At 39.6% G+C, this 477,389-nt stretch overlaps 5 protein-coding genes and 1 long non-coding RNA gene across 8 annotated transcripts; 3 read left to right on the forward strand and 3 right to left on the reverse strand.

The window, feature by feature from the left end:
* The first annotated feature begins 12,529 nt into the window (after positions 1–12,529).
* Positions 12,530–17,129, forward strand: EEF1A1 (eukaryotic translation elongation factor 1 alpha 1). The gene is made up of 8 exons (XM_067294109.1): positions 12,530–12,624; positions 13,486–13,677; positions 14,499–14,678; positions 14,826–15,122; positions 15,380–15,530; positions 15,709–15,965; positions 16,163–16,397; positions 16,727–17,129. Exons 2-8 carry the CDS (start codon positions 13,534–13,536, stop codon positions 16,849–16,851), a joined length of 1,389 nt encoding a protein of 462 aa, XP_067150210.1. The 5' UTR covers positions 12,530–12,624; positions 13,486–13,533; the 3' UTR covers positions 16,852–17,129.
* Positions 17,130–30,240: 13,111 nt separating this feature from the next.
* MTO1 (mitochondrial tRNA translation optimization 1) lies at positions 30,241–38,604 on the reverse strand. The gene is given in 13 exon segments (XM_067294110.1): positions 30,241–30,971; positions 30,974–31,060; positions 31,239–31,396; positions 31,890–32,008; positions 32,692–32,863; positions 32,945–33,149; positions 33,593–33,723; positions 33,983–34,173; positions 34,315–34,427; positions 35,638–35,927; positions 36,548–36,665; positions 37,844–38,043; positions 38,265–38,604. Coding segments are annotated over 13 exon segments (2,148 nt in total). The 5' UTR covers positions 38,488–38,604; the 3' UTR covers positions 30,241–30,830.
* A 487-nt stretch (positions 38,605–39,091) lies between these two features.
* Positions 39,092–46,425, forward strand: CGAS (cyclic GMP-AMP synthase). The gene is made up of 5 exons (XM_013952339.2): positions 39,092–39,694; positions 40,710–40,932; positions 42,285–42,530; positions 43,892–43,994; positions 45,129–46,425. Exons 1-5 carry the CDS (start codon positions 39,092–39,094, stop codon positions 45,469–45,471), a joined length of 1,518 nt encoding a protein of 505 aa, XP_013807793.2. The 3' UTR covers positions 45,472–46,425.
* Positions 41,130–69,435, reverse strand: DDX43 (DEAD-box helicase 43). The gene is made up of 17 exons (XM_067294597.1): positions 69,084–69,435; positions 68,345–68,400; positions 67,833–67,965; positions 66,321–66,428; positions 65,716–65,797; positions 63,902–64,058; positions 63,707–63,825; positions 63,314–63,424; positions 61,055–61,196; positions 58,447–58,547; positions 57,603–57,690; positions 56,117–56,244; positions 54,519–54,628; positions 53,707–53,845; positions 52,811–52,898; positions 49,046–49,183; positions 41,130–41,718 (listed from the first exon to the last, which is right to left on the reverse strand). The coding sequence occupies exons 1-16, from the start codon at positions 69,433–69,435 to the stop codon at positions 49,070–49,072; spliced, it is 2,028 nt and encodes a 675-aa protein (XP_067150698.1). The 3' UTR covers positions 41,130–41,718; positions 49,046–49,069.
* Positions 69,436–76,310: 6,875 nt separating this feature from the next.
* On the reverse strand, positions 76,311–376,954 carry KCNQ5 (potassium voltage-gated channel subfamily Q member 5). The gene is made up of 15 exons (XM_067294111.1): positions 376,578–376,954; positions 162,302–162,392; positions 145,748–145,874; positions 124,573–124,748; positions 124,025–124,150; positions 116,104–116,214; positions 114,211–114,306; positions 110,270–110,364; positions 108,025–108,051; positions 105,061–105,117; positions 98,802–99,022; positions 86,598–86,706; positions 79,414–79,545; positions 77,666–77,792; positions 76,311–77,252 (listed from the first exon to the last, which is right to left on the reverse strand). The coding sequence occupies exons 1-15, from the start codon at positions 376,952–376,954 to the stop codon at positions 76,311–76,313; spliced, it is 2,814 nt and encodes a 937-aa protein (XP_067150212.1).
* Positions 376,554–393,876, forward strand: LOC136991598 (uncharacterized). 3 transcript variants are annotated; one of them, XR_010883808.1, is made up of 3 exons: positions 376,554–376,633; positions 377,820–378,044; positions 389,234–393,876. It is a non-coding gene; the product is annotated as an uncharacterized lncRNA (long non-coding RNA). The 3 variants fall into 3 exon arrangements; XR_010883807.1 differs by lacking the exon at positions 376,554–376,633 and adding an exon at positions 377,353–377,630; XR_010883806.1 differs by lacking the exon at positions 376,554–376,633 and having other exon boundaries at positions 377,353–378,044.
* The last annotated feature ends 83,513 nt before the right edge of the window (positions 393,877–477,389 follow it).

Genomic DNA, 477,389 nt, shown 5'->3' on the forward strand with positions numbered 1-477,389 from the left:
ATGGGTTTTGTAATTAACTTCTGGTTTTGTGTGAAGTAGTGCTTTTTGCATCTTATTTCTCATATTAAAATGAGATGCTGTGAACATCTGTGAGGTGGTCAGCTCCGCAAATGTCTACGAAATGCCTTTAAAAATGAACATATTTAAAAGGGCATAATATTTTACCACATAAAATGCTTATAAAAATGAAAATCACTCCATTTCACTGCTGTTTCTTTCTGTAATGTTTGGCAGCTGTTATTTTAATGAAAGGAATTTAGAAAGCAAGAACTATTTGATACTTGACTAAATGTCTTATCATCCTTTACCCCATTCATTGCATCTTCATCCAGCAGAATTCATGGTAATTCCATTATGAATAAGAAGGAAAAGACAAGAACTTCTAGCTTTAAAACATAATTTGTCCAAAAGATATCATATTGAAGTATTGATTTTAAATGGTATGTACTACTTTAATTTATGTGCACTTATTAAAGAGCCACTGTTAAACAGCGGCTACAAGTTCAAGCAAACGTAAGTGTTACGAAAGACATCCGGATTGTGCAGTGATTTAAAAAAAAATTGATTCAGAGCAGAAGGAAGAAGAAGTCTTGACGCCAGTTCTGTGGCTTCAGAAAATTCAGTGAAGTACGATTCACAGAATGGGCTCAAACATCCCAACACAATCAGTATTAATGTAGGTGAGAAGGCTCCCTGTGTGATGCCAAGGAGAGATGTTTGAGAGAATTACCAGTGTAAGGTTCTGAGGAAGCAGCTGTATTTTAAAGACCATAACTCTCTGAGGTACAAACACTTCAACCAATAAAACTGGCCTCTACCTATGATTCCTGGTCACTTTATCCTAAAAGTAAGCAGTACTAAGGATCAGACAACAAGAACTTAGGAGAGTTCATATTTGCATTTAGGCACATTAAGCCTTACTTTGGGTACTTCAGTCCTTTGGTGGATCTGTCCATTAGCTTTTTTTTTTCTTGTTAGCCTACGTTTAAAATGACAATAATATTTATGTTTCATAGAGACCTGTAATTTTGAGGTTGAAATGATATCCATTTCTACCATCCTATACATATTGTAAGGTAAGATGAGGGATGATATGCCAGTTTGTTATGCTGGGTAACTCTGGTAATTTGTGGAGTAAAAACAGGTTTGGGGTTTCTTTAGCACAGTTTTCTCACCCCCCCCCCCCCGAATCAATCTGTACTCTCTGTGCTTAAAAAAAAAGGAATATTCTGGTCTCATTCGCAAATGAGTAACTTCAGAGAGATGTGTCTGCATCCTATAGCTGGTAAGGGCAACCTTCTGGTAGTGAGTCAGAGGTGCTGCCAGGGTTCCAGGCATTGCCTGCCCTCCTGCCTGCCCGCCATTTCTCAGAGCCTAGGCAGAGAGAAAGTGCCAGAGACGCTTCGCTGCTGCTATTTTGGGAGACACTGAAAGATGCATCAGCAACAGTTGGAAGCATTGTTGGTCTTGCTGAAATCATCATTTCAAAGCTACAGCACAGATTATTGTCATTGTTTTGCTTTCATACTGCGTTTTAAAGAAGCCCTGAGGTAGCTGGTCCTGTGATCCAAAAATGTCACTGTTCTATCTCTTGTGCAGTGATTTTTTTGTTTATTATTATTTTTATTTTTTTTTTCCAAGCTCTGTTTTAGGCATTCACTGGGTGTCAAGATGCATACAACTGGAAGAGAGAGAAAAGTACTGATTTAAAATTGAAGCATAAAATGTCTGGTTGATGCATTTTTTAAAAAGTTACTTAAGAACATAAGGTATTGTAAAGTATTGCTAAAAGGGCATATGTATTAGCTCAACCACTGTGAAATGCCAAAAGCCTGGGTTTGTGACTCTAAGATGCTGTAAACAAACATGGTGGTAGATGACACTTTCAAAGCCTCTAAGCAAAATTCAGTGAAACTAAAACTCAGGCACTTCTGTATTTATTACTTACTTTCAACGTATTTAAAAGAATGAACTGAGTCAAAAGTAAACCATATGTATCACATGATTGTTGCATATTGCCATTATTAGATCAATGGGTGTACCTAGGTATTTTCTGTTGTTGGTTTTCTGCTGTGAGCTGGTACCTGCTAAATCCCAAACCCTTTAGCAAGCATTGTGCATGTATATACCAAGAAAGAAAAAGAGGTTAATTGGATCAGCTACGTAATTCAATGGAAAACTATATCCCTCAAAAACAACAACAAAAAAACTTTCCATTGGATAACTTTACTGCTCCCACTTCTCTCTCCCCGTACAATCACTAGATCCAATGCAGGGAATAGATTAGGGGAGATAAACTTCTGGCAGGGATTCACATCTACATAGGTTTAGCTTTGGCATGGAGTGACCCCTTACAACTTTCTTTCAATTTAGGAATTTAAAATTTATTTTGGAGTACATTTTCTTTTTTCTTTTGTATTCTGAGGTTTCTTACTGTAGTCCAAACTGAACCTTGAGAAGAATGAATAACAGTGTGCATCTTCATTGATTCCACTTTGACTTTTGCAGAAGGAGGCAGTTACCTTTGTACTGAATTACTATCCCTGATAGGAGTCTGTACCCTTCTCTACATTACAGCTAGTTTCTTCCCCCTGATTGCCATCTGCATAAGAATGTCATTATTCTGAACTGTTGCTAGTGGATGATGCTTCTGAGGAGTATCCCAGAAGGAAAGGGAAAGCAAATGAGCAAGAGTTTCTGCTTCCACAGTTTATATGGGTGTGTAAATATTGCTGGGTAACATGACTCACTGCACAGCTTTATGAAGTAAATGGAATTGTGTTAGCTTACACAGCAAGCGTAAACTATTTTCCATAAATAGTGATACTGCAGTTTATCTCTAATGACTCTGCAGAGCTAAATTTAGAGAAGGATCTAAAATTTACTTTCTGAAAAGTAGCATTTCTTTACAATTTTCACCTCGCCCCCCCATAGAACCATTTGGATGGTGGGGGAGAGAGGGGGCATTGCTTGTGTATGCTCCTATGTGTTTCCTACTGCAACATGTAAATGTAGTGTACACACACAGTCAGGCTTTTCATGGTGAATGGTAAAGTATGTATGAAAAACAGCTGGCGGGGGTGATTTAATAATATCTGTGCTAAATTGAAAGCAGTGTACAGAACTAAAAACTCAGAGTATACTTTACATTTTAAATTGCCTTAAAAACAACATAGAATGTGGTCAACACCCCCCCAGTAACTAAGATAGACCTTTTGGGTCTTCCTGCTTTACACGAAGGGGTTCTTTTGATTCCTCTTCACGGTTTTAGCAGAACAGTCTGTCTGCTGCTGAAAGAAGAAAAGTTCCAGCTCCAGGCAGTAGAGGACAGTAATACGTGGCTCACTATTATGAATCAGTTGGCTTTGGGGTTTTTTTTGGTTTTTAACGGTACTGTCTTTTTATGTGTTTTACTTTATTTTCTGGCTTGTGGGATGATCACATCTCTGAGCTCAAGTGCCCGTCGTCTTTAGTTCATATTCCCCTCTTCCCCCCCGCCAATATATCCGCTCTAATTGTGCCCAGAGTTTTGGCAGGGCCTGACTGGATGGCATGTCAGCCTTGGCTCAAGTTCGCTCTGAGATTTGGCCTGAATGCTGTGAGAGCTGACTCAACATGCATTCACAGCTTAAAGGGGACGAAGTCTACTTTATACAGCGTCTGATACAAGCTTTTAACCTCTGAAATGCTGTTCCTGTCTATTGCCCTTCGAAACCACAGCTGCTGTTTTTCACAAGGATTGTTACTGAAAGGATGGTGAGGAGTAGCATATAGGGACTGGCCTCCCACATCGTTACTTAGTTGATAGTTGCAGCCATGGTATCGCTGTCCGTGGGAAAACAGCGTGCCCTGTTTTTAGCATTCTTCTGCTTGTTGTTTTGGAAGTGCTGGAGAAGCCAAACATGTTTTCCAGCATTTTGTTTTGATAAGAAGTCAGTATTGAATGCTTTATAGGATGATGCCAGGATTCTACCCAGATCCTGACTATTTTAACATGACCTGCCTTATATAGTGGCAGGAGAGGTGTTTGGTACAAAATGTGCTCTCCCTTCTATCAGTTTTTCATCTAACCTTTCCTTGGTTCAAGCTTAGAACTGACTATTGCATTCCCTTCTGTGCCTCTTTGTTAGTTATGTTAGGCCAACCTCTTGGTCGTCAGTAATGTTGGCCTGATCATTTAATGTGGAAGGTGGAATTTATACAGTGAGGTGCACTGCTAGTGGCTGAAATATCATTCGTGGATTTCAGTTCAGATGAGGCTAGTATGACTAAGATAGACCTTCGGCTGATGTAAACTCATTAAAGTCCTGGGGAGATTTCCTTATCAAGCTAAAAAAAAATGTGTGATGGAATTATGATATGAGAAACTCACAATTAAATCTTCTAAGTAATGTAAAACTGGAAATTAAGGCTTGATGAAACTTTCAGATATTATCTAATCAATAGATTAAAAAGTATTAATTATATTTGAACCATTTCTGATAAGTATATAGTTGCTTATAAGAAGTTAGGTAATGACGGGGATTCCACCATCTACCCACAGAATCTGTTCCACTATCTTCATTCTCCCTTCAACGTTTTCCCTGAATGTCTAGTTTCCTAGTTCAATTTAAGCCCAATTTCTGACTTGGTCCACCCTGCACATGGAGAACATTGCATCTCCTTGTCCCCCTATCTCTGCTATCATGTCTCTCTCCCCTCAGTAAGAAGACTGCTCTTTTAAGCTAAAAATTAGTATCATCAGCCATGCTTCCTAGACTGATTTTAATTCCTGGAGTTGTTTTCTTCTGGATTGTCTCCATTTCACATCTTGAAGCATTGTTCCTAACCTGGACAAAATATTCAAGCAGAAGCTTTAATCGGTGCTAAGTAGAGGGGAAGGTTTGCTTCCCATATCTTACATACAGGAGTTCTGTTCATACATCTCGGTATGTTTGCTTTTTTCACAAGAGCATGACAATGTTGACTTATGTTCAGTTTGTGATCTGCTGTAATCTCAGGGCCTTTTCTACAGGCCTGCTGGTTAGCCACTTGTTCTCCTTTGTTTGTGCAGCTGACTGTTCCTTAATAAGGAAAAATATTAATCTGGATTTATCTCCTAATTATTTTGGACCATTTCTTCAACTTGTCTACATTACTCTGAATTCCATTCCTGACCTCTGAAGTGTTTAGCCGCCCTCCAGCATGCAGTTTTAAATTATACTTGTAAGTATTTATAACTGTATATCTGTATGATGGAATAATGTCTGTGCTTGCAGAATCTGATTTGAACAGCCTTCCATAGTGGTATTATCAATTACTTTGAGCATGCATCTTTTTAAATCTCGTCTCTTGCATTTCTATTATTTTGTCCAGACAAAGTTTGCTGAGCTTGCTTATGCAACTTGCATGTAAGGAATGTCAAATTTTCGCTCAAGTTAAATGATATCTACATTTCCCCTATCCATGAGGCCTGTTACACTCGTACAGTAGTAACGATTAGTTTGACATGATCTGTGCCTAACAAATCTATGCGGCTGTTACTTATCAACCTATTATCTTCTAAAAATAGTTCATGTGTTCCAGTATATTTTTCCAGGAATTGAAATTAGACTGACTGTTCAGTGTCTGCCCTGTGCATGCTCTCTCCTCCCCCCCCCCCCCCGTTAATTTAGGGACCTTTTTTTCTGTTTTTCCAGTGTTGTGAAACCTTCTCTATTCTATGAGTTTTTTAAGATAATCAGTAGAGGTGCTGAGATAGCTTCATCTGGCTGAATACTTCAGAGAGACTATTAGGGTCAGCTAGCTAAAAGCAAAGGCATAATTTTAAGTAAATGGTTTTTCTTGTGCCCCGCCTCCCGCCCCCCTCCCCCTCCATTCTAGATCAAAGTTTTTATTTGTTTTTTTAACATAATTAAATATTAAGCACTTCTTGGTCTTTTGGCTTACTGCCTTTTAGCAAGCCGGTCCTATTGTTCATTGCCAATTATAAATAATTGGCTTATACTTCTATCTTAACTACCAACAATTGAATCTTTTTATGCCCTTGTATGTAGGGTCATGAGTCTTCCTTTATAGGATTTTCTGTCTCATGTAGATTTCTGGAGGCTAAGCCAAATTGTCTTTCAGTAAACTTAATAGATTGAACAGGTCAAATATAAGTACATTTTCAGATCTAGATTTTTTCCCATAGTTCTTTACTGAAAACTTTCCAAACTTTAAATATGCCTAGAATCTAAATTCACTGAATAAATGTCAAGCATATATTGTACATACTAAATCTGAGCAAAGCTTGTAAATGACTTGACCTGCACCACTTCCTGTGACTGTGGTTACCCCACAGCAAGTCAAGTATGTGCAACTGCAGCAGAAACCAATCCACATAGTGAGTGATGCCAATACTGGAAACCACAGCAGTGTCAAGGTGGACTGAGTGAACCAATGGATGGCACCAAGTTGAACAGCTGGATGTGTCCACCGTCCTTCCTAGCACAAGTCTCAGGTACTGCCTTCTTCCTTTGTCCTCTTTCTGTCCATTCTCCCCAACTTGTAGCATATTTTCATAGGATGCACCAACATGACCTTTATTATGTCTCTCTCGTTTGCAGCCTTAGGTTGCATCTCAGGTTTTCTTATTCCATATAAAACAACCCCCTCCTAGGAATCTGCCTATAGACTTTGTCTCCCTCCTTGAAAACTTGCCTTTACTTGAGGCAGTAGGAGAGGCAGAAAGGGGGAGGATGCAAACGGTCTGCAAGATGAGAACAGGGAATTTGGGGGGTTTTGTGGGTGAACTTTCAGTGTGAGTGAGCTTCCAGCTTGCTGAATGCACAGCCAGTTCCAAACTCCCTGTAGAAAGAGGCAACAAAATTAACCTTATGCATAGACATCCAACAGAACTATTAGAGTACAGTTCAATCACTGGTGAAGCCTCAACAGGGAAATTTAAATGTGTGGTTAGCGGGTGACAAGTTGAGGTCCAACTTAAAGGTTTCTTCATAGGCTTATCAGAATGAAAGGATTTTTCAGTTGGTTTGGGCAAAATGATTTTTTAGCAGAAGAAACCAGTGCCTTAAAATGGAATTTTGGAAGAGGAGTTTATGATAAATTGAGAAGAGCCAAACTGACCCCACCCTGTGAATTTCTATTCAGTGTCTGCTGTTATGTTTATGCACAATGCACTATTTTTTGTTTTATGCTTGCTTTTAGAGTGTTCTTTGTATTGAAGTCCTATAAGGGCTTATGGGCTATCTTTATTTAAGGTGCCTGAAACGTGGTGGGATTTAGTAAAAATGTGATTCCATTCTGAAAAGGAGCAAATGCTGTACTGTAACCTGTTTGCTGTTGCAAAATGCTAAAGCAAAACCACGAAACAGTTTAATAAATTATATTGTTTCTCCATAATAGCGGTGGTTACTTCATCAGCCCTTCACCTTTATTTGGCATTGGTGCCTAGTAACTCTTTGTTCTTTGCCTGGACCCAGGTCATCAGCTAGTATAAATTAGCATGGCACTAGTGAAGTATGTGAAGGTTTTCCAGGTGCCTAACAGCGAAGGGCCTATTCCCAGTTAAACTAAAGGAGCAATTACTTACTGGATCTGATGTCCTCTAGCTGTCTGCATGTACCTCACTATTCACTGTTCTGTTCCAGAAAAACAGTCCTACTGAAGTGGCCACCTGTGAGGTTCTTTGCTTCCCAACTAAAAGACTTCTGTAAACCAGATATTTTCTTTCTCTACTTCAGTAATGCAGGCTTCCACAGAACTTTAGGCAAAGGAAGGAGGATTTAAACACAGCTGTTCTGGTTGCGTCTCTAGAACACCTGCACCCACTGTGTGATTGAAACTGGTACTAAACCTTCTGTATAAATTACCTTTCCAATGCTATGAACAAGCATGGTTTGAAAAGCTTTGTCAAATGGGTGGTGGTGTGTTTTTGTTTTCCTTCTTGCTTTAGCAGAGTGTCCTCTAAGCATTAGTCCTTCACCTGTTGGAAATGCTGTAAGTGGAGCAGTAGTGCTTTCTGGAGGTAAGCTGCTTCTGTGGGAAATGGTACCTTCTTAAGAGGCTCATGGTAAGTAATTCAGAAGCCTCTGGACCTGTAGATGCTTATTCATCCCAGTAATACTCTCAATAGCTCTCGAAGGCCACTCTCTTATGCCTCCTACTAGAAGACCCTATTCTGTGTCTGTAACTTTTGTCAAATTCCTTTTGCTTTGGGATGCAATTTGCCAGATCATCTGTCTCAGACTGAGTCAAGAGTCTAATAGAAATGAAAACGTGTCCTATAATGTACACGTGTAACCTTATTTCTGGTACTTCTTAAGTACTTGCTACGTAGTGTTAAGAATTTACCCTTTGTGATTTATTACTTTAAAATTTTCAATCCTTTGTTGTCTGTCTTTCATTAGAGAGAGTTTTCTGTGGGTTGTTTTGTCTTCTTGTTGTTTTTAAGAGGGTGATTCTGTTCGCATTGCCAGTGTGAATTTTAACTTCCATGTCTGGATAGCTTTTATCAGCTGTGCTAATATACTGAGTAAAGAGAATGAAATGGCTCTTCAAAAGCATGAAGCAGTAAAGGCCTGCTTTTAAAGTTGTTGAGCACTCACCTTTTCTATGGATTTTAGTGGTATTTACAAGAGCTCATCATGTCTAGAAATCTGATTATACTTTTCCAAAAATTACTTCCAGTAAATTTGAACTGATATAATACTGGGACTGCATGCAAACAGTAATAGAAGTAGTATAAAAAATCTGTTTGCACAAAAGCAATTATATTCAAATATGTCAATAAATTGATATGTAGACCCAGTCACCTGAAATACTTTACAAAAACATAACAATGTCTTTCATAGAATAATTCAGGTTGGAAGGGACCTTGGGAGGTCTCTAGTCCAATCTCCTGCTCAAAGCAAGATTAGCTACAAGATCAGACCAGGTTGTTCAGATTTTATCGAGTTGGGCCTTGAAAACCTCCAAGAATGGCTGGTTTTATTTTGTGCTCTCTCCTAAGATTGTAACTTAACGTGCATGTATTGTTTCTTCCATCTACCAACTAACTTGTTTATATAAAAATACTTGCTACTCGTATACTAAATAACTTTCAAAGCTAGTTCCTTCAAGAAGTTTAGATTACCTAACCAGGTTCAGTTAAAGTTTTGAGTTATTTCAGTTTAGCATATGCTCAGCCATGATCAAGGGAGAATGAATAATTTTTTCCCCCCCACAAAGCCCTTCTAATAATGGTCAGGCTGGACTTTATAAGGACTGCTCCAAAGCCTGAAAGATACTGACTTCTTGAAATCTCTTAGTTTCTTCATAAGCTTTTCATATCAAAGAGAATACTTCTGTCTAATGAACAGAATCTGAAATATGTAACAGGCTATTTGCATACAGGATTTAATCCAGTAAATGCCTATCTGTGTTAGTTGTTTGAGAGGATTCTTCAGAATGTATTTCCACTGAATTATGTGAGGCTACTCATATATCTGAAAGCTCCCCAGCTGTATAAATATTTGCAAGATTGATAATACAAATGTTCTGCTAATAGAATGGACAATGAAAGACATGCTAGTTGTTGAGAGAGTAAAAGGATTAAGGATTCCTCCTGATTAAGGAGGAAATAATAAAATTCTTTTGGAAAGTTCAGTTAAATAAATGGAGGAAAAAACTGTTGTAAACTTGAATTAGGACCATGGTTAAAAGGTTGTCCAACAAATTCAACAGACTTTTCAGCTACATACCTACCACAGAAATTCCTGTCTTAAGAAATACATAGTTCCAAATGGTTTCATTTTTAAAAAGGCTTCTAAAATAAGTTCTTTAAAATTAAAAAAAAAAGTCCAGTTTATTATGGGCCATGTAAGAAATCAGTAATTTCCTTTCTCCTCCCTCTGTTGAAGCACAAGTCACTGACTACATATTGCAAGTTTTAAACTACCTTTTTATTAGAATGGATCCTTTGACAGATCAGTCCATTAAAAATATTTCCTACTGAAATACCCATTTTAGAAGCTAAAGCTAAATACCCATTTTAAAGCATCCTGAATAGTAAAGCTTTTAGGTTGTGTTTACAAACTCTCTTCACTTCATAGGAGACCCCAAAAATGCTGCTTAGCTTTCTTACCAAATATTACCCTTTTGTCATCAACTGGAGTCTTTAAATTACTTTATGATAATGGATATTATCGTTTTAATTTTAAAAAATAGAAAATTCTGTTTCAAAAGTGATCCATTTCCCTTCCTTCCTTCTATTACTGGGTCTTCATATAAAGCTTCTTTACTTCTTACAGTATTGTACCTAAATGTTATTTCTGAGGAAAGCTGAACTCTCTCTAGCCCCTACCCCCATTTCCTACTAAAAACATTGGAGAGTAATAGAAAGAACTTTAACTTTATTGAACTTTATTTCTTTCCTAAAAAATGACTTTATTTAACAATATCTGAACCTTTTTGCAGGTTTTTACTTAGTGAAACTGAGGCACTGTGTGTGTGTGTGTGTGTTTGTAAAAGGTGTTTTCTAAACTCAACAGCCTCTCTAATACATGACATCTTTTTAAAATTGTTTTTTACACCCTAATTTTTGTTAATTGTGGATGTGGAAAAATACCAGATATTGTGGAAACATTTCACTTCTGTATCAATCCATGAAGTGTTAAGCTTATTCTCTCCTGTAGTGAATTTGATGCTAGGTCTAGCTCAGCTAGAGAAACTTGGAGTTAGGGGAGAGTGTAGATGCATCAGGTGTTTTTTCTGGGTTTGGGGGTTTTTTTAAGAGCTATTTCCATGCTTTACTATTTCAATTGGAAGAGCATAGCAGCAAATGAATGGTTTTGTTGACTTTGCTCTACTGAAGACTGTAGTTGGGCTATATATATAAGCAACTGCCTCTAATGCAGGTGTTTAAAGTACCTGGAGAAGGAAATACAGCATGCACTTTTTTTTTTTCTTCATAGGTATCACTTTTTAAAGGAACACAGGGGAAAATATACATCTTTTTAATTTAATTTCTCTTTAATAGGTATCTGAGATTTGAATATGTAATGGGTTTTCTTGCATCATTTAGGAGTGAGTGAACTCCTAATTCAATCCATTGGAATCATGAGGACTTGTTAGGGGAGTCAGGCCATTCAGTGGTTCTCTTGTTTATAAATTTTGACATGCGGAAAAACAGTATGAGGGCACTTCACACAATTTGGATTTCTTGCACAGAAGTTGTATATCTTAAATGTGTGATTCTCTTTGGTCACATCTGAAGCCTTTCCATTTCAGAGGTATCTTGTCTTAAGGTCTGTCCACCTTGACTGGTATTTTGTGCAAAAACCTTTTAACCTTCTTTTCCCCCCTAATGGTGCCAGAAAAAAAAAGAAAAATCTTTTTAAAAAGCCAGACTGTGCAGTTTCCTGTTCTGGTGTAATGAGGTTCCCTGGACTCCTGCTCTCTCTCTCTCCCCACCTCTGTTCCTGCAGGACTTGTAGTATAATGAGCTGGAGGGGTTCTTGCCTTCCAGTATCTTAAGCAACTGCCAAATTTAGGCTAGTGAGTGCAACTCAGATTAGAAGTGTTGTTCAATCTCATTGAGTTCCTTTGTGCCTCTAATAAGAAACATAATTAAATTGCCTGGGGCCATTCTCCAGAGGCTTTGTTTAGCTGCTCAATCTCCCTGTGCTGGACCTGGCGCTGATCCAATCTGTGAAACTTTTTCCCTTCCATCTCCATGTGGTGGTGACATGTAGTTTGCAGGAGGATCCAGAGGAGAAATTTGACTTGACCAAACCCTTCTGTATCTCTCTGTGCCTGTTGCTGCTGCTGTTCTTAATCTTGGAGAAAGGAAGTTTAAGCTTGTCCCTTTCTACAGATGTTAGTGAGTGTGGTGGATATATGCTGAGGGTCAGGGATGAGGATCAGCCACCTTTTATGCTCCTTGTAGGAATTAAACAGCAGCTGCTTGGTGCAGGAGCGTAGTTAAGCAGTCATCCCCGTGCCTCCCGAATCTAACTGCAAGGAGCCCTTTCTGTCACACCCTGACCTGAGCCTACCTGTTTATATAAAAACCCACCTGTTACGTTCTTTAGTCATGTTAATTCAACTCGTGATTTATATCCACGTATGCGAATGGGTGATGGGTCTTTCAACCGCTGCCGGTTCTTCAAGTGCATCCCGGTACCCGCAACCCCCCCCCCCCCCCGACCCGGCGGTCCCTTCGCGGGTACGGCTGCCGGTGCCGCCCTCCCACCCCCCCGCGGCGGCGCGACCGGCCGCTCCGGCCGCCGGCCCGCGCCTCCGCGGCGCTTCCGGGGCGGGAAGCGAGGAGCTCCGCCGCGGGGGGGCGACGGAGGAGGGGTGCGAGGCGTCTGTCGCGCGGGGACCCCAGTCCTCCCGCGGAGCGGGAGCGGCCGGCGGCGCGGGAAGCCCCGGCCCGGCGTGGTCCCGGCCCCCGCAGCGGCTGCGCGCCGCTGCCCGCCCGCGCGCGGCTCAGCGGCCGCGCCCTTTGCCCGCGCTGCCTCGGGGCCGGGTGCGGGGAGGAGCCGTTGGAACGCTGGGAGTGGTGACGTGTCCCTTAGGCGCCGCCCACGCCCAGGGTATATAAGCGGAGCCGCTCACGCCGTCGGTCTTTTTCGTTACGGGTTTGCCGCCGCCTTGCAGGTGAGGCGCGTCCGGGCGGGGCAGGCCGGGGCGGGGGGGCCGGGGCTGGGGCCGGCGGGGCCCTCGCGGCGCGGGTGCGAGCGGGGCTCGCGTGGCGGCCGCCCTTCCCGCGGAGCCGGGGCGGGCGGGAATTCGCGGTGCGGGCGGTGCGGAGCGCTAGGGAAACGGCGGCGCGTCGCCTTGCTCGGCCCCGCTGGGCCTGAGGAGCGGCGTGGCAGCGCGTGCGCGAGGCGTCAACCGCTGCCCTGGCGGCCGCCGCCGCCCGGGCCGGGATGCGTGGTGGGCCGCGGGCAGGGGAGGCGGCGCGGGGGAGCCGGGCCGGCGGCGTGGGCCGGCGGGTAGTCCTGCGGGCTGCGGCGGCGCGGTGGGGGAGGGGGGGACGGGGTGAGCGAGAAAAATGGCCGCTCGCTTTTCCTGCCTGCCGCCCGCTTCACAAAATGGAGGACGCGGCGGCCCGGGCGGGGTGAGTCACACACAAAGGAGTGGGCCGGCCCCGCCCTCCGCCGCTGCCGCCGGCTGTCCGGGCCGCCGCCCTGCGCCCCGGCCGCCGCGGGGTAACTCAAGCCCCGCCGCGGCGCCGGCAGGGAGGGAGGGGGCGACGCGCCGGGCTCCTCCGCGGGGCCCCCGACCTGCTCCCGCCCGCCCCTCCCCTGGCGGGGCGGAGCCGGGGCCGCGCGCCCGGCGCGTCCCTACCGCGCCGCGAGGCCGCCGTGCACGCGGGGCCGCCATCGCGGTCTAGTGCCCCCTTTCGTCTGGTCCCTGGGGCTGCCACCCAGCGGGGCTGCCACCCAGCGGGGCTGCAGTAGGGGAACTTGCGGTCGTAACTTTTTTTTTTTTCCCCCTCTCTTTCTTGGCTTTCAGGTGTCGATTCTCTTTTGCCGAAAGAAAGAACTTAACTAACTATCCAAAATGGGAAAGGAGAAGACCCACATCAACATCGTTGTCATCGGCCACGTCGATTCTGGCAAGTCCACCACAACTGGCCACCTCATCTACAAGTGCGGTGGCATTGACAAGAGGACCATCGAGAAGTTCGAGAAGGAAGCTGCTGAGGTTTGTCGGCCTGTAACATCCAGCAGAATTTCAAGGGAGCATTAAGCTGATAAATCGCAAATTTACCGTTTTGCGGTCACAGGGAGGCAGTTGGGTTGAAATTGTGCCCATAGCTGAACAAATGGTAGTGTTTGTGCCTGTTGAATGCATGTTATGTTTGTTCATCGAGCTTAAATGATTAATGGTAAAATGAGGGAAAGGGAAGGGTAGTCTAAAGCAATATCTGTATAATGATGGTAATGATAATCTAGCATTGGTATTAATGTGGATTTCCCATTTTAAGTTTTTGTGTGTGTTTATTTGAGGATAAAATTAAAAGTATCCACGTGTGCCTGGATTTCAGCACTACAGCTTGTAGAATGCTAATCTTAGCAAAATATTTATCTTATTTCTATGTAATACTGGAGACTAGGTCTTAACAAACACATTCTACAAAGTGAAAAATACTAACATTAGCATGAGAAGCAGTTCAAATGTTGATTGTGGCAGGGATTGCATTACTAAGAAAACTAAAATTTCTAGAGGACACTCGATAGGAGAGCTTAGCTTAACAAGATTTAACTTGTAATGTGATAGTACAGTTAACAAGCTGTCAAGAGGACTAAAGTGTCAGCAGGTTAAATAACAGAAAACAAGTTGGCATCTGTCACTAGTAGTGCCATATGAATCTAGGCCAGAGTTTTGCAAGCAGCAACTTTTTTCAGTATAAGCTACTATTATTTTTAGATTTTTGCCCTTTACTCAGTGTCTAGTTCATGATTTTTCTGAACTAAATTGAAGTATATATTGTAAAAAAACTGAATTTTTTTCTTAATCCATAGATGGGCAAAGGTTCCTTTAAATACGCCTGGGTCTTGGACAAGCTGAAAGCTGAACGTGAGCGTGGTATTACTATTGATATTTCCCTGTGGAAATTTGAAACAAGCAAGTACTACGTCACCATCATTGATGCTCCTGGACACAGAGACTTCATTAAAAACATGATTACTGGAACTTCTCAGGTATGTAAATAGAACTAAGGATTTTAGGAGTTGGAAGGATTTTGTATTTTTGTTTTGTGGGGGGGGTGTTTGTTTTTAAGTACCTTAACATATATGTAAACTTGATGTTAATGAGATTTTTTTTTTCCCCCTTCTTTCTTTTCAAAGGCTGATTGTGCTGTCCTGATTGTTGCTGCTGGTGTTGGTGAGTTCGAGGCTGGTATTTCCAAGAACGGGCAGACCCGTGAGCATGCCCTTCTGGCGTACACATTGGGTGTAAAACAGCTGATTGTTGGTGTTAACAAGATGGATTCCACTGAGCCACCTTACAGCCAGAAGAGATATGAAGAAATTGTCAAAGAAGTCAGCACTTACATCAAGAAAATTGGCTACAACCCAGACACTGTAGCTTTTGTGCCAATTTCTGGTTGGAATGGAGACAACATGTTGGAGCCTAGCTCAAATGTAGGTTTAATGTTTGTATTAATAATTTAATGTATCCTAGTAATCTTATTGGTTCATGTAATAGTAAAACATGCATGTGTTTTGATAGTTTAAAATCAGTTTGCAGGTGCTGAGGTTGAAATCAAATTGTACCACTTGACAAATTCTTACTCTGTAGTAGTATACCAAAATAATACTAAGATAAGCTACTTGGTCTATCCTAGGCTTGTGCTATTAAAACCAGCAGATAATTTATGCCTGGGCTGTTTTATTTATAGATGCCCTGGTTCAAGGGATGGAAGGTTACCCGAAAGGATGGCAATGCCAGTGGAACCACCCTCCTTGAAGCTTTGGACTGCATTCTGCCCCCAACTCGTCCAACTGACAAGCCTCTGCGTCTGCCTCTTCAAGATGTCTACAAAATTGGCGGTATGTATTCTTGCATTATACGCTTTTTTTCTTGCTAGCAGCAAGCAATAGATGAGACAGAAATTGATTTGTTTGCCTGAAAACTGTGGAAAATTTAGAATATTTGTCTGAGGGGTTTTCTTTCCACGGGGGCATACATTCACTGAGCTGAATGACTAAAGCCACTTTTCTTTTACAGGCATTGGTACTGTACCAGTTGGCCGTGTGGAAACTGGTGTTCTGAAACCAGGCATGGTGGTTACGTTTGCCCCTGTCAATGTTACAACTGAAGTAAAATCTGTTGAGATGCACCATGAAGCCCTGAGCGAAGCTCTGCCTGGTGATAACGTTGGTTTCAATGTTAAGAACGTGTCTGTGAAAGATGTTCGCCGTGGTAATGTTGCTGGTGACAGCAAGAATGATCCTCCAATGGAAGCTGCTGGCTTCACTGCCCAGGTAACTTTTGCAGCTGTTTGAAAACATCTGAAGTGTAGCTCTGGATTGTGAAATAGTAGAATCTTTCTTTTTCTTACAGTAGGCTTAGCTAAAAAATAGCGTGGACTTGTGTTCTGAGACTTGATTTACTTTAAGTAAATACATGGAAGATCTTTCAAAAATAACTCATGTTAGCTTGTGCTTTCTTGGTTTTCTAGGTTATTATCCTGAACCACCCTGGCCAAATTAGTGCTGGTTATGCTCCTGTGCTGGATTGCCATACTGCTCACATTGCTTGCAAATTTGCCGAGCTCAAAGAGAAGATTGATCGTCGTTCTGGCAAGAAGCTGGAGGATGGCCCGAAATTCCTGAAATCTGGAGATGCTGCCATCGTTGATATGATCCCTGGCAAACCTATGTGTGTTGAGAGCTTCTCCGATTATCCTCCTCTGGGTAAGGGATCTGCTAAGATGTGTTAAATACTGACTTCTAGAAAATTCACTCTTTGATTTCTAGTATCAGAAAGCAGTCTGTTCCGTATTTTACAGAACACGGATTGAAAGTTGTAACTTCATAGAAACTTTAAAATGGCACCAAAACTTAAATAGGATGAGTAATTCCTAGACATTTAGGCAGCTGAATGTCAGTCTCAGTCCCATCCAGTTTAACTGAACTAGACTAGTATTTGCTCCCTTATCCCAAGGTGCGTGTTGGTGCTGTGCAGATAATGCTCAGGGTATGCAGCACTACACAAAAGTTTAAAACCATTTTTTTGTTTTCAGGTCGTTTTGCCGTGCGTGACATGAGACAGACGGTTGCTGTTGGTGTCATCAAGGCAGTTGACAAGAAGGCTGGTGGAGCCGGCAAGGTCACAAAGTCGGCCCAGAAGGCCCAGAAGGCTAAATGAAAATTCTGTACATCAGCTGCCACCTCAGTCTTGATCAGTGGTGGAAGAACGGTCTCAGAACTGTTTGTCTCAATTGGCCATTTAAGTTTAATAGTAAAAGACTGGTTAATGATTACAATGCATCGTAAAAGCTTCAGAAGGAAAGGAATGTTTGTGGACCATTTGTTTCGTGGCAGTTTAAGTTATTAGTCTTTAAAAATCGATAAATTTTTTAAAATGGAAACTTGACCAAAAATCTGTCACAGAATTTGAGACCATTAAAACAAAGTTCAATGCTATGTCTGTGTGTTCTTTGGATTAATGTTAACTTTATAGAAAAATCTGTAAACAGTCATCGTGGGATACGAAAGGATGACTGTTACTTAAGCGTGTTCAGAAATTGTGAAACAAACATGCAGATTGGTTGTTCACAAAGAGTAGAGTGAAATTCAGCTGCAGATGGATTTTTTTTTTTTAACTGTATCTAAGCCTTAAGTAATTTCACTTGTGTGGTGCTTTCTTCTTTAAAGATATTTGCTAAATGGAGTAGTATAAATATTAGGTAACAATTGCGGTATTCTGTGATACATTGAGTAAACCAAGAAAACTTGATATTGTGGAGAGGAAATAGTATTGACAGAAACACATTTAATCTTGAAAAAGCATATTCAAGTATTAGGTTTCACATTACTCTTATACCTACATTTTTCTAATTGTTAGATTTTTTTTTTCCCTGGGAAACTGGTAAACTGGCTTGTAGATCTTTAAATATTAAAAACCATTTAGATAAAGCATTTGAATGTATGACATTTAATAGCTAAATTTCAAAAGAAAAATTTTTTTTATATATGTAAGTACTCCGTTGCTTGTCAGGCAATCTCTGTCCCACCATTATAGCATCTTGCTGTGTTTTTGTTTTGAGAACAAAGGTGAGAGAGAAATCAGTAGCTACATGACTTCCAGCAACATGCTGCTGTTTATACCTATTCTGTTTGATTTTGAATTTTTGAACCTGCTTTTGGGTAAAGGATGTTTCTAGGTTGTCTCACTGAAGTACATATTGGTGCATTTCCCAGAGTGATGCAATAAATTCATACTGGCATGTCATCTTGAAGTGATGTGGCAGGACTGTATTTGTTGTCTTTTTAACAATGCAGCTAAAGCTTTGGATCAGACGAGTCAGTTGAAGTGGAATTGGGTAACTGGAAAGAGTCAACAGAATATTACTAATTCCTAGATGAATAATTCACTGCAAGTAAAACATTTTGGGTGTAAGGAATGCCAGGTATAATAATGAGGATTTGGGGATAAAATTAAGGACTGACTTTGAATTGATAAAAGCTGATAAAGCAGTTAATAGATAACTGGCAGATCTTGCTTGCACAATGATGCAGTTTTACTAACCTTTTAACATGGTTTTCCCACAGCCTCCCCCCATCAGTACCAAAAGAACTTAGTATTTTTGAAGGATTATTGTTCCATGACACCAGTACGTTTCTTATCTTTAACACACCTTTTCCAAAACAAAAAAACCCCAACCCTCAGAATGGCTATACTGCTCTCATATTTGTTTTTCTTCTTTCTCCTTCAGCAATCTGCCTCATTTATAGGAACTCACACCATTCTTGTGTAACTGCTTGGATAATCTTAAACTGCTATTTTTGTGCTTTTTTTTGGTTTGATTGTTTTTTTCCCCCCCCTTCTCTGCTTCACCTCCATGTCTTGTTACTGTAAAATTTTTAAGCATTACACACCTACATGTTTTTGAAAAGTATAGATATGATAGAAATAAGGGCTAGAGTGCTTGAACCTGTATGGAAGGTGATGGAATTTAATAAAGGAATCTCAGCTTGATAATTTGATCTGAAGCCTTAGTATCCCCAAAACAACAGGAAGATTATAATTTAAAATCTTAGACAGATATCTTTGCCATAATAGTCAAGGGTGTATCTTTTGCCAAACTTTTGCATGCTTTTTCAGTTAAACTAGTGACTTTGCCAAGAGACTGCTCTCCCTGCCCCAGTTAAATGGGTTCAGCAAAGTAAAAAATTCTATTTGGGATGAAAGGAAAAATGACTTTGGCACAACTGCATCTTCCATGTAGCTATGTATCTGTTTAAAGTCTTGCAGAAATTCCTGTTAAATTTAAGTCTTTAAGGGATAGTAAGATGCTGGGTGTGGATAACCATGGCATAAAAATGCAATATCTGGTTACTATTCTGTTGCAGTTCCTTTGGATTCTTTGGACAGTACTGCCTTAAACTGGGAGGACTTGTTCTGTTACGCTTTGGAAACTAGCTTATAAGAAGAAACTGATTCAAATTGCAACCCGAAGGCAAAATAAAGTTTGAATAAAAATTAGATATTTGGAGTGCTTCTGAGCATAGGCAGTGGAAGGTGAAGGAAGGAGGGAAAACAAAAGCAGGTATGTAGTTGTATGAAGAGGCCATTTTCTGATCAGTGGCAAATCAGAAAAACTGCAGAATGTGGAAGCCATGAGCTGCTAGGTGGATATTTCATAAATAAAGTTGCCTAGCTGATCAGGCATAAAAATCAGACAAAAAGGTCAAAAACTAGGAAAAAAAAAAAGTTGTTTCTGCCTCTCCTAGGGGAAAGGAGAAAACTTCAAGCCTAGAGCAAGAGGCAGTAAACCAGCTAACAACCTTGAACTCTTGAGAAGTCTCTGCCTGTAATACTAATAATTGCTTTCAATTATTTAAAACCTCAATTTTACACCAGTTCTGCTATTTTTTGACTATTGTAGAATAGTTTTGCTTTCTGTGCACTAATGCAATGCCATCTCAGTTCTTTTATTAATCTTTGACTACATGGGGGAAACTGTTAGACTTTTGTAAACAAAACTTGGGGATTAAAACTACTTTGGTCAAACTTTTAATAAATTTTAATAGTTCAGAACTGTATCTGACTTCTGGCTGATCATTTCTTTAAGTGACTTTCACAGCTGTCCTGAACTCTCTTAATACTGTCCTATAATGCTAGCAATGTTTATACCTAACTGTGGAAACATACTGAAATGTTAAGGTAGCTAAATGTTAAAATTTTCTAGAAAACTCTAGAATATTAACCTCATTTAGTCCATTCTAAATTTCATCATCTACAGTGGCAGTGGGGAGCTGGAATAGAGAAATTGTAATTACCTTTCTCATGAATGTATGCTTTAGGATTCTGGAGGGCTTTTAGTACACAGAAATATTCACAAAGTGGATGTCACTGGGTGCTTGGAGACCAGATACTTCCATACTACAAAGCTTTGTCTGCTTAGGGAAATGGAGGGAGCCACATAGTCAATAACAACCATAGCCAAGTAATTTCTTGTTCAGGAGTGTTTCCCTGTGTGAACGTTTTAGGCTGGAATGAAACAGGCTCCTATCCTAAGATACTTTAATTCCATCAGACCAGCTTATGCTAAGGCTATTAATTCTGGAATATTTTAATTTTACTGAAGTTAGAGACAAAAGATCAATTCAGTCATTCTGATTATACTTGGCTAAATATATGTTAAAAGGTATTGACAAAGTAGCTTTATATGTGTTGAATTACTGATTATTTCTAATTAATACTTATTTTTAATTTTAGACTTGATCAAGATAAAACTGCCTGTAGGAACAACACTAGCAACTTTGTACTGTAGAGCAATATCCTTTTTCCTCATTACTGCTAAATAATTCAATATCTATTTAAGAACAGCATTAATTTGGTCTGGATCAAAAACAACTCATCAGGTTTTCATTCCTGACATACATTTATGCAGTGCCCAGAGAAGGTTTGGGGGGAGGACTTACTGCTCAGTGCTGGGCAGAAATACAACTCTTAGCATGGTTTTACTAAGGGAATGTTTCATTCAAATTTCTTATCTGGTATGTTTTAATGGTGAAGAGTAGTTATTACAGTATCAACTGGGGATGAATGTGGTTAAGAAGAGTTTCTCAGTGGCAAATTTACAGTGCAAATCGAACAGTTACTTGGCATTTGGGAACTCAGAATTAGTGCTGAAATTTCTTTTTTTTTTTTTTAAATAAAAATTACTATAAAAAGCTATATGCTACAGCATTTTTAACCTGAGCCTTAACACCAGAGCATTCTTTTTTCCTCTGTTCACTGCATGTCAAAGTATTCAGTGCCACTTTTAACCTTTTCCCTCCACAAGCTCCAGAGAGTTTAATAATTGAGGTGTCTGGTTTTTGCACATAATTGAAAAATCAAACTCTTTCCCTGACTGGCCAAAGAGAAAATGCATAAAGTTATTGCCTTGCCTCATTTTAATTACAACAGCTCAGTCATTGCAATATCGGCTGAGGTCAAATGGTAAGTTCTTAGCAAGATAAGAAGTGACCAGCTGCCTGCTTTTTACTTAAGGGAAGGAAGAAAAAACACTCATTTACATCGATGTCACTTAAAAAGGTAGAAACATAGAAACATCTTGAATGCAACACAAGCAATATTCATCCAGCTGGCAACCCCCAAATGCAACATGGTCCTGGCAGGGCACCTGATGCTCCTTGCGCCTGGGGTGCTGCTGCTGGCAGCTGGGATCTGCAACGTGCAACTCCAGATGCTCTGAAGCCTTTTCTGCAGGTCCCTCAGCAACATCCCCTTCCTGCTCCCAAGAGCAGGAGTGCTTAGGACCTAATGATGCTTTTCTTCCTCTATAGGATGAGTATAATTTTTTTTTTTTTTTTTAAAGGTTTTCATTGCCAGCTGTGCTGGTGTATGGTTCTGCGCTTGCCCCACCACAGTGAGCCACCCCATGGCTGCCCCCAGGAGCATGGGCCTCCAAAATGAGGGTGACAGAAAGCAGCCTGGGGGGGTGTTTGGGAAGCTGGTGCATTGAGGACCTGCTGGTGGTGGGGTACATGGGCAAAGTTATTTACTTAGACCTACGTTCAGTCTATGCTGATTCAGTTTTGCTCAGAGAGAGAGGGACTCACAAGTGGGAGTCCCTGTGGCCATACAACCTTATTTAAATTCTTGACCTGAAGGTATATAGGCTGCTTCATACCCATTCTGGTCTCAGGCCACTATCATTGACTTAGTGTGGCAATTACCGCCCATAACACAGTCAGAGCATACTCGTGCACTACGTGTTAAACAAGCCGAACTTGCTAACACCCCAGGCAAAAAAAACCCAGGTCTCTGTTCAGCATAGCTCCCCATCGCCCCACCTCGCATGTGGGAGATGGTCACACACAAGAACAGGCACGCCACTGCTCCTGCGAGCGCTGCGCCCACAGCCAGTCTCAGCGCCGCAGGCATGCTGATGGCCACATGCAGGTTCTTCCAGGAGACAGCACCAACCCAGATTTAACGTAGACCTTCCAGTTGCAAACTGCTCAAGAATCTGGTTCTGAGCCTAAGCCAGGCCTTTTGAGTGCATTAAGCTCTTGGAGGTTGTTTTGCTGCTACCATGACTGTGGTCATTTCCACACACTAGTCCTATCCTCAGCCTTTGATTCTCACTGTTCAACATGACCATCCTTAACAACAACCAAGTAGCATTTGGGGCAACCCAAGGTGGCTTTACCCTGAGCTACATGCAGGATCCAGCACACCACCATCCCTTGTCCGTTGGTACCTTTGTGCAGGTGCCCACACAACTTACTAGGTGTTTTAACATCCTTTGCAAGGTCCAACTCAGCTTGACATCTCACAAGGCTTGTTTTACCTTTCTGCTTCTTGCTTTAAAATGCAGCTTGCTTCATTAGTTGGTCAGTTCTTTTACCCCAGCCCCTTTAAGGCTAGCATCTCGCTCTCTGAGGTCCTTCTCAAGGTAGCTGTTATCCTAATAAATCCAAAGCCCCTTTTTACAAGAATTTTCACTCCCTATTTTCTGTGCAAACTCCTAATAGTATTGCTACCTCCGAGTTTAAGAGATTGCAGACCTCCTTTATTTTCAAGTCATCAAAGTCTTCAAGTTGTTCGACTGCACCAAAGACATCCTTCTGTTTAGGAATTTGGCCTTCAGAAATTGTAGCCCTTAAACAATAACTAATTATAAGCTAAATGGAAGAATACACAGCATTAACTGTGACTACAGAGAACAACATTGGACTGGGTTAGCATTTCTTCTGTAGTGCTCTCACTACCTGCCCAGTGAGGCCTGAAATAGCTTCACTTCAGGAGGTAGAAGAGAGTGTCCAGGGCACAAAAGAGCCAAAGGAAAGCCTGGTAGGTGGAAAAACTGCATCAGTTTCCAAAAGACGTCATTTTTCCAGCCTTTTGTGAATCCTGTTTATTCCCCTCAGGTTATTCCTATATTAAAAATTAATTACATCAGTGTCCCCCCCCCCTTTTTTTTTTTAAATGAGATTACTTTCCCTGGCTGCATATCCACAGTTCTTTAACCCTTTATATGCTTTAAATATTTACACAGCATAATTCAATTTTGCCAGCTTCTATACCCTGGTTGGATGACAGTTAAACATGTATTTTCTTTGAAAGTTGCCAAATCTTGGAGGAGCAATACTGCTCTAAACAAAAGCTCTTGCTCTAAAGAGAAACCGCAGATCAAGTCCCCCACAAGAACTAATCCAAACAACACAGGCCGCACGTTTTCCGAGGCACCTGCAAAGTCCTCCTGCCACTGCCGGGCAGCGCTGCGGTGATCTGATGGGCAGCGGCATGGGCAGGAGCCCCTCCGCCATGCCGCCCCACACATTGCCGGCGAGGGGGCCCCGGCCAAGGCTGCTGGGCTGCGGGGAAGGTGGCCCCCCATGAAACCGAGACCTCTTGGAAGGGCAGGTGGGGGGTGTGGGTCCATGCTACGGACTGGACTCCACCACCCATAAATGCCATTTAGATCCCAGCCCAATCCTCGGCAAGCCATTCCCAAGTTTAGCAGTTCTAAATTTATGCAACCTTTCCCCCTCACACACTTTTTTTTTTTTTTTCTTAATTTGAAGGGATCTAAGCTTTCATTGACAAAATGCCCTTTGTGTCCCAAACTCATGCTTTCAAGCAAGCTGTAGAAATACATTGGTCCTCAGCGTGCTGACGTACCTGACTAGGGATCTCGCCTAGTTCTTCTGAGCCAAGCAGTCTGGTATACTGGTAGTCTTTCTGCAAGAGCACCTCAATCCAGCCCTGCACAGACACAAATTGCTGGTTTAATATGCTATTTTCCTACTGCGCAGTCACTGGAAATAACTGAAGCCAGCTCACCCCTAGCTCAGGGTCCTGTCTGCCTTGTAGGCAGCAGCCACGTTCACCTTTTCCATTTCAGCCCAGTGAAATCTGAATTATTCAGCACAAAGGGGAACAGCCACAGCGGAGCCCATTTTACCACCCCACGTCCCTGCCAGGCAGCGCTCAGAGCCATCAGCTGAGCGGGGAGCACCGATTTCGACCCCGCGCCGGCAGGCATCCCCACACAGCATGCCTCTTCCCCTCCAGAAGAGGTTTGTTGCAGGTGTGGTGGAAAAATGCACAGCTGTCACCATGTTCATGAACACTAAAATCCCAAGTGAAACGGTACTTGAGGGGTGAAGGAAAGCAAGGCCAGAGAGGGCAGGGATGAGATGCTTGCTGAAAACTAGTTGCTATTTGAAGGAAAGTTTCAGACTCCGCTCATCTGCAGCCACCTAGGCCCATCTTAAGCAACACTCCCCTTTTTTTTTTTTTTTTTTAATATATATACACACACACACACAAACACACACACACATATATACACATATACATACACACACACACACACACATATATATATATATATAAAAATTAACAAAGTACCTACTTTCTCTTGTTTGCAATTATTACCAATTGAAGCTGTGCCATTCAGGACTTTTATTAAAAATCTGCAGTTACTGTCTTGAAACTGTAGTCTAAGCTAGTTCCTTAGTAAATAAGAAAAACAAAAATCAAGTGACTTAAGTGCTTAATTTTATAAGCTGAACTGTGGCTCTGCTAACAGCACATGGGTATTTTAAAGAAAGTAGTGCAGGCTTGTTTGGCATTAGAGCTGTCTCTGTGTAAAACAAACAGGCACTTAAATGGCCTTTCCCAGGGAAAAAAAGAATAGATGAATTTAAGTGTAATTACAGCCCTACTACTGTTTGACTTTTATTTCTAGTAATAGTAACTAGCATTATGTAGTCTGTTGCTAAGGTGCTTTTATTTATCGACAGCAATACTTTAATTCTTTGGAGAAGGGAGGGGGGTATGTGTGTTGGCAGGGTCTACAGGGAACAGGGATAACAACCCCAAATGAAAGTAGAGCTTTTCCACCCTGCTTTTGCCAGCATTTCCTTGCTATTGTAATTCCTACAAATCACTTTTGGGCAAAGATCCCAGGAATTTCCACATTAATTGCACAGCAAAAGCGAAATTGAGACCATGGTGCAGCTAGTGACAGCTCCGTATCTGGTATGGCCACTTGCAGCTCTCGCTGCACACCCGATCCGTGGCAGCTGGCCTGGGCTCCGGGCAGTGGCACCGACACAGCCAGCGGCTGCTCCACCAGCGTCCAGCTGGATGCTGTGGAAGCGGGACCAAACCTCGCTGCAGCAACCAGCTCAGCGGTAGCAGCCACAACAGCGTTTCTAATTGCAATCCTCAAAACCCATCTGCTTGTGACACGGGTCACCACCTGGTAATTCATGACTATTGTCAAGTGGAGCCACATAAAACCGCAACTGAGGAGCCTATTGTCTGGAGCCCACAGCCCAGCTCCCCTTTCCCCTTGCTGCTCCCAGTCCAAAAGCGAGCTCCCTTCCCAGCTGGCTGCGTGCCCGCTCTCCGGTCAGCCAAAGCAAGCTCAAACTACCTTGGAATGAGAACAGCGTGCGCTTACCCATCCCCTGTGTTGCCAGAAAACCTACCTCCTGGGGCTTGTGCTGGGAGCTGCAACGGATGCTGTGAACAAGAGTGTTCAACCTTCACTTCATCCACCTCTGGTCTTGGCTGCAGCTTTCAACCAGCTGTGCTGGGGCAGTTTGCTCCTGGGGGCAGTTTGCAGCTGGACCCTTGCCACTTTTCAGCTCTGCAGACCCACTCCTGGAGAGGAGATGACATGAGACAACTCTTAATTAAGAAATGGATGGGGAAGCAGATGACCAGGCATGTTCAAGCCTGTGGTGCACAGCTAAGCACCCCAAGGAGACATCACAGGCTGTCAAAGTATCTAGACTTAAGTCTAGATAAGGGACGAAGGGGTTGCAGCTGGGATGAAGAGGATGAAGAGGCTGCAGCCTCCAGCTTTTAGGCTAGAAGATTTGCCACCACTGGACTTCTTTGCACAGATGCCAAGGCCCAGGCTTCACGCATGGGACTACATGGAGCATGTAGGGTCCCTGTGGAGTCAGAAGTCCTCTGAGCTGAATCCACCCCATCTCCTTCCTCAGGGTTATGCACACAAGCCTGCTCAGTAGTTTAAAAACAGAATAGAGACAAACCCATGAGTTTTTTCCTTAAGCATCTCAGTGGTTAAAGCAAGAGGAGATCTTGAATCAATTCCATCTTCTCTGCCTGTTTCACAACAGGAATTGCCGTATAAGTCTCCCACCTTCCAGATGAATGTCCTGGCTGCCAAATAACCATTAGCACAAGAAAAGAATACCACATTTTCTTCTCAATAGTCCTATGGAGCTGTGCAAAGAGGTGTTAACAAACACCTGGAAGGACTCTGACCTGCACAGAAGAATCAGACCGTGGGTGAGGGAGATGCACAGACAGCGCCTTAGCAGCAGAAATGGCAGCTCCTGGGGGACTGCAGATTCCTCCTGCATCTGTTAAATGGCAACTTTGAGATACCTATCACCGAGTGGAGGACCACAACATTGGAGGTAGGTGTCAAAGCTGACAAACTCCCAACCATCTCAAATGAATGGAATTGAGGGTCATTACTGGCCAAAGTGCAAGGAGAACACTCAGCTAGGGGACATACACATACTGTGGAAGGGGCAGCAAAGTGGGGCACTAAGGAGAGCCATTTAGCATAGCCACCGTTGCAATCATTCCAGGAGGTGTCCGACCATCAGAGATTAGTTGGCAACAGCTTTTAGTACCCTCTAGCATAAAAGTCCTCTTCTTCTCTTGCTCTCCCCTTCCTGGCAGGAAAAAACCAAAGCCTATAAGGAAACCAGGCAGAAGATGTGTTCAAGTACTGTAAGAACGAGAAGCTACAATAGGAAATGAGGACAACAGGCATCTTGAAAACATGGTACAGGGTAGAAAGGTACAGATCTGAGGAAGTTTGGCTTAGGAAAAATTTGCGGTCACTAGGCCTGCATTCTGCAGGGTGGGGGGAGAGAAAGGTACCAATGCAGGGATCACCAAGACCCCAAGAATATGCGCGGTGATCAAGGCCAACCTCACCATGCATCCTGCACTCCCTGCTTTCCCGGACACAGTGAGGATTACAGGAGGATAAAGTGCAATTCATGACAGCACAGACAAGGAAAAGCAAGCAGATGCTCATGTTAAAGACGAGCTCCTCCTTCTGCCCTTTGCACCTGCCTGCCCAAGTGAGACCCTGAGATTTGAAGTGCACTTTGCCTTCACTTAAAAACCAAACCTTGTGCATTAAAACAAGTCTCCAGCAGTTAGCAGTGGAAAACAGATGGCATAACGTCCTTATCTGCCCACGCTATTTACAACAAATTGTTTAGCATTTCTGTGCTCAGTTCTCTTAAGAAAACAAATATAGCAGCTACTTATTTGTACCTATGATTTCATTTAATGTCCAAAGTCTTCACAAACAGGAAGAGCTCAAAAAACATAAAATATTATGGCAAACCCTACATATGTGAAACAGCTAATACCTGAGGAACAACTAGTTTTCAAACTTGTGCACATGCCAGGTTTTATATTTCAGCAAACATGGAGATCATTAACCCACATACGCAAACAGAGAACACCCAGTCTTAACAAGGGCACTTACCAGCAGCTGAAGAGCAACTTCATATTGAGAAATAAGGACAGCAGTTGTTAAGGAAAGATCTTCTGGAAAGCAGTACATCCATGTGCCTCTGACTTCCATTTTACCCCAGAGTTAACTTCCTCCCCACTTCCTAACTCTCAAACCACAGCTGTGCAGTATTAAACTGCTAAAGAAAATCAAAAGCCTCCTTTTGCTCTTCCTTTTACAGGAGTGCATCTCAGCTGAGGGGAGTGATCCCTTGATTTACACTGGTGTGTGTGAGACCAGAACCAAGGCCTTTGTAGCACAGAGAGGAATACATCTAGCACTACAGACTGAGGAACAATTGCTTACCTTTATAGCAGGGTGTGAAGGGTTTTGCCTTTAAAGACATACATTATGGGAAGCAGGATTTTCCTGTCAAATGGCTGCTGACAAGAAAAAGAACTAGGAGAAGCAATTTCAAGATTGCACAATCTGTTTAAAAGTGAGAGGATAAAGAATTCAATATGACTTCCTTCCCAGTCTGTAAAAACTATATCTAAGATTTGTATAGGATCAGGTACATTAAAAATGATCAGAATGCAAAGAGTTAATGAATGATAATGCAAGGAAGAAAGATACAAGCATGAAGCCTTCTTGATCAGAAGCTCAGCTGTTTTGAATAGGCAAGGAGGAGTCAGGAGGCCTATAGGCATAGGGAGCAGCACTTTGGATTCACATAGCTGGTGTTTCTAGAACACCAGTTTTGGTGCCCGAGTTGCACTGCAGAAAGCGTAGCTGCCTTCCTTCCACGAAACTCAAGCCTCACAAGGTTGAAACAATTCCTTGAGCAGACAAGCTGAAAGGAACACAGGTCACAGATGCAAAGGGGCAGACACATGAGCTTTTCCAAACCACTGTAACATGAGGGCAGATCTAGAGCTTGTTCATCTAAAGCACTGCTTCATACAAGCCAGTAGTTAGTTACAGGGAGAGGCTTTCAGGAGGGCAGATGATTCCCCAAACAAATCTGTAAGCTCTGCCCAGCCTCTTGCTGCATGGCAAGGCCTCCGTCAACAGAGGATTGCTCTCCTTCCTCTGGCCAGGATAGGAACCACTCATCCAGAGCAAATACACACCAAACAGTTTAGGAACATAATTTCAAAACAGTAGATAAATTTATTTCCAACAAAACTTGTTCCCAAGCCTGTTTGCCTAGTCAATTCAGAGGATGTTTAAAGAGAAATTAGGTGTGTTTGAATAGCAGTACAGTTAGATTATTTTAACCAAGATGACTATCATCAGAGACAGACTACTGCTTAAATCAGGCAAGGATCCAGTATCTGTGCAGCGACAGCTTGAATTTAGTCTTTCTTGATGGCACATGAAGACTCAACTACCCAAAGCGTATCACATTCAGATGCAGATTCTGTTACCGTAGGTTGCACCCGATGCGGCCTGGGCAGCCCAGCCAGGCAAGGGCTGAAGAGACACCGCTAGCAACGTTGTGTTGTCGGCCGCTGCCCTAGCTTCCCGCTCCGGATGGCACTGCCTGAGGCCAGGGCTCCCGAAGCAGGCTCGTACTCGTGTACTCCGCAGCTCAGCACCCCCACCTAGGCCTAAAGTCTCCCCCTAGCTGCCTTTGCCAGGTCTGACACAAGTCTTGCACTACCTCTGTTCATTAGTTGTGTATGTGAATTATGACCAGATGATGTGCCAAGGCTCTTCTGAAAGTAGAGATACACTTTCCAGCTTCCTGTGCTCATTCGAAAGCTAATTCCCTAAGTTAACTCTGTCCTGCTGTAACTCACCCTTTCCATTAAGTGACCCGTCTTCCCCACCAGTGAATACTTTCTTTGGCAGCTTCTACAGCTTCTCTTCTGCTTCCACTTGTAAAATACACCCATGGGGCGGGAAAAAGCAATTCACTCAGCTGATGCTATGAGCAGAGCAGAGAACTGAATGCAGAGCTGTCTGCACTTACTGCCCTAACTGCCAGTGACCACGACTCTACAAAATCAATAGCCTTTTTAAAACATAGAGATCACACCAGCTTATCTTCACATAATTAGCTTAAACCAGAGAGCTGTTATTAATTTCCATGACCATAACAGTTTGGGGCAAACAGTGAAGAGCTAGGACCCTTTAGATTGCAAGACATTATAGAACAGAATGCTCAAGCTGTATTTAGCTCCAGACACTATTAAATCCTGTATCAGCCTCTGTATTGGACATAATGTCATTAATCTTCAACAGTTCATTCATATATACCCATATTTAATTTTTAAAAAAGTTTTATTAGTCCAAAAGAGTCAAGTTTCCCATATGTAAAAAGTACACTGCAATGTAACAGCTACTAAAGCAAAAGCAGTGTGTAAGGTTAAAAAAAATAAAATCACTTTTGGAGGAAATGTGAAGTTTTAGAACATGCCAGTAACTTCTAAATATTGCACAGGTTCTAAGTCTCACATATAAAAAAATTTTCCCTTTATGTAGCAAAATAAACCTGTGACAACTTTTTTCTAATAGAGACAACCAAGCTCTGCAGCCAGTTTGAAGATAAGTTGTATTTATTTTAAAGGAGAATAAGGAAAAAAAACATATTACAGTGTTTACATTCAATCAGTCTGTTATATAAACTTTAGTATTCACGTGGCATACATACTCTCATAGCCAAGTTTTTCCTACTGGCTAACATCACACAAACATTAGATATTATAGGCACAACACAGCTATAAACGAGCACTGAAGTCAATGGAACAAGCTTTTCAGCTCAAATCATCTTGTGCAGCTCTGGGTTCTGAATGGATATGAAATGTTATCACACTGAAAAAGCAAGACACCCTCATTTCAAGATGCTTTTCAACAGATCTTGATTATCTGACATCTTCCAAACAAGTGGAATTTTAAAAGCAACTCCCGTGTGCCTTTTTTACTTGAATTGGCGATATCATGGGCTGTATTTAGATTCCTGAGCATTTACAGAAGGTTACACATTCATCACCTTCATTCTACTCAATGACACTGCCACAGGACACACTCAGAACTGCTTTTGCTCCAGCCAACATCCTTTTCATCCGGGAACCAGTTTATGAGCAAAGGTGATCTCGTCATGTATTGTGGGAGGATGGATACACTTTTTTTACAATGGTGTTTTAACAAGGGTACTCTCTGGCTCTTCTTCAGAAAGCTCTGCTGCAATCTGTGTCTGGGAAGTTGCCTTCTCCAAGTACGTTTTCCCTGACAAGTACCTGTCAGCCTGAGGCAAATCTTTTACTTTTTCTTTGTCTTCTGGTAATTGGTCTTCACAAATCTTAGCAGGTTAAGAATAGCAGCTGGTGTAATTCCAGGGATGCGGCTGACTGCACCAATCTGTGTGTGGAAACAGAACAACATAACCAACAACAAACTTCACTCTGAAGCTAGTGAGAAATAAAATCAAAATCAGCCTATATTCCTCTCCCCAATTCTCCTCACCCCTCCATATCCCCTAGAAAGACATGGAAGGGTTTCATTGGTGTTCAGCTGATGCTCTGGTCCAACATCTTACCGTCTGGGGACGGTTAGAATTCAGTTTCTCCCGCACTTCTGCTGACAGAGATGCATCAATGGCAAAGTAATCTAGGTCCTCTGGCAGTCGGAGGGCTTCATCACGACGCACTTCTTCTATTTCCTGCTGCTGATTGACTACACACCACTCGTAAGCAGCTGTAATGGAGGATTAGGGAAACAAAAGGACCAGATATAGACGTTCACAGGAAACTGGTCATTTGCAGGAATTTTTGGAAGCAAAATGAGCAATTCCAGTGGGACTGTCAAAAACATCTAAAGGAAGGTTCCAGCTAAAGAGCCTCATTGACATCACAATTTTGAAAGAAGCCATACCCCTTAATTTATTATAAGAATTAAGACACAGGTTGGCTTTTTCTCTCATTCCAGGAGAAGACAGTCTCTTTAACAGAGGAGTAAAGAGGAAAAACCCAGGAGTGAGCACAAATACTTAATTGCTCTCACACCACAAAAGAGAAACACTGGTGCCTGAGTAGGGCTGTGGCCTAGGGTAACAGATGCATGCTCTGATAACAATACCCCACTTCACTAAGAAACAACGCAACCTCAAAGGAATGAATGGGTTGGCTCTCCCCTTACTGTACAAACCCTACACAAATCCAATTAGAAGATCATAACACTTGTACTCTACCTTCTATTTTCAACCTCTCTGCCAGTTCTCTCCACTGAACAAGCTTTCCCAGAGGCTCTGGGATAGCCCTTGCTAGAATCTCCATGTTGGCCTCCGGATACCGAAGGATGTCAAAGGCACTGTGGAAAACAAAAATAAGTTTATATTGTAGGAAGGACTCTCACTTGCATAACAGATTTACAGTTGTTCCCAGCTCAAACTTCTTAACATCTCAGCATAGGCCTGAACAATTGCAGAGCCAAGCTCACCTGCCTACACAGAAGAGCAGTTCAGTTCTTGGAGGAAGGCTCTTTAGCATAAAGAAACAGCAAGTTAAGAGTGACTAGATTACAGCGTCAAGGGGAACCTTTCAAACATACTGAGTCAGTGAGGTCTCAGTCACTGACTTAAAATAACAGAAAAGAAAAGGTGAGGTAGAAGATGGGTAAAGGAAGCAAGGGCCATGGTGTCCAATAATAACCACCATCTGACACTGCCCCGCAGCTGGCCTGAAATGTCACAAAGTGTCACCGCTTTGTGACACTCTCAGTATGGACAGCAAGAACCGACTGGGCCAGTGGAGTATACCCTTGCCTCGGGACACTGTGTCAAGCCAGGAGATGCAGCATAAGAAAAACACCAATGTTGTGCTTCTTCTACAGGTAAAGATGAAGCATCAGTCCCCTGAAGGGGATCAAGCTGGAATGCCCCAGGTAAGTACTGACAACTTCAGGAAACAAGGTGGACAAGAGGTACCAGTTTCACAGCAGATCTCCAAAAGCAAGCTTAGGTCAGACAAGAAAGTTTCAGCTGTAACCTTCACCTGACAGGTGACTTTCGACTGCTGCTAACAGGAACTTCTGGTATTAACTGGGACCATTTGGATATACTGAACTGAAGGGACTTCAGTGTTGCAATTCCATCCTCCAAAGCAGCTCTCATCTTAACTGTTTGATCATATCGCTCCTGAGACACACATCCAGCTTCCTTAAAACCTGCAGAGACAGACAGCATATGAGACAAAAGTCTACAGCTAGGCAGGGCTGTTCACTACAAGAGCCATCACAGGAAAATACCTCTTTGGGTGAGCCTGGCATCGGCATTGTCAGGCCGGAGGGACATGCGGAACTCCACGCGGCTGGTGAACATCCGGTACGGCTCGCTGGTGCCCAGAGTGGTGAGGTCATCGATCAGGACACCAGTGTAGCCCTCAGTGCGACTGACAACGAAAGGGGGCTTGCCATGAACCCGTAGGCAAGCATTGATCCCAGCAATCACACCCTGGGCAGGCAGAAAACAAACAAAAAAGATTTATTAGTTCCTTCACAGCTAAAATATCAGCACACCTGTCTCCAAAGACTTGTGTGTCTTGGAAAAATACAACAGTCAGTGCTAGCAGTCTAAGCAGTTTCTTCCTTGTGGTAACTGCAGCTGTCTGAAGAGCTTTTTGGACCTTGCTGACATGACAAAAAAACGTTCCCATGTGTTTTCAGTTATACCCCTCACACAGTCTCCAGGCTGCAATATTTGGCAGTGCTTACAATTACTTCTGTTACTGCAATCTCAGTATCAGCAGCAACTGCAGATACTAAAGTGCAAATACATTTTGGGCAAGTCTGAAACCATTAAATAACATCTCATAAGCACAGCAAGGGCTTAGCAGGGCTGCACATCAAGGATGAATGCCAAGGCAGTATCTCTTACACACTCTCAGATTCACCCACCTGAGCTGCAGCTTCTTCATAGCCTGTAGTGCCATTTATCTGTCCGGCAAAGAAGAGCCGCTGAACAAGACGAGACTCGAGAGAAGCAGTCAGCTGACGGGGATCCAGAAAATCATATTGTACCCCATAGCCTACAACAAACAAAAAGACAGATATGGGAGGGGTTTTGAAGGTCCCTATTTATCAAGAAAAGCAATCAGTCAGGCAGAGTGACTTAAGTTACCAATTTTTATTTACAATTTAAAAACAAGCAAGCAAAAATCTCTGGATCCAAGAATTAATTTTGTTTCATATGCACTTTGTTGTTTTGTTATGCTCTAAACAAAGGCTGATTTTTACTGACTGGTAACCAATACAACAAATAGATTTAGAACTACTCCTCTCTCTCACCTGGCTGTAACACTGTAGCTTTCTCCAAGCCCGGGATAGATTTGATCACCTGCTCCTGGAGTTCAGGTGGCAGTGTCATTGACATGCCTTGGGGGTAAATGACACCGGACTCCAAGCCCTCAGGCTCCAACCACACCTGATGTCTACGGTTTGGGAAGCGCAGAACCTTAGATTCAAGAGAGGGACAGTATCTGCAACAAGAAATAACCATAAGCACCATCTGACATGGAGAAAAGATAACTTTCCAGAAGCAAAGCAGGGGAGATCCAGCCAGTTTCAGATATACTGTCAGCTCATGACATTAAGAGCCTTGCACGATGACACATACTCACCGGGGCCCCTTTGTCGTCTCCCTTACATGGTCATTCAGGTGAAGATTATCCTGGATAATCTGCTGAGCTTTGGTGCTAGTGTGAGTCAGGTAACAGGGCAGCTGATCTTCTGGCTGAAAGAGGTCAAAGCTCTCTAAGTTAATCCAGCCACAATGCTCTGCACTTACTGAACAACTCTGCTCTGAGGATCTCCAAGGGCTTTTCAGGACAGCTGGCTCTCAATTCCTCGAGAGCTGGGTAGTGCTGTCATACCCACTGCACATACAGAACACTAACAGTCAGAGAGCTTCAGCAACATGCCCCAAAGAAGATCAAAAACAGAGAAAAAACACAGCTTAGGAGTCCAGAATTCAAGTTCTATTCTATACAGTGTTCCTAATTACAGAATGGACATTCTTATTAAAGCAACATATTGTATCACAGCATTCAAATTAACCATAAGAACTCAAAGTTCTGAAGTAAGAGGGGTAAGTGCTGATCCCATAACAGCAATATAAGAGTTTGGTGGAGATAAAGCAAATCTCTCAAAAACCTGCAATTAACATGGAAAATCCCAAACAAATAAAAACAGTGTGAAGTATTTCACTGTTTGTTCTAAAAAAAGAATCAGCAGACTAACATTCAAAATAGTACTACCATTGCACTTCAACTCTTCCAAGCCTTTTCTACAAATACTGAGAACCAAATGATATTACTTTTATGCCCTTAAAACTGATTAAAATTCCTATATGCTGTGCGGCAAATTACCTTCTAGTACTTAATTCTGTGCTGTTTAACTACATTATATAAAAATGCTATTCATTTTCCAAGCTTTTCTCAGGAAAATTCAGTTTCCTCTGCACCTGTTTAAGTTGCTGTTAATATGCTATTTCTGAGCCCTGTGAATAACTCTATCTTTTCTCTTTACAAGTTGAAAGTATTAATAATTTCCATTTTCAACATTTTAGTCTCTTATTTTAGAGCTACGGTAACCAGCAAACATGTCTAATGATAGTATAACCATGAATATACCCAGCACATGAACAACAACATTAACAACATCGTACTTCAGGCAATTCTCATTCTAAAAGTACAGAAAGTCTGGTTGTCAAGTTGAGAAGTGAGAGGAAATGTACTTGCTTTTAAAGAAAACAAGTAGGTTTTTCCTTTGCATTGAGAAATATAAAACCTTAAATATGAATATCACCTAGCTCACTTTCCCAGCCACATAAATCTCTCATACCTTCTCCCTGGTTGATTCTGAGCCTGACAGTCCCAGAAGCACACCCCCCCTCCCCCGATTCACTACCTGGCTATAGGTGCATTTGATGTGTGCTATCCCACCTTGATCCACACAGCCCTGCTGAGGAAGCTGAAAGGCACAGGAGGGTTGTCAGCTGTACGTTTCTCCAGACCACTGAAGTCAATCGTATCTTTGGCAAGTCGGGGCGGTGTCCCAGTCTTCAGCCTACCCACAGCAAATCCCAGTTTCTCCAGAGTCTGGGCCAGCCCAATGGCTGGCTGATCTCCGAGCCGCCCAGCTGGATGCATCTCCAGTCCGATGACAACCATTCCCCTCAAAAACGTACCAGTGGTCAGGATGACACTCCTAGCATGTACTCTGCTCCCATCCCCTGAAATAGCAAGTTTTCAGACATGCACATATTTTAGTATCAACCAAACCCTGGCACTTCGGTACTTCTGTCTAGAACTAGCCTAATACACTCCACTGAATGTTTATTCATCTTTTGGCATTTGACAAAATCCACACTTCCATAGTAAAGGTATTAGTAGCAGTCACTGTAATAGGCAGCATGTATAATTACTTCTATACTTTCCACATTTCCCCACATATTGTACCCCTAATACAGAACACCCACTCCTGGGAACAATTCCTAAACACGTATTTCTCTGGGAAAGCTGGCTTGCTAGAATAACAAGTGGTAACAAAGCATGAGTCTGCTAATAAAAGGAATACAATGTTGTCTGCAGCATGTTCCTACCAAATATATAACACAGAATGGAATTCAGAATCACTAATCTACAGAAAATAAAACCTATGTAGCCTCCCAATATCTAATCAATCCAATTATCATATTTTTCACTGTATTACAGATATTAACCTGATTTAGTCTACAGTTAGCCTCCTCCGTTGACTAATCCAGCTTTCCAGCTAATGAATCAGAAAGGTTTACCCTGAAGGCTGCTCGCAGTGTAAAGTAATTGAAGGTACTCACTGATTACTAGAACATACCCAGAATGACTCCTGTGACTTGGCATTTCCCAGGATGGTCTGGTTCTGGCTCTGTCAAGAGAAGATCCTCCACAGATGCCTCATGAACTGTCAACAGTGGTGTATTAAGGATTTCTTTCTGTCATGAAAGGAGTTACTGCAAAAATCTAGGAAGTTCTGAGATGTCTGGTAGTCCCAGTCCTTGCTGATTTCCAAAACATTTATTGCCCTCTTCCCCTTTCCATCCTTACCAGGTCATTTGGCAGCATCTGAGACACTCAGACAATCAGCTACTATAGCAATCCCTGATCTATTAAGTAGAACGTAATACACAGATGAAGTTTAAGGTTAAAGGAAATTATTAGATCATGTAACCTAACCTGTATGTAAAAGGTTAAAAATTGTCTTTAACTATACTGAGCCACAACTTTCACCAAGTGAAAGCACCAAACAGAAATGTGTCTAGTGTTGATGGGAAGACGTGGAAAAAAAAAAAAAAAAAAAAAGTACCATCCTTCACATCCTTCACTGTTTACTCTCATACTTCAGATTTGAGTAATTTATTCTAATACTCTAGTTCATACAAATCCCCAGGAAGTAGAAACATGTTTTATACCAACCCCGACTCTTGATTTTCTCTTAGAATACTTCTACTCTGCACCCCGTCCCCCATTTAACAGTAACTGCTGCTTTTACCAGACTTTAGATATCCCTGTATATGGGTGATGTATCCTTGAACACAGGGACATTAAGGCCCCTCTACACTAGAGCTCCTGTTGCCCAGCCCAATGCTCTCTAACCCCTCTTCACCTCAGCTGCAGAAAGCAGGTCCCGGTTCCCATTATGGCAGTGTGGGGCAGAAACAGGAGCTGATGATACACACGGCAAGTTCAGCTGCTGAGTCTACCTGTTTCTCTGCATCCAACCACGCAGTGCTTGCAACACTGCGAGGCAGCAGCATCCTACCCCTGCACAAGAAACCTCACCAAGTTCTTGCAGACACTGTGCAGCTCTGCATAGAACCACACTGCCACCAGCTGCATTTTGCTTTTCAAATATAAAGTGCCAGGTGATATAAAGTAAAATACATTTTAGGTCAATGTTTCAAAAAAGAAAAAGCAACTCGTGTGTATGTATTTGAGCAAACATAACGTATAATAATAAAGTCACTTCTCGTTTAGCAGCTAAGACCGCAAGGCTCCTTTGCTGCAAGACAACTTTTTTTCGGCTCCCAGCTTAATGATGCTCTCTCCCATGTCCGCTTCAGTTTTTCCCAGTCCTCCTTCAAAACGCGGGCGCCTGCCGCTCCGCTCTCACCTGCACGTTGCGCTTGTAGAGCTGCCGGTCGATCTGGGCGCGGAGCCCCCACACTGCCGGCCCCTTGCACCGGTTCAGCACCTTGTAGTGCACCCCCGACCGGTCGCAGACGCGGCCGCACAAGCCGTCCAGGGCGTCCACCTCCCGCATGAGGTGCCCCTTCCCGATGCCGCCGAAGGAAGGGTTGCAGGACATCTCCCCTAGAGGCGGGAGCACACGGACACCTTCACCCCTGGCCCCGAGCCGCGAAGCCCCGCGGCGGGTCACGACGGCGGCGGCGCGGGCGGCGGGGGGGGGGGGGGGGGGGGAGCCGGGCCCGGTCCGCGGTTACCGAGGGGCGGGAGGGGCCGCGGGGGCCCCCGCGCTGCCCGCCCGCCCGCCGACGGGAGGCGCCCCCCCCCGCGGCCCGGCCCCGCTCTACCGATGGTGCCGATCCTGTGCGTGAGCAGCAGCGTGCGGGCCCCGCCGCGAGCGGCAGCCGCCGCCGCCTCCGTGCCCGCGTGGCCCCCGCCGATCACCACCACGTCGTAGCGCGGCACCATCGCCGCCGCATCCTTCTCCTCTCCCGCGGCCCCACCGCCCGCGCGGCGTTGCCCGGGGCGCGGCGGCAGCGCCAGGCGGCGCCAGTGGCGGCGCAGCAACATGGCGCCCGCCGCCTCCGGCCTTTGTCCGCACCGCCGGGAGGACGGCGGCCCGCGCGCGGAACCGGAAACGAGAGGCGCGCAAACCCCCGCGTCTCGTCTGCTCGGCGCCCGCCGGCGGGAGGAGCGGAGCGGGGCGGAGCCGCTGGCGCCGGCCGTTGCCGGCCTCGGGGGCGGCGGCCGCGGGCGGGCTCGCCGGGCGGGGCGGTCCCGCCGCCGGGTCCCCGGTGATGTCCCCGCCCGGCCACGCCGCCGCCGTCCCTGCTCCCGCGCGCTGCCCCGCCGAGCCCGCCGCCCCCGAGCCGCAGGGGGCATCGCGCGAGGCGCGGGGCACCCGCCCGGCCCGGCTGCCGCGTCGGAGAGCGGAGCGGGCGCTGGCGCCCGCGAGGTCCCCGCGCGGCTCCTCCTCACCCGGCGCGGCGCGGGGGCGGGCGCGGGGCGGCCCTGCCCCGCCGCCCTCGAGGCGGTTTCGTTTCCCTGGCGGGCGGCGCGCTGCCTGGTAGAGGAGCGTCCCCAGCGCGAGGCGGGAAAGCGCCTTCCGCGTAACACGGCGCTGCCGCCCGCCGCGGAGGGAGGCAGGGCAGGGCGGGAGAGCGGCGCCGCAGCCATGGAGGGCGCGGGCGGCCGAGCGGGCAGAGGCGAGCGGGCGGCGAGGGGCGCGGCGGCGCCGCGCGCCGGGAGAGGCCGGGGCAGGGGGGCTGCGGCGGCGCCAGCCCGCAGCGCCTCCCGGGGCCGCCGCCGCGGTAGCGCCGGGGGCGCCGCGTCCCCCCACGCGCCCCGCGAGGACGCAGCCGCCAGCCGAGACGGCTCCCCCGCGGGGAAACCCGCCGCCGCCGGCGAGAGGGGCCCCGTCCGCAGCAGCCGAGCGCGCCCCGCAGCGAAGGCAGCAGCGACCGACGGCGCGGAGCTGCCCGCTCCTCGGCCCAGGGCGGCCCGGCGCGGAGCGGCGGGCCCCGACTGCAGGGGCGCCGCTGCCGGGGCCGCCGGCGCCGCGGCGGGCGCTGCCCCGCGCCGGCCCCCGGCGGCGGCGGGCGCCCTGCGGCTGCGGGAGGTGCTCTCGCAGCTCAGCCTGGGCCGCCAGGACGTGTCGGAGGCGTCGGTGCTGGTGAACCAGGTCGTCGCGCAGCTCCTGCAGGGGGTCCGCAGCAGGGGGGGCAGCTTCGGCTCCCTCGAGAAGTTCAGCGCCGGCAGCTACTACGAGCACGTCAAGGTGGGTGAGGGCGCGCCCCGCGCTGGCAGCGCCGCCCGCCGCCCCCCTGCCCGCGGCCGGGCCGGGCCGGGCCGGGCCGGCTGGCGGCGCCCGAGGGGGGCAGGCCAGTGCCGGCACAAATGAGGTGGAAACCGGCGCTCTGGCCGGCTGCAGCTGCGGAAGGGAGAAGGGAGTGGTTTGCACAAGGCAGCTCTGTCCTGCTCTCTTGCGTGTAACTACCTACAGGTTACGTACGAAGGGGTTGGCCATTTCCGACGAGAAATGGCTTTAATGATTACCACATTAAAATCAGTTACATAGAAATATTTGACTTGCTAAAAGATGCATCTCTATATATTTAGTAAGCAACGCTATCTAAAGAGAACTCACTCAAAAATCGCAGTGAGCCCCTGGCTTTACGCAGCACACTGGTAACGCCACCAGCTTCTCTGCTGAGCAGCATCCACTGCCGCCTGAGTCAGCTGCTCTTTCTCAGTGTGGCACCAGATAAAAGGCACTATGTGCCTATGTAGTTTATAGTTGCTTTGACAGCTCAGAGTTCAACTTTGCCACCTTTGTTTGAAAAGCAGGAGCCCTAGCAGTAGTAATACTGTTTCTGGTTCCAGCTCAGTCCAAAAGATAAAACATTCGGGGCATCTTTTACCAGTTTCAGGCACAGCAGTGCATTTTTTCCCTCACAGCTGATTCCTACATGCAAAAGGAAGACTGGCAAAAATCAGAATTTATCCATTACACAGAACAGTAAGAATCTTACAACTCTTAAAAAATTAAGATGTTGAAAAGTTGAGAGAGGAACTGCTGTCACTAGATTGCTCTTCTCCCCTTAAATGCACACCAGTCTGTTTTAATAGAAATCCACAGAAATAAGCTCATATTCCACACCAGACATGGGAAATACACCAAGGCAGTTGTAGATAAAACCTAAACTGGGATGAAAATCTAAAAGGGGTAAAACCTGAACTGCAAAGATAAAATGTAAACTGCACATTCGATACTGTATTCTTGTACTTCGCAGATATCTGAACCAAATGAGTTTGACATCATGCTTACAATGCCTGTTACACGACTTCAGCTTGATGAGTGTGATGGCACTGGAGCCTTTTATTATCTAACATTCAAAAGAAATCCAAAAGAAAGGTATTTGAGTAAGTTTTTAGATGAAGATGGAAAATTATCAGCCTTAAAAATGCTTGAAGCACTAAGAAAAATTATTAAAGAAGAAGTAAAAAACATAAAAAGTAAGTACTGAGTGAACAAGTTTCACCTAGGAATGCTAAAAATCCAACTAAATTGCACATATGCATTGCTTTGTTGTTGATGAAATCTATTTTTCCCCCCAATCGACTGCCCCTGTTATGGAAACTATTAGGCTCGCCAGCCACCATAACAGGGTCTGACCCTAAGTTCCCGCTGAGGCAGAAGTTCAAAGTCAGACTGGAGAGAAATACAATTTAATAATACACACGTGGTAATTACAGCTCGAGCTGGGTGCCTCTGAAGAGGGACCCCGAACAAAGAAATCCCTGGGCAATTATACCCTTACAATCTAAATTCCCCACCCCTTAAGCGATAGTTTGGACCAATAGTAATAGTTAGGTCTGCGGTCTTCCCCTTCTTCACTGGGCCCCTTCATTGTCTCTAGGCAGGCTGCTTCTTATCTTCAAGGTCTGCTACTCCTGCTGTCCGTGTAACTTCTTTATCCCTCCAGCTTGAACCGGCTCTGGGACCCCCTTTTACTTATCTAGGTAAAAATTCACAGCTTGAGGCCTAAGGCTTCAGCAAATTTAGCTACTAATGCTAAGCAAGTTATGCTAAGCAATTAATTCTAGACAGCTTCAGTCTGATATTCTCTAACAGTCTCTTCATGCCTACATAGTTAAAAAGGTGAGGAACCCCCACTCTCCTTACCTCATGTTTGCTCTTGTTCTAAGAATCGCCACAAACACACCAGAGGTAATTATATTATGCAGCTAATACTGCATAATATAATAAATACTGCAAGTCCATTATGCAATCCTCTTTCTCTATGAAAGCAAAGAATATTCAGGATTAACATGGTATAACAGTCCCATGTTTGATACTTTCTAAGTGGCCTGAACCCATCTGCCTTATGCAGAGAGCTATTTGCTGAATTGATAGCAAAAAGAGCATTCTTTTATGAATTACCTATATTTATCCCCTTTCAGTATGTTGCTCTTTTTCTGGAAAGCCTTCAGAAACTTTGTGACCGAGTCTCTTCATTCTTCATGTTTTCCACAGTAAAGCAAGCAGCTCATTAGAAAACATTATTATGTCTACAGACAGCCTCTCAATTAGAATCAGAAATACAGGCAATCAAGCAAATGCATCAATTCAAGAAATCGTCCTTATTTCATAGTAGAACTCCTCAATAATCCTTAATACTTTATTTAAAATCATGTATTTTATTAAAACATTAACATAGAAGTATTCTATGGATAGGATAAGAGTCAGTGATTGCACCCAGGTATTTCTTTTGACTGATACAAATTCTCGTTATGTAAAAACCTTAACATTCTTCAAAAATGTTTCTTTCAATATGAAAAAAATCAATTTCTTTTTTTGTTACCAGATGTGGAAGTAACTGTGACAAGGAAAAAGGCTGGAAGCCCTGCAATAACACTTCTGATCAAAAAGCCTCCAGCAGAAATCTCAGTGGACATCATCTTGGCTTTGGAAGTTCAGCAGAGCTGGCCTCCCAGCACAAAGAATGGCCTTCATATTGAACAGTGGCTAGGAAGAAAAGTCAGGAAAAACTTCAGATACGAAAAGCTTTATTTAGTAGCCAAACAAAACAAAGAAGAAAAGGTGCTAAGAGGTATCTCAAATACAGACAATAAGCCTATGTTGTGACATACCTTTCCTTCAACTTGATCGCTTACAAGTGCTATAAAATGGGTATCCAGATTCTGTTCATTATTGTGTCTTCAAGGTACAGATCTTTATTTTATCCTGGATACTTCCAGATCAAAGACAACTGAAAACCCTCTTTAAAATATCAGATTTGTGACACTGCTCAACCTGTACTGAAATCTAAAAACAAAACTGCTGTGCTGACTATATACTATCCATTTCTAACAGCATTATATTAAATTGGCTGACACATGAATACGGATCTTCCCTATGATAGTAATGTACTTAACAGCAATATCCACTCCTCTGCTTTGTAAGAATTTAAGATTTCTAAAAAGCCAAAGAACATCCCTCTAAATGGGACTGTACACACAGTCCTAAGTTAATACTTCTACACAGAGTAAATTTTATACTTTTCTGGCAAGGTACAGTATTTCTAATTAAACTCCAATTGGTATGACTGCTACATAACTTTTTTTCAGATGACTGTCACCCATGCCTACATTAGTTTGTAGAAACCACCCCAACTTATCATTGGATTATGAGAACAGTCTATTTTAGCAAAAAGAGTTGAGGCAGCTTGGTATTTTTTAAATTAGCATAGCCATTTCATACAATGCCAAATAAAAGTCATTACTGCTCTGTTGGGCTATCTCTTCCAGTGAAAATTAAATGTAAGTAGTAACTAAACAAAATGGGCAGAGAAACAGTCCAACTTATGTGAAAGACAAACATGATTGTTGGTGTTATAAAAAAGTGAGCTGAGCTATATTAATTTTTTCTTTTTAGAAACATGAACAGAAGAACAAAAGGAATGCTTTAAAAGAGTTACCTAGGACAAGCTCACAAGCATATTAATTGCACAGTAATATAGAAATTTATACCAATCATCAAGATTTGTTTACTCAAAAACAAAATGGTTAAATGGTAAGGCTGATAATACAGAACAAATCTAGAGGTAGTCACTTCTGTGGATAGTGTAATTATTCCCCAAATCATGTTCAGCAAATGCAGGGAAGTTCAGAATTAAGCTTAATTTCAAAGTGAACCCAAACATCCTGAAGAGAGGGAATATAGTTAGAGCATTCAAATGATTAACTCTGCCCTATATTAATAACAGTCCAATTGTGATTGTGTGGAGTGGCAGGGGAATTAAGGAGGAACTAGTTAATTATAGTAATTGCTGAATTAATAGTGTTTTTTTTTTTTTAAGTGCAAAGAAATTGCTGATATTCTAATTAAGTCAAAATAAAAATATCTTTTTTGTTATAGACAGTGATACTACTGCTGTGTACCAATTTAACAATCTTCTACTCAACACTTTAGGAAACACTTGGCGACTGTCTTTTTCACATATTGAAAAGGAAATTATGAAAAACCACGGCAGCGCAAAGACATGTTGTGAATCTGATGGAGCAAAATGTTGTAGGTTGGTATTTCATATGAATATTTTATTTTAAGCTTGTTTGAGCCAAAATAATATCTAGCGCTGTTTCAGTTTAACATTTAAATTAAGAAGAATTTATTATAAGAGTAGTAACTTAAGGGAGTGAGAATGAGGCTTTTAAGCACTAATTCTTACACCACTATTTTACAGTAGACAGTAGCACAAACTTTCATGCCTCACTGAACATGTCCGACTTCCATTCAGTCAATGAGAGATGGAGGCAAATTACATTGCAGTTTTATGTTCCAAATTTGGCTTATGAAGTACACTGATGTGATTTGTCGAGTACTCTCCCAAACCCAGTCCTATTTAGAAAAGAGCTCAAACAAGATGACTCAGCTTTCTGCGCTTTGGGAGCAAATTACATTTCCCACCAAGGCAATTTTTTAAATGATGGTGAGAGAACAATGGCTGAATGGGATAAGGATCAATAAATGTTATTTTTCACTCTGATAAAAACTGGGTTCCACAGAAAGAACAAAAACACATCATGTACAGAGTATACTTAAAGGTAAAACAACTTCTACATAGTTTACTTAATCATATCTGGTATTGAATCAAGAAAGTCATAAGAGTCACAACTAATACATAATTCTTTTTTTGCTTTTGAATATCATCAGACATGCTATGCCCCTGCCTAGCAGTTTATTAAACTACACCTCTACATCTTGACTGATTCACACCCACAGGAATGTGGCCATATTCCCTTCAGTGTAAAGCCAAAAGGGCAGCTTTAATCTTCAGCAGTCCAAGTTCACATCACATTTAGTGACATCTGCAGCAGAGAGACTATACTGCTGAGCACCCTGCTGACCAGCACTTTCTACTTGTGTTGCTGTGGCTGCCAGAGGAAAATTAAGTTCATGCACAAAAAAAATACTTTTTAAAGTAGAAATCCTTCATTGTCAGGATTAAATAAATTCATATGCAGTACTTCTAGGACTATCTAGCCTATTACTACACTTTTATTTTCAGATTTTATACAAAATATTATTGAAAATATTATTCCATTACAGTAAGAGCATTTTTATTGTCTTCATGAATAAGGTGCATCTTAGATATTTGGAACTGACTATGTAGGAAATATCTAATCAATTCTTTTTTTTTATTTAACAGGAAAGATTGTCTTAAACTTCTGAAGTATCTGCTAGAACAGCTTAAAACAAAATATAAAAAAGAGTTGGAAAAATTCTGTTCTTATCATGTCAAAACTGCATTTTTCCACTCATGTGTCATTTGGCCACATGACAAAGATTGGCAGTGGGCAGACCTGGATCACTGCTTTCATCAATATCTGGGATATTTTCTGGATTGCCTGCAAAGTTCTCAACTTCCACACTTTTTTATTCCCCAGTACAACTTACTCAGCCTGAAGGACAAAGCAAGCAATGACTTCCTTTCAAGGGAAATAAACTATCAGATTAACAACAGATTCCCAATATTTCAGCGGGACAATTAAAAATGTTTACAATATCTACATGAAAGCCCTCAAATTTGCATATTTAAAAATAGAAGACTAGCAGCATAAGTTATTTCTTAGTAGTCTGGTACTATGGAAAACAGTAACAATCAAGAACACAGTTAACTGTGTATTTCAATCACACTACTACTCAGCCACAACCCTTAGAAGAAATACAATGTTTTAAGTAATATTTTATCTTCCCCTGTCCAAATTAAGATGTCACCTGCAAAATATCTTCAGGGTACCCTAAAACGTATAGAACTTGCAAGAATCAATTTGCTAGGTGCAATTTCTACAACTCCAAATATTAAGGCACCAGTGACATGGCAGTCAAAGTGAAAAACAGTTTTATTTAAAATGAAAATTCACTGCAGAATATCCAAAATACTCTTTTACAAAGAAAAAAAACCACCACTGGATTGTAAAAGTCAATTCTTTTGACATAAAACAGAACTTCAGCATCAAGTGGGTAGAGGGAAGCTGTAAGGATATGTGGAGTGTAAGAACATCTGCTTCATTAAAGGTATCAGATCAAGGACTTTTTCAGTTCAAGGGGAGTCATGAGCATCAGGGAAAGCGATAAACAAAACACACAGACACACAAACCCCAGAAGGGATAACTGGGACAATGACCAAGACCTAAAGCCTCCAGTCACTAACCGATGGGCCATTAGAAGACTACAGGCATAGTTTGGAGAGGACCAACCTGGACTTTGTAACTGATAGGGGAAAACAAGACAAACATAAGAATTCAGGATACTTGAGGGGGCTTGTGGCACTATGCAAAATTTACTAAGAAATGTTTGGGAGAAGGGGATTGGTGCGGAACAAAGGGGGCAACAGAAAAGAGGGGATATATAAAGGTTCGGATGTGTGTAAGCAGTTGCCAGTCAGTACCCTTGCTTGATCACTGCAGTCTGTCCTATCTTATTAAATCCCTTCTTAACCATCTTTCTGTGTAATCTGACTCTCTATCCTGTGTAAGTGCTGTAAAGTTTAGGTGACAGCAACTGGAAACACAAGAGGGAAGTTGGGGCCAGGAACTGGCATCAGACCACAGGTAACAGAGGCCCCTGCATCTGGTGCCAGCAACTGGAGCAGGAGAGGGTCCTAGCATCAGTCACTGGAGTTTGTATTTTCCCTTAACTGTGTCTGTGCATGCATGCTTGCATGCATGCCTGTGTGCTTTCCCTTAACCATGTGTGTGTCAAGTAGGAGGCCCAGAGTCTGGGCAGAGATGTTAGATGGGCAGAGGGCCCATGCTGGTATTTGAGGGTTCTGCAAGTGTGGGAGTGCTTGTGAGAAGAGCGCGTGCATCTGTTTGCTAGCAAGCATCAAGCTGGACTAGCCGGCAGGTAGGAGGCCTGCATAATGGGTAAGGGAGCATTCTGTTTACGTGAGTTAGTGTTACATATAGGTCCTGTCAAAGGTAGTGCCTCATCCATGACAGTCTGCACAGCCAGCCACATTAGCATCCTCTTTGTGTGCATGTCTCTGGGATATACAGTTGGCCTCATTACTGGTTGAACCTGCACATGGAAGAGCAGCTTCTGCATGCATCAGCCTGGGACAGAGAGACCTCAAGGTCCCCACATGCACTGGGCCGGGCTCCCCAGAGCAATCCCCAGGTCTCAGAGCCACCAGAGGCAGCAGCCCTTTTAACATCTCATAACGGAAACATTCGCAGAGAACAGTCACCAGCACCACTGAGCACAGACAGAATAGGGTAACAAGATATTATGTTCCTCAAGTAGCTTATTTTCTTTTCTGAGTCTTCACAATTGCATTGGAAATTAGTCTTTTCACTAGACTTTGCAAAGGAAGCAATCATTATCCAGTGTGCTACACCTGAGGTTAGGATATGAAAAAAAACGCAAGGAGAAGATAGCACAGATCAACATTAGTGCCACAATATCAAGGGATTTGATATAGAAACATTATGAAGGCCTGCTGCTTCCTAGTGCATCATTAGTATTAGCCATGTTTTTGCGCTGGAAATCCAGTAATGCCAGTTATTGTGGCAATCAGCATTTGTGTGGAGATCCCTGTAGAAAAACGCACATCATTTCCATCTGTATCAAAGAATTTCCACCTAAGAGCTCACCAAAAATCAAAATGTAGCACAATGCTGAAATTCTCTAGATTTTTGTTCACCTTCATTTGCAAAACTCAAAATTTACTATATTGCAAGAGAGGAACTTGGGCACAGTTACACTTTAGTTCATCCTGCTTTGTCTGAATAGCATTGATGGCTATAGTTTAGACAACTCTTCATTAATGTGCCCAGATAGAATTCAGCTCACTTTTTCTTACACTGAAGAGCATTAGGAAAAAAAGAATAATTATGACATTCCCTACTTTTAAAATTTTGCAGTTGATAAATATACAGCATTTGAGAACTGCTGTGCTGTACAAAACTACGTCTTTTGCTTTTCTTAAGGGGGAAGACATAGGAAGTCCATATTTTTAGCCTACTTTTTGAAGGCAAAATACCTATCACCTTAAATAATCCCCATATTTCACCTCAGTCATAAAAAAAAGCCAGAAAAAACTTCAGAGGATTATCTTACTAAAATATTCTCATTCACTAGATTTAGTTTATTAGTTTTCCATTTACTCATGAGACACACACAAGTAAACACAAGTTCAGACCAATGTCATTTGTATAGAAACAGCCCCTTTCTTTCTAAACTTCTGAAGAGTAAAAGGATACTCCATTACCATTAGTCATCTGCATGAAAGAACATGACATCCAAGCGTAAGATTTGAATCAACTTTATCTGAAAGAAATAAAGTTGACCTTCAAATGTGTTTTTCCAAGCTGCTCTTCATGACTTTGTTAATATCGCTCTGGTAAACTACTCCCCCCCCCCACACACCCAAAAGCTAAAACATTACATCCCTGCGTGCAGAAACAGAAGTTCCTTTTCTCAGCCATGAACACAGACCTCTTATGTGCTCCTCTCCATTGAGAGGAAATGCAGACTTCTTTCAAAAAAGTCTGAGACATAAGTGTTAAAACTAACATTGAAAGCCATTTTTGTTAAAGTATGAAATACTTGCTTCAGCAAACATCTGTTACTGCAAACAAAGCAGTTTTCAAATAACTTTAGGTTAACATCAGAACTACTCCTGCATGCCACTGACATGGCATATCAACAGAGAAGTACAGTATTTTGAAACTACGTTGACAAGCATTGCTTACATTCACTAATCAGCTCTCTGAAGATAAAAAGGAAAAGTTATCTTTTACATTCTCATATGTTAATACTGCGATTTATTTTAAAAAGCAAAAAAAGTATTTGCTTTTAACCAGTACATAATGGCTTTAGAAGTTAGATGCATTAAGAAAATAGTACTGAAATTAACTTTTCTTAAGTTACAAAACAAAACTGGCTTTCTGTCCAGGCATTATTTTGAGTTTATGTAAAAGTAATCCAGATTTTTTTTTTTTTAAACTAGTGTACATGCCTGCATTATTTAACTGTGACAGGTACAAAATACAATGAATCAAGAAAATTCACTTCTAAATTCAAGCCCATAGGTGCTAACACTACCTATAATCACTTACTTTGTTTCAGTAACTTCAAGGCGATTACAATTCTTTTGGGGGCCGTCTCTGAGGTCTTCTAACATCCCTTTCAATTTCTTTTTTGAGCTGAAATTGTTTGTATCTTTCTGCCATTGAGATAAGCTCATTAGGAACTGCCTGGCAAGAAAGCAGCACAAGAACATGGTCAGTTTTAAGTAATTCTATAAGCTTTTAGACATCTATTTTACAAAAACATAACTGACTTGAGTGTTCCTAAACTAGATCTTGTTATTCATCTGGCTCCTGTCACTTTGCAGATTTGCTTTTCTGTAGATCTACTGATGCACAGTCTAACCTTTTTAAATAAAACTATACCATAGCCTGAGTGAAAATATTCAGCACAGCATCCATGCATTTTCAATTACATGTACACTAATATCACTATATCTGATGACAACATATAAGCAGCTAATTAAAACAGTTGCATTTCAGATAAAAATAAATTTAGTGAAAATGAACAAATGGCACTTGTAATATTTTCGAGTAAAATGTGACACATGCTATATATATATATTTGAATGTTATACAATTATGATTGATACAAAATTCCTTTTGGAAGCATTAAGTACAAGAGTTCCCCTTCCAAAAGGCTCTTAAAGTAAAAATGTTGTCATTGGCTAAGAGGGAAGCATCCTCACATGGATAAAATAAACAGTTAAAAGATAGAAACAGAAGGGCAGGAGTAAGTGGTCAGTTCTCACACCAGTGGCAGGTCACCAGAACATCTAACAGAGATCCGTACTAGTGTATGCGCTTTTTAGCATGTTTGCAGTTTTGTGGAAAAGGAAGTAAATAGTATGTCCCCCTCAAAATTACTCAAGTTAGTAAAGACTGAGGCCAGCTGCAAAGAGTTACAGACAGACTTTATTAGGTTGAGTGACATTGATTAATACTACCGAATAGAAGAAATGGGACAATAAGCACATCCCATTCCCATAGATCATGAAACAAAGGCAGTGTCTGGTAAGTTCTTAAACTGGATCAGACATCATGCAGACATTAATGACTACTAATTGTTCATTGCATTCTCAGAACAGGTTTCAGATTACTAATCTATCAAAAACAGCCTGCTTAGACAACCTGCTACAGCACAGAGTCATATAGCAGGTAGGATGTGTCCAGTTTCCCCGAGTTTGGAGTGAAAACACAAGCCCCTCCAGTGCATGATGGTATTTCTTAGATTGCTCAGTCTGAATGGTTTTGTCCCTCAGTAAGAGGCAAAAAGGCAACACAAGCTTGGAGGACTGCTCTGAAATTTAGTGAATTTACATGCTGTTAAGTCTCCTTAGAAATTCCTAGACCAGACAATGCTTTACCAGGTGAAGGAAACAGCCAGAACAAAGGTCATGGCAGAGCAAGATGGCATCCCTCCAGCTTCAACTTCTTTTGTCAGGCTGCATAATTCAGTGATGCTCACCCTTTGCTATCAGCAACTTTTCTTAAACTGGGATGAGTCAGATTGCTAGTATGCATTTTATGTTCTGAATTGCTCTCATTGGTAAACATCTACCCAGCAGCCAGGAGCCCACAAAACAGGCTGCCTATAGAAACAGTGTATTCTATCTGAAGTTTTAGATGTTGTTTAAAAGAAAAAGAGTGAAAAAAATGATGCATCTCTCCAGCTGAAAGTCAGAGACTTATCACTAGATAGAGAAATAGTGAGACAGAGTTAGATTTCCAGTTGAAGCAGTGTATAATTTTCTTCCCCTGTATCACAGCAGACCCTCTCTGGCAGCATGGAATAGAATTTATTCCACCTCAAATTGCAACAGTTCCTTGTCAGATTGGTTTTTGAGAAGGTTAAGGAAAGAGTGGGAAGGAGCTAGAATATGGAACATAGAAAAGTCTCATTGAGGTAACATCCAGCACTTCATGGAATGGTTTGATTTTGTAAGATTTTACACAGACAGTTTATATATATGCTAAACATATACCCTAGATATGGTAGTCCAAATGAGAAAACAAGGAAGACTAAAGATACCAAGAACAGTGTTACATAAAAATTATGGCATTACAGAGATCACAGAATACATGGGGTTGGAATGGACCTCTGGATATCATCTGGTCCCCTGCTCAAGCAGGGTCACCTAGAGCAGGTTGCCTAGGACTGTGTCCGGTCAGGTTTTGAGTATCTCCAAGGACGGAGACTCCACAACCCCCCCAGGCAACCTGTTCCAGTGTTTGGCTGCCCTCACAGTGAAGAAGTGTTTTCCTGTGCTTTTCTACCAAATTCCCTCATAAACCTGTCCATGCTTCTTAATGAGCAATTTCATCAAGTAAGATTCCTGCAACATGATATAAAAAACAGGCAATCTTTCTCTTGTACCTGTTTTTCTTTAGAGAGTTGATCTGTGTATTCAGAATCATGGACAACATCTGGGTGGCTAACAAATGCACCTTACTTGTTTTGATACTGAAGCGCTGTGGACCTTGATGTCATCAATTGTTCTCCTTCCCTTTCACATGATGCCTAAAGTCATGATATTTTCATTGCTGTGACTGTGAAGAAAAAACTGCCTTGTATAGCTGTTTCTCTAACAGCTGTAACTAAAGCTTGAGAAAGATATGACTAGTAGTTACCCTTGAAGGTATGGGTGCAGAAGTGTTTTCTCCTTCGAACTCAGGAACCATTCCCAGCTAAACTACTGCATCTTAATAAGCTTTGGGAACTTCAGCCTGAAGCAGGAGACCATGCATGGATGGTAGTGGCTGATTCAGAATACACAACAGGGCATGTCTAAGTTCTAATCAAGTGGACATGAATTGCTAGGGGCTTCACCTCTTGTTTTTTTCCTGAAAAAGTGCTGCAGCTTTAAGTAGTTTTTAGGAGGCAAATCTCTTCTCTTCCTCCCTCAAAAGGATTTTATCAGGTTTGCAGTTGGTGGCATAACATCTTTCAAAGAAGAGTTGCAAAAATCAGAAGATTTAGGTCAAGTTCCAGCTCAGAGTTTAAAGTTTGAGTAAATGTCCACAATAACAACTATAAGCACCCTCCTGGCCCTCGGTAAATGCAAGTTAGTTTGCATTCATCAACAACAAAGAAACTCATCAAAAAAGAGACCCCACACAACTCAGTCAGGGCATGAACTGGGTATTTACTATAAATAAGGCAAAATACTGTTTCTTGCTAGAACAAGAAACAGCAACGTAATTGTTTCTGTGTTCTCAGACATGGTAGTAAGAAAAAACATTTCATTTAAATAAGAAGATAAGTTACATGTTCTAGTCCTACTTCTCCACTATTTACAAACATCTATAAGAAAAATAGCTGGGAAAAGTATGTGCAGATATCATGAGCATCAGACATTAGAAACTAAAGGATGGCTGAGCTTCTTCTGATCTTTATACTGTTAAAGATGATCAGTGGTACATGTGTTCAGAAGTGAAATGAGTGGAATTAAATAGCAAGGAATAAAACATATCATTATTCCTCTGCAGGATGCATGTGTGTGCATATGAGCATACATGCATGTGCTAGATAATTGCTTTTTCTTGGGATGTTGAAGGCTTTAATCAAAGTTGGAGATTCTTTTCTGGGACTCATCTGTAGTAAGGTAAAATACAACTGTGAAAAGGTCCAAGCTAAGGATATTCAGGACAAGAGGGATTTAAGTACTGATTTTTTGCTGAGACACTACATACTATCATCAAGAAAGATATAAGCAGGCTCTCACATTCACAACCTGGTTCAGATGGTAACCCATAATCAATATAAGCCTAACCCAGTAAGGTATACTTTCTTACTTGGTTTGCTCTTTCCAGAATGTCAATCAGCTCAGATGCAACTCTCCAATCATTCTTAGTGACAAGTGTTACTGCCTCCCCAGTACGTCTAAACAAGGAACAAAATAAACGTTGATCTTCAAAATACTATACTGTTAGACTTTTCCTACCAAAGTATACTTCAATTAGTAATAAATTGGACTACAGGCAGTATTTCTGAACTTTTAGATAAAGCAGGTTGGAGTACTTGCTATGCATGTGGCAGAAAACAACTTTTTGTTTTTGAGAAGGCCAGAATAAGGCAATTCAGCTAAAATGGAGCAAAAGCACAGATAATTTAGACTTTTAAACAACAAATCTAGCATAAAGACAACATATATAAATATGAAAAGTCATGCATTAATATCTCAAGAAAAGAAAGAGATTTGTGTCAGCCTGGGAAAGCAGTATTCAAAACTCCTAACACCAAGTTATACCACTATTATAGGCAGAAAACTCTGAACTTAACTGTTTTACCAATGGACTGTTTAGGAAACTAAGCATTTCAGCAGTTCATGAACAGACAGACTTAAACAAGAAATGACATTTTAGAACACCTATACAGAAGTTTATAATTATACAGAATTATAATTCCTCCTCACATTAAAACAGTTTTCAAACATCTCTTCCCCCAACTATTTCAATGAAATAACAGAAAAATATAAAACTTGTTTGCCTTCAATTTAACAGCTGACAAATTTCAAAACACAAAGCAACGTGTCATTATCTGAAGCATACTCGGGTATACTCTGGAAGCATCACTCCTCCATTCTGCATCACCTGTAGCTCTAGCATTTGATAGAGAAAACACCAACACAGTGCATAAAATACTGGTATTAATTAATTACAAATATTGCTATTTTCTTGAAAATACTTACCCTGCTCGTCCAGTACGACCTACTCTATGAATGTATTCTTCAATGTTTCGAGGGAAGTCAAAGTTAAAAACATGAGTAATATCATGCACATCAAGACCACGGGATGCCAAGTCAGTAGCTATCAGTATTCTGACCCTGCCTAAAATAAGTACAACAAAAAACCAACAGGAGTTTATGGCATACACAGAAGATCTATTCTAGCCTACTGGTTTGCTAGTATATAACACACCTATCCTCGGTACTTAAAGGAAACGTTTGCTGTGTCTCACACTGACTTAACTTCAGATACTAAGTGGCAGGTAAATATTCATATTATCATTTTACTATTTTATTTCATAGGTAGAACAACAAGGTGCAGCAGAACCAAGTAACAACTATCACCTGAGCTGGCATCCTTACCACAGGACTGTTTTTTGTTTTACTAACATTGGGTCACATAATCCCAAAGTACAATCCTCCTAGCATAATCAAAGAACTGTTTCACTGCAAGCACCATCATCTGACACTGAAGTTAATGGTTCTGTAGACCAGTACAATATTGACCGCTGCACAAAGACTTCAAATAGGCCTTACCTTAAGTTATTTAACTCTTAACCATTTCAATTTTTATTGAACAAAGAACAAACTCTTTGTTTGCTGTTTGTCAGATTAACAAAGTACACATGTATCGTTCAGAGCTTCAAACCTATACATTTAACATTTTCATTTCTAATGCACTAAAGAGTCACTGCACTTATAAATAGACACCAAGTTGCACAGAATATGCTTTAAAAACCTGGGCTAAACAAAGCAGTATTCGGGTACCAACCTACCTTTCTTGAAGTCATCTAAAGCCTGTTCTCGATCACACTGCTCTCTGTTACCATGAAGTGACTGAACTGGAATTCCTTGGAGACCAAAGTCACTTGCTAAGTCATCAGCTCTAAGATGAAATAAAACAATGGTTCTTTAAAAATAAAATACAGCATCTAGATTAAACATGCAGAGATAATAATGTGCTGCCAACAGCTAAGCATGTGTCTAATGAGGCAAAATCCTACCAAGGCCAGCTGATATTTATTCTAACAGTAGGGAAGAAAGCACAGAAAATTCCCAACATAAAAAAATGTATGTTTTTTTGAGCCCTTCTCTTCCTCTCACACCAGAATAGGTCTTCTATGAAAACAATGAATCCACAAAGCAAAAGAAAGACGGCCATGCAGCAAAAAATTATCAACCCCAAAAGCACTCTACCTTAATGGGAACAGTTGAGAAGATGGCACTGGGTATCATGTGCCTTATATATACACAAAGAAAGGGAAAATAAAGAAGTAAAAAAAAATTCACTCTGTGGACAGTGCAAAGGAAAGCTTTCTTGTTTTACATGGACACCAGCACACCATGATCATATGGCATGTATGTATTCACTTGAATAGTTTTGGAATTGTTAAAATGTAGTACTTTAGCAGTTAATAGGGTTTTATTTTTGTACACATCCCCCAAAAAATCCCCTCCCACAAAGGATTTGTCTTAATAAGTTGACATTTCCTTACCAAAAAAAAAAAAAAAAAAAAGTCTTTTGACATTGGTTGAGTATTTGTATCTCAGAACAGTGTTTCTGACGTTGCCAAAGAAGCCTCAGTTCTTACATTTCTGGAAAGAAGTCTGAAGCCCTTCCAGGCAGATGTCAAGATTAAGCTATGTGCTACAGGCAACAAAGTTTATCAGCTGAAAGGTATTTGATCAGGAGTCAGAAGCTCCCCACACTAACTGCTCAAGAAAAGTTTTCTGAAAACAGTTTAGATCCATTTAAAGGAAAAATCCCCACAATACCGCTTCAAGGGCAGCTCATGTCAGGCTCTGCCTCTGCCCTCCACCCACAAACTAGAAAAAAAAAATACTGCATGCATCATACAGCATAATTAGTTTCAAATATTCAAGAAGCTAAAGGTTGGCAAACTACAAAGTTTTGTCTCACTTCCTTGCATCAAAAGAAGAAACAAAAAGAGTCCATTATTTATGTTGTTCGCCATAGCACCTGAAAGGCTCAGGTATGGTACAATGATAGACAAAAAAAACCAGTTTTGTGCACACCAGTTGGATATGCAAGTAAAGAGTAAGTTAGATTAATATATCCCTAAGAACATTAACACCCATTTTAATTATGTGAAATTGAGATTTCCCACCACCATTATTAGTGGTTCTGAAATTAAGAAGTATATGAAGTACCAGGCAAGTAATCTTCTGGGGTGAGGGGTTAGGTGGGAGTGGGGAAGGACACCACAGCCATCAATATTACCAGCACACTGTTGAAAGTTGCTATCACACTTTATTATCTGAACATAAGAAACTATTAAGCATTTCTGGGAGGGGAAGGGAAAAACAAACAAACGAAAAAGAACAGATGTAATACTTGGAAGTGATTACATACGTAAGTTTCTTTCCCACAAAAATGATGACCTTATCTTTTGGCTTCATAGAGTCAATGAAGTACCGTGTGAAAGTTCTCTTTTCTTCTTCTGGGATAACAACAACTCTCTGTTTTACTGTGTCTACTGCCTGTTAAACAAACAACAACAACATGTTATATAGAAACAGATTTGAATAATATTTTTCTGTTAATTCCCAAATTATAAAATTAATAAATAGAATATATATTAGAATTCAAACAGCACAGATCTGTTGTTTTCTAGTTGCCTTAGGAGAGTAGTAAAATTTATCTTTAAGCAGTCTGTTAATCATATATTTTCAGTGATTTAAAAGGTAGAGATCTGCAGATTAGTGAGGTGAAATGAAATAAAGATTCTCAATATTAGTGAAAAGCAGTTTGAAGTAGTTTGTTCTGGGTAGTCTAGACATTCTCCTGACAATGCATCGTAAGCCACATCTTAAGGCAAGAGTTGAGAAACTGGTCAGGTACTCAGGAAGATTCCTTCTCCACATGGGAAAACACAGAGAGGTTAAGGTTTAACAAAGTTAGATGATTAAAAAAAAAAAAAAAATTTTTTTTTTTAAATCATCATATGGCACAGACATTTCAACACTAACTGACATCATTAAGTCCTTCTAGTATAAATATACAGCTAAGCAGCAAAAGCAAAGCACTTAAATTTTTTTAAGTCATCCATATGAAGAGATTAAGTTTTCCATGCTGGATAGGAAATGATCTTTCTCTTGTCTATCTTCCTCTGCAAGCAAGTTACCCAGTGCTTATACAAATCAATGGTTGAAATTCTTCTCATGAGCCACCTCAGAACACTGCAGTTTGCTATTTCAACCATATTCTCTTATCAAATACTACTGTCGGATATACAAAATACTTAAGTTTGAAGTAACTGATAAAACGATCAGTAGTTAAGCAGTAAATCTAGTAAGCTTCAGAATGAACACTCTTCCAAAATAGAGCTTCTGCTGTCTTATGTCATCTACAGTTACAAGTCATCTACATGCTCTGAACAATTCTTTCCTATTTTTATCTGGAATTCAAATCTGAATCAAAAGAATTACAAAACAAATTCAAAATAGTAATTACTGACAATATCATAAGTATCTGGCCATTATAAAACTTTCAGCCAAGTCAATATTACTGAAACTGCAGGAACGTGCTTATAGAGTACGACATTCAGTAAACTTTCAGATTTGGTTGATATAATTGCTTGTCATGTCTTCTTCTAAAAGTTTAGGACTTCAAGAGCTTGCTCATAAACATTAGAACAAAGTTCTTTTCCATTCTCTTTTTAAGCTCGTTAAAAGCTTCATTAAAAGTTTAGAAAGACTGACAGAGTTTGTTGGAAGTTCATATTGATTTTAGTTACAAGCATTTACTTTATACATAGTTAAAAGTAAAATAAAATTTCTGGTTTATCTGTAGGTTCTTCTAGAACAAAAAAAAAGAAAAAAGAGAAAGAGCAACTTACTGCTAAATCAAGAGTGCCAACGTATACAATCATAGGATTTTTCAAATAGGATTTTGCTAGGCGACGAACACCATCAGGCCAAGTAGCACTAATGGGAAGTGAAGAGGAAAACAAACATACAAGAAAAGAGTGCAAAGTCTTCTCTAATACATTAATCACATTCTTCTTTCTTTCCTCTTACACACCAGAGGCACCTGAATGTTCAACAACAGTAGTCAACTTCCACAACATTTAGAAATCGTCCTAACAAATTAAAAGTTAACAGCTCTCTTCCTTTCAAGATAACCATACTTTAAACCTAGAAAGTTATGCAACAATTATGGAGCCTAATGAAGCCAAAGAGTGAGTTTAGTAATTTAATGACTTCTAATAAGCAAGCTTCTCCTACTTCCTAACTTTTTTTTAAAACAGTAGCACCAATCCAAAATACTCGTGATTGTAAGAGTTATTGTTGGGACATTGTTACTTAACTCCTGAAAACTGCACAATTTCAAAATGAGTCCAGGTACAGACTAGCACAGGTACTAATCACAAGCTTGGATACATGTTTGGTCCCAGATGCAAAAACATAAGTTAGTCTTTCATATCAATATGGTAGTTCCCAGCACTCCCAACACACCTTCCTTTTTGGAAGGAACACAGATGTTTGCATAGCTGCATATAAAACTTCAGAAAAGGCAGAAGTGTAAACTATCTTGTCAAAACAAACAAAAAACCTCATTAGGACTGACTAGACAGGAAAAAAATGTCATTGTCATTTACGCTAGTAAAACCTTTACTAAAACTGACACACCCATTTTGAAGTTAACTCATTCAAATACTGAGCACTGCTATGTTTACATACCTTGTCATCACAGTTTGTCTATCAGGCCGCACATCTATTAGGATCTTCATTATCTGAGGTTCAAATCCCATATCCAACATTCTGTCAGCCTCATCTAAAACCTGCTTAGAATAGGATTAGTGTCTAATTTCCTTAGAAGAGTTTCAGCAAGACTTGACATAGCAGACCATTTTAAAAAATGATTTTAATTTCAGAACCCGCTCTGTAGTTTATTGCAAAACCTGTTCAACTTTTTCTTTCACCTCTTCAATTTCCCTTATGTAGTACATTTGCAGGCATCACAAGAAAGCCCACATCATCTTTAAGAACATCTAAAGTCACTGAAGAAGAAACAGCATGCTTTGGAGTGCTTTAATTTTTCTTTTTTCACTCTAATTTGGTTGGTGCCTACAGTTAAGCACACAACTAAGAAAAATAACAAAAAAGAAACACCCAAACCTTACAAAAAAAAAAATCCACACAGCACCCTTTTGATGACAGTTTTAGAAATTTAAATGGGAAATCTCACTGCTAACCTGTTAAAGATTTCATACTAGACCAAAATATCAATTATCAATTTAGTTCCTCATCAGTAAGGGAGGGGGAAAAAAAAAACCTCAAAAACCAACCACCTAGATTTTGTACATTCTGGTTTTCATTAGGAAACTTAAATTCTCTCTGACTTAAATTCAAACTTCTTTTATCAGGTAAAAAGGGATTGCTTCCCTATCACTTAAAAAAAAAAAAAAGGGGGGGGGGCAGAGGGGTAAAGGGCAAGCAAGATAATTTTGACTCCTTGCAGAGGACAGATGTGCACAAAACCAACATGCAAATTAAAGCAAAATGATACCTTAGGTATCTGTCAGGTTAGAAGTAAAAATCTGACTGATACCAGTATTGCCATGGAGGCATAGATTTTTGTCAAGTGCATATGAAAGCAATAATGCTGGCACTTGCTACTTTGTCATCTCTGGTAAAGACTGCAAAGTTAAAGAATACAAGCTTTCAACACGTAGCCATTAAGGTGATTTTTAGCACTTCTTTAAACTTTTAAAGCCCTTCGGGTCCATTCACAATAACAGCAATTATTTTGGCCAATCCAAGAGTGGCACCACCCATTCAATTCTTTTCTGTTAACTGAATTATAAAAAGAAAAAAATCCACCCCCCCCCTTTCTTTGGGGGGAATAAGATTGCAAAAGAGAACAGGTGAACTGAAACTCTGAATACAACCATTCAGGATCCATCCTTCTTCTAACACAAGCACACTTGTGAGTGTTTTCAGTCTCTTATACAATGAAAGAAGGCTGCCATCCAGAACCAGTTTTTCTCCCTTAAGTTTCAAATAGTTTATCTAAATCAACCAGTTATATGGATCATGTATTTTAAGTATCAACATTTTCCACTCACTTATGTGGAAACGTAAGACTTGGATGCTAATCCTTTTCTGTCGTCATTGTTTTGTAGTTTCTTTAGTGTAGAATAATGCACCCAAAAAGAAAGACTTTTAGTAGAGAATCTCTGGAATTTTCTGGACCAATAATAAATCCTCAGGAGACGCAGAAGACAGGAATTCTGTTTTCTGGTTTCACTCTCTATGTTCAAAGGATTCATAGAGGCTTCATTAAACTACCCATATTCTAGTAAAATGGCAAGGCTGAAGCTTCACAATTTTGAACAGAGATTGGTTACGATGCCCCTTCCAACAACAGAAATTTTCTAGGCTAGTAAGCACACTGGTACTTCACTGGAAATGGAGAGGAAGGCATATAAGTATGCATATTAGATGAATCAGACTAGTAGTTTAAGTTTACTTTCCTTATTTCTGCTAAATGCTTGATTAAAAAACAAAACAAACCCCAAAACCAAGTCTGTAACAGATTTAAGACAGATATCAGCATTTTTTCCCAAACTCCTCATATGCACGTGCTGGCTTTTTAAGTTAAATTCTCCCCCCAAATGATATGTCCATTCTAAACAATTAAAAGGTCATATGTGACAGAAATAACCAGTGTTTCTTCTGAAATCATGAAGAAGAGAAGCCCTTCTGGAGTGAATGATTTAGTAAAAGTCTGAGACAAGCCATGACTGCAGTTAACTCGATGGTTCTGTCAAGCAGGAAGACAGATTTTCTCATGCTGTCAGTTCACCTGGTGTATTGAAATATAATCGGCAATCTCCATAAAATGGGCAAAGTCTGTTTTCTCACCAGAGGATGAGTCTCTTACAAACAGCTACAACAGCTGTACCTCTATTCCTCTGGTCCTTACTGCACAAGTACTAATAAGAACTTATTAGTAACCTTTAAAAGAAAAGGGAAAGATGACTCAGGGAAGACACTTGATCCATTAATAACTGGTCTTTGCATAACTAAGTTTGAAATAGCAAAAATTACTATTATTAAACAAAAATTTATGATCTTTAAAACGCTTATTCTGCTAGAAGCCTTATTTTTTCCTGTGTGCAGTGTGGTTATGATAGGAATGAACCTCCTCCTCCAACTCCAATGTTAGCCTTAAGATATTGTAACTGAGACTTAAAATTTAAAAGAAAGCTAAAGTAAAGCTTGAGTTCAGACTAAGTCAACTATTTCCCAACTGGTGCATTATTTTTTCATATCAACTACTTGCCAAATATGTTATGCTCTTCAGATTTATGAAGCTGTTCATTTGAAGATCATTCAGTCTGCCAGGAGTAGCAATAACAATATCCACACCTTTGGTAACCTCGTTTATCTGTCCTTTTCGGTCCCCACCACCGTATATGCAAATACTAAAAAATAAAATGTTTTCCAGAAGCAGAGTATTAAAGTTCAACTAAAATCAATCTTTTCAAACGAACATCACCATGTTGCTTTACTTTAAAAAGGTATCATCTGGTATTACCCAAAGGAAGAAGTATAATGCAAGTGTGACTGCTAGAATCATAGTAAATAATAGCTTAACACTGAATGATTCCCCTCCCCCCCCGAACTGTACAGCAATAGTTCTCTGCTGAAGTTGCAACGAAAATAATCATGAGAGGAAGGAAAGATGGTTATTAAGCTACAAGTATATTTTGAATTGTTTTTAAAATATTCATACCAAATAGATGAACCCAAAACAGGATGCATGATTTTCTAAGGCGTACCTTCAAAAGTCATATTTTTTTGCTATTAAACCAACCAATGTACTCATAAGATTTTAGACCTACACAAAAACTTATCACTTTTTGTAAAACTCAAGTATTTTGGGGAGGGAAGCAGAAAATACACTGCATCATTTGATGACTATTAAACTAATTCTGAATGCTATACTTAGACGACTCTCTAGTAACCTTGTAAGTTTTAGAATACAATAATGTCTGTTTAATAGTTTTAACGAAGATGTGCACGATGGGACAGAGTGCATTCTCAGTAGGTTTGTGAATGATGCCGAATTGGGGGAGCAGTCAGTACACTGTAGGGCCAGGCTGTTATTCAGCCTTAACAAGCTGCAGAGATGGGCTGACAGGAATCTCATGAAGTTTAGCAAAAGCAAAGGCTTGTGTCTGGAATGAAACAGTCCGATGCAACAATGAAGGCTGGGGGACAACAAGCTAGAAGACAGCTTTGCAGAAAGACTTGGGTGGACAAGCAGCTAAGCATCAGTCAGCACTGTGCCCCACACAGCAGAGAAAGCAAGCTGCATACTGGGCTGTACTAGGAACAGTGTAGCCAGCAGATTAACAGAAGTGATTACTCCCCCCTATTTGGCACTCGTGAGACCATACCTCGAGTACCATATCCAGTTTTTGCATTCCCCTGTTCAACTGCAAGAAAAGCACTGTCAGTCTGGAACAAGTCCAGCAGATAGCTACCAAGATGGTCAAGGGGCTGGAGTATGTGACATGAGAAATGGGGGAACCGGGCTTGTTCAGCCTGAAGAGGAGAAGGCTCACAGGAGATCCCATTGCTGTCTACAGCTACCTAGCAGCAGGGTGTAGAGAAGACAGATCAGATATCCACACTGGAAGAAGAAAAGGCAACAAAGGTCCAACACTGAAAATTCCAAGCATATATAAGATACAGATTTTCACCATGAGGGTGATTTAGCACTAGAACAGGTTGCCCAGAGAGGCTGCTAAATCTCCATCCCTGGAGATGCTTAAAACTTGACTAGACAAGGCCCTGAGCAGCCTACTCTAAACGGACTTGCATTGGACAAGAGCATGGATTAGATGACATCTGAAGGTCCTTTCTAACGTATGTGAGCCTATAATTATATGAATAAAATATTCTGATACAAACAGTGATACAGCAAAGAAGAGCAGCTACTGACAATCAGTTTATTTATAAGAGATCATCCTTAAGAAGTTCACTGCACTTTTGAGGCAGCAGAACACAAATTAAAACTTCTGAAAGCAAGCTTGTTAACATGGCCTTATTCTAGAGAAAGTGATCTGACAGCAGGCTGAAGCTGCATATATGAAGAATATGAACATTCATGGGATAAGACCCCACAAAAAGACTACATCCTGAAGAAAACAAACAAAAAAGAAACCCCGAAACACCATACAAGCTCCTTAAACATGATACCCACAGACATACTGTCACAAGACTACATAAGAGCTTCTTCTAAAAATTTCACTCTTTTAGATGAAGTTCCCTCTCTCTGGGTAGAAACAAAAATAATACATCTGAGCCTCTTCCCCCCAATGGAGGCACAGTATGCATACGACCTCACAGTTCATGGAACACCTTCCACACAATACAAACAGAATACAAGACATCCTTAAATCAAGAAAATATGAACTGTTCATTTAGCACCTTTCCTCCTCCCTCCTTAACAAATGCAGTTATATTAGTAGGTTAATGAAGCCAAAAGTGGTAGAAAAAGATTATTTAAGAAACAAGTGAGAGGGAAGATTACCTTTTAATTCCTTTGTATGTGTACTTTGAACACTCTGCCTCAACTTGAAGTGCCAGTTCTCGAGTGGGAGCAAGGACTAACATCCCCGGTCCCCCACGCTGATCTCTGGGTCTGCAATAAAGCACCTTTACAATGTGGTTATATGAGCATACACAAAGTCCATCACATTTGATATTACAATTTTTTTTTACTGTTCTGGAGTTTCTCAGTTCCCATCGCTGAAACCCACTAGAACTTACAGTTTCTGTAACAAATACAGTGTTTTCCCCCAGGCTTATGAATTTTTTCAATTTATGATTTACCTTTTTTACTAGAAAATCACCACTTGAGGGGGTAAAAAATAAAATAGAAGTATGCACAGCTAAGCAACTCAGAGATACAAACAGTCCTTACATTGGTTGTGAATCCAAATGAATGAATCCAGGCATTAAGTAAGCTAACGTCTTCCCGGTACCCGTCTGTGCTATGCCAATAAGATCAATTCCTTGGAGTATGATTGGCCATGCCTGGGACTAACATAGAACAACGCATACTTAAATGTACGTCTCTCAAGTTTCAGTTAAACATCGACCAGAATTGAAGAAATACCTGAATTGGTGTAGGCTTTTCAAAACCCGCTTTTCTGATATTAGCCATAACATCAGGATAATGCTCAAACACATCTTCAAATTTACAAACAGGATTGGGAATGCAGCGCTTTTCACCTTCTTTCAAGTCATTACAAATTATATTATTATTTTCTTTCCTGTGTAGAATTGAAGTAGTGCAACAGCTTTAAAACCACAGAATCTGAAAACGTGAAACTAAAATACACAAGACTACATCTTTCTGACTTTAAAAAGGAAAAAAAAAAAAAAAAAAAAAAAAAAAGAGTTTCCAGCACAACAAACAAATTCAGGCTCCTGGATTAGAGTTATAACCATGCTTCTAACTTCCAGGAAAGCCTTACTATAGAAAAACTTCTCCTGTATTCCTCTATTATTATTTCCTCTTTAAAATTTTATCAATGACTAATCTAAAGTTATACATGCACCACACCACTGTCATACCAGACTTCAATTATACTCTATCATAAATTACAGAACTGTTGTAGTTTTTACACTCAAAGGCAACCTAAAACTTGTAAGAATGGATTTGGACTTATTTGTCAGAATTCTACATTCTGATAAAAGCTCTCCTAAAATATTTTCAGAGTAGATCTCTGGATGCCCTAGAAAATACAAACAAAATAGTTTAGAACAAAAGCAGGAGGTGAATAAGTAAGACAAGCTACAAAAAAGGCACACGAAAAACTATATAAACACCAAGGTTTTGGGTCATCCTCCACCCACCCTCTGCCCAATCAGGAGGTATAAATATGCAGTAGTTTATCTTTATTCCAATCCTCTTCTGTTCTGAAGATTCCATTCCACAAATTTTTACTTCAAGCAGGGAGTAGGCTAGGAAAAGAATTCAACCTCTTTCCATAAAAAAGGTATTTTCAATCTGTTTTTGTTTTGTTAAAAGGTGAACAGATAAGACGAAAAAGGAAAAACACTTCATTGTTTCGTAGGCTCAGAACACATACTGAGGAATAACACTTGTGTAAAAAACAATATTCAGTTACTCTTGGCTAGCTCCAACAGTAACATGTATTTTAAGGAAACAGGTGTCAATTCCAAGCTTCACTCACAGTGGCAAGGTTTTCTGGTGGGCATGCAACAACAACAAAAAAAGACACCATGCAAAAAGACAAGTAATAAAAGGTAAGGCTTCAAGAAATGCTTACCAATTCCATTAGAACTACTGAAAAGGACTGAAACTATTAACAGGGTCTGAACAGAATCATTTGAAACAGATGATCTGTTTTTCTTGCAAAGTAATGATGTAGACTGCTAAGTCAAGATGAATGGATACAATTAACTGAGGCATGTACTCACCAGGATGCACTTGTAAAGACAAGATAGATGGAAAAAATAACAGTAATCAAAGTTGAAACCTGCTTCAAAGAGGATGTTTGACTAAAACATATAATGAAAAACAATGGCTGCCAAGAGGTATTTAGCATGTGAATAATATTCAGGTTTATTTGGAAGGACCTAGAAACCTTGAACGTACTGTCTAATAAAAGGCAAAGAAAGAACCAAAAGCCAATGAACAGTCTTGATTTTTTCCCTTTTGAAAGTCAAACTGATCAAACACTTTTTAGGGAAGCAGTTAATTCCTGAAGTTAGTTTTCCAAGCAACTAATAATACCTCATCTACTAGTAATTGTTCAATTCCTAAGAAAGATCTGCTAAGTTACTACAAGACATAAACATTAATACTTCTGTTTCAGTATTTCATCTCCCATTTAAATGCTTTATACCTTAATAGTTATTTATTTTCTACGGGGAATCATCTGCTTGGCAAAATGATCTTACCGCCACAGTTCCACTTCTTCTTGTGACATAGATGCAGTCCTTGATGATTCTTTATAAAAGTTTTTCTCAACTGGAGGCAAGTCTTAAACAATCAGAAAAAAAGTGAGCTTGAGTCAGTAAAAGATGCTGCAGATTCAGGGCAAGGCTGCTAAAGCTTAAGATGGAAACCCCAAACCCAAGCAGACTGTGCCTTGTACTAGAAAACTAGTCAAAAGCAGTGGGAGACTACTGTTGCATTCACGAGACATACACTTAAGCACATGTAAAACAACTACTTCCCTACATTTCAAGTTCTAAAATATTTTTACTAATACACTGTATTACATTTAACAATTCTCAAATTTTTGCTGCAGCCACATATACAACCACAGCATTTTCAAATGCAGAAGCTGAAATACAGAGTACTGCATTTAAGTCTTCACACAGTGACTATACCGTTCTCCATGATCACCCCTGAGAAATCCTGAAGTGGGTCGCTTCACTGTATATACTTAATTGATTCAGATGCTGAAAGTCATCTCAGAGCAAAAACTAAAAATGTTTACACATTCAACAGATTTATCAGATGAAGACCAGCAAAATACAATCAGAATTTTAAAACTAACCTGCCCACTTCATAGCTTCATATCTAGCTTTATTTTCTCGAATGGAGGCCCAGTTAATCACAGATTTCTGCAGGGTGTTTTCGGGCTTGATAAGATCCAAGTGTTTTGCTGCAGAATTACTACCAAAGTGCTGCTGTTTGATGGAATCTGTTGGGGGGTGAGGAAGAACCCCTCCCCAAAACAAAACACCTTTATCTTCCATACTTTTTTAATATTAAAAGACCTCTTATTATTTTTGAACAGACATGAAGCATTTAAACAGAAAGTTTTTTCTTAAGCATTATCCTGAAACCATCAGTAAAGGCTGTACAAAACCATTTGTGACAAGAAAAGAAGAAAAACATTTCAATATCTTTAGCTGCTTAAAGGAAGCTAATGACAGGTTCTGAAATGCTGTTTCTTCAGCTACAAAGAAGGCTTGTTATGCAGCAGGGGTTGGGGTGGGGGGGGAAGTGAACCAGACCTTATGATAAGCAGACAGGAAGTTTTTTGTTGTTGTTGTTGTTTTTAAATCAGCTACAACAGCAAGGTTTATTTCTAAAGTACCATCATAATAAAATCTCAATGTAATTATGCTCTATGCCCTTTTTGATAAGGCTAATATTTCTTCAGGAAAAAAGATTTTACGCTGAAGATATAAATGGCAACACATTTAGTTATGAGTGGAAAAACAGGAATTGTGGGGCAAAAACAACACAGTCACACACATGTAATACAGATCAGGTATTCCTGGCTTCTTGAAAGATACATACTAGTCTACTTTCTGGGGCCCTTAAAACAAAACAAACAAAAAAAAAAAATCACAAGCAACTGGCAACTAATCTAATCCTCATTCTAAGGCTGGAACATAGCTCGGATCCTTTCTTCCTCAACAACATCTCAGTTCAAGCATGACTCTGTAGATGGTCCTTGCCCCTAAGGGCTTATTGTACAGGCAAACAAGACAAATAGCAATAACATAAGCAGTATCTCAAAATACAGTCATTACTTAGATAACCACGTAACAGAGTTAACACAATAAAGCATAATAAAGTGAGACATGATGTGTAAAATTAAACCGTAAATACTAACTTACCATGAAAAGAGTTAAGAAGTCAGCCCCATCCATGCTGTAATCAGTACCTGTTCACTTTATAATCTATGTTTATGCAACCTTAGTGAATTTTAATACTGCACAGATACTACATTAGAACATACAATGGAAACAAACTTGGTATTTCTAGGGGATCAGACTGATACTGCAAGAAATCAAGTAATATGACTTTTTTTTTTATTTGTTAAGTTGTTGGAAACACTCAGGAATAGAGGTTCACAGGAAGTCTGACAGTTTGAGGGGGAGAACTGTTCACAGGTGATAGAAGATGTCTAGATATTTCTGTTTTAGGAGGTGTTGCATTGTCCCCAAAAAGGTGAAAGTCTATTCATTTTGGTAAAATACAAACACTCCTGCAAAAGTACCAAATACACAGAAACGATCTACAATCATTGTTTTTTTTAAAACACACTTCTTACCTTTCTCAGTCCCACCTCTAATGTAGTTTTGCCCGAGTCTTGTAACAGTATCTTCAATCAACATCTTGGCTTTGTTTTGCACAGTGATGCTGCCAAAAATCTTTACTTCAGCTTCATATGTTCCCTTTAAAACCTATGTTTATAAAACCTTACTGAACTTTGCTGTGCTGCAAAGACAGACATTATACTAGAATATGCACTGCATTTTTTCCTGTGTTTGAACTTCCCTTCTAGGAAAGGCCCTCTAGTTCCCTTTCAAAAAGGAAAGGAATTAAACACATACTCCATGAAGAGAAGAAGAAAAAAAAACCCCAAACAGCGAACTTTCCCTACCTTCACATACAAGTCAAGTCATACCCTTGATTCCTCCTCCTTTTTAGCTATTCTTACAGAAGACCAGAATTATTACGGGGCAACAAGTTGCTTCAGTAACCCTGGTTTACACAGAAGTAGAACCAAAACCGTCTTCCCGACAGAGTCTTGGCCTGGAGGAGATGCAGCGCACACAGTACCTGTATCCTAGCACCTGAAGACTCCTCAAGTTCTCTTATTTTAGCTCCGCCCCGATCTGTTATAAAGATACATCATAAGTAGTATAAATATTTAGGCCAAACTGTCAAAAACTACCCATTGCAACTCTAGGTTTTTTGGTGACAACCAAAATAGTGATACTTTCACCAGAGAGACCAATCCCTAAATAAAAGAACTTGCGACATGGAAAAGCCAGAAAAAGGCAGGTAGCTCTTTTGGCAAGTAGCCAAATGTGTGTGGGCGGGGGGGGGGGAGAAGTGTGTTAGATGAAGAGATAGAGCAGCAAAATGAGCTCAAAAGAGAGTCACCCTTCTGCCACAGGAATAGGGAGGAGCATCAACACACTTGCAGTCCACTGGCCGCCAGAAACATAAGTCGTCAACCGATTTAGGAAGGGAAAACTCAATTATCCCAGTTAGCGGCGGAAGCTCCCCGCTTCAGCCGGTGCTCCGCAAAAGCATCCTGCGGCCCCCGTGCGGCAGAGGCCGGCGGCGAGCCGGGGCCTCGGGCCTCCCCGGCCAGGCGGTTGGGGGGAGGGGGGGGCGGCAGCGAAGCACCGCGCCGTGACAGTCCACTTCGGTACAAGGAGCTGAGGGGAACGGGAAGGGACCCGCACTGACAAACCTCTCCGCGCCCCAAGGCCGGGCCCTCGCCTCCCTCCCCACCCACTTACCTCAGCGGGACAGGTACGGGGGGGGGGGGGTTAGCGGGCGTTATTACCTATGAGAGCCCCGACCAAGGCACTGTCGAGGTGGAGGCAGAGGGGCGCCGCGGGGTCCCGAGCGTGGCGGACGGCGGCAGCGGCGGCGCGGGGCGGCCATTGCCCCGCCACCTCCACCGAGCCCCAGGAGCCTCCCGCGCCTCGAGGCTCCCACTCCTCCCCCTGGAGGCTGCCCGCCGCCGCCTCCCGCCACTTCTCAGAGCCCCTTCGCCCTCTGCCGTCCTCCGCTGAGGCGTGACTCCGCGAAGGGGCCACCGGCGGCTGCCACAGGAGCGGAGCGGCGGCCACAGAAAATGGCGGCCGGCCCGCGGCGCCGGAGTCCTCGTCGCTGCTCGCCTCCCAGTCAGACATGGCGGCTCCCCCATCCAGCGCCCCGGCCCACGTGGCGGGCCTCGACGTGCTTTAGGCTAACGGACGCGCTGATTGGCCAGCGTGATCACTCACTGGGCAGCGATTGGCTGCCTCGTCGAGGCCGCCCAGGGGCGGGCGAGCCTGCAGCCGCCCCCGCCGCTGGGCAGTTGTGCCGGGACCGCGCGGCTCACCCGGGCCCGGCCGCGCGCTGGCCGCGGGGCGGCCGTGGCGGAGGGGAGCCGTAGCCTCGGGCCGCCGGTGGTGCCGACCCTCCTGGCTGAAACAGTCCGGGTCAGGATCCCAGCGACGCCGTGCCGTGTCTTCCCCCCTGTCCCGCTGCCCTAACGGCTTCTAAAGAAACATTCATATTCCAGCACGTGTATTATTTCCCCTGTTTTACAGTCTCCACACGCACAGCCAGGCTCGCCCTCTTCACTCACCGGTTCCTTGCTTGGGCTGGCTGGTATGAGGGAAACTGGGAAGGGTTTTGAGGGAAGGCTGGAGTTAGCACTGTGCCTTACCCTGTTCAGCTATGCGCCAGGTTTCTGGCACCACCTTCTTGCAGAGTACGGGAGTTTCAGAAAAAACGGGGAGTTTAAGGAAAAACGAGCGTTGCAGTGAGGTGCGGGTTGGGCAAGGATGGCGCCCGGCCCGGGGCGGCTGCCCACCGCCCAGCAACCATGCCTGGGAGCAGCCGGAAGGCTGACGGAGAGGGAGGTGCTGGGGAGGTGCAGAGGCCGCAGCCGGAGGGGGCCCTCGAAAGGACTGACAACACGGAGGCAGCTAAGGGGGGAAAGGTGATTTCTGGCCTGTCAGGTTGCTCTTGCAGAGCTCCTGAAGGTCTTTCTGCCCTGTGTGCGCAGGAGATGGCTTCTTCTAAGCCGTGGCCTCCCTCCCGCATGTCCCACTCTGTCTCCCGCTGTGCAGGAGGCTTTTTTGGGTGAGAAGAGGCAGGAACTGGGTCCTGAGCATGTGGGGAGCGGCAGTACCTGTTCGGCGGGAAGGAGGGAGCTGGGCAGGGATGGTGAAGCCCAGAGTGGCTGGGGAACATCAGTAGCACTGATGGATTTTGTCAGGTGTCTGCACTAATCGCGCTGATACAGCGTAGTGCGAATTTTGTAGGGGAGTCTTAATATTTAATCTTGAATTAAGCTTTAATGATCCTTTAATGAAGATTTCAACATGGCCGGATGTACCAAAGCCGACTCAATAATAAAAACCTTCAGTTATGCTGAAAATCTGCTAAATGATTGAAGGTTTAAATTTGCTACAATTGTAGGCACAGTCCTGTACTCCAGTTGTACAGTGTCTAGAGGAGTAACTATAGGCCCTCTGAGAGGAACGCTGAATATCTATATATGTGTCTTACTGGGTTGCCATCTGTGTCTGACCATTGTGATCAGCAGAGTAACTCAACAGGAAGGAAGGAATTTACATTGCACTGACTGGATACATGCAATCTGTATGTATAGATGAAGCAAAACTGCCTGATTTTACAAAAGGAGAGTATGCCTACGTTTGCCTTTTTCTCCATCTTGCGCTTTTTCTTAGGCAGAGCTTGGCTGTACTCATGTAGCCTATGGGCACACATGGCTGACATAGAAAATCTGCCTTTCTAGAGACTGCATCTCCAAATTTCAGTGTCTAAGATTACATATGTAGGAGAGGTAGCGGTCATCTGTACTTGCACATGGAAGCATGTTCTGATTTTGAAGCCTCCAAAGAGCCAGTGAATTCATCAGAGAAGCGGGCTCTGTATATTTAATGCTTTGCAGTCAAATACTAAAGCTTATCCTCAGTAGGATTAGGACTCCACAAAGTGAGGGAAGAATGCTGTTGTTTTGGTGCAGTAGCGTTGTAGAACCACTTTCATGACTGTGCAGAGGAAAAGACTTCATCTATGGCTCAAGTAAGATTGAGATGGTTGATTATCTTAGGAATCCTGCTCCTGGGTAGTCTCACACAGGCCCCTGATTTCCTATCCTGTATAAATTCCTGTTTATCTAACAGGAAAGCTAATAATAACTTCCAAAATAATTTTCATAGAGGTGCTGAAACCTCTGAAATTAAAGCATCTGAAGTTAAAGTAAACTCTGCTGTAAACAGTCATTAGAAACAACCTATCAGACTGGTTTGTGCGCATTTTATTCTAATAAATTTCCTTTGTGATATTTTGGTCCAAATAATAAAAAAATTTACAAAACTTCAAGAGAAGAAAATGAGTAAGCCTTAAACACTTTTGCCTGGTATGTGTTCACACCACACAATTTTTAAACGTAGAGAAAAAAACAGTAAACATGGTAGGTACTTTTCAAATCATTTTTATTAACAACAATATGGATTCAACTTTGTCAAGAAGTTACAATTAACATTGTAATGTATAGGCTAATGCCATTGCAGTGTCAGTGGAAGCAGCCTTCATACTTTCTGAACCTGTTACGAAACTGGCTTTTTAACATTCAAAGAAGTGTAAAATGCTTCCAATAACAGACGATATTGGATATGTCTGGAATTGTCCTATGTGTAGCTGAAAGAATGGCCACATTTGAATCCAAATTAATGAACAGGAAAATATTACATGCTTCCACTGACGCTGCAGTGGACAATTCTGATTTCAAAAACCAATTAACCTTTTTAGACAGCGACAGCACTTTGTGTGATGTTGTAATCAATTTGAATTAAGTCGATTAACACACTTGAAAAAAAATGTGAAGCAGAAATATCTGGGACAAATTCTCTTCTGACCTGTATCTCATTCAAACCTAATGAAACCAAAAGGATTGCATGACATATGAGTCAGTATAAAGTTGGCCCAGAGAGGCAAGTTCATTCCTGGTATAGGTGGGTTCAGTTCCTATAAGATTAGTGGAACTGAGCCTGATTATCCCAATGAAGGCTGAACTTCACCCAATTGCGTAGTCAATTCATTGAAATCAGTGAAGCCATCCAAGGATGAATTTAGCCTCAGGTGTTTAAACACTTTTTTCAGTGTTTTTCACTTCGCTCTTACATTTTCTTTTCCTGCTTACTCCTCTTTTCTGACTGTTCTCTTTTTTTCTCTGTGCTTTTTTAAAAAATGTCCCTTCTTCCCTTTTTACCTTAGTATTTTGTGCGTTATTTTTTATATAGTCAATGTGACATGGGTAAATTCAGCTAAATATTAAGTTTCCTCAGGAAATAACTGGAATATTACCATTTTCACTTTAAACAGATGCCCAACAAAATCAGGATTTGAATCTGAGTTCCCGATTCAAGCAATATTCTTACTTCAGTCAGTAGAATTTTTGCTTGAGTAAGGAATGCAAGTCCCAATCCAGAGATACTACTGTACATCAGGTGTTCTACTATACATTAGCAATTCAGTATGATTTGACTTATCACAGAAGAGCAGGTGAATTACTCATCACCATACTATAATGAGAGCAGTCACTTTAAGTAGGATTATCTCAAAAACATATATAACAACTGTGGGCACTGTGAGTAAAAGTGTATGATCTTTGCAATCTTGAACCCTAGGCTAAAACGCTATATTCATATTTAAATAAAAAGTATAGATCATATAAGCCAGGAGCAAATACAAATTTTTCAACAAATAATCATCATCAAAACTATTCTTTTAAGTTCTCTCTTCAGTCAGGTACAAGAAACACACTGATCAGAAAACAGTTATTTGGATAAGGCTTAATTCCTGAAGCTCTTACTTAGGTTCAATTCTCTCTTCAACAATCCTCCAGTGGAGTGTAAATAAGAGCAAAATGTTGTCTTCTGTCCCTACTCATGAAAAATTCCTATTAGCTATCATGAGCTTGAGTTTATTAAGCAGCTCCAGACAAGACTTGAAAAGCCAGACAGGTCCTTCTTTTGTGAAACCAATGAATGACTGACAGTCATGACACTGTAGTTAGAGAGCACGGAAACAGGAAACTCTTGAGGAAATATGAGCAAAGCTCATAAAAAATCCAAACAAACAATTCTTCCTCTCCAGAATTTCATATATTCACTACTCTTTCTATTTTCTATCAATATAATGTTAACAAATTTCTATATGATAAGACTTGCAGCTACAAAAATAATAATGGTGAGCATAAAAGAAAAAAATAGGAATTTAAATCATAACTTGAAGAGATATGATCTTCTGGATTTTGTAAAGACACTAACATTTTCATACATAATTTATAGAATTAATTTTTTTTGTGCACAAAATTGTATTAAATAAATTAACTTAAAATTAGAAGGACTCAAGCATGTCATTTAAGGCAAAAATACCAAGTTCAGTGAGATAAATTATCAGCAAAACCTAAGGCCCTGCTTCTGGTAAAGTCAGAGCCAATACTAAGTTCTCCCATTGACTCCTTCCAGGCTCAATGGGGGTGCAACGATCCGCTCATGCAGATGAAGGTGGAAGATTGGAGTCCAATTTGTGATGCCTTTATTTTTCTACCTAATGAGAGAGGGGGGGTGAGTTCCATTACTGACATCTAGGTACCATGTGCCTCATCTCTTGCTCCTTAACTGAACCTAAGTGTGGGTTTATGCTTAGGCCAGCGTGAGGCTTCGTATAAGAGAAAAGAAAGGCACCAAAAACTGTTAGGAAAAAGAAAAAGAAGCCCTAAACCTTTTAAGTTTTAAAATTTTGTATAATACTTTAAATATACAGATTTGTCTGGATAAACGGCAGGCATTCAGGTAAGTTAAATGAACTGAGATGTGGAAGAAAACCCCCTTTTTATCCACACAAAATGACTGTTGCAATCAGACTTTAGCATGATCAGCCTGCACGTTAAAGAAAACAGCAAAGGCCGAGTGTGGTAAATGACATGGCAAATTAGTGGTGAGGAAACTGTGCTTTAAGGTGTCTTTCAGAATTTAACAGCTGAGCTTTGCTCCAGCGTAAGCCACAGTGTGCAGCGTACTGTCCATGGCCCCCTGTAACCGCACGCTATACACACTCCGCAGTTTGCATCTACTTTTACATAATAAGGTTATCATGTAACATCCAGGAATACTTCTGTAAAAGAGATATGGAAGCAGAAATTACAATGGTTTCATAGTAAACAGATCAAGTCCTTCATGATACAATCTATAGCATTTAGCCATTAATAAGACTGGAGTGACGTTTTTGATGTATACCATAAGCTCCCAGCAGGCCTGGGCCTTGAGGAAACACTGCCCTGAGTGAGCTGGCACTGGCACCCCCATATGTTCGGCGCTCTTGTCGCTAGAGGGAAGATGAGCCCGAGTCAGGTTGTCTACAACAAGCCTGCAGTGCAGGTAGGGTATGAATTTGGGGGAAGAAACAAACAGAAACCTTGTGTAGTTGGGAAGAGCTAAAGCCTGTTTCGGCTCCCCAGGGGCTCTTTGAGTGGCGAAGCCTTGCTGGGGACGGGCAGGGAGGCATGGACACGTCTCCTGCATCTCAGCACAGGGTAGGTAGCATAAGAAAGAAAGAGGATGCATGAAGCAGCAATGCTCAGTCTGGTGTAGGCTTTGAATTTTGAAACTTGGGTATTAGGAGGAAGGAGTCTGATGGTCCTTTCTTGGAAAGTTCATAAGAAATGACTACAGTTGGGTTATAGTGTTGGGCTATAAGAGTGTGAACACTTTTCCTCTCTCCTCTTCCTCTTTTATTATAAAAAAACAAAACGAAACACACAGCCGCCTTCAGTTTGTTCATTTAAGATGTTTTTCCCTATCACTGCTTCCATTTCCGAATGCCTACATGGCCTTTTTGGAAATAGCACTTGGTATCTGTGACTGACAGGCTGGAATTTAAAAGATCTTTTTCCATCTTTACTTCCCGTCTTTTATTCTCTGGGATCATTTCCCTTCCTGCCCATCTAAATCCATATTCTTTTCTTTTTTTTTCATCACTGATTGTGTTGCCTTTCTCTCCTCCCTGCCCTATCCTCTTTTCCACTGCATTTCAGAGGAACTGCATTGCAGTTCCTCATTTTCCCTCCTTTCCCAGACTTATGAAGTGCTGTCATGGTATCAGGTTGTGGCAGTGAGGAAAACTGCCAAAATTGCCACAGAAGGAAATATTGTTTCTACAATAAAGGCAGTGCCTGCTCCTCTCCCTGACATGCTCCTGCCAGAATATTTCAGATGCATATGATGGCTCTTCAATAAGACTGGAAGAAGGAGAGGTTCCCATGAATTTCTAGTGCAGTTACCCAAATTATCTACTTCTGAGGCCAGCCCCAATCTTTAGAATATGAGCTTTTCATAGCAAAAGAATGCTCTCATTTTAAAGAACAACCTGAAAGTAGTGTGTCAAGTACTTCTGCCACAACACTAAATCACCAAAAATTAGACAGATATTAACATTCTGTTTTTCAGAGTTAAAATAACTGATTACTGATGAGCTAATGTGTATATCTTGCAACTGGCAGCCATTTCTAATCCCATATTACTGGTTTCCTTGGTACCTTGCTAGCAGCTGTAGATATTTTTTTTTGTTGTAAACATAAACTATCATCTAAATCAGGACATATATATATTTTTTAATTAGTTCAGAAGCAAAGTGCTTTAAAACTTATGATTTTTACTTCTGCCCTGTAGAAACGGCACTAGGTCTAAATGCTCAAATTTTTGCTTTTTGATATATCCTGCAGCATTAGCTTTGTTGATAACTCATTATTTAAACCTACTGTACTACATGAAAGGCTGCTGTACTGTAGGTATAAATTTGAATTTTAGCCATCACTTAAACATGCATTTTCATGCAACTAGAAGATATGGGCTCATTCAACTGCCTTTCAGATTCATCCTGATTTTTGTGACTTTATCTTATTAAAAAGGCTTTCAAAATAGTTCATGCTATGATATGTATGACTAGAGGAATTACCCAGCCAATGAAGAAAGCCCACAAGCTGTTATTTGAGTTTGACGTGGAGCAGACTGAGTGCTTCTGTACCGTCCCCTGGCTTGCAAATGCTTTGAGATGATCTTGATATTCCAGTCCTTAGAGAGTCAGTAGAGAGAGTTGTTTCCACTAACGGGCGAGAGATGGCTTCAGTAGTCTCTGTTCCTGCCTCTGTTTCCAACTCTTCATCAGTTATAAATAATTTTGACTCCCTCCATTTGGAGTATATGTCTTGGCTACCTCTCGAACCGCTGGAGTCACTACCAGCAATCTGTACATTCAGTTCTTCTGAGGACTGTATAAGGTTTTGTACAGATAAAGATTTTCCTAAATCCATTTGCCCCACAGGTTTAACTGAGAGCAAAGGTTCTCCCTCTGTATCGAAACTTTTTCTCCATGGGAGATCCTTTGGTGCACTGGGCTGCGCAACTTGTCCGTTATCCTTTGATGCAACAAGGCAAGCGGTGACATCAGAAATATTTTCCTGTGTGGTTACAGGAATTATATGAACGGGCTCAGGCCTATTGATATGCTTCATTGATGAGAAAGGTGGTATCTGTAATGTTGTGGGAGTTGCTGGCTTAGATGCCTGGTTTATTTGGTTTGATGTGTTACTAACTGTTGTAGGTCCATCATTTGGCACTTGCGTCGCTTGACTATGCATAGCTGGACTAAAAGCATAGTAAGCCTGAGTGCTAAATTCATTTGGTGTCAGTATAAGCTGTAGGCCACGAGGCAGATTGGCACTAGCTGATCTGGATACACATCCACTAATTTGTGCAGAATTAGACAAATCTTTGCTGTCTGCTGGACTTTGATAATCAGAAGTCTGCTCACAGTCAAAAGCTGGCATTTGAAGTGAAGCCAAAGTGAGTGCTGATGCAGATCCTTTTCGTAAAACTTGTTGATAAATATCTAACAGACAGTCCAGTTTTGACTCAATGGATTGAACCTACGGGTGGAGAGGAAAAGGTTAGCATTAATGCAAAATACTAATTTAAAATATTTGGAATCCAAGCGAAGAGAAAATGTAACTGCTGAAGAGAAAAATAGTTAGGCACTTAATCAGATAATTATTTTTCTATAAATAGAAGCTAGTGACTCTCAAAAAATAATGCTTTGAAAACCTTGGAGCTATAGATTTTTCATAAGCAAGCTAAAACGGGGGGAAAAATTTAGTAACGTGATATTTCCTTTCTTGCATTTCTGTACATAGAACACAGGGTAAAACAATTTGTATATGTTTTATTTCAACATGTAAATGGTGCAGATATCAGAAGAAAATATTTTACCTGTTCAACATCTGAAACTGTCAATAAAATACACAGAAAGTATGAGCAACAGAACAAGACAAAAGGTAATTACCTGCTTCTCCACCTTGACTACACGCCCTAACATGCTAAGGTCATCAGTTGTCTCATTCTCTGCAGTATTCTTTTCTCTACTTCTTTTATCTGCTGTGATTTGTCCTTTTCCAAGAATTTGGTCGACGCTGTAAGAGAATTAAAGGCTGCTATGATTTCTGAAAACTGAGATACTATGGAAGTGTCACTATATATATACATTAAAAATTAGAATCATAGTATGTCAGAAGAGGACCTGAGAAAGAGTATAAACTTAATTTTATTAAAAAATTAAATTAAAAAAATTAAAAAGAAAATATGGAATGTTTTTTGAGCATTTGGAGATTATCAAGCAGGAAATTATGTGAAAATAAAGTTATATCCACTCATCCTAGTGTTAAAACAAATAAATGAGGTAATAAATCCAAAATTGTGGGGAGCTCTTTAATCAAAAACTAATAAGTTTTAGCCTGAAAACACTTCTCATTGTTCTGGTTACCATTCATTATAGTTCCAATAGGCAATTATGATCAAGTGTTTAAAGGATTTATCTAACTTAGATTCTCTGCCTCTAGATAAACATTTAAAAACATGCAGATAGTAAAAAAGGAGGAATAGCATAAAGGCAGTTTATTTAACAAGTCATGCTGAGACAGTGCAAAGTCCCCCTAGGTTTGGGAGCCTGGCTGTTCCTATTTGGGGTCCCTATTTCGTTCCCACTTGTGTCCCGTCTGGGCCACCTGTAGCCAGCAGCCCTCAGCAGCCACCGAGGTCTCCTGGGCTCCGGGTGGATAAATGGGCTGTGCAGCCAGGGCTGCACCATGGCTGGGCTGCATCCGCGAGCACAGGCTGGCCCCATGCTTCCCGTTGAAAGGAAGATTAGGAATTTAAGACCATCGCACACTGACTAAACCCTCAGTCTGGACAAGATATTGGGCATGGTGCAGGGAGTTCCTGCTTCTCAGTGCAGACACAGCCTCTGCTGACTGCACACAAAGACCTGGCACAACTAAAGTTATATCAATAGGGCCCATTTCAAATTAATGGCATGAAACAAGGAAAAGAATTTAAGAAAAAGCTTTAAAGAGGGTATTTGTTCCATCCCATGTTTCCCTTGGATCTTCTCATCTGTTTCCTTATAGAGAGGAAGAATTATTTTAATATTTTTCATCTCCCAAAGTAAGTGAGACATTCAGCATCCAGAGAGTATTGATAAAGGGCTGAGTGGGAGAAGCAGTGGAAATACAGGGTTTGTTCCAACACCTGCAGTTTCTCCATGGTCCCAACCACAGCTCACAGACAGCATTTTTTTACATTGGCACTAATTGGAGGCCAAAACTGAGCCATCATCTGGCAAAGCCAGGGCTAGATTTACTGAGGGCAGGAGAGGTAGTGGCTTCTCCATTAGCTGATGTTGGGGGGAACAGACAGGTCAGCTATCAATGTTGACCTCAGCCTTTTGGCAACCTCCTAGCTAAATTCCTTCTTTATGAATGAATTTCATACATAAAGGATTACCTTTTCTATAGTCTATGTTCAGACTTTCATTTTCTGGGGACAACTTAGATGCATGGTTTTTTGCTTGTTTTCACCGACAATTTAATTTCTGACTCAGTTGTGTTCACAGAAAGAGAGGCTTGGCTGAAGCATGGATGGGAATTTGTACCCAAATATGACACAGAAATGTTAAATGTTACCAATATTCATCGTGCAGTGAATGACATAACAGCATGCTTATGCAGAGCAGACCAAAGATGATTCTTTCCTTACCGTGACTGAAGGCTTTTAATCCTGCATAACATATCTAGATGACCTGCTGAGTACTGTTCAATGACATCTTTGACATCATATGGGCGAAGTGTTTCCTTAAACTTTCTCTTTGCAACATGAAATTTCATAATTCTGCAGGGAAAAAGCATTTCCCAGATTAATCTTCAGAACAGGTGTGAAACAATGCAATAGATTCAAATGTCAAAATATTGACAGCTGATTTCTTTTAACAGTGATTTTCTTCAGAACAGGAATAATTTATACAAGTGAAATATTCCTTTTACAAAATTTGTTTTTGTACGTACAAATACATTGTAGTTATCCCTTTGGATTGTTATGTGAGAGAGATCAGGTAACATGATTTTGAAGAATGCAGAGTATGTTTAATTTATCACTATGCACCTATCTTGCTTTTTTATGCTCAGTGCCTGATTTGAAAGGTATCGAGGTACATAATTAACCAAAGCCTGTGATTAGTCCCACTGACCTGAGTGAGACTCTCCATATCCTTTAAGTTACATTTGTGCTTAAGCCACTTTCTAAACCAAAACATTAGTATCATGTGCTTTCTCATGTCATTCACAAGCTTGGAATGAATGCACCTTTTCTTTGTTGCTGATCTGCTTCCTTTGAAAGCTGTGTTTTTGGTTAGTAAATGACCCTCGTATTTTGCGTATCTGGTTTTCTTGTTCTGAATAACTACAATGATAAAGCCTGACATGTTATTCACAGACCTTCCCGTAAAGATAAATGTGAATTGAATTTTACTGCAAAGTAGTAGGAATGGTATAATAGTAAATATCCAAAATTGATGAATGGCATATATTTTTTATGTGAGACTTGTACACATTTTCTGTAACACTTATGTGGAAATATAATGTCCACTGAGAAGCTTTTTTTAGAATTAAAAGCTTGATATTAAATCACAAATTTGAAATAATAGCAGTCACAAATTTTGAAAGCAAATGACAGTGACCAGATTTTCCAAGTCAGCCAGTAACATCTGCGACTCTTATTCATTTAAATGAGAACTGGAGAAGGTTCAGCACCTCACGAGAGCAAGTATGGTGGCCATTCTTGTTTGTGTTACAGAACTTATGAATACCCATCAGGCACAAACTGGTAATATTTGCTATCTATTGTTGTTAAAAAAAGCAGAGACAATAAATTGGTAGCCTGTTCCACATCCAAAAGTTTATTATACTATGTATTTAGCAGCTGTAAGACAATGAATGATAATAAAAACCCCAGAACATGGTTCTCACTCTATGATAAAGGTAGATTAGCAGTGTTTTAGTGGAATGTCAGGAAAAACATACTTTATATAGTTAGTACATTATGATAATAATTATGTAGAGTCAGATTAATAGTGTATACTGATCCTCTACTGAGTTCTGTATTATATACAAATGTTCTTCCAAATAATATCAGTCTTTTGCCACAGCCTTTAAGTTGTTAATTTGTCCCATTCTGATAACTTCCAGTGTAAAATGTGAATGCTTGTCACTGGTATAGAGCTTGAAATGTGATTTTGATTATAAAAATAAAAATGGAAAGGACCTGTTAGGAATATTCCATCACCTTGACAGTTCAGGACCTATCTCCATGAAGTTTTAAATATGCCAAATGATACACTTTCCTCTTTTCCTTTGTGAGACAGTTCCACAGACTAATAGCTTTTGTAATCCGAAGGCCTCTGAAGCTGTGATATGGATTTTTTTCCTTTTAGCTGTCAAATGATGCCAAGATGTTCTGTTCATAATAGTCTGGTAGCTCAGACAGTCTCCTGGGAATCTAGTTCTTTATTCAGGTTATGAAGAATAAATGAACGTAGTTGACATACAAGAAAGTATTGGTCTTTAATTATAATTTTCTCTATTTTGGTGGTCACAATTTCTTATTCCATACTCTTGATAAAGTAAAAACATGAAACTCAATTAGAAAAGTGGAGCCAGAGAATTAGTAGCATAAATGAATTTCCCACAACCAGGTGCTTTTACAAGAGATGAGACACAAAACTAATTTTTATCAACAGCCATAGAAACTTCTTAATCAGCGTACACAAAAATCTTTATTGTTGTTTTGCAGCTTTATAACAGGTTTTTGGTTGTCAGGGCAGTTTGTTCGTAATGTTCGGAAGACAAACACAGGGCTGAAAGTAGCCTGGCTATATCAGTGAGGTGTAACTATGCTCCTTCTGTTACAGGTATTAGCTCATGATACCATCTTAATTAACTTCAGTGGGGTTTGGAACAGACCCTTGTTGCTTACTTCTTTTTGCTTCAAATATATAACATTTTACATAAACTGTGCAAAAAATGAAGAGTTAAAAAAGACTGGCATTATAAAAGCCTGTAAGTTACTAAAAAATATAAAATCTCAATTCTTTCAGCGATGGGACTCAGCAACTGCTTTATAGATACTACATTTTGTTTATTCTTCATAGTTATTTACTCTCAAAAGCTCAATCTTCTTTCTGTATCTTGAAATAACTATGCGATTGAGCTTAATGGGCCTGAAGACCCATCATGAAAGATTATTACAACTATATAGAGAATGTTCAAAAAATGAGCACAAAGTTATTCATATCTCGAGTATCTGAAATACTAGCCCTTAACACAAAGAGCAAGTGTATAGCAAACAAAACACGCCTGGCATGTCTTTCCTAATTATACCACAAGGGGGCGAAAAAGACTCATCCTAAACTAAACTGAGTCGCCACTAGAAATACTTACCTGCTAGTACTGACCAAACAGCAAAAATGTAAAGTAAAAATTAACTCAAAAAAACAAAACGGTTTATTGCCCAAGATTTTTTGAAACAATATTTTTATATCGCTGTATTCCATGTATCAGGATCTTGTTTACTAACTCAAATATAATGTGATAGAAGATGTACCGTGTTCTAAACGTACCCAAGTCACAAGTGCAAAGCAATTTTCTAGTTTGAATTAGCCATAAATAGTAGCCTGTTTTAGGGATGCATCCAGAGGAGAGCAGAAGAAAATTCTTTTGTGCTGAATGAAAACAGTAGCATATCAAAGTGCTTCATGGGTTCTTTCCCCACAGCTGGAGGAGGTGCCCGTTGCTGGTTTGCTCACTTACTGCTCTGGGAGGGCAGGAGCAGGAGCACGCAGCTTGAGCTGTGCTGCCCCTGCCCTCCCTTCACCCCAAACAACCCTTCTTCCTGTTGAACTGCAACAGGCAAAAGAGATCAGTATCCAATATCCAGTATAAAGACAAGACAGACAAAGGCGGTTGAGAGTTATTTCCACTAAGTGTAGGGAGACTGGTCAATATTGTCTTCTCTCCAAAGCCTCTCCTAGGCTATGAGTCTAACTCATAGCCTAGGAGCCAAAGCCAAACTATTCTCCCAAGTGTGGTGCTATTGTAGCCAAAGACACATCTAATAGCCTCGCCTAAGCACTAAAGACCATCTGGATGGAAAATGCCCAATATACTATGATTTAAAACAAATAGAGGATTCTGAAACAGCACCGTAGAACAAATTCATGCTGGCCGATAAAAGAAAAATACATTTTATAACACAGCAGAAACAGATTTCAAAGAAAACAAAACTGGACATAAATAGCAAATTATATTTTTCTTCTTTGGCTATTAAATATGTATGACTATATTACTGCATAACTTATCAGCTCAGGAATTCTGAGGTGTCATTATATTTAGCTACGTTATTATTATTTCTTATTAACAGCAAATGAAAATATATCTAAGCAATCACTAGAGTTAAGGATGGAAAAGACTTCTTAGGTCAGCAAGTTCATCTTCCTGCCATTGCAGTTATTCCCTATTGCATATTTACTTATGCTTCTCAAATTTAATTTTATATTCTGTAAGTAATGAAATAATTCCATCATTTCCATTGTGGTGAATATTACAGAATTTAGTGCCTCTTGCTATCAAAAATGATCAGAGATAATATATGGAAACAAGGTACCCTTCTTTTTAGTCTCTTTTATATACCTTCATAATTGCAAACTAACACAGATAGCTGAAAAATGTGATTTTTTTGTTAGGCTTCAGGAACTCTGACTGCAGGATGTTAAGAGCTTTTTTTCACAACAAGACTAGGGCCAGCTGGCTAGTATTACAAAAGCTGCTGACACAAAGGCTCAATATACCATAAGCTTTTGGCATATTTGTCATATGTTTTCTGCTCTTGCTATACTGCTAGCAAGAGTTTTGTGAACAGCTCTTTGATACCAACCTGAGTTAGTATCAAACAATAACTATGTTCTGCTGCAGGGATGGTTGGGAGCTCGACTCCTGGAAAGTGCCAATGTATTAAGAAAATTGCAAAGGTGTGCAGCAAAGGGCTATTTTCTCCATTTCCCATTTTGATCATTTCAGAATGAAAGTTTGGGGGGGGGTTGTTTAAAATCAAAAGGCTGTTTTGAACAATAAGGTAGTCCTAAGAAAAAATTAAGTAAATAAATAAGGTCAAAATTAAAGTGCCTCACTAAAATTACTGAAATGAAACATTACAACTTACCCAATTTTTGTCTTGTGCTATTTTGAGGCTGCCCAACCTGGGAGAAATGGGCATATGCTGAGCTTCTTTCAGAGAAACAGCAGTTCTTTCTCATTCCAAAATTGTGAGAGGCCTTGCCTCTGTAAGCCACAGGCATGAACTAATTCTGCTAATTTCATTTTTCCCCCCAAACAAAAGGAAGATTTGTATCATTGTAAAACAGTTTGGACTCCATTCTGAGCAGGAAAAAAATGATTAGTTTCCCTTAGTGCAGCTTTCAAGGTGATGTAGCCAGAATGGATTCAACCGTGTGTGCTTTTCACATGTTTTGGGTCTTTTGAATCACCATTCAAAACCCATGAAGCTGTTCGTGTACCTTCTGTCTCCAGCTCCTCCTGTACACCAGCATGCAAAGAGAAGCAGCCTCAACCCTCCCCCAATTCCTTTGCAATTCAAAGCCCTTGCTAAAAACAAACTTCAAAATGAGGAACAGAGGACAAAGTTTCCATATAGACAGATGTTATCATCTTGAAATTCTACAGTTACTATATAGTGTCCCAGATCCTTCTTCAGATGCTTGCATAGATCTCAGTGTAGTCAGGTAACAGACACTCTGAATAACAAGAAAGAAGAGTATCAGCTATCTCAGGAACCGAATTATCAGTCTCTTAAATTTGAGAGATAAAGGCACAGCTTTTAACAAAAGTTTGGAGGTTACTGCGTATTACTGCTTTACAGACCTCAAACAAAGGTATGTTTCTGAAGCAGGATGTATGTGTGCTCACAATCTAGTGAAGCACACCGTAACATTTGGAGAGAGAGATGGGAGACATTCACTGCTAACTGATAGCAAGCGGCAATGCAAAACTCATATTCTCAACCTCAGTGATGAAATGGATTATTCTTTGGTAAATCAGGTGCACAGAGAAAAAGTTGGAGATTATCTAAAAAGTTTACTCTTATCAGTTCAATAGTGCATGTCTGACACAAAGGCTGTTGCAAAATTGGTCTTCTTATTAGAACATTTCTATGGAGGACTCTGTGGAGGAAGTTTACCAATGAGGACCTTCAAATTCAGTGACTTTCCATTTGAGCTGATAATTACCAAGAGAGCCAACAAGAGATTAAGGTGATTGAATGATCTAGCAGTGCCTTTGATAAGAGGCTCCATGAATTTAGTTAATATTAAAATGTCAAGTAGGAGGTCTCGAGGAACTTGGACAGTATTAAGAATGAGATGACTATTGGTGTCACTTGCTAATATAGTGGCAAGGTGACCTTTGAGCCAAGAGTCAACCAGTCTGTTTAAAATTGCAACATCACAGACAAGGATCTTTGGTATCAGAGCCAACAGATTAGGCTGATGTTCCTAATTTGAGTATTTTCCATTTGAAGGAAGAGGTCTGCCTCACAGATGGGTGTCCAATGCGCAGAAGGATTTCTTTCACCTGTTGAAGCACTGTTGACAAGAGATGGTTCTCAGCGGTGACATTTGAGTTGTCAGTTGCAATGACTGTGCATACGGACCTAACATCTGACACGTCCTTTGGGCTCGTTTCCAGGCAGATTGGAAAGGTGGTTGGAATGGACATGGGCAAATGATCTGTCAAGCTGTCCTGCCTAGCAGAAAACTTTAGAAACAGCCTTACTATCTGACTTCATTAGCAATCAGTGGAAAAAGGGGAAGGAAATACAAGTAGTCTGTAGTCATCACCATATGCAATTATTTGATAACGAGCTAGTTTGTTCTTCCTATTGCGCTGAGAGAACTAATGCAAGAGTCTCCCTTCAGGAAAACATCATCTTTCCCATGGATTTCTGCCGAAATCCCTTGTGATTGCTGCCTGCCTGCCTGCTTAAGAGGAGTGCCAGGTCACTGATGCAACTGCGATATAGAGCCAGTGAGGTGGCCCCCAGTAATAACATCAAGCTCACTGTCAGCAGAGAGGGAGTGACAGAGCTCTCTTTGCTTGTTGATTTATACTTTTACTGTGGAAATTTTGCCTGTCAAGACTTGCACTTCAAAATATTTAGGAAGATTAAGAGCCTTGGCAGTCTCTGGAGTGTGAATGCTAAGTTTAAGCTTTTGATACAGGTTAATTTCATAAGTTTCAATGCAGTTTGCTACTTTCTTGAAAGAGAAAGAAACTATTAGTTTTAAATTATTGCAGTAATATTTAGTTCAATGGATAGTGGTAGGTAAGGCTTTACACAACTGGAAGAATAGAACTATCCTGCAGAAAAAAGTTGCAACATAACAGAAGTCATATGACAGATAGTTTCAGAAATATGAGAATGAAATAAAAATGCAAACTTATCAAATAATAGGAAATAACTTTTCCAGGCAAGGTGGTATACATTCAGTAAAACTACATCAAAATGAATTACAGTATTTTGGATTACAGGAAATATACTGGATATCACGATTCATTATTCTTCTTCTCTTCTGAGTCAAATCATATGGCATTTTTTTAGACATTGAAAGATGATAACAGAACTGTTAAAATATTTCAACTCTTAATAAAAATACTGATGAAAAGGAAGGATAAATTAACTATACTAGCAAACCTACTAATGATGTAACAAATATAGCTATATAAGTTCAATTATTTAACATGTTATTAATTGATATGTAATTAATACATTAACTACAGAAATCTCAAATATTTATTCACTCAATATTTTTCACTCACCTGATTGCTCGGATGACAGTTTTAAGAGCAGGGGTCAGATCTTCTACTGATACATCGCACTGGCACCCTTTATCATCATAAATATCATCTGTTCCCAGAGTTGTGTCAGCTGCAAAATACAAGAGCAGACTAAACAACAAGCATTTAAAAAACTTTTCCTTATTTTTTTCTAACTGTCTGAATAGTAGCTCTGGAAAAATGGGCATTACAAATCAAAATAAGACAGAGCTTGATGAGTTTATGAATTATATGATGCACTTCTCTGTGTCTGCACTTATGTCATGAAAGGACTGGATAGCCCAGACAGGAGAATCATACACCAAGCAGGCTGGTAGACAGTAGAAATGAAGAAAGGCCCTGTTATTCTTCAGCCCAAATGAGTAGTGTAGTACCAGTGCGTACCTTCCTGGCCTCTAACTTTGCTTTCATCACAGTCACTGTTTTAAGGGAAAGTGCTGAGCTAATAGATGTAGTGGCAGAATCAAAAGACATTGAAGTTGTATTGTAATTTTTTTACTACCATGAATGAACATGACATTTAAGACAAAGCAGAAGATCCATTTTGTTTACTGAGGAGGCAGTGGAATGATCCAACATTTTAATATGGGTAGAATAAGTGAAATATCTTTTTGGCAGAAATCAATAGAAAATGACATCCACCATGGATCAACTGCCCCCCTTAAACTTCTGAGCCATGTAAATATTGCAGTTTGCCTTTGCAATAGGAGCTTAAGCCAAGTTACTGAATCTATTTGCCGGAAAGAAATTGATCCTCTATCCTTTCCTAACACCGCCTCTACAGCGCTACCATTTGCAAATTAACCAGAGTTCCCAGCAGTGCCCTGGGTACCTCAACAAATGCAGGAAACAGGGATGGATGCACAACCAAAAAGGCTTACAAACCTCAAATGCCCTGGAGTGGGAACACAGGAAGGAGGACAGGGACATTACATGCCAGTATGTCACATATGTCTTGAAGGTACGGGAAGTATAGCAAACCTGTCTTAAGGGGAGGTGTTTTTTCTCCTAACCAGCCTCCCTTCACCTGCATAAAGCCCAGGTGCCCAGATGGAGTGGCTCTGACTCACGGGAGGTGTATTTCAACTTGTAAATGTCTCTACTTGCTAAGGAAGAGCTTGTAAAATGAAAAAGTGACACACGAAATAATAGAGAAAAAAGATGGGATTCCGTAACCCTCAGTAACGGAGATTTCTTCCCAGTCCTATGTTTCTCCCTATATTCATGCTGTTATTTAAAACATAGGCTTAGTCATCCAGAAACACTGCAAGTAAACCGCCTTAGGGGAGCTTTATGATAAGTAAATGTGAAGCAAAATCACATACAAATGTTTTGGGGTGCATTTTTTGCAAGTTTCTTTTTCACAAAGATTGTAAATAAAGATGAAAAACATACTTTATCAGTTAAAAGGGCCTCAAATTTCATATATTTTTAATCTAAAAAGACTATTATCTTAGAATAAACAAAACTGTACTAAGCTACATGTTCAGGAATAGGTATTGCTGCATTGCTGTCTTCATAGATTTAATATTTGGCCATAATAGTTTATTTTGATGAGACATGACTTGTAAAGTCATGGCCTCAAATGTTAACAGAGTCTTTAAAATTTAAAGGTCATTAGTTTGAACACCATTTTTGGACAGGAACTGAAAAATAAAGTTGTGGCATTGATTTTTTTCCTTATAAGACCTTAATCTTATGTTGAAATGGGTTCACAGTTGGCACAGATCTGACAGGAAAAGGCAGCAAAGATCCTTTTATACTTTCCATGATTCATGAACTAAGACTACCCCTGACACAACTCAGAGCAGCCCAAGGGCAGTTTTTACTATTGTACAGAAAGAAAAAGAGATATTGACAGTAAGTGGTTTGGTTAAGCCCGTGTGACTGTGGCAAAACGGAGAAGTGAACCTCCTCTGGTTTCCAGATAACCCTCTAGGAAATCTTTGCTTTTTTGACTGTTGCTGAGCTGGTACGTCCATGAGGAACATCTACTGTAGCTGTGAAGAGCTGGAGGTTTTATCTTTGACACATCAGCTTAACACAGTGTAGGAAGAGAAATGATAATGTCTTCATTCAAGTTAATAATGTCTTCATGTAACACATGAAACAACCAAGTTTAAGCTTAAAAATAAGAATTTTTACATTTTAAAAGTGAAATTCTCTGTATTAAACCTTTGGAATCTCCCCTGCCACACTAGTATTGTAAGTCATGCCTACAATGATGATACAAGTGCTTTTCTTCTGGCATTCTAAAAGCTTTGCTACTGACTCTACTTATCTTATACAGTACATAAAATGTATATGTCTCTCCATCTGTCCTGCCTAACAAATGTTTGGACCCCTGCCCAAAAATGTGATTAGCTAAAATAAACTATGTAATTACTTTGTTAGGTCTAAAACTACCTAAAAGTCCATCTCCAAAGGTGCTAAGGATTTCACTCAACTAATTTCCCAGGCGTTATGTTTGATTAGCCTCTCCAGGAACCTCTTGCAGTGCTGAAATCTCCCAGCTCATTTTTAAATGCCATACTAAAGACAGAGGTTTTTTTACACTAGTGATAGTTTCAGTGGTGCTCTCAGGTTTGATTCTACTCAGTTATGCTGGTGTAAATTAGGAATAGTTCTGCCGAGGTCACAGGAGCTACAACTGTGTAACCCCAGTGAAACAGAAGACTCCAACCTGAAAGTTTAAAATAAACATGTTTCTAAACGCTTCTCTTGCTGATACAGTTCCTGGCTCCTTTGCCAAATACATTGTCATTAATGAAAGGGCTTCTTTAATGCAGTATATCATTGCAGAACCCTTTGGAGAACAGAATGGTGCAATCTGTGTTGTTTTCCATGTTGCTCACATGTGGATAGACAATTGGCAAAATTTTTAGACAGACATAGGAAAATTCTTTTAAATTTAAGCCAGCATCAAACTGAGATACTGCTCTTAATAAATCACCTTTTTTTTCTTTCTAAGATTTCCACTGATATCAATTTCCCACATGAATTTACATCAGTACTGAGCAGGTACTCAGTATCACATGTCAACAAAACTTGTGAGGAAAAGCCATAAATCTCGTTTGACTCACAGGGGAAACATTCACATTTCTTTGCAATACCGAGCCAACTTGGGAAAAAGTCTGGGAAACACATAGTGAGAATTTGGGAAAAACTCCAGCTTAAATACTCACTGAAATCAAAGTTCACGTGCTGATGAATTTCTCCAGGGGCAGTTTATTTGTGCGCAAGCTCCAGAGGCAGCCGTAGGCAGCAGGTGCTCTGCCCGAGCCCCGCCAACCTCACCGGCCCCCCTGGCTTTAGCATCAATTGACCCTTTCTTCTCTGGGAGCCTCTACCACTAGCCAAACAGAGCAACTCAAAGCACCCACTTCGGACAACACAGCTCTTAATTCCCACAGTGAGCACAACGTTTTGGAGAACAGCTCAGCACAGTGAGGGGTCGAAAGCTGCCCTGCCATGCCTTTCCAGCTGGTTGCTTGGACAGCTTGGGAATCCCATCTCGATGATGGTCCATGCTGATATTTCCCAGTTTGTCTCAGTGTGCATGCATTCTTTCTACAAACTCCAAGCTTTTATGACTCTCCCAAACGAATCGGCTAAAAATTACCCTGTTCTGAAACACTGTATGTCACTGACAAAAAATTTACAAGTTCATAGCAGCATTTCATATGGCTCTGTGCAAAACTTATGCACAAGGCTTGATTTATTATTTTTGCAAATATCACGTCATTTCTTAGAAGTGTTTTCTGTTTAACAACATACTTTGGCTTCAGTAAAACTGTGACACTGTTCTGATTGTAGTTCCATACTTTCAATGTTAGTAACAAAGTAATTATATGCCTGTTCAACAAAATAGAAAAGATTTTATATTCTTCTCTTTAGTTTGTTTTCTGGGAACTGCCATATGCTAGCAACCATGATCTAGCATTGAATAAGTACGAGTGCAGGTACCATGAACAGGCCTACAGAAATGCTCCTAACATAGTCAACAGTAAAATGATTCCTAATACAGACCCTTTGGCTGGTTTCTTGGAAGCCTACAGATGTGCTTAGATCTTCCACTGACTGTACAGAAGACAGTTTAAGCTGTGGGTGATCATATGGACAAAAAAAAATCATTCTGCTGAGGCAAAGTACCCACCTTTTAGACACAGCAGACTAACACAGGTGCCTAAAGTTGACAGTCTGCATATAACTCCTGATTATTCATGTTACAGCACAGTACTGTTTCAACTTGGTAAAAAAAAAGCATATCTGATTGTCATCATAATGCATGACTCAAGATGAAAAATGAATGGTGGCCTAGTTTTCACAGGTGCTGAGTTACACCAAGCCATAATTTATTACTACCATTCAAAATCCAGAGTTCAAAATGAGAAGTGAAGTTCAAGCAATTCATAATGCAACTCTCCAGTCTGCTCCACAGTCTAGTCTGAGCACAGAGCAGCTCTTGGCCATCAAAGATCACAGCGAAGAACACCCCATGTATGCCCCGAGGGGGCATACTCATTTCTGTATTCTTTTTCTGCATGAGTGGCCAGAAAGAAAAGGAGTGGAGAATTCAGCGTAGCTAACTTCTGGGCAAGTAAAATTAGCCATAAATTCAAAGCTGTTGGAGGACTGCTCATCCCACCTTAAGGCAGAAGGGAAGCAGAAGCCTTTGGGAGGTGCATTCAGACAGGTCAGATAGGAGAGGTGCCCAGATACTAGTGCAGTCTTAAACTCCAAACTGCCTCTCTGCAAACAGCCACACTGAGGTCAGAGGACGTCTCCTGTTCAAGAAGGGATGCTGGAAACTTAATACTCCCATTATTTTGTTCTTTTAGTCTCCTTTGAAAGCAATTTAGAGCACCTATTATGCTGCTCTAGGTAGTCAGCTGTGCAGCCTGGCTAGGCGTAGGATGCCCGCAAGATAGACACGTTTCACTCAGATTTACATTGCCTTTGAAATACCTTTCTTCACTCTGAGTGTTTGTTTTCAAGATTTAGGAATTTAGTCCATATCCTGTAAAAAAATGGAGATATCCTTGATGTATTTTATAGCATTCCCCAAATGTCATAATCTACAGAATGTTACACAAAATCTCAATTATGTTTCTCCTTCAAAAAATTATTTTAAGTATAAACATCTTCATGTTTTAAGTTCATATAATTCATACAATTTCCCTTTATCAAAATAAAATATCAAAATAAAATGTGTCTCAGCCTAGTAACTTAAATTTCTTTCATGAAACTTCTCACCTGCTCACAAACTTTTGCTATTTTCCTGTTTGTTGAGCCACGAATCCAAATTTCCTTAACTGCTCCTAGTGATGGTTTCCTTTCAAATTTTCCTCTGCTTTAAAGCAGCAACAAGCTGACTGTCTTTCAAGAAACAGTTCACATAAATTGTTTTAGTCATGATTGTTTGCTAAGCTCCATAGGAAAAATCAACTGAAAAAAGCAACACTAATTGGGTTGGAACTTCAGCACATATTTAATGATAAGAATATCCAAAGCTCCCGCAAACAGAGAAATGCAGCAGCACGTGTTTATGTGCTTTCCAGAACAGAGGCCAGTGGAAGGAGGCCCAAGGGAGTGAATTAGGTATTTTTTTCTCAGTCCTGAAAGCAAGCAAGCAAGAAAAGGCTTTCTTTTAACCATAAAGGAAGGCAGGAGACAGGACAAGTAAACTTTCGTCAGATACTCTTCACATTAGATGTTTAATGTTTGTCTAGAAACCGACACAAAAATCACTGGTAGTATAGGACAGTGTTTGTAAAATTCAGAGAGGAGAAAATAGGGTGACAGCATTTGAAGACACTTTCTCCAAGAAGCTTTTATAAAATATTTGCCATTTCCATGTTTGAAAGAAATCTTACAGGACAGGAAAGAAACTGATGCCTCTCTGATAGGAAGTGCAGGGCTTTACTGCATGGACTCTTAAAAACTCCATCTGCTTTGTGCACGGCTGTGAAGCACAACCTGAGCCTCCACCATACAGATGGTATCTATGGAGAGTGGGACAGTACTCTATGCATGTCCTATTCCCTTTACCCTTTCCTTTCTCCTGAAAAAGGCAGATTTCCATATGAGGGGCAGAAGAGGACATCAGAACTGGAATTTGTAGCTATAGTGCAGTATGGAGCTTTACAAACAGAATATTATAAAGAATATCACCAACAACATTTTATATGTGAAACATATTTCTAAAACAGCTCAGATTTGGCAAAGATAGAGGATAGGATGGGTGGAGAGTTTTTTCCATATTGTGGATATGTCTAGTCTCTTTTTTTACATGTGCAATTATTTTAAGGTCAGAAGCTTATTTTGTATTAGTTATCAAATAACACATGCAAGTTCCAAATATCTAAAATTTTAGCATTCCCTGCTAATAATTCTCAATTATCTTTAGTTATTATTTAACTTCTCAAAAATTTTCGGTACTGGCAATATTTCATGGAACAGCTCCCACTACTTAATTAAAAAGGAGTCCTTTTCATTTTGAGTGATGATATGGAGAACCAGGAGACTTTCTAAAAACAATTCATTATATGCACAATAATTCTGCAGTTAAAATTGCTGATCTTATTATAAATAGTGGCACATTAGCCAACAAGTGTAGCTGACCATATGAGAAGAATAAGAAAGAAAAATGATGGGTTGCTCTAAAGCGATTTTTCATGCATGTATGTATGCTTTTAGTGTATATGTACATGTACACCTCTGCTATTTTACACACACCACATACAGGAAGTTACATCTGTAAAACTGTGGATATATATGATAAAATTTAAACTAGGGACTAATGGGCTAAATGTCATGCCTAATTGACTGTCTCTTTACATGTCCTTACAGCACATGTCAGTTGATGTGATGTCTGATATAAGGACTCACGCAGGCCCTAAGCACTGGGAAATTTCCAGGTCCTGTTGTTTGAAGGGGATTTTAGTTGAAGGCAAAGGCATTTGTTCCCTGAAGGCCAGCTCTGCTCTTTGGCTCTCTCCCTTGCCCACCCTTGGAAAAGGCGAAGGTTTCTGGGTGAGAGGGGAGGATGTCAGCATTAGCTTCGGAGAGCTACAGAACAGTCTGGCACTTTACAAAGCCGGGCAGGATTTCACCAACAACATTTCATAAAAATGAGAGCATTGCTAAAATATCTCAGATTTGGTGCAAGTGGGTTACATGGTGGTTGGAAAGTTTTATGAGTATCCTTTCAGAATGACTTCGTAACTCGCGTTCTCTACTCAGTACTGATGAGGTTACCTGAAAACTCATGCAAACAATACCTCTCTGTGGCTCTCTGCTCTTCTCCCTCACTGAGAAGCTGAGAAGCTCAGCTCACTTGTGACCCCTGAGTAAGCGCTCAGTTAAGAGAACAAAGTCACACCAGGACAGACCATAAAGACAGAGACTAAATTACAGACTCATGTGGCCAGGTCCTCGGTTGGAATAAACTGAAATAACTCCTCAAAACCAATGGACTGTACTATTTACACAAAATGAAAAAATGACTTGGAGCTTTGATCAGAATGTTAGATTATTTTTATAAGATCTTACTAATTAATTACAGTGACAACTGTAATAAATGAGAGCTCTACAATCAAGTTAAACAATCACAAGAACATAAATCTCCTGTCTAGCACAAATTGATATATTGCTAATAAAAAGTCTTTTTATCCCATCACATATGATGTTGTACAAATTGAGCAGCTTGATTTTGACATCATGCAGCTTCATTTTGAATCGGCAAATTTAAGCTAACCAAGATATAAAAGCAACCAAACTAAGGACTTTTGCCACATCAAGTGAACCTTATACGAGGTCAAGATGTTTGTGCTACTGAAAGGAAAACCTGCCATTTTTGCAATACATAAATAACATGGTAGTAACTGAGGACATGGGGGCTGAAGTGCACAACTACATTCTTTCCATGGTTTTTATAATATACTCTACCCTGAGGATTTTATGCAAGTACTCTGTAGGGAATGAAAGGCTAGAGTTCATGTGAGCATACAACGTTCAGAGATGGTGCAGAAATCAAATATTTCCTTAGAGAGTTCTTTTTAATTAATCAAATGAAATATGTTTGTAATATCTCCTGTGCTGAACACTTCTGACGTTTTATTCAAAAAGCCACACAATGGCTCTAGGCTGCAATAAATGCATAATAACTAATGCAAAAAAAGCTTGGAGGTAGAGGATGGTAGAATACAAGTGTAATAGGGCACTTTTGTCCCTTAGTGAGAACTGCATGTACAATATACTATCTATTCTTTATTTTCACTGTGGCAGTACAAGACTGGAACAGGATTTAAGCAGAAAAAGCTGTATTCCCTAGAAAAAGAAGCAAGCAGAAAAAAAGAAGCCCTGGACTGTAGGTGTCCGCAAATGAAAGATTTTGAGAGATGAGTCTCTGCAGTCAGATTTACACTAGAAAATACAAGAAGGCACAGGCACAGTGCCTTAAGCAACAGCGTGAGATCACCTGTACTGTTTAACTGTCTGCACAGCCTCCAGCACAGGTTTGTCTTGGGCCAACTCTCCCTCTCCCGGACAGTCCCGGCCACAGTTGACGGGATGTGCCGGGGACCATTCCCCACAGGGAATGCACAATCCTATTAACAACACAGTTCCTTATCTCTTCATCATTCAGTAAAACATTTGTAAATGATTCTTGTATCCTTCTGAGTGTGCACATTGTAACACCTAACAATTTACCATTCCTAATGCCTTCACAGATCTAGTGGTGAAGAATTCCATTTTATCTGTTTAGTACTGATAATTCCCTTTAAAATTTATAACAGGGATTGGAAATTCAGCATCCTGGTAGCATTGCCACTAATTTTTTCAGGTCTCATCTTCAACAAGAGTTCTGGCCGTTGTAAGCCACATTTGAGCTGAGAGTGGACATATATTTAAAATCAGATTGTGTAAGTCTTAGTTTCTATTTAGCTCCCCTACACTGTTTCTAAAGCTCTAGAGAGTGTCTGCAGCCGTGCCATCAAAGCTCTCTGCAGCCATCAAAGCTTTCTCAGGTTTGGATTCAATTTGCAAATGCATATATGTAGCTGAAATAATTGCTGCAGTTGCCAGGACCATTTTGGCAATAACAATAAATGGTTTATAGGCAGTTTCAGAGCACTGTCGCTTCCCATAAATAAAGACATTTATGCAACAGTTTCAGTCATGCTGCTCTAAGATAGCTATGCCAATATCCTTTTGGGAGATACCTGTGTGTTTTAATCACTGCCAAGGTGCCTCCTTCAATGATCTTAATCTGCAGCAGGGGAGTGTTAGTAAGCTTTTCTTAATGTCTAGCCTAAAAGTAAGACTTTTCCATCATGTTAGCCTATTAGCTGCCTTCCATAAGCTCCTGTCTGGATTAGAAATCTTCCTTTACATGACAAACTCTAACTGCTAACATTGAGGTTTTCTAGCAGTCTCTTTCTGATTGTTTTGGACCAGATTCCAATCATGTCCTATATCAGAACTTAGTCAAGGCTGCAAAATTGCTTCATTGACTCATCTGCTGTAGATCATTCTCACAGACTTCAATAATTTCGCTTTCTTTCTGAACCCTCTGCTCATAATGTACATTTGTTCCTTTGTTTTATTTTATACAGAGTGCTGTGCACCTCACCTAAATAGCAAGGTAGTTCCTCCTCTACCTGAGCTAACTGAAAATCATTCAGAACCCCAAATTTCACACAGTTAACCAAAACCAAAGCAAATATCTGTCTTCTCTTTTGGAAAGTGAAGTTCATGGAGAAAGGCTATTATTTTTTCATGAGATAACTAACATAATCTTTTGGCACTTCAGATTCTTTCCTTCCAATGCATGAAGTGAAACACTCTGTGCTTCTTTGAATAATTCAGAGCATTTCCAGAGTTTTACTCTGATGGGACATCTGATGGCGTTGTTCTTAACGTCCATATTTCACTATCTTGCTTCTCCCCAGCCCCACGTGCTAGGCAGGGCATCTGGCACAGCTCTAAGTTCTGCCCAGTCAGCCTTACCCAACATAAGCCTCGGGTCAGAAGGGTCCATTGTAAGTATCATTTTTTCTCCCCTCAAACACACTACAAAGAGATAAGAATCACCAGAAGAAGGAGCGGTTCAAGAGTATTGTTTTGAGTCCAGACCTTCATCTAGAAAAGAGTGGCTTCTAGTTCGGCTGGAATGTCGGCATGCTAAAATAATTAATCCTTCAGCCTGAGAATACCTCAAGGATGGAAACTAGAGGACCTGACAACTGAGAGATATGAATAAAGTGCTGAAAATGCTGTATTTTCACCCAGTGAAAAATGTGAGATGTTCTAAACTAAATATGTAGTCTCCAGATCCTTTCCATTAAGCTGTCAATTGCAGAAAGCATAAAAACTGTGAAACTGGTAACAAACATGGAGAAAAAAGAATGTATCAAGGTTGATAGTGCCTGTCTTTCGCTGCAAATGTATTGCATGAAGTAGCAGGGAGTTGCCTCTCAGCAGTGAGCATACTGGACATCCATTTGATGATACCAGTCCTAGAAGTAGCTGGACTGGGTCCCAGAGTGGAAACTTGGCATTCACCTACATGCTGAGGACAATGGAAGCTGTTCCTCCTGCCACTGATGAGAAATTGGTCGTATCTGTTGGCCCTTTTTCATAAGGGTGGACTCATAGCTGGAAACTGCTGACATGGAAACAGCTTGCACTCGCTCTGAGGAGCTGGAAGATCTTTAAGGGTTTATGAACAGGAATGAACTTGTTACTGTTATTATTATCTTTTATCTACAGAAATACCCAAGATGCCATTTATGCCACCTTTTCCATCAAGCAGAGACAATAACAGGGAACATGATCTTCTCATGCAGATGGTTCCTATAAATGACAATATGTACAACACGAAATCCAGGCCAACACTTACAAAATGCTTCTATGACAAATGGGCTGATGAAAAAGTAAATGGGCTCCTGAGTGAGGTATAGGCTGAGAGACTGGAACACATGTGAACTGCTGAGGCACTGGCAGTGTGCTCAACAAACTGCTCTGCTGTTAGTTCACTTCCAGAGGCTGTGCAAGTTACAGGGGTTTAACCTATGAAGTCATTTCTGGCTTGTCTTTTGGGGAGATATGCATACTATCTAACTGATTACACAGGAAGCCTTCATTTAGACAGCGTTACTTCAACTACACTCTCGTACCTACCGCGTCTCTGACTTCCCATTTCTGGGCAAAAGGCCTTGTCCTGACCCTACATTGGTGTGAGGCAGGCACCACATACCCTGTACGCTGCAGTTTCCCTGGAAGACAAGCCAGGCCATTTGCCCCTGAAAGGAGCAAGGGATGGTGAGCCACCTGGATAACCAGGACCTCAAGAGATGGATGGCATGGTACATCCCAGTGGCTTGCTGTAACACAGACAAACTTGGGATTTGCAAGGCTATCCCAAGGGTGGGCTAGCCTGGAACGCTGACCTTAGCAAACGCGGGTGGTTTGTCTTGTTAGCCCTCCAGGAAATGTTTATTTACCCAGGCTTTTCCTGAAGAGAGGTGTTGTGTAAGATTTTCTTAGATGAGGGATGGGGTATTTCAGTTCTACAGGTATTTTGCCAACCTACACATCTGTGATAATATGTGCTGTAAAAAGGAAGCAGATACCTAAATTACACTCTTGTCTGAATATTTTTACCAACAATTGTTAGAAGTAACATGCATGACTGCTATCATAAAAAGGGTTTAAAGTTCCACTTCTTACTTTGATCAGCTGATTCACTTTGTACCTTTCACACACTGTCAGTGTCACTCCCTCCTTCCATAGACAGTTCCCCCTATTTTTTGTTGGTGGGTCCCATAGGAAAGAATAAAACATTCCTAAGTGGAGAAAAATGTGGCTATAGAAATCCAAATGCCTGGGGAAGTCTGGGGCAGAAGTAACACCCCAAACAACATGCTCTTTTCCACTCAGTCACTCCCTACTCACCACTGGCTGGCTACCATGCAACATTTCATATAAAAAAACCCACCTCAGCATCCTGTTTGAAGCTTTCTAATATCTTTTCCTTCTCTGACACTCTAGTCCCTCAATGTGAGTATTGTGCTGTTTTCCAGATGTGTACCAAATGGGTCGCATTCAAAGCCCTGGTGTTTGAGAGCATGAGCAGCCCGGGAAGTGTGCAGTGGAAAATAAAGCATTAAAAATTCCTACCATCAACCACTGGTTTTGGCTGGGAGCTCTTCAGCCGCAGTGATGGCCTGAAACGGGTCCGATCATTGAAGCTCCAGCTCTTCTGAACCTTGGTCGGGCTCCCTTCTGTAGCAATGTCGGTGCTCGGCGACCGGCGATCCCCAACTGAAGACTGCCTATTCTTAATACTTTGACCTCGTGGGCTGGCCATCCGGACCCGCTCTTTGAAACTTAACTTTTGACTGAGAAGAAGAGAAATATATTTTATTTCATAGTTCCTGCACTCTGTTTTCTTCTATCATATGCAAATAATTTCTAAAAATTCTAAGCAGTATGAATCAGTTTCTTACAAGCTTTTATTTTCATAGAATCTATTTCATCTGGGAATGAAACTGATTTGAAATAATTGTTCTTTGATAGAGGCATTATCAATGACTGTCTATCTTAGTGGACACCAAGTTAAGCATGAGGCAGCAATGTGCCCTTGTGGCCAAGAAGGCCAATGGTGTCCTGGGGTGCATCAGGAAGAGTGTTGCCAGCAGGTCAAGGGAGGTGATTCTCCCCCTCTACTCAGCCCTGGTGAGGCCACATCTGGAGTACTGCGTCCAGTTCTGGGCTCCCCAGTACAAGAGGGATGTGGCACTACTGGAGCAAGTCCAGCGAAGGGCTACGAAGATGATTAGGGGACTGGAGCATCTCTCTTATGAGGAAAGACTGAGAGAGCTTGGCCTGTTTAGCTTGGAGAAGAGAAGGCTGAGAGGAGATCTTATCAATGTGTACAAGTATCTGAAGGGAGGGTGCCAAGAGGATGGGGCCAGACTCTTTTCAGTGGTGCCGAGCGACAAGACTTGAGGCAATGGGCACAAACAGAAACACAGACGCTTCCATCTGAACATGAGGAAAAACTTTTTCACTGTGAGGGTGACAGAGCACTGGCACAGGTTGCCCAGAGAGGTTGTGGAGTCTCCTTCTCTGGAGATATTCAAAACGCGCCTGGATGCAATCCTGTGCAATGTGCTCTAGGTGACCCTGCTTGAGCAGGGTGGTTGGACTAGATGATCTCCAGAGGTCCCTTCCAACCTCAGCGATTCTGTGATTCTGTGATTCTGTGATCTTACAGGACAAAATAACCTTGTAATGGAAATTAAAATTAACAAATAGAAACAAAATTAAGCCATTTATTACAGATTAATCTCTAAAATGTTCTTTTTATTCGTTGAATTTTTATCAGGTTTATTTCCATGTTAGTTGGCCCAGCTCAGTGCATTTCTGACCATCTCTACAGATAAACAAAAAAAAATGTATTTATTATTACTGCATGCCATGTAGGTTTTTTTTTTTTTTTTTAAAGCAGGCAAGAATATTGCTGTTAGTTTACTCGTGCTTTTACATGATGTGGCACTTTCCAACACTTCATATGCATTGTTAGTGAACACTCATATTCCGAATCCCTTGTTACAGCACTTATTTGGACAAGACAAAAACAGGAGTAACAAAATATCCAAGAGACGATCGTGATCAGTGTGATGACTGATTAAAAAAGTAATGTTGCACTGTGTGCTCAATAAAGTCATTATCTGAGATTAAGCTAGGAGCTTATCACTTGCAGCAGGCACTACTTTAAGGCAGTTACAACAGCCCAGCCAAGCTAATGATTGTAATTGCTTGATCAAAGGTGGCCTCTATACTTAAAGTTGGCCAACAGTAAGCTGATTTTTTCCTTCCTGTGCTTATGACCTTCCCCTACCAGTCAGCTGAATGTGGCATGTGTAGTTTCTGCTTCTCAGTGCTTAAATTACCTTTGTTCACATCTGAAAATATACGATGGACCCGTTGTGGTCACCCCAACTATCTGCATATATTTTTCATTATCTAGCCCTTTTGCTTTTGTCTGGCTCTTCTTGAAGCAGAAGGCACAAAGGGAAAACAAAAATTAGCTCTGATACTTGGTTTGGAAGCAAACACGTTTTATTTACAAGGTTAAGTTCAATCACATGTACAAGGGAAGGGTCTTCTTGATCAAAGGTTAACCCTACTCTTGCAAGGGAAGAGACGGAGTAGGCAATGCACTAGTCTTACTGCACTGGAGTAGGATTTGGGGGATTCTTTTAGAACACCTATGGCAAAGACAGTCTACCTGTAAATTATAATTGTACCTTAAGTTAAGACACTTTCTAGTTCCCTCACAGTCTTTGCATTTAATTTTGGCAGGTCACTAAGAGATGTTTTCCACAGAAATGAATTCTGCAGCTAATTAACTAATGCTAAAATGTATTATTTAGTTCTTAGATGTTTAACCAACTGCACTACGAAAATACAGTGGTAATATGTAATTATATGAAATGGAATGTAATTATAAACTTCTGTGGTTGTGAAATGTTGAGATAATCAGATATCTTTTCCATGCATAGCAGAGCAGAGCATTTCAATCTGAATACGGACATCACTGAGACTAGAAAGGATGCAGTTTGTTGTAGGCAAAGCACATGCAGAGACGCTTATAATAAGATAAGTTTCAAGAATGCTATAAAATAAGCACAACAACAGAAGGATTATTAGATAAAAGTGTTTCTATATGGCATGTTGAATCACCTGAAAGAATACCTTTAGTATAATTTCTCAGTCTAACCCCCTTCCTCCCTTGTCCAAAGTAAGCAATTGCTGAAACAAACACATGATGGTGCTGGAAATGTCATCTCTTTCCATTGCAAATTGTTACCCACACCTGCAGGACTAAATCCTGTTGTGTATTCAATGCAAAAGACCCTCAGAACCTATTATTTGAAAGAAAAGCAAGTTCTAAAATTTAATTTTCAATGAAAATTACATTTTATGACTTAATTACACTTCAGTTCAGAAATCTTTTGAATTGTATGATTTCATGAAAATATAATCAGGGAAACATTTATTAGCTACATTGTTGCATACTATACAGCATGAGCAAGACAATCAAAATGCACTTCTTATAGGTATTATCTCTATGCATGTGTCCCACATGCTGTATTTACTTGTCTTAGGGCTCAAATTTCAGGAACAGCAAATCAAGCATGAAATCAAATTATTATTTTCTTGACAAATCTTAAAAGTAAAAAATTTTCTGGACAGCTCTCTTCCTCTTGCACTAATTAGAATGAAAGGAAAATTGATAAACTAGCCATAATTAAGATCAGTATGGGTCATAATTTTTCTTTTATTATCCCAGTAACTCCAAACTAAAAATGAAAACAGAAAAATGAAAAAAGCACACATGTTCTTATGTCAATTAATTTGTACTGATGTAAACAATGTCTGCCTTTAAATGATTTGGGCACATGGTTATAGGATCATTTCATTTATAAAAACTGAGTGATACACAATGGCTACTTAGCCTGAATATCTTTAGTTCTCCAAATCAAAGCAATGAGGCAATGGTGAAAGGAACAGTAGACACTTCATCTGTACTAGAGACATTTGCAAAAGTGCAACACTGAGAATGAAAATAATAATTGAAAATGCTGACCTCACACCTGAAACCTCCTGCTTTGTAGTAATGGCAATGTAATGGCATGCTAAGGACCCATGCTGAGAGTGCTGAACCACAAACAGCCATGGAGCAGCTGGAGAATGGGTGTTTTAGAAACTGTTTTGGCTCTTGAGTTTCTCCAAAGACACCAGCTGTAGCAGTTTCTTGCTCTTGGGCCCCTGTTCCTATTCTGAGACTGGCGGGAAATGCTCTGAAGACTGTTTCCGAAGTCACTGGGTCCCACTCAACTCCCCAGGCACAGGCATAACCTGCACTGCTTGCAGCAGTGGGGAATTCATGCCCAGGAGAAATAAATCACTGTCCTTGGAAGCACACTGTCACAAGACTCTCCTATACATGGCAGATAACAAATCATGGAGGAATCACTGAATCTAAGCATTTTTTGGGCATCCTGGCCCGGCTTTCTCTTGCAGTGAAAGATGCCGTGTTGCAATAGAGGTGGAGATTGTAGACCACTTCTATGCCATTTCAAACATCTTTGGGCCTTTTTTTCACTTGAACTAGTGGCCACTGAAGCTTTTGGGGCCCTTTACTCTGAATTTAGTGTTGGTTGGTTTAGCACCTTTCAGTGTCCCACTAAAAATCCTTTACCTCCTGCAGAACTTAGCCAATTACATTTTTTCTCTTCCCCTTTTCTCCTCTCTTTTTACAAAGTATTCAAAGGAAATGCCTTGAGTTAACAGCCTGTTAATCCCATGGGAAATTCACAAATTCCTGAAAATCCCAAAACTTAACTTGAATATTGGTCCAGAAGGCAGAAACACAGAATCTGGAAAATGGATGTCTAAATGCTTTCTGAAACACAGGGATTCCTGAATCAAACCTAAATGACAAGGATTTGAGAGAACCACAACTGTCACCAGTCCTCTATATATAATTTTAGATTTGTGTCTGTCTATCATTTGTTATATCTTATATGATTGGCAGTTTTTTCCAGCTAGTTTATATACACAGTAACTTTCTATTGCAATCTTCCTTGGCAATGGCAATCTCTTTGGACCAATTGTTAATCTTCTCTGGAAGGCTGCAGGTTTTGATATATATTCATATAGATAATGCTGGAGCTTTGAAGCATGTTTTAGTGGAGAACAGTTACAGCTGGAACCTCTGGGAAGAATGCAAATGATTTCTCTCTGAACCTTTTGTCTTCTGAAAGATTAGCTGTAGGATCCGACCACTCATTCTTCCTGATCAGTACATGCACGAACCATTCACTTCCCTCTGACAGCGAAGGACTTTATAGCTCTTTTTTTCTTTTCTAAATTTTGTTTTTCCATCATTGATTTATGAAAGAATAGGTGTTTACCGACACTAGAGGTCACTGTAGCTTCACTGCAGGGGCAAAGAACACTATTCTGCAACGGATCAAATGACTAGACTTGATAAGATTTTATTTTAATTGATAAGTGCTGACGAACTTTTGTTTTTCTTGTCTGTACTTATAGCTCTGTCTATCTTCCATGGACCATCTTACTATAATTTTTGGTTAGCTGAACATCTCTTTGGCTCCCTGTTCCACTCTCCTATTTCCCCTCCTACCTTCCATTACATTTGTGGTCAAGTTCATCCTCTGCCATGCTTCAGCCTCAGACCCTGCAGCACCTTCCCACCACTTGCAATTTATGATCTGTTTTTCAGCCTTTCAATATCAGCAATCAAACATAAATATCAATTTTCAGCAAATAATTTTCAATCAACGTGAATGTTGATTCTTACCAAGCCAACAGATGACTTTACTGAAATTAAGCTAAATTGAACAAATGCAAGTGCAATGGATAGGACAGTAAAGGCTAACATCTGAAGTTCGAATGTTTAAGTGTTCTCCACCAGTCTCATGCTAGAAGCAGGAACCCAAGAAATATGGTGTTATATCTCATACCTTCAATGAGTAATAACAAGAATTTCAAGACATAGTCTTAATTTTCAAATAGAAAAAAAATGAATTTCAGTTTTTTGTGTATTTTTTCTTTTTCAAAACAGTTTCTGATGAATAGAAACTATTTTTTTCATTTTTATCATCAGTTTGTGCTTTTATTGATTTTTAATTTTTTTTTTTAATGTGGAAAAATTGTAATAAGCTTTAGTTATAAATCAAGGGATTCCTCCCTTAAGATCCCTTAAGATCTCCTTAAGATCTAGGAATTACCATTTTTGGTAAGAGACAGTTTCAACAGAATTCAACTGAAGCAGATGGTTGTTTTCACACGCATTTCTCTACCTTATAGATATAGGATGCAGGCACAGCTTCTAAAAGCTGTGTCCAAGGGGATTCTTCTCAATAACAACTATATGTTTTAACAGTTGATATTGCCTAGCATGTTATATCTTAATATTCCCTGCTGATTATTAGTTATGTGACAGAGAACTCAACTGCTCTGGCTATAAAAATCCTCTTGGACTTGGGGAAATGTCGTTACCCAAACATTCAACAACTGTCGTAGGTCTCGGCAGGATAATACATTCCAAAAGTCTAAGTCCCGGGCAGAGGAGGGAAACTGGGCTGAGCAAACCATGGCGTGCTGCACACTGCAACTGTCTGACCAGATGAACTTCAAAGAACGGGTATTATTGCCACTGTATTAATGTCATTGCAGGCAACAAGCAAGGAGGGGAATTACAAGCACTTAAAAAAATCAAGAGATGTCCTTTGGAGAAGTAAGGAACTTTAAAGCACTGAGAAGGGGAAGTCAATGAATCATGCACCTGATGTTAGCTGGCATTCTCAAACATAGTGTGAATAGGCAGGATGCTGAGTACCTATGTTTCCGAGGGGTGTACATCCTGAAGAGCTTCTGTTTATTACTACAAAGCTTACTAGGAGTGAGGGGAAATAGAGGACCATGTTACTAAGCATTCTGCTATGAGGTAGGGGTTAGGTTTTCCAAATCAAGTTAGATTCTTGATCGCTGGCTGTTTCTTTTTCACATGGTGCATGCAAAGATAACAATTTACATTAAATCTACTCTTAGAAACAGATATGATATAGAAGCATATGGAGAGAATTCCAGAGTATAATGTATTTGTGTGTCTCAGAGCAGGGAAAGATGATACACTTTTTTCCCCAAGCTCCTATGCTAGCAAAACTCAATCATATTGCACCAGAGAAAGTTGCCTGAGTAGGGAATCCTTATTCAGGCACATTATTTAAAATGGTAAAAGAAGCCTACACTATATGGATGAAATTCATTCTTTGCAGAGAACCAATGTGTGGCCTACACACAACTTAAAACTGTTTATGCTCTCAGTATGTTGTAAGATTCATCAGTCTTGAGCTCATTCCCTGCACAGGAAGAACTTCAGCCACAATGTATAATTGAGCAGAAATAAATATTACTTGCACTCAGTGTTGCAGAACTCTAACACTGGTTTATAGAACCATCCCAGCTGCAGCATGGAAAACACCAAAAAGATGCCTACCATTACTTTGATAAATGATTAACTAGAACACATGTGATATTTTGAGAAACAGAAAATATAATGTGTTTATTAAAATGAGCATGAAGCTACAGCCTCATCAGCACAGCTCTTTCTCAAATACCCAGCAACATTTAGTTACCTAATGAAAGGCTGTAGGTCTCTATAGATGATGAAATACAAAAATTAGTGTTTGTAAACACAAAATTCATTTTAATAGGCAATAAAAACTATCTTTTACCTAAAGCAAGAAATGTTTTTCTCCACTGTTATTAAAATGGAGTAAAGAGCAAAGAGCATATTCAGAAAGCACTCCAATGCACTGCTAGTATAAACACATCTCAATTTAAAGAGTGAAACAAGAGGCAGCTTACTTAGTTCACATAGCATCCCATGCAAGTCACTCAGCATTGCAGTAAGAAACAAGTTAAATAGTCGAGGACAGTTACCTCTAAGTACATTGCAGCAGTTTGCATTTACACTTTTACCACAAAAGACCACATACATCACATGTATTTTAAATGATGCAAACATATAGCAATATATCAGCATAAGAACTATAAACAGCCATTGACAAAAACACACCTTTTTAAAAAGCACTGAGTGGTCTGTAGGTTGTTTACTGTAGACCAAGATCTCAGAAAAAGGTTAAAATTGTGGATTTTCTTGAAAAATGTACAGTTGTATTTCTCTTGCAAAAGCATAGGTTCATCTTGACTTTATAAATTCAGTTTTTAATATGCTATTTGGTAGAAATCGCTGGAAAAAATCTTTAATATTGTGTTAACAAGTTCATTTTTATACCTATCCTAATGCACAGCAGTAAAAGCACATAATAGGTAAGATTTTCTGAAGAGACAACTGTCTTCCATTCAGTGAAAATAAAGTGAAAAAAACTTGCTAAATCGTTGACTTCTTTTAAAAACACAATAGTTATCACTAACAGAGAGCCTGAAATGTAATTTTGATAGCTGGGTGTTTCTTGCATCTAGCTTCTACTTCTTATAAGTAAATTTGTCTCTGTAAGTGCTCACAGGCAAAGCTGGGAATAAACTGTCCTTTCACAAGCACTGTTTTGGAGACAGTAATGTATGGAGATGCACAACCGCTTACTGCCAACTTCAGTCTCTCCTTTAAAAAAGCTGAAGGTAACTTTGAACGTTATTGTTGGAGGCATAGGGAATACGGCTGGTGAATACAAAAAGGTTCGATCAAGCCGTAATAATTTTATGAGGTGGGTACTCACTAGCAAGCTTATGGAGGCGACGTATATGAGAAATCACAGGATGACAATGACTGCTCGTTGCGAAAGACAGAGCAGGTGAGCTGCTGCCCGGAGCAAAGCCAGCAACCTCGAGAGGCTGCTGCGCTAGCAACAGCCGCAGGCACGCCAAGAAAAAGGGTAATAGCAGACGAGAGAGCAGCGATTTGAAAAGTGAGGCGGGACACGGCGAATTTAATATAAATATGTTCACTGCCTGTTTTGTGGACTTTGGTGTCAGACTCCTCGCAGATGACGCCATAACTAAAAGCAGTGCATGAGCCGCAGTACAACTCAGGGGCAGCTGCATTTCAGGGGCTGACGCTTCACTGACAATTTTTCTTGGGTTTTTGATTTTTGTCCCTTACAGGTATTCACTGTTCTCTGATCACGATCATCCTGGAGCACAGACTCCTGCCTACTCCCCCTCCGGTTTTGGAGGCAGTGTAATTTCTCTTGCAGCCAGACCGTCCTTTCCTGTCCTTAAGGATCGGTCCTTCGAGCTACTAGTAAGGAAGGGAACAGCACCGCCACTTAGTGCCCGTAAGACCATGCATCTCCAGAACTATATTTACCCAGCAAGCCACACTCTGGGACATGGCAGCCCAGTGGCGCTCTCAAGACCCTGTTGATGGGCTGGTTTGCAAACCCAGATTAAACAACATGCCTGTAGCCTCCCCTGCAATGGCTGGGAACTGCAGGCATCCGCTTTACGGCAGCACCCAGCGCCCTCATCCTTCCCCAGAGCTGGAGTCTGCGCAGACTGCATCGCTCCTTATCTGCCACTGCTGCACCTGAGATCTCCCCCACAACGCTAAAACACATGGCTAAAAAAATAAAAAAACACCTAGTTTTCCCATACAAAAACTGAGACAAAGAAGCAAATCTCAGCAACGCTATCCTATCAATGTAAGCTAAATACAAATGGGATCTGTCATTATTATCAGTAAAGCGTTACAATTTATTGAGCCTATTGTACAGAACCATTTAAAACCCTTTAAGAAGGAAAGATTTAAAAGATATAAGAAATAAAAGAAACTACAAACCTGCTAGAAGCTTCCCCTTGTTCTTTTCTTCAGGTCAGGGAGTGGGAGGGAAAAACATATTTGTTATGCAGATAGTAATCACATTACTTAGTTACAGATGATGTTAGATATATACTAAACTGGAAGTGGATATGTTAAAGTCATGTACAATACACACATTACAGGGCAACCACAAAAACATTCAAGCAAGATTCATAACTACAATGCTTTTGAAAAATAAACTTTTCAGTTGTTTTAACACATGCATAACATGCTTAGTACATACCACTGCAGACTGAGTTGGCAAAGCACTTAGGCAAAATGCATTGCTGACACATATATAACAGAAAGCTGTAGACTCTTATTAGATAAAGTTATTTCTAGTAAATAAAAAGGTTTAATTTTAGGGTATCATAGCAATATGCTTATTTGAAATAACAGTTAGATGCACTTTTTGAGGGACAGTCATGTTTTAGATTTTTAGGTGGGATACAGCTTCATTATTTACGTAATTTCATATCCATTTATTTATACAAATGTTGCCTTCAACCTGTTTGTATATGGCAAAAGAATTGCACACTTATTAAAATCAATACTCCATGTAACTTTTAATCTAAAAGCTCCTTTTAGTTTGAAGCATTTTGGAATTATACTTATGGTAATGGATTACTTATGGCTCTGTTCTTGTCAACTCTTTGAAATTCAAAGATTTGCTTTGGGTACCCAGCCAAACCTTTTTTTGGCTGAGTTTTTGGCACACAATTACCTTTTTACTGTCATGTGGATGTTCATCACCCAGTTTTGAGAGAAACCACTAATTCTCTTGCACTGTCTGCAATAACAACAGTTAGGATGCTTATCACAGCTTTCCTATAAGGCTCTCCTTGCATTCCTTTTTGATCTTTATCTAATATTGTTTATTCCCTGATTTGTGCCCTGTATTGGATCAATCAATTTACTACCTTCTGGTAAATCTTTTTCTGAACTAATGAAGTGTCTTGGACTGCTAATGCTCTGTGAATCCTCACCCAAACTACAAATTAAAAAAAATACATCAATGTATTTTTTTGTTTGTCAATCTGTGGCATTAGGTCTTTTTGGTTATCTTCCACTGGCTGTGTGTATAATGGAGGTGTCCTTTCCCCTAAGGAAATACCGAATGCCATAGGGTTTTCTCCTCCTTGGAAAGGTAGAGCTGCTGCTCTGGCCTTACACATAGGTACAGGCTGGGCAAAGAATATAAAAATACCAATGAACTTAAGGAATGAGCTCTGTATTAATCTTGTCATTTCCCCCTTAGAGACAATTTGGAATGGGGCTAAAAAATATATTGATTTGAACTGATAAAAGGAAAAATCCCATTCAAATGTCTATTTGCTCAAAAGATTGTGGATCTTTAACACAAAAGTGACTGGACAAAGAGATGTGTGTGCCATGGGGCAAATGGGACTAAGCCTCCAAGTAAGTCCATTCTTAGTCACTCAGGACACTTCTAGAGTGGGAGGAAAGTGCACTTTTCATTGCCCTCCCCCCAGCCCAGGTCCCCCATCAAGCACATGCAGCAGAAGAGCAGCCGGCGTTTTTTGTCCCATGGAAACCAGGGCTTGGGGGAGAGGCGAAAGGGGGACACACAGGGGTGCTCCGGGGCGCTCTCGGGATGTGCAGTGGCAGTGAGACGGGCTCTCTGGTCCCTCAGATCAGGCACAGCCTTTCGGCTTCGAACTTCAACTGGGACAAACTGGTGTTTTACACGGAGTGATGTGGATTTATACCAGAATTTGATTCAGGATCTGAAGTTTCAAGATTGAAGGGAGCCTTTTTTACTCAGGCAGTAAGTAGCATTCTCCAGGAGGTGTGTTCTTCTACAAGTGTGTTACAAATAACAATACATCTTTACCAAGGGCATGTAGGAGGAATTAGCATAACTTCAAAATGGAAAGTGTGATTACTAGTGAGTACTGATTGCTGCTAAAGCACAGCTGGTATAGAACATGGATAGCAGTAAAATACTAACCTTGATATATGAATTTTGGGGGCAGAAATGTTTCTAATGTCTGTGTTCAATGATATATTTCACAGATAAATGGAAATGATTTGTATTTGTCCCACTGTACTAGGCTCCTAGATAATACTGGTCTGATTTGTTAGTTGAAATTTTTAATGAGAGGACTTGAGAAGACAAAACAAGACAAAACAGACAAATACTAATTCTCTAAAAGCTTGAACAGACATCAAGAACAGCACCAGCTGCCATATTTGTACCTACTTTGTAGGGCTGCAGGTATGCAAGGCCTTCAAATGAGGCTTCCAGGTAGCAATGGAAACCGATTTCTCATCAGCCGCATAACTACGCCATACACACTACGTGCAGGATATATGATAAAAAAAGAAAAACAAGGCAAGAGGGAGCAGGGGATGAAACAAAAAATTGAAAAGCAGATTAGTAACCAATACAAGTCATGGCTTTCTTTTATCATTCATAGCACTGATACATGCCTGAGGGGAGGAAGAATACTTTCATAATATCGCCAGGTGGCTGTCAGGTTTGTTCGGCTGGCATCTGTAGAATAAAACCGCCAAGTAGCCTGGTATGGGAAACAATAGAAAAGCACAAAGGAACCAAGAACATGAAGTGACAATGCCACCGCACTGATCATGGAGAGAGCCGATTTTGCTCAGAGTGGGATGTGATCTATCACATTGACTAAGTAAATATTGCTACCAGTAAAAACCTAGCAAGACTTCTGAGAATCATAACATGGTAAAGTAAGAGTTACTAGCTTTGTGGAAGTACTAAAAGATATTCAGCCCATAAAGGTGCTCAATAAGCAAAGCAGTGATTTATTTGTGAAAATCCCATAGGGGAAACCCTCACACACTTGCAGTCTGAAGTAAAGAAAGTGTCATAATACATTTTGTAAACAATACTAAAAACCAGACAAAAAGCATTTAGAAGAAAAGTGAAGTATTCTCTGAGGTTTGAAACATTCTGAATGTTTAAAACTACGAAATAAATCATCTCAAAGGTGAGAGACCAAAGCAGAGCATTGAATTTAGATTTCACCATTTAGATTTATAACTGCATGTAGATAGTAAGACATATCCTCAGTTCAACAAACGGGTACAGTTTCCCTGATGTCAGCATCACTATATTAATATGTACTAGCTGAATATCTGCACTGACACCTTTTAAAGTTTCCTAGATTTCTTTCCTTTCTTCCTTCCTTCCCATAACACACTGTCCTGCTGTAGTGATGCTATATAGGCATAGACATTGGCAAGTATCAACCACAAACTTCAGCGGGGCAAAACCCAACAGATGTCAGGCAGTGATCTTGGTCAAGTATTTCTTGAAAGGTCTCTCCGGGCCCTTTGCTCTGATATTTGTGGTATCATCCCAGATGAAAGGATGGAAATTTTAGGCCTGATTCTCCATTTTTTCACTCCATCTAGTGATTTATATTTGTATGAAGAGAAAAAAAAGTCCAGTTCTCATTTAGCAATGTTAACATCAAATAGATATATGCAAAAATTACAGCATGGAAAAGCCAGAGTAGTCTCAGTATTGTCCCCATTCTATACTAATCCTAATCCCAATGTATTTTAAAAATTTAGACTCCTTGAACTGACAATAGGTTTAAAAACTGTTCAGTTGCAAGCAGGCACATTCTGTTGCTGCTGTTGAACTTGCAATAAAATGAAGAAATATCACATGTATTACCATGTTATGCAGGATGTTTCAGGCTAGAATGACGAGTTAAGTCAGTTAGTCTGGCTTCCTGTATACTGCCAACTATTACATTTCACCCAAATATTCTTCTATTGAGCCTAACACCTCAGAAATACCTGTAGAAATACATCTAGTCTTCAGCAGCAGACAAAGAATGTGCCACTTACTTTGTAAGCTGTTCCACTGGTTAATTATTCTCACTGTGTATTATTTTTAATATGAAACAGTTTGGTTTTGGCTTACAGCCAGAGATATTTTTTATGTTTCCATCTGCTACATTAAGTAGTCCTGCAGTTTCCAGCACTTTCTCTCTGGACTTTTATGTTCAAATAATATTCACACTAAATATTTCTTATGACCTAAACAAACTGAGGAAAGTATGTCTGTATTATGCAGTTCAGTATTCTACAGTGATACCTTAGCTACCTTTAAGCTAGATTTAGGCTCTGGCAAACAGCTGATCTATGGCAACATGGAGTTAACATGGAGTAATTCTACAGAGTAAATGATCAGAAAATAGGTATTATCCTGATAAACTTCAATGTACTAATTTCTATGGTACCTTCTTACCAATATCCACAGTAGCCCCTTTAGAAAAACTTGGGCACTGATACAGATTGTTATGATACGCAGTTCAGACCCCTCCTGCATTTCTGAACATGAAGTATTTTCTCCAGTCCTGGGCTCATTTTTTCCAATTGTTTTCTTGCTTTCTCCAATTACCCAGCCTCATTTACAAAGTGTGGATGCTGAGTTAATATGTAGCATTTCTGTACCAACATCATCATTTATCAGCCACCTTCTACTTACTGCACTTCTGGTTCTTTACCTAAGGACTGTAATAAGACTTGTTAGAGTAACATGCTGGGGACTTTTATGAAGCTCTTGATCCTTCCCCCCTTACTCCTTCTCCTCTGTCCTTCTCACCTTTGGCCAAATCCTTTCCAGAGTCACTAATACTAGGATATAGCCTTGTACTGATAGCCTGAATTCACTCTTCTTTGATCTACAGTTTTGTATTCGGTATACTAAGTCATTTGTTTGGAATCCTTCCAGCCTGATCCATCCAGACCACACTTGGATTCCCAAATCCCCACCTCATGTTCAACACTCTGCCAGGCCTTCTGCCATCAGCAAATATTTCCAGCAACAATTTCACATTAATTTCAAGATCACTAATGAATATGTTGAACAACCTTCACCTTTCACACTCCTGGGATCCCACCACGAATGTCTTCCGTTCATGATGATTCTTCCCACTAAGAGGCACTTTCAGAGATTAGTTGGTCAAGCTGCTACTCTTAACCTATTTAGGAGGTTGTCTTACAAATATTTCGGTTGGACTGTCATATGATAATAAAATGAGCTACTTATCAAAGCTTAAATCTGTTATATCTGATTCCTCTGTCCACTAAACTTTAATCTCATGAAAGAATTAGAGTATATGTGTCAGAAAAGATCTGTTTCATTAATTCTACGGTATAATAGATACAAAAGGAATTGATCTGTATTTATTAATTATTCTAATAAATATTAAATGTTTAATAATCACGAAAAGAAATACTGGAAACATTTATTAACTCCAAGAGTGCTTCAAAGACAGATTGGCATCTATCCTGAACTTATAATGGAACTCTAGTATATTCATGCTCGGCTACTTTATTTGGATTTATTTTTTCAGAATAAAAAAACCAGCATATGTGGCACATATAAAGCACTCTCTACCCCAAGAAAATAAATCAAGATGTTAGAAGATTATTTTCCTTATAAATTAACCATTAACTAGCTATTACCTAGTAAACTAACTATTAACTACTAAATTCAATTATCTAAATTCCCTTCTAAATTAACTATAACTGTAAGTTAAGGAAAATAAACGCTACAAAGCAGCTGTTTAAACTAGCAAATACCATGTCACTTTTACTTAATTTTTTTTTTCTAAAACATTGATCTGCACCATTCTGTCAATATTGTAGCTGAAACCATTTCAGACAGTTTCAGACATTTCGGAATTGCTAGAGCCTACATTTCTACCTTCTGATTTGAATGTTATTGAAAGCAATTCTCTGTACAGGACACTTCATTTTCACTAGATGTATCACTCACTGGAGCACTCTCAACACTCTAGTAGTGAAAAGTTATGTAACATAGGCAAGAGCGTTCTGCTGTCAGTCTGGTTGTCTAGGGATCAATTCTATATTTCCAAGTAATTTGCTAACTGCGGTGAGCAAGAAGGCATGCAGTTGACATCCTTTACTTGGTCTCTTGGGCATGGATAGGACTCATGAATCACACACAGAAATGCTGTATACAGAATTATAGAAACACATGGCAATTACTGAACAAAGTTATTTCATGAAACTATTCAATCCATCAAACATTATTTCCACAAAACTTTCCAACTTGAAATGATAAAACTTGCTCTCATATGTACTTTAAATCACCTGCTATTATCTTCTCATTGATTTCATATTTACCTGAATTAAACTGGCAGCCGGATTTCTTCTTTTCTCAAAGTGTTTCTGACGATGCTGTTCCTGCACTTTTAACGCAAATCCTGAGCCAAGGATGCCCTGCAATACAATACACCATTTTATCGTTATGTAGGTAGCTTTTTCAACCCACGCCCATCATCAATTGCAAAGGCTTCGTGAAGATGATGTTTGATATGATTACTTCAGAAAACACATTTATTACAGTACAGGGCTTAATGGGAGGGCCAGTTCATAGCCAGACAGGAGACTCCCCATGGAAGCAAGCCCATCTGTGGTGCTACAGCTGGCAGCTCATCCTAACCATCGCTTGGATTTGTGCTACACCATGTTGGTGCTCAGTCTTTTGCTTTTGCTTTTAGAAAAGTTAGAATATGCCTTGCTTAACAGGTTAAGACCATTTCCTCTCACTTCCCTCTAAATAATCACCCTTGTTCATTCTACAGGGTATGAAAAAAAGCTGACAATGAAACCTCTCCCCTTTTGGCTTTTTTTTAACCATTGAATACCTCAGATAAATTGGACTCCTGCTGAACAGACCCAAAGGCTGAGAATGTTTCCCTCCATAGCTTGCAAGGAGTGTAATACTTCTACTGGACATGTCTGCATTATAAGCAAGTATACTTTCACTTGATTCTTAATCAGGATAAAGTAATATTAGAAATTCACAAAAGATTTACACATATCTCTTTTTAATAAACTGATTCAACACAGAAGTGTGTGTTAGGAAAATGAATACCTGTATATAGATATGACATGAGGAATAAAAGTTCTGACGTCTCTAATATGCAAAGTTATTTGTTTTTCACATGTTCAATAGATTTACTCCCTAGTAGAACTGCTAAAACTACCTTTCCTGTTAGTGGTGACTAGGTAACAAAGAGAATTAATTACAGTAGCTGCCATTAAATGTCAAGATTCACAAACAGGTAATGTATTATAATTATAATACATTGTGATATGTCAGAGATACTAAAATACTCTCTGTACTTAAAGTAAGAAATGAATGTAGCAATCTAGATGATTCAGTACTGTTGGCAAATGCTGACTTTTAATGTTGGTTTGTCTATATGGTTAAAAACAAATGTATTATTGTAACACACATATTTTATAATGATCTATAGATAATGAATCTCAGTATTAAAATACTGATTTTCCACATGTATTGTGCTGGATGTAATACAACAAAATAGAAATGTCACTTCTGATTTCATGCTTATTCAATACTCACTTAAAAAAGAAAGGAAATTCAGTCTTTCACAGTTGGATACTACACTCACAAAAATGAAATGTTATTTCTGGAGCTTAGTCATCAGATGATTCCCATTTGCATTAAAGTCTCTTTAATATTAATAAAAGTATTAAAAATAAACTGTCATGTCTATTTATTATCATTCACAGAAAGCAATAATTGCATTTTTGCATTCAATTGTGCTAAATTTTGCTTGATTTAATGCTTTCTGCTGCTGTAAATTGGTAGCCTGAACATGGTCATACTAGGCAACCTGTTAGAAATATTCCACTTTTTTCAGCAGAATCTAATTCAGAAAAACATATCAGCTGAATTATTTCAAAATTCTAAAAGGAAAGCAGTGATATATGAGCCACAATTCATAAGAAAAGATAGGAATTTCATCCTTATACAGTGGTATGCTATCTAATTTAGGATTATTTCCCAGTTTTGTTCTTGCCAGACTCACAAAATGTCAGGCAATGACAGCAACAGCTAGAGCTCTTTCATTTGGACTTCACCAATGTTGTCACAGAGAAAAGAGCATTAAACGGTTGCTCTTTGTGCGGACAGCTTTTTGTATCGCAACAGCAGTAGGAGCTACTAAAGTTTCTATTAGATTTTACAGATTTTGTAAGGATACTCACAGCAGGTAGCGCAAAGAAAGAAATGCCAAGGAGAGCAAATCCTGCAGAAAGCAACCTTCCAAGCCAAGTAAGAGGAGTTTTGTCTCCATAGCCAATGGTTGTCAAGGTGATCTAAAACCAAATGAACATCATGAATTACTGAAGTCCGTGATTGTTAGATTAGCTGGAGATAAAATACATTGCAAGAAACACCATTTCCACTAAGTAATCATTCACCACAACACATGAAATATACAAAATTGTTTCTAAAAGAAAAAAATACATCAATATATTGATATGAATACGTTTTTCTATGAAGACTCAATACTGTCTGTGACTAAATAAAACTGAGATAAATAATAAATATGAGATAAATACCCAAATAAGCAATCAATAAATTTTAGAAAATAATAAAACAGAAGGTCTGGGATCTCAAAGTCTAGGCAAATGAATGGAAACGAAGTGAATCAGGCAGAAAAAATGTCCTTTTCAGTACCTATAAAGGTGTTCCACCTATTTTCAGCAAAAACATGTAACAAACTGTAGGTATTTGCACAACTACACAAATACGAAATTTTACAAAGATCATACTGCAAAAATATAATAGGGCTAAAAGGAAGTTGAAGTTGACAGACAAGACAAAGTCAAAGGAACTGCAAGAAGAAGCTGCATTTTCTATAAACACATTGTAACAGTTTGATCCTCTTCTGAAACACAAAAAGACCCTAATCAAAAGCTGGAGGGAACCTTAAGAAGTTCCTGGTCCCTTCCCCTTCCTTCTGACAAGGTCAGATACACCTATACCACTACTGTCATGAAGATTCAAAGAATACTACACAGCACCAGACAGGACCTCAGGCTGTTGGACGATATTAGCTCAGATGTGTGTGAGGAAGGGTCAAAAAGAAACAGGGGGGCACCTGTAAGCCCTCCATCGCTCCTTCGTATGTGGAGAGTGTAACCAAAGGCATACAGCATATAGATTTTTCAAAAACTGTACAGCACCACTGTGGTACAGCAACATTATAGATTATGGCAGAATTCAGTATGTGTGGGAGGGCTCTCCAGAAAAGAGACCTGTTATTATCAACAATTCATTGAACACAGGCCACACGGAAGTGCTGCATGTAATCCGAATGCCACTGGGATTACATTGTTTGGTTGCTGTTATTGAGTTTATCAAAGGCAAAACAAGCCAAACAATTATGGCTTCATGTTTGCATGTGGCTGGGGGTCTTCACCAACCCAAGGAAATGTCCTTCAGACAAGTTCTGCACCTCCTGGCCTGAAAAGTGTGGTAGTCCCAAACTCTGGGACTGGTCCAGCAGAAGAAATTCACTTCTCTGTACCTCCCTCTTGGGGAGTTCAAATCCTCACGCCTCATGCAAGCAGCACGAGCACAGACACTGAGCTGTGGATTTCTGAAGTCCGGCTGGAACGCCAAATGGCACATGCCCAGACGCAAGCACACAATATTAAAGGACAAAGACAGACAACAATAGGCCAAATGCCAAGGATTCCAGGGCCTGTTATTCATGCAGAACTTGGGCAAAGAGAATTATTTTACATAATGCACCAAATGTGGGCAAGTTCAGGCTCAGCAAATATTCTGGCAGAAATGAATTCTTCAGAAAAATGCCTTCTAGAGACAATACTTTGTTTCCAGCTTCCTCAAAGTTCATTCCTAGGAAAGATGGCCAAAGCAATTCTATTTAATGCAGGGGTCACCACAGGACAAAAGAATCAAAGTCTTCTGGAGGTAATTAGATTTCAACCATTTAGGGCTTTGTAGATAGTAAACAGTGCCTTTAATTGCTCGCATTGTTGGGAACAAACTGCGGGTGGAATTTATCCTGAGAAAACCATAGTGACTAAAAGAGAATCAGCTGAATTAAGGCTGTAGCTTCAATTTCAAGTGGCTGACAAGTCTCAAGTTTAGCAATGTTAGCCTGGAGGCATCACAGCTCTCACCTGTAATAAAGGCCATTTTTGGTGGCTCCAAGGCACCCAAGCCAACTAGCCTCCAGTTGCCACATCAGCTGTCACTCTCTCTCCTTGCTCCTCTCTGCTTCCCTGCCCTACCTCCTTTTCCTGGATTTTGCAGGATCCTTCAGGGAGCCAGCGTAACCCAGTAAAGTGGTGAGAATTATCCATGTTTTTGTGTGGTTCGTTTCTGCCATCTTAGTGAGTTGAATGGGTTCACGGAGGTGTCTAACAAGCACCAGAGCCTACACAAGGTAGTCAGAGCAAACGCATTGCTGAGACTGGGTAGTAAGGAAGGGAGATGGGAATGCATCTCCCTTTTTTTTTTGGCAGAGGTGAGCTTGTGCAACCACATTCTCGGCCTGGCAAAAGGGTTTGGTTTGGTTTTCTTTTGTTTTCTGAACAGGGTATTCCCAGCTCTTCTCATTATAGGGCAAGTGCAGAACAGTTTTAAGCTATTAAGACCCAGAGAGTAATGAAGTATTTGAATAAATGAATCCCTGAATAAAAGTTCCTCAAAACTCATTTCCAGGCCAATCATTGTGAAGCAGTTTGAAGCTCTGGAATGAGCCCAGTTCCTTGGCTTCCATCCAGCTCCCTATCTCTGCCAGACGCTGCAAAGTACAGTACAACCTGCTTGGGTTGACAAGAAGGAAACAGAACTAAGTGTCGTCTGCATATTAATGATATTGCCACCTACCAATCTTCCAAAGAAATCACAGATAAACTTGAGCCTTTGGGATCTGACATCTGAGATCAATCCAGAAACAAGAGCCACACAGGCTATATCTTTGGAATCTCTCCACAAAAATAGTAAGACCATATTAAAGCCTTTTTTTCCCATTCTTTTCAGGTCCTGAAGACTTGATAGTATCAGTCTATGATTAAGAATATCAGTGGGTCCCTGCTCACTTTGAGCTATTTTATCCAAGCAGACCAAGATAGTCTTCATGTAGGCATACAGCCGTCAGCACTGTGCCATATCATCTTACTCAACACTAGACAAACAGATTTGATTTTCCTGTTATATTTCTCTGGTCCACAACTAAGAAAGCATTTTCCCACTCAACTTCAAGGTCTGGTTCAGGAATAAACCTCAGCATCTTTGTTAGGGCTGCAGGCAAATGACTAAGCCACTGACTAGGCCTTGACTGGCATAACCCTGGGGTTAAGCTAACTGGGTGTGGAAAACTACTGGACATGAGACCATGGCAACCTGAGAAATTGCCAGACATGACAGGTAATGTGAGAAGCTGACAAAAGTTACAGATAGCATTATGAGGGATGGCTGGATCTCACAGGTGGTTAAGGGAGAAATGGCCAAAGTTCAAAGATAATTGGAGGAGAATATTGGGGACCTTTTGGGGAGTACAATCTTGCAAGGCCAACAGCACCTAGGCAACTGCATCAGTAATACCATGTAAGGCCAAGTATCAGAAATATGAAATCTGGGTATGGATGTAGCAAAACTGGGACAAACAGGGAAAAAGTAACTTGGGGCAGGTTGATTATCTGGAAGGAGACTGCGGTGGGGAAAAGGAAGGTAGTGAAAAGGAGGATATAGAAATGGGAAAAGGGATAATAAACTGTGCAAATCATGTCTTTCTGGGGATACCTGCTGGGCAGCCATGTCTCTGATCATTGCAGCCTAAATCAGGACAATAAAACAAACCTGTTGTTCTGACCACACCACGCCAGTGAAGCCTGCTTCTGTGGCCGGGGTGACTGGGGGTGGCAGGGTGCTTTCCCTGGCTAACCAGAGAAACACCCCAACGCATGGATCAAGCATCTCGTAGCTCTGTGTCAGTGTCTGCTGCAGGCCTGACAGCACTGGTATCTACCCATCACATCTTCACAAGTTCCCTAGGCTAGGCTGGCAACAGAACACCTCGACAAGTTGAAAGCAACTGTTGGAATTTCTTTGCCTAGGATTCATCTGCCTAACTTGAAGCATTTAAATGCTTAGGTTTTAGCCTGACCCGGTCATCCAGACTTGCACAAGGGAGAAGGAGATTCCTCCAGCAGGTAACATCCTGTCCTAAAACCTAGCACTTCACCCTGGCTAGTCTCAAAACAGATTTCGAGTGCCATCTGAGATGCCCTCAGGCATCTCAGTAGGGACCAGTGGCAGGAGATACGCAGCTCTCCAGTTGGTTGGAAGTCCAACTGATCTTCCATGGTGCTGTATGCCTGTGCTTGAGCAACTGAATCACACTGCTAACTCCTACATAACTAAATGGGTTAGAGGACTCCTGTCTTCCATATCAGATGCAAAATGCTCCATTTGGGTTGTTTCTGTAAATGAGTTGTCTGGACAAATCAGCCAAGAAAGGCAGTGTCACCTAGCTAGACTCAAAAATCACAAAGGCAGAACTGTTATTCTATTATATCTCATTGCTAGAGCTAATAAATATGCTAATAAGTGAGATAATACAATGAGTGAGATTATATAACCTAATTGCCTCCAATCAGATGAGATAGGACCCAGGATACTCCAATACTTTTTTCTGATGTAGTTGAATGTTCTGTTAGCAGTACTTACCTTTTGAATCTTTACCTGACATTAATTAACTGAAAATATTAAGTTTGCTCCTAGTATCATCACATTACATGGGAAATATATCATCGGTATTAACTCATTTGAGCTAGTAATTGTAGCAATATTAATCATGGTAAGTTGTTTTGTTCACTTACAGGTCACTGTGGAATGCCACAGCCATTCTTTATCCAGTTGTAACTGCTGGAAACTGCTAGAAAATGGTGACATATTAAGAAAAATCCTATCAAATGTGTCAGACAGACAGGAATCTAAACTACATTTTCAGGTAGAACTAATTAACATACAAACTAAATGTTGCTATAGGCACGCTCAGTCCTAGCTAATCTAACAGGTCTCAAAAAATCATGCATAGCTTGGTTATGAAATGCTTAAGTCTTTGAATGGACTTTTTGTTCACATATAGTTTTCTTACTTTATTCTATTAAATGAATTTAGCTTCCCTATCTAAATAAATTCTGAACTTGAACTCTTCATATAACACTTTAAGCTGTGTTGAGCAGCACTGGGGAACTCCAGCCATCAGAATATACCCAATAGTAACATTAACATGATGTTGAAATTGCAAGTTGCACAGTACAATGTGCAATTGCAAATACAGTGCTGTATTCATATGCAGATTAGTATACCATATCCTGCCTTTAGTTTCAGTGTAAAACTATGGGCTTCAAAAACAGAGTCAGTGAAATGACCATAGCAAGATATGGCTCTCAAATAATCTGAATTAATGAATGGGTTAAATACTGCATGCTGGGTCTGGTCTTACAAGGGGGGCATAAGTGTTTGTAAAAGCATGAAATTTAAGATGGCTATTTATGACCGACTTCAATGCATTGTTTTTTCCACAGAAATTTCACATAATTCAGTCTGAGATTTGGTAGACACTCTGTGATTTAAGTTAGAGCAACTTTTGCAAATAAACAAATCAATGAGACGAAGTATTGATTTCCCCTAGAATGCCATACAATCTGACCTTTTCAAAATCTGTATGTGGGTTACTCTGGCAGTAAAAACAACCATGACTAAGAAGCACGTTAAGCATTTCCCACATACTGTTTTACATATTATACAAAAAAATACTATTATTAAAATGGCAAAGATAACAGGTAAGGAAGAACACTGATTTTCAGTGACTTTGTGCACTTAAGCACATTAAGAATTTAAATGTATTCATGTCACACACTGGGGAAAAGAAGAAAAAATATAAAAAATGTATGATACAGATTATTTTCAGGTTTTTGATTATAATTTGTTGTTTTTCCTGTTGATGTTAAGAAAAGATTCCTATTTTCTCAGTTTGCACAACTTATCTGACCTATGAGTCATACATTTTCACTTCAAAATATACAAAATATTTTAAGCACCATTTTATACAGTGATTATTTCTTAGCAGGGTTTTTCTTTAAAAAACAGCAGTCAGCAGGGAGTGGAGAAACAAATTATCAAACAAAGATCTCGTTCCTATGGCTAGATCTGCTCAGGGAGCAGGACTTGGCTCTGACACGAGCCTGAATCGAGGTCTGAATTTCCTGAGACTTTGCCACTCCTCGCGCGTACGTGTCCCCTCACTGCTGCCGGCTGCCAGGGGGGCCCGATCCCATGCTTAGCCCAAACTCCCCATCTTTACAGTGCTCTGCGGGGACAAAAGGGTGTTTCCTGGGGAACAGAGAGGCTGAAAACACGCGTCCTCAGGCTGCCTGAGCCAGTGCCCTGTCCACGGGGTCCCAAGCCACCAGCTGCGCAACGACGGCTGCTTTAGGCTGACGAAAGCTTTAGGCCAAACCTGGACCTCCGCTTTTTCAGGGAAGTGAAACTCCTCCTGGATGAGCCAAATTCTACTATCAGTTAGGGATAGAGAAACCACAGAATAAATTGCAGTGGTGTAACTGAGGGCAAAACCTGCTCTGATGGCTTAAGTCAATATGAATCTCACAAGCATTTGGATTGCAGGATAAGTACATGTATTTTATTAGAGGTCTGCCTTGATGCTCTAAAGAAACAAGCTTCAGCAAAAATATTTCTGTATTTTTCTAGATGTGCAAGTAAGAGCTACTTGGCCTAGCTTTTCTAAGCTCCCACTGATAACTCAAAAACACACTCTCAAGGGAAGATGAGTCACAAATTATTAACCCTTAAGTGAACAAATTTCAAATAAACAAACAAGTTCTAATAGTAGGAAATGACCTTCACCTTTGCCCAAAATATAAACAAAACACATTAAAAGTATTTCTTAAGGATTCAAAGCATTTTGAGAAATGCTTTTGCACAGTATCTCTTCACATGGTCTGAATCTGCAAATACTACTAAGTCCAGCTGAAGTCTTGTCAGCAGAGGTCTGAGGTGAGAAAGCTTCATTTCTCATGACGACGGGTGGCAAAAGCTGGTTTGGCTCTTGCACTTGTCCCAGGAAAACTAATGAGTGCTCTAGGTTATGTCAGCATTAATGATCTCATGGGCATCATTTCACTCCCCAGACATTGTCAGAGCTCATGGTGTTTGTTATACTGCATCAGAGGTGGAAAAAATGCAGTTTTATGCCACCTCGCAACAGGCTTTGTTGTGGCAGATTTCCCAAGCTGCCTAAGTGACTCCCACATAGTGCAGCATGGGACAAGGGTCTAGCTCACTATAGGGCATTTTTATTTCCATGAAAACAAAAAACCTATATATTATGACATAAAAAAAATCAAACACTCGCACCTAGTTCCTCATTGTTCATTTAAAGCCTAGTTTATTTCAACATGTAAGCATTCATATAATCCTCCTTCTTTCAAAAAAACCAGTCAGGCATGTGCTTAGATCCCACAGACTTCGACAAAGTAAATGCAATTGATTTGAAAGTTAATCATGAGCTTAAATAGTCAACTAAATTAGGGCTTAACACCTGTAAAAGTGGTCAGAGAACACTGCTGAACCAGAATGGGAGTATTTATTCTTGTTTTTTGTGCTCAAGGTACAGGGGAGGGAGAACCAACATCACCCTGAGGGTATAGTCTGATGATACATTTTCTTTCACTGCAAAGCTGATTTAAGAATTTTCTGTTCCTCTTTCTTTCCTGATGCTTGTTCCTCCTCCTGCACTGCAGCTTACAGCCCTCTCACTTGGATCAAGGCAACTCTTTGTGGGATCATATTATAAACTGTATTATTAAAAGGATCTGGGTCGAAACCAAAATGTTTTCTTTTCATGGAAGTTCAGTGATCTGGTCTGCAGCAGAAACTCATAAACAGCTACTCTGCATGATGGGTAAAAATGAAATATGGATGTGCAAAAGAATAGCTGGAGGAGATAACTTCTCAGACCAGTTTTCTGCCAGAGAAAACAATTCGCTGAACAGTGGATGAAATGCAAAGCATTGTAGCATATTGGTTAACCAGTGCGTATTGTTTTTCTATACTTACTGTGCCCCACCAGAGAGCATCTGCATACGTAGAGAACTGGTTGTTTGCATCTTTTTCCACCAGATAAACCAGGAAAGATGAAAAGATGAGTACTAAAAATCCTATGTACCAGGCTGTGATTAATTCCTAGAGAAAAGAAATCAGAGATCAATATCCATTTAAAAGACTAAACAGAATGCCATTTCAAGGAAGATGCACTTAAAAGGTCTATATATTCTGAGCAGTTAAAAGTCAAATGCTTCCCTGAAGCTGATGAAAATTTTCTCTAAAAATGGACCAAATCTACTCCTATAGCTTGACACTCTAGCAATTCCACCAATGTCTATATAATTACAGCAGCATATCAAGCCCAACATTTTCAACATATTCTAAAAACTGTTAGTGTTTAACATGGCCTGACATATCTGTGTTAATGCCTATTATAATGGATGTTACTGCAGGAAATTTTAGGTATTCTACTCAAAACTGCTAAATATTTGTTTCCTTGGACTCATGTTGAATCTCGTGAAGAAGTCAACCAGACAAACCCAGCAGCTAGGATTACATACCTTGCTATGTGCATAAACTACTGAACCTAATAATTTCCAAGTGCCTCCTCTTCGGTCCATGCGCACCATACGAAGGATCTGTAGGAAACGAAGACTTCTCAGTGCTGATGTTGCAAAAATGTTACCCTGAGTTTTTGCAGAAACAACTGCTATTGAAGCGATGAGAACAATGATGTCTGAAAAAAATATATTACAGAAAACATTAATGTCCTTGCACCAATCAGTAACACATATATGTACATGAGCTGAATGAAGGGATGAAGAAGAGACTCCTCCTGCAGCGGGCAGGAATCCTAGGCACTGGGAATCCTGGTTGAGTTAGGAGTCAGGACTGGTGTTTAAAACTGCCTTGGGAGCCTCCAGGGTGGGAACCAAGGGTAGTAATTTTAAAAAGATATGGATAAGAGGAGCAATATTGAAGGATCTGTCATGCCTCATCTAGAAACTTTGAAGTCTTATGTATCAAACTGTACAAATCAGTAGATGGACTAGAATGTTTCCCCTTCACATTTTTTCTCATAGCATCTTTCCTATGAAAAGGAAAAAAAAAAAGAAAGAAAAGAAAGGTAAGAAAAAACAAAGCTGCCTCAGTGACCAGAGTCCTGTAAAAGAATTTGGACTTACAAACACACATATTAATTTCCTACAAGAACAAACGCTATGTGGTTCAGGCATGTAGTAATGAGTTTCTGGACACAACTCCTTTTAGGTACCATTTCCTGGAAAGGAAAAATATAGTGCTGGATACTCAGATGCATTCTTCTCGCTGGCAGCCTGGAAAGTTTTCTCCAGTCCAGCAAGTGTTAGGATTTATTTCTTCAGGCCATAGCTTCAAACTGTGAGCCTGAGTGTTCTGCATGAACTAATCAGCCAACTGCCCTCTAAGTCAGACCAGCATTTAATGGGAGACGAAAAGAAGAAAGAGTGATGGCCCATGAACACTGTGAGAAGGCATAATAATCTTTCATGATGACTGGGGCAGACATACTGGTATACAGAAAGTGGAAAAGGACAGAAAAAGCTCCTCATCACCTCATCACTAATTTCCTGACCTTCTTTCAAACCCTAGAGAGCCTTTATAAGAAATACGTGGTTTAATTCTTAGGATTTTGGTTTTTTTTTAATGTTTATATGCAAGTATATTCTAAACCCACATTTGCCAGTGGAGAACTTCGTGAAAGCAAGTTCATGCTGATGTGAGTTTTGCTACTTTTGTGAAGGGTATAAATGCTCATTTTGCTCCAAGAGAAGTTCCTGAAAATGAGGACTGCCCCAGTAAGTGAATAGGCCCACACAAGTGAGCAGTGAGAGAGACCTGTTGTACCTACAAGCAGGACACTGTTTCCCTAGTATGTTCCAAAACAGTAGGAAATAGCCTTGTTTCATTCTGCTTAGCCACCCAAGTAAGCTGAGGTCCAAATATCCATGCTTGCAAACATCATGGCTTTCTCTGAACTCACCTATGGACAACTTCGCCCTCTAACTATATTATTAAGGGTGCAAATAACCTGTACTTCAAAGAGTGTCATGTTAACCTGTGGAAATCCTTGTCACAAAATGCTAAAAGTCTCCATGGGTTTAAAACCAACTGGACAAACTCATGAAAGAAAATTTAATTCAGGATTAATTAATACAAAGATGCCATTTCTGGCTCAGGGAGTCCCCAAGTAAGAGATCATTGGCAGCCGAGAGAATATTGTGGAGAAATACAGCTGTGTGCTTGTCCTGTTGTTACAGTCTTCCCTAACTCTTCATTATTGGCTAGTGTCACTGTCAGACACAGTATATTAGGCTAGATTGACCTTCCATCTGTTTTATACTCTGACATTTTAAAATGCCTTTGGCTACTACATAGATGGCTCAGAGTTGGCTACGATATAGTTGGCTACTATAAAGCTAGATTTGCTTCTAGACGTAAAGTGACCAGTGCCTTGCAGCTCCCACAGCCATGGGTCCACGGAGGTGGAACAGAAGAAATCCCCCTCCAACAGAGGAGGCAGAACGCTTATTGGGGTCTGTGTAGGAATTCAGAAATAACCTAATCAATCAGGAGAAGTTAAAGATGTCACAAATTCCAGTGGAGATCAGAAAAAGACATGGGGTGGGATTCAGCTCCATATTAAGACATTTAAACTTAGGCATCCACACGTGAACCAGGTGTCTAAACTCCCTGTGCAGCACAAGGAGGTCAAGTCAAGTCAACCAAATGTAGTGCAGCTACCCCTCAGGAAGACTCCTGCTGGCTGCTCAGCTGGCTTGCTCTCTAGGCCTGATATAGAAAATGGCTTGATTCAGTTGCCTGAATTTGTACAGTGCCATTTGAGATGGCCTAAGGCATCTGAGACATCCACTAGGGCTGGCAGATACGCTAACAGACGTGGGGGCCTGTGCCCTTCAGGAGAAGTAGCTGAAGAGCAGGGCATATCATGTAACCGCGGGCACCTCTGTTTACTCAGCTGCACTAAGCCCTAGGTCCTGACCGGCAATACAGGAAGTACAGACACATATCACATATGTAGACACCTACAGGCAAACTTCTAAATTTAGGTGTGTTTATCTGGATCTGAACCTCACACAGAGTGCGCTAGATAGCTGTGAGCAACATGGACTGTGCTGAACAAAGAATATCCCCGGTTGCTACCACAAAGACAGTTTGGCTTGGGTTTGACTCTGATCGGAGCAGCAATGCAACTGCTATTTTCAGCTGGTGGTGACTGGCTAGTCAGCAACATAGATACCTTTAGAAAAACAGTGTGCACTCCTGCTAATCAGTCTTGGAACTTAAAAAGAGTAAGATCACCCAAGCATTAGGAGTCTGGTCCAGAAATGATTAAAGTTCATACTGATGGTCTTGGCCCTTTTGATTTCTTTGGTTCCCCTCAAACACCCTGTGTGACTCTTTTTTTTAAAAAAAGCCAGTGATTTGCCCCTTCCCTTACTCCTTCCCGTTCCAGGTGCTCTGACAGCACAGTCCTGTCCCTTCCTCCCGCAGCCCTCCTTGGCTTTGCTTCCCTTGGAGCTAGGGAAGACAGGCAGGCAATTATTTCAGTGTGGTTTAACTTGCCAGGAACAGGTGTAAGATAAATCAAAATAAAGCTCTCTTGGCAAGGAATCAAAGAATCCAAAGGAAAGCTTGCACCAGTTAAAAGTTGCTTCTGAATAAGTTAAACTGGCTTAGTTTTCTTATGTAAGCATACCTGTACTGGAAAATATAAAAGTTAAGGACTTCATGATTCTCTCTCCATCACATTTTTATCTACCATACCTCAGATGCCTTTTTCCCTGTTTTAAGAAAGTAGAATACTCTCCTGAACTTCCTTCTATATTCCACCTGAATTTGGCTAAGATCTCCATGGTATTTCTGTATTTTAAAAAGGCTTTAACAAATATCTATCAATATTTCCCTTTTAATGGCAAAACTTAAACCATGAGGAAAAAAAAAGCAAACCCAGAGAGTTCTGGGTGAAATCCCAGGTTTATTGAAGTAAACAGTAATACTCCAATGAATTTAACTGGGACTAAGATTTTACTCCACACTTGCTACATAGCACTGGGAAACTTTGTAAGTAATGGCAGTCGAGGGCAATGTAATTCCAAACTTCTTTACAATAACGCATTAGAAGGCAGAATTTTCTGAAGCACATTTACTTCTTTGATGTTTTCCAGGTAAAATCTTGCGTATGATCTTCCAAAATGTCAAGCATCTCCTCAGTGATGAAACTGATGCTATTCAGTCTTTAGAAATGTTTTTTCATTTTACTTGCCTTGCAGATAGCATCCTCCCTCATTAACTCCAATCTGAGATTGCAGATCTTCTAGGCAGCTCTGTGCAATGTTCGTTTTGAACACTTCATTTCAAATTAAATTTCAAACAATGAATTCTTCCATTTCAGATCTTTCATCTAGTATGACTCAAGAAAACCCCTGAGATTACATGAAAGTTTTGTTAATTGCATCTTAGCAGAAGGTTTTTTAGTTGACAAACACTGTGTTAACACTGTTTGTGTGTCAATGCCAAGTGCTCATGGGCCCCGTTAAAGAACCTGACAAGAACAGATAAAAGGTTGAACACAGAAACTTTACTTGGACCTTCCATCTGTTTTATGTTCTGACATTTTAAAATGCCTTTGGCTACTATATAGATGGCTCATCATCGGTTATGATATAGTTAACACATCCCAGAGCACTATATTTGAGCACGCCACACTATAAAAACTTCATAATAACAACAGTGTATTCAATGGGCTCTATCCTAAGCTGATGAAAATCAGCAGTTTAAAGCAGTTTAAGGTAGAGCCTAAAGACTGACACCTGACTTAAGTCATGCAACAGTACCTCAAAATAAGATTCCTTTTTTTCAGACTCCTAAAAGAAAAGGTCTGGTTACACAAACTTATCTATAGGAGCAGCAGCCTTTTTACACAGCCTGCTAAGTTATTTGGCCTTGGTGTATTTCATGTTCCTGTAGGTTAGCCAAAAAAAGACTTTCACAGAGTTTAAAGCTTCTGAACACCCTAATAGAGGGTTATTCAGAGAGGGAAATAATTGTATCATTATCCACTGAGCACTGTTGAGAAAGGTCATAGAATGGAAAAGGTCATTTCATCATAACTGGCTGCAAAAATGCTTTTAGCTTCAAACAACGGATTAACCACCTCCCTCTACTGGTTCAAGAAGGCAAAGAACAAAATACATGATTAGAGCACATTGTAATAGTTAATTTTAAAAGAGGCAAATTGTAATGTTTTTACCAGGTGGCAGTTCCTTTGCTCTGTCAATAGTCCCACTGCTATGAATTCAGCGGGATATTTCACATAGTTATGGCAGCAAAATTTGGTCTAATATGGGCTGAACTTCCAGTGACTTTGCATTCATATTTACCTCAGAAATCAAGAATTTTCAATATTTTTATGTTAAAAATGTCCAGAATCTTAATTAAAAAAAAGTCTTTTATGATTAAACCTATAATGAAATCTCTGCTTAGAGAGCTAATGGATGTTACCATACTTAGAGAGATGACAGATGATATCATATTTTGTAATTTGTCCCATTGGAAAAACTGGAACTATTCGTTGATAAAGTACTATTCAGTATGTGCAAGATTGTCAAAGTCTGCAAACTCGATTTTTACAAACTACTCAAGGAACATACAGTGTTTTGAGATCACCTGAATTCACCCTCTGAAATGTGATATGCTCAAGCATTAGCCTATGTCTTTAAAAAAACATTTTAAAGTCATCCAGTGAATTATATCACCTGTCCATCTCTAGTGCAATTTGGGAGAGGCAGGAAACTGAGTTCTGCACCTCCCACAAAAAGCCGAGTTACTTTACAGGAAGAAGGACTCAATTTTGCAGGAAAAAAAAAGCCTAAACAACAACATCATCAACAACAAAAACACGAAGCAAAACAAGATACATTGTGTTTTGCATATACCAAAAATAATGATGCTCAGGATCCTGAGCAAAATTTGCTTTCTGCAATGTCTCAATATAGCTTTTCTTTCTGGTCTGGAACCTGATCTCTCTACTCAGATGCCAGACAGGTTATGATTAATCATCACCTACTAGTAAAAGTAATTGGCAGGGTATCTTCAGGAAATTCTTGGGATACATGACACTGTTTGATTTTTGCAGATGTTGTTGTCACTCTAGCCAAGAGGTCTTTGCATTTCCAAATATCTAACACCCTCTGGATGGAAACCATATTAACTGTCACTGCAGGCAAAACAAGAATCAGTGGTTTCCCTTGCTTTTGTAATCTTTTTTCAAGATGCAAAACAATGTGATATTTTTAGCAATAAGAAAATGGAGTAGTTTTGTGTATCAAGATAATTCTCAGAGATAAACACAGATGAGTGTGAAAATTGAATTTAATTGCTGTCAAAGACCACGAAGATGGGGCTGCAGGGTAGTGGCACATAGGGAAAAAAAAAGTTATACAAAAATGTGTACACTGTCTGAAATGAATAAAAAAACAAATGCACAGATTTTACTTCCACTCTATAGATTTTTTTTCTTCTAACAATGGAAAATGGCTATGTTAGTCACCGATTTCAGTTCTAAAGAGTCCACTAAAAGTGATCTTTGCATAGGAACTTGGATTTTCTTACTCATCAGTTGAGCAATACTCCGGTGAAAAGATCAAAAGAGATGAACTCTCTTGAACCCTTCTTTCCTTCCCTAGTCTTCATTTGCAATGTACTGGAATCATCTGAGTAAGAAAACGATTTTAATGTGAAGTGAAAGTGACTTCCTGCAAATACAGACATCTTCTCTCTGGTATACATCTTATTTTTACATAGCCAAAGTGGGTCTATTTAAAAAGGCAGTTCATCAACACGCAAAGCTATCTCTTCTGGCAAAGAGAAAATAGAAGAGATAAAAAATGTTTAAGATAAATTAAAGTAAAATATAAAATATACATATAAAATAATATATAATATTATCTATGATGTAGAAAATCTATATAAAATATTATAAAATGTAATAATACAATGTGAAATGTGTTATGTTTCAGTTAATTTCAATTCCATGACAAATAAGTGCTACATCAAATAGCAAGTATGTCACAAGAGATCCATTCGAGGGCTTTAAAATTGCAAATGCTGTGAGGATTAGTTACAGCACTGTGTCCCGATACTGAAATTCCAGATCTGGAATATTTGGAGTATTGCCTGGACTCCAGTGCAGGGGCAAGGATGGCTCTGCCAAGCAGCTGCGAACAAAGGTGGCCTCAGCCCACAGAGCCCAAGAGGTGAGCCTGTCCCTGCGAGGGGGCACGCGCTGGGGGCAAGTCGGCAGCAGCTCCTGAAATGCCGTCTGGGGGTAGCTGCCTCCATAGTACATCAAAAGGTGACCAAGGAGGGAAATCCCTGCTCCTCACTACTAACGTGCATACACACACACACACACACACACACACACACACTGCAAATTCTCCTGAGAGACTGCCAGTGGCTTCAGTCCACTTTGCACCATCCCAAGAGTCAAAAACGACAGTCCAGAGAATTTATCCTTCAAGATTTACTTACTATCTTTGTACCACCCAGCTATCTAAAACTTTTCCCCCTATCGCCACAACCCATCTGCGTGCCGCTCTCTTCACCTCCTGTATGTTGTATATCCTCTATATGCCCCTTCTCACCATGCAGCCATCTAGTAATGTTATTTCCCACCCTCAGCTGGGTCATTCTGTTGCCTGTCCTCTAAATCCTAAAATAAAGACGCACCATGCTGTCTGGATGGCTCAGCCCCTCCAATTTCTAAAGCCCTTCATCGCACACATCTCTCTTTGATTCCTTCTTTCCAAAATTCCTTGGAGGCTCCTATCTCCATTTCATTTCAGACTGTGGGGCACATGTAGGTAACCAAAAACACTGAGCGAAGTGTGCCTGTGGGAACATAAAATCTGTCACCTAAAAATGAATACATGCACTCCTCTGCTAAACATTTGTTTTTAAGCTGGTTCAGTGTTCAGAGAGTCATCATGTGGCATTGCTTCAGCCTCTTCTAATGAAAAAGAGTAAATTGGCTGAAGATTTCATGCCTCAACCACGGAAAAAGAGCTGTATAGTCTTTCCAAGCTGAGAAGAAATACCCCATGCTTCCTCTAAATATGAATACTCCTTTATCAGCTCCAAGTGAATCGAATTCTTTGTAGGTGCCTTAGTCTGCCTTTGGTACACCCTGAGTAAAGCTCTTTACCTTACAATGTAATCATATGTTCCCTGAAAACAAAACAAAACTAATTTTGAAACAACTCAAAGGCGCTTTTTAGTAACCAAATACAACAAATTTGGAATCTGTATATCAAAGAATTTTGGAGACAGAAAAATAAGGAATATTTTCGAAAAGCCAATATGGGAAATTGTTTAGGCATGACAACTAATATTCCCTTATAAAATTTTAGAATGAGGAAGATGGGTCAGGTTTTCGTTTTTGTCATTTTTGAATCCAGGTTCATATGACAGCAATAATTTCATCCCCGAGTATGGATCAGTAATGTTACTCATCGATATTTCCATGAACTAGAAGCATACGTACGCTGTTCCTGCATACAAGCAGCACATTGTCAAGCCATGATGATAAACATTATATCAAAATAATGTTATTTACCTTTTGCTTTACATAGCTAAAATATTTCTCAGTTGGCTGAGAATCGCAATAGTTCAACCAACACTGAAATTTAAATTGTAGTTATGGTCAGCATTTTTGATTTAGTTCAGATAAGAATAATGACATTAACAGGCACATTCCACCTTTGTTTGTACTGTTCGCAGTTAAGGTTCACAGGCCCATTGAGTACACACTCTTCCTGAGGACTGAACAAGACCTTGGAAAACATCTTTACATTGTTAACAGCTATCTCAATAAATCTTAAAAAACTAAAGACCGTCTGCAACCTAAGATTAAGTTCAATTACAAGTCTTTCATGAATTTATACTTTAATAGCTTTTTCCAATAATTGATCTTTAACATTACTAATATGCATCTACCAGAATAAAAAACCCCACTGTTTATTCTGTAAGGCTATTTTTGGCCCTAAGGCAGCTAAGAAACAAACCACAAGTAAAACAAGCAGATCCTTCTCAAAAATCTTCATTTACACTGTCCAATGAATGTTTTATGCAAGGGAAAACAAGCCTTACAAGCACTGGGAAACTAGTGCTTGCTAGTCGCTTTGCTATATCTGAGGTTTTTTGCTGGATGATACTAGACCTGTGCAAAAAAGTGGCTGGTGTTGTGGAGAAAAAAATACCTCAGGATAGCTGGAGGGAAAGACAGCAGGATGGATTCTCTCTCATACACATCTGATAAACACAGATGCTCATCAGATCATGCTGTAAAAAAATATAAAGTTACTAGCAAGAAAAAACAAAATAACTACAGGCATGGCAAGACTTGCGTATTGGGAACGATCTGAATAATTTAGGAGTGGTTAGTCAGAAGACAAATATGAGATGGCATGATAGAGGTATGCAAACTAGTGAAAGATAAGAAGGCCTGTTGGATGCCTCCTATTTACCCTTCCTTATAAAAAATGAGATCAAAAGACAATTTAAATCTGATAAAAAGAAATACAACATGCAATTACCTTGTAAAATTCATTGCCACAGGATGTAAAAGAATAACTAGAGAAAATTAAAGGCAAGACTGGATGTTTCTCCCTGAACTGCTGGAATTAGATTTTTCATGGGTTCCAGTCCCCCATATAAGTCAGTCACTGATTATCCAACATATGAACAAAAAAGTTGCATAATTGGTCATTTGAGCTACAGGTTTTAATAACCTTCTCAGAGGTGTCTGGCACTAGGCAGGGTACAGAGAGACACCAAAGTGGGCTCCTATGTTACCCGCACCAGCAGGCAACACAGCAGTGCAGGGGTGGAAAGGCCAGAAAGGCTGGGAACAGAGAAAACCTGGGATGGGGTGGAAGTGCACAGACAAAATGTAAATGTGAAGAGGTACATGACAGGAAGGCAGGGAAAACTACTAAGTGATGATGCTGAAAAGGGTAGGGGAGAGAAGAGCATACCTCTGAGGGAAAAGAAAAGCCTGCTTGTAGGAGAGGAGAGCAGAGCAGAGCAGAGCAGAGGAGAAAAGAGAGGGTCTGCTCTCAAATTCATTGAGGGGGAAAAAAAGCAATATCCAGTGTCTGCTTGAGGTACCTAACGTAGGTGCCTAAGGAAGGAAATGTTAATTGAAAGAGATGTACTCTTACCTTAAGTTTTCTGAACCATCTCCAGGAGCATGTGCCTCTCTCTGTTGACTAAACACAGCACTTGCATTCCTAACCTACGCAACTATTTTGGATGTCTACGCAATCAGTGTGAATACCTCCTGGGACTCTCCTGTTTTGGTAAATCTGGAATTTACACAGACAGTTCAGAACCAGAGCTTTCTGGCCACTTCACCCTCAGCTACCAGCCCACCTGCACTTCTTATCTTAGCCTACGAGGGGCTGCGGTGCCAGCAGGAAGCTCTCTATGTCTCAGGGAAGACCAGTGCTATTCTCTATATTGTTTATTCCAGGTGGTGATCCATGGCCCATGCACAGCCCACCCTGTGACCACCTCTGGGACTTCCTGATGTGAGCGACGTGAAGAAGGAGACACGAGCACTGCTCAGTGCCTGCCAGAGAGGGAAAACACATGATCTGGTAATGCTTTCCCAAGCCCAACAGGAGGCAATCCCAAAGTGAGATCTTAAACACAGTCAGTGTAAAGTCAGATCTTCACTTTTGAAGGTTATCAGCACCATCCTAAAGGTAAAAAATGTAATCTTTCTTTAAGAGGAGATTACAGCTTCTAGGAGCCTACTGCTTAGGTGCTGGGGGTGGGAAGGGAAGGGAAGGGAGGAAGTTAAAATACAGATAATATTTGCTATCTAGAAATATGCCAATATTTCTATATAGCTGTATTAAACTTGAGATATAAATACTGTAGCACTGTTACACAATGTAACAATGTCATTACATTGTAAAATCCTTCTTAACTACTGCATTTAATGCAGCATCTGTAAAAATGAGGAATTAAAAAGGTACTTTTTCTTCTAACATACAATTTTTTTTTCTAGTGAAACAGTTTGAGGGTAACCATTTGGGGCATGATCATAAAAACAGAGATTGCCTGTAATTCCCACTAAACTGGATGGGATTTGGATCAGATTCTGCCGACTGGGCTTTCAGTCGCTTAAGTAATGCTGGTGGCAACGTGTAGTTCTCTGCAGTGATGTAAAAGAACAGAAATGTCCGTGAAAACTGAATTTCTTCAAGCCTTATGATCAGTCATAAGCTGGCTGCAAGGCTGGATGAAGAGACATAGCAATCAGTTTGACTGTACTGAGCACAACAACGGGCAAAACTTGTATTTTAACCTGTCAGCACTGTCAGCTAACAAATTAAGGCTGAATAGAAAACAGCTTCTTGGCTGTTATCTAGATAAAGCTACATTTGAAGAAACCAATGTTATATCCCCCCCAAAAAAGAAAATGCCTATTTTGCTAAATGACAACACATCCAATCAAAATGAAGCAATTATTATTAACCTGACTGTACCTAGGACCCTTTTCCTGGAGAACTTGCTCACATACAAATGACCTGAATAGAAATAAACTAGTCTTCTGTAAAGATAGCAATAAAGTCACAACATAAAACAAGCATAACTAATAATTATAATAATGCTAGTTAAACTAAAAGCAGCAAAGAGACTGAAAGACATAAAGCAGCTATAAGATAGCAGCATGTTGAGGGCTTTCATATATTGCAGGATGAATGTAAAGGGAACAAGGTAATCTGTGAACAAGGATTAGTAAAAACGTAATTATTACAGAAAAACATGAATGAGGCAGTTGCCCACAATGCAATACCTACTGTGAACACTCTCACTAAATTTCCCCTTTTCCCCTAGGACTTTCAAACCATTCTAGAAAGATTCCTTCAATATACACCAAGCAGATAACTCACTTAGACATCTTCAGATTTCTGCATCAGTGTTCGTGGGGGTGTGGCTGGGACACCACAAGAGAAAACATGATTTGATCGCCTAAAACCTGCCAGTGTAGGTAATTATGGCTCAGATAGTCAGATCTGGAACTCAGTGTTGTATGATGTATGAAACCAAGGCATTAACATTGAAATTTATGTCAACATTCTGCAACAGCACCCCTAAGGAAAGTAAGTATAGGCATGCTAGTAAAATAGAAGACATACTAAAACTGATTTTTGAAATAAAGTGATACCACAAGCTAGTGATATCACAATCTCATGAGAGGTTGTATATATGCTGAGGACAGAGTAACAGGTGGTTGCAAAAGTCCAAAATAACAAACATCTAACATAGGACGCTATTATGGACCTATATGAAAACGTTTTTAAATGATTCATATTTCTGCCTGGAGAGTATAATTCACTACTACACTGAAGGAAAATTTGCACAGCCAATGCAGTAGCAATTCTTTTCAAAGACAGGCTAAGGAGAAGAGCCAACAATTATTTGAGATGGGAGTTATGAAGAACATCACACAACCAATGCATTTGTCAGCAGCCTGATACTGGAAAAGAATCCAAGAAAATAGAATATTTCTTTGCATATCAATTAGGTTCTGAAATGTTATTCTCTTACATCATCAAATATATATATATATATATATATATTTAGATGCCAAGAATGATAAAACTTGAAGAACAAATCAGTATCGTACTGCTTTTGGGACTCCATTATGCTGAGGTAGGTAGATATGTATATTTGGCACAATCCTGTCTACCTCCTCACCTTCCACACTAGTGCTACATGTTAACAACTACTTAATTTTGGAATGGAGAAACATTGACATATATCTCTGGATATTATGAGCACCTATGCTATCTACAGATATGATGAGAATTCAGATTAGTAAGGCAGGATCTGAGCATCTCAAATCAAATAAAGAAAGGTAGTGAAAAGAGGTACTATTTCTGTGAGCATCTTTGTGTACTGGGCACCTCCAGTAGCAATGAGTTTAGAGCCAGTCTCTAAAAATCGAATGTATCAAGTCTAAAACCAGAAAATGTTAAATGTTTCTTGGTCTGTCAGCTGCTTACCTGATTCTTACTGTACCTTTCCATGTCACTGAAACCTTGTGGCTCATAAGCAGCACTGGAAATTCTACAATCAATATATTTTCTGAGATTCAAATATTAGAGATGATCAATCATTTGAAAGACTCTGTAACTCATTTACAGAATATGGACATGAGTGCAGACAGAGCATGGACAGAGAACCTCATTATTTCTAAATTATTAGACTGTGACATTTGACTTCAGGAGATTTTCTCATCAAAGCTGAACTGAACTAAGAATTGCTAACCATTTTAATGCATGTACTAAGCTTTATCAGTCTGATCTGGGATGGACATAACTACATAATGTTTGGGAAGATAATCTTCAATAGTTTCCTAAATAGGCTTCAAAGAAAGTAATTCTAATATCACAAATAAATTCTTTATAGCAAAAGGTCGCTGGCTTTTAACAGATTCTCAGTCACAAACTGTCTTCATTTTCTGAATCAGTTCTGTCCTTCACACTGCAGTGCTCTAAGCCATTTCATCCATTCTGGTGTGGATCTCTTCTAATGTGTACTACAGGAATTCTCTATTTACAAATGACTGATAATTCATTGAATGAACAAAATTAGAGTTTCTCACATAGCAGATGAGTACTGTTAACACCAGGTAATAGGGTAAATCAGCATCTCTCTCTAGACCAGTTAAGAATTATTTATTGATGTTTGAATAGTTTCAACAGGGCTGAAAGATGGTAATTTCGTGCTCCAAATCTCACAGAGCCAGAATTTAACCATACTTTATCCAGAAACCAGAAACTGGATTACCAGCTAATCTATACATTTGGAAGAAAGAGTGCTTCTAATTTTGACAAAAAAGAAAAAAAATTCCAGCTTGAATCTAAAATACCTTTCTTCAGAAAAAGGGCATTGATATGTTTCTGTGAATGTTTTTGATTTCCATTAATCAATATTTTTCAATGAAAAATCATTTCATCAGAAATTCTTCACCAGCTTTATTGACTTCCCTGATCCAGAGATCTCAGCGGATACACATAACATGGATGTAAAAAAACTTCAACCCCCAAACCAAAACCTCAAACCCCGAGCCTCGTGAAAATGAAACATGACACTACCCACAACTCCTCCCCAGTAGGAAAAGAGAAAACATTAGACACATGTTAGTCAGGTTGCCCGATTCATGGTAGGTGCTCCTCTACTCAAAATAATGATTGTGACACTAGTGTAAGAATACACTAGTGGATAATTCTACTGGTGATAATTGGAGTATTTTATGGAATAAAGTGTGTGGCTAAAAAATGAGTTTAACTAAGGCTGACAGGAGAATGTTGCCAGAATAGCGCCCCAATAAGGAATTTCTTCCTGCTGGAACTTGATTTTGCTGGGATTTATTATGAGATGTGATAAGATGTGTCTCTTTGGTCAAGCATATACTTAATTCCAGACCAGCATTAGGTTGTTCAGAGTTCAAATTATACTGGAAAGGGGCTTTTTATATTGTTTATCATGGACAAGAGTTTTGCTATCTAGCTGTATTTGAACTTTATAATGTGTTCAAATACTAAGGTGATGGACACACAACATATCACTGCATAAATATATTGAATTAAAACAAATTAATGGTTCAGCTGACCTTGTAACACACTATATATGGATTTGTTGGTGAAGGTTTAACAGAAATACTCTATGACAGTTCATTACTACTCTAATTAATGAAAAATAGATCCAGTAATATGCAACAGCTGCTGCTATCACTTAATGCTCTGAAACAGTTTGCCAGCCATGAAGTTCAAGAGCCTGATTACAGATAGTGGACTTAAGCTTCCTGTTAGGAATTTGTTCATTTTGCAGCCTCAACAGAATTTGAACTTGTGACATTTCCATCACGCTGTAGCTTGATGAGAGGTAAAATAGCAGCAGCTGTGGGGAAACTACTAATGGACTAACTGAAATCCATGAAACGTTTCACTGGACTGGACCATCAGTAAGTCTAGTTGCCCTGGAAAAAAATGTTATATTACTAAATTTAAGGGCTCAAATTTAAGGTGAAATCACTCCCAAATGGGAGTTTCAAAACCCCAAATTGAATATAGAATTTACATACTGCTTAGGCACTAAAATTGTGTGCTCAAGTCCATCCCACTAGATGTATGGACTAGAGAATTCTGCCCACAATAAAGGAAACAGCAATAGTGGAAGGGCAACTAAATGACTACTGAAGATGGGCAAATACAATGTAAAGCAAGGAAGAACTTCTTTCCCTCTTAAATCACATGTAATAGTGGCCATAATACAGCCAGAAGTTAGTGAGAACACAGAGCTTGCTAAGCAAATACTATTGTAATCTAAAAGGGAGAATCAAGGCTATTTGTTGGATATGCACAGGAATGCAGGATTCTTACAACCCAGGAAAATAAAGAACACATTTGGTATAACTACCTTATTAAAGTGAATTTGGAGGATAAAGAATAATAGGAAAAAAATGTTTGACTGGAAAGACGACTCTGTTGACTTCCTATGATGTGGGAAGCCCTTTCTCAGTGGTTAGTGCATTCTGGTTACAAAATAATGAGATATGACACATTACTGAAGCACAATTAGAAATGAACTTCACTGGACTTGATAAATCAGCAAAAACATGAAGGAAAGTCAGAGCTGAGCCAGGTATCTGATTGCTGCTTGATACCAGATGTACCAGAGGGGCATTGCTATATTGCTGCTTACAAGAACCACTCTCAGAAAAGGCATTTAAAAGCTTTTTAGAAAGGGCTATACAAAATATTAACTGATCAGCTGATAACTTCAGTCACATGAGTGAGATATTTCAAGGGAATTAGGTCACTGAAGACCACGACAAAGAGGAAAGTTGGTAACAGGAACAGAGGGAGAAGTCTGGGAAACTGTCCCAAACAAATCTACTGATTAACTCCCTTTCCCCCCAAATGTCAAGACAGGCACATAGGTGTGGTAATCTGGATGGAAAATGTACCTTTCACAACTCAAACACCTAAACCACCCAGACTTATGACAAATTACAGTAATATTAAACTTCAGCTAAACTTAAAACCCCTCTCAGTATCAGGGACCACAGAGGAAAACCTTACCCATAAAACAAATAAATGAATATTTACTCCCATTACAAGAATACTTAAAAACAATAACCCCATACCTTCTATTGAAAATAGAAATATAAGTGTGGACAGGTCTATCCAATACTTTCACCTAGGAAAGGAAAATGGGTGGATCAACTTAGATATCTAAGTAGAACCAAGTGTGTTGTTAAGCTTAATGTAGCTATAACTAATGCTCAGTCCTTTAAAATATCCCTTTTCCTCCCCAAAGTAGAGATAGTTTCTTAGTGTATTTCTATTGTGTGTTGTCTGTAATGGAATATATGTGCACTATGATAAGGTGTGGTCTGGAATGTGCAAGCTGGTAGTGGGTGTTGAAAATAGAAAGGAACATGCTGAAATAATTATTTTGTTATCCATATACTTTGCTTTTTCTTCATGATCTCCCCTCTGACATTAATTTTCTTTCTTCCAAATCATTTGCAGTCTGTTTCTTCTCTGATTCCTTTGTCTTTTTCCATAAAAAAGGCTTTACTCTGCTCTGCAAATTCTCATTTAGCCCCTCTTGCCCCTCCAGCTACTCTCTAATCTTTGTAGATTCACTGGTTTCTTCACTGTTAAACCTCTGGACACTGTTCATTCTACCTCTCCACTGCTTCCCCATCCTGTACCTGCACTGAAGAAGGTCACAACACAACAATCTTTAGCCAAACCAGCAAGTACCTTCTTCCTCTTCACTTGGTTTTTAAATAGCATAGTATGTTGTTATTACTGAGTTACCTCACTGGGTTTTCATTACTTATTCCTTACATGGGTCTGACTCTTGATACTCTTTTAAATTTCTTTTTCCTGAATGATGCTCTCTTTGGAATGTTCTGCTTTGTACTACACGTTACAAGGGTTGAGCTCCCCTGCTGCCCTGGCTCCAGCAGTCACCTTTACAGCTATGAAGCACATGCTCACCACTCCAGCCCGCCTCCACAGCTGACCTGAAGACTAGTCTTCCTGCATATGCTGGCCTCTGGTTCAAGAAAACACCCTCACGCTCACCTCTGCCTGCCCCTGAGGGTAACTCGCCATCCTTCTCTTCACCATTTCCAAAGCTGCTGCCTTCATGAAAGAAGACACATCTTTGCTGCATTGGCTTGAAATACTAATGAACTGTGTCATGGTCTTATGCAATGGGATCCAGTCCATGCACTGCAGCACCTCTGTTCTGTTGTCACTGGAAGCAGTTAGCTGGTGCTAATAATCTCCAGTATTTGTAGGGAGGAGCACTTGTCTGCTGTTCACTCACCCTTGCTGGGCTTTCTCATGCAAACAGTAAGCCCCCAAGTCTCTTACATGGACAGTGGATAGAAAGAAGGACCTCTGAAAGCCTAATGAAGAGATCCTGCCTGGCAGAGGTCAGACATGCAAGTGAGGATCTTACACTTCTGACCCACAGTTTGTTATTTATTACTCCTAATTATTTTTATATCATGCCACTGCATGGGAGCCCATGTCACATACTAGTATTTCATTGATGCTAGGTGCTGTACAAAACCAGACATGTTCTTGTGGCTTTTAAAGCTGCAGGACCTTTCATGGCTCAGTTTTGTGATGGTGAAGCCTCCCAAACTGAATGCACATGACAGTGGCCAGAAGTTTAATTTTTTCAGGTCACATGTAATGGTAGGAGAACCATTGCCAATAGAGAAAGGATAAAGGACTCATCATTGATTTCTGTGTCCCTGGCTGGCTTTGCAGTAAGGGGGTGCCATGCTTTCTTCCTGATCAGCAGACATGTCCCCTTTTGTCCCAGGGATCTTCAGCAAGCATGGCTCCTCCTGAGGGATAGGGCTCCTCCACCAGCATCTGAGTTACTGAGACCCCAGAGGGAGCCCTGATGTCTGCATTATAACACAGCAACATTGCTCTCTAGTGCTAACATCCAAGCTTCAGACTGATATGCCTGGGATTTATGGAAAATTAGAATCTTACAGAAATAAATACATCTTTAAGTACATCAGTATCCGTGGGAGAGTATGTTGGTATGCTCTATGCCTTATATACACAGGCTCATACAGAAACAGAGAAAATGAGGGAAGGCAGGCAACCCTTGATCCTGAACTAAAACAAAATACCAATCAAGGTTTAATACTGCAGTATTATTCCCATTTTCACAGAGGTAAACAAGGATACAAAACTGACAAATAGTCTTGATAGATATCTTTCCTTACCTAGTAGCACACAGAGTTGCTTGATGAACTAATTTGTCAGGGTAGTGACACTGCAGGCACACTAACCTAAGCACAGAGCTTTGGCCCTGAATAATGCTTTTCTGGTAGGTTATTAATGGAAAAAAATAAAGGCTCTCTGAATGTGACCCTTGAGGTAATCCTCAAATTTATTATTTCTAGCTCTTAGGCCATTCCCCTGTGTGACTTGTGTTTGACCACAAAAATAATCAGTGAACAGATCTGCTGTGGATATATAGGCAAATTTAATTAATAGTAAACGACTAAGTCTTTTAAAATATTATTGTTTCACTGTAAAAATAAGCAGAATGAATAAGTAAATGGATGAATAAATAAACAATTCAACAAATACCCAAAAAAAAAGGCTGAAACTGGCCATGTGCTTTTAAGGAGACCTCACCACTGAGCTCACTGCGTCCCCTCAAAGCTGCCTTTTCGCCAGGCTGGACAAGCCCAGAGTCTCCCTCAGTCTCTCTTCACCAGGCAAGTGCTCCAGCCCTGACCATCTTGGTGGCTATCCCCTGAAATCACGCCAGTTTATTGATGTCCTTTCTATACTGTGGGGCCTAAAACAGGCTGCAGTATCCCAGGCATGGTTCAGTGATTGCTGGGTGGAAGGGAATAATGATTTCCCTCAATCAACTGGCTGGTTAATGCAGCCCAGGATGCTGCTGGCCTGCTTTGCTGCTAGGGCACACTCTACAACAACCGGAAAGTCTGGGTGTCAGGCAAATATTTAGCCTATGCAGCAAGAGTTGCAAGATAACTTGCTAAAGGCTCTTCCTTAAAAGATCAAATCTGGAGAGACACTGAACATCTGAAACTCCCTTCAGAGATGCTACAGTCCAGAAATGGACAAAAAACAACCAGTAAAAGAAGAGAGACACAGAGTAATGGCAAGAAATGCCATTAAGGGCGAGAAATTCAAGCTAGTGGGTTTGTTTCCAGAAGTTGCACTAGGGGCTTTATAGCGTATTGCAGAACAAAGTTCCCCAGGAAGATGTCCATGAGCAAAGGCCTGTTGGCTGCTAGTTCGTTCTGCGAGCAAATACCAGAGTCTCAAGGGGGGCAGTGGAGAGAAGACGCTTTTAAGGCTAGAGATGGCCTACATAAACACAGGAGCAACCAGGAGAGTAGACGGACTCCAGAGCAAGGAGGAAAAACTATAATTGAGTCAAGTAAACCCCAATGCTCACTGAGGCCTGTGCCAGGAAATCTGCCTGAACTCTTACACAAATAGTAGGAAGGTAGCTATGAGCTGTTTAAAGGAAAGGGGAAAAATCTACGTCAGTCGCCCTGTGATAACATACAGAGTTTTGAACAAGAAAGAACCTTCATTCATTTTTGCTGGGAATTAACACCTAAGACTGAAGTAAATCACTGTCAGAAAACTTGCCAGTTGAACAGAGACAGGAAATGGAGGAGAAATGAAAGCTGAACTGAACAAACTGTTAGTGTTTCCACACAAAAGCATTTCAGGAGAGCAGCAAAACAGTCTGGTGTTTCCAATGTTTCTAATAAGTTCAAATGCTTAAATGTTTCATATGCTTCCAGTAAGTTCTAAATGTTCAATGTAGGTTAATTTTATTAAATTAACAGTCTGGTCCTTTCTTATGATTATGTGCTGAAAAAAAACTGATTACTGGAAAGCTTCACGTGCACCACAAAAATCTTGAAGTAATTGCAAGTTTAGTTAAGAAGGGTAGCCATGTTTGTTGATGCCAGGAAAAGTGAATGTCTGAATTTCTAGCTTTCCCTTGACATGTTGCCGGGTAAAGGCTGGGAAGATTTTTGACTCTCCTTTCTGCTTTCTTTTCAGCCAGGTGTGGGAACGTTGGGGCAAGTATGCGACCGTAGGCCTGGCTGGGTCTGGGTAAGATACTTACAGATATCCCATTATTCCTGAAAAAAACATGTGCCAACCCTGATACATGCTACTCTTCTGAAGTGCCACAAAATAGCTTTGGTGGGATGATTCTTTCTGTGGGGGAGACAGTCTGCGCCTCCTTTCCACCTACCCATGCACCTCTTGCTAAAGACCCTTTCTCCAAAACAGGAATTCCTCCATGAGACAAGGTGTGGACTTACTGGGGAATGAGACAGAAGGCATAAAGTGTGCTTCAGATATTAGCACTACCCATCATGCCAGCCTGCTACGTCACCAGGCACTGCACAACTCTTTTCAGATCAGGGCTGCATTCATCTTGACGAGGTTATTGTTATTCCTTGTTTACATGGAGACCTTTGGGTATTACTGCTATGAGCGTGAGACTCCGTTGTGCTACCTGCTGTATAGATGCATGGGGAAATGAGTCTCCTGCCCCAACCATTTCATAATTTAATTTAAGATACAAGCAGATGAAATTAAAGGCTGGAGAGAGGAAGGAGGTTGAGACAGAAGGTGGAAAGTTGAGATCCTGAAGTTCCACAGATGTCCTCTACAAAGCATTTGCCCCAAATCATTAGAAAAATAATAAATTATCAGATGAATTTGGTTAGCCATCCTTGATTTCTGCTGTTACTGGGAAACTGATTTCTTACAGATTCTTTTTAAAAATAGGGATTTGAGTGGTTGTGGGCTTATTTATCCATTCACAGAGAGAATGTCTAGAGCAAGGAAGAGGAGGAAGAGACTCTTGAAACAGTTCTAGAAGCAATTTGTTATCTCCTATGCCGGACTCACTGGCAGAGCTGCTACCCGGACTCTCATGCAGAGATAAGAGGAAGAAGTAAAGTTGTCAGATGACAGCATGATACACGCTCCGAGGTAGGTTTTCAAATGTAATGAAGTGTACATACACCTTATCTGTGACCACAGAAGGTTAAATAAGGAGAACATGTAATATATGCACATATATATGTGGTATTTACATAGGTATATACAAGTTGTCTAATACTCATGGCCATTAAATGCATACAGCTCCTGTGATTCTCAAGGAGGCTGTGATTTTCAAGGACATCAGCTCTCAACCTCTCATTTTTCCAATATACATGTCAGCTGTATGACCTGCTTAGAAAAATGTCCTTTGGAGAATATGAGAATAATGAACTGACCAGTATTAAGGGTCTGTTTTTGTATCTAGAGAAGCCTTGGGCAGATGACAGTTGACACTGTCACACAACTATTCTGGATTTATACCAGGGTAACTGTGAACAGAATCTGCTCCCTTTTTTTTTCCCATTTAGAAGCAAAATGGACAGTGGGATGTGAACTTCTTTTTTTTTTTTAACCTTAAATCTTTTTTTACCTTTTACCTTTTTTACCTTTTTACCTTAAAATAAACTAGAGCTGGGACACTCACCTATCACACAGAATGGTTTCCTTGCAAAGCGCAGTCTTCCTTGCCATCCTCGGTATCGACAACAGCATCCAGCAGACCAAATACGAATAATAAATTCCAAACCAAAGACAACAATCATGACAAACTCCTAGAAAGGCAAAAAAGAAAAATATCTGTTACAGATAGCCAACATTCAAGCACCAAGAAACATTTGACAACTGTGTGTGTCTAGCAGCCTGTGCTGAGCTGCCGTTCTCTAGAATGGTTGCGTGTCCACCTGGTAAAAACAGGTCCCAGAGCTTCCTGGTGAAGGGCCCAAGTCAACAACACTAAATATTTGCTAAAATCAGCTACTTAATGTGAAAGACCAGAGGGCTGATTCCTGCACAACCAATATCAAAGCAAAATACTCAGTGACTTCGGATACTGAGGATCAGACCACAGGTGATTTAGAGAATTACCAAAGGTGTTATGTATCTACAGCTGTAAAATTAGTTCTTACTCCAAAGGCTGAGTGTTTTTATAGATTTATCCGCATTGTACTCCCCGGTAACAATACATAGCTAAAGTGATTGTGACAATGCAGAAGCAGCAGTTAGGAAATAATTTATTTCCCAAAGTAGGTTAAGGTGCATGCTCTTGTTGTTATATTCAATTGTATGTAATTGCTTCTAAGACAAGTGAATGTCCAAACTAGGTGCGACTTTCCCTGGACACCTGTGCAAATGAAAACATCTAAAAATCTCGTCTTGTTTGTCCGACTTTCCTTTCTTTCACATCGGAAACTTTTTAAAGACTGTTCATTTCAAAAATGTCTATTTGTATTTATGCCATTTTTATTGGAATAAATTCTGTTTTCAGTACAACAGTGAGGTCAGTGAGTTGCAGCAATAGAGTTTGGAGCAGAATTCAGCTTCTCCACATCTTAAGGAAATCTGAATCTCTATAATATGCTGTGAAATAGTACATACATACTGGTATGGAGCTATAAACTTAATTCAGAGATTCTGGAATGCCATCATAACGTTACAGATTTTGGAATGCTGAAACAAAAATTTGTGTGTTAACTAAAAGAAGTAGAAAAGTACTTGAAGGAGCTTATTAAGCAGCTCATCAAAAAGAAGAGGATGAAAGTTGTGTTTTATCTGGCAGCTGAATGCATTTCCATGTCTAGGAGAAAGCTGTTCCTTGTCAGCCAATTAATTTGTTATTCCTACAGGATGAGGACTAGTGCGGTGCTGGTAAGAAAGCATTGCAAATAAATTGAGAAATATTTGCAATTTATTCCCAATAAATAATTTGCATGTTTTTAGCCTGTATGAGACTAAAACTCTGGAAGCCAATAAACCTGTAAATATGACATATGTCAATTCAGGCATTAATTTACCTGAACTAAGGGTATTATTAATATTGTGTCATGTAATGACGCCTTACTAGCTTATGATTAATGGCTGTACACTGAAACATTGAGAACTTAATTTGCTTTTCCTTTCACAGAACAATTTGAAAACATAGTATTCTGTCCTAAAACATGTCAGCTTGTTATAACTACATCACACTGATAGTGTTTTTAGAATCTTCTTCAGTATATTCATTTCCAATTTTGTAAATCCTATATTGAATTCATAAATCACAAAAGCAAAATGAGATCGCTTTGCTAAAATGCACCTAAATAAAAGGTTGGTTGTATTTTTTGTTGGAAAAAGAACACATGGAAAAATGACTGTGATTGTTTAGAGGTTTTTTATTCATTCTACTTCAGCAAACTTCAACTTAATTCCATGGACAGAGTTATTGCACAATTTTAGAAAGGATTATGCGTAAAATTGAAAAAGTTCTGCATATAGCACCAATAATTCTTACTAGTAGGTTACCATGTGGTACATTTCCTTGTAGGAAATTCTCTGTAGGCCAAGAATAAAATGGAGAAGAAGCCAACTGGAAAAAAAGAAAGAACGTGCATTTCAGTCATTTACCTACCACTTTCACAGCGTGAATTGTTAAATCTGGATTACACATTATTAGATGATGTCTCTGAATTTACAGGGGTTCATGGCAGGCATCCAGGCCTTTTGACATCTGATTCTCTTAAAGAAATTACTTCTTTGGGGCAGGGGTTAAGAGAGACAGAATGGGAAGACGGTGAAGCACAAAACATTTTCTTGCTGCCAATAGAACCTTTTCCTTGTTAAAACCTCTTCACGTTTCATTTGGCTACAAGTTTCTAGTTTCCCTGAAAACATGCTGCATGTACAGGTGCCTAAGGGACACCTCCTGCATAGCAAGTGCCCTGAAATTGTCACAGGCGCCTTTCATCCACCCTGGGAAGTGCTCTGCACTGGAGCCGACTCACCCCGGCAAGAGCACATCCTCCGCTATATTGCGGGCCCGCTGGACCGCCTCTGATGGAGAACGGGCAAGACCGTAAAGTATTTAATGATTATGGAAGGGCTATTTTACAGCCTCACTTGAGTTAAATTAATACCACAAAATTGCTGATAGAAGTTGAAAAGTGTTAATTTTTTGGTAGTTTAATGTTCTGGTTCCTATTAGCGCTACTCAGTTTGATATTCATTATCTGCACTACCATTAGCCAGTGCTATTTTCTATGCTTGCTCAGTTATACAAAGATGAAAAAGTCACTGTATGCTCGAAGCTTGTATTTGAAAATCTCTTGTAGTATATGGTCAGGCAGAAATTCTATTTCTCTCCCCCGCCCCCAAGCATATACATGTACTCCAAGGAAAATTCATGGAGATACATATTCAGAGGAAGAAAAAGAGCAAAAGGATATTTTATCCTTTTTCGAGGGGTGGAGGGAAGAATATAAGATTTTTCTGGGAGAAACAATGTGAAATGTCTTTGCTCATTCCTTGAGAAAAACAGTTACCATTCCTAGCAACTTTTTTTTTTTAAAACAATTTATGCATAGTGATAGTCTCTCAAAACTAACTGAAGTTTCTACTAATTAAGTAAAATTTAAAAATAACCATTGTAGGTTTACTACAGTTATACTAGGCACTTACTATAGCAGGTGAGCTCAGATACATTAAATATGGCTCTGTGCACTGAAATGCTACAAAAAATTGCATGGTCTCTCTACCCTGATTTAAAAAAACCCTTATTTTTCTACACAGGATTTTTTTCTACATATATCAAATTTCTCGAAGGCTTTAAAATACGGTATAAGGTATAATAACAGGAAAGCCACTGAATAAAATGGAGATGGGATTTCACACTTATTTTTGCATTTTCTGAAATAGTGATGTTTCAAGATGATCTTTTATATCCTGGCCATCCTTACTTCCACAAAGAACAACTGATTTTAAAGGGAATGTCACCATGAATAAAGTCCACAGGATTAGGCTGGTTTTGATGCTTCACTGTAGGATTTCTGTGAATTATTGGTAATGATTCAATTCACTGATAATTCACCTGATTCTGACTCTGCTGATAGCACTATCAATTTGAACTCAACTTTCCTGATGTCAAAGGTGTTTTGTCTGTGTAAAACATGTAAAACATGTAAGATCTGGACTTTCAGGTTATTGTTAAAATGATAGAATTATGATTCTGAAATAAATTCTGACTTCTCATCGTCTGAGCTGGTCAAATGCTTTCTTGAAATATATTCTTCCCAGAAAATGTGAATGCATTGAAACAGAAACTCTTTGTAGATGTATATGTGCCAGTTTTGTTCTGGTATTTTGGGCTGGTTCAGGTTGAAGCCAGAGAGACACATAGAATTCTCCACCACTGTGAAATAAGTAATGTGTTGGTAATCAGTGCACTCAGTCACGATGTAACATCAAATCTCTGTCAAGGTTAGTTCAGGCCAGAGAATGACATTATTTTTTCCTATGGCAGCTGCACAATCACAAGTTCCTAGCCACATTTTCTTGGTTTTCCATGGAGAAAAATTGAAAGGGTTCATCCCAAACATCAGGATTAAAAAAAAAAAAAAAAATTTGGAATGGCTTATTACAAAAGTAAACATAAATCTAGGCCTTTAAATACCTTGTTTTTAGATCCTTAGAAATTGAAACAGAAAAGGCACACAACTGAAAATATATGCAACAGAATAAATTATTAGACTTCATATGATTTTTAGGCTTGCTGTAGAAGTGATACATTCCAAGTATCTTTGTCCTATGTTTAATGAGACGGAACCACATTAATCTTTGATTATTCATGAGATATAGAATAACAACATTTACTTCAGAATGGGGAAATCCTCCACGGTTGATAAATACACCTTCCTTTAAAAATTCAGCAAGGCATGTTGAGCTAATAAGTGAATTTAGATTTACTGAAAGCCTAACCCTTCCCTTCCTATGAACATCACCAGGCACTGTAGGGATGCCCTGGCCTTTGCCAGTTCTTCCTTCTTCCCCTCTACTGTCAGCCCTTTCCAGTCAGAGCTGCATCTGGCCCTGCACCCTGATTTGTACAGTCACCACAATCTGTAACTTTTTGGGGGATTTAAGCTCACAGGTAGCTCCCCTCAATAACTGATATGGCGCATCTGTTGTCGGTTCAGAAAGGGAAAGTCTTTCCTCCTTCCTGAAGCACTGTGCATCCAGCCTGATCTCACTCTGAAACATTTCTGCACACACAGCTCCTGTTAGCACTGGGAGCTATGCATACGCAGGAGAAGCAAGGCTGAAACACACGCGTTCAAAGATTCAGTTGCTTTTGACATAAGGAACACAGATGCCAGTGTGTTCCTCAGCTCTTTTTACATTGGCATGTGCCTTAGTTGCTCTGCCACTGGAGCAATCTAGGGTTATATACATGGCAGGAAAGGAAAATGAGAGGTCATCCAGATCAAGGTTTGTATTAACAAAAGGTCCTGGAGGACTCTAATGTACAGGGTTGATAGTTAATTAAATAAAGCATACTTTCTACAATCCAGTTGCTGTGAGTACTTTTTATTTCTTGCCTATCTAATTAGGATAAAAATCACGAGTTGTTGAAATTGTCTATATTAGTATGCTTCTCAGGTAGTTTTCAATGATAAGGATTTCCTCAGGCATAACACTAAAACAGCTAAAAACTTTTTATCATAGCTTCCTCATTAATTAATATAATTGCTTATTAAAACATAAAATAATCCATGGATAATTTGCTGCACTTCTACTGCTAAAATCAGTTTCTCTGGTTCTAGGCCATCACTTCACGGAATTAGTTCTATTTTAGTGACGAGAAAAAGACTAAAACTGAGCACTCTGTACTGTTCTGCTTAGAGATAGAAGGCTCCTGGTTAATATGCAATGCATATATGAGCCTAGGGTTGTATATTAGAAACTTGCCCGCAAGAAAATAGCTCTGCTGTTATTTTATTTGTACATCTTGTATGGAAGTTATATTGTTATGTACTCTGAAGGCTAGTAAAGCAGGACAAGCTTCACACTGATGTAAAGAGCTGCTGCCTTGAGCTCACAGCAGAACTGGGTCTATACATGACATTTTCAGGAGCCCAGTAAATGGCCTAGAACATATCAAATGAGTCCTCTGAAATAAGCTTTAATAAACCCACAAATGCTTCCATACTGAAGTCAGCACCTGTGTAGTGTAGCTGCACTGCAGACACTCATCTAGTGTAAATTAGCATAGATTCACTACAAGAGAACAATAGGAGGAATAGAACAATAGGAGGAATAGAAGGAACAATGTCATTTGATATCAGCTCAGGAACTGTCACCTCTCCCTAAAAACTCATAAACAGGAGTGTCTATTGCTTCCACATCAGTTGGAAAAAAGGGAGAATAAACATTTTTTCATCTTTTAATTTATGGATGACTCATTTAACAATGTCACCGTGTTAACATGATTAATAGTTGATACTATTCTGAACAGATATCATCAGGATGCCCATTAACTAAGGGGAAGTGTAACACTACTCCGTCTCAGAGAAACCTGAGGAAGGTTTGAGCTTTAAATAGTTGTGGGGCAGAAGTTGGTGAAGGACTAGGGACACTTCTGTTACACTGGCCAGGTTCCCGATTAAAATCAGCAGACAGTAATATGGGCATACTTTGCTGCTCAAAATAACAGTATAATTCGGACATATTTGCATTATCCTTGCTCTAACATTAGAAGCTAAGATTTTTGAAGAAAGCAGCTAACAAGTATACCTACGCATGTATATGTACACTTTAAGAACTACATAATGTTTTAATTCTTTCCAATTACAGTTTAACAGTGGGAGAGGCAGCCATAAATCTGAAAACATAACCTAGAACAGATCCTATTAGTGGTCTATAAATCACAACCAGAGATTTCAGTTCAGCTCCCAGTGCAATATCCAATAAGCATGAAATGAAACTTATGCACATTTTTGTCATTTATCAGTTTTATGATGAATGTGATAGTTTTACAACACTTGCTTTTTAAAATTATGATTAAGGTTTCCCATGTTGATTCTACGTTAATAGAGGATTGTTGAGAGATCAATTTTGTGCCTTTTAATCTAATACACAGGTACAAGTGTATTCATATAATATTAAAAATCCCAATGACATGCTTAGTTTGAATTAGCCACACATGTTATATAGGACTTTTGCTATCCAATTCTCCCTTAGCTTTTTGTTTTTATTACCTGAAATGGTACATATCAGTCATGTTTTTTCATTCACTTACTGAAAAAAAAACCCAGAATTTTTTTTAACAAGTAACAGCAGTTTTGAATCAGACAGTAAGAAGATGCACCAGAGTTAGGTAGCTGCTATTTAATTATGTATTTCAACGTCTCTTATAAACACAAGTATTTACCATATTAGAACAAGTATCTGATTCCTAGCATTGGGACTGAGCTAGCCTTCCTCAGCGGTCATGAAGGAGGACAGAAATCCTCCTGCCTCCCCAGATCAGGCCACAGCACATGGGCAGCACTTCCTCACATAGCTACTGTGGCCCAGCAGCTGGGGACCTGTGATGCTGACGGCCACGTAACCTCCTGGGTCAGTCGTCGAAAGCTCATCCCTTCCTGCGCGTGTGCCCCGTAGGCTAACCATGGTGCTTGCCAACAGGAGGAGGTATCTTAAGGAAGGAAGGTGCAAGGTTTGGCTCAGTCTGGGACTGACACCCGCAAGCTGCCACCAGCCCTTTCTGGGTTGTGGGGGCCGTGCGCCGGTGGGATTTTGCGTCCTACCTGTCCTCTTTCCCAGCAGCCATGCTGCCAAGGGCCCGTTTGGCAAATGGCTCCAATGCCAAATGCTCCCAGCACTTTGGAAAGGGGCTGGGATTCGTCGGCGAGTGCTGGCGCTGCTCGGTTCCCTGGGTCGGCGAGGACACCTGCCAGTGCAGAGCCGTGCCGGTGGGCACAGCCACTGAATTAGTACTGCATCATGAAGGGGATCCCTGGCTTGGCGAGCTGCAGAAATACTATCGAGAATTTGTGGTTTTCCAAAGGAACTGGATCATCATCTGAATCATTTCTGCACAGCTCATGTAGTTCTATGCAAAAAGCTTCAAAAGCACAAAGGTTACAAAAATGGAGCCAGTTTACCAGGTAACCAGGAGGTTACCAGTTTACCATGTGAATGTACACATAGGCAAATATATCCAAAAACTCCTTTTGGCTTTTGAATTTTGGCAGACATGAATCTTGTAGGAACACCCTAGTGATCACTGGACACTCTTTCAGACTGCGAAAATGGCAATGGGAAGTGTTGATTTCTCCACCCATTCCTTCTGTCCTGCTCTTCTCCAGCTACAGCATCATCCTTAAATATGGTGCTTTCCAGCTCATCTCATTTACATTCACTGCTCTGCTCCAGATCATTTGTTTATGTGTCAAGGACAACTATTCTTTTGAGAGAATTCCTGAAAGGAGATGACATCACTAAAACACACACTATAGAATAATTTTCTACTTTCCAAACACATCTTTGTATTCTGGTTTGTGCTTTTCCACATTTTTTCTGTAATGAGATCAGCTGTGAATGGTCTCATTTTGGTTTTAAAATATTATGCGTATTGAAAACAATGAAACTCTGCACAGCTATATTCAAGCCTTGCATTTCCTTTGTGATTTGTTCACGCATTTTTTTCTGCTGTAGTCAAATTTCTGATGTCACATGTTACGGGCAGATGATCAAGCACATGTCTCTGTAGCAACACAATTCCCAAATCTTCCTCCTGAAATGTTTGCGAAAAATTTGGTATCTTTTGCTGTGTCTAAAAGAAATGCAGAATGGGTGCCAGAACCAGTACAGGCTTTGAATCCTTTTATGCTCTGGCAATGGTACTAATTTTGTATCTATGCAAGGAGTTTAGGCAAATTGTTATTGCTGAACACATGTAGGTGAATTAACTGGTAACATTCAACATCCTAGAAAGTGGAGGGGGATAAGATATATATATATTTTTTAAGTCTTTGTTCTTAGCATTTTAGAGTTGTTTAATCTGAGAGATTTCAAACCTATTTTCTTCCAGGTCTGTTTCTGCCATCACTAGTTATTTTCATGTGTTTTGAAAATGTTATTTGCTTTCTTTATTTTTAAGTTATTTCAAGTTGCAATTTCCTAGTTCAGAAAGCCCATTAACAAGGTTTCCCTAGGAGTATACCAGTGTGCGCTGCGACTACTGGGAGACCTACTGGCATCTGGGATGAGATACACTGAAATGTTTCCAGCACCAAACACATTCAGAAAGTAATTTCAAGAAAGCACTATCTGCCAATTGGTAAATTTTGACAAACTGGACTTAGAGTGCACTTTATCCAGTCTGTCAAAATCCTGCTTGGGCATCTAGTTTCTTGAAGAAATTCACTCCTGTCATCTCAGCAAACATTTCTGTTACTTGTACAAGTGTTCACTTATGATATTTTTATTCAATTTCTTGGGTTTAGTGAAAAACTTGACATGGTCTCCTCTTTTCACTCCAGTAACTAAACTGTGAAATCCAGTCTACCAAGTCTTATGTTTTACAAATGATGCCATTTGCTGAGTTTTGCAGCTTTTCCTATCACCTTTTTTCAAGGCTTATGGAATTTTGGCCTCCTGGGGAAAAAAAAACAACAACACCTCCACATCCTCTCAAAAGCATATACATATATCTTCACGACACATTCATTTCCTGCGATCATATCTTCATATGGTGCAATCAGCCAATTCCTGTCTGGTTCAGGTTTGATACCCAAGTTATTATCCTGCCCATGACATACACCCTTTCCTTAGGCACTCCATGGAGGCCTAACAGTTTAAAATGAGCAGTGCTTATTTTGCTAATCCATCTCTGTATCTCACCCACGGTTCACAGTCCTCAGGACTGGGCTCAGCTCCAGAGTGTGCATGTGCGCATGCCTGTGTCTCTGTATTTACCATCACCTGCACTTTAAACGCTCTTTGGATTTTTCTGTTATAGGTATTTCTGTTCTTGATCCTTATAGATAGTTTTGATATTTGTCTATATTTTGTTACCTCTTTGCTTGACTTCACAGCTTTTAAACTGAGTCTTGTGAGCAGGTTTCTTCTCTCACTTGAAGAAACATCACATTTAGACTGCAGTGACTTCTGTCTTTACATGCTTGTCATATCTGTGTTTGCAAAGTGACTGAGTGGATTATAGTTTCTGTAAGTTACTTAGATGGTGGGCATTTTCTGGACTTCCAGACAGCTTTTGTATCACTGATGTTCTGCCTTTTTCAGCATTCTTTTCCTTTTGTAATTTAATCTTTTGTAGACTTTTCCCTTACATATTATTTATAACCATGTACTTTGGCTTCTCTCTAGAGACATATGCTGCATTTCCATTTGGCAAATCAATATTGCCTTTACAAGGGTCAGGTCTGAATTTCTAATAGAGTTTGATATCTATCCTTTTTTACTGTTGCAATCTAAACTATCTGTTTGTTGGCCACTCTAACAAGGTAGTTCTTGTTATCTCTATTACAAGTTTGGATCCTTATCAAACTTTGGCATAAAGCCAATAAAATTCATTGTAGCAGCATCTAGTATGATGGAAAACATTACACTTACAACTTGGAAGTGGTTTCCCATGCTACCTTGTTATCACTTAAACTGACAAAAAAAGAAGGAAGACATGTCATGGAAGAACAGTTGTGCGAGGAATGTTGCTCATTTGTCCTTAAAGGAGGTCAAGGACAGCTGGCTTGCTTCTTTAGCATGATGAGTTGATTAGTCTAAAAGGAGACATGCTCTCCCCTCCTCAAAGAATTATTTCCATACTAATCTGGATCCTGACACCCCATCACTACCATCAAATCCTCCCCATTTTTCACTCTTAAATCTCCAAATCCTCAAGTCATGAGTATTCTCCCAGACAAAATGGCCTCTTGAATGGCTAGAAGGCTCTTGTCTGAATAAGGTAGACTCCTCTCCCTCTTAGGAATGTGTTCTCTGTCTCTGAAGCAATGCTACTCCTTCCTGTGCTGAGAAAAAGGAATCAGAACGTGATCCTTAACAGAACTAATACCCCCTCTCCTGACTTTCTGCATATAGCCATAAAATGTCATGGACAAGATAAGCTAAGTGACATCTCTTATATAGAAAGAGATAACAGAAATACAGGAAAGTATATTGTGCCTGTTTAAAAAAATCAACACTGGCTTTCTTACTACAATTTAGTCATTTTAATGTTAAAAGTGTAGCAGGTCATGAGTTGTACTATGTTATTATGTACACCACTGCTTGTGGTTTTCTTGTTTCCATCCATCTTTTTTCATTGCACAGTATCACCCTTTTCTCTACACATACTCTGTTCATTTAGAGGGAATGAGAAAAAATTTCATGGACGGTATTTCACCCTACAGTCAATGAATTGTGACAACTCCAGTGATCTTAACAGTATGCAAAAAATGGAGATTTCTTACTGAAGGATAACTCGGTGGTAGTTCTGTCTGCCTGGAAAATGCTCTGACAGTTACTCAGAAATTCCATCTTGCCTCCTACTGCATTTCCTGGTGAAGGCTATGGCACCTGAGGTAGCTGTTCACAGTTATCCTACCTTCTTTAAGTGATTCAGTTAGGAGATTTTTCATTGCACTGATTGCAGAACATGTATATTAATGCTGTTTAGTCATCTTCAGCCATCAAACATTTAAACTTTCCCAGTAGAACTATAATAGATTGCATTTTTTTAATTATAAGAGAAAAATGATCCCATTCAAATGTGTGATTTTTCATTCTTCTCTTTACAAAGCTTGTTTGTGCTTCACACAGAAAAATAGAAGAAAAGAAAGGACAAAATGTTTGGATGATGTAATCAAGCCCAGAACCATATCACTAAGAGTTTTATGCCAGTATTGAGACTTCTTTTGTTCTCTGATATGTTTTAAGTATATTTTATCATTCTCAGCACTGTTGACAACAGATTTTTCATAGCTACCTCTACAGTTTTGTAAGCTGTGCCATGTTCCTTTGTTATGAAAACATTTTCATTGGTACTTCCATCTCTCTCCATAGCTATGGTGTGTGCCTATTTGTTTTAGAGGTTGGTTGGTTCGCTTGGAGTGCCAACACAAGCTCCTCCTAATAATTTTTAGTTTTGGGAAAGCGCATCCAGCACTTACATTTCAAGTGAGAAGTCTTCTGTTTGCAAACAAAGATTCTCATGTAGTTGTAATGAGATCTGGTCCAAAATTTTATAACAATGGCCAACTCTGATTTGAGGAAATCGAAATACATAATAGGAGGGTATCAGTTTCATCAGTGAACACATGAAATCGATTATTTTGATAAGGTTAAAATATATTCTTTCAAAGCTAACAAGTAGTTTATTATGGTATGGTTGAATTGTTTCATTCTCATGTTATCACCTTATTATTACTAGTGTATATGAATCCAAATAAGATTGGAAATATGAAGGCATTGACCTTAGTAAAATTAAATTCCCCTCTCTTAGTCTGACTTTGATAACATCAGTTTCACATATCTGACTGATGTAATTTTTCAGAGATTTCCATGTGGAAATTCTGAAATTTCAACTCCTTGTTTTGATTTGGGATGAAAGAAAATATATTCCTGAGAAACACTGATTTTGAGCTTTGACAAGCTCTAGTGAACTCAAAAATCACTGATTTTTAGCTCAGGGATCATTTCATCTGTTTCTCTCAGGAGAAGACTCAATGATGCTGCAATAACATGTGGTCTATATAGTACTTTCTTTGTTAGAAATATATCTATAATTGAAATCTCTCAAGATCATCCTGTTTTTCCTTACATGCACTGCTAGCTTGTCCTACAGAGCCAGTCATCCATTTCTCTGATCAGGTCTGGTGGTCTTTTATCCATGTGTCGTATGATGATTTAAGCTCCAGAGCTTTTTATGGGCCAATAAATTTAAACCAAAAAATGTTACTTTTTTGAATAGAGCACTATCCATCTCCCTTTTTTTATCCACTCTGCCCAGCCTTAAAATTTTGTAGCTAGGATTTATACGATTATATCTCTGCAGATGGATGAAGACAGTTGCACATTCACTGTCATAGAGCAGAGAAATTGAATATGTGTTTGCCTGCTACTGGGTACCTATACCCTATGTTTTTTTAATCGGTGTTTCTATGTTTCTTTTGCAGGATAATAATAGAAAAGATGAACTTAGGAAGAACTTAATTACTAGATGCACTTACTACACTATCCTTTGGGAATCATGTAAGTGACCACAATACATGTAGAAGCTACTTTCACCTACAGTACACTATCTGCTTGGGAGCTATTTCTGCCTGAAGAATGTGTTCCTAGAGTACATTTTCAGAGGCCTTTATCCTACAGAACTGGGCAAAGTTTTCTACCCCAGCCTTCTTGGAGAAAAACACAAAACAGATTTGACAAAATCAGTCCTGCAGAAATTCACAGGAGTTTTGCAAACTCTTCATCTTGATTAAAAATGAAAATTATGAAAAAAAATGAAATGCTCTGTCACTTCAAATAAAAATTACATTTCTTTTCCACAGTCTCAATTTTACTTTTAAGCCAAAGCTTCTAAAATGTTCAAATACACAAAGAATGTTTTATACCAGGTCAAATGATATATTTCATCTGATCCAAGATTTTTTTTGGACTTTTCAGTTTGCCAACTTTGTGGGTCAACCCAACATTATTTTATTTATTTTCTTGAATTGACAGCAGACAAACAGAAGTGAACTAGTTATTCAGACAGCTCTAGTTGCAAGTGTTCTTAAAATATAGAGAGTTTGGTCATGAGAGTGAATGACCTCCCATTCCAGATATACTCCTTCTTGGCTATCTTCCCCAAAAGATTTGATTTCTGCCTTCCCACCCTAAGTTTTACTTCCCTAGTGTTTATTATTTGATAAAGTGCCAGCAAATGAACTTGTAGGAGATCAGCAATACACCAAAGATTATTTTCTTGCTGTGTTAGTTGGATTCTTAAGCTGCTTGTGGCTTTTTTGATGTTGTAGTAGATTTTATTCTACTGTCTGTCTGGGATATATCACTGTTACAGCTTGAGTGCCAGAAGTTGTGCGCACAGATGAGGCTAAGGGATAATTGTAATTAGTAGGTATAAGGAGTCATCTGATGCTCTCCCTCTGGTTAGACTTCTTATTATTTCTGGGAACAAATCTAACAAAGTTCATTACTGATATAACAATAGTTAGCATATATTTAATGTATCTATCTGTGGAACTTTCATTTTCAGGGTGAAATGCCAATATTATGCATTTCCCTTGACAGGCCCCCTGACAAGCAGAAGGTGACTAGGAATACAGTAGTACTTGTTCAGACGACAAAACCAAAACCCTAGCTGCCTACAGGAAAATGCAGTGTGGCAGAGTTGGCTTGGTGCTGGGAGCAGCACTCAGGAGTTTCTGCAGTCCAGAGGAGTCCATTAACCTACGCTGACACTCAGAAGTCCTCAGCCAATACTGTTTTGCCTAACCAATTATTTTCATTGAGTTACTGCACAAAGTTGTATTTTTCTGAAAGAGTATTTACGATGTGGTGTTTAGGAGATATTTTTCCTGCTCTCTTGTAAGGTGAGGCTCAGGGAAATTCATGGAACTGGTTGACTGCAGAAGAATAATCTCAGCTCCTCTGGCCTTTCTGAGAAGGAGGGAAAGGTTTACTTACCTCATTTACACTTTTCTCTTTAACCTTCCCGTGTAATTGTGAATAGCTGCAATATGTCAAAAGCTACCGGTTCCAGTGCAGGCAGCAGCTCAGGTAGCAAGCTGAAGGGGCATTACATTAGCTTTTTAGTCAATTAGCATGGCTCTAGGGGGCATCATCTGGAATAAATCTCTGAAGCAAACAGTTCACAGAAACCCAGCAGGCAGCTCCAGAGATTGTTGCATTTCTACTGTACTTCGTTAGAAAATAAACATATAGCTTCCATCTCACGAAGCAAAACAGTGCTAAGATAGATCTCTGATAGTTAATACAACTGTCTCTACTAAATGACACATTTGCAAGAATTGCACAAATTACCGCAAGTAAAAGGTTGTGAAAACTTTAGTGACGGCAATTATGTGTTGGCACAGCCAAACAACTGTTCCTGAGTTAATGTAAAATTGTAGTATTTTATTAGTATGTGTTTGCAAAAGCCTGTTTTGATAACATTGCTAATATCAGCTAAGGGTTCAGTATGCAGAGAAGAGAGTAAATCATGCATTGGCAAACTGGAATAAACCAGTCAGTTTTAGCATGCTTCTGGAACTTCATACTTTGCTTTGTTTATGTTTTTCTCCATTAGAGACCCACAGCAGGAGCTGTAAAATTCGTCATTGCCAGATCTATTCCTGCCAAGGCTTGTTGAATGCACTAGGATATAGCATAGAAATGTTGGGCCAAGCTACTAAAACTGGTATTGATGCTTTGAGGATTAACTATCCACCTTCTTCCTCCTCAGGGTCATTTCCGTATTCAAAGGGTGGCACGTGCAGGCAGAATTGCTAAGAAGGACAAAGTCACTGAGTAGCTTCTCAAGTGCTGGCAGTAGGAAGAGTCGCCATTTCCCGGAGCCCCTCTCCCCATCGGCGCAGCCCCGCTGGGGGCACCAGTGGAAAGACTGACGCAGCAGCTCAGGGCTCCCAAAGGGGCTTGCTGCGCCTGGACCGGGCGCCCAGAGTGACGCCAGGACTCCCCAAAGCTCCTCCGCAGCCAGGCTCCTGCGCAAGCCATGGCAAACCACGGGGAATGCGCTTATCAGCCATCTGAGAAATCAGCAGTAAGCATGCAAACAGTCAACAAAAATGCGGCTCATGGGAAATTCGGATTTTATGTGAGAACAAATGGCTTATCTTCAAGAAATTTGCATAAGTGTACAGGGAAACAGATTACTTGTCACAAAGCACCTTCTGTTATAAGTAAGGTATTTTTGGACTAATCAAATTTTCATATTTCATATACCAGAAGATCTTAGCAATTAGTATAATAATTACGATAATAGAATTAGTTATGGAACATTCAGACAAACTTCTATTTGCAAAGTGTTGTTCAAATGCATTAATAATAGAACTAGATACGACTACAGGATTAAATCTGACTGCTTTTAGCTGGCTTAACGCCACTTGATCTTTTCTGGAAGGGCTAATGTGGATACAGGAAACAGAATACCACATTTTGCATGCTTCTCCCTGTATTAATGAGCCCTGCTAAGAAACAGATCATGAGATGGAGCAGAGCACCACGCTTCTGCACCAAACCCTCTTGGGACATTTGGTTCAGGTACCTCGATGCAGTACCACACTGTGCCATAGAGACGTACCATGCACTGCAATTATCCTGTCGGCCTGCTTGCTCCATAACTAATTAGGGAGTTGTTCTAATGAGTAGGACTTTTGGATATATACAGTGATGACAATTAAAATGTTGGCATTTGTCAACAGTTACTTCAGCAGAGGCACTACCTAACAAGCCACAGTCTGCTGTATACTTGGAACTGAAATAACCATGGTAACTCTGGGTATCTAGTGACATTTTAATGACCACTGCTTATCCTCAGGCCATCACTTGCTGAACTAAATGGCACATCAAGCAGCAGATGAATAAAGTGGCATTTATACAATGCATGAAAAATGTTAAGCACTTTTACGGATTAAAGCCATTTACAACTACCTCAGAGGGGAAAAAAGGAGAGATAAACATATTACAAAAGCATGTATTATGAAGAAATAATGAAACTACCACATCCTACTGCAGCAACTGCCAATAAGAAGTCAGTATCTACCAATAGCTAGCACAAATTGGTATCTAAGATACCAAAATTATTTCCTATTTTAAGTATAAGTGCCTCTTACTACATACTGACTTTATAAATGGCAGCAGCAGTATCAAAGGTCTCTCATGCTCAGTCACTGCCAAAATGCAGTAGAAAAACTATTAGTAACAAAACACAGCAATTCTCAAGCAAATTCTCAAGCAGAGAACAAGATGAAATTCAGTGTTTTATTAATGCTTTCATATCATCTCAGACTTATTTTTAAAGAACAATATGGTGGAATCCTCTATTTTACTACTTTCCACCACACTTATGAAAAGTTTGGTTTCTTAAAGCATTCAGTAATTACACTATTCTCTTCATGGTGAGGAAGAGAATTTGTGTGTATATTAACATATCTGTAAAACTGCCTTTAGAAGTTTCACTTACCAAAATGAAGAGACAACCAGAGGCAAGTTTTGTGTGTTCAGGAATAGTAGAAAACACAGACAAAATCAAGCAACCAAACACAAGGAGAAAACTGAAAAAGAAAGAACATTAAAAATTGTTAGTATCTTTTTTAGGACACTGACTCAATATGTATATTGATCCTGCTTCACCAACAGTCTTCATTAATAAAAAGAAATTCAATTACTACTTAGTTCATTAAGGACATTAGAATAGCCTATTCATAAAACTACATACTTCTGGGCTGCACCGGAACAATCTCTGGTAGACTTAATGGAAACTAAAACACAAGAACCAAGATTTTCTTCATGAAATGACCCAGTTTACACAGTTATTTTTGGTACATTTATCCAGTTCAACTACTCTTAGTGGCTCTAAGAAAAGATCATCAATAGGAGAGATCTCTCCTCAGTCTGAAAAATCATTTCCCCCACAAGCGACTACAGATATCTGCTGTATAAGCTTATCAAAGCTCATGTTGCATCTAACTGCCATACACAACAAGTGCTTTTCATTTTTACCATCTTAAACAATTTCCTTCTGAACAACAGACTTCATGTGCAAACTAGCAGAGATTCAAAGGTAGCTGAGTTATGGCATCATTGTCCTCAACGACCAAGTTCCATTTTGGGAGCAAACTTAAAATCATCCAATCAATTAAGGAAATTAAAACAAAGGAGTGAAGCTAGATGATCTTACACAAGTCACGGGATCCCAATTGGGAAACATGCCTGCAATTTTGGCCGTGTGGATGAGCTTGCTTGTTTCATGGGACTGACAGATACATGCAGGCAAAGCAATGCATGGACACATTGCTCAATCTCTTTACAAGGAAGATGCAAACAGCTGGTGTCACTGCAGAAATTTTTGCATATCCCATGTCTGACCCTTACAGCATACATCACATACATGGTATTTACAGATGTGAGCCTGAAGAGCTGGTATCGCCCTGAGGCCTATATCAAGGATGATAAGGAAGTTCCTTTGCTGTTGTACTGCTTTGCCACTGTGCTGGTGAAAACCTGTTGTCTACGAAATGCATCAGAAGAGAAGTTCGTATCACCAACGATACCATGAACTGACTATAATCAGTAGTCAAACAGCACACCGAATAAGATCATCTAATGTGCAAGGCAGTGTATATTCTACAGTTTATATTCTAGCACTTGTACTAGTTTTTGTAAGTGGTAATAATTGATTCTATCAATTTTTTTGCTATTTCCTTCTTCAAACACTTGTCAGTCATGCTGCCAATCAATCAGTCACAAAAGGACAGATCTTTGGATCCTGCCTGAATTGCTGGGAACCTGAATTGCTGAATTGATAGTAGATGCTCTAACTCAACACAAATATGCATTGCAACTAATGTAGAAATATACCTGCAATAAAGTACAAATGGCTCCTTCATGATAAGAAGGAGGTTGAAATCTCTTCCAGGGGTAAAGGGAAGAACTGTATAAATTACTGTTCTATATAGATGATGCATACATTCTTCAATCTGATGCATTTCCATTAACGAACACAATCGTTATTCTGAAGACAAAGCAAGCAGCTTTTCAGAAAAATGCCTTGGGGTCCTGGTGGACAAGCTGAGCATCAGTCAGCAGTGTGCCCTTGTGGCAAAGCAAGCTAACCACATAGTGAGTTGTATTAGCAAGAATGTTGTCATCAGATCAAGCAACGATGTCTGGAGTGCTGCGTCCAGTTTTGGGCTCCCCAATACAAGAGACAAACTGACGCGAGCCCATTGGAGGGCCACCAAGATGTTCAGGGGCTGGAGCTCATGACGGACAGGAGAGGCTGACGGAGCTGAGTTTGTTTTGAGAGGAGGCCACGACATGTGATTGTTGTCTTCAACTATCTAATTTTGGTTACAGCGAAGAGAGACAAGGCACAATTTGCAGGAAGGAAAATTATGACTAGCTATAAGGAAAAAATTTCACAGTGAAGGGGGTTCAGCACTGGAACAAGTTCCCAAAGAGAAGCTGTAAATCTCTGTCCTTGGAGATGTGCAGAACTCAGCTGGAAAAGGCCCTGATTTAACTTGGGAATTAGCTCTGCTTTGAGCGGAAGGTTGGACTAGATAATCTAGAGAGATCCTTCCCAACCTAAATTCTTCTCTGATTTTAACGACTAGAAACAGACTTCACAGAATCACAGAATCACAGAATCACAGAATCGCTGAGGTTGGAAGGGACCTCTGGAGATCATCTAGTCCAACCACCCTGCTCAAGCAGGGTCACCTAGAGCACATTGCACAGGATTGCATCCAGGCGCGTTTTGAATATCTCCAGAGAAGGAGACTCCACAACCTCTCTGGGCAACCTGTGCCAGTGCTCTGTCACCCTCACAGTGAAAAAGTTTTTCCTCATGTTCAGATGGAACTGTCTGTGTTTCAGTTTGTGCCCGTTGCCTCTTGTCCTGTCGCTGGGCACCACTGAAAAGAGTCTGGCCCCATCCTCTTGACACCCTCCCTTCAGATACTTGTACACATTAATAAGATCTCCTCTCAGCCTTCTCTTCTCCAAGCTAAACAGGCCCAGCTCTCTCAGCCTTTCCTCATAAGAGAGATGCTCCAGTCCCCTAATCATCTTTGTGTCCCCTAATCATCTTCAGTATCATATTATTGCATCAGCCCACACTTTCACTTCAGGAGCTAAAATTGAACTTCTCCTTATAACATATGGACTTTTCAACAAGACAATAGTGCCTTAGTGTAATATATCTGTTACATTCAATGAAAATGTAAGTCCATTTTTATTACAAAATTTGATGTGCACCATGATAAGATATTGGAAGCAAATTTTGTCGCATACCACTTAACCACTGGAAAGACGTTCCTGCCTGAAAAGCAAATCCAAAAGGAGCTTGCATATAAGCTCTATTAAAAACTAAAGATAGATAAAGATAAACCAGCAATGGTTTCATAGTACCTAGGAGGGTAAAGCAGTGTCTTTTACATGCCATTGACAAGTCTTTCTTCAAGACCACAGAAAGGTAAAGATCAGCAGATATATGCTTAAAGTTTTCATAAAAGCCTCATTCAAGTGACTATGATTCACCTTGTGACCAATCTTACCCCTCCCTCTCCCCCTTTTTTTTTTTATGGAAAATCTCCCAGAATACAGTTTCAGCTGCTCAAGGGCTTCAGACCTATAATTAAGTCCTACTGGTACAGACATAAATGCAGTTTCTCCCAGTTAAGGCTTACATGGAGGGCAAAATAAAATGGAGAAGTGACTGAGAATCTACAGTAAAAGGATGTCATTTCCTTTGACGAAGTTTTTTAGTTCTGAATCAGTTAAAATAATATTTTCTTGCCTCTTTTGCATTTAGGAACTAAAAATTGCTCTTGTTTAGTTGTATTCCAATAATACCAATCAAAATTGAGGCCCAGTTGTACTGGATCTTGTCCAAGCAAGTTTTCATTTGGAAGAGATCTCTTATAGCACAATTATAGAAAACAGACGCTGTAGAAAAAAAAGAAAGCTTGTTGTTCCCATATAGCTGGTCTCCATAGCTGGAGACCACTGCACAGAAAAGGTAAGCGACTAGCCTAAGGCTACCCAGAAAGTCTTTGGCAGAACTGTGGAATAAACCTGAACCTTTTTCTTTCCTAGCCCAGTCCTGCTGTCACAAAACCATCCTCCCCCTTAAGCGCTTAGGATGAATTGCCACACTTCCTCAGGGCTGTGATTTAGAAGATCAGTGTGGGCAAAGTCTTGTTAAATTGGAAAAGTGAGTCAAGAGAGAGAACCAGTACAGTTAGGCAGTGCATTAATCAAAATAAAGTACATGTTCAGGAAAGCCAGGTGCACAGTTTAGATTAGCACCTGGGTAGGCAAAGTTTTGCAGATTATCCAAGAAAAGCAGAAACAGTCCCCACAGTAATACCTAAGAATAGTCTTGGAAAGATATTTTTCCAAACCTCTATAACCTTTTGTTCTCATTTTTTCCAGAAGCTTTACAAGAAATGGGGCATTGTTATTAATTATTATCAAAGAACAGAAGAAAAATGTTTGCATTTATCCACCCACGCCTTCAAATCTTGCCCCTCTATCCCTCATTCCTCCCTCCACCACCACACACTTTTTTTTACTGCCATTCAGCACATTATGTCTAAAATTAGACTGTCAGCACTTTGGAGGAGGGGAGAAACTCAGTCCTTCTATTAGCCTTGCAAAGCTAAAAGCATACTTTTGGGTGCTGTAAAACACAACACTAGCAACAAAAGTAAAAGATTTAACTGTTCTGGAATATTTTCTGTAGTTTATTTACCACTGATGCGCTTTCCTTCAAATTAAACTAATAGCCAGGATTCACCTTCTACCTTTTTTAATTTTAATCTGCTACTTGGGCAATGAAGTGAAAGTGCCTTTCCATTTCCATGGCAAGATCTGAAGGCAGGGAGGATGCACGCAACGCTTATTCCCTGGCTGGCCGCTAGCCAGGATCCGAGCAGACTGCTGGGGCGCCGCAGAAGCAAAACAGTAAGGCTAAGGTTCAAATGCCGCAGTCGTCCAAGTGCACCAAAACTTGTTCCTTGCTATCTCAGACTATTTCTATGATGATGGATGAAGTGTAGAGGATTTTATTAAGCCCTGTATAGTCATCTGATGCTCCTTAAAAGAGGAGGAAGTATTTTCAAATGCCAGCATTTGAACTGTGTGCTATAATACATGCTATACAAGAGGATGCTGCTGTAGGTACACAACAGTACAAGGCAAAACACAATGCAATTATATTTGGCCTCTAGTGGTTCAATCTGGATCATATATTTGTTCAGGCTGAAAAAAACAGATGGTCTTTTCTCATGCGTTCAGTATCAGACAGTAAAACATATGCCTTAGGCAGCAAGTTTCCATAAAATTATTCGAGCACTGCCATAGTCTTATATTTTATCAAAAGCAGCAACTTCCATTTTGTTTCAACAGTAATCAATTTTGATGCAGCTCCTTTCATCTTATTCCCCTGCTTCTGAAAGCATACACTAATTGGAGAAAAGCCAATTTATGAAAGATAATATAACTCAGAAGCTTTGATATTTATTCAATCCACCTCTCATAAACTTTTCTTACTAGCTAATTAGGAAGTACCAATTCTTCATTTATTTAATTTTCAACAGAGTTTTACTATAGTTTATGATTTCAGGGATGGTCATATGGCAGAAAATGTTCAGTTTAAAAAAACTGTTAAAACATTACCCAGGGAATATCATCATAAGCATAAAATATGTACCAGTGAAGATCTTTAAAAGCTATTTTGCTACATTATTTAGTGCTAGAATTAAAATAATTGGAAGTTAAACATCTGCAAACAGTTTTGTGACCTCTTTTGTAAATAATAAAAGTGTATCACTGTTAAAATGGCATAATTAGGCAATTAGACCACCAGAGTTATGTTCCAGTATTATTTGAGCTCTAATTTAATCCCCATAAAAGCAAGGCTATTTAGGATTATGACCATAGCTGTTTGTAAACCACTCGCAGTGCCATTGTCCTGGTATTTGTATGTAAGGGGAACAAGTGTTTGAAAGCTTTTGCTATTCTTGACTATGCCCAGAAAGTAGCTTTTTCTCTTCCCACTGGTACAAAGTCAGAACTAATGAGATGGCTGCAAACCTACAGAAAGCTGATTACATTCGGGAGATCTGAGTCTACAACGAAGCAAGCAGAGCTCCTCCGTAATCCCTCTGACAGCCAGAAACAGTCCTGGAGATGTTTTGTTCCCAGTGCTCAGGATCTTGCTGGGTTGAATACCATGTACCACCTTTAAATTATTTTTAATTGTTAAATACATAAAATTTGTGGGAGGCACTAGGTAAGTAAATATGCTCCAGATTATACTGAATGTATGGCATCAATAAATTCATCTGCTGCAATACAAATTAAAGCTTCAGGTAAGTGGATGCACTCTCCAGTGAAAACTGGAAGGAAGAACTGGAAAGGAAGGAAGGAAGCAGGTGGTCATCCATAGCACTGTTTTACTTTTCATTGGAACTAATAATTTGGGTGAAGAGCTCTCACAAAAAGCACAGTGAAAGATTTTTGGTAAGTGGGTTGCCCTACACAAGATCCCTGCTACAGGCTATTGGTACTCTCACCCCTCTGAGTTTGTGGGAAGGGGAGACTTTATGGCTTCAGTGTGTCGTGAGGCTGATGGGGACAGAGAAAAAGAATGTCTGCTGGACTACCAGGTTATGAGATGCAGGAGTACATGCCTGCAGAAGAATAAAAGCTGTGAGGCCTTGCCCAAAATACTGTTTTTGACCACTAACTTGATAAGTAATGCGAGCCAGTATTAACGGAAAATATTTTGCTCAACAGGTTTTTCAATCACTTGAAGAAATTGTATTTTAAAAGGAATCCTGTCTCCCTTCCTGTCTGAAATTTGTCATTTTCAGAAGCCGCACCATTTTACAAGATACAGGAACATACACATGCCACTTGCAAGGCCCTAAACTCTCGCAGGGGAGAAGGGATACCTACTCTCAGCCTGAGAGCTGCTACACCACATTATGTCGTGGAGCAAACGTACGTGGCTAAGACAGGACTGCAGGCAGAAACCAAACAGCTCCAGTGCACCTCCACACGCTGCCTGTGATCTCAGAGCAGCAAATTCCTAGAGGCGGGTGGAAATAACCTCACCAATAGGACATGGAAAGACAAACACTAGAGCATTTTCCTAACTTCAGAAAGAACTGAAAGTGAAAACATCAGCTAGTGCAGGCTTGAGGGGGAGATGTACACAGGTCCTATGATATCTCCCTTAAAAAGCAATCTTTTCAGCATTTCTATAAAGCAGATAATGCACTGCTGACATGGTGGAAAAGAATCCAGTTTAACAGTTTTGATAGTGCAAGCCATGTGGATTAAATTTTCCATCATTTATAGTTTCAATGTGACTTGTTTATGCAAGAAAATGAGATATGACAAAGGTTATTACAATTTGTTAAAAATGTTTGACAAAAGCTGCATGGAGAATAAGCGCTCTTCCATAGAAGAAAGCTCATAAATTTCTCCTGTAAGCTTTCTTTAAAATGACTTGTACTTCAACCTCTTTTTCAAGTGGAAGAGCGTAACACATTAGGGCTTGATACTGTGTTGCCTCCTATCCTGAAACCAACACAAAAACTCTGTTTATGGAGAAATGGAATAAGGTGACCTCCTTGTCTGAAAATGTGAAAATAAATTGTAGGAAAATTTAAGAATAATTTTTGAGATAAAATAATCAAGTTGTAGCAAACCCATTTTTTTAGATGTTCTGTCTTCCAATCATTACCTTTTTCAGAAATAGAGAAATTTGAGCTGAATTTCAAGACTGTTTTTTTTTTTTTATGAACCGAGCTTGCTGCTGCTGCAACTGGTTTGAAAAGGTGAGTTTTGTCAGGCTCTGTTGCATAAATTTTTTTCAGACAATATTTTATTGTTCATTCCTGTACTGGGTATTTATTCATTCTAAAAATTAGAATGTAAGTGCTATACATCAAGTATGAAAGAGGTTGAATCTGCAGTGTCAAAAAAGTGTTGTAGACCTAAACTGATCTTTTCCATTATATTTTTAAGGAGTAAAGGAACAGTCAGTGTCTGCTAAATGATTGTCTTTGGCCTACATTGACAAAGCAGTGAAATGGCTAAAACAGAGGATGTATTTAAAAACAGATAAAATATCTTAAATACCTAGGGGACACCAAGCAACACATCATTCAATGCACATTTAATAATCTATTTCATCATAGAGAAAATATAAAACTTCAAGGTAAATTTATCCAAGGATCAATGAAGCATGTGAATACATCGGTAGTCAAAAGCTGGCAATTCTTTTGTAACCTTAAGCTTTTTTCTAGATCTAGATCTTGCTACTAGATCTTTTACTAAGGATAGGATACTTCTGGATGTCAAGTTACTGTGATGGAAAGTCATTATTACACTTAAGGCCTTACCCAAACACTATCAAAACAGTGCATTTAAAATATGAGCTGTAATGTTCTGATCAGCTAGAGTATTTCAGCAGTATTTTACATCTTCATTAAAGATAAGGACAAGGAGGCCAAGTCTATTGAAAATTTAATCATTCAAATTCTGGTGCCTGCTTGGCATATTTTAATAAAATGCTCAGGATTGAATGAATTGCAATGTTTGGGATTAAGAAAGGAATTTTTCTCTAAATGAACCCAACAGGGACTATGGTAGGTGAATACTGTGGGTATAACCCAAGGATCAGCTGTGCATTTTCATCTAAAATATGCCATCCTATTGAAGAGATCTAGAACATAAACTACTCTCCTTATTTCTCCTAATTCTTTCTTGTAGAATCACGGATTTTGCTTTTCTCTAGTGCTGGCTTTAAATTTATTTTTCAGTGTCCTATGGCCAGTAGTATAGAGAATTAAAGGAGTTCTGCAGTGGAGGGGACCACTCAAATACAGTCATGCAAATGTACCAATACAGTACATGAGCGAAAGGAAGTCCTTTTCATTGTATCACTCAACAAGGCCTCTTAGTAACCCTTGGTTACTTCTATGATTTTTTAAAATTCCAGACATGTAAACAAAGTAGTACACATGAATCTTCCAAAACTACCTTTCCAGACTGCAAAACCCACAGTTATTATGGCAGCAACTTTCACTTTCGTGATAGGGATGAAGAATCTATGGGATACGTGGCTTTGTATGGGGATTCCACTTTATTTGCTGTCAGTAAATGCCATGAAATTTCATATGTTACCAGAATAATGGACAGGACAATAAACCATGCATTTTTGTTAGAAAAAGGTATTTCCAACGGAAACATCAAAATTCCTGTATATAACTGATGTGTATTGTACCACACTTCACTATATCTCAGTCAGTGATGGCTGAGGGAGTAATGATACAAAATGATACATTGATCAGATTTAGAATGACAAATACCAGTTAATCTGCTCACTTCATGATGCTTTCATTCTGTAGCTTCATTAAGAAAGGAACAGTCAATCACCTATTTAATGTACTGAAATACATAATAATATTTTTAAACACACTGTTCAGGAGAATGAGGATAAAAGGGAAAATTTGTCCTGACCAAAAACATATATTGATGATGGAATTTCTAAAAATGGTAGGCATAACAACAGTATTTAAAAGGCCATACCACTTTATAGCCCCAACAACTGTCATGGCTACCACAGAAATCTAAGCAGTCACAGATGCAAGGGCTCATTAAACTTAGAAAAAAGTCATAATGGTATCCAGAATAAATGTTTTTTGAAATTTTCTTTAATGTACAAAGATCTATATCTTCATTCTCTAATTTAATTTATCCCTATTAACTAATAGCTGCATGTCAGTCTTTACTGAAACCCTACAATTGACTTGAGTGGACATATGACCCATGTTGGGAATTATGAGTTGACTCAGTGTTACCAGTGCAAAGAAAATCCTGTTAATTTCATAGAGTTCTCTCCCAGTAGTAAACAAGGATATAAATGGAACGGAGAGTAATTTTCCAACATAATGTATTGTTAATATTAAACTTACTTCTAAAAATCAATCATTGCTCTTTAGCTCAAGGTTGTTCAGTTTTATACCACATCATTAGTCTTGTCTTCCTTAATCTAAATAAGTTCCTTGCTTCCTGGAATCTGAAGTGCCCTTTCTTGTTGTTATGCAGTAGTACTAACAGAATCAGACTTGATGGCACAAGCATTTCAAATTGCAAAAGGAAGGACTAACAGAAGGAATTCCATCTTGAAGGGTTCAACTGATGATGAGACATTCCTGGTTTTAACAATTATCTTCTCTTGTCATGGAGTTTTATGCTTAAACATATGATATCAACATGAAAGCAGCAAAATGTCTCAAATTTGGGGGGGTTTGCACCTATTGCCTTGCATGCTTTAATTTTATTAATGTCTAAAAGCAATCAGCAATATGCACTTTGTTGAGCACTAGACCTCACTGAGGTGGGCGCAACAAGCAACTTGTGGTTTTTTATTATCTGCTCTTCTGACAATAGAACAGCACTCAGAGTGACCAAAGCAAGATGTAGCAAACATTTTCAAAATGAGTTTTTCTTCCTTTGTTAGAGTATCTCCAGACAAATCCCAATGATGTGGCTCATTTTCCTCTATTTTTCAGGGTCTTTTATCTCATAATCACTGCGATTGCAAAGAGGGGTATATAATCTCTTCTGTGCATCAAACAGAATATTCTGAAGTCCCTACGATACACAGCTATGAAGCACGCCGGCAGCAACCACAGACAGCAAGATGGATCTGTAGCATCCTTTCCACCCACAGCAGGGCCTGCCTGTCATGGGATGTTTGCAAAGAAGTCGGCTGCTGCTCACATGTCTGGCTTTGGTACGTGCCAATGGTATGCTTTTACTTTCCTTTGGCAACAATAATATTTCTGTTTCAAAACTGAGTTCTTTTATTAAAATCTGAGGTGTGTAGCAAATATAGGTTCTGAAACAACTGTTATGCTTATACAGAATGCTAAATATACAAAGTGATCACTTATTTTCCATACGGGGAAAAACTTGCCCTTTGAACTTCTTAAACCCATTAAAGGTGCTGCTTGTCTTATTTGAAACACCACATGAAGGTGCTTTTACTTTCCAACATTTTACCATACAGTGGCTTGCATTCCTTGCCAAAATCACCATGCTCAGATATTAGCATGAAACAAGTTCGCATTTTTAAGAAACATTACAGACACAGAAATAACTTTTATATTTTTATTTTTTAATAACTTTATAACTTTTTAAAACTTTTATACTTTAGCATATCAGTTTTCTGCCTTTTACAGAGGCTGATCCTGCCAGCACTCACAAGCATAGTCTAATAGATGATTGAATGTATGTACTTCCAAGCACTGATTGTATGGTTCGAGGTTGGAGAAAAAGCCCTGAAGATCCCTTCATTAACTATACAGGTAAAGTCATTTTACTGGAGCTTCAGCACACAAATGAAGAGTTTTCAGTAGTTGTATGGGATGCCCTAGTGAACTCTCACAATTTTCTGGTACGAATTTCTATACATAAGGTGTATATCAGGATCAGACTGTAGCACAAGGACACAAGGGACAGGACACAAGAGGCTTTGTGGTACCAACCCTAGTAGCAGAAGGCAGGTTGAGGTGATGCTGTGCCTTTGCAGAAAGGGTCAGGTGCAGAGTGCAGAACATGGGGCCACCTTTGGAAGGGGGCAGGAGTGGGCACATGCCTTCTCTGGAGAAGGCTCGGCTGTCCCTCTGCTGTACCTCCATGATTTCCATCACCAGCATTTTACAATTTTACAATTATGATAATAGACATAGCTTACTTTGTATATAACTTGACTGTTTGTTCATATTCCTATTAATTTGTTGGAGGGTTTTATTTTAAATTACATAAAATGCAAAAAATCACACCAAACCTGGGTCACTGAGCTAAGAAATAGGATGTATGTTAACAGTAACTTGATTATAAAAATATTATCTCTTGTCCAACTTTGAAATATTCTCCAAATATTAGCTGGTATTTTCCAACATAGAAGGCCTGGGTAACTATTTTGAGACACATACTCAGGTGTCCCAGTTTGCTTGTGGAGCGCTTCTGAGATTCAAACCAGTAATTAAATAACTAATTTCAGATTCAGATGCAGTTGTAGCACATTTTCATTCGGAAATGTAATTATCACCCTTTTACCAGGCTGTGTTTTGTTTTTCCAAAATGTGTTTCTTTTACCTGTGGCCATGGGCCAGCAGGCCACACACTGGACCTGACTACCTTATCAGGTTTTTTGGCTTTAGATGAAGAATGAGAATTTGTAATGAGATACCTGCAGAGCATTCTGAAACACAAAAATGGCCACTTAGCCAGGATGCTGTAATGCACACGTACCCAGCAGCAACTATAGTGCTTATGTAAGTACTTAGGGAAGCAGAAAGACTTAGTGTTAAAAATGAATATTCACGTATTTCTGAGAGCTTATGAAGGGAAACGACCATGAGCTCCCTTAGCCTGGCTTCTGAAGGGTGCAGGCCGCTGCTGTGCTTTCAGAGACTAAGCTGTCCTGTGCCTTGGTGACCTGGGAGAACAAGGGCTGCAGCTGTGGGCACTATGTCTGACCAGCTGATTGCGATGGGCAAACCATGCCCGCGGCTGCCAGCAGAGGCAGAAATACCTTCCAAGTCCTTGATAATTTGATCTGCAGAAAGATTTTTTTTCCTGACCCCCAGGTTGATCCATTTGATCCTCAGTATGTAACAAGAAATAAAAGTTAGGCATCTAAGAAAGCTTTTTTTAGTACTATTTTAGAGATCTGGCTTGCACGTATCTAGTGACCTGTTCCTAGCTGTTGTCACAATCCTTTGCTTCAGAGGAAGGAGTGGGGAGGAGACCAAAAATATCTAGCCAATTTTCCTTCATGGACAGAATGAGAAAACTCCAAACCCTCTCAGTTGCTGCCAGATGAAGCTCTGATGCTTGAGTTTCACTTCTAATTGTCTTGCTAAGGAAGTGACAGTATTATTAATGTTTCTTCTGAAAAATTCAGTTTCACAATAGCAGGAAAAAATAACATGAGAATTTCTTTAGAGAAAAAAGACTTGAGGGAAAATGACAATTTTGATTTGTTCTCATGTTTTCAGTTGTGCTGTCATATTACAGTCTGTCACCTGTTGCCTCAGGAAGTCTGTGACTGATTGAATATGCATCAGTACAGTTAACAGTTAAATAAAGCACCTCAAAGCTTCTTTAAACAATCTGTTTTTTCAGAATTTCAGAAAAGTGCAAACTTTGTAATGAAAGTCTATGAAAGTCTACTTTCTCATGGAACAAACTTTTACAAAAAACACTTTGCTATTCACTGAAAGAATGATCACAATGGACCAGACCAAAGTCTATCTAGTCTTTGCAGCAGTGGCAACAGAAGCCCATAAGGACATGGTGGGCACCTGTTCCCAGCGGGCTGGCACTCAGTGGCTTCTTGAACCAGAGGAAGGCGATTTGGTTAGACTTTGCTGCTATCAGGTTGCCTAATCACAGTTTTGGAGCCCACGCGAACTTTTAGCATACACATACCCTGATTTCCAAAGTTTAAATATGTACTGTATGAAGATGTATCTTTTTGTTGGTCTGAGCCTACTACTTAATACTTGCACCAATGCTGCCTGTTTTGTATTTTAAGAAGCAGTCCATCGCCACTTCTGTTCTTCTTCTCCATTCAAGTCTTGATTTTATAAATCCTTATTATACACAGATATAGAATTATTTCTTTTCCAGGAACTAAGGAAGATACAGACATAATGAGCTCAGATTTCCAAATTCTCCTCTGCTGACCACTGAACCCAGTGCACATCAGGCCAGGCAGGCTGGCAGCACTGATGAACACTGGTGTTTCTTTTTCATGACTCACAAGCAGGTGACGTGTCTGCAGTACTCCCTGGCTGTCTGCTTTAACTTCACGACTGGTCTTGTTGACTGGAGACAGTTTATACTATGAGGCTGAGCTAGTCCAATGCTTTAACTATAAAGTACTTAATATTTACACTTCACACCTCCGGGGACAGTATAGTTGATATGATAACATAAAGGGATACTACTGTTTAAAAACTCATTAGCAACCTGCACAGTAAGAGGATTTTAGTGGGACAATACAACCGTATTTTAAAATTCCTGTTTTTCTCATTATTTCAACTACTAGGTAAGCCTCAAACCAAATTTGTGGAGAAATAAAGGGATAAAAATGAAACCTTTGCAAGTGCACTGTCAAATATCCAAGAGAAAAAAAATTTGCCCAGTTGGGTAATATACTGCATACAGTATATTGTAATGTACCATACTGAAACTCAGCCACGGTGTACAAAATGGTGATGCAGTGTGTGTCCTGTGCAACACACAGCAATACATAAGAAATCTTCAGCTCCTCAGACCCTGGAAAAATCAGACCACTACTACCACCTGCAGTGATTCCTACTCCCACTAAGGTTAGCACAAACTTCTCTTGCATATGAGAAGACGGAAACTGGACCATAGGTAATTACTGAACAAATGCAAACAGCTTGCTTTTAAAAAATTCTTCTGTGCATGTTGAATGTATGTGATAGTTTTAAACAACATCATAAATGTAAACTGTACTTGAGAATACTGTAACTGTGCAGCTGGTTGAGTTCATAAAGATAAAAGAAATGTTTCCATAACATTTAATTTCAATTTGACATTTATATAACAAAACCATGGTAAAGCTATGTTTAGCTGAAGTTGTTTGTATATTTTGCATCAGTATCACCAAAGGCTCTGTCCCTCATTTATATAGTTACCACATTTTGGTAACCACATTTATATAGCAGAAGCAAAAGCTACCGCAAAACGAAAACTGAAAACCAGAGAATTTATAACATTTGGATAAACAAGCCATCAGTTCTAGTATTGTAACTAATCAGCAATTGGATGCATTCACTTTGAAGCAATTTCTATATTTTCAGTAACTGAGACACACAGCATAGTTCATAGCAAGTTCTTGAACATTTAACTGTGAAAATACCCTAATCAATATGGTTTAATCTGTCAGCCAGAAATGCTCTATTTTTCTTTCTTCTCTTTCATCTTTAAAGTGGTATAGGAAATGGCCAAACTTTTAGCTTCGCATAAATTCATATTTCAAAGTTCATTTCCTTATCAAGCATGAGGGCACAGAAAAGCTTTTTCAGTCCCATAGGTTTAGTGAGAAAAGTGGCTTAACATAAGCAAATCCACTTCTGAGTGCTGTTGTGGTACAGAGAGGATTCACGTGAAGTTTGCTCAGTTGCATTGCACTTGCCATGGCACACAGAAATGAGAGTCACGCATTTTTAGGGTGACATCCTATCCCTACTGGAATGGATAAGGGCTTTGCTATCAACATTAATAGGACAAAGACTTCCTGGAAGGGTTCCTTTTTCATCACTTTTTGCAACAAATTTGGTGTTTGAGAAATACGTTGTATTTGGTGAAGTAAGCCATAGCAAGGATGTGCCTTCACTTCATTTAAAGGTGTGAAGGCATGGTGAGACTGTAACGTATGTTGACATGCCAAGGTTAGCTTTAAACTAGCTAGCTTGAGTTCTGACAAAATACAGCCAAAGAAGCATAGAGGTTAGTTCAGGCTAACTGTCCAATAATTTACCCAGCTTTCCAGACAGTCTGAGCAGTTCATACTTGAGCTCCAGCCCAGCACAACTATATTTCTCTCATTACCCAAGCTAACTGCATATAAGCTAGCTCACATATGTCTGCAAAAGCTGCTCCTGACTTCATCAAAGATTTTTCAGGCAGAAGAAGAGAACTGACATGGAATTGGGAGGCATCAAAATTTGATATGGCACAATATCAAAAATAAAGTTCTCTAAGAACTTGTTACAGAACAATTATCAGGTTTATTTTCATCATGACACCTAGAATGAAATTCTTTGCGGACCTAAGGAAATCTGCATTTTAAAAAGATACCAGTATGTCTTCCATTTTAAAAATTGTTATGAAAAAGCATTGAAATTTCACTGAAATGTGAACTCAGGAGATGTTGCACATCACCATAAGCAAAGCTCAGGGTATACTGAAAATCAATGAGGTCACATGACACCGGTTGAATACCAAAACACGGAGGAGCCATTTCTCCCTCCTGTTGGTCCTTGCAAGCCTACAGAGAGAACTGAATCCAAAATAAATGGAGGATTATACGATGTACATCTTGATGCTCAAAGAATAAATGTCTTAAGCAGATGCTGAGGCCAGTATTTTAGCCAGCATTTCTAAATGTCTCCCTCTTTGCATTAGCGCTTCTGCTACACTACTTTGAACGACATTGCAGGCCTATCATTAAATATAGCACAGCACTGATCCGCTCTGTTTATGAAAGGAAGAAACTTCCTCAGTACCCCTTCCAGTCTCTTCTGAGAAACCTCTACTGTTTGAAATAGCAAATATTTCTGTATGTGAGAGCCAAGGATGAAAGATAAACCTCGAAGTCAAAGGAATACATGCATGGAAACCCTGCAGAATCAAGTCAGAAACTAACAGCCAACTCCCTGTTGTGATGGCTGCAAAAATGCTAGGATCCTTAGGGAACATTTTCCAAAGTGCCTATAGCATAGGGTGCTTAGCTATGAGAAATACAACTGCATACTTAGTAAGATTTTTCAGAAGTTCCTCAAGTTTTGAAACGTCCTCTATAATCTTCCTACTTGCCTTTAGCTGCAACTTTAGAACATCCATAAAGATCTAGCCCAAGTAACTTGAGAACAGTTTCTCTTTGACATGAAAGACATTTAGATGCTTTAAGAAATGTTATTATGAGAGACAATGTGGTCTGACTACCGTTAAATAGGAGTGTTCACTTCAATAACACTCCAGTAAATAATGTATGATATAAGTAGTGATATATTATTGGCATTGGTTATAACTAAGAGACTGTAACTTCTAAGAAGAATGATTGAAATGACATGTACTGTTTAAAATATCTTCCCATTACTAAAAAAATGCATTTTACAATATTAAGCCAAAGAAAAGAAACCGGGCTTTAAATGGTAATCTTTTGGAGGCAGGGTCTGGTTCTCTGAGTGTGTCTGAAAAGTGTTGCACATGTAGCTGTGCTCGATGGAGTATCATAGGCCTGGATATGACATTAACAGCCAATAACAATCCTAAAATATTTCATGACATCAAATAAATGTTTTCTCCATTTCATTTTCTATCTTGCAGGCTCCTGCCCAAGTTATTATTAGTGTGGGTGAGGGGCTATTGACTTAATTCGCCAGACCTGGGTGTCTTCCTGGAGAGGAGATCCCCACGAGGGGATACTCAGTGCTGCTGAGCTGGTGGAGGAGTGCAGGGAGGGCTCAGTACTTTGTTTACTGAGCCCTTGTGTGGGCTGTGAAAAGGAGAGTTTCATTTTTCACTTCAAAAACCTCAACAAATCAAAACCTAGAAAGCCTCTAGGCCATTTTCTTGTAAAGACAGTCTTGAAAACGAACTGAAGGAAACTGAAGGCAGCGCATTATGTGAGATAGTAGTGGTAATAAAGAATGAATGATAATGATTATTGACAGAAAATATAAAAAAGATGCATTTGGAAATATGTAAAAAGTACTTTAGTGAAACATTACTAATCTTCTTATATAATATTGCATAACAGCAATAATAAATGAAACAACAGCTAACTTTCACATATTGCAAAACCTAAGAATATATTTGATAGTAAGAGAAGACGATGTGACTTCAATCACAAAGATAATAACAAGAAGAGAATGGAGGGCTCAGAAAGGGAAATCATAAAGATACTCAACATGTAGCGAGAATCTGCAGGGAAGAGCTTTCTGGGAACATGGGTGGGTGCTGATCATAACTTTTATTTAGGGCATCTGGGTGAAGCTCCATTTATTCCTGTCAGGAATTCTAGGAAGGTCAAGGAAGAAACAAAAAGATTCGATGACAGGAGGAGCACTTGCCAATGGTCCATGGCGAGGAAGTCATCCAACAAGATATAAACAACCAAGTGTAACTGAATCAGAGCAAAACAACAACAAAAAGAAATAGAGGTTAAATCAATGTCTTCTACTATTTTGTTCTCTATCACATAAGCATATTTAATTATTTTATTTTGTTCTAAGAAAATAAATCTAAGAGAAGTTGTCTGTTATGGAGTGGTATTCTTCCATGTGCACAGAACTCAGCTGTTTGGATTGCGTTTCCATGTACTGTTTATGTAACTAGCTGATATATAACATTGAAATTACTCACAAAGTTCCATAGACCAAGAACCAGCTTTTGCTGAACTTCAGAATAAAACCAAAGTAGCTTTAAGTGACTTGAAAGTTATAAAAAGAAAAAGAAAAAGAAAAAGAAAGAAAGACAAGATAGATTGTGGAACAATAGTCTGTTAAAATAACCTAGTCTAATTTTTAGAGTTACTCAAGTGCTCAAAACATAGCCAAATTTCCATGATGCTACTGACTTAATGCCTTTGAAGATGCATGCCAAAAGACTTCTCATATCTGAACAAAGAAAACAAAAGCGGATCTTTTCCATGAGTTAAATACAAACCCTAAGTTAACAGGATCCAGATAAAAAGGTAATAACAACTGACAAGATTAATAAACTCCATGAGCACACACACTGCATTGGCAGCAGGTTTCCGTCAGCTTGAATCCTCAGGCTTGCCCTTCACTTTTAAGCTCCATGTAGTTGTATTAAACAGATGTCAGACGTAATTTTACTGCACTAGTGGAGCCAAGCATCCAAGCCATCCTTTATGCTAAGGTACTTTTAACAGAACCCTTTCTGTGGTACATACTTCTTGTTTTAGATGCAGGTCGGCAAAATACTCATTGGTCAAATATGTTTTCTTTCAACCGTGAAGGTGACTGCATGTGTCTTTTAAAAGAAACGTTCAGTGGTGGTGTGTGAGAAAAGGTCTGAAAAACTCTATCTAGAAAACCTAAAGAATGTGACGATATGGGAGTTCAAATCCTGCAGCACATTCCCTATGCCTGCCTAGAATTTGAAAAAAAAGGCTTCAAAAGACATGGAACAAACATAATATCTTGTGTTTGCTAATCCTGAGAAATTCTTCCCAATGAATTGCTGACTTTTCAAGGCATTACAGCAAACATATAACCAAAACTGCAGATAAAAGGTCTAAAAACTACTACTTCCTATGAAATCCCTCTTTCTATCATGCACAAGCTAGCATGTACTACTGATACAGCACTTCTTAGCTCTCTAGCCAATTTCCTGGGAGACTCTCAAATAGCCCTGCATGAAACTTGTAAAAATAAATACCAGGGCATTTGCAAATCACATTTTTCCCCATAAGATATCTTTTATACAGCAAAATAAAGATTTTAGAAATGTATTTAGAGTTCCCTTTTTTTTCTAGAGAAGTGAGAAGAAAAAAACATGTCAGTGGTTGTCTATAGGGCCAGGAATGCTTTCTCCATGACTTCAGGCATACTTGTGCCTTTCCTCTTCTACACAGATTAACATTCAATTATATTATCATATTTTAAAAAGCACTCTGAATGGTGTGGTGTAATCAGCACTCAATCACATTTAATTCCTTGCATTGTATGCACATATAATATTTGTAGAAATTTCAGTGATAAAGTATGTATTTTTTCTCTAGCATTCAAAACACAGATGACCACAGATTCCCCTCCCCCCTCTCTAAAAGACCCTACCTAAAATATGTCTCACATGGTGTTTTAGTGCCTTTGTATAAAATTTTGATCTAAGAATGCTTTAATCCATGGCTGCTTAATGTCATTAGGTACCTACTTCATCATTTGAAAGATGGCAGCAGTTTTGCTTCTGTGCGAGGCCAGAATTGTCCCAGTCCAAGTAGCTCTTGGCTATGCAATCATTGCTAACACCCTCTTTGACCTGGTTTGGTTCCACCTGATGTTACTTAGGTACCCATTTCTGTTCTAGCAAAAACTGATGTTGCCTCGTCCCATTCCAAAGAATCTTCTACACCTTGAGGAACCACTCTAATAGAAGCAATTTAGAATTTTCCCTCATTCTGAGATGCAAAATTTTGAAAAATGACAACACTGAATTATTTCCACATTATTCATAATGTCAAATCTACAAGTGAGAATTCCATACATAGGTAATCCTTATTAATCACAACAAAGTTTAAAGCTGTCTTTGGGAAAAAAGAAAGATCCTACAAAGAGGAGATACCCTTTTGAACTGCAGAGTTATTTGCATGGTGTGAAATTCATAACAGTTGTTAGACTAGGGAACCCTCCTAACTGGCTTGTTTATTCAGCAATTGACATCTCAGAAAATCACAACATCTCTTAAATGCTTCAGATCATAACAGAAGCTTATTATATTACTGATGCAAACCATAATTTGGTGAGTTCTATATATAGTTCTTATAATAACATATAATAACTTTGTCAATTTAAATAAAATTCTGCAAAGTTTAATCTGCCCAATAAAAAATGGAGGTTTGTCATCATATTAAATTGCTAGGAAACAGCAAAGAAAAAGAGCTTAGAGGAAGAAATACTATTACACAGACCAGTAATTAAGTATGATTTAAAAGTAGTTAAACAAGAATAGACATTAAGGCAAATCTGCCCATTTGCTTATTTGCAGTATGCCACTTCTTTTTAAGATTTTAGTCAATGTCTTTTAGAAGATAAGTTGGCATTGTACATTCCTTTAGTAAAGTCTGAGTTATTTTTTTGTTGCACCAGTACTGTCTTTATTCTGTCCTCTTACACCTACACCAGCGTCAGCTAGAGCTAGAAATAAGCCAATGGTAATTGCAAAGTACAGGCCTTGGACATATCCATCACGTCAGGAATAGATGTATCCACAATAGTAAGGGGACTACTGTCCACCCCACACTAACATCAGGAGATGTGACATGCTTTTGATTACATGACAAGAGAGGGGCTCTGCTGTTGCACCTCCCATGAAATAGCATCACCAGTGGGCTGCATCCAACTGTGCACACTACTGTATGAATGCAGCATAGACCACTGGTAAGCCTGTATTTCCTACAAAAAGTAGACAGGAAGGAAGAAAGAAAAAGGATAGGATGACAACATGACAAATTTAACTTAAATAATTCAAGGCTTCATTCATATGGCTCTTAAATACTTCATCTGTTTGCTTTTTTTGGACTTAGCATGGACATTAATGATTTATTCAATACTGTTTTTATCCTGAAGCACCCATAAAGAAATTTCTTGATCATTCATCACAGCTGTGATAGCTAATAAATATAACTGCAGGGAAGAGTTTACACCACAAAAATGTAAAAATACAGAACAAATTGAACTTTGGTTTAAAGTGTAAAATGATTCACATGCACTGAATTACTGAATATGGTCCTATATGCAAATCAATATAAAGCTAGTCACAAACTTAGCAAATGCTTCCACATGTCTGACACTAAATATTACTGCCTGAAAACCTTTGGTTATACACACACCACAGTAACTGTATAATGGGTGTCTGTACCAAATGCTTTCTTGAGCTTTTTAAATACATTTTTTTCTTATTTAATTGAGGCATGGTCCACCATTTATATAAATGGTTCCATTACCTCAATAGAGTACTTGAATGAATAAAGTTTCATAGAATAAAGACTCTAATCAATAGGCATACTACTCCACGCATGCAAAAAATAGGAATCACCTATTATTGCAGCAACTTTCACTCTTCACTAGCAGCTGTTTTGATTTTTATTGCCACAAATTAAAATATAAAATGTCCAATTCAATTATTTTGAAGTCATATTTTAACTACGTTTTTCTCTGTTCGTGTCTGTAGGGTTCAGCTCAAGTATCTTTATGCATCTATGACACAGACACCTAGGTTAGCTGCCTAGGGTCCTCTGAAGAACAGTTACTTTTAGGATGAGATTCATTTGACAAATTTTAGATATTAAAATTAGAAATCAGGACATGAACTGTGCTGTGCATAAGAGCAATAGTGTGCCACAGCCAAAGTCCATCTGCCCTTTGGGTCTGAAAGCTCTTAGTAATAGCTGTCTACACAAGAGTGTAAGGATAGGGGAAAGATGCAGAATACGTCCTTAGCCTCCCTTGCAGTTCAGGGACTTCCAGCACCAGGGATAGTATTTTCGTACTTAATATCCATTGATAGATCTTTCTATGAATTCTCCTAATTCCTCCCACCGTTTTTTAAATCCTGTGCCAGTGTAGAATTACTGTAGAGAAGCCTCTCTATTGACTATTGTCTTGACTATTCACTCATAAGTGGATATCTGTGGATATATAAATTGGAATTTATATGTCTGACAATTATTATTATTAATCATGATCCTTTGCATTTGATATAGTTTAAAAAGATTCCTTCTGGCCATTTTCTTAAGCATAAGATTTTTTGACAGATGGTTCAAAAATGATGACTCAGCAAAAAGATATATCTTGCGGCAGAATTTGTCATATCTAGTCAGATTTCAATTTAGGGCTTTTCTGTGTATGTCAGTGAGAGACAATTCAGACCCATAATTTAAAAATAAACCATCAAGACCTTGAATGGTATGATTAAGATCAGAAGGTACAGGCATGATCCAGGTATCATCGTTATATGGCAATGAAAGTACAAAATGATGTCACCTCAATTACTATAAATGTATGCTAATTTGTTAGGCATGTGCAAAAGATCCAAATTATGCAGAGCTGATCTTTACGCTCAAGGACCCCCATGCTAGTGCCATGCTAATGTATTGGATACCCTAGAGCATCTAAGATGGCACTAGATGCTTATGTTTAGACAACTTCCAACCTAGAAGTAGACTTTCAGGTGTGCCAAATTGGTCTTCAGGCTAACTGACTATGTTGACTAGGTCTAGTAACTGTACTGGGAGCTGAGACACCTGGACAAGATTCTGTGCTAGTGTCACGTGAGATAGCATGAACTATGCTCAGCCTCCAGCTGCTGCACCAGAAGGTTGTAAGTCTCCCGGAGGTCATGAGTCATACCATCCAATGTCACACAGATGTTTAAGATACTCTAGGATATTTCAAATGTCACAAGATACCTATTTTTAGGCAGCTGATGAAGTATTTAATGTGCCTACAGACATTCACATGTATACTACTACTAAGTTACGTATTTTAAATTTGAGCCAAGTCCTGTACTTCTTTCAGATCTCACTTAACTACCTCATTTTGTAATTACCTTTTTACTTTCGGGAAAAAATATATGCAAAATAAAACTGTAGATTTTTCTCTATGTCTGGATCCAGTGCGATTAGTTATTTCTAAATGGCAATGCAGACAGTACATACTTGCCTCAGCAAGTTAATAGAGGTTCCCTTCGCCTTGTATGTTAACTCCAGGAGAGTAATTTACCCACCAAATTATATTTCCTTTGACCTTATTATCTAAGTAGATGCCATAAAGCAAGCACACATCTTGGTCATGCACAGAATAAAATAAAATTCATTGTCCATTATCTTTTCACTTTGATGACTCTGAACAGCAGGAGCGAAAGATATTAAGTATTGTGTGTACCAATAGAGTGAGCATATATACACAAAAGGACTAATGTACAAGTAAAAATGCCCCTTAAGATCAGCCCAACACCATTATTACAGTGTTCAGGACATCTTTGCCCCCATTAACTCTGTTTCTATGATTCAGCATGTTGTCATTGTATTGCACTATTAAAGGTTTTTCTACATAGCACATACTGTACACATGAACCCACTTTTTAAAAACTGTAAAAAGCTTTCTTTCCATTAGCTACTCTCGACAAACTCCAGTCCAGAGAAATGAGCAGCTATCATCTTAATTAATTTTGATCAAACCTGCTAGCGTTTTAGATAAATGAATAAAATTGAATACAGACATAGTAATCAGTTAAAGAAAGATGAATGAATAAATTAGAACTCTTTTATGACACTGCTAAAGTTTAAAGTATGCATTTATCCAATGGATAGGTTGTCATGTACTAAATCATTCAATAAACCATGGAAAACTGTACCTCTAGAAAAAGATGGGAAATACTATGTGTGCATTGCTGATGAGTCAAGAGATTGCTAAGAGAACATATTTTTTCATATTTGAAGTTTTAAGCTTCCCATTGGGACAGAATGCTATATATAACCTTCTAAATGTATATAATTAACCTAAAGAAAAACAACAAAAAAATCAGTTCTGATAATGCCAGCATTTAAACTATCCCTCTGAAATTCATACCAATTGAAATATGTACAACACTGAAAGAGAAAATTGTGTGCCCTAAGTTGCTTCTGATGGGCTATAAACATTTGACTGCAAAAGCAAGTTGCACAGTGACAGAATTTTTCTCATTAGGGTGATAGAGCTAAGCACACTGTTAAAAGTCAAATCAGAATTTTCAGAAGATTGAGGACCATAAAAACTAAATTCCTGAGGAAAAGTCATCCTTAGGCCTGATATTAGCATTGCTTTTGTGACTGAAGTAATAGAATTAAATTCATTGAGGTTGATTTTACCCTAAGAGAAAAATCAGAATTAGGCCCTGAGAATTATGGGAAAAAACCAGAGGACTATATTTGCTTTCCACAATAACCTAATCAAAAGGATTGTGATCAAACTTTTCTAATCCAACAGAAAAATTCTTTTAAAACTATCACACAAATGTCTCCCCTCCTTACTTGCAGAAAAACACTGCCAATAACAAAGAAACAAAAAATCTTTATAGATTAGTCTTTGAACAGATCTCAAGAAGGGAAAACTTCAGTCCAAAAGCTAAGTACTCAGGGATAATGCAAACATGCAAAAAGAGTGTAGATCAAAATCATTTTACTATTGTAGCTGTAGCAGTAAGTAGTGGCAACTGTGTTAGCACAGAAGTGTGTGAGCACTGACTTCACTTGCCTGCTGCTTGCAAAGATATATACCTGCATACTGCAATCTTTTTTCAGCTTTTATTTGAGCTATTACACCATCACAAACTGCATACTTCAATTTATAATCTAAAAAAGGAGAAAGGGAAGAACAGTTTCATCTTTCAAGTAATTGGATTATACACCAGTTGGTCCAATCTCAGTATCTGCCTGAAAGAAGCTCTTTACGTCTTCTTGGGTAAATCCCTTTGTGCAACTCTGTAAAATGGGAATAACTGTCCCCTATCACGTAGGCTTAACATGAAGTTATACTTGTGACCGGCATTCATGCATTGATGATGATGGCCCTCTGTATAAATAGCAAGGTAAGTTCCTGTCTTGTGAAGAACTTTAAAAATGGGGAGACAGAGTCTCATGCAACTGTGGGGATATGCGTGGTACAGCCCCACGTACCTCAACACACATGTTTGGGAAAGCACTGTTCATCTCTCATCACTTCCATAATGGATTTTCCCTAAAAACACACATACTTTGATTCTGCCTTTGGAGAAATGATTGGTAGAAAACGCTTCTCATTGCTGGAAACATTTAGAATAACTGGTTGTAGACACAACAGCTGTTTCAGTTCCATCTTTGAATATGCACAAGGAAAGATAACTTCCCTATGCCTAAAATAAAGTCAGGATTACTCAAGATATGCAGACGAAAAGAAGAAAGAAACAAATGTGGGATCATTGACTCAATAGCCCAGTTGAAAATGATCATTCAACAGTCATTTAAAATATTTTTCTATGATCTAAATGCCTTCATCCTATCAATACAAATCCTGGATTTTATTGGAGTACCATATGACAGCTTGAAAACAAACTGTTTAGAAACAAATGAATACTTTGTTGTTCATCTGCAGCATTCAAATGCTCATGCAGCTGCTAAATTTAGAAATAAACCTAACAGTTTTTTCTGAGGTTTTGCACCCCAAACCTGAGTTTTTCACTCCTCCTTTAAAGCTTGTTATTCCCAAAGCAATTGCAAAACATTCACCCATGTATTATAATGCAAAAGCACACATCAGGTCAAGTCAGTTACACTTGAAACAAGATCTGTAAGGTCTAATTTTAACTGCAGTTTGGCACCACTGGCTTTTATGCCAGTGGGTATTTTCATTACAGAAATGAACTGCATTATGTCATTGATATCAAATCCTGTCTGAAGCATCACTCTTTTCTGTTTAGGCATCATGTATTTTAATTCTTTGTGTATTTTCATAGACATATAAATATAGAAAACAAAGCTTTGTTAAAATGCAAAGCTTAACTGCCCCTGATTTATTAGTCAGTTAAAGACACGTTTCCAGGTTGCTTGAATATTATTGCACAATTTTTTCTTCATCTGTCATAAAACTTTTCCTGCTATAACTGACTAAAAAGCTTCCATTTCTCTTTTAACACCAGTTAGTGTTATTATTACAATGTTACTTCATGTAAATATTATGAGATCAGACTTTTTATATCACTCCATTTCATGGACATTTTAACAGGTACTTCCTCAGAAATACAAAGAGAAAAATAAACAGGTTCAGGTCTACGAATGTGAGTGCAGTCCATTATTCTTTTGAAGACAGAAGGGCCCAAACTAGTCTAGGAGAGGAGGGCAGAGTGTCTGGAGAGAAAGAAGAGGGAGCTGTCCTTCCTTTGGGACTTCCTCTTCCTGCTCTGCAGCTTTCTGAGCAAAAGCTGACTAGATTTATCATGATATTGTTGCAGTGAAAAGATGGATGAAACCACCTATTTCTCAATGTGGGGAAGGGTGGGATACAACTTATACTGAAGGGAGTTTCATGCCAGTTAGGTCAGCTGGATGTGCCTTCAAAATTTCGCACTTTAAGCTTCCGAATGTAGCTTTCCATTCAAATACTGTAAGAAAATAATCGAATCATCTACATATAAAATACACCATGAAAAAATGTTTTGTTAAGGTTCCGGGGGGGCAGGAGAATGGACTCTCAGTGTCCCTTTTGACCATATTTTCTGTGATATAATATGATATATATGGCTATACATCATTGCCGAAGTACTCAGTGAGGTGAAATAATATGGTAAACTGCTATATTCTTCTTAAAACATTGCTAGAGTAGATACTGTCTAGTCAAACATACATCTAGGCATAAACTCTTACAAAACCTCTTTCGAAGTTTTTATGAACTTTAAGAAACCTGAACCAAACACTTTACTGCCAGATTATGTGCATGTAAATTCTGAGGTCTTCATAAACCGGTCTAGGATTTATAGATAACAGGTAGCTCTGACAGCTCAGACACCTCCACCTTTTTTGCAGTCAAATCTGTGATTTCTGGATGGAAATAGCCATCAGATTGCACTCAGGTGCTGTGCTGCATCACCCAGTTACAGCAGGCTTGATGCTTCTGGAAATACTGCGTGGATCTATTGTGCACCCAGTGCTGGATTCAAGAAATGTGACATGTGCCAAATATATCTGACTTGCTGTATGCAGGCAGAATAGATGTGTAGCTTCTGAGAAGGTGTGCCATTTCTATGAAAGCCTAGACAGAAATATGAGACCTCATGCATGTGCATCAGGACTTCAAACATGAGCCTGATGTCCATTCAATTCTCTGCCGTGTTCCTTCATTAGCTTCTTCATCAAAATTTTTCTCTTTCCCCTTGCTTTCCTTTACATACACTTTTCTAAACACAATGCAAATACAGAGTTCAACTTATCATTCAAAACATGCAAAATTAGAGTGAGTTCCTATAACCCCATATTGCATAAGAAATGTGTAGAAAACAAATGAATGAGGAAGAGAGAGGTTCACACATTTCTAAGGGTGAATATAATCAAAACGATTTTGCAAAAGCAAGAAGTGAGTAAGAACAAATTCCCTAGAAACTTTTGAAATTCATTTGTCACAGCAAGGTGCATGAGAATCTCAGTGGGATTCTGGCCAGAGATTTCTGACACATTACAACAGCAAGAATACTTGATTTTTCAGATATTTAGCATTTTCCCAGTACAGCTAGTAAAAGTCTGCAACACACTGAAGCAGCTATAAAATTTGCATTCACATGGCCCAAGTCTCAGGGCTCAGGAGCTTTTGAACTTCATTTTTGTTTTAAATTCCTTTGGACAGTGTGGCATGATTTTCATATCAACAATCTAAGTACCTTGAAAGAAAAATATTTACTCATTAGCTCAAATAATTTTAAAAAATGATAAAGAAGCTCCTGGCATCCAGTTTAAGCAAGCAAGAGAGTTTATCTGACATCAGCACTCCCATCCATCTCCATTATGCTATACATATGCATAAATAACACTAGTAACAGAGCTGAGATGCATTCAGAAAAATGACCCAACAAACTCATCATAGTATTGTGATTAATAGCCATGCTATATGTATCATTTGATCTTTAAGACTATTTTGATAAGATAATTTTAAATAAATCAGTCGATATAAGCATTAGTCAACGAGATTTATAAGCTTTCCACATTTGTATTTCAAAATATCTCCTCTAAAAAAAACCCTAAAAAAGGAAGGATGAAATTTTGCCTGTATACATACTGACTAATGTTTTTTATACACATTTAAAGCACATGTTACTCTTTACCATGGTTTGGACTTTCATAAGCTGATAATTTTCTTTGTGTAATAAAATAAGCTAATCTTTTTAAGCCAGCTTTATGTTTCAGCAAAGGGGAACTCTATTCCTATTGTACTCAAAAGAAGACAGGATCTAATCTTTTATGGAAGCTAGGAAAGAATTCTGAGGTAATCAAAAAACCCTTTTCGCAGGATAAAAAGCTGGTGTGGAATGCAGATGGATATAGAATAGTTGTTGTAGATGTTGGTTACAGTTGCCTATCTTGCTTCTTTTTCCTCCAAATTCTTCATAGCTGAAGGAATCGGGTCAGTGTTTCCATGACCTGTTTTAGCTATTTGTTACTTTCCCCTTTTAAAATAAGTAAATTTCTCTTAAATATCATCATTGGAAAAAGCTATGATTCTGAGAGCTGAACCTGGAAAAGGGTAAGTAAAACAATCAAACAAGCTTTAGGGATGAAGCTTTATTTCCATGAAAGCTTATCAACAGACTAAAAAAACAAAACCAAAAGAAATAAAGAAGAAAGGGGACAGGCATAGAAAACACATATTGTAGAGTTGAAATTGATTCTAGGTGAAAAGTTGTGAGGAACTTTTTCATGAGGTGTTGAGTTCCACTGTTTTTTAGCCTAATGTGGTGCTTCAGGAAGATTCAAGGCTGGATTACCTTTATTACTTTATTACTGGATTATTTTTAATGTTTCCCATAATGAAAACTGAAATTAAATTAGTGATCAGCACTTGCTCCCTGTCTTGAAACCCATCAAGATTTCTGCAGGATGTTTCATAATGTTGCCAGGATGCAGCTGGTGCAGACAAGCTCAGCTGCTTGTATTTACCACACAGGAGAATGGCCATAAAACCAAATATGGACTGGGGATGGACAAAACACATCTCCATCATCATCATCTCATGGAGAATCTAAGCTTTGTTACAACACAAATAATATTAGTTAGGATTTAGATTAGTTAGATTAGGGTTATGAGAGTAAAAAAATGCCATAAAATAATAGTTTGAAAGACAGACAAAAGGTATGGAATGATCTAAAAATATTTGAAAATGATGAGACCAGCTTTCAAATAATTTATGTCTGAAGCAAGTGGAACTAGAGTGCTCTCGTAACATTAAATATACTCAAGGGAAACCAACAAAGAGAAAGTTTCCATACCATGTTAAGAATAGTTTGTTTAAAGCCAGAATTTCTTTTCTTTATAGCACCTACTGGAGGCAAGGAGTTTTTCCAACTGTGCTGAGAAATACAAGATCTTTCTTTTTAAGGGATTTCTCTGTGGATGTGCAGTGCACTTTATATGCATGAAGAGAAGGACACAAGTCTACTTGGTCACAGGTGTTCTTTGTTACATATGCCTGAGGGCCAGCGCGAGCCCACATTTGTGTATGATCATTGCTGCAGAGGAGAGTTTCATTCCTGTGCATTTTGTTCCAGTACAGATTCATCAACATTTCTGTTGCCAATGTCACCATTCTGATCCTCCTCCAAGACCCATAATCACTCTTACTTTTTGCATTCCCTCTCAGTGACAGTATTATTATTGTTAGTTTTAGAAACACAGCAGTGGGATCACTCATATCAAGTTCTTCAACTGAACACTTCACTAATAGCTCACTAGTGAAATGACTCGGAAAGTTTACAACTGCACTAACATCCTGGGAACCTTCACCAATGTATATGTCTATGTTACCTCTCTTCTTTTCACTTTGCATTAGGGATAGGCATGGAGCCATTCTGTCTGGCAGACCACCAACGGCAAAGCAGCAAAGGAAGCAAATGTCAATCCCAACAAGTAGACCTCTGTAGCCACTGCCACCATGTGTCATTTGTTCTGTACCTGACATTCACCTCCACTCAAAGGCTCATGTAATAGAATGAAGCATTTCTTTTTTCCACAACAAGTAGTCTATGTATTTCAGAGGGGGATTTTCCATTCCCGTTCTCATCCTCTGATGTTGTCCCCACCAAACCTCTGCTCATAGGAGAACCTGATTAAAGGACTACTTCATAGATGTGTTTCAGAATTGGTTTTATCCTACCACACATGACGGATGCATCACTGTCACTAATGTAGAGATAGGCTGAAACTGATTCCAGGAGTGCTGGGGTGTCAGTGAAGGTTAAGTGACACAGGCAATCCATGAACTGAGTATAGTTAAAACAACTGAAGTGGAAACACCCTGCAGAAGTTTTGGTTCCATAAAATGTCCCTTTTATCTCAGAAACTAGTTCCACTATTCTGCAGCCTTGTTTATGCTGTGGAAGTTTATATAACATTTCACTGGTCCAAGCCTTTTATAACAGCTTAAGGATTCAATCCACTAATACACAGAGAACTCTGATTCATAGCCACAGTCAGACACAACATTATCAGAAGGTCTAAAAAAGCTTTAACCTCTGCAATAAGCTTCAGCAATACTGGCATTGCCGTTTCCAACAGGGCATCGTAACTTCTCTCTGACCCTTCAGGAAAGGCACATCTCCGTACCAGGTCTCAAACACTGCCAGCTCCGCACCAAGTGATGGGGGAGGGAGCCTAGGGAGGAGGAAGGAGAAGGGAAGGAAGGTGTTAGAAACCTTGGTCAAGAGGCCACGGCAGAGCAAAGATGCTATTCCCACTGCATTGGCAGTGGGACAAACGTGATGCCCCATGCTGGGAGCTGTGGTGGCCAGTCCTGAGCCACCCTGCCCTCAAGGGCTGCCCCTGGGCTCTGGGAGCACCCTGCCTGCACCCTGCCACAGCTGCAGTCTCTCCATGCCTGTGACTCTTCAGCAGCCTTCCAATCTGTTGGCCATTGAGTTGGCCAAGCTGTTGGAGTTCAATGCTATGGAGAGGACTAAACTCAGACAGCAGTACTGCAGAGAAAAACCTGGCTAAGTCTAAAACTGGAATACCCATTAGTCACTGAGGTGTGACAGAGGTGCAGTAAGCTCTTTTGAGCCCAGATTTGGGGCAGGAGGTTGGGTACACTGCCCAGAGACTTTTAAAGACCCAGTAATGACTGCTGCACCTATTTTACTCCTGTTTTAAATCTGAAAGCAATCCAGCTCCTAGTGTGAGTCCACCCTGGGAGAGGGGAAGGAAGACAGGAGTCTGGCCCTGAAGGGGCCCTGTAGTCTGTTAAATGGGTGTTATAATATGTAAGAGATTGTCTGTAAGCTTCCAGAGTGTGGATAAGGCTAAGGAGAAAGAAAATTGGCTTCTGCGATAGGAAGAGAAACCTTTAACTGAAAAAAGGTCATCTGGGATATAATTCTCTGAGTCGATATTAACCGGACTGAGTGGTTTGTATGAACTCTAACTTCAGCCCAAAGCTACCCATTTTTGGAGCTATTAAGTGTTTTTCTTGACCTCTTAGCAATCTGTAATTGCAATGCTTGCAACTGCATTAAGCTTCTATGAATGGAATTTTACTAAAATAATTCAAAAGGCTCCATAAACTTCAGCTTGCTGCAACCTATTTATTTTCTATAATTTGTTCTATCTTTGCTGGTATCAGTTAGACAACTGGAATGGTTGCATATTGTTCACTGCAGTCAAGAATGAGAGACAAGCTGTATGCTGCCAAAATCAAAGGGAAGATACTTAAGCAATACTTTTAAAGACAGAAGCCATCAGCAAAAATGCCAGAAAAGTAATATAATCTTCATGCTGAAATAGTGCAAATATCTTTAAAGAAAACAAACTGAACTTAAAATTTCTAGTAGTAAATGGGAGTCCATTTCCTTCCATTTTGTTTGATTTGACCAAAGAGTGAAACATATAACTGGCTCTGGTTTGCTCATGCATTGCAGCCACAAGGAAAACCTCATTTCAAAATTTCCATAAAAAGACCATAAAATCTCCATAAAAAGATAAATCTCCATATGGCAGAGAAGTGCTGTGTTTAAAATGGCGTCTTTTTGCCATTTTTTTAGTGTCTTCCATTAGTATTCAAGAAACACTGATCGTTTATGAGCATTTTCCATCTTCAAATGAATATATACACAGAATGTTTTATAAAGATTATTTACTTTACACCCTCTTGGTGGGTATTAGAAGCATGTTTAAAAATGAGAAAACAAAAATGCAGAAAAGTTGTAAGTGATGTGCCTAAAGATATATACAGAGCGAGCCTGTGTGACAACTGACTTCAACGAGCCGGCCTTCGAGCGCTCACTGCCAGACTAGCCCGTGCACTTCACTGCTTCCCTCACAGCAAGGGATGCAGTGCCAGACCACCAGCAGGAGAAGTGTAAAAGAGCCGATGCAGAGAAATAAACAAAACTGGACAATTGATTCAGTCTGGGAACAGTCACTTGGATAAGGCAAATGGAACCAAATTACCCGAGAGAAAAATAAGTAGGTGTGATGAGTTGGGCTTGGAAAGCAAGGGAGGCAATCAACGTATGACAATGATAAAATCAGCTACGGAAATACTTTCCCTTCACGCCACATAGGAAATACCTGCATTTAATTTACTCAAAGGGAATTATTTATACTCCTGCGAACAGAGAGCCAGTCATATGCACTTCAGATACAGATAATGTGAGCAGGCACTGTGCAACCATCAGAGGGACTCAGCTTGTCCTGCCAGATACAGCACATCCGCATGCCCTCGCATCGCACTCCTCTGAATGGGCACGCCACGCGGCGCGGCACTCCACACATCAGAGGGGGTGGGAAAAGTGCGTCTTTGCTGTCGTCACTATGCCTTAAAGGAATATCATGAAATATTCATTCTGTTTTGGAAGAAAAGGCAGGTATAGTGAAGGATCTTAGTGCCGTGAAATAAAGCAAGGAAGGAGCAATTAGCCACTTTCTCTCATAAAACTCCTGATTAGGTCTGTGCAATGTTTTCTTCTAAGAAGTTTGCTTCTCTTGGCGGTTTTTTTTTTTAAGATGATGTATTAGTGATAAAGTATCTGGATGGCAGTCCAGTAAACAGGTTTGCTTTTTTTGCCATTTTCTTGGCAAGTGAAAACACTGTGAATATATATGCACACATCCAAAAGTCATTACTGTTATTATTTTTACTACTACTACTACTACTACTACTACTACTACTACTACTACTACTTGCTCCTACTACTATTACTACTACTATTAACCTAACTGAGCTTTCTCTTCCCTGACATTGCTTTTCTCAAGGCTTAGTGTTCTGATTTTCTTTTGTCTGAGGAAAGGGGAAGTGGGAGCAATACTGACAGTGGTTAATGTATCTACCAGTTTTAAACTCATCATATTTCCTATGATACCAGTCCTGGGATTGTGCCATATTGCAGCTTGAAAAATGTGCTGCCTGCTAGATCTCTCCACATAAGCCACAACTGTCACCCTCTCCCAGCCCTCCATCACTGAAAGCAAACCAACCCTGGCAAAAGATCACAAACTGCACTTAAGCAAAATATATCTTGGTGCTTCCATTTTCCATGGTTCTGGCCAAGAAAAGAGTTTTGTGAACCCCTTTTCCCTGTTCTGATTTCATTTATGCACTCTGTTTTTCGGTGTTCCTTTGGTGATATTACTTTAACTCTATTTCCTTTCTGCTTTGCCCAACTTCCCTTTGAATCATATCTTTTTTTCACTCATGTTTGCTGTGCCCTAAATATCCCTATCAGTTTCCTATGATACTCCTTCTATCTACCAAGCTCCACCATCTGTAATTTTTTACATATCCCTTCCTCATTGCTTACAGAAATTTACTATTAGGTATTATCAAGAAGCTTTTAGTATCTTTTGCCTGTATTCTCTTATAGCTTTAGGTAAACTCTGCTGCCTGTGTAGTTTTTAACTTGCACCAAAGCTGAGGAAAATAATGGCTTGCCTGCATTTTCCTGTGTAACAGTTATCTCACTTCTAGTATGGTTCTAAGACCCAAGGTTAAAGATCCAAAAAGCAAAGGAAGAGCTGGAGATGTGTTTCAGAAGAACACAGCCCCACACTTTGATTCATATTGAAGGGATGGCTTATTTATTTTAATTTGGAAAACAAAACCTCAGTGATATGAAAGATTGAGTTCATCTATCTCTACAATATCTATGATTATATCTTTAAAAAGTCGTCCTCATCATATTGCATAGATTTAGTGGTGACAATATGGAAATCATTTTGCCACCCTTCTGACATCTGGATTATTCTACAGTAACCCAATCTGTATCATACTCACAAGCAATTCAAATTTCCAGAAAAAGGTTCTTAGTCTCAAAAGGTCCAACTGGTTGAGTTTCCAGTTTAGTGGCAGGAAGGACACTCCTGCCTATGTTAAGTAAAACCATCTGCATATCAGCAAATCTCATGATGGGGTTCAAGCAGTCTTGGAAGAATATGATATTTGAATTTTTTACTCTACACATATGAAAAATACTTCAGTAAGCAAGGCTCTTATCACAGCAATAACATTTTCTGATTCAAAGACTGGGACGAGCTAAGTTCTACCTTCAGTGTAACATCAAGATAAATTCAATGGCTTCATGGATACTCAGTATACAGAACAGGATTTGGCTTTCCAGGTTTTGATTAGTCAATTTATTTTTCTCACAGAACAAAGAGCTCATATCAGTGACCAAAATGATGATGAGATTGTGAGAATGGTAAAACTGGGGAGGAACAATGGTAGGAAAAAGAAGAACTAGCGCCAGCTTTTCATCACCGCTAGAACTGCTGTAAAAAGTGAGGTCAAAGGCTGAGAACTGTCACGATGTGCTCTTTTAATAGTTTAAGCAAAAAACTTTTAATGATATATATCCAAAAATAACACTGTAGTAAATTTCATATATAGTGGGGTTTTAACAGACACTTTCTTCACTTTTAACTACAGAAGAACATGTGTTATAATCATCCTCTAACACCTGAAAAGGAAAGGCAAAGTCTGAGCTACCAGCCACAGAGAGCACAAGTGATATTTTTAGAAATACATAGTAAAAATAAAGGAGAAGGAATGAAAGCAGCAATGGAAAGTATGCATAAACTAGTGACATTTTAACATTTTTTGTCATAACCAGTTTAGACAAGGTTGGTTTCTGGGTACACTGCATATAAGGAACGTATACAACATTAAGCACCATCTGTCACATGTGGTGGAAACCACAAGCAGAATGCCGGCGAGTATCTGGGGAAGGGATCAGACTCTTTTGCAGGAATCTGCAGCAAACTGTTTTAAACAGTACCATCATGCACTACTCTAAGACTTCCTCCCCATTCGAGGATCTTAACATGCATTACAGACACTAATCACATCCTTCAGTCACTTGAGGAAGCAGATAAACGTAATATTTCCTCTAATAAGACACTGCAAGAATGAAGCACAGAGTGTCTTTTATACTCACTAAGATTTTACAAAAAGGTAAGATGTGAATTGGCAGAAAACGGGCCAATTCCCAGTATTGTAGCTAATCAAACCTTCCTTCTGGATAATACTGTAATAATGACCTACCTAGTGGTAATCATTTTTGAAGCCAAATTGTCATACCTGAATGGAAAGCAATCATGTTTCATGTGCTGTCACGTGTCCTTTGCTTGCACCGTCTGCTTCAGAGCAGGCATTTCAGTAACTGAACAACTGCTCTGCTGTCATCACGCAATGACAATTACAGTACCTGGAGGTCTGCAAAACACCAGAATTAAAACTTCTCTTTGAAGCTACTGATATATGAAATACCCTATTAATCCTTAAAATTCTTGAAATACCCTTGAAATTCTTATATTTCTCTACTGAAAAAAAACCAGCCTTGCAAGTCTTCACTACCACGTAAGCTGGCTGATCAGCCTAGGGTGGGTATAAATCTACTATCAGTGAATTGCAGACTGTATAAAGAACTAATGTTTTTGCAGCAAGTGCCATTGCTAGTAGCGAGTTTTTGAAGCTGCTAAAGCAGGTACAATAGAGAAGTATGTGATTCTTTTCAACAAGCAGACCTACACTCTATGAGACCACATCCTCAGTGACACATTTATATATTACACCTCAAACTCAGCAGCTGGCCTCACTCTCTGCTTGTCACTTCCTGTAAAAAGGAAAACTAAAAAGTGTGTGCTCAGCTGCAACCTATCTGGCAGTCTGAGACATTTCTCCAGTTTGAAGACCAATCATTTCACTGAACAACCGAAAGCTGCTTGTATAATTAAAACATAATTATTTTTGAGTACTTCATATAAGCCTCCCTCTAAGCTGAGAGCTGAGGATAAGCACAGTGACAAAAATCACACAGTACCTAAGCAAATATGATCTTTCTTTATCTTAGCCAGGAACTGCACTGTTGCAGCAGAGAAGGAGGCATGCAGTTATTTGCAGAGCTAGTGGTTAAACTGATTACTAACTTTTAAGACTGATTTTGCGGTTTACTTTTTGGAAGATCAGCAATCTGTAAAATCAGAGGAGACTATGTAACCACTCTTGAATCAAGTGTTATCAAGAGAAAGACAGATTCTCTGAACTGCTCTCTGAATAAGCCTGTTTTTCTCCTTTCTGTCTATGCATGATAGACCAAACTTTAAAGTTTAGGTAGCCCAGTTGGATGCCTAAGATAGGTAAGTACAATAACAGCCATCAAATGGGCTCATACAAAATCTTAAACCACTAAACTGTCCAAATTTGATGCGCATCAGCTATGATCATCAGAGACAACTCTGATGTCCATTAACCATTTTGTCAGCATAGCAACATCAAAACGTCAAGGTCAAAAAGTGGTACTGTCCACAGAATTTCTCCAACAGGAAATAATGTTTAGAAAGAAATAAAACATTTGCCTGATTAGTGACTACACTCTGATATGAGCCCAGAGTTTTATAAAATGAAATAGAAAAAAATCCACTTTCATTCACATAAACAGATGTGTTTGTATTTCTGGACTTTTGGTGTCTGCTATTGATTTTATGGAGGCCAGTGGCAAAATACCTATTGATTTTGGTGTGAGACATTTGCATCGGACGTTTAGAGCTTAGGTACAAAGATACAGCCAAGAAAGTCAAGCTGCATAAATGAGAACATCTCATGTTAAGCAATCTTATTCAAAATTAAAGTGACCTTAGTGGGAACTTTTTAGGCTAAGTGATTTAATGCATTCTGAATTCATTCTTTCATTTAAATTGACTCAACTTTCTTGAACATGCTTGTGTACACAAAGCCATAGAGAAGTTGGCTCTTTGAATTCACCAAAAATAAAAACCTGCAACCAATTAACTCATCTTTCATCCTGTCATCACTTAAACAATATAGTTGAGTAGGCCTCTGCAATGCCTCATTTCTCTGTCCCTCGAGGTCTGCCTACACCAGTGTGGTTGGAAAGCTAAGCCTGAATTAACTAAACATATGAAATAAAAATGCATCAGTAAAAATGTATTAGTCCCTAAGGTGCAGTCCCTCGTTCACAAAGCTGTCTTAATTCCTTACTGCTTTATCTCTCAAAAGGAGCATCTAAACAAGGCTTTTGTGCACTTTAACTAATTCACTTTCACTTAACACCTTTACTTAACACCCTCCTGTGACAAAGCGATGCTAGGAAAATCCTAAGCATAAACACTTTTAGGAACAAAAACATCTTTACTCCTGGTAGAGTTTATTTCACCTTGGGAGCAGTATAGTTTCAGAGCAGTACTGTTTTGTTGCCAGCATTGCCAGTCTCATCTCCATTCGGACAGGCAGATGGTAAATGCTGCTCAAGACAAAGCCTTCCCAGGACCAGACGACCACATCTGAGGTTCTTCAAACCAGTTGTGGCTAATCGCAAGAACTTCTGAAATAACGTGTGCATGTTATTTTCTTTTCTTGTTTCACTCAAAACAACATTAACCATTTCTAAATTTAATCTTTTCAACACCAAGCTTTTCTGGTTTTGAAATTTTTTTTTTTTTATAAATACTTTTTGACAATTCATTAACCATTAAATCTTGTTGCATTATAGTGCTCATCACGGGGTTAGACTATGTCTCTAGTCAACACTCATATATCAACCCAAACATTTCTCTTTTTTATAAGCTGATAGTGACAGTTTCCTGCAATAGTTTAGTATATTATTTAGCTTTTTAGTATATCCAAACTGTGCCAGTTATAGAACTTGGCATTTCAAGTAAAATTACAGACCTTTGCTGGAGAACTTATATTTCTCTCCACGACGTTTTGCAGAACCTTCACTCTAGCTGCCACTGTAAAATACACAGGGAAAGCTCAGTCCTGTTGATTTTTATCACGGGAGATGCCACTGAATGGGCCACAGGAGTGAAAGCCGTGGCGGGGGCGCAGCGCCGGCACTCACCCAAGGCCAAAACCTTGGGCTTGTCGCTTGGAGATTGGAAAATGGCAGGGGAGGAAGAGAAAGAAAGGCTGGAAACATGTCTGTCCGAACATCAACAGCGGCTCTGTAGTGTGTGCTGCTGGAATTAACCTAATATAAAAGCTGCTCTGGAGAGCTCATAAAAATTAGCCTAATATCCAGCCAGCCGGGGAATATGTCTGCATTTTGCAAAAGGCAGGAGATTGCTCATGCGGGAGCACCTGGGAGGGCATAAACAACCAGAGAAATCGTGCGCTGCCTTTGAAGTCGTTCAAGCGCTCTTACCGTTATCACACATCTTTGGTGTCTGTGCGTGTTTCAACCCTCAGAGTAAGGACAGCAGCGGACAAACTATCGTTACGGCACATCAATGCAAAACTCAGGAGAAATCGAGAGAGGTGAGGTATAAAATGAAGTATATAATGTCAGTAAAAATAAATATAATAAAATAAATGAACACATTAATCTAAGAGCTAAGCCACAGGTTTACTGCAATTTTAGCATGCAGCTCAACAGTAGCATTTTCTGTTGCTTTCAAATGTACTGCGTTGATGGCCTGTCCATTTTCCTAGACACCCTTATATTTGGCTCTGCACTTCATTTTGAAAGAATTTGAAACCTCAACCTATTTTAAAATTAAGGTCATGTACGACTTTCTTGCAAAGTGTTGCGGTGAGTGTTTTCTGACGCCCCCGGCATGCCTCTGTGCTATGGCCAAGCACGAAAACGAGCCTCTGAGCCACCGACCTTCCTCTCAGGGCCCCTCTCAGGTCCTAAACAAAGCTCCTATATATTGCGTACATGATACTGAAATGGTAGTGGCTTCTGAAAACATTTAAACGGGGTTGCAGTAGGAGCAGAGGCTGTAAAATTATGTTTCATGAAAATTGTTTTAATAGGACAGGACGCTGTGGTGTATTTGTGTGCTAGAATATTGCATGAATGAATCAGAATGCACTGTAAAACCCAGTGAGAGGATCAGCTTCCTGAAAAAGGGAACTGTTAGTTCAAGAAGAGACTTCTGTTGTACAAAATTATGGAACAGTTAAAAGTTTATAGCTGCTCCTCTCTTGATATTAATCCTTTGAGAAGCTACTAGAGGTACCACTTGGAACAAACTAATTTACAAGTTCCTTAAAGAGATACTAGAATCCATACTAGTCTGGAGGGACTCATATTTTTCCAGTTGTAATTCCCTTTAAATCATCATTTTCCATCACTGACAAAATCCTTATGTTTTCACAGCTCTGAAATACAGTGAGGGGCATTTTATCAAAAGAGGTGGCTGAAAATGAGCAACACAGAATACTTGTTCACCTCGTCATTCCTTTTGTCCTTCCAAATCAGTTAAAAACTAATTTTCATGACACTTAATGCTATTATGAATCTGCTTTAAAGCAAAATTATTTTCACAGAGATTACACAGTTTTCTTTTTCTTACTTTTCCATATTTTCACAACAAAATTCCTTTTTCATTATTTTGGGGGACAAACCCCCAAACCAATGGAGAAAAACTGGAAAGTACCAAAACACTGATTCATCCCATACCTGAAACCTTGCACTGCCTATATCCTGAAGAGTATTGTACGGAAACTTTATATAAAATGTGGTTGAGAGGCCATCTGCACTGTTGAGCCTACCTGTGAGTGTCAGAAGATGAAAGGTTAAACCACCTAGCGACGTGCATTGTCTACTGCTCCATGTGCAAAGCTTGTCCCTATTGTAGCTACAGTTTGCTTTTGCGTAACATGCACCACAGCTTCAGTTCTTTTCCTATTTCCTTCTCCCTCTGCAGGCAGTCCTTTGACATGAATCCTCACATTAACAGTTGTGGATATGTAGCTCGTAGCTTGTTAGCAGGGTGGGCCAGGAAAAAGTGCCCTGGGAAGGGACTGTATGCATAAGGGTACTTAGAGGAAGGACAGGAAGGTCTGAACCCGAAAAGTGAAGGGGCAGCTGCAGGGAGCCCCAAAGGCTCCAAAGCAAGATCATGCTCAGCTTTCACAAAAACGGGGCCATTATAAACGTACCCAACGGAGTATGGCATGAAAGCATAAGAGACGTTTTATTAAAGAACAGCAAAAGTTGTGCAAGACTTTTTTTCCTGCATGTTTTGAAATGATGCCTGAGCTGCAATCTCAAGTATACTCACAGAATATACAGCACGGAAACGAAAAGGACAAGTTCGTTTGAAAGTAGTCTATATATGAGTGTTAGTATATTCCATTTGTGACCACTATGTAATTACAGCTTTCTGATCTTTTCTTCATTTCAGACTTTACTTCATAGAAAATCAATCCACTCCTTGTAATAAATATGTTACATTATATAGGTGTTCGTTCCTCCCGTTACCTTACTTTGTGGCCAGAAGCTAACTTTCACATGGTCTACGACCCCCACTGCACCAGTTCCTGACTACCAGGAGGTGCCTTTAGAGGGCTTTTTTATGACAACCATTTCTCATGGTCAGAAGGTATGAGATGTATGTTTCCTTCTCCGACATCCTGCACCAAACGCTCAGCTGAGGATTTCAAAAGAGCCAAGTTTATAACCTGAAGCTTTCCCATTGCTTCCAAGAGCTAAGGAGGACTGAATTTAATGTGGAGTATGTGAACCTGTCCAAGTACAAGTTTCCATTACTCCTGGCTACTGCATGCACATATCTGTTTGCTTGGTAGTCAGAAGAACGCTTCCGAATTTCTCTGAGACTTCCTGTGTTGTACTTGTAGATTAAACTAAAAAATAAAACACTTTTTAAAATTGGCTATTATGTAGTAAGGAGAATGACTAAAATGCTTTTTGGAGGTAAAGAGTCTTTAAGGGCTTGTACAATTTTATAAACTCTAGGGCCAAGTTCATTGCTGGCGTAACTCTGACTCCACTGGTTTCTGACTTCTATGAACTGACGTCAGGAATAAATTTGTCCCCTGGTAGCTTCAGCTAGATGAATATATATTACTGCATGAGAACAAAAACACATTGTGTTACACTCTCTTTGGGTTTAGGTTATTAACCTAAATATACATAATAAATAAACCTTTCCGGTTTATATATTTAGGAGCCACTGAAAAATCTCTTCAGAGTTAAGGGGTAGATTCATCGCATTTCATACATACGTGCTCAATACTAGTGAAGATAACATTAATTAGCAGAAATATAATTATTAAAACTGATGTCCTGTCAGAAATATGAGACTGCACAAGGAATGTAATGGCCTGTATTTTTCAGGTTCATTTAAATGTAATAAGCTAACATTGCTACTCCCATTAAAACCTTTGGAAATGTAATTAAATGCTCAAATGACTACTAACATGATTAAACAAAGAATAGGGAAGGTTATTAACTAAGCTTATTAAAGACATTTCACATTCTGTCCTGCTCAGTAATAAATCACATCTAATTTTTTTTAAAGCATATCAAGGGGTAAGCAATTTTACTATTAACCAGTTCAGCAGCAGATTAGTGCTGGAACGCTTTTTTCCTTTTTTAAAAAAATACATCAGTTATACAATACGTGTGTCATAGTTTTTCTGCAGTCTTTCCTATACTTCTTTGCTAATGCAGTAGAGGGAGCCCTCTTTAAAACACAGTCCAATTAAACAATGTATCTGCTTATATGAAGAGTTTGGTCTGGTATACACAGAAGTGAACTGATTTTGTAGAATATATTTATGTATATTTTAAAAGATACTAAGAATACTTTTAAAGGCCTCACTCCTTATTTAATTAAGGAGTTCTTCAGTAAGTTGGTATTTTTCCCCATAAAGGTACTAACATATTGTCATCAGGCTACATTCCAAACTACCTTCCCCATGAAGCTCATATGGATAAAATCACATCTAGTCACTGTTGCTCTGCTTATACATTCAGTACAATATAAATATTTATTTATATGATAACATATGCATACACATACATGCATATGGTACATGATAATATATAATGCATGCATATATACATATGCAAAGAATGTCATTTATATAAAATATACGTATACATGCGTGTATATATGAATGTTATATGAATTATCATATAGAACATTTATTATATGTATGTATGTGTATAAATATTTCATCCTTTTGCCTTACACTGTATCACTTTTCAACAATGAATTCTACAACCTGTTCAGAGTGCTGTCCTCCATGATACAAATTTCTGCAGCTTCAGCCCAAATTCTTTATCAAAGTTTGCATTTGATTTTATGAAGTTATACATATTTTTGAACACCAAGCACTGCATATTCCAATCATTATATACCATACCATACAGTAAGTGTATTAGCTACAAATTTGATCTGCAGGGCTTTTTTATTTTCTTCATCACTGAAAAGTATAAACACTACCTCTGGAGTCTATTGTACTGCCACTATTGTATTGCCACTAAAGACACCTCCATTCAACTATAAATATCCACTGACACCTCCTGTTGGAGTTGTATGAGGTAAATTGCTCTTGAACCCTGTTCTTCCATTCTCTGTCCAAAAAACTGCAGGTGCACATCCATTACTTTGCCAAGGACTGAAATCAAGCTAACTTTCTAGCTACATTCGGACCTTCCCACTTGCACTTTTCAAACAATGGCACATCAGCCCCCTTTCAGGTCGTCCTCTGTTCTAAGAAATTATGAGGAATTATCCTCAAAATGGTAGAAATCTAAGTCTCCCCTTTAAAGGACTTGGTGCAAGTCAGCAGGTCCTGTTGACTGAATATTGTTTATCCCTAATGGATGTTGTTTAAAATCTTTGTTCGACTGGAAAACACTTTGTCATATTTTATGTAACAGATACTTCATCATTTTCCCTTCCAAATACATAACAAATATTTATTAAAGACATCTGTTTTTTTGGCAACATTGTTAATAAATCACTCTTTCCATCTAGTAATAAGTCTAAATAACTTTTAAAGAGAGTAATAAGAAGCAGCGTTTTAAGTACAATAAACAGAATTCCTAAAACACTGTTTCACCTCATCAGAATAGCTTTCTGATATCTTTAACTTCTCTTATCAATGTTCCATCCTTTATAACTCTACTAAATGAAGAAACAGATGTAGAGTAACGTAGCAATCCATATAAATTGGATCATTTTCTAGCATTTTTGGAGAGAGAGACTTAGTCGTTCGGAGTGTAAAATACCAGGTAGATCCATATGGATCTTTTTACCAGTATATTTTTAAAAATAAAGATGGACCTAACCATTACCTGGATATGTTTGAGCTTTGGCAATGTTCAGCTCCACTTTCAGGGTAACATGTCGAAGCCATCACCTCTTCCATTTTCTAAACAAATTTCCCGATAATACAAAAGCCAATACTTTATATTGCTAACTCCTGTGCACTTCTGCAGAAAGGTCCTGCACGCCTCTACCAATGTCAGAGAATCATTCCAGCCACCGCTGCCTGTAACTAGTGTGGCACAGAGAGGCGAGCAGTTAGTTAAAGAGACGAAACAGCACTAAACAGATGTTAGTGTTCAGAACACAAAACTGAAATATTTACAGCCAGAGATAATGTGTGGTTCTTGACCTTGCATGACATGCACAGAGTTTCTTGTTTTAAAATACTTGCAGCATGCCAGCTTTACTTAACTGTTGTTGTACTGATTGCTCTAACTACTTCCTTTGAAATCTTTGAAGTGTAGTAAGTACCTCTATCTACACAGTAGGTGAGAGGAAAAGTGTGACAAGCTAGTGGAATAGCCTTTTATTTAAATAATTATTTTAAAGAATATATTCAGTGCTTCTGTTAGTAAAATCCAGGTCTTCACCATTCTCCTAAGTTTTGATCTTGGTGCTTTGTAGCCTGAATTACACTATGGGAAATGATAATTCCTGACTAGATTAGATCTTGCCAGAGAAACATGAAGTATATTTTACTTAAGCATTCAGTAAATTAAAAAATGTTTATTTTGACAATTAAAAATTGTAGTAAAATACAAAATAGCTTACTACACTTTAAAAATTTCAAAAAAAGGAGCAATAGTGTTCAATAAAAAAAACTGCTGAGCAAAGCTGGAAAGCTGCAAGCATTTAAAAATACAGGTAACAGATAAAGGGTTTAGGCTATTTCTTAAAGTCAGGCAAAGTTTGCTGTGGTGGATTTAGTTATGCAAAGGATACCATTTTTTGTGTCTATAGCTCTTTTGTGTTCAAAAGTATTACAACTATAAATTGATTCATATTATACTTTTGCTCCATAATATATATGCATTTTTCATGCAGAAAAATCCTTGTTCCATCTGTTCTTGCTATTAAGAATTCATTATATTGAGGTGATGATATTCTGAAGTTACTGACCTGCACTCAACTCACTATAATCTTGACAGAACATAGCAGACTGAGGAGAGGACATCTAGAAGAAATCATTAATACACCTGAAAATATAATCTTCCTCAGGCTATCATGGGAGATGCGTAGGTGTCTTGATTAATAGCACTAATAAAAGACTGTCTGCAGTGGCATCCTTCATGACTAAACTAAAATGGTTTTTGAGAAGTCACCTACTAGGAAGCTGAGGAAACTTGCCAAATGCATATGTGGTCTCAAAAGGTTAGAGCTTAAGAGAAAATTCTATTAGTGGTCAAATAGCTTTTAGCTGAGCTAGAGGGGAATGACAGTCCTACTTGTCTGTATTGCTCTTCTAGGTTTCCAGAGGGTAAGTCTTCTGTTATTGCACAAGCATAACACCCACTGAAACAGCTGGCATTCTTCAGCTGTGCCAGTTTTACCTAGAGAATTGCATGGTCTCACTTAGGAGCTCCAGTTTGGCCTAACCACACAAGAGAAGTGTATGATACTGATGCCCAGACTCTCCTATGTACCATACTAGCTAGGCATCTAGATGTCCATTCCTCCACTGAAAAATAATGAAGAAAAAAATTGGAATATACATGGCCTAAAAGCATCTTTAACACTAGAGAAAAAAAAAATCACAGAATGGCTTACCGTAAAGAAAATAATGGCATAAGAAATACAGAGTAGAAGAATACAGATATTCAGCTTCCTAGAATGCATGTTTTATTAGCACCTATTATTTGCACCATAGTGGAATTCAGAAGGAATATTACTCTATCCAAAATAGATTCTCTAGTTGGACAAGAAACAATGGATGAAAAAAGCACTGGAAAAATGGGGGGAGAGTGAAGAAATGACTGGGGTATAGACTTGAGTACTAAAATAAAGAGATTTTAATTTCAATGAAATGAGCAATAAGCAATATAGGGCTCAAGCTTGTGATCATATTCAATAGGAATATTGCTTCATACCAGCATTACGCATTGACAGTTTGGGGGAGTTTGTCTGACTATGGGGTTATGTGGACTTCCTTTCAGGATACGAAAGTACACAGCATTGTATACTGTCTTTCGTGACACTCAGACTATACAAACTTTCCATAATTCCAAGGTCACATGAAGACTATATACTAGAAAATTGTTATTCCATTTTTATATACGGAACTGATTAACACAGTGACTAAAAATTCACTCTCTGCATGCTCCTAAGTCAATGGCACTAATTTAGACCAGCTAACAAGCAGGCCCTAAGAGAATTGTTCACAACCAGAAGCAACATCTGAGGCTTGTCTCTCAGGGTTGCACTGGACACGGAGTTACACTTCCTCTTCACACCAACTTTCCTTTTCAATGATACATTTACTAAAATTAGGGCAGATCTATTTGCCCAAGCTTCCTTGGAAACGAAGGTACAGTCTGTCTCGTAAAGTAGAAGCTGCATTGCATGGTTTTTGATCAGATGCCCTTTAAATTGTAAATAGTAGAATGCCTTGATTTTAAAGGGAAGGCAAGAACTGAAAAACAGATGCATCCCAAATCTGGGACATTTTTTGCTCAATAAACATGACAAATCTCAATTCTTTTTAGTACTCATATACACGTATTTAAATAACTCAATAATGAAAGCCAGGGCTTTGGACAGCCGCTGACCATTCATCAGTGACACCTGATATCAATTAAATCCATAAACAGATTTTTTTTCTCATTAAATGCTTTTAAATATAGCTCTTTATAGAAAAGTACAAATGATTCAAGGACAAAACATCCTCCTCTGACTATTGTCTCCACAGATGGATTTGTGTCTCCCAAAAAACCAAACATATTTCATTTATAGCCTAAGAAATATTTACACCAAGATAAAATCCCACCAGACTTTTCTCGCTTTCCTTGTTGTACTTTAAAATCAGTTTTTAAATTTGTCTTCTGTTTCTGTTTGTAGCACACTACTCAGTTTCATCCCATTTCAAGACAAGTCAGTTGTGTTAGACTGGAATCTACTTTTGTCACAGAAAACTGTAAATCATTGAATAGCAGCTGCTGCTGCATGAAGCTGGTACAAGGGAATGACTTTCCTTTACATTACAGAAATCAGCCTCCACATAATTCCAGTGTTTCTCTTTGTTCTTTCTTTCCTGGGGTGACTCATCCCTGTGACACCCCAGTGGCACGTGGCTTGGCTGGCCTGGGCCATCTAAGCTCTTCTCAGGCTCACAATAGTCTCAGGCAGTTGACAACCACCTTTTATATTTTGCTTTTCCCATTCAGCTTATTTGAGTTAGCCAAAATCTTTTACCTCTATATACATCATCACATCCAATTCCAGTTGTCATAAAGAAACACTTAAAAGATACCGAAGATGAAAATGAAGAGAAAAATCATAAAAAGATAAACATTTAGAGGCCTGAAAAGAAACTATGGCCTGACTCTGAACTGATGCATCTGGTAAGAATCAGGTATAAACTACATAAATCAGATGGACCTAGTGAGTAGTATGGATAACAAATGTGTCTGAAACCCATATTTGAAGTTTGTAGTTGTGATTTAAAAGAAAGCATTGTAAGATTTTTCTCCAGTGTTTTGCCACAGACTTGCCTACTAGCCTCAGGCATATTGAATATTTCTGATTCCATGTCTTCATCTATCAAGATGGGATAACAGTACAAAGACAGAGAATAAGGTTATATATACTCGGAAGCCCTTGGGCAGAAGTTCAGCATTGCTAGTCATAATATATATACAAACTGAAACCTTCCCAAATTACTCAGTTCATAAATCTTAATTTTATTTCATCAGCTGCAGGCAGGCTGCTCTCTTCCTCTCCCACCCTCTCTCTCTAAGATATCAGACATGTTGAACTTCTGAATCCAGCCAGTTTCAGTTACCACCAGACTAAATGTGTGCTGACAAATTCCAGGGCAGACCAGAAAGTCCAGGTACCCAGCATCCTAGGAGGGCTTGTGTAGTCTATGCTGAAAACTCATCACCTTATTTTTATTGCCATCAGGACTTAAAATAAATGAATTAAAGCTACCGTGGGTATATTTATATGTGCTAACATCACACCTCCCAGTGTCCATTCTAGAAACATTCACAATCTGCTTTAGCTGCTGCTTCCTTTTCTCCAGTTTTCCAACATACCCCTGCCCCCCAATCTTGAAATGAATCTTATGCCCTAGATGTAGGAAATTTTATACTCAAGAGGTAGAAAAAGTTCTCTTAGGTAGCAGCAATAGTCCCTGGGGAGCCTCAACAATAATTTCTCATTTCAAATTAGGTTAGCTTTGAATACAGCATGGGTACTTCTCTCAAATTGTTCTCAGGGTTGCTTCTCAAATTGTTCTCAGGGTTCTTCCTTCTTTTCCAATCTGGAAAAAGGTGTTAAGCATAAAATTCATAAATATTTTTGACACTATGAGCAAGAAACCATTCAATTTTTAATGGTTAGTTATTTCTATGAAAAAAACTGTTTATCTCGATTAATATTATCTGCTATGTACGACATTGGTAAAGTATAATTCATATCTTGAAGTAAAATTCATATCTTTAGAGTTTACCTGGGCAAACTTTGGGCTCTGACAGATATTGGGTGAAAGACCAGGCACTTGTCCTATCAGCTTAGATGATGTGCTAGCTCTATCTGACTAGACAGGACATGCCACCAATTCATTTTAACTGTGGAATAACAAAGTATGTCTCCAGGTGTTTCTTTTCTAGAGTACAAAGTTTTCACTGTAAACACCTTTTTGGATACACTTAATTGTCCATTTTCATAACTTACCTCTATGCTGGGCATATATTGCTGACACTGTTCCTTAGACTAATGTGGAAGATGTAGTTAGAAAGTTAATTCTAACAAACTGCTGCATCATGCTCTCCCTAATTTTTTTTTTGGTTTGCTTTCTTTTTTTTTTTCATCCTTCCTTGGTGTCCATAATTACTGAGTTCTTTCAGATGCACTGCACAAACTTTATGTGTCACATCTAGCTTCTGTAAGTAATCCCTTAACACTGGTCTGTTTTCCAAAGTTCTGCTCCAATACTGTGCTTAATGTGAAAGAGTCACATGGGACAACCTCTCCCAAATCATTCTACAGTTTTGCTATTACATATGGATACAGGCCTCATGAAGAGAGGTAGCTTCAAGAAGAGGAAAAGGGCTTTCTCCAGAAGTCCAGCATCTGTGCACCTTGATACCAGCTGACATTTCCCTGTTTGCATTTCCTATCACTATTTTGTGTAAGAGCTGAGCCCTGTTTGCCATCTGTCCCCTGTTCTCGTATCTGTAATTTGTACACTCCTGAAAGCTCTGTGGTGCTACAGGTCCTCTAGGTCCTCCAAAGGCAGAAAGAAACTACAACATGACTCTGCACACACTGTTCCCACGTTTTCCTGGCAACCTGGAGAGATACAGCCCTATTATGCAACCTGATGTTGGGCCATTACCCCAACCCTCCATTTATGCCCAGCAACATTTGCCTGAAACAGGAGATAAGGAATTCCATTTCTAAACACCAATTAGGCCCACAGAAGTGACTGTGAAAGAAAAATTGTACGCTCATGACAACAGTCCTTGTGAAACAGAACATCTATTTCAAATTCTTTCTCAGCAGAATTATTCCTTCTGTGTATTCATGCACATCTGTTGGCCTCACCATTTTTTTTCAGTATCTACCCATGGGAAAGGGAGCTGGATTCTATCAGGATGCATACACATCATCAAAAGAATTTATTTATTTTATCTAAGTTTTAAATTACAAATTCTGCCCTCTCTTATATCATGAACTCCCACTGACTTTATTAGCAAGGGTTCAAAGATAATGAGAAGTGATGGCTTTCAGTGATAGAATCCAGCTTGACTTCAGGATTGTAGGTCATGTGCTTAGTGTTGGCAGTTAGCAATAAACATTTCTTACTTGTAAACTGAAAAAATGTGATATGGAAGTCACTGAGCGATAGTACACACAGAATTCCGAAAGGCTATTTACAGTCATTTTGCAGTCTAGAAATGCACATTAAGTCATTTCCTCCTCTAATCAGCAATTAGAAAGACTCAAAGTAATGGTAAGGTTCTCTTTCCTTTGGTTCACTACTAGATACTAATGGACTGCATATTTGGTACAGAAAGAAAAATCTGATCTCTTATGTCAGAAGTACCACTGAATAGAAAAAAAACTTATCAGAAAGAACTATAACAAGGAAATGCATGAGATCTGCAGTTGTGTTGAGATGAATATTAGAAGAATTGTAAAACGCTAGTTTAAAATGTACACATATATCCCCTTTCAGTTAAATGCCCTGGATCTACCCATGCTTTGAAGTTAGTGGTAATACAGTTCGAAAACCTACATCCACTATAACTATTCAATTTTCCTACTGTGTTATAATTCAAAACCAGAAGCACAGGAACCATAAAATGGCACTGCGCTTCTGTCCCTTGTTATTGATTAATCATCACAAAATAGATTTCTAACAGACAGCAGATTGAGCAGTCAGGCAGGGCACTTATTACATTGTTTCTTCCTGTCCCTTCTCATTTAAAAAATATGCTAACTACAGAAACATCTCTCAGGCTTCTGGGGAGAGCTTGTATCTCTGAAGTCAGAAAGTTGCCTGGGGATGTAATTCAGCATGAATATCTGTTAACGAAGACTATTCCTAGCATTATCACTATTATTTATTAGGGACACAGACAGATGGAAGGAATTGTTTGTTTGTCAATGTTTATTTTTTCCCATCTCAAAAATAGCAGGAAGTAAATGTGTACCTTATATTACATAATCTATATTATAGAAAACAACCTTCACAGGAAATCCTCATAAATACAGTAACACTGCTGGAACCAAAGGATATGTTATCACTTTTATTAGTTATTGTAATTTTTTAATCATTTGTTTACTTCCAGAGAAAACATAGTCAGTTTTATAAACAAAATATGTTTTTTATATGACTAACAAAATTTAAATTTTTTCACATTTCTGTTTTTTCTTCTTCTTTTTGAATATAGCTACATTTGCACTGTATGGGATGAATCTGTATTTCTGGAATATAAGCAGGGATTTTTTGTTCAAGACTCTTCAAACACTTTTTTGAACATTGCTAATAAAGCATGATGAGCCCTACTCTCATTTGGAGATGGCGAAGCAAAGGATGGCAATGGGAGATGGAGTGGTTGCAGAGCTGTGCAACCAGTCTTGAAACTGCTCCCCAACATCTTAGCCTTGCCTTCGTATCTTTGTGATTAAGCCAGCTCTCTAGTTCCTTTTTAGAAATCTATGTTTATTCCTGTTCCTGTGCAATCAGACGTTTTAGAGTTTAGTCTAGACCGTAAACTCTTTTTTTTGGGGGGGTGCACTGTTTGTTTTAATGTACTTCTATAGATGTTTTCTAAATCTGAGCTCAACTGGAGCTCCTCCACTGCCTTTTTTGTACTACAAATTGTAGGTAGACTTTCAATTTACAGTTTTGTGAAATGAGTTATCTTGCAAAAAAATAAAAGTACGGCCATGTGTTGCTCAAAGGGACTTCACTCACAAAAGGCTGATGCCATTAAAGTTAATGTCAGCAGCTGCTTTTCGGCCAGACAAAAAGCCCGGGATGAATAGTGATGGGCTTTAAAGAGCTTTGCGTGAAATGCTTGGTGAAATTCTGGTCCTACTCAGGTCAATGGCAAATCTCTAAGTGGAGTTACAATTTTGTTTTTTAAGGAACAGAGGTAAACCAAAAAAAAAAAAAAAAAAAAAAGACTGGACTGAACACCTGTACAGCTTATTAGAAACATTCATATAGTCAGCTTTTTGCAGGCTAGGCTGTTACCCTCTTTTCAGCTCTTCAGTTTTGCACATGTAATGCCTTGCAGGCACAAATTCACGCTTTCATCTATCTGTGCCTGTAAGTATATCTCTGTACCTTTGTGCTCTTATGAAAGTCTATGATATCCGAAAGAAATGTTTTTAAAACATCAGTCCCAGAAAACACTGCAATACCGTATTCTGGCTTAAGCTTGCAAAGTGAAAAAACAATTACAATGCCTATCTTTGCTCCAAACAGTTCTAGCTGCTGTAACTTTCTAACCTGATACCTTCACTGTATGTTGTGCAGGAAGCTGAGGAAAGGCACATTTCCTCAAGCTCCACAAAGATCAAAGCAAATCAGTTAAAACTAATTGTAGTCCAACATTCTTCAGTAAGAAGCAAAGAAAAAAACAACAACCACTTTCCTAAGGTGTTAAACATTATATTTAAGAATTTTTTTAATTATAATTTCTTCTATGAAAAGTCATACAAGATACTATTTGGAAACAGCAAATATACTGGATGTATTGTGGCAGAAGTAATAATTGTTACTTTGAATAGTAAAGAAGTAGTCCCAAAATGGTTAAAGCCAGAAGTGGGGTTAGCATTTATAAAGGCATGTGCATGACTTAGCAGTATAAGCAGTACTAAAGGATGTCTTAGACATTTAGCAGCACGCAGTCATTCAGTGAGTCTTAGACTCTTCAGTGTCTAAATAATCTTTAAAATGAGGTTTAAAATAGGTCCCAAGTCACCTACACAAGTAAAACTTTCCCTAGTTATTCCTACTGAACATCCTCCCAGAAGAAAACAGGCTGCACGCCTAGCACACAGCAGCAACATTGCATCATATTTTGTGAAGTTCTCCCTCAAATCAAATTATCATGACCCACAGTGAAGCTTTAGTCTGAGTGAAAATTGAAGTAAGAAACTCAGGATGTGGAACACTGTCTTTTTTTCCCCCCCCAGTATTAATAGTTTAAAGATCAAGGGCCAGTCTCAGTCCCATGTTCTATGTGCAGAACTCCCACTGTTTCCAGTGGGAGTTTCACAAACATATCCAGGGCAGAGTGTGACCTCGTTATGTACACAGCCTTCTTTGGGTAACATTAAAATTTCAAAATTGGCCATCAATTAGATTTACATCAAGGGTAGTTTTGATAAAATGGCTAATAAGGAACAGAACATTGTGCTGACTTTCAGATAGAACATCATCTTTTGCTGGCAAACTGTTAAATAAATTAAGATTATAAATCCCAACAGGCATGTATTTATTTTGCCATATAAACTGCTAATACTCTGGTGACTATGAAATCCACATGCCGAATCTACGAAGAAAGAATAAACAAATGGGGAAAGAGATTTTGTGTGGATTAAATAAAATTATCAAGAACATTACAAAAGCTTATCTGAGACAATACTGCAATTGCCTCAGTAAGTTCAGTACCTTATAACTATCCATTATTTGCCTACTTTTGCTTGAAGAAAGCAAAGCAATAATTCTGACTGCATAGAAAATGTAAAAAACAAATCTTTCTCTCTTTTTAGACAAAACAAAACAAATAGGCTCGATTCTAACAAAAAATGTAAGGTTGGATCCCCAAATTATAAGCAGGTTGTGAATTTCACTCCTACAGACTGCAGACTGCTCTCTATTAACATCTTTGTCTGTTCTGGACCACTTTTATCTTTGTAGTAATGGCATTGCAGCTAACGATTATGTAACGAAAACCTTAAATAACATTCCTGAAGGGGATAGATGATATTCATTCCAAGGAAAGCTGTTAAAATAGTACCAAAATATATCTAATCTTAAAGATTAAAGTCAAAGATGCATAAGCACACATCTGTAAAGCTAAAGTCCCTATGACAGACAGAAATATTACAGTCATTATTTATCTTGATTGAACTTGCTTTTTATACTAACAGTTCAACATAAGTAGTCATTATAACCTGCATGGATACCAATGGAGCAAAGTGCTCAAGTACATTAGAGTATGAGTCCTAACACAGCCAATGGCTTGTGTACACTTCCCTTGTCATTTACACATACTATGTCCTCTCTTGTGAGCACTGAAATTACAAGCCTGTATGAGCTGGAAGGTTGTATTAAGCAAGAAATTAATGTGCATTTTAAGCATATTTAAACAGGACTGGTTTTAGTCTCAGTCTGGCTGAGGGACTGAAGGTGGAAAGGATTTACACATTGATAACTTTATCACAGAAGATAAGAAAACATGTCGTTTCAGGTGGTGCTAGTAGGAAGTGAAGGGGGTAGAGTTCATTCTCTTTTTATGTCAATCATTGTGAATTAGCAGCAGAGAGAGGTCGCAAAGGGCTGGAGCTTCCCAGTTCCATAGGAGCTTCCAGCCAGAGGAGTACAGGGGCAGCCAGGTCCCCAGGGACCCTTCTTCGGGAAGAAGTGCTAAAGCATTTCATACCCCTTGGTAACTGGACAGTGTTATAAAATGGCAAAAAAAGAATCAAAAGGCTGTCTCTATAAGCAGGTTCCACTGTATATCGTTTGCTTGAAAATAATCTCTCAGGAAAAGCAGTTCTCTTCAATAATGTAAATACTTTTCACCGGCTCACAAACAGCATCCTGGAAATCTTCTGCCATGGTGTAACTTCTCTCTGAGCCAAACTCTGGAAAAAGAGTAGCTAGTAGCTGAAAACCTCTCTTAATGAAGGCAACAGAACTGCCATGGAGTGGCTATTTTATGAAAAGGAATGCTTAAATAAATTCCCGTTTAGTCTCAGTGACTACATTGCAATGATCCCCAGGTTTCCAGGCATTCAGATAATAAGAGGATGTTTTCAACAGTTGAGAAGCCTCAGGCATTCACAACGCACTAGAAGTCAAGGTGGAAGTAAAATGGTATTTTGGATCAATGGCACAATAAGCACATACTCACAACCGATCTGTGAAATTCATTCCTTGCATATACTCAATTTCAACCAGGCAATGGTGTCTGCAATAGCGGGGGACTGTCTCAGGGACACAAGAGATCCCATCTAGTCCTATGTTCTTAAAACAGAGTCAAAATTAGATATGAGATGTCTGACACCGGATGTATTCCCCAGGAATATTCATAACTGGAGAAGTTAAAGCTTTTTAAAGGAATAAGGACACTCCGTTGTTCAGAGTATAAACTGCTACTTGACTCAAGTTAAACAGAAATATTTTCAAGTGCAAGCCAGTCCTTTCACCTTCTTCAGAAGCAACAGCACAGGCCAGAGTAAGAAAGAAAATGATGGAGTAGATGTTAAAATGGCAAGTCATATACTCCCCAGTTGCATAGCACATCTTTTCAGCCTAACCCAGTTTACAGACTGTGCATCCCATAAGCACAGTGCCTGCCTTCAGTAAGACCGCTTGGTGAGATCGGTGCACCCAGGCATCCCCCTCACTGATGTGGCTGCTCAGTGCATGCGGCAGAAGGAACTTGGATTTGCCAGTCCCAGCCTGCAGACGCTGTGGCATTCAGCACGTGACATGGGGAAAGTGATGTTCATGCACACACCCTACAGCAAGTTAGGTAGGTTGATGCTGCTGCCCACTCCGAGTGATGTCCCAGCTTCAGAGACATCTTCACAAGCTACATGTGGAAAGTTGTTGACTATAAGACATAATGGAGGAAAATATTCTTGGCAAATACTGAAAGCTGTAATCAAATAGATGCATAGAACCAATTTATAAACGTTTTCCATGATCTCATCCAAGACCAGACCAGGGCCTCCCTGGGTCATAGGCTTCCAAATTCCTAGAACGCCTGTGCATGAGAAGGCCATGACTGTAACAACTAATGGCCAGTACATATCCCACCCTCCAAGAATATTTTGCAGATATGACAAGAACAGCTTGGACTTTTAAAATAAGGAATTTGCACTGAGATACTGTATGATACGTCCATGGAGGATAAAATTAACTTAATAATATCAAACTGCATAAATCACAGAGACAACTACGCAACTCCATCCGCCTTCAGAGGATAAAGCAGTTTACAAAACAAAGAAGTAATCCACTGCAGCCAGGATCTCAAACAAGACGAGAAAAGTGAGGGCTCCTACTGCTTAAAAATGTGCTTCATCACAAACAACTAAAACATGAGTTGGTATTTTGCCTTCTGCAAGTAGCTCCAGATTTATAGAAGCAGATACTCATCTGAAGTAAATCCGCATACTTCATTAAATCAAGTAGCAGTGTTTTCCTAATTTTCATTAGATAGAGATTTGGCTGCTGGAATGGCTGTTGTCAGGGGGCACTGGGGAAGTCTCCGGAGGACACATGGTCATTAGGAGACTTCCTGCCCCCAGCAGCCTCTCGCAGAAACAGCCAGGATCCACTGCTCCAGAAAGAGCAGATTTTGTTACAAAAGGTAACTGCATTTAATGCCTGAGGGAGGAAGACAGATTCTAAGAGTTAATGTATAGTTCTGCCTTGGGGAAGGGAGGAGATGAAAATAAGTATTAATTGGTCAAATTATTATTATTATTTTTTTTTATGCTGGCAAAACTCACAGGGTGGTCAATAGTAAAGATTAAATGAAGATTTCTAAATCTGGCCTATCAGCAACAACAATTACTACTAGTAAAACACGTGGGAGGTTTCTCTGATGCATAAAAGTTGAATAACACTTTTGCACTTATATAACGTTCAAATTATCTGTGTGGATAGCTTCTACAGATGCTGAAAAGTACTGGTTGCTTAACAGTGTTCTGCAAAACTTCAGAGCAGGAGTTACACTGAGAGTCAAAGAAATACTACCGTTACAAGGTTTTGACTTTTACCTCATTTTGGATTCAATAGGTACAAGTGTTAATACCTACATGCATTAAAGCAAACAAGCAAAACAAAACCAAAACTGGGCTTTAGAGACAAAAGCAATAAGGAACCCTTTAGCAGAGGTAGGGAATGTCAAGCACAAGCAGCTAAAACGGGTGTATATGCGTTTCTGCTTAACAGAAGAAGAGAATAGACTAGAGTTAGGAAAGTGCAAAATTTGATTGAAACTGGGGCTGTGATTTCTGAGTCTCTGCCTTGTTCAAAAATGGATACCACACAGTATCAAAATTTGTTAGATACCAGCATAGTATCAAAATTATTTGTAAAAGATTATAGAATTATTGCCAGTTTATAGAAGTATCTTTAACAGGCTTTCTATCCTTTCCTAGAACTTACATTTTCAGTTTTTGCTTTATGCCTCCAGTCAAGCTCTTTCAGCTTCCCAAGTATCTGATCATGTGGGTTTATTTGCAGTTTATAAGAACAGAAATAATAATAATAAGACAAGTGACTTAGAATCCGGCCCTCCATCAGTTAGTTACCTTTTAAATAGGTTAAATCCTGAAAGCAAATTCATTCTAGCAATAATGTAATCTCTTCTGATTTGCTAACCATGAAATTCCTATCCCGTCAGGATCAAGATTAATCTCTCTCTTTGTTTTGCAGCACATCTGTTGAATAAGCTTGCTATTACTATCTCAGTATTTTTTCTCCTGCCTTCTCAGACCCGTCCTTTTTCTGCTCTTTTATAAAGCATTTGGAAATGAAGCAAAATGTAAACACCTTCCTGTTTGTCTTACTTATCTTCAGAAAATGTCCTGAATTAACTCATTTGATAGTAACTTGACTATGGGCAGTGGAACAGGTTGCCCAGAGAGGTTGTGGAGTCTCCATCTTTGGAGATATTCAACACCCAACTGGACACGGTTCTGGGCAACCTGCTCTAGGTGACCCTGCTTGAGCGGGGGGGTTGGACTAGATGATCGCCAGAGGTCCCTTGCAAACCCAACCTGTAACTGTGTGACTGTGTGGGCACAGTAAGAAGCAGTGTTTGGGACTGGATGAGAAAGCCATAGGTTAGTTCCTTTGATCTCAACCCCTCAGTAACCGCTCTAACCAGGAGGCTACAATAGCCTTTTCCTTCCAAGCGAAAATCATCCTGACTTGCTTGTACAAAGCATAACAGCTGCAGCAGGAGACATAGCTTTCCCAGCTCAGCCAGCAGCCTGTTGTTTATGGCCCTCACCTCAGCTACAAGCGAGACAAGTCCAAGACTCTTTCCTGAACTGCACAGGGTAGACCTCTACTGGTACTTTCCCTTGCACAGGACTACAGGGTGTCCTGGAGTGTCTGGTCAGTAGAAAGTAGCTGTTCCAAAATCAAAGTTTCCAAAAATTAACGTATTTCTGAGAAAAGTTTCAACAACAAAAACAAAAAAACTATTGAAAGGCCGTCAGCTGGTTCAGTTTCCATCTCTTCAGAGTGACAGAATAAGGCTATAATGCACTCTTTAAACTCTCAGATCTTTCCTGGGTCCTTTCCTTTTTTAAAAAAGATCCAATCAATTCAGGTGACATGGGCCACACTTCCCTTCTGCTTTAATTTAAAATAATTCTCCAGGGAAAGAAGTCACTGGTTCTGGTAAAGACCTTTTACTCTTGCTGTGAAGTGGCCCCTTCTGTTTATAAGGCAACTTTCTCTTGTCTCCAGTTAAATTAATGTGACTTGTATGCAACACCTTGAGCAGTGACTACCTTTTTCCCACAATTTCCTGTGCAACTTTCAAAAATTATAACATGTTAGGATAAAAAGCAAACCCAGGGAGATCTTATTTTTCTAGAAATGTGGTATGTCACACAAAAGTACATAAGGAAAATCTAGCTGTAAGGCTTTTGGGTATAGCTCTATCCACACAGGTACACTCGCAAAGTCTCTGTGGTGTAACCAGACTCTCTATAATAAATCTCAAGAAATGAACACAAGGAGCTTTTAACATACGTGCAAGTCTTCAGTTCTGAGTTGATCAATGTAATTCTGACCGATGGATTTTCGCATTTTTTTGAGATTGTCTCAGCCCAGCCTGGGGCTGTCAGTTGCTGCCCTGCGACGCTGCAGCGGTGCTCCAGCCCCGCCATGGCCCGGACCCTGCCCAGGCACGGGACCCCCAGCCACGGCCCTGCAGTCGTACCCAATGGGGGGCTGTTCCCTCGGGGCGGGGAGACGGGCCCCTATTATAATTGTCATTTAACAAGTTCTGCTTATTACTTTTTTTTTTTAAAGGGCATATAAAGCAGAATGGAGCCATTCTCACTGTTAAACTATCTAAGCTAGCACGATATTAACGCTTTGGGTCTATTCCTTTAAGAAGTGCTGCGTACAATAACTCTGCCAAGGCTTTTAGAAAAGGTAGTTTGGCTGTTTTCTAATACTGTATTTTTCATAAATCTCGCTTTTCTCTTTCCATATGAAGCAATTAACATATTTCTGATCCAGACTTGCTTGGGGAAGCACTATATCTGCCGAACCAAGGGAAATCGGACGGCTCCTCCTGCCGCTAGCTGCTTGGTGGGATCTGGCTGGAGCGAACCCGCCACAGCCGCCCCACCGACCTCCTCCATCCTCAGCTCAGGACATCTTTGCTACTTTGATGAAAGGGCTCTGGGAGGAGCTTGTGGCACAGCCTTCCTACTCCATTTTTAAGCAGGTGAGGCCTTCCCTAGCCTGCAAGGATTATGGTTAAAACAACCTGCACTGCCAAGACTGAATGACCTGCGGTAGGAGAGCCTCTGAGTAATGCTTTAGGTGGACCAAGGTATACTTTGAAAGACAATTCAGATCTACAGCATTTATGTAAGCAAAATTAGAGTGTAAATAGAACAAAAAATGGGCAGAAAACATGTAATTTAAAAACTACTGGGGAATGATAAGGGAGTTTTATTACAGAGCAACATAAAGGACACTCATTTTGTCATCAGACCATAGCAGGGTGATGGGCGAGTGAAGAGTTAACAGGACTGAAGTTTGTCAATTGATATGCAAAAGAACTGCTATGCACAAGAACTGCTGTGCGCAAAGCTGTTGAACAGAGGACTTAACAGGACTAAAGTCGTCTACCAACCGATATGCGCAAGGATTGATATGTATAAGGCTGCGGAATGGCAGCACTAACAAGACTGAAGAGGTCTGCCACCTGGAATCTGCACGGACCCCCGGGGAGGGAAGAAGCAATACGGAGGTGTTGTGGTCTTGCCTCGCTAGCAGGGTCCTCCCAAGCAGACAAACAGACAGTCCTGTGATTGTGAAACTCGCAAAAAGTCAGCAAAAGCAGTGTTTGCCCAGAGCCCCAGCCGTATAAAAAGAGACTTGGGAGCTAGGAGAGCTTGAGCAGGGACGGGAACGTGACCTGACCATCCTCTCCGGCTGGACCGTGAGTATCCCCCCCCCTCCCCTTTTCCTGGGACGCTGGGTTAAGGTAACTCCTCGAGGTTGAGAGCCCTCTCGCTAGGAGAGTGAACAAGAAAGCTTTCAAGTAGGGATAAGCAGTCCTTCCAATTAATAGCGCAGTAATCGACGGTTTCAGGTTATCCTTTCTAAATTAGTAACTGATGGTTTTGTGTTATCCTTCCTAAATTAGTAATCGCATTATTTTAATGGGTGTTACTAATCCAAGAACTTGTGTGAGGAAATAAACATCTTTTTTATTATTATTATATTACTGTCTCAGTCATTGCTATCGAACCTTCATAGCGTGACAGTGCGACACTGGGCTTACAGGCCATGTCCTGGTATGCACCATTTAGGGACTGCAAATACTCATCTATGGCTTTCTAAAGACACAGCTGTTTGCTTTCATCACTAAATGCGCTGAAAGAAAATAACTGAAATTCTTCTGGTTCCAGCTCTATCTTTTTTCCCTATTCTGCTTTTAGCTGAAGAAATGGGGAGGGAAGAGCTAGCTACATTTGTGTTCTGTCATTGATCAATTCACTTTTAAAGAGAACATCCTTTTCTTTTATACGTACATTGGTATTAGGAAGCCCAAAATTTTATCGTGGGATCTTGAACTTACAGCAGCCATTTTCACCACTGCTCATCTCTCGGTATTCCAGCTCTGGAGGGTGTCCACCCAGGAGATATACAAGAAGCCAAGCTACAGCAAATTTGTTCAAGCAGCCATATTTCCCAAGCAGAAACAAAGACATTAAAAATATAATTCTACCTCAAGATTCACTTTTCAATTCCTAGGTTCCAAACAATTTAAACATCTAAAGAGGAAAAGCCCTCATTGCAACAGTATCATGTATCTTATGGTGGATATTATAGTGGTTATACAGTATATATTTATATGGCATGTATTTTCTGGTAATAAACATCCATTAGAATATTATTTTCTCTTGAATAATAAGGTATGGACAATGGATTAATGGAACTTCTGTAAATTTACCTAAATCTTGATCTATAATATCCACAATACCATATGAATAGCATTTCATTTAAATTCAGATATGTCAACCACATCACAGTGGAGATTTCTTTTTTTCTTTTAGCTGCAATTACTAGTTCCAGTGTAAAGAAGAACTGGTGTCCATTCTGCATCTTACAACTTCTGAATGAAGAATGTATCTGAAGAGTAGTTCCGTCTAGAAATTGAGTCTATTTAGGTGACAGGAGTGGGCATGTAAATGTTCTATATCCATTTAACAAGAAGGCTGCTCCCAAAAAAGACACTCCAGACTTCAGAAGCACTTTTTGAAGGATTGTTTCACAGTAAGCTTCCACTAATCACATAATGCCCTTCTTTTTTCTGAAGCAAAGATTTCTATGTAATCTCTCTTCTTTTGTAAAGGAAGAGGATTTATCCAAAGAATGAATGTGACAGATTATTGTTCTTGGTTGTTGCCATGATTATTTCTGCAGTCTAACATGCTTCGTATTCTTAAATGAATTCATTTTGGCTCTGCAGTTCAGTGGGGAATTATCTCATCCACATATCTACTTACTATCACACACAGCTGATACTATATTTCACCATCTTACCAAACCACCAAGATCAGTTCTGTTGACATCAATTCAAAAAGTATAGAAGTATTTATCTTTAAAAAGTACTTTTACTAAATGAACAGTCTGGAGTCTGATCCAACATTACTTGTACATTCAAAGACTCTTGGCTTTCAGGATGTACTTTTTCCTTCATGGAAAGTCTCTTCACATATGAATTTCTACTAAAAGGCTCAAATATTAAAAGTGGAAGCCTGTCTTCTGGCTTCTTAGTCACATGAAAACTGGGCAGAACTCCTTCCAATAGGCTTCCAAATACTATCTTATAACATATGCACACCCACATTAAAAAAAAAAAAGTGCATATATTTAATTTGCAAAAGGCATTTACTTTTAGGACATCTCCAATTTTTAAGAAAGAAAAATGTCCCTGGATATTTTTAAAACAGTTGCTTTAAACCAATTTTACAAAAAATAAAATAAAGGGGGGATTGTTTCACAAAACCTTTTTTCGCAAGAAAAGTGCTCTGCTTGAAAAGCGGAAAAGTGTTTCACAATTTTGCTGAAACTGGTGAATACTTTCAAGAAGTTCCTGCAAACAGTATATGTTCCTCTGCTTATCTTCTGTTGCGAAGTTCCCAGGTGGACAGAATTCACCTAAAAAATAGCAGCCAGGCTGCAGACTCCTATTCAAGATAGAGCAGCACTTTAAAGGCCAAGCAGATATCTAAACTGCTGACAGTGCTTGTGCTATTCTCACTTCTGTTCCCTAGATGCAGAGGTACATTTTTACATCAAAGGCCAAAGTTACACTCCGACCTTTTCATACACTTCACAGTACTATCATTTAAAAGTTGTGAAAACAAATGTGTGATAATAGCAAAAAAAAGTAGAATTACAGATTGTAATATAGAGAAAGTGGGGAAAACAGCAACAGCTACAAAACAGGCTTCCTTGCCAAACTTTATATGCCAGAATTTGAATAAATTACACCATAATTGGACAAAAGGGCTGGATATTAACAGGAAACATTACATAATGCTATTTGGTATTATACATCAAAGAGGTACAATATGCCATTGCATAAAACAATTTAAAAAGTAAATTGACAATAATATACTTCCATTGATAATTATCAGAAATGAATGGTATTTCCATGATGTCTAGCCTTTTTTCTTCTTTGAGCCAACTACTTTTTTTTAATGGATATTAAGAACACTCACAGGATCAGTTGTCAAATAATCGTTGAAACGACAGAGCTGTAAAGGGCGATTTCAGTATCTGGTGAAGGACTATTTAGATCAATTTCAAACTTATTAAAGCCTTGCCTTACCTTAAAGAAACACAAAACAACAAAAGTAAGGAAATGAACTGAGTTAAATCAAACGAAAAAATACTTTCCTATTATAGCAGCCTTTCTCCTCTGTTGGAGGACCACAGTTCACAGCTTGCAACTGAAGGAAAAATTTGTAACTGCATCCAACTAATACAGCCATAAGCATATGTCTGCTCACCAAGGAAATCTGCTACAGCAGGCAACTAGAGAAACCAAGGCCAGGACTCTTGAAATAGGGCATGACTACAGGCTGCAACCATGGCTGCTAAGAGACAGGCAATAGCAAAGTAAATAGAAGAAGAAAAGAAAAGCAGAAGTGGATATAACATTTACTCTTGGGTACCAAATTCTGTCCAGTGAGAAAATCCAGAGCACCTCCCAAATGACATCAGTTGTCACAGGGTCTTTAAGAGTTCCAGGAAAACTGCTGCCAGCATGGACACTGAAGAAAATTAATTCATTATCTGACTTAGATCTAAACTAGCTGTTTCAAATAAAATATAGACCCCTGTTCTGACTTGATCCTTGTACTCCACGAGTAGGTTGTCAGTTGGCCACGGGTCAGGGATTGCAGACTATCTGGCAAGGGATATTCTGAAATAGGAAGATGTACAGAGATGTGGGGAAATTCAGCAGTGGGCACATGTGAAGGAAGTAACATACTAGGAATCCCTTTGATGGCTTTTTATCCTCTTCCAGAAAGGTTGGCTAATATAGGTTAAGTGCTAATAAAGCATTCTTACAGCCTTTGCTCAGAAAATTTATTCTGTCCTTGTTTATAGTGGGTATAGATATGAGAAAAATGGAGTATTAGGATTAAAGTAATATTATATTCTTGCTAATTAATTCAGTAAACAATAGCCTCAAAACAATTTCTTCCACCTTAGATCTTGCCTAGTCTGCAAAGTCTATCACTCACACATTCAGCCATTCACTGTAGAGGAGCCTTTGCTTCTTGACAACAAATGCCACAGTTTTCTGGTTCTTGCTATGTCAGAATAAACTCTTCCAGATATGTTCTGTTTCAAACTCTGGATCGCAAAGCAGTAACACCAAGGTTAAATTCACAACAATCTTGATACAAAAATGTGGTTTATTTAAAATGTAAACACATTAAGATCCATTATCTTAAGATATATGGCTAATTTGTGTGCTACATACTCTGGAATTATGGTTTAAAAGGCTCATTTTAGCAGATAATCTACAGCATACTTTATTCTCTGTAATGGTACCCATGGGAATTTTACATTCCATTCGGTTTTCTATTTTATGCTCATGATTTAAGTACTCACGCTAATAATACTAATACTTCTGTGGTCTGCAGTAATACATGCTTGAGAGCAAAAAGAAATATTTGCTTTCAATGTTTCAAATGCAGCTAGGCATTAAGTTTTCCATATTACTTCAATATTAAGAACTCGAAGCAGTTTCATCGAAGGATTCAGGTAGCTAAGTGGAACACAGATGGAATTAGGCTTTTAGATTCAAAAGAAAACCTTCAAACCTTCATCTAACTACTTCATTTATAATCAATACAGTTTCCTACTTTCTAATAGTCTATTCGCATCCAGAACTGTTGCCGTCCTGCCTGAACGAATTGCTACTGATCTCATGCCCCAGCCTGAGGGGGACCCTCAAGTGATCTGTCCCTCTGCTGAAGCGCTTGGTGGGGCACAGCTCACCAGTGCGCCACGCGCGAACCTGGCATGCACAGAAGGACTGCACACAGCACTGGCGAAATCGTCCGCGGCTCCCTAACCTACTGCTGTGAGCTCTCACCAGCGGTGGGAGAGTTACAACATCACCCTTTATTCCAGGATTTTTATGCATAAAACATTTTATGCGAGATCATTTAATCTCACATAGACGCATGGCAGTGCAACAAAAGAGGTAACACACTCCAGTTTGCATTTGGGAAATTAAGTGTTTGGGAGTAGAGAGGTGGTGGGAGGAATGTCCTAAAATGGCCTTTTTACAGAAGCCTGTATATGATGAAATTATGGCTTGATTTAGATATGGTCAATCAAGTAAAGCATGAATGCTCTTACTAAACAAGAGTAACTATTATATGCCTTAATTAAGCAAGGCACTTAAAACATGTCTGGCTATAATGACTGATGACTGGCTTGGCAGATGAAAGGAGAGCAATGGATGTTATCTCATCTTCAGTAAGACTTTCAACACTGTCTCTTAAAAAATCCTCATTGACAAACTGAGAAAGTACAAGCTAGACAAGAGGTCAGTGAAGTGGACTGAAAACTGGCTAAACTACTGTGCTTAAAAGAATGTAATCAGCAACACGAATTCCAGCGGGAGGCCCGTTACTAGTGGTACACCCAGGGGTCGATCCTGGGTCCAATACTGTTTAATAACATCTTTATTAATGACCTGGGTGATCGGATCAAGTGTCCCCTCAGCAAGTTTGCACATGATACAAAACTGGGAGGAGTGGCTGATACACCAGAGGGCTGTGCTGCCATTCAGAGGTACCTGTGCTGCCATTCAGAGGTACCTTGACAGGCTGGAGAGATGGGCAGAGGGGAACCTCATGAAATTCAGTAAAGGGAAGTGCAGGGTCCTGCATCCAGGGAGAAACAATCCCATGCACTAATACAGGCTGGGGGTCAACCAGCTGGAAAGCAGCCTAGAAGAGAAGGACCTGGGAGTCCTGGTAGACAACAAGCTGGACATGGGCCAGCAATGGGCCCTTGTGGCCAAGAAGGCCAATGGTATCCTGGGCTGCATTAGGAAGAGCATTGCCAGCCAGTCAAGGGAGGTGATCCTCCCCTTCTGCTCAGCACTGGCCACATCTGGTGTGCTCTGTACAGTTCTGGGCTCCCCAGTACAAGAGAGACATGAAGCTACTGGAGTGAGTCCAGTGAAGGGCCGCAAAGATGATGAAGGGACTGGAGCATCTCTCATACCAGGAGAGGCTGAGATAGCTGGGACTGTTTAGCTTGGAGAAGAGAGGGCTCAGAGGGGATCTTATCACCATGTATAAATATCTGAAGGCAGAGTGTAAAGAAGATGGAGCCAGACATTTCTCAGCAGTATCCAGTGACAGGACAGGAGCCAATGGGCACAAACTGAAATACAGGAAATTCCATCTAACTGTTAGAGAAAGCTGTTTTACTGTGAGGGTGATTGAATGTTGGAACAGGTTGCCCAGAGAGGTTGTGGAGTCTCCATCTGTGGAGGTATTCAAAAACTGACTGGACATGGTCCTGGGCAACCTGTTCTAGGTCACCCTGCTTGAGCAGGGGGTTGGACTGGATGATCTCCACAGGTCCTTTCCAACCTCAGCCGTTCTGTGTCTGTGTGATTCTGTAAGCATGAGACAGGTCTCCTCTGTTTCATATTCTTTGAAAACTCAGTGAGACTAGCGATGTGTCTAAAGTAATGCATGTGTTTTAGTATCTTGCTGAACAGTGGTAGCAGGAAAAATAGAAAGCCACTGGGAGCTTGGATTACACAAGGGAAAGGAAACAATAGTAGGGATTTTTTAAAAAGAGTTTGCAGGTTTTCCTTTCCTGCCACACAGCCCTTACAAGAAAATTACTTTAAAAGCAACATGGCTCTGAAGCTTATAGTGTGACACAAACCAAAATTGTATTTCACCTCAGTAACAAAAAATAAATTGTATGGGTACAGAAATCTGACTATGAAAGGCAAAATTCAGTTCCTTTTCTGGCTCACTTAAAAAGGTGCATTAGCACCTATGCGAAATCAGTGAAATATATGCTTGCTCAGGCACAAGCACACTTGCCTGGCAAAGACCATACTGCAGAAAAAGCCCTGATAAAAGAATAAAGAAGTTAATAACCCTTGTAACAATACACAGAATAAGCTGCAACTATACTAAGGTAACTGTACTTAGTGCTGGGCCTATCCTTAATTGTGTGAGCAATTTTTAGTTATTCAACGTTCTTGACCAATTCTAACCGGCATTGTTATCTCCCATGAGACTGCTTGAAACTGAAATGGACACTTATTTAATTTTAAACACAAAAATAGACTTCAGGCTACTGGCTCTGTAAGGATTTTTATTATTATTTTTGGTGCCACATTTTTAGTGCCAATTCACATGCCTAAGTGCTCAAAGCAGAATTCTAACAGCTCTTATTTCCTCTGCAGCACGGTATGTTAGGAGGAAAGTTTCTTCAGAAATGTTAAGGTCAAATTGGTTTCTTTATAGAGCTGCCCCAAAGTATAACTTCTGCTAAAATTAGTATATACTTGTGTGCTGGCTGGTCTCATGACTGATTTCTAGTTGTTTTGGCAATCACATTTGTAATATGGACCTGATATGGCTGCCATTGAAGTCAGTAGAAATTTTGTCACTAACTTCAGTGGGAGTTGGATCGGGAGCTCTGTAAGTTTCATTTAAGACTTTAATTAGAAGCCCTTAAAGGTTTTGCTCAGGTAAAACATTTCTAATGCAGCAAGTCTTATTCTGAATAGATATTTAATGTTGCAAAGGAGATTTTTCTTTAACTGATTTGTCAGCAAAAACCATCAGCAGAACATAATACCAGGCCTTGAGTTTACTTTAGGTGGGGAGATTTACCCCAGCAGGGGATTTATTGCTCAATAAAGTCAGATGGGCTACAAGAATAATGCAGACAACGCATTTTTACGGAATAATTAAGAATAACTTCATAGTGGATTATTTAATAATTAAAGTTAGTGCTTTAAGAATTATACCCTTATTTATCAATTATTTACAATAAACATTTAATAAATTTTGTGTTTAAATCAATAGGTAGTCTCAAAGCTACAGAAAGTAGAGTATTTGTAACATTGTACTTAATTCTGTTAATGACAAAAACAACCCAGGACAAATTTCATGTAGCTGAATATACCTATTAGAAGACATCTGGAAATATGGGAAAATACAGACCTACGTGACCTGAAAAGGTTACTCAAATTATTGTGCTATCAAGGAAGGTCAGTTCTCGTCTTCTGGTTTTAACTATTCATCCTTTTGCAATATTTGTGTCTTTGCTTACACCTGTGAGCACACAGTATTTTTGAAAGGATGGGGGAAAACACTTAATCTTAGACAAGTCTGGCACTTTCATTCTATTAGCCTGGGTTACCTTCAATTATTTCAATTTCTGCTGGCACAAATCACATGATCTGCCTAGTTTGTGTCTCGAGTCATTCACATTACACTATAAAGAGCTTCTGGGCTTGAACTACTGAGCTTACAAATTGAACTCTTACACTGATGAGCTCAGTGGAAAAGCTTTCCATGCCAACAAATTTCAAATCACGGCAGAAAGACATTACAAGACATTGTTAAAAAGTCTCATATTCTCCTTTAGATTAATGGCAAATGCAATGAAAATCTTACATGACTCTCTCTTTTTCTCGGGTGGGAAAGGTTTTGGCATTCAATAATGAACATATCATGTTATATGAGTAAGTATGAAATGATTTTGTTCCAATCTGATTAAAAGAAATTGAGTTTATTTATGTTATGTTATCACTGATGCAAGCATAGAAAGTTAAAGGCTGCACCAGTAAGACCTGATGAAGAGCAGAATAAAATATTTCATTACTTTTACTGCAATTTATGGTGACTATTCTGTGATTTTGTCTAGGTTAAATTTGCTACTGTTGTCTTAAGAGCACAGCAGACTCAGTCAGAGAGAGAACAGCTATTTAATTTATACTCCTCAAGAACCCTTGAGGGGAAAAATGCAACAACCTGTGTATAAATAAGAAACACGGGTTGATGCTGTGGTGCCTGACTTGGGGCGATGGCACCTAATAGCTCCCGTGCCCCTCGGCACTGTCTGGCACAGCTGAGAAAGGGCTGCTGTAGCACCACCCACCCTCAAAAACTCAGGCACTAACAAAACAGTCACTTTTAAGTCCTGTTTTAATTAGTACCTGGCTACATATAGCTGGGCTATTGAGTGAATGGTCGGGGAAGAAAGACTGTACGTGACAACATCAGTGGGCTTATCCAGACAGGCTCAGGCTGGGTAATTGCTTGTATTTATCACAGTTGAATTCACAGGAGGCACCACATTAATAATGGAGGCAAACTGTTTTGTAAGTCTTACATCTCTAAAATAAGAAGGACATTTTTTCCCAAATTTAACATGTTCATATTACTACTGGTAAGAGCATCATGGAAAACACCAGCCACAAAGAGCTCAATAAAGTTAAATTTATATGATCCCCCCATGCATGATGCATGGTAAATATTAAGTTGAATAGGATCTACCTTAAGTAGGAAGATTATCTTGTTAGGATTTTACAAATGATGGTGTCTGTACGTTGACTGTATTTTAGATAAAGCACCAAAAAGAAACTTATACAAGAAGGAGCATACAAAGAGTTTTTCTGTCTCTTTTCTAGAAATTAATATCAAGTTGATAAATCTGAATTTTTTATGAGAAAATATCATCAGTTTTGTGAAATCAACAATGGGAAGCCATTAGTTTTCAATCAAGTAGTTTTTTTGTGGAAAAAGTGACTCCAGAATAAAAATGGGAGACGGTCAAATTGAAACAAAGGTCAGCTAAACACTTGCACTGGAATTTAAACACATGACTAATATTTGTTTGTGTAATTTTTCAGTGATGTCTCAATTGCATATTTGCTTGCAGCCAAAGCAAAGATGTGACTGCTTAATGAGAATACAGCTCTGCTCTAAATCAGTGCCTGAACTGTTCTCCCATAAGAATTATTCATAAGCATTAGAAAGGTAACTAATATCTGTGAAGGGATGCCCACAACTAAACTCAATATTTCAGTTATTCTCAAGTGTCTGGATCTTCCTGCTTTTTTCATCTCATCTTCTGAAATAATTGGCTAAAATACTTTTGCCTGTTCTGGTTTTCACAAAAGCTCTACATACTGCGAAACAGATGGATACATGAACTGCAAAGCTGCTTTTGCTACAGCCTTATCAATGTTAATCTCATTTACTACCTTAATGAAAATCCTAATGATAATTGTAAGAAATAATAATCTTGATAAGCTTCTTTGCAGAGCATCAGCTATACCCAGAGTATTCCAGTAATATTGAATAATGTACTCAGTAATACTTAATTTTTTTAGCTGTCAATCAATAAGCTATTACATGTTACTTAATGAAACACTGCTGAAAATACATACTTTTTGTTTTAGGCTGAGAGGCAAGAGTGAATTCACTTTCAAGTCAGCATAAGCTTATATATTACATAAAAGGGAATCTAATAAAGGCCAGCTTGTAAAAGGTTGTCTACCTATATTTTGAAGAAAAGAAAGTAAGACTCTCAGCATAAAAATGTGAAGGATTTATCAATGGGTGTAAAACATTAAAAAGTCTAACATAAGGTGCCTTGAATATTTGCTCAGAATTTTAGATCAGTTCTTCATTTCACAGGCAGGTGGCATTAAATGAAGATAAGAAGAAGGCATCATATTTCTGTGTTTGGGGTTTTCAAAGTGGAATCTCATCTTTGCACTCTCCGAAACCTATTAGCAAATATATTACATGGGCCTACTAAAATATGTAACATTAAGCACTATAGCTGAAGAAACATAAAAGAATAAGCCATTTGCTAAATCAGATAGCAAGTGCATTCTTAATTTAGCAGTATTTTTTTAGGCTATAATTCGATGGTTTTACTGCAGCTGGAAAATTAAATAAAGTGAACTTGGAATCCAGCAAAAATACCAAATTCCTGGCTACCTTTCTGCATTCCAGTTAACAACTATCAAACTAAAATAGCATAGCTGGAATAGGCTTTGAGCAATATGTTAATGGAACTTACACTTGCAACACAGAAAAGAGAATTTTGATTTTGAGCTGATCAACCAAAATGACTCTGGAAGTCAGGATGGGCAAACTACTACTAGAGAGCTCAGTGCTGAAACTTTCCCCTTCTCACCTGTTCTGCAACATTGCATCTGTACTCTCAGAAGTAGTACAAGAACAAAAGGAGAGTTAACACAAAACTGATATTCACACTGACATTCTGCCCTGGCTTTGAAAAAAAATTGAAGCTGTCAGTCCTGCTGACAATATGATGTACAAAAATTAAGAGCTTGGGCCATATTTTCATGATTTAATGCTATTCACTGAAAGATGGCGAGGTGAAATCTGATGGCACTGGGAAGTGCTGCGAGCACTGCTGTCTCCTGCAGGTTTGTAGGGAGCCAGGCAGCATCTCTATCAGCCTGGTTAGCGGCAGGGGCAAGCAAAGGCGAGCGAGAACGCTTCCTGGGAACATCACAGCAGCGTTGCCTGGAGACTAATGTCTTTTACTTCTTATACCTGATATTAGTGGATATAAGGGCTTATCGGAACAAATCTTTCTATTGCTTTCAATGGGTTTCAGATCAGTCCTTAATGAGGAGAGTATTTGCCTTTGATGACAGACTATTCCAATGACGATCTTCTATCCTATGCCTCAATTTGTGTGTATTATTTGATCCTAGCAATGCACTCAGCCTTCACTTACCAGAACGCCGGCTTCCCACTGCTAACTGCCATAGCGTCGCATCAGGGTAAAATATTTTTAGCGTGAGGCCAGTCTATAGCAAGCAGGCCACCCTGCTGTGCCGTGCTTGCTGGTGAGTATCGCTAACATTACATTAGACATACAGCCCTTCGTAATATCTTTCTGTATGGTGTGTAGCATTTGGGGTGCAAAGAAGGATAACTGTATGTATTATGTACTCATAAAACACTTGCAGCCAAAATTCCTGGGACAAAATGCAGTGAAATCTAGGAAAACTACATTACATATGGGATACATTTTTGCCAAGTTGTAGGGAGGTGAAGTCACCTGACTATGTTGCTGCTTCATGGAGGAAATATCCTTTTCTTATGAGAACTCAAAGTTAATATTCTTAGAACTTATTTTAAAAATGACCTAGAGAGTCCTCTTTTCATTTTGTGAGAAGTCATGGGAGACTGTTAAAATAGGAAGGCTAAAAGTACGGAAGAATGAAACCATGACTCATAATGTCTACATTCATAAAAAAGTATAAAAAAGTATATATTCTTGTGGCATCTTCTGAATTATACATTAAAAAAGATACTGATATTTCTATTTCAATGATTTAGAGATGTTGGATTAGCCAGAACCAAATCTACATAAAAGAAATGAAGTTTCCAAACAAAATAAATTGTCTTTGTAATGATAAGAGACATATCAGAGCAAAATATTTATAGTAATAGCACTGATAGAAAAAAAATCTATTTATGGCATAATGATATCAACTGAACTGAAGCTCTGTTTTTGTTAAGATAGCTACAGTAAAGCTATATTTAGCACTCCAAGAGTAATGATTCCAACTAATTATCTCATTATCATGCACTGATAGGTCCAATTTTTCTGCTTGCTTTCTCCGCCAAGGTAACTGAACAATATCCACTATGTTCTAAAATCCATTTCCTTCATAAATCCACACTTCACATAAATGCTTTGTCCTGCTGTCTAAGACAGCACTTCTTAAAATCGCCCTGGATACGAAGGGAATATGTCGTTTGCAGCTGCAATGAAAACAGCGGTCTCGCTAAACCCCTTTAGGGACGAGACTGCTTGTTCCCTTTGGGTCTCGTCAGCGGCAAGAATACACGGTGTGCTGCTGCAAAGTGCTCGCCCGGCTGAACGACACTCATGCAATTTGCTCACAGTAGAGGAACAAGGAACGTATCTGCACAGCTTATTAGGACGGGTACCACACAAAGCCGAGAGCCTAAGGAGAGGCAGGCGGTCCCACTTGCTGCGCCACTGCAATGCCTGCACTAGGCGAATAACAAGCTTCGCCATGGCACTGACTTTTCTTGATTACTCTTGATGATAGGCATGGGATTATTACCGCAAACTCCCACCCTCCGCTGAATGGTCTGATTTAGTTAAAAGTGGAGACTTTTTCTCCAAACACACACACGCGCACACACTGTTCAGGTTTCAAAGGCAATCACGCTCTGCTAGGAAATACTGGGATTAAGACTCCTTGGGCAACCTTCATTTGAAACCCTTGTGTATACGCATTCGGTTACAGACATTAATTACACAATCATTTATTTCTGACAGGATCCTTGGCTTTTTCAATACACAGCAAAGACAACGGTCATACGATGACTATTTCAGTCCTTTGCTTTATTCCCACCGTGCCTGCTTCGCAGGAGAACGCAGCACTCGTTTATCAGTATTATCGACTACCTGTTGTTCTTTCAGGGCTGCTTATCATGGTGCTATTGCAAATGTTAATAATCTCACTTTGGTGAGGTAGGAGGCAGGCTAGTTCCCATTTTACAGATGTAATTGGGGCACAGAGAGTAAGGTAGGAAGTTTAATATTAACCTTCTTAAAACAGGCCTGTCAATTATTATATGTTTCCAAATGGCTGGCACAAAATGAACTCACAGCTTTAGTAAGGCCCCTTGGTGCTACTGCAATGAGAGACACAATGGACTCTTATGTCTATACAGGTAAATTAAGCCCGCCTGGGAAAGCTGCTTGGCACTAGCAAAAGCCCCTCGTCCCCGGCACAGGGCTGGCTGCAGGAAAACTGCCCGCCGGAGTGCTCGTTGGAGCATTTTAATGGGCAAACCATGTCGGGATGGTGCCGGGAAGGGTGCGGGCTGGAGTACGCCAGCTCAGGCCGGGGAATGTTATAATAACAGCTTGCCAGCATGGGCATTTCTGCCCACCGCCCAGGAATCATGCTCCCAGGCACTGTTAGTAGGTTTCACACAAATTTACAACAATGCAAGCGATAGCCAGCCCTCTTGAAGGGAATGGGCAAAATCACCATTGACTTTATCTCCTCTCTCTCCCTGCATCCTTCTTCCTCTTCCTCAAAGCCCTGCAGAATACAGCTTGCTACATAGAAACAGGATCATTTTGCCCATCATTTTTACAGAGCTTTTTCTTAGCCAAATTCATCACAATGAAACACTATGGAACCTAAATATCCATTGTACAGTATTTCAAGGTAATAACAGTAGAAATCAGCTATATTTGTGTGGCTTGTCACTCCATCACATTCTGTGTTCTGGATAAGAACAATTACTAATGTAGAAATATAAAATGGATTATTACACAGAGCAGATGATGAGCCTGAGGCACACAATACACATTTATTCATCTCTAGCCTACCGTGTTTGCCATTTGTATAACAGCTAAATTATCACATCATCAAATTGATGGGACAAGGGGAAGGAATCCCTTAATGCAACATCCAGATGAAGGATTAGAATAGAATTCAGTCTTCTGGAAAATAACATTTCTTATACACATGCAAATGTGTGACCAAAGGGTATGAAAACTGTGAAAATGACTTTTAAGTAAGTATTACTTTAAAAAACAATGACCCCCTCCTCCCAGGTTCCTATGCTTGTATTCTCTTGCAAGGAAAGAAAAGCATACGTTACGTTAAGTAAAGTATCTGAAATGGTATTTAATATTTTCCCTTTGATTTTAGTAACTGTATTTATTTATTGCCTTGCTTACACTTAACAGCTGTATTCTTTATCTGGCATTTTTCTCCCTGAATCTTCGAATTTCAAAGTCTGCAGAATCTACTTTACCTCATTTGTAATACCAAATGACTCATTGATCTAAATTTGTTTTTGTTATTACCCTACTGAGGTTGGTATTGTTATATCATGATGAATATCTTTTCACTGTAAAAAAAAAAAAAAGCTTCTATTCTGTATCTCATTATTTTGGCAACTGAGACCTGTGCCAAATATACTATGTCTGTTGTACTGTTTTATTGCTCAGAGTAAGAAAGTAACAGAAATCCTATAAAATACATTAAAATCACACACAGCAAAATTCATTATAAGTGTCAAAATTCTTCAAAGTATCCTTGTTAATTACCTAGTTGATACCAACTAACAGAAAACAGCCAAAAGAAAATATTTTGAACTAATATTTTAAATATAATCAATGTTAAATGTCCAAAATGCAGAATTTTAATATTCATTTTGAGGAAGTTAATTTTTAAAATGTTTTTAATTTACTAATTCAAGACCTAAATACCTGCATAATAAGGATAATGTTTGATAGATTTTACTCAGTATTTTAAAATCCTTATATTAGAACTAAAAGTACTCTTCTTTTGGACAAGCATTTCTGTTGTATTTTAATGTCAGTATCCAAATATTCAACAATTCAAATATAATACAAAACAGAATAAACCTAACCTAATGGAAGAAAATAAGTGAAAAAGAAAAACTTCCTTTGTATCACATAACACAGGTACAGATTCCCCACTGCTTGCCTTAGCTTTTTAACTTTACAAATTCAGCATAACATGATGTTATCAGATGAAAACCACTCTGTTCTATACTGTGCAGAAGTACAGAGGTCTCTCTGAATTGCAATGCATTGGAAATACCAATGCAATTGTTTGGTGTCATTATAGAAATAACAAAAGAAGCACCATTGTAAGCAGCTGCTGAATTAGGTGTATTGGTCCTTTTTGTTCCATTAATTATTAGGGAGCCAAACCTTCAAGGAAAATCTATGCACATACCAGTGTTTTTCATGCTGGTTTTATTAGCACAATAAGGGATTTACTGTTTCAAAGCCTAAATGCACAGGTATTCAGATTTTTAATCAAAGAAGCTATCCCTGTTGACTTAGCCCTACTTACACAAGCTGTATATGCCAGGATTGTATCTGGTATGTCATTAATTAATTTCACAAATGAACTGTAAGCTGATGCTATATAACAAATAAATGTTTAGAAATCATTGATAGAAGTTACAAGCATGTTGGAGAGGTGGAGATACTGTTTTCCTTAATGTGTGTAAGCACACATCTGTTAAAGGTTTTACAGAGATTATAAATTATTCTCATAAGCAACCTGCTGAACTGAATTTTATAGCTGCAACAAATACAATCAAAATATATGTATCAATTACCAAGCCTGTGCAAATGGTTTGTAAGTTCAACATAATATAACACAAAACTGGAAATTGGTTATAAATGGGGCATGAATAAATTTAGACTTAAAATTATAAGAAGATATTTTACCATTTTAGGATTAGAGTTCTCAAATAGTTCTACAGGGCAAAAACCTAAATTGTTTTAAATTGAGTCCCATAAGCTTCTGAAAGGGATGATATAAATAGATAGGAGAATTGCTAGAGGCAAAAATCCAGTAATGTCAGTCTTTGTGCATCCAATTTGTATCCTCAAATTAAAAGGAGACTGGACTGTTATATCCTTCATTATAATGCATATGGTATGAATCTCATACTTACAGCCTACCATGGTTGCCTATGGGATTTAGGAAAACATTTAGCTGTCCTGAAAAAAAATAGGGCGAGTAGACTAGGAGAAAGTGGAAGCACACCTGGAAGCTGGAGATGGGCCATTTAAGACAAGCACTTGTGGTCTTGCTTTCACCCAGCTCTCAGACATGCAGTCCATGCGTTTGGGTCACAAGATCAGGGTTAAGTTTATCCCAAAATTTGGAGTCAAGAACAACCTTTTCCACAGGTCAGGTAAGCAGGGACAAGCTGGGTTGTCCACACCTCCCACCAGTATACTTACTCATACCACCCAGGGATACTGTTTAACAAATGTGTTGATATTACACAGAGGAGGATTTGGCAATTCTCTCAGTCTCTGTAGTGTATTACAATTCCAGTTTCTGCTTTTTTTACTATAGATACTAATCTTCTAGGAATTGAGGCAATGCTCTGTGGCTCCGTGCAAGCAGTGAGTGCAGTGGCTGTGCCGGGGACCATCCTGCGCTCGAGACTGCTTTCATGGTTGCCATGATTATGAGACTCAATGACTTTGATGTCCCTTCCAGCCCTGTGTTCCTATAAACTTGACATTTCTAGACAGTATATAGAATCCTTTCATGAAGCCTTCTCTATTCCAGGAAGGTCTGACTGAGTATTACAGATAAAGACTAGAGAAGAAAAACTTACTCCAAGCCAAGGACGGGTTAGAGCCTATACATTCAAGTAATGACACTGTGATAACAACATATTACTGCTGGAGCTCCTTTCAATTTTATTCTCATATGAATCTGACATAAATAATTTTGGCAGCTTATCAATCAGTAGGAAGAAAAAGGTTTAATCTTGTTTCACTGGAAAAAAATTTAAATTAGGGTTTGGACTATAACCAACACGAGGTTCCTATTAGTCAGTTTTCTATAGTCTGTACAGACTAAGTAGATGTATACTCTCTGCTAAATTGTGTCCAACCGCAAATAATATAAACTCAAATCTGTTTTGAATAACCCAAAGTCGAGACAGGCCAATGAACCTTTGCTCCTGATTAAAATGTTCAGAAGAGTTTTATATCTTTAGAAGCTTTTTTATTTTTTCTCCTACTGATCTAACTTTATATACTTAACAAAAGTGTCTGTGTACTTGATAATGCCACATATCCCCAAGTACAAGAAAAAATCATAGCTACTGCTGGAACCTCAGCTGCTCAGGCGAAGGTTAAGAAGAAGACGCGTGAGGATACTGTGGCAGTCATTCGATGCTCCACTTCCTCATCTGCCACTTCCCTATATGTTCATTGCTCTGTGTCCAGTTTCCAGTTCCACCCAACCAGAGAACCAAGCAGAAACTGCAAATTATGGCCCTGGGCATCAGCTGTCTGCTCAATATCAGCTACCTGAACTTCACCTCTTGCGTCTTCAATGCAATGAGGTCAAAGTGGAGAAAAATACATAAATATATAGGTGGACTAACTTCTAGCTCCTAAAATGGTGGCAATAGCCAGCCCCGGCAGGCTGATACAAATGTAATTCTGTGGATAGGACTGTTGATTCCTGGGACCAGCGGGAAAAAGAAGAAAAAGGGGTAGAGAGCACTCCCTAGGGAAGGGCAGGAGATGCAGCTGCGATGGCTCACTTGCACCCTCCCACACAGCTCCCATGCCAACTCCTCCACCTGGCCAGCCTCGCGGAGGGAGAAGACTCATGACAGTAGCCACAACTACCTTTTTTAGCATTTGGCCAGAAAAATCCTTTGATAAATGGGCATCAAGTCTTCCAAAGCACTACACTGAGTCACCAAAACCAGCTTGCATTTTCTGTAAGACAGAGGGAACAGGCTATCTATGCAGAGCACATACACGTGACACTTTTGTGAAAGAAGCTGGCATTAACACGTGGCATGGTGATAATTAAATTGAGCTAAATTTTCATCGGCTGTAAACCTGAGGCCTTCCTGCCCTCTATGTTTTTCATACTCATGATACTGACAATTGCTACAACTAGGTGGCAAATCAAATTGCCAGTGAGGGGCAGAAAAACTTCAAAGGCAAAAATGATTAAGGGACTCCTATGTGAGGTAAATCATTTTTTAAATCTTTTTACTGAAGTTCCAAAGCGAAGACAAAACAGAGAAAAATTTGGCAGAACTGGCTCTTTTCTGCTCTTGTATTATTGAAAATAATTTTATAACTTTTTCACAGCAGCAAATGGGATTTTCTGCATGCGTGTTTCTCTATATTAATTACTTTGAATTTCTCTTAGGAGAGTTCTGCAATAAACGCTGGGTGCTGGCATCTTTGGCCATGAAAACAGGCTTGGCAACACTGCTTGTTTATACCATCTAACAGCACCTGAAGGAAGTATTGCAGCATCACATTGCCATCAAGGGGAATGGACTAAAAATAGGGACAAACAAAGCAGAAATACTTCTAATGGTATTTCTTGGGTACTGTATGGGCTGACACCTTCTTGATCCTGGACAAAACTAGTGTATCAAATTGCTTTTAAGGATAAATCTTAAAGAAAGATGTAAGCCTATAAGCAGTAGAGCTAATAATATCCCCCTACAGTTGTGCCCCATATTTGAAGCTCCCTCTCACATCACTTACTCCCCCATATCACTGCACCTTTTGCTATACTCTGGCCATGCCTATGCTGGGAAATAAATGGTCCAGAGACCGTTCTCCAACTCTTAGATCAGCTGGCACAGCTTGGCTTATGTCAGTTGAGCAAACCCTACCAAGCAAGGCAGCCAAACCCAAACTGACCACAGGCAACAGTCTTTGGCTCTTGGTGCCACTGGGCCTGGGAATCATTTGGGAGAGTGCTCCTTATCATGGTCCTCAATGATGGTGGGGTTGTTCTTACAGTCATGCAGCAAGGGCAACTTCAGGCATCCCGACCACAGTCTGGCATCACTTAATTTATTACTACAGACGTAACCTCCGTACGCCCTGCGCTCCACACCGACTGTGATACTCTGTTCCCTCACTCCCTCACCTGTTTGCTACACGTGTTTGACCACTAGTGGGATGGGTTAATGGCAACCTAGTCATTACTGCTCAGTGAGCCTAAGTCAACATCCTGCGGGTCTCTCATGCAGACCAAAACAAATGATTTTTTAGTGTGGAATTAGGAGCTATATTTTTCAGATTTGTTGTATGGAGCTGTAGGGTTCGGCAAGTAACATTTGCTTGCATGTTCAGGCATTTATGCAGCTTTAAAAGTCAACTTCCTAAGCTTCAAAGCAACTACAAAAATTAATGCTTCTGAAGGAGTAAGGATTGCCTGAATATTATCTGCATTTTTGTTTTGATGAATATCTGTAAAGAATCTTGTATTTGATAGATTTTTGATAGGTAAACTGGCTGTCTTTCCATTTTAGTGCTCTTTCTGGAAATCTCATGAGGTCCTTGGGGGTTTATGAAAATTTCTCTTGACCCATATGCATCTTCATCTGTCCTTAATGCTTTTAACACTAACAGACCCTGTGTGGCTTAAGACTGTAAGTCCTATTTTAAGAAGTGACATTAGCACTCATGTCCCACTGCATTTCAGTGAGATTGAGGGTCCAATTTTCAGGGGAATTCAGGCTCCTATTGATTCAGAAAGGTACCTAGCAGGGCTTATGAGAGCCTCAAAGCATTTGGACTTAGTGAGAATTAGGCACTTAGAGTACTTTGTCAATTTTAGACTACAATAAGGATATTACCTGAATCTGTTGGAGCCTTCAGGCTCCATAGTGCTTGCATTGCTTTGAAATGGAACAAAGGCTGCAATGATGCCTAGGTAATTTTGAAAATGCTGCTCTTTACCCTCTCACCACTGTACTTTTCTCCAACACAGACTCATAGCAAAAGAAAAAATACTTCTAATTTCAACTCTCTTTACTGTTTTTTTCTCCTTTGAAAACCAAAAAATTCTGTTGAAAACTGTGAGGCATTTACTTTGAAATCAACTTCAGAAAAGGCCCATGGAATATAACTGAGTTGTGTGGATTTCTAGAGAATGCGCTTAAAACAACTCTATGGAAAAGGTATCAGTAAGTGTTCAGTTTTTCTTGCAGTAATTGCAACAAAACATTACAGCTTCATTATTAAATTCTGCCACAGTTGGCATATAATGCCACAAAATTGCTGCATACTATAGCAGGGCCCTCAGAAGTTCAGTCCTTTTTATTTACAATGCTAAGGTGCTTCTCGCTTGTGGTAGATAAAAACCTGAGATGCTGGAGTCCACCCAACATCCACAGGAACATAAAGGTGTAAAAGACATTTTTGGTAGCAACTCAGTGAGCTGCCTTCACTGACTCTGAGAAGAATATTTGATTACTATCATCAGAAGGAAATTTATGTAAAGCAGGAAAATTCTGTGAGTCAAAGATGGTAGTGAAAATCTATGCACATATGTAACTAGATAGATGAGTTCTCTAGAAGACAATTTTTATGCATACAGATCTCTCATCGTCTTCAACAGATGTCACGCATGAAGAGAAGCACAGAAGTTATGTAAAGTGCTGCAGGATGAGGAACCCACAGTGCAGAAAATGCCAGTGGAGTTGGCTGGGGCCACCTACACCTTGGACATGTGCAAATGATCTGGGCACTGATGAGCAGCACATGGACATGTCTCCAGCATGCAACAGATGTCTAAAAAGGAAAGGTGAAAGGAGGAAGGAAAGAAGCAATAAACCCTGTAAAACAAAGTAGACAAAGCTCAACTGTATTTGGGTTCTGAACTGGTTCAAAGTGGATTACTGCATGGTAGCCCTACATCGTGCTGCGCAGCCCATCTGCTCCGGTCCAACACTCTCCCTCCCTTTTTGCGCGCTGTGCTGTCCGCTCCCCATCAACTATGCGCTGTCGCACAGCCCTCTCGGCACTGCTGGTCCAGCCATCCCATGGCACAGCTGTTTCCCACAGCTCTCCAAACCACGTTTGCATTTGGTTTGCCCTGGCAGAGGTACAGGCAGACAGCAGTTGGGAATAATGGGTATTGCCAGTCCCAGAGTGACATTTTATTTATCTGACAAGAAAATGCAAAGAGGTGGCTGTGAGCCTTATCAGCGATGAGATTTGGGCTGCCAACTATGACTATGTTCAAAATTCTCTCTTTATGCCAGCACTACTCTTGCTTGGAAATAGCTCAGACTTAAGAACAGCATAAGGGTGGCACAGCTGTTCCTGAATGTTAAAGAACATCACAACAAAAACTTTGCTTTTGCCCTCTTGTTAGTGATCCAAAGGATGGTATATGTATATACACATGGACATGTTCTCCACTTATTTTTAAATTTTTAATCTACATATAACACTTTATCTTCTCTTTCCACTTCTTCAGTAAAGAACTTCTAATATTTTCTAGATCAGCAAAAAGCATATAAACAACCCCTTCATGAAAGCAAGTATCTTCTGTAATACTGAAGACACAGTTAACACTTATCCAGGTTGCCTTATGATCTTTCTACATCAATGTTCATCAGATCTCCCTTAACAAAATATTTTAAAACAGAAGTGGGGAATTATTTTGGGCCCAAAATGCCAGATGAACAGAAAGTGGTGGGCTAGCAGGACCAAAACCTCCCACAAAAACACCCCCCAAACTTCATAAATTCATCTTCATGATTCCTTTAGAATATCTCATGATATGTTTGGGGAGCATAAGAAAATCTTGTTTCCCAAACTGATGAATTCCCTGAAATCTGTGTGGACCTCTGGAAAGCAGAGGTGCAGCCCATGGCTGTGTAAGTAGAGGGCACAAGGGAAGTCAGGCATGATGAGGACCTGACGGCATTTTGCTAGGAGACCTGCTTCCCTCTGGGAGCAAGTGCCCCTCGTGGACTCACCCGTGTGGGGCCCTGCAAGCTGCCCCAAGCGCGCCGGCCCCGTGGCTTCGGCGGCTTTCTGGGCGGCGGGAGGAAGGTCACGGACACCCCGTCTTTCCTCTGTGTGTCTGCTGGCTGAGCCTAATGTTTAAAATAGCCTCTCGCGGAGATCTTGTTAACATTTTCAACATACGCTGTTATTTCAATTTACTCCTGTTCTCTTAAAAGCAAGAATAGCAGGTTTGTGTTAACATTGCATTCAACTGGTCTTTTCAAAATCTCAGCTGGAAGAAAATACCACACATGCCCATGTACACAAAGCTTGGCTCATCCCTGTGGCAATTCCACTGACAGCAAGGCTATATATCAAAGATTAAGCTCATCTGTATCACTTTAAGGTGAATTTAGTCATGCTTTCCACTGACTGGTTCTTAATAGGGCCTTAAATTCAGTATGATTCAGATTTTTAGATAATTTCTACACGGGCTTTCTCTTGACTCATTAGGTAGCAACCTTTGAAAAGTTCAGACAGATGCATTCACTTTCACTAGTTCTAATCCATTAACAATGACTAGTGCCTGAATTTAGTATATGATAATCTTATGTTTCTTCCCTATGGTAATGAAAAGGCTAATCATATCAAGAGATCCAATCTCAGAGAAAAACCTGACTTACACTTAAATAGCCTTCTAAGGCCCCATTATGTATATCAACAGCTTAAGGAAATCTTTTAATTATTTATCATTTCAGAAGATAAAAATGTCAGTAGTGATAATAAAAAAATTCTTCATTCAATAGTCAGTTGCAATTTGCAGCCAAGCAACTCAATGGCATCATGAAACCCTTTCATATTTATATATTAATTTTCTAAACTTTAACATATCAATTTCACCTAAGGTCAGCTGCAGTGTAAGGTAAGCTGCTTGCCATCAGAGGTCTTGGTGTGGTCTTTTAAGTTCAGTATTTTTATAAAAGAAAAACATCATTTAAAACAAGACATTATATATTCAGTGATTTTTTTACAGTGATCTGGCCATTTAAAAAAAAAAAAAGACTTCTTGAGTTCAATTATTCTAGCACCATTAAGACATGGAAAATTTGGCTTCTTTTGAAAACATAATACATTTTATATCCTTCTATCTTTTAAGGGCACTTTCTGTGGGTAAATGCCATGGATAATGGCACTGTTTACAATTATAGTTATAGCGTATATATAAAATCAAATAATTTTTTTTGTTATTAAAATATCTACAGATATTTAATATATGCATTTTCCACATATCATGTTTAGGAACATATAAAATGTACATGTACATGCATGCTCCTTATACGCATACAGAAGCAAGTAAAAAATCTTGTCCCTGAATGTTTTTTTTTTTTTAAGTAGATTTTAGTACGTAGTGATGTCATGGGATAAAAGGTCTACCAGTTTGTTTCTAGGATACTATATATGAACACATTGCTGCCAATAACTCCTGCATAAGACATCATGCTTTTTTGGGTATCAAAAGAAGAAAAGGCCTGTACCTTATTTAGGTTTCTAAATCATTCTATAATATTCTGCATGTTGTATAATATTTTTACAGACACTGAATTGGACCATTTTTGTACTTGTGGTTGATATACAGCAGCCAAATGAATAATGCGCTCTGTGTCCAAAGGTTAAATACAGCTACATAGCAGACATCTAATAATACTAAAATAATGCAAAAACATAGTAATAACCATTCTGAGACATACCAAAGGTTCAAGCCCACCATCTGTCAATGTCCAATGGAAGAAGCCTAGGAAATTACATAAGGCAACAGGGCAATGCATAATGATATTTCCTTAGGATACTTTCCCTGGCTTGAGCCGGACATGGTGTCTTTGCAGCTGACCGAGTCTCTTCCCCCTCTTTGCTGTGCTGCACCCCACTCTCGTGCCTTCTCCAGCCTACAGAGTCCCGGTCTACTTTACTACTCCTCATAGGGATGCTGTCCAAAACGTTGATCACACTTCTTGACCTCCTCTGAATCTTTTCCAGTTTTACAGTACCAGAATTATACACAGTATTCACAATACAGACACATTTATTCAGTTGCATAATGTTTTCTGTTTTGTTCTCTTCTTTCTTTTAATAATTCCAATGACTGTATTTGTTTTTTTGATTGATCCTGAACTTTGAGCTCTCCTTTTCACAGAACAGTCTATTTTAGCTCTAGCATCTCACTCCTATGTTGTAATCGTTAGCTAATAGCCCGTCACTTCATGTCTGAAGGAAGGATTGCTTCTTTTTCCTGTCTGGTCACTCAGAATCGTAAGATCCTTCTGCAGGATCCTTCATCTTTACTACATTAAATAACCTGCCATTTGTGATTTCTTTATTCATCCCTTTACAAAACACTTATAAATATGCTGATCAGCCCAGACATATGTGGTGATCTACCTACACCGTAAAAACTGACAGTAGATGTCTGGCCTTTGTTCCCTAATTTTTAATCAGTTCTTTTCCTCTGTGGGAAACTTCCCTTTTATCCCATGGTAACTTCATTTAAGATTCTCTGGTGAAGGATCCTGTCAAAAGCCTTTTGAGACAGAAGAAGATCACATCAACCAGTTCTCGTTCCCCTGCTTGGGGATGCCCCCCCAGATTCACCAGGGGTTAGAGGGCTCAATTCCCCTTTGTAAAGCCATGCTGACTCTGCCCCATATATCACATTATTCATGCATTCACGAACTTGACTCTTTGTTTCTTCTAATTTGCCTGTACTAATTATAGACAACAGGTTTACTCATCTGTAATCCCCATGGATCTTCCCTGAAGTCCTTTTAAAAATAGGTGCCCTGAAGGTCACCTTCCCATCCTCTGGCACTGAAGTCTTTCTAGGCAAGTGGTCATAGACCAGAGCTAGTAATTCAGCTTTAAAGTATAGATGAGAACAGACTACACCAGTAGCAAGTTACAGAGCATATGAATTGTTATTTTTTCAAATGAGGAATAAAACCCTCAACTTGCTCAGTCAAAGGCCCTATTTCAGATCTTCCAAAGGATGCAAGAAACATCTCATGTTGGAGCTTCTACTACAAACCTCCACGCTGAAACAGTAACTGGGAGAGTAACCAGCAATGTAAGTCACATTTTTTCCTAGAGCTTGATGGTATTTCACAGAAAATATCAACACTGACTTGTAATTCTGCTACAGTGGTTCTCGAGCGAGGTGCCAGCCTTTCCCCCTTTCCTGAATGTCCTCACTTCATCCTTCCAGTTCATACTTCTCTTCCTGTTTTACCAGAATTTGTTTCCTTTCCTTTCTGATCTCCACTTTCTTCATTTCCCTTCTAAACCTTTGGTTGCATTTTGTGTAAATCTGCTCAAAATTTCCCCTTCTGCTTGCCATGCACTATCTTACTTTTTTATCTAGCCACATTCATTCTGCTGTGACTGGTGGTCCAGCACCAAGTTTAAAACAAGGGGCCATCTTTTAAACTGCGTAAACAACAGTAAATGACAGAATGTGAATTCTTCTCATTAGCACATACATAATTGGATGTATAAATTGAGCAAGCAGTAAACCATGTTTCAATGCACAGTTGTCTGATTTAAATATGTAGATGTCAGCACAGACTCATACTAGGGGATTTCCAAAAGCAAACTTCAGCCCAGTGATGCTAACCTCCCTATCTCCATTTCTGTCAGCACTGGAGACAGGCAGGTTCCTCCACAGGGTCATACAGAGTGGGGTAATTAGATTCTTACTTTAACTATTAACTCAGAAGGACTCTGGGTTTGCCAGGAAGATGACAAAATCAGTAAGAAATTTTGGTCTAGTTTCAAGAAATATAGTGAAAGCTTGGGGAATATAAAAAAAGATATTCCGAAAGCCAAGAATAAGTTGATAATATTCTTTAAGGTTTCTTAAATATACTTTAAAAAGAAAACTTTCTCCCTCTCTCTCCACTCTTATTGTCATGTTCCAGAGAGTCTCCTAAATGGAACTGTCTGGTCCCCAAAATGCCACTAACTGTTGAAAGGAAAGGTCATATTCTGTTACAAAAATCAACCAGAAAATCAGCAGTCAAATACTATCATTCATAAACTGCAAGTAGAGCTAATTACAAAGAAATCATGAAAGAATTTTTCCATAAAAACTGGTGTGAGCAACAACATTCTGTTTTCATTTTATTGCTCACTGAAAACCTTTGAAATAGTAGACCTGTCCTAAACAGAGGACAGATGCAAAGGAAAAATCTTTACCAGTATATTTACTTGTTAGTAAAACAGTTCTGGAAAAAATAAGACTAACTCAGTGAAGTCCCTCTTGTTAGGATGCTTAACATGAGATACATAGGAAAAAGTAATACAGTGAAATGGAAAATATGGATAATCACGGTACATTTAATTACAGCTTTCACACTGATCAACACATACAGCAAACAAGCTCCCTGATTTTTCTGCCTATCAAATTTAGAAAAATTGCACTGTGATGGGATTCCCAGAGAATTACTTGGTCACCAGCAAGTATCAGAGTTCCTTCCATATTTGCATCTCCTCTCTGTAGGCCAGGAAGAAGACAGCAGATATGAAGACAAGGTAAAACTCTTTCTGGTCTTCATTTTTGTCCAAAATTGCAACAGGTAATTACAAGGTATCTTTTGTGTACTAGTGCTGCTGCAAAAAAAGAGAAGAGGATAGAACTGGCTGAAAGAGATCTATGTAAGTGCAGTGTGATCTCTCATATTGTAGTATCTATAGAATTACTAAATTATCACATTTTGAGGTAAGAATAAGAATCATCTCTGTAGATGTGTGCCATAAAAACTTTCCTGTGCAAACTGAAGTAATTTCTTACAGGGAAAATAAATTAGCAAAGGATTCCGGTACCTTGAGCTAGTTCTGGTGCAATGACAAGAGGACACAACAATTATTCACACTATCTTTCTTTATTTCAGTTTTCATTTCCACCTGCAGTTTCTATTTACAGATAAGACTATTAAGTAGCATAGAGACAAGACTCCTGGGGAATCCTACTAAACACACATCCACCTGATGATTGTTTGCTATTTATAATCTACTTTGAGGCCTACTGTTTAGGCATTTTATAATCCATGCCATGTGTGGCATATTGATGCTTTAAGAATTTGTTTTCTTAACCAATTCATTTACAGTCTCTCAAATAAATTACTGACTCATGCACTCCAGAAATCTTGTACATATAATGGAATGCTGCTATTAGTTAATAAAACAGCAACCAAATTATAATATTCCTTACTTCAACTCTTTGCAAATGAGAAAACAAGTTTCAATTAACAATTACTGGTCTGCAGATGGAAATATCTTATTTTTGGCTCAGACTTTAAGTCAGAAGCTACAATAGTGTTACATATGACAGGCCAAAGATGACATGATACAGTTGATTTGAATGACTTCTGATTAGTTTACTGAAAAAGTATGAAGAATGCAGAGTTAGCTAAAAAGCTGTTATTATTTTTAAAAACAGACATGTCTTGGGTTATTCTTTGGTTTTCAATTATAAACATTTGTTACCAAATGCTAGAGCTCTACAGAGCAAATCTAGCATAGACAAGCCTAGCTAAATGAATACAACTACACAAAACATATTTTAAAATAAATAGTTTCTTATTAATATTTAGTTAGGAAAACTAAAACAACTCTAAGTCTTATTTATCTTACACTTTTTGCTTAGGCTGTTATTTTTGTTTCAAATTCTGTCTTTGATAATTTAAAATAGCTTAGTTAATTCCTTTCATTTGTAATCAGCTTGTACTCAACTCAATTTCGAGCACAGTTGATGCTACGCTATTTATTTAAAAAATGGAAATATTCTTATGGTTTGTAAACTACATGCAATATCTGTATTTTAGATCTAACTTATCTTTAACAGTTTCCCTTTAAGTTTTTTTTTTATCACTATCTTCTCAATTTCTTTTAATTAGCTGCCCATTAGAAGGAATCTGAATAACACAGAGAAACTATTTGCATATTTCTTGCAAATGAAATTAAATTCTTTTTCTGATGAGACAGACTGAAAGATTATGTACTTACATCTCACTTCCCATTAAGTCTCCATTTAGTTTAGAGAGTTTTTCATTTGCATGTAACTGCCTGGCAAAGATCAATACGTTCAACTACACTGCATTTTCATGTACTGATGCTAGAGGATCTTAAGTCTTGAAGCACACCTATGTTTTTACTAGCATTTCCATAAGCAGGCAGGCATTGTCACACGTAAGGAATTGTTGTTTTACCATTCTTTGCTCTAACCATTTCCTAGATGAATGTTTTCTCCCCAGACCTTTCCTTCAGTGTCCAGAGAAGCCAGGGAAGGAAGGTTTCTATCTTAAGGCTGTTTGCATCCTTGGCTGTTTCTTTTTTTTTTCCTCTCCTCCCAGTCTGCTCCGCAGTCCATGGGATGCATCCTGCCAGCACAAGCAATGTGCCCAGGGGTCCCGCTCAGCCTATCACTAGATTTTGTGCATTGGAGTTAATGAGGTGAGTAGGCACAAACACATAAGGTTTTCCTGCAGTTTACATGCAGACCCTTGCCCTCTTTTCCTAAATCTTAACCCAAACAGTAGTGCAATAAGTTTAATTGTTTTCCAGGTCTTCCCTGGTGAAAGACAAAATCTGCCCCCACGTACCAAATAATAGTATCTAATTGCCAGTTCTGTGCCTACTGGATTTTAAAAAATCCCTGAAGCCTGCTTCACAAGACTGTCCCTTCACGTGGTCGGCCAAGCTGCAGAGACACAAGGATCCAGAGGCAATGGAAGAGGAACGATCTTCCAAAATACACCACGCCAAAAATAGCAGAAGAAAATTGCCTTTCATCTGTTCTGACGGGGATTCCTTCTCACTCCATCAACCGGGAGGTCAGAAGCAATCGGAAATGGGTGCTCAGCTATCCATCCCACTTCTCCTCCCGAAAGCAGCTTTTGAAGCTGCATCAGCGCATGTGAAAGCAGCAGCTCTCTGAGCACAGGGTATTTGTGACAGGGCTGGCATCACTAAAGGAACTGGGGTTTTGCAGAAGCAGCAACAGACAGTATTTTTATTAGTAATTTCTTATGTTAAAGAAAAAGTGCTTATCCACTCTGTGCAACAGAAGTACAACGGCGCAGCTGAAATGCTGTAGTGCTGGTGGAAGAAAAGGAAAAAAGACAGGTATCTCCAAATTCTTTATCCTATGACCCTAGTAACACTGACATCTTAGCAGACAGATTCAAAAATTATAATAGAAAAGGCCACTTTCCAGGAGGCCAGTAAGACAGTACCGTACCTTTCTTTGCAGAAGTGTTGGCACTTCTGTTCCTACTCCCACCAGATGCTACAGCACTACCAAGACGCGTTCTACCAACTCCAAATAGCCTATCATGATTTATTGCTATAGTCATCAGCCCTCAGCTTGGCAGTACTTCAGTGGGAACCTTGACTATCCTGATTTCTCAGAATCAAGTCTAACCTGCTTTAAATCAGGCAACAGCTATCAGTGACTGCTTTTGAAAGAGTGGGCATGTTGCCTTTCTCCACTCATTTACCAATCTGGAAAAAAGAAACCATGCTTACTTAGCATGAAATTTGTCAGGATTAATCAATGGATATTGCTAAAGCATTGGAAAGAAGTCTGTTCTTTATACTGCTTTTGCACACCCATTTTTTGCTAATTTACTGCAAACCTGTGCTGCAAAAGATCTGTTCTATGTTATCAATACTTTCTATATCGAAAAGTCTTCTTCATTTTAAATGCAGACTCCATGACATTCAGTGGGATGATAACCTATGCCCTAAGCTTTTTATCCCAAGAACAGGCATACAAAGGAAATATTTTCTTCAGATCATACTCTTCCTTCCTTTTACTTTTTACAACCAGCTTTCCTAAGGGAAGAGCAATATCGTCGTGTGATTATGCCATAACAAGGAGCCTTGATGTCAAACCACGGTAATGTTCTTGTGCTCTCACCAGGCCACGCGGAGATGGAACAGCAATAAAACCAAAAACATCAGACTTCCCGCTTATACGTCTTTTTACTGATTTCTGTGATGTGGACATCTGCATCATACTGATATTACCAGTTAATTTGATATTTGACTACTTCAGGCCAACACTGCACATTATTTTAGGTACTCCGTGAATCATTTCTGCCTTATTTTAAAACATTAAATAGAGTCTACTAGCAAAGTGAAAACACAGAAATATTGAAAAATTAGAAGCCACCACACACAGGAGATGAATCAGAAATATCCTTCCCTATTCATCACTACATTGTTAATTTTATTCTATTTTTGTGGTATTTTCTGCAACTGCTTTCATTTTATAAAATGTTAAGCAATCGTAGAAAACCCCACAAAGAAGCCAATTCAACCAATCAATAGTGTTATAGTAAAAGAAAGAAACCAAAAAATGAAAATTGAAAGGAAATTAACATATTTTCATAAATATTTCAGCTTTTAAAAAATAAGACATTTCTCACTAAATGAACTTTTGATATCCAAATGACCTAAATGAAATCAGTAACAAAAACAGAATTTGGGCTTGCCACTGAAATTACAGTGATATATTTTAAGTTAAATAGAATACAGCAAAAGAGGAAAATATATTTATGTTCATATTAAAATCACATAAAAGATATCCTTCCAACTGTTTTTCATGTATACAGGTAAATTTGTGTAAAAAGTATCAAAATGGCTTATTGCATATATAAATTCTTATCTCTAAAATATGCTTGTTGATAGGCTTATTCATTTATACAGTATCCGTGGAGTGTGACTATTTTTTAATTTTTGGATTTTGTTTCCTTTTTTAAAAAGCTTTATTGCAAAAACCCCACAGTCAAGTGACTGATCGCCGCACCGTAATGTTTTTCAATGCAAAGTCCATTGTTTCTCCAAACAATTTCTCCAAACTGCACTGAAGCTAAACAAATACACATTTACCTCTTTTTATCTTAAACCATTGCTCAGATGATTTTAATATAGAACCTATCTTGATTCTCTTCAGATCAGTCGGTCCCTAATAAAAACAACTATTTCAGCAGGGGCTACAGGGATACGAAGTGAAACAACCCAAGCTCCTTCTATTTCAACCACACACAGCCAAAGCATCTGTTACTTGTTTTACAAGTCGCTAATGACAAAGAACAGTTTCCAGTTCCTACTGAAAGTATATAAAATACAACTGCACCAGGAAATCCTTAGATAGATACCGGAGCCTTCTCTGGAAATATATGCTGCTGCATTTCCACTGAATATAAAAAAAGGCTTTTATCTTATATTTTCTATCCACTGTTCCTGCTATTATAATATTTATGAGTGCATTTTTATTTTCCTGCAGATTTCTAATATCCTGACATTTTTTGTTTCTCCTTACACTTCATAAACTTACCTTGAAAGCTAATTCAGGCAAACCAATTTTCTCCCTGTATAAACACAACCACCACTGTTCCTTATTCCTAAAGAATGATGGCTTTAAGGCACTACCTTTACAATATACAAATTGTTAATCCTCTTCCTGAGAACATTTAAGTATACTGCTAGTAGAGAAGATAAATCACAGGCTCACTTCACAGAATCCTAAGTAGACACTAAACCTTGGTTGTGAAGGCTAAAAAAACCCACATACAAACTAAAAATCTTTCAGTACAGGCAACACTTTCTCCCACATTTGCCTAAGAATATAAAAAAAAAGACAGCCAGCTGCTGCTGCAGAAAGAAAAGCACTAAAACTCTGAAACTCTGCTATATTTAACTGCATTCTCTGCATTTCCAAAACTTTATTTAGATGGGAAATCTTAAATAAAACTAACTTAAAAACAGTGTTAATATTCTCTTCACGATTAACAGGATTCGATCATGAAAATTAGCCTGGACTTGCTGTTTTGGTTCAACTTCTGCAGAATTTTGGTCAAAATGTGGTCCTGGTTGTATGCAGTCCTTTAGTATCATACTTTTTGACATATGAATGTGTTTTGCTTTTTTGGTTGGCTGTCTTTAAACAAAAAAGGAAACTTTTTTTAAATTCAAACCTCATTCTCTGGGAAAGGAAAAGATCATTGGGATTTCTGCAAAAGTCTCCATCGTTGTCATAGTTATGTTCTAGAGCTAGAACATAGAATATTTCAAAATCTAACTCTGGTAAAGAAGTTCAGAAGAGAACAATGTAAAAAGCAGTTTGACAGGTGTTGTTGGAAATGAAAATGACCAATGAGGCGATGGATCGTGCTGTAGTTCTTTTCATTAAACCCTCAGATTTGCCAATAGTTAACTAAAATTACCAATTTTACCCTTTTAAAAGAAAAACTAAATATATATGATAAGATAAAATGCATTCATTATGTCTCCTGCTTGTCTTGACTTATTGACTTGACCAGGCTTATTCAAAGGAAACCAATTTTGAAGGTAAGAATGATAATTAACTTATTGTCTCCTTTTCTCCTTTTGTTCTGTGACTCTCTTAATAAGTTTACATTTATTTTTGGTAAATAAAAATGCTACTGAATGATTAAATTAGTCAGTAAAATTGGATCCGAGCAGAATTCACTGGAATCTGTATCCTTTATTTAAAACTGATTCTTTAGAGATATGGAAATCCAGTAAATATATCTTCATTACTGAGGCCAGAACAGATTTCTCATAAAATTAATCACTTCACAGCTAACACTTGGCAGCTGAGGAACTGTGAAAATTCAGGATCCTGACAGAAGGGCAGTGGAATACACTGCTGTAGGCAGAAAAGCAATTTCCAGTGTTTACTAGAAGCCTCAAGGTATGCCATTTTAGGCAGTACTAAACCATTCATAGTAGTTAATACTCCTACCACAAAACAAGAAAAAGACATTGGCAGTGATAATGAATATGCAGACTAAAAATTTTGAAAATATTACTAAAATTTTATCATCATTTATAGTAAGAGTGCCACTGGTGTGGAATATTTCACTGAGAACATGCAAGGAGAACTGAGATCTCATCTTTGAGCATTATAAATGATATGGAAAAAAACCACCAAACTGCTGAATATCACAGATGGTAATAAACAGAAAATATTTTAAAGGCCACAGGATAAAGGAGAAGAATGAAAGCAGAAACAGTAACAGCAAAACAGTAACAGTAAACTGAAAACTTATAAGGCACAAAAGACAGTAAAAGACATTGAAAGCTCTGAGCAAGGAGATGATCACTCATATTTACCCGGGAGAGTGAAGGGACTGAAATTATCATTTTTCCCCTTCTCCTCCTACAAGCATGTCTCACGTGGTGTTCGTGCCCCTTGCTACATGATGCAGCTTGGTCAGATGGTACTGCAGAGCCACATCCAAAATTGAGCGCTGCTGATGCGGGTCAGTCACAGTCAACCACCCTGGGGCTGCCCCTGAGCCTCCATGTGCCTGGACCAAACACTGGGCCCAGCTGTAGGTCCTCTGATATCTCCCACTCTCCTGCCACCCAGCCTGGCCGGGGCGAAGCAGGATCCCAACCTCGTCCCCAACTTCTGACACCCCCCAACACGGCACCTCTAGCCAAAGTCTGTGCTGTGGGCTGCTCATGCACAGATATCTGTCTGCAAGACATCCAGCTGGCCGGGACCAGAAACATGCCAGGAACCACAAAAACATTCAAACATTTAATTATATGGATGATCAGGAGACAACACTTGGCCTGTACCCAACCTATCTAGTTTACTTGTGTAGATGTAGCTTGACACAGGTACTTGAGACCCTCAGAAGTTCTCCTGTTCTCCCACTCTTTGCTAGCAGCCAGGAAAACAGGGTTGAAAAGAACTGCTCATTACTAATCACTTCCAAATGTACTGCAGATGAGCCTATGACCTTCAAAATCAATAGAGAACTGAGAAATCAGGTTCCAGAAGATTGCAAAGAAAAAAAATCAAGAAAAGCAGAAATAAACACACAAAAAAAGAAAAACCTGATGTTTCTGAATATGAAAAAGTAGTATTTCTAAATCATTCCAGATCATTAAAAGGAATGCTCTAGCCACTCTGCTTCAATTTCGTGACTATAAAATAAGGGTAAACGTATTTACATATTTCTCGCTGATAATTTCAACACCACTTGTATGATACCTTTATGGCGACTTGAAGATGAAAAAAATTATCATAAGCATATCTTTATCATAAGCTTGCATATTTCTTAAACTAAAAAGTGATTGTCAAGAAATGCATACTGCTTCTATGCCATTTGAGAAAGAATGAATAGTGTGTTCAAAATAACACAGATCAAATGATCTGATCATTTGAGATTCAATTCTGCTCTGATTCTTTTCCAGTCTTCTGCTGGAATTTTTGGAAATGATGTTGTCGGGCTTTAAACGGATTTTTACATTTGGCTAGCAACTACATTTCACCGCATTCACTCTGGCCTACTGAAAGCAGATCCATCCCATGCTTTCTCCAAGTGCACAGTCAGTGTCTGTTCTTTAGGAACTGCAAGAATAAACCTATTTCTAAAGAAAAAGGGTTAATCTCCACATACCTCACTAAGACATTAGACAATTTATATGAACATATACCATAAAAAGAGCAGGCAAGTTAGGAGAGTATACAGGAGCCTTCCTAATAAGACACTTGCACTGAATTTTTAAGTTGGCATTTTTTGAGCCAGAAAGGAACAACTATTCCAAAAACTTTGAATTTCTTTCTCTATTTTTTCCTCTCACAGAATCACAGAATCACTGAGGTTGGAAGGGACCTCTGGAGATCATCTAGTCCAACCACCCTGCTCAAGCAGGGTCACCTAGAGCACATTGCACAGGATTGCATCCAGGCGTGTTTTGAATACCTCCAGAGAAGGAGACTCCACAACCTCTCTGGGCAACCTGTTCCAGTGCTGTTTCCAGTGAAAAAGTTTTTCCTCATGTTCAGATGGAAGCGTCTGTGTTTCAGTTTGTGCCCGTTGCCTCTTGTCCTGTCGCTGGGCACCACTGAAAAGAGTCTGGTCCCATCCTCTCGACACCCTCCCTTCAGATACTTGTACACATTGATAAGATCTCCTCTCAGCCTTCTCTTCTCCAAGCTAAACAGGCCAAGCTAAACAGGCACTCATCATCTTTGTGGCCCTTCGCTGGACTTGCTCCAGTAGTGCCACATCCCTCTTGTACTGGGGAGCCCAGAACTGGATGCAGTACTCCAGATGTGGCCTCACCAGGGCTGAGTAGAGGGGGAGAATCACCTCCCTCGACCTGCTGGCAACACTCTTCCTGATGCACCCCAGGACACCATTGGCCTTCTTGGCCACAAGGGCACGTTGCTGCCTCATGCTTAACTTGGTGTCCAGCAGCACTCCCAGGTCCTTCTCCGCAGAGCTGCTTTCCAGCAGGTCAACCCCCAACCTGTACTGGTGCATGGGGTTATTCCTCCCCAGGTGCAGGACCCTGCACTTGCCTTTGTTGAACTTCATGAGGTTCCTCTCTGCCCACCTCTCCAGCCTGTCCAAGTCTCTCTGAATGGCAGCACAGCCCTCTGGGGTATCAGCCACTCCTCCCAGTTTTGTATCGTCAGCAAACTTGCTGAGGGTGCACTCTGTCCCTTCATCCAGGTCACTGATGAAGAAGCTGAACAAGACTGGACCCAGTACTGACCCCTGGGGGACACCGCTAGCTACAGGCCTCCAACTAGACTCTGTGCCACTGATCACAACCCTCTGAGCTCTGCCATTCAGCCAGTTCTCAATCCACCTCACTGTCCACTCATCTAGCCCACACTTCCTGAGCTTGTCTATGAGGATGTTATGGGAGACAGTGTCAGAAGCCTTGCTGAAGTCAAGGTAGACAACATCCACCGCTCTCCCCTCATCTACCCAGCCAGTCATTCCATCATAGAAGGCTATCAGATTGGTTAAGCATGATTTCCCCTTGGTGAATCCATGCTGACTACTCCTGATCACCTTCTTTTCCTCCACATGCTTGGAGATGGCCTCCAGGATGAGCTGCTCCATCACCTTTCCAGGGATGCAGGTGAGGCTGACTGGCCTGTAGTTCCCTGGGTCCTCCTTCTTGCCCTTTTGGAAGACTGGGGTGACATTGGCTTTCTTCCAGTCTTCAGGCACCTCTCCTGTTCTCCATGACCTTTCAAAGATGATGGAGAGTGGCTTAGCAATGCCTTGTCAGTATGAATAATGAAGAGTAAACACGCAGCTGGTTATACATGCAGTATCAATCTTACTCTCTCCTGGGACTGGAACATGCTACATTTGGTGCAATAAAAAGGTGCAATGTAAGGGAGAAAGAATAAGAAACCCCAACACAACAAGAGTGATTTTCTTTCACTCAGCCTATGACATTTTTAAAAATTTTCCATTATGTAATGATTAACAGCTTCAACTTCAATTGTAAATGTACAGAACAGATTTTCTTACATTTTAAGTATTCCTTATCCAATGCCAAGAAAATATAAGTAAATGATATTATCAGCTGGTAACAAATGTTCACTCAGTCAAGATCTATTTACAATAACATTACCTCTAGCAGCCAATACTACAGAGCAAACAAACAATAAACTGTCAAGACAAACTCTGACAGAAATAAATATATGGAATGGAGTTCTATAGTGTAATCCATTTAACTAATGTAGAATATGTTATAATAATTTGTTATAAAGCTTTGCATAGACCTCAAATAAACATTTATTGCCTACGTTAAGGGATGGAGTGGTATTCTCAGGCTTTTACTGGCGTATGTGCTATTTCTCCAGCCATTCAAAGCTCATTAACCATCACAGCAGAGGCAAACAGCAACTGCGACATGAGCCACTAAAAATACCTCTTATTGGCATCTGTTCTATGGTACTTTGTATTCGTTGGAACCTTCAGTGGGTGTGTGAAATTTTCCAGCTGCTTATAATGTATAGGGCTGAGCCTTAAAGGACTCTGTTACAGACTTGGTTACAGAGTACAGAGAAGTGAAGGTTCAGAAGAGGTACAAATAAAAAAGGTAGCATTTGCTGCTGGAACGCTGCATGCACCTTTACACCATGCAGAAGTTTGTCTGCAAATAAGCACACTTTTGCAAGTTACAGTGAAAATCCATCCAAAAACTGACGGATTCTATTGTTTCCCAAAGTTCACCTGATGTATGTTTTCACCCTGTGAGTGCCTGCTTGATTTCTTCCCAGTATGTAGCAATCAGAAATGACCTCTTATTTTGCTTAGAAGTGAAATTGTTTTTTCTCAAATAGCTTCACCTACAATTGGGACTCCCAATATAGCAAAAGAAAAGCCTGGGAAGAGAAACAGCTCTTTTAGGTTTAGTCAACAGTCTGGGCAAATCAAAACAGGCAAGGCAAGGAGAGGGCAGCCACTGGGTGGGGCCACTGGGCCCAGACCGTCAGATGTACTGGAGCCCAGCATGAAATGGTGGGAAGAAAGGCTGCCCCACACAGCTGCTCGCCCTTGCCGTGGACAGTCCTTCTTCGGAACAAAGAATAGGAGCTCTTTCAATGGGAGGGAAACACAAACTGCCAGGGTCACACAGCGGCATAATGTTTATGTTGCATCCCATAGCTAATTGCCAAATGTGAAAGTCTTCTCCCTTACTGCTTTCCCGTATGGTACATATTCAAAAAACACACAGACATTTAAAAGTGGAGGAAAGTTGTTCAATGTTTCCTTATGATTTCCTATAGAAAAAAGCCAATTAAAAGCATGAAGAAGCTAACTTACAATAACAATTTAATGAAATGCTGTAGGTCTTGTCAGTTATCTGAGCTGATGTTTGCAGTAGCTACAACTGTCTGTGGTAGATGGTTGGCCAAAACCAATAAAAGCATGAAGAAGACAGAACTACTTGCACTCAATTAAGGAAGTGTCATATTATCTGGCATTAGTTACACTAAACAATAACAAAGTTGAAGAAGTCTAAATAATCTCAGATGGTGGAAAAGGAAGGAGCTCCACCACAGCCTCTATTCAGTGAAAGAAGTCTCAGTGACTTAGGGAAAATCCATCCACATTAAAAAATCTTTCCAACTATTTAACAGGCATTCTGAAATGACTACACAATACAGCTGAGATAAGCAGAAAGCTTCCTGCTTAATAATTATTGCAGAATATATTGGTTCACTGTGTCTCCACAGGCAAATTGAATAACATGTTACTTCCATCAGCAGATCTAATGAGAAGCGCATTCATTATATCATTTTATAGGACACTTTGGTGCTACTAAGCCATCATTTCTTTCTAAGTTGTAAGACAAGACACCATTTCTTGTGAGATGAATAACAAGAAATTACCACTTAGAAAACTGAAGAGGGCAAGTTTATTCACTGTGATGTTGAACCTAGCTTTGTGGCACTCAATATACTTTCATGATTAATTTACAGCTACAGCGGTTAGTAAATTCACATCATCAGAGATTGGAGTTTATAAAAAAGCAATGAACTCAGCTATTTATACAAGTATCAGATGTCTCTCTGAGCTTTTTGTATTGCTGTGTTTTCTGTTTAAAGGAGATGAGTAACCATCTAATAAATTGTAATTTGCTAAAGATAATGATGATGAACACATTTATATCTCATAGACCCACACTGACAATTCCAGTGTGTGGCTAAGCACACTGAGGTCAGTTCCTCCCAAGAAAAACTTGCTTATTGCAATGTAATAGTGTATCTGTAAGCCTTATAGGGTAACGGAGACAAAACTTACTGTGAAAGCGAAAGGATGCGCTGAATCAACAAAATCACCTGTGTTTGTGAACTGAAAAAGTACACCAGTGACTTTTACGAATTTGGATGGTGTAAAATTTCTTAAGAGTTAATAGCTTAAGCAACTATAGAAACCTTTAATGTTAATCATGCAATGTGGAGAGCTCAGCCCTTCCAGACCGTATCATGGATCTCTCTGCAGAGGAATTTACATCAGAAAAGAGTAGTATCTGTTTTTCCCATTTTGAAATACACAGTATTAGACGGTAACAAGGGAAATTTGATTCCAATGTAACCTAAGCAAATGGAGTGGGAGAAGAGAATTTGGCACTTCAGCTTTTATGCCCAGCCCACCTCCGGCCCATCGTGCCGGCCCATGGAGCTATGAGGAACATGGCCCGTGAAGTCCAAGGAGCTCAGCTTGGCATTTGTACCTCCTCCCCAGGACCAACTGTCCCCTTGGCTGCAACACTGCACGGATAAGGTATGCTCAAGGCTGCCAGCCCTGCAACCCTACCCTCTCTGGTGCCTGCCACGGAGGGACCCCGGCTGCTGGACATCCGGACAACACCCAATCCCACTGCTGCTGTGCTGCTCGCCTGAGCGGGGAAGAGCTTGTGGCCGGCATGGTGATGCTGATGGTGCTTGGGCACTCGTCCCCCAGGGAGCTTCAGGGACCAGCCCGACTCGCTGCATGAGGCCACACTCATACACAGTAAACATGGATGGGAAGGAAACCTGACTAGGAGAACGTGCTAGGCCAACATTTAACCTAAGTGTCAGCGCAGCTCCTGCCTTTTTAAGAATTAGGTTGGCAATGTACCACCTCAGCACCAGGCTGCTTCCAATGGTCTGCTTTACTAATACACACCTGCTCCTAACTCGCACCTACCACCTGGTTTAGTGAGTAGGTGTTTTAAAGAGTAATAAATACCTTCTTTACATTTTATGTGAACCAAGAAAATAAATGCTGGTTTACAACTAAAAATTCTTAAAAAATCTTCCATGATGTTTCTAAATCAAAAGGTGAAAGGCAGAGAACAGAGAAAGCAGTGGCGGAGCTTAGGCTGAATGGGGACTTCGGTAGAGAGCACGCTGAGGACAAGGAGAGTTAACAACATACATAGGATGGATAATGATAATAAAATGGCACAGGATAACAGCGATGTGAGATAAGGAGAAAACTGGAGAAGATAAGTGAGAATTCAGTCAACAGTGAAACAGGTGCAGGGGAGATAGTCCACGAATTAGTAAGACTGTTAGAAAATTCACAATCTATAAATACTGTATAGACATGATCAGAAAATTATCTGTGGACATATCAGCTTTTAATTCATATGCTATTTATCTCATGGCCCTATCACAATCCATCATCAAATTCTCTCATGAATTGCAACATAGGAAACTTCAGTGGCTTCAAATGCACTTGCATGGTTTGCAGACAGAGTAAAATCGGACCTTATACTGTCTTAAAGGTAGTCTAGCTTCCATAGCTTGTCACAGAGGTGTGACACAGATTTTTACCATTGTTCAGGGACAAATCAGGAATAACATATGGCAATCAAACTGTGAATGAATCTACTAATATGACATATCCATGTAAAGCAGCCTCTTTACAAAAGCTGATACAGTTGAGAACAATCTTATTAAATTAATTCACTTTCCAAAATTATTTAATATATGTAAAAAAACCCCAAACACCTGTCCCAACTTCCTCTTCCACTGATTATAATACAGACTCATTGATTTTAATGGTGGTATACCAATGCACCTGAATGTAACAGCTTACTAATCAGTGGGATGCTGTGAACAGGGACCCACTGCAGAACAACTCAGTCCTATCAGGTACATTATCTTAATTATTTTAGTATATATCAATGGCTGAAAAAGATATAAATCTATAGAGGAGGTGCTAAAATATATTTAATAAAATAAGTGTATTTTTAAGCTCAAATCAAAATGATTTATCTGTTTTTTATACTATTAATGCAGAATAGTAACCTAATACTTGTTTACACTTCTAAATATACACTGGGAATCTATTGTGTAATATATCCAAAATTGTGTAAGGCCTACCACCATTGCACCTACATTAATGTTCACTTAAAGAGAATCCAGCCCTTTCCCTTGCAGTCAAGACAATACATTTAAATACTAATTATGAATTATTTAATACACTTGCTAAGATCTGCAACATTCATAATATAAAAATATTCAAAGATGAACAATGTGGAAAGCTTTTAAACCAACAGTGGTACACAGGCATGGAAAGGACATCTAGAGCCAGTGGGTCATTCACACGCTTAAAATTCAGCACTTTCCTGCTTGGTTCTAAATATTGCACTTTATATCAGACTTCACAGAAGTTCCAAATGAATTATTAAAGAGGCACTGGTGTCACTGAAAATATTACAGACTGCTTAGGTTAAAAAGGGAGAAATTTAGATGATAGAGAATTGAATGCATTCAACTAAAGAAATGAAAAAACTACACAATTAGTTTTTAATCCTTAAAAATTATCAACGTGTGGTTCAAGGAGGAAAAACAAATTTAAATAAAAGCAATGGCATTTTCCTGTATGACTTTCCTTATCTCCTATACCTATCATCAGCCACTCATGATTTTCTCATAGCACTTTTACCTAATTTGGATTTTCCAAATCTGAACACCTTTGCTGCTCTTTGATGCTTTTTAAAACTCTTTGAGGCTTTTTAGGAGTTCTTTGGATTACTTTCCATCGTAAAAGTTTGAATAATTTCTCTACTGTAGATAAAACTGAGCCATCCACTCAAATCACAGTTACTCCTTTTTTTTCTTTTTTACCCATTATCACTCTGAGGTTTAAATTCCAGCCGCTAAGCCAGCACCCATAATACTGCTCATTTATTATTTAGGTGCTATTATTTAGGTTGTCCTGGCACCTAAAATTCTGTTAAAATGCATATTACGTTACTGAATGTTTTAACTCCATGTTCCGATCAACGCAAAACTAAATTTTGAGGTCCACTCATTGTGACCATAAATCCAAAAGAGAAAAAACTAAATGGAGGGAGCATTTAATGCCTCAGCTCCCTCTTTAAAGTATAAAGCTCTGTGAATACTACTACAAAGTGCTAGCACAGGAGAACTGCACTGTGGTGCTCTTCTCTGTCCCTAATATGTCATGCCCTTAAAGCATAGCTTATAGTGGATGCAGTGAGATCTTTTCATGCAGCGTATTCATGCCATAGCATATTTTACTATCACAAAAGTATTTTGAAAAATTTTAACTGAAAATAACCTGCCTTTGACTTTATATTGTTAGAGAAAATGATATTCTCCTATTCAGGGCTGGGCATCTCAGAGTGCCAGAAACACACGGCTTCTCTGCTTATTAAAAAACAAGGCACTTATGAATTGGTCTTTAAGCGAACGGAGTCAGTGGGAATTTGATAGCTTTTCGCCAAGGAAAGAATGTTTTGCCTGTGGGACAGAACTGCTATGGGTAGCACAGTGTCATTTCAATGAACTTTAGCTTACCAGGGCTTGGGTGAATGATTTCTTTATGCAAGACTCTCACAGCCAACACGCATCTGAAGGAAACACTTTGTTTGGAGAAATTCTAGTCTTAGTCTCCTGCTTACTCCCTCAGTCTATAAAAATAAAAGTTAGCTTAAAAATGTACTAGAGAAATAAAATTGCATCCAAATTAAATTTATTCACTCCCAGGCAAAAGGCAAAGATCTGTGTTTCCATTTCTAAGTTACTGGCAGATGATGAGTTCTGTACTTAAGAGCAGAGTTTTAAAAGAGGGAATATAGCAAAAGAGGTGCTTCTATATTGTACAGATTTCTCTGCTTTAGAATTAGATCTTTCATATAGTTATGTGTTTTATAATATCTGAACCTTGTTAATGTTTATCCCACAGTTAGGGATTATTATATTTCTAAAATTCTGTTGTCTCAAAAACTGGGAATTTAAAAAATGACCGTAGAGTCTGCATAGCTTTTTCAAATAAAATGCATTCACTTTACCTGCCCTGAGTGTTAGCCTAGAATATTTGATAAGCATGTAAAACTATCAGTTAAAATTCCTTCACAGGGGTACAACAGTTTCTTTGTTATCAAATCTGAATCATATTAGCATGAACATTCACTTTTTTTTCAGAATTACTCTTTGATATTTAAGGTGCTTAAACAAAGTTAATAAGGCCTAAAAAGGTGAAATAAATGTTATGCATGCATATGTATGCAAATGTAAAAATAAAAAATCATTAAGCACCACTTATGAAAACACAGGAGACACAAACAAGAGCAAAATCCATTTAATGTCTTTCTCAATATGGAACGAAAAGGCTTTTCATCTTCAGGTGTATGGCATTTAGAATAATTTCCTCCTTAAATAAGCTTTTAACAGGGAAGAAGAAAGTGCTGTTGTTTATTCTGGAGCCTATCACAACACAGAACATAAAAAACAAAGACACATGCTTAACCAACCTGATAGCCTTCTCTGATGGAATGACTGGCTGGGTAGATGAGGGGAGAGCAGTGGATGTTGTCTACCTTGACTTCAGCAAGGCTTTTGACACTGTCTCCCATAGCATCCTCATAGACAAGCTCAGGAAGTGTGGGTTAGATGAGTGGACAGTGAGGTGGATTGGGAACTGGCTGAATGGCAGAGCTCAGAGGGTTGTGATCAGCAGCACAGAGTCTAGTTGGAGGCCTGTAGCTAGCGGTGTCCCCCAGGGGTCAGTACTGGGTCCAGTCTTGTTCAACTTCTTCATCAATGACCTGGATGAAGGGACAGAGTGCACCCTCAGCAAGTTTGCTGACGATACAAAACTGGGAGGAGTGGCTGATACACCAGAGGGCTGTGCTGCCATTCAGAGAGACCTGGACAGGCTGGAGAGGTGGGCAGAGAGGAACCTCCTGAAGTTCAACAAAGGCAAGTGCAGGGTCCTGCACCTGGGGAGGAATAACCCCATGCACCAGTACAGGTTGGGGGCTGACCTGCTGGAAAGCAGCTCTGCTGAGAAGGACCTGGGAGTGCTGGTGGACACCAAATTAAGCATGAGGCAGCAATGTGCCCTTGTGGCCAAGAAGGCCAATGGTGTCCTGGGGTGCATCAGGAAGAGTGTTGCCAGCAAGTGGAGGGAGGTGATTCTCCCCCTCTACTCAGCCCTGGTGAGGCCACATCTGGAGTACTGCGTCCAGTTCTGGGCTCCCCAGTACAAGAGGGATGTGGCACTACTGGAGCAAGTCCAGCGAAGGGCTACAAAGATGATGAGGGGACTGGAGCATCTCTCTTATGAGGAAAGGCTGAGAGAGCTGGGCCTGTTTAGCCTGGAGAAGAGAAGGCTGAGAGGAGATCTTATTAATGTGTGCAAGTATCTGAAGGGAGGGTGTCAAGAGGATGGGACCAGACTCTTTTCAGTGGTGCCCAGCGACAGGACGCGAGGCAACGGGCACAAACTGAAACACAGACGCTTCCATCTGAACATTAGGCATAAGTTAAAATTTTTTTCTTTACATTCGATTTTCACAAAATAAAGAAGGCACTGCTGTTTCTTTAAAGATGAGAAGCTTTTTAGCAGAATTTACATGAAAATCTCCCAAGTGATGGTGATGCAATATTCCTGCAGCTCTAGAAAAGTAATATTTAAATACTATTTTAAGATGTCGATATAAATTAAGTCTTTTCCACTAACTTGGTCTAAGTATTTAATGTTCAAAGGTATATGCAGCGTAACACCAACACATTGAAAAAATATTTGTACTGCTATTACTGATTACTGCAAAATCATGAATTCATTACAGTGGTATCTAGAGACAAAATCGCAGGAAGCAAAGGCCATACCTGTATGTTGAAATATGCATTTTGCTCCAGTCGTGCCCTAATATATGCAAATCTGCCCTCAGCTTTGAGGATCTAGGAGCTCACGCAGAATGCATGGCCGGGCCTCACAGGATAACCCACCACCGACACAGTTAGAGGGTTCACAGGTAACTTGGTGAAATGCCAGTGGAATTTCCCACATGCAGAAAAGAACGTAGTCAGTTAGTAAGGCATTTTAATTGATACTTTGGGTTCCTTTCTTTTTTATCAGTGAGATAAGCAGTGTGCCAGAGGAGTGATGATATGCCACTGATGTATATTCCAATATTTCCATCTCAAGAATTACTGCTTGGTTTAGGAACTCGTGTTCAGATGCAACAGGGATTTAAAAGCTAGTCTATGTTTTATATTTTTTTCTAAAATCACTATTGCGATAGCAATATAAGCAGTACAGTAACAGTCTTGAAATTTCTGTTAGTCATAGACTGATAAATTCATGGAAGCAATTTCACTATTTCCACCAGTGTATTTGAACTGAAGATAAATAATTTAAACTGTTATCCATTGACGAAACAAATAAGATAGCTTCCTGTGATGATTAAGTTAAAATAATATATTGCTATTTTCTTTAGCTAATGATTTGCTTTATATTTACTAATATATACTAATATAAAGCAAACACTAATGTTTAATAATGATTTGCTTTCTTTAGTGGCTATTGTACATATTAGTTGTTTTCTTTCTCATTTAAAATCCTGTATAATTTAAAATAAAAGTACTGAATTCTTGTTATCATAATCTTGACGACTTTCCTACCTCTTGATTGTTTTCTTGACACCAGGATAGATTTTCTATCTCTTTCTTTTCTGGATAGTTTCAAAAGAAAACAAAGAATCCACGATAGGTAAAAATCCAGGAACAAACCAGCTAACTTGGCCGAAATGCTGACTCAAGGGAACTCTCCAAATTCTGTAGACTATGAATTAACAAGCCTTTAACTGCCATGACGAAAGGGATAATGGTTGTCTCCTAGGGCCACGAAAAAGCAGAAGGTATAGGCAACAATATGTCCATTTGCAATCTTCCTACCTTTCACTGGCCTGGCTGTGGGAGGCATTAACGTGCTAAGCAGAACCCTGTAAGGCACACGGGGCAGTGGGGGCGCGCGGAGAGAGCCTGGGCCCCCCAGCTCCAACCCTGACTCGCGTGCTGCTGCGAGCAGCTGCAAGACAGACTCGCCCAAACACAGACCGTGGGGATAACGCTACCCGCTTCCTGGGGCTGCTCTCAGGAGGAACGGCCATACAATACTTTAAAAACACCATATAAACAACATATATTAACATAGACCAGGAGAATCTTCTTGAAGACTAAAAGAATAGGAGTTACACCCTCAGCACTTCCAATGAAAAGATTATTATTTTACGTTTGGCAAGAGCTCTCTGGAACCAATACGACCACTTCTGGCGTAAAGGCAGGAGGGCGTTTCTCCCCAGGGGTGCCGGGATCAGGGAGCTGTGCAAGCTCACTGGGACGTGCCACTAAGCACTGAAGGGCTGCCTCTTTTTTTAAAAGAAAACATGCTGCAGCCCCTTTTGAAAGCAAAAAGCTCATGATGAGTCCAGAGCTGCTGCCTCCTGGACAGCTGTACAACCCACTTCCTTGGGAGCAGGTCACATGCAGAAAGTTCTTGCTACGTGCACAACATCACCTGGCCCGACACCTCCGCGTCTGATGGAGTGACTCAGGCGGACAGAGGCTGCCTGGAAACGCAGTAACGCAGTACCCAATCTTGCAGCACGGCACCAAAGAGAATTTAATTGGCTTCTTGAGCAGGTTTTGTAGCTCATGCTGATATCTCCACTGACCAGCGTCTACATTTAGCTAGTTTAACCTGATCTGGCTCTTTATTCACTATGCTGGAATCATTTCTGTAGACATCAGCTTATTGCCTATATTTATAGCTAAGCTGTAACTCCCTGAAAAAATGCTGACACACATTTTCAATGAAACTATCAAAAGAGCAGAGAAGAGATAGATGTATTTGACTGATGACCAGATAGACAACTACTTACAGTGATTTTATAAAACATAAACGCTATATAACAGGTTTAAAATGGTTGCAAAAATTCTTAAAAGACCCCTATAAAATACAAAGAATTGTTGTTAATGTTATTCATCAAACTATGAATATATATTGTAAAGGACCCCCTGTTCCATTTAGTTGTATGAAATAGAAAAATTTAAGCATTCAGATTAAAAAAATATACTTGATATATATTAAGTCACTTTGAATAAAAACACTAGCGAAAAAGTTCAGTATAAGGACACACAACAATATATACAGGGAAAACAAAGTAAAACACTGGACTTTTTTCTGATCTTATGTTATGCAATGAAAAGCATCACACTTCTGTTGTCCTAAACACTATTTTGTCATTAATGTCAAGTCAGCGTATGCAGTTTAATTCACTTTTCATTAGATACGTATTGTATGCGTCAGTGCAGATCTTAAAAATCTATTATAAGACACCACAGTCAAGAGAACAATAGTTAATACAAACAGTTGATTCCTTCTACTGATTGAGTTTGATTAGCATGGAAGGCAGCCACACATACACAGGAAGAAAATAAAACTCCGCAAAAGAGCTCAGTATGACAAGGTGCTGGCGTGGGAGGACTTTTGATGTTTTTCCCCCAACACATTTCCAAAAAGGGAACAAAACAAAGCCAAACAAATCCATAATAACAACATTTGTTATTACTCTCTCTCTTTTCAAGAAATGTTGCTTTCATCTTCTTGGCTTGCTTGACTGTAGTAGGATGACTGGCTTAATCAGAAAAGCACTTTTAAAGGTATTTAACTAACTTGTAAATCTGCTTGATTCCTCTTGTATTTAACATCCTAAACATATTTACAACGATCTTCTCTGTTAAAAAGTAAAGTCCATATTTGAAAACCTTTAGCTGTCAGTCAGCAAGCAGTTAGGGGCCAATCACACAGCTTCCCGCAATCAATAGCCCATGCCTTGGTTCAAGTTTTTCATGGGTTCCCCCTTGCCACCAGGGTGCGAGCACATCTGAAGATGATCAGACACGCAAGGGGACAGCAAGGCCTTGGCTCCTCAGCTTGAAATTGCCAGCTCCTGGGACTAAAGCTTTGTATTTAGAGAGGCTATTAGTTTCTTTATTTTAAATGCTATTTATTTGAAAATTCTTTTTTTCTCAGTAAACGTATCTTACCAGAACAGGCTGTTATCTTTGTTCTCCACAGTGTGTTTTCTAAAGAATGGTTTAATTAAGTCATGTTCAGGCATACTTAGAAAAACGATGTTGTTTACTTGCATGCCACTATCTTAAATAGGCATATAGGAAGGCAAACAATAAAAATAACTGACACCTAATCACATCAGCAATAACCTAGATGAGTAAACCACAACAGATTGGCAGCAAATGAGGAAATCTTTGTGGTTGTCATGCTGGCCAACCACTGCAAGAAAAAACAAAAGCACACTTCATCTAGTGCCGTTCCAGTTTCATAAGGTGATGTGTGTGACCTAGGAAGAAATAGCCAAGTGTCATTGAAACAATGTCAACCTCTCTGTAAATTATTTCCCTAACAGGTGTGACATTAACTTAGACATTGAACCATATTTATTCCTAGACGTATAAAAGGCACAGAGAACACAAACAGCATAAAAATATAACCACTTGTGGTTAGGTCAGATGCATAGTAACTAAGGGCTCAATTCAGTTGCCTAAACATTGGCACACATTGCCATTGGAGACGTACTAGGATATCTGAGACATCCGCACAGGGCTGGCAGATGAGAGGGGATCAGCAGGAGACCAGTGTCCTCCAGAAGCCACAGCTGGAGGTCTGAAGGAGACCCTAGAGCATCTCAAACAGCACCAGATGCCTGTGGCTACACACTGAAATGAACCCTAAAATGATACTGTAGGAAAGTTGTTATTGGCCGCTCTGAAGTTAGTTTAGGATCTCAGTCTATTTAGAAGGTATGCATCCATTTAACAATATTTCCACAGTTGACATCACTGTTGATATTCTCTATAGTAGGCCCAAAGAATGTGACTGGACTCTGATCTTAAATGGAACCTTTGGGAATATAAAATACCTTTGGAACAAATAGCTACATGATGAATTCACAATAAATTGAAAATGTCCTCACAATTCAAGAAGAATTTGTAAAGAAAGATTTAACATTAGCAGTTTTGAGGTAACTACCAAAGTATCAAGTCCATAGCAGTGTGCTGCTCTGTACCTGAGCCCAGAAAATAGTTTGATACCACAGAAGGTTTTGATTGTCAACATTTTTTAATTTAATCATATAAGTTTCAATAATGAGCAAATTTTCTTGATCTAATTCTGTTTCGAATCCCTAACATCTTGATTTTCCAAGACTGCAATACCCACATCAAATCTGTTGTCATAGAGATCTCAGTGGTATTTTCTAGTTTCTTTTCATTCAAAACAGAATACTGAACAATATCCATGGATAACAAAGGGCATAGTTTATTAAACTCCTGAAACACAGTTTATTTAAAAATTGCCATAAAAATACAAGATACTAAGGTTTAAAAAAGGCTTAAGGTCCTTGATGTCAGGTTTAATTTTATTTTAATTAAACTTGAGAGAGTTCTCCTTCTTTCTCCACTCTTTCCACACTGGTGCCATAGACACCCAAATGTAAACATACTTCTTGTTGTGAATGAAGGCATTCATGGTGGAATTGCTAAAGGTTTTCCAAGAATACCACTATTAGTATTAAATATTACATGGGGCGTTTCTTGTTGACAGTCAGTTGGGGTACATCAACTTGGGCTTGATTTTCCCCAACGGATAAAACATTCAAAATTATAATGAAGTCTCTCACATTAATTGAACGAATGCAAACCCTCATCCACATTAAAATCATAAATTTCTTTAAATATTTTAATGGCAATGATAATATCTAGAGAGCCCTCTTGAACCCTAATGAGGGACACAGCCCTCATTAAACAGGGAGTATCCTAGGAATGAACAGAGTTCTATCTAGCTTCTTCAGTCTCTCTAATCATTTCTTTGGGGAAACAGATCTAAAGCTTTCTCTCCTTGTCCATCTTCTATGATGAAGGACTCCTCTGTCTTTTAATCCTTTTTTTATAAACTCACTGTCCAGGGCGCAATTTAGCCTTTTGCAGCATGACTGGAGGCCAGAAATTGGCCACTGCCTTCCCCCATGGAAACATTTTTGCCCATCAGAGTTACTCCCAGGTCTCTAATTTCCCTTCTCCTTTATAAACCAGATTCCCTGGTCCCACTACACCTTTTGATGGACTATGTTTTTGAAAATAGGGAACATGAGATCAAAAAAAACATGTACTGACTGCAGGATCAGCTCATAAACAAACTGATCTATAAATTCCATGAACTGGCATGGCATAACAGACAAGTGAAAACACTGTAGCTTTCCTTGAAAAGGTTCCAGAAACTATTTTTTGATGAAAAACCAAACCCTTTCACGGAAGGTCAGTATTTTTTTGAAAAAAGAAACTTTTATGCAAAACCCCAGTTTTCTGTCAGAAAGGATTTAGCAGAAAGGACAGTATTCCTCACTTAGTTTTCACCTATCTTAAGGTTAGTGATATTGTCTCATTCCCCGGCTCCCTGGAAATACCAGGATATCTCCCAGTAGTGGTTCCTCCTAAAACATGTGTTGAAGATTTGATTTGACTTTAAGAAGTGAGTGGCGGCTGCATTAGACTGCCACAGGCTTCCCACCTCCATGTGGCAGCGCGCTGTCTCATCACCTGCCCAAGGATCAAAAGTGTTTGTGTTGCCAGGCTGTGAGACAGAGTGCAGAACTGGTCTGGATGAAAAATCCCTCAGTGACTTCTACCTTCAAGCTTTTTTAGTTCTCCAGCTTTTGCAGCCAAGCACAGAGGGCAGCACACACTTTTGTAACATCAAACCACAGTCCATGAGCCACTGCATGAACTGACAACTCTCTCTTGCCACGGACCAGGAGAGAGTCTGTTTTTTAACAGAGCTGAAGTTAAGCAAAATGTACTTTAGCTGAAATGTTATGAGAACACTATTCAGAACTGTAACTAAATTTCCATCTTTCTGTCTTCTTGTATCTTCTCAGTAGCTGTACAATTATGGTAAGTAATGGTATAATGACCTGAAAATTCTTTATTTAACTTTCTAATTACTATATATACCAATATAATGCCAAGCCACTCTACAAAAAAGGAAAGTAATTACTAAACTAGACAAATCCTCCAGTTTCTCCACTTCTTTTGAAAATAATACTGATGATACAAGTGAAATGTTTCAGACATCCTTCCTCAGTTGGGTACAGCAGCTCATGTTCTAAATGGTTTAAAGATTGTAACTACTTCTTGCATGGCTTTTTCTGCAGTGTGAAGAGGACAGTATAAAGCTGTTAGAACAATTGGTCTAATTATTTCATTATATCTCTGGCTACATTCCCATTTCAATCAAATCAGCAGCTATTCTTCTAAATTCTCCTACCTCTACATGAGCTGCTGAGTTGTCTTGCTTCCCCTCCCTTACGCCATTAAAAAGGAAGAGTGAGAAAAAGGGGGAGAGAAAAATGGGAAAACATGAAAGGATCTCCTCTTGCAGCTACTGTCTCATTATTTAAAAGATGAGGATATGACAAATTTAAATGGCAGTACCATGGTCACTACTCTTGTATGGTTTCCAAAGAATTACAAATTCTTTTGACTACGATGCCTTTTCAGTATCTTGTACTGAATCATCCTCAAGCTTTACTGACATGGATTGGCAATGAAACTGAGTCTAAAGAAATACCGGCTCTTACTCTCGTAGGCATATATCATACACTCATGGTGACTGCAGACATTAGCCTGACTGAAGCTTACGATGAGACTATTTCACATAAAACTGTCTAGGTTTACTTCTGGTTCACTATCTAACTTCCAATTTATGACTTACTCCTTTGCATGTGATCACACCAAGTACGGATTTGTCACACTGTGCTCTCCAGACACCTCTTACTTCCTGGGAGAGCTGATGCTTTCACTGACAGCACTTGCTATGTAATCACCGCTATATGTTGACAACTCTGAGGCTTGTTTTGCTTAACCAGCAAATGCTCTCTCAAAAAAACATAAATCACGGGGCCAAATTCTCTGCTGTTCCATGATACTGGCTTATTTGGAGCTAGGGCAAGAGGAAATGCAACCCTGTGCTGCCTTTCTTATTTTTAAAGTCATTGCTTAAGAGACATCAGGTGCCTGAAGCATTGGAAGGCAGGAAAAGTGTCTTTCAATTCCCGATTGCAACAATGTTTCACTGATTATTGTTAAGGACATCAAACATTCTCCTTGCCAAACAAGGTGTCTTGTTCTAATTTTTGACAGGGCCACATGCAAGATTCCTGTTTTAATTAGAACTATATAAGACTTTAGTCATGTTAGCTGAAGCCACACAGGATAGGAAGAATAACAGTATTTTCCTCATGTAAAAAATTCTAAAGACTCCGTATTTGAACTACTCAATACCCACATAGCTTAACTCCAGAGAAGAAACAGAGAACCTTCTTAACATCCTGAAAGCTTGTAACATATTAATTTTAGCATTTCCTGAAGAAGTCAATAATGCATGAAAGACACAGGGGACACTTAAAGGGGCAAGTTTTGCGTTCAGTTATAATAACTACAATCTGTCCAGCATTCCTTCATGAGAACTACATTCTCATGAATGAAAGCAATCTAAATTTAAACAAATTTAAATGAAAGAACTTTGATCCAGAAGGATACTCTGGGTTCACAGGTAATATACTTCATTTCTTGAAGTAAGCTCTCCTTGATAGCCTTAACTCCTACATGCTGGTCAGAGGTTAAATCTATAGTTCAACTTGGGATATTCTTTGAATTGCAAACACTATTGCAGTACTGCTAGGTGGAGAAGCTTTGAAAAAATGCAGATACAAGAGTCTGCTAATATTTGTATTAATCTCATTAGCCAAAGGACACTGAGAAACACTTGAAATTTGCAAACTATTGAAAGAGAATATGACAAGAGATGAGCATGTGTGGGAGAAAAAAGAAAAAATAGGTTCTTGAACCCATAATTGTGACTCCCACACTGTTTCTTTCAACTGTCTGTGGTGATAGTGTTTATAATGCCTCATCCCTTCAAGGCTGACACATCCTCAGTGTGGTTAAGTATTAAGCTTGTTTTCTATTGCAACAAAATAGTACACATTTTACAGAATTTGATCACATTCATAGGTTCAGAAAGCTAGAAGTGTTTTCGAGGGGGGAAGTGTGGTGAAGAAAGCAACAAAATGTTCATTTATGTTAACACAATCCCTTATAATCCTACAATAAAGTGTGCGTGCATTTGCAGTCATGTTAGCATTGATAGCCATATTGGCAGTGCAGTTGTAGAAAAAAAAGTACGCATGCAAAACTGCATAATCCATATTTTATGCTAATGTACAATAGAAATTTGTATTTATTCATTAATGTTTAGCTGAAGCAAACTTTTGGGATATTCTTTGCAGGCAACATTCAAGTCTTCTTCCCCACAGTGAACCTAAGGTACCAAAGAGTGAATGTTCATGGGACCAGTCCCACTAACTTCTACGAGACTATTGTGGAATTACTTAAATTTCTTATGATGGCAAAATAGGGGGATGGGAGCCACACTCCAGTTCCTGGATCTTCCAGTGTCACCAAACTACAAATTCAGATAAAATGTACATAACCACTCAACAATCCTTTAGCAACAAACCAAGATAACTACCATTGTGTCAGTATGTGTAAAGTAACTAACAATTAGGAAACAAACAATTCAAGAATAGCAGTTTAATACATCCAACCAATATAATCTCTAAATATAGTACAATACTTGTCAAAATGGAGGTGTTCCCACAGCTCAGATTTTCATATACACAGCATGTATTTATGATTAACCTTGTATTTCTATCTAAGATTATTTCCCCCTTCCTAAGAAATGTAAATTACACTAGCGTCAATACTGTCTAGAGAGGGGGATGCATTATTACATGGTGCTTATATTCCTTCACTTTCTTTTAGGTTAGTATTCAAAAATGCTTTGGATTAAATTCTTATCTTCATTAACTTACTTTATACACAGGCAGTTAATTACCTTTTCAGGAAAACAAATGAATTCCCTTTCTGCTGCAGTAAATCTGACATCGTATCAAAGAAATTTGAAAGAAATATTAACTGTCCCTGTCAAAGACGAGTAAAAACAGGATGGGTGCAGGATGGAGTATGGTTTATATAAGTCACAATTTTATTAACTCATCTTGGGCCCCTGCTCAGTGATTGATCATACCATTCAGATAACTGTTCTTTTTTCTAACTGTTTACAAGTATGCACAATAAGGGCCTCCTTTTCTGTGTCATTACTCAGTTGAGGAGCATGAAGAAAGGGGGCTGTTGCCTTCTGAAATCTGTGACAACACGTTTCCTCAGCTTCCTTACCAGATACACCTGCTAAACCATGGCTACGCTGTCACAGGCAATAGACAAATAATGTAACAACAACAGGACCGGATCCATGGAGCAAAAGAGCTGGCGTCAAGGACCTGGCAATATAGGAATTTGGGGGTTTCATTTGGGCCCACACCAAGCCTAGTCCTGTGGACTAGTTCCTGTGGACAGTTGTTAATGGCTGGAGTGCAATTGGATGCAAGGACCTGGGACACAGCTTTTAGCTCAGTTTTCTTCATTCAAGACAAATCCACTTCAGGTGCTGCAACACTGCTCCTTGATGCAAACCGAAGAACAGCAAGTGGGGAAAACTGGGACATTCACTTCAGAAGATAGGAACTACAGTGTTAATGCAGACACCTGCTGTGGACACACTGGACTATGTTTCAGGGCTAACAGAAGGGTTGCAGCAAAAAAAGACAAGAAGGGTGTCCCAGATGAGAGTAGGGTGCCAGTGGCAGTAGCAGGTCTTGAGTGACACTTTGCTCAGTGCTCTGGAGGAGCACCAAGAGCAAGGTCTAGCTCAAGAAAACACAGCAGGGTGGCCCCTACTGGGTGGGAACTGGGCAGGTGGAGAACGGACACCTAAACGGTTTTCCACATGCCTGCACTGCTGCTTTCCTGACCACCCACTGTGGGAAAGGCGAACAGAAGCTCCCTATTGAAGGGACGAGTTCTCATGAGGAGGCGGCACTCAGCAAAATAAAACACCTGATGCCTGTTCCTGCAGCTAGGGAAAGGGGTGAAGGTGTAGTAGTCTGCACCAAGAGAGAGAAGACATCCGGAGGGTAAAAGATATAAATAGTTTCCCTCTGCCTACGTCCACACTTTCTCTTCATAAAGCCTTTGCTCACCTCTCCATAACACAAGAGAGGTCAGTGATGACTCCTTCTCTCCTGGGCCCCAAAGCCCTCTCATGAAGCCAAGTGAACGTATTTTCCTTGGTGGGGTGTAAATATTCCACACTGTAATGGTACTCCCTGTTCTCAGGAAATTGTTTAATACAAGGCAACCAAAACTGAACAGATTTTAAACAGAGGGGGGAACCCAGATGGTATACTACTTCCACATAATTGCAAAATATTTATTTTTACCCGTTTTCTGTTATGCACTAATCAAACTACTATGGAAACCAATTACTGAATCTGGAATGATTTTGTTATATGCACAGCATACATAAAAATATTAACACATAACAGCTATAAACATACATTAGCCTCTTCGAAGTACGAGGTTGTGTGGCCCCAGTTTAACACTTGTGGGGGACATGATGCTCATTGTGGGTATTTCTGAAAGCTACTACTTTAGGGAGCCTGGCACAAAATTTCTGACCTTGGCTACTGATGAATGTTGTATCTTTCCAGTGCCTCCAGTTCAAAATGTCATTTTACTCATTTTAATCACAAAGTAACAAATATGCAACATTTTTTTAGTGTCTGGTCACTTCTGTTTTTTAAATCTGTGCAGAGCAGAAGGAGTGGCAAAGGAAAGAGAAGCACCTTAAATTTTAAATTGAGGTATATACATTAAATGATTAAATACAACTTGGCTTTAGTCATCTACATGATATAAGAGGTCTTCTAAGATTGTGTCCAAGATTCAAATCTTTGCTGAGGGGCAGAGGAGTTCCCACAGCAGAGGCTGCTGGCCTGGACACTGAGCCGCCACGCTGCTCATCAGCATTTCCCCCCCTCTTCCTGCCAGCACAGCTGAGTTCAAGCTGCACACATCTGCAGTACCACTTGCTGGTGACTTCCACTCCACCAGATTAGGACCCTAAAATTTGTCCTAAACTTTATGATCAATAATACATGCTAGACATCAACTACATATACTATACATAGCTATTAAGAAATAACCAGAAAAAACAGCAGTATTTTCATACTAAGGTACCTGAACTGGGCTCAAGAATTTTGCTTCATATTATACAGTAAGGAAGTACATTAAAACAGTGTAACTGAAAGAGGTAATTTGGAAGTCTTGCCAGAGCTTTGTGACAGAAGTAGGAAACATAAGAAAGGAACAAGTGAGAAGACCTAGTCTGAACAGAAAAGACTCATGAAAGGGATGTGAAGATGGAGGAGGGATTTGGAATTTGTTTAAGCTAAAGATTTTGTTGGCATTTGTATTTTACTTAATGTGAAGGATGCTGGTACAACTACTGAGCTACCTGGATTGAACGCAGTTTCAAAGAACATTAGGATGATGAACATTTACAAGGGATGATGTAAGCCCAAAGGGGGTGTGGTAATAAAGTGAAGATTTCCAAAGCTGAAGTGATGATGGGCTCAAATTAAACAATTTAATATGGGCCAAAACTTGAATTAATATTTGACTTGTTTTCCAAATAAATTTTTACTGATGAACAGCAGATGAAAGATAGCATGACCAATAGGAAATCATAAATAGATTCAGAAACTACCACATCTGACAGGGAAGCAACTGCAAAGCTTGATACCCTTATCATGGTGAAGCCAACACCTTTTGGTAATCTTTGCAGAACATGGAGAATGGGCATCTGAAAGCAGCAACTATATGGTTGCATATAGACACTTAATAATGTTGATCATGTCAAGGGAATGATGAAGTTTAACTTATCTCTGAAAAGGGAGAAGGGGGAGTGTGACCTGGAGCAAAAGATTTCTGTATTATGCAAGTATCCAGAACATATCCCTGAAGGACATATGTGAAGAAAATGTATGAAAAGGGACATATATAGAAGCTGGATGGAATTAGACAGATGAAAGCAGACTAAGTTCAGAGGTTTCTTTTACAGTTTTGAAAGCAGCAATTTCCTAAAGAGAGGAAGCATGTCAATGCCAATTCAGAAATATTCAGCCACTGAACAAGAGCTAGACACAAGTCCTAGAAGGTTATATCCTATTAATAATTTCAGCTTCAGGCTGAGGCTATTCAACTGGAAATAGAAGAGGAGGAAAAAGAGGCATATGGGTGGGTCATATGGGTCAAGAATGGCTAAAAATCATCAGTGTCATGTTGCTGTGGAAAAAATGTTAAATATGATCCTGGGTTTTAATAGATGAAGTATTTCCAGTATAGACAGGGAAATATTAGCAGCACTGTCTGGAAACCACATCCTGTATACCATGTACAGTCCTGGCCACCGTTCAAGAAAGAGAAATTAAACTGAAGCAAGTGCAAAGAAGGCCCAGTTGAACGATCAAGTCATGGAGGCATCTTCAATATGACATGAAACTGAAAGCCTGACTTGTTCAGCCTGGCTAAACAATAGCTGAAAGAGGATACAGTTTTTGCTAAATACAAGTGGGATAATCATGAGGAAAGAAGAGCTATTTAACTGATAATCAGCACAGGTTGTATAAAACTGTATGATTATAAACTACATATGAAAATTAAGGCTGAAAATAAGATTTCTAATCAAAGGAGTGAAACACTCACTGGGAGTAGGAAGTGACAAAAACCTAAGCAATTTTACAGATGGAGTTTATAAACAAGAAAGTTTCTAAAGATCATATGGCATGGTTACCTTTAAGAGATAGGAATTAGTCTCAACCACCTACAAGTAATACCGTGTAAATAACGGACTTCTTATTTAGGCTACCAAACCAAAGCAAGACTGAAAGGAAAAATCAATTCTGGTTAACTTCAAATGGAAATTCTGATAGTGTTTTCTTCTTCCCCAGTTGATGAATTAAAATGAAATGAGAAAACCCCACCTCTTTTTTGTCCTATTTTCAGTCAACAAAGTGATTCATTTAATTCTTGGGTTACTTAATCACCTTTAAAAACCTTTATAATTTAGGTTGGTTTAAAAATAACACATTCTTTCAAAATGAAAAGCTGAAACATTTCATTTAGAAACTACTGAAATGGAATGATTCATCTTTTCAAAGGTGTCTACTCTGAGGGTTCAACACAAATTCAGAAATTGTTTCCAAGGTGGTGCAACCAGCATAACAAAGAAAGTTAAAAATAATTTATGCAAATCTTGTCTTCAAGGACTTTAAATAAAATTTAGCTTTGGTCAGAAACTTGGACTATTTTTGGAGGATTTAAATATCCCCAAAGGTGTCCCATTTTAAGTCATGTATAGTATCTTTACTCTTATCTTGACAGGAATGACAGGGTATTGAAGAGTAACATGTTATGCTTTAAACAGAGGTTTTTAATATTAAAAAAAAGTCTGTGATGGCCAAAAGAATTAGTTATTACAAGGTCTTCAGTTCTAATCATCAGCTGTTGAGGGCTATATCTGATTCATCTGATTGTATAGGAACCATCTGCTAAATAGCTTCATAAGGTACATCCACTCAGATAATCTGCAAAAATGCTTTTTCAGGATCACTTTCCAGCATAACTCCAATGCAGCTTCTAAAACTGATGTCATAAATAATTAAACACTAATAACCCTCTTTCTGTGCCCACAGAAGTAGCTGAAGATTATGAGTATGTGTATGATGAACTGTGGACTCTCAAGACTTCAGTACAGAAGGCTGCTTACCAGAGGTCTAGAGAATGCCATGCAGGGAAGTCAGGACCATATTTAGAGAAGTTTACTACCTTTACAACAGAATAATTATTATTTTACATGGGGTCTCACTAAAGAAGAGAGCAACTCTGTAAGCAACATGATACAAGTGTTTCAGTAATTTTAGCAATCAAGTGTTTATTCAGAAGGAGCTCTGAAAACATTGGAACATTTTCTGAAGAAAAAACTATCTCCACTCTGGTTTGTTATGGTGTGTTCACTCTTCTGTCTTATCACAAAATCTCATTCTTAAATGGACTTTAATTAAGTAATTCAAGTGGCCTTGGTGTTTTCCAAGTCCACATTTAGTGTTTAGACATAGCACAACGATGTCAAGCACTTTAAAAATGCCAGATAAACTAACTTAGACGCTGGTACAGCTTTCACATATCAGCAACAACTGAATGAATTCTTCAACCCAAAGTGTATTTAAAATCACTGGGTTTTTGTCTTTTTTGAAGGAAAATGGCTTATTTGCTTCAAAATTGCTTATATTTCAAAACGTGCCATCCATATATGTATTCCAGACCAAAATTTTAAGTTTTGGTGGCAAAAACTGGAAAGAAAAGTTAGATGAAAAGTGCAAGTTTTGTATAGTAGCTGAAGTTATTTTTCAACTGGTTTTACTGATCTGTGTTTGAATCGTCAAGAATTCAGATTACATAAAACTTTACATCTGTGTAGAGATGAAGTATCCGAAAATCAAAAAATAAATACTTTTTCTATCATTATTCTTGTGATATTTGATATCTGTAGCAAAGTTAATGAATTAACATACAGTGTATTTTCAAAAGAAAGACATTTCTGTGTTCATAACAAATATACTGACTTGACTTTATATTTATTTATTTGCTGAAATTCCTTTCACAGAATAATATAGATGCCAGTTTCAACTGAGCAGATCATATATATATAATGTTCATACATAACAAAACAGGTAAGATTACGTTTCTTTTAAAAGCTTTTCTGCTATGATTATTTTAGAAGATACTGATAATAGGAACTTCTTATTCCACTCAGTTGAAGCTAGTGTTTTAGGATGAATGTTAGAAAATATTACCACTGAAAGCAAAATGCATTTTTTAGTCTGGATGAGATTCCAAAAGACCAACAATCTTGACTTGCAGATGTTCTGTTTTAATAACACTTGCAATAGCATGAAAATTCCAGAAGACTTAAATAGTGATTATTACTAAAAAAACAAAAAGCAGAATTAGTGTACATACAAGGTGTTATTAATAACACTGGAAAAATAACTGAAAAATACTGAAAAAAAGGAATTCACCAAAAAAAAAAGAGCTTGGATTATAAAGAAAAACTGAATTTACAGAAATGCATCATGCTAATTTTTTAACTTAGACAAAAAAAATTGAGAAGTTGATTTTACTACAGTATCCATTCAGAGGCAAAAGCAAGGTACTACAGAGTTCTCCAACCTGCACTGGTTGTGAAGGCTGTGCTAATACACCACTGCGTAATGGAGCTTGAGTTCCAGGGTCAGGAACCACACGAGCTGTGTTTTAAGCCAGTTGAGATGGCAGGTGTTTCAGGTGTTAACAACCCCTCTTCCGTCCCTTTTATCTCAGCAAATTGCTGGTATGCCCTCTGATGGCCTTTGAAATGTGAAAGAGCTTGAATATATACAAGTATACATATAATCTGTATATATATATATATATATCTTTTATAGATATATAAAAGATATACATATATCTATATACAAATGTGGATATGGAAAACACCAAGGTCACTTGAATTACTTAATTAAAGTCCATTTAAGAATGAGATTTTATGATAGGACAGAAGGGTGAACACACCATAACAAACCAAAGTGGAGATAGTTTTTTCTTCAGAAAAGATATATATATGTATGTATATATACATATATATATATATCTTTTAAACAACAGAAATCTAAAAACAGTGATCTGCAACAGCATTATGGAAGATGAATTTCAGCTGGCATAATCACTCAGTATCCTGGTCACTTCTGAGAAATGGGAAAGCAAAGGAGTCCGTCAGCCAGACAGACTTGTAAAATAGGAAGAATTGGGGAACTTCCCCTCTCAGGACTCAAGTCTTGCTGTGTTCTCTTTTCACACAATATGTAAAATGATGGGATTTCTATACTTGGCTTGGCCAAGTATTCCTTGAGGACGAGAGGTCAGGCACATAACTTTAATTTTAATATTAATATATGGAATGCAGCTAATCAGAGGCACATGTGGAGCTCCATGTTGTGCAAAATGGTATATCAGGAACAAATGCCTAGAAGCTACATCCATACGAAGCAGAGGGAAGGAACATTTCTCATTAGAAAGGGTGATGAACCACTGCAAGAAAATACAATGGAAAAAACTACCAACTCTTGATAACTTTCAAGCATTATCATACACCTTCCTGAAAGACCTAATATAAATTACATCACTGGCAACCTCCTGCGCTCACTACAAATTTCAGTGGGTAGAATTTGATGCCATTTGATGTAGAAATGGTAACAGCAGGTGATCTAAAGGTCTTTCTTGATCTTAGACTCCTGGAATCACTCTTGTTGAACTAAGGAAATACAGTTTTACTGCTATGCAACTTTCTAGAAAGGTGTGGAGGGTTAACTGTTAGTGAAGTAAATAGGAAAAGTTCTGTCACTTCCACCTGCTAACACTTTGGCCAAGGACTATGAAGTTTTCCCCTCTTTCCTTGGAGAGGACAACCTGATCCCACATAATCTTTTATGTATGTTCTTTATTTAGTTTTAATCACACAGTATGGACTGTGTGTGCATGCACATAGTTTCTAAAGAATGTGTTAAGTGTCTGAGGTTCAGATTTTCTAAACATTGTCTTTCCTTGTTATCCCAGAAGCATATACAACTTTGAGAGCTCCTTGCTCAGTGGGTCATGATTCAGATTTCTCCACTTAACACTGCTGTGCTATAATTAAGCCTGACTCAGTGTCTTTCTTAAGAGCCAACATATAACCAGCCTTTTGTTTCAGCATACTATTATAGTTCATTAGTTTCTGTTTTTACATTAATCAGTATAAAGAGCTTTGCTGCGTAGTATATGAAGTTTGCAAGACCTTAAAGAACATGAAGCTGTTCTGAAGAAGGTTTTGTTTCTTAGTACCGGGGAAACTTGTCTATATGCCCTACTACAGCTCTCCAGGGGATGCACTTGTCTGAAGGGCCAGCTGAAGTGCTGAGGACAAGCAATCTAGTTTCTTCAGATTTGGAGTAAATATTGCTTTCCTTTGCTTCTTTTTAGTTGGCTGTTATTCTAAGACCTAAGGGACAGATTGTTGCTTCACCAATGAAAACCATCTGCTTCCTTTTCGCCCCTGTTCTCCTCCTGACTCTTCTTTCCCATGTTAGTATCAGGTACAGTGTTACACACGGTTTGCACAAGATGTATGGGGCAAGATTAAGAAGCTCACCTAAATGCAGCTTTGACATTCAGGACAGGCTATTAATCTCTTCCTGAGCTAAACGTATAAGACGTAACATGAGGTATAACAGAGCTCTGTGCATTAGTTCACATGGGAAGGATGGACAGTTTGGGTGCTAGCTTGGGACTCAAAGTCTCGCACCTTATCTTTACTTACTGCAGTCTTTGGAACTCACATAGCTCACACAAAGGAGTTGAAAGGATGGACATATGAGGTGATTGTGAGGGACTCAGATAATCCATATAACGAGTGGCCTTTCTGAACCTCAGCCAGGTTCAATGAGCTTCTAGGTCTGTTTAGGAATCAGTGAGAATTTTGTTGGTGACTTCAGCAGGGCAGGGTTTCACTCCAGACTTTTGTAAAGGAGTGCAACGTAAAGTTCATAAGTTGTTACACAAGTTCTTTCTAGCAAGTGGTCCAAAAATAATGGATTTTCAATAAGTATTTGGAAGTAATTTATTCTTCAACAAAGTAAATTTTACCACCTTTGTCTAAAAGCATCATGCCCAATCTTGTATTTTACATTAGATACATTTAAGGTAGTCCAAGACAATGTATGCTTTCAGTGATTTTGCTTTCAGTGACTTTCAGTATGTATTATCTAAGACTGTAAAAGGAGGATTTCTCTTCAATTACCTTAAGATTTTCAATATTTTAAAAGGTGAACAACAAAAATATGAAGATTTGATTAAAAAAAAATCCCTCAAAATCTGTCAAACCACTTCTGAACTTATATCATGGGAAAACGTAACAAAATTACTGCGAATAAAGTATGTTGGCCACATATAGTTTGGATTTCATTTTGTTTAACAAGTCATGACCAGGAGTACAAATGGAAGAAACTATTAATGAGCTAATTGCATAATTTTACATTTAAAGCACAGGAAAGTATTTTTAGACATAAGATTCAAATGCAGAGGCCCTGCTCTTGAGGAGGAACAGTGTGATGTAGGTATTCTGGAGATGCTGCCTGCTCTGCTCACACTCATGCCTCTAGAGAGGCCCCAACAGAGGGAATTTCCACTCCCAGTGGAGCAGTTCTCTTCTTTGCCCTCTAGCATAGCACAGGGTACCAGAACCAAAATTTACCTCATATATATCCAAAAAGGTTTGAAAAAAGGTCAGAGAGTTCAAATGGGTAATCAAATCATTTGGAAAAATGTAAGTTTTTCATACTCTCTTAGCAGGACATTTCTTTTTAAATCCCTTTTTTTAAATCTTCAGAGTTCCATGCTTAATTATAAGTCTGTAAAAACTGACAGAATCAATCAGCTAGTTCAGAAAAAAACCAAACCCCTCTGCTGCTCCTCAGGATCCTGTCAGCGTTTCAGAAGACGCTGCGCTACAATCAGAGCCAGCAGGGCCTCGTCTGTTTCTTAATTCCACACAAAGCCCACCACAAGGTCAAATGCAACTCTGTAAGCAATACTTAAGTGACTGTAGCTTCCTTATAATACCAGATCATTCCTTTTCATAATGAAGATGAGATGGTATTTCATTATCTACCCAGATCACCCGCGAGGAATTTGATCAGAGGCAAACACTCTGGCTGCCACAACCAGCATGAGCTTCTTCCGTCTTTCCAAGAAGGTCCCACAGTTTCATCTAGACACGAAAATATGCCTTCCCGCTGCAGTGTGCCACCGTTCCCCCCAGCAGCCAAGCTGCTCAAAATCAAGCTTTCTCAGTTCCATGAGGATGTCTGCAAACACGTTCATTCAATCAATGTAACTGCCCAGCCCAACACGAGAGAATTGCACTGATGCTTGGGCCAGGGCAGATGTCCCCTCATTGCGGTCCGTGTGCTGCTCACTTCTCAGGACACAGAAAAGCATCAAGACAAAGCGATGTCAGGAACACAGGGGCAGGCCCAGACATACCGGGTTTGGGAAAATAGGTGTGGGGTCTTGATTTGAGGTGAGGAAGGGAAAAGAGGCTAGATGAGGGCCTAAGACTGGGCTTCTTATTAGAGAGGGTGAGTATGTGCCGGGAGTAGGATGGGTGGGGGCAATGGGACAGTGACTGGCCCAGGGCCAGCAGTACTGCTGCCTGTCATAATAAACAAAATTTAGGAACTTTACCCTAAACTAGCCTGCCCACTCAGTGCCTGCACACTCTCTGAAGAAGAAACCATGGGCCTGTTTCGGAAGAGGAGGGGTGGCCACCTCAGAACCGGACATGTTTCAGCCCAGCTGCCTGGGCTGAGAATGGACATGGATTTCCAAACTCAGCACCACCACCGTAAGCAACAAAATCCCTTTGAAATAAAGTTTGTGTTTAGAAAAGCATGATACTTTTGCTCAAAGTTGTATACGTAGCACTTGACAGCAAATGTTACATGAGCACAGACTGAGGTTACCACAAATGAGGAGAAGTTTCCTAACAGAGAGTTGTCTTCTTCCTCCAAAAAGTGGATTTTGGAAGCTAGGGGCACCTAAGAGCATGCTGTGGAAAGAGAGAGGGTTCACAGTCAGGCCAATGTGGGGGATGAATGAGGAGTCTTTTAAAGGAGTCCTCTTCTGATGTTTGAATTAAGCAACTGAAACTTCTAAGCAAATTTGTGACCTGAGAAAAAAATCTCTGGGCTGTTGATATTCATTTTTAATAAATCCTGGAAAACTGGGCAAGTTCCAGGGAACTGGAAGTGAGCCAGAGGGAAGAAAAAGGATGACACAGGTAATTACAGACTCACAGGCCTCTAAGCCTGATAGAGCTCCCCTGAAAAATGAGTGGATAACTGATACGGAATTCAATAAATATATTACTGAAATATGGAAATATAATTAATGTCAATTAGAATGACTTCACTGAAATTAAATCTGGATACTGTATATTACCCTAATAAATTTACACGTTCAGTTGACATAAGTAGCTATACTGATGCATTAGGATTAGATATACGCCCTTACTCTAGTAATTTGTGACAGTCTAACTATTAAAAAAAGTTATGTGGTACACAACCACAATCATATTAGTGAATTAACTGTGAGACTATCAAATTGTGGTATAATCAGTCTGATACTGCAGGAACTGTTAGTGGCCTCAGTGTCATTCACTTGTTTCACCAAATGATCTACAAGAATATTTTATAATAAACGCATACACACACACAGAACACATAACCTTGTTTCCGAGGTGAAGTGTGCAGATGACACATTTGTTGGACTAAAAAGGAGAATACCCATGACAGTCCTTCTGAATAGAGCTTTATGTTTTGTGCTGGAAGGCTGAGTACAGCTTGATTTTTCACTCACTTCAGACAGACAGCCTCAGAGAAGGTTAAAATAATGTAGTAGCTCAAGGTCTGGAAAACACAGGTTAAGTAATCAGACTTTACTGGAAGTTCACACTGAAGGGCTTATCAAAAGGCAGGTTTAGAGAACTGTAACAAGAAGAGTAACTTCTCATATTAGTGGGTTCTTTAGAGATGATAGAGGCATATGGCCACAAGTCTATAGCCTGAATTATGAAAGATGTTTACTGTCTGAATTGGCATCTTACCCAGACACCATTTTAAACCACTTCAGGTTATCAGATCAGCTTTCAATCTTTTTGTAGAAGGATGGGACCACTCTGAAAAATGGAACGCTGATCTGTAGATAAAGTTAATAATTTGGTTATCACTTTTAGAGCTCTGGGTAGCAAGGGAGAAAGAGGTGGTTTCTTTTTCAAAGCTAGTCTTTTACCCAATCCAAAGCTGCATCTGCGGTTTATCAGAAGTTCATTACCAAGTACTTTGAAGCCCCTTATTTCAAATTATCAATGTACTTGTCAGTCATCAAATATAAGAAAGGCAGCATTCATAATTACAAGAATTCATAGTTAGAAGAATTCAGTGTTTTCTGCAAAGAGCCAAGCACTCAAACCCTGATCAGTTAGTTAAAATGAAAACATTTGGAACATTGCAATGTTTGTATTGCACTGATAAAATTCAGATATTTCTATAATATATTGATTGAATGGCAGAGTCCTGCATTTGCAAAAAAAGTATTGTAGAAACTGTAATAACCCTCAAATGTTAAGTCTTTAGCTGTATTTATATTTAAAGACTCCACACAGATAAACTCTAGTCCAGGTCCCTGACTGTCCTTCACATAACTTTTGAAATAAAAATTATAAAAAAAGTTCAAGCAAAGCACCAGACACTCTTTCTCCCTCCTCCCTGACCTTATTTGACAGTTAGCATACTACCATGATAATTTCTCCCAGAAGAAAACCCATTCTAAAAATACCCAGGCTCGCAGACATAATTTCTAAGTTGTTCAAAAGTTTCCTTATGAACTCTAACCCCTAATACCACTTTTTCCTTTTTTTATCTGAAGTATCCTAGTATTCACATACTTATGCTTTGGGCACTAAGCACTACCTGATGCAAAATATGTAAGAAATAAGGAACTGTAAAGGTAGGCTAAGTTACACAGGGATATCCAGACCAGTTCCTTTACTATATACAAATAAACTGTTGAAGAAAGAAATACAAAAGGCACGTAAAGCTAGGTAAACAGACATACAAAATGAATGCAAATACTAATCAGAATTCTTCACTCATTTGTACAGATGATAAAATTTAACACCTATTCTACTCTCTGTTCTCCAGGTATAAATGCACACTCCACTGCCTTGCCTATAACCAAACATTTACCCTTGCTAAATGAGCATCAAATTATTCACAATCAAAACAGCAGTTCGCACATCCTGCTTAAATCATAATCAACTTCACATGGTGAAAGAAGTGAAGAATCAGCCATCTGTTATGTTTGATCAACTACCATGACAACTCTTATTTTTCTAAGAACACAAGAGAAGCATAATTAAGAAGTTCACTCATGCAAGAGGAAATACAAGGCAAAAATCAATGCATATTTAACACAACGGTAATTTTTACTAGCTCTTAAGTTCAACTTTGGCACAGTACTGATGTTTGGACTACTTATGCCATATCTCAACAAGGAAGTTTCTGCCCCTGTCAAGGAATGAAAGTGGGACAGCATTTTTTTAGGTGAAGATAATTGTAGTTTGGAATAAACTTTGCAGAATACTCCTACTCAAGGCTATCCCTTGTTGAACAAGCAATAGAAACAGGACTAAACATTTTTTCTAGTTAAATAGAGACTTCTGTCACTTCTATCACTTTTAGTTCTGAATAAGATAGGTAGCAGTCGCTGCTGTCTGTTGTTTGTCTAGTCTGTTGTCCAGAGTCTGCAGCACCGGAAAACCAAGATTGAAACTTGATCAGAATTGGTACTATTGTCTAATTTAATACATCTTCTTTGGAATATTTCTTGAAAAAGGCAAAAATTTGACAATTCCCACTGAGGAACACATACCAGGATAAAACTGTTACTACAAGGGACGAAAGCTGCAGCAAGCGTCCAGTGGTGCACTAAATAAACATAGCTTGGCTTTGCCTACACGAGCACACACTCCAATCCAGACTCACCCAAAACTGATTTCAGGTACCATGACTGCCAAGGTAGCAGGCATGGTTACCCTATATTCTCTTCTTGATAGAGACAGATAGGAACCTCTCAAAGAAATTCAGTCCTGCTAAGATTTGAATTGTTTGCTAGAGTTGCCTATTTTTCTTAATAGATTATGGATAAAGTCTTGGCAGACGACTGGTACTTCAAAATTAGCCTTCTTAATTATGCGTCTCAAATTAGGTGGGAGCCAGCTGAGTTTCAATGCCATGTAACATACGCAGAACAGCCTGTCTGGTTATTTACTATTACATATGTACGGACAAATGCTCTTTTGCTGACTTTATGTAGAAACCTCCCAAAGCAGACTTTTGGATAGGGAATATAAATGTTAACTGAACATATTAAAAGTCTCAGCATACTTCTTTTTAGAAGAGACATTCTGGAATAACAGCACCAGTGCAAACATTTCAACTAGAAATGGGACAATATCCTATCTTTTGTTCATTTGCTACAGTTCAGAAAGGTTGCGTAACTCTGTCTAGCTAGTCTTCAAGCCAGTTTGATGCTTGCAACCTCAAGTTCCAATTTTCACCACATTTCAGATACTTTAGGGCTCAGTATGCTCCTCCTGAACAAAGTACTGGAGAAGACAGATGGGGAAGATTACAAACTGCATTTTCTGCTTCAGTCTGAGTATTTGTGCAGCACATATAACAGTCTGTTGAAGAACCACGCAAGTCAACTTCTCAGCACTTCCCTCTCTATCTGCTAATTTGGTACCAAATCATTTGCTATTCCCGGATTGCTCCCTGATACCACCAATTTAGGCTGTGATTTCATTAAAATAATCATTACCAGGGTAAATGCCACCTAAATGAGTGCAGCTGCTGAAACACAGCAGCTAGGATGCACATAGTCTGCTTTAGTTCCAGCTTTTTGTGCATGCTTATGCAAAGAATAATGAATATGTACAAAAACCTGCAATACAATAGAACTTGAACATTTTACTTAGTGTTTTATAATCCTAAATGAAAAATTTTCAGCAAGATGGAAACAAATTGTTCTGCCTATTGAGACTTTCTTCCTCGCACATTCTCTAGATATAAAATGGTGTATTGATTCTGATCTCAGAAAATAAGACCATAATAATCCTTTCCAAATTTATTGCAGATAGAATATGTATTCACTTGAAAATAATATTCCAAAAATGCACTTCTGATAGTTCAAGATGCTGCCACATAGCACTCAACCAGCAGGTGCCAATGACATTCTATAATCCGCATAAATTAAAATTAGACCTAGACTCTATAGAAACCTCTCAAAATGCATTGTACTTTCTTATCATCATCTTTCTTAGAATTTGCATCTTTCTTCAAATGAGTTCAGAGGTTGAAAAGATTTTAGTTAATAGTCAAGAAGTAGTAAATAGTAAAGCACGTGTGTTCAAATCTGTTTCTTATGTCTCCAGCTGTTAATGCTTCCATTCAGAAATAAGGAGATAAGTGGACTAGGTAATGTTTTAACATACAGAATAATTCTTGATGTTACAATAACTGGTGAAATAGACAGCTTTAGGTGTAGTAAAACTGAACTTAAAAGCTGGAGTCATCCAGATAACATTAAAATATGATACCAAATGCATGAAACTACAGCTTCTTGCTACAAAGTGAATTATACATGGCATTAATCAAAATTAATATATTATTTACTATAAGAGCAAGTTTCACCAATGGCATAATTAAAGAGCGAGTTCTGACAGAACATCCTAAGCATAAACTCCAGTCATTCAGCTATACATCTCATCCTGAATTTGCCAGAGCAGCAAAATAACATGACCACTATTTAATTAGATGCTACATTTCCTGTTCTCTTCAGCCCTTGCTTGTCAAACTGTGAGTATTCCTTTGGGATTTTAACTGGTCTGGTAGTTTTCTGTACTTAAAAGATAAATTCCTTCAGGAAGCTTAAATGTTCAAAGCTAATATGGTGACCTATCTCAGCAGTAGAAGATGAACTACAACATGCCAATCAACAAAAGCAGAAAAAAACCCCAAAGCCATAAATGCTAGGCAAGAGAAAAAAAATTAAATTCACTTTTTAATCTGACAATTTTCCCCCAAGAAATCAAAATAAAGGCAACAAAGTACAATAAATTTGGCACCAGAACCACTTTTATGTGACCCATCAAATAGAAAAGTGACAACTACATTCTTGTTAAATTATTAAATTCTTGATAAATTATCATTTAACAAGACAATTACAACAGACTAAACAGAGAGCTAAATTTTGCTCAGGCTCCATAAATTAGTATAATGAGTTCTTTCACATGCCATTATCTAACAAAAATGTCCACTTAATATGAGTTTATCCAGAGCAGGCAAACATTTCATTCACACATCTTGTCTTTTCATTCATTTGAAAGAACATTTCCTGGGCGTATAACTGGCTGATTTGATTATGCAAAGAAGTAAGACATTTTAAAATATACACTTTTGAGTATTTCCATCTCAGACATTTCTGCTGAGCAGTATGGTACCTAAACATCAGTTCTTATTAGACATTTCATAATACAGGGCAAAATTATAATCTGCTAGAATGGGTATGACAGCTTTGAGACTCTGGATAAAAGACAGAGAAGTGGAAATAAACATTATAGTGCAATACATACTATTGGACTTCATTATCTTATATGATAGTATTTTAAAAGATAAGAATAGAATTAACTAGAATAGAAACTAAAAATACAAGTTCTCTTTTCCCCTCCTGCAGCAATCCCAGAAAAACATTGGGCAGGTAAAGGAAATCTTTGCAGATTGTCCAAAATCCACTCAAATGTATTAAATCCTAACTTAAAGTCTTAAATTTGTTTGGTTTCTTTATAGTATAAACTAAGGCTTTCACACTAAAACCCTCAGATCCATCAATCTGCTTCTCTCTACAGAAGCAGAGACAACTTGATAACTCTCGGCTATAGGTTTTTCTCACTTCCTTTCTGGCTCTGCTATTCTGTTTCAGTGTATGCTCACTTATTTCTAATGCAGTGTGCTAACCTTCCCTCAGTCTCTTAAATCCAGTAGCACATGCTGTAATCAATAAACACAAGCTTTCATTCAGTTTACTTTAGTATTGAGGGAATATTTTAATATATAATAGAAGAACTCAGTGTCAAATAAAGAGCATTCTCATAGCCAGACATTAGAAAACTTTTGAACGTTTGTAAATGAACAGTTAATAGAAATCTGCTAAAATCTAAAACTTAAAAAGGTCTACGTGAATAAAGATTAAATGCCTCAAAAATTTTAATTCTTACAAGCAAAGCAGCAGAAGAATATATATTTTTGCTGATAACTTCAAAGACACAATTTGACAGTCTGTAGACATTCTTTGTTCTGATAAAACATGCTAAGATTTTATGAGACAAACAAAAGTCTGAGAACATAACAGGAAGAGGCAGCAGTGGTTATTTATCAATAATGCTAAAAGTACATTAGTAACTATGGCAAAATCATGTGGGATATTGTGAACTAAGCAAAATGTGAATTGAAAAAAGAGAATTGAAAGGGCTATGACATTTTATGGTGTAATTAGAAAATTAATGTTCTGTTTGACCCCAGGAGCTCAGGCTTCATTTTATTTCAGTATCCAAGGAGATTTATCTTTCTAGGTCTGGACGCCCTTTGTATTTGACTACATTTCCACTACTTCTGTGTCAGAGTCGCTGTATTTGGACATTATTGTTGGCCTTCATCTCACCAGTGATGAGGCATCAAGCTGACAAGTTTATAGGTGCCATTATTGTCTGGGTCTTCGCTGACTTCTGTTACAACTTTTCAATCTCTTATCTTCAAGTGCTTCTTTGTACACTAGAAGGCAGGTTATTGGAGACAACTTAACAGGTTGAGGTGACCTGGAACGTTTTGTCTCTTTCAGTCTGAGGAATGCAGGTGCTCTGCAAGAATTATGTTGGATTGTGGGGGAAGTCTCAATACAAGATGTACAAGAACATGGAAGGTCTTCCTCTGCTATTTTGCAACTTCATCCAAAGATTAACATAACAGATACATTGCTTCACAAAACTATGTTTATGCCTAGGCAGTAATTTTTAATGATCCTATTTGCAAAAGCTAGCTATAAAGATTAAGAAAAAAAACAATTGCAACAAAAAATGTACAGAATATAGAAAAGACAAAGGACAACAAACAGTACCAGTAAGTTATCTACAATGTAATGATGAAGCAATTCAGACAATAATGGTAAAGCTTGCTAGAATGCTTTTTGCTTCATTGATTTTAAAGCTGCAGCAAGCTACATTAATGAAACATAAATGAAATTTTAGTTACAATATTGGCTATTTTGGAGAAAAAAGAAGGTCAGATCATAGTGAAAATAAGTTGTAGTGGTAATTGGCATGTCTTACAAATAAAGAAAAAAATAACAGGAAAAATCAGAAGCAAACTAAATAACTTAACACTAATGTATCTTGGGAAAAAAATGGGAATAAAAACTGCATTTGACTTTTTTCCTTAGGAAGTGTGCAAATTTCTTGAAAATATAAAATTACTTAAACTAGTAGGACTCATTGTTCTTTCCGATCTGCATCTAAATGAGGATAGCTTGAGCTTTAAAAACTGCAGTTTTACATACAAAATCATCATGTAGATATAACAATTCCAGAAGCGATGGGTAGGACTGGTAGCCTACAGTTTAGGCTAATCATTTCTATTTCTCAGAACTTTTTGACAGATTTCTAGTGGCAAAGCTGTTTTTTAATGAGGGGTGAGATACCAGGGATTACATTAGCTAATTCCATGTCCAGCTAGGAAAAGAAGTGATTGCAGATGGACAGAATTAGAACTGGTCTCAAATTTGCCAGAGCTGGTCTCTTCCTGATGTATATCTTTTACGCTGTTACACTGAGATAACAAGTTCTAAAAGCAAAAAAAGAGCGACTACACTAATGTTAAAATGTTATTGCATGCTATATCTCTGTTCCCATAATTTATAACATTTCCCAGTTGAGAAGTTTATGAGGTTGATACCTACATTAAATGTATTTGCTTTGGAGTTTCTAAAGCACAGAAAACATGTTAGTAAGGACCTTATATTCTCATCTCCCCAAATGGTCATTAGTCACAAGAGAACAGACTAACACCTTAAATATCTGCCTGGAAACAAACATATGTGTCACAAACAGATAAAAATCAACACAGTTCATCTGATTTTGTCTTTAGGAGCAAGGTTTTCTGAAGGCCTGTGTCACATGAAATTATACATTCAAAAATAACACAATGCTACTCTGAAAATTTTTTCATCTGACATCTGGGATGTTCTGCTGTTTCTCTATATGTGAAAGATGGGTTTCTTTCACATAGACCCAAGTGCAGTGATTGTAAAAAAATAATGTTACCCAATCACTATACTGATCTTTCAGTGGAGAAGCTATGTAAGTGAACCAGGACTTTATTGTATACAGTCTTTATTACTTAATAAACTGTATTTAACTAGCAGGATAAGCACTGATGTTTTAGTCTTTCCAAATGTAGCAACTTCTAACTTCCTTCACAGAGTACATCTTACCTTTTTAGTTCAAGGGCAAAAGCATTTATTTTTGAATTGGGCAAACTCTGAATGTAAGAAGTCCCTGATTGCAGCACTTCTATCCTCTTCACTGAGAGCTATCATTATCTTTCTCAGTCTCCAAGATAAGGCAAACTCTTATCATAATTATTTGTTAATTCCTCAGTGGCAACTAAAACACAAGCATCTATAATGCGCTGAATCAGCCATTCTAAGTTAAAATCTACAAGAGAAAATAGAAAGGGCTTTCTTCCCTACCTGCTGCCCCCAAAAATCTGCTAGCTTTACAAAAGATTGTGAGAGTTGGATAGAAGGAAAGAAAATGGAGAGGAAATAAAAAATAGTAAGGAAAAGCATGAAAATAGCACAAGTTGATATTATACACTGCTTTTAAAATAAATCCAAAATACTGTAAAATCTTAAAATTGTGCTTGTTGACTGCTGGCAAAGCATTTGTGAGAAAAAAAATAACTTGAGAACAAACCACCACTTCACAAAATTGTGTTGAGAGGAACTGAGTGGCCATCAGCAGGTCTGAAAAATGAAGCCCCCTTTACGCATTGCATACATACAACACTGGCATCATGATGATGCTGTGTCTGAATCCAACCTGACCTGGCAGGATGCAAGAATTTAAGATCAGTTTTTGGCTTTCCTTTCCAACTGCAATAAGCAGCATTTGTGGAAGAGGACATGCCTGATGAAATCCAAATAGAAAGGGATTGATTCATTTCTCACAGGCTGTAACACCCAACTAGATGGCATATGATTTGAGGGGATATGCACCTTGGCCAGATGCAGACCAACAACCTAGCAGTTAACATACATCAGTAGAAGGCCGAATGCTCTTTTCCAAATATCACAAGATAGACAACTGAATTGATTTGTTAAAGCCTGAGTTCATCAAACTGGGAAGCAATACATGTTTTAAATATTTATTACTCCTGTGCTAGAGAAAGAAATCACAGCAGAGGAGAAGATTTATAAATGAATACTGTTATCCAAAGTGATATCAGGCTTTTCCAGGCCACGCTGGAGCCTTATTTTCTAGTATTTTGCCTTTCCTACTCCTTAGCTCCTACTGCAGTGCTGTAGTGTGTATATGTATATATTCTGTATGAATGAGAGTTACTGCATATACATCCTCCTGCCAACTGTAAGGGGCCCCGTTAGGCCTCAAAAGCCACAAACAGGAACCAACTGACAGACTCCTCAGAGCAAAAAAGAAACACCAGATTTCTTGCAAAAAAACTACGAACGTGACATTTTCCGACAGGGACTCAGTAAAGAAGCAACATCCAAATTCAACTTATACTGAGTCAGTACGAATGGCTACTTTTTGCCTATCAGTGTGCTCTTACCATGCTCCCAACTGTTGCAAGGAAAATCAAGGCATCCTTACACAGGTCAACCAAAGAACACCTAGGACACCACAGGGATACCTTGCGGACTAAGAATAACTTCAGAGGCACGTAAAAATTCAATAGCTTCTCTGCTTGGATGCAGAAATATGCCCAAAGAAACCATGAAACTATGCAAATGGACACTTCTAATTACATAAAGCACCAAACTGAGATTTCATCACAAACCTTTCAAGACCCCTCCCACGCTCTTAAACCGGTGCTCCCCTTGCCTTGCTTCCCTAGACACAAATCTCCACAGGGATCTCTCCCTTCCTACCCAATTTTTTTCAAATTCTGCCGTAGGTAGGTTCTGTCAATGACAAACACATGACCAACAAATGACCAAACAGCCGCCCCTCAACCACGGCAGAAGAGTTCACTTGAGTCCAGAAGCATCTATATAGGGTATGCTGCACGTATGGTCTTCCCTCCTACTTGTGCCACCACGTAACCCTAGGATCAACGGGAGAGAGGCCACAAGCCTTGGCTTGTCTCTGTCCCCTTTGGCTTCTGCAGAGCTCGGAGCATGACGAGAAGCTGCAGTTCATTCCCCAACCTTTGCCTGAGAAACATGAGCGAGCCTATGCCACTCTCCATGGCTCTCCAGTAGCATTCCTAGCCTGAAAAAATGACATCTGCCAAGTAGGCTCATGTCCAAACAATACAGAGAGGGCTTCTTTACTATGCAGAATATAATGTTGAAGATTTCGAATGGCTAATATTCAGTGGTTTTGTTACTGAAATTGTAGAAATGAATGAGTGAGAATTAGATATACTTTTAAAACAGAGTTGTCCGTCAACAAAAAAATTTGGAGTTATAAATAATATCCTGGATTTTTTTCTTTTTGGCAATATTACAATGAACAGGTTTATTAACAATGTTAAATTTCATATAAGGTTTTAAACCAATACATGACTAGTAAGCATTTTTGAACTGTCTTGCCATGTCACTAGTTTCATTAGTTTGTTTTGTAAAGCACAAATCAAGACAGAGGAAATGTCTGTTTATGCCTACCACTAGTCAATACTCTGCAGAAATAATTTCAGGAAGTTTCAGAGACTCCAGAGTAGAATTTGAAACACGTGGGTCCAAACCAGAAAGAGAGGGCATACTACCTCAAAAATAGGAAGAAATGCTATTAAATATTCAGGACCCTCATAAGCTGGGAAAATTAGCAATTCTCTTTTTCTTTTTTGAAAAAAAAAAAAATCATACTTGACAAATCATTGTCAGAATACAGGACATGCAAAGTGAAACCAGCAAATTAATGTGCAGGATCAGAGTTTTCTAGCTCTTCAGCTCACACAGAATATATGGAAACAACTGGAGAATACAGCAAGCAGAATTTTTCAGATCCACATACTCTTTTATTTGTAGTTAATAACCAATACTCTTTTTTAATTAACTAATTTAATTTAAGTTAATTAACTAATTAACCAATACTCTTTGTTATTGTGACTGAGAGTGATCACAATTTCTCTCACGAACCCCATTTTAATATCCAACCTATTTCAAATTACACTGAAATATAATGTGGTGCTTACGTTTGCTATGTTCAGAGACTTTTAGGGAGGTATTCCAGCCCACATAATTGGAAGTAATTTTTAAGCCAAAATAGTAATTTGCCACTAGCTCTGATCCCTAGAGGTGGCTTATGTTCAAAGAACAAAAACAATATGGAAAATAGTGCAAAGAACTGTAAGATTTTTAGGAGAAGTAACCTCAGTCAAGTTTGTTTCCTTTGGTGTTCATTGCAAACATTTAAATACCTGGTTACAGTGCCTGCCTGAGCAGCACCTAGTGTAGGGTTTATGTATGTGAGTAAAACATGAGTGGTGAAGCGCTTGCTTGTTGCTGTTGTTCAGTTGGATATCAATCTGCCTCCTCCATCTCATCAATCACACAGGGAATCAGCACTGTTCAATGCTGAGTTCTTCCCCAAACTGCTTTGAATAGATCCAAAGAGCTAAAAAACATCTGCAAAAATGAAGCAATGAACTGGAACAGACCTTCTAATGAAAAAGTTCTGTCCCCTTAAACTTGCACACCTCCATAGCATTCAGTGGCATTGCCAAAGTCCACTTTCAACAGCACCTCTCTGGGCTTGATCTAGGTGTCACTACAATTCTGTTTAGCCATAAATTCATAAAAGTGCACATTCTACTAGAATTTTAAAGAATAACATATGATATTCCTTGCACTGTTACTATTACACCAATATTTTTAAATGAGATATAAATACTGTCTAAATAAGCAAATTCTTCCTATATCATACTTACTTTTGTTCTCATAAGTTACTAATGCTTCCATGTTTTAATAAAAATTACTGTACTTAAACTGTAAAAAAAAATCTGCAATCTTGTGATTAATTATAACTTCATCTGAGAAATGCCACTTGGTGAAAAATGAGAGAAGTAATTATCAAGAACCTTTTGTTAATTGGGATAATTCTGGGTTTCCTAATACCTAATCTAATTAAGTAGTGTTTTTAACTACAAATAAAAACATTCTTATTTTAGATATACTTATTACAGTGATTGCAGAAACACTAAGATAAAAGGCTTCTCTCCTCTATTTAAATATGTAAATTCAGCTTATAGAATCACTGCTTTCTGTTGCTGCTGTTTCTAGTGTATGAAAATACAGAAGTATTCAAGTCGAGAAAAATGGCAGCAGGTTGAAAAACACTTGCACAGTAAAAGACAGAACATACCATTAAGTAACAGAAGGCAGACACAACTGAGATCTTCAAAAAGCAGTTTCTCCAAGACAACAAGTTCTCACCATTTGATTTGTACTTAAATACTTCCAAAATGCCTTTCAAACATCTTAAAATGCTCTTATTTAAAAATGCCTTCACAGTCCTAAGTATAAGGGCATCATATTGAAAAGTTGACACTTTGACAGTGTCCTTTGGCTATACTAAACATCAAATGGTCTACAACTAACTAATGTCACCAGATTTGCCACAGTCTCCAACACTTTGGCAGAAGAACTATTAAGTTAAAGTATGCCATGGACCCCTTGAACCTGTCCTGTTGTATTCAGTCTGATCTTTGTTTTCTATTTTTGGAAAAAATACTGTCTTTCCCTAACTGAGTGGTTCAGTTCCTAACTTCTTGGAGATCCACCTCTGGGAGAGACATGGCCACCTGGAGGTCTATGCTTCCTGCGCTTCCATAAATTCATTCTGTCAGACAGTGGAGGTTTCACACATTCTCTGCCACAGAAGCACCCAAAACTGTGGTTTTGCTATGAGCAAATTCTGGGGGGAAACAAATCAGTAGAAAGTATTCGTACAAAGGCACTGTGGTACCACCATATCAACATCAGTGTTCATTTGTATTTATTTTATTACCATTCTGTAGTATTGCTACTAATCCCTAATAGGTATGGACTTCAAAATGCTGAAAGTCCAAGGCAGAGGGGGACACAGGAACAGGCTGACATCCTTAACGTGCTAAACAAGGCTTACAACATTGAAAGGCCATGAACTTTCCTTCATCCCAATAATATTCACTCACAGCAAAAATAATCACTCACAGTTGGCCAGATGACTAAAAGAAATTACTGTTGGGCACTGACTAGTTACACATGTACCATACTATTCCAACATCACCAGCACCTATTTAATAAATACTAAATGAGTAAAATAGATTTCAGCACCATGACTAAACTACAAGAAAATGTAATAATCATTTTTGATTCCTTTTTTAATTACACTGATGGAGTGAAGCTGAATTACTACATAAGAGCTCAATTTGCAGATTTGTAGCTTTGGAAAATCAGTCAAAGTCTGAAGGGTCATTTATTCATTTGTTTTATAGAGAAAATGTTTTTCTTAAAAACAAGAAAACAAATAATTACAGCAATTACCTAAAAGAGAAGAAAGGTACAAGGAACAGTGTGATCAACATACTGGAGAACAGTATTTTAACTTTTAACACATATTTTAACACACCAACAACAATATGAAGGAACTAGGAAAGAGCCAGCAGAGAGCAGCTGAGATGGTTGTGGCCTACAGCATGTGTCTTGTGGAAAGAGGTTGAGGGAGTCGAGCTTGTTCAGTCCTGCAAAGAGTGGCAAAAGAATAATGCAACAGCAGCCTGCAGCTACCCAAAGGAAAGTTACAAAGATGATGAAGCCAAGCTCTTTGTGGTAGTGCCAGACAACACAGTAAGGGGCAATGACCTTAAATTGTGGCTTGGCATTTTCGGGATGGGCACTAGGTATAAAGTTGATACCTTCCCAGAGGGTAGTGCAGCCTGGAACAGCTTCCTCAGAGATTTGTTGAACCTCCATCCTTGGAAATTTTCAAGACTTGGCTGGGCAAATTCATGGCTGATCTGCTCTAGTGTTGGAGATACTTGTGCTTTGAGTGGGATGTTGGACTGTATGACTTTCAAAAGACTCTTCCAACTAACTATGATTCCGTGCTTTCAGAACTGTTTCAGCAAACCACTTAACCACTTACTTCCATATCATTTTCTTGATCTTGAAATTAAAGGTCATTTCCTTCAGCGTTTCACAGCTATTTTGTTATGACAGAAGCTTTAATGCAAAGAGGTAATTTGTGTTCAGGCAGTTTAAGAAACACAAGACAAGCATTTATGTTTAACACAAAAGAGAAAGGGGAGCCAATGGAGTGATTCATAGACACAGGAGTGAGACTGTCAAATGGACTAGCTGGACAGACCATTGTATCATCCTCCTTTTTACATGGATATTGTAAGCACAGGACTTTATCAGTCAAGGCAAGAGAAAATGATTTTTGCAGTGATCACAATGCAAGACAGTGGGGACGCATATAAGGGATTTACAAGGGAGAGAGAGATCTCTCAGAGATCATACACACAAGTGACCCGCAAGACTTGTCATGGTCTGGCACTGAGTTGGTATGGAGAAGGCTGAGTCAGAAATGCCCCTCAGGCCATTAGGCAATGTGCTAATTTAAAAAGAGAGAGGTGTCCACATGCATCAAGAAAGGAGGTATTGGGCAGCATCTGAATAAGTCAGGAACAGAAAAAATGAATTCTGTTCAAATTTCAGTTAGAGACAACTGGGCAAGATGAGATGCCAGAGAATGCAACCTAACTATTCATATGGACAGGAGAAGGTAGATCTGGAGCAGATCTTTGAGTCATCAGCAGAGAGATGATGGCTGAGTATGTGTTCAAGAAGATCATCTATTGATGTGGCAGCAGCAGAAGAAAAGCAGATGCCTTTACAACCTTCACATAAGCTGAACTGGGGAGGAGGGACCTTTCAAGGACAAGAGACAGAAATCATCAGAAAAACAACAGGCTGTGGAGTCAGTTAATCCAATGGAGGTAAAAATTACAAGCGCATATTTGATTATCTCAAGGGTATACTAGAAAGGTCAGTCAGAGAAGTAGAACACCGGTTGTCAGATTGGACTAAAAAGATTAATCAATCAGAATTCTAGAATTCTAATTCTGAGTATTAGAACTTTTTTGGGTGCCTCCACCCACCCCATTGCTTGTTTCTGGTGGCTTTCAGATTGCGGTTGCATATGCCACATTTAAACTACGGTTATCTAGAATGTGGCACTTTCAGCAAATTGTCAAGAGTTGTGTCCTGACCTGATTGGGACATCAAGGTGGTGTGGAGCAGAAGTGAGGTACAACCGAAATGGCAATATAGAAATATAACAATATGTTCTTTTCTGATAGGATACCTGACAGTATAACCAGATCTTTGAATGAATTCACAGACAAAACGTTGACTAATACAACAAAATGAAGTGAGTGTTCTTACAACTGTTTCCCTTCAGCTGAGGCCGGTTGGGGGCACCAGATACTTTTTATTTCTTTGTTACTATGTTGTGTTTTCTGTCTTTTGGTAACCATGATATTCAAGCCCCCTGAGAAATACAAAAATATACAAGGCAACTGTGTGGGAATATGTAACGAACTATGCCTTTGAAAATATCTTACCAGTGAGACTAGTTATCCTAGAGACTGCAGTTATCCTAGATCAGCAAGCCTGGATGTAATAGGCTTGGGTCTGACCATGTTTACACCTGTATGAATCAAGAATGACAATACTGAAGAGAAATAGTAGATGGTAGATATAAGTAAACATTTATTACAATTAAAATAAACTAAAAAAGTGGCACTTTCTAACTCATTTCTGACCTCTCACCTACAGGCATTACTCGTGTGTGTATGTAAATGATCTTCTATATGAAAATACACATTTGCATTACATACAAGAGCTGTCTTGCAAATATATGTAAATGGTCTCTTCTTTAGAAACTAAACGGAAACACTGCTGAATAATTCTGTGCAGGAAAGCAAACATTAGAAATATAGGAATTATCATATTTGAACAGAGAGACACAGAGAAGTGGTATATAAATGCCATTGATAAGCCCCTGGTTTACAAAATCATTCTTCTCTTCTACAGTAGAGAATTCCTCCTGCTTAACAATGTCTTGAGATACTCAAGGCAACAATGGCAAGTGCAAAGTAAAATATATTTATGGCCAACCTCAAATTAAAATCACCAGTGTTTTCAAGTAATTCCATGAATAGCTAGGAACATTTCTTCTTGTTGGATAAATGGATACATTTCACTGAGAAAATTAATGTGCATTTGAAATAGAATAGGTATTAACAGAAATTAAAACGGTCTATTAAGATACAAGATTCTAAACACAACATTCTTAATCTAATCTCAGAGAATGAATAATTGCTGGACCTTTGCATTCCTCTTAATGAATCTATTTACACATGATTAAAACTATTCATCCTACTTCAAATCTAATATTTTCAGGATGACAAAATAGCAACTTAAAGCATTCAATATATTTACAATTTGTTTTTAAGGAAACCATTGTGCAGGGACTAGAGTAATATTCCTTTGAGTTTTACTGAATACAAAAGCTTTTACTTGCAAATTATCTCAGGGTAAATATATAGTGCAGATTAACTATATTATTTTTTCATTAGTAACCAATAAAATAGGTATTGTATTATTGTTTCATATCTTCTGGGTTATTAATAAAAAGAGGGTACCATCTGTGATCTCCACTCTAAAAGTGGATTACTATCTGCACTTTGTACTTATTATGATTTATCACTGCATCTCTTCTACACAAAGAACAGCATTTTCCTTATGCTATTGACAGATTCACCATAATTAAACTCACATTTCTGTTCATTTTCTTTGACAGTGTCAAAAATAGCATGAGCTGGTATTAACCAGCTCCTCTTTTCCTCACAGGTAGACCAGATGCAAGTTTTTCTTGTACGCTTTATTTTTTTTTGGGGGGGGGGGGGAAGAAGTGCAGCAGGTTGGTCCCTCTTTTTTTTTCAAGCGGCCACCAGTGCTCATGTGCATTACCTACATCATTTGGAGCACCAGACAAGTACCATTATTAGGAGTCCACACTTGCTGAGTGAAAAGAGTAGTCTCTTAGTGGGGCAAGAGGTACCAAGATGAAAAGGTGATTAAACCAAATACAGTAAGGCTGTGCCCAAAGCGCAGGGCAGCTGGTGGATATGTCTACTGGCCTGAAGCCCAGACTGCTCCAAGCACACCGTGGGATATGTCTGTGCTGGTAAATAAAACAGACCTTGGCCCATCCTCCGGCTGTGAGGCCAACCAGCAGATCTATACAGATACTACTTCATATTACATAAAATGCATCTCCTCTCTTAAAATATTTTCAAAAGTTATGAGTTCCTGGAAAGCAATAGAAACAGTATGAAAAGGTCACGATGTGAATGTCTTAATTCCAGCAACTGTGCAATCACAAGATAAATGGAAACACTTTCAGAAAAGACGCATTTTGTCTAAAAATATAACAGAGGAAAGTTCAATAGAAGAACTCTTGTAAATTTTAGCAGTGAAGTAAGATTGAAAGAACAAATAAAGATGTAGTGCTCGAATTAAAAATTCCAGTTGCAGCATTTTCAGTGGCAGAAAAGCCATTGTTAGGATAAAAGTTTCTGAGTCTCTGCACTCTGAGAGTTTGCTACAACTAACCAATCTCCATCCAGAGATAAACAGCTTGGCAAATTGCTTCACAGTAACAGAGTCCATTCACCAAACATTTTCTCTATCTGTTCTCAGTGTCAAACAGAAAACTTTGACATATTTTAAGTATATTACAAAAGCATTTTACTCTGAGACTATTTAGATTTTAAAATTAGAAAACATAAATTTATCAGCAGAATTAAGACAGCCATAATTCCAAATCAGGAGACAAAACTAACCCTAGATTAACATGTGACTACCACAAATTGTTTCCGCAGTATGAGAAGAAAGTTCAACATTTCCAAGTTTGAGAAATCACAAAAGACAAAACTCCATACAGGCAAAGTTGTGGAGGACTCTTTTTTTAGCTAAACTGTATGCCCATACTGAAGTTGCTCCTGGGACTGCAGCTCATTCACTACTAGCTTTGAAGTAACAAAATTGTACTTCAAACAGGAGGTCCATTCCAGTAGTTTGCTGTTCAGTGTCAGCTACCAAACAAAATCCATGAAAATGTGTAAAATAAGAAGAATTTAGCCCACCTGAGTTTTGGGTTGCTGAGAACCTCCTGTTTCCAGCACCTTAGCCAAGGGTCTAAAACTAGTTTAGATACATCCTCATAAACTGCAGTTCTAGTGAGTGACTACAAAGTACACATATTTTTACAGCAAAATGTTGGGTCTCTGCATGAACAGTTGTATTATATTTCTTCCGTTACTTATCTGCGTGATTCTGCTACTTGTCATGTAAAATTAAGTTCAATATAATAGAATTAAAACAAAAAATTCTAAAAAAAGGAGTGCAGATACACCACATAAATTGAGAGAGAATGTAATTACAGCTTTTTGTCCTCAAGACTGATGGAGTCCAGACTTCAAAATCTAGTTCATAAACTAATTTCCTGGAAAAATTCAGCTTGAAAAACAAGAAGCAATTCAGATTCATGGTCTGTTTACTACTTTATTGCACATTTATTTTTGTTTATTAACTGGAAAGTATTTGGAAATTGTAGAATTGCCATTCAACACACCCAAATTCATGAAAACACTGTAAAATAGCTTAATATAAAATACAAGCACATATTCCAAAGTTGGCTTTAGTGCTGCAACTGATGATTTAAAATCAGTTAAGGCTAGTATACCTGCCTTTAAGCACAAAGATCAATTATTCTTCGGATAATATTACATCACTTGAAAAGCAGAAATTGTCTGTTGTCTCAAGAAGATACAGCTTTCTGTACTGTCTGCTAAAAAAGGCAGACCAGTGGAACTAATATTCCTCTTAAGATCATTTACATATTCTAGAAAAAATAAAGACAGCAAGTATCTTCAGTAAAATGTATTACTACAAGTATAAAATCATTTAGAGTGAGGTATCTATGACATCAAAAAAGCAGGCACAGCACACCTATTTGCCATTACCTAAAAAGCAAGGGTTACTTGTGGGTGCCAGGTAGCTGGACACCACCAGAGCAGAGATGTCTTCTGCTAGCTGTTGTGCCCAGATGTGTGAAGAGCGAGGACCACAGGGGCCAATGTCCTGCTGTTGCACAGCTGCTACAGTTGATCCTGTCAGGGTTTCTTTCCTCATTGCATCATTTTTTATCACAAAGTATTACTGCTACTCTCTGAGATCACTGGGCGTTATGCCTTTAACAGAATAACTTAATATAAGAAAAAAGTGTCTAACGCATAACACACATAACAAGAACCAAGGGCAAGATCTGGTGAATGCAGTGTATGTCATGATTGCAGGCATGTTTATGCAGTTCACAGTGGTATCGTACTTTAGCCCTTCCACACCGGGTGAAAGCAGCACAGGGTTAAAGTGACTTAAGGATCCCCCCGTCACCGCAGAGGACAGGCAGAGAGCTGCCCCCAGGGATCCCTGCAGCCTGTGCCAGGAGCGTCTGCAGGACTGAACCTGAGATGCAAGTACTAAAAGCAACATTTTGCCGCCTTTGCACTTCCCCAGCCAGGAGGCAGGTTGCCGGGAGAGTAAATCAGAGTCTCCCAGCTCTCCGCCAGGGCCCTGAAAGCCAGAACTACCAAAGCAGTGTGCTTCAGCCCCGCTTGTGGTATGCAAAGGGATGCGGTGTGCAAACTCTCTAGCTTGGCGGGAATGGTCTGTGTCACTCAGGCATCTTTATATAACATAAATCTTCTGCTCATAAATTAGCCTACTTTGTCATGTGTACTATCAAGAACAAGTGGAGATGAACCAGAATTTCTTTGCTCTCTAATTCAGATGACCAAGAAGAGCTTTCTATGACAGCAAAAAAGATTTTGCTTTTAGACACAGAAAGGGTAAACCCACATAACTGACCAAAGAGGACATAACTACCACAGGACTCGAACTAAAGTCAAAAGGAGTTGCTTATAATCTGTTTGCAGGTTTCTACTTGAGCACTGTAACTAGAGGTTTAGGTATTGCATTTCTTAACATTTGAATTATTTTATTAAAGTTCTTATTTAATAATATTTATTATTACCACAGAAAATTAGCAAAAACTACAAACATTTCAAAGCAGATAAATTATTTTCAATATACAAAGAAAGCTTTAATATACATAATGTAATGTTAGCCATGCCAATATTTTAGGAACATCTTTGCATCAGTTGCTTCCGTCAAGCTCAGGTAACCTGAGAGCTAATTTTTTTCACATCTGTTCTTATAATTTTCTTCAAGTTGCATTAGAAGAAATTCAACTTCTTTCCCCCATTTCAATTATTTTCCATTCTGGAAAACCAGTGATCCACATTGAGCTTAAATCATTGAATTTTTTTAAAATGTGGATATTCTTAACAGAGGTGTATTTTTCCTTTTACACACATTCGCATAGAGAATGTGTTTGCAACAATACATATATCTAGATACAGCAGAGTTCAAAGTAGAAAAAGAGAAGTTTCTGAACCCTGAATGTCAACAGTTTTCACTGCTTATTAGGAAACGGGATTCACTGATGGCTTGCTACTGCTTTATATGTTTACAAAAATGGATGCTGAATAGACTTACAAATATAACTAGATGTGTAAAAAGAAACAAAAGAGGAAAATAGGCAGAAATTTTTACATTTATTTTCAATTGTTAATTATGCATTCCATGCTTCTCTCAAATTTTGAATTTGGTTCTGATTGTGTGCAGTCACTTCAAGGCACAGGACTCTGCTAACAGCATATGCAGCCTTGTTTAGAATTACATCGGATTTGAAGCCCATTTTGTGGCTCTGCAACATCCGCATGAAAAAAGGGGGTTGGTCAGAAACAGCAACAGACTTTCTCATTTTGGTTTGATGAAACTGATGTGCTGTGTAAGTCTGCTTTACTAAATACATACAAAACAATGTTTTAATTTGAAGCTTAAATTTCCTCTTCCATTATGCATATATAAGTAGTATTAATAGAATAAGACAGAATTTGTAGCAGGAACGTAACAGATTCACTTAGTACTGGTATCTCCTGCTGGAGAACATGAAGCGTCCCACAGTATCTGTTAAATGGCAGATCATGTTTAAAAAAAAACAAAACAAAAAACCCAACAAACTGCTAGAGTCATTGCCATTCAGGGACTCGAGGCACTCGGTAGTTGCAGCCAGACCCAGATTTTAGGTTTGATAGGGGAAAGCACCTCTGCCGCCCTGGCGGCGTTCCCGGGGCAGCCGCTGGGCATCGCTCGCCGGGCTCGCAGCGAAGGGGGCGAACAGCCACGGCCCAGGCACACCCCAACGCCTCCAAGCGCTCTCTACCCCCAAGGCATCACTGTTTATAATGTATGTAATATCATAAGACTGAGTACCAGCCACCACCGTGATGGTGGCAGCGCGCCTCTGAGGGCTCAGTTGAGCTGGAAGAGCCGCAGCACAGCAGCCGCTCCGCCGCTCCCAGCATCCTGCTTTTTATCAGCGCGGTCGCTATAAACTGTATGCTCCCGCTTTTATGAGCAAGGGGGAAGCGAGGACATGGGAAGGAAAAAACCCAAAGGCAGCGCGCCCAGCCACAGCACGAGCCCAGCAAGCCTCCCTCCCAGCGAAGGCAGGATGAGGAAGCCCAGGCTTGGTCCTGCTATCCTTTTTATCGGGTTTACAGCCACGTAACACCATTCCCGTGGCGTCTGTCCGGACAGCCCTATTTTTGCCGCTACCCTCCAGCTCCACCGTGATGTATGAGGCTAGGGAAGAGTCGCAGCTCGGCGTTTCAGGAGAGAAAGGGGCTGCCGGGGAGGGGGCAGAGCCGAGCATCAGTGCCAGGACACAGTCCCACGTGCTCCCAAGGAGAGAGCCAGCCTCTGCACAGGGCAAGCTGACAGTGGAGCGGGGTATTAACCTTACGAAGGTCAGTCATTGCCTGAAGAATGGATAAAAATTCCTCTAAAATTGGAAGTTGATAATATTTAGCTGTAGAAACCCAAAGCTGGCTTGTACTGTACCTATTTCAAGTGTAATACTGTACAGAATGGAAGGTAAGGAAACCTGTATTTGCTATTAGCATTCTCAGTAATATTATGGTTTTAAAAGTAATGATTTCTCATAGGCAGATTAGGAAGCAACAGGAATGAACATAAATTCCTGCTGTTTTATATAAATACCTTTAAAATTTTAATGAATTTGAAATTGTTTATCATTACACAAATATCTGAATATCTGGATGTATTTATCCTCCTCCCATTTACATTTTAAAAATATCTTAGCCCAAAACCTTGATTTATTTTCTCTTAAAAAATATGATCAATTAATCCTGAATGTTCAAGATAGTAACACTATAGACTAGTTTGGCCAAACCATATCATTTATGAGTTTAGGATAATGTATTTTATGTTGTCCTGAAGAGTACTAATTTATTTATCTTTGGGATCAAGTTATCTAAATATACCAAACTGTAAATAAAGTATTGACTGACGGATGTACGTTGTTGCTTTGAGCTGCTAAATGAAATGTGATAAATAGCTTTTTAAGAATGATTGTCTTTCCTCCCCATTGCAAAGAATTTCATGTCAAAGCTTTTAAGCAGTTTTACAAGGTCTTGTCAATAATCATGTCTTAAGAGGCAGGTTGTGGGTTTTGCTTCTTGGGGAGATGATTTTGGAGGAAGTTATAAACATTTCTTCATATTCACTAACAAATTTCATCTAAAACAGTATTCCAGTTCAAGAAAACAAACCATAAGACAGCCAACACTGAAAGAACTACAGAACTCATACGATACAGCAGAACAGTCTGATATCTTTGTACATGAATGAAAATAAAAGGATTTTTAGAACAAGCATTTCGGGTGCAATAAACTACTATCTCAGGATGGTTCTGAGAAAAAAAATACAAAGCAGAAACAAAACTGTATTTTTTTAAAGATTTTGAACCTCTATTCAATTCCCCTTTTTACTTATACTGAAAAAAGAATGGAGAAAGCCCCACTAGGTGATTTAGGTGAACTGAGAAAGTTTTGAGTTAGTAAAACAAGACAAATTGAAGTCTGTGAGCACACTTTAATTCTTTCCTTTCAAAACCTTCTGTTACGGATTTTACCAAAAAATTTGAATTTAAATGACAATGCAATGATGATACCAATTGTTACAAATTGATCTTGCTAGTACAATTCCTTCATGAAAACCCTTAAACCATTGTAAACCAAAATAAACCCTCCTTTCTTACTCACCTCACTTTCCAATTAACACTTATCTTTTTTCTGGAAAATCACTGAATTACCTGGCTACTGCAAAACAAAAACTAAAAGTCTATAGTACATGTATGTTTTTAAAATTCCAGATCATGAAAATACACAGAACTTACTTAAATCAAACAATCTTTTCTAAATTGTTTTCAGTTTAAGTCAATTATTTTATGGACTCTTAGACATTAATAAATGTACAAGTAACTCTACTAATAAAAGCAACAACATGTGCCAGAAAAGGCACACTTTTTCTCTCTTTATATATTTACACATATAAATCTTTTATTTAAAATTCTCCCTTAGCATAGTTTCTTCTGCTTATCTACTAAGTTACTAAATTACCACTGTGTTATCATAAAGGCTTGATTTTAGTAAGCTACCCATTTTAATGCCCATCAGTGCTAGAGAATGTAAAATGCAGGATGCTTGATGCTGGTGAGCAGAAATTGCACAAAACCCAAACGGATTCATCTTCATTACTTCTGGTGCTATATAAAGGCTTGCATTAATGTTGTTGTGAATACAGATGCACTCTTGAACTGCTAAAACGTTAGCTATGTGAGTGATGATCCTTGTATGATCCCCTTAAGATAAAGTACAGTGAGCAAATATATAACTTAATTCAAGCTGATTCAGATAACTGAAGGAGCATGAACGTTTTCAAGCAGTTTATCTGGAGTCACAGTTTACTTAGAAGGTAACTAGGAGTTTTCACTCAGTTCTGGCCAGATCAAAAAGAATTCCTATGCCCTGTCTTCCTTAGTTATACAACACACACACTTTTCCCTTAAAAAGATATGTATCTAATAAAAAAATAATAAATAACTTTATATCATATTTTTGTTCTTATAAATCTTATTGAGAAGCCAATTATGTCAGTCTAACCATCTAACAAACATAGCAAAGCATAGGAAATACAAGAGATGGTTCTCCAGCTACAATAAGCTTCCTCTTAACATCCCTGTTATGTTTCCAATACAGCGATATAAGAACACATCATGGAAAGCACGGACTATGTGAAGGAATCTAACATGTTCGTCATATATGCCTTGGTGAGTTTGAATGACTTTGGAAGTTCACATTCATTTGCTTCTGATTCATTTTTATTGTGAGTTCAGTACAGATACTCTGATTACTTAAACCTGGAAGTCATCAACTCTCTGAATTTCTGTATACACGTAGAAAATGTGTTCACTGAAAGCATTGTTTCTCTTACAAACTTCTTAATAACAAAAAGTGGTATTTCTATGAGCATTTTCTCTCTACAGGACTTCATCTTAAGCTGCATATACAATCACTCCAAATACTCCTCGACTGATTACAGGTATTACCCACACCCAGGGTAGTGTGCAGCTAATGCTGCTCCAGGCAAAGCCTCAAAGCCAAGCCACTTCCCACTGTATTTACAGCTTATGGTGTGCTAGGAGAAAAGATTTCTTAAGTGAAAAACACCCTAAAAACTCTCTTAGAATAATCATCCGTAGCATAATGAAAAATGTAATGCTTTCTTATACTTTAATTTTAATTATTATACTTTTTTAAAATAAAAACCCACTTGGCCAACTAATATGCAGATACTCTAGTGCAGGCAAATTTATTGTCACTGATGAGAACGTTTCAACATTAACAAATTAAAATTTTGAAGAAAATCCAGAAAGTAAGTTTACCTGTCTAATTTTAGATCACTTAAAAACAAAGTTTTCTCCAAGAATAATTTTTTCCAAATAAACTGATAAAAATTTCTTTATTTTGTTTATCATCCAACTGTATTCTGTTTTAATAGCTAGCAATTTAAATTGTTGTTTTTGTGCACCAAAAACTACATGAAATGCAAGAAAAAAAAAAAAAGCAGCTAAACATTAACAGAAATAAACAAAATCCTCCAGTGTGCATGGAGACTGACCACAGAGATCAGACGGAAGAAAAACACACCTTTAGCAATTCTCACTGACTGCAGCTCCAGGCCTTCGACCGTCAATGATGCCTTTTTTCCTAACACAGTTAATCTCAATAATGAAGCTTTGGATTAAGTGCTTGTGCCCTGAACTGGATGCTACAGGACAGATAAATATAGCTCAATATAAGTTCACTTCCAGAAAGTCTAAAGAACCAACTGGAGAACAATATCACATTTTTAGCATTTATCAAGTCCAGGATTATTGCCATACTTTGTCAAAAAGAGAAATATATACAACTGCTAAGTCTCAGTCATCCATGAGCAAACTACCTGGCCTGCGGATTACTCAGGTTCTGGTTTCTCCCTCTTTCGCTGCCTCTCCGTGAAGCTATGGAGCGGAAGCTGGAAATACAAGTAAGGACAAGAGGTACCAAAGATGCCTTGGATAACACTGAGCTGCCAAAGAGGAGACCCCAAACGACATAGCTGGGGGCTCTCCTAGGGCCAGCGGGAACCAGCCTGGCCAGGGGCGATCACCTCTGGTGTGCAGACAGATGGGGACAGCCGCAACCAAAAAGGGAACGCAGCCCGAATGAGGTGCTTCACCGAACCCATTCCCCTTTCAGAGAGGCGCTCTGCTACCGGTGCCCGACGGAGTGGGCAGGAGAGCCTCGGTGCTCGTCACGAACCTTCAGTATCGCAGCTCACTTGCTCTAAAAACACAAAAAGCCTTCCTAACTGTGAAGAGTCCAAGCCAAGCATGACTGGAGGTCCAACTGTAAAACATGTTCATGAAGAGATAGGTACAAAGAAGTGATTAATGAATACAGCTGTTTTCAGTGTCTTAGGCTTGATAAATATAATAATTTAATTATTTGTTACATAATCACATGTATTACTGAAGTGAATTGCAAGTAGATGACATCTGAGCATTCAAACATCAAGCTTAAGTGTAGGAGGGTATCTCAGGTTTATTGAATGATTTTTTTTAAGAATAAAAGCTTGCTAGCAAATATATTATAAATGAAGTACATATGTTGAAGATATATTCATTATAACAGAAAAATCATACCAATGCAGGCCATCTGCTTTTGACTGATAGATTTGGTAAACTGTCAGAATATTGTGTAAACTGTTACAAATCTCATTTAATGAATATCTCAAAAACATAGATAGCTCACATAACTGGCAAGTTTTTAATGAAAATACATATCTAAGAATCAAATATGTGTGAAACTAAAAATAAAGAAATCTGAATTTCAATTATCCAATAAGATAAAGAACAAAGCCTGTAGAAAAACAGCAAGAGCTCCATCTATCCCTCCTGAGATGAATCAAAATCCCCAAGATGAATCTAAAAGCCACGGTTATTGGCTTCTTAAGAAATCTTATAAAAGGCATTAGCAGTCTGAGAGTTAAGTATTTAAATAATTTTGTGCAGACTGAAAACAAATATAAAAAAGAGAATACAAGTAAATCCTTCCATGAATATTTGCAAATGTCCTGCCCAAAGGATGTGTTCTTCCCCCATCTCTTTTCATTTTCTGAAATTTAAAATATTTAGTTATTACATCATTAACATCCAACAAAACACTACTATAACCTTATCAGCCCTAATTGAGGATGCTACCTGTGTCTGATGGTACACTTTCTGGACTGTTCCTCTATGTAAAGTTAAACACTTATGCCTCTGCAGGACTGGGACCACTGACATAAGATACAGTAGCTTTTCCTTTTATTTTATTTTATTTTAAAAGTTTGTCCATAACTTAAAGGTATATGTCTATCTCTGAGGAAAAGAATCAGCTTCAGTTTGAATAATTAAAACACTTATCAAAAGAATTTCTATCAATAGTCAACTAACTTCAAAACAACCTCTCATCTTCTTTAGCTATTAAATTACACTGGCAGAAAAATGTAAGACTCTAGAGATTTGTAGATACGATGGAAGATCATACACAGAGGAACAAAAACACATTTCCCAGCACAGCACGTCAGGTATGATGCCCCACAGCCTCCAAGGTCATTTTACAAGCAATTTTTTCCCCTGATTCACTGTTATCAACCTTGGCATGAGAAAGAGTGCCTAGTTATATTCCACAACAGCAGACCATGGTATAGCATTTGCCTAAACAGATCATCTTCAAGGAGATGCCTACAAATAGTTCAAAGCTATAAGAATCCAGTTCTTGTAAGCAATGTAAACTGACTGTCATATAGCCTCAATGTTTTCTCTATACATTTCAATCTTATGCAGTCTGAAGTGAGTACTGAATGGTTTGATATTCCCAAACACCAGCAACACAGCTAATGACATACAGTGAACGGAGTGAGTATAGGCAACTCTCAGATTCTATAGAATAACTTCGGAAAAATGCAAACTATTACTTATCATGTCTAAGACCTTCACAGCTCCTTTCACAACTCCTTTCCTCAGAGCTCGACTTGACAGCAAACAACCTCCCAAGGGAGGAGAAGATGCTGCCGCTCCCTGAAGTCTGCCAGTGGCACTGTGTAGACTGCCAGAGCTGCCCATACTCTCTCTTCACTATTCTTGGTGTGTACAAATGCTTTACTAAGTTCAGCAATATATTCTCATATGAATCTGCCTTATGCTACCACTAAACTGCTACCATATCATGAAACCTAACTTTGGTTTTATTTCCCATGGTAGGGATAGACTCCATAATCTCCCCTTATGTGTTTGATTGATGGTATTTTTACACCCATTGTAAACTGCTTTGCTATCCCAAACTATTCCACATTGCCCTGTTTTACATTTCTACAATTCATATGTTGAGATTCCGAAACTTTTTTTTTACTGAATTGCAATCAAAAAGTTTCTTTTTAATTAAATGTATTTTTATTAAAGTAGCAATAATGGCAGCAGAAACTCAGAATACTCTAGTCTCGCTAAATGATTCTCTGACAGCCTATAATTTGTCTGTCATTAAAATACATATTCTAGCACTGAGTTCATGTTGGAAAAACGTTACCCTAAGGAATAGTCTTTTCTCATAGTATGCAATTTAAGTTTCCTTGACACACTGTGCATTAAAACAAAAAGCGATCAGTTCTGAGAAGACAAGTTCTGATATAACTGACCATTTAAAAACAGCCTAATGCAGAGTAGTGTCCTACAGAAAACAGTGAGAAGCATCAGTTGCATACAGTTGCATACAGTATATCATCCAGGAAAAGTCTGATCTGTTAATGAACAGCTACTTTCCATTTCTTTGGTAATTCTTAAACTAAGATAAAATAATTGTTGGCCTTAAGAAATGATAAATGGTAAATACACATGGGATTCTGAAAAGCCATGAAATAACCATTGTGCATAAATTAGTTAGCAGGACTACCCTTATAATGTGTATATAGTGAGGATCTGAAAGAATGCTCAAAGACAAATAAAGCAGTCTTTAAGATTATTTTTTCCATTAATGTTCTTTTATCCAGTAACATGATCTTTTTCTTTACAACTGTTTTTCTTTTCTCCTCCCAACAGCATGACAGAAAAGAGCTCTCTTTTCTGCTGTTAGTTATAAAATGGCTAACAATTACCCAATCAGTCTCAAAAGTATCCACTACAGAAGGCTGATTTAACTCATATTTTAGCAAATAAAAGGTAGACTTCCAAAAGTCCAAAGAGGACTTACAGTCCTTGTGAAAATGTTGAAACTTGGAGAGGAGATACAGAGCGCAGTTCCATCTCCCGTAGTTTTCAGAATCAAAGGAAGTAAAGATGCTTAGGGGTAGGAAAGACAGAAATTATTTGTTCTTGAGCAGTTACTCTTGCATATACTGCTGGGTCTCATTTTTCTGTCCTGTGCTAGATTCTTGCCCTACAGTCATCACCATATGGTATCTGAGTGCATTCAGAAAGTGCATGTTACAGAACATTACTATCTTTCACACGCTCATTTTAGTGTCCTCTACAGCAGCAGTACACTTGCACTCTAATAGTTTTACTACTAATAGTGCTATTAATACAAATATTTACATTGCTACATATGTAGGGTAGTGTGGGAAAGATCAAAGAAATAGACCTGGAACAGCACTGAAATCTGGAAAGTTACCTCGTTCCTGCGAGAGCTCCTTGCCTGTCTTGGACCTCACCACGAGAGCTGCTGCTCCCACAGCCACAACTTACTGACACCCATGTGCTGCAACGCGATGCATGAGCTGCTGACAAATGCAAAGCATTTTCTGTTGCTTTCCTAAATACTAAGAATTTTGTAGAGGTGAGAACGACCCAGGAGCCGAGAAGTACCGTGAAGGCAGAGGGGAGCATGGTGCTGCCCCAACCCTCTGAGCGCCCCTTCCCCAGGGCGCAGGCGCACAGGGCAACAGAGCTGACTGATGTCTCCGTGAGAAGCTCCTCCAAGAAAGTCACCTTATTAACCCATAGTAATACAAAAAGGATAAAAGCAATGGGAGAGGGATGGTAAATGAATGTGGAGCAGATGCTTTGGTACTACAGTTTCTTTGAGTCTGTAATTTTCAAATATACTGTCATAGGTAATAGTTTATAAATAATTTTAGAATCTCAATAAGGCTCTCAAAGGCACCACAGCAGTAGCCACTTCATACTGGGCATCCATCAAGTAAAATATTTTTAACCATAAGCATTATATTTACCAAGTATTCAGAGTACGTTCAATAACTAACATGAAAGCAAACAAATTACTAATTACACATAATTATCACTGTGTTTTCAAAACATCTGATGGGGGAGTTAATATCTCCCCTCCCCCTTTATCTGTTTTAGCTGAGATACTCAGGCACAGATTTGTTGTTGTTTGGGGCAGTCATGTTGTAAAGTTTACAGTGGGATTAACTGAGTGGCAAGAAATGGATCACTTCACCCTCCCTGCAAAGGCTGGACTAACGTGGTTGTGCTGCAACTGTTATTGAGCTAGCGTTGACAGAGCTACCTTGGGTATCTCTGCACAGCAATGCATTGCTCTACGTACACACATCAGATCTTGTAGTTACAAATTCATTATCAGTGCTCTGTAAGCAAAGATTTTGCTAATTAACTGAGCCGCCCACTAGTTCATCATTATTATTTCCTACAGCATTTGTAGATTCCTTGGTTTCCCGGAGCATTCAAGAGCATAAAACTTAATTAACTTGTGGAGATTTGATGGCAGCACAAAGTAGCTGCAAGCTATGCAATATTGCTCCTTCTCACAGATATTCTTATTATGCTACCAAAGTATTAGTCAGGAACAAAAATAATACATAGAGAATTGCACAGTATTCTAGTAGGAGCTGAATCATGAGAATTATACAAACATCTTAATTGCATTACTTACAGAGCTACTGGGGAAGGACAGATTATTTGGCAGTGTGAATTCAATTTGCTTTGGAGCAGCACAACACTTTAGTCACCTAGCCTTATTTCCAGCCACAAGTTAGAACTTCTTCAGATGTCAAATCCTAGAACAATAAAATAACAACAATAAATAATCCAGGTTTCTTACAAAATGTTTGTAACTTGCAAAGCAGTCCAGAAAGAGGGACTGATACCCTCATATATTATCAACTGATTTGCATGATGCAGGAGTCACCCAGGGACCCTCGCGCAGAGAGCCTGAGCCTCAGCAGGTTGCAGAGCCCTGGCTAAGAGGAGCCCACCAAGCCGCATGGCACAGAAACTGCCCTCTTCTGCACGTGGCTCCTGTGCGCGGGCACATGCAGCCCACAGTCTGCTCCTACAAAAAAGGTCCTGTCCACCTTGCCTGTAGCAAAGGCAGCTCTTAGATGTTGCCTAACTGCAGCCACAGTTTCTACAGCTAAATTCTGCACTATGGGTTTCTCTACGGCAAACGTGCTGCCTCCTGACAGCCAATGTTCATGCTGTTTCTCCTGCACCTGCCAGAGCTGATAGTCTGCTTATGATGTGCGTGGTCAATGCCCCACGTCGTTGTCCGTGCTGCTTTATGGCTCAAATGATTGATTGTTTCTTTGCAGCTTTGGGAGCAAAACACCAAATTTTCTTGCATGCAACTTTCATGTTGCTTTTTTCAGCTCTGTTGTATATTTTAATGAGATTTACTGACCAGCCTTAGACTGATCTCAATTTCTGATGCACGCATGTTCAATGACAGCAGGTTTTGCCATTTGTTCTAAACCTTTTTCTTCACTTCTTATCTTGTATCTTTTCATCATAAAAAAACCCCTACCCATATAAACAGTTTTTAAACCTTAATCTACCCCTAGCAAGTTGCATGTCATTGCTAACTGCATCATATACCTCATTTATCCAGAATATGTTTTCAACATCCAATTTTGGGGACACAAAATTCACATTTTTTTTTTTCCCAAAGACCATCTTCATCTTCATGAGAGATCAAACTTGTGGTCCTGGAGATTGTGCCTTGATAAGATGAGCATACCAGGAAGAGAGTAGGGAAGTAGGAATCAAGCCAGCTGGAACTAGGCTTAGAACTTAGAACCTGCCAGAACTTAAACACTGAAAGATTCCTATCACACAAGTTGTTAAAATCAACAGTGAAAATCATTTTAATTGCTTGCATATATAGAGATATGGAGGATCTCCAAGTCTCAGGCCCACAGAAGTCAATGGGAAGCTTTGGGGTTTTGAATCATTTCTAGAATTATTCATCTAGCCTACCCACTTTGCCATTTCATTTACTGGTGTTCTCAGTAACAAGAGTAAGTTTTATTTGATCATGCAGCAGGCCTGTGTTTCAGAAAAGGAATATAGGAAGGTTTTACAGTGCATGTTTATAATCACATCCATATAATCACAGAATAGTTGGAGTTGGGAGGCACCTCTGGAGATCGTGTAGTCCAACCCCCCCTGCTCAAGCAGCGTCACCTAAAGCAGTTTGCCCAGGACTGTGTTCAGTTGGGTTTCGAATATCTCCACAGGTGGAGAATCCACAGCCTCTCTGGGCAACCTTTCCCAGTGCTCAGTCACCCTCAGAGTAAAAATGGTTATCCTTCTGCTCTTTCATTTAAGTGGAATTTCCTGTGTTTCAATTTGTGCCCTTTGCCTCTTGTCTTTTCAAGGAGAGTGTTTCATTCACATGGGTTGAAACAGCAGATAGGCATGTAAAAGAAAAGACTTCAAAAGAGAATTCTGGAGCAATAACTCTTCTTAGTCATTGCTTTGAAAAGTCTGTGACTTAGGATGTTGTGTGGGGCACTCTAAACTTATTTTAATTAGTGTCCAGAAAAAGAATGAACTCTATTAGAAACAGAAGGAAAAACAAACTCATAGCTCTTTCTACTCCCAGACTTGGTAGGAGATTTATTAGCTGATCCCCAATGCTCTTTCTAGCACAATTGCACTATGGATTCTATTTTTGAGCTAGCAATAAATAGGAATTAGCAAGAAAGCTGCTACCACTCCTTTCTCCTACAAACCATGGCACTAGATAAGGCTAGTTTCCATCAACAGTTAAATTATTCAAACGGGAACTTTCTTCAGGACTCAAAGATCTGTGAAACAAGGTTGGAAGATAAGCAGCAGTTCAGCAAGAGCATGGCTGACTTCAAAGATCAAGTTAAATCAACTAAAATTACTTGGGTGACTAAACTGAAGCCTGTATTTAAATCATTGGCTCAAAAGCCCAAGCATTCTGATAATGAACACAATGAATCATAAATGCAGTGATACAAGACCAGGACGAGAAGCTACCCAATATCAATACCCAATATCATCACTGCAATAACTCAAAAGGTCTATAGCAAAAGGAAAAGGACCATCACATGAAGGAGTAATGGATATTATGGTCTTTTGATGGTTTACAAGCACCTTTTTTTCCCCAATGCTAAACAAATCTATTAGAGTTTGTATTTTGGGGGTGCAGTGGCCAAGCTGAGAATTATTTTCAGCTCATGTGTCAGACAGAAATGAATTATCCAGGGAAATGCATATATGTGTGCACACTACACCACGCTCCATAAACAAATGTATATTTATAAATATTTATATAAATGAGAATGACAAATTTTCTCTCTCTGAAGCAAAATGGACATACTTCTTTATCAACATGGCTAATTTTAACTGATACATTAAAGAAATGAAGAAAACATTACAGAAGCAATTAAATAATTATAAGCAGTGGGAATGACAGAAGATGGCAAACTGCAGCATTAAGACACAAGGCCACACATGTAGATGCTCTACTTTCTAGCAGTAATATATAGCAACAGCATTGTATTTCAACAGTTAGCAACTTGATATGACAATAAAAAGCACCAAGTAATCTTCTCATTGCAATCATGCAAAATCATGGTGAAAAGATAGCACATGTTTTTCTAGAGAGATTATTTTTTATTATTCATTATGCTCCTGCCAAAGAATACAGAATCAAGGAAATACTTTTATCATTCCCCTTTTGGCACACTGAATCATAGCTAGCACATAGAAAGCTTAATAGATTCATGTTCTGAATTGTTTTCCAGAAATTGATGGGTAATTGGAAATAAAAAAAATTAAGATCAGAATTCTTTTGAAGCATCTAACTGAAATGCTCTTGCCTCTATATTATATTAAAACCAAATCACTAAGGGATTAGATCCAGAAATTTCTCTCGATTACATATAAACAAAGACATGGATCCCTTTATATTTTATCTTTTTGCTGCTGTAGGTACAAGACAAACTGGGCAGAGGCACAGATTCTGGAATAAGACGATCAGCACATATAGAATTACAGTAGTAGAATTATTATCAGTTAACTATCAAATTTTTCATCTAAATAAGGCTTCTTCATGTTATACTTAGCATGCATAATGTTTATGCTTTTTGTGACGTGTAATTTTCTAAAATGTAATTGTGATATTCTAATAACTCAAAAAATGATGAGAAAATAAAAATACAGGCAAAAAAACATAATTCCATGGAATCTTTTTCCATGTTAATACATATTTAACTGTTTGCACAGTAATTATCAAATACATTTACACATGTCATAACATGACTTTCTGTAAGAGGACATAGTTTATCTACTAAACAATTTAATTGATCATTTTCTTCTACTATGGCATAACTTTTGATTCATAGGCTCCAAGAAACACAGGCAAACTCACTAAAAACCCACCACTCATTTCAGGGTATGTTCCCTCCCTCTGGACTGTGGATAGTGAAATGTGACTACGGATAAATAGAAAAAGACATTCCATTGCTAAAGAACTTAGAATATTAAGCATTTTAAAATGTTACATTATAAAAAAGAAAAAAGATGACAAGATGTTTTTAAGCAGTCTGCTGCATAGCTGAATTTTCAGTACTCGGTGTTGTGGCACTGTCTTTTTCTTTCTTGTACAGCCAATACATATTACTTCTCCTGAATCTTTTAAATATTTAGGTTTAAAAAATTAATCTCCAGTATCTATAAAAAATCTTCATATAACATTCAATAGAAAGCTTGTATAAATTATAACAGAAGTCAAAGTTGATGTTGCTGCCCTGCACTATTTTCAAATATCTAAGATATCTGCATAAATGAGTATGAATCACTGATTAATTTAGCATCTCATTCTACACTAGAAATAATGTTATTATACTTAGTTGTATTCTAATATAAAAAAACACAACAGTTCCCTAAAAGAAGTTGTCAACATCACATGTGGAATTGTGCTTTATTAAGACCACAACAGGTATTTTACTTGGAGAAGGCACCACCAGTCTTTAAAAACAATTACACACACACACACACACACACACACACACAGGTAAAAAGGATAGTCATACTGGTTTGTCTCAGCTAACTGAGACTTGGGCATCTTGAGAGAGTGCTTTATTCTATCCTAAAATGAATACCAAAAGTGATAGTTATGACGACTTTGCTTCTCAAGATGACTTGCTTTCTCTCCTTAGGGTAGCAAACAGCCTCCATCAGAAGGCCACAATGACAATGAAAGACACGAAATAAGTTATTTTGTTCTTATGTTTTACTAACATACTGATGTCCTTTAACACAGACTTTGCTCTTATCAACATCAGTGCAAACCTGCAATGAACTTTACTAACTTATATGAAATTCTTTTGCACTCACCTGTAAGTAAATTAACACAATTCTGCATAATTCACCACTAACTCAGCGGACTAAATCTGTGGGGTCAATGTTCTCACCTGAAAACTTAACTGATCAGAAGCATGGATTTTTATACCCTAATAAATCTAAACTTGTGTTATTTAACTCTCAAACTCTTAACCACTAATCTGCAATGGACACTCTTCCAGAGAAATACCACCTCTAGTACTATCAGGGATGCAAGTGCCCACAACAAGCATATTGTATTTCTGAGGTGGAAGTATCAGTTCAGAGTGATCAATAACAATACCTAACGGAATGAGGATTGGGAATAAACAGTGGTTACATCAAAAAATTGTTTTAAAAAAAATTGGTCAAAGATTATAAGTAAACAAAAATGTGCATCCCTGACCTTGTCAGTGCAATTCTGAATAATCATATTTGTTTAAATTTATGGTACTTTTCATTTAAGCACCTTGGAAATCCTGAGCAGCACTACACAAACTTCACATGACCTCAGAGAGACAGGCAGGTATTAACACAACAAAATCAAAATGATGATGAAGAAGGAATGACTCACTATTTCTTACAATAACCCCGGTAGCAAGTAGAATCAAACAAAGTAAAAAAAAAATTTTTAAACACACAAAAGCAGTACATTTTCATATACCTCAAAACTAAGCTGGAGAATCTAATGCTGGAAGATACTTGAGTGCCAAAGTACAAAGAGCTTCAAAACATGATTAGAATATTTGCTAATGTAACTCCTAGCCAAGGCACAGCGGTAGGTTACTGCGATGTAGAAGGATATAATCAGAGGAAGCACTCTTGTCGTACCTGTGTATACTGGCAACCATTGGTAACATATTTTTGGTCCAACCAGCATGGCCCTACATATGTCCTTACAGATGGAGCCTAAGAAGCTTCTCCAACAGAGACAGGGAAGTACGTTGTATGAGGCATAGGTGAGAGCTTATCTGGAATATCACGTGCAATTCTAGTCTATCTTGTTCAAGAAAAATGTAGGACTTCCTGTAAGAGGAGGTTAAGACAGGATGGCTATTTTGGTACAGCAAAAACAAGCCAAAGGGAATATGATCTAAATGTATAAATACTCGGGGTCACCGAGTATTTACCTGAAATACCTGAGTAACACCTGAAAGAGACAAGAGATTCAGGGACACGGCACAAGAATGAGTGAGTACAAACTAGCGATGAAGAAATTCAAAGTCTGTTTCTAACCATAAAAGAGCTGGATTTTGGAACAGTTCTTGGGACAGCATAGTGGACCAATGATCTATAGCAAAAGAGCTACGCTGTTTTAAGATCCATCTTAAAATATCTTACGTAAGGCATTACCTATATTGCCCATAATAGATTTGGGTGAAATGGTTCAAGAAGTCCTTTCTGGCTCTATGTTCATCCTGTGTTCTTGCAGCTATGTGACTTGGAAAACCTCTCATAGCTTTTGAAAAGAAGAGGTGAACTAATCATCTACTGAAACCTTCAGATCAATACTAAGCATCCTTGTGCAAGGTGTCAGCTAATTCAATCAGAAGATACCTTCATTCATGTATTTATCATGTATGTCCATTGCTAATTCCAAAGTATGACTAGACAATCATAAGTGTTCCTTTAAGACCTTAAAACTCTATCGCAAGAGTACAAAAACTAGAAGTAAAATACTCCCACAGTCCATGTTTCGTGCATACAGTTTTTTCATATTTACTATTTTAGTAGTCATTCCTTTCCAAAATGCTGTTACACAGAGTTTATAGAGCTTGTAAGGTTAAGATGAAAAATAGTATTGATTGATGTTTAAAAAAAAAAGAAGAGAAAACAATGTGAAATTAGAATGACAAATACCTATGATTTTATTATTTTTCTTGCAGTGAACAGTAAGTCTACTTAAGCACATTGCACTAATAATATCAGTAAGATAACAGGCCATTTGGCATTCATTTTCACTAGACATTAAGAGCACATTGAACTTCTATAATTATCTACTATTTCAGTTCATTATAAACCTGCTGACAACTGTAAGAAATCAAGACGGATCCCTCCACGAGATCTACAGGCATTTGATATAACTTTACAGAATTTTTCTTAGATCATTATTTTACAAAGATAAGATCAAAATTAAAATGGCAGGCAAAGATCTGAACACAATGAGCATTTTGACATGTGAAACTGGAGAAGACCCTTTTATGTTAAGAGCATTCTCCATTGACAGTTGCTTTTAATTAAGATAAAAAATAAATCAACTTTCCAATGTACACAAATATAAGACTTAGAAGGGTTTAAACTGCAGTTACTAAAGCTTTGTCCATCCTGCAGAAACTGGTAAAGTATTCTGGAAGATTCATACAGTTTTACTTCAATCCATGCAAAGTCCAGAAAACCTACTAACTACAATTATCACTCTCTAATCTTGGATGGATGAGCTGTAAAGTCCTGAGCGAATTACAAATTCTTATATACATTTAACTAGTGTATTTTTAAGCGTATGTACGTATGTTCAGCTATCAATTTCCAGAATTTCTCTGGAAAGACTGTTGAGCAAAACCATGTAGCAGTTAGAAAACAGAAACAGTCGGTCACAAGCTCTGCCTGGTCTCTGTGTTAGTGAGTCCCCCCGTGGGGACTCTGCTTTGGAGGACACTGTACACAGAAAACCAGCCAGGAGTCTCCTCTACTCTTCTAAGCAGTATATGGCAAAGACTGACACACTTTCTTTTTTAAAAGGCAGACATTTCTAATCTATTAGATGATTTATTTTATAGAGGGCAAGCAGGATTTTAGTTCTATTCTGATGAGCATAAATTGCAAGCGAAGTTCACAGAGAAAAGCTATGATATGTTCATTTTGGCCATTTTGTTGTCTATGAAAAGCATTTTTCTTACTAATGTGGTATCTTTTAAGCATTGCCTATGCTATGCTAGTGGTTTCACAGCAACCATAGAAATCCACTGGGGCACAGGATGGTTGGGAGGGCTCGAATACACCCTTGGGAGAATTATTTTTCAGTATATTTTGCAGTTATGCAAAGTAATTTTTTCTTATTTAAGATATATTAAATTAACTTTGTGAAATAACATAATAAACTAAAAACAGCATTTACCTGGGCTTGGTGCCCCTGGATCAAAGCTTCAGTGGATTTCCATGTTATGTGATATCACAACTCAGTGAATGTGCTGAAGGTTGGACCCTGACACCACAACCTGAGCCAGTTCTCAAAATTAGGCATGAAGTTACAGGAATGATGAAAAAACATTAAAAGCATATGTGAAATGAAAAGTGTTCTTCCTGTTTTCCCCCTTTTGCCTTTCAGGTGGGAACACTCAGTCCATAACATTTCACTGAAGCAACACTGTCAGAGTCATCTGTAATTGTACGGCACCTGGGGCAGCTCTTCCTTACTCCCTTAAGAATAGAAACGGCTTGTAAAAGCCTATGGAAAGAGAAAGCAGCAGCCTGTCATTTACTATTTTATTGCCAACCTGTAGAATGCTTTCTCCTCTGAGAACTGTCACACACGGTGACAGTCTCAGGTGTCACAGCAAAGCATGGGGTAAGGACAGTGCTGCAGTGGTGACCGAGCGGCACGGCAGGCACCATGAGCCACAGGGGCACACCGGTCCCAGGCCCCAGCTACAGCCTCTGGCTCCAGTGCAGTGTCCTACTAGCGCTGCCTCAGCTACCTGGGTACCTGAGGCCAGTCTGGAGATCTCCGAGGTAAATGCAATCTGCAGTGTGAAGATATTTTTAGTTGTCTTAAGCAATCAGCTCCGTTTGTTTACTTTAGTAAAAATATCAGTACCTTGGCTGTAAGAAGTAGGATTGGTTTGTATCTTCTGAACGAAGCTGATGAACCATCTACTGGATCTGTCTGAAAACTTGTAACAGTCATAGTAGAAATCAGCTTTAAGAGGAAAGGCCTTCACTGCTCAGCCTCTTGAGTTGCTTAGAGGTCCATATCCCAATTCTGGCTAGTCCAATTTAGTTACTGAGAAATTATTCAGCATTTCAACTAACTTGTAACAAACCGAGAGCTGGTATCTTCTGATATTAAATGATTTGGGTCATGTGCTTTCATTTCTTTTTGCCAAAATATATGACAGTATCAGTAGACATCAAGTTCTGAATACATTGTTCAGTATTATCGTTGAATTATTCTAAAAGCTTCCTTCTGCCATGCCCCACAAAAGGATCAGCAACTTTTTTGTAGAAAAGAGTCTAAGATTGCTTCCGTATTTGAATCCAGCATCAGAACAATTAATTCTTTCCACTATGTAATATTAGATAGTTTTTTTTCTTCTCTGTTTACACTAGCTATTCATGAATTTTGCCAAGAAATTCTGAATTTCAACAATAACTCCCCTGGCAGCAGCTGAGTCTCTCAACCTCACATTCCAACTGTTAAACTTCTTGCAATCTCAGTAATCATCATTCCTCTGTGAAATTCAAAGTAATTATTTCACGTGAAATATTCTGTCTCCCTCCCTCTCACTTCCACAGCTTTATTATTATGCTGGTAGAGGTAACAGTATGGGTACTATTCAGGAGATCAGCAGGACTAAGCGAGCCAAGTGCCTAGCTACAAAACAGCGTATACAATCTGTATGCCAGGCCATTACTATTGCAAAAAGCAATAATCCTTTCTGAATTTTGCGTCCCTAATAATCTCAGGTTTTGTCCCTTGATATTTCACATTTATCCAACTTCCTTCTCTGCAATTTAGCTCTTTATTTAGCTCACAAAGTAGGCATTATACTAAGTAGGTAGAGTATTCATCTTTTGGCGTCAGTGCCAGTTACCCTTGGCAACCACCACTTGAAGGGAAACCTTATTTTCAGCTGGTAACTCAAAATAGGTCTAAAGGGTCAACTGCAAAGCAAATGCAAGAAGGCAGCTCTTAAGCCTGAAAAATGTTCAATACAAGACCTGCTTTCATTTATAGAATTCAAATATCACAGAGTTTTTTTTTTTAATGATTATGTCACATGACTGGGGGGGGGAAAAAGTGACATACTCAGAAAATGGATGTAAAAGTGTGGCATTTCAAGAAGTATATCCACTTGGAGGAAGCCTCAAGGATATAAAAAGTAAGTGTTAACCTAATTTAAATAAAACAAAACCATACATTCTAATTATGAAAGCCAGAAACAATACAGGTTTTAACACTAGGGTATTTGAGATACATACGTATATACACATTGTGTATCTCACCGCTCTCCTCAGCTGAGACCTATGCACACTATTTGGTGAGCATAGACAAAGGAGTCCTGTGACTGAGCAAAATAAACTCCAAATTAAAGATGGGTCCTATGGCAAATGACAGCGGTAAAAGAAGCTGTATAATGGTTATCTGAGACTCAGCCTGCATGACTTGCAGAACACAGGTGCTTTGTGCAACATGCAGGTTTCCATAAAGTCACCAAAGTCAAGCAGATGTTGACTTGCTCTGCCAAGGCTGGGAATGAGACCTCTTGGCTGGCTATGAAGGAAGGCGAGGATGGCTGGCTCACACTGAGGCAGCTACAGCACGGTAGTGCCTAAGGCCAGGTGGGACAAACCCCACCCCAGCACCTGAGGAAGTGCGGGTTCACCTTAGGGAATAGAAAGCCTCCCCTCTATTTGTTCCGACATCCATCACTGAAGTGAAAGCCCAAATGGATGATACTCCATTAACTGGCTTAAAAGGATCATATAAATACACTCCTGACTCTTTATATATGGGATGTGAGAACTCCCAAACAAGTCAACTACAGAGCACCATTTACACTCATTCTCATTTTTGGATACTTCAGGGGTTTTAAGATGCACTTAATCATGGCTAACATCTGAACTTAAACTGCCAGACTCATCGCTATGTCTCGCCTTTGCTTTTGTCAGGAACAGTTAGGTTGAAAAACAGGAGCTTCTTATTTATACTCCTCAAAAAAGTGTTTACATGTGTGCATGTACATACGAAAGTATAACATAACTTAAAAATTGCTTTCCCTCAAGGAAATAGCTTTAGTAAGTGAGCAGCACTGTAATTACAGACCAGGCACGCATAGATCAACATTGCTCAGGAAAAATGTCAACTGTTATTTTTTATTTTAATTTGCATTTATAAAGATAGAATCAGGATATACAGTTATCTGTTTCACAAATTTTGGAAGAATGCACACGTGATATTTTCCATTTGGGCTTAGCCTGCTTCTGCTGAAGTTAATCAACTGACATTGATTTCAATGGAAAAAGGATCAGCTCATGTTTGCAATACCATCTACTGCGTATTATTGCTTACATAAGCAAATAATGGAAGACATGTGATGCTTTTATTTTCAGTGCTCAGATCTCTTCCGTCTCAAGTGTATCAGTATAAAATTAGTAAGCTATATTTCTACCCACTTGTGATTAGCAATAAATACTCACTCTTGTAGCCAAGGGCATTTTTCCCCATTGGTACCTTATAAATACCCACTTTTAAAAATCCACATTTCTTCTTTTTGTGTAGAAAAAGAGCACGGAGCACAGAAAAGACAGTGGAGTTTGTGTGGTAATAGACTACACCTCTTTAGGGTGGAAAAAAGCTGCCAGAGGTGGGGATGTCCACACCACCATGAAGTGAAAAGGAAACATTTACTATTTCTCACAGCACAAAAAGTAGGAACACAAAGTGAAACTACTCAATGAAAGCATCTATCTTTTGGTCTACCAAGCACAACAGGAAGAATTCAGCTTCCAGTTCAGAAGGTCCCTGAGCTTTTCCTTATCAGAAATGGAGAAGGTTACTGGGATCAAGGAGTACCATGGCTCTCATGCTCTTCCTCTAAGAACCCACTGCTGGTCTGTAACCCACACTAGAAAATAGGATAGTCTGATTGCATAAGGCTCTTTAATGAAAAGGAAAGAAAACAAAAGAATGACCAGTCCAGTGGGTCTTTTAATTACTTTTGATACTATGTTTCATAATCCTTAAGAAAATCAGTAAGGGGTACTTGGGGCAGAATCTCTGTGACAAGTATCGAAGCACTACACGAGGACAGGTGAAATCACACCTCTGCCCCAGTGCAGAATTACTGAAATCGGGATGAATGGGGAACCAACTCACTCTCCTCATGAGTAGGAGAGGAAGCAGAGCAGATAGCTTGTGGATGACCACAGAAAAAGTGCAAGGGGCACACACAAAAGGCACAGTTACAGATACGTGTTCTGGACTCTTATTAAGGGGAATAGGTAAGTCTAAGGCAAATATTTGCCCACGCAAACTGCTGGATTAAAAGAGTAGGCTGCTCATCCTGATCCTATCAAGGCCTATTCAATAACCAACAGGCAGATTTCAATTTTATGTAAACATTTTGCTGCTTTGAGCTGTTTGGGGAAAGTTTCTTTCAGACTATGCTGACTGTGTTCCATGTCACTGTTCTTTTACACTTAGAGTATCCGTCAGTGTCACTTCTTAAACACTGATCTGTTAAGGAAGCAGAAGTTCTTTGGAAAATAACCCAGATTTGGTTCAATGTGTTCTCCTCCTTTCATTATACTAACTCATCTCCATGAGTACAAACCAATCTGTGTAAAAAAGGGAAATACCTGTTATCTCTCTCTCCAGTATTCTGAGCCAAGATGCAAAGGAGGTGAAGAAATCACGTCTATCTTCTTGCTGGGATGTACTTTTTATCAAAAGAGACTAAAGCTCAAAGTCAATGAAAAAAAGCTGGCAAGAGCTGAGCCTATCCAAAAAGCGAAATGGATTTTGTTTCTGATGCTTTTAAACAATTACTTTGCAGAAAAGTCAATTATAAAAATTTCAATGCCCCATTTAAGGCTCTTGCTTTCAATCAAAGTGTTTTCCTACATGTTAAAATGAAAGTGCCAAAGGTAATGTCATATTCGTGGATCAATGTAAAGAACTGATTCTAATCATTGAAAAGAGCATGATTTTGAATTAATAGGAAACTTGTAATAAATTTATTAAAATCTTTTCTCACATATTTACTTTTTAATTTAGTCTCCTACAGAAACATGTTTTCTTGATTGTTAACTATTAAAACCTGTTACTGGCTGAACAAAGACCACTTTTTGGCACCACTGGTTGCTAACCAGGAGGCTACACAAATATATATATTTTCACACACACAGAAATTGTATATGAACAAAACCATATTTAAACACTTACATATCAGTAAATTTCATCATATTCTGAAGTTCTGCATTTTTAATTTATAAAACAGCAAAAAGGTAATTTTTTTTAGTAATTTATGTCAAATCTCATTCAGATGGAAACTGGAATCACAAAATGCAGAAAACAATATTCTAAAAATAGTTAAATAAATTTATTACATTTCTGTATTCACAAACACAGCTCCCTTCCTCCCTCAGATTATTAAAGCACAGTTTAGCAAAGTGATCTGCAAATCAAACAAAGTAGTATTTCAGTTAAATGAACTGAACATTCCTGATGATCACATCTGTAAGGATTTTAAGATAGACACATTGATTTTTCTATGTATAAAGTAAAGGAGAATGCAACTGCTTTTCATCTCCAAATGAATCTCTTTAGATATTCAACTGAACAGGCTGAGTGGAAAAAGATAAAGAAAATATTATTTCTTTATCCACAGAACAGACTATAGACTGCTACACAGAGGTTAAGCCAGAAATTTTCACCTGTTTGGTGGAATGACAAACATTCTAGCTCTAAAATTTGTATCACTTTTAAATTTGGGGGGAAAAAAAATTAATAGTAGACTATAGTAAATGTAAAGTAACTTAAAATCACAATTTTAAGCAGGAAGAAAAACTTTAAAGAAAAAAAACTTAAGTAAACAAACCAATTCAGGTTGTTATAACACACAAACACACACTATATCCACTCTCCCAAAAAAGTCTGTGTGTGCTCTGAATACTAGTTTTCCAACTTTCCAGTGAGTACCAATCAGTACGGTTCTTGAGTAGCTTTCACTGGAAATAAATCAAAAAATAGTTTCTCTGAAACCTCTGGTGTCAGGAATAATCTCATTTTTTAAAACAGCCCTAAAACAAAAACAAGACAAATTATATCACAACAGCCAAGTACCATGTGGAACAGTAGCTTTTGTATTCAATTCTGAATCGCACAAGACCTGGTCATTCTTAATTTGCCTCTCTTTGCATTGCAACATCTTCCAGCTGCAAGAAGGAGGCTTGTTTCCTGGAATGAGACAGCCCCAGTTTTTGACAGTCTTGTATTCCAGGCAAAGGCAAGTAAACACTTAGGATCAACCATGGAAAAAAAAAAGTGATCTCATGGAGCCAGGGTGATATCACAAAAGTTTATGAAAATCGGTAGTGATACTCGATCAGACTATGCATGAGGAACTCTGTTACGCACAGAGAAAAGTTTACTAACCGGACAATAAATTGAGCTCTATACTCCATGAAAACCAAGCCACTTTCCTTCTGAAGTTTGTTCAAAATGCTGAAAGAGTTCTAATTTCATACTAGATTTCTTTTAAGTTTATTATAAGCTGGAACTAGTTGAAGATAGTGTCTCTTAATACAGATGATTTTTCCTGCTATTCGGTCCTTCCAGTAATGTACTAGTATTATCCTAATAGGTTCCTAGGTACTGATGTTAGGCCTTAGCTCCCCTTGCATGGATGTGTCTGGCTCCAACACCTATTTCTGAAATGGCACTGGGGCAAACTGTACTCCTCTTGCTGTCCATCGGGGCCAGCTTTGTGGCTGACATTAAATTTTTTCCCATCTAATCATTTCCTCTTTTATCTGCATAAGTCCATTTTGTCTTAAAAATACCTCACTTCTACAACCCCAAAACTTATTTTTTTTAAATAATCATTACCATTCATAACAGTCCCACTAACTTTTGTGTCCAGAATGGTGAGTCCTCATTTCTGATATGATGTATTATGTCATAGTCTGGTTGGAAACAAATAAAGGAAGAATTATCCTACAAGGCTGCGAAGCAATAATGACCCCTGAAGCACTTGTTTCCAACATGATGTTTCACCCTTATCGAGAACAGTATGTAAAAGGAGCTAATTTTTAACCCTGCACAAGCACTATGAGCATCTGCACACGGCTGCTTGCTTCTTCAAACCATGGCACGAGTTTCACATGCTGACTTAAGATCTCAGAGGTACTCTTTCTGCTTGTTTCTGAGTTGCAATTCCAAGAAACTATTCGTCTTTTTTGCTTCACAGTCTCCAACTATAATTTGACAAAATGTCTTTTTTTCCATAAACAAAGCCAAAAATAACTTCTTAGTCATTTGATTGTAAGCAGAATAGCCTTTATCAAAGCACTGCAACACTGCTGACAGATATGGCAGTAATTATCATCCTCCCAAAATATGTAACTTAGAAGGACATATAGTACCTACCAGAGCAGTAAAAATACAGCTAAGTGGAGCAGCATTGCTCGCTCAGTTCTGCTGTACAAGTATCCTGTCGCAGGCTGTTTTGGAAGTCTCTAAGTCTATTCTAATACAACTGTAACAATTATATTTAAATAATCTGCCTAGTAAGACTTAACAGGGAATACAGTGTGGATACAGAACGAACCCTTGCACACCACACTGTATTAAGTAAGGATTTGCAGAGTTATGCTCATTTTTTACTTACTGTCAGAGGCCAAACGCCACACACTGAACAGACATATCAAATGGCAAATCCCCCCGAGGCAATCAAAAAGGCAGCAAGCGAAAAAATCAAACGAACAAATAAAACCTGCACCCACAAAAAGGGCAACAACCCCCCCAGGCTTCTGCACTAAACTGCTGGGACTTCAGACTAAAATAGGGCATGAACATCTCAAAATATTTAACTGTCACAGTGTGACTCACCTCAAATGCCAGCTGGGGAAAAAATGTAGCTTCTGACTGGTTACGTGACCCCACCACCTAAACATGAAGAAACTGCTGGATTTATCAGAGACTTCACATTCTCAGTAAGACAGACTGCAAATACATGTAACTATCTGTGTTGCTGGGAAATGAGAGGAAGTGAAGTGCTACCACATTTTCTGTTCTTACAGGTGCAGATCACACACCCCAGCAGGACCTCATTAGAGTTCTGGACATCAGTACCACAACATTAATAATTATTAACAACAACTGGCTTCTACAAAATTGGATCTCTCGCAAGAATTTGGTCCGTTTCTTATTTTTCATTTTTCAAAATACCTCCCAGCAGCAGAGCAACATGCTTTTGTCCTTGCAAACATTAAAAAAGGACGTGTATTGTATTTTGTTCAGGATTCATTTAAATGATATGTCTTAAGCAGTCAGGCCACAAAAGCAGCATGCTCACTGCAGAAGTGACAAGAATGACGGGTGCGAAAGTATTATTCACACAGAAACTTTGCAGTTTGAAATCATAAGCTGAAGTTGGGGAGGAATATTGCTCACGCAGCTTCAGTTTCAATCTCATTTCAGGCGACAATGTTCTCTCGCAGGGTTAACTGAAAACACAAAATTTTGGGTTCCTCACTCAGTGACAGAGAAGCAAAATTTTAACAGTTATTTCCAAGCTGAACAACAAAAACACCTCAACACTTTCAGTTTCCAAACACTTGTAAAATAAAAATACCTCGGACTAGATTTATAAGAGGAGGGTAACATGGTGGTAGTTTCCCACGTGTGCAATAGCTCCCTCTGTAGCTAGACCACTCCAGGAGGCTACTGGAGGTAAGGTTTGATTTCCCCAAAGCTGGAAGAGAGAGTGGATTTGACCCTTTTGAGTGAATGCCCTAGCAGTCAGCCTAGAGGATAGCCTAATCTGCAGCAGTTCCCCATTATAAAAAAAGTGATTAAAAATCTACCAACAAACAGATGAAGTGATTAAACATCTATCCAGGAGGGAGGACGTGAGAGTTCCCATGAGGGATGATCATTTATACAAAATGTAAAGATGTCACAGAATAGACTGTGAGACCCCTTCTCTCCCCCCCCCCCAAAAAAAAACCCAACAAAAAACAAAACCCAAACCTTTGTAAACTGGGGGCTTAAAATTCAGTCCTGGAAAATATGAGGAGAGGAAAGCTGACTAACCAGAGACCACAATCACTCCTCCTTCCTTACTTTCTGAACTTAAAACAGACCAACCTGTCTGATGAAACAGCACATTGGGGACATATCTGCAAATAGCTTCCGGATGAACAAAACGTTTTGACCACCGGTCAAAACAATGTCACCCAAATCGAGCTGCTGCAAGCCAGTATTTACAATGCTATGGTCAGGAAGTCCACCAAACACTGTATTGAGCTTTGAACTCTAAGAAACGTTATGGGTAGTTGGGATTAATAAAACATATGGATACTAAATAGAAGTATTATATGCAAAAGCTGAAAAAATGTAAAAGGAAACGAACACATAAAAATAAGTAGAAACTGTACTTCACAGAATTAGAAAGAAACATACACAGTGTGTAACCAGTGATAACTCTGTCTTTAAGCTCTTGGTGGATACGTATGGGAACAAATTCTGTTTGCAGTTATACCACTCTAAGCCTCCAGCTACTGCACTGAAAAGCAAAACTTGAAATAATACAAAGTTAGAGGCATAAAACTCACCACTTTCGCTATGCGACCATTTACATGTGTGTCCTTAGCACTTCCTCTAACCTAGAAACGTGCTTGTTCTGTGTGATAGTAATTCCTTAAATAAGTAAAATAAAAGATCACCACCAACACACAGCCTTTGTTATAGCAGTGACTATTATGTGTTCTTCAGTGATGTATTTTTTTTTTCACTTGGACAAAGAAGGGAAAAAGAGAAAGAAAAAAAAGAAGGTATTCTTGCTGCTTGCTCACAAGGAAATGTGTACTTTAGATTGGACAGTGTACTCAGAATTGTTTTGGTTTTAATACTTAATTCATTAGTAATGGAAAAATTTCACATCACAGTAAAGGAATAATCTGGTGGATTTTTCAACTTGTAGGACATTGTTTTTGATAATTTGCCAACCAGAGCTGGAGATTTATTATGCAGAGTATGCCAAAATGGTGAAAGGCTTCTCATGCTGCAGGACCACAAAACAACTGCTTTATGGGATTGAATTTACCGATTCTTACTCTTTATGACCTTATGCTGTCATACAAAATGTGCAAATCTGCTGTAGATCCTGTATCATGTCTCAGTACTCTGTGATACCGACTGGGATGCTTGGTTCGGTTTCTTTTGGCCAACAAATCATCTTTTAATTAAAAAAATGTATGTGTCTTTCTAATCTCTCACTTTATTATGCTATCGCTTTTTTGTGACTTTTTTATGAGCAAAATTAAAAAATTTTCAACTAGAAGGTAAATTAGTTTCACTACATTTGCATATAGTACACATCATATATCAATACTTAATTTTATATACAGCTTTTTTTTTAAATTCAGTATTTGCTGCAAAACATAAGCATTTGCTATACAAAAAGTCTTTTATTTTCATTTCAATTTCCCTTTCCAATTAAAAACAAAACAAAATGCATGTCCACTTTTGTATTAAAAAACAACATTTATACATCCTTAATTTGGATGCAACTTTGTTGGTCATAATATTCACAGAGCTGAAGGAAAATTTTTACTTCTAAAACTATTTGATGAAATATCTAATGATACTGAAAAAATACATATTTTGTAATTTGCCAGTGGGATATAACTCTGTGAGTAAGAAATAGTTCTGGAGCTCTGAGAGGAAAAAGACCCAACAAATAACTTGTTTGATAAGCATAGAAATACACTTACATTGAGACATCTCTATTCCCACTCATAAGTTAACAGGAAAACAGTTATTTTTCCTAGTGTTTGCATAGTACTCCCTCATTTCCCTTTTTTCAGTTAAGAAAAAAAAAAGTACATGCTCAGATATAGCAAATGAATGCAAAACAGATTGTTGTCATGGTTACTCTGAGACAACCTAGTATATAAAGTATCTTATAGTTAATTCAGTGTTTTTGTTATAAAAACTATTCATTTATATGTTAGGATAAAACTCTTTACTGTTATACATTTAGGTGGTAACGTCTGTAATTTAGTGCCTATTGTTCTTCCAAATAATTCAGTTTTTATGGCCTCTCATGCAGTGAATAATGCTGTATCATAAAGGTTTCTAGAGCAGTTACAAGCAACCAGCAACATTCAGCAGGACATTTTGTCTTGATAAACTGGACAGTCCGGCCGTTGCATACCACCTTCCAAATATGTGGCTCCCCAGATGAATTGCACACTCATTTTACTCCATTACTTTAGCTAGAGGCTGTTTTATTTATTTATTCTGGAGACGCTTCCTTATGCTATTGTAGTTAAGTACTTGCCAGCAAGTTTATTTTTAGGCCTTACCCTTTGGTTGTAAAAACTGAGAAAGAGTAATACTTGACACTGAAATCATTTGTATTGTTCAGAAATGATGCACATCTTTTCTGAGAACATCTACCTTTCCAACACTTTTAGAAGCTGAAGATGTGCACCAAAGGGACATAATGCCCAGGTCACATTTCATGTGTGCAAAATAAAGAAATACAATTTACATGTGTAAAAGGAGTTGCTGAAAGATTTTCATAAAATTCCCAGTGGCAAACTCCATTGTTTATTTATAACAATGCTTGTGTGCTCAAGCTCAGCAACTGAGGCAAAGCAATACTTTTTTTTTTTTTTTTTTTTACAAACTTTAATCTCAAATTATAAAAGTATGTTGATGTTCCAGCAGTTAAAGTATGTTATTGAAGATATGACGCTGGCTGTAGGAATAGCATTTCTTTGGGGTATTCTTTGATCAAAATGCTGTCCTCGGCTAATCTTACACAAGATCTTAATTTCGGCATGCTTAAAGTTTATGGTGCACATGGTTTAATAAGGTACAAAGGCTTTAAAGGACTACTGTTGTATAAAACTAGCCGTGAAGGTAGGCAATGATGTTAATCCTTGCCTATTACAAGGAAGCTACTTTCCTGTGTGGTCAGCAGAAATAAAAAGTAACAACAATCCTAACATCTAACAGCAAAGTTACACCTGCACAAGCAAGTTTCATGGATGTAACTTGAGCATGAATTTAATCTAGTTTACTTCTGGGGACACTGCATCAGCTTAGTCACGTGTCCACAGTGAACACGTTCCAATCTGTTTAAACACTGACTTAAAAAAAGCAGCTTTTTTTTTCTCCTTTCCTTGACCTCAGAAAATAAAATAAAAGAAAGACTGATGAGAAAGGTAAACGGAAATGAGATTCAAATCAGCATGCAGCTGGAAAGGAGGTAATTCAAATTAATTCTTACCTGATATTAACTACCTGATCTGCTGCTAACACAGTCCCAATGACCCAAAGCATTCCCCGCTCAGCAGTCTCACCCTCTCCTTTTGGCAAGAGTGGCGGGCAGAATAAGGGGATTAAAGGAGAGAGACATTAAAGCAAATGCACAGACTTTCCTCTTCCTCACCCACATACAGATGAGAGAAATCACAATTCACCACACCATACGTGTTGCTTTTATGTTAGTGAGCAAGGCAGCAGGGAGAAAACTGTTCATCGTCTTTCAGCCACCTTGGTTTAGAGACAGAAAATTTTCTTCACATTATCTGAGGATATCCACATCAATACCATGCTATCAAGCAGACTCACAGAACCACGTCAGATAAAATTTAAGATGTGCCTTTTCCGAAACTCCATACAGATCTGGGACATGAGCCAGTCCATCCTCCTCAGGAGTTACCGACACTGTTCCCTGGGTCTGTCACTAACTTGGTATCCAGCCCAGAGCAGCAGACCTGCCTACCTAGTGAAAGAGGCAGTAGGCCCCTTTTCCTGGCGTCTCCGGGGTTAATCATCAGGCTCTCATTAGCGAATGTCAGAACAAGTCTCCTGGTTGCTCTGAATCTGCTGCTGTGGCAAACAGCAATCAGCTGGAGCAGGGTCAGTCAGACTGGAAGGAGGCAATCTCACAAGCCTGCACACATCCAGGTTTTGCTAGAGAATAAAACCTTGCGCTGTCCAATTCCCGCAAATAAAGAGAAAAGCCAATTCAACTTAATGAGGGCATGGTCTAATTTAGATGGGAACTAAATATGCGCAATGTATTGCTCATTGTTTTTAAATTATTTGTTTAAATCATTTAATGATTTAAACGATTTTGTTAACGGCAATTTGTTTCAAGAAGGCCAGTATCATGCGTCATGCATACCCAGGGGAGGAAAGGTAGAGGCTCAAAATCCAGTTAAATACATCAGCCTGGACCCAGCTGCTGACTTCGGACTCGAAGGAAGTGCAACATCTTATGCTAAGAAACATGAAGGAAAAAGCTCTCATACCAAAGGAAGTGCAGGAAAGGGAAAGAAATCTAGCCAACCTCATAACACCATTGCAGTACTGATTAGGAAGAAACCGAGCCAAAGTAACATGTGCAAATGCCATTGACAGTGACTTTATCATAACACAATATAAATGCCGATGGCCAGGTTGGATCCTTTCTGTACAGCTCTCCAGAGGGATCAAACACCTTTAATAATTTCTTAAAAGCACATTAATTTTAGTCAGAGACCTCCAAGTGTGAACATCACTCCACAAGGACCGAAGTAATGTGCTGAAGGCAAGTGTTTTAAAGGTAAGCTGTCCACATGCTCTAGGCTATGGAAAGGCGGGAGCACCTCCAGAAAAGGGAGGAAAGAAGAGAGAAAGACTGCAACTTGCCTGCTTGCACAGAACCGTGTTTATACATATCCTGGTTTGGGTCTTCTCCCAAGCCGCGCACTCAGAGGCCGCTGGAGCGACCCTCGGCTGGGACCATCCTGTGGGATGGCCACAGCCCGGGGGCCAGCCGAAGCCCGGCTGCCCTGGCTGCAGGGACGGGATGGAAGAGGACCAGGAATCCCCTCTTTTTCGTCACTGGGCGCCTGACATGCCCCAGTGCCAATCCCGTCCCATATTCACTGCACTTCTCTCCGGGGGGGGGGCTCCCGGCGGCATCAGCCAAAATTCAGCTGAAACTCACAGTTTGTGCAAAACAGCTGAACCATGTCACGGCGCTTCCTATTGCTGGCTATTAGCACACAGTATTTATTATAGGCTGAGCTTTAGGCAGCGATTCTGTCTACCCACCCTGTTCTCTTAAATTGTGAAAAGACAGTTGTTTTGCCCAAAATGCAACTTCCACACCCCAATCCCCCAGCTGGCCCCCCTGCATGTGTGCCCCCATGCTCTCCTCAGCTTCCCCAGCTGAAATACACTGAAAAGTTCTAATTTAAGATTTTCAAAATAATTCAGGTGAAGGCAAACACATGGCTTGGAAAAAAACTCACCCAGCATGGCTCATGTCTAAAAAAACCAAAACTGATTGAAAACACACCCTTGAGACGCGGATGAGAAACATCAGTCAAACCTAAGAGCAGGCAACGATACCAGCTCTACCTACACTGTGGAAAAGAGTAACAGAAACTGTTGCCCTGAAGTTTATGCTGCATTACAACCAAACCATATGTACAGCAGCGCACATACGATATTCATCATTTCTGAATACAGAAACAAACAGTGACGTGTTACGGACTGTTCACAAATTATCACAACTCACATGTGTATCCAATCTTAAGATCACTTTATGCCCTTTTCCCCCCCTCCTCGTTATTTCTGCTAAAATAAGAGAATGAAAATAAGTAACTCTAAAGCAAAGCACATAAAAACAGTGAGATAAACACCTTTCTCACAGGTTTGCCTTGCATACATAAAAAGCCTTTTTTCCCCAAAAACACTCTCAGCTCATTCAGCTTTTCACAATTTTTTCCCGACTCATCACATTAGAAAGCCTGACACTCTTCCTAAGCTTTCAACTTATTACCACGCATCTCTCAAGGAAGCTTTCCAAGCAGCACCGCACTCGCAGGAGACCTTCTATGTTAACATGGTTTCAGAGACTTGCCTTTTGTTTAACTGTATCATTTAGCTCATTTTCAGCATAACTGCCCTTTTCAGAACAAGCCTGTTTACCTGCACTGAGCCACCAAATATTTATACTGTTCCTCAAAATAATTCCAGCAAAGTTTGAGTAATCTACAGCAAGCCAAATATCCAGATTATAAGTATATTCACTAATATTGAAGACAAAGATGACACTGCACCATAAGGAAAACACAGTAATGTAAGCAAACTTGAGTAAACACTCTGGAAAAAAACTCCTCAAAGCTAAAGACTGCAAAAAAATAGAGCTTGATTCTGCAAAGCCAAACTCACAGAACGCTCCTTATTCCCATACTATTCATTGATTTTAACAGAACTTCTGGTATGAACTGGTGGCTACAAGGTTTGAGTCATTAGCAGTAAAAAGCCTTTTGTATCAAAGAATTTAATACAGATTGCACAGAGAAAAAAACATGAGGTAGCTCAAGTATTAATAATAAATTGAAACAACTTAAAACAAACGGTTCATTACGCTTTTTGTTCACCTCTACACCAGCAACCATATCCCAACTCTGACAATTATACTATGCTTTGAGTAATGTTTCTGTGCCAGTTCTTAGTATTAAGCACTATTTTTCAAACCAGCTGTGGATTTCTGTTGAAATAAAATCTTGTTCAACTGTGACTGCAGTCTTAGTAGTTTACAAGATCCAGTCTTGCAAACGGGAGCAAACTTAAAACCATATTTTCATGTTAATAACATAATACCAACATGTTGTAAACTAACCACTGTAAGAATACTAATTATTTAGAATTAATAATTCTAATTATGCTTACTTGCAGCTTTCATTTCCTTCACTGGTAATATTTTTACCTAAAACGGAAGGCTGATACGCAAATCTAAGAAAACACCACTAAGTAGTATGTACATTGTGACAAAACCAAACTTTAATTTGCCATATTGTGTCAAGAATTGGAAAACATTATTTGAATTCTTACCAATATCCTCCCTTGCATTCTTAAAGCAAGCTCTTTCAAAAACATACACAGCCATTTGGCGCACACACTGCCTAAAAAACATTGCTCATTGATACTTTACAAAGAAATTTGTTTAACAGAGTTTTTATGACTATCTAACAAAAACAGTAACAGAACTGATTTACTAAGTGCCTACAATATTGAAACCTCTGAGAGTAAATAATTTAGGTTTGAATAGAAAAATGATCTCAGCAGGTATTGACAAAATTTAGGATTAGCTTTGGTTCAACATTGTCATGGCAGGGGGTGGGAGTTCGGGAACTGTATAATTTATTTCAGTAATAACCAGGAGCAACTTCACATGCAGGATGTGATCACAGGATGTGATGCCAAAGTTGGGTTGCAAATAACAATATTACACAATATTCTGAATTCTCACCGGTCCCCCCACTCTGTCTTTTATGCTTGAGATGCAACCCATATAAGCATGAGCGTACACATGGTTAAATACCTCTGCAAGTTTCAGGCAGTAATGTGTTGACTTTGACTCATCAATACCAGAGGAAAAAGCTAGCCAAGTGCCGCATGTGTTTGTGTCCAGCGTCAAGTTTTGTACTTTTTTCTTTTTTTTTTTTGGGGGGGGGGCAGTCATCAAAATGCCTGAAGTCTGCACATTATTTTCTGGTTACTTGCCTCTTGTTGCCTGTCATTTAGAAAGGCATGCTGCAGCAACACTTGGTAATGATTCCTGGTTTTGCAACTGTTCCTGCAAATTTCCCTTGCAAATAAAAGCAACATTTATTCTGCAGCTGTAGAGTTGACCAGGAGCTTTCATGTCACCATTTGGGTTTGGTTTATTTTTAAATATCAAAAATGGAAAGCAGTAGTGGAAAAAACTCTGCATATATACAACATGCAAAGAGGACAGCTTCACCAAAAGATCCAAAAAGTACACTGCAGGAGCTTTTAGACATCTCCTCACTGGTTTCCAGAGCTTCACCATGGCTTTCCTCCGAGACTGGGCAGTTAGGCAACTCCCACCCCTTCTCCAGGTGAGAGCTGGGCCAACAAAACACGGGCAAAGGAAAGGTTTGGGCTGTGGGAGATGGGGAATGGCCCCAGCAGCAGGGAAGGCAGCTGCGAGGGAACCACCACGAGGCAAGCGGGGTGCTGGCACCCTCACGCGGGGGATACAAACCACAGCTTCTCAGGCCCAGGGAAGCTGCGGAGGTCTTTCGCTGCTGACATGAGGACTGAATTACTGCTGGCTGCGATGACCCCGTGACTGCTGCTCACAGGGGAAGCTCTGCTCTGCTGTGAAGCTGCCATGGTACTCAACAAGAATTCAAGCAATGCGAAAACCAGGTATTTTGAGATCATGTACCAGGGCTAAGAAATCACCCTAATAAGATCAGAGAGAAAATGTCTGTGAGTATTACTGTTTTGTAACAGAAAGTCTGTTTAGAGAGGGTTAACTACAAGGTTAACTTCAAGGCATTATCCCTAAGTATTATTTCTATAGTTGCAAACATTATACTTTTTATTAAAGATACTGATCCTTAAGAAATCATATTGTACTTTAGCACCTACAGCAAAGAATAGTTTTAAGGTTTCATAACGTGTAACACCTTCTTTTCCTAATAGTCCAGGGAAAAGAAGTCTCTCTGCCTGTTGTTTTAACAGAACCATAAGGCAAGGTGCAGGACAACTGGACATATAGCACAGCTATAACCACTATCACAGAAGGCCTATTAGCATCTTTGCAATGAGAAAATGAGTATTGTATAAAATACAGAAAAAATGTGAAGTAAAATTTGCTTGAGCAGTAAGTCACAGATACTAAAGTATTAGGCATACTTATGTGAGTTCAGACATGTTTCTGTCCTTCAGATTTTTTTTTCCATAAAGTTCTAAAAGTACTCCCTGCTAAACTAGAAAACACCTATAACCCTTTTTGATTAAGAATCTGTTCCATTTTCCCCTCTCATCAGGTCACTGGTCTCATAAAAAGATGCCTTAAAAATGGCAAGTTGATATGAACGAGGAATTTACATTCTTGCATCTTTTCCCTGATACTTCAAAAGATTTTTCCATTGAAAAAAATGTTATTATTTGCTAAATGCTAGCTTGTAAAATAAGGAATGTGCTTGTGTGGGGGTTTGGACACTATTAAGAGAAGGCTTTCAAGAAGCTTGCCCTGCACACAGCTCCAAAGTGATACGAATCCACCCTGCAAGTGCAGGGAGAGAAGATGATGCATGTGCATGTGCACACATACAAACACAGTGTAAGATTTAAGTGACAAGCTGAACAGCACCAACACAAGAAAATCAGACTGTCTGGATTCCTAGACCAGGGATTTATTCTGATTTTGTTTCCCTGTTGTAGAATATCCCAGCCAAGAAAGCTACCAAATGATGAAGCAAGGTAACCTGACAGAGCAGAAGTAGAGAAAGAGACTGCAGCGTTTCCACACTTAGGTTCACCTACAGTTGCTTGTAAATCTGTTATCAGAACATGTAGACAATATTCTTCTAATTTCACTAATTTGTGTTTGTAGATTACAAAGTATATACATCCTCTGAGCAGAGATTATCTCTAAAACCTTTATTACAGTACCAGTCCTCTCAACTTGAAAACATAACTAGCTCCAAAGGTACTCGAAAACATAATCTACTGATGTTTAAAATTGCTAGTTACCAGAACACAGTGGTACTTTTGTGCTCAAAGATTATTACATCATCTTGTCATGAAATGGCTCTTGGTTCAATCTTTAATGGCAAAATCTTTCAAATACAAATGTTAAACTACAGAAGGCGGCAATTTAACGGTATAGCTCTAATACAAGAGGGGAAAAAAAAACCCAAAGCAATTATACTGAACACCTAATTTTTAAACCTGACCCTATACATTTTTAAAGAGCCAGCACTTCAATGAAGAAGCAAAGCTTTTCATACGGTAACACAAACTTTCCAACAGGCAGCCACCACTCACCCCTGTAAGACCTGGGTGATTATCCATAGCCCAGAAATCTTTCGTTCTGCTTCGATTTGCACCTGCTTAAACTCCTATGTTCTGTTTTACGCTGATCCAGAACTAAGTCAAGGGCAGAAGGCTAGCAATATAGCTCTTTCCCCCACAGTTAGGCTTATGAACTTGCATTTTCAATATTCAATGGGAAATGCTACTGGTGGCATCTCTGAAAGGTAGCTGAGACTTACTGAAAGGGATTAACAAGCCCCTAACTCTTAAGAACTGTAAAACTACCAAGTACAATCCTAGTTCTCAAGGAAACAAGGAGACTGCTTCAAACTCTACAATCATTTCTTAAAAATGCAGAGAACACCTAGATATTCTACATCAACAGTTTCAAGAATCCTCACCAAAACTTAAATTAATACTTTTTGTGAGTTTAACCTATTCTTCTACCTGCTAAAGAACAAACAAATATCTTAAAAACTTGCTAGGATGATCTCTTTTTGTAAATGTAATCAAGAAGAAAAGAGTAAAAAATGAGGAAAAACACTTTTTCATAATGACATTGAGGGTATGGGAAACGAGACAAAGTTTTCAATTAAAAATACATGTATCTTTAGCAATATTATATTAGTCTCACTGTTTATTATTATGGAAAGCTGCTTTCTAAAGCAAGTATTTTTCCAATCTTACAATTTGTATTCACCAAGGACAAGTATTTATGTGACATGTAACACTAATTTTTCATTAATGCCAGTTCATAAATTCTAGTGTAATTTGAATTTTTTCTTACATAGTCTGAATCACTACAGTATCTCAAAGCCTTCTGGCATGGGGTAAGTGACATGATTAACATCTATTCTCGCTACTTCATCCCAGGAGATAAAACATGTGCGCAATATCATTTGTTTTCTTTTAATATGTATGGCCTTTGTATGGAATGACATTATCTTCCATAATGTAAAAATTAGTTATCTGTATACCACTTAGACGATGTCCATATGCCAATGTACTGGATGTTCCTCATAATCACATGAAAAATACTGAGAATTTCTGATTTTATTTTACATGTATTTGACTCATTATTCCTGTTAAGATTTGCATGGTGATCTGCTAGGACAAAAGGCAGATAAATACTCCGTATTGGACAAAAGAATCAAAGTTGAATTTCAGTTATCTTGGCATAGCTAGACCACACTGACTGTACAGGGACAGATTTTAGCAGTTCATGTATTTATTTGTCTTGGAAATACACTGAAAGCCCAACACTTGGATGCCACCTTGCTGACAGGGTATGCGGAATACGTTGTTGGCCCACACAGCTGCAGGCTGAAGGCGTGAGTGAAGGTGCAGGAGGCTGCGCTCCTTGCACAGGCAGCGCATGCTGCTCTGGTCTCCCTTCCTAGGAGCCCTATCATGCCATATTTAATCAATGAAAGCTGACTTCTTCCCCCCCCCCCCCAAAAAAAAAAAGGTTGTTTCGGCAATATTGAAGAAACGGAAAACACAGGAAAGCCTGATTTTAAATCATTGGAAAGACTGTGGTATTTGGCTATCCAGACTAGAGCGTCAAATACAAACTTAATGGATATTAAACAAATTAACAGGATGAACACTGTATTTCAGAGCTCTTGTTTTTTCCAACAGGATTCTGCGCAGCTGAGCAAACATGCTGCCAGGGGTACAGGCCTGGCCGTCTCACTCCAAGTATTGCTAACGTCTTCCTTGCATCAACAGTGACTGCTTCCCCTCTTATACTTAATGACCAACTGCAAAGTGCTAACCCCATCATGCAGCATAAATCAAGCAAGGGGGAGAGGACAAGCAGTCACCATGGTCTCTGAAGGCAACCGTTTGTTTTCCAAGTGATCGATCGTGCAAGTTTGCCTGACCTTTCCGTGGTTCTCAAGCAACACTTTCTACATACTCTATCTGCTAATCATCAAGGTAGAGTGCAGTTATGTCGCAGCCTTTCCAAGAAACATAAATGGACCATAAAGCATGCTGCAATTATAGCACTCATAATAGGTGCCCATTTGAGAACAAGGACTTCAGCACTACTTTGTGCAAGGAAGGAGCCCTGTGCTCCTGTGTTCTCAAATTAGGGCTCCATAAAAAGCTTTCTATCAGCGTGACCTCTTTTTCAGGGAGTTCAGAAAAACTTGCTGCTAGTCATCAAAATGACATTCAACATGTGAAACTAACTCCAGAGTAACTCTTTTCTTATCCATCCATGTTAAATGGCCGTCTCCCATGTCTTCCCTAGGATCTAGACATCCCCGCAGCAGATGACTGGAACTCACTGAACATCTGCTGAACCTACATGGCCAGCCTCTTCTCAGCAATGCAAAGCTTGTGAAAGCCTGCATCATTGGTACAGATAGTATGAAAAAAAAAATGCAAAATACTCAAACACTGTCTACTGATACTAAAATATCCTGAAAATAAGGTGGAGAGAAAAGTTAAGAATCATTAAAGGGAAAGAGAAATGCCCTCATTAAAGACAAGCAAGAAAAGAAAACGGGCACGGAGGAAGAGAAGCACAAACCAGGCAATGAAATTGGGGGAGAGGTGAAAGGACTGAAACACGCCTACAGGAAAAAATGTGGCAGGGTATAAAAATTCACGGTTGCCAATGTGAATAAGTGTTAAAAAATGGATATATTCAATGTGGTGTGCCTGTTGAGAAGCATAAAACTAAACCCTGTTGGCTTTATGAGCAAGCAAGTAGCTAGAGCATGCACTCTTTGGGGGTTTTGGTACAAAATGTATACAAAACCTTTCAAAAGACAAAGCATGATTAGAATATATGAATGCCTTCCCTATGACAAAAAAATAGGCTGAAGAAGAAATATTCAAAAAAGGTCTCAAAAGTTACTGAGGGGTCCTCAGCAATTGACTTCAGTGTCTTCATGAAATAGCTTTATTACAAAATGCATCTGGTTAGGAGAGGTAATGGGAAGGGATCCCCCAGGCAAGCCCAGGTCCGGTGCACCACACTGCTCTGCTGTGCCGCAGGACGCAGGTCAGCACTTCCTGGCAGTAAAGGATTAAAATAAAAACAAACTGAAGCACACCGCACCACCCCACCTTACCTCAACACAACAAGTTGCTAGTTGTCAATGAACAGCTTTATCTGAATTCAAAATGTCCACCAGTACCATACATCTCCTTTCTTAAAGGCATGCTCTTTTGGTACCTGATACAACTGCTATAATTACAACATGCATCATATTTTTAATCAAGCTGATCTTTTCCTTATTGTTTTCCCACACGTGGCACGCTCGGAGCCTTGAGCCAGATCTGTAATCTCAGTTCAAATCTTCTTTAAATGGTTTTAGTCGTTGCTTAGTAAAGACTTACAGTCCATTTCAACTCCTGGGATTCTGTTGACTATTCTGAAATAAATTCTTTGATCGAGTTTGCCAAAAGACCAGCACAGCCAAGAGAAATAAAACTGAAAGTCTGTCATATATCCAATGTGAGCATATCTTGGTTACTGCAAAATGCAGTGCATCATGAAGCACAATTTTTCCTCTGAGATCACCTAACGTTATTCTTTGTTAATATGTGAATTAACTGCCCTGTCCAACTTTCTTTGAATGGATCTCTTTGCATCTGACCGCAATCTATGCTCCAAAAATACATAAATTATAATCAAGCACTATGCAACAGTGTCCACTTTCTTCTATTTACAAACTTTAAATCATAATCTCCATAACCCCCATTGACAAACATGTCATAAACTAGACTCCCTAAACAGTGTTCTTCATTCTGGTATACACTTTGCAGATATTAAAAACATAAGGATGACAAATATTTCAGCATATGGAATTTAGTTCAAAAATTTAGTTCTAATCACACTGTTCTCTTAATTACTGATTTGCCTTGGGATGTATGAGAGCAAATAGATAATTCTATGGCATTACTGTCACATGCAAGAATCTGGACACAACTTCTTCCCCAGGTTCCCACAGCAATTATCCTTCTGCAAAGAAGTGGAAATCCCAAGAGTTTCACCGTAAGGAAGTTCATTTTTGTCCTCTTGTTGAATTTTGGATTCAGGCTCCTCAACACTCTGGTCAGTTGAGACTTACACGAATCTCAGATATCTCTCTGGAGTCAGGAATTATCTCCTTCAAATTTTTTTTTATAGTGTACAGACTATCATCCCTGGCCATTGCTCCCTTGAAGGTGTCCAGCTGCCAAGGAAGCTTCAAGGGAACCAATGCAGAAGGATGCCCCAGGCCAAAACACCACTCATTTCTTTCCTCCATCTGTACTGTCTGGCCTACAAGCTTGCGGAAAACCTGGTGAAAAGGTCACACAGCACAACTCTCCGATAATATGCGATCAGCAATGCATAGAAGCTTTGTCTTTCATTTTCAATTTGCATTACAACTAAAAATGAAATTCCTTGTTTCAAATTTCTCATCATGTCTCTCTCTACAACATAACCAGAATGGAGTATTTCTGTCCATATTGTCTACACAAGAAAACTCAACCTGCAAATACTACATATTCTAACAAAGTTAGGCATATCTATAAATTATGAGATTATATTCTGGTATGTTAAGACAGGAATTCTCTTCTCCATCTGGTTTTCCAGCTCACTTACATTCCAAATTTTTATTCTAAGAAGAAAAAAATGAATTCAAAGAAACAATTAACTGCTGCTCCACAAGTCTTTGTATTCATTTTCAACTTAAATTGCTTTAGAAGTCCACAGACATTAAATAATCATTGGAAACCTCACAAGATGGAAGTATATAAAACATTAACTGACAATATAAATTATATTGGCATATATTTATGGTATAAAGTACTGTTTAAGACTTAATTTAAAAGTAAATGGTCAATATGTTCATTTTTGACTTTACGATTGTTGTAGATAGAAATGAATCGGTTTCATCCACAATATATTTTTGAATGATTATTCTTATCCCATTTCATCAAGATAAATGTTTTTACAAATCACTTCTTGTACTTCATATCTTTAGGAAGAACCGTTATTAGTTGCATTTTTGTTGGCACATAAACAGTGATTACTCTCTAACTTGTGGAAAAGTGGCTTCATTCCCATTTCTAATTTCAGAGTGGAACTGATTATGACTGGGTTATGAACCCACATTCTATTGAGAGCCAATAAAAGCATAAATAGGAAAAAAGTTTTTATAAAGAACTTTATAATAATATTTTTAATAGGATTCTGTTGGCATTCTGCAGTTTTGCTAGAATGTTTACAACTCTACAAATCTTAGAAACCTAAAAGGGATGCAGTTTTAACTTCTTGCACATTTACTGCTGATAACAGATTTGGCATTTATTTCAGTTTTTCAGAAACTGTTTTTATCCTTCAAAAATCATCAGTATCTAGCAAATATATCTTGATTAAAAAAAATAGATGCCCTCTCATTTTTTTTGTTAGTAACCACAACTGACTTGTTAAAATGCCAATATTCTCATATAAAATGAGGACGAAAGTACATGTAGAATAAAAAGGAATGCCTGGCATTTGTTCTTAGTTGCTTGTTTTTCTTCTTCATTTCAGTCAGGCAATAATGTTCTTTATTGGGGGGGGGGGGGAACACAACCAAAACCACTATAAGCTTCCTCTTTCCAAGAGCCTCCTTTCCATCCATGCCCTTCAAGGACCTCTTCTCAAATAAAAATGTATTTCAGTTCACATATGACTTCAGTTCTTAACCTCTCTGCTTAGAGCTTTTAGCCATCTGGTCAACTAGCGACAAATAAGATTTTTTATTATGTTTTTTTGATATGGACATATGGCCAGAGACAGATATCATCTAATTCATTCCATACAACCATACCATCTTTAGCCATTGACCAGGTGACATTCAAAAACAAGGAAGCCCAAAGTGGATCATGTCTTATCATACTGACAGTTTGCACAGCATTCAGCACATGGGGATGCAATTGCCCTCATATGCATATGGTGAGACGCAGCAAAAATCTTGCTACTTTTTTTAACTTCAGGTATGAGAATTACCTCAGCCAAGTCTTATGTTTAAATTACCTGCCAAGTTTAGACTTTAGATACATGTTTATATACATATACTCTGCATATGCTCACATACATTCAGTCTCTCTATCCATGCTGAATAGCTGTACCTACAATTAAGTATGCTGCATCTAAGACACCTGGATTATTAATGGGTGCCTTTTATCCCAAATTAGTAATTTTAATCACATCAATTGCTTTTATATGTGTTTTTGTAATGCTGGTACTGATTTTGTACATCCAATGAATTGCTGAAGGTTTAGTTTTGAACCTGTGGGAGCTAAAACTGAAAAAAAACAAAAAAACCCCAAAGCCATAAGAGAAAAAAAATAGAGAGATTTCCCAATTACAGTTACAAATCAGCAGAAGGAAATAAGAAAGTTTAAAATCAAACATCATTTTTATGAAAGCCATGAAATAAAACCCAAAGCCACTATGGTTGGAACATTCTTTGCCACCAGAATGAATGAAACTATAATGACTAATAACAACATGCATAACCTTGCTGAAAATCATCAGGGGAGGTGATCCTTCCCCTCCACTCAGTCCTGCTGAGGCCACACCTGGAGTGCTGGGTCCAGTGCTGGGCTCCCCAGTACAAGAGAGACCTGGAGATACTGGAGTGAGTCCAGTGGAGGGCCACAAAGATGAAGGGGCTGGAGCATCTCTCCTATGAGGAGAGGCTGAGAGAGCTGGGACTCTTCAGCCTGGAGAAGACTGAGGGGGGATCTTATCAATGGGTATAAATAACTGAAGGGAGGGTGTGATTAGGATGGGGCCAGACTCTTCTCAGTGGTGCCCAGCGATAGGACGCGAGGCAACGGGCACAAATCGAAACACAGGAAGGTCCGTCTGAACATGAGGAAAAACTTCTTCACTGTGAGGGTGACTGAGCCCTGGAACAGGTTGCCCAGAGAGGTTGTGGAGTCTCCATCCTTGGAGATATTCAAAAGCCATCTGGACAGGGTCCTGTGCAACATGCTCTAGATGACCCTGCTTGAGCAGGGGGGTTAGACTGGACTGTCCTTAAAGGTGCCTTCCAACCTCAACCGTTCTGTGATTATAAAATTTAATTGAAAGATGTTACTACATGTTACTCTGTGGAAACAAAACAATGCATTTTCTTTGTATAGGGCTGGTCAAAGTCACTCTAAACATTTAATATTAAGAGATGTTGATTTAAAACTAAAATCATTTACTAGCAAAACACACTTATTCAGTAGAGTTCAAACATTAACAACCAAAGATTTATCTTACAGGACAGTTAGAGGAGAAGTCTCCATTCTAGACAAGTAAAGCCTAATTTTCCAAATCAATGAAAAGAAGATATTTTTCAGTAACAAAAGTAGGATGTTTATGCTACTGCTGTGAAAGACAAAGAGGTAAAAAAGAAAAACCTGCAAGTGCTTATCTTTCAGTATATGAAAAACATGCTGAATACATTTAGTGGGTTTTTTTCCCCCCTGTTTTTCACACAGTATTTGTTCAATCTAATTTAATGCATTTCCCATAGCAGGCTTCTATCAGCTCCCTAAGGGGTAAGAACATTTCTGGAAGCTTTTAAGGCACAAGACCCTTTTCCCCTATGGCCTATCCTTTCTTCTGATAAATCTGGCCTTGTCCAAGTGGTGCCCGGTACTCTACTTTCTTGGCAATCTCTTTGTGTTTATTCACTTCTTGTAGTCCAGCAAGCACACAGCTTATTTAGAGAATTTTCTTTGGATTGCACTTCTAAATGTTGGCAGCTATACAATAAAGCACTATTATTGCTTAACATCAACACCTCTCCAAGCTGGTACAAGGGTGTGATTTCTCATCTTCATATTCATCACCTCTTCTGTCCACAGGGATTAAGCAACAGGCAGAGGGGTGGAGGTACTTAACATTTTATCTTTCCAGGAAAAATCTCATTCAACAGGAATGTTGTTCTTGTTCATGGTGGAAAGACCTTAAGTGAAATCTAAGTGACAAGCTAATTTTAATATGTTGTGATTTGCATTTTATTTAGGTTAACCTTTAAGACAGAGGACTCATCTTTTCCTTGCAAAGCACAAACCATAGCTATAGTGCAAGAAAATTGACACTACCATTACCACTCCTTTAAGTCAGCTGTCCTTGTTTGGACAAACTAAGCCAATCATCAAAAAATGCCATGTAGACTAGAAACATTACTGTATGCTTCTGGGAATACACTTACAGAAAGTTTTCGGTCTTTAGCAAAAGATGAGCTAGCAGTGGGTTTTTAGCCTGATTTTTATGGAAACAAGACTTATGCAATCAAGCTGCTTGTGTGTATGCCTGTCTGTTCCAGCCTCTCTTCAATGCAAAACAACCTTTCAACGTTAGCTGATTTCAATCAATCAGACTTGACAGAAGGGGGAATTCAGAAAAAAAACTTTACATTTTTATGTATTTAATGAAAATAGGTGACCTAGTAGAGGAAAAAATATATATGTGTGCAGATCCTATGTTGCGAAAAAGGTGCAGCATGTGACACAGCTATTACTACATAAGAAATTCATAAGCAGAGAAACCTTTTAAATGCAACAGCTGAAGAAAAAATTTCAAACAGAGTTCAGGCCTTCTTAGACACTAAAATAGGAAATCCAGTAATGTAATTCCAGGTTTTATTAGTCTCGCTGCTTATGGAGTTACTTATTAATTAAAATCTTTTCCCCCCTCTCATACTAATTCTCCAGTCACCCAACATGTTTAATGCTTTTAATTGCTAACAGTAACTTTATATACAATGAATAGGACTTGGAGAACAGGATAACCAATATTTTCTTAGAATCAGTCAATAAACAGGAAATATCTTGTTCTGCTACCAAATACTTTTTCAAAATGCAAGACAGTAACTGCCTATTCTACTTTAAATCACAGTAAGAGCTGCAGCAGAAATACACGTTTGCTGAGAAGAGACACGAAACGATGCCCACTTCCTGTCAAACGGGCTTTTACGAAACTGAGGCACATGGTTTGTTTTGCATTTGCCTACGACTTTCAGGAACTCCAGAGGGCCTCAACTACTAACAGCCACTGAATTTCGACAGGTTGTGCGTACCTAACATTATGAAATCCTGACCTTTATTTCCATGACAGTTAACTTGTACAGTCCACACAGCAGTCCAAAACCATCTATGTCAGTATCTAGCACTAGCTCCTAATCTTAATTAAAAAATTAAAAATAATAATAAAAAATGCAACCTAAAGTTGTCAGTTGTGCCGCGTACAACTACCTGTGTAGAGCTAGGGACCATCAGGAGACACCAGGAGAAGAACAGGAAGAGTCATGCTGCAGAGGAGTTCCACCATACCAGTTAACTTCTGTTAACTTTACTTTAGATAGCAGGTATCAAGGACCTCCAAGCAACTCCATAGAGAACTTTCCCCAAAGACCAAACATAGCCACCACGGAAATGGTCTGGGTCAGTCTTCGTTTCCAACATGTTGCATATTTTCATTTCTATCAAAACATTTATATATTTCTTTAAACTACGAAATACTCAAGGTCTGGACTGAAAAGAAAAATTCCCACACAAATTAGAAAAGTAAAAATTCCAAACACTTTTCAATTCTAAATTTAAGCAGAGGAAATATTAAACGCAGAATCTTTCCTAAATTACTTAATTTTGAAAAAGCTCATGGGAATGTGCTAGGATCTTCAAACCCCAGCTACCAACCTTGTGAGTATCTCTGCTCAGTGGGCTTCACTTCAGCTCATCCATTGTTTAACCCATGGTAGGGAAGTCCACTATGAGAATACAGGTGGGAGACGGAAAGAGGAAGCCCAGAGATCAGAGCAAGCAGACCAACAGTAGGACACACTGGTCAGCAGGAACATGGAGCAGAGCATCAGCCATCTACCTGACTCATTTAAAACTGCAATACAATCAATAGGTTCCTGTGGCATTGCCTGGCAATTCTTCCGTAGAAACAAATATTAATCGAGATTAGTAAGTTTTGGAATGACAAAGATTGCCAGACAAGCACATTATTTTGCCAAAACTGCATACTGAGTGATGCTTGACTGGTATTTCATAACATAAAACCCTAAAGGTTCTAGGTCTGCTCCAAGAAATAAGTACTACTGCCACATCAGAACCTGGCAGCAAAAATATAAGCACAGTTAAGGGTGCATTTTTGTATGAATTTTTTTTATATCAAAAATGTTGTCTCAAAAAGCTCCTTCAAGTTTAAAAATGTGATTACTTTAAATGAATTAGAACAGTAAGTGCTTGCTGCACTGGCTTCTCAGCTGTTATTTTATGCCTTAAGCCAAATTTAAAAGAAGCAACACCAGAGTGTAACATCAACTTGTCTTCATTTAGTGGCTTGCTTCATTTGCATTCTTTCAACACAGAGTCGTGAAATGTTTAAACAACATGAAGAATATTTCTAACTTGTAACAGCAACTTTGCTTTGAATTATCCACTGATTAGTCATACAATAAAACGGCTTTTCTCCTCAAAGTATTTCAGACATACATACAAATTAACAGATTAAAAATACTACATCATACTACTAAACACGAAAATACTACTACACCCATTATGTATCAGTCCAAACCTATTTTCTATTGGCATAAAATACACAGTACCTGGATTGCTCTTTTTTGATTATAGGTTTTTAAAAAACCTATCAAGGTAGGAAAATTTTAATTAAATGTATACCTTTTTACTGTGTGCTAGAGAACACAATAGACTTCTAAAACATTATTTAGATATACTAAGCTTCTCACAAAATTAAATAAATCATACATAGATAACAAACATCTCATTTTAGCCAAACCTGGGTCTTCTGCAACAGTGCTATGAAAGGCATAGCCTGGATCAGCTAGCACTGTGAAATTGCTGCTAGCTCATTAAAGGTTTGTAAATATTTATCATTCCACAGTATAGTGCCATGTTTGCAGTAATGAGGGATCAGACCTAGGCCTTTGATAACAGTAAAGCCAGACACAAGTTTTTTTGGTCTGGTTGCAGTGCAAGCCCTGTTACACACTGCAGCCAGCAGGGAAGGGGGTTGTTAAGCCCTGCCGTAGGGCACAATCTTTGGCTTCCTTACAGCAAAAGCGCCGAAAAACACTGAGATGCCAACTGAAAATACTAGTAAGAACGCAGAAATCTGCATCTAAAAAAGGGTAAAATACATGCTTATGCGTACAACTCCTACAGTTTTGAAGCACAGCATGGTGGCTCACCAAGTTTCAGAAACTGGCCCAGAGAGATTCACCAACTTTTCCACATATTTATGCTTTTCTGGAGGGGTAGAGGTAGGTGATGAAAGGTTGAATGTGGAGGTCAGCCTTCTGGCTTCTTTAAGAGCTTCTAATACTCTTAACTAGTCTCCATCAATATTCCCCCCTACTCTCTCTCTCTCTCCCCCTTCTTTCAGCTCCCCAACCCTACTGCGTACTTTTAATATCGAACTGTGCTTCCCAGACGACTACCTACAGTGAAACTTTTCTGTTAGAGTATCAGCCTCCTCCGTGAATTCTTCATGAAAAATGCAGCAAGAAACTGCATCAGAAATCTCTGGAGTAGGAGTCTCACTATACTTCCACATGTTGGTCACCTGCAAAGAAAAGAGGGGAAATGGAAAAGAGAAATGGATGGAGAAAAAAGGCCATTGGGAATTTTTAGCAAAACTTCCTCCAGACAGAAAAATATTGACTCACAAGCATCAAAGAACTTTCATCACATGGAAAAGATTGATTTTCTTCCTCCTTCATAGAAATGTTGAGTCTTCCAAATACTTTCATGATTTCAAGTGAAAAAGTCTTCTTAGTGAAGCTCAATACATTTTTTAAAAAGTATTAAATAGTTAATATTGAATCACAGTATTTGTCTAATGCACACATTCTTTTTTTACATTTGGAAAACACTGAGAAATCAGTTCTTCATTGCAATGCTCAACACAGTTAAAATATTAACTGGTTAATACTGAAGCACAGTATTTGTCCAACACATTCACATTTTTACATTTGATTTGGAAAACACTGAGAAGTCAAGTCGTTGCAATTTGGGATGGAGTGGGTTTTTTTTGTTTGTTTGTTTGTTTTTAAAATCACACATTCTCACAAGACAAAAAGCATTTTCCATCAGCTCTGGCTGACAATCACCCCTTTTACACTATGTCTCAGGGAGGTATCACCAAAGGAGCTATAAATTATCTCTGGGTATGTCTATACTGCCAAATAAAGGAGGGCAGGCAGAGATCTTTTGCACCCTACTCCTGAACACTTCAGTCACTCAGCCCCGGGCTCTGTTTCACTCTCCAGTTCTCCCTCCCCTGGACTAAGCCCTGGCCACAGGTCAGAAGGCAGTTTTGTCCAGAGATCCCTCCTCTTTTAGGAGATGAGCAAGATGACCATGGATCTGGCTCTCATCCTACAGCATACCCGAAAGACACTCTACTCTCAGACACCATCATATGCTACTCCACAGGTCATAAAACACATGGTTTAAGTTTCATGCTATAAAAACACCATTCTGGTGGGCTGCAGCACAGTCCTTTCAGATACTTTGAAGCAAAAACCCCATTAACTACGTGCAAGGTCTAGGGGACTACAGCCCAAGGCCCAGAAGAGACCCATGGTCAAGTCCTAGGTAGGGCAGGCGCAGCCAGTCAACGCAGGTGAGAGTCAGCCCCTAAACAGTATGGAAAGGGGAAAGGCTGCATCATTGCACCTCAAGATCAGGAGCTGCTATATTCAACTCCTGTGTGTGTGTGTGTGTGTGTGTGTGCACGTGCATACATACACATATATATACCCCCACACACGTAGAATAACTAAAAGCTCTAAGCCCATTATATGGACGGATGTTCAGGCTGGTCTGTAATTTGTTGGAATGGATTCACTTGGTGTCACTACTACTGAAATGAGTTAATTCTGGCATGCCTTAGCATAAATAAACTAGCTTATACATTAAACAACAGTTAAAGTTCATACAGCATTGGCCCACCTACCAAGCATATTCCTGTTAGACCAAAAGAAAAAAAAAAAAAAAAAAATCAGAGAAAGGAAAGGCAAGGCTACAAAAGAGTAGAAATACCACAGTTTCATAAGCAACACAGCAAGGGATTCATTCACATCAATATTATTTTTAAAACTTACTGTGTATGGTTTTTAAAATATCTTTATGAAAAATTAATGGAAATATTTCCACCCTTTTAAAAAATAAACCAGAAATACCACAGCAATTTTCCAAAATTCCAGCTTCATCTGTAAACTTCCGTTCTTTGTGTCTCCAATGTTACTTCATTTTCCCTTTCTTGGTAATTCAAAGATGTTGTCCACGCTGTTTAATAAAGGTAAAAGACACTCCCTAAAATTCCATTAGCTGCTTACTTAACTAGATTATCAAATGTATTTTAAACAAATGAAACTGAATAATTTAGTATTTATTATTTAAACATACAATTTTGCAATACAGAATTTATATTTTAAATGATGCTTTTTATTTTAATTATATATGAAGTTTTTATATAAAAATTTCATGCACAAAGGAATTTTAGTAGGAAAAACAGACAGACTCAAAAGAGCATGTATTTTTAAAAATGTAAATAAAGATGCATCGTAGGGGAGAAAGGCTGACCAGAAATATAAAAGCATAGTAATCCAACCGTAATAGTGAGCCCACTACAGACTTCAGTATTGACTCTCCAGATGTGCAGTAGATCCTGCAATATCAGAAGACCAGCCCAAAGAAATGCCAAGGCATTTGTGCTTCACACTGCCATCCCATGACAAACATTTATTGGTACCTACAAGTGAAAACCATGCCCACAGTTATTCAACGGTAGAGCTGATGCCGTGAATGAGTTCTGAAAGGAAGCAGATAAAACAGTGGCAACCTCAAAAGATAACTCTAAATTAAGATTAAAAGTAGATTTTAGCTTTCTTTTTTTAAAAAAAAAAAGGACATGCTAAATAGATTTTTCTCCTATGGCTTTAAATTCTACCTGGTTCTCTCAGGAAGCAAATACATAATACTTTCAGTACACAAAGGTGTGTAATTGTGTGCCATGATAATTTATATATTTCTAGTTAATTTGGTTTATTTCAAGGAAAACAATATTTTAATTTGCTGTACTTAATTGCTCCCAGGTGTATCTCAATTAATACCTATAAGGTTTTTACTCCATTATTTACACACAAGCAATTAAATACTTAATAACGTTCGAGGCAGATAGCATTTAATCTGTTTAATAGAACCCTGGTCTTCAAACATAAGGAAACATTTTTCAGATACATTTCTTTGTAGTAAAGACAATTACAGTCAATCTGCCTTCCTTCTCCTAGAGAAAGACTCAAATCCACTTATTAGGAACCAAAAATTATCAGCAAATAATTCCTGCGTCCCATTGAACACAAGCTGCTGTTTTCAGTCCTGTTTTCAATTAGCATCATGCACCCAACTGCAGTACCACGAATTAGCACACTTTTTAGCAGGCTGATCATACAAACCAAACTACAAAGGCTACAGAAACAAAATTCACTTCCAAAAGCAATGCCCCAAGACAGGGCTATAGAAAACCAGCAGAGAAATGTGTTGAATTTAACAACAATGCCTGTTCTCTATAGCTGCTCTGAAGTTACACAGGACACCTACATTTCCATCATAGGATATATATAATACTTTCATATGTATCAAAGTTACAATTAATTAAATAGAATCACATCTTTACCAAAAGGCTCATCAGAACAAGTACAATCAAAATGCAGAGTTAAATGATATTGTTTTTTCCAAATCATTTCTAAACCCTCACTTGTATTTCTGCATTTTGTGTGCCTGGAAAGTTACACAAAATCTGATGCTTCAGGGCTGCACCTAATTATACTGGGCATCCAGAAATAGGTGAATCTGACTCAGAATTTCTGCATGCTTTGCCAACCAATCAAACAATAAGAAATGCAAACTATGGTTAATTTAAGTAATAAGACACCGCAAGCTGCAAGTTGTGACATATCAGTATACACCACACTGCAAGGAAGAAGAGCACAACAGGAAGCATAGTTTTAAAGTAGTAGCTGTCCTCACTACTGCTAAGAATATCATTGCAACCAGGACTGCAAGTTCAGCTTATGCAGTTAGAGTCAGAGGACAAACTACTCTAAACTGAATGTTACAAAACTAGATTAAACATAAAGCTAGGATAAGTGTATTTTTCTGCTGTCATAAAAAAGCAGGGATATTTTTGATTGCCAATTGTTATCTATCACCTTTTTAACCCTTAAAAGTGAAGTTAAGAAGCTTTCTTGTATGTAAACAAGTGCTAATAATAGATATAGTGACATTGTTATTTTTACATCAATCTTTCACTATACTGATAAAAAAGGGATGGAGAACTAATACAGGATATGAAGCGCTACTCAAAAACGGTGCTTGCAGAAGTGTGGGAAGTTTGATTACTCATGAGTGATGGGGCCCTATACCAAACATGCAATAGGATCCACGTGACTTATAAAATCTTGAAATCACAAGATTTATTTTCATGATGCATATTTTGAGAGAAAGGAAAAATATTAAAAAGAAAAGTATCTCATATTTTGAGAGAAGAAAGTCAAATTCCTCAGTGATTCCCTTACATGCAAAGTCATCTACTTATGAAAGACTGCAAACGTCATGCACTGGAATTTTTGGGGGGAAGGCTGTAAGGCTTTTTTTTTTTTTTAATTGGCAGTATGTCTTTTTCAGTTGCCAGTCCAATTGGTTTAATTAACACTTGCAAATAGCAGTGCAGGCAGAGATTGCACTCCTATCACCAGAAGAGTACTTTACCAATCAAATAACTGCTATTTACCAGTTAGCCATAGAAGTTAACTTTTAAAACAAAGCAAAAAACTTTACATTCATTATGTAACACTGAATAACAGAAAAATTCATAATTTGATTTGTTCATTGGGTATTTTTATTAATTTTCAACTGTTCATATATGCCTTGAATCAGTGGCACTGATGCTCGAAAGGAGTCATTATACCCCACGAAGGACAAACAGCAAATTTCCTCACTTGATAATCAGTACTGTATGTAGACACAATCTTCAAGCCAGATTTAGTCCCTTTATGACTGGACTCTGATAAATTGGTACAAAAACAGACTAAAATAGCAATTCACATGGAGACTTAGTCATTTACCTTAAGCTAAATAGGTGCGGGTGTGCTGTATTTTGCAAGTGGTACAGGACATGTGAGCAAAAGACCACATCACCTAAAAAAAAATCCCACGCTTGTCCAGGTCTCTTCACTCTGAAACATTTCCAGTACAGCAGATGCAACTCAGTTGTTTTACTTTACTCTCCTTTTCACAGCACTATGGAATCAGATTATGCACATAGATTAGACTAAAACTGGTCCCAGAGACTTGAAAAGAAAACATACCTTGTCATGAGAATGTTAGGATATTTGTTTTCATGCCATAAGGGTGATCATTAATAATTAATGACTTACAGCACACACACCAAAACAAAGTAATAGATTAAATCCCCATGTATTCTCTGCCTAAATTTTAAAAAAGCTAAAAACTAATAACAACAGTAAGAGAATGGGGCTGATGACCCTAAAGCAATTATAGTCATTGATAATCACTGCATACACAGGCAATAATGACAGCAACAAAAGGAAAAAAATCAAATAAGTGAACCCTGCCGATATTGAAAACTTTCCATTAAAGGCTGCTTCTCCACAGAACCATTATAACCTTGCTAATTCAATCATTTGACTAACTTGTAAGGTCATTTTCTAAAGGCAAAGTGACAAGGTTTGAGCTAGATTTTAAGGAGAGGGTTTTTTTAGTTGATAGCTACGTCCCAAGCAATGTGGCAATAAATTCCAAGCAATGTGGCAACTTGACACCAGCTGCACCAGAAGAAAAAATACATGTTTGTGTTTAGATTGATAACATAAAGAACATTCTCTGTCTATATTCATCATGAAACGAACTGTGCTATTAAACTGCTATACAAACTGCTTTGCACAAAGGCTGCAAACATAATATACAATCAGCTTTCAAACTAAAATATGTTTAAGAGTTATTTGAACAACTGGAGTATTTCCTATTGATTTTAGATTAGGAACATTTCCAGATTTCCAAGCCTGCAAGAGAACAATCTTTTTCATTTCTGAATAAAACCGTACATAGCAAAATATGTTATTTTGTACTGTATCATTTTCCAAACTCTATAGTTACTTTTGTGGCAGTCTTTTTAATGACTACTTTTAAAGGAAATGTATTTTGCCACTTATAATCTATGTTAATCATTGCAAAGGGCTAAAGCAAAGATCTAAAAACATTGTCTAAATCACACAGTGACCCATTTCAGCTGCAGGTGATTTAGCATGTAACCTACCAAAAACCTCAAGTAGAATTTAGTTTAAATTACACAGCATTCTTAGAAAATTCAAGGATACTAAGATAAAGCATCCTATTACTCCACTGATTTTTGCTTGAGTAAGAGTTTCTGGATTCACCCTGGAATTAATGGCTAGTAAACAGTTTTAGGATTTGGCCTGCTATTTGTATCTGCTAAAGACTTCTCTATCCAAAAGTACTAATGCTTGACTCAAAATATTAATCATGTTCTCTACTTTTATTAATGGGTGCATCAGTATATGCTTTTGTACAAAAGTTTCTGATGGAAGTATACTTTCTAACTGGAGACTAAGACGACCCATATCAAAGTCAGTGTTTCAAGTACCGCAACTTTGTCACCCTTCCCTTTCCTAGCTGCTTCCAGAAGCAGCAACAATTCAGCACACATTTTGCTCTCATACATCCTTTCTGAAGATACTCAGATAGCTCAGTATTCAAATAAAAGTACATATATATATACACACATGCATATATATAAAAACATATAAATACATGTGTGTGTGCATGTATACATATACATGTATATATACACACACATACTTGAGTGCATCAGAATTTTCTGAAAGCCCAAAATAACGTGAGCTGAATGCCAGGATGGTGTTGAAATTTTAAAGGAAATAAGCCACTGTGATAGAAGCGGTGCTCCTTCCACCTCTCGACTATGTCCACCACAACCTCATACGAGGCTGGCCATGAGGAAGCCCTCAGGTTGCCCTTCCAGGGTCAGAGAGGAGACAGTTAATCCGAGAGCACAGAGGGTGTCTCTCAGGACTCGGTCTCTCAGGGAACCGACTGGGCACAGCCAAAAGAAGAACAAGTTGACTGGCAGAATGACTGAAAAGCCACACAAAAGGGAAATCGAATATCCAGAGAGTTTTGTTCAAAGGATGAAATGGAAAAAACAGCTAATACCCGGTAAGAAGAAATGGGAGTTTTTCTGCATCTTTTCTGTTGGAATAAGAATCTAGAAACACTTGTTCATTCTCAGCTCAGAAGCTTGCCATGATTTGTGCCTTCAAGTTTAAAAAAAAAAACACAACAAAAAAAAAAGAGAGATGAACCAAGTCTTTCTGGTGTTTTTTTTTTCTCTCTCAGAATAAAAGATCTAACATTCTTGTTTGCTTTGTCTTTGGGGAAGACGACACAGAAACAAAGACGGGTAATGTGTCAAGAAAGTTTGTGTTCTTTTGATTTGCTACGGTTCTGTCAACTGAAAGGCCATACACTTCCAACTTTCCCAGGGTGTTCTCTGATGCCCTGAAAAGGCTGTAAAAGCAAACATGAAAGACAACTAGAAGAAATCAGTGTATGTGTGCAACAAATTCTAAGGTCTATTTTAATGAGCAGTGTTTTGAATGATCAAATGAAGAGATGAAACAGTAGATGCAGGGTACTCAGCGTGCCTAGGCACAATACATCTCAATTTGAAATACCCGTCATCTAGAGGTTAGCTGGTAAAATTAAGAAAAGCTATGTAAGTCTTTAATTACAAAGATGTGAACTGCAGTTCCATCCTAGGTCACAAGCAAAAATAACTTTTTTTTTTACTCCTGTTTTTGAAAAATTCACATAAAATTTATGCTAGGTAGTTAGTCTGCCAAGTTAGGTAGACTGTCCCAAGAGACACAGTGATCACGTCACAGCAATAGGATCTGTTGAAATGAACTAGCTCAAGAGTGTTAAGTCCCTCCTCACACCACACTACAGACTGCAAAACAAAAGTGTGCAGATGCAGAAGCCCATTTTGAGAGAAGCAGCTTAATAAGAACATACTTTAAAACAAACTACATTAATTCATATCATAGGATTTTGACAATAGCCTGATTCAGAAGAACCCACTGAGACTAATATCAGTCTGTTCTCCCAGGGCATCCCACTGACAATTTTCCCCAGTTCCTTACCAGTCTTAATTTCTGTTGGTCTTCCAGCTCCCAGCCTCAGAAAAGGTCATGAGACTTAACATACCTTTACAACTATCAGGATTTTGTTACCCTTACCAGCGCATGGGGAAGCTGGGTCACCATTCTGCTTGTTCTTCCACCAATCATCCACTTATCTAACTTGGTATCTTCATCCTACATTATTTGGCTTTGTCCGAACTCTCTCATTAACCATGCCACATATATATATATCATTCATAAAACTGCTATATACTGAAATTCCCAGATTAATGTAACAGCTTTATATATGCCAAAATAGGTGTTATTTTCAAAAATTGAAAAAAATATATACCATTGTTTTAGTTACAGGTGTATGGAAGTTATGTTTACTCTATCCTATTAGAGTCTTTTTTTGTCAATAGTTTACTGTTGAATCAACAGAATTTCCACCACATGCTACTGATGTTGTCAGAAAAAGTAAAAAGGGCCAGTTTCAGGTGCTTCCCCCCACCTCCTTAATCAGCCATGTAAAGTTTACTTTCTTTAGCTGTTTTTTTTTAAATTCATTTATAAATGCAGTTTTTAAAAATTAATTAGCCAGATGCCTTTTATGGCTATTAAAAGTCAAGACAAATCTTTAGACAGGAAAGGAGCTAGATTTGGGCTCAAAGGCAGAGGTGATACAGTCCATGTGATGGGCATTCAGAAGATACTGTTGAGTCCGGACTGAAGGATGTTGCAAGAACTGAAATAACAAGAGTCTGAGTGACAGTTTTAGCTGTGCTGACAGGCCACTGAGATATTAGGTAGATAAAAATGATACTAGGAATGATAAAGGTCCATCTCAAAAATGATGCCTGGGTTACAGACCTCAGTAAAAGAAAGAATGATGTTATTGTCTGCATTAATTCAGAAAAGAAGTAGGGGGAGAATTACATTCCTGTATATTATGCTGACCAATGCCATTTTATTGCCTTTCCATACTATTCCAAGAGAAGAGACAGATATGTTCTTCCTTAAAGATTTTTCACTCTGCTTGCAAAGCATCTAAAACAATGATAAATAACTAGAATACCTAAGCACAAAACTGATACAAATACTCTGTGTTATTTAATCATGAACTTACATCTCCCACATTTGTTACACGAAAGAAGTTTATGGATTAGTAAGTAACATCCTGTAGCGTTATGGCTCTGTGTGATATTACAAGCAATCATTTTCACAAGGTATTATGGTAATTTTTGAGTATGTTTCATTAATAATTGGTTTTAATTAAAACAATAATGTCAGCAACTTTTTCAGATCACAGAATCAGGAATTCATAGGACTAGATTGCAAGATAACCAGTTTTATCCTCCTGCCAGAAAACAGTATTAACTGTATCTGCAGTGATTTGTTGCTGTCACCTGAACACCCTCTAGAGGTAGGCAGGGAAGTCCTCAGTATAAAAATTAAGCCACAGATTCAGACTTGTAGCAGCAACATCAGGCATCTCTCAATTCAAAGACAAGCCTGAGAGAGGGAAGTTTATTCCTGAGCCACCACAACACACTAAATACAGCAGGTACCCTGTGGGCTCATTAGGCACTGCTGCAGAGCACACACTGGACTGTGATAAATGCAAACGCTCTGGTTCATCGCAGGATGTTAAATGTAGGTATGGGCGGGCCTCACTAATAAACTTATCCCATTCCCAAAGTCAAAGCATGCTTCAAATCTCTTGACTGACTCTCCTCTGAATTATTTCAAACATCTTTTCAACTGTTCATGTTCTCATCCAGGATAATTTTTATATTATGGCTCTATTTCAGAGAGATTTTCCTCTCTCATACTAAATACAGAATAAGCAAAAATTGCCAAGGGTTGATAAACCTGAAAAACACAATCCAAATTTTATAGAATCTTATTTCTTAAATACTGCATTTGGAAACGTCGAAAGATGCAGTGTTTTAATATATTTGAGTTTCCAATCACTATCCATTATATTATATAGGATTGATTAAATATTATTTAGGATTAATTTATTGATGATAAAGGCAAGCCATAAAGCCCATGATGACCTTGCACTGTAGTGAGGCAATTTACAGATGTGGGCAGGTAAAAAAAAAATTACTGGAGAGCAAAATTACACAAAGGCTTTTTCAAGGTAAATAACCCTCTTCTGACACTAACTGGTGTGAGAACATGCTTCAGTTTGGTATAGATATTTCAGTTGATGCTTTCCCATTAACTAAGGGCAAAAACAACAAAATTCAACCTAATTTTATCTTTTTTAAGGTTTTTGGTATTTCACAGATACCTCTAATTTCACTGTGGTTTCAAGGAAAAACCCCTGGATGGGAATAAGATGCATTGGAATGACTTCATTCTTTCCTGCAACAAGTCCCCAAATATCAGCTGCCTCAAGGGCATTCTGAAGTCCTGGACTTCAGGTGCACCCCAGGTCTTCCTCGAAATGTAAATGTAGCCATGCTGGAGGTTAGAGATTAGGCTGCACTCTGGTGACCTGGCTTCACGTCTTCCTGTCCAATGATCCACAAAAATAGCAAAAAAAGTGATCTAAGCTCTAGCAGAGTGTGGATACGGATTTGAATAAAACAGCTGAGACAATGTCAGCACGAAGGGAGAGGACGCTGCCAGTGGCGCAGGGACTGTCAACCCCACCACAAATTAAGCCTCTAATGGCCATCAACAAGACCAGGCACAGTCTGGAAAAGAGATTTTATCTTGTGCATCCTGCTAGCCAAAGTTATCTTGCAGATGCAGACGGCGCTATGATTAGCTGTACCCCTGTCCCTTTGATGGCAGAGTCCGGGATGGCTCTCCACATGGGGCCACGGCTCCGATCCCCGCGGGAAGCTGGAAGCGCAGTCGGAAGTGACCACCCGCTCGGCAAGCCGGGCAGCCAGTACCGAACGCCCCTGCGACAGGGTAAGCTGCAGAGCTTATTTATTTTATTCTTAAATCATGTTAGCTGTCAGAGCGCGCACACGCGCACACACACACACACACACACACACACAAATACATGGACACTTACCAAGGGAAAGGCACTTGAAAACACAATCAGGTAAGGCATAAGATTTTCACTACGTAAAAAAATATTGCCCATTATTTCCTCAGGTCTGCAAACAGGGCCAAAACTTCAATGGAAAAAAAAAGGATTAATACCAATGTTTAGCTATATAAAGCTCAATAAATTGGTTCACATTGGAGCTTCAGCTTTCTTTCTACAGAGAACAGATAACAAAAGGAAAAAAACTCAATTAAAAATATATTACTAATTATATACAGCAAACACTTGTATATATCTAACTTTAAAGTAATTTTCAGTATCAATCAAGTAGTCTTACAGTCAAGTGGATTTTCATAAATTCTGCCTCACCTTGATAATTTGTTCCCAGCATATACATCTAGATAATACCTCCTACCTCTAAAATTTCACAAGTGCTCTCATCATTACTCTTCCTACACAATATCTCAAAACAGTGCAATCTGCCATAGAGTGCCTGCACATATACAGTGTAGTAGCTATTATGTTTTCAGCATAGGCCTGCATCCCTCTAAACAAGAATTTGAGTGCATCTTCAGAAACTTTATAAACGTATCTAAGTCAAACAGATGCTTTTTCACTATCATCCCAATTGAAAGATAGAGCTTTTATCAATGCTCACTTTGGTAATTTCTACTAACTACTATGTAAGGATCTAAAAGTATTAATAATACCACTAAAAAAGTATGTCTACAAGCATTCTCAGGATGAAAATCAAAATTACTTCCAAACTGCATTTCTAATTCAGGATTGCCACCTGCCTCATCCCTGCATACAATAATGTCCCAAACCCAGTATCCTGGCTATGCGATTATTTGTGGAAACCACACCATGAGTAAAGTTTCATCAGAAGGCAGTGCGACCTTTGAGGAAGGCTAACTTCTCTCCAGACAGTATCTCCCACCAACAAACCAAATTATCATTTCTGAACTGAAAGGGATAGAAATATGTATGTTTGAACAAACTTTTATTATGTAAAAATTTACATAACTCTAAGATGTTAACAAAGTTGTTCCTTTTTTTATTCTAAATTCTGCTTCATCTTTAGTCTACAGATGCAGTTATTAATGGGACGTCTTCTCAAACAGGGAAACATCCATAGGTTAAATGACCAGCAACTCAGCAAATCACTAAAGTGCCCGCACATTTATTGTGACTAACTACGTAGAGCACAGGAAATGTACTGAAACCTCCTCAAAGGAATCAGCATTTAACTATCACTTGTAGCAAAAACAAGCAGGTGGGGTCAAAGGCATAAGAGCTGCCTCCCAGCTGTACTTTAGCAGGGTCTTGGGGACAGGTCTAGGAGAAACCGTTGAACTGCCAACACAAGGCTCATCTTTGCTGCAAGTAGCTCGCTCCCTCCGTACATACGCTGCTGCACATTTCCTGCCACCGACAAGCATCCTTTCGCAGAGAGCAGTAAAGAGTAAAATCAAGCTCTTCTCTGTGGCAATGGTTCATAGCGCACATGTGACACAAACTGACTCCACTGGAAGTATTACCAATTGCACAAACACAGGCCAGAGAAGAAATGCAGGTTTCTTTCCTCCTAATAATTTTAGAGACTACTTCTAACCTCAGTCAGCATAACTTTCTCTGAAGTAAAAACATTTTTGAAGCTTGTGCATTTTTTGTGTCATTTCCTGGCAACAAAGCAATGCTGCTTCTCCAGCGCAAGGCCACATAAAAAGAAATACAGCACATCATCTGTTTGACAGCGGAGGTTGCAGTATATGCATCACTCTCCAGGCTTACCACACTAACTTTGAGCAATCCCTTGTCATTCTTGAAAGACATGACAGTTTTGACATTAAAATCAGACAAAAAGAAGTTACTGATACACAGGAAAGACGTGTCTCCTGGGGAGACCCACCTAGCTTTCCAAAGTCAGTGCCAAATGAGAGTGATCCTCCACCCTCGCCAGTTACAGAAGTGCATCCAAAACAATTTTTCATCTTAATTTTCCTACAAAGGCCCTCTCAAGTATGTCAGGATCCTTACAAGCTTTATATTTATGAAAGGTCCCAGCAGTAACTTTTAAGTGCGTTCCTGCCAACAGAGCTTGGAAAAAGAAGATTTGCATATTTGCTTCTAAAGGACAATTTTCAGATACCAGGGTTATGGATGAGCTTAGGCCATACAAAGCAATTAAATTTATCACACTAGAAGTTAGATGCTATTTCTGACAGACTGACCTCAAAAGGGTCTGTACAGATGCTCTAGCCTAAGATACTAGTGAACTAGGAAGATATTCAATTATGTGTTAGCTAACTTTTCTTCCTCCTCCTCCCAAAGCAGAAATATTTTATTCTCTTGGTACTGTCATAGTTGACTTTTGGCACCAGTATGTTGACACCATATGATATCTGGTATGACTGCAATAAAATAATTAAAACGCTACAAAAATCTTGAAAGGCTTAATATGTTTGCTTTTTTAAACCAGGGAGTCTCAAAGCAAGAAGGAAGCCAAAACAAACAGGAATATATTGCTTAAATCAAGAGTGGGCAGGTACAGAACTTCCTTTTCTCATTATTTCTAATCAGTTTAAGAGCATGATTCATTTGTTAAACTTCATTCTGTACAAGTGCGGAGAAAAAAGTGAATTAGCCTTTGAACATACAGTAGAATAATTAAAGGAAGCTACAGGTATTCTATGCCCTTGAAAATCCTTTACTCTTCAAGAAAGTGCTTGCATATATATTTATGCCCATCTCTGTTATAGAAAATATACAAACATATGCTTGAGTATTTTCTTGGATGAAGGCCTAGCAGATGAAGTCAGACATATATAGCTGGAGTACTATGACCACCTCAGAATCACTGGGCCAGACACATAAAGAAGTAATCATACATTCTTTCAAGTAGAACAGCGTCTAAGACTACACTTCAGTGCCCCAAGTGATGAATGTTTTGCAGAGCTTCCTGTAACACAATTACACTGCAGCTCAGACAGCTATCACAAGCTAAATCTACCGTTCAACAGAAAATTGACAATACTGCTTGATCAAGTGCAGCTGACCTGTAAGACAGCCTTTGAACTTTCAATTAATAATTTCTAAGGAAGTTTATTTTGACACAAGCTCAGCAACTGCTTAAAATTATTTTGCAATTGATAAAACCGTACAGCTGATGAGTTTTCTTCTTAAACTGATCTGCCACTGTGCTGGCAATCCCCTGGGCAATCTAAATCTGCTCCCTTACAGGAAATCTGTAAACCAAAGTCTTAAAAAGCTCTCACAGACAACAAGAAGGGGAAAAAAAAATAAATACGCAAGTTTTCACAAATTCAATAGGATTTATATATGTAAAATATCTCAATACACCAGCATTAATAACAAAAAATTAGAATAATGCATGATCTGTTGTGTTAATGCTCTGCGAAATGGAAAAAACAAGATTTACTGTAAGGATAAAGAGCTGCCTCATTAGGAAGAATCTACCCATGTTAAAGATTTTTCATTAGATAGGTAAAAAAAGATGGAGTAGATACTGTGAGCAGAAGATCCAGTTTTGTTTCCATTAAAATCAATAGAAATTTCACTAATTTTCATCAGACTTAAAATTTATGATAATGAAAATATGAGCCATATAAAAATGTAAATACTTGGCAATCAAGTTTCATCAGTGAATTATTAAGAAACAATTACCATACAGCACTGAGTTCTATTTGGAGCATCAGGGCAGTGTGTGTGTGGGGGGAGGAGGTTACATTACCTAGGAATAAAAACTTGTCTACATAATCTTTTTTTCTATAAAAAGATTAATGAAGTGAACCACGTTATTTTCCATTTCACTGAAATGATCATGAAAAAGTTTGTTGCATCTTCATGAGTTTTGGTAAATATATTAATGATGATTATTATAATGAATAAAGAGTGCACTATTAATGACTGAACATAAATATTCCATATTGTTGATGCTGGAGATGATTTGCAACTATTAGAAAAATGCTAGTTCAATTGAACTTTCACCCAGTTCAAGAAACCCAGTTCAGCTACAAACAACAACAGCAAGACAGTGCAAATGGATTTTAATAATATAGTCACTGCACTGAAAGCACATCAAATCTGTGCAAGTATCATGATTGCTATTTTTGCTTTGAGAAGTCAGACACCCCAGAAACTTAAAAACTAAGAAAAAAAAAGTTCTTTAGCTCATTAAACTGTTGTCTAGAACCTACTCTGAAAGTCTGTCACACAAATACTGTCTCACAGGCAATTAAAAACTTTCCAAAATCTTTCCTGCATCCTCTTGAAACTAATACTCCTTTGAGACAACACACATTTAATGCCACATTATGCATTCACAGATCGTCCGATCTGGACGACCTGGACAGAATCTATTATTCCAAGCAAAATTTTTCACCTCATGAGGCCATAGAAAGTGCATCAAGAGATCCCACATCATATAAGACCCTCAACAAGCAAGACAAGAAGTGTAACACCTGAGACTGGCACAGATATTAAAATGGATCTAAGATTAGATTGCAACTCCCACCATAACGCTAGTTGTATGATTTTTGCATGAGGGGAAAAGATTATAGCAAAAAGATAACTATAAAGGAAGTTCTGAACTCACTTCTTGAGTAAAGATGGAGAGGAGATGAAGACGACCCTACTCACTCAGGTAGTGCGTTTATTTTTAAATTCCAAATTCAAACACTAATCTGATACACAATTCATGTTTGTAACCACATACACAATTCATAGTTCCATTTGAGAACCAAACATCATGACCAGTCGAAGAAGGCCCATATGTATGGACTTTCACCAGTCCAAGTCTTAGCGACTCTCAAAGTACTGGATCTTTCTGGGATCATATACAGTTGAATCAGAAAGTAAGGCCAGCATGGAAGAGCAAACTTACTAGATCAAGCCTGAAGAAGAGTAAAAATGCAAAACAACATTTTACTAAGGTTAAGTAAAAAGTATTTCTTAGACATGTTAAACATCTGATACTTATCTATTAAAAATCCTGATGGAGGCAATAACTCTCCAGCAAAAAACAAATGAAAATAGGAAATTACATGTTATTATATATGTAACATGTACATATATATATGTATATGTTATCACACATGCCTGTGATAGGGTTCCAGAAGAGGACTGCTGTTCATGAGCAACTCCAGGAAATGAGAAAGAAAGGTGTTGTTGCCCATTTCATCTTCTCTACTGATCACAGAGAATGTGCTGCAATTTTAAAGACTGCTGTATTTCTGTCTCTATGGTTAGTGCATAATGACCAAGATATGCAGTACAAGGAAATACAGGTAGTGAACATAAAAAGTCCAACTAAGAGAAAAGTGGAGCTCTGCATCTGGTGCAGAGTAAACCCATGCATATGCATTGATATGGGCTGAGAACCCACTGGTTGGGTAGCAGCCCACCTGAAAAGGGCTTTGGGGTTATCCTGGACAGCAGGTTGAGTACAAGCCAGCAACATGCTCTCATCAGAAATAAGGCAAACTGCCTACTGGAGCATGTTAGAGGACTGTGGCCAGCAGCCTGGAGAAAGTTATTTTTCTCCTCTACTCAGTGCCAGTGAGGTCACCCTGTTGCATCCAGTTTTGAGCCCTCCAGTTGAAGAGGGATGTGGAGAAGCTGGGAAAGACCCAGGAGAGCAACAAGGCAGTTGGGGCCTAGAGTATGTGCCTTAAGAAGAGAGGTTGGGAAAGATAAGCTTGTCAAGTTGATCTAATAGCAGCCTACAGTGACCCGAAGGGACATACAAAGATGAAGATTCATACAAAGATGAAGAAGTCAAGTTCTTGTTAGTGCCAGACAGCTCAATAAGGGACAATGACCACAAACTGCACTTGGGAGGTTCAGGATTGCCAAAAAGACCAAAAAACCTTTTACAACAGAAGAGTAGAGCAGTCCTGCAACAGGTTACCCAGAGAGGCTGTGGGACCTCCATCCTTCAGAATTTTCAAGACCCATCAAGACAACAGCCTGGCTGACCTGACTGAGGAAAGTGTGTCTTCAAATGGGACTCCATGATCTCCAAAGCCCCTTCCAAACAAAATTTAGAATGAGAAATATGCATACATATAAAATCACAGGCAGCCTCAGATGAGACAAAATGCTGCAGATTTATACTGAAGTGAGTCTAAGTATTTACCATCATTCATTGTCACTCTCTGAAAGAAAATGCTTACTGAAATTTAGGTGACATGAAATGGTTTTAAGTTTTTACCTTCTCAGTAACCTAATACGATTTACTTTGCTGTATCATTTATGTTGTCAACATTGTTTTTATTTGGAAATATGTTATTTTCTTAATGTAAATATAAATACAGTGCTATCTGAACACCATCAGGCCCCAACTCTGAAAAGGTACCTGAAAGAGGAAAACCTTAGCTCTATCCACAAGTGCTAGGAACTAGTACATTAGATGCCCCGAGCTGGATCAAATAGAATGATAAAATCATGTATGCACTTTCTGACAGAAAGAGAAAAAGCAAGTATTTAGGCTGTTGCACATACTGCTTTTTAAATAAGAACGTGGAACCTCCCTAATTATACCAACAGCACAGTATGATCCAGCATCATTAGCTCAGATGCAAAGAAACTGCTGTTCAATAGCCATCTGATCATTAGTAAACTATGCCTGGAAAGCAGATTTGGTTAACTAAACTTACTAGTTAAATCTTTGGTGGCCTCATTAGATTTTCTCACAAAATCACTTTTCAGCCTTTTCCATGAAGAATGTAAAAGACAAGAAGAGCATCGTACTGGATCGTAAGATCATCTAGCACAGTATCTAGTCTCCAGTAATGACCAATAGAGGATGCCCATGGAAACATATCAAAACAGGTCATGCAATGTGATACCGTCCCAGCATGCTCATCCAGTCCTCTGCAATTTGTGATTCAGAAGCTTCCAGAGCAAAGGTGGTGGCTTTGTAATGAGAAGGACATACCCACAACGTTAAAGACCTTTTGCATGGAATATATGATAAAGAAGTCAGTAAAAAACAGAAACTTTATTATTCCTGAAATAAATCAAAGTTGTTAAATTAGGAAACTTATGCAACTAATTATATCCTACCAGTATAAACAGTATCAAAGAGAAATATTGTTTTCTGAACAGCTCAGGCCATCTCTTTTTCAGAATGTCAGTTAAGACTAAAAGTAATACAAAATCCTTATGACAGTTGAAGATGAAACCCAGAGTTAAATTTGCAACAAATCTAGAATTCCCCTTTGATCAGTTGAAGGTTATGTCACGGTATTTGTTCTACATTCTTATCAAATCAACCAAAAAGAATCCAAGTAAACAACAAGAACAAAAAAAGAAATCCTATGACATCCCAAGACAATGCTTTCAAAAAGTTACAGCATCACAGCATTTTAACATATGTGCCCATGTTAAGCATGCACATACTCCGTGTGTATGTGATGTGGTGTGGCATAAATATTTTACTAGCAGGAGTTTAAGTTACTGACTCATTACTCACAAATGGTATGAATGTTCTTTTCTGATTTTATAAGTGTTCATATTTTAAGTGTTCCTAAATGATTAAGAACAGAAGACTGTGGTATTTGAAAAGCAGTTTTTCAAAAACTTGCAGCAAAGATCTTAGATTTTCACCAGGGCTTCTATGTAACGAGCTACTGAGGTACACATAAGGGAGCCAAGAAACATGTAATTTATGGCTCTACAACCCAGCATAATCATATTGAAGTCAAAGGCCTATGCTCAGGAGCAAATACCCAATCTAGTAGCAGAAGTTTGCAGAACAGCTGTCTTTCCCAGCATTTTGCAAGTTTATATTTACAAATAAACTAACAAATTGACTTCTGAATGTAGGTCACAACACTCATTCCTCAGGTGGCTGGCCTATTTTTTTTCCTTATTCAAAAGGGCAAAAAGCAAAAAAAGAGAGAGCATGCTACGCACAATTCTCAGCACTAAAGTGTTTTCCCTATGGAAATGAGAAATGAAAATATCACTGCAGAGATGGTTTCTCATTGGTTAACAGTGCTGAAGTCCTCATTCTTTATTTCAAAAACAAACAGGGAAAACCTAAATAAATTTATTTATCTTAAATGTTAAATTGAAACTCTAAAAACAAACAGGTTATTTCAACTTGCGTATCAGTGAGCTTCATTTCAGGAGACCAACAATCTAGATCAAGTCTTACAGCCGATAGCCCATTCCTGTAACAGAAACAGCAGATCTAAAGGGCTCTACTGATCAAGAACAGTTTAGCAAAGGTAGGAGCAGACATCTCAGCCACACACTTAGTAATGTCCTTGGAACTCTAAGTTACTTGAGTGTTTCAAGACTTTCAGATAGGTTTGTCTTTTTTTTGTTTTTGATTTCTCTAAGAAAATACATTTTCTAAGATGCAGTTGTGGTTGGATCAGGTGGCTAGAAAGAAATGAACCCGCAACCCTAAAAATACTATATAAATATTTGTGGTCATTAATTCAGAATGATATAAAAACACTAAAATAACTTTTAGAGTGGCAACCAAGCTGGACAAACTGACATCCAATGGAACCTGAAGCGTCCACTTAAAATGCACCTTAAAAACAGGGAGTTGTAGCAGTGACAGATTCTTAAAGATAGTATTATTACTAGGTGCCTTTATATTACAATAATGTTTCAAGCTCTTTCACACAGATCTGCTCAGATAAAAGATATAATGTTGGCATTTATGGCTGCCAAAATTGCCATTTGCAATTAAAAATTAAAACTGGCACTCCTTCTATGCAGGCAATTATCTAAACGCAGCTGGCGATCTTCCTTGTTTACAGTGCTGCTGTGTCATGACTTCACTCTGTTTGGAAAAATTTTTTTTTGGAAGGTTTAAACTTCTCAACTTTATTTCCCTCCTGAATTTTATTTGTTTTAATTTTCATCATGCTCTCAGAGAGAAAGGTCCAAAGCTACAATTATAGATTTTATATGGCAACTTAGGATAGTGCAGTAAGACAATTCTCAGCAAATACTTCAGTGGTTTTCCACATTAAGTACTACCTATTCCACAGGATACAGGAGTCAGCTGTTAAGAACCCAAATAGCAAAATGTACCAAATAAATGCCCTCCAAGAAGAAAGTTCTATTTGTAAGTGTAGATTTTCACAGTGAAATAATAGAGTAAGCAGCTGTACTGAGTGGACAAAAATCCTTTTACTGAACAAAATAAAACATCAAGTATATTTCTACTGTTTATCATCTATAGCAATTTTGATCTGCTAAGTAAATCTATCCATGAAGTATCTCATTAATCACACTGCCATGTTCTTGGCAAAATATTTTTTCAGCTATAAAAACTGTTATTAAAGTAGGGTTTGGGGATTCCCCTGCTGCTGGGAGAAGAGTATTCTTTGTGTTATCAAACAGAGCTTTTAGGAAATAGTTGCTTTTTCACCAAATCTGCTGTAACCAGTACTTTGACTCTAGCAAGTACCATGGAAAAGACAGTTACGTACAGCATACCTGTTAAACCTTCCATTTTATTCAAGATACATTTTCTATGGGCAAACACAGAAATATCTTGGATAATACTGAAGATCAATTCTCTCCAGCTTAATGATAATAAAATCCATCATACTCTATCTGTAATTTATTGCAACATTTTCATCCAGGACTATGATCCATTGCAATGATCCCATGCTAGAGGCTGCACTGCATGCTGTATTGCATGTCCCAATCGGCCACCCAAAAGGGCTTTAAAGTTGGGCCCTTCTCCTGACTATTACCAAACCCCGTAACACCAAAGGTGCTCATTGTTGATAAGCAAAGGAATACCACAGACCGTGGAGACGGATACTTTGATAAGTTTCATGGTGCAGTGGCAATAATGCTCTTTAAAGAGCAGTGCAACAGCATATGTATTTTAGTCACACGCTCTTTCAGAGTGAGGATAGAGTGCTCACCCAAAAGGAGGAGTTACTTGCTAAAACAAAAAGCACAGAAGCGACAAATATCAGAGAAGCAAGATGAGCAAACTGTTAATTCAAAGTTGACCAAGTTGTTCAGCTGTTACCAAGCCCTGGCCGAAGGACACCTCCGGCGCTGGGGCAGAAGCTCCTGCAGCTACAGGTGGGGGCTCCCCGGTCCCGGCTACCGGCAGGAGGTCCGCAGCCGTGGAGCGCTGCCCGTTTGCGTTGAGCACCACGGCAACACCGCGTCCATCAACAGCAGCCCCGCAGCACCGAAGGGGAAACGCGCGTGGGAGCGGCCCGCGGGTGGCAGAGCCGCTGCCCCGCGCCCCGCGCAGGCGGAGGCCGGGCGCGCCCCGGGCAGGCGGCCGCGGCACGGCGCAGCGGGACGGCACGGCCCGCTCAAACTGCGCGGGTCTCCGGCAACGCGCCACGGTCAGCCGCCCGCACCGGCCCCCTCGCCCCGAGGCCGCGGGGACGGGCGCTGCGGGGAGCCTCCCACCGCGGGGGGCCAGGGACGCGCGCTCCCGGCGCGGCCCGCACCGGGCTTTTTCCGCGGGATGAACGGGGCCGCCACCCCCCCACACACACACACACACCGGCCCCGCAGCCGGACCCCGCGCGGATTTCCACGCGGCCGCGGGCGCCCCCGCGCTGCATCCGCCCGGGCGCTTGAGGCGTGACGCGGAGCGATGCTCGGGGAGCGCGGGGCAGCACGAGGAGGAGGAGGAGGAAGGGGGCCCGCCGCGCCGCGCCGCGGCGGCTCTGCCCGCCTGCGAGCCCGCGGACAGGCGCGGCCGGCGCCGCGGGGGACGGGACGGGACGGGGCGGACGGGGCGGCCGTACTCACACGAAGGCGTGGTAGATGAAGGCCCAGCCGCGGGGCCGCTCCAGCACGTTGTACAGGTAGTTCTGCAGCCGGCGGTACTTGGCGTTTCTCCGGCAGCTCTGCCCGCTGCTGTACGACAGCGGCTTCCCCAGCAGGCTCATGCGGGCTCCGTGCTTGCCGCGGCGGCCCTCCCGCAGCCCGCCGCCGCCGGCCGGGGCGGCCGCGCCGCCGGTGCCCAGCAGCAGCAGGCCGTCCCCTCGGGCCGCCGCGTTCCCCAGCGCCCGGCCCCGGCCCGACTCCACGTCCTTCATGCCCGCCGCCGGGCGCCCCGCCGCGCCGCTTTTCACCCAGAGCCCCGCGGAGCCGCCCTCCTCGCCGCCGCCGTGGTTGCGGGGCATGGCATCACCCCGGGCGCCGGGGCGGGCGCCGGGGCAGCGGCGGAGCAGGGCGCGGGCGGCGGCGGCCAGGCACGCCGCGGCGGCGGGCCGCAGCGGGCAGCGGAGCGGCGGCGGGCGGGGGCCGAGGGTCTCCGGGCGGCGCCCGCGGGGCGGGGGGGCGCGGGCCACTTTGCTCGCCCGGCGCCGCGGGCCGGGCTGCGGCAGCTTCGCGGGGGGCCGCGGCGCGGGCGGCGGCGCCCCCCCGGGCGCGCCTTCCGCCGGGGCGGCGGCGCCCCGCGCCCCGCCGCTGGCCGGGGGCCGCCGGCCCCGCAGCGCCGCGCCGCGGGGCCCGGGCGAGCGGCGGCGAGAGGCGCTGGACGGGGCGGCGGGAGGGCAGCGGGGAGCGCCGGGGAGCGGCGAGGAGGGCGGGCAGGAGCCGGCGGCGGCGCGGCGGGGGGAGCTCTGCGCGCCGGGGCTCGGGCAGTACCTTTCGCTGCCCCCGCCCTCCCGCGGCGCTTCGCCCGGCCGGGCGAGCTGTTGCTCCGGCTCCCGGCGGCGAAAGTCGGCGAGTAGCGCGCCCCGGGGGGACGCGAGCCCGGCTGCTCCCCGGGGGTGCAGACGGCCGCGGCAGCGGCAGGGCGAGCGGCGGGCAGGACGCGGCTGCCGCGGGCTACGCGCGCTCCCAGGAGATGTCCATGTAAGTCCGCGAAAGTAACAAAAGTGCTGTAAGTCTCAGCGGCGGCGGCGGCAGCGCGCGGGGAGCTCGGCGGGCGGCGGGGAGCCCGGGCCGGCCCCGGGCGGGGGTACGGCGGGCCAGCAGACGGGAAGTCCCCCGGCGTTGCACAGTCTGACTCGCCGCTCTGGCGCTTCCTCCGTGCCCCGGCAGCTGCGCGGCCCCGGCCCCGCGCGGCGGCGAGCGAGTAAATCCCAGCGACAGCGGCAGCGGCGGGGAGCAGCCCTCCCTCCCGGGCTCGCCAGCTCCCACCGGGCGCCCGGCGGCCCCAGCCCCGGCGAGGTGCGGTCAGGCAGCAGTGGTGCCGACGCTCGCTGCGCGCAGGAAAACAAAGCTCCCCCTGCTGAGGACGGGCGTCTAACTCCCCGGCGCATCAAGGTGAGTTTGCAAAAAAAAAAAAAAAAAACCACTTAAAAAACCCCACCTCAAAATAATAATAGAAAATCCTCCGCAGCGCCGGCCGCTCCGCCAGGCGCGCCCGGAGCCGGCGGGGCGCAGCGGGAGCCGCGCGGGCTTTGGGCGCTGTTTATTGCCGGAGCTCGGCGGTCGCCCCCCCCCCCCGGCGCCCCCCCGCGCCCGGGAGCCGCGTGCCGCCGGCCGCCGCCTCACGTGACGCCGCGGCCCGGCTCCCGGGGCCGCCCCGCCCCGTGGCCCCCGCGCGGGGGGGGCCCGCCGCCGCCGCCGCCGGGGCGCGCGGGGGGAGCGCGCGCGCGCGGGGCGCCCGCAGGTGGCGGCGGCGCGGGGCTGCGCTCCCCCCGCCGGGCCCCCCCGGCCCAGCGGCGCGGCCACTTGGAGCACTAAGGAACCAGTGAAGTTTGGGGTTTCCTCAGCTAGCGCCCCCGGGGCCGCGGCCCGCCCGCCCGCTTCTGGCGGATACGCGCAGCCCCGACTTTCAAAGAAACCCGCAAGTGAGCGGCAAGGGCGCTGCTGCGCTCCGGCTGCGGGCGCTGACTCGCGAGGGGCTGAGGACACGTGGCACTGGTGTTTCCATCAGCAGCGCTTGTTGACTGCTGCGGTGCCTCCGGAGCCCCTCGATCGGTTGTCTTTAAACAAAGAATTTTAGCTTCCTCCTTTCTTCTTTGCTCTTCCTCCTCTAACGCAAACAGCTGCAAACAGGAACTTTCTAACGTGAATCCCGGCGGGTTCACACTCATGATAAGGGATGGCAGAAACAGCACACATGTCAAAACAAATGTTAAATAGTTGGTGCAAGTATCCACAGCAACCCCATTAATATTTTAAGCTTTCCAGTAGCCCATATCTACTCCTCTTTCTTTGAATTGGAAATCGAGTTAATTAATCCTTCATTTACGACTTGTTTGCATTTCTCTGTTTTGATATGCAAGTGTTTATAGTCTTTTCAATTTTCTCATCCTCAAGTACCCATTTAGAGCAAAATATGTATAGAATGTCTTTTGAAGTTAGTTGTGTCGCAGTCACTATGCTTAGATTTGTACTGTGCTGGCTTTAGTCACTTGAGGAAAATATTTGAGGATTGGTACTCAAATTCCCAAAAGCAAAAATGTGGAGTTAAGCTGCGAGCACACACTCCAGCCACTCATTGGGTTTGCCCGCACTGTAAGGCCCCAGTCCCACACACACTTGCCCAGGAGCTTCATGTAGTGGCCGTGGCTGGGCGATCCGATCTCCAGTGGACTCCTTATAGTGGTGCAACGAAACACAGGCATCACTGTTGGCAGGATCGAGGCTTTAAACTGGGAACTAGGGACAATAAACCATGAAAACTACAGAACTCTTGTTCCTGATGCACTTTTTGTTATCTCCAAAGAAATATTGTTATAATTCTGTGCCCTCTAGTGGTGCTTAAAGTCATCTATTAATTTAAATAATAGTGAGGAAGACAGTTTGTGAGCACGAATAGTAGGCTGATATTGGAATGTAGCCATACATGCAAAGACACCTAGAAGCATACAAATATAATCCTGTTAGTGATGAATTAAGTATTTTATTTTACTGTGTGTGAACAAAAGCGTTTTTCCATTATCTTTTATTAAATAATGCTGGAAAAAGTATGCATCATGAAAAGATTGATGGCAATTAATGAAGTCCTTACTTGTTAGCATGTCAGATAATCAGAGCGTGATATATCAGTCAAACACTGAGTAGATGGTTAGCATTCAAATGCAGCTAATACCCCTGTATTAGGCAGAAGACATATGTTACATAAAAAGTTCTAGTGGTCCTCTAAGTATTAATGCAGTTCTTAATGCCAAATAAGGGTCTATATTTGTAAGACAACAGATTTCCTCTCTAGTTTGGCTTCTGACTCTATAATATCTTCAGAGATGAGTCATGTGAAATTCTAGCATGCCCTCAAAGAGTGGCATCGTCCTGGGTTCAGGTGTCAGTAACAGGATCTACTTGACGTAATGGCCAGCGCAAGAACTTTCCAAGGAATCTGGACTTAGAGAAAGCCTGCAGGTGTACTACACCCCCCCTACAGGTGGGACAAGGAAAGGTCTACAAGGCAACTAGGGAGTAGCCATTGCTATGCTTTATTGCTTCTGGCAACAACATACTCTTCCAAAATCATATATCACAGTTTTTAAGATCATGTTGCATTATTCCAAATGTATACATCAAATGTTATATATCTTGATTTATGGAAAGACCACCTGATATATCTAACTTTTTCTGGACAATTACAAAATGTTGCATATGTTTAGGATTTTCAAGGTTTTCTTTCCAATATGTTACTTGGGATCATGTTGTCTGAAATCAGTGTTTCTGGGTTCCACTTGAATAAAAGAGAGGAAATTATTTAAGTAGTACTGATATTCTCTAATTCCTGTATTGATGATAGAATATGTTTCCACAACAATATGCAAATTTCTCTTTTAAAGACATTTACTAACTGAAATTTTGGGGCTAGGAGTACTAGAAGTTAAAGCAGGCCTTCACAAGGGCTAAATTTGCACTTAAGGTATTTATTCCTGTTAAGGTATTTAACAGGAATACACAAAAGGGCTGATGTGATCATAACACAGGGCTGGCTGTAGCTAAATTAATGGAAGAAAAACCTTGTTAAACTGTTAAGAATGGTTGAGCTGGAAGGCTGTAGCCAGAATTCAGGCTGCCAGGTTCACAGTCTCTCCCTGGGCAGCTCCATCAGGTATGAGCTAGAGTCTGTCCCACTCAAGGCAAATTTACCTAAGCATGTAGTTGCCTAAAGTCACAGTTAGATGCTTAGTGAGTTATTCAAAGTCTGCTGTGTGCCTGTCTGCATCTTTTGGTACCTTAATGTTTTTGAAAAATCTGTCTCTTTGTGCCTCAGTTTCATATCTGTCACTGAGGGTGGTAGCAACTCATTCTTGGAGGTGTCGCCAGCATAAATACATTGAACATTGTAAGACACAGTGCTACAAAAAAAGGAATAGTACAAATCACATACATGTAGTGGCTGTTTTACCCAGAAAGGCAGCTGGAGTGCTAGCTGGAGGGCCTTGGTAACTATGGTTTGCCAAGGTCAGTTTACCATGGTATCATGTTTTAAGTTCATTTAAGTTCCCTGTGAATAAGCTATTTTTGTGTTACATAATACTGTGAGATATCACATACACTCTAGTTTTGCATCTCTTTGTAAGATTTTGACCTTTCTGTCTAATTATATGGAGGAGGGGATGCATATAACTATTCCTGAAGCCAAGCATATGACAGTCAGGAATAAGTTTTTGAATCAATTAGATGTTATGAAAAATTCATTTGGTATGTGCAACTGTCGTGTGCCTTGTGATATATGGCTTGCATCTCCAGGAAACCCCAAATGAATCATCATTATTGCATAATAAAACATCAGCAAAATGGCAAACAAGGTGAAGACCATGGCAGGATGCATATTACAAGCGTCTAGCCAGTGCATGCAACACACTAGCAGCTGTAGCAGGACTCTGAGTTTATCATGTTGGAGTATTTTTCTGCAAGCTTCTTTCCATAGAAATGAAAGAATCAAGACTATGAGTAGCACGAGGCATTGTGTGCACAGACAGTGCAGAAAGCACTGCCCAGCCTCCCCTGCACCTCCATCAGGACAGCCCTCAACCTTGGCCTGGATCCCTTTAAGTACTGACCTCACTGTTAGACAAGGTTGATAATTCTGAGGAAGTCCTGTCTCCGCAAAGAGCTGTATTGAGATGGGGCTATAAACACTTGGGGTTACTACCAGCTCAGGCCACCTTTTAATCCAAGCAGAGGAAGCAAATGGCTCACTCTTTCGATACCTGTTCCCTTTGCCCCCTTGGCCGGAGGTATGCCAGAAGTAGCTCTGGCTGGCTTAGTACATCTGTAAAAACGAGGACTAGTTCCCAAACTGGCTGGAGAGAGCCCTGCACTCTGCCCCTTTGGCTTCCTCTGCCAGGAGCAGGCTGCGCTGGCCCCGCTTGGTAGGACAGTTTGGCCTCCTGCCCTTGCTGCACCACACTCGGGGCAGCAGTTCCTGGCCTTGCTTTCCATGCAAAATGCTCATTTTGCTTCCTGACATCTAGTATTTCCTCTTACTCTTATCAGATATTCATTCCTGATAAGAGAATGAATTGATTATATTAATTCCTACTTAACTAAGTATCTAAACAGCACTCCCTGTTAATAAGGCATGGCTGTCTGTTCAGTCATGTTCAGCCCCCAACACTCTCTCCATAATTGCTCTCCTGCTCTTCTTTTTTACTTTCCGTTTTGTTTTTTTGTTTTTTTTTTTGAGGGGCGGAAGGGGGTTCTATTATTTTGTGGTACTTTTCTTCCCTCCTTCCAAACTGTCCTTAGTCTGTGATTCAGCTATCTGAGCAAACAATCTTGTGCCAGAACAAGACCATATGTCTTCAATAGTGGCAACTCTGCCACAGTAGCAGGATCTGCTCCATAGATCTTTCCCACTCTGTAATCTAGTGACACCAAAGCATTTGCTCCATTTTGAAGAAAAGACATGAGTCTATGCTGTGAACAGCAAAACAGTTTACCATACAAGACCTGAAATATAATACAATATGAAATATTTTTTTGAATTAAAAAGTTTCATTTCTCAAAATAGATTTTTTGAAATATATTCCCCCAAATACATACCAGTTTTCAGGTAAGCATGTCACTCAAAAGTGTTAGTGTTTAATGCAGTCTTTTGTAGCCAAACACAGTCTCTAAGTAAGAAAGTGAAATGTAGAACCTTAGGATATTTTCTTCAAAATCATTTATTATCAAGGAGAAGAATACAACTTGGCTAGCATGCAAGTAGTCAGTTCCTTCCAGCAGGCATGGTAACAAGTCACAGTAGACCTACAGGAAATCTAGTAAGGTCAAAATATTGACAGATATGTAGGTAAAACAGACAGAAACCTCAAAAAAAAAATCCCAAGTAAAAAAATTCCCTAAACTAAACAAAACTTAATTTCAAACTTGAAGCATGCCGGAAATCCTTGGGCCTTAGTAATGGCTATGTAGGCATTCAGCAGGAAGACATTCTTTTGGGGGGTTTGCAAAGTATGAGACAAGTAAAGATTTCTGTTTTGGATTTGTTTCTGGTTTCTTTGGATATGGAGGAAATATTCTGTGTAAACTCAACTTGATCTTTGAGTTATCAAAGATCACACAATGTCTTTGTTTAGACATTATTAAGACACAACAATGCATAGTCTTAGTTTATGTGATAGGTCATCTAGAGATGTTTGCCTGTAACTGGAAGAAGCTGGTATATGATATTTTGATATACCTCATTATGACCTTTTTCTTTAGAGTATAGTGACCTTCATTATTTGCCAAACATAAAACTTTTGGCAATTTCCTCCTTCCCCTTCCCCTCAGATTTCTTCCATTTGAACTGTAGGAGCTGTGGTTTTGAAAATTCCTATGTTGTTGTGGCCTAATCCTTAAGACATTGAAATTTTTTGACATGAATATTTCGGAATTGCTTAAATTTTTTCTTTAGAAAATACCTAGAAGCCCATCAGTCTACAGTTGAACCAGCTGAACCATACTTGCACAGGCTACACCTTTCTCCCCATACCTTGCCTGAGAGATTGATCAACAAAATGTGTAACATGGTATCATTGCTTTCTCTTAAACTAAGCTAAGAAGTGACATTATGCCTTTCTCTTATACCTTCCTCTTTTAAGTGAAAAATTAAGAGAAAGAGCACCTATCAAAGATGTGGGAGACCAGGATTAAGAGATCTCCCCCAACCCTACATTTCTCAGATCCCCGACAGTGTCTTCATCACGAGGCTCTTCTTACTCTGTAAGAAAATCTAGCTGTGCGTATCATAACAGTTCTTACTGGGTGCCTCATTCCTTTCTCTTGAACATGACTATTTTGCATGAAATATTTAGAGATACCAGAGGGTCAGTTATCAAAAGGATTGTAAATAAAATTCTCCTACACAGAAAAATACTTTTAACTCCAAATGTCTCTAGATGAGGGAGACATGCTCATCCTTGCTCTCTCTAGCCCAAATGAATCTAAGAAAAGAGTAATATGGAGAGAGTCAACTGATTCAGGTGCTTGTACGTCAGAGTGCTTTCACTTCGGAAACACTAAACGTTTTTGTGTGTTGCTCATGGGAAGCGGAGCAGCACGAGGCAACAGGGAGAGCTGAAGCCACAGAGCTGTTGAGTAGGTGCTGCTGGCAGCGTGGCTCCTCTCGAGCGAGGGACGTGAGGGAAGACACGCTCTGCCGGCTTCTGGCCCCTTCAGCGGGCTGCTTGCTCCGTGCCCTGGCGTCTGTGACTCCTATACACAGGCTCCTATATGCCTCATGCATTATTGAGATGGCCTAGTTCCTAATATAGCAGCCTGGTTTCTGCCATCAGAATAGGAGCACAAATTTTAGGGGCTAAAACACAGAGTTTCACGGTATCTAAACTCTTGTAAATCTAGGAGTGATTTAGTATTCTCAAATGGTCGTCAGCTGTTCATCTTGCATGCAAATGCTGCTGTGTCTTAGGCTTTATTCGTAGCATAAATACTGGACTCAAAACTAGATGACTGTACTGCGTATAGTCTGAAGGTCTATTCTTTCTGAAGGAATATGCTTTCTGAATTAGATGATCAGTCATGAACCTAACATATTCTGCAGGTGTATTTTAAAAAAGAAAAATTACTGTGATTCTCCATTAAAAAATTATAAAAATATATGGCCTTTTTAATTTTGTGCCTGTTCAAATAATTTGACAGCATCATGATCCTCAGAGAATTTGAGGAAGACCTCGATGCCCTCTCAGTTACCCAAGTGACATAACTATAACCTGCTCATAAACTAGGGGTATCACAGAACTCTGGAACAGATATAAACTCTGAAAGTATATAAATCCATTACTATATTAGAAAACAACTACCTGTTGGAAAGCTTTTGCATTTTAAATTCCTTCTAAGACAAATAAGAATTACATACTTAAGGCTCTTCCTTTCTGCTGCTGCATTCCTACTGACTTCAGTGGGATTTATTCCTATCATTAGGTAAAACATAAAAGCAGAGGGGAAAATGTCTAAGGTCAGTAGGACCCTCAAATGCTCCTGTTTTATTGGATGAGTAATCAAATTCAATGGGAGCTGCTGGAACTATAACACACCAGAAAGGAATTACTTAGGCTTCTACTTGCATAGTTAGGCACTTAACTTTAGTCACCCATGTTTTTAAATCTCACCCTAAAGTGAGCTCTTTAAAAACTTGCATCAGGAGAATATTAAAGAAAAAAGCAAGAAAGCTAAAGTTAAAAGGAATACAAACGCTCTAGTGAGGCTGGTGAGGCTCTAGTGAGACAGCAACAATAATGAGACAAAGTTTGCAACAACAGGTAGGCGAGAATCATAAAAATGGGGAGTAAGATATTTGTAGAGAATAGGGTTTTTTCCAAGCAGCTTAAAGGGATGATCTAACAGCTCTCTTCCTAGGAAAGGCTGGAAGTAGCTATTTTATTTAAAAGGAAGAATGAAAAAGAAGGTGTTGTGTGTCTGATGCTAACTTGTATTATGTCTCCACATACATCATTGCCTGCAAGGAGGCATATGAGCCAAAAAGGATTTTTAATATCCTTGTGGGGTTAGGGAGAGGACAGTCAAATGCTAGAGGCCAAATTTACTAGAGGAGCACTTACATGAGAAACAAGATGTACAAATATGGATATAAGGCAAAAAAGCCAACCTTTTACCTTGAGGGTGGTCAGACACTGGCACAGGTGCCCACAGAGGTTGTAGAATCTCCAACCTTGGGTTTTTTCAAAACTCAGCAGGCCCCAAGCAACCTGGCTTAACTCAGAGGTTAGCTGGGCTTGGGACAGGCTGGAATAGCTGACCTCGAGAAGGTCCTTCCAACCTAAATTATTTGATGATTCTAAATAACCCAGGGAAATGAATACTTCATGACCTATTCCGTGAAATAAAAACCCTTTGATAAGTTTGACCTGGTCAATACTGTAAGGACATATAAGCATCTGTCACTGCTGGTATCCTGCCCCTGCTGCCAAATCACCAGCCATAGGTGCTGGGGGCACAGAGTTGAAAGGGTAGCAGAGGTTTGATGTATTAGCTCCTCTGATTGCTTCTCCAAAAAAAGGGGATAGTTCACAGAGATGAGAGAATGAACCAAGAGAGATGTCATACCACATTTGCCTCTAAGTGTAACTGCAAGGAATGGCACAGATTTCAGTGCTTGTCCTGTCCTCGCTGTGGATCCCAGGGTCCTGCAGGCCAGTACTGCCCTTCTCCAGCCCTCTCTCCTGTAGTGAAAATCCTTCCTTTTCTCATCTCTTTCTTTTCCCCATGAGATGGCTTGAACTTGGTTGAAATTTTACAGCAGGATTTTTCTGTGTGGAGAGGCTTAGTTACAAACCTTTTTTTTCCCCCAAATAAAAAGGCAGCATTTCAAAATTGGTATTTTTTAAAAGGGAGTGGTGATTTCAGTTGCCCTACATGAGGGACCATTTTAAGAAAGTGTTGAGTGCTTCTGGTTTGAAAATCAAGTTTCCATTAGCATTTCCCTATTTGAACATTGACATCTCTAGTCATTTCTGAAACTCTTGATCTGACTTTGCCTCTGGTTAATAGGACATTCACATTAAAACCATTTAGGTCGTTTAATTTAAGCAGGAGTCAAATTCTGCCTCTATTTTGTTATTCTGCCTGAAGATTGTTATTCTGCAAGGAGTTTCATTGGTTCCAACTGGGGAGAAGAGGAAAATACAGCTCAAGTTCATGATGCCATAAATCCTTGGAACGAAAATTAAACAATATTATTAGCAACTTTCAGCAGGGTTTAAAATGTCGAAACTTAACCTTGCCATGTGGATCCCTATCACTTAACTTTAATGAGTAACCAGTAGCAGGAGAGTTTCCTATATCATGTGTGTGGTAGCTGCTGAAGAGAGATATGACATATTATCTAGACTGTTTTATAGAAGCAGCTATCTTATCCCTGCAATAAAGAGAGAAACTAGAAATTTAAATCCTTATCTTCTAAAAGGTGAACTGTAAAACTATGGTTCCAAAATGATTTTTACAGTACAAAGATTATGTACTGGAACCGAAACTCTTACACATTTCAAAAAGAAACAATGGCCTAGAAGATAATTATGGGTGATAAATAAAAACAACAGACTACCTTCATAACTCAGTTGAAAATGGTTATCACCATTATTCTACTTTCCTTATATTAGATTCTGATAGCAAGATTAATTTTTTTCTCAGAAGGTTTCAGTGGAGCAGAAATGAGAAATGGTTGAAAGCTTAGAGATGAGTGTTTTGGAACATTTCACAGAGCACATTGTCTGAGGCCATAAACGTACAACTTAAAATATCTGATTGAAGTTGTTCTTTCCATTCACTGTCTCTTTCCATATTTAAATCCATACCAATAAGAATACCTCTCTGTTTCCAGAGCTAATCTGTATGCTTGAGTAGTGTAACAGGTGAGGTAGTTTCCTGCTAAAGCAAATGAGCCCCAGAAAGTAACAAACATTTTTTGTTCACTTCTGTTCAATGGATGATGAATTTCTGACTGAGAGGGGAGCAGTGGCAATGCTTACGATAACTTCAGAAGAGTAATTTTACTTCAGAACCCAAGTATCATTGATTAAGGTCTTATCCCCAGTTACCAAACAAACTTTTTTTTTCCTTTAATATGATATTTGGCAGTCTGTTTCGTATATTGCCTTTGGCTGAAGAGACCTACTGAAGGCACTGGGGCTTAAAGGACCACGCTAGTTAGCAGTAAGGAGTTCCACCGCGTAACCTTACCTCCTCTTGCACGACTATTTGCTCTCCACTGAGCCGGTGTGTTTTCCTTCTAAGGCCCGGGACCGGGCCGGGGCGGCCGCCCGCGCTCGGGGCCCGGCGGTGCCCGGCGCCCTCGGCAGGGGGCACTGGCGGCCCGCGGCGGCCGCGCCGGGCGGTACCGCCCGCACCCCCGCGCAGGCGGCCGCCCCCGGCGCGGGCAGCGCAGCGCAGCGCGGCGCAGCGAGCGAGCGAGCGAGCGGGGGCTCCGCCGGCTGCGCTGCCCGCGGACCTGCCGCTCTCACTGCTGGCCCCGCACGTGCGGTGCCTTCAGTCAGTGCTCTTAATCTGCCAGCTGATTTCAAGGAAACTACATGCAATCGCTCAGGACAATCCCCCCCTCAAAAAAAAAAAACAAACAAAAAACAAAAAAAAACAAGGAAAATACGTGCAATCAGTCAGGAACACCCCCCCCCCCAAAAAAAAAAAAAAATCCAAAAGCATTGTTCCCCATCCTTCCCTCTTCGAAGTCATCATGACTGTGATGGGACTTGTGGTTTTTTGCATTTTATGCATTTTATGCATCTACTTTAACACTGTCCCTCCTCAAATGTGCATCCCTATGATTAAGTACTTCTATGCCAGCTCATACAATGTTGTAAAAATGTTGCCAGTCATGAACTATTCCCTGGAGAGAGTGGAGAGTTAAAGCAGTAGCCACATTAAAAGTACTCCAAAGCATTTAGTTTTTGGACAGCGCAATCCCTCTTAATAAGAATTTCCAAAATCTTAAGTTATTTCTAGAATCTTGTGAGCATGTTAAATTTATGCAGGTAGCCCTGGTAAATGATCTCTACATTGCTTTTCTGTTTCTTTTTGAGGTGTTTTATGTGTTTCTGGAGTACCATTTTGTTATTGTATCTTAAATGTTTTACAACAGTCTGAAGTTAAATATACCTTTTTCAATAACTGTTACAAGTCATTACATATTAAGAGGATTAAGCTTTGCAGGAACAACTGCTGAATGAAGTTTGTGTAATTAATACTCATCTAAACGAGGGTAGTTAAGATGTTGGTCCGGATTCTGTTCCCTGTTGTGTCTGTACTAGCGTCAGTAGAATGACATCAGTAATGAATACTTGAATACTGCTCATTATTTTTGGTTATTTTAGGTTTTTGTATAGCACATGTGCTTCTCTAGTTAAAAAGAAAGAGAGTAAGGAAAGAGTAGTGCCATGTTTTTGTATTTTCTGACTCTTTATTTGCTAGTACCTGTTTAAGAATTATGAAAAATAATATATGTTTTTACATATTTGACTCATTTGCATATATTCTCTGACAGTTTTTCTATTTATTTTCAGGAAGCTGTGCATCTATTTAAAAATTTGGCAATTTGGTGCAGTCATGTGCTGGCTATTCAACAATTGCAAGTGAGACTTGAAATTTTGAAAAGAAATGCTCAGTCCTGTAATTTTGGGCTTCAAGCAACTAGGGAGTAACGTATTTTCTAGCGGGGAAGGGTACACTTATCTTTATTGACAAGAAGCATATCTCTTGAGCGCAGAGAGGCATGCTGTTTGACAGTTCCTCTTCACCTGCCCACTGATGATGATTCATATCAAGAAGGAAGAGGAAGTAAGCGGGGAAAAAAAATAAAGGAGGTGCAGGATCAGTAGCTCCATGAGTTCCTCCGAGCTACATCAGAAAAGATGAACTGTTGCAATAGTTACCATGGCTGCGCTGCTCTGTTTACTTCATGCAAGATCCAATAACACCTAACTTTTCTATATTGTTTTAATTACTTCCCATCGGAGAACATTTCCAGACTTTCGCTTTTTTGAAGCCAAATTCTGTCCCTGGCTTTAAGTCTTCTCAAACTGATTACTGCAATGTTTTATTCATTAACATGTGCACTGTTTAAAAGCAGCTGAAAGGGAGGCAGCAGAGCAGTGGAGTTCTGGCTGGTGTTAGGCTGTGGAAACACAAAATCCTACGCATTTTCCAGGCTATGCTTATCAGCTGTCAAACTAGTGCATTCGATCAGATGCTTACAGTTACTTAAAATGAAATTGGCGGTTTACAGATTTCATAAAAGACATGTAACTGTAGGTAAGCAAGCTGTTTTGAATTACAAGTTTAATATTTACATTTAGTCCCCTTTCTCCCGCATTGCCTGTAGTCCTCATACTCCAAAATGATATAAAGAAGACCAGCCTCATCTATTTGTAGTTATTTTAAATGCAGGTTACCTAACCACATTTATGCCAGTAGCATATAGGAAATATACTCCTCCTAGATTTTGACTTTTAAACTGTGGATAACTATACTATTTACCCCAATCACCAGAAGTATGCGTCTGCTTTTGGAGCAACACTGCAAAGACAAAACAATTCCACAGGTATTCCACATTTTGTCTCCCTGAGTACTGTGTTTTTCCTTGACTTCTGGTGCAGTTATTTCAGCGATGTGTTACAGAACTTTGAAATAATAAAATGCTTAATAACATATTTAATATTCTTTTATGACACAAAATAAATATACCTTTCCATGATTGGTGCAAGTAGTGATTCTCCCACTGTACCATCTTTAAATTTTTTTCTTATTGCTTTGCATCCTGAAAAGTTCCACTGCCTAAGTGATCTTCTGGTACTGAATGGCATTTATTTTTTTAAATTTAAATAGAGAGCTTCATGCCAATTATTATCTCTTTTAAAAAATTGTTCTTCTAGTGTTATTTGTAAAAACTAACTTGTATATGCAAACGGTCTTGAGATCCATGATCCGTGCATGCAACCAATGGTTTCTAAGGTCAGCATAAGCAGTGTTTACATGCATGCTATTCACCACCTAAACCAGCCTGTAACCCTGTAACAAGTCTTTAGCAGGCATGACCATCTTGTGTTGACCATTTTAGGCCCTTAATCTTGAAGAAGTAATAATTGCTTAGAGGCATGGATTTTTTTCACTCCCAGCTACACGATGAAGAAATTTCAATATCACATATCAATATTATATAAATAAATGGTGTAATGCTAGTAGAATATTTCATTTGATTCTTTCCTCATCACACATACTGTCAAAAACTATTTGAAATGTGTTTAGCAGGAGGAAACAGATGAATGCCGGGTGAGTGGAACAGGATCAGATGATACACGAAGGACAAGGTCCTAAATGGCCCTTCTGGAGCTGAGAGAAGCCCCAAGGAGCTTCCCCTTCCTCCTCCCAGCTCTGCTCCCCCATTCAGAGGGCAGATGCTTTCTGAGCAGGCAGAAAAGCAAAGATGACACCTTCAGGAAATATCAGGAAGGGCGCATAATTAGAAGTGTCCTACCCAGTCTTCTGATTTTCAGTAATTTTGTGAACAGCGTCCAGCGTCTATCATGCTGCCCTTTAGTGTATTCAGGATTCTGCCTGACTTTCAGAAAACTTCAGGGGGGTGACATTGTAATGTGGTACTCATTTTAGACATGATGTCGCTTTTTAAAGGCATGCAGAGCACGACATGATTAGACCTGGTACTTTACTATGATATGAGATCATCAGGTTTATCAGGAGGCAGCATCAATATAGATATTTGCCTGAGAAAAGATTTCCTCTGCAATATATTTATTAACAATTTATGATGTAGGTTTTACAAAATTTTAATAAACAAGAGAAAGGTTTGCACTGATATTAAATAATTTTTCTACTGGGGCTGTAAGCCTTCTTTAGTTTTATTGGGAAAGCATATGTCTGAGCTAGTTATTTAGCTCAGAGAAGTGCAGTCTTTGTGATTTTTATTTTGATTTTTATGAAAACTCCCTTAATTTTAACTTCTATAATTAATTGCTCCATACTTCTCTAGGCAATGGAACACATTGCAGGGAAGACTTCAAATATGCAACACCTCCTCTTTCCTAAGTTAGTTGGGGGATAGCATTTAAAAGGAACTGAAAACCTTGGCCGGTATTGTCTTAGGACCTCAGCTTTAGAGTGAAAGTGCTTTTATGGAATGAGGTAACAGGAAAAACTAATTCTTGGATTGGGAAAAGGGGAGACATCTTGAGGAACTGTCAGAAAGAAGATTTTTTTCTAATTTAACTGTTGCTGATTTATCTTGAATGTGCAGTGTATGGAGGATACTACAGAAAATCCATTAGTTTGGCAGGAGGTCAATATTCTCTTATCAGCATAGCCAACAATCTTCCTGAGCAAATCTGGGGAAATTACATGACATGGCTAAGCCTCAGTTTCCAAACACTAAAATCAGAGTAATAATTTGTTACTTCATGATGGTGTTATAATGATAGCCCTCTCAACTTTTTGAAGGCTGGTGCTCTGCTGCCTGAGATGGTTTAAAAGCCCATAATTAAACATGTCTGCTCTTCATTAGTATTGAAAAGCAATGTGGTTTGCTTATCACCTCCATCGGTTGCCACAGATGGAGCGGAACTGGCTCGCAGTTGGGAGAACTCTGACACGATCAGATGTTGCTTAGTAAGTGAGATGTTTTGTACATTTGTCACTATGTAAAATGCATCTATTTTAATGCCTGACTAAGAGTAAAAAATTTAAACCACAAGGGTAAATCAGTTAAATGCTCTTATTCCTGTACCAGCTATTCATTTCTAATGGAACATTTTGTAGCATGTTGTTATATTGCTCCACCGTACTGACAAATGTGTTATTATACGCAACCAATCAAAATCTGACTCAGTTACCCTGCAGATATTTTTAAAACCCCTTAAAAATTTTAATCATGAAGTATTAGAATACCACTTTTAAAAAACCCTAATTTAAACATACGAGTGGAAATAGCAAGATGACAAGGAGTGGATTAAACACGTATGGAAACCAAGTTATGCTGCTGTTTTATTGTGAAAGGCAATGAAGTACAATACTCTGAGTGCACGCTCGTGTGAATGGTGTTCCTCTCTCCTTCACTTAACGCTGACATTCCCTTCCCCGTTCCACCAAAGCAATTTATCTGCTTATTGACTAGTTTAATATAATGCTTGAAAGACTACAAGCAGTTAGTTGATATGTGAGCAAGTCTCCACTGCAAGAGAGAGTTGATGCAGTCTGTCTGCAAAAGAGCTGTTTGCAGAGTGAGAGGCCAGAAACTAGCTTTCTTCTGCTTTGGTTGCCTGAAGTTATGTGCTAAATCCAAATTCTTACCAATAGCAAGGCAATGTCAACTTTTAACATTTCAACAGGAACTACTGGATATCCAGCACCTCTGACTATTCAGCCAGCTGAGAATATGCACTTGGATGCACATTTCTGGCTGTTGCTGGTTGGAACGGTACTGGGATACAAGATTCTTATTATTTTGGAGCTATTATTGAGCCCTTATTTTTATTCCAAATCACAAACCACAGCTGATGTATAGCATAATATAAAGTACATAGAACCTTTTTCTTAAAAAAATTACCTCATTTCATGTTTATTTTTTTCCCTACTAAGCTAGCTAAGGTTATTGGCATTCTTTACTTTGCCAGTAATTACATTATGAGAGAAGGGTGATTTTAGAGATTTCTGAGCACAAACCTGTCAGTCCAATTGGATATTACTCCAGCTTCTCATTTCTGGAGATCTTGCTTTAAATCTAGTCAGTACAATCATCCTTACTGCGGGTTATTGGTATTGTTCTGGTAAAACTGCATAGTATTACAAATCAGAACGGAACATGGAATGAGTTGTATTTAGGCATGGTTTGTAGCTGCTCCCCCACCCTTTGCTCCAGTGAGCCTTGTCATTAGAGAAGGATTACTGAAATCAGAGTTCAACTACATTTACAATGTCGTGTGGGAAATATTTCGAATACCATTGTGTTGTTATAGCTCTGCTATGACATAGCAGGGCTGCTATAATCAGCAACTCATATAGAAGTCTGCTGTTTGTTCTTCAGGTATTCTTCACTATAGTACTGTAAACTTCTCAAACAAGTGGATTTTAACTACACCGCCCAACTGGTATAAATTCCACTCACCAAAAAAAGCAAAATAAAAAAGATAGACATCCATTTCACTTGCTCTGTTATTTTTTTATTGTGTTTTATAAAGGTTGCTTAAATCATTGATGCAAGAGTTTGTGTGCTTGTATTATAATAGTATAAACACTGTCAAAAGCATGTTTACTTAGCTAGGTTATTGGGGAAAATAGTGAAAGGAAAGAAATTGGCCATATGCTTCATAATGAACAGAAACCAAGGAAAACATAGAAATTATCTCAATTTGTTTATATATGTTGTTCTTTATAACACATTTTAAATCATTCTGTTTTTTTCCATTGGTAAGCTGATACTCAGCCTGAAGCTATGCTATTCTGGGGACAGAACCATAAAGACTCACTTTTTAAGCCATCACCATGCAGGCCTGGATTTATCCCACCTCCCAGTGTTTAGGGATTTTCAGCAAGTTCTGAGTATCTGCCTTTTCTCTGAAAATACTACTGCTGAAGCAAGAGAGACAACATGGGCTACCACCTTTTTAACCTGTGGGAAGCATGCAAGTTGATTTCTTGTTTTTATATGTTGCACATAGGGCTATGCACTGTTGGCTTTAGGTGTAGGTCTAGGCAAAATCACAATATCACAGAGAACATCTACATCCTGTTTATCTCATATTGTTGGCTGCAGTCTGAGCTGGACCGTGCTGACTTAGTAGTCAGAGCAGCATCCCCGAAAAGGCTTGGGAGCAGGCAATCATGCAGCTACGTAAACTGGTGCTCGGGGCGCTCTGTGACTGCCCGCATCCTCCTGCTCCTCGCTGCCATGTGGCCAAGGAGCCAGGGAGTGGGGTCTGCCTGCGAAGACCTGTCCCTTTGCCAGCTCTGGAAAGTGTCATCCTGCCATCCCAAAGCTTTAGACGTTTGTTTCTTCTGCCTCCATTTTTAGAATGGCAGTATTAAATGTCCCCTGTTTCTGCTGCTGTTTCTTTGCTGTCTCAGGGGTGAAACCTGGATTACTCTGAGACAGCTGAACCTCATTCTGCACAAGACAAGGACCATCGCATGGTTTGCAGGAAATCTTGGATGGGAAAAACGAGGTTGTAGCTTCCTCAAGTTTCAAAGGGTTCATTTACCTTTTCTCCAAAAGAATATCTCCCCTCATACAAGGGTGGGGGCTGCTTGTTTCAAGGAAATATCTAGAGGACATAGTTCCTCTGTCTCAACTCTGCTCTTCAAAAATTTGCGAAATGGAGTCATCTGAGATAAGTGCTTGTCTCTCGGTTTCCAATTAACACCCTGAAAGTGCTTGGATAACTGCTTCTCTTAAAGCTTTCATGTCTGTTCACACTTTTAGGGTAGATACACATATAGATAATTATTATAGGCCATTTGACTTGTAACTCTAATAACATCTCTGTTTCATAACTTAAAGCAAAACTAGAACTATATGGAGAATGAAAACATTTCCAGAACATTTTTATCCCAGTTCAAGAAAAACTTCAGCACTAGTGTTCTGCGAAATAAAAAAAAAAATCTGGTTTCAGATGAATCAATTTTTTCCCATTTAGATTTTTTATACATCTCACACTTTTCTATATGAAACACAAAAATCCAAGTAAAAAGCCATTTCAAAGAGGAAAGTATAAGACTTTCATTTAGAGATGTCAAAATGAGCTATTTTGGCATTGCCAGAACCTTTCATCCCATTTTTTTCTCACAAAAAGGAAATTTCAGTGAAATAGACAAGACTTCACAAAGCATTTAGAGAGCTACATTATTTTAATGAAAACATGTTCTGCTAGTCGTTTATCAACTGTAATCAAAATAATAAAAGGTTTTGTTTTTATCAAAATAAAAAAAATGAGACTCTGTTAGGTAATAGTAAGATAGAGCAACACTCAGTTAACTGGCACAGAGTGTATAATAGCATCTGCTTCAGAATTTAGTTCTCAAATAGTCATTCATATTATCCATCACTCACTGATTTTCCAAACACAAAAGGTAAATCCTCTTGACATTCTTCAGCTCTGGTATGTAGCAAACAAATGTGAGACTGAATTTTTAAAGAAAATTTTTAAAGAAAAATTTTGAAGAAAATGTTATAATAAGCAAAATCTTCCACTGCTGAGATTAGATACTTTACAATGCTTCTTTTTTCTAGCTGATTTTACCTGAATTATGCAATCTATTTATAATAACACGTTTAGGTAATTCCACTGAATTTGATGGAACTGTGAGAGTTGCATACGTATTTGAAGTATTTTAGTGATTGAAGGACTTCAGTGCATTTGCTCTAGCATGCAATTATCCTTCATGAAAACCATTTTCCAGTTAGAGTTAAAAGCAACTCACTGGTAATAGCCACCATCTCATACAATGATTTAGAAACATAACTAATTGGCAAATTTAGCATTATGCTATATTAAGTAATCTGCTTTATCTAATTACATCCATTATCATACCTGATTTTCAAATTGGATTTGGAAATATGGGTGACATGAAGATACTGATCTTCATGTAGCAGCCACTTGCCCAATTGTGAAAATAAACAAAAAAACAAGTCTGTTTTTCCATGCCGTGAAATGTCTCATTAACAACATGATACATCTGTGAGGTGACTGAGGTTAAACAGTACTTTAGGCTACTAAAATTACAAGGCTCTCCCTGTATCAGAACATAGCCTCATGATTAGTCTTATTATGTAGGCTTTTTTTCCATACATTCCCTTTTTTAACAGTGCTTGAAAGGCCACTTCTGGAAACTCCTGTACCTTTAGTAAGGAGGAGAGGTCAATATTAATATCATGTCTTCGGACAGTATAGGCAGCTATTTACAGTAGTTTAGGGGTTGTTTGCAAGAGGAGTGAAGCTGCATGACTGCTCAGTACCCATGGCTATTTCTTTCAGATATTTTGGTCTGAGACACAGACCTGAAGGAAAAACGTAGTAGCTCTTCAAACTGAAGCCTCGTTCATCCCGTACAGTTAAACAAAGAAAAAAGGGTTCAAATCTAAAGCAGATACTTTCTGAGAAAAAAACAAACTAGTTATCTATTGAAAGGCTCATCAAAAGACTTTCAAACCTTTTCTGGCCAGTTCAAGTGTTTTTTTCTACTTTTAACAGGTACTAACTGAGAAGGTTTTAAAGGGCACAGAAGAAATATCAGCATAGTTTCTCCTGCGTCATGAGTGATCTTTCATAACTATTAAATCAAAGAATAAGTTCACTCTCACTTAGGTGTGAGAGACAAGCAAGACTAAATTACAATTAAAAGCGTATTCCATTAAAAATGTTCCAATATCATTTCCAAGTTAGTCCAAAATATAAAAACTCTACTTATCTCTCATGTAAAAATCTAAGATGTGGAGTAACGGGTTAACATGGGGCAACACTATAATTTATGTCTTAGGTTTCCTTGTTAATTTTCCTGCATATACAATATTCATTTCCAATATTTTCTCTTATTTCCACTGATCTTTTCTTCTGCATCAACGATGGTAAACTTTCTTGGGTCTGTTGCCAAGTTTATTTTAAAGAGCAGTGTAACTTTCTGTCAGTGATTGCAATCCAAATCCCTGCTGATGCCAAATTTAGCAGCAGTTCACCACAGCTTTTCTGCACTAAGCAACTACCAAGCCCTGAAAATATTTAGATACTCATAATAGATCTGTTTATCGACTGCGATGCAGCTTCCACTCCCAAAGTATCCATGTCTCTTCCCCAAAACACACCCCGGCCCCACTGACTTCCTAGCGACTGCCCCCCAAAACCCCGGCAGAAAAGTAAAGTGCCGCTGCAGAGCAGAACATTGGAGGCTGTGGGCAGAGCCAGCTGCCCGCGTGACCCCTACTACGGAGGACACAATAGAGACCTTTTAATTCCAAGCACAAAGAAAGGAAAGGGTTTTACAGAAGCCCATGCTCCTCCTCCTCCCTTCTCCTTTCCACCTATTTCCAGCTCTAGAAAAAAAGGCATTTCATTGCCGAGGAGCCCGGGTCAGTGACCCTGGAGTGGCTGGATATATGGATATATTCACTGCTTTGACCCAAGAAAAGGGGCAGTGCCATGGTCTGAACTTCTCCATGTGGGATCACATCATGCTGGGAGGTGAGAGTGGACCTGGCTTGTGTCAGCAGCTGGCTGTGTGTCAGGAGGCGACAGCTACGTTTTCCCTTTCCTTCTGCAATAGCAGGGAGGGAAAGCGAAAATGCACTGTGTCATCAGAGGCTGGAAACAGTGGTTTTTGCCCATTGGCAATGTGCTGAAAACCTGCCTTGGGGATAAAGATTGCAGGAGAGATGATGTGTTGGCAGCGTGTCCTCCGTGATGCCTTCAGTGAAACAGCACTGAGAGAAAAGGCATCATTTCCTAACATCTTCTGTCCACGGGTCTTGCCCCTGTTCTGTCTGCAGCTTGCACTGTTTGGGGCTCTTGGGAAACAGGGAGGGCAAAACATGAGCCTCCCAGGTCTTTTTGCAAAGAATTATGGCAATTTAATGAAGGAGCGAATGTGGATGAAGATGTGGAGGGAGGTGAGGGGCACGGGGACGATGAATGCACAGGTGTGTGCATGACCTACCACCTCCTTGGAGGCATGATGCAGCCTCGGCACAGCTATGGCTTGGGGAAGGCAGCATCACCGCAGCTTCTGCTTGGAGGCCTGGTGCCTTTTATCAGTTGCATGAGGGAATAAGCCACCTGCCTTGGAATAGCTGCAACTTGCAGTTGCCTTGCTTGGGGTAGGCATCTATCCACAATTTATATTTTAGACAAAACACATCAAAAAAAGTCAGTTTGGAATGCATCACTGACCTTTTCTCATCATCGAACAGTAATCAGTGGTGATTCAGACACTGCTCTGACAGCTTTCTGAAATTAGGTAATGACTCTTTTGTATCTCATATATACATATATAATGTACCTACACAAGTTAGCCCTCCTGTTAAAAATATGTATTGCCTTTTTATCTAAAAAGTCTGCCAAGTATAATCAATTGAAACACACTGAAAATCCCAGGCAACCCACATCAGGGGGGAATGCCGCTTATTCTGAGATCCCTATTCTGTGGCAGGTGACCATGAGGGACTGCCAGAGGGATCCCTTGATGCTGAATAAAGCTGACTGTGCAATTTCAGTGTTTCCTTCCTGTGGGAAATTTAATTTTGCTTTTGAATGCAAGCTTGCTTGAAGTGCAGAGTCTCCTACACATGGTATTTTTTTAGTTCTGATTTCTTTCGGTCTCTATTTTGCATTGCAAAGCTTTTGTTTAGGATTGATACCATGTCTCACTAGGTATGTACAGCTGTATGTACAGCTCCTGTGGACTCAGCCCACTCACCCATCTACCCAGTGAGCTGGCCAGCAAAGGAAAATGCTGTCTTCCAGAGAAAGAGCAGCTGGCTTGGAGCCGGCTGCTCCTCCATGCTTTTCATGCTTCCCTTGATTTAGCTCCAGCTGCCAGGCTAGCTCTGAATGAGGGTGCAGAGACTCCCAACCAGAAGAGCAAGCAGGAGAATGGACTCTCACCTCCTCCCATCCCCAGCCAGCTGTTTTGTTGTTCTCTTGCTCTTTTCTGCTGAAAAAAAACAGAAGAACTGGCTGCCACCAGTTGGATGGTCCAATGCAGTGCCTTCTTCCAGGTAGAAGACTGTGCAAATATCTTGGGAGTCTTCCTGTGGGGATAGGACCCCAGCTGTCTCGCCATTTATGGAAGAAAATTGCATGCTGGATTTGTATTTTCCTTTTCAACCAAACAATTATCTAGAATGCATTACTCCAATTTGCAATTTATATTTAAACTTTTTTTTTTCCTGGATATTCAGAAAATATCAGATGTTAGGGTCTTCAGCAGTTTAATCACAGAGTGTATTTTACTGTCTTCCTCTGTGTTTTGAATGTCTACTGCATAGAGCTAATTAGTGCCGTGATGAATTCCACTTTCTTACAATGATCTAGCTCTAGTAATTAATAACTGGACTGTGGTATTCTTAACTTATGATGAGTAGTCCCCTAACTCATGATTTGTTTCAATATTTTTAGAATAAAGAACTACTCAATATGGAAATTCTTCATTCTCCTGAAGTCAATAGCAAAATATCCAATTATTTCAAGAGGTGGGATTTCATCTAGCTTGACAAAAGGGCACTATATTCTGGTACTAAGATATGAGAAGATATCTCATATTAAAATATTTAAAGTGTATGGTTATCTAAAGCATATCCTCTTAACTTCTTATGAGGGAGAATTAAAACTTTACTAAAAGCAGAAAATTGGGACTCACTGTAAGGGATAATTTGATATTTTTTTGAATGGAATAAGTCCCCTTCTCTAAAGAAATTATGTCTAGTACTTGCCAGAGATTCCCTCCAGCCCTCATAGCAGCAAAAATGTCAACTAAAAAGCAACCCTGATCAGCAAAAGTGGGAAATATTGCAGAATCTATGACACATACAGCTTTGTAGTGGGATGATTACAGTAGCATTAAGGACTCTAACCTTGCAATATTTATTGGAAACAGAGCAAGTATAGATGACTTTTTTTTTCCCCCTGTCACTTTTTTTCCCCACAGTTCTTTGAAAGCATTTAGAAATAACCTAGTGCTGGGAATATTTTATGATTTTTTTTGCTTATGCAGAATATACTTTTCACAGCTTTTCTATAGAAAGTAATAACAAACGATCTAAATTGTTTAAAAATAAAGCTACAATTCCTGCTCCAAAAGACAAAAAGTTATCCAAGGAAATTCTGTTTGTGGGTCTTAAAAGTTCCCTGTGAACCTGTGACAAATCTGTTAGAAGCCATGAAGAGGAGAACATAGTACTCAAAAATTTATATTCAAGTGTTTTCACCAAAATATTCTGCTGCTAGGTAAAACAAAATATCTACAACCAATACTGGTTCACCACACTTACTTACTTGTTTTCCACTAAAAAACTCACCATAAATGAAATTGTTAGAAACTGATATGTATGTTTCTTCTGCCAAAGGAAGTATGCAGATTAGTAATATATTAAATTTAGAGTTTTTTTTTTTTTTTTCCCCTTGACCTAGGTTATATTGTAGGTCTGTTCATAGAAAGTGAGATTGCAGGTAAACTGGCTGGCAGTTTTATCCTGATATTGAGTAAGAAAAATCTTGGTGTTTAGAAGCTTTGCTGCCACTAAGAGAACTGAAGGAAAGGCAATCATTCTGCAGAATGAACATAAATGGGGTTATGGTGTTTATTTCTAGAACTTCTTTAAATGGTAAATATCGGGTTATTACTCAAGACCTGGTACTTGTGTTGCACCCATAACAGTGGGTATAATAAACATTCAGCATTTCTTTTTAATATTGAGCTTTGTCTTTTGCCCTCACACCTCTACACAGAGGCACGCTGATTTGACTAAGTCTGAGAGATGTCATTTGGTGCCTGCAAGCTCCCTGCAGACAGGAGTTGACCTTAAGTTGGCCTCACAATGTAAATAAATTCCAATTATCCCTAAAACATGGGTAATTTAAAGACCTGATGTAAAGCCTACCAGTAGTAGTGGACTGTCCAGATCAGTAATAGCAGACCATCCAAACTGCTTAGAAAAAAAAATCGAGAAACAGTCTGATTTTGTTCTTAAAATTTTTGGAGAAACTTAATTCAGAATTTTTTTAACAGAATATTAATGTTCCTCTGTTCCCTTTGAATGTAACTCTCCTTTCTCCTGCCTTACTCAATTCTCTTCATATCCACATCATTCTAGGCTTCTTTTGTCTACTTCTCTTCCAAGCAATAGTCTGCCAGAAAAAGAAATCTAATAAAGGTCACAACTCAGTCACATATCAATGTGATTTTTTGGGAAGGATGCTAGATAAATCACTGTCTTTGCAGTTAAGGTTGCACTGTCAGCCCCTCACAGCTTCTCAGATGTCAGTCCCAGGGGCAGCCACACTCCAAGGGCAGGTGCTGGGGAGGGACTTCAGCAGGGCCACTGGTTTCTGCTATTCAGTGCCCCACTCTGAGCATGTCTGAATATTTCCTAGGACTCCCAGGCTCTTCCCTTTTCCTGTGTGAAGTGAGTGAGTCTCAGCCTTCATGCTATAAGGAAAGAAGCCATCAAAGTCTAATTCTCTGCAAATAATTGTGTCAGCAGGAATTCGAAAGTAGCAGATCACTCACACCTTTTCAGAAATTAAATCCATAATGCAGCAAAGACAAGGCAAAAGTTTTTCAGAGTTTGTTCTGCTGAATAAATTTCTACTGAAAAAAACATCTTTCCATCGCTAATGCAGCGATAAATTGACATTCAAGTAATGTGTGCATATTGAATAGATGTGGGTGATTTTTGAAGGCAGTTTTCAAGATTCCCCTGGAAAAAATGAAGCTGTTTGTTAGAAATTATTTAGTCTGTTCACTTTTCCTACAGGTATTTACTATGGAAATAAGAGAAATTGCTTATCTCAAGTTCTTTAGGAATGAAAATGGGTTGCTGAGACATTATCTTGATTGTCAAAGTCATAATTATAGCCTTAAAATACATATCTAAGCTACACCTAATCAGATAAAGGCTCTGGACTTACTAGAAAAAAACATAGCTCATACTGGTGCCTAATGTGTGGACACACTTTAGGGTCTCCAAGTAGATTATATGGTTCTGACCTACCCATTGCCCATTTTAAGGAGAACTGATAGCTAAAATGTACAGGATTGATGTACATGCCTATATAATTACTTATGTATAGAAGTGATACATTAAACTAGAGATTTGCAGAATCTGCACTGAGCCCTCCCATTCTCTACCAATTTTTAAAATTCTCAGTTCTCAAAATTCTCAAAACTCAACTTTCAGTGAAAAATGTTATTTGAAATTTTAATCTTCAGTGTGTTTTGACTAGCTAGCATATGTATCTTGGTAGATCCGAGTCTCCTGGTCCTTATGACCTCACTGCACTATCTAGCATGGTTTGTTACAGAAACAGTAATAACAGGGCAATATTCTTGATTACAAAACTAAATTTAAAAGGACATTTGTGCAGGGAGTCTGGGGTTTTTTGATCAAATACTTAGAGAAGTTTCACCTTTGTGAAAGAAGGACAGATGCTTTGTGGTCCATGAGTACTTGCTTGGGACCCTGAAGAGCAAATGGTGTCTGCGATGGCTCTGCTTGTGCCCCACTGTATTCTTATTTAGCTGGCGCGTGCCCAGCACTAGGCACCCGGCTGCCCCCATGTACCACCTGCTCCTGCCAAGGGCCGAGCCGCCAGCGCCACTGCCAACACTGCTGTTGGGGCTGCGCATGGCTCGGGCTGCCTGGTGCCTCCGGCCTGTTCCCGTGGGGACAGGGCTGGGCGGGCAGCTCGATGTGGAGCTAATTACGAGTTGTTCGTGTTTACGTATTGGTCTCCATTTCCAGCACAAAGTCTGAGAAATGGGGGGCACAAATCCTTTCTGGCCAATCCCACCACTGTGTCAGACAAACTCCACAGTCTCTGAGTTTATGACAATGTAAGTTTAAAATGCAGCATGTGCATAAAATCTAGAGGCAAGAGTCTGTGAGTGAGACTGAGGTCTAAAAACAGGGGGGTCATAGTTACTGAAAAGAATTGTGAAAATGAAGAGAATCAACACAGAGTATCAAGAAAACCTTGAGTTTCATTTTTTGGGGGGAGAAAAACCAAAATTCTGATACAGAATAATACCGTGGGGATAAGGAACTTTTATGACTTAAAACAAAAGTTTTGACAATATCACAATTATAAATACACTAGGGAAGAAATTTATATTAAAGTCATAAATAAGACTCCCTAACTGCTAGAAGTGACAGAAAAGAAAGAGCTCCAACTGAAAGGCTTTGTGGTCAAACTATTTTTCTGTGCTCAGGGAATGTAGAATATTTTCAATGTAAACAAAGAAAAATGGATTTAAATTCTGTGAAAAAGAATACTTGGTGAGCTACAGGATTCAAAATTATATATGTAAAAGGTAGGTTAAAAATATCATCAATCCATACAAGATATATTACTTATTTAAAATTGTACTGTGATTAATTCACAGCTCACCATCATTTGAGATTAGTCTTGATTTATGTAACAACTTCAGTAATGGTCAAAAAAAAAAAAAGCACTCCTTCATTTTTTGGTAAGAGAGCATACAAACTTATGCCTGAATCCATGAATGGTACCCAGGCATCATAGGAAGTTTCTAGTTTTGGTGGTACAGAGAAAATGACTCTATAGACTAGTGGATATACTCACCTACACAGGGGAGTACAACTAGACCCTCTCCAGTTTCACTGCTGTGTATTTAATATTCATAAAAACCTGCAAGCCTTGTCTCCCTGATTGTGGTAGGATGCCCTAACTCGCTAGGAGCAAGGCTTTCACTCTCATTCTCTCTCTGAACTAGTGCATATTGAATTTTTCCATGCAAGTGGAACAAGAACCAGAGGCAGTATGAATATTCCCATCCTGCCATACTCTGTGGTGGCCTTAGATGCAAGCCAAATTTCTCAGGCAGATGTCCAAATGCAGTTATAATCCCTAAACTGCTGAACAAGTGAGGGTGATAGTGACTGCAGCTTCTGCATCCGGCCTCTTTCCTCCCTGCTTTTTTGTGGAGCCCAGTCAGCGAAGTGTCCTCCAGGAAAGTCCACTCGCTCGCCAAGCGTATGAGCCCCAGTCTGGCGGCGTGGGGGTCTGCAGACGGCATCAGCTGTTTGGTGCTTTGGGGCAAAAGGCTTTGAGGAACCTGAAATCTTTAGTCCAGGATAAGACAGCAGTCAAACAGAGGTGTTGAGTCTCCAAATAACAGGCTCATTTGTAAACCTCTTTGTGATTGCAATTCCTGGACCGTTTCCATAGAGGAAAACAGTAGATTCTGCATGAAACAGTAGTTTTGTTTAAATCAAAGTGCCAGATTCAAACTGGCACAACTCCACTGCACATAAGAGCATTGCACATAAGCAGCCAACATCTGCACTCAGAAACATAGGGAGGGACGAATATCTCATACTCATGCTCAGTAGTTTGTGTGGCTTTGATTTTGGACTGTCTACCATAAATGAGCACAATCATTCTGCAGAAGATGAATATAGATAAAATAGTCAATAGAACCTAAAAAGTGCACTATATCAAGAGGCTGCCCAGAGCTGCAATTAGAGCAAGTTGGGATTTTTTTAGAGAGGCAGATGTTCAGATAATAATACAGTGGGTGGGTGGACATGGCAAAGCACAGATACTAACTTTGTACCTGTGATTTAGAAGCTTGCCTGATGTTTAGAAGAGAAACAGTTAATCTCCCAGGGAAATACCCACAAAAAACAGACCGGGGTCTGGCTGTAAACGCATAGAGCTCAGGCAGCCGTGCCGGCGCGCAGAACACCATGTCTGGGAGCCATCTGTTCCCGGGGCACACAGTCGACAGCTGCCCACGGCCCAGCCCTGCGCATGGTCCACCCTCGCGGGAAGGCACCCTGCTGCCATGGCGCTACCCTCTGGCCCCGGCGCTACCCTCTGGCCCCTGTGGACACCCCTGCCTGCCAGAGATCTGGGGGGCCTTGGCGGGACCTGGCTGAACTGGGATCACTGGACATCATTTTGGAGACATTTTGAGCACTGGAGGTTTTTTCTAGTGGGATGGTACTTGTAGACCATGAAATACACAGTGATAAAGGGCTTCAGGCTGGCAAGTTTCTATTTAGAAGTCAAACTTGTGACAATATTAACAGACAGTGTGGAAAGGTAGAATAGCTCCTGCCCCTCCCGTTGCTCAATGCATGGTTACTCCAACTGCCTTTTTTCTGCAAAAGCCAGAGGAATCTTTGGGCACTCCTCAGCAGAGTGGTGCTACACAGGAGTCGCGCTCGCAGACCAACAGGCTGAGAACTGAGCGCTCTTCTGAAGAAATGGTCCCAACTTGAAGAGGAAGAATAGATTTGCAGAGGGCATGAGAAAGAACCAATGAAATTTAAATATGAATGTCCTTAAAGGATGAAAACTCAAGCAGAATGTTTCAAGTTGGCATTAGCCCTGCCTCAAGGAAAGCTCTATGAAGAGGCAAACTGTGCTGTTCAACAAAGGAAGTTATCTGACTGTCCTTCAGGTGTAGACCAACTATTTTTTGAACTGGCTCATCCTCTCTGCTGAGAGGCTGAGGTGAGGGGAGTGGGTCATTCCACTTGGGACTAGAGGAGAAAGCAGGCAGCAAATAAATATTACTTTTTCTCTTCATACCCCGGGAACATGTTCTTTAAAAACCATCATTTAGCAGCTCAAAGTTTAATTTTATTTCCGTTTTGCTGGATTAAATGTGGAAGATTATTGAAATATCATTTGTGAGGTACAGTATGAACAGACAGGAGATTCTCATCAATGCTTAAACAGCTAAGAAAATAAAACAATTTCTACTGAAGTTCAATCCTTTGTTTATATATGTATTTCTCCATAGCTGTCAGAGTTTGGGGCTGACATTATTCATCTGTTGAACTTCCTGAAAGTGATAATTTTCGGAAAGTCTGAGCAATAGTAACCAAAAAAAATCAGGAAAGCTAAACATTTATTACATTCAGTACAGTGTAGTATGGTGTTCACTTCACTTAACACATTTTGTGTTACACAAACAATAGTGTGGCTATTGATCTTACATAACTTCACCATGACTTTGTCCTCTGCTGTTTCTCATCTTGTCTGTATCTCCACATAAAAGTGAAACTTAGGGAAAATAGGCTTGAAAACATTAAGAAATAAAAAGAAGCGTAAAGACTGAACAAAGGCTGATAGCCTAAGCCTACAATTTGGAAGGCATGAGGAACTAACCAAATCACACATTAAATGGTTAGTTTTTATCTAAATGAAAAACAAAACATCTAAAGATTTTTGTGGAATTCCTGTAATTAACTTTTGGACAAAGCCCATAGATGTTCTTAAGGAAAGGAGCCTGCCCATCCAGAATGAAGCGCATGAAGGTTGGACACTTAAACCTGGCATGACATTCAAAAAGAGAGACCTGGGATAGAAAAGTATAGGAGAGCTCAAAATAAAATTCCATGAAGAAATAGTGCAAAAAGCTGTGCATCCTTTGCCAAACAGCACTGCCAATGCCAAGCAGATGGAAAAAGATACAAAACCTTGGATGCACTTTTCTGTGGCATGTGCACAAACGAGGAACAAGGGACACCACCTCATTGCTACTCAAATAAGCCTCCCAGGACAAAGCTGCAGCAGATGACAAATGGGCAGCCAGCCTAAGAGCAAATGGGACACATCACTTTTAAGACAGTCACAGGAGCAGAAGCCAAAGTGGTGCCAGAAGCAAACACATTAGCTCTGAGAGAAAAAAAAACAACAGCAACCACCCCATGGACAGAAGAAAATAGACTGATAAAATCTGAGGCTGGTAATTATGGAAGCATCACCGAGCTCCATGTCAGTGTCCTAGTGTGCCTCAGGGCCAGGTCTGACCTAACCACAGGACACAGGAGCTGTGAAATACTGAAGGGTGGCAGCCCACCCAGATGCACACCCTGGAGCATGATCTGCTCTGGCTCTGGCTTCTCCCACATGCGGGGGCCCTTGTCCTTTGCCCCTTTTCCTGTTGAGCATTGCTGCCTTTCCTAGGAAATCCCACTTCCCACCAGCTCTTCCACGGAGCAGCGACAGGCTCTGGTTTCTCTGCATCACAGCCCTGTCTTATCAACAGCTTCCCTCCCCCGGCATCTCTGCAACCTGTCTGGCAACTACCCTGTTTACCATGTTTGTATAGCAGATTTCCTGATTTTCTTCGGTCACAATGTTGTGTATGTACATGCAAGCAAGCAAAAAGAAGTGTATGGTGGCAGTAGTAGCTTTCCATTAACTCTGTCCAGATTTTTGCCGTGTGAGGTGTTTATACTCTATTATACAGAGTATAGGGAATTTATGAAAAAGATGTCCCCTGTGATAGTACTAGGGAAAAACACCCACTATTTTATTAAAAATGTGCCAAACCCTTGGTTTCATCAAGCAGACACATTCCTTGGAAATGGCAGGGGAATCAACAATTTCAAATGCATTCTGCAGTTATATTTAGAGGAAAAAGAACTTTTCATCTATGTTCTATGTACTACACTTGAAAAATCCCAACAATCTCACAAAAATCCCTAAGTCTGAGGTGAGAAGATAGTGAAGTAGGCTCTTTGCCTCAGAATCATACAGCAACTAGAAGAGCCAACAAATGTTCAGCACTCACAACTTAGTGCAGAAAAAGAACCCTTCATTTAGACATCAGCTTAAAGGAGCTAAATATTCACATTAAAATGGAACATTTTCTATTACCTATTAAGGAGAGGAATATTTAGAGAAATGGTAAATGCAAATGAGTTTTTCTGTGCTTAATGAACCAAGAGGCTCTAGTAAATTGGTATCCCGATAAAAACAGAACACTCATTCTGGACTGTAATCTTAAAAAAGGGAAGAGAATAAAGGAGTCAATGAGATTTCAGTCATGAGCTGCTATGATGATAAAAGCAAAACAAATTTATTCACCAATGGCTCTAGGAGAAGTACTGCACAATCCTTTACAATGGTGTGGTCGAAACTTAAAAACACCAATAGAGTAAACATCATAGGAATGAACAAAAACCAAGCTGTCAATAAACTCAAACAAAGAATGTGGCTTTGGTCTCAGTCCAAGGGTGAAAAATGTTTCACGTTTTTATTTATGGGAGACCGCTATTAGCTGACACTGACCATAAACCACTTGTTGACAGTGCCAGAAGGGGCCTGGCAAATGCTCTGTTGCCGCTAAGACTAGAAATAGTTTTTTCAGCTACAAATGTATGATTTGCAAATTGAATACCAAGTGGAGGAAGAATTGGTGATTGCAGACACACTTCAGAGCATTTTGACAGTGCGATGGAGCTAAGTCAAGAGGTATATTATGTACTGTGAATCTGATTAAAAATGTGGTCTGACTTCAGGTGAAAATGAGGACTATTATTCCCAGCACTATTGTTAAGAACAAGACCCTACAAAAAAACAGCCCTGGAGAAGCAGTACAGTGTATTCCTAGGGCCCATTGTAAGGGAAGGCTTTTAGTACTGATGAGATTTTATTTGAAGCCACCAAGATAATGATTCCCAAGCCATTATAAAAAAAATGCTTAAGAGGATAGGTATAAAGATGATTTATAGAATCAAAAATGTAAGAGTACAACAAGACTTTACTGTCTTTTTAAGACTTTAAAAAGAACAATTGCTTTCACTGAGGTTGTCCGGCTTATCACAGGCACAAAGAACCCGTATCAAATCTTGTGAAAGAGACAATGCTTGTGATATAGGAAGATTTGGTCCACTAGGGCAAAACACATAGAGATTTTTTTACACTGTGTTTGTTTATGATGAGGCTTTTTTTACAGTTGTTTTGACTTCCCTGAGATCAAAATACTAGACAGCAACCTTGCTTAAACAAATGATTACATAGATATATTTTTGTGGGACATAGTATGCCTGGCCTGACCAAAGGCCTGCTTTTTAGTAGGCATGAATTTGCCATGCAGTTTGAATTTAAAAATATAATTACTAGTTCCAATTACCTCAGCCTATGCACGTAGAATAAGTCGGTGTGAAAAAACATAGTGCCTATCTAAAAAGATACAGAGACTGACAGTCATCTGTAATCAGTACTATTCAGCTAAAGAATATTACCAAGGAAGTATAGGACTTTTCTTTTTTCTGCAGAAAACTGAAATGAGATACTGGACTGCTAAGCACTGATATCAGGCACTGGAGATTTTTGGAAACAGGCAAAAAAGAAAAGGTAAAATTTCATATGGCTTGGAATATACTTCCTGCAAATGTAAGCCATTGCAAAATAATGATTGCCAATAGCACTGGAATAGCAAGAACTGTCTCTATCTTTGCATAAGATTGTTACTCAAGATGAGGAAATATGATAAAGGAACATGTAAAGCACCTCAACTTACCACTGAAGGAGTTGCCAAGAGTCATCTACTATGAAGAAGAAGGCCTCAGGGAGGCCACAATTGCAGCAGAGTAAGATAGCTGCCCAAAAAACCCATTAGAGCCAGAAATAGTGAATCTACCACCGCCTAACATAACTGGGGTATTGCTGTGGGAGAGCTCTAGGTAAAGGCAAAATTGTAAATTGCAGGTAAGCTTCGATGTAGATAAATGTACAGCATACATTGAAAAATAACTCCTCCTAGACATACTCACTGAATAGCCATAAGTTAGCTATTATATGTCAGGAAACAGATCTTGGAAACACTGTGGATCATTCCATGAAAATGTCAGCTTGGTGCTTAAACAAAGCATTGGAAATTATTAGAAAAGAGAGAGAGTGAAAAAGAAAACATCGACCATATGCTCACATCTTGAACACCATGCATGATCCTGTTTTCCCAGCTCATAGAAAAGTCTAATAGGGTTAGAAAAGTGGAAAGTGACAGAGGAAGGTGACAAGGATGAGTAGGAGTATGAAACAACTGCTTTAGAAGCAGATAGCTTGGCATTCTTTACTGCGGAAAAAGATTCCTTAGGCAAATCTTTAAAAATCTATGAAATCATTGGCACCATGGAGAACATGAACAGAGAGTGATTATTCACTAGTCAAAACACAGGACAAAGAAATGAATCTAAGCAGAAACTTTAAAGTAAACAGATGTAGTCACAAAACACAAGTCTTGTGGAACGATTGCGGCAGGATGTTAGGGAATCCAAAAATATAAATTGTTTCAAATATAGTTAGATAAATTCATGGATGAAAAGACCATCAAGAACCATTAAACTCAAAGATTACAGATAAAAACACTGCCACAAGAAGTTCCTAAACCACAAGTTGCTGGAAGCTGAGACTGCAGAGGTACAGCAAGAGAAGCATAACCTTACAAAACTCTTTTTTCTAGTGACCTGTTACTGGGAACACAGGCAGGACTATATATTCATTCCTTTGGCCACAGCATGATTTCACACGAGTCCCAAGCAGTGGTACTGGTAGCGTCCAGGACCTGAACTCTTAAGGATATATGGAAGAAACTCTACAAAATCCATCAAGGCCCTAAAGGCCACAGGTTTCTGAGAAGGTTTCTAAGAGTACTTTGAGGGGGAACAAAGAAAGAGCTGGAACAAAAGCAAGCTCCAGACAGATTGTTGTCTGTAGAGAGTTAATTGATAGTTGTCTGATTCAGGGAGAAAAAAGCTGTGGAATCACAGGATCACAGTATAGTTCAGTTTGGAAGGGAGCTCTGGAGATCATCTGGTCTAACTCCCCTGCTCAAACAGGGTTGCCTAGAGCAGGTTGCCCAGGACCATGTCCAGTCAGGTTTTGAATATGTCCAAAGATGAAGACCCCCACAACCTCTCTGGGCAACCTGTTCCATGTTCATACACCCTCACCATAAAAAAGCTTTTTCTTATGTTTAAAAGGACTTGCCTGTATTTCAAGTTGTGCCCATTGCATCTTGTCCTCTCACTGGGCACCACTGAGAAGAGTGGAGGGGAAGGATCACCTACCCTGACAATTTTCAGCAAGGTTATGCATATTGTTATTAGTTATTATAGCTTCCTCCGGGCACTGCCACAGGGTTCAGGCTCAGCCGGCTTGGCTGCTTCTCTGGACTCAGCTCCCAGCCCCTCATCTGCTGCCTGGGCACCGACCCTCTGTTGTGGCTGCAGATCTGCAGGTGGGACAACCAACCTCCTGGCTTTCGCTATCATGGCAGCCTTTGTTTGCCGAACTGGCTGGCTCAGGCTCTGCCACCTTCCTTCAGCGCAGTGAGGGCTTGGGCTCCTCTGGCACCTGCTGGATCGTGGGAACCCAGCTGACATCCTTTTTGACATACCTGTGGCTGCACAGCCAGCTGCCCTCCTCCCACAGCTCTGTCGTGCAGCAGCACAGGCCTCCCATGCACACCTCTTGCAGGCGAGGAGCCTGTCCCCCAGCCCAGCCTCTTTGAGAGGCCTGCAGCATCCCCACAGCCCCAGTCTGAAGAGCTGCACTTGCCTCGGGCGCTTGCTCTGGGCTGGGACCAGGGGCAGCTGCTCCTGGGAGTGCTGGGGACCATGCCTGGCTGCAGCTCACCACCACGGCTGAGCACGTGGATGCTGCCCTGAGCACAGACGCCGGTCCCTTCTGTGCACCCTTCTGCACAAACTGCACTGCGCTCTGAGAGCCAGCTAGTCATATCAGAAGACCTTCACTTATTCCTGGGTTTGTACTAGACTTGCAGGTAGAACATCATCTTTCATCGGGATATAAAGTTTTGGCTGTTCTCCTTCCCTGCTAGTGTATGAGTTGCAATCTGTCCTCCAAAACAGCTGGAAATGTGATTAACTGAATATCTTTGTCCCCCTGTAGACCCTCACGGACTAATAGAAAAGACTGAAGTCCACTCCATTCTCTTTCTAGAGTTCGTACCTCTTTAAGGGTTCACAACTGTTCACCTCATTACTTGGAAGAGTACAAGGGCTCAGGGCTCCATAAAATTCTCTCAGCACTCTGTTTAATCATGTTCTCAGGTGTTTCAGTTTAGACATCCGAAGTATATGGATACCCTTGAACTTTCTCATTCTGTGTTTCAATATTCTACCTGTAAAACAGGCACAATATGACTTCAGGCTGCCTGGTAATTGTGAAAACAAACCCTGCTACTTGCCAATTATTGCTTTGCTCAGTCTGAGCTATTCCACATAAATGGGTCAATTTCTATTTTAAAAATGTTTTGCAGAAATATTTTTCTTTGTTTCCTAAATCAGAAATTAAAAATGCAAGACTATGCTATGTAATTTCTTGTAATGCAAATACCAATTCCCACACAAGTCTTATAGTCAATAGTATTTAAAAGCCTATAAGAGAATTGATGGTAATGAGAAAAATCTCTTTAGGGGGATAATAGTGTGCTGTAAACAAGGAAAAAGACTACACACTGAACAATGTAGAAGAAAAATTTAATAAATTGCTAGCCTCTAAGTAAGACACCGTCCATCCTTTCAGTAAATGAGGATGAAGTCTTTTGGAAGAAAGCATTTGTTCAGGTACTTAGAGATTCTATAATGGTGTATGCCATATGCATATACATAAGGAAATGAGAATAAAGCTGAAGAGAAACTTTAATTAAGTTTCCTTAAGTTAATTAAGAGAACACTTAAGAGTCTCCTAACAGCAGCAGTACCTATGAGGAGGTAACAATGGACATAAATTGAAACAAGAAAGGTTCATATCGGACAGAAGGAAAAACTTTTATGCCATGAGGACAGTCCAGCAATGGAACAGGTTTTCTGCAGGTTGTTCAGTCTCCATCTTTCAAGACCTGGTTTTCAAGACCTGGCTGGATACAGCCCTGAGCACCTTGAATTATCCTATGATCTTATGAACTCTGCTATTTCCTCCCAGTAGAGTCCTTGGCTTTGTAACATTATTTGTTGTGCATAATACTTGCACATTGTCACAGAAAGCTTGTAGGGCAGCCATTTGTGTCTCACGCTTTTCAGTGGTCTCCAAAACATGAGATACCTTATCACAACCCTCCACTGACCCCATTGTAGGGTAGCAAACTCTAGCTTCACTAATAGTTAAAGGGCTAAATGGATCTGGGAATATAAATTACCCCAGAGGACATTTTTGCTTATGGGAGAAGAAAATCCATCTTCTCCCCTTTCCTTTTTTTACAGTGAGAGAGAATTTTGGGGGAAGGAGGGGTCAAGATCAGAGTATTCCACACTGAATATAACTTAGAGAGATTTGTAAAGATTATCTGGGGAGAGGTAGCTATCTCAGGGCCAAAGGATCTACAGAGCCCTTGACTCTAGCTGGGTGAATTTTTTTTTCCAGCAAATAATAATTGGTCTTTGAATCAGGCTGAAATTAAATAGCAAATTCAATCCAGATGTATTGAACGATTTTAGCTGGGTTGGTTTGTTTGCTTTAAGAATCAGACACACAAAACTAAAATAAAACAAAAAGGACCTAATGTTCCCATTTACACAAAAGCTTAAATACCAGAGCTTTTCAGGATTTTTCAGGAATACTCAGGATATTAGAGATCTAAATTAAGTTCCACGCTGCTTGAGGGAATTAAAACCTGTCTTCTCACCTTCCTGGTGAAAATCCAAGCAAACAACTTGTAGCTGTCGCTCACACTCTGTGATTGAAAGGATATTTACTTTTTTTTAAATGACATGTAGGAATACCATCAGGAAGGACAGAGAAAGCTCAGCCTAGAGTTGTCCTACCAGTCTAGTTAGTAGGGTGCTCTCCGAGGATATGGGAGATGTAGGAGAGGAGAGAATTCAGCCTATCATAGCCTGGGAGAGAAATCTGATCCCTGAACATATGAAGAAAAGGCATGAAATTGTCATATCATATTTTATGAATTTAATGCTTTATTTCTTTGGCTTTTCTTTCAAATACCTTAATGTTTTCATTTGTGCCAAATGGGAACGTTCTGTGTCAGAACATCTTTTTTTGTTCTTGCCAGAATAAAAACTTTTAGAATTTGGTCTGTGCCAATGACATTTTTATTTCTCATTTTCTGTTTTACAGCAGAGCTGAAAAAAAAATCAGTAATTCGTACAAAACTCTGCTACAAGGGTACTCTGTTTGTAACGGTTATTCAGTTTGGAGTTGGAGCTAGAGAGCTCCTTCCAACCCTGGAATAAGTAGGCACAGCTCCTGTTGGCTTTAAAGTTTATCCTGGTAACTATCCAGGGCTGTGTTAGAGCCATGGAATAGAAAATAAATGTAATTGAAGAGGAGTTAATAAAAGTTTTAGACACCCATTAAATAATGTACATTTATTGCTGCAGACGCAATAATTCCGGTGCTTCTAAAATTAACAAGAGGGTTTTTTTGTCCTTGCCTGACTTGCAGAGTAGTCCTATCTCATGTTACTGATGAACCCTGGAAATACAGGGACTGTTCCTTCTGCCTGTATCCTTTACAGCTCAGTTCTAAGGGCACACGCTGTACCTTGAGCTGTGTCAGGAGCTACTGTTCTTCTTTCTCATCTATTCATTCCTTTCAGTCTTTAATGTGCAAGATCCTCTCTTATTGCCATGGGGATAGCCATTCAATCAGAAAACTGTTTATTTCATTTCAAACACTTACATGGCAACAGTAGGCTCAGGTTCATTCCAGCTTTTACTCCTGGTGAGGATAAAAACAGATCTTTCATTTTAAAATATGCTTTGATTTCCAGCTTGCCTGTTTAATTCGTTTGTTTCCACCAGCATCTAGTAATGATCCTTTGAAGATCTTTCTTTTTCAGTATCATAATTCTGAAAAAGGAAGATATTTTCTTCCCTTTTCACTTTTGTTCTTTTCACACAGTTACTAGATTTAAAAAGCCTCTTCAGACCTCCATTGCTACTGGACCTGACCCTTTGCCAGACCAACCAGACTTGCTGTGAAATAAGGTTTCCTGTCATATTAAGGTACAGCTGTCATCTTAACCCTCAGTGGTGTAAACAAGCAGTTGCTGGCAAAGGTTCATAAACAGAACTATAATCTATGTACCTCAATTTTCCACATGTCTGGCCAAGAAAGGTATCTCTCCATGACATCATTCCATCTCATCCATTTCTCTGTCTTCTCAGCCTTACAAAGCATTTATCCTCCTTTTTATTTCTTCTGCATCCATTTTTCTTGCATCCCTTTGAATCATTTCTCTGTGCCGTTTTGGTTACTGTAGCCCAGCAGTGAGTCATGGAAACTCCTTTAGACTTGTCTCCTATTTATTCTACCAGCCATATCCTGTTATTTGTCTGTCTCTCAACTGGTCTCGTAACTGGACACTTTTTTCTTGACTTTACAAATATTACTTTACTTGCTTAACACTTTGATTCTTGATCATCCAGCCCCACTTCAGGGCTTTTCCTGTCTTTAATTTTCTGTGCTCTGCTGACCAAAAAACCCTGCCTCTTCAGCAGATTAGCAGAATGCTTCTTACTTCTACTGCAGTAACTGAATTGGCCTCCCTTATTACATTGACTACTAGTTGTTAGCCCTCCTCGCTCACTTCAGTGTGCCCAAGACTGACCCTGCAGAGGCCAAAGGGCTGCCCCTTTAGTGCTAGTCCTAAACCAACAGTATGGTGACTTCAGTGCACCTTGCATGTGAGCTTTATTTCTTCTTATGTCTTATCTACCACACAAAGAAGTTAAAATATTACCCTCTTAAGTACGTTGAAAACTGTGTGATTTTGTTTCTCACTCTATAAAGGAATGAGAGAAAGAATGTAGAGGAGAAGGAAAAGACAGAGGAAAAGAGAAAACAGTGGATCTCTTTTCTGTGTATTTTGTTTCTTCTCCCCTCATGTTTCTTGTTTCTTTTTCTTGATACTCCTTTACCAGAATACGAGCTAGTGTAGATCTGAGGAACAAAAAGCATGTCTTCTGCACTCCACTGTGCTTGAGGATACTGAGACTGCCATGTGAGAAGGGATCCATAGGAGCCATAGGGTAGAAAACCCTTAAAAATATGTATTGGTAACTTCTGTGTTAGCATCTTCATTACTAATATTTTTAAATTATAAATCATGTTAGGATCAAGTGCATTTTTTTCCTTGTTATGATATTAGCCTTGACAGATATTTTCTTCCTATTTTGTCATCTCTGCTTTTCCAGGTATTGCAAATTTCACTTTCACTCTCACTGGTGATGCAATTTTCTTCAGTCTGAAGATAAGATTCTACTGCACAAAGACATCTGAATTTAAAATGGCAAAGAACATTTCTAGTCCCTTCCTATGGAAACTGTGCTTGTCAGTCTTGGAGTGGCAGTCTTGGAGTGGCTTGTCAGTCTTTTGGAGTCAGCTCCAAAGAAACAAGAAGCTTTATACTTCCTTCTCTCAGAAACCAATGTCAAAAACAGTGCATGGCAGTAAGGACTTAAATGTCAGGTGGATTTTAGAGCACAATCAGTACTTACAGTCTTAGGAACCTTCCATTTCAGCCTTCCTACAGAAAAATTCTCACTAAAGTACAGAGTATCTGTAAAAAAGAAATGTTCTTCTCGGAGGTCATTTGCAGCTTTAAGTCTCTGAGAGCAAAAGAAGAACATTTATTTATGGCTGGGACTTAGGTCACTAAGGGCAAAGCAGGAGTCTTCGAAGGAATCTTAAGGTTTCAGTATTAGATATCCAGCTAACATTGAATTTCTTTGGCAATTAAAGGGTCAGTCACAATCATTTTAATGCCCAGAGACCTCATATCCTACAAGGCTACTGTTTGTTAAATGACCAGATCTAAAGACAGAGTCTGTTAGTCTCAATCAAAAATATCCTAGGTTGAGAAGTTTCGTAGTTTTTCCCATGGAAATCACTCTGGACCATCTCAAAATATAAAATATTGAGGTAGTAAAAAGACATGGAAGCAACACATTTTGGCTGGATACCCACTATTCTCATGTATTGGTAAAAGTTATATTTTTCAGGAGCAGGATTTCAACATTCTTGTTACAAAACTGATAGATCAAAAGTATTTTGATGCGAAGCTCGGTAGTTTTGAAGGTGGATGTGACCAGGTTGGGCACAAAACTTTCAAGAGTTTCTCAGTGTTTTAGGATTCAAAATCTCCTCTTCTAAAGTGATTTTGACTTGTCAGGTACTAGTCACATTGTCTCATTTCTGCCTGAACTGTGATTTAGGCAAAATACCGTACCTAAATGTCAATCTGTGAATTTTTTGAAGATGGAAAGGATGGATTTGAGTTCCCAAAGGTTAAGCAATACCTAGCACCCAAGTCTCCTATTACTAACATTTCTGAATGCTCAACCATTTACACTAGCCTATTATGTTATAGACAGGCAGCACCACTCTTCCTCTTCTTAAAAGCCCTGATTCTTCTGAGGACAAAACAAACACAAGCCACTGCAGGAAAGGTAGGGTAAACTACAGTCTTTGCCAGATTCTTCCCTGAGACATTTATTTACAGTTTGCTGTTTTAAAGGATTAAGCCACTGTCATCTACCCACTTACAAGAATCTCCTATCCTCACCAAAGGTGCTCTTTTCATTGCATTGGTCTTTGGAGAAACGATATGCAAGTCCTTGTCTAAAAGTACCTTCCTTGAATATTTGCTCTGGCTGGATTCAGCACTTGAGACAGTCGGAGAAATCAGTGCCAAGTTTCTTATAGCTTCTTTATTGCAAGCTCAAACAGAGTAATAAACGCAATACAAGAAATCAGAGTCTTCAGAGACACCTACCTCCCAGACGTCCATCTCTAGCCCCATTAAAGGAGGGATACGTGATTATTCTGCTCTTGTTGACTTCACTGGTTGTAGGATCAGGCATGGAAGCATAGTCTTTTTTTTTTGCCCTAATTGCATGAGACACTCAGTCTGTTCATAAAGAAACACTGCAGAAATGGATCCTGGACATATTGTTGTCTCTAGTTCCCTGAACTGGTGCTGCAGGAAGACAGTAGTTTCTACAGTTGCCAGGTTATCAGGCTCTGTGAATTTCAACATGCTAGGCGTTTTTTTTTAATGAAAACAAAAATTCGGTGGAGTTCCTAGCAACAGTCAGCTTCTACCTTTCAGAGAGACTTTCTGTCCAATTAGTACACCGTGCTCTCTCTAGGAAAGCTTCATTGCTTGTTCATTTTAAAGCCAACAAGACTTTGGCTACCTAAAAACATAACTCCTTTCCCTAGCCTACTTTCAGCCTAAGAATTGTCTTGGACTATTCTGTCACTTCTTTTACTCTTGGTAAATCACAAACACGCTTTTGATCTCTGCTTGCTTATTGACAGGGAATGGGGGAAACAGCCTGGAGAAAACAAACAAAATCCTTAACAGAAGTCAGACCTTATTGCAAACTGAGAGGATCATCCTTAGCTAATTCCCAGTGCTAGGCACAAAGCAAAAAGATGAATAAGTAAATGATATGTTTTCTGAGGTGCAAAAAGAAAACTGATTACTTGAAGAGGGGAAATATGAAGGCCAGGAACCATAGCTATGGTGGCTTTAATATCTGTGTCTGAGTCTGGGCTCCATTTCCTAAAGCTGAGCAGTCTGCATGGTGAGTGCCCTCTCCGTGCGCCAGGGCTGAGTGTGAGTGTGGGCTGCTCCCCGCCACCAGCTGTGCCTCAGTCTCCCTTCGGGCAGGAGCCATTTGCTCTCCTCAAAGTAAGCACTTCATTACAGGCACCAGCGACAATCAGGGACTTCGGATTCAAGCACAGCCCTGAATCCCAAGCTGACATAGTGATCAAGGCAGAAGGCACAGATCAAGCTTAAAACCTGAAGGTATCAAGCCAAACTGAATTGATCTAAATGAATTGGCAGAACTGATCTTGTTTCTTACATGACTCCATCATGGCAACTCTCAGATTTAAGATGTATGTCTTTGACATAGCGTCAGTGGATAATGTGCAAATAAGCCTCAAAGCTGAAAAATCACTTGGATAACTAGGGACAAAATAAACAAACAAACAACCATAGTAAATATATATTTTTTTTCCTTCCAGTAATAACTTAACTGTTTAAAGTCTCAGGATGGTTTAGTGCCATTTAACCCCCCCAATTCAATTTCAGCAGTTGGGCCAGAAGCGGGTTGGTGCAGAACCACTGTTTTGATCCTGCTACTATGTTCATCTGCTGCCTGGAAGTGGAAGTGCATCGTGCATCATGCACATGCTCCTGCCCATCTCCCATCCTCTGAAAGCCAGCTGCCAGAGTAGACTTCAGAAAAGGACATACAAGGGGAGGCAGTGACTGACTGCAAACCCTAAGGTGTCAGGAGGGCCTTCTGTTGCCATATCCTTGGAGAATGTCTCACACTGGAATAAGGTGAAACATATCTTGAAAGAAACTGTATTGTGTATTCACACACACACATGCAATAATGACATTGGTATCTCTTTGATATGGGATTTGATTATCTGCTACCACCCTGTTTTTATAGCTATTATTGCAGCCTGGGGAGGCTGGGGTTGTTTCCTTTCAGTATGGGTATGTGGACAGTTACACTTAGAAACAGGTCTTACTTCTTCCTTTTGCACTTTATTCACACTCTGAATTTAACTCACAGCTCTTCAAAAGCTCCCAATTTACTTTCCACAGTCTTTGTTACAATATTAGCAACTTTTGGAAGCAATAGCTTAAAAAATCTTTTTTGTCCCTAACGCTTTTCCGGTTGCAGTTAAAACAGACAGAGACTCCAGGTCTTGAAGAGCAGCTATCCACTTCCTCCATTAACATCTCTGAAGTGCTCTAAGGCCAGGTAGCAATGTGACTGGTCCAACACTAGCCCAGCACTCTCTTTTGTTGACCCATAGGAGGTTCATCAGTGCAGAAACCTCCCTAGTCGGATATCAACTTTTCAGGCAATTTAGCCTAGACCCTCAGTGCTGTCTGTTGAAATGTGGAAGGAGCAGAGAGATGTAAAATTCTTGGGCAACTAAGGACACAGATTTTTCTGGAGTCAGCTCTTTCCCCTTGCAAGCTGCATAGTATCCATAAAGCAGGGGCCCTGCCTTCTTCTCTTTGGTGGTGATTTTCACCACTTCAGTTAAAAGCACCCCATTTTGTACATTAGTTATGGGTAAGGACTACAATAGAGAGGAAATGCCCCTGTTACTCAGTGGCCCAGAGACCAGAAAAAGTGATTTTAACAAAGGAAAGATTACTAGTGAGGGGCTCTTCACTAGCATATGTGAAGAGGTGGAAATTCAGTGTCAACAGCCCTTCCTCTTCTCTGGCATTTATTCAGATGACAACAACCTGAATCATTTGTGTAGGCTCAGGAAAGCAAGGTTTTCCTGTCTGCTTGTGGTTTAATTGTTGCCAAAGATTTCACTGTCTCATGTGGTTTGCTCTAACTGCTTCTCTCCTGGGGTGCCATGACACAGCTTCTCAGCCCAAGTATTCATGACTGCCCTGCCTTTCCAGAGTGATTCAGGGGCTATGGACAAATTGAAGTGTTCCTGGTGCAGAGCCCCACTATGCTCCAAGTAGAGAACCATGACAGCTAAGGGTTGGTTGATCCATCTCGAGCAATTTTGTATGCCTATAGTGGAAATACCTACATCTAAGCCAGGAACCTAAGGGCCATTTTATAGTTAGTTGAAAGATGCAAGAACTTTTGGGATATGAGTCATCTGATCTATTTTAAACTTCTACTTTACTGAACCATAACTAAAAGTGCCTATTTGTCTCCACTGAGACAAATAAACAGTGCAAAGGGTAACTAGCTCAAAAGTAGACAGCTGCATTTGGTCATATAGAGCCTATCCCAAAAGACTTCTTTTGTCTATATGTTCTTTCTACCACATATATTATGTGAGTTTTCATCTTTCAAAATTAATTTTATTCTCTGTTTAAACCAGCAAATTCCTTTATATCTCCCATTTGCCATTTAGTTTTGAATAGAAAATGGATAAGACTAAAAAAGCAGAAGAGAATCAAAGATATGTCCTAGATTTAAGTCCCTCTAATGAGGTACTGGACATCAAAATAGGGACATGTCATTAACATAAAATCACATACACCACATTTCACAGACCTTCATCTTACTTGCAGCCAGCATTTCTGATACAGTGCTAACAGAAAAATTAGTTTTAAATCCAAAAAATGATATGTCTAAACCATATAATAATTGTATGTGTACCTAAACATCAGTATGAATAAATACATGCTGATGTATATCAGTATGATACACACACGTGCAGAAATATTTATATCTATATACAATTACGAAAATGAAAGAATCTTTAAAATTACAAACCATAATGAACAAAGAAGAGGTACTTCTTGTTCTGTTTGGAGTTAGCATGTGGAGCAAAATCAGCTTATACCAATTTTTGTTATTCCTCTAAAAATCTATGTCTTGCACTGCAAGAATGTATTGACAAAAAATATAGTTAACATTTTAAAAGCAAAAAAAAATACTCACTAACAAAACCATGAAAAGTAGCTGTTGTCTGAAGTCTAGGCAGGACTGGCACATTTTAGTCTCTTGAGAAAAAAATGTAACCTGTTTTAGAATAGCCATCATGCAAAAAGAAAAAGGAGACTGATATAGTATATAAGAACAAATTAGCTGTTTAGGTGAATAAGTGCATTTGGAAGAGATTTTCTAAATAAAACTCTTCATAAGTGAAGAACTCTTTCAGTCCTTCACTAAAATTCATGCTGAACACATTATACTCATTCACTAACTAAAATAAGAACTATGCACAAAAAATATGCCTGTAGAATATAACTCCCTCCCCTTGCTGAAAATCAGTTCTTTTCTTTCTCACTAGTGCTATTACAAAACAAGTGTCAAGAAGACATATTGAAGTATTCCTAAAGATAAAGCCTAATGGGAATCTGAATTTTAGAAGCTGTGCTACTTCATGTTCTCAGTCTGCGGTTATGAGATGAATAATAAAAGGTATTTCTAGTAGTCTGATAGGATGCACTTTTAAACATATTTTAATATACCTGAGAGAAGGAAATTAGTATGGAATAAGTAGACTGTATGGCAAACTAAAATATTAGATGCCGTAGCAGAACTAGTATTAGAGCTGTCGGAAAATATTTCCGATATGAAATGATTCCACACATGCATGCGATGGTAGACCAAGGTAACAGTGACGACTGGCAGAATGAGTTACAATAGACTATAGCCTGGTATTGCCCCCCTTATTTTGGCGTTACTGTATGATGGGGGATTTACTGCATACTTCTAGTCACCAATATTGCATAGAAAAGCTGAGTCTGATGAGTTTCAAGCATAATCCATGCAGTGGTGTGTGCCTGAGTCTGCAAAGAGCATGTATCGAGGGCTAAATCACCTAAATATTTTGATAGGTGATTTAGAGATAACTCTGGCTGACTGAGCAACAAGTGCCTGCTGCCCTGCACAGTGTGTCCCGTCAGCCAGTGCCAGGATGGGGCCCGAGCACGGCCCTGCTCCCTTGCCCAGCACTCCTGCATTTGCTCCCAGCAGAGGAAGAAGGCAACTAGTGCACACCTGAGCCTGGCTCTGCTAGGGGGCAGCAGGACACATGTCCGACTTGGGATCCCAAAAGTGCTTCTGGATCCAGTTTGGACAGAGTTTTTGAGATCTCTACTCCAGGACAAGGGATTCCTGCCATCAGCGGGCTTACGCTGCTCCTACCCCTTATGGCTCTGCTGGATCATTATGGTAACCCTCTACGTCCTGGTTTCCAATCCCGTTCCTCTCTTGTCTTGCTCCTCTCTTGTCCTTTACACGAGTGCACTGCACACAAGGCATTTTGAAAATCAGAAACAGTGCTTGGTGGAAGAAGTGGTACATTTTCAGGTAATTCGCAGCCTGCCTTTCACTCTCCAAACAAAAGTTAGAGAGACCAGAGACCCTAAGAGCTGCTTCAGGCCCTGGGACAAATTGTTTTAGGCTTCTTATACTTCTCAGTGACTCCGACAGAAGTTTATCAGAAGTCTTCTGGGGAGAGAAGCATTGTGATTATAGGTTGCTTTAGTATGACATAACATTTTAAAAGGCAGTTTTGTTATGTGCCACCAAGCTATGTGTTTGTTTCTCCACAACATTATATTATCTTCTTCTCCTCAGCTGTAAATGGCATCTGCTGTAATTTGCTTTCTTTAAGTCACATTCCATTAAAGGAAGTTTTTGGAAACTATGTGCATCAAAATTATCCTAGTGTAATTCTACAGTCAACTGGCTTCCATGAACCCAGAAATGGGTTTGGGCCCATCGTTTAGGCTAGTCGTCATTACTGTATTATTTCACCTCTTATACCCAGATATTTTTATTTTGTTCCCGCCAGCATGATAAAGGATTCTGTAGACTCCATTAGGTTATTATACTTGGCTGTGCAAAGAGCAATGCAAGAATGTAAGAAGACGAGGAGTTTGAAAGTGATGACTTCTCACCAGAAAAAGCAGATACTACCTAAGAATCACAGCTACACTTAAACAGCTAAATACCTTCATAAATTTGGTTCTCAGTGATTCTGTCACAACATGTGCTTCTTTTCTCCAAAGTCAACAGGAGTTTTTAGCTATGTCTTAAAAAGTCCTTATTATGACCACAAAGGAACAAATATCAAAGGATCTAAGAAAATACTGTTTGTTCTCAGTGGGAAACATCTATCCCTGGGAAAACGAGCAAGAGAGACTTCCCCAAGAGAAGAAAACTTCCCCAAGAGAAGAGCAAAGCTGTCTTTTCAAGACTCTTGTGTCTCAGGAATGGTAGGTGCTGCTGCTTTACAGCTTGTAACAACACATTGTGACAGACAACAAACCTGCCAGTTTATGGAGAAAAAGGTTAACAAATCACAGTAGCCCCTCACAAGCTTTCCCAGGTGAAACAGGAAGCAAGGAAACAAGTCAAAACCAAAACACAACAGATCTAGGAAACAATGAAAGACAACAGCTCACCACTAGCCCTGTCTGCCCGTGGGGGGCCTCTGGCATCTAGCCAGATTTTCTTTCAAAAAGAAAAGAAAAATTTCCTCCATTCTAGCTTGTCTGAAAGCTGTTTCTCTCTCCTTATAATTGCTATTTTTAAGCTAGGAATCTTTTGCAGAAGCAGCTAGGGCTGGTTCAGCCTGTAAGAGTTCATTATTTCTTCCTTTATTTTGGATATCCTCTCGTACTGTTTAACATAGTCACACAAGCATTCATTTCAGCTTCTGCATTCGGATTCTCATTAAGTGTTCACCTTAGCTTGAAGCTTGAGAACTAATCAGCATTGGTCTTTTTTAAGTCCCAGAGTCCAGAAAATTTCATCCTCGTCCTTTTGCCTTGTCGCTGCTGAATAAAGAAACAGCTTCAGCCTAGTTACATATGTATCTTGAAGCAGTGTACCACAAGCTCCTTTTTCATGCCTTTCAAAGCTTTATAATGCCTTTCAAGTTATTAATGTGCTTCGTATCTGGGACTGTCTTTTTGTTCTCTTTTTATACAGCATCTGCAGATGGGTCTCAGATTCAGGACTAGATTTCATTGGTTTTATAGTGATGCTATAATAAAAACAACTGTAGTAATACTAAATGTAACTTCCTTTCAGTTGCTGGGTTTGCTGAAACCAAGTCTACAGTGTTGTTATATAATTTCTATCACAGAGACTGTCAAGAAAACAAGTTGTTTAGCAGGAAGCACTAGAAAATGTGTCAACTCTTCTTAAATAAATAGTCAAGGCTAACTTTCAAGTTCTTTAGTTGCCCAAAGTTACCTGAAAGACACAATGGGAAAATTTGTCTCCTTCCTTAGTACTGGTGTCAGGCATTAATACGTGAATGTCCTAACTGACACCTTCCATCAACAGTCTAACTGCAGTTACTTTCAACCATCAATATCTTCTTTTTTCTGTAGTTCTGAGACCTCTTACGATTTCCAAAATACTAAGGAACAAAGAAAATTGTCAGGAGTCAGAGCCTGGGTTCATGTCAACTCTCACAAAAAAAATTTCAAAACTAATTTTCTTTCTGAATACTATAAAAAGAAACATCAAAACTGGTGCCAAAATAATATAAATATTTCCTACAGAAATACATTCAAAACTCAATGATGTTTTAAGATTGACATCCAAATTAAATTATTTGAAAATCAAGGATAGTGGAATGTGATGGGATCCCCCCAAAGCAGCCAGAGCTTTCAGATTGCTTTACTCTTCATTACAGTAACTTCCAGAAAGAGCAAAAAAGCTTCAGGTTTAGAAAAACTCAAAAAGACAGGTCTTGTTAGGATATAAATGCTTGGTAAATAGAGAAGCACTCCAAGTGACTAGGTGAGACGGAACAGAAGTAAAAGGCTTTATAAACAAATCTCTCTTCCAGCCATTGTATCCTGGCTTCCTGGAGGGGTTTAGGCCAGCGCGAAAGCTTTCAAGCTAGGCTTATGCGCCTCCTGCTCCACTTGGCTGTCAAGGAAGATTTCCCTCCAGCCTCGGTCGCGGCTGGTGAATGCCCTGCCTATCTGCATGCCTCCCAGCGGGTCTTGTCCACTGTATTGGTTTGTTCCCCGTGCGCACAGGGCTGCTCACAGAGAGGTCTACACTGTGGCCACAGCCTGTTTTGGGCAGCCCCAGGCTCTTGGTTTGATGAGAACTGAAATTGCTGGTGCCATGTGTGCAGTCATTTAGGGTGCCGCTTCCAAAATTGTGCTGGAACATGTTTTTGGCAGAGAGGTGTGGAAGGTGAAGGAGCAGTGTTTGAAGGAAGAAATGATCCTTCTCTTGAAGTGAGAAGTTTGGGCTGTGAGGATTTATTACTGTAAAATATACCTATGTCATACTTAAAAATAAGAAGCCTCCCTTTTCCCCCACTAAAACATTCCACCTTAATTTTTTCCAGGTACTTTTAGGAATAAATGACCAAAAAAGTCTCCAGAGGTACCTAACCAATAGGAAGCTTTGCTGTGTTTGTAGCTTTACTCAGTATTTCCATGATCTCGGTAGCTGAAATCGGAAATGCAACACCTAGGAGCACAGCTGACCTTGTGGTGCATCCTGCAAACCAGCATCTACCTGCATAACGGGCACAGCATTGGCAAGTCTCAATTTAATGATTCATCCAAGCAAAAATGAATATAAATTTGAGGTTAGAAATATTCCCCAGCACACATAACTGTGTCCGGTTTTACCCAGCAGCTCCCTAACGCAAAGTGCACATGCAGTGGGGATCTTGGCTGGGCTGGAGTCACACTCCCCTTTACTCCTTCTCCCCTGGCCACATGTTATTCTTTCTGCTCAGTGCACAGCTTCATCTGCAGTGTCAGTGCCTACCTATATAGCCTGGAGTATCTATGGAGTCTATAGACTGGTCTTTCCTGAGGGGCGGAGTAGATGGATTAGTTTCCTCTCAGGTTGCTGGAAGACCTAGTATTCCCCAGCTTTATATTTACCTTCTATATAAAAGGGGATTACTACTTCCACATTTTATAAGAAATGAATTTTTATTGCATTTTTTCAGCAATCAGGATCTCTTCAGGATATGATGAACACTCCTACATGTCCATTTCCTTCAGAGACGTAGCTGTACCAGTTGAGCTCAGCTTCAGACCTGGCTAGAGTTTAGGTGGAAACCACCTGCTGAGCCCTGACCACAACTGCAAATCAAGGGAAGTTTGGGGGTAAAAATGGAAACAATCAATGAGCTTAGCTACTCCCCAGACAAAGCAGCTGTGGAACAGGTGCTTTTTTGCATCACAGGTTTGTTTTTGTGTGCCTAAAAGCTACCTAAATCTTTTCTTAGATTCCTAGGAGAAGAAAGAAGAGGAAGAAGAGGAAGAAGAGGAAGAAGAAGAAGAAGAAGAAGGAAAAGGAAAAGGAAAAGGAAAAGGGAAAGGGAAAGGGAAAGGAAAAGGGAAAGGGAAAGGAAAAGGAAGAAGGCATGGGTTTAGATTTCATTTTAATCATTCCACTGGGCAGGACAGCAAATCCAAAGGGACCCAGTTCAGTAAGACACTTAGCTCCTGGCTAATTTTCTCAGGCAAATAATACCTCTGAAATAAATAAAAACTGCTCAGGTGTTCAAAATCAGGCATATACTTATTCGTCTTACTGAACCAGTGCACAGCAATATATTAGCTGAAAGGTAAGGAAGCGATTCTTTATAGCTTATTTTCTTATTGCAAAATGACAGGAAACAATTTCTGCATCCCAAATCTGATCTGCACATTTCATTTAGTGTTTATCTTGAGGATATTTTTATGTGATACATTATCTTTTTGCCCAGGAATTTTCAGATGCTGTGCAGAATTGTCAGTATAACTTTTCACTGTTTATTTGATAACCAATTTATCAATCCTACAGCTCTTACTACCTACAAACTTTTATAGACAGTGAACTTGGCATGTAGCTAGAAAAAGTTCTTAATAGTTAATCTGGATGTCTGCTACTGATCAAGTACTTTTCCCTTAGAAATGAAGATGTGACAGAATGGGTATATTCTGATTTTATTGTTCGCATTAACCAAAGGATTTCTTTCACAATGAGACTGCAGTTGTAAGCAAGGATATATCAACATTTTTTCTTCATTTAATTAGAAAAAAATATTTGCCTTCCAAGAAAGCCCTATGATATTCATTTAGGTAGGTGTTTTGGAGCTGCAGAACTTTCTAAGAACTTTCCATTCCCACTGGCAAAATTACCTGAAGATGAACCCCAAATATCTAGTCTGGATTTATATTTTTGTGAGATCCTAAATCTGGCCTCCAAGCTTTGTTATTTGTACTTTTTTTTCCACACCAACTTTACCATATTTTGTACATGTTAGTTCATAAAAAGGGGTTGCAAAAGGGATCCACTGTTGCTCTGCAAATTCACACCTTCAGATAAGGGCAACTGGTGTGAGCTGGTTCTTTTTGTTCTGTCTTTTCATTTCTTCTCTGCTGCATGGAGAAAGCTGGAAAGAGAAGCAATCTCAGAAGTAGCCAAAAATGTCTTACTGCCCAGCAGCTGCCTGCAGCCCTAGCCTTGTGTCACCAAGCCTCAGGAGTCTGCACACCGTTAGAAGGTCTAGGTGATTCCTCTGGCTTTGGACAAAACTTCAGACCTCTTTTGGGGTCATCAGCACCCACATGCTTAATAAAGCTCTCATTTGTTTACTTTTTCTCCTAACAGACTGGATTAGTTTGAGACTTGGAAACCTGGAAGTTTATTGCCTTTGTCCCGGATCCCAGAATACAACTTATCTGTACATGTTCTTTACCTCCTTGTTTAATTATAAGCATGTCATCAGTTGAGAACTGATATATGTCAAAGACTTTGGGAGTAAATTAACCTCAGATCTTTCAATCAGAATTGATTATTTAAGCTTGAGATATATGAGTGTGAACTATGTTTCATATTGCCTCCTTCTAGACAGCTCTTCAAGAACAAAATGGATTTGGGTTACCCAGAAATCTTTTTAGCTCCATTATTTTTTGCACAGATTTAAGATTTGCTAGAATGCATTCTTTCCATCCCTACGTGATTATATATGTTGGCCAAAATTTTTAAACAGGGAGTCCTCAGGCTGAACATTTTAAAATGTATCTAAGTACTAAATACTTTCTCTGACTTTCAGATATGCTGAGCAACTGAACTCACAAATCCTGTAAGATCTCATCATCTTTTTCCCCGTAAGTAACTGAATACCAGTACTTCAGATGTAAGAAAGCAGAATTCAGAACAGTCATATTTTTTTTGAAATCTTAACTTGGCAGTAGATGCTTACCTTGCATGTCATTCTGTTACTGTTAAATAGCTCTTTCAGGCTGGATTGTACTGAAATGGGTAAGTTAAATTTTATTGAACAGAGTTGTACAAAATCAAATCTGCTATACAGAAGAGTATACAGCCAAAATACAATTATATTGGTTTAGGGAATTGAGTGAAGTGGCTCAGGTTCAGCAATATTTTGGAAAAGATAGAGCAAGAAAGAGACAGTTATGGTGAACTTCATGATTCATCGAAAGAATATACAGTACAATGGTGACCTTTAAAACTGGTGAAAACCCAACAGTCTCATTTACTTTCCTGTGTTTTTTGCAAGCAGCACAAAGACAAAGCAAAGGTCCTAAGTACTCTGGTCTTTAATGGGATTCAAGAATATACACAATAACATATAGGCTCATTTTTAAAAGGCAAGGGCACTTTCATCTGTGCAGGGAAATGGGGTTCGGAGTGCAACAAGCCTACACTCTCTAATCATTAACACTTATGTTTCCAAGTAGCTCACAGCTGAAGAAAATCAATTTTATATACTTTGCCAACAACCAAACAGAAGAGAAAACTGTAACATTTCCTTTCTCTGACTCTCACACTGTATCTTAGCTCAACATCTGTCCTTTCAGTCATGAGTTCCTAAGAGTGAGGACATGTAACACAACACTGAAGAAATGATGTTGAAAATCTAAAAAATCTAAGCCAGCTGAACTTAATGGAAAGATTCCTATTATTGCAAGAAGCTTTGGACTCATTACTCTTCCTTCCAAAAAGCAACATCTTTTTTTTGAAAGCTCCAGCTGTTTTTTATAGCCATTAACTACAGTTAAACAGAATACAAAAGTAACATTTCTTCTCCCCATATATTAAAAGATAAAGGCAGTAAGTGATCTATGAGAAGTATGGAAACAGTATCCAACAGAGTTCCCCTTCCTCTGCACATCCCCAAAGCAACAATTGCACTCCTTGTCCCTCTGTGCCTTGTCCCAGACATCTAGTTTTCTGTCGGAGTTATTGGCCAGTGGATCTAGAAGGCTATTTGTAATCCAGAACTCCCCTGGCATAAACGACCCAGTCCATTTTATTTTGGAGAGAAGACACCCTTCAGGCTCTCCTGAGAGGTATGGATTGGTATTCTGTTCTGTGCTACGCTACTCCTCTGAACCCTTCTGTACTCTCCTCTCTTCTCCTCTACAGTGATGAGATTCTTTCTTTAATTCACTCTGTGATATAAATAATAAATACTGTCTGTCTTTGTTTCTCTTTCCATACTGTGGGAGGAAATGGGATCTGGATTAAAAACAAAAAGAAAATAAATATATAACACATGCAATTAGACATAGTGAGCCTTTTTTTTTTTTTTATGAGCAAAACTGATTCTGGAGACGGATACCTCACACCTGGAAAAGCATGGTAGATTCAGGTCCCATAGGAAAATTCTTCACTCTTGGGATGGTCTTAGAAGTATTTCTCAGTTACTGAAAATAATCAAGCCAAATGCCACAACAGAAAAATATTATCCAGAACTCGTCCTGCACAAGTGCCTATGCTACTCATATTCAGTCATATGTACTAGCATAAAAAGTGTTAGAAAGATCAAAAGCCTTATCATGAATTAACACACAATAGAGAAAAATGATATTGTAATCCACACCCTTGTGAGAATCAAAAATTGATGGCACATATTCAGCTTTAACTTTGCCATTAAGTCTTTGTCAACTGGGATAATTTTGACTCTTAAGATAAAGAGTGATGAAATTGGCAAGACAGTTTAAGGAACAGTTGTAGAAATGTAAAGAAAATGTTCAGAGAAGCACTTTAATGCATGCACAGAAATGGAGACAATTTTAAAGGCTTTTAATACATAACAAAACATGAAACAACTAGAGCAAGAATGTGGGATGCTTTAACTAGGTGAGAACTAAGAGAAATCTGTATTTGCCTTGTTTGCTCCTCTTCTTCTGTGACTGATAAGGGTAAAAAAATCTCATTTGACTTTATAGGCCTGAAGAGCATGGTGCTGACTGTTTTCAGACGTGGCCTTCTCCATCCTGTCCAGTGTTGTGCTAGAGTTAGCATTTTCTAATTATTTTTACTTAGTTTTTGTTAATTAAAAGAAAAAAAAACTCATAGAAAAGTTCTAGAAACTGTTTTTTAAAAAAATCCAGGTTCAAATCTGTGATACCTCTGTCACACTCATGAGTTTGCTCTAGAGATCAGTATTCCAGCAGACCCTCTGTACCATGGGGCAGCATAATTTTAAAGGTCACTGGGGGAGGTTCTTCCCATCCACTGGGACCGACCTAGCAGCACCAGGAGCTCCCTGAAAGGGGTGAGTGGGACCTCATGGGGTTGGACGCCAAAGCCCAGGGTTAATATGCACCTGCGGGTGTTTCCTCTTATGCACCGTAACCTCGTGTATCCAGGTAGCAGGCATGTATGGTCCAGATGTTTTGAAGTGGTGGAGTGACACTACAAATCAGTTTTCCTAAATAGGTTTGGGAGTATATGTTTCCATAGCAACCTGATACATATGAGGCCTTCTTCCCTGAGTGTCGCTGTAGAGCTTGACTGCAGTTGCCATAACAGCCCAGTGCAGCATAAACATTTTTATTGAAGTTCATCACAGATATTGCAAAGACATAAACCCACAACATTTCCATCACATGTGGTATCTGGGGAACACTGGAAGAGATAAAGTCCTGCCAAAAAATTATTGTGACAAAGTCTAATTGTTCCAAAACTAAACAAAGCTTGATACACACACACACACACACACACACACACACACACACACTCATCACAGTGTACAAGAGCAAGCAAGTGCCACAACTTTTACTTCAAAATATTAACAAAATGAGGAGATATGAAGAAAAGTAAAGAGTATGGTCAGTGTGGTAACATTTCAGACATCAGTAAAGCTGAGTTTCAGGACTTTGTGCAGCTGAAGTGACATTGTGATCCCACATCAAAGGTTCACGACAGGGAAACAGGAGAGGAGCTCTGTGTCTCACCTAGTTGTGTGGTGACTTGTGTACTCTTGGACAAATTTGTGCTTTTTAACTGTAGAAAGAGTATAGCTAATTGTAGAAAGAGTGTTTGCTAACAGAACAACACATGATGACAATGTTTGACATAAATTCAGAAAATGGCATTCATACAGAACAGCTCATACCGTGACCCCATTTATCAGTGCTAGTGTCTCAGGAACTCTGGTAGGTAGTGCCATAATATTAACACAAATATGATCAACAGTAATCTTTCACATAATACATATTTACGTGTTTATACTGTCCATTTCCTTGGTCCTTTTTAAACAGCCCACCTAATACCATGAACAGAAATAGTACTTTTCTTCAAGATGTCTTATACCTGCTTAAATTTATCTCAAACGTCATTCTCACATGCTGAATCTCTTCTCTGTCTCCTGGCTAAGCAACATGAATTTGGGATATTTTATAGGCAAAGATTAACAGTAGAAATTGGAAAATGGTACGTAAATTACTAGTGTCATTTAGCTATTAAAATCTTTGCCCTGTATCTAGACCTGAAAAGACCCAGACCCACACTCCATGTGCCTACAGGGCCAGACATGACATGCTCCTCACTCAACCAGATCTCACGTTCGCACCAGTGGGAGCACTGCACAAATCGAAGGGATCTGACTACAGGGTCTCATGTCTGGCACGCTGGGATGATATTCTCCAGCTGTCTGAGGGAAGCTTCTGGGAGCATGACTACCATATTAATTTTTAAACTTCAGAAGAAAAGACTTTTCTGCATCTTTTCTGTCCTCCTTCCTTTCACAGCTTGCTCAATCTCCAATTTCTGGTCACTACCACCCCTCCTCAGTTCCCATCAATGTTTTCCTCCTCATCTGCATATTTCCCTACCTTTGGCATAAATCTAGATTTCATATCCATAATATCCTTTGCTTCTTTGCCTTTGGTATTTCTTATTCTGGTGTTGGACCTTCTTCTATTGTCATCTTATCATTCATTTCTATGTAGTTAAATTACCACACCATCCCCTGGCCACCAAAACACACTTTTTACATTTTCAGACAAGTACTACTGTGCTTACTCTTTCTCCCATGCTCAGGAAATGTTCCCTGTAGATATAGCTGTAGTTTCTTCCTTATCCTACCTCAAAATTCTTCATTGTCAATATGCCTACAAAAAATGTGATAATGATTAGGTTATTTTTTTCATCTAATTCTCATCCACTTGTCACTAGTTTATGCTTGGGTTTTACCTTTCTGGAGGTAAGGATTCCCTTTCAACTTTGTATTTGAACATTGTCTGTCATGACCAGGTCCTGATGACAATAACCTGGTAGTTCCAGCAATACAAACAGTAAATTTATTTTCTTTTAAAAGAAAATCCATGGAAGCTTAAGTTTAGCAGGGATTGGGGGCCTGATATTTGACTCTAATGTGTCTCCTGAGACACTACTATAGTTTATATGCTGCATAATGAGATAGTAAGGCCTTAAAATAGGCCTGCTACTCTGCCAAATGGAGGAATCATTAGACAGTCTTGGAGCTAGAGTAGGAGGAACTGCTATTCATGACCATTAGCTACTTATAGAGCCACAGAGTCAGAGAATGGTTGAGGTTGGAAGGCACCTCTGGAGATCACCTGGTCTAACCCCCTCTGCTCAAGCAGGGTCACCTGGAGGAGGTTGCTCAGGACTGTGTCCGCTTGGGCTTTGAATATCCCCAAGGATGGAGACTCCACAACCACTCTGGGCAACCTGTTCCAATGGTCAGCCACCCTTACAATAGGAATAGCTCCCAAATTAATTATCTTCGCTCAGTAAAACTCTAGGCTGACACCTGCTTGGGCAGCATCTCAATAGTTTGCAGCAGAGCAAAGAGAAAGAATGGCAAGGATAGGCATGGGTGGGCATTTCCTCTCTGAGCTCCTGGACTCAGCTGCACTTTTAGCTCATATCTAGTTCCTTCGGGGGGGTTGTTTGCTAGCTAACTGGTCTCTTTTGACTCTGTCCTTCCTGCAAATAGCATTCTGCACATGTGCATCTTGGCCTCAGGCCTGGGTTAATAAAACTTCCAGTACATTCTTCAGCCAGTCTGAAATCTCAAAACCTCTTGATCCCTAGGGAATGGGATGTCAGCTGAATCTCCAGCTCCTGAGTTGGCCCAGCGCAGCTACCCTAAGTTTCCAAGATGTATGTCAATTGCTCCCCCATGAGTTCCAGCATCCCATAGTTTGAATGATCAGACTCTCGTGTCAGTGATGTGTAAAAGGGCTATCTGTTACTTATGACAAACCTGAAACACAGCATTAGCACAGATAACAAAATAGGGCATCACTTCTGCCAAACACATCAGCCCAACAGCAAGGTGAGGCTCCAGCAAAAGGATCAAGACAGATTCACAATCTAAGCAAGAGAACTATTCACAAAGGAGCTGGGCACGTAATGCAAGCTTCCCCAGATACCATAGAGAACCAACTTTCTTTAGATCATTCAGTGACACATCTCCTCGCTAGGGAATATATTTCTATGACAAATTTCACAAAACTTCTGTATAAACAACTCTTAATCACAAAGAGAAGAAAAAAAAAATCACATTTTGTAAAAGACATCTTTCTTCTCCTCTTACTGACCCCTGCCTACACACACACATTCCCCAGGTGAAACATTTTTGGTTTGGGGGTTTTCATTTTAGACAAAGCTAATTATAGAATATTTTGGTCCAATAATGGTGAGCATTTCTGAAAACTTTTTTTTTTTTGGTTGAAAACATGGACTAAAAAAGAACTTTTTGAATTGTGTGTGAAGTTACACAACTTTAACCTCCAAAAACAGCATGAGATGCCATAAATCACAGACTAGGACAAGTATCCCTATATTTAACATTTCTTTTAAAAATTACCAATCTTAAACTTTCATAGTTTTCATCATTTAACTGCTACACCCAGGTATTGTCAATTTATAAAATTAGACCTGAGTAAGGTGCATTTGGCACTACATATCTGAGTGTTGCTAAGAGGATGCACTTTAAAGACAATTGATCAGAGTGTTTTACTCTTTTTCCTTCTAAAAGACAAAAATAAATTGATTGCCTACACAGCTATCCTCTGCTCATTTTGTGTTCCTGTTGTGATTTCACATTGAATGGAAGCCAAGCAGTATGAATTGCGTTAGCTGGTGTCAGTGTGGTCATTTCACTCAAGCCAAGTATTCTCATTTCACAGAAAAAAATATAATGAAATGAAGCATGTGTAAACTTTCCCTAGCAGTGGCTGATCTCTCTGTGGATATACTTTTATGGTTCAGTTCACACCAGGAGTGTTTATGTGATAAAAGAGAAGGTTTCTTGCTAGCCTGGACAATCATGTTAAGTTGTTTTCCTGAGCTCTCTAAAGTTTCATAAAGAAAACCAATTGCGGATTTTAGATTCTAAATCACATCTATCAACTGTAAACTTGCACTTTCGCCAGTGACTACTTTGCTGACTCATTGGCTGACTCATTCAATGAGTTTCATGTTGTTCAGTATTAATTTAGCTTAGGGAGAAGTATGTCATCTAGCTTTTGCCACCCTAACACACTCTCTCTCTCAACTTTGATTTATAGCTAATAAAGAAAAACAGAGTTGGGCCAGAATGGGGAAATACAGCATTTGAGGTCCCACAAATGCTCACCCTGGCAAAGAATGTCACAAGTCAGGGCAGGCATGTGGCCATTCCCAGGAGTACTAGCTGTGACATGCAGTGGCTCTGGGTATCCTTGTTACTTAGTCTCAGTCCAAGCTGCCAGTAGTTATGGCGCTCTACCATGAAGTGTGACAAATAAATGGTGCTGAAACCCTTCCAGGGTCTACATTTTAGCCACATTAAGCATTTAATATAAAGTAAGGTTTTGAATATTTATAAGTGTAAGTGGATGCTTTCCTGGATGGAACTTGTTTTTCCGTTATTTTTATTGCTAACTCATAAACAAATAAAATCTGAGATTATACCAAAGACAGAACTTCAACCCTTTGCTGTTTATGTTCTTCATATTACAGCTTTCTGAAAATGAATTCTTACTCAGAAAGCACACCCAGTGAAAATAGACAAAAATTATTTCACCAAATAGTACTGTTTGAACAGATTCTTATCGCAGAAGGATGGTCATTTAATAATATTTCTTTAAGATCCCAAGTCAAGATGAAATACTGTTACATTATTTACACTACTGCAGTTCTAACCTTCCTTCACCCCAACCTCAGCTATAAGAGGCTTCCAAAGACAACAAGAGCAGCATCCTTCCTCTAATTAAGAGTTGGCCAAGACAGAGCTCAAAGGGTTTCTTCAAAATACAGTCAGGGATTCAGGTTAGTTATGTTTGTGCCACTTCTTTTTGACAGTTTCCCATCCATGAAAATGTTTTGGGAGATATATCAGTATTTGGAGACTTTCTGTCATCTGACCTTGTTTCTTCATGTACCCAAGAGAACAGGAACAGTAACGCATAGCAGAGGTGACTACTCAGCTGACACAAAGGGTTGGAGACTGTTGACACTAACCTGTAACCTCAGAGATGTTCCTATGGTCCCAGGTCCCAGGGACCCCAAGGTCTACTACCCAGTATACAGTAGACCTGAAAAACAGTAACATTTAATTTTAAATTTCTACTGGCTAAGCTGACGGGGAACTTAAATGCTGGAGTTCATCCAGTTGCTATGACAGTTTCGTTGGCTTTGAGGTGCTGAGAAGGGGGATGATCTACCAAGAACAACAGGCAGTTGAGAGAAATTAGCTAACTGCTCAAAATTAGCAATTAGCTAATTAGAAATTAGAAATTAGCTAATCCCGTTGCTAGACCCCAGGCAGGCTCAGGAATAAGCCTGATGATAAATTGCTTCTTGTCATGTCTGTGCATATGTGGAAGTACAAGTGAAGTGACCTGAAGTGACCCTGAGCCTCTAGAGTCTTAAATGCCCTGTGGCATTTTGGCACTGAAAGGTTAGGTGGCAGCTGAAGTAGGAGGTTTCAGGACTGTAGTCTGGGGTTTTAACAGCAACACTCTGCCTAAATCCCTTGTTTGAAGATCATATCCTTCTTTTCTGAGTGGTTAAGATGTCCTGTGTGTTATCTAAGCTAAACCTTTCACACATGGCCACTAATCATGTTCCTCATTTTCAGGTAGCTTGCTTGAGACCCCAAAGGTCAGATGTGGAAGCCAGGGGGAGCAGATGAAGTCTGTGTGACAAATCAGCCACAAGGCTTCTTGTGACCAGGCACTGAAACCTGGTGGGTGCTTCTGGTAATTTGGGTGGATCTTCTTCAGTGTTTGTGGAGCACTCTAGTGATGAAAGCACAGGAAAAGTCCATAGAGAATGTACTAGTTTTTACTTAGTGGATGTAGTGGGTGATACGTTATAAAATTTAAAGTTGGGGATGAATAGAAAAGCTGCACAATCCAGTGCAACAATTACCATCTATCATTGCTGCTTGAATAAGGCAAGGGTCTGGAGAAGAAAGAATTTGTGTTTACGCAATGGGACTTTCATAATCACATGCCCAAGAGAAGTCAAAATAAGACTGCACACGCTTCATTTTTGTGTTTCCTCCCTTTTGATTAATTTGACTGTGGAATCTCGTATTTTAGATGAGTGTAGTTATACTCTTGTAAGAGGGCAACTTCCTCTTGGAGGCTCACAACTATAAATGGAGCTACACACACAAGAAACACAAGCAGAAGCGAGGGAAGGTCCAAGAATTAGATTAGCTGAGCAGCTGGGTTCAGCCTCCTACAATGCCACAGACACAGGACAAGTTGCTTATCCTCTGTGCCTCAGTTCTCCTTGTAAATGGGCAAAATAGCATTTCCTTGCCTCCTGGGAGTCCTCAGAAAAAAGAGAAATATACCCAGATGCTACAGTACCAAGGCCATCTAATGGATATAGAGACAAGAAAAACATCTGCTCTCTTCTATAATAGCCTTTCTTCTTTTCACTATCTCCTAGAGAGCAAACTAGATTGTTTCAGAGACAGAGATTATTCAGCTTTATTCTAGCATATTCAGAGCTTTCATCACATTTTGCCTAATCAAAGATTTTATCACTGTATCATAAGCCACACCTGGCTCCTGTATAAGAAAGGCAAAATTTCTGGCAAAGTCTATTGTCAGGCATTGGGAATGTCTGGCTCAAAATGAGGCCTCCTTTCCTGCCTAGTCTGTACACGGTCATAACCTACCTGACTGCTGCATCACATGGCTGCAAGGTAACAGGAGAGGGAGAGAAAATCAGGTCAAGAGTTGTTTTTCCCTCTGCTCCCATTGCCAGAGGCACAGTTCAGGCTGACTTCTAGTTCACTTGCAAGGCTTTTACATAAAGCTCCACAGAGCTGTTCCGCGCATCTCTTTCTCTGCAATTGATGCAGTAGATTCCCTTTATTTGTTTAATAACCTTCTACTTTATAATAAAAGTCCATAGTACGGTAAAAGGCACTGTGACACCATGTCTGGGAAGAGGGCTACAGTGCAAGTCTGGAGGTCACTGGGAGAATTAGGGTGCCCAACAGCTTCATAAGCCTTTAGCCATGGCAAAGTCTTTCCTTGGGAATTCAGATCTTGTTTTAAGGCACAGAAACTTGAAAACAGTTTTAATGAACAAAAATTCCCTCAGGTGGAATTACAGAGATACTGAGGAAGGTCATCACCAGAGCTGGAAATTTTCAGTCCACCACACAGAAATCTGCCACTTGAGCTGCAAGAGAAAGCAGTGGAGTAACAGCTGGCAACAACAACCCCATGTTCATTCCCTTTAGCCAGCATGTCCATAGGCTTCTCATGCTAGTCTCAATATTTTTCTCCAGGAATATGAAGTGGTACAATCACCTTCCTGTAATAATGTATCTGATTAACAAAATGGCAACAGTATCTTTAATAAAAGCAGATGATGAAGGTTATTCTCTAACAGCATGCATACATATACCTTAGACATAATTACGCTAGCCTTCTTTATGCAGGGTAAGAAAGTCAAATGTTAACTTCACCTAAAAATCCTAAAAGAATTTGATTTGTGTCTTCTGACATTTCAGCAGTGATTTCTGCTTTATTCACTCTGAGGTCTCAGCCCTGAAAGAGTTTCCTCTCCTTCCCACACTGTTCTGTGGGATGGTAACTTTTAAAGCCCTGACTACCCAGAGGTTTTTTTCTTTATAAAAGACAAACAATGTTAAATTCTGGTTGTATGATCCTGGGTATGCTTTCCTGTTTAAATCTCCTGTAGTGTACAAAACTGTTTTTTAAACATGAAAAACATGTCATTAGTGAAGTCCAGCTTGTCTTGGAGATATTTTTGTCTCCTATATTCTGTGTCATGCTTTGAAGTCTAATGAGGCAAGCCACTCTGTGCTCCTGAGCTAGCAGTGCAGAACAAAGGATTTGAAGCATTTTGTTGCTTCTCTTGCTTGGGAATTAGCTTTCTCTCTCTCTCTCTTTTTATTTATTTATTTTTTTTTGCTAGAAATAGTTCACTTCTTTTAGAATTTTCAGACTACTGTGCTCATTTCACTACACTCATACTTAAGAATCACACATTCCAGGAAAAAGTACGTGAAAAGAAACAGGAAACACTGTTGCAACTAATAGCAAAACTAAAGAGTATTAAACTCTAAAAATCTCAGCAGCACTCAGTGTAAATTGTTCTAAATCTACATCTCCAAATTTGCTTTTCCAATAATTAATCATATTCAGATTACCTCATTATTCACTATGAGAAGCCAGCCTTAGAAATCAGTTAGCATACCTTAGTTTACTTGAGAGCTATCTTTAATTCTTCTAACACTACAAGGTATACCATGCCACACAAGAACCACAAGGTTATGGGGGGTGGAGGAGGAAGCTGTCACAGACATGTCTGGGCAAAGCAATCTCTTGCTAGGTCTGTTATTCATGCTGTTATTAAATGGGTTATATGTGGTCTTTTAAAGAAACTGGAGATGTGAATGTCACTGAATGAAGTAAAAGTTATTAATATTACCTATCACAGAAGAACATTTTTGTAACCCCAAAGAAGTCTGAGGAATTTAACATGAACAGACTGGGAAGGGACAATTAGTTAGTGGGCTGTCTAGGCAGCGCTTAAGTACTGAAGGCACTTGGCTCCCGCTAAAGCCATCTGGATTATTTCCATTTGCATTGAAACCTTAACTGGAAAGAAAAGTCAGAGGGGGCAGGTAGAGTCATATAAGACTTGGGGAGGCATCTGGAAGCCCTAGGAAATGTCTATAGTCCTAGTTTCTGCAGCTAAGACATGCCCAAAGTATCTAAATGACAGGTATAGAAAACAGATAGAAAGGAATCCCATTGTTAAGTACAAATAAAAATGCATTTTTATATTTATTTTATTTGCAACTTTTGTCCAAACTTGTATCTAAAAGCCTGATGTTATGTCTTGCTTGACTTAGTTTTACCACAGAGCCATCCTGGTGTCAGGGACAAGAGGAATCTAGCTGGACTCAAAAAATGTGAGCTACACGAAAAAAGTGAATCAGGAAAAAGTGGTGTGTGCAGGCCTCGATTGCCCCGTGCATGGTGATGGATGGCTTGCCCATTCCTGGGTGCTGGGCAGCCAGACAAGAGCCTGGGGAAAGGCATATCCTAGCTAGGCATATGCTAGCATTTTCACAGCCCTTTGTATCATCACACTGCTGTAAACACATGAAGGGCCAGTTTGTAGTTGAGAGAGGCAGCTCATGCTGGCAGGGCTGCCCTGCGGCCCTCGCTGACCTGCGTAGCTGAAACTCTAGTAGAAGAACCATGAAAAATGTCTGGATTCTGGGGTGTGTGCTACGCACTATCAGGTAGATAATATAGATCCAGACTTTGGAGCAAAGCAGATGCAAAAGATTTCTTTTACCACCTTCTCATTCCTCCCGTGCGCACAGTGCTGTAGTATTATCTACAGATTTAAAGAAATTTTAACAGCTCCTGAAGAGCTGAAGGATATCAGTCTTCAGTCAGATCACCTCAAGAATTTGTTGTCCAAAGAAAATAAACAAAAAATGTAATTGCTTATCTGCAATGGGAAGCTGACACAATATTTTCCTAAACTGGATCCATCTTTATTGGCTTCTGATGGGACAAGGCTATAGGTGATCTCCACAGCTTTTCAGTGGAAGATGGACATTCCGCCATTTATATGAGCATGTATAAAACATACTTCAAAACATAGCAAATACAAACTTCAGGTGGACTAGTCATATTTTATGTCTTTCTCAGCCATGGAGAGCAGTCAAAAACCTTTTCAAACTAGGAAACACAAAGCCCAGGAACTTGAACCACTCTACAACACTTTGTTCATACCGAATGATGCCAAACACATTGGCAATGCACGTGCATGTACAGACATCGTCAAACACTTGGGGAAAAGAGCACGTGGCTGTTCCAGCACCATGTCATGGAAATTCCCTTCACTGCAGCAAAAGCCCTGCCTAAATTCAAATAGCAAAGGCCCTGTGCTCCATGGGGCCTAAACAAGGTGTGGACTTGACTCCATGCACAGGCACTCCAGACTTGTTAAATGTGACATCCTGCCATGGGAATCTGGTTTTCAAAGTGACCCAGCTTCACCTCTGACGCACCAGCTACCTCCCAGGCAAAGCTGATCAAGGCACTGTAACAGCAGGGGAAGGGAAAAAAACTAATTGCATATAAATGTGTGTGTGTGTGTGTGTGTGTGTGTGTGTTTATAAAATCTCTTTCTGCCTCCCTCCCTTGTTCAAAAAGTGTCAGCATCACAATATTTTAGGGCACAGTTTTGTTGTTCAAACATATTGCTCACAAACAAACACTGAAACAAAGCTATTTCCTTGACCACAGTGACCAGGACTATTGTCCACAACCTGCAGCCGGTGTGCGAGCACACAGCAGTTCCGGAAGGAAGCTGCCTCTTGCGTGTAATGTTACAGGAGCTATACTGCCAGAGAAGAGCTCTGGTTTTGCTAAACCAATCTACACACTCTTAAATTTCACTGCCAGCTGGTTTCATATTTCAGCTCCCTGCTGTAAACCATTGCTCTAGAACAAATATCCAAGGCAAAAATAAAAGTTGGCCTTACGCACTTCAAGCCTCCGTGCCACAGGCTTTGAGAGCCTGCTACATCAGCCAGCGCTGAGTTTGGGCCTTGCTCAGAAAACAGTTGAACTTTCGTCCTCCCGCTGGGAATGTGCACAGCAAGATGTGCTTTGCCACACTGTAAAGGACTGGGCTGTTCTCTGGATGCAATATGATACAAAGCAAAATCAAGAATGACGATAGAAACACTCTGTGCTCAAAGTAGGACAGCATGCCACACCCCAGGGGAAAAGCACAGAAACTTGTGTCCAGAATATCTGTGGGAGCGCGGTGGGGCCGACTGTGATTTCTCCAATGCTGTAGGCATGCCAAACCTAGCAAGCCGCCCAGGAACCGCTGCCATCAGCTGCTGCCGACTATCACCAGCCATCAAATTGGCAGCATTTGGCATCTGCCAGTGAGAGAAGCTGCTAGATCAAATGCTGTCGGCTGAACTGTGAGATTGTTGAGGACTGATGGGCATTTAGGAAGGCGAGGCACTGCCTTCATATCCAGCGGCATCGCTCCACTGCCTTTGAGGTTAGGGGCAACCCAGCTCTGAGCAAAGAGCTGGATTCATACCCCTCACTTCCTTCCCCTTTCCTTCTTTTCCTGCACACACTACAGATATCTTGAATTTGGGTGCGAAAAAATTTTCCCATGCAGGAAGAGTGAAAAAAAATTGTAACTCAAAATAGAAAAACAAAAAGAAAAAAAACCCAGCACAATAACCAAAGCAAAGGTCTAACCCAGAGAAGGAAAACTGGCAGGAAGTCTGTGAAACCGGCTACCAGCGACTCCCCACCGTCCCTGCTGCTGCAGTTGTACACAGAAGGCACACAGAAAGCATGGGCGGGATGGAGGACGTGGGAAGGAAAGACCCAGGAGTGACAAAGCAAGTACTTAGAGCTGTTTGGGATAAATTAATACACATACCGATCATTTAAACTGCTCCTTTGAGACTAATGACAGACAAAATATTTATTCAGCAATTTCTGACCATCTTTCAAAAGCAAGCAGTTTCAGATGCTACAAAAAAGACAGCTCCTAACCTGAGACATTCACAGGGCTCACAGGGATGTCTAAATAACAAGTATCATTTGTTGTTTGCATGAGTGCAGCCGCATCTGGCACCCCAGTCATGAACTGAAACCCCACTGTGTTGAGGACTGTACAAAGAGGTGGAAATGCCACGCTATACTCACAGAAGTAATGGAGACAGAAAGCAGAGAGATACAGGGAAAACAAACAAATTATGAATAAATACTGTTGGCAAAGGTCAAATGGTCACAGTTTACAGCTCACCTAGATTTTCTGTAGGCCTTGCTAAAAGACAGGTTTAATCAGGAGCGTGAAAGATTCAAAACTGATTCCCTGCCAGGTGATTTTAGAGAGCTCCTCCAAATACAAGGGTCGGGATGGAGGAAAACACACAAGCTGGTGTTTGAAAATTTTAGCAGGGGACATTTGGTGAAGCCAGTTAGTGGTGGCAACTGCTTTCAATGTTAAAAGAGGGAGGAGAACAGGGTAATGATAGGATATGAAGTGTATAAATGTGAGGGCAAGTCTCTCACGTGGGATACAACAGGGAAAGGGGGAACCTCTGGGTCACTGTGGATAGCAGGGTGATCTGATCATGGCAACGGGTGAGGAGAATGACTTCTGCTGTGGGATATTCAGCAGGTGACAGCAGAGCAGGATTGCCACTGTCAAGATGCTGCAATAATAAGACAAAAGCATATGAACCAGAATGTAACAAAAGATAGTTAATTTTATGTAAGGTAGCATATTTTAAAATAACCTAAGGTTGTAAAACATAACATAAATGTCCCCACTGTATAATTTTAAATACGCCTTTTTCAATTTCTATTATATGAATCTTCCTATGGAAGAAAAATTCTTTAAATCTCTAGTAATTCATAGAGTGGGCTGCAGTTTTAGGTCCCCTGATCACCCTGCCTTCAATCTGGAAGGAGACAAATGACTTTACAGTGCCTTTGAAGTGGCAATAGTTGATGCTCTAGATTAGTTCCAAGACAGCAAAGAAAAACCTGATTCCCTGTAAAATCCAACTTTAAATGTTCAGGTTTAAAATTAAAGGAATGGCATTCTGTTCTGTTGACAATAAGCAGCACTAAAAAGACACAGACTGTGGCTTAAGGCACAAATTCAACTTACTAAGACCCCACAGGGGAGCACACAGCTGTGCAGCTGTAGTCACAAGCTCCTGATGCAACTAGTGCTCCACAAGCAGTTGATTGTGAAGGAAGAAATACACTAGTGCCTTGATGATGAAGCCTCCCGTTCCCAAGTTAGTAATTTCTATTCTGACTGCTAAGCAATCTTCAAAAGAGCTACAGTATAACAAAAAAAAAAAAAAAAGAAAAAAAAGAGTGTGTCATTCTCTCTTTCCAAATTTGCCCTCTATTAGAGAAGATGAAGGTTCTTGAATGTTGCTTGGGATTCAAACCTCTTTAATAGTATGGGCTGTGGGCTGCGAAAATGGAGCTGGAAGATAGTGTTGGGATTTCCAGTTACAGGCTTGCAAAGGTTAGAGGTGTCCTGAAAGTTGGGATGAACAGCAGCCGCCGAGCTGGCACACTGCTCCTGCCACCCACGGAGAAGCACTAGTGTCAGTGCTGAGAGTTGCCAAGAGATATATATTTTGGGAGCTTGGTAGCAACTCTTTCATGATATGCCACTTGTGGATGACATACAGAGCAGCACACAGTTCATCTGTTTGGTGAAAATATTAACTGCTGACCTTACGTGTTTGATTCAGTCCTCTTTTGATGTGCCAGGCTGAGCTGTGCGAGGTGGCTGGCAGGACACTGCAGCCATGCACTGTGAGCAGGGTTGGGGCTGGCCAAGGCGGAGAGGGCAAGTCTCAGTCTCACTGCAGGGTCAGGTCTGCAGGACTCTTCTGGTGCCTTCCCCTGCCCAACCATTTGTACACCTCCTAAACCAGAGGCTGCTAACATGAAGGACTGCAGATTTCCAAGGACATCAGAAAAATGGGAGCAATTACATGGTGAAAACGTAGATATGGCAGTCTAAAGTTTCTAGCCTCAGCCATTGCAACAGCTCCTCTTGTAACAATGAGTTAAAAGCTTAATCTGACTGTAACATAAGAATAAAATAATGCTCATTTCTCAAGAACATTATTGTGAATGCAAGTCTGGACTGGAATAGGAAAATCAACACTAAGTATTGCTTTAATAATGATTAAGCCTGATGCTAATCCTGCCTAAATTTCCACATCACTGTAATTTCTGACTTGAATCACTATTGCTTCTTGGATTTTAATCTTCTGTTTTTCTTGCCTTTTGACTTGGCTTTTTCTACACCCTCTATTACAGAGCCTAGATTTAATTTATGCTAAGCAGCTGTATCCTTTATTTCTCCATTTATTCAGCAAAATTTTTAGCCATTACAGTAGCATTCTGTGGGGAGAAAAATCATTAGGGTGCACTGAAGATCTTCAGCCAGTGGTTGAATCTGAAGTTACCTGGCACTTTAAGTAGCTTTGGATATGAGGTTGAGTCTGAGGCAGAAATACAGCTTGACATTATACTTCCGATAAAAGTGAAATCTCAGTAGAGGAAAGAACTTAGCCCTCTGAGTTGGAAAGTACTGTAGCTTTTAATAGGAACGATACAATTGGATATTCTTTGAATTGCTTGCGTTGTAGGAGTACAGGTGAATGACAGACAAGAAATGTTGAGGTGTTGTTTTCTCTTCTGCCTCACTTGGCAAAGCCTTTTCACTATGGAGCTACTTCTCTCCTTGTAAATACAAAGATGTCTTCATCATTGATTAGTCATAAGGGAAGAAGTGAACTCAGAGTAGGGTATGCCAGCACACCTGAAATAGCAGAGCAATATAGGGGGGAAAAACAATAAATATCAACTGAGTAATCGCATTATCATCTAGGGATACTTGGAGGCTCTCTGGGTAAAATACTGTGTTAAATTTCTCCACATAATAAGTGCAGCTTGCAATTCATCAGTATTTTTGACAGTGTAATCCACAAAGTGCAGGGATCTTCAGTTGACCTGTGCTGGAAGATACATGAGAATCGAGGTATGCTGTTTTACCATCACTCAGATCACTCAGGGTTGGTTTTTTGTTTTTTTTTTTTCCCAGCAGTTGTTACTTACTTTGATTAGATTAGACACTTGCTAACATCCAGAAGGACAGTTTTGCATCTTGGACTAGAAAGATGCATAGGGGGTCCCAGGTAGTGAACTCCCCGGTGGCCCTGCTCCCTGGCATGCATTTCACTGGGGTGCTTCAAAGCCTCCTCCCCACTAGCTGAGTAATGGAGCAACTGGGTAACTGTGCTGGGTGTTACAGAAACAAGACTGGAAGGGACTGCCCATGCCACAGTCCAAGCCCTCACTACTGCAAGCCGTTCGTGCACTCATCAAGTTCCATTTTATAAAGTAGTTATGTCCTCTGCTACTAGCAACAAGCTTTTATCATGTTTGAGGCAACGCTCTCTTCAGAGTTAAAAGCAGAAATATAGAAAGAGCCAAAGGCTTCCCAACGGCCTGGCTGCATTGCCACAGGGAGGCTTACACTCCCTCTGAAGAGAGCCTTTCAGCCCCTGGAGAAGTTATCTCCAACGCATGGTTTGCAGGAAACATGTTAACATATAAGACCCTCTACAGTTGCTCATCGTTATTTAAAATCACTGCAGGGCTCCTGTGATTCAGGGGTACAGTCTTACAGGGTGCTATTTGCTTGCTGTTGCTCCCCAGGGACCTAGATTGCTCTTGGGTTGTAGAGATAAAGAAGATCCTGTCAGACAGTCTTGTCTGCATGGCTTTCATCTCTAGATGATAAGGAATAGCTTCAGCTCACTGTGTTAGGAACAGCACTCAGCTTTCCCAGTGCGTCCCAGAAAAGGTGAGTGAACCAGGACTGTGTGATAATTTGCGGTATGTATTAAAGTATCTTCCTTCCTCTTTGTTCGTGTGCCTGCTTCCCAAAAGGAGGAAAATGAAATCACAGTGCTACAGATTAGGCCATTAAAGCCTGTCCATAACACCTACACTGCATTTGTGATTCACGTATGTGGAGGACATGAAATTTAGGAATACATCTTTTATTTGGATGAACCTCATTGGGAACAAGCCATCAAAATTCATAGGGTTTATTGCATGAAGCAATGTGTGAGGATTTGTATAGTTTGAGACCTGAAGCATGGGCAGCTCCACTATCTGCCCTCTCTCATTCTTCTTGCCAAAGTAATGATTTTCTGGACTCAGATGAGAGGGAAGAAAGCCTTCACCTAGTTGCTATCCATCCAGCCTCCTTACTCACTTCACTTTTTGAGCATTTGTGCAAACTGATGATTAACTTTTGCATTACCACAGCAGTATCTGTGGTGCACCTTTTCATATCTGATAGTCATCAACTAGTTATTCATATTCATATTTTTCCAGAGGTTATGCCTAAATAAAAAATCCAAACCTGTGATTCAGTAGGAGGCTGGGTCACACCTGTACACAGGTAACTTGCCCGGAGCTTCCCCTACATGGCCAGGGCCCTGCCTTGCCTTCCCTCTATCCCCTTCCTTCTCTCCAAGGACCTTCTCTCACAGCCTCTTCCCTCTCTCCTGCTCGCCCCTCCCTCTATCTTCACATCTTGCAAATTTACATGAGGATGCATATTATTTGAGAATTTATTTTACACATAAAGAAGTGTGGACTATCAAAGATGAGAGCTAGAATTATGAAAATATGGTGTACTAGTCTGAGTTATTAATGGTGAAACATCAGCTATCATTGACCAAACCCCAAACCTAATCCAGCTGCCTACTGAAGTATGAACAAATGCAGTCCAAATGACTCCAGAAACACTAAGATCTATCAATTCAGCCCAACACAAGCTCCAGCGTGCTCCTCTGAGGGTCAAGGAAGGCATCTTCAGCTTCCAGGGAAGCGGACTGGCTTGCCTTGCTGCATCCTCCCTAACAGCCAGACTCCTGTGCTAGCAAAGCCAGCAGGATTTCTGCCACTCGTCTCCCTGGATTTGATCCTGTTTTTTCAGCAACAGATTTTCAAAAGAAATATTCAGACTTGAATCTGTTTTACCCTGAGGTTCATGATGGCAAAATCACAGTTTTGAGTATTTGATTACCACCTTGGAAACAGTTTCATCTTTTGTGGCTTCTTGAAATGCATCTACCCTGTTGCACTAGAATCCATAAAAATAATAATTATAATACATACAATATAATGTTAAAATATAATATTTTGGGACTAGACTTCAGTAACGCTCTCTTTTACTTTGCCTGCTTTTTACATAATCTCATATGACATGAGCTACAAATATGATGGCCAGGCAGTCAGTTATGTGTGATGGGTTAATATCTGTTGCTGGCAGCAAGGAAAGTTATATGTAGCATAAGTGAATGCAACACAAATGGGGGATGGAAGACAGCCTTGTCCAGTCCTGCCTTTTCTCATTCATTTTATATCTGTTTTAGGCTGCAGCAGTTTTCTTTTTAGCACTCCTCTTGCTTTCTTCATGGATGATGCTGGGTTTGCCTCAACAATTGGCTCTGTGTAAGACAGCAACTGATTGCTTGGATTACTCTTGAGAGACCAGAGGCCGGAAGAGCTTTGCAGGTTAACTTGAGAGCCCTGTAGGGTAATCCAGAGGGAAGGATGAGTCAAAAAGGAGGGGAACAAACTCCCGGTAACCTGAGTGGTGGTGAGTTGAGATGAAGTCCTACAGGGTCACAGACTGAACTGCAGCTTTTGAGCAGATGAGACATTTTATTGTTTCAGGGATACAGGGTAGAATGGACCAGCTAAACTTTTACTGCAACTTCAGGAAAAAAAATGTTTGTGTCAGAAAGACACACAACCCCCAACAGGGTGCCTGGTAGATCCATGGAGAAATAATTTTAGAACTAGAAACTCCCTCTTGGAGAAAGTGTTTGTCATCCACAGGGCCTGAGGCATTTTACAGGCTTAAAATATGTTCTTTTCATTTTCTACAAGGAGGAACAGAGACAAGAGACATTGCATGAGGCACTCGGGGGTAGACCCAGAGAAGCAGAGAGCCCAGTCCCCCTGTCCGCACTCCCACTGCCCTCAGGGGATCCTGACCCTGGTCCAGAAGTCCCAGTGCTGGCAACAGCACCTGCTCTTCAGGCTAAATGAACCACACCAGCTCTGGCCATGCACATTTGTTTGATCTTGCACTTGCAAATATAAATGTATCTCCAAAGCACTAAAAAAACCCCAACATATAAACATATTTTCATTGTCTGTCTGTATGAACAGGAGTAGGCATATGCTGCATGAATTAACACATTCTCTGCTCTTCTCTCCTGTAAAGTAAATTCTTTTTTATTTCAGAGGCTAGTTGCACTGCCCTTTATTATAACCTAAGGTCTTACCTTAAAATGTTGGCAACTAAACCATTATAATAACTGTCTTGCTATAAATAGGTCAATTCCATTTAGACTTCCTAAGAGGAATGAAATCTTTCTCTCTCTCACTAAATTTCTCTCACTCCTCACCCCACCTCCAATGCAGGAGAGGCTTCATTCCCACGCTTAGGGGATTTCTTTTTTCCTTACGTTGCTTACACACGCTATTTCCTTCAAAACTTCTTGCTGCAGGTTTTTTAAGCCAAATTTATACAAGCTGCCTCATAGTCTGGAAATATTACCTATATTTAATTCACTGAATTTGTGCTGTGTGAGGGAAGGATTCTTTTTTTGAATTCTTTGAAATTTTTAAAAAATATTTAATTAATTTGGAAAATTTAACCTTTTCTTTGGCTCCTTGCTAGTTTGGCTTTCTTCACAAAACATATCCCCTTATTCCCTATTTTTTTAAAAAAAAGAAGATATTGTTGGGCTTTCTTCTGGTACTGCTGCCATTTATGACTTTCTCTAAAATAATTTAGAACAGTACAGTGCTAGCTCAGCTTTACTACAAATAAAACTTGAAGCACTAGACTTCAAGAGAGCCAGCAAGCAAGTGGAGAGACTGCAGAGGGGAGCAGTGAGAATGATCAGAGGACCAGAAAACATGATGAGAAAGACTGAAAGAAGAGAAGTTATTTACTGTATAGAGAAAGAAACTTAGGGAAGGCAATACTCAAGCACAGAACAAAATGTTTCAGAGGAAGGGACAAAGATTTTCTCTGTATCCATACAGCAGAGAAGACAAGAATGAGTGAGATTAAACGTAGAAAGGCAATTCAGACTAGACATAAGAAGAAAACCCTAGCAGCAAAATACAACAAAAACAAACCCTAGCACTTAAAATACAGTGAAGCACTGGAATTGATTACCAGGGAGGTCCTGGGAGGTCCATTACTGGACACCTTCAAAAAACAACATTTTGACAAATGTCTGTGAGTCACGACAAAAATACATTTGATCCTACCTCAAAGCAGGGGTGAATGATCCTTTGAGATCCTTCTGAGACCTGTTTTTCTATGATTCAGTGTTCCGCCACACCACTAAAACCACAGTGTGAAACATCATCATGTATGATGAAAACTGAGAAGGCAAATTAAGTTTAAAAGTTGGATCCAGGTTACAAAGAAACACAAAAGCAGCAAAATCCCAGCATGCAGACATACTCACTCTACAGATCCTAATGACTTGAATCAGGAGTGAATGATTTAAAAAATAAAAAAATGTAGTGATCTCTATGATTCAATTGTCAAAAGGGATTTTGAAAGTAAAAAATACAGCTAAAATGCATTTTAGATTAAATTTAGCGAATTAAAACAGAATCATTTATTCTACTCACTGCAAGATAATGTGACTTGTACTTCGAAAAGCTAGGGTCATTCAAAAAAATGTGCCCAGCTAACAGTATCAGGTAAACCTTTATAATGTCCTTATAATGATAGCTGTACAAGGATAAGAAAGTGGCCAATTTTATCCTTTTGCATCTTCATTTCAATAAAGATGGTCAGTTACACATCCTACATTTAAACCCCATGCAGGGCTTCAGGGTTTCGGGGCCCCTTTTCTGCACCCTGCTGGCCTAAGTGAATCAAAGGCCATGGAATTTGACTTTGCAGCCTTTAAAAAAGTCCTTTAGCATGGGTGTCTTCAGGGAAAACTATTCCAAAAATTACACTGAAGATCTCAAGTATGTTTGAATCAAGCATGCTCAGCATACAGATAAGCAGATTTCTCTTTCCTGCCTCCAAGTGCTAAACTGATTGCAGAGTCAATCTGTGATCTGAAAACTAGGCCTAGTTTTCTTCCACAAGCTCATAAGCACCAATATGACAAGCTTTGCCCGTGCAGGTCTGTTGACAGCTTTCAAAGTTGTAGACAATTGAAAATTAGGACCTGATCCTTTTCTTAGTTACATGAGCAGGCTTTGGAATGGCATAAGTCTGAACAAAATGAATAGGTTCTACATAAATAGGGTGGATTTTTTTTAAGATACCAATGAAGAAAGAGACTCCACTTTGTGTTTTCTTAGCTGTGTTGATTTGGCAGCTATAGCAGGAGAAGCTTGTTTTTGTCACTAAAATAAGATCCAAGTGAACTCTTTCAGGGAGCACATCACAGATTAAAGCAATTTCGCAGTCACTTTTCAGAGTAAAATGGCAGCTGAAATAGAAAGGCACACATTATGTTAATGGTAAAAGAAAGCTGGGAGATAAGTGAGTGAGGTTTCAAAGGAATGTTTAGTTAAGGAACCACTAAGGAAAGCCAGGGACGCTTAGTTTCCTTAACGGCAAAAGGAAAAGCCACCATCATTTCTTTAGAAGAGGTATAAAATTAAGGTACAATGAAAAGGAAGGCGGGTATCATGGAGCATTACTTGAAGTTGCGGTTGAGTAGCAAAACGGAGGACACCAGGACAGAGACAGGGCAGCAAATGACTCACAGACTCGTGGCCATGATCACCAGAAGCAGCCCAGGACTCGAAGCCCGCAGCCCCGGGGCTACGACCCAAGCTGCGCCAGCCAGAGGCCAGGGGATTTTCTTTTCTAAGTCCAATGTGAGTGTGCAATACTATAACAGGAAACACCGGATTTCTTAAGCTAGCTGTGGAGGTTCCTAACATTGCAGACACTTTCAAAAACTCCCCCAGCTTCCTTTGAAACTTTCTCTGGGCTTCAGGTCTGCTGGGAGTTCAAGGAGAAATGTGGCTTCCCTCATTAAATTACACTCACATTGTCTCTTCACTTCTTCTCTCTCAGGGGAACAAAAGGTGGCTTTTGAGCCTCACCACAGCTGTCTCCACCTCTCCCTAAATAGTCCTGCAAGGCGGAAAATCAGCCACCAGTTTTCTCACACATGCAAAACCAAAACAGAGTTCAAGCACAAATAAGCATAGTACTGCAAACACTAAATATGCAGTCCAGCTAAAGGGTGCCATTACTTCCTACTACAACTGGACCTTGAATTGTCCACAAAGATAACTGTGTCATATGGTGTTATACCAAAAGGACAAGAGCAGTATGGAAACCTGTTTCACCTTACATAACCCATCAAAAATCAAGGAGAATTACACCGTATTTCTGGAAACAGCAAGAAGGTCTCTATCTAACTTTCCTTTCCCAGGGGCACATGGGAAACAAAAGGTAATTGTGCACGGACCAGGATGGAGTATGGGGAATTTCTGTGCTTCTTGATGGGCGTCGTGGGCATGCAGTTTCTGCAAGCCTGGGAATCCTGCATGATTCCCAAGTGAGTCCTGTGGGTGATTTTTATTAACTAAGACCTTGGAAATGGCAGAGGGAGTCTCCTTTCTCAGTACTTTATTAGAGACCCTGATATTTCCTTTCACTAATGCTTGGAGTCTGAAAATACAAGAGAAAGTCAGGAAGGGAAGAATAAGAGAAAAATCCAATCAGTGTTCCCCCCACATGTTGCCTTTGCTACTTGGATGCTCATATATCTTGTTTCTCTGATGATTAAAAACCATCTACTGCAGTACAGTCTACAAGTATAGCTTTCAGCTACTCTTGGGTTAACACTGACTTTTATTTTCAGTTTTATTTCTCTCTCACTAGGATCTACCATTTTTGTCTACAGGAGAGAGCATCGCTGAAAAAATATCATAGCTCCCTGTCGCTTCCATTACTTTACTTCCTACTGAAATTATAGGGAAAGTCACCACACCATATAGTGGAATATAACATATGTGGGTTTTTTATTGGCATGCACAGGATGTGGATCAGTCCCAAAGTACTTCTACTGATACAGTGTAAATCAATTAAAATATCCATCTTTTCCCAATTTTGCTTTTTCAGATCATCTTAAGGTTCAATGCTGGCTGCTTCAACTTCTGCCCTGCTGCAATCTGTTTTTCTACCAATCCCAAAATATTTCTCCTTCTCCTGGCACTCCTTCTGCCTCCTGGCATCAAGTGCAAATGTCCCAGAGGGGCTGGGGGAACCCAAAAGCTGTGGTAGGCTCGCCGATGTGGTGATGTGGCCTCACCATGACAAGGCAGCACGCACCACTGATCGTGGGCAAGGGCAAGAGCACAGTCCCACCACCCATGGGCTACCTAGAGGTGCACAGCAGCCTTTGTAAGCCTCCTGGCATTTTTCCTGGTGCTAAATCTGCAGGTACGTCCCAAGAGCCTGCTGGGGAGCTGTGAGGGAGCCAAGGAGCCCCATGGCCAGGAGTAGCTTGCTGGTCACCACAATGGGCACCGTTGGGCTCGCAGGTGCTGGGGCCGCCGCAGTGTCCTGCTGCTCATCTTCAGTGGCCAGCGAAAGCGACATACGCAGCACTCAAGGAACCAAAAAATAACAGAGTCATTCTCTATCTTTTTTCACTACATACAATTATATTTTAGACCTGCAACAGGTCTTTTTAATGCCAGCATTGCTCAGGGAGCCACGCTCTGCTTTGTTGCCTGTGCTCACATTGTGTTTTTAGAAGTGCTTTGCAGATAACACACCTTCGAGTTTATATCTCCACTGTGGTAAATTTTTCCTTTCATTTAAGCTCAGGCCTCAGCTGCATGGATTGTTTTATGCTGTGATAGAGAGTCTGCTTTCCTGGACTTTACCTCAGAGGTTTCATCGGCACAGCATTATCTTTGTCATCCACGTCACTCTTTAAATATATTTATAATTTCATTTCCTTGGTGGCCCATCTTCCTCATATGATATACCATCATGGAAAAAGGCAAATGCCCCACTAAAATCTTGATGGCTTATATATCACGTTTCCTAATCTAGATTTTCTTTATGCCATAAAGATGATCATATTACTTTGACATACCTATTCTGCAGGCGTGCTCCTACCCTCATATGCCTACAAATCAGATAGATACATTTTCATTAGTACACTTCCTAACACTGAAATTAGATCAACAGATTGTTAGGTATGCAGGCTCACAGAGCTTATGTTTACAGATTGCAATCTGAGATTTCTGTCCTCCGAAAGGGGTGCAGTGCCTGATGGCTAACAAAAATATGACTTTTGGGTCCACAGCGTATCCAGTCAATTCCTTCAGACATCCAGGCTATATTCCACCTGCAATCACTGTGCTCCCTCTGTCTAAAATTCATGTGATCTTGCTGTTATGTAATATCTGTAGTATGGAATTAAAAACATATATAAATAACTACCTGAAGACACTATTGGCCACTGTTTCTCCAAATCTGCAAGCTTCATCAGTCCCAGTCAAGATCCTAAACACATTCCCACAAAGGCAAAGACAAATTTTGTTTGGGGTGCTCTTGATCGAAGTCCCAGTCACAGAGAAAAAGAGAGGAACTCAATGAGCTAGCTCAGGATCTGTGAGAAATTGTTGAATGGTTCAAAGCTGCAGGAGGAGTAAGCCTTTTCTGCGCCAATGGAAATACGGGAAGGTAAGCTGTCTCGGCATGTTACCTACGCATTTTTTTCTAAGATAACGGTTTGATGCAAGTTACAGCGACCTCTGAGCTGGCATCGCACCCAGCAAATATCCTCGTGAGGTGTTTCAGCAAGTCAGCTCCGCTGAGCAGCAGCCGAGGAGCCCCGCGGGGCTGGGGGATGTAGCAGCACACCACTGAGCTGCCTCTGCAGGACACTGCCGCTGCGCTGCCTTGCCTGGGCACCCCTCGCTCCGGGCGCGCAGGCCCCTTCCCGGCCGTGGCCGAAAGTGGAGGACAGCCAGTAAGAGGATGCTTGCAAGGCAGCCTGCTGCTTATAGGAGTGTGTGTCTGTTTGTTTGCTTTGCAAAAAGGAATCCTACTGTCCTTAAATGGGTTTGATTTTTTTCCAGAGCTACAAATTCAATTATTCAGTAGCATTATCCAGCTGACAGCCAGCAGAAGGCGAATATTAAGAGTGTATTTTCTGAATGAGAAGCAGAAGTAGATATACTATTTCTTCATCTTCATGCTGCACCATTTTTTCTCAGCTGTTTGATGCAGCATGGGGAGGATTTAACTGCACATTGCTCAGCCTGGCCTTCCTACCTTGGTGTTGCTGCTGATGTGTCTGTAATCTCGTCTTCCTCTAACAAGCATCGCAGTGGAAATTAGATGTTTTTCTTTAGACAGTGATATTTTTTTCATATTAACTTTCCGGACCCTACGTTTTGGTCAGTTTCTGGGTAGGCAGCTGGAGTAAATATATTGTCAAGCACAGGGACTATATTGTTCATATAACAGAAAAAAAGTGAAACTCTGTATTTTACAGCAGCTAGAATCTCCTCAGAGTTACATCTGTGAACCACACTGATTTCAGCAGAGCTGTCTTGAAGAAAAAGAATCAGCCCTTGATAACACTATTTGCTATGAATGCCAGATTTAGGAGCAACTGAGAAACTATTCACCTGTAACATAACACAAGAACAACCATAAAACATGTGTTTTACATTCAGTTTTGTTAAACTGGTATTTCTTTGCACCTTTCTCTCTGTGCATGACAGGGCACATTGTCAAAATACTGTTGAAGAAAAGAGGAAACCTGATGGGAACCAGACCAGTGAAGGGGATGAAAAGGGTATAAAAACAATAAAGATTCATAAATACAAATTCTCTACCTAGTAGACTAAGTAAAAACTGTATTTTTGATGATTCTCATCAGACATTTAATTTTACATCCAGACTTCTCTAATACAGTAACTGTAAAATCTCTGGTCTACACCATGTTTATGTTTCTTTGTGTCCAGTGTTTTTGTACTTGCCCAAGGACCTGCCCAGAGACAGACTTAGGTATCAAAGAGATCAGTCATTTCCAACCCCACAATGAGTCAGCCTTACTAAATATTTTAGGTTTTTGCTGCAAGACTCACTGACATTCCTAAGAGATTTTAAAATACCCATGGACTATCAAAAAGACTTAGCACGTGTCTTTTTTTTTGTTGTTTTTATGGGCCTTCTATGTGATTTGGACCTTTCGGATAGGAGGGAGGTCTAAATATCTTTTAAAATCTGTGCCATTTCTGCTTGTGTCCAGTTCATCTGCAGTAGCAAGATGGACAGCACCGGATACACAATCCTGTTTCCTTCAATTTGTGGACTGAAGCAAGCATGAGCTGGGAGTCTTACTCCCCATTTTCATATTATGCAAAACTATCTAGCCTGGGCTTCTACTTTTAGGGATTTTTTCTACTAAAAATTTGATGAAACTTGAGAAAAATAGCAGTTTCTGTTGGAAAGGGATAACTGGAAGATGTAGGCAAAAGCATGGTTTCCGTAATTTTCTTCCTATGCACCTTTTAGGCTGGAATATAAAGCAAAGATTTTTCAGAAGATGCATTCTGAATTGGGGGGAAAGAACCAACTCACCTGTTTTTACAACCTGTACAACAAACAGCATTTATCACTCCGCCTTTCACAGAAACACTCACAGCACCTCTGTCTGGTCCAAGCTAGCCCCTGCTCAATTTTTTGACTTAAAACAAGCAAACAAAATGCACAAATAACCCCCTTCTGCTTCCCCACACAGATGCCACTTGTCCAAGTAGCTATCTTCCATTTTATGGACAAGCCTAGTGGCCTGCAGCCTGAATGTGGTGGTCATGCAGCAGTGACACTGGTTGGCAAGAAGGGGAAAAGGCAGTTCTCCCCCTCCCTGAAAAGCTCTTGGCTAGAAGAGCCAAAGCATGCGTGAGGCTGTTATCGGCCACCATGGCCAATAGGTAGCTGGGGCAGCGGAGAAGCAAACATGCAATGTGGGCAAGCTGGTACTGGGAAAATTGGTGAGTGCTGTTAGGAAAACCTGACCGGAATCAGTGCTCTAACCCTCTACATACGTGTATTTCAGGAGAGGAAAGAAAAAAGATTGATCTCCATTTAGATTTGACTTTCCTCTTGCTTCTCTTACAGCACTTCAGATCGGAAAACTATTTACGATGTCTATTTGCTTGTAGTTCTCAATCCCAGTTTTACTACTCATCAGGTAGTTGTTTATATAAGCAGTTGCTAGGGAATAGAAAATGAATTGTCTTCATCTCAGCATGTGAAAAATCAGAAGTTTGCCTCCTTGCTGCTGCATCTGAAGGTCTGTAGCAAAGACAAGCGCAGGTGATGATAGGAGAGAATGAGCTTTAGGGCATCTGAGAAGGAGGCATTGCTACGAACTGAGGGAGATAAGCTGGTTCTTTCACTGTCCTCCTCCTCCCAGCAAAGCAAAAAAGAATTTTAAACTGCAGCTGCTTGGAAAGGGGCTTTGTTTCTTCCAAATACACTTTTTTACATTTTTTTAAGAAATATCAGAACCTGAAAGTTTGAAGTTTGCAAGTAGCAATGGTACCCACATGCCTCAAAGATGTTGCAGAGGGGCTCTCTGCTCTGTCTTCTCCCGGGCTCAGGCTCCTCCTCCATTCACTGTCCCTCCTTTGCTGCGATGCCAGAACAACAAGTTTGCCAGGGTGCTTTTTTGGCAATACTGTCCTTCTGAGGCTTGGTGAGGAAAGCAGAGACACGAGGCAGCCAAACAGTGATTCCCACAAGGCATTGGCAATACAGCACCAAAGAATTTTTTCCATGTCTCTGGCCAAAGTGTTTTGGCTTTTACTGTTCGGTCTTTAGACAAACAAATATAAATTTTCCATTGAAGACAAATGCCATTTTTTTGGTGAAAAATAAGAAAACTTGAGATTTAACTTAAAAAGAGTTTTGACAGAGATTCTCTAGCCAGCCACCATGAAGGACAGAGGGTGCAGAAATGGATGCTCAGCCCTAGCAGCACCTTCTGCTTTCCTTTCAGGTAAGCAGGTGATGCGGTGGGTTCCCAGAGGTGCATCGTGGGCCAGCTGCATTGAACTCACACAGTGCCCTTAGCTGGAGAGCTAAGGAGGAACCCCCAGTTCAGGGTTTTATTTCTGAAAAATGAAACATTGGCTTTCAAACCATTTAGTCTCATCTGTTCTGTGTGTTTTCTTTCTTTATGTCATTCCCATCCAGCAGCAATATTCTGCTCACTGCAATTTATGGGTAACTTGCCCTCTCTAAGAAGGAAACCTCTGCAGTAGTGATATATGCCCATGCTGGTCTTTTTATTACTTTTTCAGTGTGCAGAGCTTGCAAAAATGGTGGCTGCTCAGCATTTTTTCTACTTTAATATCTACAAGATCTTGGTCTTGTCTTATTTTTTTTCAGGTGCACTAACTTGAGAAGTGAGCAGGCACTGTTTCCTAAATCCAGATAAAGTGGATGTGTAATAACTACCAGCTGTGCAGCATCCTGCGGTGGTCCCCACACACGCCCCTACCTAATAAAACTAACCATGCCCAAGGTCTGACTGTGACTGGCCACCATACTTGTCCACAGTGACCACTAAAACTTCAATTAAAAAAAAAAAAGTGATTTTTCTTTTTTAATTATGCGGAGGTAATTCACAAGGTACATGGGTATACAAGGCACCTCTGTAGCTGCCTCTGTGCACACCTAACTGTTTCAGCAGCCTTGCACACCTGCACTGCTGAACCTCGGCGCTGGATCTCTTTCAGAAACCATTTTTAGTGGCCAGCCAGCCTCTCCACAAACCTGCCCCACACCTGGTCCTGCCCCCGGTGCAGCAGGTCCTGCGCACTCCTTCTGGGGGTGATGCATCAACTCTCCAATTACTTTGTAGAAGTTATTTCAAGGAAGTCTGAGCTGCTTCTCTAAGTTTCCCAAGTACCATATACAATATTATTTCCTTGATTTTTTTTTTCTGAATTCTGCAACTTATTAAACAACAAGAGATAGAAAAAGAAAGTAGTATCTAATGTTGTACTACATGGTGTGCATGCAGCCTGGAAAGGAAAAAAAGGAAAGAATTTACCATACAGAAATTCTCCTGCAAAGCAAAGTACTCCTAAAAAAAGCATTTTTGTGCTGGAGGAACATTAAATAACTCTGAAAAGATTAAAAACAGCATATGGTATTTTTCCCTTTCCCCCTACCCCCCAATACTAGGACAACCAAACAAGTAATTCAACTTTTTATGATTTGGCATTAGTGGGTGCCGTTATCACTATTCAGTTGCCATCACACATCTCCTTAACAGATTGTAGTACAGCTACAATTAATTAGGAGGAGCGCTTGCTGCTGGTACTGCAGTCTCAGCTCCCCACTCCTCACGGGCAGCGGGCGGTCACCGGTTGATGGGGAGGGCTGGGCTGGTGGAGGCCAGCAGGCTCTCTGGGATCCTTAACCCAGATTTTGCACAAACCCGTCACCTCTAGCACCACATAATGATCAAGTCCCCCGCGTCGAGCAGGCTGGGGGCATGCCTTCACGTGCAGGAGGCAGCCACAGATGAAGGGCTTAACAAAGCGCAAGGGCCTGTTAAGCGTATTAGCTCTCATCTAAATGCAAAGCTAAGACGAGGGAGTTCATGTATCTCCCTGGCGCTGCTGCCCAGGACCTGTCCTGCCCATTAACAGAGAGACCCAGTGGCTCTCGAGAGGAGACCAGACAGGGAGCCCTGCACACTTGTGCCCCTTGTAATCCATTGTTGCTACAGTCTTTTCCCCCCTCAATTATGAGGATATCTTTTCATTCTTATATTTTCCATTCAGTAGACTTTTTTTCTTTTGCACTGCTACTTTCATGTTCAAGAAAACTGAGCCAAACTGCAAGCAATTCTAGAAAAAAGTAAAACGTACAGAAATTATGAAATTTATTTACATGGATAAGTCCTTATGGACGATTTCAGCCTGACATCACTATCATCTACTGGCAAATGTTTAAAATTAATTACAAAAAAGCAGCACTGTAAATCATAGAAGGATATAACAGGAGTATTCAGTATAATACTGAAGATTTTTCTGGCAAAATGTACTTTATGATGTACTTTCTAATGGATGTTTTATTCTTAAAATTAAATAAAATAGCATAATTTAAATTACATTTGTTTTCCAATGAGAAAAATGGTAGTTAAAAAAAAATCTAAGATCTAACATGATTACTTACAGGTCTTATAATTCTGATCATTTTGAAAATGCTTTTGATTTTCAGATCTGATGGCAGCACTTTTTGACAACAAACTTTGAAGCCTCCCCAGGTCTTTGGTTTTCTGAGGTGATATAACCTAGAGTGCTAAGGCTTTCGGGCAGATCAAAAGGTGTCGGAGAAGCTGGACAAGCACAAGTGGATACAAAAGGACACAGAAGAGAATGAAGGGAAATATAGGGTCTTTCATAAGTATTAGAAATTTTGAAAGTCTTACGGAATATTAATTAAAGTATTTCCTTTGAAAGTATTCATTTTTTAATGAAATACCGTGTCAGTCCAGCCAGTTGAAACCCAACCTTATGGGCACAGCTGATGTGCATAGAAGTGGCTGTTGGGGTCTAAGCGAGGTTGGGCTCAGAAGAGATGTAACTGTCATTAGCCCCTTTTGCTTGAATTTTTAAGTACAGTAGTTTCTACAGGAGCATAAAAGAGTTTCTTAATCATGAAGAAGTGGGAGCTAGAGCAGGAAGGGAGAAAATTCCAGTAGAGTCACAAATGCCGTCACGTCACTGGACTGATCAACAGCTCTTCCGGGTTAAGGAAGCCAGAGGAGAGGAAATTAATTTTTGTGACTTGTGACTGAAGCCAAACAGCAGCATACGGACTTCTTCTGCTTTGGCCTCGAGCACAAGAGAGGGAAGCGAGGACCCAGGAAAACAACAGAGGTGCCGAAGAGGCTTTGGTTCCTTGGCCTTCACCACACAAATGGGGTTTTCAGCCCCTCCTCGGCCTCTGCGCTCCCCATGCCGGGTTCGCCTGGACTGCAAGTAGGTGCCGTGGCTGCCCGCGGTGCTCCAGGCCCAGGGGGAGTGCAGTGCAGCGCACCGCACCGGCCGCCAGCACCTCCTCCACGGCAGCTTGTCCCAGCCGCAGCGAGGGAAAGCTGCTCCCAGACAGGTGCCTGTGCGGGAAAACTGCTTAGTGCTTTACCACCGCACTCTAAAAGAAGTATATAAATATATATATAAAAGAAGAACATAAAAGAAGGTCTGGTGTATTCCTCTGTTTATATTATTTCCAGGTGTTAAAGGTGTGTGATGCTTCTTTCTTTCTTTTTTTTCTTTTTTTCTTATTTTAGTATAAAATTGCCTTGTAATCGCAGTAATCTAGCGTACAAGTTTCACCCATAAAATGCCAATTTTGGAACAACATTTGTGTGTCTGGAGGTATTTTTCATGCCACCTAGGATTTTAAATGGTTCTACGGGCATAAGGAGTTATTGAGCATTGAGACAATTATAGTGATTTATGTAATTACTCAGATTTATTACTATGTAGCATTTCTTTAAGATACTTTTTTCTTTTTCAAAATTTTCTTTTTTTCTTTCTTCAAAAGTTTATGTTTTGAATGCTGACCACTGTGTCCTATGAACATGTCCAAAATACTAATAAGCTTCATCAAGTGGTTCACTGGTTGCCAATGAACCTGCCTTTCTGAAGTCCTCCTTGCATCAAACTTTGTTTCTGATTCTTCTGAAAAGGACAATCTTTCAATGGAAACAGAAGCCAAATATAGTGAGTCCAAGTGCTGTAGCTTTTTAACATGACCATCAGAAGAATAACTATTTTTACCAAAATGCATGACTCAGGAGAGAATCCTTGTCCTCATATCTGAGAGAGGCTGGGTGCAGGATAGGATGGGCGTCTGGGCAGACAGTGAGAGAATCAGGATGGTACAAACTGGATTTTTTGTTAAAAAAGAAAAACATAACCCCTAGTTGTTGGGCTAGAAAACCCTTTCCTTTCCAACTGGCCTTTCTGGACATTGGCTGATATGGGGCAGGGGGAAGCAGGTGCCTGAATCAGGTAGATCAGCTGCTACTGCATTAGATGGCCTGGAAGCAGTGCTTGGACAGTCATAACCATGAACCTGAGATCTATGATATTACTGAATTATTTTTTTTTGCAGAACTTGGAGGAGAGACATTTCGTCCTTTTGATAGGACTTTAAAAACACCTCCTTATTAAGTACAGCATGCAAAAGCTCAATAGCACACACCTTTCTGCAGCACCTGAAACCTTCCCTCACAGTCCTCTGCAACACAGGAATAATGCATGGCTGGCTCTGACTGCATTTTAAATAAGTAGTTAGGAAAATGAATAGTGCAATTTTTTTGCCAAGTGTTTAATATTAAAGAGAGGAAATCTCAATTACTAGTCAAAAGAGAAGCATGTTCTTAATGTGAGAACATTTGGACAAAAACAAAATGTCAAACATTTTCTGATCAGCTGGATCCTCAGCTTGGTGTACCTCCTACTCTCTCAGCAAGACCAACATTACCTACTGAGAGCAAATTCGACCTACAGCTCTGTGGCCCTGCTGAGCGGTGTTGGTGCACAGGGGAGCTGTGGCCCGGGGATGGGAAGAGCAAGCCCCCAAGGACAGTTTCAAGACGGGGCGAGGAGGGATTATATTTTGGAGGGTTTGCTCTCCAGGACTGCAGGTGTTCATTGCCACCCCTGGGGAACATCAGAGCTCACAGCAGCTCCGGGCCTCGCTGGCATCTCTCAGTGTCTGAGACATCTGGCTCCCATGGAGCAGCACGATAAGATGTTTTGGCCACTAGGAAAGGCCACTCCGAAGAAGAAGGTCATATAGGCCAAGTGAGATGCATGCATTGAGCTATATGTTTATGTAAATACGAGCCAGACCTTTGCAACTGATAGCATATACAGGGTTCTAAATGTATTTTCCCAGAAGTTTTTCTTCTGATATATGAAATGTGAACCAAGAAAAAATGTTTGCGAGTTCTCAGGCTTGCAGAGGGAAATGGAGGGGAGGCTGCAGGTGGAGGTCTTGCTCCTACAGTCAGGACAGCTGCAAAGGCTTGCCAGGGTTTTGCTCTCCCCATCCCTTTGTATGGGGAGATGTGGTCGTCTTGGCAATTGGAGAGCTAGTTAGGGCCCTGTAAGGAGGAGATGCATCTTATTTAGCCACTTGCATCCACAAAACACAGGCCAGTGCTATAATGATTGTTTTCAGCTCTGAATGAATTTATAGCTAAAATTGCATATTTTGCAAATTTGTACTTGACATGCACAACATGATGTTTTTTTCACTGATTCTTGGCTGATAATATCACACAAATATTTTCAAAAGCATCATGACAGACCCCTCAAATCAGTCCTTGCAAGTCAAATTCTAGGAATCCCTGCATTCTTCATTATTGCTATGAGAAAGAAAACTATGACAAGGATTTGCAAAACAATCATTAGACCCTAAACATGATCAAAGAGATTTTCTTTAAAATATAAGCCCTCACCTGCACAAAGTGTTACTGCTGAAGAAAGTGGAGCATGAGGAAGCGGTAACCTGGAGAAAGATTTCTGGTAGCTCCAAGCAACAGAAAAGTGAGACTTATAAAAACAAGTGTTTTGTAATCAGAATTATCGTACTTGATAACACAGTGTATCCTCCAGCATGGGAAGCCAAGAAGCTGTTTTCATACAAAGATACTTGGCCTATTAAGTTAATTGAGAAAGTCACAATAAAGCCAGATGATGTTCCCAAGAAAGAAAAAACAAAACAGTTTTTCTCATTATTATACCTATATTCCTTCCAGTACTAGGCACCTGGATGCTGTAACCACTGTATATTATGTTAATTATAATTATTTCATTGTAATTGCATGTTCCCCCAACCATAACTACTTTTCTCTCTTGCTTTCAGTTCAGATGCTAAGTTTTAAGAGACAGCAGTATTCCGGCAGTTGTATGATCCAGGGCAGGAAGAGAAAAGCACCTACGCCCTGGATCGTATAAAGGAAAAGGGGCTCCCACGAGGGAGGTGGAAGCATGGCAGCTGCTAGGAGGTGGAAGCTCCCTGAGCAGCCACAGCCCCTTTCAGGGATCCTGCGCAGGCTGGCAGCTCCAGCAGGCACACTGCAGAAATGCAATTTGGGGGGCAGTGCTGGAACCTGAGTTGCAAGTGCTTGCAATTTGCCAGGACTGGGCAACAAAAGTTTCTAAATCTGAAGGATTCCTGGAAGATGGGATTTGATGATCTATATAGTGACCCTGTCATGCAGCTGCATTGAACTGTGAGCTCTCCAAAGGCAGTGGTGGGAAAGGGTTTTTGCAGGACCTTATTTCCCCAGGCCTCCTGGGGACCCTTTGCTGATCTACAGCGGGCACCTTGCCTACAGCTCACCCCAGGGAGAAAGAGTTCACAGGACTGCTAAAATGAAAGAAAGGTCTTGCTAAGTCCCCGTCCTCCTTCTTGCCCCCAAACCAAGCATTTGAAGCGCTTAATGTTTCCTTCTATATTTCTGAAGGGAAGAGCCCAAACCACAAGCTCGGGAATATTCAGATCTCAAATTTGGTTCAGAATTATCTCCTTTTACCAACATCTGTTTTAATCTTTAATGAGGCAAACTGTACCTTACTGTGTGATTTGGAAGAGAACCAAGAAAAACATGGTTTTGATTTTCAGTTCATTTAAACACCAAACAGTCAAGAAACATCATCCTGCCAGCTAATTGAAATCAGACTGCAGGTTGCTGCTAATCTGGGACTAGGAGTTGCATGTTGTGTGATGGCCCCGTATCACCAGCGTGCACATGCACAGAACAGCAACCACACTGAAACGCAAGGTCACGAGCAAAACAGATAGTAAGAATACCACAGTGCAACAAACAGAAAAAGAAAAAACCCTGAGGTACTAGTGCCAGAACACCACTAATGGAAACTTTCTCTAGCCAAGGCCTTAAGCACCTTGCAAACTACTTTTTGAAGTCAAATCTTAATAAGAGCAGCCTGGAGCTTTTGGACTCCATGTCTGACAGGAAGGGCACCTCTCCACGCCACCACAGGAGTGACTTCAACTACTTCTAGCAACACCTGAGCTAGCTTTAAATGAGCTGCCTCAGAGACCAGTAGCTGTCCTGCCACAGCTGCACAAAGCTTTGTGTGAGTTTATTTGCCTATCCAAAAACTGAAGTGACTACTGTGTAAATACGTCCCAAGGTCAGACAGTTGGGAAACATAAATTTATTCCTCTTTATAACTACCATCTATTATGTTAAACACATCAGGCTCTTATTTTTAAAAGTCTTGGCTTTATTTCCTGCTCAGAGGTTGCCATGGTACTGTGACAATCAAAAGAAATAAGATATTTCATTATGATAATTAATGCAATGAACTAGTGAATTCTACATGACTTGTAAATGTCATTCCTTGGGCCCACAGTTTGTTCTCTCTTTTTTTTGATTTTCTTTTTCTTTAATGCTCATGTCAACACACTTGTAAGGTTAAATTGAAAACTTACCACTGTTTAGAAGTGCTTTGGTTAGCAGGTCAGATAACCGTTGTAGCGCTGATGAGTCCCTGGGGAGCCATTAACACTAGAAGAATAATTTTAAATTGGAATCTGAGATGGATATGGCCTGGCTAAGATTAAACAAAGTGGAACCAATATCACCTTATTCTTAGAAAAAGAAAACATTCTCACCGTAATGTTCAGGTTTCACTCATGTGTATGTGGCAGGAATCTGTAAAAAACTATGAAACAGAATCTGGATTAGTCAAAATGGACAAATGGACAGGTGAAGACATTAGCTGTGCATTCAAGGAGAAGCAAAACAAGACAGAGGTAAAACAGTAATAATACTTCTACAGTGGTGAAAGGTAAGTATTCAGAAGAAGGACTTGGTGGAGGCGAGGACAGGGGAAGGCTGGTCAGAGACTGGGGTATTTCTAGACTTTACTGGCTTTCTTAGCTACATTATTTGGAAGGTGCTGTTTAGCCTACAGACAAATGTATAATGCTGTGATGTGTTCATCTCAGCTTGAAAGCACAGAGGACACTGTAATTCTATACACAGTACTATTTGTTTCTATTTTTTCTTTCTCTCTTTCTGGCCATAGTGCTACTGCCTCAATTTCCTCTTTGGGTTATTACTGACATTAATCTCTCCAAGGAGTTCTCCTGAAGAGCACAAGCCTACCTACTGTTACCTCCATAACAATGTGACAGACATTCAAAGGAATATATAGAGATGCAAATGCAAAATGATAGAATTTTTTAAGTGTGTTTTATTCCCTTTAATCATTTTAGCCCAACTTGATCTGATAAGCCTGTCTAGTAACACCAGATTAATCATTTTTCAATTCCCCAGGAAAGAAAGGCCAAGAATAATTTGATTGTAATTGTCAGTTTAAATAAACTGTATACTATATTTTACAAGAAACTGTATCTATGGTCTTCCACAAGAAGAAAACAGGCATTGCATAATAGTATCACCAGAAAGAAAGCTGCAGCATTTGTGCTGTCCTCGGCCCACCAAAGGATGGAGTCAGCTGTTGCAGTCAAATGATGGTGTCTCCAGCTCCAGGCAGCTGTTGCTGCTTTCCAGTCCCTGCTGTGCCCTAAGGCAATAGGTGTGCTGGAAGTACAAGGGCTCCTCACACCTTGCCATTTTGGAGCATTTCTGGTGGCAAGCTGGTTTGCAGTGAGGAGAGTTTATGGATCAAGTGTGTGAGCCAGCAAAGAAGAGGCTGGGGAAGTCTGAAAATGTCCAGGCAGAATAAGCAAGCCAAAGGACATCTGCGCAGAAGAGAGAATGCAATGCAATGTGTGGGCAACCAGTGGGAGAATGAAGTAACTGCATAAACATTACTGAAAAGCTTCAGATTGGTACAGAAAGGGATGTGAGGCCACCTAGATACCTGAAGACCAAATCATTGGTGATATGCATGCCAGGGGTCTCAGCCCCATTGCAACCACTGGAATCCTAGGGATCAATTCAACAGTTCATTTACAGGTGACTGAGGTGCCCATGGTGTCTGATCTGACCGCCAGCTGCTCCCCCCAAAAGGCACAGGTCACCCCTGCCAGCCCTGTAGGGAAGTGTGCGCTACCTGCTGGCATTGCAAATGGCATGAGATGCCTGGTTTTCGGTAACTGAATTAAAGTCTTCATAAAGTGTAGCAGGGGAGCATCAGGCATAGTTCAGTTTGCCTATGGTGGACAGCAGGGGCTCAGTTAAGTTGGCCCAACATAGGCATCTAATGTTATTTTAGGCACCATGGGATATCCCAAGTGGCCTCTCATACAGCCCATGTGAAATCTGCCAGCCATGTGCGGATCCTGGGTGTGCGTGGTGCCCATGGTGTCTCAAACATTTAGGCAGCTGGATTTCATCCCTCACGGCTGCTCAGCTTTACGCTCCACTGACTGCATTGACCTGACCTCTCTCAGTTATGTTCAGCGCTTAAAAACCTGTAAATATATAGACATTTAACTTCAGGTTTCTCAATCTTGAACTGAACAGCACTCCAAGTGTTTAGCAATGACCTAACCAGGTGCTTATGCTGAAGTCTCCTTAGAACCACCTATATGCACCTAAGGGTGCGAGAATTTTATCAACTGTTTGAGGAAGATTAAATAGGCTGGATTCGATAGGTTTTTGCTCTGGAAAGTTTGTTGCCAGCAAGCAACCTATGTTAAAAAAACAACTGAGCAACAACTGAGACTATAACAAGTCCTACAGGTTTCTCTGCCCTAATATATCAGAGTTGTTTTTTTTCAGATATTTGGCAGAGGCCTAGCAGAGGAGAAATATTGGTTAAAAAAAAGTATTATTTAGTGCTTTTATTATTAGAGGAGCTGGCTGGAAAATTTCACCAAATTAAATTGGATCCTCAACAGTACAGCAATTTTCATTGTATTTTTTCAGTTCTTGCAGCAGTTCTAATTATTGCTTCAGAGACAGCTCCTAGGGACCAAAGTCTACTGCCTAAATCAGGCAAACACAGACCCAATCTCTAAAAATTTACAACCTGACTAAAATCCTAATCCAGCAAAACATTTACTCACTTGCTTTACAGTAAGTGTAAAAATAGCTAGAGGCTCTTAAATGCATGTTCCAATAGACGAGTTGAGTGAATATAAAATATGCTTGATGCTTTCTGATTTTTACCAGAATTTCCATAAACTGTAGAGACAGAGATCTTGGGTACACGAGAGCTAAAAATCTAAACAGTCTTTTTATACATACATGCACACACACACACACACATATATCTATATATATATATATATATACACACATACATACGCACACACACACACACACACACATATTTATACATACTGTGTGTGTATATATATATATATATGCATGTATAAATAAATAAATAAATATATATATATAAAATTACAAAGCCTGCACAAATGCCAGGAATCTTAGTCAGTCTTGTGAACTGGAAAGGTCACTCAGCTGTGTGAATCCCGAGAATTTGCTCTGGGAGAGAGTTTGGAACTGTCAGCCAATGTATCTGTCCAAGTATGGGAAAATAATTCTGGAGTAATTTTTTTGAAGAGGGATGAGCCTGAATAGCAAACCATAGAGCCAAACTCTCCGAAGTGTAGCGGAGCTTGGAACTGAGTTATAAATTGATTTCTTCATAGAGAAACAGTCATCCATCTTCCAGAAGGACAGGCAGAAAGGTCCAGTCATAACACTGGATAAGGGCCATCTCTCAGTTTTTAACCCCCCAATAAGGTCATTCATTAAAATAGTTGCCAGAACTACGCTACAGGCTTCACTTTGGCATTTTTGTTGCTGACTCGAAAGGTTAGAGGGGTGAGGTGTCAGCTGTTTCAGCTCTCATGCAGGCGACCCATCATCCACCTCTCCTGTGTCAATGTGTACATGAGTTTTCCTCCATGCTGGATGACCTTTTCTCCCTGGGTGAAATTCAGACCAATTTCACAAAATTACACATCAAAAGCACAGATCTCTTTGCCCTTCCTATTGGAGAGTCCTGCTTAAGTTTGACGCAAGCTGGTGGTGTTTGTAGGACACACCAGTGAACCATGATCATAGGAGCCTCCACTCACTCAACCCTACCCAACGCCAACTGTATAGCCCAGATGAGAGCCACGGTGAGGGATGAAGGAACAGAAACACATTACCACCTTCAGAAGGGGACTGCACATAGAGAAAGGCTAGGAAAAACCCTCAGTGGTGCGAGGGAGCGAGTGAGGGCCGTGCTCAGTGGAGGTACCCTGCCCCTTAGCAGTGTTAGCTGAAGCCCATTCACACTGGCTGATACAAGAAGGTAAGGGGTACTCGGCTTGCATTTTAACTTTACTTGATATTTAATGCCTCAGGACAGTTACCTGACAAGGGATAACCACTGTATTTCAAACGTGCTCACTTACAAGACATTGAATATGCAGGATTAATCCTTTACAGGAATTTTTGTTCTATTTTCTTCATGCATTTGGTTTCCAGTTCCTCAAGATGCAGTGGTTGCCCTTGGCAACATTCTCAGGATTCTTTCCCAAATTTATGGAAACAAAATGGCACATTTGAGGACAAGCCAGCTAGGTCATTAAATAAACATTCCTTGCTCATACAGTAGTAGCACTGGATCCACAGATCCAGAAAGTCTTTTGCCTGGGTAGTCTCCTGAGATTACTGTTATTTGCTGCCAAGGCTGGAGACTCTTGCAGCAGAAGCGGAACAAGTGAGTGCTCGACTCCCGTAATCCATCTCTTAGCACGTCCTGGGACATGCACAGTCCTGCTACTCAGAGAACAAGAAATTCTTCATCAAAATACCCGACAAAATGACTACTCTTTTCTTTGAAGTTCAAAGTCACACATTTAAAGAAAAAAAAATCCACAAAAATATTCTTAATTTCTTTTTTATTTTCAGACTTGTTTGAAATCTATTATCATGAGCTTCAGAAAAGATTTTTTAATGGATAGCAGCTCTCTTGCTGACTTAGCAGAAATTTTTGTTTAATTCATTCTTGGGCAGATGACCTATGATTACCTAACATTGTTTATGGCCCACAAGCAGCCTAACAAAAATAGGAAGCCAAAATAGCCATAAAACTCAACAACAAGAAAAAAATGGAGTGAAAGATCAAGAAAAAGATTCAATAATAAATATAAATAAATCTTTAATTCCATCTGCACAATACTTAATTTTAGCAAAAAGAGGAAAACAAGCTCTTCAAATGCCGATATTTTCAGGAAATTGATGTATCCTGGCACTAGCGTAACCACATTATAATGAAATAGAGTATCTAAGTCTGTATAACCTTGGCTATAAAAACAGATTTTCCAGAGAATGAATGGATATAGGAGAAAACAAATATAATTTGCTTACAGGCTGAGGTGCATGCTAAGTAGAGAAATATGCAAAATGTGGCATAGAGGTCAGTAAATATGTCACTGAAACACTTAAGCTGCTGAAGAGGAACAATCAGTTTGAGAATAACAATGTGGCAGAGCAAAAGTGGTTTGAACCAGGAATGTATCAGTTCAGGTTAACAAGGGGTTAACTTCCACATTACGTAATTTTTTAAAAGAAACTTCACAAACAATGTTGGCTTGAAAAAAGGCACATACTCAGAGTGCTAGCAACAGACATCCATGCTTGTCAAAAAGGAAATGGAAACGTTCTTAGTAAGAGATATATAGCACTATAGATAATTGTTGGATTTTGAACTTGATATGTTAAGATTAGAATGTATTGTGGCATGGTCGTAGTTTAGTCCTTGCTGGAAGTACAGGGCTTCTTCACTCTTTTGATTTTGTAGTTTATTATAATTTTTAACCCTTTTATTTTAAGAGGGAATGGAGTGCTTTTTTATAGATGAGCTGGCAGGAGTGAATTTGCAAGAGAGCACACAGTTCCAGAGCTTTTCTGACCTGACTGCTCAGCACTTGACAAACCTGAGACAGATTAGATACCAAATTCATAAATCGTTCTGGTCCTGATTTCTTAATCCTTCAGGAGTATAAATAGAACTAGTTGACTACCAAACACCAGCCATTTAGCCAAATTCAGCTAAATGCAATACCCTACATTTGGCTAGAAACAAAAACTATTTTCTCAGTCTGATGACCTGAACCAACTAAATTCCACATTTCCAGTTTAAAGTTATGAAAAGGAGAGAGAATAAATACTGTGCGAAGAAAGGCTGGGCACAATGAAAATTTAAGATGAGGTTTCCAAAAGTGGCCAACCATGACCTAATGGGAATTTTTCCACTTCTCTGGGAATAGTGACACTGAATATTTCTGAACCTCCAGCGAAGTCTTCCTTGTCCTGCACTGACTACGCTGCTTCGCAGTAATGCATCCACAAGGATGGAAATAGGAGAGCATCTTTGCCTTCGTAGTCACTGTTCTGCAAGGGGCGTTCACGCCGGTTAGGGGGCTCTGCCTGGACCCGTGCCTAATGAAGATCTGCCTGCACTGCAAACTGTTGCCACACCCAGCCATGCTCAACCCACCTTCAAACACCCTCACCCAGGCCTGGGGAAACCACAGTAGCTCAGGCTGCTGATAAAAAACCTGCTGTTGATAAACCAAATCTCCGCTGCTATAGGTAAGTAGTGCCGGCGTGCTTGAACCCATGACCGTGGCGGCCAAGACAGAGCTGTCAGGAGCTGTCTTCAGCCTCCTTCCTGGCTGTGGAGCTGCTTGCCCACTGCTCCCTGGATGTCCCAGCACAGCGCTCTGTGTGGCAGCGGATCTGGCCAAAAAAGGCCTGTGCTTCTTTATTTCCACTAACTCTACAGCACCCCTCCGGCTGCTGCCTAGACTGCCCAGGGATCATACCTCAGCCTCTCAAGGCGCTTCCTGCTAGTGCTTTGCTTCAGTCTGGCCACCAGTGATACCCATGGGGAAGCAGGATCTGTCCCTTTACCTTCAGGGCCTATTATGCTACTGTGGGTTAAAGTATCAAGTTCACTACAACATTTGAACTTGAGATGCTGACCCAAGTTAAAACTAAACAACTCGGTATTCACAGCTCTTTGAAATCGGGTTAGTGAACCTAGATGAAGAAGATAGCTTTTTTTCCTATACTAATAAAGGCATGCTCTCAGAGAAGCTCTCCCACTTGCCCTGAGTGGTTTTGTGTGTTGTTCTTCCCCAGACCCTCACATACTTAACATGAGCCTGTTCTTTTTCCATCAAAAAGCATATGAGCAAGGGCATTTCCATGCAAACCGATGTGTATGTTTGTGTGAGATGTTTTAATAACAGCAGCTCTGGAATGTAGAGATAACATGCCCGGCTCTATTTACAGAAGGGGCTGAGGATGTAGAATACATTTACATGGCATTATTGTAATAAGGAAGAGTAACTTTCCGTGTCTCTGAGCACTTCTCTTGCTTCTAGAAGCCTTGAAGATGGGATACAGCAAACAGGGAGTCTGTCAGCAAAGACGTCCAGTGTAAAGGACATATAAAGAGAAGGCAGGATATGATCAGAAACACAGAGATGGCAATAACAAAAACCCTTAATCAAATTTACCTCTATAATTCTAACACTTCAACTGGTGGGTATATTATGTTCCTAGTGGAGACACAGTTATGAAATTAAGGTGAACACATTATGTTATTCCTGTTGATCATTCTCATGTTTATTCATACGCTGTGATATAATTTACTCAGATGCAAACTTCTAGAGTTTCTAACCATATTAGGAATTGGATATAAGGGGAAAAAAACAGGATTAGTCCATGTCTGGCTGCAAATATCCACGTATAATGCAAAATAATTTAAATTAAGCACTAAGGAATCTCATCTGAAAGGCAGTTCACTTGGAGAGAGAGAACACTAGTAACGTGAGCTCTGCTCTTCAGCTGGAAACCATTATCAAGCAACAGGAACACAGCGAGCTAATCTAAAGTAGGAGGGTTAGCTGTGGGAGTAATTACTCTGTACTGCCAGTACCAAGGGCGGCTGCGACGTCTGTGTGTGGTTTGAAGATATGTCCATTACAGTGGCCTTGGGCACCTTGTTCCTGTGAAAGAATCCAATAAAACATTTTAATTATCTCTGTAAATATCTGGTTGCTTTAAAAGTCACTTGCTGTGCACAGTGTAAATCTTGTAATTTTACAGACTCAGAGGTGTTTGCAAGATAACAAGTATTCAAGGAGAAAAAAAAACCCTGCAAGACAATAGGAAGAAGAAGGAAACATAATCTAATATCCTTCCCATCAAAATAAAGCACGTTGCATTGCCTAGGTAAAGCATAGCTCTTTGTCCTTCAGAAGGCTGATGCTTCTGCTCACAATAAAAAAACCCAGAACACTTCAGCCTGTTCGAGAGAATAATTAACTACCAAAATGAAAAAATGACTGAACGCTCTACAGATGCTAAAATGGGAGCCATTTCAAAGGTGCTTGGATTTCCAGACATACTGCCTTTATTTGGAGAAGAGGTTCTTGCAGTCCGAAGCTAAGTTAATGACGCTACATGACTTTTTTCCTTCATTTTAGCATTCCAATTTAATTAGCAATTTGTATAACAAAGCTGAATCTTATACAAGCCAAATAGCAGCAACCCATATGTCCCAGCTGACTGCTGACTTTACAGTGACTGGATGCTCTTTTGAAAACATGCTAAGAAATGTATAGGCTGTGGATAAGAGCCGTACAACTAACAAGAACTGACTTATGTCTGTAATTGGCCTTATTTATGCAAAGATTGGTGCTGTTGCAGGAGCAAATGCTTGCAGGTCTTGCCTCAAGCTCTTGGTGTCAAAGTTAATGGTGTCGAGCTCCAAGAACACCTTCACAACCAAGCCTAACTGCAAATACGCGGTTCTCCTGCCAGGTCCCAAAAGCAGCTACAAGGGCCTGTGTTGAGTCTCTCTGAGGACCCTTTTCTATGAGTTTCCAGGAGAACTGGGCTGGAGCCTCTGCAGTGCCCCTGACAGAGGGCTCTTCTGCCCTTGCAAGCAGGCAGCAGCCCCTGCGAACAAGGAACCACAAAAGCAGCAGACAGAAAAGACTCATGACAGCCTTGACCTATGTACAGGCACGGAAATGTGCAGAGCCCGACCGGCATGTCAGGAAGGTGGTCAGCAGCTCAGTTCAAAGCATTAGTTATTGAGCCTGGCGAGGCCCAGGAGGCTTAGTCACGCTGCGGCTTAGTCAGATCTTCATCACTTCGACCTGTCCCAGACCAACAGGGATTAGGATCACTATGTGGAGAAATTTTGAGCAACATGTGGCCATCAAGCAGCCTGCAGAACTGTCTCAGTCACAGTTATTCCCAAACCTGTACGTCCAGCCCAGCACCTCCGTGCTGAGGAGCACTCAGTGAGTGCTCTGGGACACAGGTCTGGTCCCATTTTTGCACGTGCAGATACAGATCAGCAACAGCTAAGGATGGAAAAACATCAGCTAAAACGAGAAAACATAGTATGTGGCACGGCAGGGAAGCAACAGTTACATTACCTAAGTGTTCTGGCTGGTGACTGATGTATGCCTTTATTGTATGTTCTGTTATGAAATTAGTTTTCTGTATAAACTATCATTATTCCTCTTGGAAAAGAAACTGTACATTTAAGATACTGCTACACCTGCCTCCCCCAGAAGTTGATCCCTATCCCTGGCCATGGGTACGTTTGCTGCTGCGAAATGGCTGCTATTACATAAGCTCAAATCATTCCTCAGGCATGCAAATTATTAATTAAATAATTTAATAAGTTTAAAACAGGATTCAGAGTAATTTAGAGAATGTGTGAGCTCATTTTGATACCCAGGATGTAACTGTGCTGCTGATTGATTGACATTTTGTTATAAGCCTTTGTTTTTTAGTGAGTATGAATGTGTTTCTGAATATGCAGTTGAGGGGGATTAGATTTGAATTCCACGACACAGGCACATTTTATCTTTCAGTTCTTTTGCACAGTAACAAATGAGAGCTGCCGCTATTGCATAAGTTACATTTATTACTTTTCTTTTATGTATGTAAATTCTTATACTCTATGTAAAAGCAGTGGTACACAAAGGCAAATGCTTCTTTAAACATACGTTTTGGAAGGCTTGGATGATAGCCTGTAAGAATGTTTAGTAACAGCAGCAGTATTCCCAGATTCCTTTTTCTGAATTTGCACAACCAGTAAATGGAGCTTTAAACTCATGCTGAAAATTGATACAATTTGTTTGTTGATATAGTTGCTGTCAACTACAGTTGTATAATTTATTATCGCCTACTGTTGCTAGTGATAATAAAAGAGTGAGTGGGTTTTGCGATGTGAGTAAAACACGAGCAGAAAATCTCCACTGGAATTATTGAGTCACTTAATAAACATATAGACCACAAATTCATTACACATTATTCATTATACAGGTTACAGATGGGCCCAAAATAGATGAGGCTGCCTAGGTTTGCTCATATGTACACGTGCGTGTGCACATCTGCCGGGGTGCACAGGCACGCGCAGGGGCAAAGGGTATCCAATTCTGGGTGTCACTTCGGCTCCTTTCTGAAAGCAGAGGCCAGACAGAAAGTTTGGCTGCAGTGGGCTGTGCTGTGACTACCTCCAGGCCCAGCACCATGCAGTTTTACAGGTTTTGGCCGATCTCCAATGTAAATGTTGTTAAAGACATTGTTGAAGTAGTAGCGATCGGGGTGTCTGCACTGCTATAAACAACGGATAAGGGACCCGAGATATCACAGCTCCTTTCTGACTCCAGCGTTACCACCAATGTAGCAGCGGCAGCTGCTTGGACCCCTGCGGGCTGCCTTCCCGGCAGCGTCTGGGTATGTTCACGGGGTGGTTTGTGCTAGTTGTGCGCAGGCTGCACGAGCCGCTCAAACAGCTCGCAGGACCCTCACTCGGCCCGCAGCTCCAGGGCAACCACTCTGCCCGGCAGGCAGAGGCTGGGCACAACTCAGTGCAGGAAGGAAAAAGCACCATGCATGTCTTCTTTTGCCGCTGTGCAGAGCCCTGGGGTCAGGGCTGGTCACTCTGGAATTCATTTTAGACCCCCGGGGAGGAGCGAAGCACCTGCGGCTGCCGGACTCTCGGAGGTGGCCCCTGGAGCAGGCTATAGCTCAGAGGTTTAGCGAGGGGCATAGGGCAGTGTTTTTCCTCAGGCCTCTTCCAACCTGCTGCACTTGCCTAACCCCAGACAAGCAGCACAGCCTACCTTTTCCAGGCTGGCAACTTGCTCACCTGCTTAGAGAAGAAAAACAAGAAACAAAGAAACTTTGATGAGTGTGTGTAGCTGTGCCAAGTGGTGACACCTGTCGTAACATGAATAAACTGCTTAGAGTTTGCATTTGCCATTTGAAGCGCATTTTGTAGGTGAAATACAGGGAAATTGGTGTTCAATGTGAGCCCAAATGCTAATCCCACACGTGTTTGGGGAAAACAAAACAGGAGGAATTGTGGCAGATCTGTTCTAACCAAGTAAATCCCCATGACTTTGCTCATTTTTTTGAGCCATGGCCCACTCCAAGTTTTGACTCCCTGGGGATGAATAGGTGCTTGCAGATTTAGCCACTGTGACAGAACTGATAGACACCAGTATAACTCTCCCAGACTGAAACATGTATTTGCTTTCTCACATTTTTGCTGCTGTATTAAAAAAAAGGGCCCATTAGACTCTATTGGTGATTTCCAGGAGAAACTCTGCAATCACATTTTTCTTCACTGCATAAGCCTTCAGTTGTAGCTCAACCATTAAACATGCATCATCAGTCTCTTTTTTTTTTTCAAATGCCCATACAGTGCTGCAGCTCAAATCTCCAGAAAGGCTGTAATTTCCTTGGACTGTCAAAACTCTATGTTTTAATAAAATGGGCAAAATGCTTAATGGCAACCTTAATTCTATTCTTTGCAAGTACTGGGGATTTGACATTTAGGTGAATGCTTACCCAGCTTACATGCGCAAGGGTATTTAAGTTACTGAGGCATGGTCATGCACTCCATCTGCAATCCCTTGTGCAGTTGTCAGGGTGCCTAGAAAATGCCAGTCAAAAACATATAACCGCCATCTTACCTGAAAATCACGTTACAGGCATCTGTATCTTCAATATATTTTACACTCTTTCCCACCTCTTGAAAAGCTACTCTACTCATTTGCAGTTGACAACACATCTATCCAAATTCAATTCTACAGCAGTTTCCTAGGTAACTAGCACTTTGGCACAGAAATGCTCCACACAGCAGAATGAGCCAAAACACCCTTTAGCATTTCCACTTCTTTTCAATCCTTTCGAAACA

This window comes from Apteryx mantelli, chromosome 3, assembly GCF_036417845.1.
Source record: "Apteryx mantelli isolate bAptMan1 chromosome 3, bAptMan1.hap1, whole genome shotgun sequence".
Lineage (NCBI taxonomy): Eukaryota > Metazoa > Chordata > Aves > Apterygiformes > Apterygidae > Apteryx > Apteryx mantelli.

Coding starts and splice junctions, on each gene's coding strand:
- EEF1A1 (XM_067294109.1), top strand. CDS start 13,534: ATGGGAAAGGAGAAGACCCACATCAACATCGTTGTCATCGGCCACGTC. Junction 13,678..14,498: donor TCGAGAAGGAAGCTGCTGAG/GTTTGTCGGCCT, acceptor CTTAATCCATAG/ATGGGCAAAGGTTCCTTTAA. Junction 15,966..16,162: donor CTGCTGGCTTCACTGCCCAG/GTAACTTTTGCA, acceptor TTGGTTTTCTAG/GTTATTATCCTGAACCACCC.
- DDX43 (XM_067294597.1), bottom strand. CDS start 69,435: ATGTCTGACTGGGAGGCGAGCAGCGACGAGGACTCCGGCGCCGCGGGC. Junction 64,059..65,715: donor GAAGAAGTGGAACTGTGGCG/GTAAGATCATTT, acceptor AATTCTACACAG/GAAAGAAAATAATAATATAA. Junction 61,197..63,313: donor ACATACAAAGGAATTAAAAG/GTAATCTTCCCT, acceptor TTTATTTTTTAG/TATTTGCATATACGGTGGTG.
- KCNQ5 (XM_067294111.1), bottom strand. CDS start 376,954: ATGCCCCGCAACCACGGCGGCGGCGAGGAGGGCGGCTCCGCGGGGCTC. Junction 124,749..145,747: donor GAAACCATTCTGTGTGATAG/GTGAGTGTCCCA, acceptor TATTTTTTTCAG/ACATCATTGTTCTCATCGCT. Junction 79,546..86,597: donor ACTGTCATCCGAGCAATCAG/GTGAGTGAAAAA, acceptor TTTTCCCTGCAG/AATTATGAAATTTCATGTTG.
- CGAS (XM_013952339.2), top strand. CDS start 39,092: ATGGAGGGCGCGGGCGGCCGAGCGGGCAGAGGCGAGCGGGCGGCGAGG. Junction 40,933..42,284: donor AGAAGTAAAAAACATAAAAA/GTAAGTACTGAG, acceptor TTTTGTTACCAG/ATGTGGAAGTAACTGTGACA. Junction 42,531..43,891: donor AGAAGAAAAGGTGCTAAGAG/GTATCTCAAATA, acceptor TCAACACTTTAG/GAAACACTTGGCGACTGTCT.